This window comes from Symphalangus syndactylus, chromosome 21 (assembly GCF_028878055.3).
Source record: "Symphalangus syndactylus isolate Jambi chromosome 21, NHGRI_mSymSyn1-v2.1_pri, whole genome shotgun sequence".
NCBI classification, from domain to species: Eukaryota; Metazoa; Chordata; class Mammalia; order Primates; family Hylobatidae; genus Symphalangus; species Symphalangus syndactylus.
The window spans coordinates 51,510,906-52,085,036 of NC_072443.2; the positions used below are offsets into that span (position 1 = coordinate 51,510,906).

General features: G+C 48.2%; 7 protein-coding genes, 1 long non-coding RNA gene, 1 other non-coding gene and 3 pseudogenes across 19 annotated transcripts; 6 read left to right on the top strand and 6 right to left on the bottom strand.

Annotated features, from left to right (window-relative positions):
• Positions 1-60,710: 60,710 nt before the first annotated feature.
• On the top strand, positions 60,711-86,284 carry SEC61A1 (SEC61 translocon subunit alpha 1). 2 transcript variants are annotated; one of them, XM_063630226.1, is made up of 13 exons: positions 60,711-66,101; positions 66,700-66,904; positions 67,832-67,899; positions 70,510-70,575; positions 70,667-70,745; positions 71,697-71,828; positions 74,770-74,879; positions 75,170-75,323; positions 79,537-79,697; positions 81,570-81,767; positions 82,036-82,227; positions 82,598-82,674; positions 84,089-86,284. In XM_063630226.1, exons 1-13 carry the CDS (start codon positions 66,024-66,026, stop codon positions 84,273-84,275), a joined length of 1,707 nt encoding a protein of 568 aa, XP_063486296.1. In that variant the 5' UTR covers positions 60,711-66,023; the 3' UTR covers positions 84,276-86,284. The 2 variants fall into 2 exon arrangements, with proteins under 2 accessions (XP_063486296.1, XP_055115729.1); XM_055259754.2 differs by lacking the exons at positions 60,711-66,101; positions 66,700-66,904 and adding an exon at positions 67,257-67,556.
• A 3,370-nt stretch (positions 86,285-89,654) lies between these two features.
• LOC129471780 (uncharacterized) lies at positions 89,655-89,831 on the bottom strand (annotated as a pseudogene).
• Positions 89,832-95,496: 5,665 nt separating this feature from the next.
• Positions 95,497-138,780, bottom strand: RUVBL1 (RuvB like AAA ATPase 1). Of its 2 annotated transcripts, XM_055259755.2 has the most exons (11): positions 138,461-138,780; positions 134,210-134,296; positions 127,757-127,889; positions 119,374-119,525; positions 116,170-116,259; positions 115,206-115,355; positions 113,396-113,459; positions 111,820-112,018; positions 102,285-102,387; positions 97,026-97,117; positions 95,497-95,953 (listed from the first exon to the last, which is right to left on the bottom strand). In XM_055259755.2, the coding sequence occupies exons 1-11, from the start codon at positions 138,599-138,601 to the stop codon at positions 95,794-95,796; spliced, it is 1,371 nt and encodes a 456-aa protein (XP_055115730.1). In that variant the 5' UTR covers positions 138,602-138,780; the 3' UTR covers positions 95,497-95,793. The 2 variants fall into 2 exon arrangements, with proteins under 2 accessions (XP_055115730.1, XP_055115731.1); XM_055259756.2 differs by lacking the exon at positions 97,026-97,117 and having other exon boundaries at positions 138,461-138,709.
• A 24,296-nt stretch (positions 138,781-163,076) lies between these two features.
• On the bottom strand, positions 163,077-163,179 carry LOC129471725 (U6 spliceosomal RNA). The gene has a single exon (XR_008653695.1). It is a non-coding gene; the product is annotated as a U6 spliceosomal RNA (small nuclear RNA).
• Positions 163,180-179,313: 16,134 nt separating this feature from the next.
• Positions 179,314-445,057, top strand: EEFSEC (eukaryotic elongation factor, selenocysteine-tRNA specific). 4 transcript variants are annotated; one of them, XM_055259113.2, is made up of 7 exons: positions 179,314-179,710; positions 273,994-274,201; positions 289,234-289,330; positions 291,720-291,884; positions 368,256-368,912; positions 385,840-385,996; positions 435,687-436,259. In XM_055259113.2, exons 1-7 carry the CDS (start codon positions 179,395-179,397, stop codon positions 435,875-435,877), a joined length of 1,791 nt encoding a protein of 596 aa, XP_055115088.1. In that variant the 5' UTR covers positions 179,314-179,394; the 3' UTR covers positions 435,878-436,259. The 4 variants fall into 4 exon arrangements, with proteins under 4 accessions (XP_055115088.1, XP_063486291.1, XP_055115089.1 ...); XM_063630221.1 differs by lacking the exon at positions 435,687-436,259 and adding an exon at positions 444,270-445,057 and having other exon boundaries at positions 179,322-179,710; XM_055259114.2 differs by lacking the exon at positions 435,687-436,259 and adding an exon at positions 396,624-396,937 and having other exon boundaries at positions 179,322-179,710.
• LOC134735421 (uncharacterized) lies at positions 369,366-370,651 on the top strand. Its single transcript, XR_010118517.1, has 2 exons — positions 369,366-369,410; positions 369,458-370,651. It is a non-coding gene; the product is annotated as an uncharacterized lncRNA (long non-coding RNA).
• Positions 445,058-489,592: 44,535 nt separating the features above from the next.
• DNAJB8 (DnaJ heat shock protein family (Hsp40) member B8) lies at positions 489,593-492,642 on the bottom strand. The gene is made up of 2 exons (XM_055259798.2): positions 492,482-492,642; positions 489,593-491,271 (listed from the first exon to the last, which is right to left on the bottom strand). The coding sequence occupies exon 2, from the start codon at positions 490,404-490,406 to the stop codon at positions 489,708-489,710; it is 699 nt and encodes a 232-aa protein (XP_055115773.1). The 5' UTR covers positions 490,407-491,271; positions 492,482-492,642; the 3' UTR covers positions 489,593-489,707.
• Positions 490,755-501,944, top strand: LOC129471327 (uncharacterized). 4 transcript variants are annotated; one of them, XM_063630503.1, is made up of 6 exons: positions 490,755-490,888; positions 491,061-491,274; positions 498,278-498,361; positions 499,497-499,579; positions 500,361-500,454; positions 501,444-501,755. In XM_063630503.1, exons 2-6 carry the CDS (start codon positions 491,150-491,152, stop codon positions 501,469-501,471), a joined length of 414 nt encoding a protein of 137 aa, XP_063486573.1. In that variant the 5' UTR covers positions 490,755-490,888; positions 491,061-491,149; the 3' UTR covers positions 501,472-501,755. The 4 variants fall into 4 exon arrangements, 2 of the variants coding, with proteins under 2 accessions (XP_063486573.1, XP_055115772.2); XM_055259797.2 differs by lacking the exons at positions 490,755-490,888; positions 491,061-491,274; positions 501,444-501,755 and adding exons at positions 496,208-496,326; positions 501,887-501,944; XR_010118561.1 differs by lacking the exons at positions 498,278-498,361; positions 499,497-499,579; positions 500,361-500,454; positions 501,444-501,755 and adding an exon at positions 495,865-495,955 and having other exon boundaries at positions 490,801-490,901.
• Positions 501,945-506,836: 4,892 nt separating this feature from the next.
• Positions 506,837-520,878, bottom strand: GATA2 (GATA binding protein 2). 3 transcript variants are annotated; one of them, XM_055259786.2, is made up of 6 exons: positions 515,154-515,389; positions 514,249-514,522; positions 513,165-513,806; positions 511,290-511,435; positions 509,246-509,329; positions 506,837-508,742 (listed from the first exon to the last, which is right to left on the bottom strand). In XM_055259786.2, exons 2-6 carry the CDS (start codon positions 514,475-514,477, stop codon positions 508,443-508,445), a joined length of 1,401 nt encoding a protein of 466 aa, XP_055115761.1. In that variant the 5' UTR covers positions 514,478-514,522; positions 515,154-515,389; the 3' UTR covers positions 506,837-508,442. The 3 variants fall into 3 exon arrangements, with proteins under 3 accessions (XP_055115761.1, XP_055115758.1, XP_055115757.1); XM_055259783.2 differs by lacking the exon at positions 515,154-515,389 and adding an exon at positions 520,330-520,878 and having other exon boundaries at positions 506,842-508,742; positions 509,246-509,371; XM_055259782.2 differs by having other exon boundaries at positions 506,842-508,742; positions 509,246-509,371.
• Positions 519,674-528,075, top strand: LOC129471326 (uncharacterized). The gene is made up of 2 exons (XM_055259787.2): positions 519,674-520,141; positions 524,131-528,075. The coding sequence occupies exons 1-2, from the start codon at positions 519,674-519,676 to the stop codon at positions 524,515-524,517; spliced, it is 855 nt and encodes a 284-aa protein (XP_055115762.2). The 3' UTR covers positions 524,518-528,075.
• A 37,091-nt stretch (positions 528,076-565,166) lies between these two features.
• LOC129471330 (metallothionein-1E-like) lies at positions 565,167-565,441 on the bottom strand (annotated as a pseudogene).
• A 3,197-nt stretch (positions 565,442-568,638) lies between these two features.
• Positions 568,639-569,256, top strand: LOC129471214 (transmembrane emp24 domain-containing protein 10-like; annotated as a pseudogene).
• The last annotated feature ends 4,875 nt before the right edge of the window (positions 569,257-574,131 follow it).

Sequence of the window (574,131 nt, forward strand, 5' to 3'; positions counted from 1 at the left end):
AAGAGACATAAAGGGAAGTTTGCAGAGGGGCTAGGGAAAGGTTCTCTCACCTTTAAAAGTGATATTGAGGAAGAGATGGGCTATTTTCTGCTTAGCAAGTCAGCCTGCCCCCTGGAACTGCAGCCACCGCCCTGCAGTGGTGACAGAGGTGGCTGGAGACTGCCACAGGTGATCCACAGAGGGGGATGGGCCCTGCAGAATCTGGGGCCTTGGAGATGTAATTGAGCCACTAAACCAACCAGGTAGGAGGCTTTTTGCCAGATGCTAATTGTTACAATGAATGTTTCTTATTGTTTAGGCTACCTTGAGTTACTTGTAGCCCAGGATTTCCTAAGTAGTACTCCAATCTTCCCCCACAACTCCACCTTCTCTTGGGATGGCATTTGTTACCCCTGCCAAAGAGGAGGACTCAGTCCCTGGTCCCTGGGATGTCAGGTGACAAGGTTGTCATTCACTGCAGTAGGGTAGCTTCTGCCGGGCTGTTGAAAGCTGATGGTTTACGAGCCTAAGTCACTTCTTAGCTATTTATCCGGTATTGCTTTTTCTCTCAGATCTTCAACATATTTGTTTGTTTACTACAAGTCCCACCTGACACTCATTTTTGTAAATGTCTTATTGGAACACAGCCATCCTCATTCATTTCTGCACCATCCGTGGCTGCTTTCTGTATTGTCTATGGCCCTTTGCAGAGAAAGCTTGCCAACTTCTGGTGTATTCCATCAAATTTTCTTTTGATAGAAGAAAAATACTGAGCTAAGGGAATATATGTACTATAAAGGAATATATATGCATATTCCTCTATGATATATTACACATGCATACACATATATATATATATACACACAAGACATGGTTCTAACTTATTCTTTCACTCAACAATATCTCTTAAAGACAGTGCTCCATATGGCAGCGTGTGGATCTGCCAGTTTCTAACACCCGCACAGTATTCCATCACAGGTGTAGCAGAATTTTGTTAACAAGTCACCCAGAGCTGGAAATTCCCATTGTTTCCCACAGATGTTGTTTTGGTGGGCTGCAGGGGTAGGGGCGTCTGACCATCCCCTCTTTTGCTAGGGGTTGGCAGTTGTTTAGAAGGTGGCCTTTACAGTGCACTTATGTTTTCTGTGGGCACTCAGGAGCAACAGAGACAGCGCTGGGAGGCTCCCGTTGTGCTGTGAGTGGCTTCAAGCCACTTGGAGGCACTTGGGCTTACTGAGAGATGTGGCGGGTGGTAGCCAAGCGAGGAGGCAGGCCAGCCTCACGCGAAGCCTGGTATCCACCGTAGAGAGGAGCCCAGAGAGGGAGTGGACAGCTGGCACAGAGAGGAGAACTGACGCAGGCTGGTGTCTCCTGGAAGCCACACTGGCCCTGAAGCACTGAGACTCTCAGGAGCCCATGATCCTCTACCAGCCATGAAGCAGCACAGAAACTCATGGCCCAAAACCGCAACCGAAGCCTCCAGCTCCATGGCCAGATGTGGGTGGAGGCAAAGGGAAGACCCACAGCCGGCCCGCAGCCTCCCCGCAGCCTCGCGTCTGCCCTCTTCCAGCCGCGGGTCTGCAGGGCGCCCAGCATCCTCAAGGTGAAGCATCTGAGGGCTGAGCCATGATGAGGGTGGCCTTGGAATGGCAGGGAGCAAAGTGTCCCTGAGGCTGGGAATCAGCAGCCCCAGCTCCAGGGGCAAGCCTCTCTTTCCCCCTTCAGCTCTGCAGAGCATGTACTGGTGTTGATCAGGACTCCCGGAACAAGGCAGGAGGCCACCCCACCATGGAGGATGGTCTGGAGGAGGTCAGTCATGGCGATGACCTCAAGGCATTGGTCACACACTCAGCATTTTCTGAGCCCTTTTTGGCACCAGCACTGCACTGGGCAGGGAGGTGAAAGATGAGATACGAGGCCCTGCTCTGAGCCAGCTCGCCTTCTGGAGGAGAGGAAATGTGCAGACACGGAGGTGACACTGCAGGCAGAATGCCACACGGTCCCCACTTGTGTTCGCTTCCTGCCTCCACCAGAACACACGATCGCAAATTTAGTGGCTTAAAACAAATTTATGTTCTTGCAGTTCCGTAGTTCAGAAGCCCAAAATGGATCTCAGTGAGTCAAAATCAAGGTGTCCGCAGGGCTGCATTCCCACTGGAAGCTCTAAAAAGAATCCACTTCATTGCCTTTTTCAACCACTGGAATCCGCCACCATTTCGTGGCTTGTAGCCTGTCCTCCACCTTCCAGGCCGGCAGCTGAGCCACCCAGCTTTGCTTTTTCATCACACCTTCTTCTCTGACCCCTCTTCCACTTTTCAGGACCCTGGAGTTACACTGGGCCTGTCTGGACAGCCCAGGATGCTCTCTCTGACCAGCAGCCCCAGCCCTTTTCCTGTGTGATGCCACCCACTTGGGAAGTTCTGGGTTCTGTGGACCTTTTAGGGGAACCATTATTTTGCCTACCACAACCCCCAAATCCCCATAAAGTACGGTCATCACAGATGTGCATGTGTGGCGTTTATAGGAGTTCACATACATACCGAGGTTGGGAACCCCAGCGAGGAGGGAAAGAGGAGCACATACACAGATGCCTGGTCCTTAGAGCACGCTGCCCTGGGACCTCCATGACCAGCAAGGGCACGCTGAGAGGTTCTGGGAGATCCTCTGCTCTGTAGAGGAGCTGGAGGAAGCACGGAGGCCTGGGGCTGGCGGCAGCCCTCTTCCAGCCGCAGGTGAAGCTCACACCATGGAAGGAAAACAGCAAAGCAAGAAGAACTCAGGCCACTGACCACATCACTGTGCCCCTGAATGAAGCCAGGCCGGAAGCCAGCTGTACCTCTGGCACTCCCAGGTTTCAAGCCAACACATCACATTCCCTTGTGGATAGGTTTTTTGTTTCTTACACCCCAAAATATCTTGAGGATGGTGCAAAAAGTGGGATGTTATAGGCAGGATGTGGGGAGCAGGGTGGAGGGTGCCCGAGGCCATACTCCAGGCTGAGAAGCTGGCGTTCAGGCTCTGCGACTGTGCTGTCATGGGCTGAGCTGTGTCAATTGCACTTGGGATGAGGCCCACTGCAGATGGAAGCTTAACATTCCAAAGGGCCTGCTGAGAAAGACTCCTGATGTTGGAGCGCGAGGCTGCCTCATGGGGCCTGTCTGTTTCACGGGACCTCCAATAAGGCCCTATGGGGCAGAAACAAGCTACTTTGAAAGTGGTCCATTAGAAAACAGGAAGGAAAAAAAATATGCTTATTAGGAGATGCCCTTCCTGGGAAACTGGGTAAAGGCTACTCAGGATCTCTCTGGTATTATTTTGTATAACTGCATATGAATCTACAACTATCTCAATTTTTTAAAAAAGTAATTTTTGGAAGGGGTGTGAGAAATGCCCCTTCTACCTACAGACTATAGTAAAAACAGATCCTTGGCCCCTTCGGGGTTCTGGCAGGAACATGTTAACTAAGATCATATAGCCTGAGCCCTTGGGTTCCTAACCGGGCTCCACTCCTTCCTTATGTGACCTTGGGGAACTTAGACACCCTCCTGCTCACTTTTCCCACCTACAAAAAGGGAATAATGATGTTACTACCTAATAGGGTTATTATGATAATTAATGAGATAATACATGTTACACTCTTAAAACAGTGCTTAGCATAGTAAGTGCCCCAAAATGTTAGGTCGTGATAGTGGCTGTCCTAATTCCACTCCAAGCTAAGGTCTGGAAAAGTAGAAACAAAAATGGGGGAGCTCGACAGGAGATAATATTGCAGCCCCAGATAAGTCTGACCCTCCGAGAAGATATTTCCTCCCTAAAACAAATGAAAATGAATTATGAAAAAGAATAGAGAAAAATAACTACCAGAAATGTTTTAACATGAGAGCCAAAATGAAAGTTTCAATGGAAGGGTAGGAAAATAAAGTGCAAGAAAATGGCCCAGAAAGTGGAGCTACAAGACCGGAGAGAGAGAAAAGAAAGACCTAGAGAATCAACCCAGGAGACCAACAGCCAGCACTTGGGAGTCCAAAAAGAGGACAGAGACCAAAAGAAAGGAAAAGACCCAGGAAAAGGCAGGCTTTCCCCAGGACTCGCCTCTCACAACAAGTGTGCAGTAGCCCACAGGAGGCTCCTCATGGGAAGTTTCAGAACTTCCAGATGAAGTGAAAGCCCTAATAGTGTTGGGTGGGTGGAGTAGGTAACGTTTAAAGGGATGAGAACTGGGCCAGGGTGCAGTGACTCGTGCCTGTAATCCCAGCACTTTGGGAGGCCAAGGTGGGAGGATAACTTGAGGCCAAGAGTTTGAGACAAGCATGGGCAATATAGTGAGACCCCATCTCAACCAAAAAATTAAAAATTAACCAGCTGTGGTGTCACACGCCTGCAATCCCAGCTACTCAGGAGGCTGAGGTAGGAGGATCACTTAAGCCCAGGACTTTGAGGCTATAGTGTACTATGATCATGCCATCGCACTCCAGCCTGAACAATAGAGCTAGACTTTGTCAAAATAAATTTAACTTAATTAATAAATTAAATTAAGTGATGAGAACTGGAGTGGCATCAGGTGCTCAAAAGCTAACACTCCCAGCACTTTGGAAGGCAGAGGTGGGAGAATCGGTTGAGCCCAGGAGTTCGAGACCAGCCTGGGCAAGATGACAAAACCCCATCTCTAAAAATAAAAACAAAATTAGCAAGGCACAGTGGCACATGTGCCTGTATCCCCAGCTACCTGGGAGGCTAAGGTAAGAGTATCCCCTGAGCCCAGGAGTTTGAGGCTGCAGTGAGCTGTGATCACACCACTGCACTCCAGCACCTGGGTGAAAAAGCAAGACCCTGACTCTACTTAAAAAAAAAAAAAAAAAGCTAACACATGCTGGAGATTAAAGGAGCAAAACCTTCAAAATTCTGTGGGAAATTCATTTTCAAACTATATTCTTATTCCCAGTCTTACCATTCAACAAGCAAGAGAGCAGGGCAAAGACATTTTTAGACATGCAAAAACTAGAAAACATTTTGTTCCAGTTGTCTATCGTTGTGTAACAAACTACACCCAAACTTAGCAATAACCCTTTTATCACATCCTATGATTTTATGGGCCAGGAACTCTGACATGGCTCATCCTGGTGATTTATCTGTTCTATATGGCATTGATGGAGGTCCTCGGTGGTTTTCAGGCCTAGCATCCCTCACAGGCCTGGTAAGTGGGGAGGATAGCTATAAGGCTGGACCCAGCTGGGACACTATGACTTCTCCAATATGGCAGGTTCAACTGGAACTCCATGGTTCTCCTGCATGGCTGGCTCAACTGGGACCCCATGGCCTCTCTAACATGGCAGGGTCAACTGGGACTCCATGGCCTCTTCAACAATGCAGGCTCAGCTGGGATGCCATGGCCTCTCCATTATGGTGGTTTAACTGGGACCCCATGGCCTCTCCAACATTACAAGCTCAGCTGGAACTCCAAGGCCTCTCCACCATGGTGAGCTCAACTGGAACCCCCTGGCTTTCCAACATGGTGGGCTTAACTGCCACCCCATGGCTCTTTAACCTGGTGAGCTCAACTGGGTCCCTGTGGCCCTCCAATATGGCAGATACACAGGTCCAAGAGTAAGTGTTCCAGCAAGAAAGGCAGAAGCAGCATGGCCTTGCATGACCCACCCTCAGAAGTCTCTTAATATTACTTCCACCGTACTTTATTAGTTGAAGCAGTCACAAGTTTCAGACTCAAGGGGAAGGACATAGACCCACCTCTCAATGACAGAAGAGGCAACAAATGTGCAGCCACGTTTCAAAACTGCCACATACACCATCCATGCGTTCTTAAGAGGCTCCTTGAGGATGTGCTCAAGCAGAATAAGGTAGTAAACCAAGGAAAAGGAAGACATGGACCAGGAAACAGTGGATCCTACTAGGACAGTCTCAGGAAGTCCCAGGCTGACCAACTCACTGTGGGCCAGAGAGCACCCACTCCGGGTGGGAGAAAGAGAAAGAACTCCACGAAGGAGTTCAATACAAAAGCAAAAACAAAAACAATTAGAGGCTAGATGGGTTATTGATGAAATGATAGAACATGGGAAAGGAATTAAGTATGTAAATAGAGACAATTCTGCAGTCAAAACATGAGGCAAATTATGACTATAATAAAAAAAATATGGGGTAGGGTCAGGCACGGTGGCTCACACCTGTAATCCCAGCAGTTTAGGAAGCCAAGGTGGGCAGATCGCTTGAGCTCAGGAATTTGAGACCAGCCTGGGCAACGTGAGGAAACCAGGTCTCTACAGAAAATACCAAAATTAGCTGGGCATGGTGGTGCGCACCCATAGTGCCAGCCACTTGGGAGGCTAAGGTGGGAGAATCACTTGAGCCCAGGAAGTCAAGGCTGCAGTGAGCCGTGATTGCACCACTGCAATCCAGCCTGGGTGACACAGTGAGAGCCTGTCTCAAAAAAGAAAAAAAAAAAAAAAAAGTGGGGGGTAAACAAATGGAAACAATCGCAGTGCACCACTCGGGTCTGAAATGAAAATTTACATAGCCATAATATCTAGGCACCATATAACTCTTTAAAAAATTAACTCTTTGGGGAGGGTGGAGGAAGAATGGGGTGTAAAGAAAGAAATCGTCAGCCAACCAACCTATAATACCCAAGATCAACAAACCAAAAAATAGCAACATAAACCTATTGTTTAGAAACATGGGTTAACCACCAAACAACAACAGCAACAAAACCCAGCTAAAAATTTCACTTGGCTGCCTCTGAGGAAAGGGCCTGGACAGAGGCAGGGGCAGGGGCTACTTGTGTAATTACCAGCTTTTTGGAATTTTTCCATGCATGTACTAGTTTGTAAAATGCTAAGTGTTTGACGTTTAAAATGTGTTAAAATAAAGGGGTGTCTAAAGGGTCTCATTGGTTACCTAGCATAATAGATACTCTGGGCCAGACAGGACCTTAAAGATGCTCTCCTGGGAGGTCACCAGCCTCACCAGCATTGGGGGACTGGACAGGGACTTCAGCGTGAGACCACTGGAGCTAACAAGGAGCCCATCCCTGCAATGCTGACGCCCACTGAGCCCAGCAGTGTGTGTCCTGATCAACCCCTGATGTTTGTTCAGATGGCCCCACATGGCTAGGAACACCAAAGGTCGAAGAAAAAGGAGTGTGATTAATTAGCCACGAAGTGACCTATTAATCAGATGCTTGCTGCCTGTGGGACAGATAACAGGATCAGGCTGGGCCATCATTCACTCTGAAAGCGGGAGTCTGGTCCCTAAGCCCTGGGCCGCTTCTCTCCTGGCTTTGCTGCCTGCATAAGCAGGCCAGTTCACTGTCACTTTTGGTCAGGGAGTGGGTATGAGTTACTCCCATCTGCCCTGGGGCCCCAGGGTTGGCTGTTCCCAGAAAGCCTGATTTACTCTGCTGAGATGTGAAGCCTCCATTCCCTTGTATTTAAAGCTGCAACTGACCTGGCCCTCAGAAGCCATTTTCCTCCATAGCTTCAAATGTCACTGCCAGTTCATTTGACAATATTTGTTGCCTCTTCTCAGCACGGGGCTGGCGCAGGAATGCCAGGAGGGCTCAGGATTGCCCCCAAGCTGGGGAAGAGGGCATGGCCTTGATCATTTAGGCCCTGCTATCTGCCCCAAGATAGAGGGGCTGAAAGGGCAGGTGCTGAAATGACAGAGGCTGGACTGAGGGTGGGAGACAGGCCCTCTCAGATGCCGTGGGTGCAGTAGGAATTGGCAAAACCTCTGGGGGAACAATTTGACAACAGCATACGTTTTAGACACCCATACCCTTTGCCCAGCAGCTGTTTCTGTAAAAGCATCCTATAGACAGACTCCCACAGGCACACAAAGGCATCACCAAAACATGCCAGCAAAGTCTGGAAACAAGCTCAGTGCCCATCCACAAATGATGCTGTAGCTGTGCCATGCACACCCTGCAGGAACTAAAACAGACGAGGCTGATGGATAGAGCTGTGGGACTCACTCCAGGATAAGCTGTTAAGTCCGGTAAACAGGATGAGGAGGTGTCTGTACCGGAAACTACCATTTGTGTAAAAAGGTAGAAGATATATATGCAAATGAGCTTTTATATGCACAGAACCTTCTAGAATAACACACAAGAAACAAGACGCTGAGAGATACAGACAGGGGTAGGAAGATAGGAAGGTGGTTTACTTCTCAGTGTACATCCACTTGAACTGTTTGGCCTTTTAACATGCACATAAAATTAAAAAAAAAAATAAGTGTTGGTGAGGATGTGGAGAAATTGGAACCCTTGTGCACTGCCAGTAGGAATGTAAAATGTAAAATGTTGCGGCCACTGTGGAAACTAATTTGGCGGTTCCTCAAAAACTTAAATTAGTATTACCATATGTTCCAGCAATTCCACTTTGGGTGTATTCCCAAAAGAATTGAAAGCAGAGACTCAAACAGATTTATACACCAGTATTCATAGCTGCACTATTTACAGCAATCAAAAGGTAGAAGCAACCAAGCATCCACCAACGGATGAATGGATCAACAAAATGTGCCTGTCCGTGCAATGGAATATGATTCAGCCTTAAAAGGGAATAAAATTCTGACACATGCTACAACATGGGTGAAACTTAAAATAAGCCAGATACAAAAGGACAGATATTATATGATTCCACTTGTACGAAGTACACAGAGTAGTCAAATTCACAGAGATAGAAAGCAAATGGTGGGTGTCAGGGGCTGGGGAGGAGGAATGGGGAGCTGTTGTTTAACTGGGATGGGGTTTGCAAGATGAAAAGACTTCCGTGGATGGACAGTGGTGTGGCTGCACAACAATGTGAATGTATTTAATGCCAGTGAATTATATATTTTAAATGGTTAAGATAGTAAATGTTATGTTTTGTATATTTTACTGCAATAAAAAGTCTTTTGCTGATACATTTCCTGAGCAATTCTGGAAGCCAGCTAGGAGCTCTGCTCCAGGGAAGCCACCCATCTGAGGCAGCCCAGTCTCCACGGCAGAAGATGGACTCCTTCTTCCCCCAAAGCCAAGACTTATGATTCTGGGAACCCATAGCTTCCACTACAGAAAAACCGCTGCCCCTCCATGAGGCCTAAGACCTGGCCACTTAGATATTTGCAGTGGAGTCCTCTGTTGTCCCTGAAGCAAGCCAGGGGCAGCAGCTGTTGAGGACAAGCCACTGCCTGTACAACTGCAGAACTGAACACTCTTCTGTCCCTCAGCACCCAGGAATGCTGCTGTGACAGGTGAGCCAGACACATCAGCTCCCTGCTGACCCCATGGGCTTGCTGTGTCTGCACTCAACTGAGTCAATACTCTTAATAGAGGCAACCGACACATCTGTGCATGTCAGCTTCTGCTCACCAGCCACTGAGGATCCAGAAGGGAAGAGGAGGCCCAGGCAGAGGGCAGAGATCGAGATCTGGTGTCCTTGTTCTGTAAATGGCAAATGCCTCTCTTATCTAAGCAGGATTCTAGAGTTGCCATATGTGTGGGCTCATGCCGCCATCACAGTTGCCCACATGAGATTGGGATAATTATTCCCATTTTACAAATGGAGAGACCAGGGTTTAGAAGGATGAGGTTGTCTGCACAAGTGCACCAGCCGTGACTTCACAATCCCAGTCTTCCCAGCCACCTGGATGTCTTCCCAACATGCACTACTGAGCCAAAAGCAGCTAGAAAACCTGCAAATGTGGTTTTCATTATCTCCCTTCCCAACTGAAGAAGTCTCTGAACTCTGTTTCAGCCTAGATGTGACCACTGAACAGAGAAGGCTTCCTTCTCTGGGTCTTGAACAAGCTCCAAAGAAAAGGTCACCCAACCCCCAACCCCATGTGAATGCGGGGCTAATCTGCCAGGAGTCGGGGCTGTCCCCAAATGGAAGCCTTCTGGGGCAGGAACTGGCAGAACATTCTAGGACCCTGGATTCCTAAGGTTGGCTGTGGAAACTGTCCTAGGGGCCCAGGAGGGAGAGTGCAGCTCTAAAGGCTGGCTGCCCATGGCACCTGTCTCCATGTCCCTGCCACCTCCCCATTGCAGGCCCTTCCTGGGCCACTTTCTTGTCTCTAAATGAAGAAAAACAACATCCCATCTCATCCTTAAAATGGCTCCACTTTAAGGATTATGGTGAAGATAAAAAACAGCAATGTAGGCTGGGCATGGGGGTTCACGCCTATAATCCCAGCATTTTGGGAGGCCAAGAGAGGCAGATCACCTGAGGTCAGGAGCTCAAGATCAGCCTGGCCAACATGGCAAAACCCCGTCTCTACCAAAAATATAAAAATTTGCCAGGCATGGTGGCGTGCACCTGTAATCCCAGCTATTCTGGAGGCTGAGGCAAGATAATCACTTGAACCTGGGAGGCGGAGGTTGCAGTGAGCTGAGAATGCACCCCTGCATTCCAGCCTGGGTGACAGAGCGAGACTCTTTCTCAAGAAAAAAATAATAATAAATGTATATGAAATGCCTTACAATTGGGAGTAAAATATTCAAATCTTAGGAAATCTTAATAATGTAAAACATCATATTAACAGATTGAAAAAAACATGATCATTTCAATAGATGGCAAAAAGAGATTTTGAGAAATTCAACATACATTCTCAATTTTTAAAACTCTTAATAAAATAGAAAAACATGGACTCTTCCTTAGCACGATTTTAAAAATGTATATATTTTAAGGGCTTCCACCTCCAGTCATGTGAGAATATCTGTACTAGACTTGCCCTCCTGCCGTAAATACCTAGAAACTGGACAAATTATTTGAAACAACTGTTTTTAGACATTGGACAACAGGCACAGTATCTGGACTGTGATCCCTGAGAGAAGGGAAGCAAACAGAATGGTCCAATGGCTGGCCCAGCTCCCTGCCTCAGTGCAGGTGGTAGGAGCCCAAGCACAGCAAGGACTGGCACCCGGGAAGGTGATGAGCTGGAGTTTACAAGACAGACCACAGAAGGGAAGACACAGAATGGGCAGACATGGAGCTGCCCATTCAGCACAGGGGTCTGCCTGGGTCTGTTGCTGAACGCTAAGCTGTGTGTGCGTAGGGCAAATTCTGCTGAGCTGGACAAAGAACAGCTGGGAACTTAAGCTGAAAACTTCCCAGGGATCATGCAGGGTCAGGAGACAAGCCAGAGAGGAATGGCCAGTCTCAACCCACTGTACTGGAGACAAAAAAGAGCCTCGAAAGAGCCAAGCTGATTCACAAGAAATGTAATGTCTGCCAGAACCAAGCCCAGCCATGTGTAAAGAAAAACAAGGGCATGTAGCACTCACCACAATGGCCATTCAAAAATAACCAGACTTCCAAAGGAGCAGGAAAGTGTGTGCCACTACCAGGAGAAAAACTAGTCCATAGAAACAGACTCAGGAATGCAGAGATGATGGAATTAGGAGACAAGGATTTTAGAACAGCTACTGGCCAAGTGCAGTGGCTCAGACCTGTAATCCCAGCACTCTGGAGGGCTGAAACAGGAGGATCACTTGAGGCTAGGAATTTGAGACCAGCCTGGACAACAGAGCAAGACCCTATCTCTACAAAAAATTTAAAAAATTGGCCAGACACGGTGGCTCATGCCTGTAATCCCAGCACTTTGAGAGGCTGATGACGGTGGATCACGAGGTCAAGAGATGGAAACCATCCTGGCCAACATGGTGAAACTCCGTCTCTACTAAAAATACAAAAATTAGCTGGGCATGGTGGCATGTGCCTATAATCTCAGCTACTCAAGAGGCTGAGGCAGGAGAATTGCTTGAACCCAGGAGGCAGAAGTTGCAGTTAGCCGAGATCACACCACTGCACTCCAGACTGGTGACAGAGCGAGACTCTGTCTCAAAACAAATTTTTTTTTAATTAGCCAGGAGTGGTGGCATGTGCCTGTAGTCCCAGCTCCTTGGGGGTCTGAGGTGGGAGGATTGCTTGAGCCCAGGAGATTGAGGCTGCAGTGAGCCATGATCATGCCACTACATTCCAACCTGGGTGACAGAGCAATACCTTGTCTCAAAAACTAGTAACAGCCGGGTGCAGTGGCTCACGCCCGTAATCCCAGCACTTTGGGAGGCCAAGGTGGGCGGATCATGAGGTCAGGAGATTGAGATCATCCTGGCTAACATGGTGAAACCCCGTCTCTACCAAAAAAATACAAAAAATTAGCCAGGCGTGGAGAATGGCGTGAACCTGGGAGGCAGAGCTTGCAGTGAGCCAAGATCACGCCACTGCACTCCAGCCTGGGGGACAGAGCGAGAATCCGTCTCAAAAAACAAACAAACAAACAAAAAAAACTAATAATAAAATAAGAAGCTATTAGATATATGCTCAATATGCTCAAGAATTTAAAGAAAAAAACATGAACATAATGAGGAGAAATATGGAAAATATAACCAAGAACCTAATGGAATTTCTACAGGTGAAATATACAATACCTGCAATGACAAACGTATTGACTGAGATTAACAGCATATCACACACTGACAAAGGAAAGATCAATGAACCTGAAAACAATGCAACAGAAACTGAACTGAAGCACTGGGAGAAAAATGCTGAAATAAAATGAACAGAACTGGAAATGTTATCTGTGAGATACTATCAAACAATACATGTATCATTAGGGTACCAGCAAGGAGACAAGAAAAACATTGGAAGACAATCTTCTAAATTTGAAGAAAATCATAGATGCAGAGTTCCAGGGAGCTCAAGGACCCCCGCCTGAGAAGCAGGAAGCTTCGTCACTCAGCATCCCCTCCTGGAAGGACTTGCCCAGAGGCTGTGGGGAGCGCAGGCTGCAGAATGCCCTCAGCCACCAGCTCCTCCCAGTCCCTCATATGCAGAGAGAGCCACTGGCTAAAGGCCACACCTTCCCAGACAGCCCAGGTGACTGAGCAGGCAGGGAATGTAAAGATCTGGCCATTTCAGCTCAGCACAGAACATGCTGATGGATGGCCTTGCTCTGGAGCCCCCACCAGGTGGGTAGAGGTGGGCAGGCCTGACCGAGGTTGAACTCCACTGCCAAGCCTGCTTCTGCCTCCTCCTGTCACAAGTGTGAAACACCTGGTGCCCCAGACTCCACTCTTCCATCTGCTTCCAGGGAAGCCAGCCTGAGACAACTAGCAAAGGCACATCCTAATGAAATGGTTGAGAATGCGGGGTAAAGGGAAACAGAGGCAAGAATGGCCACGTCCTCAAAAACTCTGCAGGCAAGGAGACAATGAAACGGCATCTGCAAGAAAAAGCCAGGGATCTACAAATCTATATCCTGCAACCAAAGAAGACAAAATAGAGACTTTTCCAAACAAACTAAAGCTAGAGATTTTGCCAGCAGCAGACCTGCAATACTAGAAATGTTGACAGGAGTTCTTCATACCAAAGGCGAATGATACCGGATGAAAAGCCTGGAACTACAGGAGAGAATGAAGAGTTTGGGAAATGGAAAATGCATCACTCACATGAAAACCCTTTTCTCATTTTGAATCTCTCTGGAACATAATCGGCTCTGGAAGGTGAAACTGTTAACAATTTGTTGTTGAAGGCCAGGTGCGGTGGCTCATGCCTGTAATCCCAGCACTTTGGGAGGCCGAGGCAGGCGGATCACGAGGTCAGGAGTTTGAGACCAGCCTTATCAACATGATAAAACCCCATCTCTACTAAAAATACACAAATTAGCCAGGTGCGGTGGCACGTGCCTATAATCCCAGCTACTCGGGAGGCTGAGGCAGGAGAATCACTTGAACGCGGGAGGCAGAGGTTGCGGTGAACTGAGATCGCGCCACTGCACTCCAGCCTGGGCGACAGAGTGAGACTCCGTCTCAAAAAAGAGCAGGATGGGCCGGGCGCGGTGGCTCACGCTTGTAATCCCAGCACTTTGGGAGGCCGAGGCGGGTGGATCACGAGGTCAGGAGATCGAGACCACAGTGAAACCCCGTCTCTACTAAAAATACAAAAAAAATTAGCCGGGCGTGGTGGCGGGCGCCTGTAGTCCCAGCTACTCGGAGAGGCTGAGGCAGGAGAATGGTGTGAACCCGGGAGGCGGAGCTTGCAGTGAGCCGAGATCGGGCCACTGCACTCCAGCCTGGGTGATAGAGCAAGACTCCGTCTCAAAAAAAAAAAAAAAAAAAAAAAAAAAAAAGAGCAGGATGGCAGGTATAAATACAGACATAAGGATACCTGCATTCAGTATAAATTATCGAGGGACTTGGAAAATCAGATATCAGACTGGACAAAAAAAGCTAGACTTACCTGTATGCTCTCTACCAGAAACTTACTTTAAATATAAAGGCACAAATAAACTATAAAAAGATAGAAAAGATATACCATGCAAGCACTAGTCATTTTTTCAAAAGCCGGAGTGCCTATATTCTTGTCAGACAAAGTAGACTTCAGGGCAAATATTACCAGGGATAGAGATGTTTCATAATGATAAAGGTGTGAATTTATCACAAAGACATCATAATCCTAAATGTGCATCTACTTAATCACAAAGCTTCAAAATGCATGAAACAAAAACTGACAAACCTGCAATTCTCATGTGTGATTCTCATGCAGAATTGAAAGGAAAAACAGACAAATCCACAATTCTCATGCATGATTCCCACACTCCTCTCCCAATAAGGACACAGAAGACTCGAACACGGTCAGCCAATTTAACCATCTCACGCTTAACAATGGCAGAATGTCCATTCTTCTCAGCGCACATAGAGCCACCATCAAAATAAACCATATGCTGGACCACAAAACAAGTTTCATAAATGTTAAACGCTAAAAACAGGCAGAGTATGTTCTCTAACTAAAACATAGTTTGAAAAGAAATCAATAACAATTAGGTATCTTTTAAATCCCTAACAATTGGAAATTGAACAAAGCACTTTTAATTACCCATGGGTCAAAGAATAGATTATAGGAGAAATTAGAAATATTTCTAACTCTGTGAAAATAAAAACATAGCCTATCCAATTTATGAGAAGCAGCTAAATCAATGTTTATAGTGAACTTCACAACTTTAAATGCTTATATCATGGCAGGGTGCGGTGGCTCACACCTGTAATCCCAGCACTTTGGGAGATTGAGGTGGTTGCATCACTTGAGTCCAGCAGTTTGAGACCAGCCTGGCCAACATGGTGAAACCCCTTCTCCACCAAAAATACAAAAATTAGCCAGGCGTGGTAGCATACACCTGCAATCCCAGCTACTAGGGAGGCTGAGGCAGGAGAATCACTTGAAACCGGGAGGCAGAGGCTGCAGTGTACTGAGATCATGACACTGAACTCCAGCCTGGGCAACAGAGCAAGATTCCATCTCAAAATAAATAAATAAGTGCTTATATTAGAAAAGGCTCAGAAATTAGTGAAACCAGTTAATAAATTTAGAAAGATAATAAAATACAAGGTCTATCTACAAATAAATGTATTTTTATAAACTGGAAATGACCCATTGGTAAATGGAATTTAAAACTTATAGCCCTTAGATGGAATAAAAAACACAAAAAATAATAAGGGATACATTTAACAACATATGAGCAAGAACTATTCACTGAAAACTGCAAGGTATTACTGAGAGTCATTTCTAAGGGCCTAAATAGAGAGACACGCCATGTTCATGGACTAGAAGACTTGAACATGGGTGGGTGTGGGCAAAACAGGACTGGCTGAGGATGATGACTTTAGGGGCCAGATGCTGGGTACATGCATTATACAGTCCCTCTACTTCTATGTACATTTGAAAATTTCAGTAGAATAAAAGGAGCATAAAATATAACCTCCACATCACATTGGGCACCTTCTCCTCCTCATAAGCACTCTCTACAGCTGCGTAGACTGCCTCGTGGATTCGTGTGGGTTCTTGGAATCCGGCCACATTCAGAGAGGTGTGAGGCAAGGTGGTTGGGGATTGAGGTTCTCAGTCAGGCAACTCACCCTCTCTGTGCCTCGACTTCCTCATCTGTGACATAGAGCTGCCTCCTAGTGTTGTTGTGAGGACTCAAAGGGTCCTACACCAGAGCACCTGGGCTGGCTCCTGGAGAGGGGAGCTGACGGTGCATGCTGACATGCTACCATCGTCACCACCGTCATCCTCATCATGGTCATCCTCATGCTTGTTGTTCCGCTGGTTTCTGGTTTCCTGCACTTGCAAGTAACACCACAGCAAACTTCTTTACGTATAAAGCTTTGCCTCCAACTCTGATGCTTTTCTTAGCCTAAATCCTAAAATACTGGATTTCTCAAGCAAAGGGCAGTCAGGCACCCACAGCAGGCAAGAACAGGGGCTGGACCAGAGCCCAACTGCCAGGACTGAATACACACAGCTGCTGCCGGAGGGCCAGCCTGCCCTCTACCCAGCCCCGTCCTGGGGTCAGCGCCACCTCAAAACCAGGCAGTGGCGACGGATGGACAGAGATAGGCCTAGGAGACATTTAGGCCTGGGATCAGAGACGCAGGTGCCACAGGGACCAGGTGGAGAAGGCAGTGCTGCATGCTCAGAGCAGCCGTGGCACACCTGTGACTGAGGTTCATGCAGTGGCGATTGCGCTACACCTGGGGCAGGCATTGTTTCATTGATCTTCAGAACACTAAGAGGCAGTTCTAACAATAATTCCAAGTCACAAGTGAGGAGACGGAGGCACAGAGAGATCACGTCCCTTGCCCAATATGCACAGCTAGTCACTGCTGGAGCCAGGATTCAAACTCTGGGATCAGAGTCCTGACCTACCACACTATACCACGCCCATATGTTCATTGGAAACCATGCCTGGGTCTGTCCCAGAAGATCCCATTTCGAGGTTTCTGACCCCAAGATGGGATTGCCCAAGGCAAACATTCCAATTTTATTATTATTATTATTATTATTTTAGACAGAGTTTTGCTCTGTCCCCCAGGCTGGAGTGCAGTGGTGCGATCTCCACTCACTGCAACCAACCTCCATCTCCCGGGTTCAAGCAATTCTCCTGCCTCAGCCTCCCAAATAGCTGGGATCACAGATGCCCACCACTATGCCCAGCTAATTTTTGTATTTTTAGAAGAGACGGAGTTTCACCATGTTGGCCAGGCTGATCTCGAACTCCTCATCTCAAGTGATCAGCCTGCCTCAGCCTCCCAAAGCGCTGGGATTACAGGCATGAGTCACCCTGCCTGGCCAAACATTCCAATTTTTAAGTGTTGACAATGAATTCTTACAAATTTAATACTACACAGCCCTCTTGCCACATTTGGCCCACGGGGCATCAGTTTGCAACACTTGGAAGGATGAAGTGAGGGAGAGGAAGGTAGTGCAGGCTCCTTCGCAAGGAGTGGGGACACAGAAAAAGGGACAGGCAGCCCCATTTGTTCGCGTTTCCGTACACTAAGCAAACCTAGAAAGGAGTGGGGCATCCCCTGTTGCTGGGTCAGGAAGCAGGGATCACAAATGCCAGAAAAAAGGAAAAAGAAATAAAAAACACCTAGGCACAGCCTGGGCTCTCTGCCGTCTGGCAGTGGGGATGGGGTTGAGGGGCAGAGGACCGACGCTGTCACTGTGATTCCCAGGCGCACTGAGGGGAGGGGCACCTCCTGGCGGCCCTCCAAGAAGCAGCCCACCCAAATTGCTGCCTGCTGCAAGGGCCAAATGCTGGGACCAGAGGGACCAGGGACCGGGGCCTTTTGCACCGGGCTTTACCCTTTAACACAACAAAACAGAGCCCAGCCTGCTGAGGAGTGTTACACACCTGCTGAGACACCCAGCTATGCCTGGCCCTCCTCTCAGGCAGACACAGTCCCCAGCCCTTGCTGTATACACGATGCCAGCCTTGGGGCCATCGTGCCTCTGTGATCAATAAAAGTGGAAGAAAGGAGCTGAGGTAACCTCATCCCCAGCTGGGAGGCAGGCGGGAGGAGAGGACCCCAGGCAGCTCAGCTGATGGCAGCTCAGGACAAAGTCTCAGCGTCATCCTGACCCTCCTTCCCAGGCACTCCACCTCCTTTTCCGTCACCGCCGCCTTCCCCCCGCCCCCTGGGCACTTGGAAGAGGGGGGTGGGAAGCCCTCTTTGGGATGGAGCTGGGTGGGCAGGGAGCTTGCAGAAGGGCTGAGGAGGTGGAATGGGCAGAGGGAGGAATGAACAGGGCTGCGGCCCCTCAGGGAGCTCCGGATGGGTCCTGAGCCAGGACCAGCCCTGACCTCTGAGGGAAGCCTGCCAACAGCCGGGCAACAAACCTTCCTTGAAGAGGGCGCCAGGTGGAGCATCCGCAAAGCCCGTTCAGAGCCAGGCCCCAGCCACCTTTGTTTGTCGCCTGGACCATGGCAGAGGCCTCCCACCTTCCCTGGTTTCCCCCACTGCAGCCAGAGGGAATTTTGAACGGTGCAGCAGGTCCCAGGGCTCCGGCTCCCAGAGGCCGAGGTCCCTAGGGAGGTGTGTGAGGCCGTCAGCACTCTGGCCCCACCTCGCCCCACTCTCTGGATTCCTCTCGTTGCTCCTCCACCGCCATGTGCGGCTTAGCTGTTCTTTCTCTAGAACCTTCTTCCCCCAGACATCCCAATACCAGTTCCTGCACCTCTCCCAAGTCCTTCCCCCTTCTCGGGGCCCTTCCCCATCCATGTGCTCAGGATTCAATGCTGCACGTCCTCTCCCTCCCCCTGGTGTATTCTTCTCCGTAGCAGGGTCCACCCCCTGCCCACACAGTGACTGCCTTCCAGAGTGCCCGGTAGCTATTTCAGGCTGTTCCTAGCGGTTTCCGTGGGGAAGGAGGGCCTAAACCTGCCCAGCCTCTGGCTGTGTCCCTGCTCCCTGCCTGTCGAAGCTCCACCCACGGAACCTATGATCAGTCTCTCCGAGCTCCTCATAGAGCAGAGTTCTCACCCAGTGCTGTCCAGGAAAGCAGAATCTCACCCACGTCTGCGACTTTAAAGTATGCAGTAGCCACATTTTAAAAAGTAAAAGGAAATGAGTGCAATTAATTTATATTAATTATAGTTAATTTACATACTTTTATAAATAATATACTTTATCTGACTCAATATAACCAAAATATTGTCATTTGAACCCATAACCAATATAAATATATAAGCATATAATAACTATATAAAATATATAAATATGATGGGATATCGTGCATTCTTTTTTTCATACTAGGTCCCCGAAATCCAGTGTGTATTTTACACTGACAGCACGTCTCACTTCAGATGAATCACATCTCAAGAGCTCAGTCCCCTATGGACCAACACTCACATTGTCCCCAATTCCCCGCTAAACAATGCAGCAGTGACATGCTCACACATGCCTCCTGGAAGGCTAGGGTGTGAATTAGTTTCTCTCCTGGGTACGTCCCCAGGGCAGTGGTGGCTGGCTCAGACTTAATTGGCCGTGGCTTGCCAGCTCCCTCTGTAGGATGGCTGCGCTGGCCACACTTGCCCTCAGGACACACCGGTCCATTGGCTCCACACCTTTCCACTTTCTGCATTACCCACCTTTTTTTTTTTTTTTTTTTTTTTTTTTGAGACAGTCTCGCTCTGTCACCCAGGCTGGAGTGCAGTGGCACCATCTCAGCTCACCACAAGCTCTGCCTCCCGGGTTCACGCCATTCTCCTGCCCCAGCCTCCCGAGTAGCTGGGACTACAGGCGCCCGCCACCGCGCCCAGCTAATTTTTTTTTTTTTTTTTTTTTTTTGTATTTTTAGTAGAGACAGGTTTTCACCATGTTAGCCAGGATGGTCTTGATCTTCTGACCTCGTGATCCACCCGCCTCGGCCTCCCAAAGTGCTGGGATTACAGGCGTGAGCCACCGTGCCGGCCATTACCTACCTTTCTTTTTTTTTTTTTGAGACGGAGTCTCGCTCTGTCACCCAGGCTGGAGTGCAGTGGCGCAATCTCGGCTCACTGCAAGCTCCGCCTCCCGGGTTCACGCCATTCTCCTGCCTCAGCCTCTCCGAGTAGCTGGGACTACAGGCGCCCACCACCACGCCCGGCTAATTTTTTGTATTTTTAGTAGAGACGGGGTTTCACCGTGGTCTCGATCTCCTGACCTCGTGATCCGCCCGCCTCGGCCTCCCAAAGTGCTGGGATTACAAGCGTGAGCCACCGCGCCCGGCCGATTATCCACTTTTCTAATGTTGGTCAATAGGATGACTGTAAAATGACACCTCCTTGTTATTTTGATTTGCATTTCTCTAATTGCTAATGAGTTTGGGCTGAGCTACCTTTGAAACAATTTGTCCAGCCTAAATGAGCATCAATAACAGATTAGCTAAATAAGTCATGTTGTCCTATTTCACAGACTATTGTAGACCTGTTAAAAAGAATGGAACAAGGCTGGGTGTGGTGGCTCACGCCTGTAATCCCAGTGCTTTGGGAAACCAAGACGGGCAGATCACTTGAGCCCAGGAGTTCACGACCAGCCTGGGCAATGTGGCAAAACCCTGTCTCTACAAAAAATACAAAAATTAGCCCAGTACGGTGGCACATGCCTGTAGTTCCAGCTGCTTGGGAGGCTGAGGCAGAACCACACCCAGTACCACCCGCTCTGCCAGGCACTCACTGTGTGACCTTGGTTCTGCCTATGCCTCAGTTTCCTCCTCTGCAAAACAAAAAAGGGATGAGGAGAGTCTCACAGATTGTTGTGGAGAAGAGGCATTTGGAGATGCGCAGAGAGCAGCATCCAGTCACCTGCGTGCCCCAGCTCGGCTCCGATTCCAGCACTCGCTCCTCTTTGCCACACACCTTTGCTGCGCATCTACCGAATTCCAGGCACTGCTCTGGAGTCTCTCGGAACACAGAGGCGAAGTGCAAGGAAAAATAATAATCATCATATGATTATTAACCCCAGAGAAAATAAAATGCTACATAGGAGAGGGAAGGTAACCATAGATTACTATGTGGCGCAGCTGTGCCTTGTGTTTATACTGGTTTATGATAACATAAACTCTGAGCCAGAATTAATAACTAAAAGGAGAGAGGGACCAGGACAAGGGAGGGACAAGGACAAACTGTATCCTCAGGAAGCAGAGGCCCTCCATGCTCCTAAGGCCAGCGGCTTCCCTCAGTTGCGACAGGAACGTTCCTTGGCCTCTTGAGCCACTGAGGGCAACGCTGGGTGGCCCGCTGCTTGGGTACTGATGGCTCTCCAGTTCAGGGGCATCTGAGCCAGCAGTCCTTGGAGCCTAGCCTCACATACCATAGGCCCAAGAAAGAAGGCTTACGCAAGGCCACACCTGGAGCTGGAGCAGAACCAGATGCAAACCCACCCTGCCTCTGGGTCTGGTGCTCTTTCCTCTGGCCTGCTCAGAGGGCCAGGGAGACTGGGGACCTCAGGATATCCCTTCTGTGCCGGAATCTTTTTTTTTTTTTTGAGACAGGGTCTCACTCTGTCACCCTCACCCAGGCTGGAGTGCAGTGGCATGATCTCAGCTCACTGCAGCCTCTGCCGCCTTGGTTCAAGTGGTTCTTGTGCTTCAGCCTCCTAAGCAGCTGGGATTACAGACGTGTACCACCACACTGGCTAATTTTTTGTATTTTTTAGTAGAGACAGGGTTTCACTATTTTGGCCAGGCTGGTCTCAAACCCCTGATCTCAAGTGATCAGCCCACCTCAGCCTCCCAAAGTGCTGGGATTACAGGTGTAAGTGCCGGAATCTTGCACAGCAGAGAGTGAGACTGGTGAAATACACCCTGGTGCACACACACAGCAGAATGCGTGGCTGCCTACAGACAGTAAAGCAAAGCTAGCTGAGTTCCTTTGGGCCCTGTTGCCCCATCTGTAAAATGAGGCTGTGCTAGTGCTTGTGGGCTATGTAAGGGTCCCCTGCATTAATACAGATAAAGCGCATCATTACCATCCTCCTCCCCTCCACTGAGAAGAGACAGCCTTCATGGTGCAATGCCCAGTGCCAAAGGCATGTGAAGAACTCAGCTCACACCCTGGCTCTGCTGGTGGGGTGCGGACAAGGCCCTGAACACACACATCCATGTGTGAATGTATGAGGGGGTGCTATATGGTTGAATGTGTGCACATTGTGTGTGGCAGGTGCACATTGTGTGTGGCAGGTGTACACTGTGTGTGGCAGGTGTGTATATGTGTGTACGTATAGTTGTGGGTATGTATTGGTGAAAATCATAATCTCCCATGACACAATCCTGGATGCCATGATCTCAAGTGTTGAAATCCTGAAAGATCAAAACTCCAGATGTTGAAATCCTGAAAGTCAAATTCTAGGAAAAGGATTAGTGCATTTCAGGATCATTGCATCATGTTGGTTGCATGTTGGGTGTAACTATTGCCTTGTTATCTTTGTTTGGAAATTCAGTGTGGTTTAAGGAGATGTGTTTGGGTGCCAAGTTGACAAGCCTGGCTCTGCTGTAGACTTGAGAAACCTGGTAAGCATTATTTTGGGGGTGTCTGTGAGGGCGTTTCCAGGGGAGACAAGTGTGTGAGTCTGAGTGGATCAGGGGAAAGATCTGCTCTCGGTGTAAACAGGCACATTTATTTATTGCGCAGATAAATCCCCTTTTAAAAATGTAAATAAATGTCTTTTAGAGAATTCTAAAATTATTTTTTCCAGAATTATGTTTCGGGGATTTTTATCTTTTGAAATTTTGATTTTCAAGATTCTATACTCTAGGGATTTTGATCTTTCAGGATTTCAGCATTCAGGATTATGGAATTTAGGACTACCTCTTTTGGGATTATGGCCCAAACTGGTGTGCATACGTGTGTGTGTGTGTGTTCATGAGAGTGCATATATTGTGTATATGCGTGTGTGTGAATGGGATATATGTACATATGTGTGTATATGAGTATGTGTGTGTGTTGTTAGGGTAAATACAAATCTACAGAGAAAAAAATTTGTATTTTTTCTGGTGCAAAGAAAGGGAATAAGGCACCCCCCCCACTTCCTACTTCCTTTAATAAAGCTGAAATTGTAAATGCTACCTCTGTCTCCTTGAGATGTATGTAAATTTATTTTATTGCATTATTATTTCAGTAAAGAAATAGTTTATGACCCGAGGTCGGCCACCCTGGAGACCTCGCTGAGGAGTTGGGGGAGGGCTTTCAAGGGTTTTGGAGTGGGCCTAAGTGTGGTGATCACTGACTGGTTGGGGATGAAATCGTAGGCGTGGGAAACCTCCCTGAGTCCGCCTCAGTCTGGCATCCTCCGACAGGTTTTGCAGCCCTGGGCTCCTTCTCTCCGCCTTGGAAACAGCCAGGAGGTGGCGCCGGATCTCCCCCATCCTCAGGAGTGTGAGGCCCAGGTGCTCGCTTCAGAAAGTAAACTTCTTGTCAAAAGACAGGAGGCATTTGGGAAATTAGCACGTATGCATAGAGTGGGTGGTGTCTGCCAGGCTATGAAAACTCTTTTTCTTTGCAATCTCTTTAGCCGACTGTGATGCACACTGCAGTCCAGTTGTAGCAAAACTAACTTCCTGTTACCTTTGTGGAGACGTTTTCTGGGTTGACAGATTTTGTTTTTAATCATTTCCCCAATTATGTGTGTCTGTTTAAGATATGTGTCTATGGCGGCGGTGGGAGCGGGAGAGTGTCCTAAAAAGCAGGTTCAGTGCACACCCCTAGGACTGGTGGAACTGAAGCTGGAATCGGAGATGGGAGGGACAAACCAGTTTTTTCCTATACACTCTGTGTAGCAACAGAACTAAGCACGTGCATGTGCTTTGCATCACAGTTCACTCAGCAACGAGCTGCATCTATGATTGTGGTCCCATAAGATGATAATGGGACCGGGCGCGGTGGATCACGCCTGTAATCCCAGCACTTTGGGAGGCCGAGGCGGGTGGATCACCTGAGGTCAGGAGTTCAAGACCAGCCTGGCCAACATGGCAAAACCCCGTCTCTACTAAAAATGCAAAACTTAGCTGGGTGTGGTGGCGTGAGACTGTAATCCCAAGCTACTCGGGAGACTGAGGCTGGAGAATCGCTTGAACCCGGGAAACAGAGGTTGCAGTGAATCGAGATCGTGCTACTGCACTCCAGCCTGGGCAACAGAGTAAGACTCCATCTCAAAACAAAAAAAGGACCTAAAAATCCCCCTCACCTAGTGCCATCACATCAGCTATGACGTCATCACACACACTCCTCTCTGTGTGTGGTGATGCTGGTGTACACAAACCCACTGCACTGCCAGTTGGATGAAAGCCCAGCACATGCAATTATGTACAGTATGTAATACATGATCCTATTAATAAACAACTGTGTTACTGTCAGAGGCATTTAAACCAGCGCAAATCCATCTTGAGTAGGGACTGGGTAAAATAAGGCTGAGACCTACTGCGCTGCGTTCCCAGACAGTTAAGGCATTCTAAGTCACAGGATAAATTAGGAGGTCGGCACAAGATACAGGTCATAAAAACCTTGCTGATAAAACCGGTTGCAGTAAAGAAGTCGGCCAAAACTCACCAAAACCAAGATGGCCATGAGAGTGACCTCTGTTCATCCTCACTGCTACACTCCCACCAGCGCCATGACAATTTACTGATGCCATGGCAATGTCAGGAAGTTATCCTACATGGTCGAAAAGGGGAGACAAGAATAATCCATCCCTATTTCTCCACATCCTCTCCAGCACCTGTTGTTTCCTGACTTTTTAATGATGGCCATTCTAACTGGTGTGAGATGGTATCTCGTTGTGGTTTTGATTTGCATTTCTCTCATGGCCAGTGATGATGAGCATTTTTTCATGTGTTTTTTGGCTGCATAAATGTCTTCTTTTGAGAAGTGTCTGTTCATGTCCTTCGCCCATTTTTCGATGGGGTTGTTTGTTTTTTTCTTGTAAATTTGTTTGAGTTCATTGTAGATTCTGGATATTAGCCCTTTGTCAGATGAGTAGGTTGTGAAAATTTTCTCCCATTCTGTAGGTTGCCTGTTCACTCTGATGGTAGTTTCTTTTGCTGTGCAGAAGCTCTTTAGTTTAATTAGATCCCATTTGTCAATTTTGGCTTTTGTTGCCATTGCTTTTGGTGTTTTAGACATGAAGTCCTTGCCCATGCCTATGTCCTGAATGGTATTGCCTAGGTTTTCTTCTAGGGTTTTTATGGTTTTAGGTCTAACATGTAAGTCTTTAATCCATCTTGAATTAATTGTTGTATAAGGTGTAAGGAAGGGATCCAGTTTCAGCTTTCTACATATGGCTAGCCAGTCTTCCCAGCACCATTTATTAAATAGGGAATCCTTTCCCCATTTCTTGTTTTTGTCAGGTTTGTCAAAGATCAGATAGTTATAGATATGTGGCATTATTTCTGAGGGCTCTGTTCTGTTCCATTGATCTATGTCTCTGTTGTGGTACCAGTACCATGCTGTTTTAGTTACTGTAGCCTTGTAGTATAGCTTGAAGTCAGGTAGTGTGATGCCTCCAGCTTTGTTCTTTTGGCTTAGGATTGACTTGGCGATGCGGGCTCTTTTTTGATTCCATATGAACTTTAAAGTAGTTTTTTCCAATTCTGTGAAGAAAGTCATTGGTAGCTTGATGGGGATGGCATTGAATCTATAAATTACCTTGGGCAGTATGGCCATTTTCACAATATTGATTCTTCCAACCCATGAGCATGGAATGTTCTTCCATTTGTTTGTATCCTCTTTTATTTCATTGAGCAGTGGTTTGTAGTTCTCCTTGAAGAGGTCCCTCACATCCCTTGTAAGTTGGATTCCTAGGTATTTTATTCTCTTTGAAGCAATTGTGAATGGGAGTTCACTCATGATTTGGCTCTCTGTTTGTCTGTGATTGGTGTACAAGAACACTTGTTATTTTTGTACATTGATTTTGTATCCTGAGACTTTGCTGAAGTTGCTAATCAGCTTTGTTGGTGGGACTGTAAACTAGTTCAACCATTGTGGAAGTCAGTGTGGCGATTCCTTAGGGATCTAGAAGTAGAAATACCATTTGACCCAGCCATCCCATTACTGGGTATATACCCAAAGGACTATAAATCATGCTGCTATAAAGACACATGCACACATATGTTTATTGCGGCACTATTCACAATAGCAAAGACTTGGAACCAACCCAAATGTCCAACAACGATAGACTGGATTAAGAAAATGTGGCACATGCACACCATGGAATACTATGCAGCCATAAAAAATGATGAGTTCATGTCCTTTGTAGGGACATGGATGAAACTGGAAAACATCATTCTCAGTAAACTATCACAAGGACAAAAAACCAAACACCGCATGTTCTCACTCATAGGTGGGAATTGAACAATGAGAACTCATGGACACAGGAAGGGGAACATCACACTCCGCGGACTGTTGTGGGGTGGGGGGAGGGGGGAGGGGGGAGGGACAGCATTAGGAGACATACCTAATGCTAAATGACGAGTTAATGGGTGCAGCAAACCAACATGGCACATGGATACATATGTAACAAATCTGCACATTGTGCACATGTACCCTAAAACCTAAAGTATAATAATAAAATAAAAATAAAAATAAAAGAATAATCCATCCCTTGTTTACCATATCATCAAGAAATAACCATAAAACTTGGCAACTAGCAGCCCTCAGGGCTACTCTGCCTACAGAGTGGCCATTCTTTTGTTTCTCTGCTTCTTCAATAAACTCGCTTTCACTTTACTCTACAGATTCGCCTCGAATTCTTTCTTGCCCGAGATCCAAGAATCCTCACTTGGCATCTGGATCATGACCCCTTTCCAGTAACATTGCTGGTTTATGTATTTACTGTATTTTACTTTTTAATTGTTATTTTAGAGCATACTCCTACTTATTAAAAAAAGTGATAAAACAGCCTCAGGCAGGTCCTTCAGAAGGGATTCCAGATGAAGGCATTGTCATCACAGGAGGTGACGGCTCCATTGGTGTTACTATCCTTGAAGACCTTCCAGTGGGACAGGAGTTGGAAGTGGAAGGTAATGATATCACTGATCCTGACCCTGTGTAGTAGGTCTCAGCTAATGTGTGTGTTTGTGTCTTAGTTTTTGACAGAAATGTTTAAGAAGTAAAAAAAAAAAAAAAAAAAATTGAAAAAGTTTTATAAAATAAGAATATAAAGAAAGAAGATATTTGTGTACGATTGTACAATGTGTTTGTGTTTTAAGTTAAGTTACAAAAGAGTTGAAAGTGGCTGGGCACGGTGGCTCACGCCTGTAATCCCAACACTTTGGGAGACCGAGGCAGGCAGATCACAAGGTCAGGAGTTCGAGCCCAGCCTAGACAACATGGTGAAACCCTATCTCTACTAAAAATACAAAAATGAGCTGGGCGTAGTGGCGCACACCTGTAATCCCAGCTACTCGGAAGGCTGAGGCAGAAGAATCGCTTGAACCCTGGAGGTGGAGGTTGCAGTGAGCCGAGATTGCGCCACTGTACTCCAGCCTGGGTGACAGAGTGAGACTCTGTCTCAAAAAAAAAAAAAAAAAAAAGAGTTGAAAGTTAAAAATATTGAAAAGTTTCTGAAGTAAAAATCTTACAGTAAGCTAAACATAGTTTGTTATTGAAGAAATAAAATATATTTTATAAATTTGTATAGCCTAAGTACACACATTTATAAAGTCTGCTATAGTGCACAGTACTGCCCCAGGCCTTCACGTTCACTTACCACTCACTCACCGACTCACTGACTCACCCAGGGCAACTTCCAGTCCCACAAGGCTCCATCCCTGGTGAGTGCCCTATACAGGGGTACTTTTTACAGTTTTTTTTTTTGAGACAGTCTCGCTCTGTCGCCCAGGCTAGAGTGCGACGGCACCATCTCGGCTCACTGAAACCTCTACATCCTGGGTTCAAGTGATTCTCCTGCCTCAGCCTCCCAACTAGCTGGGATTACAGGCACTCACCACCATGCCTGGCTAATTTTTGTATTTTTAGTAGAGATGGGGTTTTGCCATGTTGGCCAGGCTGGTCTTGAACTCCCGAGGTTAGGTGATCCACCCGTCTTGGCCTCCCAAAGTGCTGGGATTACAGGCGTGAGCCACCATGCCCAGCCGGGATTCTTAATTTCTGAAAAACTGAGTTCCTTCCAGTTTATATATTAGGCACAGGAATCCCGATCCAAAGGAAATACACTGCAGCACCAATTGGCTGACTTTGGATAAGTAATGGGGTACATTTTACTTGAGTAAAGGATGAGATTGGGTTAGAGGGCCTCCCCTCAGTAAAGTCCCTCTTGGTTAAAAATGGATTAAAGATGACAAGGTCCAACGGAGGGCAAGCCTTGCCAGTTCAATATTGGGTGCTAAACAGAGTGGCTAATGTCTATGTTTTGTCACTCATATTTTCCTCTGGCCAGAACGAAAAATGTTAATTGGGTTACCCCATGCAACTCCTTGAGCGGCAACTTGCAAAATTGAGAGGCTTTTGCCTGTGATTCCATAAAACAATAAAAAGATGATTTTCCTTTATGATGTGGCTTGGCCCCCAGGGCTATAGTGTGGCAAGCAGGGTCACTAGGGTCGCTCAGGGAAAGGGAACCCAGGAGCCTGGCATGCCAGCAAAAGGGTAAGAATTTATTACCAGACTCTGGCCTTTCTCTCTCTGTGAAAACTGGTTAAATAAATGGTAAAAATCACTGTTTATCTCCTCTCTAAAGTTTTGATTAATACAAAAAAGAATTCTGAGGCTGGTCTTAAGCTGTAGTGAAAGTGGTGTGTTTATGTGTCTTTCTGCATTGTTCTGTCATGAAAGGGAGTACCTTAGGATAAAGCATGTGTCTAGGACACCATAAACCCACGTTCAAGATGGCCCAGAAAACTGGTCAGTCATGTCCTTGGGAGCCTGACCTTATAACCATGTGGCCATGCTTTCCCTTTTCTCAATGGAGGCCCAGGTTCAGGGTTCAATTCCCTTAGGAAATGAGTACTTTCTGGTTTGATATCTGTGTAATCTTTACCATTTGTTGATTTTCTTCCCCTCCACAAACCATCTTAAATTTTCCTTTCTCTGAGCACAGAAATATTGTGCATTTGGCCTAGGCAAGGTTGCATAATAAAAGATTTAAAAGGAATTTTTAAAAAGAGCACTATAGTTAAAAGTCAGCTTAATTAAAACTGGATATTAAAGCTCTAACAGCCTGGGAATCCTTGGGAAAAACAGGAGGCTCCAGAGACCTGTTTTGGAAAAAAATCTGTTTTCCTCATGGAACCTCAGGAATTGGAAATGGATAGATCCTCCTCAAAATCTAAGACTGTGTTCTTTTTAGGATCCAGGATCTGGTATAAAAATGGGATCTGTTTTTCCCTTCCAACTGTGCCTGCTTATTAGGCTCTAGAAATTGCAGGCTTTCCTGGCCTTGTTCTTCCACCCTAGGACTCCACTCTAAAGCCAGTAATCCAACTTAAAAAACTTAAAAATTGGCTGGGCACGGTGGGTTATGCCTGTAATCTCAGCACTTTGGGAGGCTGAGGCAGGTGGATCACAAGGTCAGGAGTTTGAGACCAGCCTGGCTAACATGGTAGAACCCCATCTCTACTAAAAATACAAAAAATTAGCCTGGTGTGGTGGTACACGCCTGTAATCCCAGCTACTTAGGAGACTGAGGCAGGAGAGTCGCTTGAACCCAGGAGGCAGAGGTTGCAGTAAGCCAAGATCACGCCACTGCACTCCAGCCTGGGTGACAGAGCGAGACTCTGTCTCAAGACAAAAAACACACACATACACACAACTTAAAAATTGGCAAATGAAAAATCTTACAACTACTTCTGTCTATGTAGTTATATATGTGCTGTGTGTGTGATGTTTATATAAAAGAGCTCTAATTAATTGGCTTTAACAAAAATAAGCACTTAAATCAAATAATTTGGCAGAAAAGTAAAAACTGTAATGTCTTAGTTCACATAACTTTAGTAATCTTGGGGAAATAAAAACAGCTTTAAAGATTATTGGTAAAATAAAGACATTTGGTCTAAATTAGGCAGGTTAGATATTTGATTTGCTAAATGCTTTAAGGTCATAAACTGCTTCTTAGGCTTTTGAAAATTATTCAATTTACCTACTTTGGAGCATTAGATTCTAAATAAGGGCCAGGTGCATGGCTCATGCCTGTAATCCCAGCACTTTGGGAAGCCAAGGCAGGTGGATCACTTGAGACCAGGAGTTCGAGACCAGCCTGGCCAACATGGAGAAACCACATCTCTATGAAAAATACAAAAATTAGCTGGGTGTGGTGGCATGTACCTGTAATTCCAGCTACTCAGGAGGCTGAAGCAGAAAAATCACTTGAACCTGGGAGGCAGAAGTTTCAGTGAGCCAAGATCAGACCACTGCACTCTAGCCTGGATGACAGAGTGAGGGAGACTTTGTCTCAAAAAAAAAAAAAAAAAAAAAAATTCCAAATAAGGCCTGGGGACAACCAGTAAAATAACTTGTTTAAAAAGCAGGATGTTTAGGACAAGTCAGAAAGTCTATGCATGTTGTAGATGGCTTGTGTACACTGTGAAAGGATTTGTGAAAGAAAATTTATGCACCAAAAGTAAAAGTTGCTAAGAGTTACCATTATAACATGTGATTGAGACTACTGAAGAAATAGTTTTACATGCAAGGTGTGTGAGGAGAATGAAATGTGTTTTTGGTAAAAGATTCTAAGAAGGCATGGGAATGTAAATTTTTGCATAGTTTAGAGAGCTAAAGGATTGTTTTAGATAAGAATAAGCTAAAGATTTGAACAAGTTGTGGAAGGTTTGTAAAAATTAATGTTGTTAAAAAAAATTCTGTATGTGAATATATTGACTAAATTTAAAGGAGTATTTTCCAGTTTTTCCATAAATTGAACATCAAAATAAAGGCACAAACAGGGTTCCCTTAAATCACTGATCTGCTCTTCTTTTTTTTTTTTTTTTTTTTTGAGACAGAGTTTTACTCTTGTTGCCCAGGCTGAAGTGCAATGCCGAGATCTGGGCTCACTGTAACCTCTGCCTCCTGGGTTCAAGCAATTGTCCTGCCTTAGCCTCCCAAGTAGCTGGGATTACAGGCATGTGCCGCCACACCCGGCTAATTTTGTATTTTTAGTAGAGACGGGGTTTCTCCATGTTGGTCAGGCTGGTCTTGAACTCCCAACCTCAAGTGATTTGCCTGCCTCGGCCTCCCAAAGTGCTGGGATTACAGGCATGAGCCACAGTGCCCTGCCTGATCTGCTCTTTAACAAAAATTTGTAAAGGGTTACAACAGGTTTATGATAATCTCATCTTATGGTCAAACCAAATAAGATTGGAAAGATTTGTCTATAAGGTTTTATTAAAAATTGGGGTTAACATTAATAGTACACTAATGCAACAGTGAAGTTTAGCTTTCTCTCTTGAACAAGATTTTCATGCATATTAACAGATAACGAAGCTTTTCATTTGCCTGTTGAATAAACTACTGAACAAAAGAAGAGAAAGACAAGAGACAGATTGTTTGGAAGGCCAAGTCTTCCCTCTATCAATGAGTAAAGGTTTTGCCTTCAAAAAAATATTTGAGTCATCATTGTGGCTAAATGAATGCCTTATGGAAACCTGGAATTCTATTTCATAATATCAAGTGTTTTAAACCTTTAACATATTTGATAGCCTTCCCGAAATCAAATTTCAGCTTCAAAATGGTCTTTTCTGACCTCTAGCTTTAAGATGCTATAGAGGGCCCCTGAAGCATCCAAAAGAGAGGTAAACAGGATTATTTGACATGTTTCATTATGTGGCAAACATTGTCAAAAATTTTTTAAAAATATTTAATCTACTTCAGTTTAAATTTTAGTGAATGATATTAATGTATGTTCCAAAATTATATGGGATTTCTAAAATTCTAATATGTTTGAGTATATGTTATCCATAATTATGGTTATGTTATTATAAACCACAGAAATACCCAATTTCCTTGTCAATTGTGTTTTTAACTATAACCATTTGGCCGGGCAGGGTGGCTCATGCCTGTAATCCCAGCATTTTGGGAGACCAAGGCAGGCAGATCACCTAAAGTCAGGAGTTCAAGACCAGCCTAGCCAACATGGTGAAACTCTGTCTCTACTAAAAATACAAAAATTAGCTGGTGGTGGTGTCACGCACCTGTAATCTCAGCTACTCAGGAGGCTGAGCCAGGAGAATCGCTTGAACCTGGGAGGCGGAGGTTGCAGTGAACCAAGACTGTGCCACTGCACTCCAGCCTAGGCAACAGAGTGAGACTCTGTCTCAAAAAAAAAAAACAAAAAAAACTATAACTATTTAAATTCATTTCACAGTTCATTACTTAATGTTAATGCTGATGCAGTTTCTGAAAACTTCACAAGCCTGCAAAATCCTAGAATATGGTGTCTTTTAGGAGGTCCATGAAAGGATAAAAAACACTCTTGAATACAGATTTCTAATAAATTTAGAATCATATCATTTTAACTGGGTAAGAATTCCTGGAACTTTAATGAAAAGACTGACTGAGTTATAAAACTGCTAACCCAAGTAGAACAAAAATTAAATACCAAGAAAATACTTTGCCAGATTTTCATGCTAAATCAGCTAATACTGAAATTGTTTAGATATACAATTTGAATGAACTCCATGGTCTAAGTCAAATTACCTGTGAAAACCCATTGGTTATCAGTGCTATGCACCTAATTTGGAAAAACAACTAGTATTCAAGAGGATATAAGTCTAATGTTAATTAAGCATGGACTCATGGATAACCAGGACGGCTGCCTTGTCCTTCCTGAGCCCTTAAAGCTTTTGTTATTAAAAGTTCTGCATTCTATGACTCATCAAGGAAAAGATAAAATGATCCAAGTTGAATATATTGGTGTGGTGACTTATAAATTGCTAAGATAGTTTATAACCAATGTTTGGTCTCATATTCCTGAGATAACAATCAAAGCTTCAGGTACATTTGGTCACCTGATGGACCATTTAAACAGTTTGTAAAGGGATTTCATTCCATTGTTTTTTGTTTTGTTTTGTTTGTTTTTGTTTTTGTTTTTGTTTTTTGAGATGGAGTCTCACTCTGTCACTCAGGCTGGAGTTCAGTGGCACGATCTTGTCTCACCGCAACCTCCGCCTCCCGGGTTCAAGCGATTCTCCTGCCACAGCCTCCCGAATAGCTGGGATTACATGCTCCCGCCACCATGCCTGGCTAATTTTTGTATTTTTAGTAGAGACGAGGTTTCACCATGTTGGCCAGGCTGGTCTCAAACTCCTGACCTCAGGTGATCCACCCGCCTCGGCTTCCCAAAGTGCTGGGATCACAGGCGTGAGCCACTGCACCCAGCCATCCATTGTTATTTTCAATGCATGTTTTCTGGTTGTATAAAAGCTCTCCCATGCAAGAAGGCTGATGTTATAACACTAAGTTATTATGCTACAGTGTGTTTTCACCAAAGGAAGTTTTCTATGGTTCACTGAGGACAATCAAACCCTTCACAATCTAGAACCTGAAGACTGGATCTTCTGAGAACATCAGAGAAAGACTGTCCTTGCCATCCACAAGGATTGGAACCTTGAACTTTGGGTTCCTAATCTCACAATTGAGAAGGCTCCCTCCATACTCTTGGAACTGTACACCCATTGGAACTCGTAAGGTAAAACTAGCCAGGAAAGTTTCTCCCCATAAGAAGATGGCATCCTTGATGTGAACAGCTTTTCCTAAGATCAGGGATCAAGACTTCTAGTATCATGAGACTCTTTAAATATTTTTTCTTGTTTATGCCTCTATGAACAATAGAAATGAAAAGGGGGTCTGTTGTGCGCACTTATTGGGTATACTTTTATTTGTGAAGGATTTTACAGCCAGTCTTTTACAGGGATAACCTTATACTTTGACAGGTAAAAGATGAAGGTCCAATGTATTTGAGAAACTTTAATGGTACATATGTTGCTTCATAATCAGTCAGAAACAGAACACTGATTCACTCCTCTCAACCCACATCATGGGTTAAAGAGAACATTGCTAGGAGGCCTTCACTCTTCTATGATAGAAGGAGATTATATGTTAGGTCCTTTTTCCATGGTTTGGAATAAAAGAGGCAATGATTAGAAATGTATCCCTCATAATAGGTACTATAGCAGATTCTACTGTAAAGGCTATGGTTACACAACAGACTTTAAATTCTCTTGTGAAAGTTTTGTTCATACTCTCACCTAAGTGAGAACCTGGCCACAAGGGGGGAATTTTTAAAAATGAAATTATGGGAGACCATTGTTTTATACTAAGCTGATGCAGTAGGCCATAACAGACCAAACCAAACAAAAATGGCATTGCTCATGCAAAATGTAACATAATCAAACTAAGACTTTAAGGAAACACATAGATCCTAGAACAGACCAGGTTTTGTTTTTCTCCTGTAAACACGACATTCCAGCATAAGGGGGTACCCACTACTCAGTCTTTGTTCCCACCTTCCAGAACCCACTGTTCTACTGTTTCTCAGTGGGTTTCAAAACCAAGTAAGTACATTTATAATGGTGATAGTAACATCAATAATTAAAGTTTTGGTCAATCTCTCAAAATTGAGAAAATGAACCAAAGTGGGGAAACTGTTAAAGCGAACTAAATATGGCCTGAGAAGGACTTCGTACTTCTATATTTGAGTCCTTGTGGATGAACTGCAACCTAACTTAATAGGTGGACAAGACTGAAAATCTGACTTAGGAGTATGCACCTGTAACAATCGCTGAGTCCTGGCCAATCCCAGCAGCCATACTTCAACCACTCATACACCACTCAGTGTTCAAACTGTGTTCAAATAAGGCAAACGCCGAGCTGTAACCAATCCAGCTGTTCTGTACCTCACTTCCGATTTCTGTACGTCACTTTACTTTTTTGTTTATAAATTTGTTCTGACCACGAAGCACCCCTATAGTTTCTCTGAGCCTGCTGTGATTCTGGGGGCTGCCCGATTTGCCATTCATTGCTCAATTAAACTCCTTTAATTTGGCTGAAGTTTTTCTTTTAGCAGGGATATGACACGTAACTGTATAATCTTATAGAAAAGACTTCATTCTGGATCCCTTTGTAGCGCCTGCTGGAGGATTTTCTCTACATCATTAATAATCACGGCAGTGAATGCAACCAGCCCAGCTCCAAGCACTGTGCCCTGTACTCCCTATACATGAGGTCATTTCGCCCTTCGAATGGCCTGGCACAGCCTTCCCTTCCCTGCCCTGCAAGGAGGTTGAGGCTATTATGATCATTCCCATCTTAGAGACAGGAAACCAGATGCCTGCCCCAGGTCACCGGAGTGGAAGTACACTGGGGTGGGGCTCACACACAGATGTGCCTCGAGGCCAAGCCCTCCTCTGTCCTAAAAACCTAGGAGTCCAAGTGAATGAACGGCCTCGCAGCAGCCCCGGCTGACTTCTGGTGGGTTTGCAGCCCTCCACCCCAGGCTGTCTGCTCAGAGCCATTCCCAACCAGGCCACATTGTTTGGTGTTTCGACTTGCCTGGCTCCCCCGTGCCAGGTGCCAGCCTCAGTCCAGCTCTGCAGGCAGCAGCTGTAGGTGAGATGGGAGCCAGCCACCTGTAGGATGTGGGACTCAGGGGAGTTAGAACTCCAAGACAAGAACTCTAATGACATCAGGAGCTCTCACGGAGACAGGTCATGCTGCCAGGATTGCCCTTTGGTTCCTTTAAAACTAGGAAGGGACCAGACACGTGGCCCATGCCTATAATCCCAGCATTTTGGGAGCCTGAAGTGGGAGGATCGCTTGAGCCCAGGAGTTCGAGAACAGCCTATGCAACATAGTGAGACCATGTCTCAAAAACAAACAAATTAGGAAGGATGAAGAGTAACACTGTGAGCAGGAAAACCCAACAGCCATCTGGAATGCAGACTTGGACCTAGTGTGGGGATCCAGCCCCAGCCCTGGCCCTCAGGCAGGTAAGGAATTACTGTCCCCATTGGCCCCCAAGACAGCCGCACCCCAAAGACTGCTCCAAGGCCAACTCACTCATTGCCCCGCCTTTCCCGTCACCATGGGGGCACTGACTCTGCCCAGCAAGGCTCCCATGGCCCCTTTCCCAGTGCTTTTCAACTCCAGAATTTCCACTTGGTTATTTTTATCATTTCTACCTCTTTATTTATATTCTCTATTTGATGCAACATCATAATACCTTCCTTTGCTTCTGTAAGCATGGTGTCCTTTAGTCCTTTGACCATATTTACAATGGCTGCTTTAAAATCTTTACAAGTTAAATCTGACATTGGGGCCAGGCGCTCATGCCTGTAATCCCAGCACTTTGGGAGGCAAAGGCAGGCGGATCACGAGGTCAAGAGATCAAGGCCATCCTGACCAACATGGTGAAACCCGTCTCTATTAAAAATATAAAAACTAGCTGGGCGTGGTGGCATGCGCCTGTAGTCCCAGCTACTTGGGAGGCTAAGCCAGGAGAATCACTTGAACCCAGGAGGCGGAGGTTGCAGTGAGCTGAGACTGTGCCATTGCACTCCAGCCTGGCAACACAGCAAGGTTCCAACTCAAAAAAAAAAAAAAAAAAGAAACCTGACACTGGGCCTCTCACAGGCAGTTTCCATTGTCTGCTTTGTTTTTCCTGTGTATAGGTCACACTTTCCTATTTATTTCCATTTCTCACAGTTGTTTTTGAAAAGTGGACAGTTTAGATAATACACCAATTCTGCGTACTGATTTCCCAGCCTCTCTTCAGGGGCTTTGTTTGTTTGTTTAAGTAGAGATGGGGGTCTCACTATGTTGCCCAGTCTGAACTCCTAGGTTTAAGCAATCCTTCCACCCTGGCCTCCCAAAATGCTGGGATTTCAGACATAAACCACTGCACCTGCCCATGAGTTTTGTTGTTTACTTATTTCTTTAGTGGCTTGGCTTGATTGTTTTAGTAAAGTCTGTTTTCCCTACAACGTGGAGCCTCTGATGTTGCTCCTCAGAAATTGCAGCCTCTGGCTTGCCCAGTCACCCTGGGATGACAATAGATTCAGCAGCTCTTTCTTTAACCGTCTTCTTTTCCAGATCTCTCTGTTGAGCTGTCTGCCTCTGTTGGTATCACACCTAGCACCTAAATGTTAGCCTCCACTAACCATTAGCTGATCACTCTGTTGTTTTCCACAATGGTCTGGTGCCTAAATTGCTCCACAGTCTAATTCAATTAAGTCTGGATCACTTTCCAGCCCTTGTTCTGGAGGCCAGCCTTTGAGTTTTCTTCTGACCCCAGGAGAGATCTTCCTATCTGTCTTCGTCCCTGGTTCTCTTTGGAAAACTAGCTGGTCTATGGTTTATCTTACTTCTCTCATAGAGCTACCAGTCTCTTCTTAAATGCTTACCATCAAAATCTGTATCGTTTTTGATAGTGCCCTTAGGTTTGAACTTACCCACATCTTGTGGCAAATAAAGCTAGTTCCTTTGGGGAGAATTTATAAGCTTTCTGAACTCATGGTCTGCCTCTCTCCCTGCGCAAATCCTCTGAGCCATCACTCAAAAACCAGGGCAGGAGCAGTGATCCACCTCTCGGAGTGACATCCGGCTTTAAGGACAGAATGCTGTATAGCGGCCAAAGCCTCTGTTCTTCTCTGCTTGTCTCTCCTGGTGTAGAAACTCCACCCTATGAACAAGCTGCGGCAATGATGATAGAGACCCCAGTGTTTTCAGTGTGCCATGCCTGAGGTAGAACCTTTGCTCTATGGATGGAATCTGGGTGGAAGATGGGAGTCCCTAACTTCTCAACCACATTGCCTAGAAATTAGTCTCTGCAACACGTAGCTAGATGGAGGGGAGAGGGTCAGGAATAGATGAACATTAACAGTACAGGTCTGCTGCAGACCAAATCTTGCCCATGCCTTTCTTTCTAAATAGAGTTTTATTGAAACACATCCACGCCCACTCATTTACTATAATCTATGGCTGCTTTTCTGCTAAAATGGCAGAGTTCAGTAGCTACAACACATACCCCATGGTCTGGAAACCCTAAAATATTTACTATCTAGTCCTTAAAAAAATTTTCTAGAAGGCAGTATAGTAGGCATCCTTGGAGAGGTGGGTAGTAACTGGAACTACCATCTAAGGCATCTAGTCATGTTCTTCCTCTTGATCCCCATGCTACTTGCATGGTTGTGTTCACTTTGTAAACTTCAATGAGCTCAGACTCATGATTTGCACAATTTTCTATACGTCTTTTAGCAAAAGTTTGCCCCTAAAATTCTCTCTTCTCCTTCAAGACACCCCCCTGACATGATAATTCAAGAATAAAAAGGTAAAAACCCACAAAGCCAAAGAGAAGGAAAGAGAATAACAGGTGTGAGATGTCATAGGAACTTCAGAATTTGGACAACAGACAAACATGAAGTGATTTAGTTTTCCTCTCTTTGGCAACTGCTTGCAAAAGTGGGGCTCAGGGAGAGGAAACCTCAGGAACTAAACATGTCAAACACCTGTGAAGGCAGGGGTATATGGGGATAGATTAAAATCAGAAGGAGTCAATCTGCAAGATCTTGTCTGAGCGAAATGTCTTTGTTCTACTTTCAGCCTTGTGTGAGAGTTTGGCTGTTGTATAGAAATCTGGGTTAGAAATCAAAGTCACTGTGGTAGTTAAACATAGATGCCTCCCCCAGCTCTCCCAGCTAGGTGACTGTCCCTCCCTCACAGGAAAAGGGAGGTTTCCATCTGAATGGGGTTACCAGATTTAGCCAGTTAAAAAAAAAAAAAACAAACAAAAAACAAAAAACAAAAAAAAAAACAAGATGCCCAGCAGGGCGCGGTGGCTCACGCCTGTAATCCCAGCACTTTGGGAGGCCAAGGCAGGCAGATCATGAGGTCAGGAGTTCGAGACCAGCCTGGCTAACATGGTGAAACCCCGTCTCCACTAAAAATACAAAAAATTAGCCAGGCATGGTGGCACACACCTGTAATCCCAGCTACTTGGGAGGCTGAGGCAGAAGAATCGCTTGAACCAGGAGGTGGAGGATGCCGTGAGCCAAGATTAAACCATTGCCCTCCAGCCTGGGCAACAGAGCAAGACTCTGTCTCGAGAAAAAAAAAAAAAAAACAGGATGCCCAACTAAATCTGAATTTCAGATAGACAACATTTTTTTTTTTAGTAAAAGTATATCCCAAATGTTGCAATGGGACATACTTATTCTAAAACTTTCTTTGTTGCTTATCTGAAATTCAAATTCAACCAGGGGTCTTGTGTTTTATCAGTAGGCAACCCTACATCTGGAGAAACGAACCAGGAGATGCTGTACGGGGCACTCAGGCTCAGCTGAAGGCAGGGCAGTGTTTGGGAGAGGGTGTGAGTGAAAGTGGAAACTCCAAGACTCCCCACTCAACTCCCAGACCATGGTAGCCAGGCCTGCACACCGCCCTCCACAGCTTCACTAAAGATTCCAGAGAGGAAAAGAGAAGACACACATACAAAGAACTGGTGATCAGAATGGCTTCAGACATCTCAACAGCACCAGCAAAGCTGTATGATGATGGGTGATGACCTTAAAATTCTGAAGAAGAATGATTTCCAACCTAGATTTTATATGCAACCAAACTCTCACACAAGGCTGGAAGTAGAATAAAGACAATTCTGTCAACGAGATCTTAGAAAATTCCCCTCCCATGCACCATGCTTTAGGGTGCTATAGGGGAAGTGCTCCACCAAAACAGGGAATCCACCGAGAAAAAAGAAGACATGATGTCCAAGAAACAAGATTCAGCACACAGGAAGAAAGAACATCCCTGGTGAAGAGAAGTCCCAGAACAGCATGTGGGCTGTGGGCATAGAGGGCACCAGTCCAGACAGGAGCCAAAGAAGCAAGAGAGGATCCAAAAATCAAATACACAAGAACAGACACACTTAGAGACAGCCTGATTGTTTTCACTATGTTGGGAGGTACTGTAGGGTTTTGTCAGAGAACATGGGAATAACTTAGTGACTGGCACTTACAAAGCCAAACAAATTAAAAGGCGAATTATTAACTATAGGAGGAAAAAAAGTTTAAAGAAGGAAATGTCAGTATAATATGCTATTTTGCTTCACTGTGGGTAATCTGTACATAATCATAGTAACATAAGCATTAAACACTGAATCAGCTGAGATTTGTGAGATATCTCTATTGGGATCACGGTAGGGTTGGGGGGACTGTGGGAAGGTGTTAGTAAACCAAGCTACTCTTCAATGATAGGAAATCAGTAGATAATGTCTAAAGTTAGAAATCAATCAATAGTAGTATATGCAGTGGTTACTTGGAGGTAAATACCAGAAGAAAAAATATAAGTGAGTTGATAATGACTGCATATGAGCAATGAAGGTGTGAAGTAAGAAGAACACAGGATTGCTGCTTTTCATTTTAGGACACATCGACTTTTCAAGCCTTGTAAATGTATGAATTGCATAAAATTAAACTAAAATATAAAATCACTGACTTTATAGCATAATCCAAAACTAACTCAAGATTTTTCATAGACCTAAATGTGAGAGCTAAAACTATACAAGTTCTAGAATATAACATTGAAGAAAAGTCTTTGCCACCTTGCATTAAACAAAGATTTCTTAGATATGACACCAAAAGCACAATTCACATAAGAAAAAAATTGGACAAATTGGACATCAAAAGTTAAAACTTGTGCTCTTCAAAAGGCACTGTTTAGAAAATGAAAGAAAAGCCCAAGACTGAGAGAAATAATGACATATCATATATCTGATAAAGAATCTGTAACCAGAATATATAAAGAACTCTTAAAGCTCAATAATAAGACAACAAGCAGCTGGGCACTCACACCTGCAATTCCAGCACTGAGAGGCCAAGGCAGGAAGACTGCTTGAGGCCAAGAGTTTGAGACCAGCCTGGGCAACACAGGGAGATGCTGTCTCTACAAAAAGTAAAAAATAAAATTAGCTAGACACAGTGGCCTGTGCCAGTAGTTCCAGCTACTCAGGAGGCTGAGGTGGGAGGATCACTTGAGCCCAGGAGTTGGAGGCTGCAGTTCTGGAGACGGATGGTGGTGATGGCTGCACAACAATGTGAATGCACTTAATGCCACAGAACTGTAGACCCCCCCCCCTTTTTTTTTTTGAGGCGGAGTCTCACTCTGTCGCCCAGGCTGGAGTGCAGTGGCACAATCTCAGTTCACTGTAGCCTCCACCTCCTGGGTTCAAGCAATTCTCCTGCCTCAGCCTCTCGAGTAGCTGGGGTTACAGGTGCCCACCACCACGCCTAGCTAATTTTTGTACTTTTAGTAGAGATGGGGTTTCACCATGTTGGACAGGCTGGTCTTGAACTCCTGACCTCAAAGTGATCTGTCCGCCTCAGCTTCCCAAAGTACTGGGATTATAGGCATGCACCACCGCACCCAGCCCCAATAGCCTATTTTTATGTTATGGGTATTTTACCACCAAAAAAAGAAGAAAGTGAAAAACTAGAGGGGGGGCAGGGAGGGAGAGATTGAGAGAGAGCTGGAGGGAGGAAGAAAACCAACAAAACAAAATGAGGCTCCTGGGCGTCATCCTAAACCTACTGAGTCAGGACTTTCTCCTCCTTTCCATGCTGCCCTCACCAAGGCCCTTTTCCTGAAAACGTACTGAAAAGCTGCTTGCCTGGAAGTGCCCTGGGTGCTGGGGCGGTAGAAAAGAAGTGTAAGAAAGCAGTGGCTATCGCCCTCCAGATGCTTACAACCCGGCCAGGGAGATTCACAAACAAGGCAAGACACAGGAAGTAACGCAAGACCATACGCAGTTAGGGACTTACACACGAGACCTGATCTCGCCACGGGAAAAAGTGCTACAGCTTCATAGAAGAGCCATGGGGAAGTCAGACCAGAGTCGGGCCTTGACCCAAAAGGATCTTCCCTGTTTGCGTTGGGGATGCCCCAGTCTCTGCGTTAACATTTATTATAGACACCCAAAAAGGAGTTTAAATCTAATGTTGAAGAGAGGGAAGGTTAAATAAATAAATAAATAAATAAATAAATAAATAAATAAATAAATAAGTGAATGGATGAATGAAGAGACAAGTATGGCAAAAATCAGACAAAAGCTATAAAAGAAACCCAACGCCAGGAATTCAGAGTAGGGAAAGCGATCCCAGTGGTCAGGGATCAGGAAGGGCTCCATAGAGGAGGTGGCTTGTGAGCTAAGAATTAAAGGATTTCCACGTGTGGAAACAAGAAATTATTCCAGACAAAAGGAGCACCAGGAGCAAAGGATCAGAGGTCTATTCAGGGATTGTGGGGCAACCACAGAACCATACACGCTGCAATCTTCTGGACCTCCTCTCTTAGACTGCATGGCTCTCTATGCTCAACTAGCAATCATCCTGCAAAACCCAGCTCACCCTCCCCTCTTCTCCAAGATCTTCCTAATCCTCCTCTCCACCCTCTCCACAGTTCCCCTCCTGGCTTTCCCAAAGCACTTTGTTCCCATGAGTGTTATAGCTTACCAGAGACTGCTGGTTGTCCCCAGATATCCAGTTTCTCCTAGTTCCAGAACCTGCCATTTTTTGACAGGCACATGGCTGCCTAGGATAAAGATTACATTTCTCAACCTCCCTTATGGCCAAGTAGACTAAGTTCTGGCCAAAGAGATATGCGTGGGTGATGTCCAGAGCACAAGGAACCACTGTGCCAGGCATCTCCTTTTCTTCCCTTCACTGGTTGGAATGCACGTGTGATGGTGAGCTGTTTTGGGCCACAAGAAGATAGCACCTTAGGGATGCCTTAGAGATGCCTTAGGGACACCTTAGGGCAACCTTAGGGATGGTGGTGCGACATTAGAAGGAGCTGCCTCATAATCATGGAGCTGCCATACCAACCCAAGATTTCTCATATCCAGACTGATGCCCAAGAAAGAAACTTCCATGTTGTCCAAGATACTATGATTTTGTTTTGTTTTTGACAAATTTTAATTGTATATATTTATAGGGTACAATGTGGTGTTTTGATATATGTACCCATTGTGGAATGGTTAAATCAAACTAATTAATATATTCATCACTTCACTTATTTTTTGTGGTGAGTATACATTAAAATTTACTTTCAGCAATTTTGAAATATACATTAACTATAGTCACCATCCTGTGCAATTTATCTCAAAAACTTATCCTTCCTGTCTAACTAAAACTTTGAACCCTTTGACCACATCTCCCCATTCCTTCCCCAGCCTCTGGCAACCAACCTTCTACTCTCTGCTTCTGTGAGTTTGACTTTTTTAGATTCCACATATAAGTATCTTGGCTACTGTGAACTTACTTTTTTTATTTTTAAGACGGAGTCTTGCTCTGTCACTCAGGCTGGAGTGCAGTGGCATGATCTCAGCTCACTGCAACCTCTGCCTCTTGGGTTCAAGCAATCCTCCTGCCTCAGCCTCCCGAGTAGCTGGGATTACAGGCATGCCCTACTACACCTGGCTACTTCTTGTATTTTTAGTAGAAGGAGGGGTTTTGCCGTGTTAGCTAGGCTGGTCTTGAATCCCTGACCTCAAGTGACCCTCCCACCTTGGCTTCTCAAACATCTGGGATTACAGGCATCAGCCACCACACCTGGCCATGGCTATTGTGAATAGTGCTATAATGAACATGGGAGTGCAGATATATCTTTTGCACATACTGACTTCATTTCCTCTGTATCTATACCCAGCAGTAGGATTGGTAGGTCATAGGGAGTTCTATTTTTAGTTTTTTGAGGAACTGCCATTTTTTTTTTTTTTTCTTTTTTTGAGATGGAGTTTTGCTCCTGTTGCCCAGGCTGGAGTGCAATGGTGCGATCTTGGCTCACTGCAACCCCGCCTCCTGGGTTCAAGAGATTCTCCTGCTTCAGCCTCCCAAGTAGTTGGGATTACAGGCACCTACCACCATGCCCGGCTAATTTTTGTATTTTTAGTAGAGATGGGGTTTCACCACATTGGCCAGGCTGGTCTTGAATTCCTGACCTCAGGTGATCTGCCCACCTTGGCCTCCCAAAGTGCTGAGATGACAGGTGTGAGCCACTGCAACTGGCCTGCCATATTGTTTTCCGTAATGGTCGTACTAATTTACATTCTCACCAACAATGTACAAGAGTTCCCTTTTCTCGTCTTTTTGATAATAATCATTTGAACAGATGTGAGGTAATATATTATTGTGGTTTTATTTGCATTTCCCTGACGATTAGTGATGTTGACCATTTTTTCATATACCTGTTGGCCATTTGTATGTCTTCTCTTAAGAAATGTCTATTCAGGTCCTGTGTCCTTTTTTTTCCAGACAGGGTCTCTCTCTGTCACCCAGGATGGAGCATAGTGGCACAATTATGGCTCACTGCAGCCTCAGCCTCCTCAAGCAACCCTCCAGCCTCAGCCTCCCAAGTAGCTGGGACTGCAGGTGCATGCCACCACACCTGGCTAATCATTTTATTATTTGTCGAGACAGAGTCTCACTGTTACCTAGGCTGGTCTCCAGCTGCTGGGCTCAAGTTATCCTCCCTCCTCTGCCTCCCAAAGTGCTGAGACTACAGGTATGAGCCACCATGCACGGCCTTCTTTACTCATTTTTAATAGAGTTATTTGTTTTCTTGCTATTGAGTTACTTACATGTAGGGTCCAGCCCCACAGGGTCGGTGGGCTTCTCCCTGTGTGTGGCAACAAGAAAGTGTAGAAATAAAGACACAAGACAAAGAGATAAAAGAAAAGACAGCTGGGCCCCGGGGGACCACTACCACCAAGACGCGGAGACCGGCAGTGGCCCCGAATGTCTGGCTGCACTGTTATTTATTGGATACAAAGCAAAAGGGGCAGGGTAAAGAGTGTGAGTCATCTCCAATGATAGGTAAGGTCATGTGGGTCACGTGTCCACTAGACAGGGGGCCCTTCCCTGCCTGGCAGCTGAGGCAGAGAGAGAGAGGAGACAAAGAGAAAGACAGCTTACACTATTATTTCTGCGTATCAGAGACTATTAGTACTTTCACTAATTTTCTACTACTATCTAGAAGGCAGAGCCAGGTGTACAGGATGGAACACGAAGGCGGACTAGGAGCGTGACCACTGAAGCACAGCATCACAGGGAGACAGTTAGTCCTCCGGATAACTGTGGGCAAGCCTGACTAATGTCAGGCCCTCCACAAGAGGTGGAGGAGCAGAGTCTTCTCTAAACTCCCCCGGGGAAAAGGAGACTCCCTTTCCCAGTCTGCTAAGTAGCAGGTGTTGTTCCTTGATACTTTTCGCTACTCCTAGACCATGGTCCACCTGGCAACGGGTGTTTTCCCAGATGCTGGCGTCACCGCTAGACCAAGGAGCCCTTCTAGTGGCCCTGCCTGGGCATAACAGAAGGCTTGCTCTCTTGTCTTCTGGTCACTCCTCACTGTGTCCCCTCAGCTCCTATCTCTGTGTGGCCGGGTTTTTCCTAGGCTATGATTATAGAGCAAGGATTATTATAATATTGGAATGAAGAGTAATTACTACCAACTAATGATTATTGATATTGATATATAATTGATATTGATATATAATCGTATCTAAGATCTGTATCTGGTATAACTATTCTTGTTTTATATTTTATTATACTGGAACAGCTCATGTCCTCGGTCTCTTGCCTCGGCGCCTGGGTGGCTTGCCGCCCACACTTACACATTTTGAATATTAACCCCTTATCAGATATATGGTTTGCAAATATTTTCTCCCATTCCATAGGCTGTGTTTTCACTCTGATAATTGTCTCCTTTGCTGTGCAGAAGCTTGTTAGTTTCATATAATCCCATTTGTTGATTTTTGCTTTCCTTGCCTATGCTTCTGGGATCAAATCCAAAAAGTCATTGCCTAGACCAGCATCATGAAGCATTTCTCCTATGTTTCTTCCAGCAGTTTTATAGTTTCAGGTCTTACATTTAAGTCTTCACTCCATTTGGGTTGACTTTTACATGTGGCGTGACAGGAGCCAACTTCCTTTTTCTACATGTGGATGTCCAATTGTCCCAACACCATTGTCCTTCCCCATTGTGTGCACTGGGCACTTTGTCAAAGTCAACCAACCATTTATGCATGGGTTTCTGTTAAGACACTATTATTTTGAGATTTAATTACCACTGGTATATCTTAATTCCTAGACTCATCACACTACACGGTAGCGGCGTGTCCACATTTCTTTCTCCTGTTCCAAGATGGGAGCTCCTCCATGGCCCATAGCCTCAGCACAATGCCTGGCCATTAAGACTCAGAAGTAGTCTCTCATACATCCTGTTAGCCCTTCCAAGCTTCTTCTAATGTCCAGATATTTTACATATATTATTCATGTCCTTCACCAAGTAATGACTGGATTACCTTATGTGCTAGGCCAGAAGCCAAGTGTGCATTTTTACAAATCTTCATAGGTACTCTGTAAAGTAAGCACTACTCTACAAGTAGGAAAGTATGACTTGCCCCCCTCCCTCTACACTACCTGCCTGGTACAACTCAAAGCCTGGCTAAGTCTGACTCTCCTCCTGCCTCACTCTGCACTCCAGCAGTTAATGTTGCTGGGGAAACAGCAACCAGGCGACTGGTTTTACTTCAAAGTCAAGACCACAGGCTGACAGAGGCGTTTGGGAACCTGTGCATATTAATGGGTCAGGACACACTCTCATTGTCTTAGTGGGGCGGTCTCAAGAAGATGCAGGTGGCAAACCTCAGCACAATGGTACCTGAGGGAAGGCTGCCTTTTAGGCATCTTTCAGGGCCTGTGGGATAGCATTAAATGCAAAAATACAAAATTACATTTTAACGACGTTCAGAAAAGAGGAGTAAGGCATAGCACCCCAAGATAGCCCCCCAGAGGTGGGCCTACTCCAAGATGACAGAATCACAACCTCTCCTGTCCCTTCCTATTCCATCTACACCCTCAGTTGATGGTGATCTTGCCTCTTCTTTCACAAGAAATTAGAGCAATCTGAAGAGAATTCCCTCATCTTGCTGCCACTAAATCTACAGGCATCTGCCCCCATATATTCTGCTGTCCTGTTCCAATATACGAGCTTCAAGGGCTCCTATCTAGGGCCAGCTCCTCCATTTGTAAACCAGTCCCCATTTCTTCCTGCCCATGAAATTCCTCATGTCTTAGCATAATCCTCCTCTTTCATGACATTTTCACCCTGTAGTGAATTATTTCCATCAGCATCGACAGACATGCTGTCATTTGTCCCATCTTTTTAGATCCTCTAGCAACTTCCTGTGCTATCCAGCTCTTACCCCAATTCTCTGCTCCTCTCTACGCCAAATCCTTTAAAGAGCTGTCCATATAGGTCATACCTGCTTCCTCATCCCCATTTCTCTACTGAACCCTCTCTACTCAGGCTTCATCCCATCATTTTCTGAAATTGGCTTTGTCAAGGTCATTAATAAGCTTGATGTGGCCAAACTCAGTGGTCAATTTTCAGACCTCGAGTTATTTAACTCCAAAAGTAACACATGAATCAAGAGGTCAAATGTAACCCACAAATGTGTTTTGTTTGGACAACACAGTGTTGGTTTTTAGTTTGAATTCACTGCCAGCATTAGAAATCAGGATATTCACATAAAAATCTAGATGCCAGGTTTCTTTGGAAAAATCTGAAAGTCTAAGCCCACATTCCTACCTGGCAATAGACTGGCAGTGAGTCATGGCTGACTCTGGACACAGGGCATGGGGTTTCCAGTCTGCCAGAGTCCCCACCACTCAGGACTGGCACATTCAGCTTGCTTCACTTAATTATGTCACTTTCCTGGCACCTAGAGGCATTTGCATTTGTAAACTCTAGAGTAAGACTTAAAACTCACAAGTTATGAGCACCTATGTTTCCTGCTTTATTAAAGAAGACAAGACAGTGGGAGAGAATGCAGTTTGTGTGTATAAAGCAGCAGCAATGAGAAGCAGTGAACCTCAGCAATGGCTGAGTTTCTGGTTCCAGGCATCCTAAGTTTCTGGTTCTAGGCATTCTCATCCGTCCTGCAGTTCAGCTGTTCAGCCAAACCTTGAAGGTCATTAGTTTTCGTATATCTTTCCTCTTGTGCTGATTTTCTACTTGATCTTCTATCTTTAGACCAGTGATACAGTTTTTAATTGCTAGCTTATTTAACCCTTGTATTGGTTCACTGATTGTTCCACTGTTCATGTTAGTTACCTGGTTTTGCCCACCTGAGCTGAACTCCTGGAAGACAGATGCAAGTTGACACCAAGGTTCATCAAAAACAGCTCTGGTAGTACAAGTCATTCATTTATCTCTCAGCATAGGAGTATAAAGATTTTCCTTTTTCTTTTCTTTGAGACAGAGTCTTGCTCTGTCACCCAGGCTGGGGCGCAGTGGCACAATCTCGGCTCACTACAACCTCTGCCTCCCAGGTTCAAGCAATTCTCCTACCTCAGCCTCCCAACTAGCTGGGACTACAGGTGTGCGCCACCATGCCTGGCTAATTTTTGTATTTTTAGTAGAGCCGAGGTTTCGCCAGGCTGGTCTCGAACTCCTGACCTCAGGTGATCCACCAGCCTTGGCCTCCCAACGTGCTGGGATTAGAGGTGTGAGCCACTGCACCCAGCCAAGATTTTCTAATATGTATAATTTGTACACCAACAGTATTTTATTTTTTTTTGAGAAAGAGTCTCACTCTATTGCCCAGGCTGGAGTGCAATGGTGCAATCTCAGCTCGCTGCAACCTCTGCCTCCTGGGTTCAATTTATTCTTGTGCCTCAGCCTCCCGAGTAGCTGGGATAACAGGCGCATGACACCATGCCCAGCTAATTTTTGTATTTTTAGTAGAAACGGGTTTCGCCATGTTGGCCAGGCTGGTCTTGAACTCTTGGCCTCAAGTGGTCTGCCCACCTTGGCCTCTCAAAGTGCTAGGATTACAAGCGTGAGCCACCATGCCTGGCCAACCAATAGTATTTAACTATATGTTGCAAAATACATAAAATCATATATGTAACTAGATCATAGTGAAGTGCACTGTGAGTAAGCTCTTAGTAATGGTTTTCTTTGGTAGAAATCAGATTGAGCCATCATTTGTCCTTTTAAAGTGGTTTCCTGAAAAGGGAATGAAGGTGGTACAGAGGCCCAAGGGACTGTTTGCACATATAACTGTCACCCATAACAGACATCCCTGCAGGAAAAAACTATTGAGACTAGCTGTTCTAGAAGCCCAGAGTCCATCCCATGATCATTATATACTTTTCTATAATGAGAATGGAATACATATAAAATACACCTTACAATTCCCTTCAAGGACTGCTACACCAAACTGAAAACTTTCCTCCCCTTTTTAGGTCTCATGGACATCAATATGAATAAGTTTTATATACTGGTATTATGGGCTGAATTTTGTCCCCATAATATTCATATGTTGAAGCCTTAACCCTTAGTACCTCAGAATGTGATGCATTTTGGAGACAGGGTTTAAAGGAGTGACTAAGTTAACATGAGGTTATTAGTGTCGGTCCTAATTTAATATAACTAGTGTCCCTATAAGAAGGGGAAATTTGGACACCACAGAGAGGCACCACGGGCGCATGTGCACAGAGGGAAGATCATGTGAAGCAGTAGCAAGAGGGCCATCTGCAAGCCAAAGACAGGCCTCAGCGGAAACCAACCCCACAGACACCTTGATCATGGATTTCGAGCCTCCAGAACTGTAAGAAAATACCCCAACCCTAGCAAACAAATATAACCTGGGTTAAATATGAGTACACTCAAGAGCAATTCATATACAGCCACCACTTACCCCTGCACGGAACAGCCCAGGCTGCTATTTCTGCATTTGCTTCCTGTGGCAGCTATCACTTCTTATTGCTAGTAATGCCTTCCTTTGCTAACGTCCTGTCCCTTTTACTAAACTGACATTGCCTGAAAAGATAGATACCCACAAGAGTTAAAACTGTAACTTTAGTGACATCAGTGAAATTAGCAGAGTAAGGACCTCTGAAAATTCTCTCCTCCATAAAAGCAACATGAAGCCTAGCAAAAATGGTCAAAATCACGAATTCAGAACTCTGAAAAGTAACCAAAGGCTCGCAGCAGTCCAGGAGCATTTATTCTGGAAAAACATTTGAGTCATGATGAAAACAGTGAGCTTTGTCCTCCTTCATCCTCTCCCTGTTTCCTAGTTCTGCAGTTACCTTGAATACCAGCAGCCTGGCAGTCTCTAGAGGAAGCAGAATAGGGTTAGAGTTCCTTCAATGCTCTATTCCAACAGAAGTCCTATTATTTGACTTGTCTGGAAGTTCTCTGAAGATCCCACTTGCAAGGCTGTCTTTATTTGACTTGAGTTGAAACTCAGAGCTCACCTAGCGCAAAAAGCCTTTGCCCGGGGGCATTTCTCAAAAACATTTAGAGGGAATTATTTAATTTCACAACTGCCTGAGGCAGTGAGTAATGTTTAGAACAATTAATAGGTTACCCGAAAGGATTTTTTTTTTTTAAACTGGGAAATGGGCATCCATAGGGGCTTGGAAAAGCTCCAACATATTCTTGTGAATCTAGAAGGCCATTTGCACTGGTAGAGCACATATTTATGCCCATGGCTGTTCACATGGTTGGGATAACCTGAGAACATCCTAAACTCTAACATCAGGCTGACCTTGAGGATCTACACCGGCAGAAAGTGAAGGCTAAGGCACAGCTGTCAACTGTATGCTGAGTGTTGAACACATACGCAGAGCCTCTCAGCAAACATTAAGAGACCTACTGGTTTCAAGTGTTTGAGGAAATCTGTCTAATCATTTAGCTGACATTAAGCTATTCAAACAGACTTCAGTGGCCACATAGAACAAAGAATACAGAGTTTACAGAATTTGTGCAGGTAAGTTACTAAACAAACAAACAAACAAATAACAAACAGCAACAAAAACATACCCTGGGGTTGGGGGAAAATCTGATTTCCAAAGTTGACACACTGTATTTTTTTAATGTCCAGTTTTGAGCAAAAAGTTATTAAACATGCAAAAAATAAATAAAAACCAAAAAAGTATGGCCCATACACAAGGAGAAAAAAATCAACAGAATCAACAGAAATTATTCCTGAGAAAACCTAGATGCTGGATTTATTAGGAAAATATTTTTAAATCATCAATTTTAAATATGTACAAACCATTAAAGTTAAACATGTCTAACGCATTGAAGGAAAGTATGAGAACACTATCTTACCAAATAAAGAATACCAAGAAAGAGATATTTTAAAAATAGAAATTCTGGTGTTAGGCCAGGCGCAGTGGCTCACGCCTGTAATCCCAGCAATTTGGGAGGCCGAGGGGAGCAAATCACCTGAGGTTGGGAGTTCGAGACCAGCCTGACCAACATGGAGAAACCCCGTCTCTACTAAAAATACAAAATTAGCCGGGTGTGGTGGCACATGCCTGTTAGCCCAGCTACTTGGGAGGCTGAGGCAGGAGAATTGCTTGAACCTGGGAGGCAAAGGTTGCAGTGAGCAGAGATCGCGCCATTGCACTCCAGCCTGGACAACAAGAGAGAAACTCCGTCAGAAATTCTGGAGTTAAAAAATTATAATAACTGAAATGAAAAATTCACTAGAGGGGTTCAACAGCAGATTTTCAGCAGTCAGAAGAAAGAAAAACAGGCCAGGCACAGTGGCTCACACCTATAATCCCAGCACTTTGGGAGGCTGAAGTAGGTGGATCACTTGAGGTCCAGAGTTCAAGACCAGCCTGACCACATGGTGAAAGCCCGTCTCTACTAAAAAAAAAATACAAAATTAGCCAGGCGTGGTGGTGCACACCTGTAATCCCAGCAATATTTGGGAGGCTGAGGCAGAAGAATTGCTTGAACCCAGGAGACTGAGGTTGCAGTGAGCCAAGATCACGCCATTGCACTCTAGCCTGGGCAACAAGAGTAAAACTCTGTCTCGAAAAAAAGAAAAAAAAAAAAGAAAGAAAGAAAAGCAAACTTCAGTATAAGCCAATTGATAGTACCCATTATGAAAAAACGACAGAAAAACGAATGAAGAAACATGAATGAGTCAAAGGAGAATCCACAGGGCAAATTCGAAAATAATTTGAGGGCCGGGCGTGGTGGCCGACGCCTGTAATCCCAGCACTTTGAGGCGGGCAGATCACTTGGGGTCAGGAGTTCGAGTGCAGCCTGGTCAACATAGTGAAAACCCGTCTCTACTAAAAATACAAAAGTTAGCCGGGTGTGGTGGCATGCACCTGTCATCCCAGGTACTCAAGAGGCTGAGGCAGGAGAATCCTTTGAACTCAGGAGGTGGAGTTTGCAGTGAGCCAAGATCGCACCATTGCACTCCAGCCTACGCAACAAGAAAAAAAAAAAGAAAAAAGAAAATAATTCGAGATGAATGAAACAAAAATACAACATACCAAAATGTATAGGTGCAATCAAAGCAGAGTTTAAAGAAAAATTTACAGCTATAAATGCCCACATTAAAAAGGAAGAAATATTTCAAGTCAATAACTTAACCTTCTACCTTCAGAAACTAGAAAAGTAGAGCAAACTGAACTCAAAGCAAGCAGAAGGAAAGCGATCATAAATATTGGAGTGAAAATGAAATAAAAATAGAGAAAATCAACAGAATCAAAAATTTTATTCTTTGAAAAGATTAACAAGATTGAAAAATCTTTAGTTAGATGATTAAGAACTAAAAAGTCTCAAATTGGTAAAACCAGTAATGAAACAGGGACATAATTACAAATTTTACATAAATAAAGATTATAAACTAATACTATGAACAACTGTATGCCAAAAAAAGACATAACCTATATGAAATGGAAAAATTCCTAGAAAGACACAAACTACCAAAACTAACTCAAGAAAATGGAAAATGAATGCATGTATTGTAAGAGATTAATTTAGCAATTAAAAAAAAATCCCACCAATGGAAATTTAGGTCCAAAGTCTTCATTGGTGAATTCAACAGAATGTTTAAAGAATTAATACCAGTACTTCAAAAATTTTCATAAAAAAAAAAAATTAAGAAAACACTCTTGGCCAGGCGCAGTGGCTCACGCCTGTAATCCAAGCACTTTGGGAGGCCGAGGCAGGTGGATCACAAGGTCAGGAGATACAGACCATCCTGGCTAACGCGGTGAAACCCCATCTCTACTAAAAATACAAAAAATTAGCTGGGCGTGGTGGCGGGCGCCTGTAGTCCCAGGTACTCGGGAGGCTGAGGCAGGAGAATGGCGTGAACCTGGGAGGCGGAGCTTGCAGTGAGACGAGATCGTGCCACTGCACTGCAGCCTGGGCAACAGAGCCAGAGCAAGACTCTGTCTCAAAAAAAAAAAAAAAAAAAGAAAAGAAAGAAAACTTTCTTTATGACTTTATGAGGTCAGTGTTACCCTGATATCCAAAGAAAAAAAGTCACTACAGGCCAATATTGCTGATGAATATAGATGCAAAGATCCTCAGCAAAAAAAACACATTATCATCTCAACAGAGTCAGAAAAAACAAGTTGACAAAATTCAACAGCGCTTCAAGATATAAATACTCAAAAACCTAGGACTAGAAGGGGAATTCCTTAACCTTAAAATGATATCTATGAAAAGCCTACAGCTAAAATCATACTTAATGGCAAAAGACTAAAATCTTTCCCAATAAGAACAGGAACAAACAAAGATGCTTACTCTCACCATGTCTGTTGAAGTTTGTACTGGTGGTGCTAGCTGGACAATTAGGCAAGAAAGATAAATAAAAAGAAATAAAAGATTGGGAGGCTGAGGCGGGTGATCACCTGAGGCTAGGAGTTCAAGACCAGCCTGGCCAACATAGTGAAACCCTGCCTCTACTAAAAATACAAAAATTAGCCAGGCATGATGGCACGTGCCTGTAGTCCCAGCTACTCAGGAGGCTGGGGCAGGAGAATCCCTTGAACCCGGGAGGTGGAGGTTGCAGTGAGCCAAGATTGTGCCACTGCACTCCAGCCTGGGTGACAAGAGCGAGACTCCATCTCAAAAAAAAAAAAAAAAAGTCAAGAAAAGAAACAAAAAGAAATAAAAGAAATAAAACAAATAGGCATCCAGATTGGAAAGGAAGACACAAAACTATCTCTATTTGTAGACATAATCTCATACATAGAAAATTCTAAGGAATCTACATAAAAGCAATTAGAGCTAATAAACACGTTCTGCCAGGTTGCAGGATATAAGATTAGTATACAAAAATAAATTATATTTCTATAAACCATCAATAATCAATCTGAAATTTAAATTAAGAAAACAATTCCATTTATAATACCACGAAAACAGAATACTTAGGAATAAATTCAATAAAAGAAGTATAACACTTCTTTTGGACCCTGAAAACTATAAAACATAATTGAAAGAAATTAAGGAAGACCTAAATAAATATGGAAAGACATCCGTGTTCATGGATTAGAATACTTAGCATTGTTAGGATGGCAATATTCATTAATTACCACAAAAATTCCAGCTGGCTTCTTTGCAGAAATTGAAAAGCTGAACCTAAAATTCATATGGAATTCAAGGGACCCAGAATAGCCAAAATAATCTCAGAACAGAGTTGGAAGACTCACACTTTTGAATTTCAAAACATAGTGCATAGGCACAATAATCAAGACTATGTTGTACTGACATAAAGATAGACATATAAGTCAATAGAATATAATTGAGAATCCAGAAATAAATCCATACATTTATGGTTAATTGATTTTAGACAAGGGTGCCAAGACAATTCAATGAGGGAAAGAGCAGTCTTTTCAACAACTCTCGCTGGGACAGCTAGACATTGATATGTAAAAGAATGAAGATGGACCCCCACCTCACACCATAAACAAAAATTAAAATGAATCAAAGATCTATATGTAAGAGCTAAAACTATAAACTTCTAGAGGACAACATAGGTGTAAATCTTCTTGACTTTGGCTTAGGCAATAATTGCCTAGATATAACACCTAAAGCACAAGCAACAAAAGAAAAAATAAATTGGATTTCTTCAAAATTAAAAGCTTTTATGCTTCCAAGTTTACCCTTAAGAAAGTGAAAAGATGGCTGGGCACGGTGGCTTATGCCTGTAATCCCAGCACTTTGGGAGGCTGAGGCGGGCAGCTCACGAGGTCAGGAGTTCAAGACCAGCGTGGCCAACATGGTGAAACCCCATCTCTACTAAAAGTACAAAAATTAGCTGGGCGTGGTAAAAAAGAAAGTAAAAAGACAATCTTCAGAATCGGAGAAAATACTTACAAATCATGTATCTGTTAAGGGACTTTATATTCAGAATATATAAAGAATTCTTACAACTCAACAATAAAAAGGCAAATAGCTCAATTTAAAAATCAACAAAGTATTTGAATATTCTCCAAACAAAATATACAAATGACCAATAAGCATACAAAAATATGTCTAACATCATTAGTTTTGCATCACTAGTGAAACACAAATCAAAACCTCAGTGAGTTACCACTTCACATCCACTAAACTGGTTATAATAAAAAAACAGACAGTGACAACTATTGTTGAGGATATGGAGAAACTGGGACCCTTTTACATCGCTGGTGGGAATGTAAAATGGTGCAGCTGCTTTGGAACACAGTTGGCAGTTCCTCAAAAAGTCAAACACAGATTTATCTTATGACCGAGTAGTTCCACTCCTACATATATCAGAGAATTGAAAGCAAATAATTCACACAAAAACCTGTGTGTGCATGTTCATACCAACATTATTCATAATGAAATGCTGATATATGCTGCACCATGAATGAACCTTGAAAACATTATGCTAACTGAAAAAAGACCACATATTATATAATTCCATTTGTCTGCAACTTTCAGAAAATGAAAATCCATAGAGAGAATATAGATTAGTGGTTGCCAGCAACTTGGGGTGGGAGGAAAAAGAATGGATAGTGACTGCCGATGGATATGGGGTTTATCTTGGGTTGATGAAAAAGTTTTGAAATTAGCAGTGATGTTTGTACAAAAGTGTGAATATACTTAGAGCCACTGAATTGTGCACTTTAAATAGGTGAATTTGATAGTATTCAAATTATTTCTCAGAAAACAATCTATATATACATTCAACTGTGCCTCTATGAAGCAAATAGGTTCTGAAATAATTTTTTCAAGAGGAAAGGGCATGAGCCCTGGGAAGCTACAGCGCATCTCCTTTGACTTCCTCTAGGCTGTACTCTTGATAGCTGAGGTTGCCGTTAAGCTATCTGAGCAAGGAGCAGTGAATATCTTATGAGAATAATGTTGGTTACCACACACAGCCTAGTGACCTGGCTCAGACATAGTGACAATAAATGCCTCCCCAAATCTAAATTTCCAAGACCACAGCCAGCCACTGCAAGTTTTGGCAAAACCTATCATGAAAGCCTATCAAAGGGAAAATGGGGTTTGTGATTTATCAAATTTCTTTTAAAGTAGCTGAAATTCATAGTTTTGAAGTATGCAACTTTATGAGGGCTCTTAGCCTTTAGAGAGATGTTCCAATGTCGCGAAAACATCCTACAGTAAAGAGACGGCAGACTACTAATGCTCTATGAGGCTGAGGCGATTGGAGCAAATGAGCTTGAAGTCCTTCCGGAATAATAAGCATTTATCATAGTATTACCACTATTTAATTTCATAGGAAAAAAAATCCAAGGAACAGTCCCTTTATACCTTGACAGGTCCCTAGAAGAAACTTCTGTTACCACATTCGGACAATATCTACTTAGTAAATAAACAAACCACTTGGTTCCAAAGCTTGTCAATATGACACATTTCACAATTGCTATATTTGATTCAAATTATTTGGAGTTAAAATACACTCCAGACTGTTTATTTTTCTGTCCCTTTCTTAGAGGGTAAGAATAGTAAATGAGACAGCTGGTCGTATTCTCAGCTCTGGGGTTCTGGTAAGCATTTTATATGGCAGCAGGCAGGAGCCGGGGGTGTATGGGTGGAGACAGTTTTTCAAAATGAAATGGTCTGTCCTCCCCCACAGCTCCCTGCCCTCTGCCATTGCAGGATTACAGTAATTCTGTATCCCAAGACTAGTTACTTTTAAAATGCCACAGCAAAGTATCCCCAAAGGGTATGGTTCCCATTTCTTCATGTCACTTAATAGCTAAAAAACCTTGGGCAAATTCCTGAACCTAGCTTCAAGGTTCCTTTGTAGAATGGGGTTAATAATAGGAACTTCTGGCCAGGCACAGTGACTCACACCTGTAATCCCAGCACTTTGGGAGGCCCAGACGGGTGGATCACTGGAGGTCAGGTGTTTGAGACCAGCTTGGCCAGCATGATGAAACCCCATCTCTACTAAAAATACAAAGATTAGCCAGGTGTGGTGGCATGTGCCTGTAGTCCCAGCTGCTTGGGAGGCTGAGGCAGCAGAATCGCTTGAACCCGGGTGGCGGAGGTTGCAGTGAGCTGAAATCGTGCCACTGTGCTCCAGCCTGGGCGACAGAGCGAGACGCCATCTAAAAAAAAAAAAAAAAAATTACAGGACCTTCTTCACAGTGTCAGTGTGAGGACAGTCAGTGAGTGCATGTGGAGCGGGACTGCTGGCACATTCCCCAGTGTGCCATGTGCATTGCTGTCTGTGTGGCTGGCCCCCTGGAGCTGTGCAGCTGCCGTGGCCACAGAAGGGTCCAACCTAACAACACACATGGTACCCGGCAGTCAAGAAGTGGTAGCTGTTATAATTATTGTTAATATAGTAGTCACTTTTTCTCGCAAGAAAGGTGGACTTCCCTGAGTGCCACAAAGAGGCTTGGGTTAGTAACAGAAAGGAAATTAGCAAAATTGAGCTTTCTGGACCAGGCATTTCTCTGGGTGCTTTTATATGTTGCTATTTAATTTACTCTTCATATCCCCAAAAGGATATTATTACCTCTTTTTGACAGATTAGAAAACTGAGACCCAGAGATTTTATTTTACTTTTTTATTTTTTTGAGACGGAGTCTTGCTCTGTCGCCCAGGCTGGAGTGCAGTGGTATGATCTCGGCTCACTGCAACCTCTGCCTCCCGGGTTCAAGCAATTCTCCTGCCTCTGCCTGCTGAGGAGCTGGGATTACAGGCGTGTGCCACCATACCTGGCTAATTTTTGTATTTTTAGTAGAGATGGGGTTTCACCACGTTGGCCAAACTGGTCTCAAACTCCTGACCTCATGATTCACCTGCCTCAGCCTCCCAAAGAGCTAGGATTACAGGCATAAGCCACCGCACCTGGCCTAAGATCCAGAGATTTTAAATGAGTAAAGTTATGTCACTATTAAATATTCAAGCCAGAAAGGATTGTGAGTCGGCTGGACTCCAAATCCATTGCTGTTCCCACAGTGGTGGGAATGTGTGCTCACCCAGTGATGCAGGATTTTTCTCAGCCCCTTTGCTGGACTTGCGGAAGGGGCATCCCCTCTACTTGGCTGACCCCACTCTACCAACCCCTTGTAGGAGGGACCATGTGAGCGAGTGAGTGTGGGTCCTGGCCAGATGCTCCTGGCACCGAGGCCACAGCCTGACCGGGCGTGTCATCTCAAGGGGAACGCAGCAGCACCCAGGTGAGGGTGCCTGTGACCCCGAAGCCCAAGAGGGGGCATTACAGTGCTCCTTTAGTTTTGCCATCCACGGACGGGGGTGTGGTAGCAGCTCAGTTAGCCCCTTGTCTCATTGTGTGGAGCAGCTGCCCTCCACTAGAGAGGGCAAAGGGCTGGTGTGATAGCCTTTCTGGGTACTGGCACTTGGTGGGTCCCGAGCTCTTATCTGGCATCCAAGAAGAATGAGATCGGGTGGACAACTGAAGGATGGTGAAGGTGGAGAATTTAAATGAGCGATGGAAACGGCTCTCAGCAGAGAGGGGAGCGGGAGAGGGGAAAGGAAGGGCAGGTTGTCTTCCCCGAAGTCAGGCTATCTCATCTCTACCAACTGAGTCTTAGGTCTTTAGAGGCACAGGATGGAGAGTGCAGGCTGATTGGTTTGTGAGTATGCAAAAAAAGGTTAAAGCGAAGACATCACTCAAATGTAGGCATGACAGTGTAAAAAACCAATTAGGAAAGGGTAGGTATGTGTAAAATAGGTGAAGGATGATGATCAATCAGAGGAAAGTATGCCAAACAGAAAGACAAGTTCTCAATCCAGTCCAAGGATTTAACTTGTAACTTGCCTTTCAGTCCTTCAACTGTCTTTGGCTTGGAGATGCGGTTTCACTGGGTACCTGCCCCTATCTGCCTGGGCATTTGGCTGCCTCCTGTCACTATCACCAGCATGTATTCCTCCTTCTTATGGAAACAGCACATCAATTTTCCATGATAGAGCCACCACTCCCACATTCTCAATCCGTGTGATTTGGGTAAGGCTAGTTCTTCCTGGCAAGTTCATTCTATTTTATACAGTCACAGAGATGGTTCAGGGGTGAACACTTACCCAATAAAACTCAGTCTCAGGACTTTTCTAAGAACTGTGGAAAGATGAAAACTGCTCTTTCTGGTGAACTTGAAACTATGAAGCCTGGGACTTCTGAGGGTCCCTCCAAGGAGGAAGCCCGAATATGAAAGAAAGCAAAGAGATGTGGAGAAATTGAGTCTGACAACGGTTTTTGAGCCTTGCCTAAATCCATCTTTGCCTAAAGCTAGATCTACCCTTTGACTTTTCAGTTACAGGAGCCAAAAAATTCCAGTATATTTTTTCTCAAGCATGTTCGAAGTAATTCTTTTGTCATGTACAATCGAAAGAGGAGTTACAAAATTAACACAGGCAGTTCTTAAATCCACATAAGCACCAAGCATTGATTACAGATGATCTGTTCACTATTGTTAATCCTGTGTGGTGGGAATACAGTGTTCATCTTATTAATCTTTAAACTTTTCTGTACTTTTAACCGCATAAGATGATCAGAAGAGGTAATGAAAACGGCACTGAAAAAAAAAACAGTTTCCAGCACAGAAAAGGAAAAAATACAAATTGTTCGGTATCTCTCAGATCCAAAATCTAATACCTGGATGAGTATCTGGTGTAATTCTCACGTTAACACCCTGTGCCACAGGTTTTCATATTTGGGTTAAGCAGTGTAATGGTTAGTTTTGTATCGAATTGGCTAGGCTAGAGTAACCAGTTATTCAGTCAAACACTAACTTAGGTGTTGCCTTGAAGATATTTTGTAGATGTCAATTACCTTAAAAAATATTATCAGTAACATGGGTGGACCACATCCAATCGGCTGAAAGGCCTTAGAAAATGGAGGTTTCCCTGAGGGAGAAGAAATTCTTCCTGTGGGCGCCTCATCAGCTCCTGCCCAATTTCCCGGACTGTCGGCCCTACTGCATGAAATTTCAGATACGTCCAACCAGACTTCACAATCATATTATGTCAATTCTTTGAGATACATCTATTTTTCTCTCTCTCTCATTCTATTTCTCTACCATATATATCTCTCTGATATATATACAGCCAGCCCTCCATATCTGTGCTGCATCTGCAGATTCGGCCAACCATAGTTTGAAAATATTTTTTAGGCCAGGCACGGTGGCTCACACCTGTAATCTCACCACTTTGGGAGGCCCAGGCAGGAGGATCACCTGAGGTCACGAGTTCAAGACCAGCCTGGCCAACATGGTGAAACCCCGTCTCTACTCAAAATACAAAAATTAGCCGGGTGTGGTGGTGGGTGTCTGTAATCCCAGCTACTTGGGAGGCTGAGTCAGGAGAATTGCTTGAACCTGGGAGGTGGAGACTGCAGTGAGCTGAGATCATGCCACTGCATCCCAGCCTGAGCAACAGAGCAAGACTCTGTCTCAAAGAAAAAAAAAAAAAGTTTTTTAAAAAAACAATGAAAAATAACAAAACATAAATACAAAGAGCTATTTACATAGCATTTACATTGTTAGATGTAAGTAATGTAGAGATCATTTAAAATATACAAGAGGATGTGTGTAAGTTATAACCAAATACTACACCATTTTATATCAGGGACTTGAGCATCCACAGATTTTGATATCTGCAGAGGGTGGGGGTGCCAGGGTTGGGGGGTCCTGGAACCAACATCCCATGGATACCAAGGGACGACTGTATGCATCTCCTACTACTGGTTCTGTTTCTGTGGTAGAACCCTGACTGACACAATCAGCCATGCTCTGGATGTTTCTTGGGCATTCTCTGATCTCCAGAATGGGAAAAGCCTCCTGAATTCTTCCCTGGGAGTCAGGCCTGCCTGCCTTCCTTTCCTTTCTTCCTCCTGGAGAGCTTGTACCTCAGAAATCTGGAAGGCCTCTATCTCTGAAGAGCACCATTTTCCTTCATCTGTCTAGCTCGTCATGCATTTGCTAGATATTAACAACTCTAATGAAGCCTAGCTTCTCCAATGATAGCTTTATTGCTAGACTTACTCTTTGTTTTAGCCATAGGGAGTTATCTCTGTCCAATCCCAGAAGTTTACCATATTCCCTCCCCTTTCTCCATCTCAAGTCCCACTTTCTCTTCACCACCTGTTAGACAGACTGAGAGCTGTCTCCCAACACCCATTCTCCTCTTGTTCCATGGCAGTAGCCAGCCCATGACTTTACAGGATAAAGACTAGATTTTTCAAACTCTTTTTCACGTAAGTGCAACTAGGTTATAGCCAAAGGAATAGAATAGATGCAATGTGTCCAACTTCCAGGTTGCGCATTAACAGAAGGGCAGTCCCACCTCTCCCTTTTCTTTCACCTTCCAAATGGCCAAAATATAGACACAATGATGGGCCATACTGGATTTTGTGGGCCACAGCACCACCCAAAAGGGAGTGGAGAAATAAGAGACAGCAAGCTTCAGACCTATACTGCTACCTGGACTTCCATCTGGTTTATGACACTGATTTTTTTTTTTTAATCTCTGCAGCAACAGCCAAATTTTTTTTTTTTTTTGAGATGGAGTCTCGCGCTGTTGCCCAGGCTGGAGTGCAGTGGCGCGATCTCGGCTCACTGCAACCTCTGCCTCCCAGGTTCAAGCGATTTTCCTGCCTCAGCCTCCTGAGTAGCTGGGATTACAAGTGCGTGCCACCACGCCCGGCTAATTTTTGGTCTCCAACTCTGACCTCATGATCTGCCTGCCTCGGCCTCCCAAAATGCTGGGGTTACAGGCGTGAGCCACTATGCCCGGCCAACAGCCAAGTTTATATCCTAACCAACACACCAACTGGCCAAAAGAATAACCAGCTCCCCCAACCCGCTCTTCCCCAACCTAATTATTATATTGGATTGTCTTGTTACCAGGCTGTTCCTCCTCCTTCCCACCCTTAAATATGGTTGACCCCCTCTCCCACTGGGTCTCTCCTTGAATCTGGTCTCTCTATGCTGTCTCCCTTGGAAATCTCATCCACTCTCATGGAAAATGACTTAACATGCTTCTAATCCTAACTCATCTCTGAGTACCAGGTCTGCTTATTGGACTTCTCATTGATCAATTACCAGTACCTCAGACTCTGCATGTTTAAAATAAAACTCACTTTCCTCTCTCTCACACACACACACAAACACACACACACATTCACCATGGGGGTAAGTAGGCAACCTGTTCTCTTCTTGATCTCCTTATTCAGGTAAATGAAATAAATGACACCACCATCCTGCCAAGAACCCAGGCTTAAAACTACAAATTCAAATGCTTAGAGACCAGGCAAGAGGCAAGGGACAAGTGGTAACTGTGGGGAGCCAAAGAGCTGCTGACCAATCTGAAAAAAGCAGCCACAACTTGCTGATCTCTGGCATGTAAATATTAGCCTAGTGCTGTTGGGTCTTCTGATCTTCCAAGAGAAGTAAAAAATCTAGATTTTATGTTTTATGTGATCTCTCTAGATTGTACAAACAAAACAAGAAGCCATCTTGAACTGGTCAATATGTAAATCAAAAATTTAAAAACATATTTCCTATTTCTAAATAAATGTCATAAAATGACAATGTAATTTGTAGCAAAAATAACTTGACAGATCTTTCTAATATGTCTAAATCATTTTTTGGTTTTTGGAAGTTATGAATCTTTTGATACAGTTGTCACTAGATTCTGCCCCTGTATGGGGTGATGATTTGACATAGGAAGCAACATCGAATTGTTCCAACAACTTCCTCATTAAATGGATAATCATTAAATGAATTAAGTAGAGAATTTCCTTAATATCAATGATACTGTTTTTAGTGTTGAATCCTCAGTTTCTTATTAATAGCAATTAAATTTAAACATTTTATAGACTTTATAATAAAGTCTAAGAACATACAGAACTGATTCAATATCTCCGTTATTGACTAAGTCACAAAAATCACTTATTGAAATATCTTTTAACTTACTGGCTTATTCACTATGTTCTGTTCACTCTCAATTCATGGAGCTTCACAAACCAGGGGGCTTTATTTCAAGATTCAAAAAATTGAAAGGGCTTAAAAGTTTATTACATTTTTCACTTTTGTCACCAAATACATTGATTTATTAGAAAATCCAATAATTTTTCTCTTGGAATTGATACTTCACTTTTTTTTTCAAACAGGATACCTATTTTTTCTTATCCATATTAACTTCCACTTGTTTCAAACTTCCCTTTGTTTACATATGTCCAGCTGCTTTACAGTTTATTGAAATAATGTCAGCTCTAATAGCTAAAACATGTTTTCTTATAAAGCTAAAATAAATACTGCTGGGCACGGTGGCTCATGCCTATAATCCCAGCACTTTGGGAGGCAGAAGTGGGCAGATCACTTGAGGTCAGAAGTTTGAGACCAGCCTGGCCAACATGGCGAAACTCCATCTCTACTAAAAATATAAAAATTAGCCAGGTGTGGTGGCGCACGCCTGTAATTCCAGCTACTTGGAAGGCTGAGGCAGGAGAATCACTTAAACTCAGGAGATGGAGGTTGCAGTGAGCTGAGATCATGCCACTGCACTCCAGCCTGGGCAACAGAGCGAGACTTCATCTCAAAACAAAACCAAAAAACTCTAAAATAAATACTGACATCTCCATTAAAATATCATTTATTAAGGCCCAAACTCTTTAAAATATATTTTTCAAACAGCCACTGCATTTGTTTCCATTACAGTGAACATACAGAACTTACTGACTTCCACCACAGTGGTTATAGCTCAGGGGTAGAGCATTTGAATGCAGAACTTACTGACTTCCACATTGCTTTTGCAGACCTAGCACTGCAGGCTTGTCCATCAAGGTTCAATTTGCACTACTTAATTTCATTATTTCTGCTATTTGGTGTGTGGTAGTAAATACAGTTTATCAAGAAAAGCATGAGTTCCCTGACTTGTATTGGTTTATCCAAAATTGAATTTGATAATTTAGTGCCAAATTAAAACATCCACATTTTTCCTAAACTTTTGGCTGAAACTCCATAACTCTCTCTAGAATTACATTAGCATTTTTTGTGTAAAATCCAGTGACAATTTTCTTATTTGGTACAATATTCCAATTACATCTTTATGGAACTATATCTCAAATGTAATTCTTTCTTGTCTACTCACAATAAAAACAATATAGTGTACTAAATGTTTCCCAGTGTCATAAGATCAACAAAAACCATTATATTAAAAAACCTTTAAATTTGCATTTTAATTATTAAAACACATTCACATAAAAAATGAAGCTTCTTAGATGATTTTAAATACACCTCTTTGATTTACATATTTTTCAAAAAGCTGTTTTCTCATTTGGGTACATCTGGTTTTTAACAGGTGGGTCCAGAATACAATGGCGTGTTCATATCAATATTAATCCTTTTGAAGTTCTAGTAAATGTGTGTGAAATGCTCAATTATACTTAACTATATAGTAGTGCTAAAAATTCTGACAGTACCTTCTAAATCTTTTTTTTTTTTTTTTTTTTTTTTTGAGACAGAGTCTCGCTCTGTTGCCCAGGCTGGAGTGCAGTGATGAGATCTCGGTTTACTACAACCTCCATCCCCCAGGGTTCTAGCCATTCTCATGTCTCAGCCTCCTGAGTAGTTAGGATTACAGGCACGCACCACCATGCTGGGCTTTTATTTTTAGTAGAGGCGAGATTTCACCATGTTGGCCAGGCTGGTCTCGAACTCCTGGCCTCAAGCGATCTGCCCACCTTGGCTTCCCAAAGTGCTGGGATTTCATAAGCCAGCCAGCTTGGCCCTAAATCTTTTTGATTGCTTTATCTCCACTCTGATAACCTTTTTGGGAGTTCTAAGTTTTCAAATACTTAATTTATAAAACTGATTCTATTCTTTCAAGTTCTTTTCTCATCGATAATCACAAATTTTCTTCACTTACACAAGCTTTAAGAGCATTCTGACGAAATATATGTTTAACACTTTGATCTTTTAACAATAGAACTTCTGAGCACTAAGTACCCAACATTTCGGTCACTAGCAATGTCACTCAAATTTTTGGTTGAAAAAAATTATTTTTTCATTACAAAACTATAGATTTTATGTAATAAAGTTTATCTTATAAATTATAAATTTTATTTTGTGCTGATTCTTAAACAGTATCAAAAGAAGTTCCAGGCTGGGATTCATTATTATTATAAATTTGTTTGTTCTTCTGCAGATATCAAGATTTACATTTATCATACTTAAAAGTATTAAAAATTTATCCAGATTTTTGTTGTCTCTTTCATTCTAGGTGGATGTTTCTAATATTCTATAATAAAATCTTAAATGTATAAATATAAAACACTGCATACCTATTTTCCAAAGAATTAATGTATGTGCTTACAATAGAAGTATTTTATTATTTTTTGAGACAGAGTCTCACTCTGTCGTCACCCAGGCTGAAGTGCGGTGGTAAGATCTCAGCTCACTGCAGCCTTGACCTCCCAGGCTCAAGGGATCCTCCCACCTCAGCCTCTCCAGTAGCTGGGACTACAGGCATGCGCCACCATGCCTGGCTAACTTTTTTTTGTATTTTTTTCTAGAGACAGGGTTTTGCCATGTTGCCCACGCTGGTCTTGAACTCCTGGGCTCAAGTGATCCTCTTGCCTTGGCCTCCCAAAGTGCTGGGATTACTGCTGTGAGCCACTGTACCCAGTCCAATAAAAGTATTTTAAACTAGTGATTCTCCTAAAGCAATTAGTGATTTAACACATGTAACTTGGCTGCAGTCCCTGCAGTGACACAGGCCAGATTGTGTCATAATGTGGAAACAACAGGAGGCCTGTTATCAATGATACTGACATCCTACAACTATTAGCACAAACCAATGAGTTTATATTAAAATTTCTATTATTAACTAATTCTAACACTTATTATAATTACTATACTACTTACCCTCGAAATATTTCAACATTTTAACCATCAATATGGTGCAGGGTGCATAATGGCTAAATATCGGATCTAGTCTATATGCTGAACTTAGTCCAGGGACTGCCAGTTTCAGCTTCAAGCCAGAACTCCAGAAGAGATCATCAGTGGGTCCTGGAAGTGAAGATGGGTTGCATTTCAGACTCTGAATAAACAGTCAATGTCTTCTTTTTCCCCTTTTTGGTGGGGGATGGATATCAAGTGATGTCACACCTAGACCACTTCACTGAAGTTACCTGCCTGTTCCCAGTATTCCTTTGAATTTTCCACCAGTGGGTTTGTATTCCAAAAAAGACTTCCTGTCCTATCCAACTTTCTGAGCCAAGGATGTACAAAACCTGATTATCTGCTAGAAATGGGTGAGAATGGAAAAATCCAAATAGTTGACACCTAAATTAAAAGCAAAAAAGCATCTTGCCACATATGTACCTCCAAATTCTACCTATCCTGGTCAAGGTTTAGCTCCATGAAACCTTGCCTGATCCCACAAGGCGTGCCCACCTCCTCCCTGCTAAATGCTCACAGCATTAAGTCTATTTCTGTTAGATGACATCATACCTACTGACTACAGATGCCTTAAAGTAAATTCCAACCCCCAGCCCCAGAATCCCTTGCCCTACCCGTTATCCCCCTTTCCCACACCGATCTTGGGCAATCACACCACCATGCCTTGCCCACAACAGTCTCCTCAACCTGTTCCCTCATTCCTTCTCGCCAGAATCTATCAAGGCTCCGCAGAAAGGTACTCTCCCAGGAGGCCTTCCTGAATTCTTTTGTGAGGCAGAATACTTCCCGAGCTGCCCCGGCCCTTCTCCGGCCAAGTCTCTCCAGAAACTCATCCCATTCGGTCTCAGATGGAAGGGGTCCCACACCCACGACAAGCCTCCGGGTTTGCTTAATGACTCAAACAGCGAGGGTGCTCGGTAAGCCCCACCAGCCCGCGCCCTACTCAGCAGGTAATGACGGAGACCTACGAGGTGACGGGCGCCGCGGTCGACGCTGGGACAAGGTCCCTGCTCCAGGGAGCTTACGGTCTATTCACTAACGTCAAAGAGCAGTGAGTGCTGTTCCGTGTATGGGAGCCACCAGGGTCTCCGCCTGCCGGCAGGGCCACGCACGCACTCGACGCTTCGCACCTGCCTCAGTTTCTCCGTAGGGCCGCACCGCCCCGATTTCCGGAGGCGTGACACACCCTCCCCGCGCGCTCTCGCGTTACCAAGTCTGCGCAGCCGCACACCCCCAGTCCCGGCGTGCCCCGCGCGCCAGGCTCCTTCCCGACAGGCCCCAGGAGCCCCGCTGCATGCCGGGGCTTGAGGTCTCGGCGTAAGCGGCGCGGCGCGGCGGCCGGCGGGCGCGCGTGGCAGGAAGCGGAAGCGACCCGAGGCCCGGCCCCGGCCCCGGCCCCGGCCCCGCCCCTCTCCGTGCCGTGCCGCTTGCCGCCGGGCTAGCACTGACGTGTCTCTCGGCGGAGTTGCTGCGCAGTGGAACACGCTGGGCCGCGGACAGCGTCGCCTCACGCGGAGCAGAGCTGAGCCGAAGCGGGACCCGGAGCCCGAGCAGTCGCCGCCATGGCAAGTGAGTTCTGTAGGGCAGCCCTACTGAGGCCGGGACGGAACAGATCCCCCTTCCCCACACCCGTGCGGTCGGGCGCCCGCCGGTCAACCCTGACCGGCCCCCTGCAGAATGCAGCCCGTGCCCCCGGACCTTCTCGAGTATCCCCACGAGTCCCGGGTGCGGCCGGCTCCCCTGGCCCCTGCTCTCACTCGTCCTGGGCAGAGGGCTTCCCTGGGTAGCGCAGAAGGTTACTTCGCTGTGTCCCAACTCTTCCTGTTTTGTTTCTCCCATCAAAGTCAAATTTCTGGAAGTCATCAAGCCCTTCTGTGTCATCCTGCCGGAAATTCAGAAGCCGGAGAGGAAGGTAAGTACCCCAAATCGCCAACAAAGAAGGTTTCAGGAAACTGTCTGGACTCTGGAAGTTTACAGTATGATTAAAAATGGCTTCAGCACGGCAATGGAAACTCTCTTTTCTCTTCCCTTGGAGTGTAGTTATGCTCTGTTATTCCGGAGAGCTGTCGAAAGGTGACCTGGTTGTGTGGAAATTTCCACTGAAATCACTGTGCTTTATTTGGAGCATCTTTGGTGGATGTTGCTCCGAGAACAAAGCCTCCGGTTGCCCTGTCCCAAAAATGGATCCGGGCCGTGAATGAATAAGGCCTCAGTTAGGATAGCAGATTGAGTTACCCTCCCTTTTTCACCTCCAACGGGAGCAGATCATGGGTTGGTTTTTTTTTCCAGGAGATGCCCTTTGTATCCAGCTGCTAAAGGGAAGGGCTGTCACTTTAGTATTTACAAATTATTTTGTACCTTTTATGTAGGCTGTCACAATAGGGAGAATAAAGGCTATTCTTTTGTGAAGTCTGCTGCTTTTTACAGCTGGTGTATTAAAACAAGGAAAGATTAAATGTAGAGCTGTGTTGAATCAAATTGTGTGGAGTGAGTGTTGCCAGTGTAACTACAGCTATCAAACAACGAAAAAAAGTTTTGTTAGGTTCCTAGGTTAGAGAGTGGGGAATAAAATGTTTGTGTCCTCACATTATTTTTCAAACTGTTGTTAAAGCATTCACATGGACACTTAGGTTCTTGGAATCCACTTTCATTTTTTTACTTAAAATAGTTTCATATAAATGCCCACGTGCTGCTTTTAATGGACGAATTTGTAAAGCTTTACCCCCTCAATTCCAGTGTAGCGAAGGGGTATGGCTCTGGAGACAGGCAAGCCTAGGTCCCACCCTTTACGTAGCGTGTTAATAGCTACGTGACCTTGGCCTTGTAACTCAGTGTGGTAGATGGAACAAGGGAAATATGTGCAAGGTATAGCAGTGGCTCAGGAAGGGATTAACTCTGGGAGACATGATGTCTTAAAGTGGTTTTGAAGGAGAAATAGAAGTCTCCTTGAAGGGATGGAAAGGAATTCCAAGTAAAAGGAGTATATAGTTTGCAAAGGCATTGGTGACAAGAGTGTAGCATATTTGGGTGGGAGTTTATTAGATGTAGTTCCTATTGATAGAACATAATGGTAGGTGGGGAACAATAGGAGATGAATAACAAGGGCCAGACATGAGAATGTCACTTTGGAAGAAAGGAAGAGGACTAGAGTTGGTTTAGAGGCTTTTCACATCAGAGGATGAACTGTGGTACTGAGCAAGAATGGATTTAGGGGCTACTAAGAAGCAGAGGAGACAGGACTTGGATAAAGAGCTTTTGGGGTTTTGATGTTAAATTTGATTGTAACCAGGAGAGAGGACTTGGTGATTAAAAAGGGAGTCTTGAAAAAATTATCTGCTCTTTGTTTCCCATCAAGATTCATTTCAGACAGGTTAGTCTGAAATGGCATTGCCTTCTCTTGGCCACTTTCTAATTTCTTAGTGTGGTGGAATGGTAGGTGGGAAGAGGAGCATTCTCAAGAGAAGAAGAATCCTGTGAATGCCCCCAGCTTTGGAAGGAGTATCTGAACACTGATTCACACCACTCTTGTGTGGCCGTATGACTGTGTCCTACTTTGCCTGCATGTATAGTTAGAGGACTGTGACTCCAGTTCTGGCCAGAGGGCCAGGAATGCTGACTCAGTGCCTGCCTAGAAGTGTTTTTAAAGAACACAGTTTTGTTCACTTAATACTGTCAGTCTCTCACAAGGTATTTCAACCTCAGAATCTTCCGTCTGTACAATAATTAATGTTTGTTAAGCCCTCCAAAGCCATTAATGTAATGTAGGCAGCAGGTACTAGTGAAGACACTCAGTTTCAGAGGCAGAAAACCTGGAAGAGTTCCCACTCTACTCTTTAGTGACAGAGGCTTTGGGTGGGAGGTCAAACCTTTCTAATGATAATAGTCATCTTTACAGCGATTCTTGTCACCTATGCAACCTATGTACCTGAGAAGATGTGAAAATCCTTAAACAGATGTTACTAGTAGGTTAAACGTGCAACTCTCCTGCCCTTCCCCAGTGTTGTTTATTACACTGTTTTACCCTTAATTCATAGAAAATACACTATTGAGCAATTCCAAATTACTTGAATCTAGAATAACAAGGTTTTGTGACTTAAACTCAAATGAAAAGTGGTTGCTCGTGTGTTTTACAAGTCATGTTCTATTGTGACATTCTTTGATCTTGAGTCTTAACTGTTAATGCTAATGGTTAAAAGCACAATTTGGGACTCAAACTCACTTTAGCACTGGGGTTTGGGACAAATTATTTAGCTCTTCTAAGGCTCAGTTGTAAAATAAAGGTAATGCTCTGTGGTGTGAGGTGAGCTGGGGTGATGCCTGTAGGTCCTTGCATTGTGCTCTGCAGAGGAAGTTACATAGTACATGGTACTTATGTTTGGTACATGGTTTAGCTTCTCTGCTGAACAGAGAAAAGGGTCTGGTTGGAGTCCATTTTTAGAGAAAGGGGTCTGATTGGAGTCCATTTTTATTAATTTGCTTTTCAAAGTAACTCCCTGCTTTAATTCATTCTCTTCTACTCTAGATTCAGTTTAAGGAGAAAGTGCTATGGACCGCTATCACCCTCTTTATCTTCTTAGTGTGCTGCCAGGTAAGCTCAGGCTTGTATTTCTTACTGGGGAGGAGGATAAAAGTGGCTGGAAACAGGAGTGCTGACTGTTTTGCTCTTTGCCTGTTCCCAGATTCCCCTGTTTGGGATCATGTCATCAGATTCAGCTGACCCTTTCTATTGGATGAGAGTGATTCTAGCCTCTAACAGAGGTAGGACTCTGGCTCTGTCTTTTCTCTGTAGAGTGTGGGCTTATCTAGCTTCACTTAGTTAAATTATAGGCTTTGGCTTTGTATGGAACCTAGAGAGTGACTTGGAAAATAGAGCGAAGAATGTTAGTGTGCTGTGTTGAATAGCGTTATTAAATGCTGAGTTCAGCACCAAGGCATACCATCATATTTGGAATTGTATTTGAATGTAGTACAAAACCTGTAATTACAAGATAAGTCTATGCTATAGAGAGAATAAAAAACATGGAAAAACTAGAATACTTTTTGAATACCTGAAATGATGACATTTCCATTGATAACATTCTTCAGAATATGTCATTTGTTTTTCAGCTGTATCTTTTTCATATCTATAGGTTACACATAGTGTCAAAAAATATGTAACAGTGTTTTGTATCCTCTAACCAGTTACTTATGGGACTGGGGAGGATTCTGAATGTGTAGGTTGATACTGCATTTGATTAACTCATTTAAAAAATATAGTTCAATTCCAAATCAGTTGGAAGTATAGCTCATTTTAACACAACGGGAAGTAGAGGCTTATTCACAACTAGATACAATTGTACAGGCTCCCTTTCCAGACTCTGGAAATTATTTGAGTGTTATCCTTTTTTTATTAACTGATGAAGAGACGAACATTTCTTATCTCTAAAACCAGAATGAATCTGTTTATGGTGAATTTAAATGCAGCAGTCTGTTTAGACACCATGTGACTTCCTAAACAGAATAAGCTGTTGCCTGGCAGGCTGAACAGAATGAATTGAATTATATACAATCGTTGGTATTTTGGGGTTCTCTAAATTAAATGCAGCTAGGAAACTGAAATACATTGGTTTTATATAAGGGGTACCCAGTCAAGTTTTGCTCATTCATTTTAAAAATAATGTACTACGTTTCCAAGCTAATATTGACTGTTTGCTTCCCCGTTTCCTCAAGGCACATTGATGGAGCTGGGGATCTCTCCTATTGTCACGTCTGGCCTTATAATGCAACTCTTGGCTGGCGCCAAGATAATTGAAGTTGGTGACACCCCAAAAGACCGAGCTCTCTTCAACGGAGCCCAAAAGTGTAAGAAAGATTGTGAATAATCTGATGTCTATAGTTGGAAAATTTGAATTTGCTGTAAGATTTTGGCATCAGTTTTAATTTTTTAATTTTTTTATTTTTTTGAGATGGAGTCTTACTCTGTTGCCCAGGCTGGAGTGCAGTGACGCAGTCTTGGCTCACTGCAATCTCTATCTCCCAGGTTCAAGCAATTCTCCTGCCTCAGCTTCCCAAGTAGCTGGGATTACAGGCGCGTGCCACCACACCCAGCTAATTTTTGTATTTTTAGTGGAGACGGGGTTTCACTACGTGGGCCACGCTGGTCTTGAACTCCTGATCTTGTGGTCCACCCGCCTCGGCCTCTCAAAGTGCTGGGATTATAGGCGTGAGCACCATGCCCAGCCCAAACAGTTTTTTCTTTTGTGCTGTAACCTCCTTGGCCTGCCAACCCTGCAGGAGCTCCATGGTCTGTGTTAGCGTTGAGAAAGCACTTCTGGTAGAGCAGAGGTGCTAGGTGCTGGGTGCTGGGGATGGGCTGGGCAAGGCAGGGGAGAGTGTCTGGAGTGCCCCTGAGGCCTGTAATGGAGGGGAAGGATCAGAGCTTGGAGGTCTTAGCACCCTTGGCCACCATTTCATTATTACTTAGATGGAAGTAATGGCTACTTCAGAGCTGTCATAAGGATTAAATAATCACTGTCACAGTGCCTGGCACATAGTAGTTATTTGGCAAGTGTTTTATAAAAGAATTTAACTGACCGGGCGCGGTGGCTCACGCCTGTAATCCCAGCACTTTGGGAGGCTGAGGCAGGCAGATCATCTGAGGTCAGGAGTTCAAGACCAACCTGGCCAACATGGTGAAACCCCGTCTCTACTAAAAAATACAAAAATTAGCCAGGCATGGTGGCAGGTGCCTTAATCCCAGCTACTTGGGAGGCAGAGGCAGGAGAATTGTTTGAACCCAGGAGGCAGAGGTTGCAGTGAGCTGAGGTAAAGCCATTGCACTCAAACATGGGGGACAAGAGCAAGGCTTCTCTCAAAAACAAAAAACAAAAAAATAGAGTTGAACCGAAGAAAAGGTGATCCTGTTAGTTCAGCTGTATAATTTACCAGCTCTGTGATACGGGGAAAAGTTAGATGATAGCTCTTACGTTTCAGTTTCTTCCTCTGTAAAAATGGGGATAATAATGGTATTTGCCTCATATCTAATAATAAGTGTTACTAGTAACAATTACTAGTCATCAGAATTAGCCATATTTAGCCTCTGTTTGCTGAAAAACATTAATTAGGAAATGATATTTACAGTCTCCTACCCAGTCGTCTTTGCGTCTACACCAGCATGTTTTACAGATCTTAAATTAGTACGGTGAATAATTGAATGAGAAATACATCTATTTAAATTTGTCAGTTTTAGATAAAAATTAGGATTTTAAAATACACACATGTGGCTGGGTGCGGTGGCTCATACTTGTATCCCAGCACTTTGGGAGGCCAAGGCAGGATGATTGCTTGAGGCCAGGAGTTCGTGACTAGCCTGGGCAACACAGTGAGAGAGACCCCGTCTCTACAAAACAACAACAACAGATTAGCCAAGCGTGCACCTGTAGTTCTAGCTACTAGGGAGGCTGAGGTGGGAGGATCACTTAAGCCCAGGAGTTTGAGGCTGCTAGTGCACCACTGCACTCCAGCCGGGGCAACAGAGCCTGTCTCTTAAAACAAAACGAAAAACACGAAGAAAACAAAAAAAGTACAAGCACAAATTGGCTGTTTTCTCTTTGGTCTTGACAATGTTTTGAATGTTTTCCTGCATTGAGAACCAATTGTTGTGGAGCACTTTTTAAAAAGTCAAATAGGGACTGTATTTGATGGCCACTTTGGAGTACAATTTATTTTACATGGCAGATTAAATAGGAAAACTGAAACTGAAGGCCAGACCATACTTAGAGGACCCATCTAGTACTGTGGAACTTGTCAAATGTGTCCATTCCCTTGTGCCTAACAGTGAAATAGAGTGAGTTGTAAGAAATTAAGACATCCTACAAAAAGGAAAGCTTTTGCTGGGCGTGGCTCATGCCTGTAATCTCAGCACTTTGGGAGGCCGAGGCGGGTGGATCACGAGGTCAGGAGATGGAGACCATCCTGGCTGACACAGTGAAACCCTGTCTCCACTAAAACACAAAAAATTAGCTGGGTGTGGTGGCACATGCCTGTAATCCTAGCTATTCCAGAGGCTGAGGCGGGAAAATCGCTTGAACCTGGGAGGTGGAGGTTGCAGTGAGCCGAGATCACCCCACTGTACTCCAGCCTGTGGTGACAGAGACTCCATCTCAAAAAAAAAAAAAAGGCGGGGGGGAAGCTTCTATTAGACCAAAATAACTTGGTACCTAAGGGAATGGGAAGAGTAACCAAACTGATAGTATGTGAGGTTTTCCTTTTAAAAGCACATTAAATAAAAACTTGAGAAGGGATCACTTTACCCCAAAGCTAATAATTCTGTCCTCTGGACCCAGACCTGGATGGTGAGCCTAGAGAGGTGGCCCAAATCTGTAGTTCAGCTCTGGAGCCATCCAGACCCCAAGTGCCTGACCTTGAGTTTGGGTGCTGCAGGTGTGACATCTCCAGATTGTGTCTCTGGATGCTGTCAGGAGTAGGTTCTACTCCCTGATTTTCTTCGAATAGAATAAATTTTCCAAGTTTCACTTTTACTCCTCCCATGATTAAAAAGCAAGTGAATCTAGGAAAGGTGAAACTAAAGAACAAGTGTGCTTTTGTTAAAAGGCTTTTGATTCATCATGTACTTTGCTGATGTGATGGTTTAGCGCGTTCTCAGCCGAGCCCCTTGGAGGTAGTATCACTGCTCTTCATCTTTGTTCTCCCCCGTGCCTGGCATTGAGTGGGTGTTTCTTAATTGTTTCTTTTGCTCTGTGTAGTGACCCACTTGGAAAACACTTCTTTCTTTCAATTCTAGTATTTGGCATGATCATTACTATCGGCCAGTCTATTGTGTATGTGATGACTGGGATGTATGGGGACCCTTCTGAAATGGGTGCTGGAATTTGCCTGCTAATCACCATTCAGGTAATTATTATGCTAACATCTCCCTCTGAGTAGCCCCTCACACTTACCTACAATTCTCACATAACGAATCTCAAGCACACCTAGAAGGAACTCCTACTGAAAGGAAGCAGAAGCTTAAGACTCTGTGTTAGCCCTCTGAATTCAGCAGAGAAAGGCTTTACTGACCACTGTCTGGGGCTGAGGATGTGATCTCACTCCGTCTTCAGCAATTGAGAGAACCCAATTACTGAAGGATGGAACCATGTCCATGAGGAGCAGTAACACAGTCTTGTATTTTTGAATTTTTACAGCTCTTTGTTGCTGGCTTAATTGTCCTACTTTTGGATGAACTCCTGCAAAAAGGATATGGCCTTGGCTCTGGCATCTCTCTCTTCATTGCAACAAACATCTGTGAAACCATCGTATGGAAGGCATTCAGCCCCACCACTGTCAACACTGGCCGAGGTAAGGGCCCTGCGCTCCCCTGGTAGCGACAGCTTTCAGCAAAAACGATTGAGCAATGCAAAGCAGAAGACAAAAATCCCCCTATTCCACAGAAAAATAATGTCAGTTTTAGGTTTATCTCTTCTGATTTTTGGGTCCATCTGCAATAGGCTTATAATTATAATGATACCTAACTTGCACTTTTCATATAAAAATATCTCCTGGACGTTCGGCATGTCAGAATACACAATGCTGCCTCACTTTTCTTAGCACAGTATAAGCTTATATTGCAATGATAAAGCAACGTTAAGTCATTTCCAGGTTTTTTTATTGTTAACATTGAAACCATGACCGTCCTCATATGTTCACCTTCGTATATTTTGGCAGCTGCTCTCAGTGAATAAGTTTCTAAAAATGAAATTCCTAAACCAAAGCACTTGGTCATGCAAGGGGCAGCATTCTGAAAAAGGCCTGAACTTGGAGCTTAGCACCTGCGTTCAAATCCTGGCTATTCCTGTTAGTCGTACATATGTGGCTTTGGGCAGATTCCTGCACCACTGAATCTTAGTTACCAGGATGCAGTGAGAAGCAACATGAAATTACGTGATGCCTGGCTCCTGGTAGATGCATATCAAATATTAGCATGCTGTGCTACATCCACCAAGTACCGTGGAAATCTTGTAACAGCATGTTTTTAATAAAAAGTTCAAAACATACAAGGGAAGCCTTAGAGAGTGTGACTTATTAGGGAAAGGAAATAAACATTTTTTGACACTATCTTCTTCACTGAGGAGCATTCCAGGAGAAATAATCATGCATATTTGAGAGTTTTCTTTTAATTGAATGTTGGAAACAGAGTCCTTGGCCTCCAGAGACCACATTATCTCATTAATGAGACAGAAAACTGGTCCCCAGACAAGTGAAGGCTGCATGTGCCTAACAGGTTTCAAAGGAGAGTGGAGCTTGAGGTAGGGAGCCATAGAGAAGAGTGGGCAAGATCACATTTGATGCTTCCTCGAGTACTTTGTATAAATTTAGGAAATCCAAGGTAAATTGGGAGAAGCAGGTCCGGAAGGCAAAGTTTGACAGGATGTGAAAAGGCAGGAGGGGGAAGGCATTATAGGAGTTCAGGTATTTGTCAAGACCATCGTGGTGACTGGCCTTTGGGGAGCACGTGAGTGGGAAAGAAGTGAAGTCAGAGGGGAGCCCCTGGTGGTGTAGCAGCCCAGTAGTAGCTGCCAGAAGCTCATGTTCCATTCTGCAGCAGGGCATTGAGTAATGGGAGCCAGAGTTTGGAAGGAGTGATTTGCTTTGCACTGAAAGGCAGAGAGAGCAGCTAGGTGTGTACAGCAGTAATCCAGCCCCAACCAAGCCATCCTACAGGAGAGCATTGTGTGAGGGCATTTGGAGGAAGCAAGTTAAGAGAGGGGACCAGAGAGGCACTTTCAAGGTGGGGGAAAACTAAGAAGCAATGGTAGGTTTGTCTGGCCTTGAAGTCAGTGTGTCTAAATGTCAGTTGCTCATGTTTGGGACCTGGCTGACACGAGATGCATTCAGGAAGGGCTGTGCCCCATGGCCTGCATGTGGGCAGTGAGTGGTGCTAGAGGGAGAGCCTAGGGAGCGGCAGGGAGAGCCACACAGAGGGCACAGCTGGGACGGCAGCTTTGCAGCTGTGCCTGGAGATGTTGCAGTTTGGCTTGGGACGGGGGAGGCTGTTGAATGAGATTCTACAGGCAGAGAGAGTAATCACTGCTGCTTCTCTGGGCATCAGGAACAATCCAGAACTGGGAATTAGTCCCAAATTTGAAACCGTGGGGAAACAGGCCGGCCTCGTCACACAGGACCAAAAGGTGGAAAGGATGGGAACTGACGAAAGACCACCACAGGGTGAGATGAGGACATGATGGCCAGTTAGGACATGGTGTCTCTTTCACAGAAGCCACAGCAGAGGAGGTCAGTGGTCACATTGGTTAGATGGTCTGCCTAACATGTCATCTCTGAATGGTCTAGGAAGATGTAGCAGGTGGTCCTAGCTATCACATGTTAGAAACTTGGGAACAGTGCTTTTGAGTTCTTTAGTTTCACCTTTTCCTAGATTGACTTGCTTTTTAGTCATGGGAGGAGTAAAAGTGAAACTTGGAAGGTTTGTTCTATGAAAGGAAAATTAGGGAGCAGAACCTACTCCTGACAGCATCCAGAGACACAATCTGGAGATGTCACACCTGCAGCACCCAAACTCCATGTCAGGACTTGGGGTCTGGATGGCTCATGAGCTGAACTACAGATTTGGGCCACCTCTCTAGGCTCACCATCCAGGTCTGGGTCCAGAGGACAGAATTAATTAGCTTTGGGGTAAAGTGATCCCTTCTCGAGTTTTTATTTAATGTGCTTTTAAAAGGAAAACCCCACATACTGTCAGTTTGGTTACTCTTCCCATTCCCTTAGCTACCAAGCTATTTTGGTTGAATAGAAGCTTTCCTTTTTGTAGGATGTCTTAATTTCTTACAACTCACTCTATTTCACTGTTAGGCATAAGGGAATGGACACATTTGACAAGTTCCACAGTACTAGATGGGTCCTCTAAGTACGGTCTGGCCTTCAGTTTCAGTTTTCCTATTTAATCTGTCATGTAAAATAAATTGTACTCCAAAGTGGCCATCAAATACAGTCCCTATTTGACTTTTTTTGTTGTTGAGACGGAGTCTTGCTGTGTCACCCAGGCTGGAGTGCAGTGGCGCCATCTCGGCTCACTGCAACCTCCGCCTCCCGGGTTCAAGCAGTTCTCTGCCTCAGCCTCCTGAGTATGGGATTACAGGCGCCCACCACCATGTTCGGCTAATTTTTTTGTATTTTTAGTAGAGACGGGGTTTCACGATCTTGGCCAGGCTGGTCTTGAACTCCTGACCTTGTGATCCGCCCGCCTCAGCCTCCCAAAGTGCTGGGATTACAGGCGTGAGCCACCGCGCCTGACTCCTATTTGACTTTTTTAAAAGTGCCCCTCAGAGTACCGATACCATGACCCCGCACTGCCCACAGAGACCCTGTCTCTGGAAGTAATGCCAGTTTCCTGCCAGTAGAAGCAGCGTGAGTTGCCAGGCTTCCATTATGGGATGGTTATGCCGTCCTGGAATGGCAGAGGTTATCACTTGTTTGTTTGTTTCGCTTTTTAGTTTTTTAACTTAAGTAAATTTCTTGCTAATGTCTAAATCTTAGGCCTTAGTAATGCGCCACACTCCCCACCTTCCTCTCACTTGTTACTCACTTGTTGTCTGGTTCTCAGATTGGGTCCCCTTCCTGTATCCCTCAGTCCCTCCGTAAGCTCACTCCACCCCTAGGCCTGCCTCCCTCAGGAGCTTCTCCTGGCAGGGTGTGATTTGGATAGGACCACATGGTGGACACAAACACATCCTCTGTACTTGTATCCTTGGTGTGAGAAGCAGAGAGCTGGAGCCTCCCCACTCACCAGCCAGGGGCAGCCTGCACTTCAGAGCTGTTGAATGGGTACTTGTAATTCTCAGGATTTTCCAGGAAAGTAGATTTGCCAGCTCTGAGCCCCCTCTTCAGTGGATGACCCCTTTCAGCTAGAGTTCAGCAGAAACTCTAGCTTTTATTTTTATAAATTATCTTTTATTTTTTTTTATTTTTATAAATTATCATCATTCCACACCTCTGATGGCCACTGACTCATGTGCCTAAGAAATGAGACCAGTTAATTTTAACAAGTGGAATAGTGGTTGGGTGCTGTGGCTCACACCTGTAATCCCAACACTTTGGGAGGGTGAGGCGGGAGGATTGCTTGAGGTCAGGAGTTTGAGACCAGACTGGGTAACATAGTGAGACCCCAACTGTACAAAAATAAAAAATTAGCCAGGCGTGGTAGCACGCCTGTAGTCCCAGCTATTCGGAAGTCTGAGATAGGATCACTTGAGCCCAGGAGGAAAAGGTTGAGGCTGCAGTGAGCTGCGTCCACTCCAGCCTAGGCAACCGAGAGAGAGAGAGACCCTATCTAAAATAAAAACAAAAACAAACCAGAATAGCCCGTTTCTGTAGTTTGAATTCTCTACAGAAGAGAAGTGAGGGATGAGAAGAATACATGCTGTATCCCTGTGGCTATGGGCACCATGAGTCTAATAACTTGTTTGTTTTCCTCTTTTTATTTTGTCTGCTAAGAAGGCTAGAAGCAAATTGAGTTGCCTGTTTGTTCCTTCACATGTGTCTCCTCCTTTGCCAACAGGAATGGAATTTGAAGGTGCTATCATCGCACTTTTCCATCTGCTGGCCACACGTACAGACAAGGTCCGAGCCCTTCGGGAGGCATTCTACCGCCAGAATCTTCCCAACCTCATGAATCTCATCGCCACCATCTTTGTCTTTGCAGTGGTCATCTATTTCCAGGTGCGTCCAGATCCAACCCCAGGGAGTTTCCGTGGTCTGTGGCGTGCACTGTCATCGTATTGTGTTGAAATGATGAGATGGTATTTGAAGGCAGCAGGTTTCCAGATGAGCTGGACAAGCACATTCATTGAGTCATGGGACCTGCCATTAACGAAACAAAATTAAGGCAGTTCTAACATTTGTGAAATCATGTTCCTTTGGGTTGGGCCTATCGACAGGTAAGAAGATACATTTTTTTAAGTTCTTAGTTCAAGAGAAGCAAAAAGTACTCTAGCTCTGAATCCTCGTTGCTGTCTTATAGAAAGTTTGTAGGATATTTATAGGTAACTTCTGCATCTCGGGAAAGGCCTATCTCTTGAGGTGTCTTACCTTTAAAAGTATTCCATCTCTTAAACTTGCTTCTGAGTAAGAGACCTGAACTGCCAGTTGTTTTCCTGTAATTGGATTGATGTTTGTATTTTTTGATGGTCCACTTTGAATTTTGGTGTTTATTAAAAAGAAGGGACAGAGATGAAAGGCAGTTTGATGTTTGTGAAAGGTATTTATACCAGCTACATGCTTTTCCTGTTCCTTCTGCTGAGACAGCCAGATTCCTGCTTAATAAAAAGCTAACTCTTTAGGGGCTTTGCCAGAATTTGCAGTCAGATCATTAAGAATTTAATTTTTTTTTTTTTTTTTTGAGACAGTCTCGCTTTGTTGCCCAGGCTGGAGTGCAGTGGCACGATCTCGACTCACTGCAACCTCCGCCTCCCAGGTTCAAGCGATTCTCCTGCCTCAGCCTCCCGAATAGGTGGGATTACAGGTGCCTGCCACCACACCCGGCTAATTTTTTTTTTATTTTTAGTATAGACAGGGTTTCACCGTGTTAGCCAGGATGGTCTCAATCTCCTGACCTCGTGATCCGCCTGCCTCCACATCCCAAAGCGCTGGGATTACAGGCGTGAGCCACCGCACCTGGCCTTAAGTATTTAATTTTTAAATCCTCTGTGTTCCGAGCCTTGTTACAGGTACTGGGAGCTCACAAAAATAAACCCTTTCTAGTCTCCAAGGGTTTCAGAGGGAGAAGTTGTATTCCTAGAAAAGTTTAGTTTCTGTTTATGATTAAAAACACCGTAAGGAACTATTGTAAGGTGTGAGGCCACTGCTGTAGTGGCCCTGCCTCAGAGCCAGTGTAAAAGCTCAGGAAACATCACCAGCTAGAGAGAAGCGCCCTTGGGATTTGGCTGTGTGGCCTCCAGGCTTTTCTCCATATTCCACACAGATGTGGATGTAATGTGATAGGCTCTGTCTTTTGGAAAAAAAAAAGTGGGGGTGGGGATGATTCCACCGTGCTTGCTTTCATGTTTTATTTTGTGTGAGACAGGGTCTCGTTATGTTGCTCAGGCTGGAATGCAGTGGCATGATCTCGGCTCACTGCAGCCTAGACCTTCTAGGCTCAAGTGATTGTCCCACCTCAGCCTCCTGAGTAGCTGGGACTACAGGCGCACACCACCTCACCCGGCCAGTTTTGTTTATTTTTTGCAGAGACAGAGTCTCACTGTGTTGCCCAGGCTGGTATCGAACTTCTGGGCTCAAGCAATTCTCCCACCTCGGCCTCCCAAAGTGCTGGGATTACAGGTGTAAGTCACCACGCCTAGCCTTCAGTGTATTTTTAAACCAGCTTTTCTGGGCCCCTTCTGGATGTGCCCCCAAGTGCAGGAGTGCAGTGGTGGGTAAGGAGTGGGCACGAGCTCTCAGAACTGGGAGCCCCGGAACCAGCACACAGGATTTCCTCCCTTGTGGCCCACTGGATAGTCCCCGGCTGGGCTGTGCTTCTGTGCAGGAGGCTGGAATGAGGCAGTGAAGGGGATTTGCTTCTGTTTGGCTTCTCAGGGCTTCCGAGTGGACCTGCCAATCAAGTCGGCCCGCTACCGCGGCCAGTACAACACCTATCCCATCAAGCTCTTCTATACGTCCAACATCCCCATCATCCTGCAGTCTGCCCTGGTGTCCAACCTTTATGTCATCTCCCAAATGCTCTCAGCTCGCTTCAGTGGCAACTTGCTGGTCAGCCTGCTGGGCACCTGGTCGGTAAGTAGGCTCTTTGAAGATGAGCTAGCAATGCAGCTAGTTGCAGTGGTTTCTATTAGTGTCTTGCTCATGAACAGATATCTCATCCAAAGATATTTTCCATTGTGCCTTTTACAAATTCAGCACATTAAATTATCTTTTCAGTAAAAAAATTGTACTGTGGGCACCGAGTAAAATTGCATTCTTTCATCTGCTCAGAACTGTTTTTGCCTTGATGCTAAAGTAAAATGAAGGAGCACTCACACGCGTTTGGTTTCTTCTTCCCCAGGATACGTCTTCTGGGGGCCCAGCACGTGCTTATCCAGTTGGTGGCCTTTGCTATTACCTGTCCCCTCCAGAATCTTTTGGCTCCGTGTTAGAAGACCCAGTCCATGCAGTTGTATACATAGTGTTCATGCTGGGCTCCTGTGCATTCTTCTCCAAAACGTGGATTGAGGTCTCAGGTTCCTCTGCCAAAGATGTAAGTAGAAGCAAAACTTTCTGGAAGGGTGATGAAAGTGTGACTGGTATAAGGGGTGTGGACTTGTCACCTCATCATAAATAGTGGTCTGTGACACATGCAGATAGATCGTCCTCCTTTAGGGAGCAGTTCAGAAGCTTTAAGGGCTGACAGATGGAGTCCAGCAGTAGATCAGCTGTGGGTATGAGTATCTGAATCCACACTGTAAAGTTAGACTTTGTCATATGACTTCCTTGCAGCAGTTTTAAAGTTCTCTGTATGAATATTGTCAGTGCTGGAAGAGGCGATCTGTAACTGTTTGGTACCACTTGGAATGCCTCTTTCTCCTTCAACCTCCAATTCCAACTTCTCCCCTGTGGGCACCCTGCAGGTTGCAAAGCAGCTGAAGGAGCAGCAGATGGTGATGAGAGGCCACCGAGAGACCTCCATGGTCCATGAACTCAATCGGTGAGTGGTGGTCCCAGGTCCCCAACCTCCCATCTGTGGACCTGTGTTGTTTCTTTCCACGCGGGGCATCCTGATAGGCCCTAGCACTTACTGGATCACTAAATCTTATCCTTGGATTACAGGACAGAATTAAATGTTAAATATTTATAAACTTACTAAGTGCTGGACACTGGTGACGTAAAAATAAACACAGCCCCTTTCCTCCAGAGGTAGTCACTGGGTAAGGAGGTGGAAGCATGTGGCTAGGCGGGTAGGAGACAGTGCGGTAAGGGTTCTGAGAGCAACAGCTGTAAGCGGCAGCAGGACCCTCACCCTGGCTCATGCCGGTGGGGTGCTGAAGAGAGCGCCCTGGAGGAGGGTCACTCTGAGCTCAGAGCAGGCAGGTCCTGGCTTCTGAGTGCATTTGGGGGCCTGCGGTGGCGGTAAGGCTAGAGAGGCTGGCAGTGGCTGGGCACGGAAGGGGTTGATGTGCATTTGAAGCAGGGCAGAAGGGATGGAGTCTGCAGTCTCTTAGGAAGGTCAGTGCTAATACACGAAACCACGCTAGAGAGGGAGGGGGGAGGCCACATACCTGCCAGGCTGTGGCGAGAGTTTGGGCCAGAGGTGATGGTGCCAGATACAGCCGTCCCCTTGGGGATGGAGCAGTTACGTAAGGAAGGGCAAAGTACAGGTGACCTTAGATGCTGCCACAGCATTCTTCAGTCTGCACAGTCCTCATTACAACTACTCATCTCTTCCATCGTCACTCAGAAGCAGCCACAGACACAGACAAATGAGCATGGCCATGTTCCTACAAAGCTGGCTACAAAGTCAGCTGCAGACCAGGTTGTCCTATGGGCCTTACCTAAAGGAAGCAACCACAGGAAAAGCCAGAATTGCAAACTTCAGATCATTTTCTAATCCCTAGCAGGGATGGTAGGCAATTTAGTTCATTCTCTTAATATTAAGCTGCTGGATTTACAGCACTGTGCAGTAGAAATAGAATTCAAGTCACATGTAGTTTTTTAAATTTCTAGAAGTCACATTAAAAAAATAAAAAGAAACAGGTGAAATTAATTTTAATATATTTAATCTAACCTAGTATATCCAAAGTATAATTTCAACATTATAATTAATGTAAGAAAAACCATGATGAAATATTTTACATCCTTGTCTTCAGATCTTCAAAATCTTGTGTGACATCTCAGTTTGGTCTAGTCACAGTCCCCTGGCCACGTGTGGCCAGTGTGGCCACTGCCTGGACAGCAGCGCCTTGGCCTAGAGCGCTAGCATGTTAGTAGATGACTGACTTTCTAGGAGACAGCAGAGGGGCCTTTGAGGCATTAGGTCCCAAAGTCTCAGGTGAGCATGTTGGCCGCCTGGCTCACGGGGAGCTCTGTGGGTGTCCGGGAGCTGACTGTGTCCCCTCCCCCAGGTACATCCCCACAGCCGCGGCCTTCGGTGGGCTGTGCATCGGGGCCCTCTCGGTCCTGGCTGACTTCCTGGGCGCCATTGGGTCCGGAACCGGGATCCTGCTCGCAGTCACCATCATCTACCAGTACTTTGAGATCTTCGTTAAGGAGCAGAGCGAGGTCGGCAGCATGGGGGCCCTGCTCTTCTGAGCCCGTCTCCTGGACAGGTTGAGGAAGCTGCTCCAGAAGCGCCTCAGAAGGGGAGCTCTCATCATGGCGCGTGCTGCTGCGGCATATGGACTTTTGTTTAATAATGTTTCTGAATTTCGTATTCTTTCATTCCACTGTGTAAAGTGCTAGACATTTTCCAATTTAAAATTTTGCTTTTTATCCTGGCATTGGCAAAAAGAACTGTGAAAGTGAAATTTTATTCAGTCAACTGCCAGAGAAGTGGGAATGGTATAGGATTGTCCCCAAGTGTCCATGTAACTTTTGTTTTAATCTTTGCACCTTCTCAGTGCCGTATGCGGCTGCAGCAGTCTCACCTGTTTCCCCACAAAGGGAATTTCTCACTCTGGTTGGAAGCACAAACACTGAAATGTCTACGTTTCATTTTGGCAGTAGGGTGTGAAGCTGGGAGCAGATCATGTATTTCCCGGAGACGTGGGACCTTGCTGGCATGTCTCCTTCACAATCAGGCGTGGGAATATCTGGCTTAGGACTGTTTCTCACTAAGACACCATTGTTTTCCCTTATTTTAAAAGTGATTTTTTTGACGACAGACTTCTTCCAAAAAAGAGGGATGGCTTTCCCAGAAGACGTTCCTGGCCATCTGTGGATTTGTCTGTGCACCTATTGGCTCTTCTAGCTGACTCTTCTGGTTGGGCTGAGTCTGCCTGTTTCTGCTAGCTCCGTGTTTAGTCCACTTGGGTCATCAGCTCTGCCAAGCTGAGCCTGGCCAAGCTAGGTGGACAGACCCTTGCAGTGATGTCCATTTGTCCAGATTCTGCCAGTCATCACTGGATACGTCTCCTCACAGCTGCCCTATCAAGGGGAGACATTGTGGTGGCTATCAGACATGGACAGAAACTGACTTAGTGCTCACAAGCCCCTACACCTTCTGGGCTGAAGATCACCCAGCTACGTTCAGAGTTTTCTTACTGTGCTTAGGACTGCACACAAGTGAGCAGATGCCATCGACTTCCTTTCTGCGTCGCCAGTGTCGTCAGCAGAGAGAGGACAGCACAGGCTCAAGGTCGGTAGTGAAGTCAGGTTTGGGGTGCATGGGCTGTGGTGGTGTTGATCAGTTGCTCCAGTGTTTGAAATAAGACTCGTGTTTATGTTTGGAATAAGTTCTGTTTGTGCTGACAGGTGGCCTAGGTCCTGGGGATGAGCACCCTCTCTCTGGCCTTTAGGGAGTCCCCTCTTAGGACAGGCACTGCCCAGCAGGAAGGGCAGCAGAGTTGGGTGCTAAGATCCTGAGGAGCTCGAGGTTTCGAGCTGGCTTTAGACATTGGTGGGACCAAGGATGTTTTGCAGGATGCCCTGATCCTAAGAAGGGGGCCTGGGGGTGCGTGCAGCCTGTCGGGGAGACCCCACACTGACAGTGGGCACACAGCAGCCTGCGAAGCACAGGGCCACTGCCACAGCCCGGCAGAGGGGCACGCTCTGTCCAGAGACCTCACTGGCAGTGCTAGCCAGGAAACAGTGACCAAGGGGCAAGAAGGGACTTGCCTAAAGCCACCCAGCAGCTCAGCAGCAGAACCAAGATGGGCCCTAGGCCCAGGGCTTACCACCCTATCACATGTGGCCTTGTCTAGACCCAGTCCTGAGCAGGGGAGAGGCTCTTGAGACCTGATGCCCTCCTACCCAAGTGGTTCTCCCACTGCCCTGTCCGCTCTGCTGCTACAGAGGGGCAGGGCCTCCCCCAGCCCACGCTTAGGAATGCTTGGCCTCTGGCAGGCAGGCAGCTGTACCCAAGCTGGTGGGCTAGGGGCTGGAGGGCGCCAGGCCTCAGGAGGAGCCCCATAGTCCTGCCTGCAGCCTGTAACCATCGGCTGGGCCCTGCAAGGCCCACACTCACGCCCTGTGGGTGATGGTCAACGGTGGGTGGGTGGGGACTGACCCCAGCTTCCAGGGGACTGTCACTGTGGACGCCAAAATGGCATAACTGAGATAAGGTGAATAAGTGACAAATAAAGCCAATTTTTTACAAGGTACTTGGTCATGTTCTCTTAATTTTAAATTAGATTTTATTCCCAAAAAGGCCAGTGAGGCGCAAAGCTTGATTGCAACTTTGTGTGTGTCAAAGGCTTGGCTGGGGCACTCAGGCATTTTGCCTGGAAAAGTTCCCTTCTGATGATCATGTCAACCTGGTGCTCACATTTGTGATAAAGTGATATGGGTGCTGGGCCACATGTGGAGCTGCTGCAGGGCTTTGCCCATGAGGCAGAGTGCACTGGCTGTCCCGTGAGAATGCAGAGGCCTCCGCTGAGCCAGGGTGCTTGCCACCCCGTGGAAGAGTGGGAACCTTCTAGCAGGAGCCTAGGGCCCCATAACTTGGAGCCCTTTGAGCCTCAGCTCCAGTACCCAGCTGGTGATTGGAGAAGTCTTAACTTGGTTGTGAGGCTGGCCTCAGACCCGACCTGTAGCCAAGCCAGAAGGACCCAGTGTTGTGTGGGTGGGAGTAGCAGGCTTGTGGCTGCTCCCCTAGAACGTGTCTAGAAGTCTTTCTGTTTCCACACCAAGCCCCCAGTGGTAGGCCACATTTCCACTCTCCCCAGTCCTGGACAGGGCCTCACCCCAAACCTGCCGTCCCCACCACCCGGGCCTGGTGTTTCCTCAGGAACTTGAGGGGCAGGTGGGCGGGCAGCCCCAAGGCAGGCCTGACCAGGGCTGTGGGAGGTCATTACTCCTTAACTGGGCTCCAGCCTCAGTATTTCCTTGTAGTCTTAAACCTTGTCTTGGAAACTGACTTCCAAGGGGAGTTGGATCAGAGCAGGATGGTCCCTCTGAGACCACCTGATGGACAGGTGTGGGCCTGGCCTTGCAGAAGCCACGCCTCAGCACTGTGTTTTCAGACTGCCAGGACACATGTGCAGCCAGGTCTGCCCTGCGCTCCCTCTGCACCTGCTGGCCCCAGGGCTCAGGGAAGCCCTGGACAGGAGCCCAGCACATGGCCTCAGGCTCCAGACCAGCCAGGCGCTGTGAATTGCTGAGGCAGGCAGGGTGCTTGCCAATATAGATATGTTAGAAAACCTATATATTAGAAAACCTGCTGCCCCAGGGAAGCAGTAGGCCATCTCTCGTGCCTCAGGTATTTGGCTGCACCTGTGGCCATGGCCCCTCTTGCCTGAGAGCAAACGGAGCCCACATTCCAGCAGCCACGCGTGCTTCGAGATGGCAGGCCCTGGTGTCTCTCCATCTGGCTCCTCCCCGTGCACAGGGAACTAATGCACAGTGGTGGGGGGTAAGGCTTACTCTTCTTTTTCCCTTGGGGCAGGCACTGTCCCAGCCACTTCCTACATGTGCTCTCACTTCACCCCACTAGAGGCCCAGGAGGAAACAAGTCCATTTTACAGGTGAAGAAACTGAGGCCCAGGGAAATAGAGTGCGGCCAAAAGTCACTTAGCTCCTGAGCCAGGACAAAAAGCCTAAGGCCCACTTCCTACTCCAAGTTCCTGTCTGGCTGCTGGTCCTGCCTGCAGGTACTTCTGCTGGGACCTAGCTGGGGCAGGGAATGAGGGGTCTAGGGAAACAGGCCCCACCCCCGGAGCTTCCCCTTGCTGCCCTTGGCTCAGGGGCAGCACCCCCTTCAACTGGCACTCCGCTCCCTCTGTGGTGCTACGTTACCACCACCTCCCTGGACCTGCTGATGCCCCACCCCATACCCCGTCCCCAGCCTGCTCCTGCTGAAGCCAGGCCAGCATGAAATCCTCAGGAAGGCTGGGGTGAGCCTCCCATCTCATTCCTGAGGAGTCTGAGCCCCATGGCCTGGGGAAGAGCAACAGATTCCTGATGAGAGCCAGGGGATGGGCATGTGGCACCGTCTGAGAGTCAGCAAAAGCCCCAACCTGAAATTCAGCACCCACCAATGCCTGGTTCTGGAAAGCCAGGTGTGCCCCCAAGTGGTAATGCCCACCTCACTCCCCTGCCCCAATCCCTTCTAGGGCCACATTACCCACTCCTTTCCACTCAGCAAACATTATTGAGCCTCATGGGGAAATGGAACAGAAGGTGCCTCTCCTCGAAAGCTCATGCCCCAGCAGTAAGGGTTCTGCAGTGTCTGTCAAACCTGTGGGCCTTGTTCCCTCTGCTGTCTGCCTGACAAGCTCCTGTTCATCCTTCAAAGCACAGCTCAATGCCCATCGGAGGGGGCTAAATAAATTACAGCAGCTCCTCCCTGTGGAAAGGAACTAGGAGGACATTCTTTATATGTTGAGTTAGAAGAATCTCCAAGACATGCTGTCAAGGAAAAATACAGAAAGCAAGAAACAATAGTGTATGCTACTATTTGTGTTTAAAAGGGGGGTGGGAAGCGACTAATAGACTACATCAGGAAAAGGTGTAGCAATTTCCCATAAAACTAGACATACACTTACCCTACACCCAGCTATTCTACTCCTGGGTATTGAAACCCAAGATGAAAATACAAGCCTATACAAAGACTTGTACAAGAAAGTTCATAATAGCTGAAAAATAGGGAACAGCCTAGATGGCCATCAACAGGCAAACAGATACATGTGGTGGATCCACATGGTGGCATTCCACCCAGCAATAAAAAATAACAAACTATCCATACACACAACATTCAGGAAGCTCAAAAGCTAAGTGAAAGAAACAAGTCATGTTGTATGACTCCATTTACATGAAATTCTAGAGCAGGAAAACCTAATCTATCACAAAAAAAAAATTCTAACAGTGGTTGCCTCTAGTGTGTTAGAGATTGGCACAAGGAACTTTCTGGGCAATAGTAATATCCTTCACTGGGGTTTGGGTTTCATTAGTCAGAACTCATGGAGTGCTCCACTTAGGATTTGTACATTTCACTGTATTTTTAACGTTTAAAAATAACCATAAGCAGCCGGACGCAGTGGCTCATGCCTGTAATTCTGGCACTGTGGGAGGCAAAGCAGGTGGGTCACCTGAGGTCAGGAGTTCAAGACCAGCCTGACCAACACGGAGAAACCCCATCTCTACTAAAAATACAAAATTAGCTGGGCGTGGTGGCGTGCGTTGTAATCCCAGCTACATGGGAGGCTGAGGCAGGAGAATCACTTGAGCCCAAGAGGCAGTGGTTGCAGTGAGCTGAGATCGCGCCATTGCACTCCAGCCTGGGCAACAGGAGCGAAACTGTCTCAAAAAAAAAAAAAAAAAAAAAAAAAAAAATTTAAAAAACCATAATCAAGTACTGAACTCCAGATAATTATACACATGCTTAACTATTTACAGAGGTGGTTGTGTCTGCAACTCACTTTGAAATGCACAGAAGACTGACAAGACTGACTGGCAGGCAGACGGGGATGGGCAGTGCCTAGACGACAGGGATATGGGGGCTCCCCTGCAATCCTTTTTTTTTAATTCCCCCAAAGTGGGCGCACTATTCCTGCAGGTACTGCAATACCAGGTGGATGCACGGAGTGGAAGGAGCAAGGTCCTATTCCATCTCTCTGCTCCAAAAATCCATTTAATATACTGTCCTCAGATAGCAGATAGTAAAGTGATAAGAACACTACACTTGATCTTAGCCAAAGGTTGAGAGGCGATCGCCTGTAATTCTTGCAGTTTTTCATGTGACATGTTTCATAATGAGTGTTGGGAAGGTCCTATGAGTGTGTGCTGCCTCACCCAGGTCCTGGCCATCTCTAGAGGAACACACCGGTGTAAGGGCAGGCGCTTCCGGCGAGGAAACAGGAGGCACGGGGCAGGTGTCGAGGGAGGTTCCTCACGGTACACGCCTTTGGCAATTTTCCATCAAAAAACTAAGTGTATGTACACTTTTTTTAATTGAAAGCCCAACTCAGCCTTCCCCCACTGCTCCTTCCCCGCATGCACGTGGGGACACACGCCTTTCTCCCTGCCTGCCGGGACTTCAACCTCGCTTGCTGGGAAGTCGCGCACTTTCGTCACGACTTCCCAAGTCGTGCTGGGTGTGACTTGGAATCTCGGATCCCTGGGCTAGGCCTGTCCACGCCCCGATGCGGGGCAGCGCGGCGGGGGCGGAGCCTGAGCCCGAAACGCCACGGGCGCGACTCTGTGCGCGTCCGCCCACGCGGGGGCGCTGTGTCCTCGCAAGCTCCCGCGGGGTGCCGCGCGGCCCTGGAAGGCTGTGGTTTTCGAGGGGAAAAGGGAGAGTGGCTGGCCCTGCCTCCGCTGCCGCTTGGCCCTGAGATCCCCACTGCCCACGGGATAGGCCCCAGTCCACCCAGCCTGCCCCCCCCCTTCCCCTCGTCTCGCTCTCCTTGGTAGTTCGGGCTTCGGGCCAGTCCCACACTCGCGCCCGGCTGTCCCTGCTGCGCTCCTGTCGACAACTGGCTTTGGGAAGCCCTCCGGCCCCCTCTTTGCACACCTGGCACGCGGCTCCTCCCTGGCGGCATGTGGGTATTTGGGTTGGGCGAGCCTCTCCCTCCAGAGTCCCGAGTCCCGAGTGGGTCACGGCGGCCCGGCGCTCTTCTGGAGAGGCAGTGCCTGAGAGGCGGGTCGCTTCGAGTGGGGATTTGTGCCCTCTGGCGCGGAGGAGGGGGGTGGGAAGCCGGCTCTTGCCCCCGTCACCCGGTGAGGCGCGAGCAGGGCCAACGGTGCGCTGAGAGCGCTCAGGGTGTCCCCAACAGCATGACCCGACCCAGGGACGAAGCTCTGGGGGACGGGACCACTTGCGACGACAGTTAAAGGAGCACAGCGGGGCGGCCGGTGTGGAGAGGCGGGGCCGGCATTCCTGCGGGCCTGCCGGGAGGGTGGGGAACCTGGGATTTAGCCATGGGACCTGTGGAAGGGTTTTGGTCGGGGTCCTGACAGTCTAGTCTGGGTTCTCAAAGATGGTTGGGACAGTGGGCAGGCTTGCAAAGACCGAATAGGCTGGTGGACCTGGTGGCTGAGGCCTAGGCCAGGCAGGGGTCGCGGTGGGGAGGCCACAGTAGGTGTGGTCCCTCCTCCCCCCACCCCTCAGGCCTAAGTCACTCAGGCCCTTGTGTTACGGTGGCACCGGGACCTCCACCCACTACGTACACACGCGCGCGCGCAGCCCCGTGAAAACCTGCGCCGTGTGCCCCAGACCTGCAGCCCGCATCCCGCCGTGTCCCCCGTTCCCCGCACGCGGCTCCAGTCTAAGTGCAGCGTGCCGTGTGCGGCGTCCCAGCCCGCACCCCACACCCCACCACGTCCCTCTGGGTGCGGGGTCCGCATGCCCGCGCCCTCCCCACAGCAGCCGGCGTCCCCATTAATCACGCGGCGCTGACGGCGCTGATCTGCGCGCTGGCGGCGTGACGGTGACGGCGACGGCGGGTGACGGAGCGGGCAATCGGCAGGCGCCCATCGGCCCATCTTATCGCGCCGGCCCAGCCGCCGCCCACCGCGCGCCGCCCATTGATCGCGCCGGGCCCCTGCCCGGGGGTCAGCGCGGGCCGGGCCGGCCTGACAGCCGCATCCATCGCCAAGACGCGCGCTGATGGCGGCCCGGCCGGCACGGCCTGGCCATTAATCACCGTGCCTGCCGCCAAGTGACGGGAGGGGCGGCAGGGCAGCAGGGGACGACAGGCAGCCCCCGTGGCCGGCCCACCCCTTCACCGTTCCGGGGCCCTGCTGCGTGGCCCGCCCTGCACCCTAAGCTCCCCAGCCCCCCTGCCCAGGCCTCCCTCACCCCCTATCCTCGTATGGCCTGCTCTCCCCAGAACAAATGGAAGGGGAGTGGCCGCACACTGGAGGAAGCAAGAGGAACTTCTGTGTGGAGAATTAATGGATGACCACGGTTGGAGGGGGTGAACACTGTTCTACCTCCCGAGGGACCTCTTTCCCGGACACCAAATGAGAGCAGGTCTGACCTGACAAACACCAGCACTGGCTGAGACAAGGGGGTGGTCATTTCGCCCCCCCGGCTGCCTCAGCCCTAGCTGAGCCTCACCCAGGATGGGATGCTAGGGCCCCAGTGAGAAGCAGTGCGTTGTTTCTGGCAGTTGCCCCGTGCTACCCCCTCTGCTCTTGGGCTGTGAGGCCCTGAGCCAGTGCTGGCCCCTCTGGGCTGCAGGGCTTTTTCCAAACACAGAGGGATCCTAAGGGTCCTTCCAAGTGCCAGCTGTCTGCGATAGGGAGGGGCAGGGCCTAGCAGGCTGCTTGCTCCAGTTTGACAAACTGTGACCTCTTTCCAAGTGGGCCAGGGATCAGGAACTCTTTACTGCCGCTTAGTCTCTTGGGTACCTGATACAGCCGCATGTGGGTCACTTCACCAAGTCCTCACATGGGTCTATGGTATATGAACTTCCCACTCACACACCAGGAAACCAAAGACTCATGGGGCTAGGACCAAGGGCCACACAGAGGAGGAAAATGCAATCAATACCATGCCCTGCTGAGCCCCAGAACCCCTGGGTCCCCTCCCACTGCTCCTCTGCCCACAGCCCTCCAGAGCAGGGCCTTATTGGGGTACCCCAGCTGCTCCGCCCAGGGCTGGCCACAGTTTCTGAGAGATAGAGGTCGACTGGGAGAGCAACCCCACCTCCCTTCTGTACCCCCATTTTATTACACAAATGGCTAAGAAAGGTTTGCTAACCAAGAAGTCACTCTCTGGTGTGAGAGCATGATTCATTGAGTCCTAAAAAACAAACTATCCTACCAATCAATCTGGCAGGTGCAACCCTAAGACATGTGGCAGTAAGAAGGTGTCTGCACTGAGAAAATGAGGCAGGACACAAGGTGGTTTCCCTGCCAGGGACGTGTCTTTCAAGAACCCTTCCCAGTCTCGCAAGTATCTCTGGGGCCATTAGCACAGGAGACAGGGCGCTGGGATTTGTGAAAATTCCTCCCTCCCTCTCCTCAGCCACCCAATCAGCTCCCTGGGTGGCACCCAAGAGAGCCTGGGCTGAGAGCCTGGAATATTCAACCACTTCTGATGACCAGCCCCCACCCTGCCTCACTTTAATATTACAATAATTTTTCACACTGGAGCTGAAATAGTGCAAAAAATGAGGCTGCTGTAATTGTTGTTAGATTGTGTGTCAGCCTGATAAGATGTAACAAATATTTTCCTCCCCACCAGGGTCTGTTTCCCTCTTAGTAATGGATGGAGAAACTTCTCATAGTTGGTGAGGGATCAGTCGTAAAAACTTCGCCTGGAAGATTAATGTAATAATCACAGGCCTTGCTGCAAAAAACAGGAGGAAAATTAAAATAATCCCACCTTCCTACCTATCCAGAACCATCTCCCTCACTTTGGAGCACAGACCAGTGAACTGGGCCATCTCTCTGAGCACCACCTCAGCTAGGATATTTGAGGGGCAGGAACCAGGGGTCTGTGGCCTAGGAAGAGCAAGACCACAGTCCCCTCCTCACCTGGCTGATCTGGATGCTGGTACCTTGGGCAGCCGAAGAAGACTGTCCCCACCCGCAGCTGTGAGATCTGCTGTCTGCGCCACTTCCATCCTGCTCCTTAAACACCATGAAAGGCTTGGAGCCCAAGTGAGAGGCCCAGCCAGGGCAGAGGCCTGGTTCTGGTCCTCTAGGTGGGTCACCTTCCCCACACCGGACCCCGCTTCCTTCACCTGCCTGGTACAAAGATCAGATCTTGACAGCTCCTAGTTGCTGCTAAATGCCAACACAGAAGGAGGCAGTATGGCCCCCAGGAGTTAGGAAACAGGTTCCAAGCAGCCTGATTTCAAATCCTGGTTCCATCTCTCACTAGCTGGGCAAGGGACTTGCCTGAACTGTCCCCTCCTCCTCTGTGGAAGTGGACTTGGAAGTGGGCTAGCACACCTATCCCAGTCTCACAGGCTACTGTGAAGGCAACATGGAATGCAGAGTGTGAACACAGTCCCTGGTGCAATAAGCTCTTCCTGCATCTCTCTTCTGTTTGTCTAACATGGCTCGAGTGGGGAGGCTAAAGACAAGCGCAGCCTCAGAAGACACTGGCAGCCGGGATGGGCCACATGCACAGCTGACTTCATGAAGGGTCCCACCACCACTGCTGTGCATGCCAGGGTCTCTTCAGGGGCCAGGCCGAGGGAGAAGATTCACTCTGGCAGCAGGGACAGCTGGGGCCTCTCAGGCTAGATGGAATCCCCAGCATTATCTCCACCCCCTCCCACTGTCCCCTTGACATGACTACAGGGGACTGTCCCTAATGGAAGGACAATGCTGCTTGCCCCACAAGGAGCTCATAGTTAGTCTGGACTAAAGCACTGGATCAAGATGATCATCCCGGTCAGCCCCGCCTCCCATATCATAACAGCACGGAGATCCAGTCTGAACTAGCACAAGGAGCAAGTGCTGGGAACAGCGTCTGGGTGCTCAGCCCCACCTCAGGCACCACGGAGCCAGCAGGGAAGGACAGGCCTGGCAAGGGCAAGAACACAGCGCTCATCCTACTGGGAAGGCACATTCCAGTAAGGTGCACTGCCCAGTGCTGCACTTGCCCTTGCTGCTTAGTGGGTGAACCCAGAGATGCAGCCAGAGAGACAGGGACACTTCGGAGGGACACATGAGCCAACTGACGAGCTCTCACTGGCCAAAGCTTGCTCAATTTGAGCAACAAAATAAATCTACTAAAGTATACAATCTTCCATGCAGAATCCCAAATAATTTTGGTAAATACTCAGTTCTCTAGAGGTGAGCATAACCCCTGCCATTTAACTGTGGGCTGCACATAGTGACTTCCTTCCAAAGAATTCAGTATGGAAAGGCAGCAGAGAGTAACTTTACAGTGAGAAGACCCGACAAACATGACCTCAGCCAAAGGGTCAAGGTCACCATCAACGATGAGTCATGTTGCTAGCATGTGATGAGAACCACACATGATACGATGTGATGAGAACCACATTTCACCTCTGTAGTCTTCCTCTCCATAACCCACAATCCCAGTCTACTCATGAGAAAAGCATCAGACAAACCCCAACTGAGGGATGTTCTACAGAATACCTGGTAAGTCCTCCTCAAAACTGTCAGGGTCATCAAGAACAAGGAAAATCTAAGAAAATGTCACAGCCAAGAGGCATCTAAGGAGACATGACAACTAGTTGTAATGGGTTATCCTGGATGGGATCCTGGGACAGACAAAGGACATTAGGTAAAACTGAGAAAATGTGAATGCAGTATAACAATGCATCGGTATCAGTCATTCACGGTGACAAATGTGCTATCGGATGTAACATGTTAACAAGAAGGGAAACTGGGTACAAGATACATGGGAACTCCCTATTGTATGTTCACAATGACTCTGTACATCTAAAACTGTTCTGCAAAGTTTATTTTTAAAAAACTTAAGATCGATAGAGAGAGAGAGACACAGAGAGAGAATCAAAATAACCTATGAAGAAAACACACCAGGTAAGGAAGGGTTCTTTCAAAGCAACCACAGGAACAGTTATGATAACTTAAAAAGAAATGCTTTCCACACTGAACTGACAGTGCTGCAGACCACGCCTGAGTGGGGACGGCAGCCCCAAGCCCAGGGGCAAGCGCCCACAGGCCGGACCCAGGCCAGGCACACCTGGGGAGTCTCTTGCTGCTGAAAACCTCAGCCATCTCACTTCATGTACTTATCCTGCTGGTCAGCCAGGATTTTGGCGGAGGACTTGGCATCATAGAAAAGCTCACTGATCTCTTCGACGTGCTCTTTCTCAATGCTGTCCTTCCCGTTGATTTTAGCAAGCAAGTTGGCCGGGGTCAGCAGCTGCACTGAGTACCTAGAGTGGACAGGGGCCAGGGCTGGAGTGAAACTGGGGCCACCGAAGAAAGCCCCTTCCCCCAAATCAGTAGGCAGCACTGGCACCAGGAGCAGAGCCCAGTGCTAGGCTTGTGCCAGCTGATATGAACACAGAAAAGGGGAGACAAAGTTGTCACTTCTCAGAGAGCTGCAGTCATTATCCCATCAGAGAGGGGCCAGGAGCCACCAAGAAGACATAAGTGCTATTCCCCAAATCTTTAGTACAGTCTACAAATCCTCCAATAGGAAGTAACGTCACTGCTACTGGAAAAGGACTGCAAACTTAGATGTATACAGGTGTCCGACAGATAGGGATATTTAACATGGCAGGGAAACGAAAACACAGCCAGCTGGAAGTACATGCCCATCCAAAGGCACGAAGACTCTGCCGTTTTAAAAAGTACCCCTTCATCCAAACCTCACAGCTTGCATTTCTGCCTTCAACCTCAGGAGCAAGAACTGACTCAAGGGATGTAGGGAAGGGCTGAGGACTGTGAAGCAATGATTTTACAATGAGTCGGGCCACTGTGAAGGGACATGTTCTGCCGGTCCTGCCTTTGAGCCGCTGAAGAACAATTAGGAGAACTGTCTATGTCTGCGCTCCTCCCTGGCTCTCCATACCCACCACCCAGACATTTTTTAGTTGCTTGATGGTTAAATAAATCAAAAAAGTTAAAGATTTACCAGGACTCATAACAAAACCGGGAGAACAGGAGCCAGGGCCCTGGCTAATGAGCTGCCACATGGTCCCTGCTCTCTAGTTCTGCGCATCTTCTCTGCCATAAGAAGGCCCAGAGTCAAAGCACTCTCCACTAGAGGAGAGCATCTGCTGCAGGATACGGGGACTTCGCCCTTACTCTGGCTTGTTAAAAACCATCAGATAGATCCTCTGCATTTGAAACTCAAGTGCCCTGGCACCCATCACGCCAAGAAGAGCAGATGGATAGAGTCCCGTGCCCTAGGAAGGGACCTGCCTTTATTGTCCAGAATGACCCCAGCAAGGGCCCTGGCTGTGCTGGGGAGGCCCCGGCGGGCCCAGGGTACCGGCTCACCTCAGTGTGGTCTTGGTGCCAATCTCCCCCAGGTGGTTCAGTGCCTCCTCACTGATGTTGATTCCTTCCGTCTGGGCACGGATTTTAATGATCTTTTATAGGAGAAAAAACATGATCAACAGTGACTGACCTCAAGTGCCCCACTTCTAAAGTGCTTTAAAGACAATGTTGCTCAGTATTTCTCACTGTGCAGCATAAGAGAGACCGAGACCTGGGCTGGTGGGCAGGGAGCCAATGCCCGCCCAGCACTGCCGGCCCGGCACCCTCCAGGAGGCATGTGCAGCCCCGCAGTATGCATGAAGAGCACCACGGCCAGTGTGCTGTGTTCAACTGACTCAAGTGTGGCTGGTGCCCCAGGAGGTGTGTGGCTTCCCAAGTGGCTCACTCTTGCCTCCATGTCCTCCCCTCCCCTGTCCCCAGGCAGAGAACTGGGGCCTCTTCTAACCTACCCTGGGCTCCTGCAAGGGCTCTAACCTTCCTCTCCAGCATGGGCACTACCGCCTACAAGCACTCAGGCAAGAAGAGACATTTTTTATTTGCTTGATAAATATGATGGTTAAATAAATCAAAAAAGTTACTTTTAAAGATTTACCAGGCCTCATAACATCACTGGGAGATATCTAATCTATCAAGAAGAGGCTGACGCTTGTTGCAGTTTGAAGATCTTGGTAGAACTGGAGGGGAGGCAGGCTGGCGGCGGGGATGCTGTAACACGGTGGACCAGGATCCTGCAGGCGTACCAGCACTGAGTGATAAGGGGCAGCCGGGATAATGATGTTGTGTGTTGTGGAGCTGAGATAACTGCAGGACTTCGAGCCGCATATAATACAGGAATTTTTCACTTTGGCAGCTTCGTAAACAAGATATCAAGAAGCCCTTGTTGAAATTAAAGCCATAAAAGCACACCCAGTGTAGAGGCACAGGAGCTGGGAAAGACTGAGTCCCAGCTTCAGCCTTCCAGGAGGGAGGAGAGCCAGAGGTTTACTGAGGTGGCCACATCAAGCCTCGCCTGTCAGCTCTCCAGGTCGGGACCCTGTGGGCAGGAGCTGCAGGGGGAGCCCAGTCTCTGATGATTGTGGTTGGGCTCGGGGGACAGCACGTCAGCTGCCCACAGATGAGAAAAGCCTTGGAAAGCCGCAGCAGGCCACAGCAGCTATGATGAGCCAGGTGAGGGTGAAGTGCTTGGCCAGCAAACACCCTGGGGAGGCAGCCCCTCCATCCGTGGCCACCACTGCTGCAAGGTGCTGTCTGCAGTCTTCCCTTTTGTCAAGACAGGCTCAGAACTCAGATCCTTGTACGAAATGTCCTGATTTTGGCCAGACACAGTGGCTCACGCCTGTAATCCCAGCACTTTGGGAGGCCGAGGCAGGTGGATCACCTGAGGTCAGGAGTTTAAGACCAGCCTGACCAACACGGCGAAACCCCATCTCTACTAAAAAGACAAAAATTAGGTGGGTGTGCTGGTGCGTGCCTTTAATCCCAGCTACTCAGGAGGCTGAGGCAGGAGAATCGCTTGAACCCGGGAGGCGGAGGTTGCAGTGAGCTGAGATTGTGCCGTTGTACTCCAGCCTGGGCAACAAGAGAGAAACTCCATCTCAAAAAAAAAAAAAAAAAAAAAAAAAAAAAGAAATGTCCTGATGTCTACATGTCAGCAACTTGTTCAAACATTTCACAAACACTGCATAGGCCACATGAAACTTATCTGCTGGGCTCATGGGTGAACTGCCAGGGTGTGAGCTCCACTGAAACAATCTTAGCTTGTGCAGGAGGGGCTCCACTGTCTGAAATCCAAAGCTAAATGCAGCTGGGCAAAGAGGGGCCCTCTGAAGTTACTGGATGGTACAAGGACAACCAAGAAAAGGAGCTGGGAGGGACTCACAATAGAACTCCCCTCTGAACACAGCTTCAAGGTAAAAAGGGCTTCTCACTCACAGCTGGGACTGAGGAAACCGCCAGGTCTTGCCAAGAAAAATGTCCCCAGAGGACCTTCTGAAACTCCAGGGAGATGTAAATATTGAATCCTGGAGCCTGGTCACAGGAGACAGCTTAAGCCTAAGTGTCTTGCCTTCAGTGAGCTGCACTGAATCTGTGGCTTAGCTTCCAGAATGTCAGGGACACTCTGCCCTCTCTCTCTCACTAGAGAGAGCAGGTCAGAGCAATCGTGAGAGCGTCTGTCTCAGGCTGCTCGAAAATGGACAGTTCATAAATGAGATCTTTAATCATTTAATAACCTGCAGGGATAGTTTATGAGGGTGTCAGCTTGGACTGCAGAGTACACAAGTTACATCGAGTTTGTTTAAAAACCTAGCCCCAGGCTCCAGTAAAAATGCTGAGGTTATCGCCTGGGCCAGCGGGAACAAAGCCACGAGTCCTGAGAGAAAGCCTGAGGAGAGGCCCTCCTGACTGAGCCAAGACGGCCGCAGCCCAGAGCCGGCCTGGCAAGTCATTGTTCTAGAAGCACAGTGCAGAACATTCCAGACCGTTTGGGCCAGGAGCTCTGGGTTCGAATGGCGGCAGCAAGGGTGAACTAGCTCTGAGTGGCAGTCCTGGCTCTGCTGCGTACTCTCCACATAGCCACAGGACCCTCGTTCTTGGAGCCTCCAACACTGGCTATTGCGAAGCTGTTGTATGTTGTACATAGAGGACCCTAGAGGGTACCTATGAAGCACACAAAGCTATGAATACAGTAATAACAACAGCAATGGGAAGGATGGGAGGGCCCGTTATTGCCAATACCTCACGAATCCTAATGACAATCTTGCAAAGGAGGGAGCAGATGTTCCATTTTAACAGAGAAGGTGGAGGCTCGGTGAGATGCACCAAATTGCTCAAGTCATTCAGTAGGCAAATCGTGGCCTCAAAATACTCCTGGTGTCTCTAGCCCTGAACACATCTGTGCTGGGCTGCCTTTTTTGGCAGGACACATGGGGTTTTGGACCCAACAGTAAGGTGCTATGTCCCACAGTAAGAATGGGCCAGTTTTCCAAGAATTGCCTGCGACTCTGTTTCTGCTTCTGCTTCCATTCAGTGAATGCCTTGGCTTCAACCTGGCAGTCACCCTTGCAAGTCACCTGGCAAGACACCCTTACGTGGCGTTGAGGCCCCCGGCCATTGACACCATCTCCTAAGTAACATATACAATTGCTACTGTGAACCATAACTGCTTCAGTAATTTGCCAATGCTGGTTACGAAGGGAGATCTGTGACTCTCCTGATGCATCCCCACAGCACTCCTGCATGCAGTAAGAGATGCTGGCAGGCCCAGACTGGGCCTCCAGCCACAGGAGAGCAGCGGAAGTGCCGGGAAAGGCCCGGGAGAGGCCCTGACTGCTACAAAGGAAAGGTCCTGCTCACAAACTGCCAGAGGAAAGCCACCTCACGAATCCTAATGACAATGAGATGAGAGATTTCTAGCAGGAGGGAAGCTGGGTGGCACGGTGATTAAGAACACGGGTTTCCGGATCAGAAAGCCTGGATTACAGCCAGTCCCATTACCTGCTAGCCACTGACTAATGTTATGAACTTGGGCGAATTAGTTACCCTAGGTCTCAGTGTCCTCATCTGTCTTTTTCTGAGACAGGGTCTCACTCTGTTGGAGTGCAGTGGCACCACCACAGCTCACTGCAGCCTCGACCTCCTGGGCTAAAGCGATCCTCTCACCTCAGCCTCCCAAGTAGCTGGGACTACAGGCACATACCACCACACCTGGCTAACTTTTTGATGTTTTAGTGAGTAGGGGTGTCACTATGTGGCCCAGGCTGGTCTCAAACTCCTGAGCTCAAGTGACCCTCCAGCCTCAGCCTCCCAAAGTACTGGGATTACAGGTGTGAGTCACCATGCCTGGGTAATGTCCTCATCTTTTAAAACGGCAATGACAGTAGTTCTCCCTGCCTCATGGGTTACAGGGGATCAAATGGAATCAAACTGGCCAGGCATGTCCTGCTCAACACGATGCTCAACAAAGAGTGCCATGCTCTGGTGAAAAGACAAGGTCCAGGCAAAGTGCATCGAGATGTCACTGCAGCCCCAGTCTGCTCAGCATCTCCAACCATGGCTGCATGCCAGAGCCCACCAGAAGAGAACATTTGGGGCAAAGGTGGGCAGGGCAGAGGAAAGAGCACAGCACATGCTGCCTCGGAGACACCAATTCAGGGTATGTACCACCGAACAGATGGCCTGGGCTCTGCAGGGCACTGCCTGGCTTTGCATCCTGGACTTACAGCTCCGTGACTCAAATGTAAAAAATAAAATAGATGGTGATCACATGGAATACCTGGAAATACCATGAAGGTGTCTAGACATTCCTAGTCCAATGGTATTCCTATGCTTGGCACATAGTTGTGCTCGAGCTCCAAACCAAGCAAGAGGCAATTCCTACAGGAACAACTGGGACTGTGGCCCTTTGGATAAAGCCCACGCTCATACATCCCTGTCGTCTCCCAACTCTGAGCCTAACCCAGATTCAGCTCACGCAGACTTCAGGGCATGCACCATGTGCCAGCCACTGAGCTAGATGCTTCCACGGGTCCTCCAATGAAGCCTCTTATTATATGATCAGTTTCACAAACTCCCTCTTCAGGTGCTCTTCTAAGCTGTATGATGCTGTCTCGCCATCACCTCTGTGGACTTGGCAGAAGTCCTCAAAGACTCTATTGCAAAGCCACAGACCTGCCCAGGAGCAGCCTCCAAAGCTGCCGATAAACTTGTCATGCTGTTTACAGCAGACAGCCTCTGCTAGGACACAAACACTGGCCTCTTCCAGGTCAGGGTGGCTACATTCTGTACCCTGCTGGAGCTGGCTTGCTATTGGTTCAGGTGGAACAGCGAGCCTGGCCTTGTCCTCTGAGTAGAAAAGGCCACAGGCATAGTCTGGCCTGGTCACCAAAAGGCTATCACTAAATCATATTTTATTGCTTCCTTTTTATAGAGCTGGTAGCCTCCCTAATGGCTATCATCAAGTTGATTTTTTCACTATCCTTTTCCTAAAGCTTATCAAAGGGGGAACAGCAGAAAAGCGAACAGCCAAGACAGGGAGCTGAGCTTCTGTTGACACTTGGGGCAATGTCTAGTTAGACCAATCCATCTTTCAGATGGGGAGACTGAGACTCTGGAGTCATGTGACTTGCTCAAGGCCAGTAGCTAAGTGGTGAGATGGTGAATGGCAGCCAGATCCAAGCTGCAGATACCTTTCTGCACAGCCATCAGTGAACACTGGGAGCAAATGAGAGAAGAGAGCAGGAGAGAAGAAGGGAGGCTCACCTGTTTCATTTCCTGCGGAGTATACAGCATGGTCCGGATTATCATCACTCGGTCCAGAAGGTCAAGAGGGATACCGTGAGGGGATGTGATGTCCTCAGTGCCTCTGTAAGGGGCAAAATTAATCCCATCACCTAAGCCTCTGTTAGACAAGAAACGACACTGGAAATACAGATCCAACACTGACACCACAAGCTAGAGCCTAAGAATCAGAGCCAGGACCAGAGTAAACAGACTAACTTCCAGTGGCATAAAAACAACTTCAGGCTGGGCGCAGTGGCTCACACCTGTAATCCCAACACTTTGGGAGGCAGAGGCGGGTAGATCACCTGAGGTCAGGAGTTCAAGAATGGCTGGCCAACATGTTGAAACCCCGTCTCTACTAAAAATACAAAAATTAGCTGGGCATGGTGGTGCACACCTGTAATCCCAGCTACTCAGGAGGCTGAGGCATGAGAATCACCTGAACTCATGAGGCAGAGGTTGCAGTGAGCTGAGAGTGTACCACTGCACTCCACCCTGGGTGACAGAGTGAGACTCTATTCCAAAAACAAAAAAAAACCAACTTCTTTATCTTGGTAATCATCAATATCATAGGAAAACTGGAAAGGAGGAAAAAACAATAACTAAAATCATACTCAAAAATAATCATCTAGATATTTGCCAAACATTCATATATAAACAATTTATATAGTATAATATATAGTATATACTATATTATAGTATATACTAATTATACTCTATAGTATAATTTTATAAAGTATACTAAGTATGCAAAATTTTTTTTGTTTTTTTTCCATGTTGCTTCAGTCTTCTTGTTTTGTTTTGTTTTTGAGACTGGGTCTTGTTCTGTGGCCCAGGCTGGAGTGCAGTGGCTTGACTCTAGCTCACTGCAGCCCCGGACTCCTGGGCTCAAGGGCTCCTCCCACCTCAGCCTCCTAAGTAGCTTGGAGTACAGGTGTGAGCTACTGCACCTGGCTTGCATCAGTCTTAATAATTATGTTTGATATTTACTTAACAATCCATTAAATATTTTACTTAACCCAAATTGTTGAGCATTTAGGTAGTTTCCAATTGTTGCTATTATTTTTATTGATATTTTGATAATTTGATATATACAGCCATAAGCTTATGTACCATGGAGCTATCCTGCGATAGCTATTCACAGATGCATACAACCTTAGCAACTGTTGTAGTGCCTGACAGAACCCTGAATAGCTACTTGAATGAATAACTATCCTAATTTATACAGCTACATGACTTATCTAATCTCACAGGATCATAGCACTACCGAGTATTCTCATTCTGAAATATTTTGCTATTTCAACAGTTTAGAAAAAGAGGGAAAGGTAACACCTTAAGTTTGCATTTCTTTGATTACTAATGAGGCATTTGAATGTATTCCCTTATATATATTATTTTACTTCTTTTTGAGAAGGGTCCAATCCCATCTTTTGCCTATTTTTCTCTTGAACCCTTAGCCAAGCCATAGGAATAACAGCCCAGGGAGGAACCTTGCCAACCTACCAGACCCTGAGGTGCTCTGGGCAGCCACTGGTGCCTTCAGCTAGTGTTTGGAGGCCCCATGTGCTGTGGGCTTCTGCCTTGGCCTCTGGGGGTCATAACAGCAGAAAGGCTACACTTCTGGCATTCTTAAACTTGTGCAGGATTGTACAGTCTATGGTTATGAGTAATCAATATAACAAAGAATTAGTCATGTCAACTGGATTTGTTAGTATCTGAATATTTGGTTTCAAAAACAAGTAAGCATGCTAAAAATTTAACTTTAGTTAAACTAAAATCTACCTGTTTAAATTCTATCCAGTTAATTGAGGTATAAAAATGCATATTTATGACTGCAAAAATAAAATGCAAACAAAATACATGCTAGCACAGGATGAACCCTGAAAACATGCAAAGTGAAATAAGCCACCGACAAAAGAACAAATATTTTATGATTTCTTTACAGGAAGTATCTACAGTAGGCAAATTCAAAGAGACAGAAATTAGCCAGGCCTGGTGGTGTGTGCCTGTAATCCCAGCTACTCCGGAAGCTAAGGCATGAGAATCGTTTGAGCCCAGGAGGCAGAGGTTGCAGTGAGCCAAGACTATGCCACTGCACTCCAGGCTGGGTGACACAGTGAGACCCTATCTCAAAAGAAAAAAAAAAAAAAAAGACAGAAATAAATGAGACGTTACCAGGATCTGAGGGGAGGGAGGGTTGGGACTTCATGCTTAATGGTTACAGAGTTTCTGTTTTTGAGGTGATGAAAAAGTTTTGGAAATAGTGGTGATGGTTTTAGAAATAGTGGCGATGGTCATGCCACCCTGTGAATGTCATTAATGCCAATGAATTGTACATTTAAAAATGGTTAAAATGGCAAATTTTATGTTACACACATTTTACCACAATAAAAACGATTCAAAGAGAATAAAATGCTACATTAATGAATTGTTATATCTAATGTAAAAAAATTAAAATCGGCTGGGCACAGTGGCTCACGCCTGTAATCCCAGCACTTTGGGAGGCCGAGGCAGGCAGATCAGAGGTCAGGAGATTGAGACCACGGTGAAACCCCGTCTCTACTAAAAATACAAAAAATTAGCCGGGCATGGTGGCAGGCACCTGTAGTCCCAGCTACTTGGGAGGCTGAGGCAGGAGAATGGCGTGAACCCGGGAGGCGGAGCTTGCAGTGTACCGAGATCATGTCACTGCACTCCAGCCTGGGTGACAGAGTGAGACTCCGTCTCAAAAAAAAAAAAAAAAAATTAAAATCTTCAAAGTAAATACAGAAACAAACTACTAGGAAATACAAATATTAAGTTAACTTTAGAGAAAACTTATCTTTTTCCAGCAACGAATGTCTTTTTAAAATTAGGAAGAATTATAAAGATGAAATTCTATCATGATTCAAATCTCAGTATTCGGTGTGCCTGGAACCTTCACATTAAGTAAAATAACCTTTTAAAACTACATTTAATATTTAGTTTTTTAATTCTATTTAGGCCGTAAGTGTTTTTTAAGTCTTATTTGAGAATTCTTTTGGGAATTCTGAGGAAATCCTAAGATCTCAATTTTGCCACATTAAAATATCCCAAGGACAAAAATATCCAAAATTCTACACCACCCATGATAGATCACAACAAACATAAAAAGTTTAAAGAAGAAAAGGTTAGAGAAAAATAAAGTACTCTCGAATCAAACTTCACAAGAACAGAATTTATAGAAATGCATTAATAACATTTCTTATAGTTTTTAAAGTCTATTAAAAGGCTACCAAGTGGTAAAAAGGAATTTGAGGAGAAAAACAAAAGAAAAGGCTGCTGAGGACTGCTAAGCATTTTTCAGGAATTAAAGACCAAACATTTTTGAGATTTGTCCAAGCTATGAATCTGAAGTAGAAAGTTTCTTCTAGAAGCCATATTAGTGGGAGACGGTTCCAGTCGGTGATGCTGCTGAGTGGGCTGGCTGAGTGGAGCCCTCATGTGCCAGCAGCGGTGCTGGGCCATGTGCTGACCTCAGCAGGAGCTGGGGGACCGGGGATGGGTAGGATCACAGTTTAACAAGGCAGCGATAATGGTAATGTTATGAAACTGCTAATAAGAAGCTAGATAATAATTACATTTTGGTAAATCTGCAGACTTATTCTTGCATCTTAGAAGTTCATTTCTGGCTTTGGCTCAGTCTACTATTAATTTTAACATTTTACCATTCAGCAATTGTCCAAACTCGGCCATTAGTGAGCTTCCTCCAGATAGACAGTTTGGAGCTATGAAGCCACAGACCCAAATCTCCTTGGAATCCAATACAACTTATCTATAAGAGCAAGACAAATGTACTTCTAGAAATGTATCCTATAGATATACCACCACATGTGCAACATGGCTGACTCATTTGTGACTACTTTCCTCTTACAATAACTCTTACAATAACTGTGACACTGTGGATGTTTTGGACCAAATTAACTCTTTTTGAAGGGCTGTCCTATGCGCTGTGGGATGTTCAGCAGCATCCTTGGCCTCTACCCACTAGATGCCAGCAGCACTTCTGAGTCATGTTAAGTAAAAATGTCTCCAGACGTTGCTACATGTCCCCAGCGGAACAAATTTGCCCCTGGTTGAGAATTACTACATAAATGCTTCTTTATGTAATCCTGTAACTACAGGGACACAGATAATACAAAGCTTTTCTGCTGACAGAAAGCACAGTAAAAACACCTCTGTGGGTAATGCGATGGGTAACTCACCTACTATCCACTTAACCTTGGCTCAGTGGGCACACAGTAAGAGTGCTAAAAAGACAACCATTTGATTTTCTGATGAGGCTGCCAAAACACTTCAATAAAAAAAGAACAGTCTTCAACAAATGGTTCTGGGACAACTGGATATTCACATGCAAAATAATGAAGTTGGACCAACCCCTTCCTTATGCCCTACATGAAAATTAACTACAAATGGATCATAAACCTACACATAAAAACTGAAACTATAAAACTCTTAGAAGAAAACACAGGCATAAACCTTTGTGATTTTAGATTAGGCAATGGGTTCTTAGATATGAAACCAGAAACACAAACAAAAGAAGAAACATAAATTGGACCTCATTGAAATTTAAAACTTCTGTGTGTCAAAAGACACTATCAAGAAACTGAAAAGACAACCCGAAGAATAGGATATTTATAAATCATATATAAATGATAAAGATCTAGTATCCAGAATATATAAAGAACTCTTACATTTCAACAACGGAAAGACAAAGAACCTGAATAAAAAATGGGCAAAGGATGTGAATAAACATTTCTCCAAAGACAATATACAAATGGCCAATAAGCACATGAAAAGATGCTCAACATCCTTAGTCGTTAAGGAAATGCAAATCAAAACCACAATGAGATATTACTTCATTACCCACTAGAATATCTATAATCAAAAAGACAGACAAGTGTTGGCAAGAATGTGGAGAAATTGGGACCTTCATCCATTGTTGGTAGGAATGTCAAATGATGCAGCTGGCTTTGGAAAACAGCTGGCAGTTCCTTGAAAGGTTAAACAGTTACCACTGGACCCAGCAATTCCACTCCTAGGTACATAACCGAAAGAAATAAAAACCATGTCCACTTAAAAATGCTGTACATAGGCCAGGTGTGGTAGCTCACAGTAATCCTAGCAGTTTGGGAGGCTGAGGCAGGAGGATCCTTGAAGCCCAGGAGTTCAAGACCAGCCTGGTCAACAAAGTGAGACCCCATCCCTACTTAAAAAAAAAAAAAGAAAAAGAAAGAAAGAAAAAGTTGTACACAAATGTTCAGAGCAGCATTATTCATAATAAGCCAACAACCCAATGTCCATCAACTAATAAATGGTTAAATAAGATACACTATTAAATATTCCATATAATAGAATACTATTCAGCTGGAAAAAGAAATAAGTACTACGCATGCTACAACATCATGCTAAGTGAAAGAAGCCAGTCACAAAAGACCAGATTATATGGTGCTATTCATACAAAATTTCCAGAAAAAGCAAATCTATAGAGACAAAATTGATTAATGGTTGCCGGTGGATGGGGGTAAGGGTGCAGAAGGGGACGATGACTGTTGATGGGTATAGTTTCTTTTTGGGGTGATGAAAATATTCTAAATTTGACTGTGGTGATGGTTGCACAACTCTGTGAATACACTAGAAACCACAAAAAAAAATTGTATTTTATATGAATTATGTCTCCATAAAGTTGTTGTTTTTTTTTTTTTTTTTTTGAAACACTGTCTGCCACAGGGTTACACTGAGCAGAGACCATACTGTTTCTTAAGTCTTGATGCTTTGGTGCAACAAAGTGACTTTCAGTGAGAAACTCCTACAAGAACTCCTAATCCCAGGGAGCTATACCTCAATATGAAAAGAAAATCTCCCAGTTTCCAAGCTGGGATCAGTGCTGGGCTTTCATCTAACAGTTCAGTATCCTGAGCCTGGAAGGAAATGGACTTCTTATGGTGGCAAGTTAGGGAGGAGCCAGGCAAGAAGGCAACAGAGCTTTGCCTCCCTGTCATCCATGGATGGACCTTTCCCAGAAGGATCCTGGAGTATCAAGAGGACCAGGGACAGTTGCTTCTTCTAGAACGGCTCCCACATCAGCTGTACACAGGGAGAGGTGACCTAAAGGACTTGGGGGCTGCTCGTCAAGGTCAGGAGGGGCTATAAAGAGGCTTCATGCCTTGCTGGGTTCTCAGAGATCCCTGAGGTCAAGCCATGTCCACAGGGCAGACCAGGCAGGGGCATGAAATCAGCTTCCAAGAGGGCAATACTCTAGGCCTGGCCTGCGTGACAACTTCACTTTTTCTACTCTTCACGTAATTCTGCAAAAAAGGTGCTGATATTCCCATTTCCTGATGAGGATGGTAAGATTCAGAGAGGTCAAGGAACTCACCCAGGTCATGAGCTTCCACATGACTCCAATGCCTGTAATTTTTCCATGTAGGAACCAGGCTAGTGCTGAAATTCATGCTCCATAAAACACAACGGCCATCAGAGAGTGGGATCACTTCTGAGGCTCAATCCACAAGGGTCATTTACACAGGGAGGGGTGAGCGGCAAGAAGCCAAGAGGGAGCGTACACTACCTGGGAAAGAACACTCCTAGGAGGCTGCATTTTCACAGCAATCTGTTGTCAGCATTCAACAGTTCCCCACTGCCACCTCCAGGCAGCACCCCGTCAAAGCTCCATCCCCGCTCACAGCCCAGGGGCCACTGGGAAGCAGTGTGGGAGAACAGTGAGAACATGGAGTTTGGACCCAGACGTTCCTCTGGGCTCAGGTTCCAGTGGCAACACTTTCTAGCCTATGGCCTGGGCAGGTAACCTCCCATTTGAGTCTGGAGATAACCTCAACTGCTCACAGGGTTGTCAGAGTGTCCTGGGAGGACATGAGATGGCCCATGTAGAGCGCTCTGGATAGTTTCTGACACAGAGGAAGCCCTCAGTTAGTCACCTCCCTTCCCCCTCCCTTTCCTTCGGAGCTCTAGAGATCAGCTGTGGTTCTGGGGGGTAAGGAAGCCCTGTAGTTCCCCTCTAGGGGTGGAGTCTGTAGGAAGCATGTCAGATGGCTATTATTGTTGGCTATTACTTTTTTCATTACCATGTTGACATTATTATCACCACTACAACAAATTTCCTACTAGAACATAGTGCCAAAATTCTCTTCCAATCTGCAAACAACCGAATCTGTGTTACCTGAGCCGACCTGCCTAAAGATCCATGCTCTAAGTGTCTTCCTTCCACTTGAGTAACTACAGTCCGGCAAGGAGTCTCCACAACCTCTAGCAGCCCTTGATCAAATCAGCCCAGATGGGCCTGGGGCCAAATCTCCTGGGTTTCAGGCTGACCAGAGCTTTGTCTCCACTGAGCAGGTTCTGAGATCAAGGCCACCTTTCTGTGCACCTTAGTCCTGAGTGGGATGGGACTGAGAGACCTTACTTCTGGGGACGAGAGATGCCAGGCTCTGCAGGTACAGGCTGGGCTGGGTTCCCTACTGTGGAGGGAGGGAAGCCTATTATCAGAGCTCCCCAGCAGGGGGCACCATCTGTCCAAGGCTGAGCCCTTTCACCAGCTGCACTGTCAGGCTTCAGCCTGGCCTGGCCAAGGCTAAGCAAGTCCAGCCAGCCACAGGCATGCCAGGCATACCAGGCATAAGGCCCCCATGCATCTGTCTCCAGAAGCTGCCCAGGTAGCCATGCTGGATCTGGCACACACTTTCTCTCCAAGACTTAGGAAGCACTTGTGACAGTGGTCTTGTCCAGAGAGCATCACGGACGGGGATTCAGAGTAGCTACAAGATGCTGCCATATGGACTTGAATCATGCATTTAATTCCTAATTGCAAGTGAAAGAAACCACCTAAGGGGGAAGACCTGTTGCTATACTGCAGTGCTCACAGCACTACAGAACCCCCACTGTGGGGCTTACCCAGAGCCAGCAACACCAGAGTTTGCATGTTTTTTTTTTTTTTTAATTATTTTTAGAGATGGGGTCTCACTGTTGCCCAGGTGGGAGTGCGATAGCTATTCACAGATGCAATCATTGCACACTACAGCCTTAAACTCCTAGCCTCAAGCAATCTTCCCGCCTCAGCCTCCCAAAGAGTACACTACAGGTGCATACCACTGTGCCCAGCTTGGACAGTCTTAAAAATAAAGCTTCTCTATTAAGAGCAAACTAAAATCTTAGATAGGGCCCACCATCATTCAGAGCTGAGTTAGGCAAATCAGCAGTTTTGATTTCAAGCTCAGTTTGGCTCCAGCTCTGTCCTGAGATACTCATGGGCCACAGGGTATCTAACTCCCACTGCCTCCACTGCCCTGAGCATGCAGCTTCAGGGACTTTGTCCCCACACTACTCTATTGCAGGCTTGAAAAGAGGCCCCTCATCACCCACCTTTGTGCCCCCAGCACTGGAGAGACCAGGCACTAATGTTTAAACAGGATCACAGAAAACCAAAAGAGCAATAAAACTACCAGGTACTGGGAATACCGACACTGGGCTTGAGAGATGGGAAGATGGGGTGTTCTCCAGGAACGCGAGCGTGGAGAGTGCTTAGGAGAAAAAGCAACCCCAGGAAAGTTCCTGGCCCAGCTTTGGGCTAATCTTGGCAGGATGAGCACCGTATGAACACTGTCTTCCAGGGGTCAACATCTGCCCTTCCCAAAGGCAGGCCAAAGGGATGGGAAGGAGTGGAGTGGGAGGATGGAAAGACACCAGTGTGGTTCAGAGGTCTGGGATAGAAAGAAAATGCTGGGGCCAGGCGTGGTGGTTCACGCCTGTAATCCCAGCACTTTGGGAGGCCGAGGCGGGCAGATCACGAGGTCAGGAGATCGAGACCATCCTGGCTAACACGGTGAAACCCCGTCTGTACTAAAAATACAAAAAAATTAGCCAGGCATGGTGGCAGGCACCTGTAGTCCCAGTTACTCGGGAGACTGAGGCAGGAGAGTGGTGTGAACCCGGGAGGTGGAGCTTGCAGTGAGCTGAGATCGCGCCACTGCACTCCAGCCTGGGCGAAGGAGCGAGACTCCATCTCAAAAAAAAAAAAAAAAAAGAAAACGCTGGTTTTGTTATCAGAAAGAGCTGGGTTCTTATCCTGTCTTTACAATGAGGGACAAGTTATGATTCCAGTTTCCTTATTTGAAAAATGACGCCAATAATGCCTACCTCTCGGAGCGCAGATGAAGACTGCAGACGTTCATGTGTATAATGTCATCAAAGGCTAGCCCTGTCTGATCTCACCTTTGTACACTCCACTTGAATGACCAAATTGTAGTATCACACCCCAGAGATCACGTGGGAGACCCTTATCATGAGTGACAGGTCAGCTGCTGCCTTTGGTGACTAGGGAAATGAGGCCAGAGGCAAGCCACTTGGCACATTTTCCCTCAAAAACAACATGACCTCCCCTCATCCCTGTCCCACCTCATGGGGTTTAGAGAGATCTTGAGGAACAAATGAGCCCAGATGGAAGGTGAAAAAGCCTGTGGCTGGCAGGCAGTCATCCTACCTGATGACACAGTTGCCTCGGTTGGACGCAAAGATGACGATGGGAGCGATAGAAGACTCCAGGGCGCGGTGCAGGTAGGTGAAGCACTCAATGTCCAGCATGTGGACCTCATCAACAAACAGCACACCCGGGACCAGCTCAGCAATGCCCTGGTCGATGTACTTGTTCACCACCTTATTAATCTCCCCTCGAAGTTTGTCTAGGAGATGCAAGGATGGGCAGGCAACGTCAGCACAGGGCTGGGGGAGACTAGCGCCTTTTCTCCTCCACCTGAATTCAATCCAAACCCACGCTAGGAGCCTAGTTTTCCTACTAGCTATGTGATCCCAGACAGGGTGTGTCCCCACTCCAGGCTTTGGTGTCGTCATCTGAACACAGTGATAATCACACCTAAAGGTCACAAAATTAGCAGCCTCCCCCAAAAGATGGGTTTGGTTAAATGTAAAAAGGTTGCACGGGTGTTCTGCATGGGAATCCTTCACAGGACACGCTCACTGCTGTCACACTCTCTACCATGCCTTATCACTTCCCACATACCCAATCTAGCTCTGTCTGATCTGGGAGACATTGGAGTTTGGGAGCCCTGAGTGAAATGAGTTTTCACATGCAAATTTTCCTGTTCTATACTCAGTAAATGACCCTTTCTTTTGGTCCCATACAACAATGCTTAGGTTAATTAACTTTCAATCAAGTGCCTGGACTAAGGACGTGGGTGCTTTTAGAATCCTGAGCAGAAACCTTCAAAGAATGAAAGGGTCTGAAGAAAGGCCCAATCTCAGAGCTCCTAGAGGGATGAGTCTCTCAAAAGTTACATAACCCAGCTAAGGTCTCAGTGCTCATTTTCCAAACCAGCTTCTGTGTTATCATCAGGAGCGAGCAGCTCACAAACAGAAAGCTGGAAGATCTGAGCAGCGTCTTCCACCAAAAGCACGAGACAGGGATTGTCCTAAGAGGATGCACACCGAAAACCGTGTGAAAAGAAACTGCTTCTGACAACTCGAACAGAAAGGTCTCAGATTGCTGCCCTGGCTAAAACTTTAAAGACAATATTTGCTTTAATGTTTAACTAACATCTTAAGGTGACGAAACTGTAGATGGAATTAGAAAAAAACACAGCAACAGGAAAGCTGGGAAGAGCAGCAAGTTAAATAAAGGTTCACAGGGGAGCAGCAGCAGTGTCCCCTGTGGAGCTCTGGGAAGTGCCCACAAACTGGGCAGGGCAGTATGTGGAGCTGGTCTGTGGAGCTGCCCTGTGCTCTACTAGGGAGGGGGCTGACCGCACCAGGGCTCCAGAACCTGTGCTCCAGCAGAGCTGGGCGACACAAATCCGTATTTCTGGGGCCTCATAGGGGCCAGAAACTGTGACTGCAGTGGGGCAGATAGCACACAGTGTGCTGTATGGCTGCCTAAATGCCACCAGAAACTTAGGCTAGAGTCAAGCTCTGAGCTATGAGGAAGAAGGAACTGTTCTGAGGCATTTCCTCAGGGCAGATGTGCTCACAGAGCCACAAGAGCATCTCAGAATGTGGGGCCCTCCACCCTGCCCCTTGCTCACAGGGCACACTGGTTCTCCTACCTGTGATTTCTGTCTTCTTTGGCTTCATTAGCTGGCCCATCATGGACAGGATATCTTGTCCCCCCTGCATAAGAGAAGACTTAGAGTCAGTGCTGCTTTCTAAGGTGACTACAGAAGCCTCATCCCCCTGCATCCCACTCATCAACTCAACATGGGATCCTGAGGTATGGAGACTCCTCCTCAAAGCCTGAGGAGCTTCTAAACACAGAGGAATTTTTAGAGGTTCCCCTGACCTGTAAGAATCAAACAAAATCTTTTCATGGCAAGTATAAGCTCCGTGGGGCCTGCCCAGCCTCCTTTTCCAGCCCTATCTTTTTCCAATCCCTTGTTCCTTGATTAGCCACACAAGACTACCAGCCCTGCCTTGGACACCCCCAAGCTTTTTTATGACTCAGTGCTTTTGAGTCTATTCCATCTGCCAGGAATGCCATTCTCCTTCCTAGGAAGTTCCCAGTCATTAAAGTTCAAGTCAAATGCCCTCTAGGGGGCATCTGACCCTAACCGGACTCAGGACTTCCTCCAAACGTTCCTGTGCCTTTAGAGACACGTGGACTATAGGAGTAAGTATAAAGAACAAGTATAAATATACCATGATTATATTGCTGTGCTTCCTCTCACTAGATTTGACCACAGGCTTGCATCAGTCTAGTCCTTACTTAACCCGGAGCTGCTCAGTCTATGGGCCCCTCCCTGTGGAATGGCTGACTCCATAACAGGTTTACCACTCACCTGCATCCTCCTGCGGGCTCCTAACAGTGCAGTCCGCAAGAGGAAGAGGCTGGTGTTTGGTCATTTGTTCAGGATTTAGTGATCACCTGTTGGTTACCAGGCCCTGAGACACAGAGGGGCTCACTAAATGCTGAATAGCTAAAGGCAGCAAACGTTTCCTGTCTGGTCCTCAAAACTACCTTGCCAGGTAGGAGGAAACTCAAAATCAGAACCCTAAACCACAGAAAACCCAGAGACCCAAAGTGACAAATTAACCAAGCTGATCAGTGATGGAGCAACACAGTTCCTGACTTCTGACTCCCAGCCCAGCACTCTTCTCAGGTCAAGGACTCCCAGGAGGTCAGTTTGGGGATGGCCATTTCACCAACCAAGGGGTTGGTCCAAGATGAGTCTTCAGTAATCTCTCGACCAAAGCTCCAAGGAAGAAAACACCCACGGATCAAATTTCAAGTCAGAAAACAAACTATTCCCTAATAGTGAAGAGGTGTCTTTTTTAGGATGAAGATGAAACCAAACTGGAAGACCATCACAAGAAACAGTGGTGTCTTGTTTCTTTTAATCACATATTTCCTAGAAATGTCATATAGTGATAGCATCCTTTCCTATATTTTACTAGTCAAGGCATAAGTATCCATCTGCATGAGAAGCAGACAACAGTACCAAATCAAAGCTAAAATACTGTGGCTTTTGCTAAGCAGGGGGAAAGAAAGAGCTTTGTTAGGCATTCTGAAATCCTGTAAAGGGCTCATAGAACACTCCTGCCCTCCTGCCATTAACACCCAGAGAATCCCAGGCATGAGCCCACTGCTGGAGTGAAGCCATGGAGGAAGCTGGCTAGCTCAGGGCCAGAGGCTTGGCTGGGATAAGAAACAATACACATGAAATCATCTGTGACTACAGCATTTGAATGGGAACAAAGGAGTCCCTCGTAGCTCATGTCGACGTTAATTGCTGAACATTACAGATAGAAAAGGACCGTCTACCTCAAGAAAGGCAGCAAGACTCTGACAATTCATTCCCAGACCTCCACACACATACAAAAGGGCTAATGTGCCAGGTCACCCAGGCATCGAGGCAGTACCTGGGGCCGTGCATTAGCCACATCCAAGTCATGCAAGGTCACATCTTGGATGATTTCTTTCTTTTTGTGCACATCCCCTTTTGGTAAGGGGACATACTCTTCAGCTTCAAGGTCGAATTCTGTGGCATAGGTATCACACCTGCCCTGCCTCTGCAAAAAGAGAGAAACATGAGTGCCTGGTGAGTTTTCACTGCCAAGTCCCCAAATGGCACAGGGCTAAGTGAGATAAAGGTCTCAGTTCCCACTGCAGGCCTGACAGCCTACTTGACAAACTCCAAATATGCCCCACTCCCCTGCTGCCAAGAGAAGGGAGCTATCTGCTCATCGCTGGGCTCCAAAAACTGGGTTGAAAAACACCTGATACTTTCTCCCAAAGTCCTTTTTCCCTTCTTTCTTTTAACTGTATGCAATTCCTGATAAAGGGCAAATCCAGTAGATTAACTGGAGGCGGAGGAGCTGCTCAGACTCTTTTGTAGGTGGGTGATTTATTGTATGATATGAAGTATTATGCCCATCCATTAAACAGTGAGGAACAGTGTACAGGACCCTGAAAATCAGATAGAAAAGAATGCCAACGAATGCAGCGTTCCTTCCCACATGCATATATCTTGGGAAGAAAATACCAAAGAGATAAAAGGAAGATTAAATACACTGCACATTTCAATTTGAAAGTGACTAAAGTTGTTTTGGTTTCTCACCCTGTCCTCCCCCTCTGAACAGGTTTTAGTATTTTTTCTAACAGACTGTCTGTTTTAATCGCGAGAAGGTTAAAGAATGAAGATAAAGGGAAGGCAAACTTTATTATACATAAAGGGCCACTAGTTGACCTTCCATCAGCTTCATAACAGACACCAGCCCCTCCCCACACACCCCACACCCTCTGAAGAAAGCAACTCCCTTGTCACTTAGGTTTTCTCATGTCAAACAAATCAGGGACAATGCTGTGTCCCAAGGAAGGCATTACCTTCACGGCCCCACTGTTGGCTTCAATGTAAATCACATCTCCAGCCTCTACTCGCTCTTTCTGCAAACTTTCAAAAATGCTGGGGTCCAGCTAAAAAAGAAAATGTAAATCAGAAGTGTAATACATATTCCATTTCCTTCTGACACCATGTAAGGTACCTTTCCATAAGGGATCTGAGGTAGCTAGCAGGTGCATGGAGAAAGCCTGTTTTGCGTGTACATGTATACTGGGACCTGCAGGAGTGTGAATGCGTGAGTACCACACAACAGACTGGCTGGGGGACTAAGCACACCAGGGAGAAAATAGGGGGGGCAGCATACCTGCATCCCTATGTAACAAGCATGAGAGGGACACAGGGGACACCTACTCTCCTCTTTCCCTTGATTCCAAAGGCTGTAAACTGGCAGCAGCGTTTTTATAAGGATGGCCCTGGCTGCCCTGAGACAGGTGGACCCAGCCCCCACTGTCCACAGGACCACAGGCCCTATCACCCCTCTTGAGATCATCATCCCTACTTCACTCCTTCATTCGCCTCACCTCAGGTGGGTGGAACTTTCCGCAACTGAAGTACGTGCCAGCACCTGCTTACCAATCTCAAGGCTGGCATCTTGCAGGGCCTATGATTTTGGATAAGGTTCTCAGTTCTAAGTTTCCTCATCTATACAACAGCACCCAGGTGCAATCACAGATGTACACAGTAATTCAAAGAAAAGCATAAATGAGAATCTTTCCCAAGCCTTTTGATTCACATCCCAGTGTTTGTGCCCTTGGGTCTGCCTGCTTATATCTCCAGGAAAGGAAATAAGCAGATTTGGGGAACTGTTGCTTTTCTCCAGATTCTGGTGACCCTCAGTGATTAATATTCTAGGACAGCTGCCTTTGTAAGGATTCTGTAGTTAAACACAAGTTTCTCGAGGTCTTCATGGAGAGCTATGTTATATAATGTAGCTATGGTGGAAAAAAACTCGGGCTTTGCCCAAACAAAATTAAAAAGTAAAAACACAGGGCTTGGTGAAAGAAGCCAGATACAAAAAAAGACATACACTGTATGTTCCATTTATATGAAATGTCCAAAAGAAGGCAACCGAAAGTAGATTAGTAGTTGCCGAGGGCTACAGTCGGAATGGGGAATGACTGTAAATGAGCAGGAGGATTCTTTTTGGGGCAATGAAAATGTTCTGAAATTAAGATTGTGGTGATTGTACAACCGTGAAAATACATTAAAATTCCTGGAATTGTATACTTAAAATTGGTGAGTTTTATTTAAAATGCTATCTCAATAAAGCTTTTAAAAAACTACCACCACAACAGCAAACCCAGGGTTCTGCCTCTCCTTAACTGGGTGGGGACGGCAGCCCCTGGCAGAACTGCTGTGAGTCTGTGCGCCTAAGGACAAAAGTGGGTGAGGCCCCCAGGTAAGGCCTGGCAGGAAGGGGTCATGAGTACTAATGGCGTTCTCATTGTTAGGACTCAGAAGACTCCTTCAGACTTGAATATCCACCAAGTATTTGAGCACCTTCTATCCAAATATCTTGTACATATTCTAAAAATACCTAAAAGTATTCATTTTGGAAGAAAAATTTCATCTTCTCCTCTACATTATTTTTGTAAAGAAACTGTACAAAGCAGCATTACAAATAGCTGAAATTTAAACTGTATGCCTCATTTTATCTGTCCTACATTGGAGAATATACTTTTTTGCCTCAAGCATTTTTATACCGGTTAATTTCCCAAATGAATTGACTGAAGATGTAATTACTGGAAAGGTGGCAGATGCTACTGAGGAATCTAATTAATTCAGAATGGAAGGACGAGGGGTAGGTATAAAAGAGATATTTGCAGAGGCAAGCTCCTGAGATGGAAACCCTGTTAGGAAAAAGAAAAATGGCCCTTTGAAGAAGTGACATTTTTATGATCTCCATAAAGCAGTGACCAAGAAACAACCTTAGAGAATCAAAGAACCATAAAATCGTAGAACAGAATAAAAATGGAGAAATTATATAGTCAATCTCCTGCAGTTTATAGATGAGAAAACTGAGTCCCAGAGAGCTCAGCTGACTTCCAAAGGTCACACAGCAAGCTGGTGGGCAGACAGTACAATGGTTAGGACTCAGAGGGTCAGCTCTGCCACGTGACTGGCTGGATGATCCCAGGATAACTATGTAACCTCTTTATGAGCCTTCATCTGTAACATGATGGAAATTATACACACATACACACACGCAAACATATACACATATAATGTTATGAATGACAATAAATGTTTGCTGAAGCACTTAGTCCAAGGCCTGACACATACAATAAATGACAGCTATAATGATAATATTTATTAATAATAAGGCAAAGCCTAAAATCCAGACTGCTCCATTTCTCCAAGTGAAGGCTTTCACGATAACATTAACAGCTATCATTCATTAGGTAACTAGGTGCCACACCCAAAGCCATAACCCTGAAAGACAGGCAATTATTATTCCCATTCAACAAATAAAGAAACTACTACTCAGAGATTAATGCCACACAGTTGTAAGTAACAAAGCCAGCGATTCCTTTAGGACTTAAGACTCCAAAACTCATGCTCTTCCCCTAGAAACTCTACTGCCTCCATCCTAAAGACTTATAGGGCAGGTGGCTGGGGAGTGTCTTTGAGGGCTATCCAGTGTCACCATTCTGGCCTCTCCACAAAGCCCTGTACTAAGCAGAACCAGCCACTGAAGTGACCACAGGTTCCTGACACAAGCAACTGCAGTCAGGATTCTCATGTGGCCCCTGGAAAGTCCATCCATCATCTTTATACAACTCTTATTTGATTAATCAATGCTGTTTCTTTCTATGAGCACGGGCACTGATAACTGGAAAAATTAATGCCCAGGTTCAGACCCAGCCCAGGGTATTTGATGCATGGTCATAATATGGGACATGGGATGGCAGAAGCAGTTTCTTGACTTAACCACATAGCTCACATTTTAACATGCAGAGATTCCTAGGAGTAAGTAAGAAAAGAGCTATCTTCCTTGAGTCCTCCTATGTGCAAGCCCTATACTAGGTACCACTTTATACACACAATATCCTCAACCAGTTCTGTGAGAAATCAACACCTGTAGTGCACAGGTCAGGAAACTGGGATGCAGAGAAGTTACACCACCTGCCCAAAGCCACACAGTGCTAGGAGAGTCGAGAGAAAAGAGGCCACAAACATGTACTCACTTTCAACTGTTTGGTTCCTTTGGCTGTTTTGAGTCCTATGATCACATGGCTAATGGTTTTGCCATATCCTCCCATGGGATTCTCTGTCTCACACGGAGTTAGCTCTGTGACTTCACCTTCATAAACTTCCTTAGTCTCCTTTATTCGCAGCCCTGGAAGAGGTGGCAGAGGGGCCATGGTGAGAAGAAGAATCTTTTCTCTCACACTGAGAGCCCAAAACTTCCATGTCACCAGAACTGACAAATCAACCTTAATAATGTATATTCCAGGGTGTCATGATGGGTAAAAAGGCAATACAAACATATCAATGTAAATTAGAGGTACTATTAGAAATGCAACTTTTTTTTTTTTTTTTTAAGACAGAGTCTCGCTCTGTCACCCAGGCTGGAGTGCAGTGGCGAGATCTTGACTCACTGCAACCTCCGCTTCCCGGGTTCACTCCATTCTCCTGCCTCAGCCTCCTGAGTAGCTGGGACTACAGGCGCCCGCCACCACGCCCCGCTAATTTTTTGTACTTTTGGTAGAGACAGGGTTTCACCAAGTTAGCCAGGATGGTCTTGATCTCCTGACCTCGTGATCTGCCCTCCTCGGCCTCCCAAAGTGCTGGGATTATAGGCTTGAGCCACCGCGCCCAGCCTAGAAATGTAACTTTTTAAGGGAACTTTCTAGGTTCAAATCCAGAACTAGATAGACAAGTTATAATTCTCAAAATTGTCTGCTCCATTTCCAAGAGGGTGAAATTTACCTTTAACCTTTAATTCAGTCTCTAAACCCACACTATTCTATTCCACCAGAACAGTGGCTATCAAAACTCCTGTAGCCTTGTTTCCTGAATTTTTGACTCTCAAAGGAAATCTTTAAACCAGTGGAATAACTCACTACACACCCTCTGACATTATCAAGCCTGAGCAGGGCATACTAAAATAATTAGGTATCTATGTCAACAGTAGGTGACACTCAACCCTGCCAGGTGTTACGGGCCTCTGGCTCTCACTGCATACTCCAAGAAGAAATACCCAGTTGTCATGCATTATTTGCAATGTGTTGCTCTACAATTTTCTTTCTTTTTTTTTCCTTTTTTCTTTTTTTTTTTTTTTTTTGAGATAGAATCTCGTTCTGTCACCCAGGCTGGAATGCAATGGTACGATCTTGGCTCACTGCAAGCTCCGCCTCCCGGGTTCAAGTGATTCTTCTGCCTCAGCCTCCCAAGTAGCTGGGATTACAGGCGTGCACCACCACATCTGGCTAATTTTTGGGGTTTTTTTGTACTTTCAGTAGAGATAGGTTTCACCACGTTGGCCAGACTGGTCTTGATCTCCTGACCTCAGGTGATCCATCCACCTCGGCCTCCCAAAGTGCTGGGATTACAGGTGTGAGCTACCATGCCCAGCTGCTCTACAATTTTTCTAAGGCCATAACAACAAAACCAATTTCCAAAGCACCTTACATTAGAATATTGCAAATAAAGGTAAATTTCTCTCCGAATTCTAAACATCATCCACATTAGCTCTTTAATAAACCTTTGTTCATTATCCAAGAATTGTTGTTAAATTAACTTTTAGAACGTGATCTCTATGTTCATTACATGCTTTTGCATATAATGGTTCTGCTTCCTGAACCACTCTTTTTAGCTTAGGCAACTCCTCCTTGCAGACTCAGTTTAAAACTTATCCCCTCCCCCTTCACACATTCTTCTTCCTCATCCTCCAAATTGTCCCCATGGTGACCTGTGTTTCCACTGGCACAGCACCAGCACACAGCAATGCCATAACTTGCAGACCTTGCCTACCCCTCTGCAGACTGCCCACACCTGAGCTGAGGGCATAGCACATTGGCAGGTAGAGTGAATGGATGAATGAATGAAGTCACTAAGAGTGAAGGGGTTGTCATTAGGCAGATCATCTATTAATAATACCCAAGAAACGAACCTGCAGATACATTTACATGTTCTATATGGTAGTGGCCTGAGAACTCTAACGAGTCAGCCATGTAATGTTACAGCCTGTATCACTGTAACACCCTCAACCTCAGCACTAAAAGCCAGGCATAACTGAAACTATACTGTTAGAAATCAAGACTACCATTAACTTGGGGAAGCAAGGATGGCAACTGGGAGTGGACATGAAGGGTGCTTTGGAGTTCTGGCAACATTCTCTTTTTTGATTAGCTGCTGGTTTCACAGGTTTTTACTTTATAATAATCCACCAAGCTATGTATTTATGTTCTGCACACTTTTCTATACATATGCACAAAATTACCAAGTCTACTTTAAAAAAAAATTTTAAGTAAATAATACCTGGGACCCAGTGAAGTAAGACCACTGATGGCCTAAGTTTAGGAAATACTGCTCTAAACCTCTGCTGGAGCCTATGTCATGATTCTCAACCTTTAGGTCCACCTGAGGGGCCCCTATAATGAATCATGCCCTGGCTGTACCCAGATCACTTGCTTCCAAATCCCAGGGGATGGGCCCCTGCCATCACTATTAGTTTAACATTCCCCCCATGATTCCAAAGTGCAGACACAGTTGAGATCCAGTTATCTAAAGAATAAATGAAAAACTATTCAACTCACAAATGTGAAGACATAAACTAGTTCTGATGGCAGGGTGGCTTGATAAGGCTTTGGTCTTCTCACCATTAAGCTACCTCCGTTCTGATATGGAAATATTCCAATGGCACTAAGAAACACTACCTATAGTGTCAGGTATGCTCTGTAACTTCTCACTTTTAAATGTGGTCATTATCTTATCATTGGGCTGTTTGCCTTCTCTACCCCAGAAACCCAGTCAGGACAAAGACACTCAGATATTAAAGTTAAGGAAAAGTTTTACTCTACCTTCATTCTATCTGATAGCCTATAAATGGAAGTTTTGGAATAGCCCCAAAAGAGAGGACCCATTTCATTTGTGCTTTACAAAATTCTTAGTTCCTGAACATTAATCTTAGACAAAAATTCTCCAAACAACATGAATATATCAGAACATTGTGGTAAACTTAGAAAATCCTGTACTTTTAAGGTGAACTTTGATTTTTTAAAATCAAACGTTTTATATCCCACAGCGATAAATTCCTTCAAATGGAATGCTTACTTATATTTACTGTTAGATGAATGTAGCATGAAATTCCTCAAGGAGGGGAAGAAAGACATTCCCGTCTCTCATTAGCCCCCACATTTGTTTAGAAGTTGCTCTGTGCTGACAAGCCGGCGGGGGACGTGGGTGATGGACAATGAAACCGGCTGTTAGCCAGGAAAGGGGCTGAGCTGGCGCTATCTCTGGCAACGACAACACAAATGACACAGGTTTCATCTGCTGGCTCAGGTTTCTAAATCCCTGACAGGGACCTTCATCACATCAAGGAAATAGCACAGACTCCCTGCTTTTTATTTCTGGTCGGCTTATTGCTTCCTCCCCATCCCCTCTCCCAACTTCACAGAATTCAAAGGCAGAGGAAGATGGGCAGGGTTCCTTTTTGAAGATAGTCAATGGCCTGCCTTTTTATTCTCTGGTAGGATCAAGAAATTTTCTTTTCACCTCGCTGCCATCAAAAGAATGGTACTGTCCACTCCCCTCAAAAATGGCAAATTACAAAACAGATGCCAAGAAACTTACCTCTATTTTTCTGAATTTTAAAGCATTTAAGTTACCTTTAAGCAATGCAAACACATACACCCATGTGAAAGCCAGTTTTCACAGATTTTATCAATATCAGAAACACATTTTTTAAGTAAATAGAAAGAACATTTTTAAAAAAATACTCGGGCCAGGAGCGGTGGTTCACGCCTGTAATCCCAGCACTTTGGGAGGCCAAGGTAGGTGGATCATTTCAGCCCAGGAAACAGATTGCAGTGAGCCAAGATCATGCCATGTACTCCAGCATGGGCGACAGAGTGACACCTTGCCTCAATTAAAAAAAAAAAAAAAGTACTCAGACATTTGAACCAGTTGTAACATCTTACTGTTCATCTCATCTTTATTATGAGTTAAATAAAACCATGGGCACATGTTTAAAAAAAAAATACTCTGAAGATTTTAAACCTTAAAGGAGTCCTGCGAGTCATTTCCACTGCGATTCCAAATACAATGTAAAAATCCACAAAGTACACTGCATGTAATTACATGGGCTGAGCCTTACAGATATAGACGCTGAGCTAAAGAAGCAAGACACAAGGAACATATAAAGCATGATTTAGATAAAGTTTAAAAAGGGCAAAATTAAGCCCCATGGTTTAGAGATACACACATGGGTGTACAAGGTTATGATGATCACATAAACCATTCCCACACAATTATGGCACATTGTGGGTCCCACCTGGGAGAGGAAGGGGTTGTGACCAGGGAGGGACACATGTCTGAGGTGCTGGCCGTGCTCTGTTCCTTCGGTGGTGACTGTATAAGCCTTTACTTCATAATCAATTAATGTTTTACATACTCTCTGTAAGTTTGTAATATCTCCGTTTAAAACTGGCACTGGGATGGGTGTAGTGGCTCACTCCTATAATCTTAGCACTCTGCGGGGCCAAGGCAAAAGGATTACTTGAGGCCAGGAGTTCAAGACGACCTGGGCAACATAGTGAGACCCCATCTCTACAAAAACAATTTTTTTTTTTGAGATGGAGTCTCACTCTATAGCCCAAGCTGGAGTGCAGTGGCGCAACGTCACCTCACTACAACCACCACCTCCCGGGCTCAAGCGATTCTCGTGTCTCAGCCTCCCGATTTTTTTTTTGAGACAGGGTCTCACTGTTGCCTGTGTTGAAGTGCAGTGGTGTGATTTCAGCTCACTGCAGCCTCGACTTACTGGGCTCAGGTGATCCTCCCACCCCAGCCTTCCTAGTAGCTGGGACTACAGGCACACGTCACCACACCCAGCTAATTTTTGTATTTTTTGTAGAGACGCAGTTTCGCCATGTTCCCCGGGCTGGTCTCGAACTCCTGGGCTCGAGCAATCTGCCTGCCTTTGCCTCCTAAAGTACTGAGATTACAGGCACTACCATGAGCCACCAGGCCTGGCCTCTCTGTAAATTTTTTTTTTTTTTTTTTTTTGAGATAGAGTCTCTCTGTTACCCAGGCTGAAGTGCAATGGCACAATCTCCACTCACTGTAACCTCCACCTCCCAGATTCAAGCAATTCTCCTGCCTCAGCCTCCCAAGTAGCTGGGATTACAGGCGTATGCCACCATGCCCCGCTAATTTTTTGTATTTTTAGTAGAGATGGGGTTTCACCATGTTGGCCAGCCTGGTCTCGAACTCCTGACCTCAGGTGATCCACCGGCCTCGGCCTCCCAAAGGGCTGAGATTACAGGCATGAGCCACTGCACTCGGCCTACATACAATTTTAAAAAAAAATTAGCTGGGTGTGGTGATGCACACCTGCAGTCCTAGCTACTTGGGAGGCTGGGGCAGGAGGATCTCTTGAGCCCAAGGAGTTGAGGCTGCAGGGAGCTATGGTTACACCACTGCACTTCAGCCTAGACAACAGAGTAAGTCCCTGTCTCTAAAAAAAATTTAAAAAGAGAAAAATGTTTTAAAAATAGATAAATAAAATAGGCACCAAACCTAGGCATGATGATGTGCACCTATAGCCCCAGCTACTTGGGAGGCTGAGGTGGAAGAATCACTTGAGCCCAGGAGTTAAAGGCCAGCCTTGGCCGGGCGCGGTGGCTCACGCTTGTAATCCCAGCACTTTGGGAGGCCGAGGCGGGCGGATCACGAGGTCAGGAGATCGAGACCACGGTGAAACCCCGTCTCTACTAAAAATACAAAAAAATTAGCCGGGCGTAGTGGCGGGCGCCTGTAGTCCCAGCTACTCGGAGAGGCTGAGGCAGGAGAATGGCGTGAACCCGGGAGGCGGAGCTTGCAGTGAGCCGAGATTGCGCCACTGCACTCCAGCCTGGGCGACAGAGCAAGACTCCGTCTCAAAAAAAAAAAAAAAAAAAAAAGGCCAGCCTGGGCAACAGGGTGAGACTATGGCACTAAAACAAAATAAAATAATTAAAATAAGCACGAAAAATTCCAATATTTCATGGTAAAAATAATATATTTCCAGGCAGAAATACTTTGCAGTTTTAAAAATATTCAAATCATGGCACTGAGGAAGTGTTAAAATTATAAAATAAAAATAAATATATTCCAAGTAACACAAAACTTAGCCTCTGGACACAGTTCATAATCTCTCTGGTTTAGACCAATAGTCACAAACTTCAATGCTTATGGTGACCTGGTCAGAAGGACCCTCTCAGCTCCGCCTGCTGTGGGAATGAAAGCTGCTTCAAGGAGGCAGAAATGAGCACTTTATGACACTTCCCTATTGCTAAATATTGACAACTAGCTCCAAATTTAATACTTCATAAACCAAACAACATATGTCTATAGCTCAGGCATATTTTTTAGCTAAAGACTTCTGTTTTCATTATTTTTTAGCTAAAGACTTCTGGGATTACAGGCATGAGCCAGGCACGGTGGCTCATGCCTGTAATCCCAGCACTCTGGGAGGCCGAGGCAGGCAAATCATGAGGTCAGGAAATCAAGACCATCCTGGCCAACACGGTGAAACCCCATCTCTACCAAAAATACAAAAATTAGCTGGGTGTGGTGGCACGTGCCTGTAATTCCAGCTATTCAGGAGGCTGAGGCACGAGAATCGCTTGAACCCAGGAGGCTGAGGTTGCAGTGAGCTGAGATCACGCCACTGCACTCCAGCCTGGCGACAGAGACTCTCTCTCTCAAAAAAAAAAGACTTCTGTTTTCTAACTGCTTCAAAGTCTACCGACTTCTCTCACTCACTCAGAAGAACTTTCCTGAGCACCCACTATGTGCCAGGAACTGTGTCTACAAAGATAAACACTGACCACTGTATCCCCAGGAGACGCTGAGTAAACACCCAACCTGCTCCCTCCCATTCTTCCCCATCTCCAAAAATGGCCAAACCTGGGAATTTTCCTCGACTCCTCTCTTTCAGCCCCACATCTAACCCTTTAGGAAATCCTGTCAGCTCTACCATGCAAACACACCCAGAATCCAAGCACTTTGCACTTCCACTGCCACCACCCTGGTCCAAGCCACTACTTTGTCCTGCTCAGACTCCTCTCTGCCCTCACCCTCCTGACTATCCACTCCCAACCCAGCCGGAGGGGTCTGGTAAAAGCAAAACCAGAGCCCAGGGATACCAGCACCCTCTAACTGCTTCTCCTTTAGTTCAGTGTAAAATCAAAAGCCTTAACCATGGCCCTACCTGATCTTACTCCGAAACTAAACTTCATCAGTCTTTTAAGTTTCATCATTTCCTCGAAGTTTTCTGGTAAATTTCCTTCTTAAGAATATTTACTTTGGTTTGACAATGAAAGGGCCTGGAAACTGGTACAGGCACTCTGACTAGTGTTTTGGACTCAAAACCCATGACTCAGAAGGCAAATCCTAGAAACATACTCGCACATGTGCACAAAGACACATAAAAGGATGTTCCTAGTAGCCTTGTTTTTAAGAGTAAAAGCTGAAAATAAATCTAAATGTTCAAAAAACAGAAATGGCTTAATAACTGGATTTTTATGCAACAGTTAAAAGAAATAAGCTATTTCTATAAGCAGATCTGAGGGAAACTAGGATTTGCCCAGTACTGTACCAACAGAAATGGGGCCCAAAGACTGCCCCAGAAGTCCCAGCTAGCAAAAGGCAAAAATTCGAAAGAGAAGCCATTTTCTTCTCACAGCCAATCTTCAGAGCAACGGCTCTAGAAATGAGACAGATGTCGGATCAAACTAGTTCTGCCACTTACTAACTGGGTCCCTAGCAAGTTATTTAACTTTCAGAGACTGTTTCTTCAAATGCGAAATGTAGATTGGTAATCTCCCCTCAGGGGAGGGAAGGCCTGGCTCATCACAGGCACTCACTATGATAGCCCGAGGCCCTAAGGGTTAGGTGCCATAAGCCTGTAAGCTCTGCCAGTCCCCACACAGTCTCCTCACTCTATGACAGGCCACAACTCTTCTGTTGCCATCCAGGACCAGGGGCATTCTGGCCACATGGCACACAAAGATTCTGGCTTGAGTCCAAAACCTTTTCAGTGGATAGTCATCTCTAATAGCAAAATAAGACTTCCAGGAAAATATGACTCATTTAAAAACACTTTTAGACACATCTATTTATTGCATGAAGAAGCCCAGGCTCACAGCTAGGGTCCATAGTTGCTCCAATTGCTAACGAACTTCAATTAGAAAAACTGGGGTTTTGTTTTGTTTGAAAAATAATGCACTACTAAGTGCCAAAAGAAAAACAGCAGTCCCACGAATACCAGTCATAAAGGCATCTTCACCACAAAGAGGCTTCGGTGCACAGGCTTCAGGAAGTGAGACCAACTCCTCCCACAAATGTGACACTACTTACCAATGGCCCTGCGGAAGTTCTCCATCAGCACCTCTGTCTTCTTGATCTCAGTTGAGTAAACTTCACTCCCCACCATTGGGCAGAAGGGGACCTTACTACCCAGCTCCTGAGCAATAGCTAGAGCCAGAGCCGTCTACAAAAGAAAGCAACGGAAACACAGTTCACAGTCCTGAAAACATGACAGTTCAGAAACACATGCTACAGAACCACCAGGAACGAGGAACATCTAGTCCTACCATTTAGCATGTTTCACACAATAAACGTTTGATGACTTTTGTGGACAGTCAATTTAAATCATAAATGGCATCTCTTATCTTCCCTATAATTACAAGTTATCATTCACTCAGACTTACCCAGTGCAGGCCCAACTCCAAATGCCTCACATGATCCTCACAACCAGCCTATGAGACAGACACTAGTATTCTCCCCATTTTACACGTGAGAAACTGAGAGACATTAAATAACACAACGTAAGTACCATAATCTAGAAAATGGCAGCGCAGATTTAATCTCTGGCAGCAGGAGTCCAAAGATCATGTTATCATAATTAGAAGAGTCTACTCTTCAGTATCCACAGGGATACCAAAATCCATGGATGTTCAAGTCCTGGTATAAAATGGCAGCGTATTTGCATATAATCTATGCACATCCTCCTGTTACTTTAAATCATCTCTAGATTACATACAATACCTAATAAAATATAAATGTTATGTAAATAGTTATTATATTGTTATTTTTAAGTATGTATTATTTTTGTTATTGTATTTTTATTTTTTATTGTTTTTTTCCTGAGTATTTTTGATTTGTGGTTGGCAGAATCCACACACGTGGAACCCACAGATAGGAAGGGCCAACTTTATAGTCATCCAAAATTGTTCTCTCAATATCAATACGTGGCTCTGACCTAATTGCTCAGAATACATCACTGGATCTTTGAGATACCTGCTTTCTCTTTTTACAAATACAGGAAAACACCAATCTACAACCCATCAGAAATAATGAAGGAATGAATGAATGGATTGTTCATTTTATGTTATGTAGCCCACAAAGAGTGAAGAAGGATACCTCAAGTAGGATTTTGAAGCTATGAGTTGGTCTTAACAAGTTACACTTAAACAAGCCCTGTGGTAAACTACAAATTGATTTTTGATAAGATAATTACAGCTGGCAAATGCTAAACAGAACCAGACTTCACAGGTGTATGGTCAAATGTCAAGTATGGCAAGCAAATGCTTTAAAGTTGGTACAGAACTGGGCAATGCCATGGCCTTTGAATGCCATTTTCATCTTTCCTCAACTCTGAAACAGGAGCACGAGTAAGGCCAGCTCCCCGGGTATATGGGCTAAGACAGAAAACAAGCTTGTTACTGAAGAACAAAGTGAAACTCTGAGATGGTGTCTTAAAATTAACAGTCAAGGTTCCTCTCAGATTTTCTTTTCTATGCCCTTTTGGTGATAGTTTTGAGGCAGTAAAATCTGGTAGAGAATCAGTGTATAGCATAGTATAAAATGCACTAGCCAGGAACAGAAAGATTTAGTGCTGGTTCTGCCACTAATTTTCAGTGTGACCTTGGGCACTCAGCAAATCTCAGGTGCCCGATTTCTTCATCTGTCAAATGAAAGTACTAAAGTGCCATGCTAGATCACAAGTGGCAAACTTGTTGCTTACAGCCTGGTTCTGTTTGGCCTGCAGTCTCACGGTGACCTTCTGCAAGGCCGAGCACCTGGGGCTCACGGCAGCCGCGCCACAGTGCACCCAGCCACTTCCCTCATCCCCGCGGCCTGCCTCATTAGGCATCTGCACTTGTGAGCTCAAGGCTGACACCTTGAAAACTGGTATTCTTCTAAGAGCAAAGGAAAAAAATCTTTGGAACATGAAAGGGCACAATGAGAGGAGCAGCACTCTAACAGCAGACTCCCCGTGGGGCCACAGGCTGGACAGGACCACCCATTCCCAGTCACTCCTCTTTCTCTTCCTTGTATCTCTGCCAGCCCCAATTCCCTACCCTCAGTTTTGAACTTCAAAGACAGTGACCACATCCAATTCAATGGCACTCTCCCTCCCTTTACCTAATACAGAAGAGATGAACATACTTCCATTAAAATATGATAAATACTTGGTTAAAAAAAAAGCTTCACGTGTGTCTCATTTCCTCCATTTAAAGACTTCCAGAGGGAAAGTATATGACATGGCTACTATTCCTACACCTACTACAGAGTGCTGCATAGACCTCATCGAATCTCCCCAACTAGCCTATGACCTTGATCATCTAGTTTGTATTTTATAGATTAAGAAACAAACTCAAAAGTTACCAACACACCCAAGGTCAAACCGCAAGCAGCAGCACCAGGATGCAAACCCCAATCTCCAAAGCCATTATTTTTTTGTACTCACCCCATGTGAGTGACAAGTGGCACAAAAAAAGAGGTTGTTGCCAAAAGAAGGTTAAAGAAATCTCTATTTTTCAATCTCATCTGAACATCTCCTTTTTCTAAAACCCAAACCCATTATTAACAGTGTGAGGTCCTCAAGAGTGGAAATGCATATGAACCATGCATTTGCATCTCTAAAATAAGCAGTATTTCTGCCTGTCACCCAGGTAAGTTGACTAAACTTTGGGACCCTGCAGCAAACCATTAAGCAGAAGTCACCAAATTCCTTCATACACATTGGAAGGGAGTGGACAAACTTATAAGATAATACCACAGTGCTGAGCACTTCTCATATTTCCTGGGAGGAAGGCAATACAGTATCACCAAAAAAAATGAAAGACATATGCTTCTAGCAATATGGCACACTGGGTCCACAGAAAACCTCTCCTCTTACAAAACACCTAGAATTGAATAAATAATAACATTCAGAGCAGTAAACTATTTGCCTTGAAAGTTCAGAGACTGTGGATACAGGAAAGCTCAGCAAGGTACAGCACTTAAGACAGAAACCCCTGAATAAAACCAGGACCGGGCGCGGTGGCTCATGCCTGCAATCCCAGCACTTTGGGAGGCCTAGGCAGGTGGATTGCTTGAGCCCCAGAGTTCACGACCAGCCTGGGCAACACGGCGATACCCAATCTCTACGAAAACTACAAAAATTAGCCAAGGCGTGGTGGTGTGCACCGTAGTCCCAGCTACTCAGGAGGCTGAGGTGGAAGGACCACCTGAACCCAAGAGGTAGAGACTGCAGTGAGCCGAGATCACTGCACTCTAGCCTGGGTAACAGACCACTGCACTCCAGCCTGGGCGACAGACTGAAACTGTCTCAAAAAACAAACAAACAAACAAAAACCTTACAATTAAAAAAATAAACATAAAAGAGGACTCTTGAAGGGCCACACATGAGTAAAAAAGGTGGGCCATAACAAAATACATCTGGAGGCCAGGCACAGCGGCTCACACCTGTAATCCCAGCACTTTGGGAGGCCAAGGCAGGTGGATCACCTAAAGTCAGGAGTTCGAGACCAGCCTGACCAACCTGATGAAACCCCGTCTGCACTAAAAATACAAAAATTAGCCAGGCACCTGTAATCCCAGCTACCCAGGAGGCTGAGGCAGGAGAATCGTTTGAACCTGGGAGGCAGAGATTGCAGTGAGCCAAGATCACGCCACTGTACTCCAGCCTGGGCAAGAGAGTGAGACTTCATCTCAAAAAAAAAAAAAAAAAAAAAAAAAAAGACATTATAACTTATAACAATTTATGCAGTATGTAATCTCTGATTGCATTTTGATATTCTGGTGTTTTTTAAAAAGCCAAAAACTGAAACAACTTGGAAAGATGTTTTCTGATTTCTATCATCTATATTTTCTTTTCATTAAAACAATTTAACTTCGTTATCTTTGAAAGCACATTTGTTAACTGCTCATGGAATCATATGATGAGCTGCCAGGCTCATCTTTGTGATTTCTCTACCACAGTTGATATGGTTACCTACTCCTTTCTTTAAAGGTTCTCCTTTCTTGGTTCCTGAGACACTATTCTCTCCCTGGCTCTGCTCCTCATTTTTTTAAAATTAATTAATTTAATTTTTAATTGACGAAAATTGGGGGAATATAATAGCATTAGCAAGGTGGGTCTGATGATGGCATCGTGGTCATGTAGGAAGACATCCTTACAACTTACTGTCAAGTGGTTCAGAAATAAACTAGAGAAAAAGCAAATGTCACAAAATATTTATAACTGGCTATCTAGGTATAGGGTATAGAGGGGCTCATCACACTATTATTTCAACTTTTTTGTAGGTTCCAAACTTTTCAAAATGAAAAGGAAAGAAATATTCAATAGATTGGATTAATCAGTCACTTAATCATAGCTTAAGAGACAATTAGACTGGAACAAAGATCTAAAAGAAATTACCCATAATTTAGCAGAGTCAAAAAGATAACAAATATGAGAGGCTAAAAGACAAAGAGGCCAAAACAAGAAGCTCTAGCCCAGGGTTTCTCAGCTTGGCTCCACGACGTTTGTGGCCAGATAATTACTTATTATGGAAACTGCTCTGTGCACTACAGGATGTTTAGTAGCATCCCTGGCCTCTACCCACTAGATGCCAGTAGCACCCCCAACCAAGTCGTGAGAACCAAAAATGTCACCAGACATTGTCAAAGTCCCCTGGGAGGGCAAAACTGCCCCAGGTTGAAAACCACTGCAATCTTAACCTCATCTCACTGGAGTTCCAAAAGGAGAGAACAAAGAGAATGGGGAAAGGCAATAGCTGAAGAGATTAACGCTGACAATTTTTTTTTTTTTTTTTTTTTGAGACATAGTCTTGCTCTGTCACCCAGGCTAGAGTGCAATGGCATGATCTTGGCTCACTGCAACCTCCACCTCCCGGGTTCAAGCAATTCTCCTAAGGCTGACAATTTTCCAGAATTGAGCAGAGACATAATACTCAGATTCAGAAAGCACAATTAGCATTAAGCAGGATAAACAAAAATCAATCCACTCTGACATATCACAGTGAAACACCAAAACCAAAAATATCTCAAAAACATGCAGAAAGAAGACTCAAAACCCTCAAAATTAGACTTCTCAAAAACAATAGAAGCCAAAGGAGCAAATAACATTGAGAGAGAAGTACTGTGAAACAGTACTGAAGAAAATATCTGTCAACTGAATTATATAGCCAACATAACTCTTTTTCAAAACAAGGGCAACATAATGAATGCAAATCTGAGAGACTTTCCCACCAACAAACTTCTAGAAGGAATTTCTAAATTATTTACTTTAGGAAGAAGAAAAATGGAGGGAAAGAGAAGGTCTAAGATATAAGGAATAGCAAGCAAATAAATGGTAAATGCACTGGACAAGCTAATGTTGCCTGGAGAGAGGTAACTGAAGCTCACATCTGTATGGCACTTTACAGTTTAAAAAAACTGTTCACAATTTGCTTTTACATAGGAAGAGAAAAAACTGTTCACAAATATAGCACTTCTTCCTCTTGTAAGATACCAACATAAGATACACAATCAGTAATCATTTCAAAATTATAATGCAAGTCATTATCTTACAAGCAATCAGCTTAATAATCGCTTGAAATAGGCAGAGTATGCTTATGCTTAGAAAAGTTAAGGGACCTGCCTCAGGTCTCATAGCAAGTCAATACCAGAGCTGGAATCTAAAGCCCCTTTCTTTTCACACACAACCCCAAGCTTCTACTACCCCACGTCAAGCAGCCCTTTTGAAGAATAAGAAAGCTCAAATTGGGAACTCTGGTGAGATTCAAGTATCTGGCCAGTCCCCTCACAAATCCCAAGAAGCCACATGGTGTCCTCTGCCTGAAAGGCCCTTATCTTCCCTGCAAAGCCAAATCGTCTCCCAGCTCTGAAGGGAAAATGTCAAGTCTCAACCCTTCCAGCTGTACCAGCCCACAGTGCTGCCTCCTTAAATTCCAGCTGCATTTAATATTAGTCAATACCTCAAAGCTGAGCACTCATACTGAGTCCTCTTGTGCCGTCATGATTTCTTTTCTTTCTGCCCTGGAGAGACTGTAAGCCCCTTGAAGATAAAAATCATGTCTCTAATTCTTGTTTTCCTTTTTTTCATCTCCCACACAGCCACAATAGCGATGTGTAAAGCTAGCACTTGGAAGAATGCTTGTTGACTCATTTTTTTGTCACCTCAAGTGAGATGTCACTCAGAAGATCTTTATGAAGCCCTAGGCCAACAGAAATGTATTTCCACAGCAAAGGAGACTTGAAAGAGATAAAGGACAAATTCTAGAGACAATGAGACCCCTTCAAGGACTTCATTCTCTCTTCTCTGGAGGTAGGCCAGGATAATTTGAATTTTAGAAGCAGGGATTTTAGATACACAATTGTATTATTGCATATTAGTTTTAAAAACATACATATAACCCATTTAGCTAAACAAAGACTAGTTAAGACATGAATGCAATTTGGCTTAGACACTAGGATCATTCTCTTGGGTGGATTTAAAAAATGAGAGAAAAAGAGTACCTTGCCAGTTCCAGGAGGTCCTGCCAACAAGACAGCTCTTCCAGCCATTTTCTTGCTTTTGATTAATTCTACTATGACGCCACATGCCTACACACCACAATAGAAAGAAATAATAAATCAATATTAAAATGTTTCACAAGGGGAAAAAACTCAGTCCCTGGCCTACACAATTCACATACTCATCCAACTAACACTGAGTGCCAGTGTACTGCAGACACTGCTCTAGGTGCCAAGGGTAATGGAGGCAAGGCAGAAAAGCCTTGTACTTGTGGAGCTCATGTTTTAGGGAGGGAGACAAACATACAAACATTGCACATGTAATCTTCATCGCTACTACGAAGAAAAAGGGATGATGAGAGAGAACGAGTGGCTAGAAAGCGATCCTGGAGTGTCTTTCTGATGACATTTAATTTGATATGTGAACCTCTGGGAGGAGCAGGAGTCAGCGTTCCAAGCAAAGAAAACAGCAAATTCAGAAAATCCAAAGCAGAAACGAGCGTGGCACATCCAAGGGACAGAAAGGTTGCAGTGACCAAAGTATAGTGAAAAAGACCAGGGAGATGAGGTTGAAGAGGTAGGCAGGGGCCAGAATGCAGAACAGGAACTTACAGTCTGTGGTAAAGTTTGGATTTTATTCTACATAAATAATACGAAGCCACTGAAAAGGTCTTGAAGACTATGTGTCATGCTATGATTTCTTTTTAAAAGATGGTGCTGGCTACTACTGTGTGAAGAATGCACAGTATGAGTACAAGTGGGAACACTGATTTTTGGCCCAGGGTACAGGGATAGACGCCAGGGGCCCAAATACCTCTTGAAGTTGGGAACAAAACTGTGTTTATGTTCATATACACATTTTTTCCAGGGAAAGGATCCATAGCTTTCATCAAATTCCCAGAGTAACCTACTAAGGGGTAAGAATCAATGACATAGAGTAACAGCTGGCCATCAGTGAACACTGTAAATACTGAATGTGAAGTTAAACCTATGGCACTATTAGATCCATTGAATATGTTTTGAATCCTCAAGGTTAAATTACTTTATCATCTGTTAGTATATTTTAAATACATTATAAATCTCTGAATTTTATTAACCATTTGCAGTACACGTGTGTATATATACATACACATATTCCATAAATGGGCTATAGATCTTCATATATTTTAGAATATTTGACTATAAGGGGGGAACACTGAGAAAGTTACACTAGCTGAGCATCTATATCTCAGGACTACATAATATAAGCTTTGCTACACTGATTTAACAACTGAATACGTGACTATCTAAAAGGTGCTCTTCTCTCTGGGCAGTGACCACACTGTGCCAGAGTCTTGTGAATACATCTTATCTCTTCTACCTCTATTCCTCATGGACTGTGAAGTACCTTGGTCCCACACTTATGGCAGCCCCTCAAAAAATAGGTAAGGACTACAGGCGCCTGCTACCACACCCAGCTAATTTATTGTATTTTTAGTAGAGACAGGGTTTCACCATGTTAGCTAGGATGGCCTCAATCTCCCCACCCTGTGATCCACCTGCTACTCGGGAGGCTGAGGCAGGAGAACGGCGTGAACCCAGGAGGTGGAGCTTGCAGTGAGCCGAGATGGCGCCACTGCACTCCAGCCTGGGCGACAGAATGAGACTCCCTCTCAAAAAAAAAAAAAAAAAAAAAAAAAAAATGATGTAAGGAATATGTGTGGGTATGCTATATCCATCCCATTTCCACTTCAGTTACCAAAGCACACTGCCCTTAATAGAACCTAGAAGATATTCTTCAGATGCTACTTTACTTTTCTTTTCGCTTTCATATGGAGTCTCGCTGTCACCGGGGCTGGAGTGCAATGGCGCAATCTCAGCTCACTGCAACCTCTGCCTCCCAGGTTCAAGTGATTCTCCTGCCTCAGCCTCACGAATAACTGGGACTACAGGCGCATACCACCACACCCGGCTAATTTTTGTATTTTTAATAGAGACAGGGCTTCGTCATGTTGGCCAGGCTGGTCTCGAACTCCTGACCTCAGGTGATCCACTTGCCTTGGCCTCCCAAAGTGCTGGGATTACAGGTGTGAGCCACTATGCCCGGCCCAGATGCTATATTTCTAAATAGATAAAAAACCTAGCCAGGCGCATTGGCTCATGCCTGTAATCCCAGCACTTCCAGAGGCCGAAGCAGGTGGATCACCTGAGGTCAGGAGTTCAAGACCAGCCTGGTCAACATGGTGAAACCCTGTCTCTACTAAATATACAAAAATTAGCCGAGCGTGGTCGTGGGCGCCTGTAATCCCAGCTACTCACGAGGCTGAGGCAGGAGAATCGCTTGAACCCAGGAGGCAGAGGTTGCAGTGAGCCGAGATCGCGCCATTGCACTCCAGCCTGGGCAACAAGAGCGAAACTTCATCTCAAAAGAAAAAAAAAAAAAAAAAAACGACTATGGTCTTTCCATACAACCCTGTCATATCATAATCCTCAGCACTGAAGCTCTTTGGGAAACTCAAGGTAGAAGAGACTTTACAAACCTTGGATATGTGCTTTTATTTACAGACCAGGACCTCTTCCATCCATTCTCCCTCAATTTCCACTCCAACTTCTCTCAGGTGAGATAAGCTTGAATTCTAACATTTAAAAAGAATTGGAAGGGTCTTTAAAAGATCACCTAGTCTAACTCTCATTTTTCAGGGAGGTTACTGATGTGACCAGAGTCACACAAGAACCTGGTAGCTGAGGTGGGTCTTAGGCATACAGAATCAGTTAAGAGCATGGACTCTGGGTTTAAATACATAGACTTTAGTTAAAATACTGGTTCTCACACTTACCAGATGAGTAACCTTGGACCTACTTACTTGACCTCTATGAACCAGAATTTCCTCACTTGAACAGAGTTCATACTAGTCAATGGCACACAGGTTAAAGGGTGTAGGGGTAAAGTGTAGTGATGCCTGCAATTCACCTTGAAATGTAAAAGTGGATTGGGAGAGGGACAGATGAAAAGATATATGATAAAGCAGCAGAGTAAAATGTTAATTATAGAATTTAGGCACACAGGTATTTACAAGTCTTTCAACTTTTTTTGTTGTCTGAAAACTGTCATACTAAAGCGGGGAAGGGACAACTAATACGTTGGGTATGACAAGGCAATGGACATATAGCTACTTTAGCACAGTGCTTGGCACATGGAAAGCACTCAACCAATGTTAGCTACTTGCAGTACTAGCTGCTTAGTAAGCCAGGGTCAAACACTTCCTTTTTGGAAAGATGATGCTCAAAATGGAAACCTGAGGCTTTTCTTTGAGCTCTTTCTATTTAGAAAAATCAGGCTAAGAGGCAGTAGCTTAACTTTGTATTAAGTGAAGATTTTTGTAGAAGCTAAGGCTCTCCAAAGGCCAAGGTGCATGGCTGTGACCTTAGAGAACAGCGGGCAGAGAGGGTGGCTGTATCATCATAGAGCACTGATTTGGGAGTCAGAAATACACGTGGGTGCAAACCCCAGCTTTACTGTTACTAAAACGAGTGTCAAGAATATAGGTGAAGTGCCCTCTCCCCAAGTCAGTATTTTCACCTGCCAAAAAATAATAATGTATGTGAAAGTACTTGGCATCACCAGCACTTAGAAAAAGGAGATTTAATTGGAATGGTCAAAAAGGATGCTTGGAGGGGTGGATAAACCAGATTGCTCTTCTCCATAATTCCCACTTCGCTCCCTCAGCTCCCGGGTCCTGGGAACCAAAATGAGCTTTTAAAGTTTGGTCAATTCCCTACTTTAAACCGTCCCATAGCCTGCCATTGCGTTCACAATAAAATCCAATTTCCTGACCGTGGCCGACAAAGCCCTGCAGTAACTAACCCCACCAAGATAAAATAATTATTTTTGTTTATTGATGTACTCGTTTATCGTCTCTCACTACACTAAAATCTAAGCTCCTATCTTAATTCCCGCTGTATCCCAGTGTCGCGAATACAGCCTGGCACGGATTAAGGGGACGGGGCTGTGTGGGTTTACATCAGCACTTGTCCATGAGTTGGCAAACCGTCAACTGCCCCCAGTGGGTCGTCACTAGTTATCCTGGGGCGGCCCCTCACCCAGCTCCAGGGCGGGGCCCCTCCCCGAGCCCCTGGCCCATTTTCACTTCCCTGAGGAAACTACGGCGGGAGACCCCTGGCGCGCGCATCCCGCCCCGAGCCACCGACTTCAGCAGCTCTCTCGCCGCAGCAGCCCTGCTTGCAGCCCCCAACTCCCTGGTCCGCTGGCCACACCTCTCGCGCGTTCTCCTGGCCCACGAGCCCTGAGGCCGCCTGCTTGGCCAAGCCGCTCTCGTCCAGCCCCAGCCCTTTCACGTGGCTGTGGGAAGCGATGCGCTGCGTCTTCGTGGTGCTCTTCACCTCTTCAATCTTCATTTTGCAAACGCCGGGAGCTAAAACCAGCGTAGAAAACCAGCAGCTAGGACAGTCCGCTAGGCGCCTGAGTTACCATGCGGCCGTTACTAGGGCAATTTGCAAAGGCCCGCCTAGGTCGGCTTTCCATTGGTGGAAGCGGGAACGCCTCCGCTCTCCATAGGCTCACGGCTGCGCCCATCGCGGCTGCTGCTAGAGCTCCGGTCACCCACTTCCGGCTGTGCCTCTGGGTTGGCTTCCCCCGCAGCCGGCGCTTCCTGCCCCGGCTGGGGTCCGGAGCACAGTGGGACCACGCCCCGGATTTGATCTAGAGCTAGGGCGTTTCACGAGGCAGTGGCCCCCGGGTACCACTCCTAATCCTTCCGTCCTATCCATTAGCACATTTGAACGTCATACTCTTACGCGAAGCTCAAGTTATTATTTACGTTTTGGAAACAGAAGAACTGAGGTTCAGAGCTTAAACTGGGATTGGTTACTAACCAGTGTTTTCTGACTTCCAGACCTTTATATCTCCCTGGAAAGGCCCAGCTCAACCCACCAGTCTTTCCGTGGAATTGTCTTCCCCTGCTTCTATCCTCCATCCTCCACCGAGAGATAAGGTTCCTGCTAAGTTCAGTTGACTGTAAATAACATTTTGCAGTTTTCAAAATTCCATAGCCCTGTAAGGTAGTGTAATTACAAATGCAGCTACAAAGAAGCGGAAAGAGGCCCATCCGCCCAAGAAAGCACCACAAATAATCAGAACTAGAAATCTTCAGGCTTCAAAACCTATATAATAATGCTCATCCCGTCCCATGACTCCAGCTGAGACAATCAGCCAGCAAATTGTCCCTTCAGGTTTCATGATGATATTAGAACAACCTGCACCACAATTGCACTTGCCATCCATCCATCCATCCATTCAACAAACACGAGCCAGACACCACAATGCACTGGGGATACAGGGATAAAAGTCTTGAGCTTACTCCTTGCTTAGAAAACTTGCAACATGAGATGTGCTGAGACAGGTACACCCAGGTGGCAAGAAGACCAGAGCAGAAGCCCCCGGAACAGCCTGGAGAGCCAGGGAAGGCATCATGAAGGTGATGTTGCCTTGGCTGAATTCCAACAAATAGGAGCGATTTCTTCAGAAGCAAATGGTATGACACCATTTTTACAGAAGAGGATACTAACATCCAGAGGAAGGGAAGGACTTGCCCAGAGTGCAGGAGAGTTTATGTTAGAATTGAGACAGACCTGAAATCAAATCCAATTACAGTAGTTCCACAGTCTCACACCTCCTTGTACATCTTGATTCTAACATTTGAATCTAGGTTTCTATATATTTTTTTCTTTTCTTTTGAATCCAGGTTTCTAATGATTTGCATAATTACTGGGTCAATGTTTGTCTCTCCCAGTAAACTGCAGGCCTTTTGAGGGTGTAGACCACATTTGATTGTTTACCATTTTAACCAAAGTGCCTGGCACACAGCCTACAACACAGCTCACAATTAAGGCTTCTCATTAATTCAATGAAGGTTCTAGACCACACACAAACACATACACTTGAATTCATCAGTTTTGCTGCATGTATTTTATACATTGGCTTTTATAGGACTTGGTAATGATTTCCATCAGTGAATGGAATCTTTTGGCATTTTCAGGGCCTAGAAGAACAGAGGCCAGGCTTTGGAAGGCTGAGGTTGTTACTAGGGCATGTGGTTCATCAGCACTAGAGACAGCACCCCACAAAGTTGCTTGGCCCTCATTGACTTGTTCCTGGTCATTACTCTTAGATAAGAAGCAATTCCTTTCTCTGTATGGAGAAGGAAAATTTTCCACCAACTAGTAGTCAAAGTGAGGCATTCTATGGGACTGACTTCTTTGTGTATTTGTCCAATTAGGGAAAAAGACCTTTTTTACACTTATTATTTCAGCCCTAATCTTTGTACCTTTTGGCACAGAGAGAAAGATTTCCTTCTAGTCCAAAAAGAGGAAGGGAGAATCAGGATTTTAGAGTACAGAGGAATATCCCCTGGGTTACTTGGTCTAGTGGTTTTCAAACCACATTCCCAGCAGTTGTGGAATCCTTTTGTGGCCAGTACGGGTGGGGACAGGGAATGCTGAGCGTGTAGGATACCAGCTCCATGCCCCCACTTCCACCAGAGTTGTTCCTTTTTGTGTGTGTGTGTGTGTGCGCTAAATAACAGTTCAAACATCACTGATGGGCCAGGTGCAGTGGTACACACCTGTAATCCCAGCACTCTGGGAGGCCGAGGCAGGTGGATCACTGAGGTCAGGAGTTCGAAACCAGCCTGGCCAATATGGCAAAACCCCGTCTCTACTAAAAATACAAAAATTACCTGGGTGTGGTGGCAGGCGCCTGTAACCCCAGCTACTCAGGAGGCTGAGGCACGAGAATTGCTTGAACCCGGGAGGTGGAGGTTGCAGTGAGCCGAGATTGTGCCATTGCACTCCAACCTGGGCAACAGAGTGAGACTCAGCTCAAAAAAAAAAAAAAAAGTCATTGATCTAGCCTAGCATTCTCATTTTACATGTGAGGAAACTGAGGCCCCAGGAAGGGACAGGGTTTGTCTGAGGTCACAAATTGAGCAAATGCCTGACACGGATGCAGCGTGTAAAGATGCTGGACCTGGCTGCAAAGTCAGACAATTTCTTTCATTTCAACAGAAAACAATGTGGCAGGCCAGTATCCAAGCTACACAAGTCCAATAAACAGCAAGTGAGGCCTGCTGCAGTGGACTGGAGTTATTCCTGACCAGCGTCCATCCCACTTCTGCACACCATCACTCCCGTTTTCTTTCAGGAAATGACTGTTCTCCCACTTTGAGTCCGGGTAGTTTGGGCGAGCTGACCCCATACCCCATGTTTGCTTCAGTGGTAAACACGTGGCCCTGGCCTGACCGATCGGTATCTTATCCTCTCAGACACTGTAATTGACTCAGAAATGTGAGCAGCTAGTTCAATGACAGTCAGTCCTGGCAATTTACCGGACATACCAGGAAAGAAAACGTAGGTCATGGATCTGCAGGCTGGTCTTCTTTGTTACTTCATGGGGAGACTCTATCTGAGAATGAAGCCAAGACAGAGGAAAGGAAAGCTGACAGAAAGAGATTCCCGATGAAATCCTTTATATCCCTGCATCATCCTCACCTTACTTGCAGTGTAACATGGCATTTACTTTGGGGCTTAAGATGTTTGAGTTAGATTTCTATCTGTGGGTACTGAAAATCCATATCAATGTAGTGACGCATATGTAAGTAATTGTGTGGACTACGACATTCCAGAATTGTGCTGTGACAGCCCTAGACCTGCCAGCTCTCATTCCCTCACTCTCACGACCCTCTCATTCCCTTACTCCTATGACCTTTGCTCTTTCACCTCCAGGCCTTTGACCCCTCTTTCTCCAGCCCAAGCTTGATTATCTCAATCACTTTTTTCCTGACCCTTCTGCTCCCTCCTTACCTTGACTTCTATCACACCTGACCTTTGAACCCACAAGCCCAGGTCAAGCCTCCCTCTGCCTTCTCCACTGCCTCCTGAGGGCTACTGTATGTGGCAGGATGCAGTTACCCAGTGGTGCCCTGGAACCACTGCACAGTCATGGTCTCCAGCCTCAACTGGAGCAACCCAAGTAATGATTAAATGTTGTTATTTGGCCGGGTGCAGTGGCTCACGCCTGTAATCCCAACACTTTGGGAGGCCGAGGAGGGCAGGTCACTTGAGGTCAGGAGTTCAAGACCAGCCTGGCCAACATGGTGAAACCCCATCTCTACTAAAAATACAAAAATTAGCCAGGCATGGCAGCACACATCTGTAGTCCCAGCTACTCGGGAGGCTGAGGCAGAAGAATTGCTTGAACCCAGAAGGCAGAGGTTGCAGTGAGCCGAGATCGCGCCACTGCACTCCAGCCCGGGCGACAGAGTGAGCCCTGTCTCAAAAATAATAAATAAATAAATAAATACATAAATACATAAATGTGTTAGTTTTTTGGGGGGCTTCAAGTGATCCTCCCATCTCAGCCTCCCGAGTTGCTGGGCGTGCACCACGACACCCAGCTAATTTTTTCTATTTTTTGTAAAGATGGGAGTCTTGCTGTGTTGGCTAAGCTGGTCTTGAATTCCTGGACTCAAGCAATCCTCCTGCCTTGACCTCCCAAAATGCTCGGATTGCAGGCATGAGCCATCGCACCCAGCAGTAAATGTTATATTAGTTAAAAGATTAGTTCAGCTGCAGTAACAGAGAGATCTAAAATAACAGTGGATCAAACAAGAGAGAAGTCACTTTATCTCACAGAAAGTCCAAGCAGACATGCCAGCAGGTGGGCTGGCTTTACAATCAGTAAGGGCCTGTGGTCCTTCTATGCTGTGGTTCTGCCACTCCCCCCACACACTGTCTATCGTGTGGTCCAAGACAGCTGCTCAAACTTCTCCCAAAAGGGCTGAATTTGCACCAACTAGAAGGAAAAAAGGGGAAGAAGAGGACGTGCTTCTTCCCTTTACGTGCTTCTTCCCTTTAACCTTGATATTGAAGTTGCACCATCATTTCTACTCATATCCCAGGGGCCAGCACTTAATCAAATAGCTAGAACTAGCTGCAAAGGAGACTGAGAAATGTAGTCTTACACTGGATGGATATGTGCCCAGTTAAAAATGCAATTCCTCTGTAAAGAGAGGAGAAGATAGATTGGGAAACAACTCTCAGGCTCTACCCTAAGCTTCTACTATGTGCCAAGCACTGCTGGATTCTCCTTGTATGCTGACTCAAAGGCAGGTATGACCTTCCTTCTAGCCAAGGCATCTCTACTATCTGGGTCTCAGATAACAACCTGGGCCCCATTCCGTCTCTCAAAGGCCTTGCTCCACCCATTACCTTCCTTTTCCTGTATTTCCATCTATCCTCCCTGATCATTCCCACAGGATATGTGCAATCTTTCTCCCTCCTCCCCCTCCCAATGTCATCACTTGCATTTCTTTCCTAGCACAGTTCTCATCTTGCCAAGTGCCCCTCTTTCCCTTCCCAGGCTTCAGCCCAGTGCAATGTAGCTTTTACTCTTGCTGCTGCCGTGAATCTGCTATCTCAAAAGTCCAGGGGGCCATAAAATGAGTCTTAATAAATGTTAAAAATTGAAATCATACATAATACTTTTCCAATCACAATGGAATAAAACTTGAAATCAATAACAGAAGGAAAATTCACAAATATGTGGAAATTAAACCATATATTCTTAAACAATTAATAGGTCAAGAAGCAATTATAAGGGAAATCAGAAAATACTTTGAAATGAATGACAACAAAAGAACAACGTACCGAAACTTATGGGATGCAGCAAAAGCAGTGTTAAGAGAGAATTTTATAGCTATGAACATCTATAATGAAAAAGAAGAAAGATCTCAAATTCATAACCTAACCGTACACCTACAGGGACCAGGAAAAACAACAACAAAAAAAAGAACAAGCTAAATCCAAAACTAGCAAAAGAAAAGAAACAATAAAGATTAGAGAGTAGCAGTATTCCCAATAGTAAAGAGGCAGAAGCAATGTAAGCATCCATTGATAGATAATGGATTTTTAAAAGATGGTATATACATATAATAGAACATTATTAAGCCCTAAAAAAGAAGAAAATTCTGACGTGTTACAATATAGTTGAATATTGAGCCATCGTGCTAGGTAAAATAAGCCAGTCACAAAAAGACAAGTACAGTATGGCTCCACTTATATGAGGAAGTAGTTAAATTCATAAGGACAAAAAGTGCAATGGTGGTTGCCAGGGACTGGGGAAAGGAAAAATAAAGAGCTAATTCAATGGGTGCAGGGTTTCCATCTGGGAAGATGAAAAAGTTCTGGAGATGGATGATAGTGATGGTTGCACAACAATGTGAATGCACCTAAACCGCCTAACTGTACACGTAAAATGGTTAAAATGGTATCGTTTATGCTACGTATCTTTTACCAAAAATTTTTAAAAAGATTAAAATGGAGACAAAATACAGAAACAGAAAAACAGAGAAAATAAAAAAAACCTAAAAGTTTGTTCTTTGAAAAGAATAACAAAATTGACAAATCTTTAGCTAGATTGACTAAGAAAACAAGAGAGAAGACTAATGATAAAATCAGAAATTACAGCAGGAACATTACTATTTACTATACAGAAATAAAAAGGAATGTAAGAGAATGCTATAAATAATTATAAACAAATTGGATAATCTGGATGAAATAGACAAATTTGTGGAAACAAACTATGAACAGACTACCAAAACTGACTCAAGAAAAAAGTAGAAAATCTTACTGTAATCAAGTAAGGAGACTGAGTCAGTAACCAAAAGTCTCTCTATAAAGAAAAGCCTAGAGCCGAATGGCTTAACTGCTGGTTTCTACCAAATATTTAAAGAACTAACACCAGGCCAGGAGCAATGGCTCATGCCTGTAACCTCAGCACTTTGGGAGGCTGATGTGGGAGGATTGTTTGAGGTCAGGAGTTCAAGACCAGGTTGGGAAATAGCAAGAACCCATCTCTACAAAAAAAAAATTAAAAAAAAAAATTTATTTATTTATTTTTATTTTTTGAGATGGAGTCTCACTCTATCGCCCAGGCTGGAGTGCAGTGGTGCAATCTCAGCTCACTGCAAACTCTGCCTCCCAGGTTCACGCCATTCTCCTGCCTCAGTCTCCCGAGTAGCTGGGCTACATGCACCTGCCACCACGCCCGGCTATTTTTTTGTATTTTTAGTAGAGACGGGGTTTCACCATGTTATCCAGGATGGTCTCGATCTCCTGATCTCGTGATCCGCCCACCTCGGCCTCCCAAAGTGCTGGGATTACAGGCGTGAGCCACCGCGCCCGGCCTTTATTTTTTTTTCAATTTTATTTGCCAGGCATGATTGTGCACACCTGTAGTCTTAGCTACTTGGGAGGCTGAGGCAGTAGGATCACTCAGGCCCAGGAGTTTGAGGCTGTAGTGAGCTGTGATCACACCACTGCACTTTAGCTTGGGTGAAAAAGTGAGACACCAGTCCTTCTCAAACTCTTCCAAAAAACTAAAAAGAACACTTTCTAATGCATTCTATGAGGCCAGTGCTGCCCTGATAACAAAGCCAGATAAAAACATTGTAAAACAGGCTGGGCGTGGTGGTTCACACCTGTAATCCCAGCACTTTGGGAGGCCAAGGAGGGCAGATCACCTGAGATCAGGAGTTCAAGACCCCATCTCTACTAAAAATACAAAAACTATCCGGGTGTGGTGGCATGTGCCTGTAATCCCAGTTACTTGGGAGGCTGAGGCAGAGAATCACTTGAACCTGGCAGGCAGTGATTGCATTGAGCCAAGATCACGTCACTGCACTCCAGCCTGGGTCACAGAACAAGACTCCATCTCAAAAAACAAAACAAAACAAACAAACACTGTAAAACAAACAAACCAACAACAATAAAAAAAACCAGATCAAGATCCTGTATGAATATAGATGCAACAATTCTCAACAAAATTCTAGCAAACCCAATTTAGCAGCGTGTTAAAGGATTATCACCATGACCAGTGGGATTTATTCTAGGAATACAAAGGTGGTTTAACATACAAAAATCAATGTAATATACCATATTAATAGAGCGAAGGGGAAAAGCCCCACATGATCAACTCAATTGATTCAGAAAAAAAATTTGACAAAATCCAATACACTTTCATGATTCAAAAAACAACTAGGAGTTGCCTATAAGAGGGAGGCGGAGCAAGATGGCCAAATGAACCCTCCAGAAATTGCCTGCACCTGCCGCCAGCAGGAAACCAAATTGAAAAACTATCCACACAAGAAGGCACCTTCATAAGAACCAAAAATCAGGTAAGCAGTCACAGTCCCCGGTTTTAACATCACATCAAAGAAAGATGCACTAAAGAGGGTAGGAAAGACAGTCTTGACTCACCTGCACTACCCCTCTGTCATCCCCTGCCTGCGGCCTCATGGCACAGAGAGAGAATCTATGTACTTGGCAGAGAGATATGGGACTTCGTACTGGAACTCGCTGCTGCCCTGTCACAGCAGAAAGCAACACAAGGCAGAATTCAACCAGCACCCACGGAGACAGCATTTAGACCAGCCCTAGCCACAGGGGAATCATCCATCCCAGTGGTCAGAACCTGAGTTCCAGCCAGCCTCATCACCACAGGCTAAAGTGCTCTGGGGTTCTACAGAAACTTGGAAGGCAGTGTAGGCCAAGAGGACTGCAATTCCTGGGCAAATCTTGGTGCTCTGCTAGGCTTGAAGCCAGTGAACGTGGGGTGCATGTGACCTAGCAAGACAATACCCAGGGCAGTCAAGGGAGTGCTTGCATCACCACTCCCCCAAAGCCACACAGCGCAGCTTGCAGCTCCCGGAGAGACTCCTTCCTTCTGCTTGAGGAGAGCAGAGAGGAGAGTAAAGGGGACTTTGTCTTGCAACTTGGATACTAGCTTAGCCACAGTAGAATGGGGCACCAGGTAGAGTCCTGAGGCCCCTATTTCAGGCTCTAGCTCCCAGACAACATTTCTAGACACACCCTGGGACAAAAGAGAATGCACCGTCTTGAAGGGGAAAAACCCAGGCCTGGCAGGATTCATCATCTGCTAAGTAGAGTGCATGGGCCTTGAATAAACATCAGTGGTAGCCAGACAGTATTTACCACGAGCCTTGGGCGAGACCCAGTGCCATGCTGGCTTCAGGTGACCTAGCACATTCCCAGTTGTGATGGCCACAGAAAGAAACCCTTTCTGTTTGAAGAAAGGAAAGAATAAAAGGGACTTTGTCTTGCAACTTGGATACCACCTCAGCCACAGTGGGGTAGAGCACCAAGTGGTCTTTTGGGGTTCCCAATTCCAGGCCTTAGCTCCTGGATGACATTTTTGGACTTGCCTTGGGCCAGAGGGGAGCCTACTGCCCTGAAGGGAAAGACCCAGGCCCAGCAGTATTCAACACAACTTGAAGAGCTCTTGGATCTTGAGTGAGCATCAGCAGTAGCCAGGCAGTTCTTGCTATGGGCCTGGGTTGGTGGTGACCACAGGGAGAGTTCTTCTGCATGAGGAAAAGGGAGGGAAGAGTGGGAAGGACTTTGTATTGCGGTTTGGGTGCCAGCTCAGCTGCAGTAGAATAGAGCATGAAATGGATTCCTAAGGTTTCTGACTCCAGGCCCCAGCTCCTGGATGGCATTTCTGGACCTGCCGTGGGCTGGGGGATGAGCTTGTCACTCTGAGGGAAGGACACAAGCCTGGCTAGATTCACCAGATGCTGATTTTAGAGCTTTCAGGCCTTGAGTGAACATTGGCAGTAGCCAGGCAGTGGTCACCATGGCCCTTGGGTGAGACAGAGTATTGTGCTGGGTTTGGGTCTGACCCAACAAAATCCCAGTGGTGTTGCCACAGAGGTGCTTGTATCATCCCTCCCCCAGCTTCAGACAGCTTATCAGAGAGACTCTGTTCCTGGGAAAGTAAAGGAAGAGAACAAGAGTCTCTGTCTGGTAATCCAGGGAATTCTCCCAGATCTTACCCAAGACCACCAAGGCAGTACCTCTATGCATCTGAAAGTCACAGGTTTATTGGGCTTGGGATGCCCCCTAGTGCAGATATGGCTGCAGTGACCAAAGACAGATTACAATACTCAATTTCCTTTGAATGCTTGGCAAGCCTTCCCAAGAAGGATGGGTACAAACAAGCTCAGACTGCAAAGACTATAATAAATACCTAACTCTTCAATGCCCAGATATTGACAAATATCCACATCATCAAGGCTATCCGTGAAAACATGATCTCACCAAACAAATGAAATAAGGCACCAGTGATCAATCCTGAAGTGACAGATATGTGACCTTTTAAACAGATAATTCAAAATAGCTCTTTCGAGGAAGCTCAGTGAAATTCAAGATAATGCAGAGAAGGAATTCAGAATCCTTTCAGATAAATTTAACAAAGAGATTGAAATAATTAAAAATAATCAAGCAGAACTTCTGGAGCTGAAAAATTCAGTTGATAATACAAAGAATGCATCAGTCCACTGCAGAACTGATCAAGCAGAAGCATTAGTGAGCTTGAAGACAAGCTATTTGGCCAGGCGTGGTGGCCTACGCCTGTAATCCCAGCACTTTGGGAGGCTGAGGTAGGCAGATTTGAGGTCAGGAGTTTGAGACCAGCCTGGCCAACATAGTGAAACCCCATCTCTACTAAAAATACAAATGTTACCCGGGCACAGTGGTAGGCGCCTGTAATCCAGCTACTCGGGAGGCTGAAGCAGGAGAATCACCTGAACCTGGGAGGCAGAGTTTGCAGTAAGCAGAGATCATGCCACTGCACTCCAGCCTGGGCAACAAGAGTGAAACTGTCAAAAAAAAAAAAAAAAAAAGGCAGGCTATTTGAAAATACACAGAGGTGGCCAGGCATGGTGGCTCATGCTTATAATCCCAGCACTTTGGGAGGCCAAGGGTGGCAGATCAAGTGAAGCCAGAAGTTCGAGACCAGCCTGGGCAACATGGTGAAACCCCATCTCTACAAAAGAAATTAAAATAACAATAAATTAGCCGGGTATGGTGGCACATGTCTGTAGTCCCAGCTACTTGGGAGGCTGAAGTGAAAGAATCAATTGAGCCTGGGAGGTCAAGGCTGCAGTGAGCTGTGATTGCACCACTGTATTCCAGCCTGGATGAGAAACTTTGTCTAAAAAAAAAAGAAGAAGAGGAAGAAGAAAAGGAAAATAAAATGCAAAGAGGGGAAAATTTTTAAAAAAAGAATGAAGCATGTCTACTAAATCTAGCAAATAGCCTCAAAAGGGTAAATCTAAGAGCTATTGGCCTTAAAAGAAGGTAGAAAGAAAGATCAGGGTAGAAAGTTTATTCAAAGGGATAATAAACAGAACTCTCCGAACCTAGAGAAAAAAAATTAATATTCAAGTATAAGAAGGTTATAGAACACCAGATATAACCCAAAGAAGACTATATCTAGAAATTTAATAATCAAACTTCCTAAAGTCAAGAATAAGGAAAGGCTCCTAAAAGCAGTAAGAGAAAAGAAACAACATACAAAGGAGCTCCAATATATCTGGCAGCAGACTTCTCAGTGGGAACCTTACAGGCCTGGAAAGAGTGGCATGACATATTGAAAGTGCTAAAGGAAGGCTGGGCATGGTGGCTCACACCTGTAATCCCAGCACTTTGGGAGGCCGAGGCGGGTGGATTACCTGAGGTCAGGAGTTCAAGACCAGCCTGGCAAACAGGGTGAAACCTCCTATCTATTAAAAGAACAAAAATTAGCCAGGTGTGGTGGCATGCACTTGTAGTCGCAGCTACTTAGGAGGCTGAAGCAGGCGAATCGCTTGAACCCAGGAGGCAGAGGTTGTAGTAAGCCGAGATTGCACCACTGCACTCCAGCCTGGGCTACAGAGCAAGGCGCCATCTCAAAATAAGTAAATAAATAAATGAAGTGCTGAAGAAAAAATATTTTATAGTAGGATAGCATACACAGCAAAAATATACTTCAAACATAAAAGAGAAATAAGGACTTTCTTAGACAAACAAGAGCTGAGGGATTTCATCAACACCAGACTTGTCCTACAAGAAATGCTAAAGTGAATTCTTCAGTCTGAAAGAAAAGGATGTTAATGAGCAATAAGAAATCACCTGAAGGTGCGAAACTCACTGGTAATAGTAAGTACACAGACAACCAGAGTAGTGTAGTGCTATAATTGTGGTGTGTAAACTATTCATATCTTAAGAAGAAAGAATAAAAGATGAACCTATCAAAAATAATAACTACAATAACTTTTCAAGATATGACAGTATAATAAAATATATATCATAGAAACAACAAAAAGTTGAAAAGCAAGGGGATGAAGTTCAACTGTAGAATTTTTAATTAGTTTTCTCTTTGTTCTTTTTTTTGGCAATTAGTGTTAAGTTGTCATTAGTTGAAAATAAACTATGCAGATGTTATTTGCAAGCTTCATGGTAACCACAAATTAAAAAACCTACAACACATGCACAAAAAAGAAAAAGCAAGAAATTTAAAGATACCACCAGAGAAAATCACCATCACAAAAAGAAAAACAGGAAGGAAGGAAAAAAGGAAGAAAGACACAAATAATCAGAAAACAAATAACAAAATGACTGTAGTGAGCCCTTACTTATCAGTAGTAATAGTGAATGTAAATGGACTAAACTTTCCAATAAAAAGGCACAAAGTAGCTGAATGGATTGAAAAAACAAGACCTGCTAGACGTGGTGGCTCATGCCTGTAATCCCAGCACTTTGGGAAGCCAATGTAGGTGGATTGCTTGAGCCCAGGAGTTTGAGACCAGCCTGCGCAACATGGCAAAACCCCATCTCTACAAAAAATACAAAAATTTGCTGGGCATGGTGGCATGCACCTGTAGTCCCAGTCACTTGGGAGGCTCAGGTGGGAGGAACATTTGACCCTGGAAGGTCAAGGCTGCAGTGAGCAATACTCATGCCACTGTACTCCAGCCTGGGTGACAGAGTAAGACCCTGTCAAAAAAAACAAAACAAAACCCAATGATCTATTGCCTATAAGAAACATATTTCACCTATAAAGACACACATAGATGGAAAATAAAGGGATGGAAAAAATGTTCCATGCAAATGAAAACCAAAAAAGAGCAGGAGTAGCTATACTTACAGCAGAAAAAATAGATTTCAAGACAAAAACTATATAAGGAGACAAAAAAGATCACTATATAATGATAAAGGGACCAATTCAGCAAGAGGATATAACAATTGTAAATATATATGCATCCAACATTTGATCACCACATATAGAAAGCAAATAGTATTAGACCTAAAGATCATGAACAAAGAAACATGGGACTTAATTTGCTATAGAGCAAATGGACTTAATAGATATTTACAGAACATTTCTTCCAAAAGTTGCAGAATACACATTATTCTCCTCAGCACATGGATCATTCTTAAGGATAGACCACATGTTAGGCCACAAAACAATAAGTGCCTACATGAAAAAAAATTGAAACACTTTAAATAAACAATTTAATGATGCATCTTAAATAACTAGAAAATCAAGAACAAACCAAATCCAAAATTAGTAACTAAGAAAAGAAGATCAGAGCAGAAATAAGTACAATTGAAATAAAAAATACGAAAAAGCAATGAAATGAAGAGCTGGCTATTTGAAAAGATAATATCAACAAATCTTTAGTCAGACTAAGAAAAAAACAGAGAAGACCCAAATGAATGAAATCACAGATGAAAAGGGAGACATTACAACTGATGCCACAGAAACTCAAAGGATCGTGAGCAACTACTATGAACAACTATATGTCAATAAATTGGAAAACCTAGAAGAATAGATAAGTTCTTGACATATACAACCTGCCAAGATTGAACCATGAAGGAATCCAAAACCTGAATAGACCAATAACAAGTAACAAGATTGAAGCTGTAATAAAATGTCTCCCAGCAAAGAAAGACTTGAGACCCAATGGCTTTACTGCTGAATTTTACCAAATATTTAAAGAAGAACTAATATCAATCCTCCTCAAACTATCCCAAAAAATAGAGGAGGGAATACTTCCAAACTTATTTTATGAGGTCAGTGTTACTCTGATACCCAAATCAGACAAAGACATATCAAAAAATAAAGAAAAGACAACTAGAGGCCAATATCCCTGATGAACATTAATGCAAAAGTCCTCAACAAAATATTAGCAATGTGAATTCAACAACACATTAAAAAATCAGTCATCGTAACCAAGTGGGATTTATCATGGGGATGCAGGATGTTTCAACATATGCAAATCAACCAGTGTGATACATCATATCAATAAAATGAAGGACAAAAGCCATATGGTCATTTCAATTGGTGCTGAAAAAGCATTTGATAAAATTCAATATCCTGTTATGATAAAAGCCCTCAAAAAACTTGGCATAGAAGGAACCTACCTCAACACAATATAAGCCATATATAGCAGACCCACAGCTAGTGTCATACTGAATGGGGGAAAACTGAAAGCCTTTTCCCTATAATACGGAACAAGACAAGGATGTCCCTTTACTACTATTATTCAACATAGTACTGGAAGTCCTAGCTAGAGCAATCAGACAATACAAAGAAATAAAAGGCATTCAAATAGGAAAGAAAGAAGTCAAATTATTCTTTGCAGATAATATGATCTTATATTTACAAAAACCTAAAGATTACATACACACACACAAACACACACACAACTGTTGAAAGTGATAAACAAATTCAATAAAGCTGTAGGATACAAAGTCAACGTGCAAAAATCAGTAGCATTTCTATATGCCAACTGTGAACAATCTGAAAAAGAAATCAAGAAAACAATCCCATTTGCAATATCTATAAATACAATAAAATACTAAGAATAAACAACCAAAGAAGTGAGAGATCTCTCCAATGAAAACTATAAAACACGCAGGAAATTGAAGAGGCTACAAAAAATGAAAGATAGTCCATGTTTATGAATTGAAAAAATCAATATTGTTAAAATGTTCATACTACCCAAAGCAATCTACAGATTCAGTGCAATCCCTATAAAAATACCAATGACATTTTTCACAGAAATAGAAAAAAAAATCCTAAAATCTATATGCAACCACGAAAGATTCAGGATAGCCAAAGCCATCCTGAGCAAAAAGAAGAAAACTGTAGCAATCACATAACCTGACTTCAAATTATGCTACAGAGCTATAGTAACCAAAACAGCATGGTTCTGGCATTAAAAACAAAAACAAAAATACAGGCCGGGGGCAGTGGCTCACGCTTGTAATCCCAGCACTTTGGGAGGCCGAGGCGGGTGGATCACGAGGTCAGGAGATCGAGACCACGGTGAAACCCCGTCTCTACTAAAAATACAAAAAAATTAGCCGGGCATGGTGGCGGGCACCTGTAGTCCCAGCTACTCGGAGAGGCTGAGGCAGGAGAATGGCGTGAACCCAGGAGGCGGAGCTTGCAGTGAGCCGAGATCGCGCCACTGCACTCCAGCTGGGGCGATAGAGCGAGACTCCATCTCAAAAAAACAAAACAAAACAAAACAAAAAACAAAAATATAGTCTAATGGAATAGAATAGAGAACCCAGAAACAAATCCATACATTTACAATGAACTCATTAGACAAAGGTGCCAAGAACATACACTGGTGAAAGGATAGCCTCTTCAATAAATGGTGTTAGGAACACTGGATAGCCATACAAGAGAAAATGAAACTAGATCCCTATCTCTCTCCATATACAAAAATCATATCAAAATGGATTAAAGACTTAAATCTATGACCTCAAACTATGAAACCACTAAAAGAAAACACTGGAGAAACTCTCCATCTGGGCAAAGATTTCTTGAGTAACACCCCATAAACACAGACAACCAAAACACAAACGGACAAATGAGATTATATAAAGTTAAAAAGCCTCTGCACAACAAAGAAACAATCAACAAAGTGAAGAGACAACCCACAGAATGGGGGAAAATATTTGCAAACTATTTACCTGACAAGGGACTAATAACCAGAATATATAAGGAGCTCAAACAACTCAATAGGAAAAAATCTAACAATCCAATTTAAAAAAACAGGCAGAAGATCTGAATAGGTGTTTCTCAAAAGAAGACATACAAATGGCAAGTAGGTATATGAAAAGGTGCTCACCATCACTGATCATCAGAGAGATGCAAATCAAAAGTACAATGAGTATCATCTCACTCCAGTTAAAATGGCTTTTATCCAAAAGACAGGCAATAAAAAATGCTGGTGACGATCTGGAGAAAAAGGAATCAGTATATCTAAGAGACATCTGTACTCCCATGTTTACTGCAGCGCTATTCACAATAGCCACAATTTAGAAGCATCCTAAGTGTCCATTAACAGGTGAATGGATAAAGAAAATAAAAAAGAATGAGATCCTGTCACTTGCAACAACATGGATATAACTGGAGGTGATGATGTTAAGTGTAATAAGCCAGGCACAGAAAGACAAATTTTGTATGTTCTCACTCATTTTTAGCCTCACTCGAGGCTAAAAATTAAAAGAATTGAACTCATGGAGATAGAGAGTACAGTAATGGTTACAAGGGTCTGGGAAATGTAGTGGGGGTGGGGAGTAGGAATGGTTGATGGGTACAAAACTATAATTAGAATGAATAAGATCTAGTGTTTGATAGCAATAGCACAGCAGCGTGACTATAGTCAACAATAATTTATTGTACATTTTAAAATAACTAAAAGAGTATAATTGGGTTGTTTGTAACACAAATAAATTATGTACGCTTGAGATGATGAATACCTTATTTACCCTGATGTGATTATTATACATTGTATGCCTGTGTCAGAATATCTCATGTACTCCATAAATGTATGTATCTACTATGTACCCATATAATTAAAAATTTTTTAAAAACTTCCTCAATATGATACCGAATATGATATGATACAAGTTTTTTTGTTTGTTTGTTTTGGTTTTGTTTTTTTGTTTTTGTTTTGTTTTTTTGTTTTTTTGTTTTTTTTTTTTTTTGTTGTTGTTGTTTTGAGACGGAGTCTCCCTCTGTTGCCCAGGCTTGAGGGCAGTGGCATGATCTGGGCTCACTGCAACCTCCGCCTCCCAGGTTCAAGCGATTTTCCTGCCTCAGCCTCCCAAGTAGCTGGGATTACAGGCACCCACCACCAAGCCCGGCTAACTTTTGTATTTTTTAGTAGGGATGGGGTTTCACCGTGTTTGCCAGGCTGGTCTCAAACTCCTGACCTCAGGTGATCTGCCCACCTAGGCTTCCCAAAGTGCTGGGATTACAGGCGTGAGCCACCGTGCCCAGTTTCAAGTGATACAAACTTCTTTATGGAAAACCCACAGCTAACATCATAATGGTAAGAGACCGGGTCCTTTCCACACTGAGACCCTTCTCTCTATACAGAGAGAGCTATTTCTCTTTCTCTTCTCTTCTGCCTGTTAAACCTCTGCTCCTAAATTCCTTGTGTGTGTCCATGTCCTAAATTTTCCTGGCACGAGACAACGAATCCCAGGGTACACACCCTAGACAATGTAGCCGCTTCATATTGGGGACCTTGTCTGGGATACCAAGGTACAACATTCATCGAAACAGTGAGTAAAGGAGTAGACTCCAACTCTGTCCTTTCATTTCAAGGCTCTCAGCCTCCATTTTCGAACTAAATAAAACCAAATACTGGGCCCCCTTCAGCCATTTAAAAATGATTAGCATGGCTGCCAGCCTTGCAAGACTTGGGGGACAGGCTTGCTGGGGAGAACATGGAGAATCCCCCAGTACCCATGGATTGCTGGGCATATTGGCTATGTTCGAATCAGCTTCCTTTCATGGAGGACTTAGCCGTGGCATGGGGCTGGAGGAGGTTTTGGAGCAACTGAGGATTTCTGGCTGGGCTACTCCACAGTGTTATCCAAAGGCTTTTGGACTGACCCCAGCCTCTGACCACCATGGAGTGTCGGCAACAGGATCTCCAACTTTCCTATGGTAATTTCCCCTTTCCTGTCCGCAACCACCATATCTCTTATCTTCTATACGTATGACAGTTCCCCATATAAATCAGACACACCTCCTCAAACCTGACTATAAAATCCTGTGCATCCACTACCCACCGGTTCTTTCCACTTGGAGACCCCTCTCTGTAGAGAGAGCTGTTTCTCTTTTTTTTTTTTTTTGAGACACGAGGCTCGCTCTGTCGCCCAGGCTGAAGTGCAGTGGCGCCATCTTGGCTCACTGCAAGCTCTGCGGCCTAGGTTCACGCCATTCTCCTGCCTCAGCCTTCCAAGTAGCTGGGACTACAGGCGCCCGCCACCACACCTGGTTAATTTTTTTGTATTTTTAGTAGAGACGGAGTTTTACCGTGTTAGCCAGTATGGTCTCGATCTCCTGACCTCGTGATCCGCCCTCCTCGGTGGCATAAAGATGGGCGTGTAGACCAGTGAATAGAATTGAGAGTCCAGAAATAAACTCTCACATATATGACCAACTGATTTCTGACAAGGGTGTCAGGACCATTCAATGAGGAAAGCAGAGTCTCTTCAACAAATGCTGGCAGAAAAATTGGATATCTGGACGTAAAAGAATGAAGTTGGAGCCTTATGTTATACAATGTATACAACTATGCAGCCATAAAAAATGATGAGTTCGTGTCCTTTGTAGGGACATGGATGAAACTGGAAAACATCATTCTCAGTAAACTATCGCAAGGACAAAAAACCAAACACCGCATGTTCTCACTCATAGGTGGGAATTGAACAATGAGAACTCATGGACACAGGAAGGGGAACATCACGCTCCGGGGACTGTTGTGGGGTGGGGGGAGGGGGGAGGGACAGCATTAGGAGATACACCTAATGCTAAATGACGAATTAATGGGTGCAGGAAATCAACATGGCACATGGATACATATGTAACAAACCTGCACATTGTGCACATGTACCCTAAAACCCTAAAGTATAATAAAAAAAAAAAAAAAAAAAAGTTAACTGAGAATGGATTTTTTAAAGCCCTAAATTTAAGAGCTTAAACTACAAAACTCTTAGATGAAAATGAAGGAGCAAATCTTTGTGACCTTGTGTCGTGGCAATGGTTTCTTAACTGTGGCAACAAAGGCACATATAACAAAAGAAAAATAAATATGTTGGACTTCACCAAAATTTAAAATTTTGTGTACCAAAAGACACTGTCAAAAGAGTAAAAAGACAACTCACAGAATGGGGGAAAATATTTGCAAATCTTATATCCCATGAAGATTTAATATTTAGAATATATAAAGAACTCCCACAATTCAAAAAAAATCCAATTAAAAAATGGATGAAGGATGTGATAGACAATTTTCCAGAGAAGACACACAAATGGCTAGTAATACATGAAACGATGCTTAACATCATTAGTTATCAGGGAAATGGAAATACTAACCACAGTGAGATACTATTTCATACCCCCCAAGATGGCTATAATTTAAAAATGGAAAATAACAAGTGTAGGGGAAATTAGAACCCTTGTGCAGTGCTGGTGGGAAAGTAAAATGGTGCAGCTGCTGTGAAAAATTTCTTGATTCCTCAAAAAGTTAATCATAGACTTACCATATGACCCAAAAATTCCTCTCCTATTTCAGTATTTAAAAGAATTGAAAACAGGGACTCAAAGAGATTCTTCTGTACCCATGTTCATATCACCAATATTCACAATTGCCAAAGGGTGGAAACAACCCACATGTTCATCAATGGGTGAATGACAAACAAAATGTGGCCTACACATGCAGTGGAATATTATTCATGCATAAAAAGGATGACATTCTTAGGCCAGGCGCAGTGGCTCACGCCTGTAATCCCAGCACTTTGGGAGGCCAAGGTGAGTGGATCACAAGGTCAGGAGTTTGAGACCAGCCTTGCCAGCATGGTGAAACCCCATCTCTACTAAAAATACTATGAACAACTATATGTCAGCTACTTGGGAGGCTGAGGCAAGAGAATTGCTTGAATCTGGGGGGCAGAGGTTGCAGTGAGCTGAGATCATGTCACTGCACTCCAGCCTGGCCGACAGAGCAAGACTCCGTCTCAAAAAAAAAGGATGAGGTTCTTTTGGCACATGTTACAATACAGATGAACATTGAAAACATTATGATAAGTGAAATAAGCCAGACACAAAAGGACATATATGTATGAACAAATATGTATGATTCTACTTATATGAAATATCTATAATAGGCAAATTCATAGAGACAGAAAGTAGAATAGAGGTTAACAGGAGATGAGAGAGGTGATGTTATTATCAATGAGTACAGATTTTGTTTTTGAGATAATAAAAAAGTTATTATGGAAATAGTGATGACGGTTTCACAACATCTTGGATGTACTTAATACCATTGAATTGTACACTTAACCGTAGCTTAAAAGATTTTATGTTATGTATATTTTACCAGAAAATTATAAAAAAAAAAAAAGGTAAAATTGACTTCTCAAGAGCCAAATCCTCCAGACATCTTCCAAGCTTATAAGATTTCTGTGCAACATTTAACACCACTGACCACCAACCCTATCTGGAAACTCTCAACTCACTTAGGGTGTCAGTTAGGAATGCTTTTGACTTCAAGCAACAAAAAACAAGACACATAGTAGCTTCAGCAAGTAGGGGATTGTGTCTGATGCTCCCTCGCCCTTAGCATACAGCTTTGGTTCTCATGATTCAAGGATGGCTGCTGTACTTCCAGGCTTCACTTCCACATCCCAGGCAGGAAAAATAAGGACAGAGAAAGAGCCATTGGCTAAATGCTGAAGATCCTGGGCAGCAAAGACTCTCCTCTGTAAGGGGCTTTCTAGGAAATGCAACCAGTGATGCCCACTTACATCTCACTGTCCAGAACCGGGTCACATACCCCTCTCTAATGGTAAAGCAGGATGGGAGTGTGAAAAGACTTTTACCTGAGCACACCTCTTCCCCAAATCTAAATGGAGCTCTGTCAGAAAGGAAGAAAGAAGAGTGGGGAATGAGGAGGCCGCTGGCAAAGTCTGCCCCCTGCCTTCGGGGGTGCACCTGGCACCTGATTCTGGCTTCTCCAGCTCTCTCACCACTGTTTCCTGTGGCTCACCCTTGACCATTCAGCATTTCCCCACATTCTGACTTTGACTCACTTCCTTTTTCATTCTAGGTTCTTTCCCTGAGCCCATGCACCTCCCAGCCCCTGCTTTCAGCTAACATCCCTCATCAGGGAATCCCAAACACACACATAACTTCTACCTGACCCAACACCTGAGCTATAGACACATTCATCCATTCATCCGGAAATGTTTATGAAGTGCTTTCTATGAGCTGGACATTCCTCTAGGCCTTGAGGATACAGCAGGAAGCAACAGCCCTCACAGAGGTTACCTTCAAGTGACGGAGTGGGTTTATTAACATGTAAGCAACTAAGCAGGTTGTTCCAACTGGTGACACCAGAAGACTCCACAGCAGGATGCTGTGACAGAGGAGAGCGGGGATGGGAGGCTACTTCCAATAGGATAACCTCAAAGAGCTCTCTAAAGAGGTAACAAGAATAGTTGGTTTCCAGCCTGGGCAATAGGGTGATACCCGGTCTCTACAATTTTTTTTTTCTTAATTAGGCGGGTGTGGTGGTATGCACCTGTGGTCTCAGCTGTTCAGGAAGCTGAGGTGGGAGCTGGCTTGAGCACAGGAGGTGGAGGCTACAGCAAGCCGTGATCATGCCACTGCACTCCAGCCTGGGTGACAGAGTAAGACCCTGTCTCAAAACACAAAACAAAACAAAATAGTTGGTGCTAGCAAGGAGTAATTTTAAAATTTCCACCTGAGGGGGCTAGATACTGTAACAAGAGCAACTGACATTTTGCAGATTCGATATGGAGAAATGTGTGGAAACCTAAGTGGCACCACCTTCCCATGTGATTCTAGAACATTTTGAAACCTACAGGGCCCGGTGCTCCAGTCAATGGCTTGGCCCCCATCCCTTGATCAGACCTCAGCATTTCTCCCCCGATAATTATTATATAATCACTCCTCACTTTCTTCAGGATTCTCTCTAGGGGAGACTTGCCCTGGCCACATTTGCAATTTAAACTTCTCCCTTACCCTAACCAGCTCTTCCCCTTCCCCACAGTTGTCCCCACAGCATTCATCACCACATAACATACACTATACATCTATTGCTTATTTGTTTATTGCCTGCCTTCCCTACCAAAACGGGGTGTGTACCAAGGTAGGGATTCTTGTTTGTTCTTTTCACCGCGGAACCCCCAGGCTCCAGGCCTGTGTTGGGCACATATAAGATGCTCAGAAAATATTTGTTCAATGAGTAAATGGTCTGCTTGCTTGGAGGCTCCACCCTATCTCTTTCCCTCCTCCCTCCTGGTTACCAGAGAGACCAGTCCACTAGATCATTCCCCTGCTTAGCAACTTTCAACAATGCCCTGTGCTTTCAGAAGAGAGTGCAAATTCTCAACCCAGCACTGGGGATGGCCTGGCTCTCTGTCACTCCAGCCTCATCTCCCACTCCTTTGACACCCTGCACTGCAACCACATCACCCCATTCATAGGTCCTTGCCTATGTCTATTTTATTTTTCTCTTTCTTCCGGATCTCAGGTGCAGAAAGTTGAGTTCATCTTCCCTTCGGTTTCATGAGTCACTATCATTTTGGGTAAGTGGGAGGTCAGTGGTGAGCTCTTTTTTTTTTTTTTTTTTCGAGAAGGAGTCTCGTTCTGTTACCCAGGCTGTAGTGCAGTGGCGTGATCTCAGCTCACCGCAACCTCTGCCTCCTGGGTTCAAGCAATTCTCCTGCTTCAGCCTCCAGAGTAGCTGGGATTATGGGCACTCACCACCACACCTGGCTAATGTTTTTGTATTTTTAGTAGAGATGAGGTTTTACCATGTTGGCCAGGCTGGTCTCGAACTCCTGACCTCAAGTGATCTGCCCGCCTCGGCCTCCCAAAGTGTTGGGATTACAGGCCTGAGCCACTCTGCCCGGCCGGTAAGCTCTCTTGATTTATTTTATTTTAAATATTTTCCCTCTCCATCCCTAATCTCCACTCTGATTTCATTTCCCCATGGAGGTGCCCACTTTAATGCATTTGGTCCAGGTCCTGGCTGGCTTTCTATCCCTGGTAAATAAGTGGCATTCATTTATATAAGCAAGTACATACATGCCCTTGTACTACAGATCTCATTCTGTTTGTTACCTTTTTCACCCAACACTGAGGGTGTGATGTATGTGTATGCTTTGTGTGTGTGTGTGTATAATCTCTCCATTTCTCATTGCTCCCCACCAGATTGGCAATCTCTGCTGTTGTCCAAGTCCCACCCTAAGCATCCACCACATCTTATTCTCCTCCCAGTTTTAGACCTTCCACTGCCTCTAACTCCCAACAATTAGAACAGAGTTGCAATGAACATCCTCATCCTTGTGTGCTAATAGACCTGAGAACAAAGCTTACTCAGGGGTGGGGCTGCTGGCTTTTAGATTATAGGCACACTCCCTGCACCTGCTCCCACATCTTCAGCAGCATTTGGACTTATCCACTTTTCTAATTATTGGCAAGCTAATGGGCATGCTTATTATTTCAGACCTAGGCTGCCTTCTGGGGCCAAAGGGGATAGAGATGATTTTGCTGATACCTTATAGGTGGTATAAAGTCATAAAAGTAACTAACATTGATTTATGTAATGAGAACACTATTGCCTTTTTGGTTTTCTTTTAGTAAGTTTTAGTGTGCTGGAGTGTGCCTTTAATTCCTTCCTGATACTGTCATGTGTCCCATAACAACATTTTGCTCAGTAACAGACCACATATAAGACAGTGGTCTCATAAGATTATCATGGAGCATATATAAAAACCTGATTACAGAACTTGATATTGGCATTTCAGATTAAGTAGGGGAAATAATTGATATTCAATATTCAGTAAAGATGTTGGGACATTTAGTTTTCCAGATTAAAAAAATGTATATGTACTAGTATATATACCATCTAGGTTTGTATAAGTATACTCTATTATGTTGGTGCAATGACAAAATCACTTAAAGACACATTTCTCAAAAAGTATCCCTGGCATTAAGGGACGCACGACTGTACTTGCTAGACTTACTTTTTATTAAAGATTCTTTGGAAAGGCTACTGTTGTTTTTATTGTATTTATTTTTGTGGCTTCTGACTATTTCTGGTAAGTTATAATGGTTTTCTATGTATGGGGAAATACTTCAGTAAGTAAAAAAAGCAGATCAATTGAAAGAAAAATGGTAATTAAGTCATAGGTGTTCCCTAGGTAGCACGGAAATTCTGAAGATGATTTTTCATATCACCAAGGGTGGGGAAATCTGACGTAAGCCAAGGTTCATCTGGGAACAGAGGGGTCTGTCCTGATGCTCCAGGTGGCCTGGTAACCCTTACCGCACAAAATGTCCCAGGTTCAAATCCTGCTTTTTCTGAGCAAGTTACCTCTCATTCCCCTCTGTTGTAAAACAGCGATGACAACACACACAGGATTATTAAGGTAATTAAATGAGATCTTAACAAGGGACTCTAGCACTGGGAGGGGCATAACACATGGTGTCAGCACCTTGGAGTGTGAAGACATGGACTTTTTTTCTTTTCTTTTCTTTTCTTTTTTTTTTGTGATGGAGTCTCTCTCTGTCACCCAGGATGGAGTGTAGTGGCATGATCTCGGCTCACGGCAACCTCTGCCTCCCCAGATCAAGCTATTCTCCTGCCTCAGCCTCCTGAGTAGCTGGGATTACAGGTGCCCACTACGACGCCTGGCTAATTTCTCAGTTTTAGTAGAGACAGGGTTTCACCATATTGGTCAGGCTGGTCTCAAACTCCTGATCTCAGGTGATTCACCCACCTCAGCCTCCCAAAGTGCTGGGATTACAGGCGTGAGCCACCTCGCCGGGCTTTCTTTTCTTAATAGTTGCCTTCTCTCTGTGTGTCCTGGCCTTAGCAGTAGATTTTGTCATGCCTTTTCCCCTTCATGATTATGTTTTTAATTAATTTTTGTTTTGTGTGTCATCCTTGCCCAGGGGCCATGCTGTCTCTGCCTCATTCCAATTTTAGTATATGTGCTGCTGAAGAGAGCACTTGCCATACTTTTTAAATGGGAACAGTACCCCTGGGCACTCACAGGAACTGCTTTGGAGTCTAGAGATGGGAAGTTGGGTTGGGGACAGAGGTCAGGTTAGCAAGGGCAAGCCCATGCCTCCCACCATAAAGTCCTCTGCTGGGAGCAGTGTTTCTGTTTCAGCAGGCACGTCCCAACGCAGTGGGTAAACCTGGCCACATCCGCTGACTCCCAGAGTCTGCCTGGGAACGTGGCCGAGCCTGGAGCTCCCATGGGCCCTGTCTGGAGCACATGGTAGTGGGGTCAGAGGTCAATCAGGGTAGCTTGGACCAATGCAGCCAGTCTGACAAGAGGGCAGGCATTGAGGTCTCTTCCAGTGAAGATCTTAACTGTCAAATTGTGGTCCTGGGTCTAGGATGTGGAATAAGCCTGGTAAAGACCCTGCAGAGCTCTGATGGGGTGGGGTGGAATTAGGAGCCATCCATTTAATCAATAAATACGAACACAGATTTGACATTCCAGTTAAATGTTTATATTGGTTTCCTATTGCTGCCAAAACAGATTTAGTGGCTTAAAACAACACAAATCGGCCGGGCGCGGTGGCTCACGCCTGTAATCCCAGCACTTTGGAAGGCCGAAGCGGGTGGATCGCGAGGTCAGGAGATCAAGACCAGCCTGGCTAACACAGCGAAACCCCGTCTCTACTAAAAATACAAAAAAATTAGCCGGGCGTAGTGGCGGGCGCCTGTAGTCCCAGCTACTCGGGAGACTGAGACAGGAGAATGGCGTGAACCCGGGAGGCGGAGCTTGCAGTGAGTGGAGATCGCGCCACTACACTCCAGCCTCGGCGACAGAGCGAGACTCCGTCTCAATAAAAAACAAAACAAAACAAAACAAAAACACACACACAAATCAATAATCTTACAGTTTTGGAGGCCAGATCCAAAATGGGTCTCACTGGGCTAAAATGAACGTGTTGTTAGGGCCACGTTCCTTTCCGGGGATTCAGGGGGAGAATCCATTTTCTCACCTTCTCCAGGCTGCCCACATGCCTGGACTCAAGTCCCCTTTCCACCTTCAAAGCCAAAAATGGCTGGTTGAGTCTTTCTTACGATGTCATTTTTCTGCTTCTGACCCTCCTGCCTCTCTCCTTTTTTTTTTTTTTTTTTTTTTTTTTGAGATGGAGTCTCGCTCTGTTGCCCAGGCTGGAGTGTAGAGGGGTGATTTTGGCTCACTGCAACCTCCGCCTGCTGGGTTTAAGCAATTCTCTCACCTCAGCCTCCAGAGTAGCTGGTATGATAGGCGCATGCCACCACACTCAGCTAATTTTTGTATTTTTATTAGAGACAGGGTTTTACCATATTGGCCAGGCTGGTCTCGAACTCCTGACCTCAGGTGATCCACCCACCTCAGCCTCCCAAAGTTCTGGGATGACAGGCATGAGCCACAGTGCCCAGACCCTCCTGCCTCTCTCTTATAAGTTCCCTTCATGATTACACCAGTCCCACCCTGATACTCCAGGATCATCTCCTCATCTCAAGACCCTTATCTATTTTTTTTTTTTTTTGAGACAGAGTCTCACTCTGTTGCCCAGGCTGGAGTTAAGTGGCACAATCTTGGCTCACCACAACCTCTGCCTCCTGGATTCAAGCAATTCTCCTGCCTTAGCCTCTTGAGTAGCTGGGACTACAGGCATGGGCCACCATGCCTGGCTAATTGTTGTATTTTTAGTAGAGACGAGGTTTCACTATGTTGGTCAGGCTGGTCTCGAACTCCTGACTTTGTGATTCGCTCTTCTCGGCCTCCCAAAGTGCTGGGATCACAGGCGTGAGCCACAGTGCCCTGCCAAGACCCTTATCTTAACCACATCTGTGAAGTCCCTTTGGCCATGGAAGGTAACATATTCATTGGCTCCAGGATGTGAACATCTTTGGAGGAACTATTCTGCCATGGCTGGGCTCCTCTCCTGAGGTCCCATCATAGCCCAGGCCTGCATGCCCCAGATTTCAGTCCAGTGGCAAAAAGTATACTTTTGTATTGCTTGCCCTGGGAAATATGCCGGGGTTGGCTGTGACTAGGCCAACTTGCGTTGTTAGGTTCACTAACAATCCGGTCACTGCGGCCAGCAGGATGGACCATGCTGCTTGGTTAGTACTGCGTCTCAGGCTCATTCCTGGAACTGAGATTGGGGTCAGCCCCCTGGAGACCTGGAAGAAAGGAGGGGAGAACTTTCCAAGGAGAATTGAGGAGCTCTTACAAAAGAAGAGGGAGTAGGTGCTGACCACTACCGACCACAATGATCTTGTGAAACACTGTGATGCCCATTTTGCAGGTGGAAGAGATGGTGAAGTCACACTGCCAGCATGAGGTACAGCCATGATTTGAACCCGCGTGGAGGAGTTCTTGCCAATATATCAGGCTTCCTTGACCCCCGGCTAAATGTGGCATTGGCAGATCTGATTAATGCTGGAATGTTATGTAGCTCAGCTGACCTGGGTGGCAGCCTCCTTAGAGGTTGGCATGGGACCTACTGAGGAAGGCACATGGTTAACACAATTACTGGCGAGGTAGATGCCCTCAGAGAAAAGGGAAATTTCCATTTCACTCCTGAAAGACTCTTTAAAGCCAAAACTCAAATCAAAGAGCAAAGTATAATAACTTCCTCTGGGCAAATTTATAATTAATCCTGGATTAATTGGCCTTAATGAAGTTGAATTAATTACTAGCTGTTTGTAAAGAACTTTGAACTACCTTAGTACAAAATGGCATTAAAGAAACAGAAAGGAACCAGCATCGCATTAACATGAAGAACAAATCCCAAATAATCACAGTTCTGCAGGCTGTTTCCCGTCACTAATTTTCCCAGGGACTGTGTCCAGCCTGTGGAACTGTAGGTGGCCCACGGAGTCTGTTGCAGAGGGGGATGTCTTCGTGGGCTAGAGGTTTGGGGGTGAGTGCATTCAAGAAGCAGTTGTGGGGCTTTGCGTGTGCCAGGCCCAGGGCTGTCAAAGATATGCAAGGTGAGGCCCTTGCTCTCCAAGCATCCTCAGCTACCAGGAAGGGGAAGAGCTCTGGAGCACCTGCCTGGTCTAAAGCAAACTTGGCTTAGTGGGAGGGATGGTAGGACAGAGTCAAAGTACACTATAGGAGGCGTGAAGCAACCTGCGTTTTGCTGGGAATAGCTCTCCATTTCCTGTAGGGGATCCCTTGGTCCCTCCTTCCTCCCATTCTTGGGGTGGGCTTATGACCCCCACCTGGCTAAGCAGAGCACTGGATTTCTCTCTTGGTGCAGGGGCACATGACTTCATCAGGGCCAAGGAGACTTGATTTGGGGACTTTGTGGAGCTGCCGACAGCCACTTTGTCATTGTGAGGGGGGAGCCTGTCTGGGAATGGAGACAACTCAGAGGAAGGAGGAACGGACAGAAAGAGACAAAGTCAGTGTCCTCATGTTGTCATCTGAGCCCCTGGATGAAGCAAGCTCTTCCCCCAGACTTTTTAGCTAGGTTTATTTATTTAAATTCACAAACACTGATATAGCACTTATTAGTATACCAGGAATTGCTCTAAGTGCTATAGACATACCAATTCATATAATCATCATTACCCTGTGAGTTAGGAAGTATTATGCCCCATTTGACAAATGAAGAAACTGAGGCACAAAGCAGTTTTGTAATGTGCCCAAGGCTCCACAATTTCCAACTGGTGGGAGCAGGACTGGACACAAGCAGTGTCTGTGCTTTTCACTACACCATGGGCCAGCATGTTCCCTTTTTTGCTTAATTCAGTTTCACTGTGTTTCTGTCACTTGTCCTCAAAAAGCATGACTGTGCAGAACATGACATGGAGGTAGCCAATCCAGCCCCTGGAGGTCCGAGGAAGCTTCCAGAGGGCGTGCCAGCCCAAGGAAGTAGCCCACAGGCGAGTGTTGGGGTGGGGTGGATGGGCACGGTGTGTGTGCAGGATTGCACAGGTTCAGGGTCACCAGGCACAGGGAGAGAAACAGAGAGGAGCATGGCGGGGTGGGCTGGGGCGGGGTGAGGAGTCAGTCTATCCACAGGGACAGTGATAAAGCATTTGTAACTCTTCCCTTGGGGACAACAAACTAAGGAATCTTAGTCCCACTGGTGCCTCTAGGACATTTTTTTAAATTTTAAAAAATTTACTTATTGAATAGGTAATACTTTCACATGATTTAAAATTCAAAAAATGCCAATGTATTTCAAGTAAAATGTCTTCCTGTCTTCCCTCCAGCCAACCTGTTTCCCTCCCTGGAGATAACATTTATTGAGCACCACTTATATGCACTGTGCTAAACCCAGGCGGAGACAGATAATGAGGAATGAACATAATAAGGAAATAAACCATACACGTATGTTCAAAGGTGATATGCACAAAGGAAAAACTGGAGCAGGATAAGGGGGATCAGGAGTAGGGAGGGGGCTGTACTTTTAGAGAAGCTGTCCAGGGCAGGGCTTATGCAGGATGTGGCAGTTGAACTTGGAGGAGGTGAGGGGTGAGCCGTTTAGGGGTTTGGGAGAAAAATGCTCTGGTCTATGCTTGGGGGCTTTGAGTAACAGCAAGGGGGCCAGTGTGGCTGGAGCCAGAAGAAAACAGGAGATGAGTTCAGGAAGGTAGCATGGTGTGTGTATGTGTGCGTGTGTGTGTCTCTGTGCATGTGCGTGCGTCTGTGTGTGTGCGTGTGCATGTGTGCGTGTGTGTCTCTGTGCTTATGCATGGCCCCATTTGCCTGCTGCTGTGAGCACGTGTGTGTGCATGCATCTGTGTGTGTGTCTCTGTGCGTGTGCACGGGTGTGTGCATGTGCGTCTGTGTGTCTCTATGTGTGTGCATGGCCCCATTTGCCTGCCGCTGTGTGCATGTGTGTGTGTGCATGCGTGTATGCGTGTGTCTCATGCGTGTGCACGTGTGCACGTGCATCTGTATGTGCATGCACGTGTGTCTCTGTGCATGTGCATGGCCCCATCTGCCTGCCGCTGTGTGCACGTGTGTGTACGTACATCTGTGTGTCTCTGTGCATGTGAACGTGTGTCCGTGTGTCTGTGTGTGCATGCATCTGTGTGTGCACGCACATGTGTGCGTGTTTGTGTCTCTGTGAGCGTGCATGGCCCCATTTGCCTGCCTCTGTGCTGCTGTAAGGACTGTGGCTCTTCCTCCAAGTGAGATGAGGAGACAAAGTCTCACTCCAGCTTCTGTAAGCAGAACAGGCTATAGGAGAACAAGAGCAGATGCAGGGAGTCCTAGTAAAAGAACAGCTTCAGTAAATTAAAACCATGATGAGATCCCACAACACACCTATTGGAAAGGCCAACATTATAATTATTATTGAGACAAGGTTTTGCTCCATTGCCCAGGCTGGGGTGCAGTGGCACAATCATGGCTCACTGCAGCCTTGACCTCCTGGGGTCAAGGGATCCGTGCACCTCAGCCTCTCGAGTAGCTGAGACCACAGGCATGTGCCACCAAACCTGGCTAATTTTTGTGTTTTTTGTAGAGATGGAGCCCTACTATGTTTCCCAGGCTGGTCTCCAACTCCTGGGCTCAAATGATCTTCCCACCTTGGCCTCCCAAAGTGCTGAGATTACAGGCATGAGCCACCACATCCTGCAAGAAAAGCTAAAATTAAAAACAAAACAAAACAGCCTAGGTAACATAATGAGACTCCATCTTTACAAAAAATTTTAAAAATTGGCTAGGCTATCCAGGAGGCTGAGGCGGGAGGATGGTTTGAGCCCAGGAGTTTGAAATTGCAGTGAGCTATGATTATGCCACTGCACTCCAGCCTGGATGACAGAGTGAGACCCCATCTCTAAAACAAAAACAAAAACAAAAACAAGACAGTCAACAATACCAAATACAATTGATGATGCTGAGCAATTGAAACTCTTATACATTGCTGCGGGAATGTAAAATGATACGGCCACTCTGGAAAACAGTTTAGCAGTTTCTTATAAAGTTAAAACCCACTTGCCATATGACCCAACAATCTCACTTTTGGTATTTACCCGAGTGAAACTTATGTTGACATAAAACCTATACATAAGTGTTTAGAGCAGCTTTATAATAGCCAAAACCTGGAAACAACCCAAATGCCCTTCAACAGGTGACTGGGCAACCAAATGATGATCCATCCATACGATGGAATACTACACAGTGATAAAAAGGACCACACACTGCAGTTATACACAACAACATGGATAAATCTCAAATGCATTATGCTAAGTGAAAGAAGCTGGACCCCAACGGTTACCTACTGTATGCTTCCACTTATATAATGTTCTGGAAAAGGCAAAGCTTGTAGAGACAGAGAACATAGATAAGTAGCTGCCAGAGGTTAAAGGTGTAGGAGGGGTTGATCACAAAGGGCTTTTTTTTTTTTTTTGAGGGTTATGAGTCTGTTTTGTATCTTGATTGTGATGGTGATTACCTGATATTATGCATCGGTCAAAGCTCATAGAGCCGTACACCAACAAGGGTGAATTTTACTGTTGCAGTAATCCAGGTAAGAGATGATGGCTTAGATCAAGTGCTGATGGTAGAGATGTTCAGAGGGGGTTGGATTCTTTTTTTTTTTTTTTTTTTTATTAATTTTTTTTGCATACAAAAACAATAATCACTTTCTAAAAATACATACAAACAAAAAGATGCGTATCAAACATATTAGGAAGGTTGCACATGGGAAGTCGGGGAATAGAAATGGGGGTGGGAGTTAAAATAAATGAGAGAGGAACTTTATATGGATCAGTGATAATAACTCAATCCTCTATTTGACAAAGAAGAGGGAGAAGGAAGAGGAAGAAAAAGAAAGTGGGATAAAGGATCAGAAAGGGAGGAAAATAGAAAAAATTAGAGTATGACTCCAGGGTAGACCTGTTTTGTTGTCATTGAGTTGGTTGGTTGGTTTGTCTGTTGTATTCTTCATGTTTCGCCAAGTTGGCCAGACTGGTCTCGAACTCCTAGCCCGAAGTGATCAACCCGCCTCGCCCCCCAGAGTGCCGGGACCACAGGCGTGAGCCACCACGTCCAGCCCCCACATTGCTTCTGGCCTCCGTGGTAGACCTCCCAGACGGAGCGGCCAGGCAGAGGAGCTCCTCACTTCTACCCAGACACGGGGCGGCCGGGCAGAGGGGCTCCTCACTTCCCAGACGGGGCGGCCAGGCAGAGACGCTCCTCACTTCTTCCCAGACGATAGGTGACCGGGCAGAGGCGCTCCTCACTTCCCAGACGATGGGTGGTCGGGCAGAGGCGCTCCCCACTTCCCGGACAATGGGTGGCCGGGCAGAGGCGCTCCTCACCTCCCAGACGATGGGTGGCCGGGCAGAGGCGCTCCTCACCTCCCAGACGGGGCGGCCGGGCAGAGGCGCTCCTCACTTCTTCCCGGACGGGGCAGCCGGGCAGAGGCGCTCCTCACTTCTTCCCAACGGGGCGGCCGGGCAGAGGCGCTCCTCACTTCTTCCCGGACGGGGCGGCCGGGCAGAGGCGCTCCTCACTTCTTCCCGGACGGGGCGCCCGGGCAGAGGCGCTCCTCACTTCTTCCCGGACGGGGCGGCCGGGCAGAGGCGCTCCTCACTTCTTCCTGGACGGGGCGGCCGGGCAGAGGCGCTGCTCACTTCCCAGACGGGGCGTCCGGGCAGAGGCCCTCCTCACTTCCCAGACGGGGCGGCCGGGCAGAGGCGCTCCTCACTTCCCAGACGGGGCGGCCGGGCAGAGGCGCTCCTCACTTCCCAGACGGTGGGTGGCCGGGCAGAGGCGCACCTCACTTCCCAGACGATGGGTGGCCGGGCAGAGGCGCTCCTCACTTCTTCTCGGACGGGGCGGCCGGGCAGAGGCGCTCCTCACTTCTTCCCGGACGGGGCGCCCGGGCAGAGGCGCTCCTCATTTCTTCCCGGACGGGGCGGCCGGGCAGAGGTGCTCCTCACTTCCCAGACGGGGCGGCCGGGCAGAGGCGCTCCTCACTTCTTCCCGGACGGGGGCAGCCGGGCAGAGGCGCTCCTCACTTCTTCCCGGACGGGGCGGCCGGGCAGAGGCGCTCCTCACTTCTTCCCGGACGGGGCGGCCGGGCAGAGGCGCTCCTCACTTCTTCCCGGACGGGGCGGCCGGGCAGAGGCGCTCCTCACTTCTTCCCGGACGGGGTGGCCGGGCAGAGGCGCTCCTCACTTCCTCCCGGACGGGGCGGCCGGGCAGAGGCGCTCCTCACCTCCCAGACGATGGGAGGCCAGGCAGAGGCGCTCCTCACTTCCCAGACGATGGGTGGCCGGGCAGAGGCGCTCCTCACTTCCCAGACGGGGCGGGCGGGCAGAGGCGCTCCTCACTTCCCAGACGGGGTGGCCGGGCAGAGGCGCTCCTCACTTCCCAGACGATGGGTGGCCGGGCAGAGGTGCTCCTCACTTCCCAGACGGGGCGGCCGGGCAGAGGCGCTCCTCACTTCCCAGACGGGGTGGCCGGGCAGAGGCGCTCCCCACTTCCCAGACGGTGGGTGGCCGGGCAGAGGCGCTCCTCACTTCCCAGACGGTGGGTGGCCGGGCAGAGGCGCTCCTCACTTCCCAGACGGTGGGTGGCCGGGCAGAGGCGCTCCTCACTTCCCAGACGGGGCGGCCGGGCAGAGGCGCTCCTCACTTCCCAGACGGTGGGTGGCCGGGCAGAGGCGCTCCTCATTTCTTCCCGGACGGGGCGGCCGGGCAGAGGCGCTCCTCGCTTCCCAGACGGGGCGGCCGGGCAGAGGCGCTCCTCACTTCTTCTCGGACGGGGCGGCCGGGCAGAGGCGCTCCTCACTTCTTCCCGGACGGGGCGCCCGGGCAGAGGCGCTCCTCACTTCTTCCCGGACGGGGCGGCCGGGCAGAGGCGCTCCTCACTTCTTCCCGGACGGGGTGGCCGGGCAGAGGCGCTGCTCACTTCCCAGACGAGGCGGCCGGGCAGAGGCCCTCCTCACTTCCCAGACGGGGCGGCCGGGCAGAGGCGCTCCCCACCTTCCAGATGGGGCGGCGGCCGGGCAGGGGCTGCAATCCCAGCACCCTGGCAGGCCAAGGCAGGCGGCCGGGGGGTAGAGGCTGCCGCGAGGCCAGACCACGCCACCGCACTCCAGCCCGGGCAACACCGAGCACTGGGTGAGCGAGACTCCGTCTGTAGTCCCAGTACCTCGGGAGGCTGAGGCGGGCAGAGCACTCGGCGTCAGGAGCTGGCGAGCAGCGTGGCCAAGATGGCGAACGCGTGCCTGCATCCAAAGGAGAAAAGGCAGGCAGCGGTGGCGCGCGCCGGCAGACCCAGGCAGTCGGCGGCGCGGGCAGCAGCAAGCCGAGTAGATTGTAGCCTGCGCCAGAGAGGGAGGGAAAGAAAGAAAGAAAGAAAGAGAGAGAGAGAGAGAGAGAAAGAAAGAAAGAAAGAAAGAAAGAAAGAAAGAAAGAAAGAAAGAAAGAAAGAAAGAAAGAAGAAAGAAGGAAGGAAGGAAGGCCAGAGGGGGTTGGATTCTAAGGGTAAAACCAACAGAATTTTTTAATGAATTGGATGTGGCGTATGAAAGAGAGGAGTCAAGAACTGAGCTAGTTTGCTGCTTAAAAAACTGGGAGGATGCAGTTCTCATTCACTGTGATGGGAGTGGAGTGGAGGGTAAAACCAGAAATTCTGACCTTGACATGTAAGTTTGAGATGCCTATTACACATTCAAGTTGTGTATGTGAGCCTGCAATTAGGAGGGGGAGGCTCCTAGCTGCAGGCTCACACACAGAACCTGAATTTGGGAGTCAATGGCTTATAACACCAAGAGACATAGACATCACCAGGGAGTAAATATATAGAGAGAAAATTGTAGGGCTGAGCCCTGGGACCTTCTTGTGTCTGCTGTTATCCATCTCTTATGTATCCTTGTAGGGCTATTCTATACTTGTACAAGCACATATATATATACAGAGAGAGAGAGTGCATTTTTCATAAATGCAAACATGCTACACACACTAGTGTGCACCCTATTTTTTCAGTTACCAATATATCTTAGAGATTGTTCCCAAGTAGTATACAAACAGCTTCTTTGTTCTTTTCAAAGTCTGCATCGTATTCCACAGTATAGACAGACCATGATCTCTCTTTTTCTATTTAGTTTTTCATTATAGAAAACTTTGAACATGTCAAAAATGTAGACAGAATAATGAACCCCCAAGACCCATTACCCAACAATGATCAACACAGGGCCAGTCTAGACTGCCACACACTGCTCTTCTTTTAAATTATGATTTTTGGTAGCTTTGTGTCTGATATAATTTCTTTTCTTTTCTTTTCTTTCTCTCTTTCTCTTTCTTTCTTTCTTTCCTTCCTTCCTTCCTTCTTCTTTTCTTTACTTTCTTTCTTTCTCAGGGCCAGTCTACACTGCCACACACTCCTCTTCTTTTAAATTATGATTTTTGGTAGCTTCGTGTCTGATATAGTTTTTTTTCTTTTCTTTTCTTTTTTTTCCTTTCTTCCTTCCTTCCTTTCTTTATTTCTTTCTTTCTTTCTCATAGCTTTGTGTCTGATATAATTTCTTTTCTCTTTCTTTCTTTTTTTTTGACAGAGCAAGACTCTTGCCCAGGCTGGAGTGCAGTGGTGCGATCTCGGCTCACTGCAACCTCTGCGTCCCGGGTTCAAGTGATTCTCATGCCTCAGCTTCCCAAGTAGTTGGGATTACAGGCATGCACCTCCATGCCTGGCTAATTTTTGTATTTTTAGTAGAGACGGGGTTTTGCCATGTTGGCCAGGCTGGTCCCGAACTTCTGGCCTCAAGTGATCTGCCCACCTTCGCCTCTCAAAGTGCTAGGGTTACAGGCGTAAGCCACTATGTCTGGCCTTTGTCTTGATGTAATTTCAAACTTACCATAATTATTCTTTTTAAGGACATTTACTTTGTTTATAATATTTAGCTACTACATACAATATAGAAAAGAAATACTTGGTACTAGAACATGCCTTTTCATGAAGACTACTTTCCTTGGGGCCCAAAAGAACAAGAGGCTGGGGCCTGAAACACATCCAGAGCAACTGTCTGGAGGAAGGAGTGAGTCTCAGTGGTTTCTCTCAATGGGAGTCTGTTTCTGAGACCCTTGAGCCAGCCACGCAACCAGAGCCCACACAAGGAGGGAGACTTGGGTGATGTTGCAACACCAATCTCAGCATTGGTGAGATCCTGTTTTCTGGGGAAGTCTGGCTTTGGCCTCTGGCCAGCTTTCCAGAGCTTCTGCCTTTGATGCTTCAGAAGGCCACACCACCAGGCTAAAACCATATTTTGAAAGACATTTTCAGGATATGCTTAGCACGCAGCTTCTTCTCTTCAGCTTCATTTCGCCACGTGCCACATGGCTCAGGTTGCTGCTGTCTCTGAGCCTACTGTTTTCTCTGTGCAGCATGTTCTTTCATCAATTTCCCTCGGTTCTGTGCAGCCTGGCCCTTCTCCTGCATCTTTGTCAGCTCAAATGCCTCTCCCTTAATGAGCATCCTCCTCCCTTGCACCAGTAACTCTCAGCCATGCTGCCTTATTTCTCCCAAAGCACTTCATCATTATTTGCCTTATTCATCCACAGTTGTATCCCTCCAAAATATCATGTCTGCCACACAGCAAGTGTTCAATCAATATTTGTTAGAATATTTGTTAGAAGATTTGTGTTAGTCAGGATTCTCTAGAGGGACAGAACTAATGGAATACATATGGAACATATATATATATCTCCTAAGCCCAGGCTACAGACTCTCAGGATGAGAATTTCTGAGTCAGAGATAATGTTGTCCTCTTCCATCTTGGAATATATATACATACATACATTGGAATGTATATACATATATATACATATATACACACATATATATGTATATATATTCCATTATATATACATGTGTATATATTCCATTACATATATGTATATTCCATTGTATGGAATATACATCCATATGTATATATGTATGTTCCATATGTATATATGTATGTTCCATATATATATATATTCCACAGAACTAATAGAATATATATATGTATATATATATTAGTTCTGTCCCTCTAGAGAATCCCATATATATATATATATATATATATGTGGGAGTTTATTAAATATTAACTCACATGATCACAAGGTCCCACAATAGGCTGTCCATCTGCAGGCTGAGGAGCAAGGAGAGCCAGTCTGAGTTCCAAAACTGAAGAACTTGGAGTCTGATGTTTGAGGGCAGGAAGCATCCAGCACAGGAGAAAGATGAAGCCTGGGAGGCTAGGTCAGTCTCTCTTTTCACATTTTTCTGCTTGCTTATATTCTAGCTGCGATGGCAGCTGATTAGATTGTGCCCACCCAGATTAAGGGTGGGTCTTAATCTGGCCTTTCCCAGGCCACTGACTCAAATGTTGATCGCTTTTGGCAACCCTTCACAGACACACCCAGGATCAATACTTTGTATCCTTCAATCCAATCAAGTTGACACTCAGTACTAACCATCATAAGACTGAATAAATGAAAAAATGAAGGTCTATAGCTAGAAATTTAGAGATCATCCCAGCGTCCTCCTTCTCCCCCATTGCACATCCAATCAGTCACAAAATCTTGTCCTGAAAAATCTTTATGAGACTCTAGCCCCTTACCTGAAGCTCCTGGGACCAGGTGTTTCTCAGAATTCAGAATTTTTCAGATTTCTGAGAGGCAATACAGAGGATAAACTATATACCACATGACTCCCTCAGTGGAGTATAGGCAGCACATTGCAGTCGAACATCTGCAGTGAAATATGTGCATGCTTGTGAAAAGCAGTTACACAGCTACAGCTAGCCTCCTCTCAGTTTTCAGGTCATGGTCTGCTGCCAAAAAGTTCCAGAAAACTTGCTGTTTTCAGAGCTTTTTAGATTTTAGAAATACTATGGATAAGAGATTGTAGGACAGAAACTTTTTTTTTTTTTTTTAATTTAGAGGATTGTTTCATTCTCTCCCAATATTTTATTATGAAAATGTTCAAAAGTATAGCAATGTTTAAATAATTTTACATGGATCACCCACATACCCATCACATGGATTCTGCCAATAACATTTGTTTATCATGCATATGTCCATCGAGCCATCCCTCTAGCTACCCATCAGTTCATTTAGGTTTTTGGATGCATTTTAAAGTAAGGTGCAGAACCAGTACACTCCCCGAACACTCTAGTACATGTACTGTCAACTAGAGTTCAATATTTGTTTATAGTTTTTTCTTTTGATATAAAATTTCCATACGGTAAAGTGCATACATCTTAAGTGTATATTCTCTAAACCCAAACCTCTGTCAAGATATAGACCATACCCATATCCCAGGAAATGCCTTTAAGCCCTTTTCCAGTCAACCGCCACTAATCCCTTACCCCTCAGAAGTACCCTCTAGTCTTGTTCAGATTAGTTTTGCCCTGGGACAGTAACTTGGAAGTGTCCTCTTCAATTCCATTCTTATCACTTCCCTTCCCTGCCATGTTCAGTGCCCCCATCCCACGCCGTCACACCCCTTCCGACCTTTGCTAGGCAGCTCCCTCTGCTTCTGCACTTTATTCCAGTTTAGATCAGGTGTCACTACCTTTAAGAAGTGTCTTGACCACACGCCCCATGCCCACAGCTCACTCCCACTCAAAACCTGCACTTCTCTGCCTTGTAAATACCAGATTATTATATTGACTGTCCCCCTCCCATTTTCACATTCGACTGTGGGCATCTCGAGGGTAGAAACTGCATCTCCCCACGCTTAGCATTGTCCCAAGTTTCAATCAATAGTTCAGAGGTCAATGCACAAAGTTCACTGTTGAGTCTGTAAGGCCAATACAACATTAAAGTGTTAAAACACCAACCTTCCTTCCTTCCTTCCTTCCTTCCTTCCTTCCTTCCTTCCTTCCTTCCTTCCTTTCTTTCTTTCTTCTGAGATGGAGTTTTGCTCGTCACCCAGGCTGGAGTGCAGTGGCGCATTCCTGGTTCACTGCAACCTCCGCCCCCTGAGTTCAAGCCATGTTCCTGCCTCAGCCTCTCGAGTAGCTGGGATTACAGGTGCCTGCCACCACCCCAGGCTAATTTTTGTATTTTTAGTAGAGACAGAGTTTCACCATGTTGGCCAGGATGGTCTCGATGTCCTGACCTCAAGTGATCTGTCTGCCTCAGCCTCCCAAAGTGCTGGGATTACAGGCATGAACCACCGTGCCCAGCCAAACCTTTTTCCTTTTCGTTACCATTTCAGGATTCTGTTTAAAACAGAGGTAAGAAATGAGGTTTATTTGAAGCCAGGCCCTGTACAAAATCTTTTGTTAGTTGAAATGTTTCTCAGAGGTACATAAAGCCTCTAAAGCTCTTATTACCTATTTACTAACCCTCCCTTTTAAATATGTTTACTGCTTTTACTACTAGATTTTTTTAATGGAAGACATATTTTTACTGTTTCCTATTTGCAAGATGGGAAAATGGAAACAAAGTTTCTGTTCTCTTCTCGTAAGGACACTAATTCCATCACAAGGACCCACTCTATAATCTCATCTAACCTCCCAAAGGTCCCATCTCCAAATACCATCACACTGGGGGTCAGGGTGTCAACATATGAATTTGAGAGGGACACAATTCAGTCTATGACATGGACTCTGTTCCTAGTGCAGAGTGGTGGAACGAAGGAGGCAGTTACTGCAAGCATGAATACATCAGCACATGGTCTGGCTCATCACAGAGGGCAAAGGTAAGATCCCGTGAACTTTGTGCTCCACAGCCACAGTGTTACAGAAACACTCTCTTCTCTAGAAAAATGGAAGGATGAGGCAATGTTGGGCTAGCATTCCTGCCTGGTATCATTGGCTGAGGCTGAGCAGTGGCTTCCCTCTTTGCACAGGAAAAGGGCTCTCCAGTTCTCCCAGGTCCCCACGACTCCCTGTCATATTAGACTCTGTTACCTCTCTTCTTTGATTTACCCACGACCTGGCCAGAGCAGACACTTAGGTTTGTTACCTCTGGTTGGTGACTGTGGCTGACAACCTTTTTTGTGGTTCTAGACACTTTAGAATCTAGTGAGAGTTGTGGACCCTCTCTCTAGCAAGAGCACATCACAACATATTGTGCATTCAATTTAGAGGTTTGTGGCCTCTCCTAAGCCCAGGCTACAGACTCTCAGGGTGAGAATTTCTGAGTCAGAGATAATGTTGTCCTCTTCCATCTTCAAACAATCTTTTCCCATGGTTGGCTCCTTCTCAACACTGGAGTTTCAACTCAAAGCAACTCCTAGATGTCTTCCCTGACCCATAGTTAGGTAGCTGTCCATCCTCCCACTCCTGCTCCTTTTTATCTCAGCTTTTATTTTCCCTAGGAGACTTCTCGCTCTCTGAAATGGTCTGGTTCAGGCTGTATTGTTTGACTTAGCCCTCACCCCCTAGAATGTAATGTTAGCGGGCTCTGTAGCCCAGCGGTACCCACCAGGCACTTGGTAAGAGCTTGCTGAAATGCATTAATGATTGGAAGTGTGTCTGGAGTTGGTTTCTTCCAGTGGGTTCCTAGTCTTGCTGACTTCAAGAATGGAGCAGCGGACCTCCGCCCTGAGTGTTAAAGCTCTTAAAGATGGCACAGACCCAAAGAGTGAGCAGCAGCAAGATTTATTGTGAAGAGCAAAAAGCTTCCACAGTGTGGAAGGACACCCCAGACGGTTGCCGCTGCTGGCAGGGGTGGCCAGCTTTTATTCCCTTATTTGGAGCCCCCACACCCCACCCCGCGCATGTTCCGTTTTTGTCCTATCAGAGCGCCCTTTTTTCAATCCTCCCTGCAATTGGCTTCTTTTAGGATCCTGCTGATTGGTGCATTTTACAGGGTGCTGATTGGTGCATGTTACAGAGCACTGATTGGTGCGTTTTACAGAGCGCTGATTGGTGCATTTTACAATCCTCTTGCTAGCTACAGAAAAGTTCTCCAAGTCCCCACTCACCCAGGAAGTGCAAATGGCTTCACTTCTCAGAAGGATCCCTCGATCTCGGGCTCCTAGAGGCTTCAGGCAGGAGGAGCCACGTGAGAGAGAAACCCTGCCTGCGGTGACCTCCCGTTCCTAGACCACCCACCCGGAGCACAGCGCTCGGCTGTGCCCGTGAACCTCGGGAGGGCGGAAGCTTCGGGGCCGGAACGGGTGTGCACGGCGCGCCGGTTACGGGGGGGCAACTTAACGGGCCGGACCGCGGCGACTACCGAGGGTGGTGAGGGGCGGGCCGGGCGGGTGTCCCAGGCGGCGGCGGCGGCGGCGGCATGGCAGGGCGGCGGGTGAACGTGAACGTGGGCGTGCTGGGCCACATCGACAGCGGCAAGACGGCGCTGGCGCGGGCGCTAAGCACCACAGCCTCCACCGCCGCCTTTGACAAGCAGCCGCAGAGCCGCGAGCGCGGCATCACGCTCGATCTGGGCTTCTCGTGCTTCTCGGTGCCGCTGCCCGCGCGCCTGCGGTCGTCTTTGCCCGAGTTCCAGGCAGCGCCCGAGGCCGAGCCCGAGCCCGGCGAGCCACTGCTTCAGGTTACGCTGGTCGACTGCCCCGGGCACGCCTCCCTCATCCGGACCATCATCGGCGGTGAGCGCGGGCCGGGGCGGGAGCCGGGCTCAGGGACGCGGGCGGAGCGGCCGGGCCCCGTGTCCGAATTCGCTCGAGCCTATGCCGGGACGGGAAATCGCCCCACCTCACTGGTGGGGCTCCTGAGGCCCCAAGAGGCGGACGTGACTTGCCCAGGGCCCCGCAGCAAGCGAGCGGAGGCTATGAGATTCAGCTTTTCCCATCCAGCACAACCAAGTTGCAAGGTGCCTTCCTTAAAAAAAAAAAATCAAAAAATCCCTACCAAATGTGTTTATAGTACATGATCAAGAAAAGAAAACTCAAAATAAGAAAACTCAAAAGCCACAAAAAGGGTATACATACAAAGGCTGTCTCCATTCACCTGTCATTTGGTCTCCTGGTTCCCGTTCCTAGAGCCAACCGCTGCTACCAGTTTTTGTATCATTTCAGAAAGGCTCCACGTCAATATAAGCATATCTGTGTGTATGTATAAATCCCTCTTTCCCTCTTCCTCTTAGACACGATTTCACTCAACATTGTGTCTGGAGAGTGCCCCATATCTGTACACATAAAGCTACATCATTCTTTTTAAAGCTCACATAGGATTCAATTGCACACTTGTACCAACATTTTCTTTTTCTTTTCTTTTTTTGTTTTCTTTTTGAGACAGAGTCTCGTTCTGTCGCCCAGCCTGGCGTGCAGTGGCACGATCTCGGCTCACTGCAACTTCCGCCTCCCGGGTTCAAGCGATTGTCCTGCCTCAGCCTCCTGAGTAGCTGGGATTACAGGCGCGCGCCACCACGCCTGGCTGATTTTTTTGTATTTTTAGTAGAAACGGGTTTCACCATGTTGGTCAGGCTGGTCTTAAACTCCTGACTTAATGACCCGCCCACCTTGGCCTCCCAAAGTCCTGGGATTATAGGCGTGAGCCACCACACCCAGCCTGTACCAACATTTTCTAAACAAATCTTTTAATGATGGACGTTTATGCTGTTTCCAGTATTTGCAAACCATTTTGCATGAATATTCTAGAATAGAAGTCTTTGGTATGTTCGTATATATGCAGGATAATAGAACTAACTGGCTGGGGCAAGGGGCATGTGTGTTTTCGGTCGTGGTGGGTACTGCCAAAATGCCCCACAAAGAGGTACCATTAATTTTTAATTATACATGTAATACATGAATATATGCTACTTGTGAAGAAATAGAACATCACAAATAAGACAAACATTCCCTTACCCACTCCTCTGTCCTAAATTCTGTACCCTTCCTATCTCTGCAAATGAAAAGACCACTGTTTGTTTGTTTGTTTTTTTCTGAGATGGAGTCTTGCTCTGTTACCAGGCTGGAGTGCAATGGTGCAATCTCGGCTCACTGCAACCTCTGCCTCCCAGGTTCAAGCAATTCTCCTGTCTCAGCCTCCCAAGTAGCTGGGACTACACGTGCACATCACCACGCCTGGCTAATTTTTATATTTTTAGTAGACATGGGGTTTCACCATATTGGCCAGGATGGTCTTGATCTCCACCTCGTGATCTGCCTGCCTGGGCCTCCCAAAGTGCTGGGATTACAGGCGTGAGCCACTGTGCCTGGCTGAAAAGACCATTATTATACCTTTGTGGATTAATTTTCCAAACCCATTTAACTCCACTTAAACATATGGATAGAGCTTTAAAACATGTTTTGTTTTTAGAAAAAAGTGATACAATAATATAAACACATGGTATAAAAGGGTATATAGCTAAAGAAGTATACTTCTCACTGCTGACCCCAGTACCTGATTACCTTTCTGTTCCCATTTTCTTGTGTTTCCTTCCAGCAATATTCTGTATGCCACACATGGGAATATATGTTGGGCATATGATAATTGGCTTGGTGGCAGATGGCCTCACTGGTCATTGGGCATTCTGGGTCCCAGCTATAATTGTGAACTTATTAAGTACAGTACTTCATCTTTGTTACCTCCCAACTGTTTCATGTTACAGGCAATCTGAGATCATTTCCCCATTTTACAGTAGAGGAAATAGAAGTCTGAAGAGGCAAAGGGACCTGCCCGGGGTCACACTATCTAAAGTCTTCTCCTCAATCCATGTTTCAGTCAGGTGAATTTCAAGGGGTACACAATTCTCTACCCATTCTTTCCCGCCCCCTTATAACTGAATTCTGTTTGGTCACATCAAAATACGTTTTAGAACATGGACTCTGAGCCAGTCCAGACTGGAGGTGGAAGGCAGAGGTTAAAAAATGAGACGGCGAGTTTTTAGTGTTTTCTAGTAAATAGGGTAGATGAGTGGTGAAGGACATACTTTTGGAGTCAGACAAAACTGAGCTTGAAGCCTAGCTTTCTTTCTTCCTTAGCTGTATGACGTTTGAACCTAATTCTGGACCTTGCTCCAACTGGAAGATAGTGGTAACCACACAACTATTTATTGGCTTGACTTTTCTTGTGTATTTGCTGCTTGCCAGGCAAACCCTGCAAGGAGCATGGTGGTTACCATTTAATAGTTGAGAAAATTGGGACTTAGGGAGGCAGGTAGTTAGTGAAACAGTCTGGGTCTGCCTGACTCCAAAGCTGGAGTCCTTTGCATGCTTCCCCAGGTTACCCTATAGTTCCCCCATCCCCTTCCAACATACATGCATACCTCATGTTATCGCGCTTCACTTGATTGTACTTTGCAGATAGTGGTTTTTACAAATCGAAGGTTCAAGGTAACCCATCCAACAGCATGTGCTTACTTTGTGTCTCTATGCCACATTTGGGTTATTCTTAACAATATTTCAAACTTTTCATCAAATATTAAGCATCAAACATTTCACTTCATTTCAAACACATGTTATCTGTTAATGGTGATCTGGGATCAGTGATCTTTGATGTTACTATTGTAATTTTGAAGTGTCACAAACAATGCTTATATAAGGCAGCAAACTTAATAAATGTTGTGTGTGTTCTGACTGCTCTACCTACTGGCTTTTTCTCTGTCTGTCTCCCTCTCCTCAGGCCTCCCTATTCCCTGAGACACAACAATATTAAAATTCATCCAGCTAATAGCCTTTATGTGTTCAAGGGAAAGGAAGAGTTGCAAGTCTCTCACTTTAAATCAAAAGTTAGAAATGATTAAGCTTAGTGATGAAGGCAATGTTGAAGGCTGAGATAGGCTAAAAGCAAGGCCTCTTACACCAAACAGCCAAGTTTTGGACGCAAAGGAAAAGTTCCTGAAGGAAATTAAAAGTGCTACTGTAGTGAACACACAGATGATAAGAAAGCAAGACAGCTTTATTGCTTTATAGAGAAAGTTTTAGTGGTCTGGATAGAAAATCAAACCAGCTACCACATTCCCTTAAGTTGAAGCCTAATCCAGAGCAAGGCCCTAACTCTTCAATTCTGTGAAGGCTGAGAGAGGTAAGGAAGCTGCAAAAGAAAAGTTTGAAGCTAGCAGAGGTTGGTTCATAAGGTTTGAGGAAAGAGGCCATCTCCAGAACATAAATGTACAAGATGAAGCAACAAGTACTGATAGAGAAGCTGCAGCAAGTTATCCAGGAGATCTAGCTAAGATCATTGGTGAAGGTGAGTACACTAAACGGATTTTCACTGTAGATGGAACAGCCTTATATGGAGAAGATGCTATGTAGGACTTTCATAGCTACAGAGAAGTCAATGACTGGGTACAAAGCTTCAAAGGACAGGCTGACTCTTGTTAGGGGCTAATGCAGCTGAAGCCATTGCTCATTGACCATTCCAAAAATCCTAGGGCCCTTAAGAATTATGCTAAGTCTACTCAGCCTGTGCTCTTGAAATGGCACAACACAGCCTGGATGACAGCACATCTGTTTATAGCATGGTTTACTGAATATTTTAAGCCCACCGTTGAGACCTACTGCTTAGAAAAAGTCTCCTTTCAAAATATTACTGATTATTGATAATGCACCTCGTCACCTAATGGCTGTGATGGAGATGTACAAAGAGATTAATTTGTTATCATGCTTGCTAACACAGCATCCATTCTGCAGTGTATGGGTCAAGGAGTAATTCTGGCTTTCAGGTCTTATTATTTAAGAAATATATTTCATAAGGCCATAGCTGCCCTAGATAGTGATTCCTCTGATGGATCTGGACAAAGTAAATTGAAAATCTTCTGGAAAGGATTTATCATTCTAGATGCCATAAAGAACATTTGTGATTCATGGGAGGAGGTAAAAATATCAACATTAAGAATAATTTGGAAGAAGTTGATTCCAACCGTCATGGATCTAAGGGGTTCAAGACTTCAGTGGAGCAAGTCACTGCAGATGTGGTAGAAATAGCAAGAGAGTAAGAATGAGAAGTGGTGCCTGATGATGTGACTGAATTGCTACAATCTCATGATTAATCTTGAGTGGATGAGGAGTTGCTTCTTGTGCATGAGCAAAGAAAGTAGTTTCTTGAGATGGAATCTACTCCTGGTGAAGATGCTGTAAACATTGTTGAAATGACAACAAAGGATTTAGAATATTACATAAACTTAGTTGATAAAGCAGTGGCAAGATTTGAGAGGATTGACTCCAGTTTTGAAAGCAATTCTGTGAGTAAAATGCCATCAAACAGCTTCACATGCTACAGATAAATTTTTGTAAAAGGAAGAGTCACCTGATGTGGCAAACTTCATTGTCTTAATTCAGTAGATTGCCACAGTCACCCCAACCTTCATCAACCACCACCCTGATCAGTCGGCAACCATCACCATTGAGGCAAGACCCTCCACCAGCAAAAAGATTACAACTTGCTGAAGGTTCAGTAATCATTAGCATTTTTTAGCAATGAAGTATTTTTAAATTAAGGAATGTTTATTGTTTTTTGAGACATACTGCTATTGCACACTTAATTGATGACATGTCATGTAAAGATAACTTTTATACATATTGGGAAACCAAAAAATTTGACTTGCTTTATTGCGATATTCACTGTGCAGCAGTGGTCTGGAACTGAATGCACAATACCTTTGAGGTATGCTTCATTTATAGAGAAGCTCTTCATGTTGCAAAAAAGTTTCAGCACTTGCCTGGTCCTATATAACCAATTGTAACGCCCCCAAGAATTCGGCAAGTTTTTTATTTAGAAGAAGAACTTATTTTTGTATGTACGTTGTTGCTTATCTTGTCTCATCTCTGGAGTAGGGAGATTTATCTTCTTAAAATGTGGCCTGAGTGCAATGGAATGCTGAGACCAAGGCTGCTACCATTCTTCCTTGAATAGATCAGAGACCCACCTTCCTTTTCAGGGAATTGAGAAAAACAATTTTTTTCTTGTAAAGAGAAGGCGTTCCCCATTGAGTGCCTGCTCTGGCCCAGGCCTGTTGCCAGGAACTTGCATCTATGCAGCCACCCTGCGTGGTGGGAGTGTTAGCCTTATTTCTCAGATGAGGAAACCCAAGCAAAGTGCCTTGGGCTGGTGTTGGAACCTAACTGTGCCACCCCTAACCTGGATCTGGTTAATACCTTCAGTTCACCTCATGGTCCACAAACTCGTGGGCATCTTTGCCTTCTTGAAAGGGCCATCCTGGCTTATGGCACCTGGACTTCTACAGTTCTGCCCCCTGCCTGCTTATTCTCCTCCTCCCTCTGATTCATTCTCTGCACAGTGGGCATTGCTCTCCTTTTACAAGTGTTCATCAGATCATGTCAGCCCTACACTTGACAAGACTTTCCAGTGAGTTGTCATTATGCTTGGAGTAAAATCCAGCCTCTTTATGGCCCATAGGACAATGGTCTGGCTCTCCTTTCCTCTGATCCCATCAACGACTGCTCCCCACTCTGACCTTCAGTCACGATGGCTTCATTTCTCTTCCTCCAATGGGCCCAGCGGCTGCTTCCCTCAGGATATTTGCACCTGTTGTTGCCTCTGGTACGTCTGGCTCCTTAAGTCTCTGCTTGAATGGCACCTCCTCAGCGGCCTCTCCTGCCCCACCTATCTAAAGTTGTCTCTTCAACCCTCAACCCCTCATACTTTCTCATGTCCCTGTTTCATTGCCCCAGCAGCCCTTTTCACTACCTGACATTCTTCATGTGTTTACTTGTTGAGTATCTGTCCTCTGCTAGAATGTGATCTCCATGAGACCAGAGCATGAACCTTGTCTGTCTCATTCACCAGTGTTCTCAGCGCTTAGGCCAGAGCCTGGCATAGAATAGGTATTCAGTAAGTTCTGGATGAATGAAGCCTGTGTACCAGCTCCTGGGCTAGCCAGTTTTAGTGAGCAGAGAACCTTCTTTGTGGGTTAGTGGACAGAAGGCAACTAGCTTAGGGCCTGGCCTGTAGCGAATTATGCAGGTTGGTTCTTTGTCCTACCCTTTAGGAGCTTACATCAGAACCCAGGAGAAGACACTGCTGTGTACAAAGTGATCTTCTGGAGTTCTTTGCACAAGGGCAAAAGCAGGAGTAACTCACTTTGCTGGGGGGTGGAGTATAGGGTGCAAATGGGAAAAGAAGACCTTTCCTAGGCAAGGGCAAGGCTCTGAGCCTTAAACATGCCATTTGTGTCTCAGCATCAGAGATGACTGCCTGCATTTAGGCATGGCTAGAAATTGGCATGGTGTGTGGGAGGTGTGCTAAAGATGAACCTAGAAGGGTTGTCAGGGCCAGACCCTAGAGAATGGCCCTTAGTGTAGATTTTTCCTTAGGGTCCTGGAGCTCCCTGGAAGGCTGTTAAAGCAGGTGTGTGATATGATTGGGCCGAGCTTTTGACAGAAAGTTGCAGGATTGCTGGGCAGGGATTCCCACTGGCAGCAGGTGTGGTTTTCTCTCGCTGCACCGGCACCTGGCATCCCTGGGAGATCGGGCTCTTGTTAGAGTTCCTTGCTACTGTGAAAGATTTAGACCCCCTGTGGAATATGTTATCCCCAGGAGAAGGAAATTATAACAGTTGTCTGAGTTCTGTGATGATATCTCTGAAGTTTAATATATCTTAAATTAAAGCTGGCTCTAATTCCACTGCACGTGCACACACACACACACACACACACACACACACGAATCCTATCTTAACTTAGATAAAATTGGGTTTATCTCCCTTGATCCATGTGGCCACAGATAAAACTAAGTGGTGCTGTAGGGTTAACAATGATAATTGTACTTACCATTATTTAGTGCTTGTCCGTATGCTGTTTTTTGTTTGTTTGTTTGTTTAATCTTCACACGATTCCTAGGAGGTAAGAGTTGATATTCCCATTTTACAGATAAAAAAAACCATGGCTCAGAGGTCAGGGAACCCAGTTAGTAAGTGTCAGAACTAGGTTTGAACTCATATTGATCTGACTGCACAGCCCATACGCTGGCATTCAGTGTGAATGAAAAAGTGTACCCATCCATTCCAGCCCCCTGTAGTGGTTCAGAGCAGTATTTTTCTTGAATCCATTTTAGAGTATAAATCTTTCAGGGTTACAACTTCAAAAAGATTCAGTAATGTATGTTTTAAAGACTTGGGTGGGGGTGAGGGAATTAGACTCATCCTCAATCTAACTCTGGCAGGAAAGAGGAGGGCTGAAAAATGCTGCTATCTTGGCTTGGCAATTTATAGTCCTCTGATGGCTGTGAGGATTAACAGTGTATTGTCTCCCAGTCTTTTGTTTCAGTTGTTAATGAACAGCACTGCAACTTGTCGCCTGGACCTCTTGCCTTCTGTACACACCATTTTAGCGGTGCCTCCTGTGTGGGTCTGACCCTCTCTGAGCCCTCCCTGCCCAGAGCTGAGGAGGGCTGCAAAAGACTTCTAAGTCTGACTCAGGTTGCTCTTCTTGAAGGAGAGAAACATCCAAGAGCCTACAAGATTTTTGTCTCTGCAGCCTGGAGAGAACATTCTTTGTAAAACTTAAGCTACTTTGCCTTTTCTGTTTTTCCAGGCTTCTGTGTTCTTGGCGCCCATGTGGAGAAGGCCCTTCCCCTTTGATCTGTTTTATTGAGGTGTGTGCCCTTCATTCTTTCTGCAGATGCCCTCTCTGGACTCATAAATGAAAGAAGGGGTTCGTGTGTGTGAATGAATTTCAACCAGATTTTTTTGTGATACCCGTTAGGCATCTGCATATATCCCCAGAAAGCAGCCTGCTCCAGGCAGATATAACATACTGGTGGCTTAGCCAGGTAGGCCTTGGTGTCCTTGAGGAATTTGGGTGTTATTCTAATGCAAAAGCAAACAAACCAAATGCCACTTTTGGTTTTCTTTACCCCTAGTCTTTTCGGGAGAATTTGTGTAGGAATATATTATGTGAAATTGTGGTAATTATGTATGTTTGTCCTAAAATACTGAGGCATATTTGAAGGAGTTCTAAGTGGAAATGCTTCCTTCAGCTTTACTTCTTTAGTTCCTAGTATCCATCAGGCCTTAGTTCCCTGTTTCTTTGTGTCCGTCCAGTGAGAGCTGTTTCTTTCTCTTCTTCACTGAAAAGTACACACCATAACTAGAAGATTCTACTCTCCAGTACTGCTTCTTCGACGTCCTCTACCACTGACTAAAGCTGAGGCTGACACTGGAGTTGCTTGCCTTCACTTGCTTCAAAGACTCTTATGTTCAATAGAGTCTGCCTCACTCAGCACTAAAGTGTACCATTATTCAAGTACAAGTTTTCTTGTTTTGCCTGGTACCTTATCGCTCTCTGACCCCACCTGATCTCCTCATATGCTGGAGTGCCTTTAACTCTCTCCAGGAGACTCAAGTTGAGCTTTGTCTGCGGCACCTTCTCTTGGCGCTGGACAGCGGGTGACTTTGCTTTAGCTTGGGTGACAGTGTGGGAGTAGTGCAACATCAGAGACACAGCCTTGAGTTTAAATTAATGCAGAATATTTGAGCAGGAACCAACAGGAAAGAAAAATGGAAGCAGGTAGTCATATTTCATTCTGTTGGGGTACATTTTTCTTCTCATGGGGCTTGCCCTTGAGAACAAAACATATCAAATGTTAAATCAAAGAATATTTTTGTAGTCATGCTAGGAATAGAAAATAATGCAAAGACTCTGGCTTCTTGAGGCAAATATTTTGCTGGAAGGTTATAATCAAAGTCAGAAGGAAATCATAGCCATAGCTTTTGGTAAAGCTGTAATCATTTAAAATTAATTGCTTTTAAACTTTTCACTGAGCATCCCCTTTGTTTTCTATCAGCATGTCTCTTGGGTCTTCGGAATCATTCCATCCAGGTTGGAATAGGATTTGGGCAGGCATCCCAGGAAACAACCCATAAATTAAGCCCTGAGACATATTCCCCTTTCTGTCATTCTTTTGTTTGATGGAGCCTCAACCAGGCTGGGGATGAGATACTCTTGCCTTAAGAGCTCAATTCTGTGTCCCCTTTACCAGTAAAGGCTTTGATGTGTGGAAAATGATGGTATCTATAGCTCTGGTATTCTGGGTATCTTGGAGGCCCAGTCTTGGTGAGGGTAGAGCCTGGCACTTCTGAGGCAGCCTCATGGTAGGATAGGGAGCTGGAGTGTGAGTCCTCATTCTTCTAGGCTCTGGACTTGGTTGCACAGCATGCATGCCTCTTGGTGTGAACACTTCACTCCAATGGCCGGTTTCTATGTCTCTTCTTTCCATTAGCCTGGAAGCATGATGGGGTAGAGACAATATCTGAATCATCTCTGTAGGTCTACGGCCAACCCAGAGCCTGGCATACAGCAGATAATAATTTTAAAAACATTTTAAATTTTATATAGTGTTTATATAATTTTTAAAAATAATGTTATGGTACGTAAATTACATAACGTAAAATTCACCCATTTCACTGAGTGTACACTAAGTGAACACTCAGTAGTTTTCACTATACTCATACAGTTGTGTAGCTATCTAAATCTCAGTTTAGACCATTTTCGTCACCCCATAAAGAAACCACATCCCTACCAGTAGTCATTCCCCATTCTCTCCTCTCCCAGGCCTAGGCAACCACAAATCTACTTAATGTCTCTGGATTGACCTGTCCTGGACATTTCATATAAGTAGATCACACAATATGTGGCCTTTTTGTCTGGCGACTTTTGCTTGGCCTCACTGTGTTGCCCAGGCTGGTCTTGAACTCCTGGAGTTAAGCAGTCCTCTTGCCTCAGCCTCCCAAAGCGAGGATATGCTTTTAAAGTTCATTCACGTTGTATTGTGAACCAGTATTGCATTTTTTTGTAAAAAAAAAAAAACTATTTCTATTGATTTCTACTTGTGGTAAAGTACAAATAATGTACAATTTGCCATCTTAGCCATCTTAAGTGTACAGTGTGTGGCATGTGCTCCTCAGGCTGCCTCTTCTTTCTGTGATTTGCCTGGCCTATGGAGACATTTGGGCTGGTAGGCCTTGTTTTAATGGCTTTCGGCAGCTTGTGTGGTGGGAGAGGACTACATGGAGCTGCATTTGGTGTTTTTCTCCACTCACTCAGAGATTCTACACATACATGTTGCGTGGCTTTGTTTTGGACGTGAGGGCAGATACACAGTCATGCCTGTCTTCAAGGGGCTCACAGTCCCAAGTAGGGAGGAGGAAGCCAGGCAGTGCCAGCAGCCAGTTTAAGATGCGGAGTGGTAAGGGCTTTGATCAAGATGGGCATAGAAATGTGAGTACCTGCCTGGGGTGGCAGGTAGGGAATCCTGCTGGAGGAGACACACAGCTGGGCCTGGAAGGATGACCTGTGGATTTCCAGGCTGAGAGATCCAGGAAACAGCCTTAGCAGAGTCCAGAGGCATGGAAGCAGCCCTGGCTAGAGAAGGGGAGTGGTCAGGGTGGCTGGCACTTGCACACAGCGGGGCGTGAAAGGAGGTGAGGCCAGGTTGGCTGGGTCACAGGCCAGTCCAACTGGCTTGTGGGAATTGTGAAGGATGGTTGAGATTTTACATTTTAGAAGATGGGAGGCATTCCAGCTAGAGGACTCAGAGTAAACAAGGACCTAGAGACAAAGGGAGGACTGGAGTGTGACTGGGATGTCAGGCCAAGCTTCCAGAGGGTGGCCAGGACCAGATCTCAGGAGCCGGGATAGTCTCTTCTGGGAGGAAGGCTGGTAGGTTTTAAGCTTCTGGTGGCTTTTAGTGAGCTCCCTGAGTCTGAGGAGAGGGCTGTGACAAGTGGTCCTAGGGCCTGGCGTTCCTTTCCTCATTCCAGCTTCAGCTTTCTGACCCAGCTGGATGAAGGAGAAGAGGAAGGACACCTTAGGCAGGCAAGGCGGACGCCGTCAGCAAGGAAAATGGGGCTCTGGGGTTGCAGACGTGGCAGTGCTGAGCAGTGGCCAAGGGATAGTTCTGCCTCTTGGAGGGAGAGGAAAGAATGGACTTTTGGAGAACCCTTGCTGTCTGCTGGACACTGTTCTAGACCCGTGGCTCTTGCTGCATCCTCCCAGCCAGTCTCCGAGGGAGGCGTTTCCATCTATGTTGCTCAGCTACTAGAAATGAGGCTCTGAGCAGTAGGCAGTTTGCTGCAGGGCACACAAGTAGCCAGTGCCAGGCTCTGGTTTCAGAGGCCCTGGCTTTGCCCAGGAGCTGCTCTCAGACCTTAGCACATGCCTGCTTCCATAGAAAATTGTGGCTCCTGAGGAGCACTTTATATATAAATCAAATTGTCAAAAATAGAGATTTCTGCTTCTATTCTCCCCTGGATTATTTGAGTTTTTGTCTTTTGTTAATTGGGTCTTTTATTTTCTTGTGCTGTGTGATTAGGCTCCTGCTGCTTTGAAGTGGCCTTTGTTGGGTGGGTAGGGAGGACTTAGTTAATGTGGGTGATCCTCTCTTGGCAGGAGAAAAAACAACTTTTGCTGTTGAGAGAGAAGTTGACTTTCCCTCTTTCCATATCTCTTGTGTTGTGATGATTCCTCTCTTGTCTTGAGGCCTTCAGGAAGACTAAAATAATTTCCTTTGTCTCTAACCTACTTCCTGAGGATATTTATTTGGTGCCATGCACAGGTGCTGCTTAAAGATAAACCTGACTTTTTTCTTTTAAAATTAGTGCTTGAAATTTGCTAGCATTGCCCTGTCTGGCAGCAGGAACTTGCCTTGCTTGGCCTGGTGGCTACATCCTTTACCATAGATTTATTTGGATTGCTTAGAACTCTGGAGGGTCAGTGGCTTGTCCTTGGTCATTTGACATTGGCACTAGAGCTCAGTCTTCCCAGGTACATGACGGTGTGGCACTTGAGGAAAAAATTGCCCTGTTTGTGGTCATTTCCAGGTGAGTTTCAGGATCTTTCGCCATGAACAGTAAAGGCCCTCGGGTGTGTGTTCTCGGCATTCTCTATTTTCTAAAAAGATGATCCAGGGCACATTCAGAGATGATCTTCAAAACTTACGCTCTAGAGAGGAAAGACTTTACTTAAGAAGGACTCCATTTCTTCGGCACTTGCTGTCTGACCTCACAGACAAGTAGACCACAGGAAGACTGGAAGGGAGCCCTGAGGTGCTTACAGCACAGCTGTGTTTCCCATCAGCACCCAGCCCTTGCAGAGAGGGCTGACAGACACTTTGGCTGTGAAAAACAGTGTTTTAAAAAATCTCTGCAGTGGCTTGATCAGTACTTTCCAGCAGAACTTTCTGTGATGATAGGAATGTTCTACAGTGGCACGGTCCAACATGGCAGCCATGAGCCTCATGGCTGTTGGAGCACTTGCACTGTGGCTAGTGTAACTAAAGACTGAAATTTTAGTTTCATTTAATTTTAATTAGTTTAAATTTATATAGGCACAGGTGGCTAGTGGCTGCTGTATTTGACAGTGCAGGGCTGGATGGACTGAGGAATGGCTAGGTTCTGTGTCCCTATTGTAGATTTGGGTTTGAGCTGTCCCCTACATGTGATTTGGTTATAAGAACTGTCATCTTCCTGAGACGTCCTGGCCTGGGGTGACTACCACAGGCCCTTAGATTCCACCCTCTCAGCTTCTTCACCTTCCTAGTGAAGGACACCTCCACTGTCCCAAGGTGCGGCCCTTGAAATGCTCCTCAGTGTGTCCTCCTCCTTCACCTGCCTCTGATCCATCACCACGCCTTCTCCCTCCTGCTTGCTCTCTGCATTTGCATTTCCCATCACCGCAACTGTGACCTGAAGACAGGCTTCTGCTAGTTCCTGGCCGGATGAGTACAGCATTCCCTCACATAGTCTCCTTGATTCCAACTCCTCGCAGAAGGTATAGGGATAGAAGAGAGTTTAAAAACTACTTCCCTGTGTAGATGTCTTTGTTTGCTCTCTGCTGGCATAAAGGCTGAACTTCTTAGCTGGCTGACGAGGCCCTTCCTGAGGGGTTGGGATCTCAGGACTCCATGCTGAATGAACCACTTGCAGGTCTCTGGACAGACAGACCGTGCTCTCTCATGCTGCATATTCTGGCTATGTGCACTCTTCTGGGAAGCGTCATTGTCCACCCTCCTCAGGCTAGATTAGGTCACCCTCATTTGAGGGCCTGTAACATCCTACACATACCCCTATGATCTCATTTTCTCCCCATCTTATGACCTTTTCTGTTTACTGGATTATGTTTTCCATTGGACTTGATCTCTTTGAGGGTAGGGGCCTGTTATCATTCAACTCTATGTCCAAGGACCCAGGACAGGCCTTGGCACAGAGTAAATATTTGATGCATGCATATCGGAATGAATGAATGAATGAAGAGGTCATTTCCCACTGCCTGCACCAATTACCCATGCTCTTATGGTGCTTTAAACAACTGGCCAAATAGAGTTCAACAGTGGAGGAAGCCTGCCTTGAGGTTAGACAAGTTAATCTTTCAATGGAAATTCAATCCTCATATTTCATTTTCAGGCCACTTTGCGTAGCAAAGTAGTTTAACTCATAGCAGATTTCTGCCGTGCTGATGGTTAATTTCATGGCCCACAGAGGGTCAGCACACTAATGCCGGGAACACGGCGACCTCAGTGCAGCTCACCGCACACAGTGAGGGCCCAGTGGCCCTGTTGTTTTAGAGAAGCAGTTCTCAAACATCCTTCTGATTTTGAGTTAACAGGGGTGACCCTTTCAAGAACATTTTTAAAAGCTATAACATAGATCCCTCCCAGATCGTATATTTTCCTTTCTCCATGCAGTTCAAAGGGGCTGAGTTGTCTCATAGGTTTTTGCCGGCAATCTTCAGCTTGACCCTGGTTGTTTAAATCTGCCGGAGGAAATTTGAACAAACTTGTACTTTGGTAATTCTTCTGCCTCTGTGAACCTTTAACCTTGGGGTTTCTTTTCGAGCCAGGACTGCATTGTCACCCGTCGTCCCTGCTGGGGCTTTCAAAGGGCATTGTCTAGGGCGTCTGTTTTCACTTTGCTACTGGAGTTCTTTTGAGGAAGGGTATTAATTCAGACCTGATTCTGAGACAGGACGAGCACTTTTAAACTTGCCCCAGAGCTTGGGGATGGGGAAATGAGCGTAATGCAAGCCTGTGGCCAATGCCAGTAATTGTTCTGCAAATAGTCTGTGAGGGTGAAGGGAGAAGAGGCCCTCCAGAGGCAGAGGAATGTGCCAGCTGTCCAGTGGGAGGCCACAGCTTTGCCCAGGGTTTGTTGACTACATGACAAAAAGAGGTCACTGTCTCTGATCACCAGTTCTGGGTCCAGAGTTCCTCCTGAATGTAAAATTCCTGGAGTGCCAGGTTGCTAAGAACCTGGGAGGCCGGAGGTGAACCTGGGGCTCCATATTACCATTACCAAGTGCTTGCGTGGTAAGAAACTTTCTGGGGAGAGAGAGGAACGCTCCCTGAGGCAAGAGGGTAGAAATTTGCTCTGCTGCTGTCCTGATGCTGGCCTGAGCCTTTCTGAGTGAGTGTCCCGGGTCACTCACCTCCATCAGCTAGCCAGTTTCACCCTTTAGTTCTTCTTGTGTCTTTTCACAGGAAGCCCAAGACTCCCATAAATGTGAAATGTCACAGTCATAGGTCCCCTGGGGCTTCGAGGCTGTTGTCATGGTTGTGCAGTGTTTGAGACTGGACTCTAAGAGGGGAGGCCCCCTGGTACCTCCCCAGGCAGCTCCTTGCTGGTTCTGTCACTTACTCTTTGCAACAGGTTGAGAGTTGTTTGAACACCTGGCTTGGTTCCGTGGCTTTCTTTGATTTATTTTCCCAGGATTCTTAGTGTCCTGAAGATTTGGTTAGGCGACCTTATTCCTTAAGCTCAGACGGTGTAGAAGGAAAGTTGAATCATGACATTAATTCATTCAACAAACCCTGAGCAACTACTGCTTGCCAGGGGTTGAGTTTCCAGTGGTCAGCAAAGCAGAAGTGGCTTCTGCTTTCATGTAGCTTCCTGCCTAGTTGGGGAGGCAGATGGTACAGAAGTAAACAAAACATGCGGAATTATAAATTATGTAAGTGCTAAGCAGGACAAGACAGGATGCCCAGATAGGGACTAATGGATGTGGGGCATCTACTTTAGTTTGGAGGCCAGGGAAGGCCTTTCTGAAGCAATAAAGTTGAAGCTAAACTATGGCACAAAAGCCCGCCCCTGCAATGTTGGGAGGTGTTCCAGACCAAAGGCATAGCACACATGAGGGTCCTGAGGCTGGAGGTCTCCTGGGGCTAGCTATAAGTGAGAGGGTATCAGCTGGTTTTCACACAGCAGACCTGGTGTTGCAGGTATATTTGGACAGATGTGTATATCTGGACTCTCTGGAAGTCCCAGTTTTGCTGAAAGATAAGCATGACACATCCTATTGTTCTGAAATAGGACACGGTGAGACAGAAGAAGGCAGGCCAGCCTTCTGGAGATGCTTGGTCTCACTATGGCTATCCTGTTGGCCTTTATCTGTCCTTAGTCTTGTTTCTGGTACTGTAACCCCTTATTTCCATGGTAGAGGGATGGGCTGATGTGGAATCAGGGTTGGCAGGCAATCCTGGCAGAAAGTGAATTAGACATTTTTCACAACTCTGCGATTGTGTTTGGTCATTAAACATTGGCCCACTGGCTGCTTATGACTTGAAGGCCACATGGAGGTTAAGGACACATTCCTGAACCACTAACTCAAGAATTAGACATCAGAGATACTAAGTGTCTAACATCATAGAATTGTAAATAAAATTCCCCTGACACCTAGACCCTGTCTCACTCCTGGTCAGTGCTTCTTTCCTTGCATAGCCTCACAGAGCACAGGCCCTACATGCTTCCCTCCATCCCCTTTCCTGCGGGGCTGCCTCTTGGGCTGAAGGCAATGCATGGCGGTGGGGCAGGCGGCATATTTTGCCTTTTCTTTTTCCTCCAGAAACAATTTTGGCATGGGACTTGGTCAGTCTTGATCTGTGCCTGAAAGTGTGAAGGCGTGGGTGCAGATGTTGGGATAATTTGTGTACCTCAGAACCAGAACTGGACACTCACTGTAGGGAAGACCAGCTCCTCACCCCCCTGCCCCGCCTCCCCCGCCCGGCACGAGATTCCTGTTGAGCAGGCATGGCCTAGCCTCAGACTTGCATGCATATTTTTCTGCTGTTGATTTTCTCAAATTCTTTAACAAGGGAACAGTAGTTTACATCTTTTAAAGCTTTCTTGAGGCTGGGCACGGTGGCTCACGCCTGTAATCCCAGCACTTTGGGAGGCGGAGGTGGGTGGATCACCTGAAGCAGGAGTTTGAGACCAGCCTAGCCAACATGATGAAACCCCGTCTCTACTAAAACTACAAAAATTAGCCATGCGTGGTGGTGAGCACCTGTAATCCCAGCTACTTAGGAGGCTGAGGCATAAGACTGCACTCCAGCCTGGGTGGCAGAGTGAGACCCCATCTCAAAAAAAAAAAAAGCTTTCTTAGGATGCCAGTTTGGTCTTCTGGTGACAGAACCTCGTCCACAGGTTAGAGGAAATAATACTTTCAGTAACACCCCCAGCTTGGGGGATCTCAGAAAGAAGGGCATGTTGCCAACTTTTGAGGATTTGTCTGAGAAACAGCAACCTGGCATCCCCCCAACTCCCTGCTTTTTTTTCCGTCTAGAATCAAATAGAATCTCTTTTCCTGGCAAAGATTTCTTAGATAAAAAGAGGTACTACTTAGTCATTTTTGTAGGTTCGTTAATAGTTTCTAAAAGTTTTTAAAAGTACATAATAAGAAAACTTGTTATGGCAACCAATAAAGTTTCTTTTCGAGGAATGAATATTTTCTAGGAAAGATAAGAGTCAGTTATGTTTGGTCTGATTTCTTCAGCTGAATCTTTCCCTCTTCCTCTTATCTTGAAATCTATCTCATAAGGCAATCTGGGGACACTTTAGCAAGCACTCTGGTAACAGATGTGTGTCATCCTCTTCCTGACACATCTCCCAGCCCTGGAGACCCAGCTGTATAATCGCAAGCTGTCCACAGGGCAGTGGGGTGGAAATCATCTCCATGTCGACTCCGGAACTATTTGGTGCACAAGAGGGCAGTATTTGCTTACAATCTTGGATCGGGATGATCAATGTGTAGGTTCACAGGTCAGCATAGTTAAAATGACCTCTGACTTTTTCAAGACAAAATAAACTGTAGGCCACAGCCATGATGGCTTCCCATAGATGCCTTTAAGTGTCTGATCTCTCCAAAAAAATTGCTGCTTGCTATATTTTTTCCTTAAAAAGAAAAATATTGTTTCTTTCAAGGTTTATTTTTAATTTTTTTTTAATCAATGAAAATATGGTTTGCAGGCTTGTACCTACAATGGCAGAGGTTAAAAAGTGTTGCAAAAGCAAAACAACTGCTTTCTAATTAAAAACCAGATGGGAAGATTTTTGTTTGAAGCAAGGGGTCAAATGTATTTTCTCCCCCTTTCACATCAGTGTAAAGATTATCTGACTTAACTTTTAAAGCATTTGAAGATGTGGGCTTCAGTCATCAACCCTTCTATACTCAGTTTTCTTTTTCTGCAAGTTCATAGTATTAACCAAAGCAAGGACTTTCCAGGAGAAAAAAAGGAGATCTCCCTGCCTTCCAGAGGCACAATGTTCTATCTGAACCATAGGCCATGTCTGCTTTTGTATAATGATTTGCCTATTTTCAGTTCTTCCATGGTGTTTTTCTATAGAGACTTTTAAGCCAGAAAGACATTGCTGCCCCTCCAAATCTGTGGATTCAACCAATTGAAGATTGAAAATATTTGAAAAAAAAAATGAAAACAACAAAAATAACAATTCAACAACAAAAAAAGATATGTTTAAAAACACAACACAGTATAGCAACTATTTACATAGCATTTTTATTTTATTAGTTACAAGTGATCTAGAGATGATTTAAATATATGGGAGGATATGCATAAGTTATATGAAAATACTCTGTCATTTTATATCAGGGCCTTAAGCATCCTCAGATTTTGGTCCTTCAGGGGTCCTCAAACCAATCCCCCACAGATAACAAAGGACAGTGGCATTGGTTTACAACTCCTGTCTCACCAGATTCCAGCCTATGCAAGAATTGGGATCTCACATCTTTCTGCTCCCTCTTCCTCAAACCTGGAACTTCTGATTTGAGGTGCCTCCATAACTTTAGCACCCAAGAGAGTTTAACTGAAAACAGCAGTGGTAGCAAGGCCCAGCACATTAAGGACATAGTGATGGTCAGGCCGAAGGAACCCATGCATAGGGGTGGCCTGGGTCTAGGGGAAATGCCACCTGGCCTCTCTGAGCCTGTCTGTGCACCTCAAATGCAGATGATTATCTCACAGGGTGGTTGCATCAAAGATGTCCATAAATAAAGCTTCAGGCACATAGTAGGGAGCAGTTATTGTTTTGTTTGTTTATTTTTTGTAGAGCCAAGCGCTTGCTGTGTTGCGCAGGCTGGTCTCAAACTCCTGGGCTCAAGTGATCCTCCTGCTTTGGCTGCCCAAAGTGCTGGGATTACAGGTGTGAGCCACTGTGACTGGCTGGGAGCAGTTACTGTGCCAATGATCCCTCTGACCCCTGACCAATTACAAGCATATGGAGGTGGTGGGGCACTGTTGGACATGAGGATGGAGACACAGACACTGATTCTTGATTGCAGACAAACCAGTTCTTTCCAGATTATTCATTTATTTGATTCATTGAGCATGTCCATTGCTTGGCCCCTTGGAGCATCTGCAGCAAAGTGAAATGCAATCTAGATGGGAGGTGCTGTGCTGCCGCCTCGATCCTCTGATAGCAATCAAGGAGAAAAACTGGGTTCTGAGGCTTAGCCCTATATGAAATCAGATGTCTTCTTTTAATCTTTTGTAATCGCAACATAAATCTTCCAAAGGCAGTGTGTCTATAAGATAGATGCCACATAAGCTGTGGAATGTATTAGTATGTGTGACATCCCTGTGGTCTTTTAATTGATCAGTGGCATTTAATGCAAAATTTGAATCTGACCACACCGAGTAGGGAGAACCCTGGGTGGCCTTCTTGTTTGCTTCCCCGTGAAGCTCCTGTCCTGGCTTTTATTAGAAGGGTCTGGGTAGGAAAAGAAGGGTTTTGAGCTGAAGGCTTTCAAAAGAGGCCCACGCCATGTTTTTCCGGGAACATAGTTTCTGAAAAAATGCTGGAACCATCAGTTTCCAAAGGAGCCTGGTTTGTGAGGGGAATGAAAAGTTGTTCCTGCGTGTGGATTCTGGGTTGTTTTCCATCTTCACTCCCTAAGGCAGGGCTGGCAAGCGGGGAATGGGACAGATGTTTTGTGGTAGTAATTTCCAGTCAGATTCTTGAATGCCTTGTATACTCTGGGTCACCGTCAGCTCATAATGGAGCAAAATTGAGTGAGAATTCCTGCAATGAACGACGTGAACGGCGCACCGGAGAGATATGATGGTGGAGATAGAGTGCATTCTGCGAAAAAATATTTCCAGTGCTATCTGTAAAATTCAGATTGAATAACCATTCTGAAGTGCTCCCCTTTTAAAAGAGTTTCCTTCCACAAGCATTGCAGGCTGAGTAAATACCAATAATTTTTATTTCCCTTCTCCTTATCGGTTCCCCTACTGAAATGTTCCTGCACAGCCTATCTGGTCTTTTCAAGTGAACATCAAATGATTAGTGTCAGCTTCCAGTTTGAATTATGATCATATTTCAAAACAGAAACTTCTTCACTTTTGCGTTTGGAGGTAATTATCAATATTTACCAATACTGGGGAAGAGTTGAAAATGGAGGAAATACTGCTGAGAGAATGGTGCCCCAAGTGAAGATAGCAGGGAGGGGTTGTGTGTGGCCTTGTGTGTACAATGGCACAGTGCCTCAGGGGCTTGGCCTGCCACGTGGATGGCCTGCTCTCTTCCAGCCCTATCTGCATTCTCGCACAGATAAGTGAGAGGAATGGTGGGGACCCAACTGCAAGGCGATCTCTTAGGGTTGGGTACTATGACAAGGCTAGAAAAGCTATTTCTGCCACCTGGAGGAGGAAACATTGCTCCGGCCGCTGCTCTCAGAGGCCCTCCCCTCTGTTTCCGCAGATCCTGCTGTCTGACTGCCATGGCCTGGTAGGAATGCCCTTTGGTGAAAAAGGCCAGTGAAACCCAGGGCTGGTTTAAGGCCTGCACTGCAGCCTGGAAAGCAGACTAACACGAATAGACTGTGCTGCCATCACACAGAAAATACAGTTTACAATACCTACATCAGAGTTGAATCCTAGGTGGCGTTCTCTTGCACTGTAGTAGGCATTTAATTGAACTTCGAGTAGTTTCAGTTTTTGCAGTTTTCTTTTTGTATATTGGAGCCAGTAAGTTTTTTTATGTTTGCTGCAAACACTCTGTAAGCTTTGGTGCTTTGCTTATTGTGCCTAGTTAATAGTTGCCTCTGGGAAATGCAGAGGAGGTTTCAGACTGCCTCAAAGAACTTTCCAGAGAGTGAAGAAGCTGCAGCACAACAGGCCTGGGCTCTGGAGTCAGGAAGATTGAAATTGGAATCTTGTCCCTTCTGCTGGCTTATTGTATTACTGTGGATGTGTAGCTTTTCTGAGCCTTCATTTCTTCACCTGTTTAAAACAGGAGAGAAAGGGAATAATGCCTACCTTCTGGTTTGCTGTTCGAGTTAGCAGTAACTGTGATACAGTTAGCATCATTCTGGGTGCAAGGTAGATGCCTGATAAATGGAAGCAGGCCTTACTATAGGGTTAGTGCACTGCAGGCTTGGCACCAGAATGTAGCCACTTCTGAAGTCCTTGGGGCAGTCAAAAGTCCTCTTCCCTCAGCATTGCAGACAGCAGGAAAGAGCATTGCAATTATGCAAGAGCTATGTTTCAAAGAAGGAAATGAAATTCTTGAATTTTTTTAAGGCAAAGAAGAGGAGGGAAAAATAGATTTATTGTTTTAGTTGGCTATTCAATAGGGTGCAGGACAAAGCTGGCCTCTCTCCTGTCTAATGTCATCATCGGCATTCTCTCTTTTTCTCTCCTTCTCCTCTTCCTCCTTCTCCTCCCCCTCTGCTCTACTCCTTCTCCTCCTCCCTTCTCTTCCCACGCCTCCCCCCGCTCCTCCTTCCCCTCCTCTTCTTACTAGTACTGCTACAAACCCCCCCTTTTCTCCAAGTCAACCCCAGGTCCTGAGCGTGGGATTAAATCTCATGCTCTGGAGATACTCTAATGCTAGGAATTATTTCCTCTTTTGTGGTCTTTGGTCTTTCCTTCAGGTTTCCTGTTGCTTTCTAAGGGAGGTGCCAGGTGCTGGCCCTGTGGCTAGTTTTGGCTAGTGAGGAATGCTGTAAAGCAGCTGCAACACCAGCGTGCAGCAGTCCTACTGCTGTGCAGCCTGGGCAGTGGGTGGTGACAGGGTGGCATTGGAGTGAACAAGGTTTGGGGAAGATGAGCGTAGGTGAAAAAAACGTAGACCGACCTTCTCAGTAAAACTGACCTGGGATCCCAGGCAACATGAAGGCTGGCAGATGCTGAGGGAGTTCTCTAGGGGAGGCTGATAAAATTCGACATCACCTTACCATTTAATGAGTCCCAGATACATGGGCTATGCCAGCCCAACAGAGTGCAGGCTTTGGAAAGCCCAAATGAAAACGACATGGTCCCTGCTGTTGGGGGAACTCATAGTGCTGGGAGAAGCCTGCTGGGCCTCTTTTCAGAAGGAGGGAGAACGTGGGTTTAGTAGTGAGCCCTCTAATTAGGCCTGCAGGTAGGCCTCAGCGTGGGGCCTGGATTTGCACCCTATCCTTCAGTTAGAGGTTTGTGACACCCGTAGCTGTGCTCAGTTAAGTGGAGCAGTGGAAAGAGCTGAGGCTCAGCATGCTGGTCCACGTTTGAATCCTGGTGGACCAGCTTGTGAGAATGCACAGCTCTGAGCCTCAGTTTTCTCATCTTCAAAATGGGCAGAATAAACTTACAAGTGTTTTCGTGTGTGTGAGAATCTAATGAGATAAGCGAAATGTAGTATTTATCTCAGTGTATGGAACCTATACTCTGTAAATGGTGTTAGCTATTGTGATCATAATTTATTATGACTTAAGTTTTAATCTTTATACAACTTCATATAAAAATAAACCATTTGTCAGAAATCTCACTTTCCTTGTTTTTGGTTGGGAAGGCAGACTAGATGGATGGTCTCTGAAACCACATGTAACGTATAATTTTTGTCTGTGCTTTTAAATTGGTGATAATCTGGTTGGGGAGAAACTAAATTAATATACTTGAAGTAATCAGAGGAATCAGTTAACTGCGTTGATTGGCTGTAAAATTGTGAGTGCAGTTAAAGACGAGGAAGGCCACGAAGGAGAAAGACCCAACCAGAGGACACACACCAGAAGAGAAATGTGGGTGGAGTGTTAGCAAGCCACACGCCTTGTCTGCCAGGAGAGACCAGTCTGCTGGAAGCAGTGGCTTGTTTTATGTTTGCAAACTGATAGGTACCAATCACTGCTACATGCAAATGTACCCAAAAATATGTGATGACAAGAACTTCTCTTGAAATAATTTATGCATTAATATTAAAGGAAAAAAATGCACAAACCAGCATAAATTGCAAACATGGTATAATTGAAAAAGCTTGAGGTTTAGAGTCTGAGAAACTGAATTTGAATCCTGGCTTCAACATTTGTTAGCTATATGATCTTGGGTAGATGACTTACCTTCTCTGGGCCTCAACTTCCTTGTTTGCAATATCAGAAAGAACTATTTTAAGGATTGGAATATATATCTAGTACATGATAAGCTTTTAATAAACATCATTACTATTATGACCACTATTTTACTACTGATAATAAAGACTCCTGGCCTCGCATGACACTCCATTGCTAGCTATAAATGGGGTCTTCCCTGAAATGCTATAATTTTTTTCTGTAGTTTAAATGAACATACTGGATTATTATTATTATTATTATTATTATTTTTGAGACAGAGTCTCGCTCTGTCACCCAGGCTGGAGTGCAGTAGCGTGATCTCAGCTCACTGCAGCCTCCGCTTCCCAGGTTCAAGTGATTCTCCTGCCTCAGCCTCCCTGGTAGCTGGGATTACAGGCCATACTGGATTATTGATTCAATGTTGTGGGGAGGCTTATAAATGAATTTATATGATTAAGTTTTGGAAAGCTCTTTTTTGTTGATTCCTTATCTTAAAACCAGGATAAAAAAAGCCTTAATAGCTCAATATTTTTAGGGTCTGAGCCAGGCCTATGTGTCGGCCTGGGGAAGAAAGGGAAACATTCAGAAAGCTTTAGATTTTTTAAAGACTTGTTGGGGGTATCCTCCTTTCAATTGGAGAAATAGTGACACCACCCCCACCCGCACCTCTGGATTTTACTGTTTATTTTTTGGCATACATGTTTCCAAATACATCAAATATAAATGATGCATTTTAAAGTGTTTAAACTATCAATAAAGCATTAGACCTTTACAGGGGTTTTAAAAAGGTCTTGCTGACTTTTAGTTTCCCCAGATTTGTAGGTCTCTGAAATTTCTGGAAGCTTTCTCTGCATCTCTAGCTGAGCCAGAATGCACCTCTGTTTAGAGATGGTAAAGAACTCCATTTGAGGAGTTCTTTAAACTCCAAAGAATCTCCCACGTTCATTCTTTTTGTGTTTTGCTGCAGCATAGATTGCTTAAACCAAGTGAGAAATAGCTGTGAGTTTTTTAAAACTTAGAGATACTCATTTTTTTCAAATTTGTCTTGAAGGAGCAGGCCCAAGTTTGCTTTTATAAATAGGAAAATTGATTTGCAAAGAGATGAAGGCAGAGTATCAGACAGGAGATAATGTGTGGCACATTTAGAATTTGGAGAAACCATAGCCATAAAGAATGAGTAGACACACATTCTTTATATAGTGGGTAGGCCATCTGGTTCTCAAAAAAATGCTTGTTGACAAACATGATAGACCTCAAGGTGAATTTCAGACTTTTGGATTAGTTTATGTGCATGCTGGTACATGTGTAGAAGCTCATGGCAAAATAATGTACCATAATAAATGCAAGTTCAGCAAATAAAACATAGTTCAGAGTCGAGTTATGTGGTAAAAATGCATGGACTAAGTAATTTTCAATGAAGGTTTTATTATTTTGGAATGAGGTCCTTTTAATTGCCTTAAAAGGCTCTCTTTTAGGAAAATTTGAAATATGAAAGTCATCTTATTTTCATGTAAAATGAAACATTTAAATACCTTTTTTCTCATGAAAATTTCTAGCATATAAAGTGAAACTGGAAGTAGTTTTGTTAAGTAACTTGTATTTTGGGGGCTGAGGAAAAGCACTAGAAAATTCAGCTCCTAAAGATCATTCTTCATGAGATGTCAGTAGCCTCCAGACAAATTATCATGTGAATATTTTCTAAACCATAAACAAATTTTGCTACCATTGTGTTTAGACTCAAAGGTAGTTTAAAAGAGAAATTTCTAAATGAAACTTCCTAACAGTCATTCTTTTGGGGGCAGGCAGATCGGTAGAAGTAATATATAAAACCCAAGGACAAAATGGCACTTTGTTTTTTTCTATTAAACTCATTTGCTGTTTGCTGTTTCAAAAATTCATACTGAATCTTTACAATGAAACATTTGTGAGTCCAGGAGCCCAGAACCCTAAATGAATTCAGATTGATTTCTTTTTCTGTATGGTCTATCAAAACCTTTTCACTTTACCACAGACCAGAAATTATTTCTCACTGTTTTCTGTGTCTTACTCCTTTAATCTCCAAATACCTGTTACTGCTATTGTAATTGTTATTTTATTTTAACAGTTATTGTTGTTACTACTATTGAACAAGCTTTGGATGTTTGGTTTGAAAAGATTCAATCAAGTATTTTGATTATGATGACTAGTGCCTGTGCATAGCTAAGCAGTGAAGCAATGCAGAGATTTTATAAATATTTTTAGGGCATTTTTTACTGTGATTGTAGGGAGTAAGATATTTGTTTTTACAGGCTAGAAAGATTGCTGTGAATTTTAACACTTGGGAGTCACAGCTTTAATTCTGATTTAGTCTACTAAAATAAATAAAAATTAGCCGTTGATACTCTTTTAAATGAATGGAACCTATTTCTGATTCTGATTTTTCTGAAGCAGTCTCTACATTTCCCAAAGTGCTACTTCCCAAGGTGGACAAAACATGTTCTGTGCAGGCGAAATGTGAGATGCTGGCTGCATAGGGGAGGAAGGGGGAGAGGAAGCTGTTTGCAAAACTACTTAAAATAAATTTGAAGGGTCAAACATGGAACACAGTTGCAAAAGAGAAAGGAAAAAACGCCTTAGGTCAGTTCAGCTAGAATAGCGTAGGCACTCACATTGGCTAGGGGATTAGTTGTGTATTTCTTGCTAATCAGATACAATTGGAGCAGATAATATTTGAGTATCTGAGGCTAGATCTCATTGCCTGTATATCAGGGAAATGAACCTAAAGGGGCAAGTTTTAAAAGTTTGATTTGGGGAAACAGATACCATTTCGGAGAGAGATGGTAGGCTGTGTTTACCTCGTTGTCCGAAGTCTGCTCAGACTTAAGCCTCAGCTCTCCAACTTGCAGCTTGTCCCTCAGAGATGCAGTCGTGTCTTGGGCCGGCAGACAGGCTTGCGTTAGCATTTCATTTAAAAGCGATCGGTACTTTTAAATTAAACATGCAAAGTTATCTTGGTGAGGCATTGAATGGGAGGTTGCTGGATTATTGAATTTGGCCCACAATTTAGCCAGTTCAGCAGGGATTTTGGGGTCTGAAGCAATTAATATGCAAGTACATTTGAGTCAGCAAGGTAGGAGATTACTGTCTTATCAGAGTAAAAAAAAAATTCTTTTTCCAAGATCCATACTTTTTTGGAGGTAGATAAAAACTTCATTGTTTGAGATTCATGTTTGGGAGTGACCACCTCAAATTGCCAGGTTTTAACCACTAAAACACAGAGGAGGGAATAATTGCATTTAAAATCTCTGATCTGTTATTTGCATTATGCTTAGCGTAGAGGACACTCCAATTTCCTTCCTCGTGTTTTTGTTTTTTTGCCGTTGTTAACATAGATTGAGAGGAAACTTAATTTTCTTTCTTGAAAAAATCATTCACTGAACGGCTCAAAACACATTAAGTTGTTTTTGTCTCATCAGATCGAGTACTTAAGACAAAACTAAGAAGGACTTCAATATATGGTTAAACTCTCATGTGCTCTGTGAATCTAGACACACTCCATCCAAGTTGCTGTATGATTTCCTGACCAAAATGACCTGGCCAGGGGAACAGCTATTCCTTTACAACACCCTTTTTCTTCTTCTACACAGCCAGAACCCTTACACCTGTTTTCCCACCTGGCAGGCAGCATTCAGAGGCATGAGGTGTATTTTTATTGTGTGGCGCTCAGCCTTGTGCACAGTGGCTGTGCAGTCTTGGGGAGAAGAGGTTACTTAACACAATTTCCTTGACTTTAAAATGGGGAAAGTAAGAATGTAAGACCTTAAAGAATTGTGAGGATGGTGTGGAACAACAGCTGGAGGGAGCCAAGGGCAGTGAATTACAGATGTGCAGTGCCATTGAGATGCAGCTTCCCTTGCCCTTGACTCAGTGCAAGAGACTTCAGGCCCTGCATTGATGGGACCAGGCAGGCCTGTGAAAGGAACAGACCAGCAGAACCTGCGAGCTAGTTGCCACTGAGGCCTGGGAATTGCTGCTTTACTCCAGAAGACAGGGAACCTGGTGGTACGGCAGGAAAGCATAGTCTTTGAAAATCAGATGTGACTTAAAAATGAATTTTAAAAAAGGGGGCTCATGAAGTCCTGAAGGCCTTTATTTCTGTATTTATTGTGGAGATCTTTTTCTTCTGAAAGCTTTGGTTTGACCATCTGCCTCATTTCAGGAGTTTGGAGACCTCGGTAATTTGAGAGCTCACTCCGGGGTAGCAAGTTGCCCTTTTGCCAGGGCCTACTTGTCCCTTAGAAGCATCTAGCCTTGGCTGCTTCAGGGGGGCACTTCAGGACACGGCATGGGGACTGACCATGCCCTTTGGCAGGTGACGCAGGGAGTCAGCCTGGGTGTGAGTGGGTGTGTGGCTGGCTCCCTGGCAAAGGGCTGCCAGAGTTTCCTAAGGGGCCCCATCTTTTCCATCCAGTGGGACAGCCTTTCTATTTCAGATGAAGGATAAAATACTTGGGAGAATAACTTTCATTGTTCCCATTCCCAAATCCTTTTCTGTGTGTGGAGAGCATTCTGAGTTTGTCTGTTTGTTTACTGTCCTCCCATCAAGACCTACAGCCTATGCCGACATTCTTCTAAGCAGATCACATGTGCTTGGCACACAAGTGGGCATTCTGAACACTTTTTTGTGTTTTCAGCCATGGTCCTCATTTCTCAAGGGATACTGCCAGCCTCCATCCTGATCCAGATTTAGAAACAAAACAAAAACAAAGGAGAAGCGGTGATATAAAACGGAAGTAGAACTTGGCGTTGGCTAGTGGAGATGGCGATAAGGAGTTTTGAAGTGTCTCTCCTTTGAAAGGTCTTTCTTGTTGGAGCACTGCTCCCCCAGTATGTCTGATCCTTGTGCACGCCCCAGCTGGGCTGGTGGGGGGCGGTCCTCATCACACTGAGGCTGGGTTTCTTTAACTTAAGAAATGTCGTGAGGAACAAGAAATGAAACATGAGCAATACAGGGTTAATGTTGTCAAGCTATGTTTGTTTTTTATTTTGTTTTTCTTTGTTTCTTTTTGTTTGTTTTTTGAGACGAAGTCTCTCTCTGTTGCTCAGGCTGGAGTGCAATGGCACGATATCAGCTCACTGGAACCTCCGCCTCCCCGGTTCAAGCGATTCTCCCGCTGCAGCCTCCTGAGTAGCTGGGATTACAGGCATGTGCCACCATGCCCGGCTAATTTTTGTATTTTTAGTAGAGACGGGGTTTCACCATGTTGGCCAGGCTGGTCTTGACTCCTGACCTCAAGCACTTGAGCTCCCAAAGTGCTGGGATTACAGGCGTGAGCCACTGTGCCCGGCCTGTTTTTGTTTTCTTTGATGGGGGAAGGTACCCAGATTAAGTTTATGGATGACAGCTAATGATAATCAAGTTCCATGTTTGAGTGCCTATTAAATTATCTTGTTTAATGCCCCTGCATGTCTGGGAGGAGAGTTTTGTTTTGGTTTTAGTTTTTTAAATAAATGAAGAAAAGGTGACTCAGACAGGTTAAGTAACTATCCAAAAAAAAAAAAAAAAAAACTCTGTAGTAAGAAAGTGATCAATCCAGGATTTTAAAAAAGTATTACATTTTGGATTAGGTTATATATATACATGGTAGAAAACTTAAATAATGTTAAAGGATATACAGAGAAAAGTATGCCTTCCGTCTCTGTGTTTCAGTCTCCTTAGACTCCCTGCACTGCCAATACACATCATCAGTTTTCATTTGTGAGTGTGTTTTGGAGATGGGTCTATATTACTTTATAATAGTTTTCCCTCATTCTTTGTATTGACAACATACTGTTCCACTCTCAGGATGACTTGTGCTGTCTCGAATAGTAGTGTCTGGAAGGCCTTGGTTATTCTATCTTTTATGGTTGTGTGTACATGTCACAGGGTCAATTCCTAGAGACAGTGCCTGCTGGAACCTGGGTGTCCTCACACCCAGACCTATGTAGTAGGGGTTAGGGTTGCTGCCCTTGCCTAGAAGGAGCCAGAGGGCTCCCACCAGCCCTGCTGCCGGCAGAGGCCTGGCAACCACTGTGGCTTTGGTACTCGGCCTGCTTCCTACCAGCCACAGAGATGGGGGGTGGGGGAGTGGGGGGGGGCGGGGTGGTTGGTCTAGTAGTGAGGGTGGGGGGCTTGCCAGAGAGAAGGAGCAGGAAGAGGCCTTTCTTTTCAATTTACCCTCTTTTTGTATGCCATAATCTTGTTTTTCTTTGGAATCCTGCTGATCCAGGCCTGAATTCTAGTTCTACCATTTTACTAGCTGAGTGATCTTTGTCAACTTATTTAACCTTTCTGAACTTAAGGCTTACCATGAGTATTAAGGCTTACCATGAGTAAAAATGGTGCTCAGAATACCTACCTGTTAGAGTTGCTTCGAGAAGATAGAATAAATATTACTGCTAGTACTTTATTGAGCTTTGACTATGTCAGGTACTTCCTAAACCCTTTAACCTGTATTAATCTGATTTAATCCTGATAAACCTCTAATGAGAGTTAGACACTGTTCCTATCCTTCTCTTATATGTGACTTGAAATCTAAAAATGTTAGTAAACATTCGACCCCAACCTGTTGGGCTCCCAAGCCCATGATCTTGACCACTAGGCTATGCTGCCTCCCATAAATGCAGCCAGAGTTGATTGTGTATACTATATGTTTGTCTAATCATTGAATTCTACTTCTAGTGACACTTAAGCTCTTTTCCTGCACTTTAATGTTATTGATCATCATTCTTCCTAAGGAAGGCTTTTGGAGCGTTGCTTCTTACGGTGCTTATTAGAAATGTGACCTGGAACAAGATGCATCATTTCTTTGCACCTCAGTTTCCATCTTTGTAAAACATTGATAGCAACACTTACCTTCTCATGAGAGAACCGATGCATGCAGGGCACCCTACATAGTAACTGCCTGGTGGATAGCGGGTCCTCAGTTAATGTGTTGTTGTCTTTTTCTTCCTCATTTGGCTCATTCATAGACTACTGGAGAGAGATTCGAGAATTCCTCAAGTGTTCGTAGAATGGCTTGACATAAGTTGCTTTCCATTCCTTGTCTGTGTAAGGAGTGATGTTCTGGAGTATTAAATTGGGTGAGTGTGGGCACAGTTTGTGTTCTGAGGTTTAGTGTGACTGTGAAAACATGCTTTTTGCATTGCCTGAGAGGATACAATAGACCACCAGCAGGAACAGCAGTGCAGACCGCTGAGCAGCTTTTTGTAGCCCTGGACCCAGTGTTCAGTGTTCCAGAGAGATGGTAAGAATAAAGGGAGAGGCATCGAAGCCAAACAATTCATAGATTTGATTTATCTGGCCTTCCAAATACCGTCAAATTCCACCAACAACTACTTTTAGTGTTTTTTCCTATTCCAAGTTAAAAAAAATTGTGATAACATGTTCATAATATACAATTTACCTTTTTGACCATATTTAGGTATACAGTTCAGTGGCGTTAAGTACATGCACATTGTAGTGCAGCCATCACTGCTATCCATCTCCAGAACCTTTTCATCTTCTCAAATTGAAACTCTGTGTCTGTTAAACACTTACTCCTCATTTCCCCCTCCCACCAGCTCCTGGCTACCACCATTCTATTCTCTCTGTGACTTAGACTACTAAGTGGAATCATACGATATTTGCCCTTTTGTGACTGGTTTATTTCACTCGGCATAATGTTCTCAGAGTTCATACATGTTGTAGCATGTGTCAGAATTTCCTTTTTTAAGGGTGAATAATATTCCGTTGTATATATATTTTCCCTTGTTTTAAAAGTATAAGTATGTAAGTATCTATCAGTATATTTATTTATAGCCATCTCTGTAGTTCTGTAATTTGCTTTGGCTTAACATGTGTATTTTTCAAGTTATTACTTAAATTTTGTGAGTATTTAGTGCTACCATACTGTTCTGATTCTGTTTAAAATGAAGGACTTTTTTTCCTTATCTCTTATAGACTGAACTAGCTGCATTACACTGTTTGCGTATTTCTAGAATTGACATTTCCAAGGGACAGTTTAGAAATTCTCGATTGTATCACAAACTCTGCAGTGATCGTATTTTGTACCTTACCCAGACATGGTAAGAAATACAGGTCTGGCAGGGCATGATGGCTCATGGCTGTAATCCCAGCATTTTGGGAGGCTGAAGCTAGAGATTGTTTGAGTCCAGGAGTTTGAGGCTACAGTGTGCTATGATTGTGCCACTGCACTCCAGCTTGGGTAATGGAGCGAGATCCTGAAAGAAGGAAAAAAAACAAATACAAGTCTACAATACCTTATCCATAAATTTGAAAATTCAAAGAGCTCTGTAAACTGAAAGCAGTTTTTTGGAGTTTGGATGCAAAACCCCATCTGAACTGACTGAATCTTTTATTTTTCCCATTTAGTGTGAATATTTAATGTTTGATTATAGGGAATGGCCCCATCCCCGCTGGGGTATTATATAATGTATGATATATTTATGTATGTACAGAATTATCTTTTGGTTGGGATAATTATTTTCATTTATTCATTTTATAACTTAATATTATGAAGCACTTCATATATAGCTTCTCTTTACTAAGCAATAAAACAGACTTTTTCTGTGACATTAATTTATAATAGAATATTCTTTTGTATGCAACCATATAATTTTTTTAAGAAACTTTTTCTTTTTTCTTTTTTGAGCCAGAGTTTCACTCTTATCACCCAGGCTGGAGTGCAATGACGTGAATTAAATGGAATTATATATACTTTATGACCTTTCGTGTCTGGCTTCTTTCACTTAGTGTAATATTTTCTTTTTTTGAAATAAGGTCTTGCTCTGTTGCTCAGGCTGGAGTGCAGTGATGTGATCATAGTTCACTGTAGCCTTGAACTCCTGGGCTCAAGCAATCCTCCTGCTTCAGCATCCCAAAGTGCTAGGATTACAGGTTTTAGCTACCACGCCTGGCCACTGTAATATTTTCTAGATTCACCCATGTTGTAGCCTGAGTCTCTACTTCATTCCTTTTTAAGACTGAATAATATTCCATGCCTGGATATACCACATTTAAAAAATCCATTCATTAGTTGATAGGCATGTGGATTGTTTTCACTTTTTGATTATTGTAAATAATGCTACCATGAGCAGTCATGTACATGTTTTTGTGTAAACATACGTTTCAGTTCTCCTGGGTATAAATATACCCAGGAATTGCTGGATCATATGGTAACTGTATGTTACCTTTATGAGGAACTGCCAAACTTTTTCACAGCTGGTACACCATTTTTCACTCTCATAGCAATGTGTGAAGGTTCTGGTTTCTCCGCATCCTCACCAACACTTGTTATTGTCTGTCTGTCTGATCATATCCATCTTAGTGGGTGTGAAGTGCTATCTCATTGTGATTTTGATTTGCATTTCCCTGATGGTGAGTGATATTTAGCGTCTTTTCATGTGGTTGTTAATATATCTTCTTTGGAGAAATGCCTATTCAGCTCTTTGTTTAAAAATTCAGTTGGCTTTTTATTGTTGACTCATAAGAGTTTTTAATATATTCTAGATAGTTCCTTATCAGATATATGATTTGCAAATATTTTCTCCCATTCTGTGGGTTGTCTTTTCACTTTCTTGATAATGTCCTTTGAAGCACAGAAGCTTTTAATTTTTGAAACATTCCAGTTTATTTATTTATTTTTGTTGCTTGTGCTTTTGGTGTCATATCTAAGAAATAACTGCTTAATCCAAGGTTACATAGGTGCATACCTATGTTTTCTTCTGAGTTTTATAGTTTTAGCTCTTCCATTTAAGTCTTTCATCTATTTGGAGTTGATTTTTGTATATGGCATGAGGTAGAGGTCCAACTTAATTCTTTTTTTTTTTTTTTGAGACGGAGTCTTGCTCTGTCACCCAGGCTGGAGTGCAGTGGCACGATCTCAGCTCACTGCAAGCTCCGCCTCCTGGGTTCACGCCATTCTCCTGCCTCAGCCTCTCCGAGTAGCTGGGACTACAGGCGCCCGCCACCACGCCTGGCTAATTTTTTGTATTTTTAGTAGAGATGGGGTTTCACCGTGGTCTCGATCTCCTGACCTTGCAATCCGCCCGCCTCGGCCTCCCAAAGTGCTGGGATTACAAGCGTGAGCCACCGCGCCCGGCCCAACTTAATTCTTTAGCTTGTGGACATCTGGTTGTCCCAGTTTTTGTTAAAAAACTATTCCCTCTATTGATTTGTGTTGGCACTCTTAACAAAAATCAGTTTACTGTAAATGTGAAAGTCTCTTTCTAGATTCTCAATATTTCATTGATTTATATGTCTAGCCTTATTTTGAACTATTTTTTTTTTAAAGTTCTGAATTCTGAAACACATTTTCCCCCAGTGGCTTAGGGACTAGGTAATAATAGTAGATTGCTGCTGAGCCATGGGGAGGGCTGTTTCTCCAGCTCCTCAGATATCCCTGTGCTTACCTTCCCAGGCTGTCTTCCTGTGTGAGCTCCATGGCACACCCTAGGGACAGTGTCTGAGGACAGTGCTGAGGCTCATGGCCACAGGAGTGGTAGAAGCAGGTTTTCAGCCTGATAATGCCATTACATTTCAAACTTTGAACATTTCAAACCTTGAACATGAATATGAGATGTTGGAGATCCCAACTGGGAAGGTGTAGCTACCCAGCAAGTCTCCCGTCTCTAAATACTCTGCTATACAGGAGTGGGTACCCAGGGACCACATTTGCACCCGGACACCCTGACTGCCTCCAGCCCCATTGATATTTAATTGGTTCAGGGATAGATACCTGAGCCAAGATGTACTAAAAAAGTTCTTCTCTGGGAATTTGAAACTAGGGAAAGAGAGGCAGGGACACTAGGAGTTCTGGAAATCAGCATGTTGATAGAAATAGTGTGCTAGATCAGAGAGAAGGCTGGGAGCTGTTCTGCTTCTGGGCTTTCCCAGAGCTTCTGTGAGGTACCTGGAATCCTTCTTGTAAACCCTCCTTTTTGTTTACAATTCTTCAGCCAGTTGGTTACTTGTAAGAAAAAAAAAATTCTTCATCAATGAATGTGTTCACTTGGTGAAGGGTGGATGTCATTTTTGTTATTTTTTTCTTTTGCAAATGTACATTTAGCACCTGCTGAGAGCAGGACATTCTGAATGTTAGGCACTGAGAACACCTGGCAGATAAAAGGTGGCCCTGCCCCTTGGGACTCACTGTTCAATGAGTTGGAGGGTAGGGGATAGACCATAAAGCAGATGTACTGAATATGAGACAGATGCATCAAGGACCATACAACACACCAAAGGGGTTCAGAGGTGGGAGTCAGGGAAGACTTCACAGAAGAAGTGACATTTGTGTGGAGTCCTCATGGATGATTAAAGTCTGCCTGGTAGCAATGAGAGATTCAGTTTCAGAAAATGGGCATTGACTGCAGGGAGCCTAGAAGCATGAAGGATTTGGAGGGTTTGGACCATCCAGAGAAGGCTTGTGTGATTGGTCACAAGTGTAAGCAGCCAATGGTGAGCTGGTGAAGCAGGTTGGAAGCAGATTATGAAGGGCCTTGTATCTTGGACCAAGACATTTACAGTATGTTCTGGGGGCAGCAGACAGGTCTGTGGTTTACAGAGTTTACCCTGGCGTTGATGGGTTGGAGGGGAGAGAGGCCAGGAGACCATTTTGGAGGGCAGTGCCAGTGGTTAGGGTGATGAGGGAGGGATGGAAAGGAAGGAAGGCAGAAACCCGAGTTAGGAAATAGACTCTCCAGAGTGGGAGACTAGCTCTAGGTAGAGGGTACAGTGCAGTTTCAAGGAGACGGGGAACGAAAGAGGTACTTGGAACAGAATGGGTATGAGGTATGGGTGTGGGATGAGGATGCTGCTGCGATCATAATGAGGGCTGGCAGGCAGGCAGGCTGAGGGGGTGGCAGGCGTGCAGCAGCCCCAAGGCTTCTTTTTTGTGGGGTAGATGAAAGGGGGTCCATTTGCCTTTATTTTATGCCAATCAGGTGCAGCTTTTGGATTCCTGGCTAGCTGCCATGTTGCCCTCGGCAAAAGTTTGGCGGCCTTGGTATTGTTGACCCTTTGTACTAGATGGTGAAAGTATCTGCCTTGCAGACCAGGCCCTGGAATCAAGTATTTGGAATGCATAGCTAATGCGTTCCACTCCAGACCGTTGGTATTATTATTCCACAGTATCGCATCTAATTGACTATTTCTAAATGTTCTTGTATATTTTGACTGTACAAGCAAAGTAGGTTTCCAGCAGCCCCTCTTTGCCGAGGCTGCCTCATTTGCAAAGTTTGCTGGCACCACCCTCCTTTCCCAGGGTTCCTGGTTCCTTTCTGCCTGGGAGCCCTGTGCCTGAGGGGGCATGGTGATCTTACTGGAGTCCTCTCCCAGCCTTGCCCAGCTGTTGTCCTCCAGCCCTCCTCACCTGGGAGTTTGATAGAGGAGCTATTGTGTGCAAAGGATGGTTCAGCACAGACTGCCTTTCCTTGTGAGTCTGTAGGGGAGTTGGACAGGTAGGGGTAGACCCTCAGGCACTGATGGAGCCCAGGCTCCGTGCCCAGTACCTTTACATGGGGGGGCTCCCAAAGTTGGATACTCCCAGCACAGCAAGACAGGCACTGCTGTTAGGGGCTGCCCAGATCAAGTGACACTGAATCATCTGCTGAGCAAGTCCTCCCTTTCTCAGTCCGTGGGCAGCCCCTCTGGCCATGTCGAGGAGGAGGCCCGTGAGCACCAGCTCTCTGGACATTGCTCATCTCCCGCCTTGACAAGCGCCTCACAGAAGGCAAAACTCCATTCATATACTGCATAATGACAGCTTAGGTCAATGATGGAAGGTATATATGACGGTGGTCCCATAAGATTATAGTGGGGCCAAAAAATTCCTATAGCCTAGTGCTGTCATAGCTGTGGTAACATTGTAGAGCAGGTTACTCAGGTGTTTGTGGTGATGCTGGTGTAACCAAACCTACTGTGCTCAGTCTTATAGCACATATAGTTACTTATAGTACCTATTATGATAATAAATGACTGGTTTATGTACTTACTGTACTAGACTTGTTATTATTTTAGTGTGTACTCCTTCTACTTCTTTTCTTTTTTTTTCCGAGCCAAGGTCTGGCTCTGTCTTCCAGGCTGCGGTGCAGTGGCACCATCTCAGCTCACTGCAGCCTCTGCTGCCTTGCCTCAAGCGATCCTCCCACCTCAGCCTCCTGAATAGCTGGGACTAAGGTCCTCACCACCATGCCCAGCTAGTTTTTGTATTTATTTTGTAGAGATGGGGGTCTCACAGGGGGTTGCCCAGGCTGATCTCGAACTTCTGGGCTCAAGTGATCCATCTGCCAAGGCATTGCAAAGTGCTAGGATGAGCCACTGTGCCAAGCCTCCTTCTGCTTCCTTTTTTGTCTTTTTTTTTTGGAGATGGAGTCTCACTTTGTTGCCCAGGCTGGAGTGCGGTGGCACGATCTTGGCTCACTGCAACCTCCACCTCCCGGGCTCAAGCAATTCTCCTGCCTCAGCCTCCTGAGTAGCTGGGACTACAGGCGCATGCCGCCATGCCTGGCAAATTTTTTGTATTTTAGTAGAGACGGGGTTTCACCATGTTCCCCAGGCTGGTCTCAACTCCTGAGCTCAGGCAATGCACCCGCCTCAGCCTCCCAAAGTGCTAGGATTACAGGCGTGAGCCACCACGCCCAGCCACTCCTTCTACTTCTAACAACAAAAATTAACTGTAAAACAGCCTCAGACAGGTCCTTCAGGATGTATCCAGGAGAAGGCATTGTCATCACAGGAGGTGATAGCTCCATGCATGTTACTGCCTCTGAAGACCTTCCAGTGGAACAAGATGTCGAGGTGGAAGACAGTGATGTTGATGATCCTGACCCTGTGTAGGCCTAGGCTAATGTGCATGTTCGTGTTTTAGTTTTTAACAAAAAAGTTTAAAAAGTAAAAGAAAAAAGTTTTTAATGGAAAAAGGCTTATAGAATAAGGATACAAAGAAAGAAAATATTTTTGTACAGCTGTACAGTGTGTTTGTGTTTTAAGCTAAGTGTTATTACAAGAGTCAAAAAGTTAAAAAATTTTAAAGTTTATAAAGTAAAAAAGTTATAGTGAACTAAGGTTAATTTATTATTAAAGAAAAATGTTATTATAAATTTAGTGTTGTCTAAGTGTCCATTGTTTATAGAGCCTACAGGAGTGTAGAGTCACGCCCTAGGCTTTCACATTCACTCAACCACTTACTCACTGACTCACCCAGAACACCTTCCAGTCCTGTAAGCTCCATTTATGCTAAGTACTCTATATAGGGTTACCCTTTTTAATCTTTTATGTTGTATTTTTACTGTCCCTTTTTTATGTTTAGATACAGTTCAAGTACACAGATACCATTGGGTTACAATTGCCTGCAGTATTTAGTACAGTCACCTGCTTCAGCTCACTGTGCCTGGCCTGGGGGTATTTTTTTTATTATAGTAAAAAATATATAACATTTACCATTCCCATTTTTAAATGTACAGGTTTGTAGCCTAGGAGCAATAGGCTATTTCATACAACCTAGGTGTGTGGTAGGCTCTGCCATCTAGGTTTGTGTAAGTGCTCTCTATGATGTTTGCACAAAGATGAAATTGCCTAATGACACATTTCTCAGAATGTATCTTCATCATTAAGCAATGCATGGTTGTATACCAACATAGCTTAATATGTATATTTTTAATGGTGGCCTTCTAATATTGCCATGTCATGGTTTCATCTATGGCAGCTATATAAAGTTTCCTTTTTTGGGGGGGTATTTTTTATTTTTAAATTTATTTATGTTTACAAAATTAAAAAAATTATTTTATTTTATTTTATTTTATTTTATTTTATTTTATTTTATTTTATTTTATTTTATTTTATAGATGGGTCACATTCTCTTGCCCAGGCTGGAGTGTGGTGGCATGATCATTTAGCTCACAGCAACATGGGCTCAAGCAATCCTCCCACCTTAGCCTCTTGAGTAGCTTGGACTTCAGCTCACTGTGCCTGGCCTGGGGGTATTTTTTTTTATTATGGTAAAAAATATATAACATTTACCATTCCCATTTTTAAATATACAATTCAGTGGCATTAAGTATATTCACATTGTTATGCAACTGTCACCACTATTATTTCTAACTTTCCATCACCCCAAACTGAAACTCTCTACCCATTAAACACTACCTCCCCATTCTCCCTACTCCCAGCCCCTGGCATCCACCATTCTACTTTTTGTTTATAAATTTGACTACTCTAGGGACCTCATATAAGCAGAATCATACAGGCTTGGTGGCTGGTTTATTTCATTTAGCATAATGTCCTCAAGGTTCATCCATGTTGTATCATGGATCAGAATTTCTTTCCTTTTTAAGGGACGGATAATATTACAGCATATCGATAGACCACATTTTGTTTTTCCCTCCATCTATTAATGGGCACTTGGGTTGTTTCCACCTTTTGTCTGTTGTGAATAGTGCTTCTGTGAATATTGGTGTCCAAGTATCTGTTTGATTCTTGTTTTCAAGTCCTTCGAGAATTCCTATACCTAGGAGAGGAATTACTGGATAAAGTGGTATCAATGTTCCTTTAAGGGAAAAAGTGGGTTTTATAAAACAGGGCAGGGCAAAATTAGTTATTTAAAGAAAAATATTAAGTAATATTGTGTGTGGCATTGTGATGGAGTAGAAATGATGGAGCTGACCCTGGAGTGGTGGCTGGTGCAGTGTGCAGTGTCTTACCAGCCTGGCAGAATTCTGTGTGGCCTTGGCTATGACTTCACTCCGGATCTCAGCCTATCCATCTGTAAAACAGGGCTGATGCCTTGTTTCTCTCCAGGCTGCCATGTGAACCTGACACGGTTGGGTGTGAGAAGCCTGCTGGTTCTCAGGTGTGCCCCTTTCCTGATTTTTCTCTGTGTGCTTAGAGACCATGGTGGCTGCAGCAGGCCCTGGACCCGCTCTTCTCCTGCGGGTTCATTCAAGGCTGTGCCTGTGGGGTTCCGAGCTGGGCTCTTGAGCTTCAGCTGGCTGTTTCCTAATCACCTTCTTTCCTGTCACCCTGGCTGCCTGCTACTGTGACACCTAGAAGATTACCCCAGAAGATCAGGACTCTTCCTGGACTTCACAAACTTATTTTTATAGTGCTTACACTCTTCTGCCGATTTTGTCTGTAGCTTGTCTTTTTCTTCCCCTCTCCTATTTAACTTCTTTGTCTTTTGACCCCTTTCATTCAGTTAATTGATTGATTAACTCTTTCCACAGTATTTGTTGGACACCTGTGATATTGGAAGGAGGAGCGTATATTTGTTGGGGGAGGAGGTACAGAAAAGATACAGAAGACACCTCCCACCCCCGATACTTTTAGTCTACTTGGGTAGAAAAGGAAGACATTCTTGAAATTGTTGGGTAGTAGTAATAATGTGTAAAGCATCCTAACAGGTATTTTTCTTTCTGGAGACTACCCAAGCTTCAGGGCAGGGGGGCGCCTGCTTGCTTTAAACAAGGACTGTACAGCACTGGTAGAAAACAGCCTGGGTTTTAGAGCCTAGGTTCAAATGTTGGCACTGTCCCTTACGAGCTACATGATCTTACATGACAACATGGGAATTCCATCACATCCCTTCAGGGTTAAATGGGACGGCTTGCATGAATGCTCTGCAGGGTGGCCACACTCAGGGACCTTGCTGTTAGTGACTGTGTCCTCCTCCCAAGGAGTGGGTCTCCCCAGACCTCACTTATGCCGTCCTTATGTATCACTGAAGTTCCCCTCTCAGGACTTGGGGGAATCAGGGGATGCTCTAAACCAGTGGGCCCAGACACAGGTCCTGTTGCATAGCCACATATCCCAGAAAGAAAGTGCCCTCCAGACCAGCCTCCAAGGGAGGCAGAGGAGGCAAGGGCTCAACATTGTTTTCCAGCAGGGTGCATCTGAGAGGGTGTTGCTCTCCGCAGAGCAGGCTCCTCCTGCAGCTGTGACAGAGCTAACCTACTGGCACTTCAGGGGAGGGACTGCCCTCTGCCTGTAGCCTGGCTGTTGGCAAGGGCCCATTTTTCTGCATTCATTCATTTATCTAGGTACGTAATTTTTCCCCTTCAGATGATCATTTGCCTGGTCATTTGCGTGGTAATAATGATTCTAAAATATTATTTAAAAATGAATTGACTTATTTGCTTTGTACCAGCCACCATACCTATGTGTTTTACAAATGTCACCTTCTGTGATCCTTACCATGACCCTGTAAGGACCACATCATCAGTGCCTATTACTGAGCCTCAGCAATGGGAAGTGACTTGCCTAGGGTCACACACAAACCCGCAGGCCAGGATTTGGACATAGCTTGTACAACTCTAAAGCCATTTCTCCTAGTTGCTCTGCTGTCCCTCTCTTTGCCTTCCTCCCTCCAGAGGAAGAGGAGCTCTGATATCAGCAGATGTGTTTTTCCTCTGGCATGGGAGGACGGAGGGAAGAGAAACAGTACAGTTATCTAAGTGAGAATGAGCCATGAAGACTGAGTAGCGGTTTTCTGTGCAAGTAAAATCTTATCTTGGGGGGGTAGAGGGAAGACCATCTTCCCCCCATCCCCCAACTTGAATGAAGAAGAAAAAACCCAACCAAAAATGACATAAAGCTAAGCTGCCACAAAGGCTGCACTTACCCAATATTCCTGGTGTGGAGGTAAGTTTTGCACCCCAATTTCTCCTCTCTTCCTTCTTGAGATGTGAAATCTTTTCAGCTCATAAAAAAGACAGGGTGCCCACATGGTGTTTTTAGTGGAGACAATAAGGCTGGGAGGTGTCTGAGCCTCTTGGGACTTCTGGAGAGCTTGGATGCCACAGCCTTCCCAGCTGGAGGGTGCTGAGCTCCCACCTGGATTGAGGATCTGTGCTGTCCAGAGGCCATTGTTCTTTTTCCCAGCACAGGATGGAAAAGGCTCCTCTGGGAGGCATCTGCAGGTCAGATGCCTTTGGGGTGGCAGGGTGCAGCAGTGGCTGGGTGGGAATGGGATGGTTGTTTTAACAGTAAGTTATTAGAGAACTTCAGCTTAGCCCTGCCTTTCAGGGAACTAATTCTGGGAAATCTATCTGGATCCTGAAATAAGTTCTGCTTTGTGATTTCATAATTCCTCTTTCAGGGAATAATCTGAAATGAGCCAGAGCTTTATGCACAAAAATGTTCTTCACAGCATTATTTATAAGAGCAAAAAATTGGGTGCCACCCAAATGAAGCAAAATAAGGTACTTTGTGCACCCTTCTTTAAAATGATATTTATGAAGAAAATTTTAAAATGTGAAAAGTCATACTACATATGTTAAGTGAAAAAAAGCAGGGCAAGGAATTCTTTTTGAGTTCAATAATATACAAAATACATATGCACAAGAAAAAGACTAGAAAGAAAGACATTAAATGTTAACCGTAGCTAACATTAGGGGCTGAAATCTAGGTGACTTTTAATTTCCTTTTATAAAGAATTTTTTTTTCCCAAGGCTTTTTCTTTCCCAATGTTATTTTCTAAAATTTCTACAGTGAACATTATTAGTTGAATAGTTATCCTCCTTCCTCCTCACTTCTCCTTCTTGGAGCTGGTCAGCCAGTGCTGCTTTTCTCCTCCTCCCACCCCTCCCCTTCTCCCACCCGAGCACTGAGGCTGGTTCCGAGTAGCAGCAGTACAATTAATATTTTACACTATCTTTGCCTGAAGTCTGGTGGTAGTTTGAGATACTTCTTTTAGTCTAAACTCATTTTCTGGCCAGGCGCGGTGGCTCACTCTTGTAATCCCAGCACTTTGGGAGGCCGAGGCGGGTGGATCACGAGGTCAGGAGATCGAGACCACGGTGAAACCCCGTCTCTACTAAAAATACAAAAAAAAAAATTAGCCGGGCGTGGTGGCGGGCGCCTGTTGTCCCAGCTACTCGGAGAGGCTGAGGCAGGAGAATGGCGTGAACCCGGGAGGCGGAGCTTGCAGTGAGCCGAGATTGCGCCACTGCATTCCAGCCTGGGCGACAGAGCGAGACTCCGTCTCAAAAAAAAAAAAAAAAAAAACTCATTTTCAAATTTAGGGCCCAGGCTGTTCTATAGCTTTAGGAGTTGAGGAAACATGAAAGAAATCTGCCTTCTTTCTATTTGTTTAAGTATTAAAGCATTTAAAATATTTTTTCCTTCTTTCAGATAACCAAAACACAGCTAACTTGCCATTGCTGCACAGTGCTGAAAGCTAGCTCTCAATGTGGGTGATTAACACCATGGCAATGGAGGGGGCAAGTTTTAAAGAAATAATTAAATAGGTCTTGGAAAATCATTATTCTTTTGTCTCATAATAGAAAACCAGGCTTGTGTCTGCAGCTAAGCATAGTATTTGGTGATCAGCAGATAAAAGGACACTCCAAAGCCAAACTTGGAGCCGCTGTCATCTACCAGATGCATTTTATCTGGCGGAGTGTGTGGGACCTGACAGACACAGGGGAATCCAGGCTCTGTGAGCCTCTGCTGGGCCTCGTCTCCTCTCTCCATGATGGAGATGAAGGCTCCTCCCATTCACACGTGTAGTTATGGAATAAGTATTTCCCTCTGTCAGTTTTCAATGGCTAAACCTTCCTATATAATATCCTTGGAAGATAGGTTGGGGCTTGAGCTTGAGGTCAAGATGGTAGAGACAAGGGATTTGTCCCAGACTTCATGGCAAGAGTGAGACTGGCATGTCTAGATTAGTGATTAGAGAGCTCTTTGAGAAACTGGGGAGAGCTCTGGCCCTTCTCCCAAGCAGAACACATATAACTATTTCAGGAAGTGTTTGGACCCAAGATGAAGAACTGCTCTTCAAGAAGCAACCATGGCCTGGCTAGACTTGGGCAATGGCATGACCCTGTGGGTATTGCCCCCACCGCCTTTCTGCGAGGGCCTGCAAAACAGGGCCCTTGTCCACGTGTGTGGGTCTGTGCTGTAGCCAGGAGGAAGGCCTGAGACAGTGTGTCTGTGACTCTCTGCTGTTTGATTGTGTAAGAGTCTGTATGTGAAGAGGAAAATAAAAAGGAAATGAAACTAATTTATAATAATTGTCTTCTGACATATATAACTCCAAAAAACTGTGCAAAGACAAGGTTCTGAGCCAAATGAAATTATTCATTTATGATCAATTAAATGATGGACATAAACACAAGAAACACAAGATTTTCCTTTGCTCAAGATTTGGCATGTGTATTTTCTGATTCTACTATATATGTAAGATTTTTATTTAAAACAAAAGTGAGTTGTTGTGCATATCATGAGATGTGTGCTGTGATACAAACACAGTGGCCCTTTATATATATTTAAATATAAAGTCACTTTTTTCTGATTATAAAACTAATACAGACCTATTTTGGAAACTTTGGATAATAACAGTATAAGGAAGAAAATAATAATCATCTGGTTTACTTGATGGAAATTACACATTTCATGTAATTTTTTTTTGGCTGCTTTTAAATTTAACATTATATGCTAAACATTTTTCTCATGCCATTAATCACTTTCTGTAAACATCATTTTTTCATGCCTGCAGGAGTTCCATTGTATGAATACACAATTTAAGTGTTTGGTTGTGTGGACAGCATATAAGCTCTGACTTGGAGAAATGTGTCCCAAACCTGTGTCTGTCACTTACTGGCACTGGATGGCCTCTGGAGCCTCAGTCTCCTTGTCTGCAGAAGGGAGACTGAATGACAGTACCTTGGGTTACTGAGAGGCCTCAAAGAGCCTCGCACAGTGTGGGGCATGCACTCAGCAAATAGTTGCCATTATTATTATTGGTGACGGCAGTGGCAGCTTTGTCTTGTGGCCCCTCTAGGGAGAGTTTGGATGCTCGCAGTATGTTAAGAATTTGCAGCCCAGCTCTGGCCTCGTTTTTTAAACGAATACTTTCTTTTTCTCTTATTGCTGTGATTTCTTCTTTTGCATTTTTCCTCTTTGTTCTGTGTACTTTTGTAAGCTGCTTTACATCGTTTTTGCAGTAAGGCAGATTATAAATAAATAAACACTGACTATTCCCTCTGGCATTGGATGTTTAGGTTGTTTCTGATTTCTTGCTATTGTGAATCATGCCGCACAGAATATCTTAGTGCATCAGGGTCTGTCCTAGGTTGGATTATTTTCTGGGGCTAGAATCCTGGAGGCGGAAATACTCATTTTTTTTTTCTTTTTTTTGAGACAGAGTCTCGCTCTGTTGCCACGCTGGAGTGCAGTGGTGCGATCTCGGCTCACTGCAACCTCTGCCTTCTGGGTTCCAGCAATTCTCCTGCCTCAGCCTCCCAAGTAGCTGGGATTACAGGCACATGCCATCACGCCCAGCTAATTTTTTTGTATTTTTAGTAGAGACAGGGTTTCACCATATTGGCCAGGCTGATTTCAAACTCCTGACCTCAAGTGACCTGGCCATCTTGGCCACCTAAAGTGCTAGGATTACAGGTATGAGCCACTGCACCCGGCCAGAAATATGCATTTTTACGTCTCTGATCCAATTGCTTCTCAGAAGGCTGTACCAATCTACACTCCCACCAGCAACTGTACGAGAAGACCAGTGCCACTGACTCCATGACTGGCCTCTTTCTTTCAAGCCCCACTTCTTGCCATGGCCCAGGGTAGCAACAATCTGATTCTCACCTGGCTGCTGTGTTCTACATCATCATCAGTAAATGGAGCTCAGGGTTGAGGTCTGCCCCAGGTCCCCGGTTTAGGTAAATCTTATTTCTGATGGGAAGGCAGTCCTGTCGCCAGCCAGTCCTGCCTGCATAGATTGCCCTCTCTGCTAAACAATGGACACATTCAGACCCGACTCGTGTTTTCAGTTATTAAAAAACTGAGCCGTCTGTCTCTGCCTGTGACTTTAATCTTTAAGCCTTTATTCCCTTTACCCCATCCCCCTTCCCTTAACCTTTTGTTTGTGCAGTTCCGCGCTCAGGGATACGTGCGTCCAAGACTTTCTGAATGTAGTGTGGCTTCCCCTGACAGCTACAGATGGTTGTAGCCCTGAGTGATGTTGTTTCAGGGTAGGCAAGGGGGGGATGAAAGGGAAGGAGAAGAGAGGTCAGCTCTTCTTGCCTCCAGCAATCATTTGAACTTTGCCAAAACTATTTTTACATAACTCTGGAGTGGAGTGCCTGTGTTCCATTTATTCCCCATTTTCAAATTTGGTAGACTTGTTCCGTTTCTGAGTTGCTTAGGCTTAATAAGGTTACATCTTACAGTGGCCTCTTAGCATTTCTTCCCGAGAAGTAGTTCTTGTGGTTGAATTATGTATATGTGTGTCTAAATAAAAGCAAAAGTCCCAAGAAAGGATCTTCACCCCAACCCCCTTAAAACACAACCAGAAAGCTCAGAACACAACAACATCTTCCAGTTCAGAAAGGGCACTCTTCCGGCAGCACATGTGGTTCTCAGTGTCTTCTTGCACAAAGCCAGCCAGAGAATGCTGGATGTAAAAACCAGTGACAGGGACATGAGTTTGGCTGGCAGGGAGCATTAGGAAATCATCCTCTCTTTTGCAGAGACACTGGGGACATTCCTTTCTGAAGAAGGCTCCTTGCATACAAAAAGAGTGCTCTTTAAGAGTGCTGCTGGCACCTTTCTGTGAAGAGCCACACAATGCAGAGGGAGGGAACCTATCACTTGAATGTGGAGGTGCAGGTCTGAAGGCCAGGAAGGAGACATTTTTTCATATGTTTTTTTTTCTTAAAGACTTTTTTTTTTTTCTTTTTTTGAGGTGGAGTCTCACCCTGTCGCCCACGCTGGAGTGCGGTGGCGCTATCTTGGCTCACTCCAACCTCCACCTCCCAGGTTCAAGCGATTTTCTTGCCTCAGCCTTCCGAGTACTTGGGACTATAGGCATGCGCCACCACGCTCGGCTAATTTTTGTATTTTTAGTAGAGACAGGGTTTCACTCTGTTGACCAGGCTGATCTCCATCTCCTGACCACAGGTGATTCACCTACCTCGGTCTCCCAAAGTGCTGGGATTACAGGCTTGAGCTACCACAACTGGCCTGTGTGTATGTTTTTCCAAGTGTGTGCATTTTTACGAGTCAACACACCCGTTTGTTTTTAAACCTTTTTTCTCACTACAAAGCTTCTATGACTCCAGCATTTTATAAATGCCTTCAGAGAATGCAAGAGCCTCCTCACCCCTTTACAGTGGTGTTAACAGAGGGTTGGTGCCTATTCATCTGACTTTGTCCACACATATGTATATTTATGCTTATGTTAGTCTATTAGTATTGTCACTTTAAAATTTGTTTTTAAAGTTAAGTGTGGGGCTATACTACATCTGCTATTTTGCATTTTGTTTTCCCTCTGCTTAGCAATCAATGTCTTGGAGCATGATTTCAGAGAGTTCAAATTCACTCGGTTTAGTGGCTGTAGGATATTCCCTTGTGTCTATTTACCATTTAACCAGTCTTTTAATGGATGTTTTTGGTGTCTCCAGTCTTTTGCTTGGTGAATGTAATCTCTTTGCACCTTGTAGAAGTGTTTCTGCAAGTTTCTGTCTTAGAATTGGAAATTGTTGGGGCAGTTGCATTTTAATAAGTATTGCCAAATTGCCCCTCCCTGCAAAAAAGTCATACTGGTTGTCTGTTTCATAAAAATAATTTTTTTTTGAGATGAGGTCTCACTCTGTTGCCCAGGCTGGAGTGCAGTAGCAAGATCTTGGCTCACTGCAACCTCTGCCTCCCAGGTTCAAGTGATTCTCCTGCCTCAGCCTCCCGAGTAGCTGGGATTACAGGCGCACGCCACCACGCCCTGCTAATTTTTATATTTTTAGTAGAGACAGGGTTTCGGCATGTTGGCCAGGCTGGCCTTGAACTCCTGACCTCAGGTGATCCACCCATCTCGGCCTCCCAAAGTGCTGGGATTACAGGCGTAAGCCACCGTGCCCAGCCTAAAAATATTATTTTAAGTGAGTTACCACTGAGGAAAAGTAAAGCTTTGTCTAAAATCTCAGGGCTACATTTATCTTATGACTTTCTGTGTCTGACACCATCATAGACACCTGGGCTTATAAACTTGAATTTGAAAAGTCTAGCTTCAAGATCAGTCAGCTTTCTCTCATGATATATTTATTCTCTGTCTGCTATGAGCCAGACCTCCAGTTCTGTGGCGGTAACACAAGGAAATCTTTCTCCAAACTCTAACATGAAAAAAAAAAACTCTAACTTTTTTTTTTTTTTTTTGAGATGGAGTTTCACTCTTGTTGCCCAGGCTGGAGTGCAATGGCGCGATCTCGGCTCACCGCAACCTCCGCCTCTCAGGTTCAAGCGATTCTCCTGCCTCAGCCTCCCGAGTAGCTGGGATTACAGGCATGTGCCACCATGCCCGGCTAATTTCGTATTTTTAGTAGAGACGGGGTTTCTCCATGTTGGTCAGGCTGGTCTTGAGCTCCCCACCTCAGGTGATCCGCCCGCCTCGGCCTCCCAAAGTGCTGGGATTACAGGTATGAGCCACCGCGCCCGGCCCTCTAACATGAGTCTCTTTATGGCCATGATTTTACAGATCCCCAGCCATGCCTTGGGCAGGTAAGGAAAGAATGCTAGCTGAAATGATGGGGAGAATTATATCTGGCAGTATGGAATTGGGCAAAACTGAATTGGATGCAGGTTTCCCGCAGAATAATCGTGAGACTGTTATGGAATAAGCCTTTGTTCTTTGCAGTCAGAGTCCTGGTTTTACACCACCCAGATTGTCTCATTAGGATGTCTTTTTTTCAGGACATCTGTGGTCACTTGTGTGAATGTGACACTGTAGGGTCAAGTGGAGGGCTCAATGAAGAGAAAAGTTAAAGTTCCCCACAGCCCTAGAATGGGACAGTTTGCTGTTGATTATGTGGTTAACTGCTGGTGATCTGTGCTGCTGGTGATCCTGGACTTGAGTTGGTCACAGTCCCCACCTTTGCAATTTTCATCTTATCCATGCACCACCTTTGTTAGTATTATTATTATGTTTACTTTAAACAGACTATTTAACCTTCTCCTAAGTAATATTAGTCTTGAAATAATGAGTTTGAAATACTAATTCCATTTTCCTTCAGTGCGTATTAAAATAAACACCTAACTACCATAATAAAAAAAGTGTGTGTCACCTAAAATCTGGCAGAGTATGTCCTATACTTTGGGCAACACCATGCTCTATCTAATTGCTCTACACTCACTTTCCTGCCAGGGTACTAGGGAATGAGTACATGTACAGGATGGGGCAGGGATAGGAGACGGGAAGTGAGGCATCTCTGACCCAGAGTTCTGGGTGTGCTTAAGAAAAAAAAAAGAATCTCATAGCAGAGATCCTGTGGTGGTATCTAATTGTGGTTTTATTTTGCATTTCCCTGATGACTAATAACATTGAATACTTTTTAATGTGTTTATTGGCTATCTGTAGATCTTCTTTTGTGAAGTAGCTTTCAAATCTTTTGCCTATTTTTTATTAGATTTTAAAAAATTATTTTGTTGTTGAGTTATAGGAGTTCTTTAACCTGCTTATCGGTCCTTTGTCAGATATATGTGTCGTGAATACCTTCTGACAATTTATGGCTTACCTATTTGTTTTCTTAATGGTGTCTTTTGATAAACAAAAGTTTTGATGAAGTCTAATTTATCATTTTTTTCTGTTGTAGTTATTGCTTTCTATGTTCTAAGTAACCTTTGCTTACCACCAAGTTATGAAGACATTCTACTCTGTTTCCTTCTAAAAAGCTTAATGGCATTAGCATTTGCATTTAGTCCTGTAGTCTATCTTGAATTAATTTTTGTATGTGGTGTGAGATGGGGGTCAAAGTAAATCTTTTTCCATATGGCTATTCATTTATTCCAGTTCATCATTTCTTGAAAAGTTTTTTAGATTGTTTTGTTGCCTTTGTGAAAAATCACATAACCATTTAAGTGTAGGTCTGTTTCTGGACTCTACTATACTTTGATTTGTTTGTCTGTCTTCACACCAATATTGCACTGTCTTTATTAGTAGCTTTATAAAGTAAGTTTTGAAGTCAAGTAGTGTAAGTCCTCCAACTTTGTTCTTTTCCAGTATTGCTTTGAATATTCTTGGTCCTTTGTAGTTCCATATAAATTTTAGAAGCAGCTTTTCAATTTCTACAAAAAAAATAAATCCTGGGATTATGATTGGGATTACATTGAATCTGTACTATAGCTCAATCAAGGGAAAACTGACTCTTAACAATATTGAGTTTTCCAATCTATGAACTTAGCACATCTCTTCACTTATGTATTTTTAAGTTTTTAATATAGAGGTCTTGTACATATTTTGTTAAATTTATTTCTAAATATTTTACATATTTTGATGCTATCATAAATGATATTTTTAATTTGTTGCTAATGTATTAACATAATTAGTTTATGTATATTCATCTTGTATCTTGCAACCCTGCTAAACCTTCTTGTTAGTCCTAGTGGTTGTTTTATAGACTCCTTAGGATTTCCTACATAAATAATCATGTCAGCTATGAATAAAGATAGTTTTACTTTTTTCTTTCTGCTCTTTATACCTTTTTCTAACCTTTATGTTCTTTTTCTTGACTTATTACACTGGCTACAACTTCCAGTAAAATGTTGAGTAGAAGTAGTGAGAGTGGACATCCTTGCCTTGTTCTGATCATGGTGACAAATCATTTCATATTTCTCTAGTAAGTATGGTGTTAGCTGTGGGTTTTTCCATACATGTCCTTTTCTGTGTTGAGGAAATTCCTCCTGTTCCTAGTGTGGTGAATGTTTTATCAGGAGTGGTTGTTAAATTTTGTCAAGTGCTTTTTCTGCATCCACTGAAATGATTTTGTAGTTTTTCTTCTTCATTCCGTTAGTGTGGGGAATTATACTGATTGATTTTTTTGAATATTAAACATAAAAAGCTATAAATTTCCCTCTAAACATTGCCTCAGCCTCACCCAATATATTTTTTAACATGGTTTTAACATGTTCATGTAGATTTTTATTTTCCAGGAGTGGATTATTTGGCCCATGGATCAACCAGTTGGTAGAATACAGATTGTAGATAGTATAAATGAATGGTTACACCCAAATGTTGGAAATTTGAGACAATTTCTGAAACAGCAGGAATGGCAAAGTCTTTGTTTCATCAGTGACTTCCTAATGGAATTTGTTGACGGAATTAATTTGATTTTTATCCATTTAGTAATGCTTATATCATGGCAAAGTCCAAGCCATTCACATTTCCCTTCAGGTATGTTCTAATTCATGATCTTAAATCATGATAGGCTATTCCCTTAAAGTGATGTCATTGTTTCCACCTGGGCAGAGGAAGATGATGAGTGTTGGCGATGGCATAGGAAGGGGATGGACACAAGTCCAGGAATAAGGAAGGCGAATGTCAGCCAGCACTGTCAGCCACCTCCCTTGTGTGCAGGCACTGGCCTAGATCCCCTGCATGTGTTAGGTGTGAGTCCAGAGCACTGAGGAGATGGAGGTTTGTAGGAAGCAAATCATCTGCTGCAGGTGACTTGAGTAGGGGCAGAAACGAGGCTGGAGCCAGCTCTGCTAGCCCTCAAAGCTGGTGGACTTTTCCCAGGCATTATCTACCTTTGTATATCATGCAACATGAGGATATCTACATTTTGGAGTGAGTATGAGCTTTGAGGATAAAGTTGTAACAGAAGTTTCCAGGATTATCTATTAATTGATACCACTTATCTTATTGATTTAATAATTGAGCCACTGTTAAACTTGGCCAGTTGAATATCAAGCTTGGCACTCCATTAGATAGGAAACCTGGTTTTGGAATACATCAATAATCCCAGGAATTCTTAACAGGAAACATGGTTACCAAATGTAAATGAAACACTAGAGTTATTTATAGGAGTGTTGTATTAAAGAGATAGTTCTCTAAGTGGGCTGCAAAGCAGCTCTGTGTAGTGAGTCCTATTTTCTCAGTGACTTCCATATTCTAAGATTAAGTGATGTATTCCCAAGGAACAAGTCCTTTGTAAACAGTGGTTAACTTTTGTAAGGAAGAAATATAGAAGATTCTGGACAGTGTCATGGAATAAAAGTATTAAGAGCACAGATTCTAGCACCATACTACTTGAATCCTGGCTCCATCACTTGCTTGTTTTGGGATCTTAAGCTGGTGACTTACCCACTTTTTACCTCAGCTTCTTATCTGTAAAATAAGGATAATAATATTGTATATACTTATGACAGTCATTGTAAGGATTAATGAATTAGTATGTAAAGTACTTAACACAAAGCCTGTTGCATTGTCAACTCTCAATAAATATTAACTGTTATTATTGCTATGGTTACTAATATTTGTATTGCTTTAATTATGACATTTATTTCTTAATTTTTGGCTGAATTTCCTTGCTTGTTTTAGCTTGCTGTAAGATTGGGTATTTCCCTACCTCTCCTTGTGTCCGAGGTAGGGTTCTTTCAGAGTTTTGCTGTTTGTCACAGTGTCTAACTACTCTGTTCAGCTGGCCTCCCTAGAGTTGCTCTTAAGAATCAATATCTCATTAACAAATACGCTGCTCCCAGCCACTCCTTTCCTGGGAGCATCTCCACGTTCAAAGCCAGGTTGCACAGTGCCTGGACAGCAGCAGGATGTATGTTGGTTCCCTCCTGGGGTGCCGCCTTCCCCAGGACACGGTAAGTGTGCTGAGCAGTCGGTGCATCAGTGAGACTCTCCCGAGCTCAGTGAGACCCTCCCAAGTTGGTGCTTCACTGAGACCCACCCAGCCATTTTTGCCTGATCAAGTGACAGAATGGTTCAAAACTTAATTATAAAAGACTTATTTACCTGGATGATAATGCAAAAGAAAGGAGCCCAGTTGTTACACTTCCCCATTAGGTACTTTTGTCTGCTGCATGATGGGCTTCCCTAGAAGAATTGTTCAACTTGAAGTTGTAAAGTTGTAGGTTATAAGGCAGATTTGATTCACTGTTTTACTAATTCTGTGTGACTTGATATGAGATTGGTGCTCAAAAAGTTGAAGGAATTTTAACTAGTTGAAGGAACTAGTTAAAATTAATTAAAGTGAGGATAGGCACCCTTCCTTTATTCAGTTATCCCCTTGTTTAATCATTTATTGATTGGCTCATTTGTATGCTCACTCATCTGGTCACCTGAACATTATTGGACCCCTCCCCTGGGCCAGGTAGGCCCTGTGTGGAGCTCAGGGACTCAGATGTATCTGGGAAGACCCCTGCCCAGTCTACTGGGGAGACAAACACAGAAGCCCCCTTTTCAGTGCCTCTGAGCAGTGCAGAGATGGAGGGAGGGAAAGAGGGTGCCAAGCTGAGCCTAGTGAGGGTAAGAGCAAGGCTGGAGTCCTGCTGCGGGCGTGCCCTTGAGGAAGAGTCCCAGGGCGATTAGGGTGAGGGTATGTTCCCTCCCACAATTAATGCCATCACAGTGAAATCTGCCTAATAATAGGATCTCCAGACCCCAGCAAATGGTCTGCTAATCTCAGGCAATGTTTGTCTGTAAGAATCCTTTGCCCTGTGTAAACATTTTATTAGACCATTAAGTTGCCATCAGCCTCTCCCACATTTACTAATGCCTGAGCAGGCTGAGCATAGGCTTCCATTTTTATGAAAACTCTTGCTTTTCCAGAGGCTTATTCTTTGACCTAATTTGTCTTGAATCCTCATCCCACAGATCTGGCTTGCTTTGTGTGACTGGGATAGTTGTCTGAAAGGGAGGGCTTTCCTGGAGCTGAGAGATGGGCTAGATAACTTCAGGAGGCCCTGGCCTGCTAAGGAATTCTTTAGTGCATTACAATTATATGCCTTTAAAAAACTATTCTTGTAAAGTGACAGTACAGCATTTTGGGAGTGGGGTGTTCCAAGTGTAGCAACGCATTTGGAACATGTCTGTGTCCTCCTTTTTCAAGTTAAAATAACGACTCTTTAAGTATTTTACAATGCAATGTAATGTTGATTTCAGAATCTGCTAAGATGTAGGGGATAAATGCAGTCCACAAATCATGCTGGTATTTAATTTTATATCCTATGTTCTTGTAAGGGACATGGAACTGAGAATGATGGTGGGTGTGTGGAGCAGGATTGTGTGAGGCACAATCTGGAACACCTTTCTGGGAAGAGACTGTCCAGAGAGCTTAGATCCATCAGCCCTGGGCAAAATCTGGTAATATTTATAAACAACACTGTGTTAGAATTCTCCTAGGCCTCCAGGAAGAGGCAGGAGCTCCTTTTTGTGCTTGGCTTGCTTGGAGGCATTTGACCAATCATTAACCTCCCCAAATTACCCTTGTTTTTATCAGACACGTTTTGAATTTGAATCTAGGCATTAGAGGAAAGGGTATTGGGAAAGGTTCCATCTCTGCTGTGGGATTAACTTGGCTTGGAGCAAGCCAGTCACTTCTGTTTGTGTGAGCACAGAACACAAATCTGTTTTGAAAACTGGACCTACCTGAAGGAAAGAGGATGAGAATAGGACATATAAACAGCTGTATAAAACACAGCTGCTGGCAGTAGTTCCTCTTAGTGGCCATAGATCTGTGTGAAGAGGTGAAAACCTTTTGATATGAGAGAAAGGGTAGATACAATAATCACCTTTATGATTTGCTTATTAACGTTGGTTGCTCAACATATTATTTCGATCCTCATAGTGACCTGTAAGGTAGGTGGGCTCCTCTCTGTCTAACAGATGAGGACGCTGAGACACAGACAGTGCAGAGCTGGGTTGGGGACTTCACTTTGCTTCTGCTGCCCTGCCGACTTCTCACGGCTGGCCCGGAGACAGAATAAGGTGTAGAAGGGAGCAGCTGGAGTTGTAGGAAGAGCAGTGGGTGGACAGCCAGGAGTCTGCACCAAACACAGGCTCACTCTCCAGACCCAGACTGGCCCGTGCAGCACTTCTGCCTGCAGCTGAGGGGGCCCCTTAAGAGCCCTAGTTCAAGAAAATTGCATCTTTGGATATCAGAGTGATGAAGAGTACTTCTACTGCTATAATTCAGGGCTTCTTGCTTAATTCTGGACCATCTAACCTAGCTCAATTTGAGTAAGAGTCTTATAAAACAGTATTTAAAGATGGCCGGCCCTCCCTTTCTGCTCCCCTCTCTCCCTCTATTTCCGTTCTTCCTTCTCTCTCTTCCTCCCTCCATCTCTCTCTTTCCCTCCCCCCTCCCTCCATTTTCTTCCCTCCATCTTCCTGACTCCTTGCTTTCAATTGTCTGGCTTCAGTTTCCCTTGGCTCTGTGAGAGCAGGTCTCTGGAGTGTGTTGCCCATCTTGTGGCTCCCCTAGGAGGTTACATTAACTGTGAACTATGAAGAGGAGCCACCTTGTTTGTTTTTTAACACCCACTCGATTATAAATTGCCAGGGAGGCTTGGACTCTTGGGTTGCTAAGGTGGGAATCCAATTTTGAGATCTGCAAAAACAGATCTGCAAAATTGGGTCAAAATCTCATGGCATCTTTAAGCCTTTCCCCTCTCCCACAGACACATTGCTTACACACACACACACACACACACACACACACACACGTTTAAGCAAGATAAGGATAACGTAAACTAGACCTTTCTTTTGACTTAATGTTTTTGTTCCATGTTGGCATTCAAAGCAGGAACACAGGGTGCTATCTGACAAAGCTTTTCTTCTTTGCTGTTCAGAATTTCCATTTGGAGTTTACTAAGCCAGGACTGATAATGGGTAGACAGCTCAGTAAAATTCTAGATGAGAAGATCTCTGTTAATAATCACGGATCCCTGAGTATTTCTGAAAGGTGCTAGAGAGAGTTTTGACATTGATCTGGCTGCCAAATGAACTTCTGGTCTGACTTCAGGGCTTACTGTCTGTGGCACCCCCATCTTTCAGTTCTGACAGGGGATGCTAGGCTGTTGGTAGCATCAGAATCACCTGGGAAGGTTGCCTACCTGCCTGTTTCTTTTTTTCCTTTGGTAAATGACAGATTTCTTGTCCCCACTCTTGGGAAATTTTCTGTCCCGGGAGTCTGGATCAGTACTGCTACGGAAACTACAGGAAGTTGGATTTTGGCTCAATCCAAATAAGGAAGTGATTTCAAATGGAGCAGCTGCCTCAAGTTTCCAGCACAGGCTGGTCTCTGCCTCTAAGTGGCGGATGGTTGGACGAGAAGCCTCTTTGGTCCTGTTGGCACACTAAGAGTTTTTTGTTGCAGATTTCACTCTAATAGACACCATAGTTACTTGACCTCTATTGACCTGTGCTTCTTTGTCTCCCTTCTGTCCATGATGTCATAGACATTGGATGATGACTGTAAATTAGGCTCAGGAAAAATGACCAAATTGTTCTGCTTTTATGGGGCTCATAGTCTAGAGGGAGAGACTTGAAACTGTAGACAAACTCTATCTAGTGAGTACTGGAGGGAGTCACACCTTCAACCTGAAGAATGTTCAGGTGTAGTGTTAGTGCCCAAGACAATCTGTTGCCAGAATTGACCTTGAAAATTCCTTGGGAAGGGGCTGTGTTGAAGATGAATGCCTTGCTCCACATGGGGCCAGTGTTTCCTCTGGCATTGAGTGGATTGCTATGTCTGAGGTGGGGCCTAGCTGAAGCAGTTGGTTGATGTTTAGGAGCTATGTTTTATGAAAAATCTCTATCAGATGTTATAGTCACAGCTCATCCAGTGAGAAGATCACATTGGGAGGGGCCTGTGAGAACTGTGACAATTCAGGGGTCACTTTGGCACTTTGGCTTATTAAATGGAGTTTTGGGCAAAAGCTCCTGCCCTACTTCTCACTGGATGCTTACCTTTGAATTCCCATGAATTAAACCATGCGTTGTGAATTCACAAAGTCTTATAGGAGCATAGATGAGAGAGAACAACTGATTCTATGTGGGGAGGCAGGAAAGACTTCTCAAAGAAATGACATTTGAGTGAGTTCTCGAAGGATAAGTTCAGAGTAGAATTTGATCAGATCGGGGGAAAGGAGAACATTCTAGGCCAGTGTTTCCCAAAGCATACTTTGTAGAACATGTGTTCCATGGCATGTTAATATGGGGAAAGACGAGAACCCGTTAGTTGAGAGATGCTGGTTAAACTCAGTTCAGCAATTGCTCTCACCCCTTAAAGAACTTCTCAGAGCCTTTCATCCTTAATACACTTCGGTGTATCATGAATCTTAAAGAGTGAGGTACAGTGTTTGTACTAGGTGAGACTTTTCTTGGAAACCTGGTTTAGGCAAGGTAGACAGCACCTGCAGAGGCATGGAGCTTTGAAAGACCATGGCTAATTCAGGAAATGGTGGGTTTGTGTGTCTGAGTAGAGGGGGAGTGTAGGAGGGGAAGACAGTGAAGAGATGTGGGGAACTTGGATGGTATGGGCCAGCTTTTGGGAGAACTCGTTTGGGTGCTATGTAAGGCTAGGGGCCAGTCTTACTCAAACTACAGTCATTTTAGAACCATCTTCACATCTCTCTTACAGGCTCAATGCCATATATATTCTGATTTAATATATCTTTATAATCTAATTTTTAAATAGTAGATAATCATAAGGACATTTTGCATCACTAAGGCAAGTGGAAAACCAATAGCCTTTGCAAAAGTAGAATAAACACACATATGTACACAAGTACACATATATACACGCGCACACACTGAAAACCAAACAGTTGTCAAATTCTAGCTACAAGCTGTGAACTTGAGCTATGATTTGCTTTTGTTATAAAGGAAGATTTGGGTATTTTAGAGAGGTAATAAGTAGATTATGCCCCCAATTGAGACTTGCTCATTGTTCAATCAAAGAAATGGACAGATAACCAAAATGTTAATAATTTTCTTACAATATAATGCCAGATCTGTGTGCCATCAAAAATATCTCCCACTTTGGGAAACTTTGCTCTGGGCAATGGGGAACCACTGAAGGCTTATAAACAGGAGCACCTTTCTTTGCTTTAGAAAGCCAGTTTGTGTGCTTTTATAGATGGTGGTGGTTCGGAATGGGTAAGACTGGAGGCAGGAAATCCATTGTTTAAGAAAAAAAGAAGCCCGGGAAGAAATGCAGAGGTCTGGGCTTTGGGGGTATGCCCATAGAATGGCAGGAGAGACTGTTTCGTTATTTAGTAGAGAGAATGGCAGGACTGGGGGACAAACAGAGAAGGGGGTCCCAGAAATGACTTGGCTTGGTCTCCTGGAGAGGTCATAGCAGCTCAAACTGAGGTTGTAGTTGGCAGAGAGGCACGCTGACTTGAGGCTTCTGCAGGAAGTCAGTATGGAGGTGTCCAGGGGAGTAGGGTATTATGTGTATGTAACTCCAGATCTCTGGTGGGTGGAAAGAGAACTGAGTTTAGAGCCAAGTAAATCTGTGCATGACCCATGGCTTCACCCCTCACATCTAGGATCTTGGTTTCCTTTTTGGATGGTGAAAAATTGTAAACCCCAACCTTAAGGATGACTGGGAAGGTTACTAGTGGTAGAGTGCCTGGGATAACTGTGGCACAGAGCAGAGCCCAGAATCAGCAATGTTTATTTTAAGTTCCTTCTAGCTTCCCAATTACATCTCTGAATTTTTTGGAGAAAGCTAGCCTCAGATTCAGCCGATTCCTACGGATTTCCCCTGGAGTGAAAGAAGCCTTGATTCACACGTGTCATGACATTGGGCATTCTTGTGTTTGGTGAGAATTTTGGTATAGAAAATGCTGATTGCTGACCTTTTGTCTTCTGCAGAAGAGCTCCTTCTGCTGTCAGGGTTCAGAGGCTTAGGCATCAGACCAGCTGGGCATCACTGGCATTCTTTCCTGCCCATTTCTGTCTGCTTTCTAGGCAGCAGAAATCAAAGTGTCCTGCCAATCTGTTAGACTGACTTCGCCAACTGCCAAATGGCCTTGAAAGGAGTAGTGGGAAAGCCAGAGCTTGGTGGTCAGACATCCTCTGTCACTTATTGGCTATTTAAGCCTGGATGGTCGCACATCCTTAAGTCTCTATGTTGTCATTTGCAAAACAGGGTTAATAATATCCATTTTGCAGAGTGATTGGGAGGACTAGAGATCATAGAGAGCTGCCTTAGCCCAAGGTATACTATATGCTTAAAATATGGGTGCTATTGCCCTTAGTTGTTGTGTGTTAACCTCCTCTCACCTCTACAGAAATGTAGGAAGGCTATTTATTATTATTTTATTTATTTTAGAGACAGGGTCTTGCTCTGTTGTCCAGGCTGGAGTGCAGTGGCATGATCACAGCTCCTTGAAGCCTTGAACTCCTGGGTTCAAGGGATCCTCCCAACTCAGCCTCTTGAGTGGCTGGGACTACAGGTCTGAGCCACCCCGCCAACCTCTAGGAAGGCTGTGATGAATTTGAGGTATCTAGAGATAACATTCTGTTACTTGACTATACAACATGTAAAAATTTAGACTGACCAAAAGAGAAATACATATACTTCTTTTGTTTTTTCTGGAGACAGAGTCTTGCTCTGTCGCCCAAGCTGGAGTGCAGTGATGTGATCTTGGCTTGCTGCAACCTCTGCCTCCCTGGTTCAAGTGATTCTCATGCCTCAGCCCCCCAAGTAGCTGGGACTACAGGTTCATGCCACTATGCCCAGCTAATTTTTGTATTTTTTGTAGAGACTGGGTTTCACCATGTTGCCCAGGGTGGTCTTGAACTCCTGAGCTCAGGCAATTTGCCCGCCTCAGCCTCCCAACATGCTAGGATTACAGGCGTGAGCCACCACACCGGGCAAGAAATACATATACTTCTTTTCTTTTCTTTTTTTCTTTTTTGAGATGGAGTCTTGCTGTGTTGCCCAGGCTGGAGTGCAGTGGCACGATCTTGGCTTACTGCAAGCTCTGCCCCCCGTGTTCATGCCATTCTCCTGCCTCAGCCTCCCCAGTGGCTGGGACTACAGGTGCCCACCACCATGCCCGGCTACTTCTTTTTGTATTTTTAGTAGAGACGAGGTTTCACCGTGTTAGCCAGGATAGTCTCAATCTCCTGACCTCGTGATCCGCCTGCCTCGGCCTCCCGAAGTGCTGGGATTACAGGCGTGAGCCACTGTGCCCAGCCAGAAATACATATACTTCTTAACACTCAGAGAATGTTGGTGTGAAATGGGAGTTTGGAAACGTCTATGATTTCTTTGGAGGCTGTGGGAGCCCCTGGGAGGCTGGGGAGCTGCCGCAGCTCATATCTGGACAGGGGCTGACCCTCATCAGAGGTGTTCCTGCCACTGCCTTCAGTACCAGAGTGAACTTCATGTGTTGCTCCTTAGAGACCAGCCGCCATGCTTCTGCTGGCCTGTGAGCCTCTGGGCCTCTGCTTCACAGAAGTGCTCTGGTCTGGAAGGGCCCCAGAGGGCTCTTGTTGGACTCAGAGCCCTGCTTTTGATCTTCACCTCAGGAAAGCTGCTGGTACCTCTCCCCGATATTGAGTGCATAAAGTAATGGAGTGAGGGCCACCCAGGAGAAGGATTTAAAGCCGATTAAGCAGTCACATCCTAAGAACATAGGTTAAAAGCCCTATGCCAACATGGAGAAGATCTGGTTTAGAAACAGGGCTTTTGCTTTGGCCTTCTGTTCAATGTTTTTAAAAATGGTGTTCGAGAGGAGTAAAAGCATGTTTGGAGGTATAGTTTCTACCCTCTTTGAGATAGCAGAATCAAAATTCAGATAGTCTCTGTGGGCTTGGACAGTAAGCCAAAGCCAACATGGTGAAATGAAGCAAGCATAAACAGGATGAGTGTTGGGAGTTCAAGCCAGCCACCAGCCTCCCCAGGCAGTGATGGGCTGGCGCTGCCACATCAGCCAGCTCCTTCCAGGGCTACCTTCCCGGGAGCACGGCAGCCACACCCTGGGGAGCAGCAGTCCTCTGCTAGCACACATCTGCAGCGCCAGCTTCCATCTTTGGTCTTATGTTTTAATAGCAAATCTGACAAATTCTCATTGACCCTGAGTGGGGGTTGGCTGCCCACCACACCTTCTGCATTGCCTCGTGGGTGGTATTTCTCCCAAGGGAAGCCTTGGCTAGTGTGAGTGGGAGGGAGAGCAAGGACGCTAGGTCCGAGACCTGAGTTGTGGCAGTTGCTGCATTACTTACAGGCTGTGTGGCCTGGGCAAACCTTTCGTCTTCCGGATCTTAGGCTCCTCACCTGGAACATGGGGTTGGTGATACCCCTGGTTGGTGATACCAGGTGAAGGGTCTGGGGAGCCTTAGCTGTGACAGGAGAAAAGTGCTTGGCATGTCCTTGGCATGTAGTTGGCATAGTAGAAAATGCAGTCTAGCTGATTTGGAGGGTGTGGGCAAGCTGCTTAATCTCTATGAGCCTGTTTTCTTGTCTGTACCTGAAGAATGTGACACTTCAGATACCTGGCCCAGTGCCATTCAGGACATGGTAGAGGTCACAGGCAGGTAGGTCCTGAACGATCCAGAGGAAGAAGGGGCCCTGTAGCCCAAGAACTGCCTTACACAGTGCCAGGGCCCTTAGGGGTGCTGAGCTCCTGCTTGTAGGGGAGTCAGGTGAGGTTGGGCAGGACCCAGCAGGGCTGAGGTCATGTCTCACAGGGAGTGCAGGGCCATGTGAGGGAAGACCAGTGGACAGGCACATTAAGTTTTAAACTCACATACTTATTTTAATGTACGTTAGAAAAAAATCAAATAAGTATTACATCAAACCTGTACTTTTTATGGAAGTTTTTGCTTTCTTTTTGGTTTTATAGTTTTAGTATTTTTAAAAAGTCAATTTAAAGAAAAACATTAAGTAAGTAATAAACCAGGGAAGACTCTCCAAGAATGTCGAAGTCACAAAAGAACTAACCCCCCTGCCCCAACCTCAGCCAAGTAAAGAGCAGCTTCTAGATTAAAGGAAAGTAAAGACAACAAATCTGGAAGATATAAAGAACACCTCTGAAAGACATAATGGGGACAATTGGGAGAAATTTGAATATAGGCAATAGATTAAGTAATATTATGGTATAAGTCAGTGTTAAATTTCTTGGGTAGGGGAATGTCCTAATTCTTAGAAGACAGATGGTAAGGGCTCAAGTGTCATTGTGACTATAACCTGCTTTAAAATGGTTTGGGAATCCTTTTTATGTATCAGCATTATATATATTCACATATATGTATATGGAAAGAATAAGAACATGCAGGAATGCGCACAAATGTAGCATACTGCTAACAGCTGGCAGCAGTGAGGCAAGGGCTGTGCTGTGTTCAGTATTCTGTTCTTTCAGCTAATTTTGTAATGGTGGCCCAGGAATGATGAACATTTGAGAACCATTGTGCTATGGGACTTTCCTTCAAGTCCTTTTGAAGTCCTTGCTGACTTTTCATTTCTGGAACATATCTTTAATTTTATATCATAATTTGATAAGAAAAATTTTTGACCTAAGAAAAATTATTCAGTGACACATACTAATATAATGTAACTTGGTTAGAAAATATGATATGAGATCAAAAAATTCAGTTTTCTCAGTTATATAAAATGAGATGGCTAAATTGAAATTTTTGTCTCAACGAGGCAGAAATCTTTGAGTAACCATTTGCGGCCACCAGTTAAGATATGTATTCAATAGAAAATGACCTAGTACACGCCCAGAGGCCATCAGTTAACACTAGAATATTAATGATGTATGATAGGATTATAGAATTACCTGGGATCTCTTCATTTGCAGGAGGGAAACTGGAAATTATCTTGCTGTGTGCCACCTGAAAGCTATAAGGAAGGCTCTTTGAAGATGGTGGTGGGCAGCACTTACAGCTGCCATCTGGTATTCCTCTGGGTGCGCTGATACCAGGGAATGCTTTTCCTGAGGAGGAGGAGGTAACAGCAAAATCATGTAATATCAGAAACCTTTGTTGAAGATGGATGTAGGAAAGTTGAGGTGGCTGGTGAGGAATTGAATTAGAAAACGTAGTGTTTCATTATTGTGGTTGTAATAATGTCAGTGAGGTTATACACCAACATCCAGCCCTAAAGTGTAGTCTCTTCACCTCCTTGCCTTTCTGCCATGTTAATAGTACCTGGACCACACATTTGGGATCTCAATTATATTATGGCTCTCAGCAACCCTAATTGGTTCATGGATATATGTCTTATTTGAAGGTGATTGCATGCACTTGAATGTTAGGAGGTGAAGCTCCTTTTGTGTCTCTCTGCCTGCATTTAAGATGAGATTGAGCACACAGAGGCAGCATGGCCTTCCCTGGGGGAAGGAACATGGGTTTGAATTCAGAGGACTTGGGTTTGGATCCTGGCTCCACTGCCTAGTATCTGTGTGACTTTGGATAAAATGATGATGATTATGACGGTGATGGCAGAAGTTAACTACTTCATAGGACCCTGTCTGTGAAGTAAGGGTAGTCATAGTGCACCTTGGACAGCGTTGATGGATCAGATGAGATGATGCATGTGAGTAGTCAGTTCACTGGCATGGAACATGCTATAAAGTTATTAAAATAATGATGCTTCAGTTGAACTGCATTGTTAAAACATGGGCTAATACACTGTATTAGTCTATAATCTGTGGTTATAAAGGACAAAAATCCACCCCAAACGGATTCTTAAAACCAGGAAGTTCATGAGGACTAGCTTTAAGCACAGCTGGATCCAGGGCCTCAAATGGTGTTGTTAGGACACTGCCCCATTTTCCAGATTGCTTCCCTCATGCTGGCTTAATTCTTAGGCCGTCTGGCTCCTGTAAGATTGCAGAGCTGCCATCCATTCTGCTTGCTTTCTGCCAAGTTTGCCCCTCTCACAGAAGAGATATTTCCTAGGAGTTCCAGCAAAAGGCACAGGAGAGACTGAGTGGCCAGCTCTAGGTCCCACGCCTATCCCTAGAGCTGGGACTAGAGTTCCTACTGTCTAAACATTAGGGACTGAGAAGGAGAGAGAGGCGATCCTAAAGGGAAAGAGACCCGGTGCCAGTGGAGTGCTAGGTCTCCATAACAATGGGGATGTATAGTTCTTGCATGGGTTTCCAAATCTCTCAGAGGAGGAGCATTTCTCATACATCACACAGCCCAGCAGATCCACCAGTCTTCATTTCAAACCAAGCAGTCTGCTATTTTTCTTGCTCAGGAAACTGTTGATAAAAACTGTCCCGTTTAGTTGAAACACTGCAAAAGTTATACAGAAAAAATAAACAAATCTGAGACTCGGGCCAGTTGTGGGATGGAGGAACATCAAAGCTTGGCCAGTCACCAAGCTCATTTTCCACTGGGGGGTGGTTTCATGTCCACTAACCAGTCTGCAGATCTGGAGCTGCAGTTTAGGCTTGATTGGTTGTAGAAAGCCGAAACTAGCTCAAGGTGGCTCTAGTAAAAGCATTTGTTGGGAGCAGTAGAGCTGTGCCTGGGCTGGGCGTGCTAAGCCCAAGTTGGAGCAGGTGGCTGTCCATACCAGACAGCCACAGTGATGTCCCTACTAGGCCTTCCACCTGCCTCAGCCAGGTTACCTGCCCACCCACCTGCCCCTCTGCCCCTCAACCAGCCCGCTCACTCCTGTACTGGCCTCTGATGGCTGCCCATACATGGGGTCTCTGTCACACCCTTAGCCTCAGTGTCCAGCTCACTGGCCCTGTTTCCCAGTGAATTGCTTGCAAGAGCCTCAGGGGAGCCCTGTTGGCCCTGCTCACAGAGGTCACAGGACATTGGTCAGTTTCTGACTAGAGCATTCTTGGGACAGATCTCTGTGTGGTCCCCATAGTTGTGACTGATTGAGGGTAGTGGGCTATAGGTAGGACAGAATACTTTGGGAAGGGATGCAGGCAGGGACAGTCTTCGTTCCCTGGCTTTGGCAGTGATCCTGAAAACTTTTCAGATACTTGACCTCATAGATGGAGACTCTGGCTGCCTGGGCTGGACACGTACATATGTAGCTCAAGTATTCGTATGTTAGTATTATAGTAGATAATAATTTTTATTATAAGTATTTATATTTATCATGAAGTACATTTTCTTATCCTAATTTTGGAAAATAACATAGAAAGAAGAAAATAAAAGTTATCCTTTAATCCCACCTCTATAGATGCTAGTGATGAGAGCTGATAGCTTTTGCTTTGTGTCTTAGGGCCTTCTATGCGTACTTGTTGATCCTTACAGCAATAGGGCGAGATAGGATGGAGAGTAATGTAATCCTCATCCCTCACTGTAGGACAGAGGTAAGGTCTGTGGTGGTAGTGGTGGGGAGGGATGAAGGGACACCTAGCCTGCATGGGGCTGCCATAAAGCCCTGGTTCAGTGTCACCCAAGGGTCCACCACGTGCTCACTGGTGGACATCCCAGGGTGAAATGGGGTTAGGTAGTAGTGGTGTCCTGTTCATTCACCCTAGGCTGCCATAGCAGAACCAAAGACAGGAAAGACAGGATCCTGCCTCCCTCATTCTCCCAGCAGAAGGGCTTAAGGACCCATGACCCTTTAATGTGTTCACATGCACCTTGGCCATTGGTTTGGCTCTCAGGACCCTAGGCCTAGACCCTCTGGGCCTGCTCCCTTCCCCAGGGCCTGCCTGAACATGTTCAAATTAATTTGACATGTTTGAATTAAAGGAATACATGGGCACCTGGGGCATAGCACCAGCTCCCCTTGGTCCCCCACTGCCCATGTGTATAACTTGCCTTGGCTGTGGTCTTCTTTTCCACACTTGTTGTGATTATTGTCCTGGGGACAGTCCTCAGGGGAAACCTCAGCATCATGGGGAGTAGGGAGGTGTGAGTCATGAGAAAGAGTCAAATATTAATTAGGGAACATCTTCTATATTTCAGGGTTTGTGCCTGGAACTAGTCGAACATTTTTCCACTTGGCTACACAACTCTTTCAGGTACATTTAATCATCCTAGCTTTATAGAAGAAGCAGGCTCAGGGGGTTAAGGGGTTTGCTCAAGGCCACACAGCAGGTCAGTGGAGAGTGTGTGTTGGAATCCAAGAAAATGGGTAAAGACCAAGAGACCACAGTGGATACATGTTTCTTTTCTTGGTTTTTCAAGTCCTCTTTTAAGGGGCTTTTTAACTAGCAGTGAGAGTACACAGAGGTGCTCTCCAAAGGGTTATACTCTTTGTGATTCAAGTAAGTGAAGTGAATAAGGGGAAAAATGAAAAAAAAAAAAGAGACAAACCACAACAAGCTTCATGTATAGGCCTCTTCAGTTGGCTCTGGCCCCTTCACAGACATAGACTGTAAGAACTACTCCGGAAACAGCTGGTAACAGGACACCGTACTTTCAGCCTTTCTTTCTTCATTGTTGCTGGAAAATAATCAGCTCTATATCTTAAGTGCTTGATAGAGTGGCCAGACACCAGCTGTAACTTAAAACAATTTTTGTTTTACTTGCTTTAAGCAAACAGATGCGGCTAGCTTTCTGGGCCAAGTGCAGTGTCCATGTCTTAGAGTGTACTACTCAAGCTGCTCAACTGTCTTGATTTATGTTTAATTCTTGCTTTAGATGTGTCCATTCAGGCATTCCTTTGGTATGTTTCCAGAGGCTTGGGTTTGGGGTTTGAAGGAGTGATTCTGGACTGGCCGTTGGTTTGCTCATTCATTGTTTCAGCACCTATGTGTGCTGCGTGCGTCAGGAGCGGGGACTCAGCCCTCCTGGAGCTGACGGGCTAGTAAAGAAGCTGGACAAGCAAGTGAATAAGAACAGAGACTCCCCTGCCCCAAAGGCAACCATTTGCAACTTATTATTTTTATATAATCTTTACACCATGTTTATTGTGCTACTTTTTGTTTGGCTTTAGACATTATCTGTAGACTTCCTGCTAAGGAACATAAGAATTCTTCTCTTTCTTATATCCTCCTTCAGTTAGGCATTCCCTCAGAACTTTCAGTACATGGTGGAGCACTGTGCTCTGTACATAATATCCAGCGCCTGCTGTCAGGAAGCTCACGGTGCAGTGGGGAGATGGACCTTGGAAGAGACCACGAGAGGAGGCTATGCCGAGGCCTGAGCAGAGGAGTGGACGTTCTGTGCTGGATGCCTCTGCTCAGCCTTCACCTCCCTCTGTGGCTGAGCGGACTCATTCAGGCAGTGTGCTTTGGTGCGGTGGTACCATTTCCCCAGTGATATCCTGGCCCCAGCCACCTCATCTCCCATTGGAGTGATGGCAGCAACTGCCCTCTGGCCTCCCCGTTGCCATTCCGTCCTTTGATATACATTGTCCACACAGCACAGAGTGACCTTTTAAAACATCCATCAGGGTTATATCACTCCCCCACTTGAAAAACTGCCCTTGGCCTTCTGTTAACAGTAAAATACAATCCTGACTCCATACTGCAGCCTTCAAGGCTCCTGGTGACCCAGCCCACTCCTGTCACCTCCACTTGGCTTGCTGTCTGCAGCCACTTGGGTCTTCCTTCTCCCCCTCAGACCTGCTCCTCACTTGGGCCTTCTCCTTGCTGTTTCCCCATCCCTTTTATCTTCCAAGGGAACCTTCTTGACTACCCTTTTTGGAATAATATCCTCATCAAATCCCACCACTTTATCCCATAATCCTGTTTTATTTTCTGTGCAGCTTTTATCTCTCTGTACAAGCTATGCAGAAAATATTTATTCATTATCTGTATCTCACACTGGAATGTAAACTCCATGAGGACAGGGACCTTATTTGTTTTGTTAAATGGCTGCATTCCCTTAGAGTAGTGCTTGGCATGTAATAGACACTAGAAAAAAAAAAAAAAGAAAAAACTCTTGGCCAAATGAATCTCGAAAGAGTGCCCTTCTAGTGTGTCCCTGGGACCCAGTGCTACCCTATTGTCTAAAGTCATTAGTGAAAAAATTATCCCTTTTATACTTACAGTTGTGTCCAAGGAATACAGTATTGTTCCTAAATATCATGTATGAGCAGAAAGAATGAGTAGCAGTAATAAAAATCGTAAACTCTTACTTTGCACTTGCGGTGGCAGCTCTGTTCTCTGCACTTTAATACAGTAACAGATATTTCTGACCACAACTCTACGTGGTAGCACTACAAATCTAGTCCTAGTTGTAGGATTACAGCTCCTGGAGATGAGGGAACTGAGGGACATAGAGAGTGAGTAACGTAACAAAGTCATTAGCTTTATAAGTGGTGGAGCAGAGACTTGAACCCAGTCATTCTGGCTCCAGAGTCTGTGCTCCCAAGCAAAGGTGCCTGAGTTCCTTTCAGGAAACATCTTTGGAGTTAAATGAATTGAACACTTTGCTTCTCTAGAGGTGGAATCTCAATTACTCCCACTCTTGAGTGCTCCGTCATGGTGTTTATGTGGCTGTTCATTGTGGACAGTGCCATCACTGACACCAAAGCCGCAGCAGACGTACAGACCATAAAGTGTCTTTACTGTCAAATGATGGGGCTTCACAGAGACAGTCACAGGAAACAAGAGACAACACAACATACTCTCAGAGGTGCGGCTGGCCAGCTTACCCCCGTTCCCTGGTGAAGTATGGCTATGGATGTTACCCGCCATGCAGTCTGAGGATTACTCCACATGCAAGAAGCCCCCTGTGCCAGTCCCATAGAGATGTTATGCCCTTCTGCTCCCCACTTCTAACTCACTGTTCTAAGGCCCTGACTACGTGCCTGCCTGAGGGAACCAGTACAGAATGATGCCAGCCTGTCCCTGCATGTGTGCTGTCAGATTAGGCAAGGAAGGGCCAACCTCCCGGGAGCATCCTGCAGCAGACCCGGCTTCAAGCCTGTGTTTCCTCTGCAGTACTGTATGTGCATTGCTGCCAGTTCTCCTGCTATCCCTGTGGCTGGGCGGTGGGACAGATGAGTAGCCCCAGATGGCACAGCTGGCAGTGCCAGGGTTCGAGTCCAAGTCTTTTTGATGTGGAGTCTACAACACAACTCTGTTTATATTTCTCTGTTCACCAAAATGAATTCTAGTTACTGTCAGTACATTTGGTTTCCATCAGTGTTTTGAGTGCTGAACATAACGTGATGGTACATGTCCCTCACAGGAGAACTTCAGAAACATCACAGGTGTGCCACACTTGCACCTTGCAATTTACCGTGTTCTTTCAGACTTCCAGTTAACATGATGGGCCATGCTGCTGCTGGAAGCCTTGTGTCCCAAACACATTGAAATGCTGGATAAAGTGAGGAAACACTAAGAGAAGAAAAAATATGCAGCTAGGTTGAGAAGCAAGAAAGGAACATCTTCAAGAGCTAGACTAGAAAAGGAGGTCAAATTCTCAGCAGGGAATATGAATGGAAGCCAGTTAGTTCCAGGGGTATCCAGATTGGAGATGTGAGGTTCACCTGGTAAATTAAGAAAAAAGACAAGAAGTTGCCTGTAACTGGTGGAGATTAAATTGCTTGCCTTGCGAAGTGAGCTGAGAAAGTTTCCATTACCCAGGAGAGGACAGAATTCCTGAGATTGCATGGATTCAGATGCAGGCCTCGTATCTGCATCACTGGTGCTAATGGAAATCCTGAGCCAAGAAATTCACATAGAAACTAGTGACTCCTTATGGCCCTGGGCTGCCGTAGCCCCTGATCTCCCTATAGGGGCACCTTTACAGTTGCACACATGTGCAAGCCCCCACAGAAAACAACATTTGCTGAAGATGAGTTTACAGACAAAATTACAAGGCATACAGGGAAAATTACCACCATGAGAAAGAGAATCTATAGATTCTCAAGTGGGAAAACTCAGATCCTGGAAACTAGAAACCATAAAACAATCTGAAAGAGAATTTAAAATAAGAATATTTGAAATGTAAATAAAGGAATAGAAATTACAGCAAGATTAGGACATTATGAAAAAAGAGTAGATAAATTTGAAAACAAACCAAAAAGAAATTCTAAGTATTAAAAATGTATTAAAAATGTAGTCATCGCCATGTGCTTTCAGATTAATTATCTTATTAATGCTTCATGGAAGTGAGGGTAGGTAGTTTTATTCTTTGTGTGTTTTTTCAAAGTTTTTTGTTGTTGTTGTTGTTGTTGTTTTTTTTTTTTTTTTTTTTTGAGACAGAGTCTCGCTGTCGCCCAGGCTGGAGTGCAGTGGCGTGATCTCGGCTCACTGCAGGCTCCGCCCCCCGGGGTTCACGCCATTCTCCTGCCTCAGCCTCCCAAGTAGCTGGGACTACAGGCGCCCGCCACCTCGCCCGGCTAATTTTTTGTATTTTTAGTAGAGACGGGGTTTCACCGTGTTAGCCAGGATGGTCTCGATCTCCTGACCTCGTGATCTGCCCATCTCGGCCTCCCAAAGTGCTGGGATTACAGGCGTGAGCCACCGCGCCCGGCCTGTTGTTGTTTTTGAGACAGAATCTCACTCTGTCACCCAGGTTGGAGTGCAGTGGCACGATCTCACTCAGCTCACTGCAACCTCCCCTTCCCGGGTTCAAGCGATTCTCATGCCCCAGCCTCCCCAGTAGCTGGGATTACAGGTGCATACCACCCCAGCCAGCTAATTTTTGTAGATTAGTAGAGATGGGATTTCGCCATGTTGGCCAGGCTGGCCTCGAACTCCTGACCTCAGATGATCTGCCTGCCTCGGCTTCCCAAAGGGCTGGGATTACAGATGTGAGCTACTGTGCCCAGCTTAAAGTATTTTTTTTTTAGGCCGGGCACGGTGGCTCACACCTGTAATCCCAGCACTTTGGGAGGCTGAGGCAGGCGGATCAAGACGTCAGGAGATCGTGACCATCCTGGCTAACACTTAGCCGGGCGAGGTGGCGGGCGCCTGTAGTCCCAGCTACTCGGGAGGCTGAGGCAGGAGAATGGCGTGAACCCTGGGGGGCGGAGCCTGCAGTGAGCCGAGATCGCGCCATTGCACTCCAGCCTGGGCGACAGCGAGACTCTGTCTCAAAAAAAAAAAAAAAAAAAGTATTTTTTTTTACTGTAGAGGTACTCATGTATGTTGAAAATCTGGAAAATAGAGCAAATTTTAGGAAAGAAATAAGAATAATTTATTAACCTGTTACTTGGGTTAACTATTTTGGCATTTTTTTCCTAGTAGGGATTCTACTGGGTATAAAATTTTAGATCCTTATTTAAGCAAAGTTTTGAACCATGAGCCTTCTTCTATATCATAATTAGATTTTCTCTGAAAACGTGTTTAATGGCTCTGTAGTATTTTATTGTCCTGCTCTACCATACTTTATCTGTCTACTCTTGATGAATGTATGCACTGTGTACAGTATTACCTACTTTAACCACAACATGTTGAACATTTGTTTGCATTTCAGATTATTCTTTAGATTATTCTTTAGAGCAGATTACCAAAAATGAGATGGCTTGATTTATGGGTGGGGCCTTATATTCTGTAAGGGAAGGAAGGGACAGAAATATATGAACCTTTTTTAGCTTTATTATATATAATAAAGAATTTGTCTGGTCTTTGTCCCAGGTTCCTGGAGCTTCTAAAACCCTTGGAATTTTCCAGAGTGATAACAGTGTCTCTGTTACTCACGGTGGGCCCTTGGGGCACACCTGGGTTTATGCTAAGGAGATGACTCAGGATGGGGACTGGTCATGCCTGAAAGACCAACCATGTCATTAGAGGGTTAGGCCTATGGGCCATATGATATCAGGCTGACCTCCTGACCTCTGGGGGGCTGGAAATTTAGTTCAGTCTCATGGCTAGTAATTCAATCAGTCATACCTATATAATGAAACCCCAGTAAATACTCTGGACACTGTGGTTCAGGGAGCTTCCTGATTGGTAAATACATTGATATGCCCAGAGGGTGATGTTCCCTGACCGCACAGGGAGAGGGTACCAAAGCTCTGAATCTAGGGCCCTCCCAGGCTTCACCCCATGTGTCTCTTCATTTGGCTGGTCCTGATTCTTACCCTTATAATAGAACTGTAATCCTAAGAATAGTGCTTTCATGAGTTCTGTGAGTTGTTCTAGTTAATTATCTAACCTGAGGAGGTCATGGGAACCCCCTGGATTTGCAGCCAGCTGGTCAGAAGTGTGGGTGGCCTAGGGACTCCTGAACTGGTGGCTGGTATCTGAAATGAAAGCAGTCTTGCTGGGGACTGTACCCTTAAGCTATGGGGTCTGACCATTGACTTTAGGTGGTTTGTGTCACTACTGAATTATGGTAAACAACTTGTGATACATATTTCCAATTGTGTTATAAAGTTTATGTACAAAATTACAAAAGAGTGTACATTTAAGTAACGTTGACACCACTGGGCTTTAGTATCCTCATGTATGAAATGGGAAATTTAGTGACAACAACACAGGAATGTTGTATGATCATCTTCGTAAAGTGCCTTGGACCAGCACCTGGTGCATAGAAAGCAGTCATAGGATGTCCATGAGCAAGTGCACATGTGCGTGCATGTTGTGTGAGCACTGCAGGAAAACCAGAAAACAAAGTGAAGAAAACAGGAAAAGAAGAAATCATTTGAAATGACATCAAAGATATAAAAACAGGATTGTATTTTGTAGTTTGAAAACCTCATTGTTTAAATAGGTTGACTTATCCCTTTTACATTTATTATTATATATTTGGTCTTTTGTCATCATGTTCCATTAAAAAAAAACATTTTCTATCCTTTCTTGCTCTCTGTTATTTTCTATGTGATCTTCTGTTTCTCATTCTCTTTTCATTTGTGTAAGTCTACAGTTTTTTTGTTTTTACCTTAGAGCTAAAAATGGTTCTACAAAAGGTTACTTTTAAATCTTCAATGAACCTGCTTAAGCCTGGATTTCCCAAGCTATCACCTTGAGAAATGAAGCACCACTCTGTGACGCCTCCTCTCCTCCTGTTTTTGGTAGTTCTGCTTCAGGAATTTTTTTAGTTGGCGTTAGTGAAATAATTTTCATAGCATGTATTTCTTCTTTCAAGACTGATAGTAAATGCAATTGGTGTATAAGAGGCCCATCATTTTAATGGAAGAATAAATGTTACAGTTCTTCAGACTTAATTCTGTATTCAAATGGTTCCTGTGGTCACCCTTGGGTCTTTTCATGCCTGCATCCTCATCCCCAGGTTCTCACTTAACATTTATAATGTTCCTATTAGATCTGCCTTCAAGGAGGTTTTATGTGAAAAGTGAAAGGTTTCAAACATACTCAGGACAAAGAGAACAAACCTTCATGTACCCATCAGGAAGACTGAACAGTTACTAATATTTCACCGTGCTTGTTTCATCTCTCTCCCCCCTGCTTTTCTTGCTGAAGTATTTTTAAACAAATTTATGAGATCTTGGGTCATTTTACCCCTGAATACTTATGTATATATCTTTAAAAAATATAGACATTTTCTTGCATAAATCAATGTCATTAGCACAGCTAATAATAACTATCCTTTGGTATCCAATACCCTATCTATATTTAGAATCTTCCTGATTTTCTTGAAAAACGTTCTTCAGATATGGTTCCCTACCTCCTCCCTCCACAAAAGGATATAAGAACATATACATCCCCAAGTCCTTCATGTCAATGAGGAGCCCGAGGCTCAGAGAGGTAGATTGGCTTCCTCAGGTCAGACCCTAGTATTGGGATTTGAATCCACACCCCTCTTAGTGAGCTTTATATTTTATGTACTACACCTGGCTGCCCAGGCATGCTTACCCCGAGTAGGATGAAGCATGTAACCTCAATCTAAAGTTTCACCCAAGATGTAGGGGCTGAAGCAGACAGGAAGATGAGCACTGCTCCAGGAAGCCTCCCACCAATGCAGAAGAGCTCTTTTCTGGAAGACAGGGCTGGATGCCACAGTGAGGCAAGTCCGGCCCCAGCCCTGGGTCAGTGTCTTTTTTTGGTTTTGTGTCTATTCTTAAGGTGGTGATTCTGGTACACAGGCAGTGCCAAGGCCCCCTACAATGAGGCTACATGGCTACAGGGAGTTCTGAAGGTTATGGAAGACTATATGGCCTTTGGGATCTTAGCTCTGCCATGCACTCACTGTGTGTTTTGAGCCTGTGACTTGACCTCTCTGACTGAGTTTCCACCTTTGGAAGATGGAATTAGAGTGCTTACTTTGCAGGGTTGTTGTGAAGATGATGTGAATGCAGATATAAGCATCCCAAGCACCGTGCCTGGCACATAGTAGCTTTTATAAATGCAAACGTAATGTTGTCTTTCTCTGCCAGGGAGGAGGACAGAGCACCAGCCACCTCCATCTCTTCTGCACTGTCCCCTGGCCCCAAGACCTCTTCTGCATCCCCTTCCTCTCTCCTCTGGTCTGGATGGTTAGGCACCCAGGCTTTATGGGGCAGGGCATTGGAGCTGAGAGGACACCAGCTCTGAGCACCTGCAGGCTTTGGAGAGAAGGGAAGGACACTGCCGAGCACTCGCTCAGTGTCCTGTCACTCCTCAGGTGGTCTGGTTTCATGCTGCTTTACAGACCAAGGTGCTGGGCACAGAGGCAGATGTGCCTTATTGTCTTCTCAGTGTTACCAATTATTTCTAGTTTCAATTGAAGAGACTCAGTTCATTGACGCAAGAGATTGACTCTCAGGATATGCCGGAGAACAGAGCCCCAATAAGAATCGGGGCAGGAGCTCAGGGGCTGTGGAAACACTCATTGCCAGCAAGTGTGCTGAGAACACAAAGGAAATGCTTGTGATCCTTTTAGAGTGACTGGGAGTAAACATTTATTTCACCTTGAAGGAAATGAATGTTTCAGGAAGAGGCCCAGGAGCTTGACGAAGCTAGACAGTCCATGCTGTAAGCCACATAAAGGAGGACATCAGAACCAATTGGGTTAGAGAGAGCCTAATAAATTGTGTCCCTCACAAGGACCCAGCATTTTCTGTTCCTTGGGTGGGCCACATGTGCTCTTGAGAAGATTGGGAACAGCTGTACTGAGTTGTTGCCATTGAGTCATATCTGGTCCAGGGGCCAGCGGTTGGCGCCTCTGGTCATTCCGTCCTTTTCTAACAAAGCTCGAGGTGATCTGGCTATCTCCCCAAAGATCCCGGGGAAGTGCATGCTCAGCATCCTCTGTGCAGCACTGGCAGCTGGGGCTTCCGTAGCCCCCTGCTGTGTCCTGTGCCCTGAACGGCCCCTTCCCTTAGCTTTCCGGCCTGCTCCCTCCCTCCAGTTGCTAAATTCCCCTCTTCTATGCTTGCTTAGCAGAAACTTCTCATTTAACTTTTATGTACTTCACTGTGTTGATGTTGTCTGTATGTGTGTGTGTGTGTTTTCCCCAGAAGACTCTGAAGCTCCTCGAGGGCAGGGACTGGGTTGGATTAATTTCTGAAGTTCAGAACCCAGCCTAGGGACAGCCATACAGAATGGAGCAGAAGCAAACTTTTATTTCTGTGCCCAGATATGGTGGTGCACAGAGGGTTGTGTGGTGCACAGAGGGTAGCTGGTTTGCAGGTACAGTATGAGGCATCTCGAGAAATTAATAGTGGGGAAGGAGAGCCCACTAAGGTGGGGATGCTTGCCTGGGACACCAGCCTGGCCTGCCTGTCGCCTCCACCAGGGGGCCCCCCTGCCCCTGGCCCCTCTCGGGCCATTGCATCCTGTCCCTCTGGTTGCTTGCTTGGGGCTTGCAGGACATGGTGGACCCTGCAGGCTGCTTCACAGTGCAGTGTGTTCCTGCTGCTCCTTCTGAAATGTGACCTGCCATGCCTTCTTCAGTCCCTCTGTCTCCATCCAGAAAAATGTCTAATTGTATCTTGAACTCATTTACATTGCTTGCTTCAATGGCCTCACTTGGCAACTGAGCCCATATGCTAATTCCACCCTTTTCATGAAGGAATTCTGCTGATTTTACTTAGTTTTTGTGACAGATTCTTCCCCCTACCCCCCGCCGCTCCGTTCTTCTTTTTTTGGTCTCCTGCTCTCCCAGTAAACAGTTTCTTAGATCCACTCTTGCAGGCTCTGTGACCCAGTGCCCTCAGGACACTTCATGGGGTGAAGCTCCTGATGGGTTTGAGTCAGGGCTCTGAGCATTGGCCCAAGCCCTTCCAGCACCTTCAGCTTAGGGTTAGTCAAGAATGTCCTGCCTTGGTTTCTTTGCTTCAGAGGAGGGGCTCTCTGTGGCTTGGGGACCCATTTCTTCTACAAGGGTATGTTTGTGTCTAAGACAACTGTTATTTTTTGGAACCCATAGTGTGAGAGTTGGTGAGAGCGACATTGCCTCAGGGGCTTTGTGAGGACAGACCCTGCTTCCATGATAGGGGAGGAGGAGTCTGGGTCCGGGGGTGGATTGAGCCCAAGTTCAGTCCCAGTGCTTGCCTTTGCTACCAGTGCGGCCTTGGATGAGAGTTCCTTGACCTCTCTGAGTCTCACTCTCTTAATCTGTAAAGCGGATATGTGAGGGCCCATCCTCCCCTCATTCAGATTACTGGGGTCTTCTCTAAGTGGACGCAGTCATTGCAGCCCCTGAGTCCTCTCTCTATTGGCCCTGGGCCACCGGATCTTCACAGCATTTGATTTTGTCTTGGCATGGCCACTTCAGTTGTTTAACTTTTCTCCCCTTTTTTCTGTTTCTAAACAAGCATATATAACCTTTTTAAGTGTTACTAGGATGCCACCACTGAGGGCTAGAGAAGAGTTGATTCATTGTTGCTGGAGGGGGTGTTCTAAGTAATTGAACAGGCCTGGTCGTCTCTGACCTCTCAGTGTTTTTCATTCACTTCATACATATTTGTTGAGCACCTATAATGTGCTGCCGTGTGCAAGGGATTCTGTGGGATAAGGCAGCCCAGGTCCCTGTCCCAGTGGGTGAAGCTGCAGAGGAGCCTGGGAGTCACAAACAGCACTATCCTAGGGCAGCGGGGATTGTGGGACTCTGAGGAGGGGCTGTTACCTCCAGATGAGAGGGAGCCTGGAAAATACCTGGGAGGTGACATCTAGCCAAAATTTGAAGGCTGAGTTGCCAGAGAAAGGACAAGGTGGGAAGAATGCTCCAGGCACACGCGCATGGGCCATGGTCCTGGGGTGATAGAGAGCGTGGCTGAGTGAGGAGCTGAAGCCTGGAATGCCAGGAGATGGGGGTGGTGGGTATGAGGCTGTCAGGTGGTGCAGGTAGGGACCCAACCACACTGCCCTTCTTGTTCCTTGCCCCAGGGAGGAGGGTCAGGGTTGGGGAGTCGATCTCTGACCTTGACCTCCTGTGACCCTCACTCTCTTCTCCACAGAGGGCAACATAGCACTACTAGATACCAGGTCCCCGGCCTGAGTGCGGTCTGATACTGTCCCTGCACTTACCTGACAATTTGACCTTGGGCAAGCAGGCAATGCAAACTCTCTGTGCCTTGATGTGATCATCTGCGAAATGGGGCTGTTGGTAATAGTACCTATATCCTATGACTGAGTTCAATGAGCTGATGTATGCAATGCACTTAGAACAGAGCCTAGTTATAGTAAACATTACATTAAATGTCACCTATAAAGACAGTGCTCATTTCTTGTGGAAAGGGCTTGGTAAGAATAACTTCTGTCCCAGAGGAAATTCCAGCCTGGTGTCTGAGGTTTTCCTGCTTCATGATCCAGGGAAATAATTCCTGGCCTTTCTACCTCCTGGGGCTATATTGAGACTCAGTATGAAAACCTATGTTTGAAATTCTAGGGAAAATCCCCACTAGAGAGAAAATAATGTCAGAGACTGTTTGGAGCTTTCACATGCATTAACTCCTTCAGTCCTCCTAACAGTCTGTGAAGTAGGCCCTGTTTTTACACAGCATATGTATACTGTGGCTGTGATACTAGGTGTGGGGCCTCGGTCCAGAGTGTTGGGGAGCGAGTGTTTGGCAGACTCCGTACGGCCTTTTCATCAGCTTTGGAAGAAGCCAAGGCCAGAGAGCGAAGTGCTCTCCCCACGTGGCCCCACTGGAGGGGCAAGGGCTGAGTGAGGTTCATTTGCTCTCATTTGGACCCCAGAGAGCCCATTGTCCTTTCCTCCAGGATGACCCTCCTGGCATCCACCTTCCCTACCCCTACCAAGGGCAAAACATGTCTCATGGGAGAAAGAAGGATTGGGCTGTCAAATCTGCCCTACCCTAGGCATAGTGGACTGATTCCTGAGTGCTTTTCTGACTCCAATAGTTACAGGCCAAAAAGGCTGGATGTTTATTCTGTTTCTTCGAACTTTCCTTTCTAGCGAAAACTCCAGAGTTCTCACACTAGGGAGCTACAGGCCAGTCTTGGCCCATGGACATGTTTTGTTTGGGCCATGCTGTTTAAACATTTTTTTCAATTGGTTGTCAACATTTAAACATTGGCGAATTTCATATAATATTCCAGATTTTTGGCATCCCTTAAAAAATCGGAGGATCTGGCAACTTGAGGCCTACATTCCTGTCTGGCCATGGTGTACTGGAGCTGAGGAGAAATGGTCCCGTCCAAATGGGGTGCGGGAGTTTCTGTTCCCTTTGGTCTCACACCTTGACTTATGCCTAGCCCATGTTGCTCATGTGAGGTGCCCGCCAGCCCTGGAGGGTTTCCTTTCCTTTCCTTTTCTTTTCGTTCTCTTTCTTTTCTTTTCGTTCTCTTTCTTTTCTTTTCTTTTCTTTCTTTATCTCTCTTTTTCTTTTCTTTTCTTTTTTCTTTTCCTTTCCTTTTCCTTCTCGCTCGCTTTCTTTCTTTCATTCTTTCATTTTTTCGTTTTTTCATTCATTCATTCTTTCCCTCCCTCCCTCCCTTCCTTCCTTCCTTTACTTTATTTTCTTTCGAGACAAGATCATGCTGTGTGGCCCAGGCTGGAATACAGTGGCACGATCGTAGCTCACTGCAACCTTGAACCCCTGGGCTGAAGCCTTCCTCTCCTTCAACCTTCAGAGTAGCCAGGACTACAGGCATGTGCCACTGCACCTGGCTAATTTTTGTTTTTTAAATTTGTTTATAAAGATGGAGGTCTCACTATGTTGCCCAGACTGGTCTCAAACTCTTGGTCTCAAGCCATCCTCCCCCTCAGCCTCCCAGATTGCTGAGATTACAGGGGTGAGCCACTGTACTTGGCCACTGGAGGCTTTTATATTTGGGACAACTGCTCTCCACTTCCTTTACTGTAGGACAGGCCTTTGTGAATGATAGCATTTGTTAGGGAGAACGGGAACTCAGGCTCAAGAGTGCTCATAATGATCACTTTCATGATGAAGCACCTACTGTCTTCCAGACCCAAGTGAGGTTGGTTAGCAAGTATCCATGAGCCTCACACTGCTCTGTTTATAGTATATGATCCCCATTTTACAGGTAGGAGAGACTGAGACTCAAATAGGTAAGGGCCTTTAGACAGGTCTTGCTTAGCATGCTGATTGGGGAAGTTGAAGTAGAATCCAGAATGTTCCCTCAAAGTCTGTCTGTCTCCCCACACACCTTGCCCTCACTCTCAAGGTGGCCCATGCATCAGTAGTCATGCCCTGAAATCTAGAGATGGAGGACTCCAGGAAGTTTCCTTCACAGTTTCCCTTGGAGATCACTGGGTGCTGTCCAAGAGAAATCCTCTTTGGTGACCTTCAGGTAGGTGGCCGGTGGAACTAATTTATGTTGCCTCAGATCAGGCAGAGCCAGCATTGGCTCCTGGCTCCACCATGTTCTAGCTATAAGACTGTACTGTCCCCCTACTCCTCTCCTCCCCTCCATCCCCTCTCCCCTGTCTTCCCTTGCCTCCTCCCCCTCACTCATTTTAGTGAGCCCTCATTGTGGACTGGGCTCTGTGTCTAACTTTCCAAGCCTCAGATTTCTCATACCTGGATGGGCTGTTGCTTAGCACTGTGGCCAGCCCAATCGAGACCTTGATAATTGGTAGTCATTGTTATGAATGATGAGGCTCTCCACTCATTTTCACAATGGAAATCACATTGACAGGACCCCAGAGTTACAGAAGTTTTGTGAAAAATATTGACTTTAAAAAATAGCCTTTTCCCTAAGGCACCTTGTGGGAAGAGCTGAGATGACACTGAATTGCACAGATCTTTGTAACTCTGGCTCTCCTATCTCATGGATCAGGTACCTTCTTTGTTCTAAGCAGTCTGCTAGGCACATCACATACCTTTCTAAAAGGTTAGTAATGGTTTCATCTCCATATGATAGATGAAGAAACAGGCCTGGAGAGCCCAGGCGTTTTGTGAAAGATCATACTGCTGGTAAGTGGAGCAGGGGCTCCAACTCAAGCTGGCCCTCCTCAGGGATTGTGCCCTGAGCCCTTTCCTGTGGGGCCTGATTCCCAACCCTGCCCCAGGATCCAAGGTGGACTCAGTGTCCATGTCATGTAACAAAAGAGTCAGGGGTTCTCAGTGCCCTGTTAGGGCCTGTTGTTCCTGGTTGGTTGGCAAGTTGGAGTGTTTATTCAGCACTGCTGGGAAAGCTCCCTGGCTTAATTCTGAGATTCCAAGCCATCCTCTCGCATCTCCCCCCACTCCCCCAGCTGAGAGAACTGGGAGAGACACGAGGACACACAGGGCAGGGGCTCTTCCCTGGGCGAGGTTTGTGTTTGGATTTCAGGCATCGCTGATGGTGAAGTGTGCTCAGGGTTTTCTTCGTAATTCACATTCCTGTGTCTACCTCTTACTGTTCAGTCCAAAAATTCTGGTATCCATATTTGGTGATTTGTCTCTCTGTTCCTACCCCCACCCCCAAGCCCCTCAAGGTGTCTGCCAAAATCCTGTATAACTCGTATCATCTCCCAAGCTGTTATAGTATATGAGGGCAAAGGATAATTTAGTTATTTTTGAATAAAGATTCGGAGGAAAAGTAAAAAAGTTGGGCAGGGGGTGGGGGGAAGTTTTCATACTCACTGCATGAAATAGACAATATTTCCTGAAACAGGAGATACGAACCTCAAAGAATTTAAAATAAAACATTCATTTTATTATTTTCTTAAAGAAGGAAAACGAGGGGAAAAAAAGTAGAATAGTCAGTCTTTTTATCCTAAGTACAGATGAAATTGATTAAACCTTAAAGACTGGCCTCCGCACACCCGGTTTATTAATTGAAGAATTTCCTCTTACCCGGAATGGGAAGTTCACATTAAAATCGAGCTTGCCCTGAGTGGTAGTGACACTTGAGAACTGAACATTTTCCACAATCCTATTTTCTCTTCTGTGCTAGAGGAAATCCTAAAATGGTTAAAAAGGGGGGAAGGGGATTGAGGCGGGAGAGAGCAGAAACTGTACATTTTAAGGAAGCCTTCTTTCATTTCCTTGTAAAGCATGAAATCAAATTATAGCTTATGGCCCACAATTATTTTATTTCTACATTTCAAATTCCATTTTCTGCTCTTTTTCACTGCTCTTGAACAGGAGTTGTACTGTTGTGCAAACTCAGCTAAAAAGATTACCCTAGATAGACTATGACACAGTAGCTTTAAGAAGCAAAAAGGCAAAACTCCCTGGTTAGGTTGGGAGCCCTGTGGCCCTACAGAGCCCTCATGTCTGCTTCCATCTGGAAAGGCGACATAAGCAGCCATCACCCCCTGGACTCCTTGGCCCTGACAGGAGCTTGGAAACCTCTGCTCTTCGTGTGTCTTCCTGTGTGAGGCTGACTCTGCCTCTTGTCCTCCTGGTGATCAGTGTCTACTTCACTGCCTCCCTAGGGGTGGGCCGCTCCTGGCTGACGATAAGGGGATGCTATGAGCTGATGCCCGGCGCATCATTAATGCTCTGGCTTAGCAGGACTGAAGGTCATGCATTTTCCAGTTCTCTTCCAGTCCCTGGATTTAGTGCCAGCATGCCTTTCCCTACCTCTCACTGACCCTTTTCAGCAGAGAGTGAGTTCCAGGCTCAGTGCTTCAGCAGGCCATGTTATCCAGTTAACATCTAATAACGTTTTATTTATCTTTACAGTTAATTTCTCCTTAATGCAAATTTAAGAGTGTTGTACTTATGGTCATGTAAAGTTGTTTTTAATATAAGTGCATTTGAATTTTAAAAAATGATGTGATTTGGCCGGGCGCGGTGGCTCACGCTTGTAATCCCAGCACTTTGGGAGGCCGAGGCGGGCGGATCACGAGGTCAGGAGATCGAGACCACGGTGAAACCCCGTCTCTACTAAAAAAAAATACAAAAAATTAGCCGGGCGCGGTGGCGGGCGCCTGTAGTCCCAGCTACTCGGAGGCTGAGGCAGGAGAATGGCGTGAACCCGGGAGGCGGAGCTTGCAGTGAGCCGAGATTGCGCCACTGCACTCCAGCCCGGGCGACAGAGCGAGACTCTGTCTCAAAAAAAAAAAAAAAAAAAAATGATGTGATTTAAACATACACGTGAGTAAATAATAGTAGAGGTAGTATCCATGGGCCTGGCAGAAATCATGAAGGTGGCTCATGGATGGAGAACCCTGGCTTGATTCATACTTCTTCCCTGATGTGGATCAGCCATCTTGAAAACTTCTAGCCAAAGAGCTCTTTAATCATGTCTCCAGTTATCCATCTACATCTTTACCAGCCCTTGCTCTCAGGAAGTTCTCTTACAGATCTACCTGAGCTCCCTCATGCTTCTGTTGAAGATCACTTTATTTTGTATTTTCATTAGATAGGGAACATCCTACATTAGATAGGCCCCTACCTCTGACCTTGAGCATCTCCTTAACTTCCTCTTCCCTCAGTCTCATGGTGGGCATGCAGGCTCTTTGACTCTGGCAGACAGGCGATATTGCTTAGTGTCATGGTACAAGTTTTCCTGTTGAGTTGGAGGTTTGGGTTCTAATCCAGTCCTCCAGTTTGTTAGCTGTGTGACTGAGGGCAAGTCACTTCAGATCCTTCAAATCTCTTCAAGTCTCAGCTTCTGCACCTGTGTGTGTGAATAATAATAAATGTTTCCTTCCTGGGCTATGAAGATTAATTGAAATAATGTGCCTGGTGCATTCTTAGGCATGAAATATGTGTTCATTCTCTTTCTTCCTTTCCCCAACTTCCTGACCTGTAGTCATCTTTTTATTTATTTATTAATTTAATTTATTTATCTATTTTGAGACAGAGTCTTGCTCTGTTGCCCAGGCTGGAGTGCAGTGGTATGATCTTGGCTCACTGCAACCTCCGCCTCCCGGGTTCAAGCAATTCTCGTGCCTCAGCCTCCTGAGTAGCTGGGATTACAGGCACGCACCACCATGCCTGGCTAATTTTTGTATTTTTAGTAGAGATGGCATTTCATCATGTTGGCCAGGCTGGTGTTGAACTCCTGACCTCAAGTGACCCGTCCACCTCGGCCTCCCAAAATGTTGGGATTACAGGCATGAGCCATCACTCCCAGCCCATTTTTTTCATTTTTAAGCTTTTTATTTCAAAGTCATTTCAAACTTAGAGAAAGGCTCTAAGAATAGTACAGAGGACTCCCGTATGCCCATCATCCTTGAGTCATCTTTGTGACCATCCTTGCATACGACAGCATGGTTTGGGTACAGCCAGACAGAGACTTAGGAGTTGCTCTCTAGCAAGGCTGACTGTGGTGCGAGGACATTTCCATGGATTCCTCCACTGGTCTTGCAGAAGGCTGAAACCTCATTAACAGAAAACCTTTATGACCGCTAAGCAGGCATAAGTGTGTGTCTTCTCTCTTCTACCCTCCCACCCTGCCTTAGGTGGATTGTCTAACTTGTAGATCAAAGCCAGCCTCTTGACAAGTTTCCTAATAGGACAGGTACATACCTAGAGTTGTGTCTGAGATGACTTGATGTGTGCACAGATATGGTGTTAAGGGATGTCAATCCCAGTGAGAAAGTTATTCCCACTTCAAGATTCTTTAAGTCCTTCTGATGACTTTAAGGAGATCTCAGGTTGGTGCTGGGAGCTCTTATACTTCTCTTAACATTGCAAGCTCAGTGCCTGTTACTGTAACCATGTCTGGCTAGAACTTAATAGCAGTATTTTATTTTTATTGTACTTCTTTTTTTAAACCTTTCACTTATGGTAAATTATGCTGGTTTTCCAGTGATATGAAGCTTTACTTTTACTTACTTATTTATTTTACTTTATTTTTTTGAGACAGGGTCTCATTCTGTTGCCCAGGTTGGAGTGCAGTGGTGTGATCTTGGCTCACTGCAACCTCCGCCTCCCAGGTTCAAGTGATTCTCCTGCCTCAGCCTCCCATATGTTTGGGACCACAGGTGCGCACCACCACACCCAGCTAATTTTTTTTTTTTTTTTTTTTGTAGAGATGGGGTCTCTCCATGTTGCCCAGGCTGGTCTTGAACTCCTGGGCTCAAGCAATCCCCCCACCTTGGCCTCCCAAAGTGCTGGGATTATAGGCCTGAGCCACCGCGCCCAGCCTGAAGCTTGACTTTTAAAAATAAATTGCTCTTGAGTCAGTAATGTATGTATGTACGTAGTTCAACAGAGTTGAACTTAAAAGGTACAAAAAGGTACACAGTAAAAAGTAAATCTTCCTCTTATCCCCCTGCTTACCTAGTTTACTTCCTGGAAGCAAATTGCTATAACCAGTTTCTTTTAAAGATTCCAAAGACACTTCATGATTTTTAAGCATGTTCTTTCTCCCACAGTTTCTCTAGAAGTGGCAATATACTGTGCACACAGTGAACACACCAGCTCCACTAAAGCTCTATTCAGTGAATAGTTTACCCTGGTGTTTTTAAATAGCTGGGTCATGTTCTGTTTTATGTATATATCATAGTTTAGTTAACTGCTTCCCTTCCAACAGGCAATCAGGCTGGTTCTGAGTTTTTGCTCTTCCAGACACGTAGCAGTGAGTGTCCACATATGTGCCCCATGTGCACGTGGGTCACTGCTAGTCCCCAGGTGTGTTTGATGGCCATTTGCCAGCATGTGCTGCTCCTACCCCCAACCCCACCCCAGTGACAGGCAGGACTATCTGTCTCCCCTGCATGGAGGGGCAAAGTGTTGTTTGTTTGTTTGTTTGTTTTCAGACAGAGTCTCACTCTGTCACCCAGGCTGGAGTTCAGTGGCGCAATCTCGCCTCAATTCAACCTCCGCCTCCCGGGTTCAAGTGTTTCTTCTGTCTCAGGCTCCCAAGTAGCTGAGATTACACAGCAACACCAGGCACGCAACACCCCATCTGGCTAATTTTGTATTTTTAGTAGAAATAGGGTTTCACCACATCGGCCAGGCTGGCCTCAAACTCCTGACTTCAGGTAATCCACCTGCCTTGGCCTCCCAAATTGCTGGGATTATAGGCGTGAGCCACTGTGCCCAGCCAAGAGTGTTACCAAATGTTTGAGGTGACTCGGCCTCCTGGATAAAACTTGGGTTCTGGAGCCACATAGCCTGACTTTGAATTCTAGCTCCCTATCTTTCTAGTTCTGCGACCTGTGACTTAATTTCCTCATCTGTAAATGGCAGGGGGCAGGGGTGGCGGTGACGCAGAGTGTCAGCAGGCTCCCAGAATGTCAGGGCTAGGCAGGCCGAACACTCAACATGTTAGCTCTTTGTATTATCATCAGTATTATTTCGTCAATACAGTAGGTGAAAAACAGAATTTCAGTGTACGGTGGTTTTAATTTGCATTTTTTTTGTTACTAGTGAGGTGGGATGTCTTATCATGTTTGAGCTATTTTTATTTCTTTATGCCCCTGCTTATTTCTCTGACTTCATCTCCTTCCTCTTCCTCAAACGCATGTGGAGGCTTTGCACTGGCTCCTCCCTCTATTGCCTACCAGCTCCTTCTCCTCTGAGTCTGTGCCCAGATAGCTCCTTCTCAGTGAGGCCTCTCCTGACAACCTGATTTAAAATTGCAGGCCACCTGCTTCCCGGACAGCTCGGAGTCTACTTCTGCTCTTTCTCCCCAGGATGCTTAGCCTCTCTGACCCTACTGTGAAATTCACTTACTGTGTTTTAATGTTTGCTTTTGCTCTACCCTACTGGACTGTGAGTTCTCGATTGCAAGGGGTAGGGACTGTTGTCTGTCTGGCCTCTCAAGTGTGCCAGCCACCACCTCTACGTCTGGCACGAGGGAGTGCTCAGTAAATGTGCTGTGTGTGAACTAGCTGTTGATACCATTTACATTTTTGATTGGACTGTCGCTCTTTTCAAAAAATCCATTTCTATATTTCCAATTTGAAATATTAAGGAAAACAGTCCTTTGTGTGTAGTGTGCATTTTAAGCTTCTCTCCCTTGTCACTGGACTTTATCATATTTTCCTATACAGAGATGTTTTGTTATTATGTTGTTGAATTTGTCAGTGTTTCCTTTTTATTTTCTTCTATGTTTATTCTGTGGGTTTTGTATCTTACCTAGGTATTTTTTTACTTTTAAGATTATAAAAATTTTTTTTCTCACCCTTTCTTTCAGTGCTTTTTTGGTTTTCTGTTTTTATGTTTGAAACTTTGATCCATTTGGAATTTATTCTGGTGTCATGTGTATGGTAGACATCCAATTTTATTTTTATCTAGATGGCTACCCATTGTCCCTTTATCACAATTAGGTGATTGTCCCTGTTTCCAGATGTGGACCTTGGAGTCAGAGAGGGAAAGATCCTTACACAAGATTGTGCAGCCAGCAAATGGATTTGCATCCTGCCCTGCTCCCCTCTCCCAGCTCTGCGGGTGTTTTGCCACGAGTCTCTAGCATTTCTTGTTTTTTCTGGCTTTCTTTCCTTTTGGCGGGGGTCCAGCACCTCTATTTGTCTGCTCTCTTGTCCAGGGCCATTTGTTTTTTGCCTTGATGTCTTACATGGACTCTCTTTGTTGTTCCTCCTGTTCCTCCACTGCTGACATGCTCTCATTGTTCACCCTGGCCTTTCTTCAGGTGGTGATGAATGTCTCCTTTGGCTCCCTCCTGCAGGACTATGCCTCAGGTTGTGCACTTTGTTCTCCTTCCTCTCTATCCTCAGGGCCTTGCCCACCTGCTCTTTGGGATGCCTTAGGGTTCCCAGAGCACTCAGGAATGCATGATTCTGGCCAAGAGGCAGCTGGTAATAGAAAAAGCAGACATTTTGAAGTCAGACAGCCCTTGGTACTAGCGCTGCCTCTGCTGTTGACTGTTGGGCAATTAGACCTCAGATTTCTCATTATGGAAATGGGAGGTCTCCTCTTCCAGGGGATAGTGGTGAGGATTAGAACTAATGCAGAAGTCACAAGCTCAAGTGCCTGTTGGGAGCCAGGCTGGTAGTACAAATGCTGGGGTGTGAGGCAATAGGGAATTGCAGGAACCAGGGTAAAGTTGGGAATGCATGCCTGTTCTCCAGGAGACAGCTGCTCCTCAGCCACATCAGACAAAGGCCCGGTCTAACCACATGTGCTAATTCATGGAGATTTTTATGTGACATTTCTCAAGTTGTAAATGTTGGCAGGGCATGCATATTCTAACAGGCACTGTGCAGGCTAGACAATGCCCATTCCAGATCCTCAGGCATCTTTAAGTTGTCAATTTGCAACCAGTGATATGAAGTCCTTGGCTCCAATTCAGCTCTCAATCCACAGTGGCTGTTATTCGGGGTTTTTTGGGGTTTTCTTTGAGCTTGCTCTGTTGCCCAGGCTAGAGTGCAATGGCATAGTCTCAGCTTACTGCAACCTCCACCTCCTGGGTTTAAGTAATTCTCGTGTCTCAGCCTCCGTGCGTACCACCACGCCCAGCTAATTTTTTGTATTTTAGTAGAGACAGGTCTTCATCATGTTAGCTCAAGCTGTTCTCAAACTCCTGAGCTCCGGCAATCTGCCCACCTCAGCCTCCTAAAGTGTGTAATGGCTGTTATTTGGATTGTGGCTGCTGCTTTTGGTTTTCTTGACAGTCAGGCAGCATACTGCAGCGTCACTGCTGGATGCTGGGTCAACTCTGTTCCCACTTGTTACTTCTGGTTCTTGGAGTTCTTAAACTTCTTCTGGTCCACTTGGTATGGCATATCCTTTACCTGGAGACCAAGAAGCCAGGGTTTGACTCTTAATGCATCATGGGACCAGGACAGCAATGTCTAGTTCTGCCAGGTCAGTTTCTCCTGCTCAGGGGTCTCCCTGCAAGTCTGGTGGGATTTGGCCAGGATGTTTGTGGAGGAGCCCGCCTTTGCAGGGCAGTTCAAACAATAAGGATGTCCTGCCTAGTGGTGGACACAGTGCTCCAGGCTGTTGGCTGGCACTTACCAAGAAACGCTGTGAGAGGCCAGCTCCTGGGTCCACAGGAGTTGGGGGAGACACAAGGCCTTTGGGTATATGTGAGCCCTAAAGGAAGGAGGAGGCCAGTTCTTGAGCTCTTACTGTGCTGGCATAGTGATACTTGCAGCAGCTTGCATTTAGTGAGTCTGGGGCATGTGGTAGGTGCTGGGCGAGGTGCCCTCCTCCAACTTATGGTGTTGTCTCTGGCATCAGCATCTTCAAAGAAGGAATCCCAGGCTCCAGGAGGTCAAGAGGTGTACTTGCCTGAGGCTGTGCAGCTGGCAGAGCGAGATGCTTACCCTCTGCCCCCACCTGCCTCAGAACTTGAGGTGGGCTTCCAAGCTGCCGCCCCGTTCCTCCTGCCCACAGGCAGCACCCCTCTCCATGAATTCCTTGATCACATGCCTCAGATCAAAATATGCCCTCCCTCTGGGGTGTCTCCTCTACAGGAACCTGAGTTTCCAACTAGGGTGGTAGACACCACTGTCAGTAGGAAACAGAAATGTAATTATTGTTTCTGTTTTACAGATGTGGAGATGGAGCACAGAGAGGGTGAATAGCTTTATAAAACTCCCCTCCATCTGAAACTGTTCATGAAAATGGTTATCTGGTGATAACAGGGACCAGGGTCCCTGGAGCCTTCTCCTGTGACTGGGGCCTCCTTTGGCCACCTGGTCCCCACTGGAGGGTCTGGGCCTGGCCAGGAGCCTCTAGCCTTAGACTCCTAGCACCTCCTGCAGTCGATGGAGTAACCTGGTGGTTGTTAGCAGCATGGGCAGCATGAATGTTTGGTTTCAGTGAGAGGGCTGAGCAGAAAGGCTGAGAAAGAGTGCATGAGTGTGGCATGCTGCCCTGTGCCCAGGTGGGTGCTAGGTCACAGGCACTGTGCAGGGCCTGGTCGTGACTGCCCTCCTTCTCTCCTCCTCTTTCTGCTTCCCCAACTCCATCAGCAGGCTTTGTCCACTTGTGTTTGCCTGGAGTCTGCCTGGACTAGTGGGGACAGCAGGCCTTGTTACAGTTTGACCAAGAGTGGTGGGGCCCAGGTTCAGTGCTCACAGCTGTTAGTACCAGCTCCTGCTTACGAGGGTGCTCAGGGCTGAGTCTCTCCTAATCTTCTGCAGGAGGCATCTTTGTTTAGGTCCTGGTTGTGGATGAGGAAATTGAAGCTCCTGATAAGGTTGTGATTTGAACATACCCAAGCTTGGGGACCTCCAAGCCCTGCTTTTGCCACTTCCTCTTATTTGTGGCCCTTGTTTCCTTGGTCTTTAAAATGACCCTCTTGTCTAAGCCCCTTCCATTTCCAAATCCTCCGAGCCCGTGCTGAGGAGGACAGGCTGGACACTGCTGGTTAGTCCCACACCTTCCTGGTACCAGTAGGAATTTGAGAGGGAAAGTCCAGGCTTACCCTGTTTCAGGAATACTGCAGAAGGAGGAAAACTAATTCTCCTTAAAACTGATTTTCTCCTTGATCTCTCTGCAGAATGGGCTACAATGTAACTGAAGGCTTGCTGCCTTCCCATCCCCTGCCCTTGGCAGAGAGTCAGGGTTGGGACAGCTGCAACCTGTGTTGGATGGAGCCTGATCAATCCTGGATTCTTGCCCCTAGTTGGGTGGCTTTGGGCAAGTTATTTAACCTGCCTCAGCCTCAGTCTTCTTACCGATGTAATGAGGAGATAGGCAATACATTGAATAAATGAATAAAAACAGCTGCAATAATGATATCATCTTGTGATTATAAGGCTGTCACCCTGGAGTCTGAGAAGCTGTGTTCTGAGGTGGGGACCTCTGAAACCTACCCGTTTTGTCCAGGAACACCCACAGGGGGCTTGTACAGAGCAATTGTTTTATTCTGGACATAAGATCTTGCTGCTCAGAGTTTCAGGGTACTGTTGTAGAGCAAAATCAGTAGATTGAGTTCAAATCCCTCTGAATCCTTGCTCCTTGACCTGACTTGATTACTTCACCTCTCTGAGCCTTTGTTCTCTCTCTCTCTCTTTTTTTTTTTTTTTGAGACAGAGTCTCACTCTGTCACCCAGGCTGGAGTACAGTGGTGTAATCAGGCCTTGACCTGCAGCCTTGACCTCTCTGGGCTTAGGTGATCATCATACCTCAGCCTCCCAAGTAGCTGGGATTACAGGCATGCACCACTATGCCCAGCTAATTTTTGTATTTTTTGTAGAGACAGGGTTTTACTATGTTGCCCCATACTGGTCTCAAACTTCTGAGCTCAAGCGATTCGCCCACCTCAGCCTCCCAAAGTGCTGGGATTACAGATGTGTGCCACCACGCTGAACAAATTTTTGTATTTTTGTAGAGACGGGGTTTCACTATGTTTCCCAGGCTGGTCTTGAACTCCTGAGCTCAAGTGATCTGCCCACTTTAGCCTCCCAAAGTGCTGGGGTTACAGACCCAGCCTGTTTTCCCATTTGTAATACCCATATTGCAGAGTTGGTGTTGAGATGCAGGTAAGAAGAGATGAAGACATGTAGACCACCACTGTGCATATCATAATAGCAGTTGTAGAAGTAAAAACCATGGTAACAGCTAATATAATTGAGGATTTCATATATCTAGGCACTGTTCTAAACCCTTTACATATCTGATCTCATTGAATCTTCAGTGTAATCCAATAACATAGGCAGTATCATCGTCCTTGTATAAGACGAGGAGGCTGAGGCACAGAGAGAGTTAATGTATTTGGCAAATGGTCATAATAATAGTAGGATATTAATTGCGACTGCAGTTTTATATTGTTGATAAAATGTATTTACATTGTTCAATGAATATTTAAAAAGTCACCAGTCAAAAACAAATTTTGGCCAGGCACAGTGGCTCACGCCCATAATCCTAGTTGCACTTTGGGAGGCTGAGGTGGGAGGATCTCTTGAGGCCAGGAGTTCAAGACCAGCCTGGGCAACATAGCAAGACTCCAACTCTACAAAAAAATTAAAAAAATAAGCTGGGTATGGTGGCATGCACCTGGAGTCCCAGCTACTTGGGAGACTAGGGCAGGAGGGTCGTTTGAGCCCAAGAATTCAAGGCTGCAGTGAGCTATGATTGCACCACTGCACTCCAGCCTGGGCAACAGTAAGACACTGCCTCTAAAATTAAAAAAAATAAAAATAAAAAATAACAAATAATGGCACACATTTACCTACGTAAAAAACCTGGTCATCCTGCACATGTACCCCTGAACTTAAAATATAGTTGGAAATAAAATTTTTTTCTTTGTTTTAAATGTAATATTATTTCTCCTTCTTATAATGCCCATAGCTTTGATTTTTTAAAAAAAAAATCTGATTTTGAGGTTGCTAAAATATGTTCAAAGTATAATGTTAAGTTTCTCCAGCTGAAATATTTTTTTTCTGAACATATTTTATCCCTTCAGTCCCAAAAGGAAAATTACACCTCACAGATAACTTATACTTTGTTAAATGCTGACCCTTGTAAGTTTTTCATTATTTTTGAAATGATTAAGATATATAATTTACAGAATTGGAAATTGGAATTTTTAAATGTACTGAGAAACTTTAACCCTATTATAATTATTCTGCAAATCTTTTAAGGATACTACAGTCAGTACAACTAGATGAAAAACTCTGATAGACTGGGAAATATAGAGGATCATTTATAAGCCTCGATTTTTTTGTCTTGTGTTTCCCACCCACTCACTCGCTATGTCCCTCTAGTCTCAGAGCGATTTCCTACCCTGGGTTCATGGGAATTGGGAAGGACACTGTTTGATTCATTCTATGAAAATACTAGGGATTTTTGAAAAAGGCAAGACAGGCCAGTTGTGTCACTTCCTGTCGTCTGATCAAAAGTTTGATGAAGAAAAGAAAATAACTGAGAGCTGCTGCCAGGCAGCAGGCAGTTGCCTGGTGATGACCCTGGGTTTCCAGTGCTACTCTGGTTCCCAGTGTGGCCAGTCAAGTCCCTCTGACCTCTGGGCTCCTTAGAAGTCCCTGGTGCTGGCTGTGCTGCAGAGAGTCCGCTCAAGAGCCTGCCTTTTGGAACAAAGACGGCTTGTGGATGCCGGATCAGGCTGCAGATGAAATCCCAACTAGCTCCCGAGTGTTTGGGTTCTATCTGTGATTAGTTTTCTGGGTCTGTCAATCAGTTTCATATCCCATCCACAGGATCTCGATAGGCGTGAGAAGCAAGAGGGCCTGATGCATGGAACACATGAGTCATTCCCCTAGTGGATAGTTGTGTATACCAATAGGAAATCGACTGTTGAAGAAGAGGAACAGATTCCTGGTGAATAAAGTGGAAGAGGCAGGGATATGGACATTTGCTGCATTAGTCCAACAATGATGTATTAAGCTGTGCACAAGCTGGGTCTTGTGCTGTGAATACAGATTGAAAACCCAGGCTTTGGTTATGAACCCTCAGCATGGAGCTGGGTGGGGCATCAAGGATTAGGGGCAAGTGAACCTGGAGCAGGTGTTCTGGGCAAAGCAGGAGCAGGGGCAAAGGCAAGGAAGGGAAAGGGGCGAGAGTCCACCTGGGTCCTACCTTGATCTTTAGATGGGAAGTGGGAGAGTTGATGGGGCGGGGGAGATTGTGGGCTGGGTCCCCACTGGGCAGGGCGGGCTGTGTGGTGTGGGAGTTAAGAACCTGGGCACCAGGGTTCAGATCTCTTCTCTGCCACCTACCTGCTGTATAACCATGAGCAGTCAACAGACTTCCCTAAAGCCTCGACTTCCTCATCTATAAAGTAGGGGCTAGGTAGTGGCAGGTGTTTAAGTTCTAGAGGGAACTTGGATAGTCAGAATTACTCTGGAGAAGTCCTTAAGGAACCCATGAGGTTGAGTGGCCTTGGCCCTGTGGGCACAGCTTCGCCCACCAGAGAGGGAGGCCTGTGGGGCTGGTGTAGGATCCATTCTGCTGTGAAGGTGGAGACAGGAAAACAGGCTGGGCCCCCAACATGTTTCTCCCTCCTTGTTCCCTGATGGGCTTTATCTCATCCTACCTCAAGACCCAGTCTCACAGCCCTGTGGCCAGTTCCCAGATTTACTGATGGTTAGGATCCGGAAGACAGTTGGGTGTATCTTTTGGGGAGGGAAGGCTTGGGCTCGGCTTGTGTGAGGGAGGCATGAGTGTCATGGGGCCATGGGGAGAGGGCGAAAAGCCCAGGAAAGGGTTTGTGGAGCACACAGCATGGTGCTTGGGACAAGGTGAGTGGGAAGCAACTGGTAGTTAGAAAACAGGGAGCCTCCCAAAGCCACACTGGGGAGTCTTTTTTTTTCTTTTTCAGAGGACAGTGGGGCTCGTAGCATGAGAAGGTCATGGTCAGGTCTGTGTTTTATTGTACTATTTATTTATTTATTTACTTAAAATTATAATTTTATTTTAGAACAGATACTACACATCCCTGTTTAAAATGAAAAGGAACTGAAGAATGTACAGAGAATTTCCTTCCTACTCATCTTCTGTCTCCCAGCAGACAACCAAGTCATTAGTTTCTTTTGCATTCCCTCAGAGATATTTTATCTGTGTAGAAGCAAATACTTATTCAATATGTGACACCCACACACGTGCACACACATACACACACACGTATATCTTATCCCCTTTTCAACACAAATCACACTCTGCACATTGTGCCTTGCCCTTCTCACTCCGCCTTGGATATCATTTCATAGTGGTATATAAAGAGCTTCTTCATTCTTTTAAATGGGTGTATAGTATTCTGTCATGGCATTAGAGCATTATATTCTTATTTTCAACCTGTCCCCTGCTGATGGACATTTACCTAGTCTCCAATGTTAGCTGTAACAAACATGCTGCTTGGCTGGGCCAAAGATTTTGTGCCTCTGTAGTGGTTATACCAGTTAACCCCAGACCCCCGCTCCTGCCCAGCAGTATATGAATCAGTTACATATTTTTAGAAAGTACCTTTGGGAAGGCTGTTTGGAGGATGGAGTTTGGAGGGCCACATCTGAGCTGCAGCAGCCCGTTAGGGACTAGCCAACATGAGCCTGCCATGGGCTATGGGAACTGGAGCTGGAACAGAGAAGGAGTCCAGAGGAGAGTTGGTAAATCAGTAGCTATGAGAGGGAGTCTATCAGATGAGTCGAGTCTGTTTTTAATAGTCTATCCTGTTCATGGTAGATGATAGAGTCAGTGTCCATCCTCTCTGTGGCTGTAGCAGAGACCTGGGCCCTCCTGCCCCTTGACTTGGCAGGGGAGATGCTACTGCTGCTGCTGCGTGCACCTGAGCCTAGCCCTGTGGCCCCAGCTGGCAGGATGAGGAGAGGAGGCTGGACAGGGAGAAGCAGAGTGGGAGACAGGAGGGTTGGGGCATGTCTAGGTCTACCTGAAGTCAGAGAGACACACCGTTCTGTGGGAGGCCAGAGGAGTGTCACAGGACGGGTGACCAAGAGGCCTCTTGTAACAGTGGGAAGAATTCTTCAACAGTGGTGTCAGGAGCCCTGATTTCTAGTGTCTTCAATACTAGTTGGCTGTGTGATCTAGAGCACATGACCTAGGCCCATGTCTCTGAGTCTCCATTTCTTCATCTGAAACATAAGGTTACTGGAGATTAAGTAAGCTGACCTAGTGTGCATAGTCAGAGTGCCCGAAAAAAGAAAGGCCCTCCCTCCTCCATGCCTTCCCTCTATCCCCAGCAGTGGGATAGAGTCAGCATCATCAGAATCATTCACAGAGCAGTCTCCTCTGCATTGCCAATGACCATTATCTGATCCTGAAAAATGCTTCATGGGCATTCTTATAAACTCAAAATGTAATTATTCTTCATTTTAATAGGGAAAATGTTTGTATATTCCTGCAGTATGAAGTTACACCCTTCTTGTTGAAATGACTCCAAAACCCGTTAAAAAGGAAACAGTCACTTCACTGGCTAAGATTATGTTCCTGACATGATTTATAGCAGTTTCCCTTCATTCACTTTCTGTAACTTGTCTGTCTACCTTCTGTTGTTCAGCTCAGGTGTGCTGTACAGTAGGATGATGCTCACAAGTGCGCACGCGCACATACACACACGCACACAAACGTTCAGTACTTAGCGATTATGACACAGAAACTTAGATGCTCCTAACACCCGAGAAGGAATAGGAGTGAGCCACAGCACTGTGAGGAAAAGATGCTGTCCACTCCCTAATCCTCCCCCTTCTACCCCCTCTACTTTCTCAGTCTTCTCTCATTTCTTAGCAAGGGCAAGTATCTAGCCATTTGCCAAGCCTAGTACGAAACTTTTTTTTTTCCCCCTGCTGAGACATTTCTTACTCTGTCAAATGGAATGAAAGTGATTAGGATTGGTGCAATAGAAAGGCATGGGTTTTGGAGTTAGACGAACCTATACCTAAACCCAGCCCTGTTGCGTGTTAGCAGTGAGATCCTGGGCAAACTCTCTGTGTTTTGTGGGCCTCCGTTTCCTCATCTATCATGGCAGTTCTGAAGCTTCAGGTCCAAGTGCCTAGCACAGGGCCTGCAGCCAGGAGCTGTGTAGTCACCATTTATTCCACTTTGCTCACTTTTACTGCAGTGCTTTGACCTGGGGCATTGGGCAACTTTCTGTGGGGCTCACCACCCCTTTTCCCTTTCTAACCTTCTCTTCTCTATTCCAGGGGCCCAGATCATTGATCTGATGATGCTGGTCATCGATGTGACCAAGGGGATGCAGACCCAGTCAGCGGAATGCCTTGTGATCGGCCAGATTGCCTGCCAGAAGCTGGTCGTGGTGCTGAACAAAATAGACCTCTTAGCTGAAGGAAAGAGACAGGCAGCAATTGATAAAATGACCAAGAAAATGCAGAAGACCCTAGAGAACACCAAGTAGGTCTGCTAATGAAAGCAATGTTCGCTGCATAAGAAGGCTTCTGGGGCCTCCCATGTTCATTTCACAAACATGAATTGGACAGGCAGGTGTCAGCCTCCCGTCCTAGTAAGTGGGATCTCAACCTGGCATTTGCCAGGGCTGCGTTAAATCAGGTAAAGGCTAACGTATTTTTAAAAGAGGCCAAAAACCACAGGAGCATAAAGAAACTAGAATTTGATGAGGCACAAGCACTTCTGTGTCTCAGCTCACAGGAAGGAGAAGGAACACAGAGACTCTGTGCCCAGTGTGCAAGGCCTGGACCAGCAAGGGTTCAGATCCTTTTTACTTAGACTGTCTTGATAAAAACTTAGTCCCGCCTACATATATTGGCCATACTTTGGTGCAAGAGAGGCTAGGACTGTGTTCTCTTGCTATCTGCTTCTCTACAACTTGATTATCAAAAGGGGAGGATGAATTTTGGTAGATGACTGGTTGTTTCTGTTACAGAAGCTTGTAAGATTGGGTGGACAGACAGACAGATGGTTGTTGCTGCTGGAAGCCAGACTAGGAAACACCAAATCACAAAGGACCTTTTTAGCATCTTCTGCCAAGGAGTTTATAGTTTTATCTTGTGGAAAGTAGGAAGTTATTAAGGAATTTTATGCAAGGGGTGGCTAGATGAGGTTTTTCATTAGGAGATCACTGGCTGCAAGTGGAAGGCTGGCATGGTGAGGAGGACCGAGGAGGAGGAGGAGAAGGAGAAGGAGCAGCAGAGGCTACTGAACTGTAGTGGTTTTACCAGGGAGAGAAAGTGTTGCTCTGAGTTGAGGCAGAGCATGGAGGGAGGAGGTGGCTTGGGGAGATATCTAGCAGGAGAATCCACAGCCCTGGTGAAGCAATTCTCCTGGATCACAGTAAGTGTGGAAGAAAGCTGGCAGTGCTACCAATAAGGGCAGGGGAGCGGGAGGCACAGGGGGACTGTGAGACAGAAAGTCACCTGGTTGCTCAGGCAGCCACAGGAATGACTAATTCTGATGTGGTCAAGAAAATGAGAAAATGTCCTTGTTGAGCACAGTGTTGACAGACCTCATTGTTTTATCAATTTCTCTCTTCCTCTCTAGGCCAGTCCCTTTTGATCAATACTAAATAGCGGTCACTGGGAGACAGGGATGCTTCCTCTTTGCTATGCAGCCTGAGACAATATCCTGCCACTTCCACCTCTCCTTCTTCTGCCCATGGAGGGCAAGCAAGTAGAGAGTGTTTTTGTTTCCCTGTCATAAAGATTGATATGCCTTCCCATTTATGATGTTTTTTTTCAGATCCAACACCTGCAGCTCTCCCTCAGAATTCTCAAGTTGGTTAAATTAAAGCTCCAGCCCTGTGAATGGGCCAAATATGTCATAAAAGATTTCCTAGCGCTGCCTTTTGTTAGCAAAATTCATCAATCCGATAAAATCGACACATTTAGATAAGTGTTGCATAAGAATTCAGACATTGTTATTCCCAGCGGAAGTGGATATGAGACTGTAAAAAGGAAGATAAAAAATTATATCTTCTTTTTAGTGAGTTATTTGATCTCCCTGTCGTTTTATTTACTTGTCAGAAAAGGAAGAACAGGTCTTTTGGACTCCCGCATAAAAACCCAGTACAACCTCAGTATTCAGATACAACCTCAGTATCTTTACTATAGAAATGGGACCTTCAGGGAAGGGCTTAGGGTACGTTTAAGTGTTAATTAATAGTAATAGTTTTGATTAATTAAATTTAAGGAAAATTCTCATTTGCTTGTGAAAATTACTATTTCTATTTTAGTGTATTGGTTGAAGGTCAAATTATGGACTTTATCACACATCCAGAGGAAATTGTCCATCTAAGGGTCCTTGGAAGCCCCTCCTGCCCTCATCGAGCACCAGCAGGCTGGTAGGGAAAGGAGAGGACTGTCACCCTGAGGGGTTGTAATCAGTGGACATGTGACCTACTGAACATTAGCTTTTACCTCCATGAAGCAAAGAACTTCTTTTAATTATTTTAAGTGACTATTTCCTTTTCTTATGTTCCCTTGTTAAGTAAACCCTTCATAAATGCCAGTCCAGCTGCAAAGAAACTTTCTGTGTACTTTCTGTCTATAAAGGGAAAATGTGGACTGGTACATGATAGAACCATGTACCTATCAAACCCAAAAAGTGTTCAAAAGATTAAATGTATTTTTTTCTGTCCAAAGAGTAACCGAAAGAAAACTTGGAAAATAGAGAAAAGTGGTTAAAAGAAAGAAGAGCCCACCCAAAGATTTCTTTTCTCAAATGGCAGCTGCTGGCACTTTTGGGTTTTTTAATTTCTTTTTCTTTTTAACTATGTGTAGTATTGCTCCCACTTTCTCTTCCACATTTTTTTACTGTGGTAAAATACATATAATATAATGTTTATCATTTTAGCCACATGTAAGTGTATAATTCAGAGCTATCAAATGCATTCACAGTGCTGTATACCCCTCCCCACTATATATACCCCAAACTTTTTCATGACCCCCAACATAAACTCTGTATCCATTAAGCAATAACTCCCCTTTCTCCCTTCCCCCAACCCCGGGAACCTCTATTCTGCTTCTCATCTCTATGAAGTTGCCTGTTCTAGGTACCTTTTATCAGTGGAATAATATACTATTTGGCCTTTTGTGTCTGAATTATTTCACTTAGCATAATGTTTTTAAGGTCCATCCATATTGTAACATGTGTCAGAATTTCACTGCTTTTTGTGGTTGCATAGTGTTTTATTATGTCTATATACCACATTTTATTTATCCATTCTTCTGTTGGTAGACACTTGGGTTGCTTCCTGGCTATTGTGAATAATGCTGCTATGAACTTGGATGTATAGATATTTATTCAATTTTCTGCTTTCAGTTCCTCTCAGTATATCCTAGGAGGTATGAAGTGGTATATCATCATAGTTTTCATTTGCATTTCCCTAGTTACTAATGATATTGAGCATCTTTTCATGGTTTAATGGCCATTTGTGTATCTTTTTTTGAAAAATATCTATTCAAGTCCTTTGTACATTTTTAGGTTGGGTTGTTTTCTGTTGTTGTTGTTGAATTGTAGTAGTTATTTATGTATTCTGGACATTAATCCCTTGTCAGAGATATGATTTACAAATATTTTCTCCTGTTTTGTAGGTTGTCTTTTTACTTCGTTGATAGTGTCCTTTGATACACAAAACTTCCTAATTTGGATGAAGTCTAATTTATCATTTTTTTTAATTGCCTGTGCTTTTGGAGTCATATCCATGAAACTGTTGCCAAATCCTGTGTCATGAAGAGTTTTATCCAGTGTTTTTTTCTAAGAATTTTGTAGCTTTAGCTCTTAAGTTTAGGTCTTTGATCCATTTTGAGTTAATTTTTGTATACGATGTAAGTTAAGGGTTCAACTTCATTATTTTGCATGTGGATATCCAGTTTTCCAAGCACTTTTGTTGAAAAGATTGTCTTTTCCCCTTTTAACTTTGTAAAAAATCAATTGACCATATATGTGTGGGTTTATTTCTAGGCTTTCTATTCTATTCCATTGGTCTATATGTCTGTCCTTAGGCTAGTGCCACACTGCTTTGATGTCTGTAGTTTTGTAGTAAGTTTCAAAGTCGGAAAGTATGACTCTTCTATCTTTGTTCTTTTTCAAGATTATTTTGGCTGTTTGGGGCTCCTTGCAGTTCCACATGGATTTGAGAATCTGCTTTTCCATTTCTGTGGAAAGGTTGTTGGAATTTTGATAGGTATTGCATTGAATCTGTAGATCTCTTTGGGTAATATTGACATCTTAACAGCATTAAATCTTCTAATCCATGAACCGTAGGCTATGTTTTTGTTTAAGTCATCTTTAGTTTTTTTTGTTTTTTTTTTTTAGCAATGTTTTGTACTTTTAGCGTACAAGGCTTTTGTCTCTTCGATTTATTCCTAAGTATTGGATTCTTTTAGAGGCCATTGTAAAGGAATTATTTTCTTAATTTATTTTGGGTTGTTCATTGCTGGTGGATAGAAACACACCTGATTTTTGAACTTGTTCCCTGCAACTTTGCTGAGTCCTCCCCCAGCCTTTTCTTTACATATAATTGTAGCCATGAGGCATGCACATTTTTATTTCTGCTTTTATTACTTAACATTTTACATAGCATTTGCTCATGTAACCACCACTCTGTTGACCTACTAGACTGGCTTAATTTTCTGTTCTTAAAAATAAAGCCTTAAGGTGAACATCTTTGTACGTCATTAAACTGTATTTTCACTTTTTTCCTCATGATAGATTTGCAGGTGTGAGATTATTAGATCAAGGGGTCTGAACATTTCTAAACATTTTGCTGTGCATTGCCATATTATTTTCCGGAAGTGTTCTACCGTTTTACACAGGTGTCAGCAGATTACTTGGGTTTATAATTTTAAAGTATACTTAAAACTTCATAGAAAATAGTGTTTTAGTAGAAATGGTAACTTAGTAGAAATGATATTTTATTCTTGTTTTAATTTGTGGTTCTTTATTTCCTTAAGTGTTTTGAACAGTTGTGCTTTTGTATGTGTGAATTATGCCCGTGTAAAAATTTTGTCTGTTTGCCTCTTGCAATTTTAATTTTTTTTTAAATTTTCGGGAGTGTTTAATATTAGTAAAGGTATTGCTACTAACCCTTCTATCATATTTGCTACAAATAAGTCTTTGGCATTTGTCGTCTTTCCATTTTAGTTGCTTTTTTTTGACATGCAGAAGTTTCTAATTTTTATGTAGTCAAACTCTTTGATTGTTTTTCTTTGTGATTTCTTTATCTCTGAAAGCATTTAAAATTACTCTTGCATAAGCATTTATCAATGTTAACAGAAATCAAAATAGAAGATAAAAATGTGCCCACAATCTTCTCAGTGCATCAAATTAAAGTGTTTTCCCCCCAGGATCCCTGTCAGTCTTTCCTGCGTGTACATAATTTGAGGTAGTTGTTATCACAGTATTGACACTGTTCTGTGTTCTAGGCTTTTCTGTTTATTTTTCCACTAAATGTTATCATCTGACAGCATCCTTGATACATCATTCCTCCAGACTCCCTTTGTGTTTCTTCCTGCTTTTTAAACACTTTCTATTTCCTTCTGTCTGTTTTAGCCAGAGCCGTCTGTCTGGAGCCCACCAGGGACTCCATTGATCCTGCCTCCCTCCCTGTGAATGGGTTGAATGCCAGTCTCAAGGAATTTCTCTGCTACTGAGTGGACTTTGACTAGGTGTGTTTTCCATACTAGCTTTGTGGCTAACTGTGTGTGCTTGGGTGACTCCATCTCTCTCAGCTGCTATTTCTTCCTTTGTAAAAGGGGAGCTGAAAAGTTCAGTCTCATAGCGTTTAATATGAGGGAGCATTTCACATGTAGCCTGGCACACCATGTATGTGTAGGAATAATAGCTGTAACATGTGGAGAACCTGCTGTATACTTGGCACTGTCCTAGGGGTTTCACATACGTAGTTCGTGGAATCAGTCGATTCCTTATAGTTTCCTAAGAGGTAGGTTTTGTGTCTGGCTTGACTATTGAGAAAAGTGAGGCTTGATAAATGTTGGCTGTTTTGAATCTACTATTCCAAAGCTAAAATTTATTTATATTCTATTTGTTTATATATCTTTATATGGATTATAAATTCATATATATATGTATATATATATACATACACACATACACATATATATTTATCTGAAACTTTTTTTGTGTGCTAACGAACTTCAGCTTGCATACACAGTCAGCATGTCTAGGCCCAGCAAGCACCGCAACATACTGTAGCTGCCAGGGAAGTCTGGAGGAGGAGGAGACAGTGGGATGGCAGGGACAGAAGTCCTTGAATGAGCTCTGGGTCAGCTCCTGCCCGCACTACAGAGCTGTGCAGCTGCCGTCTCTGGCTGGAGCCCCTTGTACTCCTAGAACCCAGACACCAATCCAGTGGCTGCTAAACTCTACTCCCCAGGGCTCCATGGAGCTGGGTCTCCCTTGTACAGCCAGAAGCCAGGGTGCCCTAGTGTGCAGCATGTTCAGGGTGTTGGGAAGGCCAGCTTCTCTTGAGTCTGGGAAAGGGCCAGACACCTGGCCCAACACACTGTTATGTTCTATTACTATATATTGCCCAAAAGGGTTTGGATAAAGATAATTGAATTTCCAAAAGCTTTATAGGTAATCTCTGGAATTCCCCATGCATGTTCCTACGACTCTGTGTCCCTCTGAGCCTCAGGCTCAGGGCGTGGAAGCAGAGCCAGTGTACATGGCTGGGTCTTGGCTCCATCAGCTCTGCGGATGGAGCCTTCGTGCTAAGAATGGATTTTTCTCCTACCCATCTCTTTCTCCTATGGGAGAGGCCTGGACTCTGGACTCCTGCAGACCAGCCACTTACTCCTTGGCTCCCTGGGCAAGTCGTAGCTTCTCTGAATATGGTACCTGAGCCCCTGCCCATGGACTATTGAGATGGTATGGACACCACCAAGCCTGGTGCCTGGTACAGAGCAGGTCGCAGAGAAGTCTGAGTTCTTTTCCTGCCTTTCCCATTTTCTCTCCCCTGTTTCTTTTCTTCTTTTCTGTCTCTCTTCCTCAGTGTTATTTTTTCCTTTTCCTCTTTCCTTCCCTCTCCTCACTGTTCCTTCCTTTGTGAATTATTTTTACCTCCCTCGTTCCTTCTCCAAGCTCTCTTTTCTCCTGGGTATTGCCTTTCTCAAGGCAAAGACCTAAGCCCCGGTACTTCTGTGGGGGCAGTGTGTCATGTCTGAGCTACTCTAGAACTGATTGACAGGTGGGTCTCTGGCCCTCTTTGGAATCTCCTTACTGAACTGAAATCATCGTGTCACACTGACCTTTCGAGCAATGAGTGGCCCCTGAGATTGTTTAAGTTGCTCTTTAGGGAACTCCAGCCTCCTCAGAGTTACTTCTCTTGTCTTTAAAAGAGAAAAAAATCTGATTTTCTTCAAGGGTTTGCTCCCAACCAGGCCAGGGCAGTGGGGTGAGGTTTCAAAGGCCAGTTGAATTAAGCTCCTCCCAACTGAGGAGCTTCCCGTGCAGTTGGGCAGGAAAGCCTGAGTACCTGGACGGACGATGGCGAAGGTGAGCTAGGGAATTTGCTTTGTGTCGGAGTTAAAGGCCAGAGATGAAGTGGCTCCTCACAGTAGCAAAGGGATTCTGAGGAAGGCAAGTTTGCTTCTGGCTGGGGAGTCAGGAATGAGGACTAACTCTAGAAGGGCATGTGATGACTAAGCAGGGGTGAGGTTCAAAATATGGAGCACAGGCCAGGAGCTGGCCACTGGGAAGGGGTGCCGTCATCTGTGGCTGTTGTGCTGGTACAGATGGCTGGTGGTTGCAGCAGTTCCCAGGGCTCCTCGTGAGTTCCAGACAGCACTTTTACACATGTTAACCGATTCAGTCTGGGAGACAACCCTGTGATCTAGGTCATGCCATCTCCTGTTGAACAGGGGAATGGGGGCTGAGTGAGGTGAAATCACATAAACCAGCTGTGGAATGGAAATTAGTCCTAGGTTTCTAGCTGGAATCCTGCCTCGGGCTGCCATTGCCTGAGTGAGGTTTGCCTAGGAGAGGAGGGGAAGGAGGTGAGGGCAACAGTGTGAGCTTGAGTTTTAAAAATCCAGATACCCAGGGCTTTTGCTGAGATGAATCAGTGTGGGGAGACTGGAGCAGACCCCAGAGGGCCTTGTGTACCACCCTGGGCCAGCGCTTCATCCCAGGACAGTCACAGAGCCCTGAGAGTGGGGAGGGGAGAGGGCCAGCACCTCAGAGTGGTGCTGCTGGAAGGTTCTCACAGCTGTGGTCTGTGCACACACTTTGGAGAGCAGTTGGGAGGCCTGGGGTGAGAAGAGCCTGACCCAGAGTGGAACCCATTAAGAATGAAAATCAGCTGGATTGGAGCAAGATCCTAAGAGGAGAACCAATTAGATGCAGTGACTGATGAGAGACATTGGTGACCATGCAGTCAGAGAGGACTAATTCAGAGGCCAGGGCAATGCCATACCATATCAGAGGCCAGGAATTAGAGGCCAGGAGGCAGCCTGATGGCAGATGGCAGAGTAGAACTAGAGTGCTGGGAAAGGGGCTTGGCTGGGGTTGCGGTTTGGGAGTGGCCCACAAGGGTCTGTGGCCCCCATGGTCAGCATGCAGGGGAAGAGCTGGCCTCTCTGGCCACTCTTTGGGAAGGCCTGCAGTGGGCACATGAGTGATGAAGAAGGGCCTCTTGGGGACGTGAAGGATAGTCAAGGGCCATGGAAATAAAGGTATGGGGTTGTCAGGAGGGAAGGATGCCACTGCTGGACAGTCACCTGGTCAGATGCCACAGAGGAAAGCGAGTGCAAGGGAAGAGCACTGAGTTGACCACTGGGAGCTGCTCTTGACCTTCAGGAACTTCTTTCTCTGCCATGCTTCCCCGAACCCTGGCCCCTGTTCCTCTTAGTGTCACATAGAATTGGCACCCTGGTCTGGTGTCCCAGCCCCTCACCCCCATTGCTCTTGGGAGCCTTTGTGTATTCGTCATGCATGTTCCATGGACACTGGCGCAGAGGAAGTGCTTAGTAAATGTCCTGCACTTAAAAGGGAAGGAGACAGAAGTGACCTTGTAAGAAAATCAGCCATAAGCTCTGATGGGTAAACAGAAATGGGATTTGTTTTGAAATATGAGAAGAAGGAGAAATTGGATGTTGATTGAAAGTAGCAGGGTGGGGGTGTCAAGCAAGAGGGCTTTTGTCCCAAGAGGAGAGAAATCTGGTGCTGTAGGAGGCTCTGGATGTGAGTCCAGGGAAGAGCGTGGAGGGGCTGGGGAGCGGGGCCGGGGCTGGGGTGTCAGCATGGGTTCCTGGAAGGCCCGCATAGACCTGGCAGCAAGCTTGGGCTCTTCCCTTCAGGTGCCTCTTCTTGGGCTGGATCCTTCGCCTGGCTTCTGTTTGGGGCCACAGTGGGGGAATGTGAGGGGATGGCCTAGGGTCCGAGGAAGATGAAGGCAGTATTACTCAGAGTGAGGGACGTGCACCACATGTCACACGAGATCCACCTGGGACTGTGCTTGGATGTGGCAAAATTGCAATGAAAGTTAATCCTTCTTCAGTTATCTTTAAATCTCTTTTATTAAGTCAGAAAAATGTCTCAAATTGGTACTGTTGTGTCTTAAAGATTTCCCTAACTTTTTAACCAGGCTCAGTGCCTTCAGCAGGTAATAGTATCTAGCTAGAATTTAATAGCTCTATTTTGTTTTCTTTGTGTTTATTTTTGTAGCTACAGTAGTAGAAGATTTCTTGTCCCCTGAGATTGGACTGTGGTTGGTTAATCAAAAAAGTCCCTTGAAGCAGAGTATCATAAAAAATGACACATTCATGCCTTAAACATAATATTTTAACTTAAAACATATACATGCATATTTATTTAATAAAATCAACAATAAAAGCTGTTACAGAAGAAATACGACATTCGCAGCATTGTGCCTCCCTTTCCTCATCAGCACCAACACACTGGCAGCCGGGCCAGGCTGCTCTGGGGCTTCTTGGCTGCATGTGGATTTGAGTTCTGAATTCGGGCCTGACTCCACTTCTTCAGGCTGTGCTTTTGAAGAATGTTTGGTTTTTGTGTCATTTATAGTTTCAGTTTTCCATGCATGATCACTTACAATCTATATGTTATCTTTAATTCATTTGGTCTGAATACAGTTAAGTAAGCTATATTCTGTATGTTCTTCTTGGTCAGTATGTATGTATGTATTTTTGAGACAGAGTCTCACTTTGTTGCCCAGTCTGGATCTCAGTATAACCTTGAACTCCTGGGCTCAAGCAATCCTTCTGCTTCAGCCTCTTAAGAAGCTGGGACTACAGGCATGCGCTACCACATCTGGCTAATTTTTAACACTTGTTTTATAGATGGGTTCTCTCTGTGTTGCCCAGGCTGGTATAGAACTCCTGGCCTCAAGTGATCCTCCTGCCTCTGCCTCCCAAAGTGCTGGTATTACAGGTGTGAGCCACTATGTCTGGCCCAGAATTTATGTTTTCGAAAGCTCTAGAGTTTGCTGACTTGGCAATAAGGAAAAGTTGTAGCGTGCAGGCTCCAGTTGCATCACTGTGGGCAGCAACTGTGATCATTCTGGCTTTTTCTATCCAAGTGTGGTATACTTTTCTTTACATATGATTGTTTCTCTTGATCACATCTTCTAGGTTTTTGTAGTTTTCTCAGTGTTGTGGAGGTGCTCTACAGTAAGATTTCCCAGAGAAAGCCTCAGTGACTGGCTTTAATTCTGTTGTGAGTGTTTGAGCAGCAGTTTCCTTCTCTTTGCTCAGGTGCTCTCCAGAGGGTCTCCACAGCTTTGTTCCACCTGCCACTTGCTGGGATATGTTCTGCCCATCCCGTCTTTTCTTCCAGGATGAGCCCACTAACTAGAGCTCCAAGTCACCTTTCATCTATAAACCACTCCCGAATGCAGTGCACTACCCACAATTTCAGTGAAGCAAGTCTGAGTACAGAATTTTTCTGTTTTCACACAACCTCCTGCAGGTCTTTTATGGTTTTCTTATCCACACCTAATTTAACACCAGATTTTAAGGAGATTTGTCTATATCACACCTTTCCAGATCATTCAATTTAGTTTTCATAGAAACAGCTATTTTCACACTGTTGTTTCATGATACTAAATTAAATTATGTTGTTACAGTGAAACTTATAACGGGCATTACCAACTTTACAGCATAACCAGGTTCAGCATAAAGGTCAGGAGGCAAAAGTGCAGGAAGTACCCCTTGAGCATGGCCTGTGCGCATCAAGCTGTCTCCCCAGCATGGGGGCTTGGCATGCTAGGAGCCAGGAGCAGGTTTTGCAAAGGGAGTGCAGAGCATTGCCTCATGGATGTCCTTAAAGTGGCCAGTGGTGGGAGCGCTTCTACTCTACCTTTTATTTGTGGAATGTGGTGGTTTTCCATTTAGATAGTGACATGAAATTGCGTTTTAAAATAAATATATTTAAGTAAGAACATTAATTCTTTTAAGGAAAATAAATGAGCAAAGAATAGCTCGGGTGGCACACAAATTTGACAAAGCTTGTGAAGAGGATGTGGGACAATTGGTCTATGTGCAGGTCAACCCTGAGAGAGGAGGAGGAAGGGAGGGAGCAGAGCGACCTTGATGTTTTGTCATCCCCTCTTTGTGCCCAGGCTGGCACTGGGCTCAATCTTCTGGTTTTGTGTTTTGAAAGACCATTGATGCCATCTTCCAGGTCAGTGTCCCTGGGGAGGGGATGCTGGAGGTCGTTCTCGGGATCCCAGCACTGTAGGAAGGACAGGGTTCTGGAATAGGGCTTTTGGGACCAGAGTGCTGAGCTCTGGATTCCTCCTTGCTTCTGCCATTTGCTTCACCTGTGACCCTTTAGCAATCATTTGACCACTCTGTGCCTCAGTTTCCTCATCTCTAAAATGATAATATAATACCTGACATCATTGCTGTGAGGATTAAATGGAGTCATGTGAAAGCATCTAGCCAGGTGCTGTGTGCATGGTGGGTGCTTCACCAATTTTGGAGAATGAATGTATGACTCTGAATGTGGGAATGATGACAGAAGTTCTTCCTACCTCAGAGGGTTGTTAAGAATTCAATAAATTTATGTCTGCAATTTGAAAGTGATAGCAAACTGTCATAATATTGAGTACTATAATTATAGCTATCATATCATTTTTTTGTTGGTTTGAGAACTAAAATTACATATATTTAATGTATGTGATTAAGGGCAAGGGTTTTGTTAATCTGGCTGCAGGACTTAAATATATGTTCCCTGATCCTTGAAGATCAGCTACTTTCCAAATTCTCATATGGATTTGAGAAGAGACACACGCCCCTGCCTCTAACCTAGGCTGATGGAGGATTGTTCTCACGATAATCTCAGGTGGAAAGTAAACTCAGAGTTGGCTTTAAATCACAGCCCCACCACTCATTAGCCTGTGGCCTGGAACAAGCTACCAAAGCTGGCCAAACTTTTAGGACCCTCTTCTATGAAACAGGGGGAGGAAGAATAATACCCACCTTACAGGATTGTGATGAGGAGATGGGGACTGGAAAGCTTCTAGCACAATTGCTTGGTGCTTGGTAAAAGGTCCTGTCTCTTTCTGTCACTCCCACTGTGTTGCATGCTAGACTATATACAGAGAAGCACTTAGAGCAGGCCTCAGTGTCAGGAAGGTAAGAGTGGCTCTTCCTAGAGGAAACAAACCAGGACTAGAAGTGCTACAGAAATGTCTCCTGAAAATACATTGGGTATACAAACAGTTGGAAGTGGTTCAATATTGTATGGCTTACTTATTAAGGCAATACAAATTAAAATGAAGTATATATTAAAAATAATTTTTAAAAGACTATTTTGTTATATGTGCAGTGAAATAGGCATCTTAGATGTTCATTGTGGTAGTGGAAAAGGTAGCATACCTTCCAATCTATTTTCTCTGTAATTGAGATAGAATTCACATACCATGAAATTCATACTTTCAATGTGGAAAGAATTGTACAACCATCACCACTACCTAATTCCAGAACATTTTCATTACCCCAACAGGAAATTGTATTCATTAAGCCCTTTGCTCCTCATTCTCTGTGCCCCACCAGCCTGTGAACTACTAATTTACTTTCTGTTTTATGGACTTACCTATTCTGGTATTTCATATAAATGGAATTGCACAATATGCGACCTTTTGTGTCTGACTTCTTTCACCTAGCACAGTGTTTTTGTGGTTCATCCACATTGAAGTATGTATTGATGCTTCATGTCTTTTTATGTCTGAATAATATTCTGTTGTGTATATATACACACCATAGTTTGTGTATCCATTCATCTATTGATAGACATTTGAGATGTTTCTACTTTTTGGCTATTGTGAATAGTGCTACTCTGAACATGTATGGATATGTATTTCTTTGAGTATTTGTTTTCTGTTCTTTTTGGATATATATCTAGGAGTGGAATAGTTGGATCATGTGGTGATCCCATGTTTCCTTTCATTTTTGTAACATTTTTTACTGCATATGAAATTCTTGGTTGGTAGATTTTTTTATTTTTATTTTTAACTTTCACTTCTTTGAATATATTATCCTGATACCTTCTGGCCTCCATGATTTCTCCTGAGAAACCAGCTGCTAATCTTATTATGGATTCCTTGTACATGAGTTAAGTCACTTCTTTCTAGATGGCTTCAAGATTCTCTTTGTCTTTGGGCTTCAACAGTTAGATTGTAATGTGCCAGGTGTGGGTGTCTTTGAGTTTATGCTACTTAGAGTTTATTGAGATTCTTGTAAGTGTAGATTAATATTTTCCATGAAATTTGAGAAGTTTTTGGCTATTAAACATCACAGCTTCCCTCAGGCAGCTGTGATGTTAAACAATTGCTTCTGATTATTTTCAACAAACTCCCCCAGGGAAAAGGCTATTTGCACTGAGCAAGCTCCAAGGCAGATCAAATAAATATAGCATTGTGAGTAGGGCCTTCCAGGGAACCACCAGACTGGAAAATCATGATCATTCTCTGGAAGAAGGGCTTTGAAGCAACTCAAACCCATTCTGCCCCTTTCAGTGCCTGGCAGGCTACTGGTTTTCACCATGATTGGTTTTCAGGACTGCTGCAGAGTTAGCATAGGAAGAGGGCAAGTTAAAACATCAAAAACTCACTTGGTTTTACTGAGACTCTTCTTGAATAAACACTCCACAGATTGCTCAAGCCTTTGGTTAATTTCCAGAGTTCTGAACAAGTTGATTCTGATAATTTTTGCCAGTGTTCTTTGCTTCCATGGAAGAGGGCTTTTCAGATGTCCTTGCTCTATCATTTTGCTGATCTTTTAGTATGTATTCACTCTTAGATGTGTACGCCATGAATTCATCCCAAATCCAAGGCAAAAAAAAAAAAATCATTCATGCCCACTGACATGTTTATCACAGTGTAATTTATAATAGTGAAAAATTTGAAATATCACAAATAAGTAATGGAGGAAAGCATGTACAAGCATGTAAATTCTGGGTCGTACCATTATCCAGGTGTCAACAATGAAAGAACGGACCCAGGTGGGGAGAAGTGTGACAATGAGACTGAGAGCCCTGGCTTCAGACTCAGATGGGCTGGGTTCAAATGTGGCTCTAAGGTTTATAGCCAACAACTTGGAGCAAATCAATTAGACTCCCTGAGCCTCATTTTCTCATCTATAAGATGACAACAACTCCATCATGTGTTGTAGATGCTTTCATTTAAACCTCACATTATAGGCTTGGCTCAGCCATGTAAGTTGTTATTGTTGTTGCTCTCATTCAACAGAAAGTTCTTTGTGATATAATGGTAAATAAATTAGCAGGATATGAAATTGTATGCATACTATAACCAAAATCTGAAAAAAAAGAATCCTTTGGCAAAGCATGGGAAAACCATGGTTGGAAGAAAATACACCAAATGATGGGATTATGGGTTATTTATTTTCTGTTTCCCTCTTTTTTTTTTTCCCTAACAGTGTTCCTTTTTTTAAATGGGAAAGACAAATGTCCACACAGAATAAGTATGTCGTCTTAAAGATGCGGAGGCTTTCCCAGTAGAGTTTAGGCAAGAATGCTTCACATTAGAAACTGAGATTGTAGAGATGTGCTTCCAGGTACATCTGCAGAGACTTTTTGGTCAGTATTATTTCTTGCATCTCTTCAGAAGGCTGGGATGTATTTATTGGTCTTCTTCAAGGAGGTCTTTTATTCAGAAGCCTAGGGGCCAGGATCACTGCTGCCTCCTTAGGGAGAGCTCTGAAAGTGGAGGTTAATATCTAAGAGAGCCCTTTAAAATTCTGATGTCCAATGCAGGGACATTTCCCCCAGAGGGGGAAATTTGGGGCCTCCATTGCATCATGTGCCACATGCTAGTACAGTGGTGCTGTCTTCTAGGCTTGGTTGATGGGGGGAGAGAAGAGGATGCTCACTGCACTTGGTACTGTGCCAGGTGCTTCATGGACGTGCTTTGTGTCCATGTTGCTGATCTCTGTAACTGTGATGGGACTTATTTTCCATTTCAGGTTCCGAGGTGCACCGATTATACCCGTGGCAGCCAAGCCGGGGGGACCAGAGGCCCCTGAAACTGAAGCTCCACAGGGCATTCCAGAGCTCATTGAGGTACTGTCATCTTGAATCCAGGTTGCCCTTTAGCCCCAGCGCTGTTCAGGCCAGCCCTTTTGTGTCTCTCTCTCCCCTGGGAAAGAAAGAGAGGCAGCCCTAGCAAGAGGACTCAGTTGGTTCCATTAACCTCCCTGCTAACATGTTAGCACAACTCCCCCACCTCCCTCAAAAAGGTAAACCCAAACTAGGGCTCCTAAGGTTCACTGAAGCCCATGACTTACCCTCCAGCCAGAAACTCTGCAGAGCTCGTCACACCTTGCTGTGCCTCACTTTCTCCTTTCTCTTGTCATACCTCCACTCAGACAAAGCAGCTCCTACCCGTCTGGAACCCTGGGACCGTGACATCCATTCCAGTCCTTCAGACTGTATCAGCTCCTCTAGTACCCCACCTGGGCTGGGAGCCAGTGAGGCAGGGGTGAAAGACATGAGCCAAACAGCTGGGGCAGTGCAGCTTCCGTCCTGGGCACCTCCACCAAAGATGGGAGGCTTATCTTCGGAAGCTGTGGGGCTGAGGCCCAGGTTGTTCTTCCTAACTTGTGCTGGTAGTCAGGGAGGGAGCCCAGTCATCCATCAGGAAGGGTGTGTGTGGGTGCTGATGGTGCTGGTACTAAGGAAGGTAGCAGTGAGAAGGGGCCACAGAGTTCCTCCACAGAGTGCTCAGGACAGTTCAGCGGGGTGGAGTAGCAACGTGCATGGCTCTGGGGCTGAACTGTGGTTCAGATGTTAGCTCCACCACCACTCTCTCTGACCTCAGGCAAATGATCTACTCTTTCTTGCCTCAGTTCCTTCACTTGGAAGGTAATAGCACATACCTCGTGGAGTTGTGAGGTTAAATGAGTTAATGTGTATAATGTGCTCGGTACAGTGCCATGTCAGTGCTTACTATTACAGTGATGTTGATGTTTACAGGCCAGACACTGTACTAAGTTCTTTACATACAGTATCATTGACATTCACAAAAACTCAGGGAAGCTGAAATTATTTATCCCCATATACCAACGAAGAGTCTGAGATTCAAAGATGTTAAATAACTTGACACATGTCTTGCAGCAAGTTACACGGTGGAGCTGGGATACAGACCCAGGTTGATCGTTGGGGTCAGCTTCACGGCCCCCCTGCACCTGGCTCCGCAGAGCCAAGATGAGGTGTGACCACGTACATGCACTGCCACCATTTCTGTGATTCACACGTGCTGATCTTGTCAGCTTAGCAAAACAAATGTTTTCTGGGTGAGGCTTTTGTTACTTTTTCATCAGGCTCCTGAGAGCACTTGTCTGGGAGCCTGGGATAGTTGTTTTTGTTAAAGCAAAATCCTCAAAAATGCTGCTATGAAAGATGTTTGTCTATTCCTTTAAGAAGCCTCTACATAAATCTCAGACCAAGCCTGTTTTGTTTGAATCTCTAGTGTTTTTCCAAAAGAATTGTTATCACAAGACTAAGACTTTGGAACATTCACCACTGAATACTTTTTTGACAGCCTGTTCCCTTAAGAAGTGAAAAAGTAGCAAACACAAGGAATCCTGGTCTTTGTTTTCATTTGTTTATTGGTGATGAGCCCTGACAGCATCTCCTGGCACACAGGTGGCATGAGGAGAATCAGCTGGTGAAGCTGAGGCGTGTGGAGTCCGCAGAGAAGGAAGGACCCTGGGAACAACCCTTTCCTCCTCCCTCTCCCCACGTCCCCTTGTTTCTTCTTCTTTCACTTGTCATTCTCTCAGGCATGATGCCAGCTACTGGAGATACCTGGCCCTCATAGCCCTATGGGGGAGACAATAAAGAGATGATCACAGGAGAGTGTTAGCTGTGGTGATGGGGGCAGGGGAAACGTGGCCATACAGAAAAGCCTGTCCAGAGGAGGTATTGCTGCAGTACAGGCGAGGCTGAGCCAGCTGGTAAAACTCTAGGCCTGCCGGCAGCTGGGTTCTTGCATACGTCGGGGAGTGGTGGAAGATGAGGCCTAAAAAGTACCTAGGGGCTAGATGATGAGGAGTTTTAAATTCTGAAGGCATCAGGAGGCTGGGGAAATGCATGAGGCCAGGGAGCAATGCGACAGGGTGTCCTTTAGTAGCTACTCTGCTGCAGCGTGGAGGGCCTGGCAGGACAGACCATTGTAGCAGTCCCATGGGAGAAGACAGACGAGGCTTCTCCAGGTGCCCTTTCCTTCAGACTGAGCAGAAAGAGCTGAGAGCATGGCAGAAGCTTGAAATGCAGTCAGGGAGTTGGTGGTTTTGATCTCCTGGCCATCTCGTCAGGGCATGGACCTCTGAGCTGAGTTCACCTTGGCAGCCTTGATAAACTGCTGGTCAGCCACATCCTCTGCCTTCCTCTGCCCTGCCCCATCTGGCTCCTCTCCCCACGGACTGTGGCACCAGTTTCTCTTTTCTAGCTCCTGACGTCCCAGATTTCCATCCCAGCGAGAGACCCCTCGGGACCGTTCCTCATGTCTGTGGACCACTGTTTCTCCATCAAAGGCCAAGGCACTGTGATGACAGGGACCATCCTTTCAGGCTCCATCAGCCTCGGTGACAGTGTGGAGATCCCTGCCCTCAAGGTCAGTCTTACCTCATCCTCCCTTCTGGCCTTCTCCCTGGCAGCAAGGGAGGGGGACTGTCCCTTTGTCTATTCAGCTGCTGAGCCTGCCAAGCCTGCCCTGGGACTCCTACTGCCTGCTCCGCCCCACCTCCCCTCTGGCTGCCTGGCCCTGCCCAGCTCCAAGTCTTTCACCTCGGATTCTAGGACTGCTGCTCTCCCTAATTCTCATAGCGCCTGTTTATTGGAGGCCCATGATGTGCCACAAGGAGGTGTTCCCAAGTAGGTGTTCTGTGTAGATAAAGAAACTGAGGCTCCAGAAGGTGAGGTGGGCTTGAGATCACATGGTTAACAAGTGGGGCTGCTGGAGGGGAAACCTCCCTTTCTGGACACTGGCTGTACATCAGGGTAGCAAGTATGTGGAGTTATTTCTGGGTACCTTTTTCTTAACCACAGTAATTTCAAATTAAACACGATGTGAATCTTGTGGTGCTCAGAGTCATACAATCTGGAAAAAATCCAGGTTGGTTTTGCACTCCTGGTGGCCATCAACAGATGCCGCATTATCCTTCTGAAGACCTGTGAGAAGGATGAGTGGCTGGTGCCTTCCCATCACCCCTCCTTCTACTATGATGGCCTGGCTCTGATTTAAAAGATGTCTAGTGCCTTGATATTCCCCTTATTCAGAAGGCATTTTTAATAGTTTTACTTTATGCGACAAGAGAAACTTACAGCCTCATTGCCCTCCCCTTCAACAAGAATAAAGGTAGGGAACACAGGCTGCTTAGAATTCATGTGAGACCTTGCCTGGAATGCTGGGGTCCAGGGCAGTTCTCTAATCCTTGAAGGAGCCTAGAGTGCAGGGAAGTGGAGGCGCTCAGCCCTGTGGACTTAGCTAGCTGCTTAGAGAGGCTTGGATGTGCATGATTTCAATTTGCATGTTAATTGGGAATGGCTACCTGGAGGCTCTATTGAGGCATTTTAAGGTTGTCTGGCTCACTAGGTGTGTTGATTAGGGTTCTCCAGAGAAACAGAGCCAATGGGAGATACAGAAATCTAGGTATATATAGATACATAGGTAAAGATACATAGATTTAATATGTAGATATCTGTATCTCCTATTAGTTTTGTTTTGCTGGAGAACACCAACTGATGCACCTAGTATTAGATGCAGATAGATAAATAGATATGTTTTTTAAGGAATTTGCTTATACTATTGTAAAACCTGGCAAGTCCAAAATCTACAGGGTAGGCTGGCAGGATTGAGGCCTAGGGAGGAGCTGCAGCTTGAAGGCCATTTGCTGGCAGAATCCTCTCTTCTCTGAGGAGGTTAATCCTTTTGTTCTTAAGGCCTTCAACTGATTGGATGAAGCCCACCTACATTATAGGGGTCATCTGCTTTACTCAACATCCACCAATTTAAATGTTAATCTCATCTGAAAACACCTTCACAGAAACACTCAGAATAAAGTTGGAGCACTGTGGCCCAGCTAAGTTGACACATAAAATGAACCACAACACCCGCCAGGTGAGAGGGCCATGATAGCAGCACCTGGCCTGAGTGAGGGAAGTGGAGAGGGTCCCTGCTGGCACCCATGTCTTGTGTGTGCCATCCCTGGGCTAGAGCAGCATGGTTGGTTATAGGGAAGGGGCATTTCATGGAGGGCAGGCATGAACAGGGTTCCCCCAAGTGAAGGCAACCTGAGGTTTCAACCCCCCAACTCATTTTACAGCAGTGTGTCTATTACTTCCTCCTGCAGGGGCCGGGGGTATTAGGGAAGAGTCTCCTGACCAGAAAGGACAAAACAAAAGAAAGGACTTGGCTCTGGCCAGGTTCCGGAGCTCCTTGGATCTAGTGGGAGGAGTTGAATGGCAGGGCCCCACCATATCCAAGGAACCCTGGAACCTGGCCAGAGCTGGATGTTAGGATGTCCCGTGGACACTGTGACTCACAGTCCCCTCCTCTACCTGCTGTCATATCCTCCTCTGAAGACCATTAGTCCCAGAAAAAGACCACTTGAATAAAATCTAGTTTAAGCCAGGGACTAAAAGTGCAAATCTTCAAAAATAAAGCACAAAAGTGTAAAAGTAGACTCAGTTTATATTTAACAAAATTAAGATTACTTTGGTGACTGTTTGCAGATTCTTTGCTAGAACAGAAAATGAATCAGTACTAAATTTCTTTCCAGTCTCTGTGCTTCCTAAGTCAGACCTCTGGGGGCCACTCTGACCTGGCATCTCTTCCACTCTGGGAGAAGACATGCTTGCAGCTTGGGAGAGGACTTGGGAGTATAAAAGAGGTGTCAAAAGAGGGCTCTCTGGGGGGTGGGGTAGACTTTGAATTGGGGGTACCTGAGGTTCTAGAGGGAGAAAAAGGTTTTTGATAAGAGTCAGTGGCTGCAATGTTAGGGCTGAGGGCATGGAGAAGGGCTGAGGCAGAGAAGTCAGTAGTGGTAAGGAGGCAGGGATGTTCGAGTGGGGTCCTGTTCTGAGCTTTTTGGCCACCCTTTTTGTCCTTATAAAGGTGGAACTTGCCTATCAGGATGCCAGTTACTGATCTTTAGTACTTGGGCACATGGCAGATGCTTGGCAGATACAAATTTAATTCTCCTTTTACTTTTGTGCACCTGTTTTTCCCCAGCCTACTTTTTAACACTTTTGGTGTCTACTGCCTGATGATCTAATTTACTAGTCAGGAAAAGCAGAACTTGTAAGCAATGTACTGAGACATTTGGTTAAGGAGATTTCTAAGCAAAGTGTGAAAGATGCTGCCTTGTTTCTCCATTGGTGCTTATAGTAAAACACGAGGGAAAAGGAATGAATTGAGGAAGGAACTGTTAGCAAACAGGAATCAGCGTTTGATGATTTGGGAGGTTCTCAGTCCCTCTAGACTGCAAAGAATATTAAGATTAGGAAATCCACTGCTGAGAAAGCATACCTTGGAGAGAAGGCCAAAGGTGAGCCTGGACAACCTTCTGTTGAAGAGAGGTGTGTGACTCATGGATCCAAGCAACTTAGCAGCAGCCAGAAATAGAGACAGACTTCTATAGCAAGGATATGCGGAGAGCCGTTTTGGCTAATGGCATGGATGCCTTGATATATATAAGAGACCCTCAAGGATTTTGAGAATGTTATACCAGCAAGAACACTGGACTGAAAGGGAGAGAGACTTGACAAATGAATAAAAAGCTGTCAGACTTCTGGGATTCTACAGACAAGAAACTGGCTGATAGAACAACTCAGCTACAAACACATGTTATCCTTCAAAAACTAAAAAAGGAAGAATGACTCTGAGAGCAGGGCTGTGGAAACAGAAGCAGAGGCTAGAGGATTAGCCACAGAGGTCAGTCTCAGGTATTGAAACCTCACGGAATTTGCCCTGCTGTGTTTTAAACTTGTTTGGGACCAATGACCCTTGTATTTTTTCTACCATCTCCCTTTTGGAATGTTAGAAGTAGGTAAATTGTTTTCTAGGTCCACAGATGGAGAAGCATTTTGCCCCAGGATAGGCCATATCTAGAGTCTCACCCCTACCTGATTAGGTGGCTTACATGATGAGATTAGGAACTTTTTGAGCTGATGATAATTTAGATGAGATTTTGGACTTAGAGTTAATGGTTTCATGGACTGAGAGTTTGGGGGATGTTTGAAGAGGTGAATGTATTTTGCATGTGGGATGGATGTAAATTTTGGGTACCAGAGGGTAGATTATAGTAGGTTAAATTGTGGTCCCCCAAAATATGTCTACCCAGAACCTCAGAATATGACCATTTTGGAATAAGGGTCTTGCAGATGTAATTAACGTAAGGATCTTAAGAAGAAATCATCCTGGATTAGGGTGAGCCCTAAGTCCAATGACCAGTGTCCTTATAAGAGACAGACATGGAGAGTCACAGAGAGAAGTCCATATAAAGACCAAGGCAGAGATTGGAGCTGTGTTGTTCTAAGCCAAGGGGTGCCCGTGGTTGCCGGAAGCCCCCAGAAGCCAGGAGAGAGGCATGGAGATGAGTCTGCCTTGGTGCCTCCATGGGAACCAGCCCTGCTGACACATTGATTTGGACTTCTGGCTCCAGAACTGTGAGAGAAGAAATATTTTGTTGTTTTAAGGTATCAAATTTGTGGTAATTTGTTATGGCAGCCCTAGGAAACTTATGAATTTTGCATGGAAAGGACTGAAATCAGTCCTTTCTGATCCTGTCAGGTCCCTTAACTCTGAGCTTTGGCTTCCTCGAAGGGAATCGCTGCCCCTGCTCACCATCTTGGGCTTCTGGGGGCAACATGTCAGAACCATTGCATATTGATGGCCAGCACTGCCCGTTCCTTTCTTTCCTGGCATGCCCATCCCACAAGTGAGAGAACCTAGACCTGGGAAACTTAAGCAACTGGACAGCAGAGCTGGGACTTGAAGTCATTCATCCAGCTCCAAACACCCAGCCCTGGCTGTGTGCCCTGCTGCCATGGGAGCCCCAGAGGAGATGCCTGGGCTGGTAGTGGTGCCTCTACTCCAGGGCAGGGACTGCAGGCCCCATGGCAGTTCTGTGGCCATGCTGCTGTGCTTTGCTGAGGCCTTGCCTGGGCTGTGGCATGTACGAGAGCCCATTGCAGCAGGGCCTGAGGTTCAGAACTCCTGACCTCCTCTCACCCCTGCCCTCTTCCAGCCATGATTGGTGGCCAGAGCCTATTGGGCACCAGGACATGGGGGGCCATGGCCCTCTTTCTAAACACAGTGACATCCCTGTCAGATTTCGCTAATAGGCTTGGACACATCTGACCGCTTGAACTCCCTTGGAGGCAGGGCACAGCCATTCCAAATAAACAGTCACATTCCCCTCCCGGCCTGGGCTGGCCTGTGGAGCCTGCCATACCCTGGCCCCCGTTTCTGTTGCCCAGGTCTGTTCCCAGCTGGGGCCAATTAGCTGAGCAAGAAAATGTTGGGGAACAGGGAGTGAAGGAGAAAAAAATTCCATTTGGTCCCTAGAACAGTTTAAAGGCCACTTATCCTAAGAGTCACCAGCTTTCTGCTCAGGCGTTTTGGCTCTCTCGATCTTCAGCCTGAGAAATCCCTCTGATGAGATTTGATCTTGGGGGTTCAGGCTAGTGATGTTTCTGGTGGTGATTGGCTACTGGGGTTGTAACATCAGAAACTGTTGAAGCCACAGACCATGGGGAAAGAGAGCAGGGGCTGGGAGTGCAGAGGGACTCAAGGCAGGCATGTACCAGCTCTGTGTCCACAGGCAAGTCAGTCAACCTCTTCGTATTTCACTGGTTCAGCTCAAACTTGGGATGACTCCTGTGTGCTTGGCTCTGTCCAGGGCCTCTGGAAGATGGGTCAGGGTGGTGTGGTGTGGACTAGGGATAATGTATATAAGGTTCCTGGCATCTAGGAGACACAAGTTTAGCTGATACTCTTGTCATGTTTATTGTTGCCATTTGATATTATTCTCATGTAGAATTTTTGTTGTGGGTTCCGGAAGTAGCAAGTGGCAGGGCACCTTCCTGGGTGTAAGGTCCTGTTCAGGGCTACTACCTGAGTTATTGAAATGCAAATATGCTTTGCGGACCCCACTATGGTCCACTATGAATCCAACCAATGTTCTGATAATGATGACAAACATTATTAGATATATTTGTATACCTATGTAGTTGATAAAGCTTTTAGGGAAGAGTTCAGAATTTGATAGCATATTCCTCCCAAATCAAGTCTATATTCAGATTGATTTTCTTCTTCATTGAAAACCCCCCAGAAAGGGAAAAGAAAATCTTAAATACTGGTAGGTGTTTTTACTTTTACCTTTGCCTCTGCTCTTTGAAGCTAATCACAAGGGTGAGATAAGATTATGACATCTATAAAGAATCCATTTTCTTGCCCAAACAAGACTGCAGTCTTGACTCTTCCAGATCTGCCCTTCCCCCACCTCCAGCAACGCTGCGCGCTCACCTTCCCAGAGGAATGCTGCATTGCTTCTCTCCTTGGAGCCCTTCCGGGCTTTCCCCTACCTGCAGTATGCTCATTTTCCAGCACAGCTCAGGGCTCACATCCTTTGGGTAGAGGTGTGCCCCGTCCTCTGTACTGCCTGCTGCTGTATTTGTCTTTGTGCCTGCATCTCCTGTGGACCCTGGTCTCCCTGGGGGCAGAGGCTGAGTCTCCTCCATCTTTGTATTCTCGGCATCCATCCTGGGCTCGGCCCAGAAAATATTTGGTGAAAGGAATAGTAGGAAAAAGCCAATAAAGCAAATAAACAAGTTGTTTTTCAGTAGGATTTTGATTGGAAATAGGTAATGAGTGACCTGAGAGGGCTGTGTTTGGAGTCACTGCCACCCTGGGGCCAGTTGCAGAAACCCAGACCTGGGCAGCCCGCCACTCCCTGCTGGGGCTGTGCGCCTGTCTTCAAGGCTGCATCCTGATGCTCCATCAGTAAGCAGCAGTAGAGATGCTCCCTGTGTCCCTGTGCTGCCTCATTCTGGGAGCAGTGACTGTGAATCAGGTGCCTGAGGCTGCAGAGCTGGTTTTCCAACACCTATGGACATCGGCTCTCAAGGCTGAGCTCCCTCTGCTGCCATGTGTTTTTATCTAGAAACTATTGAGTGACCTTCATCCTGAACTATTTTCTGTTCCGGCAGATACATAAAGGAAGGCAGTTTCTGTGCATTTGATGTTTCATGGTTGTCTGGCTTTTGGCAGTGGAAGCTTACGGGATTCTGCTCTTTGTGCCCATGTGTGGTGCACGAGATGCACAGGGTCGGATCTCCCTGGGAAGGAGAGAAGGCAGACAAGGAAACCAGGAAGGTTTTGGGAAAGCCAGAGGAAGCCATGCTAGGCCCTTTGAGCAGATCAGCCCACCCTTGGTCATCGCCCTCAGGAGGGGCCTCGCAGATCAGGCCCTTCCTCTGCAGCCCCACAGCCACTGCTCAGGTTCAAGCTCCCAGGCCCTGCAGGGCCGCTCCTGTGGCATGCTGCTCCTCCCCTTGCCTCCCAGGTCTTCCTCTTGAGTCCAGCCCAGCCCTGCTGACAGAAAAGCCTTATTGCTATCCTGCTCATCTGTCTGTGGGTCCCCATTTTCTCCAGGATAAAATCTAAAGTGCATGGCACAGAAGGCAGAGCATAGTTCTTCATTATCGCCTCTCCAGCCTCAGTTTCTTGTCTTAAAGCCTCATAAGATCTCCCACTGCTCTCTGTGTATCAGGCAGTACTCTGGTTTCAAAGGACAGAAAGCCAACTTCAGTTGCCTTAAGCAGGATAGGAAATGGATAGGCTCAGGGCTGGAGATGTCTGGATGTCATCAGGAGCACTGGCTGGCTCCAGAACTGGCTCTGCCCTGTCGTGTGTGGGCCACACACTCAGGTGGCACCTTCCCTGGCATAATCCCCACAGCTCTGGCTTTCCATTTTCTCCTTCAAATCCAAGACGCAGTGCTACTTGTGGTTGACTCCTGAACATCACGCTATCGAAGGATCCATCCTGGCAGTGGAACACCCCTCCCCTGGCAGCGGCTTGTTACCTGACTCTGGCCAATGATATGTGAAGGGACATCTCCTAGGGGTTTGAGGAAAAGCTTTTCTGCTTTTTGGAACTCAACAGGAAAAGACAGCTTTTCTCCTTCACTGGACATTGAAGGGAAGAAGGATGTCACGCCTGGACTCAGGGGCTGAACGGCCACCTTACTCCCAGTCTGGAGGTTTGCAGAGGCTGGGAGGCAGGAGAGCTGCCCAGAAGCAGAGCCTGCACCTGAGGGCTGCTGTGTGTCTGCCCTGCCTCAGAACTTCGTGTTTTGTGAGAGCTCTATCTCCACACGGTTCCAGTCAGGGCTATCTGTTACTTTTGGACCAAAGTATCATTTATGATATGAGAGTAAAATGGCATCTCTTTCCTAGTTGTTAGGAACACAATTAAGGAACGGGCTGCTCTTGGCCTGGTTGGATGGGAGCTCATCCCTGTGGATGAGTACAGTGCTCTAATTGGGCTGGCTGGGTTACATGTCCACCCCTGGAGCTGGAAGGGACAAGGTGGGAGGGATGGTTCACTAAGAAAGTTGGGTTACTCCTAGGAAATGCAGAATAGATGTCAGGCAGGCAAAACTGAGAGGTATCCACTGGCTTGGTGCTCCCTGGTGTCCACACCATCACAGCTCAGGTGCTGGACACAGATGGACTATGTTTGAGTCCTGCCCCATCACTCACGGGGCAGTTACCTCCCCTGGCTTCCTCCAGAGGTTGTCATGAGGATTTGACAAGAGCCACATAGCGTGCTTTTGCAGCAGGGCTTGACGTAAGCCTCACTGTCTTTATCACCACCCTGTACAACTCTGCATCTTGTCTTTTCTTCAATGGGCCTTTTTACTTGGCCCATGGAGTGCAGAGACTTGGGGTGGGGTGGGGTGGTCTGAGCTCTGCATTTCCTGCCTGCACCCAGGACCCCAAGAGCCTCTGTGAGGTCTTGCCTTTCTCCTGGCTTGAGGATTTGAATCACACCTGTAGCCAAGTCATAATATCCTGTTGTCTCCCTAAGGAGGCACAGCTGAGGCAGGACAGTCGACAGGTGAAGATGGAAGGTTGACCTCACAGGAGGCAGGGAACTCAGGAAGGCTTCTCTCTGTAGGTGCTGTTGTCAGAGATCAATGCTCAGTGTTCTAAAGCTCTGGCAGGTTGGAGGACACTGCCCCTGCAGGCCTTTTTCCTGTGGAAGCTTGGAGCTTGTTCTTAACCCCCAAAGCCCAAGTGAATGGCATGCCCTTTTCCATCAGGCCCCTGAGAATCTGCTGCAGCTAGATGAACTGCTACCAGCATGCGCTTCCAGAAGACCTATTTCCCTTTAGTTCTTTCATGTGTGGGTCTCCTTTAATTTCTGAGAATGGCTGTTTATGCTGAGTGTCTATATGTAGAGATGGTGCCAATACCCACTGCACGCACTGGGCCCAAGGGGCCTGATTGCTTAGATGCTGGTGGATAAAGAAGGCTGCCATGTCTGGCTTAGTTGGGGTCAAGTATTCTCTTAGTTTAGCATTTGATGATTTGTAGGAGCAGTGAATTCTGAAGTGGAGTCAGGGATTGCATGGCATAGGGAGTGAGCCCCAGTGTGGACAACAGCTTGGGGAGTGTCTGTTAGCCATTTTCTTGCATGTACCAGATTCTGCTCTGAGACCCATACATATATTCATTCTGGGCTTTCAACAACATTCTGAGGAAGGTGCGATTATCCCATTTTATAGGGGATGACACAGAAACACAAAGATGTTAAAAGTTTTCTTCAGGCTAATCAGTGAAGGAACCCGGATTTAAGCTGTGGCAGCCAGAGTCCAAGGCATGTGCTCTTGACCCTGCCTGAGCTCCCTGGGTGGGTGTGAGGAGGCTGCAGAGCCCCTGGGACCTGCCCCTGTGACATGAAGTGAAGCAGCTGTGGAGATGGCCCAGGGCACCTCCAACTCAAGGTTGCTGGAGCTGCTTTTAGAGTTGCTGATTCATGCTGCCTTATCCTTCTTCATGGCTTCCAGGGGGCCTCATTTAAGAGGCTGGCTGGAGTCCTGACCTGCAGTCAGCTGTCCAGGCAGAGGGTACAGCCAGCTTCTTGTGCTGAGAGCGGCCTGGACCTGTGACAGTGGGTCTGTCTGCGCTCCTGATAGGCCTAAGCATTTCACACAGTCTTCTGCAAGGATGGCACTGGGTGGCCCAGGCATGGTTGGAGCAGGGGAGAAATGGCGGCTTTAACCCAAGTGGTGTCTTCTTAAGGAAGGGGACAGGCAGGAGTGGTGCTGCCCCACTGCTGAGGTAGGCCCCCTTTATAGAGATGCCAGCTCAGTCTGGTCGTGCTTGGTGTGTTTCAAGCCTGGTGTAAGCATCTAGAGTCCCACTTGGGCCCAGGTTGATCTGCAACCTCCCAACCCTTTGATGGGGCTCTAGTGCCCAAGACCACAAATCAAGCCCTGCCCCAGCCCAACCAGGCTCTTCAACTGCAGCTTCCTGCTCTTAGGCCAGGTGGATGTCTTAGGATTCAGCCTGTCCCCTGCTCACCCCAAAGCCTGAGTGCAGCCACCACTCAAGCATACCCTGCCCTTTCCAGCTGAGGGGCAGTGTTACAAAGAAGTGACAGCAGGGCCTCGAGAGCAACTGGGCTTGGGTTTGTACCCATGTACTGGCCCTGTGAGCTCAAGCGAGTTCCCTGAGTACACTGAGCTTCAGCATCCTTGTCTATCAGTGGGGTTGACCACACTGGCTTCCTCCGAGTCGCAGCGAAGGGGAGGAGGAAAGGGGCAAGCTGCTCTAGACCACGCATGCATGTGTGTGCAGTCACCACAGGAAGCCTCGGCCCCTGCACCCTCTAGGTGGAGCCCTGGCGGTCAGGCAGCACTCAGTGGTTGCTGGGGGAACAGATGTGGAGGTGGCAAATGTGGCACAGGTAGGGAGTGTGGCTGGCCTCTGGACATCCCCTGTAGAAGCCACATGTTGAGGGAGCCTAGGTCGGTGTGGGCCCTGGCCCAGGGTGGCCTCGGGACACTCCCAGGGCAGCTGTAGCACCCTACAAGTTGTCGTATGAAAACCACTCTAACTTACATGTGCTTTTGGTTGGAATTAAATGAGTTTTATTGTTTCTAGGACAAGATAGGGATTTGATTAGAAACAACATTTATGGAATGCCAGGGCTGGTTCCCATCCCCTGTGCCCTGCAGGAACACAGGGTCTTGGGTCCCAGGCGTAAACGGCCAGCTGTGTGACTGTGGCAAGACACGCCCCTCTGTATGGCCAGGCCACCTTCTTAAATAAGTAAGAACAGCCTTCAGGTGGGAATGATTCTTCCCGAGGGCCATTTGCTTTCACAATCTTGTTTACCTTCAGTGGTCAGTTAAGCTTCAAGGGGAAACTGTGACTCAGGCCAGTGGAATTGTCAGATGCAGAAGCAGGGGGTGAGATGGATGCGGGCTTGCTGGGTTTACTGAAACTTGTATGCCTGTAGGCCTCTGGGGGTGCAGTCATTTCCTCCCTCTAGCTGTGGGCTGCGGTGCCTTTGGAACAGGATGCGCATGTCATCGAGGGGTCTAGCAGTGACCTGAGGACTGGCAGGACCTAGACACTGGGGCCCAAAGCAGTTTCCTCTCCTGGGAAGTGGGTGCCCAGCCAGTGCCCCAGCTGGGAGTGGCCTTGGTGCAGAAAATGCTGTGTAAATGGCAATTGACAGTGCCAGATTGTGCCCAGTGCAAGCATGGGTGCTGCCTGGTCCACAAAGGAGTATCTGGTCTTTGACTCTCTGAAGACCACTGCCTTTCTAGGTTGGAAGCAAGCTCTGATTCAGATGAAAGTGTGGCCATGTGGGACTGTGTGGCCTCAGCTTGCACACCGATGAAGCCAGCCCTGCCCACAACCTTTCCAGTTACTGTTGATGCGTGTCATGTTGGGGACTGGAGTCCCTGACAGGTATCAGAGCCCAAACTGGCCCTGGGGGAGCCCTCGGTGGGGCTGGGATGGTCAGGCAGGCAGCTGTTTCTTCGTATGGGGAAGGCACTGGGTGAACATGGCTTCCAGAGTGTGGTGGGGGCACTGGTAGGGCTCCAACCCTGCTTCCCAGGCGAGGCGACTGAAGCTGAGTCTCAGAGAGGGCAGAGGGCTTTGCCTGGGCATTCTGAGCAGAAGGAACAGTATGTGCTAAAGCCCAGAGGCAAGAGAGTGTCTGGCATGACTGATGTAAACATGGAGCTCCTTGCAGAGAGTCTGAGAAGTGGGGTGGTTGGTAGGTGGTTGTGGTCATCTCTGAAAGGGCAGTAGGGAGGATGGGAGGGGTTCTGCAGTTCAAGAGAGCTCTCTTGGAGGTGGAGATATGAATATCTTGAGCAACAAAGGGGTACAGCCATTCAGAGGCCTGGGAGAAGAGTGTGGGAATGCTGGGCACATTCTGCCACCAGGAGGGAGGGGGAGACGCTGTGGGACAGGCAGGAGGTCAGCAGGGCTGGAGGCCAGGGCATGCGTCCGGGCTAAGCACAGCAAGTACTGGGGAGCCTGGCCTCCCAACCCCTTCTTGAGGAAGCAGACCCTTCTGGGCAGAGCGGCTCACCCTCTGGCCTGGCACCTCAGGGAGGGCAGACCACACCTGCAGTCTGTGTCGGGCCCCTCACTGCCCTGGCATCACTCTGGGGCTCTGCTGGGACTTTCTTGTTTGTTTTTAAAGGAAAGTTGAGTGTTTCCTGAGTGTGCATAAAGCCAATGTACTACTTAAACTGAGTATTTATAATTCTTTCTTTTAAGAAATAAAACAATAATAAAAATACCATAAACCTTGCTTTAATTATTCACAGGTGTCAACTTGTAATCATCACGGGGAAAGGGCCAATGAGATGCCTTATTTAAAAAAGGCGCTTGCCTGCTTTTGTTTGAAGTTTTGCTAAAATGCTTCATTATAACGTGTTCTTGTTTATAAATAAATTCCAGCTTTTCAAAGTTTGGGTGTTTTTTGTTTTTGTTTTTGTTTTTGCTTGTGTGTCTTTTCAAAAGTATTTAAATGAGATGATTCTAGACGAGGGTGATTCACAGAGTGAGCCAGCCAGAGCTGTCTGTGAGTGACAGCTGTGACTCCCCTGCCCTCCTGGGGCAGCACAGCCACCTTAGCTTGCTGTCAGCTGTGGTGTTTGTGAAGCTATCAATCGTGGATGTGTAGATTAGGGTGAATCCCGATTTGTGTGCTCGCATTTGCCTGCCTGCTGGACTTACTGCCTGGCAGACAGCTCTGCACATGAGCACATGTGCACATATGGCCTGAGGTGGGGCCTTCCAAGGACAGGGGAGAGTTCTCTGAGGGCAGATAGCAAGGGAACCAACCTGGGCTGAAGTCAGGGGAGGCTTCTCAGGTCCGAAGGAGGAGGAAGACTTACTAGGAGAAGATGAGCAAGGTGTGGGTAGAGAGGATTCTGGGCAAATGCAAAGGCCCCGTGGTGGGAGAGAGCCTAATGTGTTTGAAAACCTAAAAGGAAGGCATTTGGCTTCTGGACTGGAGCCCAGAGACAAATGTGGGGTGAGAGGTGCTGTAGAGGTAAGTGGCACCAGACCATGCAAGGCCAATTCAAGTTCTGTCTATTCTCATGACACAGCTGGTTTTGCAGGGTGGGTGGTGTAGTGTGTGTGCAATTTATTTGTGTGTTTGAGGGAAAGACAGATGGTTTGGAGAACAGATTTGAAGGGAGCCAGGACCTTTCTGGAGACTAGTGGGGAGGCTGTTACCATAGTCCAGGCAGATTGAGGTGGCTTGGATCAAGCTGGCAGCAATCCAGTGGGCATTAAAGGCATTCAGGAGATGGAATTAACAAGGCTTTGTGATGGACTAGATATAGGGACATTGAAGGGGAGTGGCATATTACTGATGGACCCCAGATCTCTGGCTTCAGTGACAGGCCAGGTGGAGAAGCCATTGGTGAGAGAGAATCCGGAACAATCTGGAGGGGAGAGTCAACAGAGCCAGGAGTATGGCTTGGGCTTCACTAAGTTGGGGACATTTGGGGAACCCACTTAGAAAGGTCTAGGAAGCAAGCTGACATAAGGGTCTGAAGCTCAGAGAAGTTTGGGATAGGACATATATTTGTGTGCTGTTGGTGGCTCCAACCTTGGTAGTTGGGGCCTCTGGCTAGAAAAGTTAAAAAGCAAGCTTCAGCTGTTTCCTCTAAAGTTATAATTCTGATGCTTTAAAGGCTCCCAACCCTCTTCTTGTTCATGGTGGGGGAGCCTTCCTAGTTGTGAAAGGTAAGGGTCTGAGTGGCTCCAGCTTTGGCATATTAGGGTGCAGGGGAGGGTATTTCTAGGGACACTCTGGGAGAAGCTGCCCAGCCTGCATGGTGCTAGTGCCAGTCTGCAAAATCTCCAGGTAACAGAGAGGGCAGCCCCCTGCCCACCCCCTGCAGCCTCCAATGCTGCTGCTGTGGCGGCTGCTGCTGCAAAACAAACCAGGGTGACTGGGCGGAAGGTCAGGAGTTTAAGAGCTTGTGTGATTCAAGACTAGGGTAAAAGACAGGAGGGGAGTGAGCTGGTTTTCTGTGTGGATCCTGGTATTTTCTTTTGAGTTAGGGAGGAGAGTGGTGGGGCAGGGAGGGAAGGCTGGCCGCCAGAGGGAACGCTGCCAAGCAGAGCGCAGCTAATGCGAACCATACGGCGGTGTTGGGCAGTGGCGGCCATCTCCCGCCCAGCTTAGTACAGCCCTTACTGCGGGCAGGGGTGCAGGAAGGCAGCTCAGGCTGTGCGGCCACTTAACCCTTCCGGTGCTGAGCTACAAGCAGGGCTCCTTCACCTCAGCACATTGATATTTCAGCTGATGATCCTCTGTCCTGGGCACTGTGGATGTCTAGCAGCATCCCTGGCCTCTACCCACTAGATGCCAATAGCACCCTTTCCCAGTTGTGATGACCACAAGTGTCTGCAGACATTCTAAATGCCTCCTGGGGGGAAATTATCCCTGGCGGAGAACCAGTGGCCTAGAACAGGCGGCTCCCTCAGCTGCTGGGCCTGCCTGGACTCTGATGGGCCTGCACCCTTCAGGGGCCCTGCCCCAGACACACCACATCCATGTTTGGAGTGCTGCCTGGGGCCGAGCATGTGGGGGTCGTTTTCCCATGAAGCAGGCAGCCATAGGGTCGGAGGGGAGACGAGACCTACCCAGAGTTGTATGCCAGTAGGAGCCAGGGTCCAGGATTGGTGTTGCTCCACACTTTCCCTGTCCTCCTGCTCCTCGGCATGGCCCCCATCAGTTTCTGTGGTTTAAGTGGGAGGTGTGCAGCCTGCCCCTGACTGGCTTCCTGGGGGGACTAATTCCTATGCCAACCTTCTCTGCCTATTCAACATGCAGTTGCCCAAGGGAACATGGCACGGGTGTTTACCACAGTGTTCTTATACCGTGAGTCTGTGCACACGAGCTCAGTGTCCATCAGTGGGTCTGGTTCTCTAAACCGTGTGATACCACGTGCCCATTGAACACAATGGTTCAGATCTATGTGGAAAGACCACCATTAGAATCATCAGATCCGCGAGGACAGAGACTTTTGTCAGTCATCTTCGTAGGCCCTTAATAAATGTCCTGTGAATAAATAAAATGCTAATTGCAAAAGCAAATCTCAAAACAATATGTATGATTTGGTCCCATTATGTAGGAAAACTGTCTGCATATGTTTGTATAGAAATGCATCAAAAAATCTGGAAGGAGACAGCAAACTGAGAACAGTGGCTGCATCTTGGAGGAGTGAAGGAAAGTGGAATTTAGAGGGCTGAAAGAGAGCTTTCATGTTTCAGTCTATTTAATTGGTGTTTAAATCTTTTACAACGAGCTGGTATTCATCTGTTTCTTGTGTGGCTTTTATGAAAGAAAAAATATAAAGAACTGGAAAAAGCAACTTTTGTTCTTTCCTTCCCTGTTCTCTCTCACCTCCCTTGTGCCCTCACTCGGCTTTGGCCTGGAAAGTCATTCTCTGCTAGGGAGGCCTCTGTGTAGGGAGCCCAGGGGTCTGGCCTGGCACTGTTCTGCTGAGGGCCACCTCCTTTTCAGAAAGCTGGAATGGGCCCCTGTGCGTGGATGCCACTACCGGGCTTCCCCGGCCTCCCTGAGCCCTCCAGCAGCTCCCTGGCACCAGTTGGCATTTGTCCTCCACATGGCAGTGCCCTCCTTGCCTCTGTACGGTCTTCCCTCTGGGTCCTCAAGTAGGGGCTCGCACAGCAAGCGGCAGCCTCTACTCCATTGGGGAAGCTCTGGGCACCAACCCTCACCCCCTTCTCCTTCACTAGCCACCCTGCATGATTCCCCTCCCAGCTGTTTCTGCTCATTTCTCTGAAGTTTTCAGCCCTTTTTCTCCTACTCACTGTTTTTTTTTCCCTCCACACTCCCCTCCTCGGAGATGCAGCCTGAGGCTGAGGCCACATTGTTTGGTGACCTTCCCTGCTGTCCCAGGCTGCCTGTACATTATCATATACAAATACTTTCGTCCCTTTCACAGCAGCTGCCATCTTTTCTGACTCATTACCCCCTCCGCTTCAGCCTAGGCAAACAAGTCTCTGCAGGTGGTGACAGTGATAATTTCCTGTCCATGGGAAGCCTGCTCTCCCCACAGCACCATAGCAGGATCTTCTTCCCTTTAACAGGTCCAGAGAAGTTAAGTCACATATTTTAAACGTGGATTGGACCCTCCTTCTGAGCATACTTCTGGCCTGTCCTGTAAGCAGTAATGGTTTATAACATCCCTGGAGCTGGCCCCTAATTTGGCTCCTCTATGGCCCAGCTTTCTGCACGCAGCTGCTCTGGGGTCCCTGGGAGTGATTGCAGCCCTTCCAGGGTCACCTTCCATTTTAGCTGAGATTTGGGGCCTTGAGAGAGAAGGGGCCTGGTGTAGTGTGGCAGCCTCCAGCCCACTTCTGGTAAGAGTATGTTCTAGAAACTTGACTTTGTATGCAGAGGTAACCTGGGTAAGTTGGGGATGGGGTGGATGAGGATGTGAGACATGAAGATACCAGCCTCTTGGAGGTTCTAGAATCCCAAAACGCCAGGCAGTAAGGGGTTTGGGCCTGGCTCCAGGAAGTTCCTGGAGAGTTTCACCAGGATGGGGTTTGGCTGGGTCTCACTGTCTTCCTGGATGGACCGGGGAGGACAGAACCAGCATGCCACCTCTGGGATCCGCTCCAGGGCCTGGCTGGTTCAAGCATGTCCTAAGGACAGATAGGGGAGGAACCTCTGAGGCAGGTACTCAGGGGACCTCCTCTGGGCCCTGTGCGGGGGTTTTGATCCTTAAGGCTGATGGGGGCCTGGCGACTTGCACTCTCTGGTTCTCAGCTGTTTTGTAGTTGACAGTGTGTGGGAAGCTGGGGCGTTCCACTGAGTTAGTGGTGGTTGTGGGATCTGAGCAGGCAGTTGCAGACCTGATCCTGCTTTGGCTCTGGAGCCTGAATGGATTTCTGACAGGAGAAGCTGAGGCTGTCCAGCCTGCCTTGGGAACTTGGCTACTTCACCAAGTGGGAGCTCTGAGACTCTCTCATAGGTCCCGTGCTCCCCACTTGCCCTTACAGTTACCTGCCCACCAGGGCCCAGAGGAGGGGCTACCTGGAGCAAGGGTGCCTGGCCTGGGCCTCTGTCTTCTGCTGTGAGCAGAGTTCTGACCTCCTGACCTCGACGTGGTCTAACCCTGTGATCCACATGAAATGCCAGCCACTAGTGGCGGGAAGTGGGTGGCTGGTCTCTTCCAGGTCAGGAGTGCATCAGCTCCAGCCTCCTTCCCCGCTGCCGGCCTCGGTTCACAGGGAGCCCTTTGAGGGGCTTTTTGATGTGCACCATGGATGTTTGGCTTGACCAAATTTGTTTGCTTAAGCATTGCTCTTGCCAGTTCATTCGGACCTTCTCTTTCTTTTAAAAATATGCTGCTTGCCAAAGGTTATTTTGGATCTGTTTTTGTTTATCAGGTAGAATTGTTCCAGCGCAATTGAAAGCAGACCCACATGTTGACACGCACTGGAGCTGCTTGCCAGGGCACGCGCACATGTGCACACGCGCACATGCAGAATATGTGGCAGGCATCTCACTGTGAGCCCTAGAGTGTACACAGCTTAGGAAGGGGGACTGGGGAAGCTGCCCATTTCACCGGGGACTTGGTAGGTGAAGACTTTCATCATCTAGGTGCCAGCACTGACAGACTTCAGGTGGGGAAAAACTAGGGACTGTTACCTCCTGGGAGAGGCAACCTGGTGAGTCTGAGTGCCTTGGGGTTAGGCTGGCTCTGCCGCTGGTTGCCCATCATCCTTCCCTGCTCTGGCCTGGCTTCCTTCTCTGTGACTGATCTCCCGACTTCACAGGCTTTGTGCCAGGCTGTGGCTGACGGCCTTCGGGAAGCAAGCAGGCTGGCTGGAAGTCAGCCAGAGCGAGGGACTAGAGCGCTGGGCTCCATACAGCTGTGCCTCCCTTTTAAGTGAGTGGCCTTTTCTTGGGAACACGGTTGGGTGCTTCCTGCCAGGAGGCCTGCAGTGGATTTCTTCTGAAAACACAGCTCTTTCTCCCCATCAGGACCTGCTGTGTATAAGCAGGCTGCTCAGAGGAGCCCTTTCAGGCACTGGCTTTGGGCCTTGCTCCCTTGCCCCTTTGGGGCCCTGTGGTGCCTGGAAACACACAGAAGGACTAGGCAGTTAAGGCTTGCCCTCTTTCCCATCCCAGGACAGCCCAGCGGAAAGCTTGAGGGTACTGATTCAGCTCCAGGTCTCATTGAAGGGAGGACACTGTGTCCAGAGGGGTGGCTCTGTTCGTTTGTTTGGTTATTACTAGTGATAGTAACCAACTCAGATGAGCATAAGGAAGGAAAGGAAATTTACTTGCTTCCACAATTGAAAAGTCAGGGTACTCGTGCTCCAAGTATGATAGTCCGGGGCTTGGAAGCTGTCAGGACTGTCTCCTTCCATGCACTTACTTTGTTCTGTGTGGCTCTACCCCACAGGCAGCCCACCTCCTATGGAACCCTAGGCAGCTCCAGACTGGCCTCTGTGCTTCCATCCAGTTCCTCCTGCCCAGCAATGCTGCACAATGGCTGAGATCTAGCCTTGTCCTGGGGCCAAATTGGTATAGACACTCAAGCACTGTCTCCCCTAGGAGTCAAGTGTCACCGTTAGTGTCCTGGCAGGTGCAAGCCCCAGCCCTGCTGGCTCATAGGGCAGTCCACACCTTGGCAGAACTGGATGTCCTTGTGGCTGGTGACATTTCTGTGAAGCTACCCTCACCCCTGGCCTGCAAGAGGAACCCCTGTTCTGTTTCCAGTCTTAGACCAACAAAGACATCCACATTGGGGAATTGGGGGAAGCTAAATCTGCCCCCGCCCAAATGGGAGAGGGAGATCCAACATCTTAACATTATCTTCAGATTTTAAAAATGATAAATACTTCTCCTTAAAACTTCAACACTACTAAGAAGGAGGTACATGCACCCTTCCCCATTTGCTGGAGAGCACGGACGCTGCCATATATCAGCCTCTCTCCAGCAGTTCCTGCGAGTAACATACACGGCTACACCATGGCATGAGCCTTGGCAGAGTCATACCACCGTGCTGCTGTGGCACCTCCAGCCCTCCACCCCCCACACAACCTGGATGTCTCTCCTCTTTCAATAATGAAGATCCTATAGTCATGAAGCTGACTGTAAAGCACAAAAGTAATTATGTTTTATCTGAGTTTGGGAATCTTTCTAAAACGTATTTCATACTCCCCCATTTCCTCGAACTACACAATTCTTCCTAGAATACTGCATATAATTCCATCTTTTCTTGATGACTAAAGCTTGTCTTGATGAACCAGTTGATTTTGTAGGATTGGAGCTATAGAAATGCATGATCTATTTGCTTCTCCACTAAATGGCTTCATGCAAGCTGGAGGGCCTTGGGGACCTGCCCAGTGCTAGGGGTTGGGAGTGGGGGATGGGGCTTCTGGCACTGTGCAGGCCACCAAGACTCCTTCCTCAGTTACTGGAGCCTCAGAGAGGCTAAGATGCAAGCAGAGGGTCGGAGCAGGCTTTTGGGCACTCAGGGTTACCTGATGAGGGGAAAGCCTCTGCCCACTTGCCTTTCCCCTGAGAGACACTAAACAAATGACCAGGGTATGTGCAAAAGCCACAAAGGGAAGGGTACAAAATCCTCTGGGAATGTCCATCATGAACTACAGTCGAGTCATTTGATAGGACCCCATACAGCTGTACAAATTCATGAACTAAGACTGTACATGTCACAGGGGAGGCTCCTGGAGCTGCCGGCACCCTGCCACTCCCCCATGTCTACACGGCTGTTCCCACGTCTGCACTGCGCTCCTGTGCTTTACCTGAGCTGTGTGTGCTTAACCTTAAGCATTTAACCAGCATGCTTTAACGGTTTTTTTTTTTAATGCAATATGTAAGGAGAAGCCACTGAAGGATTTTAAGCAGGGGAAGAGGGTAGGGAATAAGGACCCCTGGCCAGGTGGGAGTCCGGTTGGAGGGGTCCAGAGTGGATGGGGGAAGCTGGCTGGGTCCAGGTGAGGGTTGATGATGGCTTGGTCTAGGGAGGTATTGGGAGAGTGGGAGAGAAGAGGCTGGGCTTGAGAGGTACCTAGGGTGCCTCAAGTCTTCATGATACCTTGAGCACGGGGCAAGATGAAGAGGCGGGGTCATGGGTACTTCTGAGTTTCTGGCTCACATGATGAGATGGGTGATGGTGCTGTGGATGCAGAAAATCATGTGTGGGGAAGAAGGTGCCTCTGGCGTGGGAGCCATGGTGCTGCAGAGCCTGGGAGGCATGGGGTGGAGAGCCCAGCGCTGTCAGAGCCAGAGTCGAGAGTGGCCCCCTGGATGCTGACACTGTGGGGCTGGAGAACATCAGCTTGGGAGAAGGCCTTGCTTTTGGAGAACTGTAGCACGTAATGGCTGGGCAGCAGGGACAGGCCTGTGAAAGAGATGGCCGGACCTCAGAGGTAGAGGGGAGTGAGGAGGGCCAGGGCTGGAGCACTGCCGTGTTCCTTCCTCCCCACCACCTGTAGCATGTCCACTTCCTCTGTCCAGCCTGCAGGATCCTCTGTGTTTGGGTCTACCCTCTTGTGCTTCCCTACTCATCCCCAATCTGTAGTTGTTTTCAAAAATTTAGCCATGGTTTCCTCCCTCGCATAGCCATCATGGACACCAACCCAGCTCCCCTGGCCACGCTCCCTTAGCCCATTCCTGTCCAGTGTCAGGCCAGTCCCATGCTCCTGGAGCTGCCAGCACCCTGCCATTCCCTGCCCCTTCACAGCCATCCCCATGTCTACGCTGCACTCTTGTGCTTTACCTGCGCTGTGTGTGCTTCACCTTAGGTGTTTAACCATCATTCTTTAAAACATTTTCAAATTTATGTGAAAAGAGAACTTGATAATATCTGTGAACTCATGAGTTTGCTCTGCTAGTTATATTTTTTATATCTGGAATTTGATATAAGTACATCTCTCACATGGGTTTGTAGTCATGCATGTGTGTACAGCATTGTTTGCTCCGTCTTGTAGATAAATGGTGACACTCTGTGTGTACCCTACGCCAAGCTTGCTCTTCGCATTCAGCACTATGATTTTCAGGTTTCTCTTTGCTGATATGTACAGTCTCAGTTCATGAATTTTTACTGTTGTATGGGGTCCTATTACATGACTTCACTATAGTTCATGAGGGACATTCCCAGAGCATTTTGCACCCTTCCCCTTGCGGCTCTGGCACACATACTGGTCATCTATTTAGTGTCTGTCTCCACTACCCCTACCTCACTGGAGTGTCCTTGCACACAGAGCTTGATCCAGGTGGGAAGCGGGAGGGAGTTAAACTCTACCTCCTTGAGAAAGGAGTATCTGTGTAATTATTTGGAATTCTTCCTTACAGGAGACTTGTCTCTTCTCCCAATTTATTAACTCAGTCATGTATTTTTATCAGGGTAGACTTTGGATATGTATTTTATACTTTGGGTTGTAATCCAATGCTACATTATTTTGCTACTCAAATGGTTCCAGCCTTGACCATGGAGCTCTATGAGGCCAGCTCCTGTGTCCTCTTGACATGGCCCACCCTTTTGTTTTCTGAGCACTTTCTGGCACTGTAAGGTGTTCCAGGCTCATCCTGTTTCCTGCCCCAGACTTGGAATCAGCTACTTCTCCAAGGAGCCTGACACCTTCTATAGGAGAATGGTACTAGAGACAGGGTGTGTGCTCCTTGCTGCTGGGGCATCATTGCTTCTAGGTCCTTTTAGCAGATAGAGCTAGGAAAGAAATGTATATATAGCAACCCATATGTGCATATCTACCATTATAGATACAGAGGCATCTACCTATCTGCATTTACATCAAGCTGAACATGAGCTCATGCTCTGGCTCTGACTCTAATCAAGTACTCATGGCTCATTCTAGGCTTGCCTCCTTGCTTGTCTGTGACCTCCCTCCAACAGTATGATGCTTGGCTCCTGTCACCAGCATTCACTCACTTATTTGTTCCATCACAGTTCACCCTTACCACTGACACAAGATTGTGAAGCCTGTGAACAAGGTGGTTTTTTATTGTGGTTGTCCACAGGTCCCTGAGCCCCTGATCTATGGAAGCAGGAATGTTGGTGTTCAGATTATTTGGAAGAGTGAACCCTGAGGACCAATTTGGCAAATAAAGTGGTGAAATGTCCCCCTTTATCTTGAAGCGTGAAGCCCTTCCTGCTGTCAGGCTGAGGTGGAGATGGGCTCAGAACGAACTCACAGTGATGCAGCTCCAAGGGGGCAGGTGGGCTTGTGCACCCATGGGGGGAGGAAGGAATGAGATTAAGAATGGAATCTGGGGGCCCTGGGAAGTTGGAGTCCCAGCATGACAAACTGTACTAAATGGGAGAGAGTGAGGAGGCTGGGGAGGGGATGGAAATCATTTAACAGCTACACTTTTCTTCCTACTAGCCTTGGCTTCCTTAAGGCCTCAACGTGCACTGGATTCTAAATATGCGAAGCAAGGCTAGCTGTAGACAAAAGGAGGAAAGAATGAGGTGGTGATGTGATAAGCTGTAGTTTGAGAAAACCCCAGAGACTGAGTCTCCTGGAGTTAGACTGGGAGACTTGCTCTTTGGGAAAACCCATAGGCCAGAGACATCAAAGTGCCGGTAAGAATAGGGTTCCCCTTGGGTTACCATCAGTTGGGGATGCAATAACTACAGCATTTATCTTTAACTTAAATTTTTAATTGTTAAAAAAAATAGGTAATGGATTCTCAAGATAGGGAAAAAAAATTCAAACTATGTAAAAGATGTACAGTTCCTACCCTATTACCATTTCTGGTTTCTTTCTAGAAATAGTCTATGTGCATTCAAGCATATTCGTGTATATCGTTATCCCTTTTTTCCTGTATATTAATGATAACATAGTATACACATTGTTTTGTACCTTGTTCCCCTCCGCCCCCCGCAAAAATCTCTGTCTTAGAAGATACTCTGGTATGAGAACAGATAGACCTGCCTTTCTTTTTCACTGCTGCATTAGTGATAGTACAGGTACACCATTTGTACTGGTCTTCCAGTGAAGAACACTTCTGCTGCATCTAGTCTTTTGCTTGACTTCTGTATTTCTTCTTTTAAAGTGTAAATGTTTGGCACAGGTGCTTTTTTCAGTTATTTCGAGTAAGTGATTTTGGTTTTCACAGGATCCCTAGGAGATGGCTTTGGCAGACAAAACTCAGCTCTGAGGGATGATGTGTTTTGGTCAAGGTCATAGAGTTGCCAAATGGGAACTTGAGTTTAGGTCTCCTTACTCCACTTCCAGTGTCCTTTTCACTGTATTCTAGACCAGAAGAAGAAAGAATATATAAATCTACATATAAGTCATATGTGCCACAGCAAAAGACTGAGTTCCTGCCTTTCTTTACCAGTGATCTGCAAATCAGGGTCTGTTGAGTGGGGTTTTCCTTGTTGTGACTTGTCTCTGGGACCCCAAGATAGGGCCAGGCCCAGAGCAGGAGTCAGGAATCCCTTGTTGAACAAATGTGCACCCTGGGCCCTGAGATTTGGGGCTCACTGTGGCCATTGACTTCAGGGAATTCTCCTAGGATACGGCAAGCTGCTGGTACATTGGTTGGAGTAGAGGACCTATACTTTATACTTTGCAGGTGAACGTGTTGACTTAACCACCAGAAGTCTCCAAATGGAAATGTCTTGCCCCATCACTGTAGTTTAAGTGGTGTTCCTTTAAGAAGAATAACTTAGATGCCAGACCCAAAGGCCTGTGCTATTGGACTGGGCCAGTGAAGACAGCACAGGCATTTTCCAGTTTCAGTTAAGTTATTTTGAGTCAAGGCATTTCCTATTTGAAAACATTTGTAGCTCCTCATGGGTCCGTTGGTGCCTGAAGGTATAGGGCTATTCAGAGGTTATTGTGATTGTCCTTGAAATGGTGGCCTTTGCAGTTGGAGTAATGTTCTGCAGAAGTTAGAGTCTCGCTGTCTCTGATCAGAGTCTGGCACTGCTAAGGAGCTACAGGGATATGTGCCAGCTTCCTCGCCCAGCAAAGGGAACACGCTTTTCAATTCATATCTGCACATTTTCCCACCTGAGGCAGCTGTGTCTTAGCCAGTTGGGCCCCTCTGAGAAATACTGCTAATACAGAGTGACACCACCACTCAGCTCTGTGGAACTTCTCCCCAGTGGCCTAAATGCTGATTCCTGGGACAGTTCCAAATATAGGTTCCCCACCCCCACTTTATAGGAACCAGTTTACCAAGACCTGGAGGCCACCACTATGTCTCCATATGCCTTTCTTTCTGCATCCTGCACATTCTCGTACCTTCCAGACTCTTGCCAAGATGCAGGCTCTAGAGCCATATCACAAATTAAGGTGCCTTTTAGGGCCTGGCAAGAGGCAGATGGAGGGAAGCAGCACATGGGAAGAGTTGTACTTCTTTACACTGTGTGAGTAGACCTGGGCACACTGAAGACCCACCATTCATCCCAGCTGTGCATGGGAATGCAAAACTGGAATACCTAGATTTTGTTATTTTTAAGGAGAAGCTGGAAATCTGGATTTTCAAGTGAAATGTCCCATTTTAAAATATAGGCTTGAGGTTTTTTGTCACACAGTATGGGTCAAACAAAACGTGTCTGCAGCCTGGATCCTGCCTTTGGGCTACCTTTGGGACCTTTGCTCACTTCTCTGCACTGCCCTTCCAGCCATCTTTCTGCAGAGGCTTGCTGTCATGTCTGAGGGTTTCCTCTAGGCAGAGTGGCAAATATCTATCTGATTGCTGTGGGGGCCACCAATATGGTAGAATGGAAATACGTTCCTCACCTTTTAATGTGTGGATTGGCCATCCCATAATCTTCTTTTGTGAAATGACTGCTAAATTCTTTTACACATTTTTATATTAGGTTGTTTGTCTTATTGTTGATTTGTAAGAGTTCTTATATATTTAGGGCACATGTCCTTTGTCAGATAACACATACTGAGATGATTTCTCCCAGTCTGTAAATTGCCTTTTCATTTTGTTAATGGTGTCTTTTGAAGGCTTTTAATTTTGATGAACTTCAATTTATTATTTTTTCTTTTATGGCTTATGCCTTTTGTGTCCTCTCTAGGAAATCTTTGCCTTTGCCTATCCCAGAATTGTGAAGATAGTCTCTAATGTTTTCTTCTGGAAGCTTTGAAGTTTTAGCTTTTATGTTTAGGTCTGTGTTCAATTCCAAATTAATTTTTTTTGTATGGTGTGAAGAAAGGATTGAAGGTTTTTTTTTTTCTCATATATGTATGCATTGTTTCAGCACTACTTATTGAAAAAATTTGTCTTTCCCCTTTGAATTGCCTTGGCATGTCTTAAAAAAAATCAAGTGACTGAATATGTGTGGGTCTACTTCTGTGCCAGTGCTCTGTTTACTTTTATCTTCTCATGCTATCTTGATTGCTGTTGTTTTATAATTTTGAAATGAGGTAATGTGAATCTTTCAACTTTGTTCTTTTGTTTCAGCTCTTCTAGGTCCTTTGCATCTATATAAATTTCCAAGTCAACTTAATTTTTTTTTTAAGTATTGGAATTTTGTTGGCATTGCATGGAATCTGTAGATTGCAATTGGGAGCAATTGATATCAGTATTGAGTATTTCAATCCATGAACATGGTATATCTTCCTATTGATTTAGGTCTTTAGTTTTTCTCAGTAATGTTTTATCATTTTTTGGGGTTGTTTTGTTTGTTTGTTTTTTGACAGAGTTTCACTCTCTTGCCCAGGCTGGAGTGCAATGGTGTGACCTCGGCTCACTGCAACCTCTACCTCCCAGGTTTAAGCAATTCTCCTGCCTCAGCCTCCCAAGAAGCCGGGATTACAGGTGCCCACCACCGCACCTGGCTATTTTTTTGTATTTTTAGTAGAGATGGGGTTTTGCCATATTGGCCATGGCTGGTCTCAAACTCCTGACCTCAAGTGATCCACCTGCCTCAGCCTCCCAAAGTGCTGAGATTACAGGCATGAACCACCATGCCCGGCCTGTTTTATAGTTTTAAGTGCAGTTTTATACTTCTTTTATAAACCTATTTCTAGGTATTTCTAAGTATTTTATTTTACTTTTTTGAGACAGAGGCTTGCTCTGTCACCCAGGCTGTGTATTTTATTATTTGACACTATTGAAAATATTTTTTATTTTCCAATTATTTACTGCTAGTATATAGAAATACAATTGATTTATATATTTTGAGCACATGTTGCTGTCTATGGTTTGAATGTTTGTCCCTTTCAAAACTCATGTTTAAATTTAGTTGCCATTGTAACAAGAAGTACAACCTTTAAGAGATGTTTAGGTCTTGAGGGCTCCACCCTCATGAATAGACTAATGCTGTTATCCCTTTCTTGCTCTTTCTCTCACCTTTTCTTTGCCCTTCTGCCACTTGAAGCCTTCTGCTAGGTTCTGACACAGCAAGAAGGCCCTTGCAAGATGCCAGCACCTTGATACTGGAATTCTCAGCCTCCAGAGTTGTAAGGCAATAAATTTCTGCTCATTATAAATTACCCAGTCTCAAGTATTCTGTTATAGCAGCACAAAGTGGACTAAGACATATATGCTGCAAAATCTTTTCCTGCTAAATTGCTCACTAGATCCTTGCTAAAATTTCTCACTAGATTTAGTAGTTATTTTGTGAATTTCTGAGTACTTTCTTTGCAAACAGTTATGATATCTGGAAATAATTCCTTTCTACACTTTTTGCCTTTTTTCCCCCTTGCTTTAATTCACTTGCCAGGAAGTACAGTACAATGTTCAATATAAATGGTGAGAACAGATATCTTTACCTTGTTGCTGATGTTAGGGGCAAAATGTTTACTATTTCACTATTAAATATGTTAGCCGTGGATTTTTTGTGCATATCGTTTATCAGATTGAAGAAGTTCCTTTCTGTTTCTGATTTGCTGAAAGCTTTTATCATAAATGGGCTTTGAATTTTTTTGAAATGCTTGTTCTGCTTCTATTAAATTATTATATAGTTTTTCTCCTTTATTCTGTTAATTAAGTTACACTTACTGCTAAGTAGGTTACATTTATTGTTAAGTAAGTTACATATATTGATTTTTGAATGTCAGACCCACTTTACGTTCCTAGGGTTAATCCTATTTTGTTACGAAATATTATTCTTTTTATATATTGCTGGATTTTGATTTAACATTTTAGCATTTTTGAATTCATGAGGTATATTGCTCTTAATTGTCCTTTCTTATAATGTCTATGTCATGTTTTAGTATTACCATTATTCTGGTCTCATAAAAAGAGAAGAAGTTTTTGCTCTTTTTTTATTATCTGAAATAATATGTTTAAAGTTGGTATCACTTCCTGCTTTAAAGTTTGGAATAATTCACCAATGAAGTTATGAGGGCATATAGTTTTCTTTAAGAGGAGTCTTTTAATTATGTATTTAAATATATATATGATATATATTATATATAATTATTCAGATTTTTATTCTTGTGTGTGTTTTGTTGTGTTTCTATAAGGAATTAGCCTATTTTTGTCTATTTATTGGCATAAAGTTAATTGAAATATACTCTTGTTATCTTTTAATTTTTTTTGAATCTGTAGCGATATCTTCATTTTATTTCTAATATTTGTAATTTGTAATTTCTCTCTTTATTTTGATCAGTCTTGCTATATGTTTGTTTATTTTATTAATCTTTCCAAATAGCCAGCTTTTGGCTTTGTTGATTTTTTTTCTTTTGTTTCTTGTTTTCTATTCCATTGATTTCTTGTCTTTATTATTTCCTTTTTTCTACTTTCTTTGGGTTTACTCTGCTGATCTTTAGCTTCTAAGATGAAAGCTGAGATCCTTAATTATCAACCTTCTTTTCTAATATAATATTTAGAACTATAAATTTTCCTATAAATACTGCTTTAGCTTTATTTCAATGATGTGCCATTTTTAAATCATTTGGTTAAAAGTATTTCAAAAATTTTTATAGAGTTTCTCCTTTGACCCATGGGTTATTTAAAAGTGTTCTTCTTACTTTGCAAATGTTTGAGGATTTTCCAGTTAACTTGTTAATTTATACTCTTATTCCACTGTGGTCAGAGAATACACATTTCATGTTTTCTGTCCTCTGAAGTTTGTTGATAATTATTTTATGGTCTAGCCTATGGATTATGGCAAAAATACAGACCTATAGGATGACTCTGAAAATGTATATAGGCAGATGATAGCAGGTATTGGCCTAGGTGAAGGCAGTTGTGAATGCATAGAGAATCAGTTCAGAGTAGAGAAGCTTCCTGTAAGGACATCCTCTCCTTCTTTTGCTAATTTTCTGTCTGTCTGTCTTAGTAGATATTTATATTTGCTAATGCCTTTAAAAACTTCCCTTGGGAGGCCGAGGCGGGTAGATCACAAGTTCAGGAGATCAAGACCATCCTCGCTAACACAGTGAAACCCCATCTCTACTAAAAATACAAAAAATTAGCCAGGCATGGTGGCATGTGCCTGTAGTCCCAGCTACTCGGGAGGCTGAGGCAGGAGAATCGCTTGAACCCAGGAGGCGAAGTATGCAGTGAGCTGAGATCACGCCACTGCACTCCAGCCTGGGCGACAAAGCAAGACTCTATCTCAAAAAACAAACAAACAAACAAAAAACTTCCCTTATAGGATCACATTAATAACTCGAGCTGCAGAGTCAGAAAGTGCTGCCTTAGAATGCCCTCTGTCACTTTCTGGCTTGTGACCTTGGGCGAATGACTTCACCTTTCTGAGCCTTAGTTAATTTTTCTAAAAGGGTAATGGGAATATCTTCCCTGTGGAGTTGTTGGGAGAATTAAATGAAATTTTACAAAATGCCTTTCACAGTTCTTGGCTTTGTAAATGGTAAATATTTTTAGTGGTAGCAGTACTCAAAAGAAGTTAGGGAAGCTTACACACAAAGATGGCTGTTTCTCCCCTTTGGACTGTAGTCAGAGGCACTTGTTCTACTCTTGGTGAGAAGGCTGCTCCCTACCTACTGCTGTGCCCTTGGCCCCTCAGAGATCCAGAGGAGACAGCCAGCTCAGAGCCAGCACTTCTGTAGACTGGCATGCTGGTGCTCTTGCAGGGGTATTGTGGGTGGGAGCCATTAGGGGTCCTCACCGGGGTGCCTTAGGCCAGATACCTGGTGAGGCCCAGATATCCCTCCTTCCCATAGGGTCCCCTAGGTCTAGGGTGGAGGACCTTCTGCCCTTCCTAGCCCTGAAGATTGCCAGGAATAGAGTTTGCTGACCCTGTTAGGGGCTGACAGTTGAAGTACATACAGGAAGACCTGCCTCTTCCTGAGAGTTTGTTCTGGGAAGGGGAATTTAGAGGGGAAAAGTGAATTAAGTTCTATCATATCTGAGTGTTTTTAAAATGTCAGCTATTGAGCCTCTAGAAATGACACATAAATTCTCTGTTAGGCGCAACAGGTAAAGGAAAGTTTCAGAAGTTGTGCCAAGTGCCCCCTCTAGACTGAGAAGCAGGGCCCCAGACCTAAGTCAGACACTGGCTCCACCATCAGAACTTGTGATCTTGTGGGACAGAGAGAGCCAAGGAAGTAGAGCACCTGTACACTGGGGGCACTTGAGATAGGGAAGGACCCCAAGGGAGGGTCTGGTTGGCTTTCTTGGAGACATGGAGGGCTCTGAGAAGAAAGAAACAGGTTTACTAAGTGGAAAAGGTAAGGGGAGGGCATTCCCATCAGAGGAAACAGCATATGCAAAGATTGGAAGATGCCATTCCAGACAGTTGGAATGGCAGACTGTTCTGATATTTGACATTTTTGTTTGAATTATAATTGTCATGAAACAAAAACAGAAACACATCATATCTCCAATGTGTGTTGCTGCCATTTTGATGAAGTATCAATCTCTTGCATGTACCTCCAGGCCTCTGCTGTGCCTGTCAGGGAGGGCTGTCCCCATGATGCCTGGGAAAATGGCTATGTCTGCCAGCCACAGACCAGCATGGGACATTTCGCTGGCTGCACCATGTGTGGTGTTTGTCCGTCACTGGAATGTGCTCAGTTGAGGGGGGTTGTTTCATTTGGTCATCCAGGCTCAGGTGAAACAAAAACAGGCCAATGCAAAAAGCTGCAACTGATTCCAGGCACCCCCAAAATGTTTTCTACTCAACACTGGCAGCAGTGCAATGTCCCCTCAGCCCTGCCTTTGGTGATGTCCAACTACAGGAGCTGGGATGGCCCTCTGGCTGCCTCTTGGGGCCTGGGAAGCAAAGGAAGCAAGTTCAAATCTGTCACCTGTTTGTAGTTTTCATAATTTTTGATTTGGCATTTTGATCAGTCTGTTTTTGGTCAAGGAAATGCATCCGTATCTCATAACAGGAAACCCCTTTTGTGATCTTTACTTCAAGGCATTTTTCTCTCTCTACTTCCCCCTACTTTTGTTTTGTTTTGTTTTGTTTTTTGCTGGCAAATATACAGACCTAGTATGATAAGTGTGTCTTATTAAAAGTTCAACATAATTTATTGCCATCGGTTTGTATACAAAATAAACAATTCCAGGGCCTTCCAACAGTTGAGGCTCCTTTTTTTTTTTTTTAATCTTCCTTGGGGCTGGAACTGTGGTGGGAAGATGGAGAAGGACCCAAGTTTGGGAGAAGTCACGTGGTTCCATGCCTGCTTCCTGCCGGGGTCCCAAGCAGGTGACCCAGCAGTCAGCTGGGGAGGCAGACACCCCAGCATGGCCTGGACCCTGCTCTCCTCATTTATGTGAGGGTCTCAGTGGGGTGGTGGGAACCCAGGAAATTCTTGAACCTTCCTCAGCCCATTCATCCTCCTGCCCAGAGTCCCCACGGGAAGTATGTGCATAGGCACTAGCAGGAAAGCAAAAACGGAATGCTTTCCAGCGTGATGTGGTGGGTTTGGTCCCCAGCCCCAGCCTCCGCTCTTGTGACTGAGTGACCTATAGGGCAGCTTTAACCTTTCCCCTGAGAAAGCACATGTTGCCATGGTCCAGAAATCACCCGCTCATCCCAGAAGAGATGGAAGGATAGACAGTGAGAGATTATCCAGGCCCTGGTACTGGGAGCTGAGCTTACCTGGCTGCCTTTGTTGGGAGAGGGCCCTGGCAGAGCATGAGATTGCATCATCCTGAGCCCACACCGGGATGTCCCAATGTTGGAATACCCTAAAAGCTCTTCTCTTGGAAAACTAATCCACGTAGGATCTTGAAATATGACCAGCAGGATGGGGCTTCCTGCCCCCGTATGCAGAAAGGGTGAGTGGAGGCAGGAGGAAGGATGGTGTCTGAGCTGGCTATCCCATGTAGCTAACACAGTCCAATGCCACTCTGTCCTCGTCCTGGCCACCCATAAGTGTTTCTTGTCTCCTCTTTCCCTTCCTACCAAGTCCAGCATTTGCAAGCCCTCCTGATGCTGGCCCTTGCTTTCCTCTGTAGCCTCAGCTTTTCTCATTCTTCCACTGATAAAGCAAACTGTAGTTCTCCTGTTTTCTCAGCATACTCACCTTCATGGCCATGCACAGACCTGCAGGGCCTGTGTCTCCTTGTCATCCGCACAGGGGTGTATCCATGTGGGCACCTCAGGAAGCAGCTCGAAGGTCACCTCCTCACTGACCTTCCTGCCCCTCCACGCTACACACGTATGCCCCTCCGTCTGTCTCTCTGGCATGTGACTACCACTGTGACCTTGCTGCAATTATCCATTGGCCTTTGTGCCCCTGAGATGGCCTGAAAGACATGGTTTGGATTTGTCCCAGTTGGCATAGGTGTGGCTTACAGTCAGTACTCTGCATGTGTTGACCAGAAGGCCCCCAGTGGCGGTCAGATGGTTGTGACCTTGGAGTGGGGTAGAGGAATTGTAGCCAGTGCTACTCCAATGCTAGCCAACACCAAAGCTGCACCTCATGCTCTGCATCACACAGGGAGGGACCTCCTGGAGTCCCAGAGGTTTGGCAAAGCTCCCTGCAGTCTTTCTGTTAAGAGTAAATAAAGAAGCATGATATCTGAGGTGGTGAGTACCCACTGATGAGTTAGCATAGAGCTGGCCTCTGTCCTCCTGGGAGACCATAGGCACATACCAGGGATGAACAACATGTAAGAATCAGGGGTGCCAACTTGGGCCTGACAGGGAGGGGTGGCCGGGGAGATGTGTACAGGGAACACCAAGTGAAGGCCCCAGTCACCCAGGGGAGGACAGCTTGTGAGGGCTCGCCGAAGGAACACAGGAGAAGTCTAGCCGAGGATTTATGCTTACTCTTCTCTTGATTACCATCAAGTGTGATGATAACTTTTGGAGAACTGGCTCTACCAGTGCCCCTTTCTTTATTTGTGGATTGAGCCCCTGAACCTCACTGCTATAGTTTCCTTTGTGGAAGGAGAGATTAAAGAACCTTCCAAACTTCCTGTGGGTCAAGATGCCATCAGGAGGAAAGGAGCTGGTGTGGGAAAGCCCAGCCCAATCCCAGCTATGAGAGCAGTGTCTGGTTGTGGAACTCTGGCACGCACCCTTCTGTGGACCCCACGGTCATGCTGACTTCTGCATTACTCCACGTGTCCCAGAGCTTCCTGCCTCATTCTAATGTCTCGGATAGCCTCATGGGAGGGCTCTGGTAGAGCTTTGAGTCTTGTGCACCCTGCCCTTGATTCTGGGCTCCGGTTGCATGCCTTGTTCCCACTGGCTCTCCCATGCTAAAAATTAGACATTTTTTGAAAAATTGAAAATATCAACATGTTGAGTTATAAAATTAGGCACTTTTTTGCCTAAGCTACTCTCACCACACTACTAAATCTTAGGTTCAATCTAGGTAATTGTCTCAATTTTGCTGAAATAGTCCATTGGCTCCTGGCCAATCCTGCTGACTTCTCCAAGTACTTCCTGGATGCCTCTGGGGCGCACATTGCTGCAGTCCAGGAGCTGAAGCCAGTCAGTAGGCCCTGGGACAGCCAAGGAGGGTGCATCACATGTGCCCTCAGGCAGGGAGTGGGAATCCTCCCAGTTTACAGCAATATTTTGCCAGATAAGCTGACACAGGCTTCAAGAAATCACCTTTTCCCCTTGGAATATATGGGGGCATATGCCTGGATCACCTTCTCTTACTCCCTTGTGCCAGTCTATGACACCACTGTTTTTTGTTTTTTGTTTTTTGCTTTTCTGAGACAGGGTCTCTGTCACTCAGGCTGGAATACAGTGGCGCCATCAGCCTCAACCTCCCCAGCTCAAGCGATCTTCCTACCTCAGCCTCCTGAGTAGCTGGAACCACAGGCATGCACCACCATGCCCAGCTAATTTTAAAGTTTTTTATAGAGATGGGGTCTGCATGTGTTGCCCAGGCTGGTCTCAAACTCTTGGGCTCAAGCAATCCTTCTGCCTCAGCTTCCCAAAGTGCTAGGATTACAGGCATGAGCCACCACACCTGGCCATTTTTAAAAATAGATGCATAATAGTTGTACATATTTGAGGGCACATATGATATTTTGATACATTCATGCAGTGTGTGATGATCAAATTAAGGTAATTGAGGTATCCATCACCTCAAACATTTGTCTTTATTTTAGGAGCATTCCAGTTCTTCTAGCTACTTTGAACTATACATTATTGTTAACTATATAGTCAGCCTACTGTACGTTAGAACACTAGATCTTATTCCTTCTGTCTAACTCTGTAACCATTAACCAACCTCTCTTTATCCCATCCCCCTGCCCACCAGCCTTTGGTAACCACCAATCAACTCTCTACCTCCATGAGACCCACTTCCCCACATCTGAGTGAGAACATATGGTATTTGTCTTCTGGTGCTTGGCTAATTTCACTTAACATAATGGCCTCTAGTTCCATCCATGATGCTGCACATAACAAGATTTCATTCTTTTTTATGGCTGAATAGTATTCCATTGAGTACATATAGCACATTTTCTTTATTCATTTATCTCTCAATGGGTACTTAGGTTGATTCCATATCTTGGCCGTTGTGAATAGTGCTGCAGTAAACATGGAAGTGTAGATATCTGTTTGATATACTGATTTCCTTTCTTTTGGGTATATACCCAGCAGTGGGATTGCTGGGTCATATAGTACTTCTATTTTTACTTTTTTGAGGAACCTCCATACTGTTTTCCATAGGGGCCGTATCAATCTAAATTCCCACCAACAGTGTACTAGCATTCCCCTTTCTCCACATCATCACCAGTGTCCATTACTTTTTGTCTTTTTGATTAAAGCCATTTTAACTAGGGTGAGGTGGTAACTCATTGTGGTTTGGATTTGTATTTCCCTGAGGATTCGTAATGTTGAGCATTTTTTCATATACCTGATGGCCATTTGTGTGCTTCTTTTAGAGAAATTTATTCAGGTCTTTTGCCCATTATTCATCAGATTATTTGTGGGTTTTTTTTTTTTTTTTTTTGCTAGTAAGTTGAGTTCCTTTTATAGTCTGGTTATTAATCGCTTGTCAGATGGATAGCCTGCAAATATTTTCTAGTCACCGCTGTTTTCTGGCTTGTAGCATGTGCTCAGGAACTACTTGTTGAGTGCTCTGTGAAGACAAAAATATTTTGATGTTCATGACCACCTGAAACATGGGGAAGGCCTGGAGGAAGGCATGGGAAACCCAGAGCACAGACCTGGGTTCAGGTCCAGGCCAACAGCTGACTCACTTGTGTGTTCTTGGTCCTGTTCAGCTCTATGAGCTTTACTTCCCTCAGCCCTAACATGAGGATTATAAGTAATACCAGCTCCTCAGAGATGACCATGTATTTCATAAACCTTAGCCTTCTTCTTCCTTGCTTTCATAGAGTTACTGTGAGGATTAAATCAGAAAAGGCAAAATGTCAGGAGCGCCTCATGCACTCTTGAGGTGTGATCCAAGTCCTGAGGTGCTTCCTGTGTGTCCTGATTGTGGCCCTGACTTTGGCTCTGCCCCTTTCCCAGCATGTAAGCCCTGTGGCTTTCTTTGGTTTGGGGTCTGGGCCTGGGCAGGGGCTTTCTTCCCCAGGTGATGCTCACTGGTGGTAGTCAGCTCCCTGGCAGAGCAGACCCCCACCTTGGAAAAGGAGCGTGTGTTCTCCCCGAGTCTGAGTGTGCTAGAACTGTCCTAGAGATTCTGGAACAGCTGTTCTGGCCACTTCCCCAGCTGCCTTTCTCTTTGTCCCAGAATTTCCCCCATCTTAACTTCTTTCTTTCATCTCCCATTCTTGACTCCAACACTGTAAGCAGGAATCTGGCCTTTTATCTCATTCTTGGATCTTGATAGGCTGGAATGATGGTAAATAGCCAATGCGGGCCAGGCACAGTGGCTCACGCCTGTAATCCCAGCACTCAGGGAGGCTGAGGTGGGTGGATCACGAGGTCAAGAGATCGAGGCCAACATGGTGAAACCCTGTCTCTACTAAAAATACAAAAATTAGCTAGGCGTGGTGGCACGTGCCTGTAGTCCCAGCTACTCAGGAGGCTGAGGCAGGAGAATTACTCTAGCTTGGTGACAGAGCAAGACTCTGTCTCAAAAAAAAAAAAAAGCCATTGCGATGAAATATACTATTAATATATTATTAATGGCAATCATGTTAGTTTTCTATTTTTATTTCTGTTCCCGTGGCTTCTACAATAAATTACCACTAAGTTTTTGGTACCACTAATTCAGTAGCTTAAAACAACACATATGTATATATAGACTATGTACATTGAAGAAATAATCCTAATGCAATATGAAAAATAAGACTTTCATACCTTTCAGTACCTTTTTCCAAGAAGTTTGACAATTTGAAAATTTACTCTTCTAGATAATTTCTGTGCATATATAAGCATAAATAGATACATAGTGTTTTTTTTTTTTTTTTTTTTTTTTTGGAGACGGAGTCTCGCTCTGTCACCCAGGCTGGAGTGCAGTGGCGCAGTCTCGGCTCACTGCAAGCTCCGCCTCCCGGGTTCACGCCATTCTCCTGTCTCAGCCTCTCCGAGTAGCTGGGACTACAGGCGCCCGCCACCATAGTGTTTTTTTAAACAAATAGGACTATACTATGCTTATTGTTCTATGCTTGGGTATTTTTTTTGCACGTTTCCTGCATATGCCTAAATTATTTTCTCTTATTGTCTATTTAAGCTGATTTCAGGTTTTTGCACTTAATCATTATAGTTAAATAGGGATAAATGTAAAATTCTTTATCCTCAAACAAGCTCCATCGATGGAGAAGAACCTATCAGCACAAGTGGTAATGTGGTTATTTGCACTCTCCAGCCCCAGGCTACAGCATGTGATATGTGCAACGTTCCATCCTGGGGGGGTCATGCTTTAAAGGGGTCTTTGCTGAGTTGAAGCAGCCAGGGAAGCCGCGGAGACTTGCCAGTAGTGGTGAAAGGTTACATAGCTGGGAGGCCCCCCAGCTGCACCCATGCAGCTCCTCTGGTGTGCACGTTTGTTCCAGCTCTTCCCTCTACCTGGGCAGCTCCTACCCATGTGTAAAAAGGCTTGGTGTACATCTCACTTTCCCTGTGAAGCCTGATCACGCCTAGGCTGTGAACCTCTCCTGGGCCTGGGGCTCTGCACATGGGCGGGACACAGGGTGGGCCGCAGACCTGAAATGTGGTGAACCGGTCAGGGACTTTACTGGTGCAAATCACAGAAAGTCCAACTGGCCCTCAGGAAGTGGTTCCCAGGAGGCCATCAGGATGTCAAGGGGAGGTGGGTGTTGGACTCTAGCCCTGCTAAACGTACTCTCAGAGACTCAGAACTCCCTCCCTCCATCCTGTTCACCCCTTACCTGTCTAGTGTCCTCCTTAGGTACCTCTTCCTTTTCTCCTTTTCCCTAGTGGCAACTTTGTTTCTCTCCTGGAGCTGTGGAGTTACTCTTGACAGACTGGAGGGGAGAAGTCCTTAGTAAGCCTGGGAATGGGGCAGGAGGAAAGAGACTGGTGTGCAGAAGGGACTTATGCATGTCCCAACATTTAATGAGGAGGGGTAGAGCAGCAGTTCCTGGGAGAAAGAACTCCCATGGGAGGCAGGAAATGAGGCTCAGTGGAAGACCCCACTGGGAAGCTGGCAGGCAGACAGGTGTGGTCAGGCCATGCAGAAGGGACCTGGGGAGCTACTCAAAGTTACATAATGGAGTGAAGATGAATTTTTCTCATTGAAGTGGAAAAACTGCTGATTTTTATCAGGGCAAGTTGGTTAGAGTGTTAGTTAAACCATTTGTCAAAGCTCATTTAGTTGTCAAAATTAAATCATTTTCCTCCACTTCCTAGTGGATTGGTTATAATGATAACTTTCTTGGCATGACATTTATCATCTTGGTCCAAAGGCAGTCAGGGGTGTGGGGCTGGGAAGAGGGCAGGAATGTAATGCATAGAGTGATATGCCTGTTCCTTTTGTGGTAGAATGATGCTATTTTAATAATGTTTAATTTTTATTATCACTTATAATATTAGTGTGCATTTTGCTGTAACTGCGCCTGGTTTCAAAGCCCGTGGCCATTAATAAAGGAGGGTGAAGGGAAGAGCTGGGTTAGTGCCCCTTGTCTGGTGCTTCAGATAGTAGGAGAGGTTGATCCTGCAGGCAGACTGATTTAATGCTCTGATTTCCAGCTTAGGTTTCATATGCCAGTCATAAAGTGTAAGAAATAAATATCCTAAAACAATTTTTTTAAAGTTTGGCTTATAAGCAAAATATCTAAAAACATTTCTAATTTTTATACAGAAGAGGAAAAAATAATCAGATAATCATTGATTTTTTTTTTTTAAGGAGGTAAATCATATATATGGTTGGGAAATTCTAACAGCACGAAAGTTACAAAATGAAGAGTAGGAGCCTCTCCTCCTCTACCCCAAACCCACTCTTTGTAACCATTATTAACAATTTTTCTGAATTTTCCCAGAAACAATTTTATGCATATACTCACGTATATAACTGTATAAAGCTATTTTAAAAATTATACTCACAAGAAATGGTTGTTTTATTATTGTGATCTTACAAATATTTCTCAGCATGTATTATTTACATCTGTCTCACTTTGGTGTTTCATAAGTACCCTGTTATGTGGCTGTACTATATTATTTAACCAGTATTTTAGTGCCATTGATGGACTGTTGCCTTTTAAAAAAAATTACAGTTGATGCTGCATAAGCATCCCATTGTATATAACTTGATGGACTTGTATGAGTATATCCATGGGTAAATCCTTAGCAATTGTGTTTACTGCATCAAATGATCTATTACTTTGCATTTTTTAAAACATCATTATTATTATTACTATTATTATTTTGTAGAGACGGAGGTCTCACTATTTTGTCCAGGCTAGTCTCAAACTCCTGGACAACAGGAGCAATCCTCCCACCTACCAAAGTGTTGGGATTATAGGCATGACCCACTGCGTCTGACTGCTTTGCATTTATAATGTTGATAAATATTGCCTAATTTCCCTCCAGAAAGGTGGTATCAAGTTACATTCCTACAACAATATGTGAGATGGCCCATGTCCCCAGACTTCTTCCCAAATTAAGGATTATCAGTCATTTCAATTTTTACCTGACCTGATAGGTGAAACAAGGTAGTATTTCCTTGCTACTCCATTTGCATTTAATTTTTGAATGAGGTTATCTTTGCATATGTTTATTGTCCATTTGCATTTCATTGTCTATAAATTACCTGTTTATGGTCTTTGCCCATTTTTATACTAGGCTGTTTCTTTCTCATTAATTAATATAAATTCTGTGAGTGAGGAAATAAGCTCTGTGTCAGTTGTGTGGTAAATAACTACTGTACCTTCTCTCATTAAACTTTTGACTTTTTTTTAATCCATTTAGAAGTTTTACATACTTACAGAGACTAATTTGTCATTCTTTTATGACCTCTGTGTTTTCTGTCCTGCTTAAACTGGCCTCCAAGATTATAAATTCACCCATACGTTCTTCTGAAATTGTTTTCATTCTTTCATTCTTTTGCATGTAGCCTACCTTTATTTTGACACAAGGAGAAAGCACGGTATCTAACTTTATTTTCCCATGTTAACCAGTAGCACCAGCACCACTTGGTAATCCTTCTTTTACTCCCGATTTAAAATGCTACCTTTGTTAAGAATTTAAGTCCATCTCTGAGCTTTTTTTTATTGTCGTCTTATTGATCTGTTCACATTTTTCTCCCATGCCAGTGTTTCTTTTCTTTTCGATTATTATAGTTTCATAATAGTTTTTTTTTTTTTCTGAAAGGCTAGTCCCTGCCTCTCAACCCTCTATATTTCTCCTTTTGTGTCTTCTGAGTGTCTTTGTAGCTACTGGTGCATTTTTCAGATGAACTTTAATATTACTTTTAATTGCCAAAAAATAATTTTTGGTATTATAATTGGAATTGAGTTGAATATAGATGTAATATAAAGAGAGTTTGCATCATTATAATATCTAATTTTCCTGAGAGCATTGTCTTTCTTTCCACTTACTTAGAGTTTCTGAGTTTTTTTCAAATAGATCCTGTACATTTCTTAAGTTTATATTTAGGCATTTTGGTTGCTATTATTAATGTGATTTTTATTTTCATTATAATTTAAAATTTTTCTTTGTTTAGAATAGGTGTTGATTTTAAAATATAATCCTGTAACCCACCACCTTCCCAAAACAGACTTCAGTATTGTTTTTATTGTCTTTTCCATTGATTCTCTTGAGTTTTCTAGGTATATAATTATATCATTGGCAAACAGTGACAATTTCCATTCTTCCTTTTAAATGTTTAGACCTTCAATTTTATTCACTTATCTTATTACATTGCTTGGTAGTTCCAGTTAAATGTTAAATGGCAGACATCTTTTTGTTGTTTGTAATTTTTTTTTTTTTTCCTCAAGACAGGGTCTCACTCTGTCATCCAGACTGGAGTGCAATGGTGCGATCAGGGCTCACTGAAGCCTTGACCTCCCAGGCTCAGATGATCCTCCCACCTCAGCTTCCCAAGTAGCTGGGGCCACAGGCATGTACCACCACACCTGGCTAATTTTTGTATTTTTTGTAGAAACAAGGTTTCACCATGTTGCCCAAGCTGGTCACGAACTCCTGAGCTCAAGTGACCCACCTGGCTTGACCTCCAAAAGTGCTGGGATTGCAGGCGTGAGCCACCATGCCAGCCTGTTGTTTGTAATTTTAATGAGAATGTGGCGAATTTATCATTAAGTAAGGTGATGGCTTTTTGATCTCACTTATCTTTTCTCTCATCATAAGGAAATACTCATTTTTTTTAAATCAAGAATTATTTTTAATTTTGGAAAAAACTTCATGGCATATTTTGGAGTGATTTATGGTTTTTGTCTTTTGACCTTTTACTATGCTGGTTTATACTAATATGTCTTCTAGTATTGCATTCTGGAAGGTATCCTACTTAGTTGTATTCTAGTCTTTCAATAATATTTATATTATTCTTTCAGTAATATTTCTGGTTGGCAATTTTTGTCATGTCAAATCTTGGTATTAGTATGCTAGCCTCACAAAAAGGATTTGGAAGGTTTTCTCCTTTATTCTTTTTAAACAGTTAAAATAGTTATCTATTCCTTAGAAGATTGAAGAAATTTGTCTCTCAGACCATCTGAATTTGATACTTTTTGGGGGTAGCACTTTAATAACTTAAACTGTTTTCCTTTGTATTATTAGTCTTTTTTGTTTCAGTCTCTGCCAGGGATAATTTTGACATAACATTTTCCTAGAAAATTATCTATTAAGTTATATCTTCAAATTCATTTGTATGGAGTTTTGCAAAGTAAACTTTTTTATATGTAGTAATTTTCTTTTTTAAAATTTCTAACTTTGTGTATTTGGGCTTTACTGGTTTTTAAGAACTTGCAATTCCGTTTATCTATCAATTCTATTATTCCATATTTTCTAATAGAATAATTTGTGCTTTTATCTTTGCTATGTATTTCTTTCATTGGGTAATTTGTCTTTTTGCTAGTTTCTTGACTTAAAGACTAAATACATTGATCATATAATAGTTACTTAGGTGTTTAAGGTTGTGAATGTCCTTTGAGCACCGTTTTAGTTGCATTCCACTATATGTTACTTTCTAGATATCCTGCAACTTCTCTTTTGCGTCCTTCTTTGACTCAAGAGTTATTTAATGAGAAAATCTTCTCATTTCCAAGTTGTTTGGTTTTTTTCCCCTCTTTGTTTTGTCATGCATTTAAAGTTTTTATTGCACTGTGAGGGGAGAATATGGTCTGTGTCATGTCAGCTGTTTGGAGTTTATTGAGTTTTCCTTGTGGCCTAATATATGATTTTGTAAATGATCCAACGGCTTTTAAAAAGAAGAGTTATTCTGTTATAAGAATATAAAGTTTGAGATAAACCCCCCACCTTATAATATAGGTCTTAGTTAAAACTAATCACTTATTTTATAAATTGTTTGTTTTTGCATTGCCTACAATTTGCGCTTTACATATTTTGTTGCTCTGCCTTTTGATATATAAATATTTACTATTCATATCCTCACCGTAAATTTAGCCCTTCATTAACCATTAGCGGCCCCTTTGACTCATTTAACCTCCTCTGCCTAGAATTCAGGCTTGTTAGATTTAAATTTGGCAATCCAGTTTTCTATTTGTTAACGTAATCTATCTTTTTTTTATTTTTCACCTTTCTGAGTCATTTTGTTTTAGATGTGATTCTTGTTTACAATATATAGTAGCTTTTTAAAATCAAAATCATTTTTTAAAGTTCTAAAAAAACTCTTTGAACCTCAGTTTCCCTATCTGTAAAATGGGTAGTTGAAAGTACCTATTGGTTAAGACAAGATTTGTGCTACTCACTTTACATACATTTTCTCATTTAATTCACATAAAGCTATCCTTTCAAGGTACTTCTTATATTTTTTGTCAGATGAGAAAACTGACTTAGGAAGGTGACTTTTCCAAGGTCACTCAAGTTGGTTGAGCTGTGATTCATCCCCAATCCAAGGCTTTCGAAATTCTAAAATCTTTCTACTTAGCCCATACAGCAGCATCGCACCATGGGTGAAACCCCAGGTCACCCTGCGTGAAATGATTCCTAGCTTTTAAGACAAGTTGTAGCAAGCAGGGTAACCTGGTAACTAGGCTCACTTTTGGACTTAATTGGAACCAGACTGCAGGGGGCTCAAGGGTCAGGCTAGCAGTCTTCTCACCAGTACCTCCTACCTGCCCCACCTTCCCAGAATGAGAGCAGCTCTGCTGCTGGGTGTGGGGCCTGCCCACACGTGGGGCCTTGCCTGCCCCTGCCCTCTCCAAGCTTTTCCCAAGGCTGGCAGGCACCCTCTGAGCACTGTTTCTAGCCTCAGCTCCATGTGACAGTCAGAGACAGCAGATGGAGCCAAAGACTTGGAGAAAAATGACACCCAGTTCAGAGTCCATGTTTCCTGGGGCCCAGACCCCAGTGTTGAATGTGGAGGAAAGGGCTTGGTTTATTGTTGGGGGTGGAGATTAGCAGAGGCTTTTCTTGTACCCTCTCCCTGTGGTGATTATGTCTAGGTATCAGTGAGGAAGAGGGACCCAGGGGGGCCCAGCTAGCATGAAAACTTCCTGGAAGTTAAGGCCTGGCTCCCACAGGGTGCCTGATGAGCCTTTATAAAATATCTAGAGGCATACCCTATGTCCACTTGGTCTCTGTTCCTCCAGGCCTGTGGTTCCAGTAGGGGTTCAGCGAATATTGACTGGATGAACTGGGCAAAGTATTGACTGAGCTGCTTTATTCACAACAAGAACAGACAGGAAAGTGTATTTAGACTGACTCCTGCAGCATCTGGCACTGGGCATTAAGAGAAATAGTGCTTAGCCTGTGCACACATTGGACAGGGTATCAGTCCAGCAGCAACACTTTCAACTGTGTGAGTGGGGCCATCACTAAGTCTCCTAGAGTCTTCTCTGTAAAGTGGAGATGATGCTGACTGTGGAGTTGGCCCTGACCTCGTGGCATTTTCAAGGATGATGAAGATGGTTTTGATTGTGCCCTCTCCCTGTAGGCCTCTCCTGGGCTTTGCGGCAGGCGAGAGCACATGCTTGTTGGAGCTTTGTGTGGCCCAGGCAGTGCTGCATGGTTCCCTGGGGTCCCCTGGGCGTAACACTGCCCATCTTGTCAGTTGAACTGTGTGGCTAAAGGTGAAAGACTAAGTAGTTGGAACTCACGGCAACTTACACACATGCTCTGCACCCACAGATAAGTATAGTTGGAAAAGTGGTGCTCTCAGCAGTGAGCTCAGTCTCTGTCATTCAAACCCAGGAGCGGGCCTCAGAAGAGGCTGGAGGCCAAGCTTGGTCATACCTCTGCTCTTATTATATGGTGCCCAGTGGCCCAGGTTCCTGCCCACTCAGACTGGAAGAGCCAAGTCATCCTGGTAGGGGCCAAGGCTCTGACCTCAGTCCTTCTTGGTGCCAGCTTAGTGTACGTGCCAGGCTGGATTGGATGTGTCGGGGGAGGGGGAATTGGGGGAAGACATAGCTTTCCTTGAGTACCTACTGTGTGCCACGTGCTGAGCTAGGCTCTCCAAGTACTAATTTCTGATCTTCTCAGGAATCTTCCAAAGCTGGGACTCTTATCCCCTCTCTGCAGCTGGAAAAGCTGAAGCCAAATGCCATTTAATCGCACAGCTATTGAGTGTGAGAACCAGTATGCCAGTCCCCCAAAACCTAAGCTTTACGCCTCATGCCAATAGCTTTTAAACATTTTTAGCTAAATAACTTGAATATCAAATTTTATGAAGAACCCCCACAAATATAACCTATAGAAAGGGAGCCAGTCTGGCTGAAATGCAAATGGGTGACTTGGGCCCTTCTGTTCCTGCCCCTCTTGACACCTATGGCAGCCCCAGGACTCCCTGGGAACACAAGTCTCCTTGGAATCCAGTTTGGAAATGGTTCCTGTGCCCTAGAACCATGGATGGGAGAGCTCAAGACACGGCCCCTGCTGTCTGCAGGTGCATAGAGCTGGAGCTTTAGTGTCCCCATCTGTGAAATACAGCTACTGATCCCTGTCTTGCAGGCTGCTAAAGAGAGTCCATGAGATGTGTTTGTTTTGTTTTGTGTTTTGTTCTTTTGAGCTGAAAATGGAGGTGTTTCAACTATTAATAGTATTGGTTGAGAACCTACTGGCTGCCAGATAGTCAACTAGATACTTGTACGCATGATCTCATTCGGAAAGATTGCCTTTGCCCATGAGCAAGAGTGTGAAAGTGAAGGTTTATTTGTTCATGAGAGGGTGATGGAATAGCTTGTCACAAACTGTAAGTGTAGTCCTGGCACATGGCTTGGAGAGGACCTGAATTCCAGTGGGTGGCTGTGGAAGTGGAGAGGAAGAGCTGACAGAGACTCTGCCCTGAACAGCTGTCAGCACCTGGTGGAGACTGAGCAGGTGCAAAGAGGGCAGAGGGGAGGCAATAGCTGAGAGAGGGCCAGCTGGAGTTTGGAGTTAGAGGAAGAAATGGGAAAGGAGGAAGCCTAGAGCAGGAAAATCAAGGATAACGTCCTTTCCGGATGAGAGGGGTCAACACACAGAGGCTGGAGAGAAGAGAGAGGACCCTGCTGCTGTCTGCTGAATGCTTACTGGGGCCATGTACATAATCAGTGTACCCACTGAGTAGGACCTAAGTCTTTATTTTCAGATGGGGAAACAGGTTCAAAGGAGAAACTTTTACCAGTAAGTAAAAGACCATCAGTTCTGGCCATAAGTCATGGTGACTTTGGCTGTGAAGATTCAAATTAGAGGATACTGGCAGAGGGTGAAAGCAAGCTGAGAAAGGCTAATGCCTAGGGAGTGAGGCGTAAGTCAGAATCACTTGGGAGTTTTGTGCCCAGCCAGAGAAACCCCTACTCCTTCAGGTGTGGAGCTTCTGGAAACCCTTCTCTACTCAAGAAGGGCAGAGGTGCTTTGCAGGAAGGGCCTGGACACACCGATTCTTGGCACCCACTCTGGGGTCTCAGAGTTCCCCTCTCTCCTGACCTAGCCTGGCTTGGCCTGCTGAGGTGCTGGATGCCACACTCTGTGATCTTATTCAAATGTCAGCTTTTCCTAGCATTAACATCCATTGACCCATTTAAAATAGACACACTTGGAGAAGGAAATCGAAAAGCAAAACAAAGGAGCAGTTGCTTTTCCAATCACATACACCTTGTGCAGCTTAATGAAGTCATAACAGAACCAAAGGCAGGTGTGGTATCTGTGCTTTTCAGGGAGAAAAGCAGGTGTCACCATTATCATCTGGATGCCCTTTGGCCACAGCATTTTTAGACCATCTGAGGCACCGCCAAGAATATTCCTGTGGCTTAGTGATGAGCCTTTTGGCAAGGTTAGGAAATTAGAACTCACCGTAGTTGTGTATTTAATTAAGGGTAGGGAGAAAGTCACAGGATTTCCTTTTTCTCTCCTTTCCCTCTGGAAGCAAGGGGCCACATATAACCATCTCCACATCTTTCAGCTCTGACAGCTCCACCTGTGCTTGCAGATGCTAGGCCTGCCCTGGAGACCACTGGCAGGGCGGCTCCTGCCCTGTAATCTTGACTCCTGGAGGTTGTGGCTTTTACTCACTCTTTTAGTTTGGCTTCTTGAGAGTTTCTAAACTTGTACAAGGTCATAGCCAAGAGATTGCCTCTTAGCAACCTGGTGCCAGTGGCCTTGCGCCTATCCCCTGGTTTCCCAAACTTACAGGAGGCCCACAGAGAGAGTCATGCTGCTGTTTGCTTTGTAGGCACACAACAGAACAGTGTTTTCCAACCTTTTCCTCCTAATCACTGTACAGATAGACTATATCATGACCCAATGCACATGCAGGTGGAGAAAGTGAAAGGCTTTACAAAACAGTATCTTTACCTCCTGACTTCCATTGCATTGCATTCTACTCCAATTTTTTATTTTCGTTTTCACTTAAAAGCCACTGGTCTTAATGCACTGCATTGCCACCTCAGTTTGGAAACCTGCAATAGTGCTCAGGCTCTGGAGGGCAGGCCCCTGTGCTCCGCTGCCCCACCCTGCCCACCTGGCGAGCAGGTCTGGAGGCCTCTGCCCCTCAGCTGGTCTCAGCAGTACTGGCTGCAGGTGACTATTACAGTGGCAGTGGCTGGGGAGGCCTTCTATTGATGCAACATTCTGTGTAGGAAAAGGCCCACTTGATAAAACTGTTTGGTTTTACTTAAAAGGAGTGTAGGTGAGGAAACAAACTACACAACAATGTGAATGAACTGGAAAAGTAAGAAAAGATAATGCAGGTGATATCCTTCTAAGAAAATTTTTAAAATTAAAATTCAGATTTAGACTAATGTGTTTTAGAAAAGGACTAACCATGAGATTCCCTCTAATTGCATGGTCTCCTCATTCATTGAAAATGTAGTTATTTTTACAGAAATTTGACCTTTCTGCAATTTTCAACTGTGGACCCATGTGAAGTGTAACTAATTCTCCTTTCACAGCATTCACCTTCCTCTTCAGTATCGCTGAGCCCCATTCTGGGTCTGCCATTTTGCTACAGAGGAGAGAATTTGAACAGTGGTCAGAAGAAGCATGGACATGTTAAAGTTTGGAAACCAGATTCCTGTAGGGAAGGAGGGAAGGATTTTAGCTCCACAGTTGGGTTCTGAGTGCCAGCTAATGGGGATAGCCCTCTACGTACCACTAAAAGCCTGCATGGTCCCGTGACTTTCAGGGCACAGCTCCAAACCTCAAGTGTGTGGCTGGCAGCCTGTCTTTCTCTGCAGCCATGCATGGGGAGCTTCAGGCCCACGGAGTTAGTTTGGTTCCCTGTCCAGCAGCTGCCTTGTCCCTTCAGGCTTCGGTAACACTCTTTCTTTTGTGACCTGGGGCCAAGGACTTCACCTTTCTGTGCCTCCATCTCTTTTCAGAGTGTTTCTGAGCATACATTGATTATTCATGTGCTTGGAGTGGGCACTCAGGAGTGTTCCTTGTTGTTTTGCAAGGGATGCCCTTTCCAGCCCTGACCATTTGAAACACTCTTAGAAATATTTTAAAATCCAGCTCTTACGTCCCGCCTCTTCCTGGGAGCTGCATCTGTCCTGAGGATGGAGTTGAGCTCTGCTCCTTATCATAGCCCAGTCACCCCTCTTCCCGCTTGACTCTGTGCTGCTTAAGAGAAGGCTCCCAACCTCTCTATGTTGGAATCCCCAGCACCTACTACCGTGCCTGGCCCACAGTCACTGCTCATCAATGCTGATTTGTCCCTGAATTCACATGAGGGATAAGAAAAGCTTCATCCCATTTCCACCTCTGATGGATTGGCTGTACCATCAAGAGTTCTGTGTTGAGAAGATTCTGAGACAGAACTTGAGAAAGGGAAAGACCCCACTATGTGGCAGATACAAAGCCAAGCATTTTACATGACTTTTCTTCTGATTTAACCCTAGACAACCCTGTGAAGTAGGGACTGTTATCATCTCTCTCTGAGATGAGAGAACCAGAGCTCCTGAGTTACACAGAAGTGGGCAGTGCTGGGCCTCTGACAGGCAGGGTCCCCCTGCTGCCCCAAGCACCTGGACCTAGGCCAGCTCTCTCTCCTGGAGTTTTGGTCCTGTCCAACTGCTGGCTACTTCCATGCACAGAGGATGGAGTAGCGGGATCCCACCGCCTTTGTGTCACCAGACTGCGCTGGAATAGGGGAGCCTTTGTTTGGTGTGAGCACCCACCAGGGTTCAGAATACCAGTGTTTAGAAGAGGCTCCGCCTTCACCCTCCAAGGAAGGACAGAGGCGTCCATGACTGTTGAAAAGCGGAATGTTCCAGCTAATGAGAAACAGTTGAGAGATGGGTGGGCCACCATCCTTGTGGCAGGCCCTGTGTCCTGACCTGCTTGTCAAGGTACAGATGACAGGCAGGGCTATAGCAGGTGTGGCTTCCTCTAGCTGGATTGGCAAAAGGACCTGAGCCAGGCTGTGGGGAGGAGGGAGAAGGCCCTCTGCAATTTTTCTTTTCTCTTCCCTTTTCTTTTCCTTAACCATTTAGCTGTATCTTTTAGTAAAAGAATACCCAGAAGACAGTTTTTCTGCATTACCATATGTAGAAAATTCTAAACTTCTGGAAAGAGATAGTTCCCTGGGAAGATGGTCTGGTTTGAGGGTGAGCATTAACTTTGGATTCATACAGGCCTCGGTTAAAATCTAGGGTTACCATTTCTTGGCTGTGTGAACTTGGTCAAGTCAAGTAGCCTCCGTAGGTCTCAGCCCCTTTGTCTGTAAGTTATTTCCATGCCACAGCATTGTGATGAGGATGACCATGGGAAGCACCTGGGATGTTGTAGAATCTGGGTAGAAACTGGTTTTTCCTATTCCTGCCAGCTCTTGGGAAAGGCTACATCCTGGCTCCCCTAGCCAGTTGATAGTGTGCCTCTCCCTGAAAGAGAAATTGATGTCTCCTGCCAACATCCAATTGGGGGAGTCCAGGAAAAGGGCAGTTGTCTGGGTAACCATTTGTGAAAGCCAAGGACAGGGCAAAATGGAGATGCAAGGAAAGGTTTATCCTCCTGGCAACAGGGTTGCACTCATGTTTCTGGTCGATGAAACTTTGTGCTTCTTGCCTTTCCATGCCATGTGGGAGCCACGGGTGGCATGTTGCATTCAGTTAGTGACCAGGCTGCATCTTCAGAGCCCAGGCATCCCTGTCACCATCTAAGCTAGTTGGTCAGCCAGCCAGGTCTGGCAGGTAGGTCTCCCACTCCCAGAGTCTATGGATGCCACACCCAGGACTCAGGCATGAGTAGGTCCACTTTGGGAAGTTGACTTCACCGCTGCCTGGTAACGGGGCTTTGGCAAGTCAGGCTCTTGGCGTCTCCATTTTTAGCAGAGCACTTGTAACCGGGGCATCCTCATGAGCACAGCAGAGAACTGTTCCCTTATGAGATGCTGTTTGAGAAGGCCCCTCATGTGGATGTATATGAATGTAGCACATTTTTGTTAGTTTGCTTTGAAAAGGTAATACTGGCAGATGGTTTAAAAGGCAAAAGATGTCAAAGTTATGCAGTGATCAGAGTTAAGTCTCCCTGACACCCCCCTGTCTTGGGTCCCTGGTCTCTCCCTCCTAGGCAGCCACTGCTGCTGCCATTCTGGTGATACCTCTGTATGTGGGAGCTTATGTGTCTCCCCCTCTTTCTTACACCAGGCCCTACCCAGTGTGCTACCCCTTGCTTTTATCTCTTCCACTCTAGATACAAGATGGTTCTACATCTGTACATGTGGATGTCTGTTTAGCCTCTGCCTAGGAATCTACCATAAGGACACACTGCTCTCTCTCTCCCTTCCATTGAGGCATAGAGTATTGTTTGGTGAGCATGTTAACCAACTGTTGGTAAGAACAGCTGTGTGTATCCTGTCTGCTTTGAGGTTTCAATGGCTCAATGTCCTTGAGAGCAGTTTTTAGGGAGTTATCCAGAAAATGTTTAGCAAATAAGGAACTCTTTCTTTTTTCCCTCTGGTGCAGGATTTCTGAAGCTCTACATAGTTGACATTTTATTTTATTATTTTATTTTTTGAGACAGAATCTTACTCCATCACCCAGGCTGGAGTGCCATGGTGCGTTCTCTGCTCACTGCAACCTCTGCCTCCCAGGTTCAAGCTATTCTTGTGCCTCAGCCTCCTGATTAGCTGGGATTACAGGTGTGCACCACCACACCTGGCTCATTTTTGTCGTTTTTGTAGCGATAGGGTTTTGCCATGTTGGCCAGGCTGGTCTTGAACTGCTGGCCTTAAGTGATTCTTCCACCTGTGCCTCCCAAAGTGTTGGTATTACAGGCATCGGCCATTGCGCCCAGCCTGTTGACATTTTTCTACCTGATAATTTTTTGCTATGAAGGCTGTCCTGGGCATTGTAGGATGTTTAGAAGCATCCCTGTCTGTACCCAGTAGATGTCAATAACATCCCCACCCACCATGTGACCACCAAAAATGTGTCCAGGTCCAGACCTTGCCAACTTTCCCAGAGGTGGAGGAATCACCCCAGGTTGAGAACCACTGCTCCAGTAGGATTTGGAAGAGCTGAGCAGTGCTGTGCACAAATGTGTAGCTCTGGAGTTTAGTCCTGGGGCAGACCTGTGGCTGAGAAGGCAAGGGTGGGGGTCGCCTGCAGCCATCAACATCCATACCATCTGCCCTTCAGGGCTGCTTCCTAGTGTGCCTTTGGGAAGCCGATGTCTCTTCCTAACACACACACACAGGAGCCCACACTTACATCAAAGAGGCAATATAGTGTGGTGTATTATGGCTGGGTTGTGAAGCCAGACTTATCAATGCTACCACTTCCTTGCTATGTGACTTGGGGTAAGATATTTATGTCTGCTGGAACTTACTTTTCTCAGCAGTAAAGTGGGGGATAATAAGAGTACCTGCCTCATAGGTAGTGGAGATTAATGAGTTAATGCGTGTAAAGCACTTAGGCCCATGGTGAGGTACGTAGTATGTGCTCCATGCATGTCAGATATCACTATTATTATCAGCAGAAAAACAAAATGACCGCTGAGCCCTCTCTGTGGGCCAGGATCTTTGAATTGATGACCACGGTTGAGTTTGCTTGTAATCATGGGCAGTAGGACTCTCCATGCCTTTATACTCAGGAAATGGAGGCTCAGAAAGAGTACGGCCCTTGCTCAAGGCCACACGGCCAGTAAGGTGTATTGAGCAGAGCCTGTGCCCGAGGGCCATGCTGAGGCTTCTATGGCCTCTGCCAGAAGCCAGGGCCTAGCTCCTGGGGAGGCCCAGGAGGGAAGGAGGGAGTCTCCATTGGTACCTTCTGTTGTAGCCAATTAGTTTATTTGTCAGAAGCCGTCCTTGGGCTTGAAGTCCCTGCACACTGTCAGTGGTATGGAGGGTGAAGCTCCATTTCTTGAAACCTGCATACTCGTCAGGGCCAGTGGTGTCACCTTGGCAGGGTTTATAAGGAAAGAAATTAGCCATAATTCTAGTGATAACTTTTATATGAATTTCCTTTATTTCACCTTCCTATACTATATGTTATATATTTGTATAGTGGAGATCACTATGTTTAATTGTTACTAAATATAATGTCACTATTTCTGATGCATTCTGGTACCACTGTTTCATATGTCCTCATATCTTTGAAAGCTCTTAGCTTGTTGCCATTTTATTGGTTGCATAATATTAAATGTTTTCTTAATTATTATGCAAGTAGTACGTGAAATATATTTTTATTGTGATACTTTATGCATTGCCAGAAAAGATCAAGTCCTTTTTGATCACCCTTCTAATTCTAGTCTGTGGCGCAGAGGTATTGCTGCTTGTTTGTGGATTTATTTTTCAAAGAGTATGATATTTATTCAGTTATAATAGAAATACATGCTTGTTGTGAATAATTAATTCACTATCAGGTAAAGTTAAAGTTTCCTAAAATTCTACTTCCCAGAGAAAGCCAGTGTTAAGAGCATGCTCTGTGTCCTTTAACCCTTTTTTAATGCACACAAATGCACCACACCGTAATATACACACTTAGGAATAAAAAGCACAACAGGCTTCTGTCGTAGGCATTGTTTGTTATGTCAGTGTTTTCACTTCGCATGTAGTGGAACCGTCTCATACCGATGCGTACCGCTCTCCCCCTCTCTTCACTCACTGCATCCTAGTCCACAGAAGGGCGCTCCCACACTCTTGCCCCATCCCCTTATGATCGACAGGCATGTGGTTTCCAGTGTTTTTGGCTATGGGAAAGTGTGCTGCACAGCATCTCAGCATGTGTGACGTGGTTTAGGGCTGTTTCTGAATTTCCGGAGGACTGTCACGTGGGCTGAAGGTCTGGGGACCAAGGGCATGCGGGGGATGAGGAGCGAGCCCTGAGCCTGCCTGGAGCTCAGCACAGAGGACCTGGGGCGGTGAGCCAGCAGCGTGGGGTTACCGCCCAGCTCGGTGCTGCCAGCACCGTGAACCGGGGCACAGCCCTCCCTCTGTGCTGCTCAGTGCCATCATTTTCCCCTCCCATGACATACGACAGCAGGGAGTTGAGTGGTTTGTTTCATCTCTTCTTAAGAAAAAGTTAAATTTATAATCCCAGCCCCGACCTTCCTTGTAACTCATGTGCTCATCCTGTTAACTGGTTTAATATATGGCACCACTATTTCATTAAACAACATACAGGAATAATTAGTTCAGCCACGATGCCTCAGAACAAAAGCCCTTGATTTAGTTTAACTTTATAAGTTGCTCTCTTTTGATGTGCAAGAGCACATCTGGGGTCTTAAAGAAAGCAGAAAGAAAAATAGAAGACGTTCTGGCAGGCTGGGGGTTAGAGTTTTCCAAGCAGAGCCAGTAACCCTTTGGTACCAGGCCTCAATAGGGCAGCAAGGGCCCGCAGAAGCAGTGCATGCCACTGGCTGGGGGACAAGAGCCAGCATTCCCAGGAGGTCTGTGGCTGTCTGCTGCCAGGCCAGGAGAAACCGTGCGTTTTCTTCCTTCATACACACGGTGTGTTCACGTGCGGTGCATCCCCAGACTTGTAAGCCTGGCCTGTTCTCTGCCCTGCTGCTGGAGCTCAGACGCTCACTCTGGCCTTTCCTTCCCTCAGCGTGTGCTTGGTGCTGCTGCATGACAGGCACACTGTGAGAACTGTGGACATGCTTAGGAATCAGCACAAGGGCCCCCCTGGGGCTGGCGTCCTCTTCCTGCCATTACAGTTTGCTCCGATTTGCTCTGTGCCCAGAGTCTTTTTCCGCATCAGTCCTCTTTCCACCTGGGCTACCACTGGAGTCGTTCTGACCTTTGCACTTCATCACTCCTCACCCCTGTGTGGCATCTCACAGTATTCATCTGCCGGCAGAGGAGAGTTCCAGCTCCTTGGCCTGACCCTCGGGCTTTGCACTGCCTGGCTCCTGCCTCGCTCCTGCCTCAGCTGCAGCCATTTGTGCTCATGCACCATAGTCTCACCGGCTGCTGACCAGTTGGGCCCTCTGCAGGCTTCAGGGCCTTTGCCCCCTTCAGCCTTCTGCTTGAGCTGCTCCGTCCATCCACAGGCCTGGCACAGATGTCCCTTCCTCTCTGAGGTTTCCTCCCAGTTCCCTGCCAGGTGGTAACCGTGGTTCCTTTCTCAGGGCTCCCCCACCCTCCTTGCCACACTGGGGCAGCCCTTGCCATGTGGACCATGGGAACTGGTTGTTAGGTGACTGTGCACTCCAGGCAGAGGCAGGATGGAGTTGTGCCCTGTTTCTCTAGACATGGCATAGTGCAGGGCATTACAACAGGCACCGTGGACAGGAGCCCATCTGGCATAGTCGGGAGAGCCAGGCCGTCCACCTGCCCTGGCCCAGCACTTGCTGGCAGTGAGACTGCATGAAGCTGGCATGGCGCCCTCCCGTGATGGACTGCTGCGAGGCAAGGGGGGTTAGCAAGGGTTCAGCCAATGCCCGGAACATAGTTGTTGCTCAACTAGTGGCAAGTACTGTCCTTTGCAAAGGTTTGCTGGGACAACTTTCTCATAGACTGTTCCAGCTGGTTTTTTTAACTGAGATGGACTGAGTGACTGTTTTCCGTCTCTGGCTTTTGGTTTCCAGAGAGCCAGGTTGTGCAGTGGGGACAGATGTCCTGGTCTGCCAGCTGCCGGCAGGCAGCAGCCATTAGCTCCCTATCCCACCCATTCCTGCTCCAGCACATGATGCTCTTCTCCCTGCACCCTCCACCCAGAACAGCAGAAGGTACAGGACGCTTGGTTCTCTCTCCTTCTAATTAATGGCAGAGACCCAGTTAGAAATGGCGGGCCCCTCCCTAACCTCTCCACAGCCATTTCTAAGTCCAGCGAGACTGCGGACTGCTGTCTCCAGTGGCCCTGGTTGCAAGCAGCTCCCTTTGTAACAAAGTCAGCATCACCTATTTGCCAGCATGGCTGCCCCTGGCAAGCCATTCTGGTCTTGCCTGGAGTGTCACAGACAGTATCCCACTCCTCTTCCTGAGTGGCCATGTACTAACAGGTAACAGATGACAGATGTATAGACGAGTGGTGGTTGATGCCTGGCTCCGCCACCGAGGGAGCACTTGGGCCAGGCACCTGTGTGTACAGCAGCTCCTTATCCTCACATCACCCCCGGGAGTAAGGCAGTTCTTACCCCATTGTACCATGAAGACTCAGAGGCCCAGAGAAGAGAAATGACTTGCCAGTGTTCAAGTCCTGGACAGGGTCTGAATCTAGGTTCAGACAGGGTGCAACACATAAAGTTTCTGCCCTTTTGGCTCCTCGGGAATTCTTCTCAACCATCAGAAAGAGAAAGCATGGGGATTTTCACACCTGTCCCACCTGGAACATGTTTCATGTTAAGTGCCATTCCTTTCCCCACTGTGTTTTTCCAAGGACCTGACCCCCCTCCAACCCCTTGTCCCATTTTCTGTGGCTGCTGACCCTCAAGGCAGAAGTAGCAGGCCAGCGGGCAGGAGCCAGCTTACCCTGCCTGCTGCCTCACCGGGGGACAGCAGGCTTCAGAGGCTCTCCTGTAATCTCTCTATCCACACAGCCCTCATTTTAATTTGCAAAATTGAAGCCAGATTGAGAGCAGTAAAGCCAGAGGACGGTAAATATTCATGCCTCAGTGAGCAAGGGTGGCTCCATTACCGTTCTGAGATTGAGAGAATTACCTGGGGGATTATGTATATTCATGGGCCGATTTTTATTTGCGATATAACATGACTCACGTTGGCCTGTGTGTTACAGGTTCTACCCTAAACAGACTTTGCACAAAGCGTATGCCCTTAAGCTTCTGAAAGTCATCTCAAGTGGATTGCCCCTTGCCTTCTGCCTCCTAGGAGACAGGTCAGAATAATAAGCACACCAGTGACCAACCAGGGGTTTCCAAGCACTCCTCTCTCTGCCTTACAAGGTGTGGGCACTATTCTTAAGTCCAGGTCACAGAGGAGGAGACGATCTGAATGCCACACCATGTTCTGTTTATGTGGCTGTCCCCGCACTGTGCTGCCATCCTCTCGACTGCAGGGATGGTGTCTCATTCTGTCCTGGGTGCCCAGAACATAATAGGTGCTCAGGAAATGGCTGCCAAGGGAGTAGCCCCTCTTGCAGGCCTGCTCTGCAGACACAGTTCTGCCGCTGGCCCCTGGCGTGTGCACAGCACCCGCTGCTGGCAGCACAGGTTTGGCCCTGCTGGTTGGCTAGGTGTCTGGCTTCAATAGGGGCAGGTCAGTGTTCCTGTTCATAGGACACTGTTTACAGTGTCCTGCCTCAGTGCACAGCAGGAGTCAGCACACTTCAGCCTGCCACCTGTTTTGATAAATAAAGCGCTGCAATGGCAGAGTCAAGTAGTTGCAACAGAGGCTGTGTGGCCTCCAAAGCCTAAACTGCTTACTGTCACCTTCTCCAGGAGAGCTTGTTGCCCCCTGGCTTGTAGGCTTCAAGGGCACTGGGGCAGAGTGCCACTCCTCTGAGTCTTTTCTTGATGCCAGTGCAGCACACAGCTTATCTCTTTTACTTTCCTTGTCACCATAATCCAAATGAAGTTGGGATGCTCATCTCCATTTTATTGATGATAAAATAGTAGCAGTAGTAGTTTTAATCACTAATTTATATTGAACAACTTCTAATTTTTAAAGATACCATGCTAATTGTTTCACGTGGATTATCTCAATGTAACCTCACAAATGCCCAATTAGGTACATTTTCCATTTAAGGGAACTTAGAGAGGTGACATCCCTGGCCTGGGGTCACATAGCTAATATGAAGGATTTGAACCCAAGAAGTCTGACTTGAAAACCTGCCTTCCTAACCACTGTGTTATGAGGAGAAAAGGTTGCTTGCCATCAATTGCTCATTTACTGAACTGTTGTTAGCACTGGCAGCGTACCAGGCCCCCTTCTGGGTGTGGCAGATGCAAAGATGAATTAGAGTGACCATTCTCTCGAGGAGGTCCCTGTAGGACAAACAAGCAAGGCGGTAGCCACTCCACCTGTGTATAAGTGTTAGAACTGGCTTGGCCCTATGAGGAAGATGGGAGGTTTGCAGACTCCTGGACAGGAGCTTCCTGGGCTCATGCCGCACTCTGTCACTGCTGGACTAGTGGCCTCTGGCTATTCACTGAAACTCTGGGCCCCAGTTTGGTCACCTGTACAATGCAGGACATAAGGGGACCTACCTCTTAGGCTTGCTGCGAGGATTGAGTAGGTTAATCCATGTTAGCTTATAGAACACTGCCCAGTGCTGATGGCCTGAGTGGAGGTGGCGACAAAGGCAGGGATGGCACAAATGTGCGTGGAAGGCCCTGGGGGTGCCAGGCAGCCTTGGAAGGCTGCCGAGAGGCAGTGGAGCTTCAGAGAGACTGGGAGAGGCAGGGTCAGGCAGGCCAAGGTGGGAGACGGGTGGGAAGCTCTGGAGGAGAGTGCCGTGCTCCCGGGATGGGCTGGGGCAAGGAGCTGAGCCGGGGCCCTGGCAGAGCTGGCTTGGAACTGGCTTTCTGCTTGTGTGTTTTCGGATTTATAATTGCTCTCATGTGCCGGGCTCACATTTTCTGAGAGGGAAGAAGAGCTGCCTCAGCTGCTGCCAAGTTCCGCCTCCATGAGCGGGCCCTCAGTGGGCAGCCACAGTGGGTGGAGGGGGGAAGGACCCAGGCAAGGATTCTACGACCTGTCCCTCTCCCTTCCTGTTCAGGCCTCTGTCCCAGGCTTCACTCCCCCAGGACAGTCTCTGGGCAGACCACACGGGGTGCATCCTGCTAGCTAGGACACTGTCCTGACAGGCCGAAGGGGCCCCTGCTGCCTGCCCAGGCCACGGCACTCCTAGCCTTTCACTATGGGCCCCGCCTGTCCCTGCACTGGCTTTCCCCTGCCTACTGTGCCCCTCGTCCACCTTCCACCCAGGAAGGCCCTTCCCAGGAGCATGTATTCCATTCAGTAAGATAAGGTGCCAGCACTGGGCTGCCTGCTGGGTCTGCACTGGTGGCCTGTCCTTGCCCTGATGGAATGTCCAGTGCCATGTGGAAGACAGACTTTAAACAACAGTGGGCCCTGTCACCACAAGTGGTGAGGCTGACCTGAGGTGCAGCCTCTGTGAGAAGACAGCAGGGGTTTAGAGGAGACTGGGGAGCCTCCTGAGGCAGTGAGCTGGGAGCTGAAGATGTCCAGATTGGCAGTGAGGGGAGAAGCAGTGAGTGAGGGCCAGCGCGGGGGGGCGACAGTGCTCGTTCACACAGCAGCACCGCTCCTTTCTGTCCCCTCACTAAGTTTCCATCCTGGTACTCTAGGGCTACTTTGCCTTTCCCCAGGCTGGTACCCCTCTATAGCAGAAGCAGTTTCTCCAGAATTGAGAATCCCCAGTGCCCAGCTTGGGGCACATGTGTCAGGGAAGGAGCTTGCATTCTTCTCTCCTGGGGCTGTTGCCATGACGGCCGGTCCAGGTTCAAATCCCAGCTCTGCCACCTGCTGGCTGGGTGATGGCAGGCAAGTGACTGAAGACAGCATGGCTGCACCCACTTGCCCTGCAGCTTGTGGAGGGACCGTGTCCCTACCTGGGAACCCCTCAGCGTGGTGCCCACATGGGGCAAGTGCTCAGTCAGTGTTAGTTGCTGTCATTACTGCTGCTGACATCATCATCACAGTCATCACAGTTGTCACCAACTCCCTCCAGGGAAAGTGTTGCTCCCAAAGGAAGCAAGGCTGACAGCCTGGTGGGTTTTCGAGGCTTTACTCTTGGGCCTTGAGAACCTAAAGACACTAAAGGCCACTTATCAGCTTCCTGTGGCATCCGTGGCCTGAATGGGCCCACCTTGCCAAAAGTCCCATCCGTTAATGCATTGCCAGAACATGTGAGATTGTGAGCCGTTCAGACATGAGAGTAGCGGCTGAGCTGATGGGGCAGAGACTCAGATTGGCCCTTAATGGTTGGTCACCTTCCCTGGGCCCTTTAAGGCTTTGGATCTGGAGCAGGAGGTGCCATAGGGGCAGTGAGAGCTGTGGGAGAGCTGGGGTCTGCAGCCCGAAGCGCAGGGGTGGTTTGGACCTTGCTGCCACCCCATCCCTACCTTTGCCCCCACCCCATCCCTACCTTTGCCCCTGCTGGTCCTCTGGTCTTTCTTTGCTTGGCTGACATCCAGCTGTCACTTTGATGGGAAGTACCCTCTGACTCTGCAGATTGGTGGGGGCTGCTTTTCCACCCCACCCTGGGGGCAGAGTATTTCCTGGCATTTTCCCATTCAGAGTATTTGCTTAACATGTTTAAAGTATTTCCATTAACCTTAGCTACAACTGATAAAGTTTTAAGATATTTAATATTGACACCCCAAGCTCGGGGTAATGACTTCTAAATGCATGACAGCTTTTGGGAAGAGCTGTCACGTAAGTGGTGTATACTGGTTTCTGCCCTTAGGGGTAGTTCACATACTTAGTTGGCTAAATCTCTCCAGATAACCAGGAAAACACTTGTCAGCCCTGAGCTTTGCTTGTACCTTTGGAAGGATCTCTTGCATATGGGAAATGGGAACTGCTGGCAGAAGCCGAGCCTCCTTTTGAGTCCATCTGGTCACCCAAGTTCTTGGAGCCGTCTTCTCCAGGTGGATTCCTTGAAGGTCAGACACAGTGGAACAAAGGGATCCTCCTTGGGCTGTGACGGAGCCCACGCCATTCTGTCGGCTCTCGCCCGGAACTGACCTTTGTTATTTGAAGTGCTGGAAACAGCACACCTCACCTCGCAGGTGCAGTGCTTCCCTGCCCTCCCAGCCCTAGTCTTTTAATTTCAGTCTGTCAATCCTAACAAGAATTACTCTTACCTGAGTGTTAGGTACTGTGCTTGGCCTTGACTTCTCACCATAGCCCCACTGGTGTTGTTATCCCCTTTTTACTAACAAGGAAACTGAGACTCAGGGGTGAAGAGCCCAAAGTTGGCCAGCCAGGAGGCAGTAGAACCAGCCAGCATGATTCATTCCAGAGCTGGAGCACTTCCTCCCCTGAAGGAGCCAGCCCCCAGGGCAGATCATGGAGAGTAAACATGACCCTGGAAAATCACTTGGGCAGCTGCCATGTTGAATGCCAGCCCATCCTCTCAGTAGGGTCAGCCTGTGTTGGAGCAGCCTGGTATTCCTTCAGCAGAGTGAGGATGCAGGATCAGAAGGTACAGGCGTATCTCTGAGTCTGAGTGCCTCCCTCCCTGTGGCAGGGGCTCCCTCAGCTGAGGCTTGCTGCAGAAACCAGACCATTGAAGGGGCGGTGGGCTCTCCACTGGCCTCCATCTGCTCTGGAGAAGGAGGCACGTGTAGCCACAGACACAGACCTCTCACGGCCTGGGTCCTTTCAGCTGAATTCATCCTCACCTTGCATACTGTTTGGTCTGGGGCTGGGAGTGGGGTGAATGCTATCATTCTGAATGCCAAAGGGCCAGCAGAGGAATTTTCTACAGTGTCAGTTTTCCCAAGGGCAGTTAATTCCAAACTTCACTTTTATGTTAAAACAAATATGAATCTATTATGGCATAGAATGCAAAGTTTCCATGAATCTTAAAGTACAAAACTTGGTATTTCAAAGAATTTCTGTGCTTCTAGCAGTCAGCTTCAGGGATTTATTCTCCTCTGCCATGGAGTGGGGGGCTTCTCTGTAGGAAAGAGAAACACATCATGCTGTCTTTCAGGACTTCCTGGCCCTCCATGTGTTGGGGTGTCAGCACACTGTTTGCACTTGAGGATTCCAGGTCCCATGGAAAATACAGATTTCATGTGGTTCAGTGAGTGCCTTACTCCATGGAGTTACTAAGCACTTTCCCTGAGAGATCCCAGGGAGGAGGGAGAGAGATCCAGGAGGGGAAAGTTGCTCTTTTATTTTCTGATAGCCAACTTCCAACCCATTCCATCCTGCACGACAGAAGAGTGCACTTTCTACCAGCTGCTCTGCCCGCCTGTGGGGCACAGCTGTAGGCCTAGGGCTTTGCATGGTCTGGCTGTACCAGGCCCTCAATTCTTTTTGGTGCAGTTAATTCCAGGTGATTTGTTTAAGATTGAGACACTGAATGTTTCCTTTAAGTTTTAAATATGCTAATACTAAAGGCTAAACTTAGAAAATGAAGAAGAAGAAATAGAAAAATAGAGAGGAGAAAAACATCCTTAGCACAGGGTAACCTTCCTGTTGCTGTTTCCAGACCTCAAACTCAAGGCTGTCTCTCCATCCCAGACAGACTGTACCTTGACCTCTATTTCATGGTTAGAAAGAAGCTTCATAACAAAGAGAGATAATGGCCAGTCCGTGCACTTGTTCTTCACACAGGCAGGGCAGGCCCGCAGCATCCCTCGCTGGCCTACTCTCTGCCTGAAGGTGGGACGCATCATCCCAGAGTGGACCTGGAGCCCAGAGCTGTCACTGCTTCCCGTGCCATACAGTCTCTGCAGACCCAGCCAGGCTTTTGTTCCTGGGGAAGGGGGAAGGGGGAAGTGATCTCCCTGTTGAGCCTTGCTGAGGACATCCAAGTTGTCTTTTGTGACAGCTTCCTCACTTTGCTCCAGATTTGGACCCAAGCCTCTGTGCCTCAGGCCCAGCCAGTGCTGTGGCCAAATGAGCTCCCACTTCAGTCAGGCCTTGCTGGGCTTGAGTCCGAGTTTCATTTACCATTTACCAGCTGAGAGGCCTTGGGCAGGCTACTGACTCTCAGTTTCCTCAGGTGTCAGGTGGTGGTGAGGTTTCGAGAGAGTGGTCTCAGGTGCCCTGTAGAAGGCCTGTTCTGCAGCAGGCTCTCCGGGAAGGATGTTTGCATGGGGAAGAATTCCTAAGAGTCTTTGCAGCCTCGGGAGCCAGGCACAACATCGAGCTACAACCTGGTGGGATGGTCTTTCTCTTTTAGTTTAGGTATTTCTTTTTGAACCTTTTCTTCATGTATGAAAGCAATATATGATTACTTTAGACATTTTTGTGGAGTATAAAAAAACTGAAAAAAAAAACCTCCCCCTTAACTATAGTTAAGAGTGTATTTTAAATACATTTTTATACCTTGATTATTGGTTCAATATTACAGAGAAAGCATTTTCCATGCTGATAAAAGCGCTTCATATATTTTATTATGTAACACCTTGCCTGCTGTTTTATTTAGCCATTCCTCTATTGTTGGGCAGCTAGATTGTCTCCATCTTTTGCCTATCCTAAATAAGGTGAATATTTTATCATACTAAGGTGAATATTTCCAGTGATCCACCTTTGACTTTTGGAGAGCTTCCCAGAGGTGGAATTCTTGGACAAGAAATGTAGAAATGATGAGAGCATTCCAGAAAGGCTGGACCAGTGTGATCTTGTGTGGTGCTGGGGGAGCATCTGGAGGGGGTGTTGAGGGATAGAAGCATGAGGGGTTTGTCATTGTCTCCAGACAACTGCAGTGAGGAACAGATGCTTGCCCCCAGGCACCTCAGAGTTGGGGCTGGTGTGCTCAAGTTTAGTACAAAATATATTGGTGTCTTCAGAGTGCCTGGCTCCTGGGCCCAGCCTGGGGTGCCCTCCTGCTCTCTGGCTGCTGGGCCAGGCACTGCGTGAAGCTTGGATTGCACCTCACACTTTACTGCATTGCCCTTTTTATTTTGTGGACAACTGAGAGACTCCCACCGTCTCTTTTGCCCACCCCATCTTGGCAGGTGGTGCAGCTGTTTCTGTAGGTGGAGGGAAAAGATAGTCTCCCATCCTGGGCCAGTTAACTCAGCAAGGGGCACCTCGATTTTCTCATGTGGGTTGGGCATTCTGGCTCCTCATCCTATGGTGGTGGCTTCCAGGTGTTGCTGGGGAAGGCGAGACTCAAGCCAGCAGTGTGACAGACCTAGCCGGGAGGCTCAGAAGTGCTTCTCTTCCTCCCAGCACCTGACCCCTCCATTTCCTCCTCTCAGCCCAGGGCTGGCTTCCCCCAGAGTCTGCCTCAGAGTAGACTGTCAGTCTGTATTAAGTAAACTGATTGGAACTGGATTCTATTACATTTAATTGACTAGAAAATCTGTCTTTTTATTCTTAAATAGTTAAGTTTTAATCACACAACCAGTTCATGAATTTCCTGTAGCAAAACTGAAACCTTTCAGTTAAGGGAAAAGGCCTGTTGCATCACACCCCATCCTGGCCTCTCATCTAGAGGAGATCCTGTTAATTCTTTTGGGTTTAACCTTCCAAACCCTTTTCTATGCACTGTGCTCACAGAAATGTACAGCACTGTTGTGTAAATGTGTGGTGTCATATTCTGAGCAGTGTTTGCACTTTTCTGGCCATGCCCCACATGGATTCTCAGAGACCTTGCCTCATCACTACACACAGAGCTACCATACTGCCTGCCCTCCACATGTGCTTATCAGTGTGGACACCTCATGTCACACATCGCCATGTCCCCACTGATGGACTTTCAGACTGCTGCCCTGTCTTTGTGATTATTCCCTGTGCTGCACTGACCATCTTCTTGTGTACACCTGCACAGGGCTCTCCCGGGAGGTATCAAGAACTCTGCCTCAGACCTGCCCTGGCACCTCCCTGTACTTTTCCCATTCCCCCCCCAACACAAGGTTGTCCCCCTCTCTCCCGATCTCATTTGTATGTCATTGTCATTCCAGACCCAATTCAGATATCCTCCTCTCTGCAGCCTCCCTCATAGTACTCACCACATCGTATTCTAAATATACTTTATACATCTGTCTCCCCAGTGAGTCTGGAGTTTGGAGGACAAGGGCCATGGCTTCCACATGCCAAGGCCAGCACGTGGCCTGCCATGGAGTAGGTGCTACATGAGCATGTTGAATTAAAGCCAGTGGAAGGAATAAGGGAGATGGGCCTTGAAGAATGAGTGCTGGGAAAGATGTGCAGGAGGGCATTCCACATGGATAAACAGCAGGGCAGAGGCAGGGAGTGTGCTGGGAGACCAGCCTAGAGCTTTGGAGAGCACTGTACAGATGCAGGAGGAAGGCCAGGGGTGAGCACCAGGGCACCTGGAGCCCTGGCAGGTTTCATTGAGGACCTAGCCTGACCCGGGCTCTATACTAGGGAAGTGGCCTGGGAGTACATGGAGGAGGGGGCGGCTGCTATGGGTGTCTGAGCAAGAAGTGAGGCCCAGTGACCAGAAAGAGACTGTGGATGTGAGGCAGGCGAACTCCGGGATTTGTTGGCTTGTGGGCTATGGGAATGGTGCCCATGAGGAAGGAGCCAAAGGCTGAGGCTTGAACTGTGAACAAGGGCTGGGGGCCACCGCAGTTCACTGAGGACCTGGTACATACAAGGGCTCAGGGAGACCCTAGGCACATGCTGCCTCCTTCAATTTTCACAGAATCCCTGTGGCTAGGACCTGGTACCCTTCGTCTACTGGTGAGGACACTGAAGTCTAGAAGTTACAGAACTTGCCCACAGCTCAGAGCTGGAGCCACAGCTCCAACCTCAGTGAATCTGGCCCCAAGTCCAGCATGCTCACTGCTGACAGTGGGCACCCACAGAAGTGGGCCAGGCCTAAATGGGGTGGGAGGTGAGTGCAGGGGTGATTCTGGCTCTAAACAGAATCACAGTCTAACAGCCATCTTGTGGAGTAGAAGGTGCCCATGCCTCAAGCCACATGCGCCGTCCAGATGTCAGAATGCAGGTGGGCAAGGTCCAGGCCATGGGATGGGGTGTGGGGTGCAAATTAGATGCCCTGGTGCACCCCAGGACCAAGGAGTGGGCCGTAAGCCCATTGCATGCCTGCCCTTCCAGCAAGTTATAAGGATAACAATGGAATGTCATAAAGCTGTTGTAGTTTCTTGTCTGTAAGGCTAAAGTTGTAATAAACAGAAATTATGAGCAAAAGAATAAACCTAGAGAGAAAGTCAGTTCTTAGGGTCATCACTGCTTTACATCCCTTGGATTACAAGGGCTTTTATGCCATATTGGTGCCACGTAGGAACTGCCCCTCAGGGGGTGGGGCTGGCCTCTTGGGGGCTCCGAGCCTTATATCCAGTGTCCACCGAGGCCCCACAGCACCGTGCCAGGTGAGAGTGCCTCGCCATTTTACAGGGATTAACAATGTAGATGGCATTCTTTTTTTCTTTGATCCACCTCAAGAAATAGTGGCAGGTTGAATTTGAAAATACATCCCAGACCTAGCAGCCCCCTTTTGCAGCCACCTCAGTCCCTGGGATTTGGGTTTGGAATGGGATACCCTGTGTCTCAGGAGGCTCGCAGTGGCAGCTTAGTTGGATGACTGAGTCCCAGTGTGATCCTTGGCACCTCCCTCTCACCCTCCTCGCTCACTGTCACAGTGATCATTCTCTTTTCTTCTTCCCTATTTCTTCTTATCATTACTGTCATGGACCCAAATGCCTTCAACCGCTCCCCCTCCAGCACCCACGGAGGGAGAGCGAGGCCCAGGCTCAGCTGCTGGGCAGCTTCCCTGGGGCCCCTGTCTCTGCCCTTGGCTTGCTGGTCATACCCTTGTCTGGCCTTGCTGATGCTCTGGTGCCAGCAGCCACAGGCCGGTGCTCCTGCAGGGTGTGAGTCCAAGTGATGTTGCCCCGCACAGCTGCACTGGGGTGCAGGGGATCATCAGTTGAGTCTGACGGACGTTCCTGAGCATGCTCCTCTGTGCCAAGGACGGAGATTAGTGCCACCCAGCCCCACCCCCCACCCCTGCTGATGTTCTCAGTCTGGACAGGAGGCAGGAGCTAAAGGGATGGCTACATAGCAAGTGTCGGAGATAAAGTGGGGGTCAAGTGGTGGGGGCTGTGGGGGCCGAAGTGGGCAGGCAGCATGGCCTGCTCTAGCTGGAGTAAGGCTGGAAGGATGAGGAGGGGCCTGGCAGTCAGGAAGCCAGCTCTGCCTAGGCACAGGGCTGGGAGGCACCATCAGGCATCTAGGCCATGAGTTGGACTTGGCCCAAGCATAGGGTGCTGAGGGCAGTGCTGAGGAGTGCTCAGCCAGATGGCCACAGGCCTGTGTGCCCATCCAGCAGCCTGCCCTGAGGGGCGGGAGCTATGGGAGCCACACATAGGAGGGACATGGCCGGTGCCAGGCTTTCATAAACCTGGTTGAAGGACAGGGTAGCCCTGGAACTGTGGGGATCTTTCTATCCACCTTAGATCCATTCCTTTAAGACCCAGACCCACCTGGGCTTTTTGCTCAGGCCCAGGGCCCACAGGTGAGGTCCTGTTCACTGCTCCATGGCGGTGATGGCTTTTCTGGCTCAGCCCTGAAAACAGAGCTGGATCCCTTGGCTTACCTCCCAAGGATTCCTTATCCCCTAAAAAGCCCAGGGATGTCATTAAAAACAAAGTCCCAGTTGTATAGAAAACAGAAGAATCCAGCATTGCTGTAATTCATTTAAAGTTTTATGGGATGACAAATACTTGGGGTGGCTGGGAGGAGGAGCGTAAAGCTCCCTGGTGAAGCTCCCTAGTAGGCCCCTTGTCACTTTTATGGTTTTCCATCGTTGCAGTGACTGGGAGGTTAATCACGAGGGTTTGTTTGTAAGGTCGCCACAGATGGGCAGGGGCCGTGGCTGGGCCACATGGTAGAAAGCCAGATCATTCTCTTCCTCCCAGAGTGTGCCCCATGTGGCAGGCACTGTGCTGAGGATCAGTGGTGAGCAAAATAAACCCAGCCTGTCTACCTGGGGCTGTCTGCCCGGCGGGGGAGACATCCAGGAAACAACAGAGCGCACAGGCACACACTAGACAGATGCTAACGGGTTACGGAGCTTAAGGAGCGTCCTGGTCTGCCTGGAGACTCAGAGCAGGTTTTGTGAGCTGGTCGGGGGACCACTGAGGTCTCAGAGTGAGTGGGATTCAGCTGGGTACAGGGTGCCACAGGGATGAGGAGAGCTGGGCAGGGCAGCAGTGTTCCCGTGGGGCTCCGGGTAACACTAGCCACGCTGTGTGCAAGGGCATTACTGATGCTTGGGAATCCGAGCCCACCCTGGGCACAAGGGGGCAGGGGCAGGGATCAGATGGACAGACAGTCAGAGCTCCTCCCCATCTCTGACCTGTAGGTGACTGCGCCCAGCAGCCTGTCTCATGGCTATGCAGGAATCCCTGAGCACTGGTCTTCCTGGTGCCCTCCCCAGTGGACAGTTGGTATTTTGTCTGAGGCCTCATGGGATCTTTGGATAGAAGAGACTCCTGCCCAGCACAACTCCCCATCATGTGGAGGGGCCCTAAAGGATCAGGCCAGGTGGGCAGAGCAGTGTCTTAGGGGCTGCCAGGAACCCATGTCTGGAAGGGTTTCCAAAGGCAGCAGAGCCCAGGAGGAGAGCCCGATGTGCAGGATAGCAGGGTGCCTAGACCTCCTCCACCTCTTCCCTGCTTCCTCAGTGCATCTCCCCTCTTCCCCCCTTCCTCAGTGCATCTCTCCTCTTCCCCCTTCCTGAGTGCATCTCCCCTCTTCCCCACTTCCTCAATGCATCTCCCCTCTTCCCTCCTTCCTCAGTGCATCTCCCCTCTTCCCCCTTCCCCAGTGCATCTCCCCTCTTCCCCCCTTCCTCAGTGCATCTCCCCTCTTCCCCCTTCCTCAGTGCATCTCCCCTCTTCCCCCCTTCCTCAATGCATCTGCCCTCTTCCCCCCTTCCTCAGTGCATCTCCCCTCTTCTGCCCTTCCTCATTGTATCTCCCGTTCCCCCCTTCTTCAATGCATCTCCCCTCTTCCCCCTTCCTCAGTGCATCTCCCCCCTTCCCTCCCCTTCCTCAGTGCATCTCCCCTTGTCCCTCCCCTTCCTCAGTGCATCTTCCCTCTTCCCCTCTTCCTAAATGCATCTCCCCTCTTCCCTCCCCTTCCTCAGTGCATCTCCCCTCTTCCCCACTTCCTCAGTGCATCTCCCCTCTTCCCCACATCCTCAGTGCATCTCTCCTCTTCCCTCTCCTTCCTCAATGCATCCCACTTCCTTTCTCCTCTTCTCCTCCGTGCCTCTCCCCTTCCTAAAGAGTTGTGTGCATCACTGAGCACCTGGCTCACATACTGGCTGAGGTACATGCACTTTGCTACCCCTAGGAGTTGTGGGTGGGACACTAGATGTTGGAGAGACTCCAGAGACCCCTTCTAGGAGGGACTTGTTCCTGGTAATTGGAAACTGCACACTAAGATAGCAATGGGTCAGCACACCTTATCTATTAGACTGCAAAAATGTAAAAGCCTGCAGCCTCAGGTGCTGGGGAGGGTGTGGGGAAGAGGTTATTTCTTGTACTGCTGGTGGAAGTGTAACCAGCCACTTTAGAGAAAAATCTACAAGATCTAGTAAAACTGAAACTGTGTCCCACAGCACCACAGTTTCTCATCCAGATATCTATACTAGAAAAACCATATATATATATATATACACACACACAATTTGATGTATAAAGAAATGGCCACTGTGAAATCATTCTAGTAGTATAAATAGCAACTCACATGTCCATTAAGGGTATGGATAAATGACATATAAAGAAATACTATACAGCTGTCAAAAAAGAATACCATATATATGTTATTGTATGTTTTTTGACAGCTGCATATATGTGTGTATATATATACACATGTATATACACATACATGTGTATGGTAGTATATATATGTATATACACACACACAAATATGAATAGATGTCACCAATATATTGCTGCAGGAGGGAGGCAAGTAGTAAATTAACTACAAACATGGTGCCACTGTATACACTAATAAGTCTATACAAGTTGAATGTCCCTTATCGGAAATGCTTGGGACCAGAAGTGTTTCGATTTCAGATTGTTTTGGATTTTGGAAAATTAGCATGATATACTTAACAGGTTGAGCTTCTGAAATCCAGAAATCCAAAATCCAAAGTGCTCCATTGAGCACTTTTTATTTTTGAGACGGAGTCTCGCTGTGTCGCCCAGGTGGGAGTGCAATGGCGCAATATCGGGTCTCTGCAACCTCCACCTCCTGGGTTCAAGTGATTCTCCCACCCCAGCATCCCGAGTAGCTGGAATTACAGGCACCCACCATAATGCCTGGCTAATTTTTATACTTCTGTAGAGATGGGGTTTCACCATGTTGGCCAGGCTGGTCTTGAACAGGTGATCTGAGGTTCCCTCTCGCAGCCCCAGAGGTGGTGCCGGGGAGCTGGGATCTCAACCCACGGGGCGGCGCTGGCAGTCTCCAGGGCCCACACTGCTCTGTCCTCATGCACAGCCCCAGGTTTGACTTCTTGTGTGTGAGATGTGATTAAATGCATTAGGCGGGGGAAAATGTCTTATCTGTACCCAGCCTAGGTCAAAGAAGAGGGAGAAATAAGAGCAGCCAAATTGAACCTTATTAAACAAAATTGGTTAGGTCTGATGGAGCCAAACCTAGACTGATCTTTAAAAGCTTATTTCATTTTTCCCCTCCAGTCTGAACCTCTTTGAATTGAAGTAACTGATCCTGCTGTAAGCTTATTAGTGTCAAACCTTGTGTGTTTCTTTTCCTCTCCGATTTACATTTTATTAAGTAATGATGAGGTTGCAAGGTCCCAACCCTAGCCCTTGGCACAACCAGGAGCTTCCAGGCTCATTAGTGGAACAAAATGGATAATAGAGGTCCAATCTTATTATAGCTAGTACATTATTACAAAATCTCTGCACATTAGAAAGGCTGCTAAGCACAAGTCTGTTACCTGCTTCACTCAAGCATCTGTTGATTCTGTAAAATGCTGGAGGGACCCCCCCCAACACTGCTGTTCCCCTACAGTTTGTTGTGATGGTGTGGGCTGTCCATTTCTTACCTGACAGAAGGAGTGCCCATGTTAGTGACATCACTGTGCTGAATTGTGTTTCATCTTGGACTTCCGTGGTGGAGTGTGTTTTTCTGGTGTGATGTAGGAAGAGAATATGTGCTTTAATGACAGGCAGATTGCATGCTTTGAATAAATGTCTTAACCTCTGGGGGCTTCAATTTCCTTGTCTGTAAAGTGAGATCATTATTAGCCACTATCATTAGAAGTGAATGGAATGAGGTGTGTAAAGATTTTCCCCATCATAGGTATCCAACTCTTTCTCCATCTTCTGTATCGGCCCCGTGGTAACATAATGCAGCTCATATGCACGTCAGTTGAGTGCCTACTATTTCATGCCAGATGCTGTGGAGAACAGAGATGAGCACAGGATGACTCCACCTCAAACTGTTCCTGCTGGACGTTTTCAGTAGCCTCAGAAAGTGCATGGTAAAGGGAAACCAGATCATGCTGGGCACACTACCATGCAGAATCCTCAAAACACCAGAAAACTAAGTTGAAAGACAGTCGAAAAGCCAGAAGGAGTATCGAGCTCATTGGGTCTGGGAGCAGTCAGAAGGGGGTGTTCATTTGTTCTCTCATCCACTTGATCAGCAAACTGGGCATATTGTGCTGCCCAAAAACAGGAAACATGGGAGGCTGGGAGGGAGGGATGCAGCTGAGAGTTAGCTCTGAAAACTCCATGGGCTAGTCCAGCAGGGGAGGGCTGCTGCTGACCTTCCTCAGGGTAGCTGCCGGCATGAGCTTCCAGGTGAGACGGCCTAGACTGAACCTGCCTCTGCCACATCTGAGTCTCGAGGCAGGCCTGACTCTCCTGGGCTTTGCTTTGTCACCTGAGAAAGGGGGCTCATCTTACTTGCCCGTTGGCATTGATGTGAGAGTCACGGTGGTGGCGTGGAGTCCCTTGTCTTGAGTCTTCCCTCTCTGTTTCTGCCCCAGGAGCCATCTTTTTGGGCTCAGGCTGTGTGGGCTCTACATGTTCAATCACTCAGGAGCCACAGCTGCCTGCTGCCTGCCGCCAGCACCCTGACTGGCTGAGCCCGAGCCTGGCAGGGCGGGGTGTGGTTCTGCTCGACTGTCAGAGCTGAGGCCGTGGAACATCAGGCCTGCCTTGCAGTCCCAGCGTTTATCGTCCCAAGTCTCAGCCTATTTGTTTTGTGACCTTGGAGATATCAAAAACCTCTGTTTCTTCATCCATAAAATTGAATGTCAAAATATTGACCTGCCTGTGGGGTTTTTTATGAAGAATAACTGACCCAGAGGATGGCAGAGCTTCTTTGTTCATCAAAAAGGACCAAACTGCTTAGCAAGCATGAACTTGAGTTTTAAAAAAGTGTTTGCTTGTTTGATATGTTCCTCCCTCCCTCCTTCCCCAGAAGTGCTTGGTGCTGGAGGGATGGGAAGGATGTGAGGGAGAGCCTCTGCAACCACCCATGCCCTCTGGGGAGCTGGGCTCAGGGAACGGACCTCCCAGAGGCCACCATGGTGATATAGGGCAGCAGCACCTCTCCCCATTCCACCTCCCAGCCTTCTCTGCTGCCCTTCTCACTGCGTACCCCGCCTGGGACACTGGGGGCCCCTGGGCAGCAGGCCCCAGCCCTATCCTCCCATTTGGTAGACTCTACCCTTGGGGTTTCGTGGATCCTCTGAGGGCCTGGCCAGCCCCCGGAACACCCTGTTCCTGCAACTGTGGATGTGGAGCTTGGGCCCAGGAGGAGCTCCCCAAGAGAGGGCCCATGTGGCTTGGCTCTTTTCAGTTACTCTTCCCACTTGCATTGAGGCCTCCCACATTCCAGGCATGGCGCTAAGCACTGCAGATAGAAATGGAAAAAAAAACAAAGCAAAGCCTGGTCCTCATGGAGGTTCCATTCCAGTGCGGGAGTGACAGCCAGTGAACAAAGGGATGCCAAGTGGTGGGGAGCTCTATGATGAAAAACCAAGTGGGCAAGGTGCTAGAGAGTGACAGGGATAGGCCAGTGCCTGTCTCTTGCTGGGTGGCTGAGGAGGGGCTCTGATACAGTGGCATCCAAGCAGGTATGGGAAGGAAGTGAGGAAGAGAGGAACTGCAGGTGCAGAGGCCCTGAGGTGGGAGCATGCCTGGCACATTCAGGGAATGGGAAGCAAGGCCCACATGACTGAAGGGATGTGAACAGTGGGTCGGGGTCACAGCAAATAAAGTCAGAAACGTCACGGGGGCTGTGTGGCATTGTGAGTCCTGGAAAGGACTTCAGCTTTTACAGAGTGAGATGGGAGGCCATTGGAGAGCCTGGAGGCAAACCCCAGGGTCACATCATCTGTATTTTTCCAAGAACAGGAAGAACAGGCTGTGGGGGAGAACAGGCTCTTCGAAGAACAGGCTGTGGGGGAGAGGGCAACAATCCAAGCCAGGTGAGGCTGGGACCAGGGCAGGCAGTGCAGGGACAGGAAGGGGTCAGGCACTGGACCTACTTGGAAGGTAGAGCCGACCCTATCTCCTGATGGCTGGTTACGGCTACAAGAGGACAAGGAGAGTCCAGGTGGGTGGAAGCCCTGGCTTTTCCCCTGACATCAGAGCGTTGCCCTGGAGAAGCAGAAGGCTGAAGGAGACTTTAGGTTCTGGGCATAGTAAGCTGGGATGCCTATCAGCCATTCAAAGAGGCAGTTGGGTGTAAGTATGTATGCTCCCAGCTCCAGTCTCCACCTCCCCTGGAACTCAGATGTCTGTGTCTCTCTGGCAGCCTCAGAGACAGCTCCTACTTGCAGAACTCCCAGCTCCCCTCCCCTGAAGCTGGCTCCTCCCTGCTCCCACCTAGCATGAGGCAGATCCTCAAACTAGAAACCTGGGAGCTGTTCTTTACACATCAGCTGTTCTTTGCACACCAGTCTCTCCTTGTCCCCACATCTAGTCTGTCACCACCAAAATATGTCTTGAACTCTGAGTATCTTCCTTGCTAATTTCCATGTTTCCTTTCTTACTTCTCCACCTCCCCTGAATCTGTTCCCCAAATTGTGTAGCCAGTTTGCATCTTTTAAAACGGCAAACTGGCAGGGTCATTCCTCTGCCATCCCCTGCGCCCCACCACTGGTGGCTTCCTGGTGCTTTGTCCCCTGGCAACGGTGGCTGGCCCATGTCTCCAACCTGCTGTCTCCCTGGACCACCCCACCTCAGCCAGCCCTGCCACCCACAGTTCCACTGGGGGCCTGGATCTTCCCCTGCCCAGTGCCTTAGGCCTGCTCTGCTCTTCCCTCTGCCTGGAATCCCTGTGGGTGGTTCGTTACCCATCTGGTCTTGGCTCCAATGCCACCTCCTCAGGGAAGTCCTCCCTGACTACCCACAATGAATTAGGTCTCCCAGTTGTTCGCTCTCATAGGGCCTCATCCTTTTTTCTCACAGTACCTCCCACAGTTTCATAATTCCTCATGTGTTCATTGGTGATCTAATTAACGTCTTTCTTCTCTAGAAGACAGCAGACTTTATAGAACCCAACTGTCTAAAATGATCTGTTTTGCTCATCCTGCTGGCATTCCAGAGCCTGGGCCTGGTCCCAAGAGGAGGTTGCTACCCACGTGTTGAGAGAATGTGCGCGCGCCACCTCAGCTGTGCCCCATGGACATTAGCGAATGTTTGAGGAGTGAGTTATTCAGTAGATGGAGAGAGGCCCTCAAAATTGACTAGAAGATAAATGACTGAAAGGAAAGCCTGTTTTTCTCATTCTTAAGTTGGTAAAATTATCTACTTTTCTTTATCTCTGGTGTTCTAAATGGGTCTTCTGTTTTGAAGCGTCCCTGTGAGCGTGGGCTCACTGACCACCCCGTGTGGCAATGCTGTCTGCATGCGCCTGTGAGAACCCACAGGAGTGCCATGCTGCCCTGTCCCCATCTTTATCTGCTTCACAATTTCCTGTCTAGGCCCTTAAAATCTTGATTTGCACAGTTATTTATCTTTGTGCTCTTCATGGTGCCCTGGTAAGGCATTCTTTATGATTTCAGTTCTGAGAACACAAGCCCTGTTGAAAAGAGAACATGCTTTGAATAAAGCCTGCTTGGCGTTCAGCTTGATGGGGAGGAGGAGGGGGAAGGGGCTTCAGGGCAGCATGAGGCCCCTGGCCGCCCTTTCTCACAGGAAGGCTCATAAACACAAGGATCTCGCTCAAGCCCCGGCAGGTCTGGAATCTCAGCTCGGTGCTTTGCCAGGTATGATTTTGCCACAAGAGGCATTTCTCTTCCAGAACCTGATGCAGTCACTCTCTTCAGAGGGGCTGGGCATTTATCTAGACCTGTCACAATCAGGTTTCTCAGCAGCTCCTGTGCTGGGCACTGAGGATGCAGCATAGGGAGAGCACAGTCCTTGTCTCGGGATTTAGAAGGGAAGAGATGCATATTTGATAGACCAAAATTAAGAAATCTGGCAGTGCCAAATGTTGGAGCAGACGTGTATCAATGGGGTGTCTTGGGCCTTGTTGGTAGAAGTTGATTTATCTACCTAGCAAAGTTGAACACCCATTCACCCTGATATCCAGCAGTTCAACTCCAGGAACTGTGTCCTTGAGAAGCCCTTGCACATGTGCCCATACAGGATCCTTGTGACAGAAGAAATTCATTGCAGCATTTTCCAGCAAAGAACTGGAAACACCCCCCAGTGCACATCAACAGGAGTCCAGGTTGTGCTAAATACACAAGGTGCGGCAGATGGCATCGGCAGCAAATGAGCTGCAGGTGCACACACTATGTGCGCAGATTTTTAGTATCATAACTGGCACGATGCCTCATTCATACAGTTCAGAAACTTATACAACAAAGCAAATTACTGATTAGGAATGTGTACTACATATGTAGTGAGCCTCTACACAATCATACACACGTGTGTATAAAAAGAAAGGGAATGCTGTGTGCCAAATTCAAGGCAGCGGCTCCCTCCCGATGGGGCAGGTGGGAATGCTGAGTGGGGAGGACCACACAGGTAGGTATGAGTTATCGATAATGTAGTTCAGGGGCAGAAGGGGCAATGAGCTCATAGATGTTTCGTATATAATTTAAATCTGTCAGCACACAGAGGCAGGGGCTGACCTGTAAAGTAGTGGTAACCAAACAGTGAGTCAGGTTCCAGTGGTCAGCTGTGTCTGGAGTTATCAGGGAAGCCCTTCTAGGAGGTCTGTGGGAGCAGGGGTTAGGGATGAATGGGAATTTGCCAGTGGAAGAAATCCCAGGGAGCAGCCTCAGGGGCAGAGTACAGAGACATTCAGAAGCACAGCGTTTACAAGGAATCATTCAAGAGTCCCTTGGCTATGGTTTCAGGGTTGGGGAGAATGTGGGGCCGAAAAGGCTGTGGAGTTGGGCTGCGTGGTGGAGGCTTCGTGGTGGCTGAGCTAAGGAGCGGGGGCTCAGCCCTGTGAGCAAGGCTTTTCAGCAGATTGCCTTGTGGAGCGGTGAAGGGGGTACCAGGAAACCCCCACCCATCACAGGGAGTCCTCATAGAATTCCAGCTGACCAGAGGATCTTCCTGCTCATGGCAGGACCATAACAAGCTTTGTAAGCCATGAGGTAGATGATGGGAGCCCACATAGGAGCTGGTGACAAATAATTGCTTTATCAGAGAAACATTTTAGAAAGCCGCACAGGCTGCTGCAGGCGCCTGGGAGGGAAGAGTTGTGACCTGGGCCCCACCTCACTGGGCAGAAGACGCTTAGTGTAAGGTGATATTCTCCAGTGACTCTGAGTAATGTTCCCAAAAATCTCATTCTCCTATTGCCTTTTCAGACCATTTCAGAGATGTTTTCTGTTTCTTTGTGATTGATCTTGGCTGTGGCTTTTGACACTGTGCGTCTCACTTTCTCTGCCCCCTGACCTCTGGTTAGGTAGTTAATGATCTTTAAACAAACCCTGGAGTATTATGGCTCTCCAGGAAAGGTCCTGGGCCATTAGCAACACACTCGCCCTTTATCCAGGGAGAAAATGAGTGTTCGTACACCCCGACTCGGTAGACGGGGATGCTTGCAACCTAAGTGTCGAAATTCTCTGTAGTTTAACTGTTTTTGATGGCAGGTTTTCTGAAATACATTACATATTTCTCTGCTTCAAATCCATGAACACAGTTTCCTCTCATCTTAGAGACAGTGGATCATAGGTAGGAGTGTTCGTTCATTTCACGAACTTTTATTGGAGACTTTTCTGTGTCTGTTCCTGATTTACAAACTGTGAATGCAGAAATCTGCCCAGTATAGTAGTCAGTGATATTTTAGAAACAGAGATAAGATCAGGTTACTCCTTTGCCTAAACTCCTCCATTGACTTCCGGGCCTTGCACTCTACTGCGGGGCCCGAGCCTTGACCTCTGTATTAGTCCGTTTTCACGCTGCTGATAAAGACATACCCAAGACTGGGTAATTTACTTTTTTTAAAAAAGAGGTTTAGTGGACTCACAGTTCCACGTGGCTGAGGAGGCTTCACAATCATGGTGGAAGGCGAAAGGCACGTCTTACATGGCACCAGGCAAGAGAGAATGAGAGCCAAGTTAAAGGGGTTTCCCCTTATAAAACCATCAGATCTAGTGAGACTCATTCACTACCAGTATGGGGGAAAGCACCCCTACAATTCAATTATCTCCCACCAGGTCCCTCCCACAACACATGGGAATTAAGGAAGCTACAATTCAAGGTGAGATTTGGGTGGGGACACAGCCAAACCATATCAGCCTCCCTCCCTGCTGTCTCCCTCCCCACCCTTGCTGCAGCCCTCCTGCCTCGGTGTATTCCCAGACTCACCAAGCTACTGCCCTCTTAGGGCTTGCACTTATCACTTCCCCCATTTAGAGCTGTCTTTCTTTGGGTCTTCACACAGCTGCCTGCTTCTTATGCTAAGGTCTTAGCTCAAATTCACTTCTGCGAGACCTTCACCCCACCCAGGCCTTCTCTGTCACATCACCCGGCCTTGTTTTCTTTATAGCATATGTTGTCTATATATATTACAGATATATATATATTACAGATATATATATATTACAGATAGATATATATATATTACAGATATATATATATTACAGATATATATATATTACATATATATCGTATATTAAAAATATATATTTGCATGCATGTAATTTATGTATTAATTTTATATTGATATGAATTGACTTAATATATATAATTTTTCCTATATAGGTAATTTTGTTGTTGCTGTTGTTTCTAGATATTAAGCTCTTTGGAAACAGAGATCACTGTATTTCTTCCCCTAGAACAGTGCCTGGCACACAATAGGCACTCTGGGAATATGTGTTGAATGAATGAAGAGAGATCCTGCCCTAGGCTACCCACAAGCCAGCAGGCAGCAGATACACAATAGACAGTGACCATGCAGCAGGCTGTGGGATTCAGAGGGGCTGGGTTACCACTAAGGAGTCAGAGACAAGTTCCGCCACTGGGAGTTGGGGCAGGCTTTCCAGAGCAGTGGTGTTCGTCTCGGGCTTTAGAGGGCAAATGGGCACAGCTTGGCCAGCTGAGCATCTGGGGAGGCCATTCTCGGGGGAGGAGGCAGGCAAACCTGGACAGGGGGCTGGAAAATGCTGGCATGACTGATGGAAGGGAGGAACTTGGAGGGACTGGAGCCTGGATTGGAGCAGGGGTGAAGGGAACTAAGTGGTCAGGGATTTGGCTGCTATGACCCCTGCCTTCCCCGCAGAAGAACAGTGAGACTTGGAGAGTGGGGCCCTGGCCCTGCTTTGCTGGTGGCCCTCGGCCTTGTGCTTTCAGTGTGGTACCTGCTCTGGTCCAGGAGAGTGTGCCTGGGCCCCAGACCCCCCTTGGCTTGTCCTCACGGTGCCTGCAGGTGGTGGTAAGCACAGGATTCTCTAGCTGCAGCTCCCCTCTCCTCCCCACAGCCCTGAGGCTTGTTGGTTTCATGTGCTCTCTTGCTTGCTCCCCATCAGGTGGTGAAGAAGGTGAAGTCCATGCAGATGTTCCACATGCCCATCACTGCAGCCATGCAAGGAGACCGGCTGGGCATCTGCGTCACCCAGTTTGACCCCAAGCTGCTAGAGCGCGGGTTGGTGTGTGCCCCCGAGTCCCTGCACACTGTCCATGCAGCCCTCATCTCTGTGGAAAAGATACCATATTTCCGGGGGCCCTTGCAAACCAAGGCCAAATTCCACATTACAGTGGGCCATGAAACCGTCATGGGCCGGTTGATGTTCTTCAGCCCTGCTCCAGATAACTTTGACCAGGAGCCTATACTGGACTCTTTCAACTTCTCTCAAGAATACCTCTTCCAGGAGCAGTACCTGTCCAAGGATTTGACACCAGCAGTGACAGACAATGATGAGGCCGACAAGAAGGCTGGCCAGGCCACAGAGGGCCATTGTCCTCGGCAGCAGTGGGCCCTGGTGGAGTTTGAGAAGCCCGTCACCTGCCCTCGGCTGTGCCTGGTGATTGGCTCCAGGCTAGATGCGGACATTCACACCAACACGTGCCGGCTAGCCTTCCATGGCATCCTGCTCCACGGGCTAGAGGACAGGAACTACGCCGACAGCTTTCTGCCCAGGCTGAAGGTGTACAAGCTGAAGCACAAGCATGGCCTCGTGGAGCGGGTGAGCATGCCCTTGCCTGGCCCCACACTCCTTCCCTTCTTGCTCGGGCAGCCGAGATCCATGGCCTGACATCTGTGATGACAGCCAGAAAGGCCCTCAGAGACCTTCTGGCGCCAACCTCTGTAGTTTCTGGACAAGGCATCTGATGCCCAGAGTGGTCAGGTGGCCACAGTTCTCTCAGCTGGTCAGTCACAGAGCCAGGGCCGGCACCTGGGCAGGGGGACCCCCACTGTACCCAACCCCACCTGGCTATCCCACCCCCACTTATTTACATGGTAGATGTGGCCCCCATGGGTCTGAGCAGGTCTGGGCTCCCCCACAGCCAGTGTCAGATGGCAGCGGTTAGCACTGGCTTCCCTGGCCTGCTGCCCTGACCAGGCCCCACTCTCTTGCCCTTGGTGGGCACTGTACTTCCATCTGGCTGGGATCTGCCCACATGCCCCTGGCAAGCTGCTCATGTCCAGAGGGAAACACTGCCCATCAGTGGTGCCAGGCCAGGTCTTTCCTCACCTGTGGACTGAGGGGAAGGGGCTAATGGTGGCCAGGTCTTTCCTCACCTGTGGACTGAGGGGAAGGGGCTAAGGGTGCCAGAGAGCAAGAGGAAGGAAGGTACAGGAAGCTAACACAGTGGGAGGTCCAGCCCCTGGCTACCTAGGGTGCCTGAAGTTCACCATCGCTGGATGCAGGCCTTAAGCATGTAGGTGAGCCAGTCTAGTTGAAGTAGGATGAGGCCCTGGCTGTGCCTTGCTGGGCGGCCCTTGGCCTTGTGCTTTCAGGGTGGTGCCTGCTCTGTCCCAGGAGACTCTGACTGGGCCCTGGGCCTCCCTCGGCTGGTCCTGTGGTGCATCAGCACCTGGGCCCATTGCTGGGTGGGATGGGCCTGCCACTAGGGTGGACAGAACATGGTGGTCTCCCCCACAGTAGTGGAATCACCTCCTCCCATGGGGCATCCATCCCCAGCAGCTGTCCACACACTGATGAGTGGGAATCCATGCCCATCGGGCCTTGAAGGCAGGATGGATGGACAGCCAAACCGCACCATCTCTTGTGGCTGGCTCCCTGGCTGTGGGCCCAAGCGGATCAGCAGTAGGTTTACTGGGACATGACTGGGCTTTGACTGGCTTAAAGAGCACGGAGTGCTGGCAACCCCACTGTCGGGGGCTCAGGCTCCTAACAGGAGGGGTCTGCCCTGAGGCTTTCAACAAGCACCTCAGTTCCTCACAGGAGCCTGATGAGGTCCCCTGGGCTTAGTGCAGGTGCCAGCACAACATCTGGCCCATCCACGGTGTCACATATGGTGGGCTTCCATCGCCCACCCTCCGCTCCAGGTCTCTGTCCACAGGTTTTCTCCTCTGGGAGAAAATCCACTGGTTTTCTCGTCTGGGATTCTCTGTCACTGCAGCCCCTTCCCCTCCCTTTCTCCTTGTCTTAGGTTCTTCCTGGGTGCTCCACCCTGGCCCTCTTCTTTTCCTGCCCCTGTACCTAGACCTGCCCTCAAGTGGGGGACTGAGGAGCAACCCCTTCCTCTCCCTTCCCCAGACCCAGAGCTTGGACCCTTAGCTCCTTGGGGTCGCTGGGGCCTGCTCAGGGCTCCATCAGCCTTAGGCCAGCCCCAAGATGCTGATTGAAGATGAAGGTGATAAAGTGTGTGTCACTCGTTTGTCTAGCCTGATTTATTAGCAGTGTTTGGAGTATAATTATTCTATAATAAAATAACTATGAGAGAATAATATCCCAAATGGTGTGGCTCCTGGGTCTAATTGCTCCCACTCAGGCCTGTCAACAGCGGTGCAGCAGTCATTTCCTTTGAGAACTGGGAGGGAGGGTCTGTGAGGAGCAAGTAAACATGTGGCCGCAATGACTCATGCCTCCGAAGGGCTGAGGGAGGGGCCAGGAGACATGCTGACCTATGTCCTGCCACCAACCTGGGGCATCCCTGGGGCCACCAGCATTTTTCTGCTCAGTCCAGGGAGGCTGGAAGTGGAAGCACAAGAACTGTAGGCAGTCCACAGAAGCTGAGTCCAAATCCCACATAGACAACCCTGAGCAGAGACAGCCTTCCTCCAACCAGGGACAGCCACACAGGGTGACTGTGGATGTGTGCAGAAGTGAGATCCTATAAGCCCAGGGCTTTGGTCGAACAAGAGGGCCTTCCTGAGGCTCCACAAGAGAGGAAAGGGCATGGGTGCCCAGGCTAGGAGCAGCTCCCCCAACTGGCAACCCCCTGAGGCTCTAGCTGAATGGGCATCTGCCTTAATGCTAGGGGCTGGCTGTAGGCTGGAGCTTCTGTGCCACATGCTCTCCTCTGGGCCCCAAGGCAGGAATGAGCCTGCCTCCTGCCTCCCTCCACTCTGTCACCACTCTATTGATTAAGCATATACTATGCACCTTTACTAGCTACATACTTTATTTTGAAACCTTTTAATAACCCTGAGGAAGAGGTCATTATTTTTCCTATGTACATTTTTCCCCAATTAAATCAATCAAATTATGTGCAAATATTTAGGAAAAGTAATATGTGCACATGGTAAAAAATTTCAAACAAGACAATAATTATTCAGTGTAAGGAAGTTTTCTTCCTACGAACCCAGGTCCACTCCCCAAAGGCAGCCAGACTGGAAACCAGCCCAAGAAATGTGAAGTGACCTGCCCAAGGTCACAGGGTAGTAAAGCTGGAGTTTGAACTCAGGACTAGCTGGTCTCTGAGTCATGAAATTTCCACTTTGTCAGACAGATTCTTGCCCAGTGTGTCAAAAGAGTCTGTGTTCTCTTGAAAAGCTCGAATCTCCGTGGTGGGAGACTTTCCTTCCTGGTAAGGTTGAACTTGGAGATCATACGGAGTAGGCTCAAGCCCTTGCTGTACCACAAAACAGCTGTACGCCTTGGGCAGCCATTTAATCTCAATTGTTCATTCCTTCGAAGGATGGTCTTGACCTCATCAGGTTGTTTTGAAAGAGCCATCATAGCTTGTGGCTTCATATGTAAGAGCCAATTCTCATCAGGTGAAGCAGAAGGTAGTGTTCCTATTGCAGCTCGTGAGCGATTGGCTGAGTTTGTTCCAAAGGGGCAGCCCTGTTTGCTTTGAGTAGGCCCCAGATCACCCAGAGATTTTCAGATCATCTTGCTTGACCAGGGGCTCGGCTATCTGACAGACTGGTCCAATGTGCAAGCCTGGGCTTTACTCCCAGCCTTACCACCTGCTAGTGTGAAAAGTTGAGCAGACCGTGAGACTTCCATGTTAAGTGGGAATTTTCACAGTGCTGCACCAGGCTTAGATGAAGGTGAGATGGGGGATTGCACATAAGGTTCTGAGATAAGTGCTTGTCTCCTACTGCATCCTTATTGTTTTATCATTATTAATGTTTAAGCTCTTAGAGTCAAAATAATAATGCCTGGACCGTGGGTCCGCTCTTTTCCCTGGGACTCCATTATTTCTCTTTGAAGCACAGGAGCCAATCCCCCTGGTCCCTATCAGGAGCCACCCAGTTTTGGTTGAAGAGGGAGGGGCTAAGAGTCAGGTAGGCTCATGGGTGTGGTTATCCAGCGCAGGGGCCAGAGAAGTGCCCTATGCTCTTCTTTCCCCACCGTGCTTCTCTGACTCTAAAAATTCCTGGGCACATCACAGCTACTAGTCAGCTTTCTGGACATGTCTATTCAAAGAAGTTTCTGGGAGATCAGAGAATCTTGAAAAGATGAAATCCAGTCTCTTGGGCAGAATCTCCACCACCGTGGTGAGCCAGCACCCAGCCTTTGCTCTGTGATTCGGGGCAAGGCCAGCACACCTACTCTGCAAGCACAGTTAGCCTTCTGAGAACCTGGGCTTGGGCCTCTGAGCTATCTCAGTTCATCACGAAGGGAGACCTTGGCACTATACCTATGTGTTGAGTGAGTACTTTCCGCCAGGGGGGCTTAAGGCATATAGGCCTTCTGAGCCCATTTCCTATAAAGGCATCCTTCATTCATATATTCAGATGTTTACTGAGCTCCTACATTTGTGCCAGGCACTGTGCATACAACAAGATAGACAAAGTTCTTGTCTTCATGGGGGAGGCTGGTAGTGAACAGTAAATTAGACATTTTCAGGTTATAATAAGGTCTAGAAAGAAAATAACAGCGTGATGTAAATATGTGATGCTGAGGACAGTTATTGGAACACAGAAGATGCTAATTTCCAAGCCTCTCCAGACTGTGTTTTTATTTCCTGTGCTCTGCATCACTGGCTCACACTGGAAGCTGGTCAGGTACCCTACCAGTTGTGGCTTAACTCATTAGTATTACATAGAGCAAACTATGGCCCATGGGCCAAACCTAAGCAACTGCTCTTGCCCCAAATCTAATAATCTTAAACAAGCTTATTTTCTCTGGATTCTTCTTTCAGCTGCTTCGATCAAACACAATTTAATTAACTTACCATTGGTAAATGGCTTTCCTTGCTTGGCTAACAAATGAGCCACCCGGAAACCTACTTTGGTTGCAGCCTCATTCTCATTTTTTATTGTTTTGCGTGTCTGCTATGATGAAATATACTGTTTTAAGTTTTCTCTTTTATGACATTGCTTTTCTGTGAGTTGGGAATATTGTGATGTCAGTGTATCTCGTATTCTGTTAACACAACTAATAACAAACACAGTACTTTGCCATGTAATTTGATAAAATAATAATCCATACCCACTGTGCCTTAAAAGTGTGACATTTGAAGTCCACTTTTCTTGTTTTCATGTGATGGGTATGCACCAGTAATAAAATAAATAAATAAAATGTGTCACTGGGTGAGGTGCTGCAAGTTGTAACTATGTTACCACCATCTGTAGTTTACTGACACCTCATTAGGTCTCAGACTCAGCTACTCAACTCTGCCACTGTGACACAAAGGCAGCCGTAGACAATATGTAAACAAATGGGCATGACTGTGTTCCCATAAAACCTTTTGTTGTGAACATTGAAATTTAAATTTTATATAGTTTTCACATGTAACAAAATAATATTCTTTTGATATTCTCCAACGCATTAGAAAATATAAAAACCCTTCTTAGCTCACAGGCCATACAGAAACATAGCAGGAAGAATTTGACCCTCTGGCTATAGTTTTCCAACCCCTGATATAAATGGTTAATAGGGCTCTTGAAATAGAATGAGCATCCTGCGAGGAAAATTCTAATAATTGTCTGCAGCTGAAAGCATTAAACTCTCTCAGCAGTCCTTAGGAATTGGGCTTTTTCTTGGGTGCCCACTGTCTCTGCTAACACTGGGATGCATATACTACTTTATGTGCTGTGTTTTTTATTTTTGGATACATTTGATTTTTTTACATAAGTCCACATGTACTTCTATAAGAGTGTGACTTGTAATAAAGGGTTAATGAAGAAAAAAAAAAGAAGAAGAAGAGGAAGCTTAGATTGGTAGAGACATCCAGAGGTCTCACCTGAGCGGGAGAAGAAAAGAAGTGAAAGTGTTCTAAATGGCTAATCTTTCTGGGGAGAGGGTTTAGGAAAGACTACTAGAACATATGGTGGTAAGGGAAATAGCTGGTATCCTGTTTCAAAGTAAAAATATAGAAATATGTGCAAGATTTTGAGTACAGAGAAAGGGAAAGAAACTATATCAATGCAATGAAAATGTAGTAGCACTTTCACATTCACAGAGGAGAAACTGGAATGAATTTGATTAAACCAACAAAAATAAGGAAAAAAGAACAATGTTAATAAATAATAATAATAACAGAAGGAACAACATTAAGTATCAGTCATTACACTAAATGTGAATGGCCAAATTCTATTTAAATGCTAAGGCTGAGAGATTGGGTTAAAGTGCAAAATCTAGTTATATGCTGTTTATAAGAAATACACTTAAAGTGGAAAGCAAAGGTTAAGAATAAGAAGATGGGCAAAAAGTAAGTATGAATGGTAATATTAAATTCAGACAAGGTGAAATTTAAGAATAAAAATACTGACAAAGGTAAAGAAGGACATCATGTAATGATAAAAGCCTCGGTTATAAACTTATACACATCAAACATGAAAACAAAACAGTAAAAACCTAGGGACAGCTTGATAAAAAATGGAATTATGATAGGGTGGCACTTCAGAGTCCATATTTTAAAATCAGGCCTGCTAGACGTAAGGACAAAGAGGCAGAATATAATCAATAAGCTTGATTTTTAGATAAATGTAAACTCTTACACTCCTTGAATAGAGTATACATTTTTTTTTCTATGCCTGTGGAACATTTACAAAACTAAATATTCAGCAGTTGACATTAAACAAATATTTGTAGAACATCTACTGTGTGTTGTCTTAAGGGCTAGGGAAGTAACAGTGAATGAAAAAAGACAAAATCTCTGCCCACATGGAACTTAGATTGTAGTTGTATTTGTGGCCACAGAGGAAAAACCCTAATAGATTTTAAAAAGTAAAATCATGAACCACTAAAATTAGAAATAAAGCAGTTATATATAGATATAGGCAGATGAGAGAGAGACAGAGAGATACAAAGTGTGCGTGTGTGTGTGCGTGTGTGTGTGTGTTGATTCTTTCACATATTCTAGTAAATTGCTCCTCATTTGGTTAAGGCTGTTTCTCATACTATCATAGAATGTTGAATCTCTTAGTAATAAAATTTTTCTCTTTTTCAATGTTCTTTCAATCTTTTGATTACTTTGCAGAGAAAGCTTTAGATTTGTTCAAGGGTGTCTTTAACAGTCCTCTATTACATTCTAACCTGCTTTTTAACAAATAGAAAACAAGACCAAGATTCCAGAGCCTTCTAGTAGCAATAGTATGTAACTAGGATTATTCTTTGGGGTTTTTTTTTGCATTGTATGTACTTTTACCATTAGCTTCCTCTGTTTATGGTTAGTGACTCCTTTCTTTAGGATACTATACAAAGTCTCCTTTCCAGGCAGTTGTAAAGAAATATATTAGGTAAATAGTATGTCAGGTATGCAAAGATCTGGCAAAAGTGATGTGGGGTGAAGGATGTGTAAAAGCTGAGGCTGGAACCACTGGGTCCTGTCCCCAGGAGGTTACTTGCATCTCAGCCACATGCAGATTCAGACCAGCTGCTCCTCCTTTAGTGATCCAAAGCCTCATAGAAAACCGGGTCTTTCTAGTGGAGGACAGAGGCTCATGCCTGCATCAGAGGAATATGCAGAGGGCTAGGAGAGCAAACAAGGAACTCTGCCAAGGTGGGAGGAAGTAGGCTGGTGACGGAAAAGCACAAAAGTGGTGACCTTTTAAGTGTATCTTGTAAGACTGGAAGGTTCACTGCTCAGACACTAGGGGCCGTGGGGGGAAACAGGAAGGTGGAGGAGGGGCATTCCAGGTCCAGGGACTGCTTCTGTAAAGCATAGAGGCCAAGCAATGCCTGGCCCTGGGCATCTGGGAGGGCAGGGGCAGGGAGCTTAAAGAGGCAGGCAGGGCCAGCCATCGAAGCTAGGCCCTTCACCCTGCAGGGGGAGTAATACAGGTTGGGGGCTATGGGGGGTGTTCTAGGTCACCTGTGCTAAAGAAATCCTTGGAGCAGGGCCGGCCAGGGCAGCCTAGAGAGGGGAGGCTCAGCCTCTCTCACCTACCCTTCTGTATCCCAGTCTCGCCCTGAGGCTCTGGGCACCTGGTCTGTCTGGAGCCGCAGAGCTCAATGGTCTGGCAGCCATTCACCCTATGGAGCCAGGCTTCTCCACTAGTAAAAAATCATGACTTCTCAGGACTGTGTGAACATGAAGGAGGAGGTGAGGGTCTGGTGCTTAGGACAGTGAGTGCTCTGCAATACCTGCTGGCTTCCACAGCAAACTTCTCACTGTTACCATGCCCCAGGATGCCCTCTTCACCTCCCCAAGGCACCACCTTCTCATGGGTCTCACCACAGCCCTCTTTGCCCCTGGCAGCATGCGCAGCTCCACCCTAGTAATTTTCTGCAAAACGAAGGGGGTCCTGCCAGCTCTTACTCAGAAATCTCTTTTAGGTCCACACCACCTGCAGGACAAAGACAATACCCAACCTTAGCATGTTAGCTGGCTGGCAGTTGGGTCCCAGGACATGGCAGGTATATGTGCTATATGTAACATGCTGAGTACTCCACTTGGCACAGAATGGGCCCTGGGTAAACAGTGGGTATCATCGGTACTATTTATTTGGACTTTCCTCTGGAAATGCAGATGCCTGGGTTCCCAGCTAGGGTGATAGCAGACGCCGTCCCCCTCCCACAGTGGTGGGATAAGGCCAGGCGTACCAGCCATCCTGGGTCTGGCACCCACTGGCGCCGGTCAGGGAAGGCCTTAGGGCTGGGCCACAGGAGCTGGCAGCATCGGCCCAACCAAGTGTAAACACGCAGACGCCATCAGGAGCACTCGCCAGCTTTGAAGTCTGAAGCGGCGCTGCCTCCTGGCTCCTGGCTATGCCCCACTCCACTGCCGACGGCTTGTTAAACGTGCTGGCCTGGGGTGCAGGCTGGCTCATGACCTGCCTCTGGCACAGCTTGGGCCCCATCATTCTCAGCGGGGATGCTCTGGCAGGCTTGGTGGGCCCTAGCGGGTCAGCTGCAGGGCCCCTCGCCCTTGCAGGAAGCCATGCTGTGGTCTGGCTGGCCACTCAGCCTGTTCTGCTGGCCCTCGCTCCCCTGGGTCCCTGCCAGAGGGTTGAAGGCCACATTGGCTCCCAGGCTACTTGAGAAAACAGGTTCCCCTGAAACAGAGGTTGAGAAGCTCTTTCCCCAGGGAGATGATCAAATGGCTGCCCTCGTATTTTGGTCCCAGCCCAAATCCTCAGCCGGTCTTCTGACTTCCAGTGTCAGGGTGTGATAGCTAAGTGTCTTGCTTGGCTGCTGGCGTGCTTGCTCACCTTCCTTTGAAAATTGCTTTTTTGCCCGTATAGAGACACAGGGTCAGGACAGCTTGACGTGCTGGAAAGAGCCAGTTCTGGAAACTGATGGACTGAGCTAGGCACAAGCTCGATGTGGCCGTGGGCAAGTCAGTCTCCCCCAGAACCTGTTTCTTCTTTAAGAGCTGGTCAGGTGTTGATGAGACCTGGGCTACTTCAAGGCTTCTGCTCTTCCCACCACACCAGACCATGGCCTGCACTGAGAAGGAGGCACTGTCCGTGGGGAAAGTTTTCTGATGATACTGGAACAACACCATCATCCTAGGGCCCCTTCCAGAATTTGTCAATCTTTGTGGCTTTCAAGTGGCCTAGAAGAGTTAACACCTCATTTTTAAGGGACTCATCCATGATCAGGCAGCCTCTGAGTTCTTCCCATTCCTCACTGGATCCAAGGACTGCTGGCTTCTGTCCTCCGAGAGGACTTTGCTGGTGGGGCGGGTAAGAGGGAGAGAAGCAGAGAGCTGTGGGCAACTCCAAGCATGTGGTTGGTGTTGAGTACATGTTCTGTTCTTCTGGCTTCTCTTGGGCAGATTAGATAACTGGATCTTGTCATTTCTGTGCATCTGAGATCTCCTGCACCAAATGCTGTCTTATTCTTCAGCTTCTCCCACAATTTGACATCCACTAATTGAGATTCTTTCCTCTGGGTCATCATTCTCTGTCAAGTCTTAGGTGTTATCATCAACATCAACACCCCTGATCCTAACAACAGCCTTTTTCAAGGAGGAAACTGAGTTTCAGAGAAGTCCCTCGCTCAAGGTGGTAGAGCTGTAAGAGGCAGAGTCAGAAGTCAGGCCTCCTAAGCCCTTCCTGTCCTGTGCACGTGGTTCTCCTCACCACAGACCTGGAGTCAGCACAGGGCTCCATTTCATGGCACGTTTGCCTGCTTTCCTTCATATCACTTCTACAATTTGAATTAGAATGGTCACTTCACAGCTTGGGCAATTCCCAAGCCTCATCATGGGAGCCAAGCCCTGAAAGAGAGAGACACACACGTGTAATGACATAATTATGTGCACTGGCAGCCAAGTCCCTGCTCAAAGGCCAGGGACAATGGGGACCCACCTGGCGTGTAAGCAAGCGCCTGGACTTCCATGTGCACGGTGACTGCTCCTTAGGAGCTCAGTCCCTCCAGTGACTGAAGGCTAATAAATAGAGCAAATTATTCATGCAAACAGTGAGAATCCCTACTTAGCGCCATTGTTGTAACTGTGCTGGCCTGGATTCAGCATTGTTCCCTAGAAGCAAGGCCTATTGAGCAGATCCCACATGCATTGCCTTTGGTTTGACGTCACAATGATTGATTTCAAAATGAAAACCCTCCAACTGTTCTCTGAAGGTCTTTCCTTATTGGATGTGCTTGTGTCTGATCTCTGAGGTCTCTTTCGTTTAGCTGGAAGAGTCTATAATTTGGTGAAGAACCCAACCATCACACACGCATGCACACACCTTCTAGTGATGGACAGGACAGAGCAAAGCCATGTTCCCCCATCTTCACCTCCTGACACCCAGGACAGGTCATGATCCCTGGTCTTCCTGAAGTTCTCCAGAGATGTAGGCCTCACAGCATCCTGTAGGAACGTAGGAGCTCTCTCCCTCTTTCTAGCCAGACTTCCTTCTGATTAAATGAGGTTTCATGCAGCTGACAATCACTGATTCCTCGCCCCCGGTACACACAGCGGTAATTTCTGGAGGTGTAGGTTTTGGAGATGCAAAAATGTGCTCAGACCAGCTCCTGCCTCCCAGGACTGCCTTCCTCCCCTCCCCCGATCCAGCTGGTGAGGCTGGCGTTCATAAGCCACGCTGTGCTGAGAGACAGGCACACAGGCTTCTCTGTAGCCAATTCCCAGTGCAACCCTCTGTCCGGTTCTGAGGCCGGCAGTCTCTTAGAGGGGGCCTTCCATTAGTCAGCCATGTCTTCTCAGATCTGCAGGTGGCGGCCATTGAGTCTCGGGAGTGCACAGGCCCTGCATCTGCTGCCCCTGTAGTCCTGTGTGGTGTGTCTGAGGGAGTCCTAAGGGAGGGAGAGTGGTCTGCCCAGGGAGGCCAGACCCACAACAACTGTTTACAAGTGCTCCCCTGCACCCATTTAAACCTCCAGCAACTCTGTTTCCCCATATTATAGATGGAGAGATGCCTGCACCCACAGAGGTTAGGCCTCTGGCCAGAGTCCCTAGGCACCCAGACTTGGGATTTGAATGCAGGTGGTCTGGCTCCAGAGTCCAGGTTCTAACCTGTGGTGTAAACAGTGCCGTGCCTTTTCTCTTCTTCTGTTGTCTCCAGTGTGCCCATTTTTTTCCAGTTATGGAGACCTGTACAGTAAATCCTCACTTAACATTGTCACTAGCTTCTTGGAAACCACGAGTTTAAGGGAAAGGATGTATAACAAAACCAATCTATTTTTTTCATTCATGTTGTAACAAAATAACTTTGATATATATTCAAATAACTTTGAATGAAGCAACGTTAAGGGCCTCCTGTACATTATTTTGTTTAAAGTAATAGTTTCTAAGAACTTATGATGACATGAAGTAAGGACTTTACTGGAAATTGAGTATTTGGAATTCATGGGAAGGGTAGTTTGCCTCTTGGCCCCTATAACCATAGGTGGGGAAAGTTTAGCCTCCCTCCAACAGCAGTGCAGTCCTTCTCAGTGTGGCAGGGGCTGACTGGGCTGGAACATCTTCCTGTATGGTGAAGTGTTTGGGCCCTACTATAAGTGCTGCATCTTGAGGGCCAGGATCTGCCCTCTTTCCCTCCTCTCCTCCTCCCTTCCAAATAACCTGGTGGGGGCTGGGGTCCCTGAACTTGGGGATTGTCTTCTGTAATGACTTGGGGTTTCCCACAGCTGGGACTAGCAGGGATGGGGCTGCCCAGTGCCCCTGGGCCGGACTTCTAGGCCCATTTGTGTCCAGCCAGTCATGACATGGCTCTGGTGAGCCCAAAGGATGGAGAAAGTCGTCTGGGCTCATTTGCTGCTGTTGCACCTCCTGGCAGACAGAGCCCAGCCCTTCCTGCAGCAGGAAAAGCACCAGCCTCTGGATCCAGACAGTCTGAGTTGGAATGGGGCATTGCCACACTCACTAGCTGCGTGACTTTGAGCAAATCATTTCACTTTACTGAGCCTCCTGTTCCTGACAGGGCTTTCCTAAAGATTAAATAATGATATGGGGACACCTCACCCATGGCATGGCTGAGGACACTGCCGCTCACCTGCTGCAAGGAAAGATGTGAGAGAGCAGAGTGCGGAGGATTGGGAGAGTTGGAGGGAGATGGGATTTACCTGCTGACTTCTCTCTGCTGCTCCAGCCTCCCCTCCCCTGGGGCAGCCATGCCCAGAGTGCCAGTGTCCTCTGTGGGACCGACACAAATGCAAAGATCCACCCAGCTGCTGTGAAATGACAGTGTGGGGCCACTAGCAGGCAGAAGACGCCAGCACTCTCGAGACCACACGGGGTTCCTGACCGTGTGCAGATGTCCAGCTCCTGCCCTCACGGCGCCTACCCCACAAATGGAACTGCAGACACAGAAGTTCACAGGAGAGTATGCTTCACCCACTCAGCGCTATTGTGTCTTCTGGCCAAGCCGTAAAACAAGAGAGCAGGAGTGACAGACACTCCCTTTGAACTTGAAATCCTTTCTAAACTGCCACTCCAGCCCCAGAGGCCCCCTTAGAAGGTCAAAAAAAGCCCACTCACTCCTCACCTTATCCCGGATGCTTAAAACAATATTGTGGGAATGTAGGTCAGTGAACCGAGCTGCACCACACACCAGCAGGATTCCGGGGGCCAACCAGCCTGTATGCTGGCCCACTAGGTCAGATGAGAACATAAACAAGGAACGCTGGGAGCCCTCAGCTTCCCCTGGCCCTAGTCCTTTGTTTATGTAGCACTTAAACTAACTTTGGGGTCGTCTCTGTCTGGCATGAAAGCCCTGGAGCTTTTTGAAGTTCCCCTGAAGTTAATAAAATTAGTCTGCCCTCATTGCAAGACCCTGGCTTGGGCAAAGATGGATCCTCTGCTGTCTTTGTGGCATTTAGCTTTTTAAAGTTTAATATTTTATAACCAAAAGAAAGGAGGGGACAGGGGAGAAGATGCAGTAAACATGTTCTGGAAGGCTAATAGGTAGCATGCCTGCCATCCCAGGCTCTGATTACCCTGGAGCCAGGCCTCCAGGCCCACTGGGAGGCTGAGCGATGGGCCTGCTGTGTTTACAATGAGGGAACCAGCACTGGGGACATGAATTGATCTGTCAGTGTGTTCTCCCAGGTAGACAGGAGGAAACTAGCCCGGGCTGGGCTGTTGGCTCACTCTCAGATGAATCGTGTCTCCCAAGGACATATCCACTCGAGTAATGTATTTCTACCCCCTGGCGTCTTCCCCTTGATGCCATGTGTGGTACTAGTGCAGCTGGCGTCCTCACACTCAGTGAGCGCCGGTTCACCAGGCCTGTGGTGGGTCAGGGCCACGGGAGGTGCACAGAACCCTTTCCTCGCAGAACTCTCAGTCCGAGGAGAAAGACAGATAGGTCAGCTGTCAGGGATAAGACATAGTGGCCAGGCTCTCAGAACAGAGGGATCTTGGCCTTAGTCCTGGGGGCCAAGGGGAGAGGAGGTGCCTGCAATGTCGGGGAAGCTGTCTGAAGGAGGAAATGCCCAAGGTGGGCCTTGGGTTGGGGTAGAGTCCCCGTTGCACAAGCTGGGACTAGCATTACAGGAACACCACACAGGCAGGGAGGGAGGCATAACAGAGGGGCATGAGGACTCTGGGGGTGATAGATATGTTCATTAGCTTGATCATGGTGATGGTTTCACAGGCATGTATATGTATATACATATTTAGACTTATCCAATTATTTACTTTTAATATGTTCATGTTATTGTGTATCAGTTATAGCTGAATGAAGCTGTTAAAAAAAAAAAAAAAGGCCTACAGGCATGAGTGAGCCTTGTAAATGTACCAACAACTACAACCATGTATTCTTGCAATATTTACTCACACATTCAAGGAATAGATAGTAAGCGCCGGTTTTATGTGCAGGGAATGTAGCTATGGAGGAGAGGGTCATGTTTCTGCCTGGAGCTTGTGCCTGGTTGGAAGCAATAAACAAGTAAACAGATAAGGTCAAAGGCATAACATCAGGTGGCAATCTGTGCTCTGAAGATAGACAGGGCAGGATGAAGATTGGAGAGGAGTAGGGGCTGGAGTACAGGAAGAGGGAGCCATGGGCCACAGGGGACGCTGTAGGCACCAGGCCTTGATTTGAGCCTGCTCTGGGCCAGGCCCTGCTGGGCACCAGGGGCTGCACAGAGATGGGGAGCTCATAGGATCTGTCGCTGAGAAGTGCAAAGGCTGTGGGCTGTGGGGTGGAGGGAGAATTCTGTTATTTTCCTCTAACACATGTGATTGTTCACAGCTACAGGCCTGTTTCATGGTAGGCTCTTATAGGAATAAAACAAGAATATTAATATCAACTTGTTGAGAACTTTCTGCTCTGCTAAGGACACCTGCTTGTATTATCCCTTTGGTCCTGGTGGGGCCTCTTACAAGCTGTCTCTCTGAGAAAGTTGTAAGCTCTTAGTCCAGGGACTGTGCCTTTTTTGTTTCTTGGCCACTGCAATGCTGGAGGGCAGGTCTTATATCTCAGTCAGATGTAACCCCAGGGCCTAGCTATGCAGAGGCCCGAGTAGTAGCTCTCTAGAGTGAACGCAATGCATGAGAACTCATGAAAGCTGCCTGGGTGGGGACAGGGGGCTGCAATTGTCACCCTTGCTGGACCAGAAGCCATCAAAGGAAAATGTTCTGTCTTTGGAGAAGATGTCAGGAGAGGATGAGTGGTCCGCCTGGTGTGTGGGTAGAAGAAATGTACTTCTTGGTTTGTTTTTACATTTTTTTTTTTATTATACTTTAGGTTTTAGGGTACATGTGCACAATGTGCAGGTTTGTTACATATGTATCCATGTGCCATGTTGTTTTGCTGCACCCATTAACTCGTCATTTAGCATTAGGTATATCTTCTAATGCTGTCCCTCCCCCCTCCCCCCACCCCACAACAGTCCCCGGAGTGTGATGTTCCCCTTCCTGTGTCCATGAGTTCTCATTGTTCAATTCCCACCTATGAGTGAGAACATGCGGTGTTTGGTTTTTTGTCCTTGCGATAGTTTACTGAGAATGATGGTTTCCAGCTTCATCCATGTCCTTACAAAGGACATGAACTCATCATTTTTTATGGCTGCATAGTATTCCATGGTGTATATGTGCCACATTTTCTTAATCCAGTCTATCATTGTTGGACATTTGGGTTGGTTCCAAGTCTTTGCTATTGTGAATAGTGCCGCCATAAACATACGTGTGCATGTGTCTTTATAGCATCATGATTTATAGTCCTTTGGGTATATACCCAGTAATGTTTTTACATTTTTTAATTCTATTAACTTATTTGTAAATAGGTGATGCATTCATGTATTTCAGTAGCCAAAGATAGAAAAGGTGTACGGTGAAAAGTCCCCAGGCACCCTGCTCCCTTTCCTGGAGGCATCAGTTTCTCCTGATTCCTTCTGTGTATCCACCCCTGCCCTGCCCCCATCCACACACAGCCTGCAACATGCCCTATGCCTCGCACTCTGCTTTTTAACGTGAAACACAATACTCTAGTTTTTGTATCTGTGCATACACACTGCCTACGCTCCTCTGTGGTCACATTGTCATCTCTGGAGGCTGTGTTCCACTTCTTGAACTCAGGCTGGACTTCTAAGTCATTGTCAGCTTTTGCTGCTGCAGTGAGTGATCTTGGGTGGATCTCCCATCCTCTCCTGACATCTTCTCCAGCAAGCACATCAGCGGGATGCATTCCTAGAAGTGAAATTGATGGTCCAGATGGTATGGGCATTGCTCATTTCCATAGCAGCTGCCAGACTGGTGGGCACTTCTTATCATGGGGCCCAAGTTTGCTACTGGAGGCAGGATCTACAGAGCAGGGGTGGGGTGAGGAGCTGGGTGGGGCAGGCAAGGCCACCTGGCCATGCTGCCACCCCAAAAGCAGTACCTGGACTGTAGTTGCCAGAGACTCAGAAGGGAGGGAGTGACACTTCCAGTCACTGATCAAGCTTCTAGGGAGAAGGTTCAGGATGAACATAGCTCATGGTGAAATCAGGGCTGCACCAAGCTGACTTTTTCACAGACATGTGTGTCCCTCCTCTTAGCCTGGGCACCCACAAAGAGACAGCAGTGGCCAACGTGGCCAGCAGGAGATATGAGCTCTACAAAGGCCTGGCCATGGCCAACAGGGGCCAGGGAAATGAGCAATTCTGCCTGGACTGAGGGAGGGCATCATGGAGGAAGGGAGGTAGGGCTGTGGAGGAAAAGTGGGCCAGGCCAAGGCAGGCTTCCAGGCACAGCTAGAGTGAACAAGAGTAAAGCCTTGGGCCACCGTGCATAGGGGTGTGTGCAGCGAGTGGGAGACAAAGGCCAGGCTCTCAGGGGCTCCTGTGGGAGGGGAAACAAGAGTGAGGAGGCCAGTTCTAGAAGGCCTTGGATGCAGGCTCAGGAGTGGCCTGGGTGACTGTGACAGCTTCAAGGAGAGTGCTGCTGACTCTCTGGGCAGGTGCCCTGGGGACAGGCTGGGTCATTGTGGCACCCCACGGGTGGGGGGGGCCTGCAACAGGGGCTTGAATTCAAAGCTACTTCTACCCCCTGTGCTCTGTGACCTTGGATAGATGACAGAACTCTGCCGTGCCTCCATTTCCTCATCTGTAAAGTGGCGCCACAGAGCTGCTGTGGGGACTGAGGTGCTACCTGTGGAAAGTGCTCACAGCGTGCCTGTTTTGAAGGGCCTGTTGTTACAGTGGCAGTTACCAGTCTCAGGTTTCTGCCCTGCTCCCATGCATTTCGTTATCTGTTAGGTGGGCTCATCACCCTGCTACCCCCAGGGTTCCTAGAGCCGGCAGCAGCCAGCCATGCCTAGGGCCCGGGAGAGCCGGGGCTAGGCACACAGTCACAGCTCTTTCAGTGTGCACCACTAACGCCCTTTCTCTGTGGCTGGGTGTGTGGGGACAGGCGATGGATGAATACAGTGTGATCGGCCGCTCCCTCTTCAAAAAGGAGACCAACATCCAGCTCTTCGTGGGGCTCAAGGTGCACCTGTCCACTGGGGAACTGGGCATCATCGACAGTGCCTTTGGCCAGAGTGGCAAGTTCAAGATCCACATCCCAGGTAAGTGCAGCCACTTCCTCCCAGTTTAGGGACACCGTGCGGGGCACAGAGAGATGGCAGAGGCGGTGCCAAGGTGGCGCTGCTTGGCTCAGGTTCCTAATCCTGCCTTTGCCAAGACATGGAGTGACTTGGCCTGCATGGCAGCATGGCCTCTGGCTGGGAAGCCAATATGGGTTCTAGGAAGAGCCTGGATGTGGAGTGAAGATCTGGTCTGAGCAGGGTCAAGATGAGTCTGAGTTCCCACTACACCATTTACCATCTGAGGGGGCCTTGGGCCCGCCCCTTGGTTTCTCTGTGGAGGCGGGAATAAGATTGAGCTTATAGGCAGTTTGGAGAAGAGTAGGTGAGGGAGACTGCTGGGGGCCTGGCATACCATCCTGGCATGTGGTAGGATTTCCAGGGATGTGAGTTGTCACCCTCCTTTGCCCAGCACAGACCCCCAAGCTCAGCACCGCCCGCTGACTTTGTGCTGGGGCCTGTCCGTGGGCTGGGTCAGAGGGTGTGTGTTTGCTGCTGGAGAGCCCTTGGATTTTGTCCGTGAACTCATCCTTCAATCACTTGTGCATTTATTCAGCCTACACTGCATCATGTCTTCTGTGTGGCAGGCATTGTGCTTGGTGCTGGGGATATGGAGCTTACAGTTGTAGGAAGGTACAAACAATAAACATACTAAAGAAATCCCTGTCAGATGGCAGTAGGCACCACGTGGAAAGATAAAGCAGGGACGGGGTGGAATTGCTGAGCATGCTGCTTTGGATAGGGTGATCAGGGAAGGACAGAGGGAGGGAAGAAGCCACATGGGTAGTCAGGGAGAGCATGCCACAGTGAGGGGGAAGTGAATGTAAAGGTCCTGAGGTGACAGTGAGCTTCAAGTGCATTTGCAGGTCAGTTGTTTGGCAGAAGTGTGCTGAGCAGAGAGGTGTGCGGGACACAGGCCAGGGCTCATACTGTGCGCTGGGGACCGTGGGAAGGACCAAAGCCTGTGTTCATATGAATGGGCCATGAGCCACTATCTCTTTTTTAGAGACAGGGTCTTACTCTGTCTGTGGAATAGAATGCTGTGATGCAATCAAGGCTCACTAAAGCCTTGACCTCCCAGGCTCAAACCATCCTCCTGCTTCAGCCTCCTGAATAGCTGGGACTCAGTTGTGTGCCACCACCCCCAACTCCCCACTATCCTTTATACCCTGTACAATTGTACCAGATACAACTAATCCAGTTCAATTCTGTTGTATTTCATAATACAGTAAAAATTACGAAAATTTTCAAACATACAGCAAAGTTGAAGAATTTTACAGGGAACACATTTACCCACTCCTGATTTTATATTGACATGTTACTGTCCTCTACATAACTCCAGGACTTGAGGTTGATCCTGTGAGGATGGAAAGCTTTGGGGAGGTTTGGATCAGGGGAACAATCAAGGTTGGTTTATGACTTCTTGTGTCAAATCTCCTAAAGAGAAGGTGGTGCTCTGGCTCCAGCTGGAAAACAGAGACCTAGCTGCCTCAGTGCTCACAGGTGGCATGAGCACCCTTCCCTCTCCTGACAGCCTTGCCAGGGAACCGTTTCCTTTCAAAGTCCTTCCACTGCCCTGAGATAGCATCTGCCTTCTCATGAGCAAGGGCAATGGTCACAGAGGCAGTGCTTCTCCAGGGCACTTTGCTCCCTGTTTGCAGCCCCTAAGGCCTCTGTCAAGGTGGGGCTGGGGCAGGGGAGGCAGAGGCACCCAGTCATGGGAGGCCTTCAGCGGTGAAGCTCTAAAATTCTGTCCTGTCCTCCCCACTTCTCCATAGTGGCTCTGAGTCCTCACCTCAGCCAAACAGGAGTCTTTGTGCATCCCTTCAGTTTGGCTGTGGGTTGTCCTCAGAGACTGGAGCCCACAGGGCCCCTCTCTGGACTCCAGGGAGCATGCAGGGGGCATGAGCCAGACAGGCCAGCATCCAGACCTCAGTCCCCGAGGGCCTCGTGCTTACGCCTGCCCGGGCTATTGTGAGCTTTCTGGGAGGGAAGGATCCCGGGATTCCTCCAGCTGGGTCGGGGGCCATACTGTGGAGCACTAATCCTTCCCCTAAACAGCTCTGGGGCCCTGCTGGACCAGGCAGAGGGAAAAGCTCATGGTCTTCTCCTTTGAGAACTGCTAGGATCACGCTGACTTCCTCTGAGCTCCCTTCCTGTAGCCCAAGGCAAACTCAGAGCTGGGGTATTCCCAGGGCAGGCAAGAACCAAGAGGAGTCTTGTTTGGGGTGCTGGGGTGGGAGTGGAGGGAGCCTCTCAGGGTGCTGGGGTGGGAGTGGAGGGAGGAGGGGTGTAGGGACACTGCCTTAGTCCACTAGAGTTCACATTCCTTCATCGGGTCAGTGTTGACTTTTTAGACTGCCTGCTTCCTGTTTGTGGCTTTTAAGCTTTTTATTAAATATCACTGGTCAGATTCCTCCATCCCACCCACCACCTTCCATCCCTCCCACCCCCACTCCCTACTGATTCCTCCCTTTTAACCTTTTTGAAGTGCCTTAATTGTGAAAGAGTCTTCAGGAAGCCTGAGCCATCCAGTGCCAGGTGAAGGGAGAGAGAGTGCATTGCTAGCTGCAGCCTGGACATGCATGGTGGGGAAGCCTGGGTTTTGGTGCCATGCGAGGTAAGGCTCCCAGCCTGCAGCTTGTGGACAGGGCTGGGTTCAGATGCACTTCATGGGCCTCGTTGCCGGCTCTACAGGGCATCCAGGCTGGGAAAGGCAGAATGAAGAGTCCCCTGGGTTTCCTCCCAACAGCCTTTCATCTTGGGTTGCAAGGTCAGATGCCAGGAAGGCCAAGCAGGTGTTGAAAAGGCCAGGTGGCAGGTGATAGGGAGTGGTGGGGACTATGGTGACCTGGAGAGCTGCTGTGTGGATCCTGCCAACTCTTCACTATATGGGAATGTAGGCCTGGGGTCTCATTTTATCTAATTTTATTTTTATGTAATATCTCTTGATTAAAAACTACAACTGCCTGTGCTAAACAAAGCATGCCTTTGGCCTGGTTTGACCCCTAGCAACTCGTAAATCCTGTTTGAATTTTAGAAAGGACACTTGGCCCTCAGGTTCACGAGGTGAAGCTGAACCGTAATATGCAAACAGTATGTTTTAAGGAGCCACAGACTCTTGCCTCAGAGACAACGGTCCTGATGCTAGGGCTGTTGACTCCCAGAATGTGCTATGGGAAATCAGAGGGCTGGGGGATGGCCCCATCCTTCGTGATACCCAAGGAGCCTTCCCAGAGAGTCTTGGGGGATCTCAAGGTTGGAAAGCCCCGTATTTACAGAACATCTCCCTTCAAAGACCTTGCCATTTGCAGAATTGTACTTCATGGGAGGATAGGAGGCCTGGCAAGCTGCCAGTAGGAACCTACTGGGGAGTTCTGCTGGTGGAGAGAGAGTAGTTGGAGGAAGGAGCTGGACATGGAGGAGGTTCCTGTCCAAGTCATAGCATCACTTGTAATTCCCAAGGGTTGTAGGGTGGAGTGGGTCTTGTTATCTCCATCTCACGGGTGGGAGCCAGGTAGCAGAGAGCCTGAGGGCTTTGCCCACAGTCTGTCTGTGTCACCCCGCCCCTCTCCATCAGCCCTGTTGATGCCCCTAGAGAGCAGTCATATCTTCAAAGAGTTTGGAGCTGGGAGGCCCATGTGGTGCTTGGAGAAGCACTGTGCCTGGGAGGCTGCCCTCCCAAAGCTCATCTTGGCAAGCCGTCTGTCTCACCGCTGCCACCCTCCCCTCTGCCTCAGTGTGCCAGGCATCAGCACTCACTCACAGAGGCAGGCTGGATGGTGGGTGGGACAACAGCTTCTGCAGCCCCTCCTGTTCCCACTTTGCAGGGAGAAAAGAACACCTTGATGACTCCCAACTAGAGAAGAATCATGTGAGAAGCTGAATAGACTTGTTCCTAATGACAGCTCTGAGTCACTGGGCATTTACTCTAGGACAGAAAAGGACACACATGTGCCCGTGATCTTATCTCCTGAAACAATGCTCTGTAAATCCAAAATCTCCCAGGGCTGGGCTGTTGTTTTGTGTACATGCCAAGATGTGGCAAGCTTTTTGAATGGCCCAAATTCATGATAGGTGGCCCCTCTCCCACAGGGTGCTCCTGAACCAGCTGATTTGGGACAGTTCATCTGTGTGCCTGCTTTAGCATTGGGGGACACGCAGAGCTTAAAGCCTTGTTACTGGAAAGCCCCAGGCCCCTATTACCACTCGCGTGCCCGTGTGTCACTGATTCTCACCAGGTAACAACTGACCATGGAACAGAGCTGCAAGTGCTTACCTCATACTAGCCAGACAGCCGTGATTGAGAACATAGCCCACTCAAGGCCACAGCCGTGGCCTCATCCTAGCAGCGGGTGCTGCTCACGTGCTGGGAGCTCAAAAGGGTACTCATATCTCAGGCACTTGGTCTTGTGAGTAGTCGGAATTCTCATTCAAATCCTAAAATAGAGATCGTACTTTTGGTGATCTTTAATAACCTTTTGATTATTACTGATCACAAATTAATGTACTCCAGATGAGAAAAAGAAAAAAAATTTGTAGAACCATACTTACAGTTAAGACCCCAGAAGGAGCTTCTATTTACTGATTATCAGGGGGAGCCAGCACTCAGGAGGAGGAGAAACAGTAAGCCCCCAAAATGTGAGCTATGATGTATAGCAGTCGGGCTGCCCACTGTACAGCTGAGGAGACTGGGGCTGGCAGGATGGGCAGTGCAGTTGCTGGTGTTCCCATTGCAACAAGCACCTCGTTTCACTGCACAAGCAGACCATTTCAAACCGCTCTGCTGCGTGCCAGGGCGAGGATAGTCTGTGCCCAGGGAGGTGTGCCACAGAGGTGGGCACTCAGCGCAAGAAAGCCAGAACAAAGCAGACACTTGGGCAAAGGTAGCAAACATCCGCACCTGAGATTCGAACCCAGAGCACCTCACTCTTAACCACTCTGCTCGAGACTCCCCACACCATGATGCTTTATAGGCAGGGCTGGGGGTGAGGCACGGAAGCGCATCTCCCTTCCTCCGGGTGTGCAGGAGAAGGGAAGGATTGGTCATTCAGCTCAGTGGGCCCTTGGACAGAGGGCCTGAAATGACTACCGTTTGGCCCCTGGGAAGAGGGAGTCAGGAAAGCCACTGCTGCTCACCTCTGAAGGGGGTCCTGAGGAGGGCTCCTGCGCCATCCTGCACCCAATGCTGCCCCTGTGCCCACCCCCAGGGCTGCAGGGGCTGTGACTCTGAATTATGCCCATCAGTGTGCCATGCAGAAGGGGATGGATTTACATGGAATAGGAAGTGTTGCTTGCATGAATGAATAAATGAAGGAGTTTGGTGGAATAGACTGGACTGGAATGAGCGAATGAATGTACCCAGGCCCATGAGGGCCACTCTCAGCTCTGTTTTCTACAGCCTCACAGTGGAGGCCAAACAACCTGGTGCTTTGTGTGCCACAGCCTTCCCCAGAACCTCAGCAATGTGGGCAGACACCAACCTCATCAGACTCCCTCAGAAGCTGCTGCCTAGGAACAGAGCTTGGGGGACGGCTCGAGTTTCCTGGTCTTTAAAATAAGGAGGCCAGGCACAGTGGCTCACCCCTGTAATCTCAGCACTCTGGGAGGCCAAGGCAAAAGAATTGCTTGAAGCCAGGAGTTTAAGACCAGCCTGGGCAGCAAAGCGAGACCCCATCCCTATAAAAATGTAAATAAATTAATCAATCCAGGGTTTGCCAGTCCATTTAGCTCGGCAAACCAGTTGAGGCTTAGAGCTCGGGCGGGGGATACTGAGATCCTTCTCAGAGTCCTGTCCCAAGGTGCTTTCCCTGTGGGACAGGCAGAGACATAAGCAGCCATTCACAGTCAGCATGGCAAGTGGCCACTGGGACGTGTGGCCGGGAATGGGGGAAAGTGGCCATCCTGAGGGGAGAGCCAGAGCAAGCTTCCTGGAGGAGTAGCCTTCTGAGCAGAAGGGTGAGCGGGGAGCAGAAGGCTGTGTAGAGAGCTAGAATCAGATGTGTGATGTTCGCTAGAACCCTGTGGCCAGTGGTCGGTCCAGCCTCATGGCCAGGGTCAGGAAAAGGCCAGGACAGTGGAAAGACCATGGGATGGGAAGTCGGGAACCTGGCCCTCGTACCTGCCCTGAGCTCCAGTTCCTTCGCCTACACAGTGGGCATGTGAATTCTCAGACTGCCCCTCCAGGGCTTCTTCCAGCCTTATTCATCTCCTGCTGACTCTGCCAGTGCTCAAGCCACTCCTCTGTGGAGTGCACCTGACCCCCAGGCCCTGCAGCACTGCTGTGGGGACACACTGGCAGGAAGCAGGGGCTGGGAAGGCCAAGAGCACCTCCCAAACCCTGGCCTGGAGCTGCCCCTTAGTCTAGCCCTCCACAGCCTGCATGGCAGCAAGGCCCCAACCCACAGGTGAGGAAACAGGCCCTTTGCTCACAGCTACACTGCTAGTAAGTGAATGGGCCAGAGTTCTCTGTCTGCCCCAGGGAGATCGAGCAGAGGGGCCAACAGGAGTAAGTGGGCACAGCACACCTGCTGCTGAGGGCAGTGCCAGCCCTGCCAGCTGGCTCTGCTCCCTTAGCCCTGCAGCCTTCTCCCAGGACTCTGGGGTCCCAGCTGGTAGCCCGTGGCCTCTGTGCTGAATCAGGTGTCTCAGGGCTCAGCATGGTATCCCATCCTATCCTCCTCTGTCTCTCATCACAATTTATTGGGCCCTCCATGTACAGACCTGTCTAGGTGCTGGAGGGGGTCAGAGGTGAAACAGGGCCTTGGGTGGGAAGGGGGCTCCCTGAGTGGGATGGAGAGCCCTGGGCCAACACCCAGTGGGACAACACTCCTGTGAACCACTCTCTGGTTTAGGAGAGGGACGGGCCAGATGAGGCCAAGATTGCAGGGGCCGCTGGGCCAGTTACCTGGAGGGTCTCCTGGGGCATCCCAGGCTCCCTTCTGATTGGGGCCAGCCAATTTCCAGTCTGCTCTTCAGCTTCTTCAGTGCTAACCCAGAGCTAGTCATTCTGATTTCCAGGAAGGCTGAAAATTTAATCATAGAATCCCTGGAGAGGACTGCCTATAGTATCCACTTACGGCAGGGGCTCCCTAAGTGGTGGCTGGAATTGTGTGCTGTGTGCACCCACCCCTCACCTGCCAGCCCTTCCTCTTGGTGAGGTAGCTCATATGTCCACTGAGGGCCCCACTTTATCCTCCCACCCATGCCCTGTCTCTATCACAGAGCACTGGGAAACAATGCCTGTAGGAGCCCCGGTGCTGCATTCACACCAGGCTGCTTCACAGGCGATTAACCGGCCACCTTTCAAGCAGGGATTGGCTGTACCACAAGGACCCCTCCAATTTATTGACCCTGGAAAGCACTTTGCATTTGGTCAAAAACAAGGATTATACCTTTCCCTCCTGATTGAAAACAGAAGCCAAATCATAGAGGCATCCCCCAGATGCCCCGCTTTGCCTCAGCCAGTGGATGGCCAATGTCTCTCCCGGGACCAGTACAGGGCAGAGCAGCAAGTGCTTCAGCTCAGCCCAGAAGCTGATGCACCTCTCTGCTGACCAGGCAACAGATTTTCAGGGGCTCTCAGACCCAGGTTCAAAAGGTGGCAGATTTGTCAGAGCCTAAGTCCCAGAAGCTCTATTTGCTAGAAATATGGGTCATTTAGTATGGACTGGGCCAGGCCTGCAGGAATTGGGGACACACCCCTTCAGTGGTTTTGGGGGACCAGTGTGTTGGTGAGGTCCCAGGCAAGTAACTCTAGGAATAGAAACTCTGGTTCTAAGAAATGGCCAGGGGCATTGGTCCATATGGTCTGGTGACCAGAAGGAATGGAATTGGCCTGGGTGACTTGTAGCATGAGGGCCTACAGCCATCCAGAGGGTAGCAGGCAGGGCCTGAGGCTGAGACAATGTCAGCAGTACAATCAGCTGCTGCCCCTGAGCCCATGCCCTATGCCAGGCAGCACGCCCTTGTGTAGTCTGACCACTCAATCCTGCCAGCAGCCCAGGGAAGCCAGGTTGTCATCACCCCAGTTCTGCAGAGGAAGAAATCAGACCAACCCCAGTGCCCTGGCAGCCAGCCTGAGGGCACAGAGGAGGAGGAGGAGCAGGAGCTGGGGTCCTGATTTTCAAGGTCAAAGACAGGAGGGCTCTGGCACCACACAGTCACCCTGACTTTAGCTAGCTCTTCTTTACCAAGCACCAACTCTTGTGTGTGGAAAGTGTTTTTCTGGTATCAGACGTAGTGTTGGGTTCTGGGCACATGGCTCAAACAAGACACAGTCCCTGCACCCCGGGAATTCACAGCTAATCACTCCTCTGTTCAACAGTGTGCTTTTGAGCCCCTGTTATGTGTCATCCTTGTGTTGGGTTCTAGGAAGACCACAGTGAGCCACAGCCCACATGACCCCTGCACTCATGGGGCTGTTGGGTTGGTGTACTAGTCAACTCAGGCTATCATAACAGAATACCACCGACATGGTGGCTTAAACAATAGGCATTCATTTCCTGTCAGTTCTGGAGCCTGGAAGTCCAAGATCAAGGTGTCTGCAGGGTGGGTTTCTCCTGCAGCCTCTCTCTTGGCTTGCAGACGGCTGCCTTCTCCCTGTGTCCTCGCATGGCTGTCCCTCTGTGCGTGTCTGTGTCCCAACCTCTAATTTGAAGGACATTAGTCAGATTGGTTTAGAACCCAACCTAAAGACCTCATTTCATCTTAATTACACCTTTAAAGGCCCTGCCTCCAAATATAGTCCCATTCTAAGGTCTGGGGGTTAGGACTCCAGTATATGAATTTGAAGGGACAGTTCAGTCTGTAACAGTTAGGATGCTGGCACTGGCAGACTTTCTCCTGAGCATTTGTGTATTGGCTTCCACATGCATGCTGTGCACAGAAGGTGCACAATGCCATGAGATCTTACAGTAGGACCCCAACCGAGTCTGGGCTTGGGAAGGCTTCCCTCAGAAGTGGCATTGCACTAGGGTCTGAGGACGAATTGGAGTCTCAGTGCCCCTGGAGGTGAGGGTGCCACAGCGGTGCTGCTCAGGCTATTCCTGCTGGCCCTCAGTATCACCTCCACATCAAACCAGCCACCTGTTCTGTGGACTCCTGTGCCTGTAAGCAAGAGCCACATCCTGTTTCCACAAGGTCTACCTCAGGGATGCCATGAGACTGCAACATTACTGCACCCATACTTAGGCTGCCGATTATGGACTTATGTCCCCTTCCCACCTTACAGAGAGGGAGACAGCCTTGAAACCAGACCCAGAGATAAGTGAAGCACCACAGTTGGTGCTGTGGCCCCATTGCCTGCCTGGCCATATCACTGGCTCCATCAGGCCTCCAAAGAAACCAGCTCTACAATAAGACTCCCTTTTCTTGTCACCCATTTCATCTGGAATGCCAAGCAGTTCTGCACTGGTGACGCATGCTGACTCCAGCTCAGGCTAGGGCTCTGCTGAAAAGCTGCCTCCTGTGATCACTTGCCTAATGGTTCTTCTTCCCACCACCTACTGGGAGAGCCATGCCTCAGGACTTCCATGGGGCCAGCCACATGGCCTGATGCCCTTGGGCTGGGCCAGGATGGTACTGCCACAGCCTAGATCCTGGGTATAGCCCCTTGCACAAGGTCAGCTGGAGTGTGTCCTGTCTCCAGCTACAGCCGGTCACAGCAGATGGTGGTTGCATTTGGCACAGAGGTACAGTCCACAGGCTGGGTGCAGTGGCTCACACCTGTAATCCCTACACTTGGGGAGGCTGAGGCAAGTGGATCACCTGAGATCAGGAGTTGGAAACCAGACTGGCCAATGTGGCAAAACCGCATCTCTAATAAAAATTTAAAAATTAGCTGGGCATAGTGGTTACACGCCTGTAGTCCCAGCTACTCGGGAGGCTGAGGCAGGAGAATCGCTTGAACCTGGGAGATGGAGGTTACAGTGAGCCAGGAGATTGTGCCACTGCACTCCAGCCTGGGTGACAGAGCGAGACTCCATCTCCAAAAAAACAAAAAAAGAAGTACAGTCCACAACACAAACAAGAAATGAAGTTTTCTGTGTTTTAAGAAAGAGGAGTTTTAAAAAACAATGAACAGCAATGACAACTGTGCATGTTAAAATCACTCCCTGGATGTGGTAGCTCAGCCAAGAGCCTTGCTGGTCAGGGCCACTTTCCCGGAAGCTTTCTCACTGTTGCTAATCCTTCCGAAGGGCCTGGGTCAGCTCACTGCCTTTGGAGCCCTCGGTTTTCATCTGATAAAATGGGGGTAACAATCCTGTCTTGAAGGACTGTAAGGAGTAAACCAGTGTGCAAGGATGCCCAGCATGTTGCAGGCACTGGGAATGGGCTGCCAGCCCCTTCCCTCATCTGCCCGCACCGCGTGAGCCTGACACATGCCAGAGTCCAGGCCTGAAAACCCAAGGGGCTGGGCCCGCTGAGCTCCACGCCCGTATTGCTGGGCTGTAGCACAGCCACGGTGGTATTACCACTTCCAGTTTTTCAAGAAAGCCTGGATATCTGTATTTTTACATGAAATCTTCCCATTCTCAGTTGGGCCACAATGTGTGGTCTCTGTGTTGGCACCAGGTCCTTAATGTGCCGCCTCTTCCTCCTGCTGCAGACTTCAAGAGGAGGCCATCACCCTGTTTCTCCCAAAGGCACTGTGAGGCTCAGAGGAGCTAGATGACTGGCCCACCAGACCCCGGAGTCCCCGATGGAAGTGGACATCACCCATGGTTCCATTTAGCTGGGAGGCTTCTGGAAACTCAGCATAGAGCAAAAGTGAAAATGCATCCTGATGCCAAAGGGACGGGACACGATGAGCCCTGAGGTTGTGGGTATTGTTATGTTCCCATAAATAACAGGCCCTCAGACAATGGGCTGTGAGGCTGTGTGTTCCTCTGGGGTTTGAAATGAAACTGGTTTTCTTCTCTTTTAAAATGTGCTCTCTCTAACCATCCAGCTGCAACTAGAGGCTCTGTTTGGAGCAGATTCTGGGGCAACCCCAATAACCTGTCCTTGAGATTTCATTAGCACCACCAGCCAGCTGCCTGGAAAGTAGCCCCTGCCAGGACCAAATTAACTTTTACTGAGAGACATTGGCAGGGCTGGCATTGTGCACACTTGGCATTTTCAGCCCACACTGGGATGTGGGAAGCAGGGTACCTTCAAAGAACAAGAGCTTCGGAGGCAGCCAGACCTGTGTTGGAATCCTGGCTAGAATGCTACCCTTTCTGAATCCCAGTTTCCTCATCAGTAAGATGGGTTATCTTGAGGACTTTCCCTCCCAGCTTTTTAAATAACTTCAAACATACAGAAGAATGGAAAGCTTATTGAGCAGTGTTGCTCCCTTGGCTTCGACAATTGCTCCGTGTTGTCCTGTCTGCTTTGTGTGTGTGTGCCGAGCCAGCTGAGGGTTCCTCCTGGTGCTGCTGCTGTGCCTGCACCCTCAGCACGTGTCCTCGAGGAACAAGGACATTCTCCTGCAGAACCACAACACAGTTACCACTGGAGAAATGTGACATTGATGCCACGTTGTCTAGGATACAGTCCATTTTCAGATTCCCCAACTGTCCCAATAGTGTCTTAGGAGGTTTTCCATGATTGGGGAGTCAGTGAAAGGTGGCACCTGTGCTCAGTGCTGTCACCAATAGTTTTACAACACTGATGTTTTTGAAGAGCCCCGGTTGATTGTTTCCCAGTGCACTCTTTGGGTCTGTCTGATAGTTCTTCATGACTGGGTTCAGGCTGTGCATTTTTGGAAGGAATTCTACAGAGATGATTTCGGGGCCTTAGTGTGTCCTATCCGGATGTTTGCCCATCATAGGCAATGCTAGGTTTGACCACTAGTGAAGGTGGTTGTTAGGAGGTTCAATGAGGTGATGAAGACAGAGTCCATGCCCAGAGATAGCTGTGTGGAGGGAGTGCAGCGGCCCACACTCACCACCCGTATCGTAGCTCAGCAGCTGTGCCCCATGCAGGATGCCTCTGTGGCCTGGGAGGAGGGGCACCAGCAGGTCCCTTGGGAAGTTACAGTAAAGGCCCCGGTCTGGCAGCAGTGAGGCAGAGCTGACTCTCTGGAGCCAGATCTAGGGATATCCTACCCCCCTCCCATATCCCCACGGGGCTAAGCCAGGGCCTGTGGAGGGAGGAGAGGAGCTGCTACTTCCCCCAAATCCTTCTCTTTCTCCCCTTTCCCGACCACCCACCCTCTCTCCCCAGCCCAGCTCTGTTTCAGCCATTGCCCCTCTCCCTGTGACCAGCATCAGACCTGATCACAGAGGACTGGCTCTAGGCCCATCCCACAGGGCACCATTTGGGTGGAGATGTTACAGAAAGGAGCAAGCACTATAGTAGGGGCCCTGCAGGGCTTTGGAGAAAGAGGATGGAGCTCCCTTCCAGAGTGAAGGTGGGAAGTTTCACCAATGCAGTGAGGCTTGAGCTTGTCTTGAAGGTGAGAAGATTTCCCCAGGGAGAAAAGGGAGGAAGGGTGTTCAGGACAGAAGGAACAGAGTGTGCTAGGGCACAGAGGATGGAAAGAGTGGCATATTCTGGGAATATGGAATAGAAACTAATATTCATTGCTCGTTAAACTGAGTAGGACATTGTTCTAAGTGTTGTATATGTTATTAACTCCTTTGGTGTATTTAAAATGATGGTTTTGGAGCAGTTTTTTTTTTTTTAAGCAATGGAATTCCTTTTTTTTTCACCCAAAGTCTTACATGGAATCCAATTGAGGCCCTGGGGAGCCTCCTTGCTGTTCACCTCAATTCCAGCCCTGAGGCTCATCCTTGGATGCTTGGGGAGGAGGGGAGGCGGAGCTTACTCCCAAACGCCCTTGGCCTCCACGCTTGTATCTGGCCTTTGTCTAGACAGGGTTCCCATCGACACTGCTGACACTGGGGCTGGACCATCTTCTACTGTGGGGCTGCCTTGTGCTGTGCAGGGTATTTGTGGGTATCCCTGGCTTCTTCTTACTAGGTACAGCCTCGCCCAAGTTGCAGCAATGAAAAACTTCTCTAGATGTTCCCAAATGTCCCCTGGGGACCAAAATATCCCCCAGTTGAGAACCACTGGTCTAAGCAAGTGGCAGGAGGAACTGGTGGTTGGTGTGCAGGGAGGAACACAGTCAGAAAGCTCTGTCTGGCAGCTGGTTGGAGGGGGCAAGCCAAGGCCTGAGGCTGGGCAGTGGGCACATGGGGAGGAGGGCAGAGGGGCAGGATGCATCCCAGAGCCTGTTGGGGTGCACAGTGAGGAGGGTGATGTCCAGAATAGATTCTACCTCAGGCCTCGTGGGCAGCCTCTGGCCAGCAAGGAGGGCCTAGGCATGCCCCCAGAGTCCCAGTCCCATGGTAGAGGCCCTACGGGGCCATGGGGAAAGAGAGGACAGAGTGGCCCTGCAGGGGCCAGGTCCCGGCGGCAGTGCCTCATCCATCCTGAGGTCTCTGGGTGCTTGGTGGTGGGGGGCCCTGAGCTCTGGGCCCAGCGGCCTTGAGAGGAGGGAGGCTCTGTCCAGCCTGGCGTGGACCAGGAGTGCAGGATCTTTACTGGCCCTTACACAGTGAATGCAACTTTTCTTTGGGAATTATTTCTCTTTGCTTAGGACTCTCTAAAACTTTTCAGATTTGCCAGTTTGTAGTTTTAGGGAAAATTTGTATTTTTCCATATGCAGTTATCCTACCTAAATAAAGTCAGCAGAGTAAAGTGATAAAACAATTAACATTTTAGGCAGTGGAAAGTGGAACTTTGATTGGCTGTCTCTGGAGTGTCTCTCCAGAAAGTCTTGATGTAGCAAACCACCAGTAATAGTAGATACCTGAGAGAAAGTTCCAGAAATCAGAGGCCGGCCCATGTTCTATCGTGGATGATCTTGGCTTGGGCAGCTCTGTGGATCTTGTGTCTGATACTCCATGCCGTGGACTGCCATGGCAGCTGGTCAAGGGGCCTAAAACCCTGAAGCCTTCGAATACATGTGCCAGCAGCAGGAAACTCCCTGCCCCAAATTCCCCCATGATTTGGATTCACCACAACACTTACCATGTGTTCAGAGACGCTTGGTCATCACAGTCACTAGCAAGGGGAGGAAAACCCCTTCCTGGCTAGGCACTGGGGGTACAGAGGGCCTGGGGCAGGACAGGGTGCTCCAGCATGCTCTGCCACTACGACCACTGTTGCTGCTGATGTTCATTTAGCCCCTGCTGTGTGCCAGACTACCTGACATGCTTTGTTGAAGTCCACTACAGTGTAGAAATCCACTGTTTTGTTCCTTCAGCACCCCCTGAGGTGGGCACTATTAGTAGGTCGTCACTTACCCAAAGTCTGACAGACCACACTGCCTTTGGTGGCCACAGCACAGCAGCCCTCTCCAGGACAAACAGGTTAAGGTGAAGGGTGCTAGGCCCCTGACCATATGTAAGCAAGGTATTCACGGCAGTGCTTAGAGCTGTGCCTAGCGAGGGTCGGTGCTCACCAGCCTCTGCTGCTGTAGATGTCACCTCCATGAAACCTCTGAGTTGTTCCTGGCTTCCTTCCTGTCTGAGGAGGAGGCGGGGGAGTAATAATAACAATAACACCTGTAATTGTACCTATAGGAAACATGTACAGAGCAGGCCCAAGGCTGAGTGTTTCCTGAGGAGCATCTCACTGATCTGCCCTGTACAAATGTCAAGATGAGGCCCTAAGAAGCGGAATGACTTGCACAAGGTCGCACAGCTGAGAAAGGGAGGAGGAGCCAGGATTTTGCCCCATTTTGTCTGACTGCAAAGCCCCAGCACTTTATGCTAAAGAGAACTGGGAGCCAGTGGAGTGTGGAGTTCTGTGCGATGTGGAGCCAGGCAGGCAGGGACAGGTGAGAGAACCTGGCACCCACTGTGTGGATGTTGGGCCCACCTTGCTGTTGCCTGCCTCCTCCACCTGGGCTCTCTCACCTGGCCACAGAGCCAGCTGAGTTTAGAATGGCACTTGATGAGCTACAGGTAACCACTGGATTGCTCAGGCACCAAGGGCCACTCCTGGAACCTGTCTCCAGGGAGCCTCTGTGGCCCACACAGGACCTAACCCTGGGCCAGAGTGTTTCACTGCTGCCGGGTGGTTAGCCAGGGACCTACAGCAGCAGCGAGCCTCTGGTTGGTGAGCAACCCCTAGCTGGGGCTCCTGTGACCTGGTGTTTATTTAGTGCTCAAAGGTTGGGGTCACCACATGCATGTCCAGGGAGCTCTGCTACCCACACACAACCTCCTCACAGATACAGGCTATTGCCTATACCAAGCCCTTCCCGGCAGGGCTCTATTCATCCAGTCTCCTGTCCTTGGGGCAGGTCAGCTCTGGAGGAGGGTAACCAGAAAGATCCAGGTATCATGTGCATATCTTAAGCCAATTGTCACCCATAAAATTTCACAGTCCCATTAGAGAGAAAGCTTAAAAATCTGGGGAAAAGGTCACCCACAGTCTCCTCACCCCAGTAGCATCCCAAGGGACTTTTGGTTCCATTTCCTTCCAGCACTTTCCACATGTCACTTGGCCAGGCTGGGAAGGGCTCATGGTCGGGAGTGAGAGTTGAAGGCCCACCTCCTTCACTGGCCATGAGACCTGGACCAACCCCACTGCCTCCCTGAGCTGCACTCCCCTCTGCAGCATGCGAGGGCAGTGCTGATGTCTATCATTAGCTCTGGAGGGTGCAGTTGGAAACCATCAGTATGAAGTGCCCACCGAGGGTCCAGCGCCTGAAGATGCACCATCGGTGCCCAGTGCTGTCGTCGACTGTTTGGCTCTTTTGGGCATGACACCACACCAGACCCCCAGGTCATACTGCTGCTTTCTTTGGGGCTTCGTCAGAGGCTGCTGTTCACGTTTTCCCCTCACCTCCAAGGGCTGTGCTTGTAGACTTGTGTAAGCGGACCGTGCTTACCTCACCATCTCCTACTGGTCAGGTACCTACAATTTTTCCCGCTGTTTTTCGTTATTATGGCCAACATTCAGAGTCATCCTGGAGCTTTTCTCACCATCAACCTTTGATTGTGGGCCATTCCGTCAGCACACACTCACTCACTCTCAGATTTCTTTAGTTTGCCTTAGTGGGTGAGTAGGGGAGACCTAGGGGGCTTTCTACTGGGGACCCCATTCCAGTTCCTGGCACTAATTGTGGCTCAATAAACGCACACTGAATAAAAGAATGTCAGAAGTTTCACTGAGACATGATTTTCTTCCATGTTTATGATTCAGTGATCAGAGTTAGAAATTGTTAAAAAAAAATAAAAAACAATAATATGTGTCTCACTATATGCCATATACTTTTCTAAGCATATTATATATAATAATATAATTTACTCTTCACAACAAACCTGAAGGAATTATAATTATTGAAATTGCCATTTTGCAAATGAGGAAACAGAAGCACAGAGAGGTAAAGGAAGGTGCCCCAAGTCACATAGCTCTTGAGCCCCAGAGCTGAGACTTAAGCCCAGACCATCTGGCACTGGAGCTCATGCTCTTAGCCCTGTGTTCTCTGCCTCTGACTGTTCTCATTTTTGTCCATCTGTTCCACTTGGCCCTGAGGTAAGGGCCCAACATGAATTCCAGAAGTTCCCATTTTGGTTTGGCCCAGCCTTTGGGGTGGTTAAAGAAATACTCTAAACTGCAGTTTCCTTGTCCTATATAAAAAAAAAAAAGGGAGAGTTCCCTGCCTTCAGGATTGTAATAGAGGAGTAAGAAAATGTGTACCAAGTGCCTGGACCCTTGGAACTGTCCTATGAGTTCGAGTGTGTTTCTCTTCCTCTTCACAGGGGCTGCAGACAGTCCCTGGGGGATCAGGTGTAGGCTAAGTTTTGGTGGTGAGGATTTGTGTCTGTCTGGGGATTGGTAAAGTCACGGCCTCTTCACGTGCCATCTTCCAGCACCTGTCTGTCTGGTGAGCACTTCACTTCTTGTGGCGGTTGCTTACTAGCCCCTTACTTCCTGCCCACCCTCGCCATGGGCACAAATCCACGCCAGGCACTATGCTCAGAAGCTGCCATGACAGTGCCCTCTTAGTATGGCATTTGGCATGCTTCGCAGTCGGCCTCCTGCCAGCCTTCTCTGCCTCCTCTCCCTCTGTCCCTCTGGGCCACAGGCCACCCTCCAGCCCTAGCCCTGCAGCAGCCCATAGCAGCTTTGCTTCATTCTGCCACTTGCGCTGGGTGCTCTGGCCTCAGCTCAGATGCCACCTCTAGGAAGGTTCCCTGCCCTTCTCAAATGGAGCAGGTCCTAAACGTTCTCCTCTGCGCATCTCTTCCAGTGCCACATCGGCTTCTCCACTCCCTGCACAGAGAGCTCTGAATCCCAGGTGGCTCCACGCTCATTCCACAACTGGGCTGGGAGGTGCTCCCAAGTGGAAGGTCTTTGCTGTGTTAGTCTGTGGCCTGCACATACTCACTGCTCACTGTTGGATGAGTGAGTGAGTGGGCAAACCCCTGTGATCTCCACCACACACCCTTTATATAAACACCACCCTTTATTTAAGCTAGATGGGGCTGAGAAATGGGGTAGTTGAAGCCTCAGATGCAGGTGACAGAACCTTACCTCAATTGACCCAAACCAGCACGGGAGCCTGGGGCATGCACAGTTCTCTGGCCAGCTAGGTCATGTGCTCCTCTTGGCACCAAGGATGCACCCTTTTGCAACCCTGCATCCCCAAGGAAAACCAGGGGCTGTTACTAGAAGTAGGTGGAAACAGCAGGTGTTTGCTGCAAGCAGGAATGCCCACTGTGCTCGGGCTTTCCTCACCACTGGCATGGCCTTACCATCATCATCACCCTAACCTGCACAGCCACAGCCCTTCCCAGGGCGCCGCAGCATTCTGGGCCAGCTTTGCTCCCTGAGCCCTCTGGACTGCTGGGGCTTCTTCCCCAGAGGTGAGCTTCTCTAGGTTGAGGGCTGGACTGAGACTCCCAGTGTCTCCAGGGTCCCACCCATCAGCTGGCAGGCCCCAGGTAAGCTGTGTTTTGTCAGATATGTTCATGGTGGGATTTGAAGGACCTCTGTCCCTTCAGCCATTGAAAACTGTTCCTCTCCCCAGTAACAGTGACCATCCCAGTTGCAAATACATCATTCATCCTCATTAGCCTTGGCACACTGACTTGTGTGGTGGACAGATGATCCTTCTGGCCAAGGAATGAGCATATCAGGATTTACCAGTGCCTAACTGGAACTCAGAAGTCTCAGCAAAGTCAGCAGTATCTCATGATCCTTGTGAAAGAGGAAAGATTTAATGTCAGAACCTAGGGCAGAAATAGGTGATTGTTCTGCACCCAAGGGTTTGGGGAACCCTCACGCTGTGGGCTAATTTCCCTCTATCACCTGGGGGAAGAAGGCCCATGGCTTCTTCGTGCCCAGCAGCCACACAATCTCCCACTCAGGGGTCAGGGCCTGGCCCCAAACTTTTGTTTCCATCCAAACTGGTTTGAAAAAAACCTCACAAACTGTTTTTTTAATAACCTAGAAGTATAATAGTAATACTCATTCAAGGAGATTTGCATGTTAAAGAAAAATAAAAAGAAGTCTCCCATAGTCCCATTATTAATATTTTGACTTAGTTTCTTCTGTCTTTTCTCTGCAAAGCCTTCTTTTTATGTAATTGAGATGATATGGTGTATACAATTTTGTGTCTGATTCTTTTCAATTAATATTTATTACACAAACATTTTTTTTCTTTTACTGTTTTACTCTGTGGTCTTCAAGGGAAGTTGAACCATGTAGTGATTAAGAGCCTGGGCTCCGGGCTCAGACAGAGCTTGGTCTAACTCTCAGCACCATTACTTACCAGGTCTACAACCCAGATAGCCAAGCAGACCTCACTGAGTCTTAGTTTCCTCACCTGTAAAATGGATACCGAATGTGCCCTAGGTGGGGATGCTCCAAGATATAAATGTCCAGTAAAATATAAAAGCACATGCAACACTCAGCACATAGCAAGAGCTGTATTCAGTCATGTGGCCATTGTTTTCAATGCAGCGTAACAGTAACCAACCTTGCCAAGGCCTTAATGGGCTACCTAAGCATCTGTGGATGTCCCATCTCTTATAAATAACATTGCTGGGAACATATCTGTCTATAAATCTCTGTTTTAATATGTAGGGTATTTTCTGGCCGGGCGCGGTGGCTCACGCTTGTAATCCCAGCACTTTGGGAGGCCGAGGCGGGCGGATCACGAGGTCAGGAGATCGAGACTACAGTGAAACCTTGTCTCTACTAAGAATACAAAAAAAAATTAGCCGGGCGTAGTGGCGGGCACCTGTAGTCCCAGCTACTTGGAGAGGCTGAGGCAGGAGAATGGCGTGAACCCGGGAGGCAGAGCTTGCAGTGAGCCGAGATTGCGCCACTGTACTCCAGCCTGGGCGACAGAGTGAGACTCCGTCTCAAAAAAAAAAAAAAAAAAAAAAAAAAAAAAAAAAAACAATAATATGTAGGGTATTTTCTTAAGATGGAGCCTCAGAAGCTAAATTGTTCTAATTTTTAAAATGGAAACATCACAGACATTTAAAAAGTTCTTAAGAGTTCCTGGCAAAGTGATTCCCAAAAGTACAGCGCCATTTTATACTTCCGTCAGCAGTGGGTGAAGGTGTCTGTTCTCTACCCCTCACCAGCACAGGCTCCCCTGTGTTATTTATCTTTGCTAATTTCCTACATGGCAAATGACATCTCAGTGTCTTTAATTTGCATTTCTTTGATAACTAGTAAAGTCAACCATTTTGCCATATCCAAGTTTCTTTAAAGAAATTCAGAAGAAGAAGATAAGTGGAGAAAAGGGTGCAGTTCACAGCCTGGCATCTTTATGACTGTCTGCCAAAATTTCCCACTTCAGCCTCCTACACTGGAGTCTAGAGTACCTCTTGGATTCTGACCTGCAGATCTCCATAGTGTATACTCGTTACCCTAACCCTGTGCAATCCAGAGGCACCTCTACCAATATGGCTTTTGTCCTTCACAGCACCTGCATCTCTCATCCAGATGTCCTTTGTGCTTGGCCCCGTGATGAGTCACGAACCCCTGTCATGCATGGGCACTCCAACAGTCCTCCATCTGAGGCCCTGCAGGAGGGAGCCACCACCCAGAAGAGTAGGGGAGGTTTCTCAGAGCCTTAAAAGAAGAGTCAGTCTTTGATCAATCCAAGGACAGCCTGTGACCTCCCGCCTGCAACAGGAATCATGTTGGATCTGTGCACCACTGCATCCCCAGGGCCTAGCACACCGACCAAGGAGGGAGATGAGCCTACCTCCAGGCAGCAGGGAGCCACTGAGGGTGTTTGGGCAGAGGAGACTAGGATCGAGGAGTGTTTGTGGACAGTGGTGGTACTAGTGGTCTGGGGGCCTGGTGAGCTGCTTGTAGGAGCCCCTGAGAGTTCATGGCAAGTGTGGGAAAGCCAGCACAGGACTCAGGCAGCCCTCTCTCCTGTACCTGACACTCCCAGGCTGGCTGCTGGCCCCAGCTGCAGGCCAGCCTGACTCTGACAGCTGACTTCTCCAAGTTGCTGGCTGTTCCCAGACAGCTCATCCCACTCCCGTCCCACAGGGAGGCCTGAAGCCAGCTTTGTCAGGGCAGCGTGGGTGTACTTGTGACCCCTGAGGTGAGGGCAAACTCTCCACAGGCAATCCTGGGCATTCCACTGGGTTCTGTCCCACACAGCTGACTGGTCGGCCAGGGAGACTCTGGAAAACAGCTTGGTTGGGAGAAAAGAGTTGAAGAGAGGTGAGGGGTGAAAGTTGAAGTTTCAGAAAATCCCTGTAAAAATGAAAACAAACCATCCATCTTTCTCCTGGGCGTCTTAGCCTGCCACTGCCCTTTGTGGATCTTGCCCCAGTGTCTGTAGGGACGGCAGCTCTGAAACCTAATCCAGCAGCCAGCTAGCTGCTGCCAACCCCCACCCAGTGCAGGAATGCCCTGACAGGGCCAGCCTCTCCTGGAAGCCGTCCTGACGGAGGAGCATCTTTACCAAGCGCAGAGAGCACTTCGGGGTGTCCTTTTTTCCCCAAACGAATAGCCAGCCTCCTCCCCCTTTGGCCATTGAAGCATTTCAAAGCAATTGTAAAAATTATATGAACCCCATCGAAGAACTGTTACAACAATGTTTATACCCAGCGTTTGAAACAAAGACAATGATATTATAAATAATTGTAGATGATGAAGATAGGCAAGAAAAAATAACATAATTAAAAGAATTTTACAAGACGGACCGTTCACAAAGATGGATGGAGTAGCACAATGCGTTAAAAATATCTGCAATTAACATAAACACAGCCTAGTGGACAGAAACCATCTGCTGGCTGGCCTCTCCCTGGGCATGGTCTCATGTCACACGGGGCGGTGCCAGGGCCTTCACTGTGGCTGTCATGTCTCTGGGGCCCCTAGGAAGAGGCTGTCTAGGGATATCTTTCCTTGTGGCAATCGGAGGCCCTGTGATCTGGGAATGATTGAGAAGGAAGTACAGAAACAAAAGGGAAACTGAGGACTTTCCAAGAAGGAATGTCTTCGTGGGGTCACAGAGCTTTCTCCGGGAGCCCCTCCCTCACCCCAGATGAGATTGGGTCCTGTCAGCTGTCCCCACACACCCAGTGCTTTTCCATTGCAGAGGTGGATGAATGCCCAGGGACTCCCATGAGCGAGTCATGTGGCCGGCCTCTCTGGGCCCACGCATGTTCCACCTTGTGTTGGCACATAGTAGGGGCTCGGCCCCTGTGTGTTGGGTGACTGACCTATGGTTTCTGAGGCTGGCATGTAAGGTATAGGGAGCAAGGTGCGATTATGGGTCCCGTGTCGTTAGTGGGTGTCTACAGCAGGGCCTTACCACAGAGCTCTGGCTGGACTCTAGATGCTTTGGGTGCAACGTGCTTGGTGCCAGTTCTCATGATGACTGCCTGAGGCGGGCACCCCGATCCCCACTGGACAAGAGCCGAGGCCCCGAGAGCCTCATGCTTAGACAGAGACTGCCCAAGAGCACACCTGGGGCTTTTATATCTTACCTCCCCTGTTCTCCCATCCCCTTTTCATCACTATTTGATTTTCTAAAAATAAAAATAAAATTTGTTTTGAACTGTGAAAAACTTTCACCATGCAGAGTACAGTAGACAGCCCTGTAACCAGCAAGATCAAACAGATGTGAACTTTTTGTCACATACTTCAATCTCTCTTCACCTCTCTTCACACCCTTCCCCTATCTTGTCTGGGGGAAGTGAAATGTACAGCTCAAGCCCTCCACCATGCTCTCCTCGGCTGGTGGCCTCACACACATGTGCGCTTTGACACTTTTCCTGCATAGGGTGGCCTCCCAAGCAGCCTGGAGGGTTCATACGTGCTTTACGTTTTACATACTTGCTTTCACACTGACCCAGGTGTTATTAGAACACTGCTACTGCTGTTTTCTTTGTGGAACTTGCTGTTCTGGTCAGCGGTTCTGGTTGACTCTATTTGACTGCTGTATGTTATCCCATAGTCCGAATTAACCAGTTTGTATACCTGTGACCTGTCGGGTGGGTTGTTTCCACGTCTCCACAATGCAGAGCAGAATAAGAGGGTTTCTCTAGGCAAGTAGGGTCATCTGGTGCTGGGACATGTGCACCTGTGGGTGGAGGGGGCCGCAGTGGTGCCGGCCTCTCCCACACCAGCACTGTGTTATCTGACTCACCGTTCCCGCCGGGTGATGGATGCAGCCATCTGATTATCAGAGCCGCTTTCTCCCCAGAAGTTCATGCTCAGCCTGGTTTCTTGGAGGCCTAGGATCAATCCAAAATATCAGGACTTGACAGGGAATGTTTGGGCCTCCCCTGAGCAGAGTGGAGCTGGGATTTCTGATTGGCTCTTGCTGTGAGGTAAAGGGAAACCTGGGCATTTAGTTGGAAAGCCAGGCCCCTGGCTTGCTCCCTGTGATTTCCTGCTAGAGACCACCTCTATCCATGACTTGGAGTCAGACACCCTTGGGTTTGAATGGACCATGGGTTAAGTGCCCCCAGGCAGTTGGTTCACAGCTCTGCAGCCTGTGAAGAGGAAATGGGAAGCAAGTGGAGATGAATGGGTTGGGCGGCTGGTGTGTAGTTGGCCTTCTCCCTGAGCAGTCATCTTTATTGTTGTTGGAAAGGGATGATTGCCGATTGCTAGAAATAAATGATCAGGTCAAAGATTTGGAAACTGGCTTTGGGGGCTGGGCCTTGCCCCATACAGTGGGATGATGTCTCATGAGGCAAGAACAGGCTTTGGGTCAAGGCCAGGATGAGTTCCATTAGGCCTGAACAGCGCCAGAGCGGCCATCTGCAGCACCAGGCTCTGGAGCCCCAGGTCTGTGTATTCGTGAGTCAATCACCTCTGTGTGCCAACCCTCAGCTCAGGCTAGGACTCAGCGGCAAGAGAGACAGCTTTGGGCCTGCTTCCTGGAGCTTCCACAGAAGGGGTAGTCGGTCAGGCCCAGGAGCATAAGCTTCTGTGCGACTGCATGCCATGGAGGAAGAGGGCAGGTCTGACACGGAAGGGGCATCCTCGTGGGGCCTGCAGGAAATGCAGGGCACTTCTAAGGAAGCAGCACCCAGGAGACCTGGCCCAGGGTTCAGAGTCTACAGGGTAGCAGGGAGGGCATTCTGGGAGGGATCTGCACAAAGATGTTCCTTTCCCTGAGGTGGAAAAGGAAAGAGCAGAAAGGCCTGTGGCTGGGGCAGCAGGGAGCAGGGGGAAGAACAGTGGGGCGCAAGTACGCTGGGCCACGTGATGACGCCATCCACTACCTCAGGACGGGAGGAGACCCTAGAGACAGGCCCGAATGTGGTTCTGTGAAGCCACTTCTCAGGTGGCCCCAGGCAAGGCCCTCTCTTCTCTGAGTCTCCTGCTTTCTAGGATGGGGGCTGTGATGCCCAGCTCCTGGGGTTGTTAGGAAGAAGAAAGCATGGCCCATCATGACCTCTCTGTAAGCCCCTCTGGGCTGCTTGTGGAGAGAAATCCAAGGCCTCAAATCAGAAACGCTTTCTTCAGACTCCTGGGCCTTGAGGCAAGTGTCATGGGAAATTGGGTGCCAGCCAGCCCATGATAAACACGCTGTGCCAGGATTCAGCAGAGTGGGGAGCGTGCAGGGAGAGGCAGCCCCATGCCCTTGTCTCAGAGCAGGCTGTGTGCTCCCAGCGGATGCGGCACCAGCAGGAGCTGTGTGGGCTCAGCTCCACGCAGGTGCGCCTGCGTCTGTGTGTGTCCACGTATGTGTGTGCATGCACACGCTTTTGTGTGTGTGGTGTGTTTTTGACAAGGGGGAGGTGAGTGAGAGGCCAGCTTCCTGACAGGGCAGTTGTAAAACATTCATAAAACTTTTATTGGACTTGCCACCCTTCCAGTTAAATATTTTTCAATTTTATGGGCTTGTTTTAGGACCCCAAGCTTAATCATGGCTTTGTAGCTGCCTTAAAAAAAATTAAATATTGTTTTGGCAAAAGGAGCCCTCTTCCCCCCACCCCTGCCAAAGGCAGCCTGAACTCTGAGCTCATAAATTCCTGCCACTCTCAACTCTTGCCCTTTTTCCCTCCATAGTCTCAGAGCCATACTAGGATGAGCCCGAAAAAAAAGAGGGAGAGAGAGAAGAAAAAGCAACCCCTACTCTTCTCCCTTCAGGTTCCCTGACTCCCCCGACCCTGGAGGGAAATTCAACCCAGCTCATTTGTCCACACAAGGGAGCGGGCAGAGGAGTCTGTGCTGGGCAGTCACCTGCTGCCTCCCTGAGATGGCAGGCTGCCTTGGCTGGAGGCACCGCCATTACCCCAGCCCCTCCCTGCCTCCTGGAAGACCTGAGTGGATCCCTGTCCCCTGTTCCTCAGATCTCATTGCCTCTGAGGCCCCACTTCCCACACTGCCTCCTCGGGCCCCTCTGAACACCCCTTCCAAAAGAGCACCCCCGAACCCAGCACCATCCCTCTGTCTCTTTGCTGTACTGCCTTCCTAGCATCTAGCACTATCGGAAACTTTCTCCTGTATTCATCTATTGGTTACAAGCCTGTCCCCGTTGCAGAAATAACTCACACCATGCTGGACCCCCACCCCTGGAACAAGGCCCAGGGTACAATAAGTGCCCCGTGAATATGGGGAAGGTGTGCTCAGTGAATGGGGTGGGGTGATTTGGGTAAGGAATAAAAATAGTGAAAATTCTTTAGACCTCGCTTTGTGCCGGCCACTGTTCTAAGCACTTTCTGTTATATGAACTCACTTGGGCCTTACACCAAACCTGTTCCCACGTTTCAGATGAGGAGACTAAGGCGCAGAGAGGTCACATGTCTTTTGTGAAGGCATGCAGCTGATCTGCACCTGGACTGGGGTCGGGATCTTGGCGGTCTGGGTACAGAGCCTGAGCCCCTGGCTGTGTGTTACACTGGGTTTCCTGGGGGAGGAGAGCAAGGTGGCTGTGCCCTGGCCTGGCAGGCATCAGCCAGCACTTGGCAGGCACCACTCCCTTCCTGGCCTCATGCCAGGCCCTGAGTCAGAGATGCTGGGGCCATAGGGCTGGGACAGGAGGGGCTCAGACTCAGATACAGATGCCTTCAAGGGACAGGCAGGTGACAGAAATGGGGGGAGCCAGTCTCGGGTAAAAGTGGCAGCACATGAGCAGTGACAGAGAGTAGCTGGCATTCCCAGGGCACAGCACAGGCCCATGCCAGCCCACTGTGGCAGGGTAGGAATCCAAAGAGAGGTCTTCTAGCTTTTCAAGACAAACTAGAAGTTCAGAACTGTATGTCAAATGTCCTGATTTAAAAGGTGAGTTAGTAGTTCAAATATTTCAAAAATGCCATGGAGGCTAGATTCTACTCCCAAGCTAATATAGTTCTTTTTGATCTCTGGTGAAAGTGGTGAGCCCCAGGAAGCCCAGGCACAGAGCCTAGCTAAGGAGGAGGCCTTCTTAGAGGAGGCAGTACTGAGTTGCATCTTGGAGGAGGGTGGAGAGACAGCCTGGGGAGAGCTGTTCCAGGCAGAAGGGTCTGTGGCTCTGCCCAGGAGAGAAGGTACCACTGCTGCCCAGAGTGGCTGGGCTGTGGAGGGCTACACAAGGGAACCAGATACCTAAATGCTGGAAGAGGTCGGGGTTTCCCCTGCAGCCGCCTGATGGAGCCTCTAAAAGACCTCATGGGCCGTGTTGTGAGTGGACTGGTTCAGAGGTGATTTGTGGGGTCCAGCTGCCAGGAGAATGGGGTGACCCAGGATGGAGATGAGCAGACCAGAGCAGAGTGGGCGTGGGGGTGAAGTGCTCAGGACCCAGCCTACACAGGTGGCATTGCTAGCTTGTGGGGGCCTCACCAGAGCCCTGTAGGCAGGCACCCGTCTCTCCCAGCATTCCCACATGCACGCATGCACAAGCACACCAGTTGCTGGGGATGGAGTGGAGGGTATAAGGCCTGAGGCAGCTGTACCCCTGAGCCTCTAGGGAATGCAACTGAGGCTGGAGAGGGAACACGTCCAAGGTCAAGAACTTGTTGAGGGACCACATCAGAGGAACAGAGCTTTAACTTCATTCAGCTGCTGTTTCCCAAGCATTTGCTGGGCTAGTGCACAGGGTTTTCCTCCCTGACTCCTCCTCACTGTCTGCCAAGAGAGGTGGTATTATCTATCTCCCTTCCACAGAGGAAATTACTGAGAACCAAACTGGTGCAGGGCTGTCCCCAGGTTACCCGCACAAAAGCAGCAGTGGTGGGACAGGTCCCAGACCCCCCAGTTGCCCCCTGCTATCTCCCTGGAAGCCCATACTGGGTTTTGTTTGAATGTGGGGAAGAACAATACAGGCAGACCGTCCTACCATTATGATTTTACCAAACCCCATAGGTGTCAGGCTTCCTGGCCGAGGACAAGGAGTGGCAGAGGCATAGCTGCCAGGCACCTTGTCCTAGTCCAGCTCCCTCCTACTCCAGAGAAAGTCCCCGGGCCACCCCAAGGTGTGGCATGCAGTCTGGACACCTCCAGGCTCTCCAGAGCAGTCCCAGCAGCTGCTATAGCTCAGACCCACGATAAGACCCAACCCTGTAGGTTTCAGAGCTGGCCACAGGGGCCAGGCAGGCAGCGCAGGAGAGTAGCCCAACTGGGGGACTGCAGTGGGGAGCAGGGAGTGTGGTGTCCGGGGACCACATGTCCTGTCTGAAGGGGCAGCCTGTGCTCACCTCAAGCCGCCTGCTGCCCTGGGAATGCAGGCCCACATTTTAAAATGTTGACAACTAGTCCACAATTTTTAAAGCACACGAAGAGGCCAAAGCAAACATACCTAAGGGTCAACTTTGACCCACAGGCAGCAGATTGCGAGTGTGACTGTGGCTTGCAGGGTGTCCTCCCACACACAGCTCTGTGAGCTGTGCCATGCACCAGCCCCGATGAGAACAACAGTGGCCACTAACATTTACTACGTGCCCAGCACGTGCTGACTGTTTTATATGAGTTACCTCATTGACTTATGAGTTCCATTCCACCACCCACTGGCTAAGCTTGGAGAGTGCAAGGGCCTCGCCCAGACTCACGATCTGGCTCATGAGGCTGGCCCTCTGCCCGCAGCCCTCAGCTCCCTAGCCTGAATCTGGGCAGAGGAACAAGAGGCAGGAGGCTGAGGCCTGGGGCACGACACCGATAGGCAGGTCAGCCCAGAACAGTCCAAGGAGACCTGATTCTAAGGGAGGGAACATCCCACAGTGGAACATGGGCAGCAGTTCCACAAGTGGGCTGCTCACATCCACCCTGGGCATGTGCAGGATGGCTCTAGGTAGTCCACAAACAAGCCCACAAAGAATGTTCACAGTTACATGTTGATTTTAACAGGTACTCTACTTGTGACAAGGGAGACTGGATTTCCACTTATGGCAGCATAGAATGTTCTCTAATTGAGTTAGATGAGTTGACTAAAGAAATCTTTAGTAAGTAGTCGAAGTGGTGGCAATGGGTATGGCAGAACTAGTGACGCTGAGAAAGATTTGGGAAGTCCTGGGGGAGATTTGAGAGTTTTGATGGGTGAAGTAGGGTTCAGGTGGGCCTTCCAAGGGTGCACGAAATCTACCCCAGGGAGAGAAAGAATGACCTACAAGCTGGGGCCATACCCTAGCAGGCTGCAGGCTACCTGTGCCCTGAAAATGTTCTCAAAAATCAGGAATTTTCATGTAAAAATCCAGATTTCCAGTTTCCCTTGAAAAGCAGGGTGTTCTGTCCATGCTGAGCACATCCCCTCCAGTTCCCCAGGGCCCCCAGCCCTGTGGGATATGGTATCAGCTGAGACAGGCAGTGGGGGGCATGCAGTGACAGGTGACACCACAGCTGAGTGTAGTGAGGCCAGGCCTTCATGGTGGCACAGCCAGGCCCCATGGCTGCTGTGTGAGTCTGCATTGCTATAAAGGAACACCTGAGACTGGATAATTTTTTTTAAAAAAAGGCTGTACAGAAAGTATGCCACCCGTATCTGCTTCTGATGAGGCCTCAGGAAGCTTACAATCATTGTGGAAGGCAAAGGGGGAGCAGGTGTGTCACATGACAAGAGAAGGAGCAAGAGAGCGAGGAGGAGGTGCCAGGCTCCTTTAAACAACCAGCTCTCACATGGACTCACAGAGCGAGAACTCACTCATCACTGTGGTGAGGGCACCAAGCCACTCATGAGGGATCCGTGCCCATGACCTAACACCTCCCTCCAGGCCCACCTCCAACACTGGGGGTCACATTTCAACATGACATTTGGAGGGGACAGGCATCCAAACCACATCATATGCTGGCCTCTGCAGCGTCCTCCCAGGCAGGGCTGCCGGGTGCTCACCCTTCATAGGCCTGGCTCTGTGAATTGCCACAGGGCCCAGGTGAGGAAGATGGACAGCTTGCCTGGTGGCACATGGGCAGCTCCCTCAGAGCTGGCAACACCAGCCACCCTCCTCGGCCCTGTGCTCCTCCACTGGTACTGCATCTGGCCGCAGGGGCTGCAGAGGTCACAGGGGTATGGGAGCCATGGACTGGGGGGCTTTGGCTCAAGAGCTGGCTCCTGAGGACAGAGGCAGTGTTCTGTCCCTTCTGGTCAGACCCATCTGCCCGGCATATGCTTGAGTTTTGCTTTCATAAAAATATCCACATGTCCTGGCGGTTCTCAATAGTTCTGACTATTTGGGAAAGATAAGTATACACCTTCTTCAAAGTTCAGAAATGAAGGTGCTGTGTGGCAAGACACAAAGGCACGTGAGTCCAGGCTGGCGAAAGTCGTGATGCCAAGAAAGATCTGGGACGTCTGGGGAGCGTCGAAGAGTTTTGATGCATTAAGTGGGGCTTGGGTGGGCTTCTGAGGGTGCGAGAAATCTACCCCAGGGAGAACAGATGCCAGCCTAGATTGAGTCGGCTGCTGGCCTCTCCTCAGCTCAGCCCAGAATGGGAGAGGAGGCTATGGACTGGCATGAAGAATAATCTTTGTCACGTGTGCTTAGCATCGGATGGCAGGGCCAGGCTGGGCTGGCCCCTGTGACGCCACCAAGACCCCTCTCTACGGGCTCCACTGGGGCTGGGGAAAGGAATGGGCACCTATGGAGTCCTGCGCGCATATGGAGGCCCACTCAAGCCCTGCGAGTGTATGGAGCCCCGCTTGCATGTTTGGAGCCCTGGCAGCCCCCACCTGATGTGCCTGCCTCAGGCAGCATGGAGCGCTTCCTGGAGGAAGTAGGTCTTAGCCAGCCTTTTCTAGATGGGCGCAGGCAGGCACTGGATGGTTATTTAGGCATGAGGGTGCCATGAGCAGAGAACTGGAAGCTCAAGTAAGGTGCAGCCATGAGGGTGCCAGGAGAAGGAGGCCTAGCGGCCCGGCCAGCCCCTGGGGTGCCCTGTCCAGAGCCTACACCCCACCAGGTCCTCACTCTGAACTGGCAGTGGCAGAACCACGACTTGAGGAAAAAAGTCCTTTCTCTGAGCTCTGTTCCTCTTTCCATTGCTCCCACTCTTAGCGTCTTCCTTTTTTTAATATCCAGTTTGGTCGCCTTCCTTGGGGATAGCCACAGAAGGGGTCCAGCCCTGTTGGCGGCCTCTTGTCCCCGCCTCCACTACCTCGCCTCCAGCACCACCTCCTCTAGCTGCCTGCATGCCAAGTCCCCCTCCAGTGCTTCCCGACACCCCTTCTCGGACCCCTCAATTTATCTACAGTCCATCTCTGCCTTCGAGCTCCTCCAGGGTGGGGAACAGGGAACAATCTGCCTGCCACGAGTCCGCAGCCACCAGCAGCGGGCTTGGCCAGGGTCCACGCTCTGTAACTGCCGTTTAGGTGGGGTCTGAGCCCCCGGCTGCCTGTGACATGTCTGCCCAGGTGGGCTGTGTCTCCACTGCAGCACCCACTGCTCTCCAGTGAGGGACTGGCCTGGCCCAGGCCTCCTGAGTTTGCTGAGTGAGGCCACTGCTGTGTGAGGCCCATTCCCTGGTGTAGTCTGCCTGTGCCCCTCATCCCTTTGCCTCTTCGAGGCCTTCTCCTGTCGACTGTGTGCTTTCAGTGGTGCCGGCCAGAGCATCCAGCAGAGAGGCCGACTGCTGCCTCTAGCCCCTGAGCCCTTGCAGGGGTGTTCTTTGAAACTCAGTCCAGAAGACGTGAAATGGAGGAGGGCTGTCTGTCTTGCTTTCCTGACTAGAGGTAGAGGATCCCCAAGCCGCAGGTCTGCTGTTGGTTCTTCAGGGCCTCTCCAGTCCACCTGACACCCACTCTTGCTTTCTGGGTCAGGAGCCTGAGGAACTCAGGCTGTACTGCCTGTACTGTCCCTGTGTCTCATGCGGTGCTGGGACCCAGGAGCCACAAGAGGTAGTCAGCTGGGGCTGCCACGTGAAGGGCAGTCTGTGGGGCAGGAGTTCCAGGCAAGGGAGCCAGTGTGCCCTGGGCCGAGGTAGCCTGCAGTGTCCTGTGGCGGGAGCCATGGGGATGGAGGCTGGAGCGAGGCAGGCAGGCAGAGGTGCTGCAGCGAGGCATCTTAACCCAGCTAAGAAGGGAGCGCAGACACCTGGAGCAGCAAGGGTGCTGACACTCACCCGAGGACGTCACGGCCCTGCAGAGGAGGAAGACAAGCCAGGCCACCCACCACTCTGGCAGGCATTTTGGTTGGGGATGGGCGGGCATAACAGGACACAGGAGGTTATCCAATGTCCACGTTCCCCCACACAGCATGGTCCTGCCTGGCACCGTCTCAGCTGTCCCAGACACAGATTTTCTGCTCAGCCTTGGTTGCCAGATGAAGACTCCACCCAGAGGGCCCACATGGCCTCCTAAGTCACACAGTGGTTGGTGGTAAAGCCAGGCCTAGAGCCCAGGTTTCTGGCTATCCCCCTGGAAGAGGTCCACTTTGGGCACTTGGGAGCAACCCCTGACCATCCTTGAGCCCACGCTGCTGGGTGAGGCTGGCCGCCTCACTGCAGGAAGCCTGGTTTATAAACAAGTCCAGTTACAGGAAGATCGGGAGGGTTTTTGGTTTTCACTGGACGTGGTTGTTTCACGGACGCACCCCAACAGGGAGCATGGCATGCTTGACCTTGGGAAAGGGAGGCCTTGGCTTAACCCCGAGAGCCTCGTCTGCCAGCAGAGTGACGTGGTGTGGACTGAGGCTGCTCCAGCGGAATGGGCAGGGCAGGCCCCAGATGTGAACTAACTAGCTTGAGAGAGCACCTAGCCGGTCAAGCCTAGCCCACGTGGATCCAGTCCCACCTTCTTTCCATGTTGGTAGCAGAAGCTGGGAGTCTGGTTGCAGGGGTGGCTGAGTTGGCGGCACCCGTAAGATGCTGTGGATTTGGATTTGGGTCCTGGAGGCAGGGAGGCCCAGTGTCATGGGTATGCTACCACCACACAACCTATTTTAAAATAGAAGGTGCTGGCCCTAAATTTTTCTCATATCATCACATTTATCTGCGTCTCGTGAAAGTGCTTTGCCTCATGAACAGTCCCATAGTTGGGACTGTTTCTCCTGGATGTAATTTACATTGTTGTGACAACTCAAAGTCATGATTAACACAAAAGTGGGACTTGGGGTCACTCAGTGGAGTGATCTGTGCAGTCACTTCACCCCATTCATCCTCTCACCTGTCCGCTCCGTTAACGTGTACTCTCTAGAAGAGGTGGCATTTGCTGGGGAGAGCTGGCTGTGAGATGGGCATGGGCCCAGGAACAAGCACAGCCAAGCTCAGGAGGGTTATATGTGGGGAAGGGACCTTTTCGCCTCTTTGCCACTGTATTTTAGGAGGTAGAGGAGGTTAGAGCTTTGACCACCACAGAAGGGGGTGAAACAGATGTGAATCACCTTCGCCAAGTGAAAAAACCTAACCCAGAATGTTAGTTGCTTTGGGCTTCTGTGTCTGAAAGAGGGAGGCCCTTGCTTGCTGTTCTCTACAGACGGTCATGCTGGAGTGGGCCCTGCAGGCCTGGGCTGGAAGCTACACAGGACACAGCGGCCACAATCTACCTCTTCTCCCTGCTCCATGCTGTGGTCTGCGCCCAGGGCCCGAGGCAGCCAGAGGGCCCCTGCCCTCAGGAGCCAGACCCAGCCCCTCTGCAGATCTAGCAGGGGACCCCACTTGCTGCACCACTCAGGCACCCACACAAACATACCCTCATACCCCATGATCACCCCGGCTCCATCTCCTGCTCTCCCCACACGCTGGCCCCAGTGCTGGCCCTTGGGGCCTTTGCTTGGTGCCCTCAGGCTGGGTGCTCTTCCCTCCCGGTGTCCTCATCCCTCACAAGTCCCTGTTCAGATGTCATCCCACCCTGGGCCCTTTGCTGATCACTGTCTAAAGGGGCAAAACACCCTCTTGACACCCCTCTCCCGAGCAGCTGGCACCACCTGTCATACAACACATGGATGTGTTGGCATCACCTGTCTCCCACCAGAACACCCACACTGGGCCAGCGTGATTCCCTCACCTCTGCAGCCCCGCCCCTGGTGCATGCCTGCACAGAGTAGGTGCTCGCTAGCATTCTGGATTAAATGAACGCACAGACTCCCTGGCCTGGGTCAGCCACGGCATTCTCCAAACCACGGTTCCTCACCCTCTAAAGCAGTGGCTGGTGCTGTGCTCATTAATTCCAAAAGGCAAGAAATGAAATGGTCTCCCGCCCCGAGCTATGGAGAGCTCTTCAGGACAGCAGCCTCCCATCTGTCTCCCCAGAGGCAGAAAAGCCCCACACCTCCTGGGTTGGGGTGGCCTCCCAGATGACCACCAAAGGTGTTTCCAACCTCAAGGTACTGGGCCCTGGCTGGTGACCAAGTAGGGAATCCCATCTGGGGAAGGCAGGGAGGACATGGCCATGACTGTCGTGGTGGTGCCCTCCAGGCCTGCTCAGGGTGTGGGGGAGCCCAGGCATGGCAGGAGTGAGTGATAGAGCAAGCGCTTTGAAGCAAGCCAATGCTCCCGGTTCCCTGACCCTCACCGATGGGCTCTTCTCTCTCACCACATTTTTAAAGTTTGGTTCCTGGCACCCGTTCCTATCAGGTGCTCTCTCATTCCTTTGCACATTTCTCTACACGTGTATGTGGGTCTTGCACCCCCTGGACTGTGGACTCCACCAGCACAGCGGCCCCATCTGGCTCACTCAGGCAGTCCTCGGAGCCTGGGACAGTGCCTGGTGCCCAGCGGGTGCTCTGAGGGCAATCATGGGCAGAAAGACAAGCAACAAATGCAGGAGTGAGCTTCTGCTTGTGCTGTGCCAGACGGAGGCGCCCAGCACCATGGATGCCCTGTGGAGGCCATGGGAGGGAGTCTGCAAGCGCTTCCAGAAGGGCGAGTGCCTGAGTGTGCCCCAGCCGTGGCTTCCCTGGATCCTGTCTTTGCGGAGAGCATGGTGATCCTTTGCTCCTCCTCACCCAGTTTGCAAGAGTGAGGTGGCCAGCTGAGGGCAGAGCTGTGTGCTCTGGGGTAGGGATCTACAGCTCCTAACAGCCTGCTGGCAGCCCTCATGCCCAGTGCTAGCCTCTATTGCCTCTGAGCGAGGGCATGCGGGACCCAGAGTGGGAGTTAGGCAGAAGAGACCCGCACCAGCCCCCCGTGAGGGCAGCAGATATTGCAGATGCAGGTTCTGGAGCCAGCCGGCTAGGTTCAAAGCCAGGCCCCCCATGTCCTGGCTGTGGGAACTGACGCAAGTCATTCACGCTGTGTCAGCTGGTTGCTCCTCACCGGGGAGCAGGGTTCCACGTGTGGGCCCTGCCCACCAGGCATACAGTCTTGCACAGACGGGGCCTGCCCAGGGAGGCAGGGTCATTGTCCCCTTGTAATAGGCGAGGGGACGCAGGGTACCTCAGCTCACCCATGACAGAACCTGCCATCCACCTGTATTCTAAACAGGGTCTGCCTCCCTGGACCAAGGCATGCGGCATCTCGTTTAGGGTCCAGCTGCCAAGGGCACTCAGTGCCATTGCTGCTGCCCTGACCCAGAGCATCCCTGGCCCCACACAGAGCCAAGTGCAAGTGACAGGAGGCTGCCCCTCATGCCAAGCTCCCTTCCAGCATGCTGCCCAGACCACCGTGCACATCAGCTCCCGCCTCACCCCTGAGCCTACTTGTGCCCACCTGAGAGAGTGTGGGGGGATGACAGAAGCTGGGCCTAGCACACACAGGCTGCTCAGGTGCTGCCCTAGGCTCGCTGTCTGCTGGCTCCACATGCCCTCGGGCTGGTGTGGGGCACCATGAGCAGGGAAGGGGGTGGTGGGTCCAGCCCCCTCCCCAGACCTCCTCCAGTGTTTGCTGTCTCCTGTGGCCCTGGTTTCCCTTGGCTTTCAGGGTCTTCAGAAGACAGGGGGCTTCCTCTGAGCCCAGCCCTGCTGTCAGAGGCCCACATGTGGCAGCCACGTGTCCATGGGAAGGAGCAGGAGGTGGCAGCTTTTCCCAGTGCCCAGGCACCTGGCCTTTAAGGCTTCCACATACTTTATTTAAAAAACAAAGAAGAGGCTTTCTTTCCAGGGCCCTCTGTGGGACCCTCCCTATCTCAGGCCCTCTCTGAGGGCTTCCCCCTTCCCCATCATAACAGCAGGACCCATTTCACAGACAAGGAGACTGAAGTTCAGTGCGCCACCCCCCAGGCACCTGCAGAGCCGAGCACCTTCCCAGGGTACTGGCCTGGCTGCTACAGGGACAGACCTGGGAAAGAGGCCATGATGACAGCTGTCCTTTTGGTACACACACTGGTGTGTCCCAGATGGGAGTCCTGGCGTTCACACTGCTGCAGAAACATGAACGCCAGCTCTGTTTCACTGGTGCTGGCCCTGTCCCCAAGACCCATCCTTACCAGCCCTCGGAGCCCAGGCTTCTGAGGGCAGAGGGACACCTGGCTGGAGGTGCTCCAAGTTGAGGCCGATGCACTCCAAGACCTGGGGGCAGCATATCCCAGGTGTAAAACAGCCTCCACCCAGCCACAGTGCAGGATCTGAGCCCGTGGCCTGCTCAGGGCAGAGGCACAGAGATGCATCAGAGATGCAACCTGCCCAGGGCAGAGGCACAGACTGTGTTTTGGAAGAAAGGACGCACAGTGCCACTAGCCAAGGCCCTCCAGCACCTCAACAGCAATGCTGGACAGTACTGGGCCAGGGGGCTACTGCAGAGAGCCCGAGGCCATGGCCGGTGAGCCAAGAGACAGTTGCAGTGGGAGGTACTGAGGGCTGTGAGGTAGGTACAGGGCCAGGGACCAGGATGTGGCCACTTATGGGCATCTGCTTTGTGCCTGGCCCTGTCCTGGACATTGGGGACCCATTTGGTCACATAGGCCTGACAGCTGAGGTGGACACATGGCCAGTGGGTGACACGTGTACAGCAGGAGTGCAGCCAGCATCAGAAAGTGTGTGGGCATTCCAGTGGGGCAGTGGTGGGGGGGGGTCAGCCCATAGGCATACCTGCCTCCCCTGGGCCTTGCAGCCACAGGCCACCTCTGGGATCTGCCTCCAAGGGAGAGTGTATGGGCACATGGCCATCAGCACAGACACAGGGTGCCAGGCCCCAGCCCCTGTACGCATGCTCACCCTGGGCCTCAGCCCCTGCAGGTCAGGGAGGGATAGACTGTTGGAGTCTGCAGCTTTCAAATCAGGAGTGTGGGTGGGGACCAGAGATGCCACACCACCCCTGCCCTTCCCCTGTCAGCGAGAGGACAGCCAGCGCCGCTGCCTGCCCACGGCCTCTCGCTCTGCTCTGGGAACAGGGCTGATACAGTAATCAGGGTGCTACATATGGGCTCTGGAAAATGACTGCTCCCCGGGCCTTTGTTCGCCTTCATTATTCTAGATGGTTTTTTCCCCCACCAAGTCATAAAAATGACATTTTTAATATGTGGATTTTTTTAAAGAAAAGCAATATGAAGAAGACTTTTATTGTCAATAAGCTCTACCTTTTAAACCAGTTATCTTAGTTTCTGCTCTAGGTATTTTAATTGAAGATTAACTGCTGTTAAAAGAGTATACACATTTAGGGAGTGAGTGTTTGGAGTATTAAAATTCAGCTCCCTTGGTGGGGATGGAGCTCCACGGGAGGCCACCAGGAACCGTGCTCCCCCAATGGCCAGCCTTGGGGGGCTGTCTGAGGAGGAGGGCCGCCTGCAGGAGGGGCCCATCCTTGCCTCTGGCCACAGCCTTTACTTTCATTGGAAGGGGCAGGCTGGGGTGAGTCCTAGCCCCACAGGGGAGCGGAGGACAGCCTGAGAGCATATGGCTGTGTGGTCAGAAGGGCATCCTGGCCTGGCCTCTGCACCCTTGGTTGAAGCAGGCCCTTCCTCTTGGCCAGCCATTGCGTTTTGGGCACAAAGGAAGGAGAGATGGAAAGGGCCACTAACCGAGCACACTGTGTGCCAGGACTTCTGCATGCAGCGTTGGTCTCCACGGCCCTGAGCGGGGGGAGTGTCCTCCCTGTGCTGCTGGCAGCATGGGGCCTTATGTCCCTAGAGCATCTATGTCCCTGGGCAGGCCCTGTCCCCCTCATTAGACACATCCCCAGCATCCTCACAGCATCAGGAGGTCAGGCACCTGTTATCCCTGTGTCACAAGCAGACAGGAGGTTTCAGCATGTATGTGAGGCCTCCAGGCTAGAAGGCGGAACGGGAGCCATGGGGAGTGGGTCAGCTCTCAGGCCCTCAGCCAGGGCCTCAGCAGGGCAGCCATCGGTGGCCCACTCCTGCCTGACCCACTGCTCCACTGAGGCCATGCTGCCTCACTGAGACCTGCCCAGGGAAATGTCACCTTTTCCACCACAGTCTTCCTGACCCCAGCTTCCTTCCTCCTCCTCCTCTAAATGCCTGGGTGCGACTGTCTGCGGCTCCTTCCCTTTCTTCCCAGGGCTTTTCACTGCTGTCATGGGTGGTTTGCATCCAAGTCTCCCTCTGTCTCAAGATGCCTGTGAGAGAACAAAAAGAGGAGAAAACTAGCTCTGCATTTCCCTGTTCTTCATCGGGCCCAGCTTCCTCCCAGCAGAGTGGGACTCCTGCCGGGCCTCCCTCACAGGGGATCATGGCCGTGCAATGAGGCGGTGTCTGTCCAGCGCACGGCCCAGCACACCCAGGCCAGTCAGCAGCCAGGAACGGGGTCCAGCAGAGGGCTGAGCCTCAGTTGTAGCTTAGTTAGCCCCGAGCTGATGGAGACACAGTGATACAGCACCCTCAGCCACAGCCGTGATCAGAATGGCAGTGGCCTCTCTTTACCAAGCGCTTCCTGGAGAGAGCCGGGCCATGTGTCTTATTCCCACATCCCTCACCCCAGCTGAGGAAGAAACCAAAGCTCAGAGCAGGCCAATCAAGCTGCTGTTTCACCAAGCCTGGTGTCCAAACCCCAGCCATGAACACAGAGCTCAGGCTCTGACAGTACCACTGTCATCCCTGCCTGCCCTGCAAGTGTCGAGACCTGCCTTCAGGACCTGAGATGGCCTGGACAGCTACCATTCCAACCAAACAGAACCTGCTGAAGGAATGGCCCTGCCCTCTAGGAGGTCCCTCATTCTAGAGGCACATGTGTATCTATGTGTGGTTTGTGTGTGTATGTATGTCATGGACCAGGCCTGGCTTACCAACAGTACAGGCAGAGGGTGGCAGTTGGTGGGGCTAGTGGAGAAGAGAGACAGCCCCTTCCTCTAGCTCCAGCTACCTGGAGAGGAACCTGAGCTTCTCCAACTACTGGCGAGGACGTGATCACTTCTCTGCCACTGACTGTGTGACCTTGGGCACATCAATTTGTGTCCCTGGGCCTCCATTTCTACCTCTGAATGATGGAATGGATAATGTACTCTCCTCACATGAGGCACAGAAAGCACTTTTCTGATCCTTCCTACCCCAAGCCCTGTTCCAGGCACTGGGACACACTGTCAAATGGGTTCCAGTCTCTGCCCTCCCAAAGCCCCCATCCATGCAGGAGTTGGGCACACAGCTGCTGAGAGTTGGGACTGGTTCCTGAGGGTGGATGGCCTACTGGGCATGAGGCTGTGGTGCTGTGAAGGGTTTGAGCTCAGGCCCACCACGTTCTTGCTGTGTTACCTTGGGCAAGTTCCTGAGTGCTCTGTGCCTCAGTTTCCTGGTGTGTGTGAATAGCATGATTGTGAACTGAGGTTTGCTGTTGTCTGTGGAGCATGTGGAATGGTGCCTAGCCTGTAAAGGTGCAGCTAGCCCCCTCTTGCCCATCTGGGCTGCTTTCAGTGCCAGTCTCCACAGTGGCAAGGCCCCACAGCCCACAGTCCTGGTTGCCAGTGGTCCCCCGACTGGTACCCACAACACAGAAGTACCCTGGGCCTCCGCCCTGGAAGTGTCTGGAGACAAGGCCCCACCTGGCCCAGCCCCACTGCCCTGGGCCTGGGAGATGCCAGGTGGGAAGAAACATCATTCTGGCCGGGGGAGTCCCCAGGTGATCCCACACCCTTGTCTCTTGCCATCCTCCCTCCTTCCATAGGAGATGGCTGGAGCCCCCTGCCGCCCCCCACCCATGGCACTGCCATCCAGACTGCTGTATTCCCTGCAACCAGACTCCCAGGCCTGTGGCAGGGTGGACAGCTTTGTGAAGCTGGGGCTCGGATGGGAATCACTGCTCCCTGGCTTCCCAGCTGTGTGACCCCAGGCAGCCACTGGGCCTGCCTGTAAAGTGACTTATAGGATGTCCTGAGGCTGGAATAAAATGATGTCTGTGCAGCCCCTGGCTGAGTGGGAGGCATTTGGAGGAGGCTGCTAGAAAGGCAGTCACTATGAGGGTGGCAATGGTAGCAGCAGAGGGGACCTCTGGCCAAGCCGCATCCCAGCTGCCGACCTGCAGAGCCCAGCTTGCCCAGGGCTGCAGTCCAGTGTCCATCCCATCCAGACACTTGTCAAACCTCAGCCCCACCCAGGGCCAGCCAAAAGGGTCCCCAGAAGCACAGCTGCCCAGGCTCACCTTCCAGAAACTCTGCCACTGAAGCAGCTCAGCTCTGGCCCAGCTGGTCCCTACTCATCAAGTGCATGTCTTATTCTCTCTGGACAGAGGAGTCGGGCATCCACCCAGCTGCCCTGGCCCATGGATGGGGGGCATGAGCCGCAAGGGAAGGGGCCAGGCCCAGGCCTCCCCACTGATTCTTCCTCCTAGTTCTGGGCCGGCAGGCTCACTGCCTGCAGGGATGACAGGAAAGTTTGTGCAGTCCAGTTCTCCCACCTCTGCCACCAGCCCAGCTGGCAGGTGGTCGGCAGAACTGCTCACCCCCCCAGCCTCTGTGCACTGACAGGACCCTGTGGAGGCTGTCAGGCTGGAGGAGGGTGATGAGGAGCCCAGAAGGTGGGTGGGGGAGCTCTGACCCCATTGGCAGATGAGGTGGGGTGCACATGGGCTGAGGTCACCAGTACTGCCCCTTCCTGGCATTGCGGGGCTGTTCAGGCCCTGACTGTCTCTGGGGGCATTGGATCTGTACTCAGGGCAGAGTGTGGGGGGCCTTGGCCCTAGGGGAAGGCTGGGCAGGCATCAGAGAAGGCCAAACCAAGATGCTACAGAGCCTTGTGCCGAGGGAGCCAAGGGAGACAGAAGCAGGCAAGGTAGACAAGTGTCATGGGTTCCCCAGGCCGAGGGAGCGCCAGTCCCGAGGCTGGGGCAGTGCTGAGATGGGAGAGGAGTGTGTGGTAAGGATGTTCAGGGCTGTAGGGGCAGCTTCTGAGGGACTCCTTAGAGGAATTGGGACCCTGTCTGAGTGGTTGTGAGGGGCTGAAGAGGTCTTCAGTGAGCAGCTGAACTGAGAGGAATGTTGAGTTTTTGTCCTAGAAGAATCTCTGGCAACAGCACTAAGGACAGGCCAGTGGGAGAGGGTCCTGGCCACTCATGTGCTGGAGCCCCGTGCCCGTGCCCTGGGGCAGGGACCTGCTCCTGCCAGGCCTGCAGGGACACCTAGAGCAGGAGCCTCCAAGAAGCCTGTGGCAAACCACCCTCTGAGCTGTCCCGAGAGGCTAGGCAGGCGCCCCACTCGCAGCTGTGTGAGCCCCAGCCTGAGCTTCTGGCCTGCACAGCAAGGAGGGTAACCTTTGGGGCAGGGCTGGCTGCTCTATGAATGCACCTCACGGAGGCCTCACAGCCACTCCACAGAGTGGGGGATCCCATTCCAGAAGGGTAGGCTGAGACTCCGCTGATGAGGGATGGGGGCTATCCCTGCAGCAGCCCCTTCAGGAGGCAGCTGGTCCAGCCGGTCCCAGGGGGACTGAGAATTCAGGACAACAAACTTTCCTCCACAGAGGCTGCCCTTCCCTGTATAATTGAGACTCAGGTCCAAGTCATTTTCTGCCTGTTTCAGAATGGATTTGTTTTTTGCCTTAAAAAAAAAAAAAACCTTCCGTCCACATAATGCACCGGTGTTCCCTCCCCACGCACCCCAATCTCCACAGCTTTGACTGCATTATAATTTCAATTTACATGGTGTGGGAAAGATTTCTGCAAAGGGCCCTTTTTTGTTTTTGAAGAATTCATCATTGCTGCTAAGAAGCTTAATATAAATTAAAGGAGGAATTAGGCAACATTAAGACATCAAAATGGGGGTGCGGGGCGCTGGTTGCCTCCGCTTCCGCCCAATCAAAGGGGCGCATGAGCCCGTCGAGTATGCGCTTGAGAGCCTCAGAAAGAGCGAGGCTCCAGCGAAGGGCCCGCTCTGCCGCCCGCCTCCCCCAATACCTTTTGTTGCAGGGACGGCGGAGTACAGGTCTGATAAAAACTTAATCACCTTATCTTTTTAAAGCAAATTGCATCTTTGTTTACATACGGGATCCATAGCAGGGAGGGAAGGAGAGAAAACCAAGGAGCCGGCCCGCCCCAGCCAGCAACGTTAAAGGCTTTAGCTCCCCAGGAAAACAGAAGAGCCCAGCCTGACAAAGAGGTGGCTGGAGGATTCCAGAGTCGCTGTCACTGCTCACAGAGGAGACTGGTGTCAGGGCTGTCCCCTCTCAGGGAGCACTCACACTGGCTCTCTCTGCCCACCTGGCTCTCCCCAGCCCTGCCAGGCCTGTCCTCCTGGGCCTGTCTGTCCCCAGCCAGGTCTGTGTTAGAGCTAAGCCCTCATTGCCTCTGCCTGTCCTCCGGACCCAGGCTGCCCTGCCCTGCCAGCAAGAAGAGGGGTCTGCATTCAGACTCAGCTACACCACAACTGCCAGGAATCCAGGGCAAGTCATTGCACCTCCATGAGCCTGGCTGGCCGCCGATAGATGGGGGTGTTGATGTCAACAATAGCCTCCATGTGTTTCAGACATGACTGCCAGGCCCCACATGAGGGCCACTTCTGCCCTTGCCAGGTTCTCCCTTCTTTCTGTCTCCCCACCCCTGGCCTTGGGGGCAGCTCCCTCTTGGCCAGGCCTGCCTCCAGCCGCGCCTTGACTTAGAGGTCTCATTGGAGCACTGTGCCACCCACACACCTCCGTGACCACTTGTGGCCTGTGCAGGGCAGCTTCTTACCTTGGGGTGGAGGGGAACTTGACATTGGAGCTCACCAGCACCCTGTTGAGGGACAGGGCTCTGCCCCAGCTGCCCCATGGCCCCTGCTGAGGGGGGTGGCCTTGTTAGGCAGCCCCTCCTGTTCCTAGGGCCCAGTATCCAGTCCAGACTGGAGCCTGGCTGAATCCAAGGCCCTCTGTGGCTGTCCAGCCTGACCATCTCATATATCAGCCCCACCTGCCATTTAGGCTCCCAGCTGTCAGTCATCACCAGGATGCTGACCCCAAAGAGATCCCCTGCCCCTGGCTCTGGCTCTCTTCCAACCCTCTCCAAAGCTGCTTGTTTACAGCAGTGGGTAGTGCTGGAGTGACTAGAGCGGCCCCAGCCCCACAGGGCCACAAAGGGGGCCAGTGACCCCAAGCTGCTTGCAAGGGTTCAGTTCCCACTGGGGCATGCAAGCCACCCACCAGCGTGGAGACCCCTCTTCCAGTCTGGCCCCCAACATGAAAGCGACGCCAGCAATTGGAGGCAATTTGCCGGCCTTTGATGGCCATGTCAGGGCGGCACCGTGGCTAGGGCTTGGGAAACAGTTGTGCTTCCCGCATTCTTCCCTGATTACCCCAGCCCGAGCCAGGACCCGGCAGCCTGCAGCCCATTGTGCCTTTGTGTGGAGCTGGCGCTTGGTGAGAAAGGGCCAGCCTGGCCCTGGGAGAGTGTCCCCACGGGAAGCCATGAGGAGCAGTGTTGCCCCCAGGGTCATGGCCGCCCGCCCCCACTGCATCCTGGGGTTTGGGTTCGTCAGGGGGTGGAGCAGGGCCGTAGGCTCCAGGAATCCTGAGGTTTGGGGAAAAAGAGGCCCTACTGAATGACAGACATACGTGTAGCACACACACACCCTAGCCCGCCCTGCCGGGTCGAGAGCCACCCTCCAGCACATGGGAGAGGGGCCAGGGGGCCAGGCCAGCCTGGGACCCGAGCCTGGACTTCTTTCTCCCTTGGGTCACTCGAAGGCAGACAGGTGTTTTCTGGTCCTGGAGGCAGGGGTCCTGCCCTGCTGGGGCATTTTTCTTCCCTCCACTGTCCTGCATCCCTGCTGTGAGTGCTTGTGAGGATGAATCCATACTCATTCCCTTTGTTTTCATCAAACCTCCCTGAGCCCCGTGTGCTAGGCCCTGCACACAATCCTGGAGAGGTGCCCCCTCACAGGCCACTGGGGGAGGCAGGCACATAAGGCAATGACAGCCACAGTGGTGCTGGGCAGGGCGCCCAGGAGGATCTCACTCAGCTGGGCAGCTGAGGGGCGCCTTCCCAAGGGGCGGCAGTAGAGTGTGAGCATGGCAGGCAGAGGGAACCGCACCTTCCAAGGCCCTGCTTGGCTTCTCATAGCTGAAGCGTGGTACATGATCTGATCAGAGAGGGAGGAGGGGTGAGGCTGAGAGAGAGGCCAGAAAGAGAATAGATGTTTCTGTCGGTGGAGCCAGGTCAAGATGTCTGACCTGGGCCCTAGAGCAATCCTTGGGACAGCCAGGCGGGATGAGGGACAGCCAGGCGGGATGAGGGACAGCCAGGCGGGATGAGGGAGGAGGCAGCGAGGCAGGGCTAGAGGACAGTGGACTCCTGTGCCCACACCTCCCAGTCGTTGCCCTTGATGCAAGCAGCAGAGCAGCAGTGTGGGGACCTTGAACTTCCAGCAGCCATGGAGGAGTTATGAGCATCACCATCCCTACCATACCTCTCGTCCCTGTCCTTCCTGGGCAGACTCAGAGCATGGCAGAGACAACACCGTGGGCCTAGAGATGTCAGCGAGCTTCCTGGCCCTTCCTCCCCTCCCCGGCCCCTGTGTGCCATGGATTGAGCAGGTTCCAGCCAGATTGCACCGGTAGGCACCGTGCCTTCTCTGGGCTCCCAGCTGGATGCCGGAGGCCACAGTGATGGGGGTCCTGTAATAGACGTCGCCCTGTGAGTAACCCAGGGTCACAGTGGAAGCCTTGGGAAATACATAAAAGAAGAAAGGAGGAACAGTGCTTGCAACCCACTCCTGACCCCTGACAGCCAAATGGACAGTCTTCCGGTCTCTTTTCCCTTCATCCCAGGGCTGCAGCAGAACTCTTCCAAAAATTTTGATTGCTGCATTTTTTTTGAATTAGCATTATAACATAGGTCTTTCTTTGTGTAACTTTAAACTCTTCTCAGGTATCACTTTTAGTCCCACAGAACATTTTGCTGCAGCAAATAGATGCTGGATGGGTCTGGACTGGCCTCCCTTGGTCTTAGAGGCCCTTTGTAGTTCTAAAAAACGTGCCGCTCCCTTAGTGGGTAAGCACACAGGCTTGGGAATCAGATAGCCTGGCGTTCCCGCTCTGCCTCTAAATAGCCGTGTGACCTTGGGCAAGCTACTGACTCTTCCGTGCCTGTTTCCTCAACACGGTGTTACGAGGATTAAGTACCTCCATGCTGTGGTGACATCTTTGTGTAGAAATCTTCTGCCGTATCTCAGACCACTTGTTTGGACTGAATTCCTAGAAGTGCCTTTCTTAGTTCACACTGTGACCATCTGGGACCTTGTCCCTCCCAGATTGTCACCAGCCAGTGCTTAAACAGCTGCCCTTCAGGTTCTTGGAAAACCAGAGCAGTTTGCCCCTCAGCCCCAGCAGGGTGTCCTCCAACACTTATTTGGAGAATGTTCTCTGAGTATCCACCACTCACCAGCAATCACTCCAGGTGTTAGGGTTACAACAGTGAATAGACAAAACTCCCTGCTAGGGTGGAGCTTGTCATTTCAGCAGAGGCAGACAACAAACCCAAAACAAGGACATCATAGAGGACATTAGAAGGTTATAAGAGCTATAGGAAAAATAGTGGGGTGAGAGGGGGTCAGGGGAGCATGAAGGGGTTGTAGTTTTAAACAAGGTGGTCACAAAGGCCTCACCAAGAGGTGACAGTTGTACAGTGACTCGAAGAAAGTGAACTTGCAGCTGCCGGAGCTCCCAAGTCTCCAGGCGGAGGGATTGGCAAAGACAGGGGCCCTGAGGCAGAGACGGGCCAGGTGTGCCTCCCAGGTGAGTCTCCAGGCAGAGGGATTGGCAATGACAGCAGACCTGAGGCAGAGACAGGCCAGGTGTGCAGGAGGGCAGCGAGGAGGCTGACACAGGGGTGGGGCTGTGAGCCGGGGGCAAGCAGAGGCCAGAGGTCCAGAGCAGCCCCCAGTGCAGGGAGGAAGATGGGGGCAGGACTGCACCTCCCTGACAGCGTAGGTCCTAGCAGAGCGGGTGGCAGAGCAGGCCCTGTCCTGCCTGCCTTGGAGACACAGGGCCTGCAGGAGGTGGAAACCAGGCAGATGGGTAGTCAGCACTCAGCACATGGCCTTGTCACCACCTTCCCGCACACTGACCCCAAGTCAAAGTGGGGAGCCTGGCACACAGGGCACCGTGTGGGCATGGTGAGCTGTGGTCATCCTGGAGCCAGGCCCTCGTACCGCACCACGCATGGCACATGCCTTCATCTGCCCTCAGCGCCTCTCGCATACCCACCCCCAGGAATTGTCACTCAAATTCCCTTTGCCTGTGGATCTGTGACAGCAATATCTATGGCTGGTGCCTGTCATCTGGCCTTGGGTCCAGCATTCCTCCTCCTCCCTTGGAACACGCTGAAGCAGCCCTGTCCCCACACAGTGATCGCGGTGCTGTTTCCTTGGCCACCCTTCTGCTGACTGGAGATCTGGCTGTCTTGTTCACTGGCTGTACCTTCTTAGATGAGTAAACTGCATGGGAGCTGGGCCCTGGTCTGTGCGTTCACCACCATTTATCTCCTGTCCTGGCATGTTCCCTGAATATTTTTAAGTGAAAAGGCACAGAGGCAGGTTGGGAGAAGCACAGAGCGGGACCCCCAGAGTCTGGCTGGGTGGGTAGCAGCTCTCACCACATGACACCCTGGGGTGCTCTTCACTTCCCTGTGTTTGCCACATGGCTAAAAAAGAAAAAAAAGGCCACTGGGAAAACAAAGCAGCTCCTGGTGACATTTGCCACAAATCCATGCTGCCCCATGTCCAGGTCTCCCTTTGGTCAGGCTTTCCAGGTGCTTTCCGGCCAGTCCATAATAGAGCAGAGGTAAACGAGCCTGACCATCTCAGAAGAGCAATTAAATGGCCACATCTTCACCAGTGACAGATAGACTTTCCGGCTTTGCCTGCTCCGGGCAGTGCGAGGTATGCATTGTGTGTAATGAGAGCCATCGTGGGCGAGATGGACTGCCGATTGGGCCACGCCTGTCTCCCCAGCCCAGCACAGACGCCGGGGAGCCCCACACCTTCTTAGCCTCCAGACCTCCTGGCACCAGAGGGAGACGGGCTGCCCGTGCCATTTGTCGGGGTCTGCTGCCAGCTACCTGCTCTGTTTGCAGAAGGAAGGCCAGGCTCTGATTCAGGGATTCAGATACCTACAGGCCAGGCGCTCACTTGAGGAGACTGGCCAGGGTCCTCCCCATGCCCACACTCTGCACCCCATCCCAAGCACGGGGCAGACCACCTAGGTGTGGAACCTGCAGAGCAGACACCGCTCAGGCTCCAAGTAAGGTATGCTGCTCACAGGGGGCACTTCCTTAATGCAGGTCCCCAAGGCCATAGTGTCACAAGTCCCTCAGGCAGGCGTGCAAGGGCCTGGCTCCTGGAGCCCTGTTCATATCAGCTGCATGTCCTCAGTCTTCCCAGGGGACTCAGGCTTTAGATGGCCAGTAATCTCACTTCCGCCTGCCAGAGGGAGACCGGACCCTTTGTGCAGTGGGACAAGCTATCCCTGACTGACTCTACAGATGGCCTCTTTATCCAGCACCCTTGTCATTTTTTTTTTTTTTAAGACTGAGTCTCACTGTTGCCCAGGCTAGAGTGCAGTGGTACAATCTCGGCTCACTGCAAGCTCCACCTCCCCAGTTCACGCCATTCTCCTACCTCAGCCTCTGGAGTAGCTGGGACAATAGGCACCTGCCACCACCCTAGCTAATTTTTTGTATTTTTAATGGAGACGGGGTTTCACCATGTTAGTCAGGATGATCTTGATCTCCTGACCTCATGATCCACCCACCTCGGCCTCCCAAAGTGCTGGGATTCCAGGCTTGAGCCCTTGTCACCTTTTTAAACATCTAGAGCTGCAGGGCCAGTGCACAATGCTCTCACAGCCTTGAGAACCATTGTCAGAAGCCCACTGAAAGGTGTATCCCCCACCCATCGCTCTGAGTGGAGAGCAGAAACTGGCTTTGCCATTGGGTAAGGGCTGGAGCTCAAATCCTGGCTCTTCTGAACTCACTGTGGGGCTTCCAGTAAGTCACTGCCCTCTTAGACCTTCATTTTCTCATCCGTATAAAGAAGGGGTGGCCAACATCTTCAGGAAACTGAGCCAGAAATAACCCACACAGCCCCGCCAGCCAGCGCTCCCAGTCTGAGACGACAGGCCAGGGCCCTCCGGACTGAAGCTTGATGTGCGAGCCTTATGGCTGCCGTGTCTTCTCAGGGAGGAAGCTAGTACTGGGCAGGACAGGGAAAAGGGAGGAAAATTCTTTAGGTGCCAGAAGGTGCAGTGGCACAGGTGCCAACAGCACATAGGAAGCTGGGCCCTCTGCCTGTGCCTCTGCCCAGCTTCCTCCCGGCTCTGGTCCTCTAGGTCCCCAGCCTGTATAGGCCGTTTGTGCACATGGGGAGGGGATCCTGGTGGGACACCTCCTTGGCAGGCAGGGTATGGGCTGCCTTCACCCCCACCTGCCTTCAGTGCCTTCATACCCAGCTGCCCCTAGCAGCAGTCTCAGGAGCCACCACCCACTGGGGCTCCCTGTCCCATGCCACTCTCACAGTGCCCCATGAGCTTGCTCCCATCAGAATCCCCCAGTGGGGCTATGAGGCTCACAGAGTGAGTGCTCACACTGAGGTGCTCTGCCAGGGGTGGAACTGCTCCGAGCCCTGGGCCCACCCACTCCCACAGATGCCGAGGAGCCTGCTGAGTGGTCTCACCCTGGCCAGTGGCCCACATGGAGGCTGCACCATGCTGCCACCAGGAGATTCCTCATGAATACAAGCCCACAGCACAGAAAGACAAATGCTGATGATCTCACTTATATGTGGTATCTCAAAACCCAAACTCATAAAAGCAGAGGGTAGAAGGGTGGTTGCAGGAGCCTGGGGGTGGAGGCTGGGGCGGGAATGGGAAGGTCTTGGTCAAAGGGTTCACAGTTTCAGTTAGACCAGAGAAATCGATTCAGGAGATCCGCTGTGCAGAATAGTGACTGTAATTAATAACAATGTATAATATTCAATGCAATTTGCTAAGAGAATAGATTTTAAATGTTCTCATCACTAAAATAAGTATGTGAGGTGATGAATATGTTAATTAGTCTGATTTAATCATTCCAAAATATATACATGTATTAAAACATCATGTTAGACTGGGCAACATGGCAAAACTCCATCTCCACAAAAAAATGCAAAAAATAAGCTAGACGTGGTGGCACGAGCCTGTGGTTCCCACTACTCAGGAGGCTGAGGTGGGAGGATCACTTGAGCCCAGGAGGCAGAGGTTGTAGTGAGCCAGGATCACACCACTGCACTCCAGCCTAGGCAACAGAGTGAGACCCTGTCACATACACACACACACACACACAAAAAAAATATATATATATATATATAGAGAGAGAGAGAGAGAGTACACTATAAATATACACAGTTTGTCATTTGTCAACTTAAAAAAGACAAGCTCCAGAGAAAGGGCAGTTGCAGCAGCATGTTTAAGGATGAGTGGGACTTCTATTGCCTAGGATGGGAAGGGTGTTCCAGGCAGAGGGAACAGCATGTGAGAGGCTTGCATGTGTGATGAGGAGCCCAGGAATGGACCATGATCAGCAGGGCTGCAGAGACGGTGCACAAAGGCAGAGCGTGGTGAAGATGGAGGTGTTGGAGTGGGTGCGTGCCGGGACATCAGCAGAAAACAAATTTCCACTCAGGCGTTCAGCTGGAGGGAGTTGAACAAAAGGTCTTTAGTGAGGCGTGGGCTGGTTAAAGCAACTCATAGAGGTAGCTGGAAAGCGGTGGGGGCTGCACCCACCCAAGCCTGGGGGCGGGGCAACATATACCCCTGGCAGAGGATCCCAGGATGAGCCACTGACTCTGTGAGCCCCATGGCCCCACTGGGGTGTCCTGATGGGAGCAAGCTCTCAGGGCTGTGGCAAACTGAGCCAAGGGGGCACTGTGAGAATGGCATGGGGCAGGGAGCCCCAGCGGGTGGTGGTTCCTGGGACTGCTACTGGGGCAGCTGGGTATGCAGCCTGCATATCCCACTGAGGGCAGGTGGGGGTGAAAGCAGCCCAGGTCCTGCCTGCCAAAGGGAGCCAGGGATACACACCCTGACTGCCCTCTCTTCCCACACTCTGGCCTGTTGGGGCTTCCACTGCTAAACCTGGTCATGCTATCTGCAGGGGTCAGCCTCCTAGGCACACAAGAGGGTGGAGAAGTGGAGAATGGGTCTCCAGAGGCAATCAGGGAGCACCCCACCCAGGGAGCCTCAGATGCCGAGTTTCCAGACGTGGACTTGGCATGAGTGCACTGGAAAGCAATGGACCACTCGGCACAGGGCAGCAGTCCCTCCAGGGCCTGAGCACGAGGGTGGTGAGCCGAGGCCCCAAGAGGCACAGTGCCCTACTGTACACCTATCAGATGGGCGCCAGAGGGACCAAAATGTCAGAATGGACACAGGCCTCAGGGCTGACTGGCTAGGGAGGGAGGCAGAAGAGGGGTGGGTCTAGGCAGCAGGTGGGCGGGCAGGGAGCCCACGGGTGCTTGGGGTACGGCAGAGTGACAGGCTCTTTTCTGTGCCTCGCAGGTGGCCTCAGCCCCGAGTCCAAGAAGATCCTGACACCTGCCCTCAAGAAGCGGGCGCGGGCTGGCCGTGGGGAGGCCACCAGGCAGGAGGAGAGCGCCGAGCGGAGCGAGCCCTCACAGCACGTGGCGCTCAGCCTGACTTTCAAGCGTTACGTCTTCGACACCCACAAGCGCATGGTTCAGTCTCCCTGAGTGTCCAGTGACCTCCCCCAGGGCCTCCTTGCCCGGCCCAGTCCAGGCTGCTGTGCCAAATCCCAACCAGCCATGCCTCAGCCTCTCCCAGTCTCTCCCTGCAGTCCTGCAGCAGCAGCCCCCACCCCCAGGCTTGGTGCTGAGCCCTGGTGAGGAGCTGAGGGGGATGGGTTGCCGGGGCCAGGAGGGTCTATCCTCCAGCCCCTGCACACTCCCTCCCAGGACAGCCCCCAGCCCAACTAGGAAAGGGCCCTGGGCAGAGGCCTGGTAGCCAGTATCTTCCACTGCCCCATCTGTTGGCCACCTGCAGGCCAGTCTCACCCCTCCCCCAGGTGGGCAGGCACTTGACAGCTACAAATAAATGTCCCGTGGTCCCAGCCCACTCTACTGGTGTCTCTCTCTCTGTGACTTCACTAGGGCCCCCGCCCTCCCCGGCTGTTTTCCAAGGGGAATCTCAGAGAAATCCCAAGAGTTCCTGCCCAGGTCGGGGCCAGGGAAGGGACCCAAACTCAGAGTCTGTAGGCTGTGGGAGTCTGCAGAGGGTCTGCACTTCTCAACCCCACTGGGTGGCTCCTGGGGTGCTCTGGGCCTTGAGAGAGAATGGGGATTCTCTGGGCAGCTGGGTCCAGGGAGGGCACCCACAGGGGAGTTGGGGAATAGCAGGGTGCCTGGCCAAGGCGTCAGGCAGAGCAGGTGGAGGCTTGCTCCTCCACCCCAACACAAGGAGTCCCTCCGCCCATGCCCTCAAGTTTGAGAACCATACACTTCCCAGAAAGTGGAGGCTAGCATGGTAAGGGCACCCTGCAGAGCCATCTCCCATCCCCTGCACCCACAGACCACCCTGCCTTGTAGCCCCAGGCTGTGGGATACTCAGGAAAGGGTGAATGGTGGAGTCAACTGACTGAGAGGAAATCAAAGCTTTTAGAGACATTTGTAGGATGAACAGATGTTCAAACGTTCCTTTATTTGGTCTCCAGACAGACACAGAGGCTTCCCTTTTATCCCAGTAATCGGTGCATTATGCTTTAATTTGCAAATGGCATTAAAAATATTAACAGGGACAGGTTTCGATCAAATGACTTGGGCCTGTTAAGCCCCAGAGCCGTGTGTGTGTGTGTGTGTGTGTGTGTGTGTGTGTGTGTGTCCCGTGTACACGTGGTGGGTGGGGAGCAGGCGGTTAAATACACCAGCAGCAGAGCAAAGCCCCCAAGCTGCAAGGATGCCAGCGATGGTGACTGGCCCGGCCACCCTTGGTCAACCTTGGCCCAGACCCAGGCAGCAGGGCTGGAGCAGCAGTCAAGGGCAACAGCTGAGAGCCATGGGGAAGTGGGGTTCCCAGTTCAGTCCCCCTGAGGGGATTGGCCCTGGAGGAACGTGAGAGAAAGTGTGGCCCCGGTGATCTTGGCCTCCACTGCTGCTGCAGGCTGCGGGTGCCAGGGCGGCTCATCTACACCGTGAATCAGGACAGTCCTCTGCCTAGGAGCCGGCTCCCCCTCCACTGCTGCTGCCTGAGCAGATGCCTCCTGGGACTGCAGTGGCCCCTCTCCCTGGGGCCTCACCCCACTGGGTACTGTGCCCCACAGCCTCCTCACCCTACCCGGCCCTGCAGACTGTTTCACCAGGAAGGCAGTGCCACTTCGCTGAGGCCACTCCGCCCAGGAAACTGGCAGCAGCTTTGAGCCCACACCAGGCTCCCTGCTAGCCTGCTGGTCCCCCAGAGGAGGGCAGCCGAAGAAGGGTGCAGACCTCCGGGAGGGCTTCAGTCAGCACTGAGCTGGGCTCACAGCCCCCCAGCCTATCAGTGCCTGGGGGCAGGAGAGGCCCCTCTGAGCACCTGCCAGTGCTGTCCAGGCTGGTCACCTCCCAGCACAGATCTGGGAGCTGCTGGTGAGGGCCAACACTGGGTCCGAACCCAGCTTCGGGGACTCACCTCTTAGGTGAGGAAACCTCCCTCCTCCTCAATGTGGGGCTGAGCTGGGAGCCAGGCCACACCCTCCCTGACCCCTCCCTCCCCAGCCCCCTCAGAGTCCCTGTACATTGGGACAGAAAACTCTGAGCTCAGCCCCAGGTCCTGGCCTGCATGGGCAGGGCGACCTTGGGTGTGTCACTGTCCCTCTCTAAATGAGGGGTCATGTGACTCAGTGGAACCACTGTGCCAGGCATGGGGGGGCACTTAGTCCATGGGAGCTGGCTCTGGGGCCAGATCAGGTGTGGAGGAAAGATGAGCACACAGGGCGAATGTGGCTGCCGCCACCAGGGCACAGATTCAGGCCTCTCCCTGCCTGCGGTGTGAGCTTGGGCAAGTTCCCTAACCTCATGCCTCAGTGTCTCCGTGTATAAAATGGAAGAAGAAAAGCAGCCATGCCAGAGGGCTGCCCTGGGGATGGGAGACTTGCCAGGCATGTTGCTGACCCTGCATTACCTGTGGCCCTAGGGTGGCCCCCACACATCTCCCACTGAGAGGCAAAAGGCCCAGAGCCCCTCAGGAAGTGACACCGGCCCCAAATAAGCCGTTTTTCCAGGAACTCTGTGCAGGCGTCCACCTCCACCCCACCTCTCACCTCCCCATTGGTCTGAAGACCGTGCTCCTCAAAGCCCCGGGAAGGAGGGGGCTCGGGTGGAGGAACTGAGGCACAGAGGCACAGAAGGGAGGAGGGGCAGCCCAGGGCGACTCCCAGGAGCCTCTGAGCGCCCTGAGTGTGTAACGAGGCAGACCTGCTCTGTGTGGCCTGAAAACGCCCAGCCGAATGCCCCAGGAGAGGCCTCTATCAGGCCCGGCATCGGTGGAAACCTGAGCGTCCATTAGTGGGATCGGGCCAGGGCGCGCAGCCTTTGAAGGTGCAGCCTAGCCAGGACGGTGGGCAGGAGCTGGAGCCAGCACCCAGTTCTGGCTGAGGCCAAAGTGTGGGCATGTACGTCCCCTTCCCTGGCTCCCCCATCCCCCAGGGTGCCTTGGGCAACCCCAGGCCTGCGTGTTTTATGAAGGAGAGGGTTCCAGTGGGTCAAGCTCACTGCAGCCACCGACACAGGTAAACTCACTGAATCTGCTCGTCTACCCACAGTGGTGGTGTGGCAGCAGCATGCCAGTTTCCCAGGGGTGCAGACAGGGCAGGGCTTGGCTGCCTGCAGCTGCCCCAGATAGAGCTGGAGTTTGAGTCCAGGCTCCAGGTGCTTCCAGAGTCCCTTGCCCACCAGTGCTTCAGGCGTGTCCTTGGAAAAAAGGTGCTCTCTGGGGTCCTCTGTGGGTGGGGCATGGGGCAGCAGTGCCCTGGGCCCCCTCACCTGCCTGCCCACATGGAGTGAGGTCATGGACCGACATCCTGCCATGGGCTGGGGCAGGAGGGGCAGCGGTGATTGGCAGGCCCCCGACCAGCAGGGCTAATGCACAAACGAAGAGATAAGGCTTATCTGGAAATGTCCCTGGAATCGAGACTCTGATGGAAACAGGCTTCTGGGTTAATATATTTTCGATAGATAACGTCTCGTAAACGGGAAGCCCTGGGGGCCTGGGGCAGGAGAAGGGGCAGCTTCTGTGCTCCCAGGCCTCCTGCCCTGGCCATGCATGTGCATGTGCGCACACGGGCATCGGTGCACCAGGCATCTCCGAGCCTGTGCTGACGTCCGGGTGTGCGTCTGTGCACATGGATCCGCGATGTCTCAGACGTGTCTGCATGTGCTCCGTGTGTGTTTTGGGAGGGTTGGTGTGTTTGTCAGTGTGTGTATCTCTTTGGGTGTGGGAGTGGGGTGAAGGAGGATTGAGTCCAGTGTGCACAGCATGGTGGCAAGTTCCCTAACCTCATGCCTCAGTGTCCCCATGTATAAAATGTGCCTCAGTTCCTGTGTATCCAGTGCTAGTTTGCCCCATGGGCAAAGGGCATGCAGGTTAGTGGGGCCTCTTCTCCAGGACTGGGTAGGATTTGAGGGAGGCTTATCACTCCATTCTACAGGAAGCATGCCAGGGCCAGACCCCTGTCTGGGGAGCGCAGGAGCCTGTCAGTCCGAGCTCACTCTGGGGTTGGTCCCGGCCCTGGCCTCCACTGCTGAGCAGCCTCCATGTGGGGGTTAGCATTTCCAGATTCCCTTCCAGAGACCAAGGCCAGCCTGGCTGACAGCCTCCCAACTCCTAGTTCAGCCTTGTCTGTCCTCTGAGGCGGGGACTGGGGAGGCCTCCTGCCAAGGGGCTGCATGGGCAAGGTCTTGAAGGGAGAGTAGGAGTTTGCCAGGGCAAGGAAGGGTGGCACCTGCCAGAGGGAACAGCAGAGTGAGGGCTGTGGTGAGGCAGCGCTCGCTGGGGCCCGTGTGCCTGCTTGCTGAGGAGGATGAGGTCATGGCTCCGGACCCCCCAGCCCCTGTTGCACCTCCAGCAGCCTCCACACAGGCAGCCCAGATTAAAAAGAGTAATTAGCATTTGACTGATAACGGGGTTGAGCCATTAATTAGCCTGCTCAGCCCGGCACCAGGCTTGGCTGCTGGGAGTTGGGGCAGAGGCAGCAGGGGGTGCTGGGAGTGGGGCTCGCAAGGCTCTACAGGGACTCCATTCCCCTTGCTGAGCACTGGTGATGCTGGGGGAGGTGATGGGGGCGCTATGAACAATGTGGCCGGAACTCGGGCAGCCAGGGAGGCCTAGAAGGCTGTCTGCTGGGTGTGGGAGGCCTTGGAGCCCCACAAGGGCACAGGCAGGGGGGTGGGGCATGGTGTCCAGTTGGGGTTCCAAGAGACCCCTCTGGCCTCCTGAGGGAGCCAATGGCAGGGCCTGGAGGCCAGGGGTCCCCCACCCCCATTACAAACAGAGGGCAGAGGCCATGTGGGTTGGAGAGGACCTGGGACCAGTGGTTGGTGATTGGATGTGGCAGCCGAGGGGAGGGGACAGTCCGAGCTGAGGCCTGGGAGGAAGAGGACGTTTGGGAAGGCTCGGGGATTGAAAACAGGGAGGTGAAACTTGAGAGGAGAGGTACGTTTGGGAAGAGGCCCCAAGTTGAGTGCTCGAATATTTATGAGGCCTCCTGTGTACAGGCCCTGCCACCGTGGTGGGGCACCAGTGGGGGAGGCGGAGACCCTGCCCGCATCCCAGCCTTGTGCTCCCTGGGGCAAGACCAGTGCAGGGACCTCAGAGGGCAGTGGGAGGGACAGCATGGACCCTAGATCACTACCTCCCACCTCGCAGTGTGGCCTGCGGCCCCCTCTGCAAAGGAGGCTGTCAGGCCGGCCCTGCACCCCTGACCCACCCAGGCCAGCAGGTTGTAGGTCACATGGCCACACCCCTGGAGCCCTCACTGAGGTGTTGCTCAGTCCCCACGTGCTCCCCCCACGTTATCACTGGCCCCCATGAGGGAGACAGTGCAGCAGAGAGAAACGGCCACATCCCACAGCCACAGCTGGCCTCTAGGTCAAGGCCTGGCTGGGAGCCCAGGCTGACCTGGCCCTGGGGCACAGTGACAGGCACAGCCAGGCCTCACCCCCGAAGGTCACTCCATAGACTCAGCCCGGAGCCTCCAGCATCCCACATAGCCACCACCTGGTGGGCCCCAGCATCCGTCTCCCCTGCAAGGCTTGCACAGCCCAACATCACCTGTGGGAGGAGACCCCGTTGGCAGGGCCAGCCCTGTGGAGCCACCTGAAGAGGAACAGAGGCAACGGAGCTGTGGCCAGCACAGTGTGTCCTAGCAAAGGGGCTGCCGAGGGGCCGCTGGGCCCAAGGCAGAGTCTCCAGTCAGCTGCTTGGCCCTCCAGCTCCAACCTGCCTGTCTTCACTGCCATCTCCCATCACTTCCCCTGCCTCTCTCTGGTCCTTCATGGACAACCCTGCCTCCCACCAAGGTCTAGTTCACCTCTTCCCTGTCCACGCCCTGAGGCTTGGGGCCCCAGCCCTTGAGTGGTGTCTATCAGGGACCCCCAGGCAACCTACCAAGGTAGAGGCAGGCTGGAGGGTCTGTGGGGTGTGGTTACCTGCAAATGGACCCCGGGGCTGTCTTTAGCTTTCTTCTCCGACTCCCTCCCTCCTAAGCTTCCACCCTGGGCCTGCCCCCATGGCAGCCACTCTCTGCAGGGCCTTCCCTGCTCCTAGCTCTTCAGCTCCTTCTAGGGGACCTGAGGACCCAGGGACCCAGAAGACCTCGAGCTGGGGGTAGAGAAAGGCAAGGGGGGAGCAGAGCCAGGCCTTCCTCAGAGGCCCAGGGAATTCCCCAAAGACGCCAGAGCTGGGGCTCAGACCAGGCTACAGAGGCCAAGTTACTGACCCTTCCCCATCCTTTCCCAGTTAATTACCAAGAAAGACTCTCCCAAGCCAGTTACCCACACCGTCCCCAGACTGTCATCAGCACCACCACCATCACTAACCTCACCATCACTCCATCATTTAACGTCACTACTAACGTCAATGCCATCATCACCTCATAGCATAACTAACTTCACCACCATCATCATCAGCATCACCAGCGACCTGCTCAGATTGGTTTGGGGAAGACCTGTCTGGAGGCCGACAGGGAGGAGCGTGACGCAGTTTGCCAAGAGGGAGGTGCCATGCCCAGGCTCAGGCAAGAGGGAATGGGGTGCGAGTGGGGCCATGGCTGGAGTCAGTAAAGAGGAGGAGAAGGAGGTGGATTTGAAGATGATCCCAAAGCTACATCAGCTGGCCTTGGCACTGACTGGATGATCTAGGGGAGGCCAGACTTAGGGGATCTAGGGTCCCTAGCCAGCCTCTGGGCACAAGAGATGGGAACCCTGCAGAGGAGAGTGTGGGCAAGACGCTTTGGCAAGCTTCGCTGCAGAATTCCTGAGTCCAAAACTCAGATACCCTTGGGGAATTTGGCTTGGAAAGCCTCTCCCTGGACAGCTATGTCTTGGGTCTGAGTGGACACGGGGATGGGTCATTGGCACACAGGCACAGCAAGGCTATGGGATCCTGAGGCCATGGGGTGGGATAGAGCTAGAGAAGAGACGGGCCCAGGGAGCACTCTGCGGTGCCAGAGCACAAGGGAACACGCAGGGCCAGGGAAGGTGGGCATTGCTTGAGATGCCCATGGGCCGTGGGTGCCAGGCCCAGGGAAGAGGGTGGTGGGGTGGAGCCTCAGGCAGGCTTCCCAAGGAAGTGAGCAGGGCACTTCTGGGTGGAAGTTGTGTAATGGGTGTGGTGTGAGATGAGGCAACCTGCTTCCTAATCAGATGCAGAGCGGATGATAGGGTGGAAGATAGCCAACAGTCAGCAGCGCCTCACTGCCCCAGTGCTCACCATGGGGGGATCCACTCCCGCACTGGCCAGGCCTCCCTGGGTCTCCCTGCCACCTTGCCCCAATCTGTCTCCAGGCCTTTGCTGGTGATGCTGCTCTCCCCGCCAGGGCCCATGCTCCACTCAAGCCCACTTCTCCCTCAACCTCGGGGCTCTCGCACAGATGGCTCCTGATGGGCAGAGTGGGAGGAAGAGAAGCAGGTTCTGGGCCCTGTGCCGCCCGAAGGACAGTGCTGCTCAAAGGAAGTTCTCCTGGCCGGCCTCTTATGGATGGGTGGGAAGGAGAGGAGCAGCTTTGGGACCCCTGCTTCCTGGAGTTCCTCACAGAGGGGAAACTGAGGCAGGGGAGGGGTTGGTCCTCTGCCCAGCCCCCCAGCACAGGGAACCTTTGTGGGGAAGTGGCTGCTGCCAGCTGATGCCTGTGGGAAGGACTAGCCCAAGCCTGCCGGGTCCTGGCACAGAGCAGGCCTTGGGGACTGGGGTCTGGGTGCCTGTGTGGACATATTGACCAGGTTGGGGCCCACCCCTGCCTCCCACCATGGACAGCTGGGTGGGCTGCCGATAAGGAGAGACGGTTGCAGAGTCACCAGGCCCCAATGATAAGACAGACAAGCATCTCCCGGTGGCCGGAAGGTGGGGGAGGGGCCCACCGGGGGAGCACCCACATCTCGGATGGGAACACGGAGGCTGCTGGTTCTGGGCAGGGCCCACCCTGCCCCCGGGGGCACAACAGCCCTCCCCAAGGCATCTGGGCAGCTGCCGACACAGTGCAGCAGGGCCCCAGCCTGGCCCACCCTGCAGGACCTCCCCACAGCGGCCCTGCCCAGCTCCAATCCCACCTCAGCCTTGCCCAGCTCCACATGCAGTCTCCTCAGGGTTCCCTCACACACCAGGCCCTGTCCCCCGCCACCTCTGCTCGTCCATGCCCCTGCCTGGAGCACCCCCACGCCATGCCCATCTCCTGCCCCTTCTTCCAGGCGCAGCAGCGTGTCCCTGAAAGAATGAACTGCCGGCGAGAAGAGAGGGTTCTGGGAAGTTGGGACTGTGAGAGAGTGGGAGTGGGGTGGCAGGTGACACACAGGACAGGTGGGCGTGTCCTTGTGGAAGGGGCCCAGCCTGTCATGGGGTTCTTTTGCTGAAGACCTTGGGGCTCTCTCTTCTTGCCAGGTTTGCAGAGCTGGACAGCATGAACTTGAAGCCACTGCAGCCATCCTGTACCCACAAAGGGAATGAGATCCACAGCACAAAGGGGTGACGGCCATGTCGAGAAAGGCCAATGGAGAAATGAAGAGATGGGTTCCTGCTGGCTCCATCTGAGCCCTGGATCCAGCTATGCCTGGAGCTCACCCCCATGTCATGGGAGGCCACACATTCCCTCTGTTGCAGAAGCCTGGTGCCGCGGGTTTCTGCTTTGTGACTCAGAGAGCGATCGTGGTGGGTGCGGTCAGCTGTGCCTCTCACTGTCCCAGCAGGGTTCCTGACCAGCAGCAGGTCCTGTTGCTTCACCTTCAAAGCCTGTCCCGAATCAGTCAGCCCCCACCCCATGGCCGCCAGCCCAGCCAGACCCAGTCACCTCCCACTTGGACCATCACAATTGCCTCACCCTGGTCTTCTGCTCTGCCGGCTGCAGCCAGAGAATCCTGTTGAAACGTGTCAGGGCCCCTCTTCTCTGTTGTAAACCCTCTCACCCGCACCTTCCTCAGGGCAATTGCCAGAGTCCTCACCATGACCCCCAGGCCCTGCATGACCTCCCTGACCTCCTCTGCCATCTCCCCACTCCTCCCAGGTCTCCAGCCTCAGGAGAGGGAGCCCCTTCTCCTGGATGCCCCAGGCACTCCCTCCCTCCTCAGGGCCTCTGCACGCAGCTCCCACTGCCCCCAGGTTGCTCCCCACCCATTCTTCATTGAGCAGCCCCATTGCCCCCAGCCCCGCAGTAAAAATCCACATTCCCACCCTCCTCTGTTTCATCCTTCTTTCTAGCTGGGCTCTCCAACTCTCAGCATTCTGCCCATCGACCTCATTTACTGCCAGTGTTCCCATGGGAAGGGGGCTCTAGGGACAGGGGTTTCTGTCCTTTTGCTCACTGCTGTGTCCCAGTGCCAGGCAGAGCACCCAGCACATGCCTGGCGCTCCACACACAGGAGCACTCGGGCCAGTGGGGATTAAGTGAGTTGGTGCATGCAGGGTCCCCATAAACAGAGCTGGTCTCGTTATTGCCGTCACTGTTTCTGGCCACACTGTCCTGGCCTGCAGGCCACGGTGACCTTCATCAACAGGGCACATACACTCCGGTTCACACGTGCTGAGGTGCCAGGCTGCACCCCAGCTCCTGTGCCCGGTGCTCCCTGCTGACCTAACAGAGCCAGCACCCCCATCTCAGCCCCCAGCCAGGCCCTGGGGGCCTTCCCAACCTTCCCCAGCCTTGCCAGCCCACCCTATGGCCCCAGGGGCCTTCCCATCTGATTGGATCACTCCTCTGCTCCCCAAAGGGTGAAATCCAAGCCCTTAGCTTGGCAGTCCAGGACTTTAGGATATGGCCGGAACCTCCCAACCCCATCATGTGCCCACCACTGGGGTCCCCAGACCAGACTGGGCCTGCGCCTCCCTCTGCCTACGCTGTGCCCTCGTCCAGTCCTGCTCCCTCAGCACCCCCTCCTCACCTGTCTGCACCCTCTCATGACCCAGCTCATGGCCCCTCAGGAAGCGCAGTTTTCACCTCCTGCTCCAAATCTACAGCCCAGATGCAGTGTCTCTGCCAATGCTCAAATCTGCCTTTCCAGCCTGGCTGTTTCCCCAGGACTCCACGCACCCACCTGTGCCTCCTCTGTGCTCCCAACAGCAGGCGGCTCTGCCCGACTCCTCTCCTGCCCCCACCACCCCATGCCCACACCAGCAAGGCCCAGGCCTTCTTCCAACACATCCCAATCTGACCTTCCCCCATTCCGCTGCACCACCCCAGGCCAGGCTACTCCCTGGGGTCACACTTTAGCACCCCCCGCGCCCCACAGACTGTCCACATACAGCCACAGGGAGCCTGTCAGTGATGGCCATTCCCTGCCCCGACTCTGCCCAGCACCCCCTACTCTGCTCACACCCCGACTCTGCCCAGCACCCCCTAACTTTGCCCAGCACCCTTGACTGTGCTCAGCATCCCTGATACTGCCCGGCACCCCTGTGGCCAGGGGTGCCCTGACTCTGCCTAGCACCCTAACTATGCCTAGCACCTCTGACTAGCACTGCTACCAGGATTTGGAATGAGGTGCATGCAGGGACTGAGTTGGGGTTGGTCACCCCTCAACTTATCAGTTGCTATTCCTCACCCTGTCTCTGGACCTCTGCCTCTGCCCCTGCTCTCTGGGCCCCTCTGTGCCATCCCCTCAAGACTAGGGGACATCTCATGTCCGTCCCTGACTCCATCCCAGTCAGTAATGCTCTTCATCCCCATACAAATTAAAGCAACAAGGAAGTGCCATTTTGCATTGGTCAAACTGGTAAACATTTTTAAAGACTGATAATATCAAGTGTTGGTGAAGAGAGAGGGCAGTGGGAATTTGATGCTATTAGGAGTGGACTTCACACAACCACTCTGGAGGGCTAGCTGCCACGTCTATTAAATTAAAAATGCATGAGCCCCATAAGCACAAGCACTCACTCACATGTGTGCACAAAGAAGCGGAGCAGGGCTGCTGGTGGCAGTCCTGCCTGAAACAGGAGAAAAAAATGGCATGTTCATCAGTAGTGGTGTGGACACCGAAACAGTGCTGTGTGGCCATAGAGTGAAATACTCAACAATAAAGGAATGAAGTCTGAGTGTCCTGTGGATAAATCCTGAAAACAGGTGAAAAAAGTTGCAAAGGATATGTGCAGAATGATGCTGTTTACATTGAACAGAAACTCCACAAAGTGATACTGTGTGCTCTGTGAATGCAGGCATGGATATTTAACCACATAGAGAAAGGCGTGCAAGGATGTGCTTCAAACTGCCCACCAGGAGCTGCCAGCAAGGGGTGTTAGGAAGGGCAGTGGTGGCAAAAGGGCACTCCAGCCTTATGTTTTCATTTTGTTCAGAGACTGTATCTGTGCATTATTCACAAACTAGAGGTGAGTGAGGGAAAGGTTCTGTGCAGCCCAGAGGTGTGCAGGAATAAGAGCCACACTGGCACCTCCTTGCTCACAGCCACCCAGCCCTTGTTTCCTGGAGACCAGGTCTCTAGTCAGTTAATGAAAGACTAGCCCTGTGTGGTGAGGCCCTGACACATCTCTGTGGCTGCCCTCGATCCCACCCTCAAAAGCCGTAGCTCTGGGGCCAGAGACAGATTGCAGAAGGAGGCCTGGGGTTCAGACACCCCCATGGGGTTTGTCATGCCTAGGAGTTCACTCCTGAGCCCTGTGATGGCCGCAGGGGGAGGGGGGACAGCCAAGACCCAGAGACAGTGAGAGAAAGGGAGAGCAACAGAAACACAGAGAAAGGCCGGGAGAGACAGAGACAGTGAAAGGGGCAGAGACATGGAGATGGGAAGAAAGAGTGAAAGGGACAGACACAAAGAGAGACACAGAGAAAAAGAAGTAGAGGGGGAGAAACAAAGAGAAAACAGACACAGAGAGTCAGAGAGGCCCCAAGCAGAGCAGGAGAGGGAGGCTGTTGCACACACGTGTGGCTCCACCTGCTTGGATTGGTCAGAACTGACTGCAATTAAAGCCCATAATTGATTCCCTCGGATGACGAGGATCATTTCAATGCAGAGAATTAAGGTTTTCTTCCAAGATGGAAATAAAGATTAATTTGCAATTTCCTTCCTCACTGCACATGTGAGAATGGTCCCTGCTGGGAAGAAAACTCAACCCTGGCAGGTGGGCTGGGGGCAGGGGCGCCCTCAGGGCCTGAGCCCACAGCTTCCCAGGAGAGGGCACGGCCCAGACCACCTGCTTCCTTGGCTGGCACAGAGGTGTGGGTGCCCTGCTCAGACACGGGCCTCCACTCCCGGGGTCCCTGCAGTTGGATGGGACTGTGAGAGGCCAGGCCCATCAGGCCTCCACCACCTTTGATAAGCCCTCCACGTCCTTCTCTCCTTGCAGGCCTCATCAGCTCCTTTTCCTGGGAAGGACTCCCCAGTTCCCGAAGCAGAGTCTGATATGCAGAGCCCCAGTGGAAGATGACAGGACAGTAGCGGAGGTGAGAAGTGGGGGCCCCAATACTTCCCTTCCCTCCCTCCAGGGCCCCCTGCTCCTGCCACCCTGGCTGGGCTCCCTGAGTGGGGAAGTACACACTGGAGTCTAGCAGGGTGCTCCCCTCCAGCCCAGGCCCTGCTGTGCCCCCTCCTCTGGGGGTGCCTCGGGCTTGGAAACACATGCAGGTTCTGGAAGCGGCGGCCCTGGCACCTGCCCTCGACCTGCCATCCGGATCCACCACCTCTTGGGACAAGGAGGCTCTCAGGCCTCACAGAGGCCTTGCCTAGCCTGGGAGCATCATAGGGCCGGCCAGAGGCAGGAGGGACCATGAGCCCACCCTCTTCTGGGCCCCAGGAGCCAGCGTGGCAGGCTTTGTCCTGTGGCATTTCTAGCTGCCCACCTTGTCTCCGGGGCCTTGTCCCCAGCAAGGTGTGCCAAAGGCCCCTCACCAGCCACCCCTCCAGGCCCACACTCTGCTGAGGCCCTGGCAGGGCAGGGTTACTAGTCTGGGCTCAGAGGCCTGGAGCCTGCACAACCTCTGGGCAAGCCAGACCTGCCCACAGCAGCAGAGGCTCTGCCTCTCCAGCTGGGGCGACCCTGCACTTGCCCTGGTGTCCCAGTGTGAACGGGGCAGGGGCGGTCAGGTGTGAATAAGGAGGTGGAGGAAGTGGCACCTCCGTCTGCAGTCTCCTCAGATCTTGCCTGTGCAAGCTCAGAGTGGGGCCTTCAGGGGTCCCAAGAACCAGGATTTGGGCTCTGGGCTGTGCACAGTCTCCGAGACCCATCTCTGGGCCTGTCCCTGCACCCCTGCACCTGTGGCCTGCCCAGGTCAGCTGCCGGCGCCACAGCCCCATAGTTGTGAACGCCTGGAGCTTCCCATTCAGCCTCTTGTGCAGACTTTTCCCGAGGGTGACCTCTGGATGACCTCCCGGTGCACACAGGGTGGAGGAAGAGCAGGTTTATGAACGGGGACGGGGTTGGGGGGGTTGGGGGGGGTGCATTCCTCCGGGCAGCCTGGTGGCCTGGGCCTATCTCACCATCACCACAGGACTGAGGGGCCCCCCGAGCCTCGGCCCACCTCTGGCCTGGCTGACCTGTGGGCACCAGGAGGCCCAGGACCAGGTGACCACATTGGGGTCTCAGCCGGGGTTACCCTGCAGCTGGGCTGGGCCCAGTGGCTGCCGTGTGTCTCCAGTGCAGCCTCCACTTACTCCCCTAGGGACGGGAGCTCCCTCCACACTCCTCCCCACTGACTGATAACTCCATTTCAGATGGTGCAAGAATTCTCTCATACAGATGGTTTGTGGAAAAAACCAGCAGCACTGGGGCAGTCATGAAGACGAAGTTGCCCAGCACAGCACTGGGCGCTCAGCCAGAGCTATCTCTGAACCCTCTGGGGGGGATCCCAGTTCAGCCTCCAGACCTACAGATCTGCCTGTCCCTATGGCCCTGGGGCAACTGCAGAGCCTGGGCCAGTGCTCCGAGGCTGGCATCTCAGCCCCAACCCTGGCTCCCTAGAACTCTAGCAGTGCCAACAGGGCAGGACTGTCACCTCCAGAAAGCTGGGCGCAGGCCTTGGGTAGCCTGGCATGGGGTGGCTTCTGCATACATTCAGGAGTGAATGGAGCCTCAGTTTCTCTGAAGAGCCCCACTGCTCTGTCAGGGGGATCATGGCTCCCCGGGGTCAGAGAGATGGAGGGCAGTGTTTCTGTCCAGAAAGTCTCGAGGGCAGCTAGAAATGCCACAGGTCCTGGCCTTCTGGGGGATGGTTTCCCAGATGGGCCCTTGTACTGGGGGTTGGGGTCCCGAGAGGAAGGCAGGGAAGTGTGCAGGGCCATGCCTCAGACACAGGGGCCAAAGCCTGAGAACCTGGTTCTCACTCCTCGGGCCCTGAGGCCCCCCCCCGGCTGCTCTCGGCGGCTGGCCCTGGCCCATTAGTTTATTGATCCCCTTGACCAATCATTGGACCAGTTTCCTGAACCCTTGCTTGGGCCAGATCCAGGCCAGGGCCCAGAGGGAGCTTGAAACATCCTGTCCCCTGACAAAGGGGTGCCCGGGCGGGTGGGAGAGTTGCCACTCAGACCGGAGGCCCAGATGTCCCTGCCCACCCCAGGGAGAGCCGGCCCAGGCTGGCCCCGGACAGTCACCAGAGCCTTCCTTCAGGTCCCCCTTGTGTGCCCGCCTGACCTGCTGGGGGCACTGGGTAATGAGGAGGTCATGCCACCCCCACCTGCAGGCTACTAGCCCCCCAGAGGTCATGTGACCAAGAGGACCTTTCCCAGGCCCACACCAACCATGGCAGCTTTGCTTTTAGCAGCACAAACAGATCTGGGATCCAGTGAGACCTGCAGGAAGAGTCTCACCCTGTCTGTGCCTCAGCAAAATGAAATTAATATTAGGACCTCCTTCTCTGGGCAGCGGTCAGAGGGAAACGGGCACACAGCATGTGCTCATTAAATGCTTCACGGCGGTCACTTGGGAAAACAGCTCGGGTATGTCTTTAAAAGTTTAACATAGGGTTACTGCCAAAAAGCGGAAGCAACCCTCTTTATCAACTGATGAATGGATACACAAAATATCTATCTACCCATGCAATGGAATACTATTTGGCAATAATCTAATAAAAATTAAAAAGGAATGAAGGCCAGGTGCAGTGGCTCACGTCTGAAATCCTAGCACTATGGGAGACTGAGGTGAAGGGATCGCCTGAGGCCGGGAGCTAGAGGCCCCAGTGAGCTATGATGCACCACTGCACTCCAGCCTGGGTGACAGAGCAACACGCTGTCTCAATAAATAAATAAATAAGAGGAATGAAGTACTGCTATGCACTGCAGCATGGATGGACCGTGAAGGCATTGTGCTAAGTGAAAGAAACCAAACGTGAAAGGCCACATAGTGTGTGATTCCATTTATATGAAATGTCCAGAAGAGGCAAACCTATAGATGCAGAAAGTAGATTCGCCAAGGCCTGGGGGAGCAGGAAGTGGGGAGTGACTGCCAGTGGAGACAGTTTCTTTTCAGGGGACAGGCTGTTCTAAACTTAGATTGTAGTAATGGTTGTACAACACCGTAAACATACAGAAGTTTGGAATTGTACACTTTAAGTGGGGGAGCTTTATAGCATATAGGTTATAGCTCAATAAAATTGTTTTTAAAAATTGATCAGTGCTCCATGGCCATTCTCTCTGCCCTGCAGCCAATGCCTGGGGGCAACCCTTGCAGCGGGTGGTTCTGCACCAGAGCCTTGGTGGGTAGGGAACAGAGGCCCTTTGCCTGGGGGGTGATGGGGAGAATGTGACCTGGAGCTGCGGGAGACACAGAAACGACACCCAGAAACACCACATATGCACGCGCACACACACACACAATGCATGCACGTGCACACACGCACACTTCCTGGGGGATGAAATGCAGCCATTCCCAAAGACACCTGGCCCCAAGAGTCACCTCTGGCAGGCTGCAGGAAGCACCCACCAGCCTCCTGGCTTCTGCTGCTGGCTGCTCCCTACACCAGCAGGCTGGGTGCCTTCCCAAGCCTCATCTGCTCTTCTCCTCAATGGGCAGAAAGCAACCTGCTTCCCAGGGCTGCAGAAGAGGCCAGTGGGGTTCTATGGTGGAATTCACTTTATTGTTTTTTTTAAATTATTATATTACTTATCTGGTTTGGGGGTGTTTTGGGTTTTTGTTTTGTTTTGTTTTAGGCAGTCTCACTCTGTCACCCAGGTTGGAGTGCAGTGGTGTGATCATGGCTCACTGCAGCCTCAAACTCCTGGGCTCTCATGATCCTCCTGCCTCAGCCTCCTGAGTAGCTAAGACTACACAGGCATGCACCACCATACTGCCTATTTTTTTTTCTTTGTTGGTAGAGACATGGTCTCACTATGTTCCCCAGGCTGCTTGTGAACTCCTGTCCTCAAGTGATCTTCCTGCCTTGGCCTCTCAAAGTGCCGGGATTACAGGCATGAGCCACGGTACCCAGCCATTTATCATTTTTATTAAGGAAATAATTCAAACATATGAAAAGTGCATGGAGTATAATACAGTGAACCCCATGTGTCCATACCCACCACAACAAACTACTGACACATGCAATAAAGTGGATGGAAGTAACAACCTCCAGGACCGTGTCTCCCGCCCCACCCCAATCTCCTCCCCCACTCCTCTCATCTTCTGTGGGCCAGCTCTAAAGCTCGTTCAGTCTAAGGTGGGGACTGCGGCGGAAGTGGCCCTTCACAGGGAGGCAGTGGCGGGGTGGTCAGGGCCTCTCACCAAGCAGGTAGGACTGGTCAACTCCATGATTCTGAGAGTCTGCGACTCTGTGACTGGTTTTTTAAATTGTTGTTTGTCACATACAGTAAAAATCACCCCTTTAAACATGTAGCTCTGTGCGTTTTGAAAAACACATTCAGTTGTGTAACCCCTAGCTGAGTCAAAAGAGAGAACAGGTGCACCCCCACGCTTCATGCCCCTGTGTAAGCACCCCTTGCACGCCTGGCCCCAGCATTCACTCATCTCTTTTCCATCACTGTTGTTTTACACTTTCTAGAATGTGGCATGAGTGGGATCACACTGTGTGTGCCTTTCCTGCAAGGCTTCCTTGCCTTGGGATTCATGCTTGTGGCTGCACGTCCCAGCAGCTCCTTGGGTCACTGAGCAGGGCCCTGAGGTGTGGCTGTAGATGAGCGGATGGGTTCACCTGCAGAAGGACACTCGGGCTGCTTCCAGTTTGGGATGACTGTGACTAAAGCTGCTCCGAACACTCTTGTGGGGTTTTGTGTGAGCACTGGTGCTTCTCTCCCATAAGTAAACACCTCGCCACGGAAGGTCTGTGTTGTGTGGTGTGTGTTTTACTGCCACGCGGTTTCCCACCCCAGCTGCTGTCTGTATTCCCACCTGACTGGGCATTTTACCTTTCACTCAACACATTCCCATCGGGCACCCACCCAGGCCAGGTACGATGCTCCCAGCGACGGAAATGGCCAGGATGAACGCGCTCTGCCCTCCTGGGCCCGCCTGTCCTGTGGGCAGCAGGTAAGAAACCAGGCAGCCTGGGGACACGCAGGACCATCCGGCTGTTGGCAAGGGCTCCAAGGGCATGAATTAGGGTGATGCTAACAGGGTGACTGGAGCAGGCCTTGCTGAGGTGGGTTTGAACTGAGATTAAGGCAGAGGGGCTATCCCATCCAAGATCTGGGGGAAAGGTTTCCAGGCGGGGGCCCAGCAGGTGCCAAGGCCCCGAGGTAGGCAAATCGTGTTATTATGCTGTGACTCAGCGACTTTTTGGATGACTACTGAGTTTCAGGGACCTGCTAGAAACCTTACAGTCAACCCCTGTTCAATCCTCACAGCAGTCCTAGGCAGGAGGGGCTACTGTCACCCCCAACTTACAGCAGAATCACTCAGGTTCAGAGAGGTTGTCACCTGTCTCGCTGCACAGGCCACGCGGGGCAGAGCCAGCACTTGAACCCGGCGGGACTCATGGAAGTGCGCTGAACACCTGGATTTCCACCTCAGCTCGAATCCCTGCCTGCAGTCCTGCTGTGTGGCCCTGGGCAGGTCACAGGTCCTCTCTGAGCTTCCGCTTTCCCATCTGTAAAACCGGGCTGGCGCTGCTGGCCTTGCAGCCCGCCGTAAGCATCCTGTGGGATGAGGTGTGGAAATGTCCTGGAACGGTAGGGCCCGGACACGGTGGGGTGGGCACGCACCCATTCCGCCCCGAAGGGCCGCAGCCAGCCGGGCCCCCTCCCCGGCCCGCCGCGGGACTGCGCTGCCGCCAGGCGCCGACAGAGGGCAGGAGAGGCCCACGCCCAGCGGCCGAGAGCGCACTGCAGGGCGGGCAGGGGCGGCCCGGGCGAGGTGCAGCGCGGGTGGGAGCCCGAATGTGGTTTCAGGACGGCGGCAAACACCTGTCAGACTGTCTGGGACGCACGACCTAGGGACACGGACCCAGTGCAAGGTGTGGGGGAGGGGGTTAGCGAGGGATCCTGGGCCCACCCGCCTCCGGGCTACCCCACCCCTACCCCGCCAGTCCCCGCCACCCCGCGAGGTGCCACGGGAGTCTCTCCAGGAGAGCGCTGGCCCCGGGTTTGCGGAGAGCCGGCCTGGGGGGCAGGGCTTTAGGCTCAAAGGCCGCCACGTCCCCACGTGGCTCTGAGCACCTGTGATGTGGCCATCCAAGATGAAACAAGATGAAACGTACCCAGGGCCCAGTACACCCCAGGTTCCAAAGGCCTTCTGTGACAAAGAGAGACTGAACAATCACACTTATCACCTTTTGTATTGAGCTGAAATAGTAATATTCTGGATATACTGGGTTAAATAAAATATGAAAATTAATTTCATTTTTTCTTCTTAAAATCGTGGCTAAGATATAAAATTAGGTAGATGGCTCTCACCTGCCGCTTGCGCTCTGCCTCTACAGGACAGTGCCTAAGCTGGTTGTCTGTGTTATCCCATGTAATCCCGTCCAACTCTCCCAATGAGGCATTTACTGTTATTACCCATCCCATTCTACAGAGGGGGAAACTGAGGGGCTGAGCAGTGACGTGACTTGCTCAGGGTGGGTTATGGGCACACACCCAGCAGTGCCAACCCCATGCCCATGTGTACCACACACAAATATTCATAGCACATGCAGGGGCCCAGACTGTCAGTGCCAGAGTCCAGGTGTAAGATGGAGAGACCCTGAACACAAACACGCTGCCAGCCTCCCAGCTCATGCACAAGCGTCACCTGTGCACACCCAGTCTTGTGACGGCGTCAGGAGCACACACATTCACACTGCTGTTCCCAGACCCCGTGTTCACGCCCATGCACACACACCTACAGGTGTGCTGGTCTTCGAGGCAGGCAGTGTGGCCAGCCTCCCCCATGGCCCACAGTGCCATCCAGAAGACTGTATGGGGCCCTGCTGCTGACGGGCTTGTGGGCTCCAGACCCGCCAGACAGTCAGGCCCCTACTCACCTAGGGCTTGGAAAGGGGGCCCAGGCTGAGACTCCATCTGTGTCTGGGGGAGCCAGACCCGAGGGGAGTGAGTGGGCCTACGCCGAGCTCCTGCCCTCCCTTCGCCTGCCTGCCACCCTGCTGCTGAGGGCCCTTCCTCCTGGCTGCAGCCATTTGCATAAAGCTCCCAAGCCCGAGGATCACATTACATGGAGGCCTGATGATAATCTTTGTTGAAATAATATTTAACACATGCTGCACTTTTAATTAACTATCTGAATAATCTCAAATTAATACCAGAGCTTTAAAAATAAGTTTTCATTTTCGCGTTTGGTAACATAATAGCGGCCCGGCTGGCCCGTTTCCCCCTCCTTTGATTTAATTAAAAGCCCTTTTGTGTGTCTCTTGTCACTTCAGAAATGGACAAAAGCCCCCATGTGGGCCAGCCAGGGCTCCCGCTCGGGGTCCAGGTCTGAGGCCAGGGCCAGGGTCAGGGGTACTTAGGGGCCCTGAGGGCAGGTCCTCCACTGAAGCTCCCAGCCTGGCTCTGGCAGTGCCACTGAGGGAGGCCACACATCACACACACTTTTGCCCAGGGACACTGGGGCACGGTCACAGAGGCCGGCAGGCTGCCTCCCATGCACACGGACACACACTAGAGGCAGGTGGCAATCTCCATCCCTCGTCCATAACACACACCGGCCAGGCTCTGCAAACATGCCCACCAGACCCATGAGCCTCACGCACCTTCACACATGCATGTGCACACACACAAAGTCACAGTCACATATACGCCATTTGGGAATCGACAGCCAGAGCCATCGTGGACTTGGCATCAACAATTGGCATTCTAAGTCCAGATCCAAGAAACCTGGGGAGCTGCCTGGCCCCGGTGCATGACCCCTGTCCCAGAGTATGTGATGTGTGTGTCTGTTGCTTCTCTCTCTCCCTGTCCTAACCTGTTGGTTCTGTCTCTGCACCTCTGTCCCAGGCTCAGGACCCCGAGGCCTGCCAGGCGGGCAGCCTCCTGGGGCTGGGTGTGTTTCCCCACTGAGTCTGCTTTCACTCATAGGTGGACCTGAGGAGCAGGCAGGGGTCCTGCCTTGCTTCTGCCTCGCCCCTTCTGCCTTCCCCCTGCCCTGGCAAGCCAAGCCCTCCTCTGAACCCGAGATAGACCGAGGGAAGCTTCCTCAGGCAAGCAGCCCCAGCCAGCCCAGCAGGGAAACTGAGTCCCTACAGAGGCTTAGTTTTCTCTGACAGGTCCAGGTTGCCAGGTGTCTCTCCACTTGGGGGGCCTGAGGCCTTGGGGAACTGTGTGGGAGGGGGTACAAGCCAGACCCACCACAGAGCCTGGAGTCTTGGCAGGGAAAAGTGGAGGTCCCTGGGAGGGGCTGTGCTTCCCCCTGAGGTCCTTGGAAAGCTGGGGACAGGGAACTGTCGACTCCCCCAGTGACAGGGGCCAGCAGTGAGGCTGACCCAGCCAGGAGTGGAAGCAGCCACCACCTCCAGCTGACTCGTTCCATCAACAAACCCCAGGGAGCTGGGTCTGTGCTGGATGAACATATTGGGCCCTGTGTCCACATGGTATGGGTGGTGAGGGGGTCCCTGCCCTCATCTCACAGCCAGATGGGTGCAGACATAGTGCTACTGGGAGGAGGCTTGGCAGACAGTGAGGGCACGCGGCAGAGGCAGGGTGAGCGGGGAGGCCACATGCAGGAGGCCGTATCTGACACATAGTCAGAGGAGGGGCTCCCAGGGCTGCAATAAGCAAGGCAGCCTCCTGCCCCCATCCCAGGTCCTGGGACCCAAAGCATGACCAGCAGAGCAGGTCCTGAGAACAGATGGCCCGGGGTGCAGTGGCCTCCCGAAACCCCGTCAACCGGCCCCTTCTGGCTCAGACTGCCCAGCCAGCCCGGATCAGCTGGGGCCCAGCGCACTCCCCACCCCAGGGCTGCCTGGAGAGCCAGGCGAGCCTGTTCCCACCCAGCCCACCCAGCTGCCGAGGACTGGCTGGACCACTCGGGTACCTGGCCCTGCCCTCGCCCAGTGTCTCACCCACAACCACACCATCACCATCACACACCGGGACACAGAGTCACGGACAAGCCGTGACACAGAGCCAATGCCCAGGCAGCAGCCATCCCCAACCACAGGCTCACACAACACACGTGATCCTATGTGTGGGCACTCACACACAGTCACAAGTAGCCACATGCACACACACAATCCACATGGTCACACCCTCACCCAAGACCATGCACACGAGTACGCACACAGGGCCACCACCAGCCGGCTGGTACAGACCCCAGGCCCTTGGCTGCTGATGGCCCTCTGCAGGAGTGACATCATGGGGGGCCTTCCACCCGGGCAGCCAGAGGGGAGACCAGACCGTGTCCTGTGTGCTGAGTGCCTGCTGGGCACTGGCGCTGGGGGTTGTGCACAGGCTCCGGGAGCTCTCACAGTAAGTCTCAAGCAGGGGCAGTAGTCCCACTGTATAGAAGGGGAAACTGGCTCAAAGAGGTGAGATAAATTGATCAAGGTCACACAGCAAGAAACAGAAGGAGCTGGGCCTGGAATCAGCCTGCACACAGGCAGTTCACATAGCTGTCTCCTTCTGAAACCTGGGGGAAGTTCTGGGCAAGTAGGGGGCAGGGCTGCCCCTGCAACACCAGGAAGGCGACCCTCATGCGGCCCAGCTCAGCTGACCCGGAAGACTCAGAGCCCCAGGTCTGCAGCGAGCCCCCGGGGAGCTGGGCACTGGAGTGGGGGACAGGGTTGCCCATGCCTCTCAAGATTGTCACAGCCTGAGGCCCTGGCTGGGAAGACAGAAGCCACTGCAGCTTGAATCCCCAGCAAGGGATCTGTGTGTGACCCAGTCCTAGCTCGCACAGAAGCCTGCTGTGCACAGAGGACAGTGCTCCATGCATGGGAAGTGCTCAGAACAGCGGCTGCCACCCGCAAGTCCTTCATGCATTCATCCGCTCATTCATTCCATCAGTCAACAAGCATACAGCCAGGTGTGGGCACAGGTGCTGCCCTGGACGGGAGCAATGGGCTGAACTGGCTCCTGCTGACTGGAGCTGCCATCCTCCTTGGGGAGACAGACAGTGTGCAGGCACCAAATACATTCGTGAAGTGACTTCAGATCATGATCCTTAGCCAGAGTGGGCAGGGAGGGCTTCCTGAAGGGCTAAGCCTTGAGTGACAAGAAGGGGACAGCCAGGCCAAGAACTGTGGGGAGAGGATTCCAGGCGGAGGGAACAGCAAGAGCAGAGGCACAGAACGCTCATGCTCACAGGAGGGAGGCCTGGGGCAGGGGCGGGAGCAGTGGGGTGGAGACTGGGCATGGGGGCAGTCCATGCCAGTCCTGAGAAGCAGTGCCACTCAGCCCCTGCCAGTGGCTGCCTTGTGGGACTGGGGACACAGTGTGGCCAGAGGTTCCAATTTTGCAAGAAAAGCTGGAGGTCTGGAATTTTGCACAAAGCATCCTGATGTTTTTGTTTTGTTGTGTTTTAGAAATGAAGTCTCACTCTGTTGCCCAGGCTGGAGTACAGTGGTGCAATCGTAGCTCAGTGCAGCCTCAAACTCCTGGGCTGAAGTGATCCTCCTGCCTCAGCCTCCCAAGGAGCTGAGACTACAGACATGTACCATCATGCCAGGCTTGTATTTATTTCTTGTAGAGATGGGGGTGGGGGACGTCTTATTATGTTGCCCAGGTTTCAAACTCCTGGCTTCAAGCAATCCTCCTGCCTCAGCCTCTCAAAGTGCTGGGATTGCAGGCATAAGCCACCATGCCTGGCCTCCTGATTTTTAAATGGCCACAGTTAATTCAATTTTTTCTGAAACTGTTCGAGCCACACAAAACCTTTCTGAGAGCCAAAAACAGTGTGTGGGCCACTAGTTTGAGACCTTACTGGGAAGTGAGGTCCTGGATTCAAATCCTGCCTCCCACACTTTCTAGCCATGAGACCTGGGCAAATGACTTGCTCTCTGTGCCTCAGCACTATCATCTGTAGCATGGGGAGGAGGGTGTCTACCTTACAGAGGGCCTACCTTACAGGGTGCTGTGGAGGAGTAAAGGATTTAATTTGCTCATTTATCCAGCACATATTTACTGAGCATCTACTGTGTTCCAGGGACCATGCTAGGTTTGGGGATCACAACAGCCAACAGGAGACAGTCTCTGCCCTGGTGCATCTTACAGTCAATGGGAAAGACAAAAAACAAAGTGAGCAACGGGAATGGATACCACGTGCAGAAATGCCAATAGCAAGAAGTGCCAAGGAGAAAAACTAGGGCAGAGAGCAAGGCAAGAGGAGTTGAAGAAGGAGTGCTCACATTTTAAACCAAGGAGGGCCTCACTGAGGAGGTGGCATTTGAGTAAAGGCCTGAAGGAAGCACGGGAGTGGGGCACACAGATGTCCCCTGAAGCGTGTTCCAAGCAGAGGTAGCAGCCATGCAAAGGCCAGAGGCCTGGCCGCCCACGGGAACTCAAGGAGACTGGGGAGGCTGAGTGGAAAGACAGGCCAGAGATGGAGGAGGTGGCAGTCGTGAGCTGAGGTGGGCCTGGAGCCCACTGCGGGGTGAGCTTTTCCTGTGAGTGAGGTGGGAGCCACGGGAGAGTGTGGAGCAGAGGAGGGAGGATCTCTGACTTGGCTTTAACAGACCCTCCGGCTGCTGCAGGAGAATGGGCTGCAGCGGGATAGAGCCGGGTACAGGAAGGAGGGTGCTCACCGATCCAGGTGAGCACGATGGCGGCGGGACCAGCGGCCGGAACTGGGAGGGGGAGACGTCTCTGGGGAGACGTCCAAGGTGGAGCCAGCGGAGAGAAAGAGAGGCGTGGAGGCCGGTGCCTGCGGGTTTGGCCTGGGCAGTGGGAGTGTGGAGGGACTGTTTCCTGGAGCGGGAAAGGCGAAGGGGCTGGTTGCGGTGAATGTGGGGCTGGGAAGGCCAGCTGGCTCCCTGGACATGCGGGAAAGTGAAGAGAGAGGCTCCCAGGAGAGGGCGGTCCGGGGACATGGCGTTGGGCACCCCTGCTGGCACTGGAGGAGGCACCAGGGAGAAAGTGTTGTTGGAGCTGAGGACAAATCAAGCAGCCCGCCCGGACGGTGGCCGCATTTGCTGAACATTTGGAATTCCAGGAAAGGGCGGGGGACCTGGAGGAGGACCCAGGTGATCCCCAGGCCAGGTTTCGGGGACTGCGGCCGCCCGAGGAGATCTTAGCTTCTGGGCACTCGGGTTGGGCAGCCGAGAGGCCGCCCCTCCCCCATAGCCCTCTCCCGGAGCGTCCGCCCCCTCCCCCGCGCCACCTGCGGGGTCGGTCAGATCCGGGCCTTTGTCCCGCGCCCCAGCCCCGCCGCCCCGCGTGGCTCCCCCCGAGCAAACACAGCTGAGCGCCCGGGCTCGCGTGCCGCCCCCGCCCCCCAAATCTCCCGGCCGCGGGGTGGAGGCTTAGCAGGGCAGCTGCGGGCCTGCGGGCGGGCGGAGCTCGGGGCGCCCCTCTCCCGCTCGCACCGCCGGGGCGCGCCTTTGTCATGCAGATGGCCCGCTGGCGGCCGGCCTCGCTCGGCGGCGCTCGGGCAGCTGACCTGGGGGGTGGGGGACAACTCCGCCCCCACATCATGCCGGGGCTCCCGTGAAGACCGCGTCGTCCTTGCCCTGGGACCCGCTCCTCCCTCCCCCGGCGCCAGGTGACCCACTCCAGTCGCTGGGCGTCCCTGGCCTGTGTTCTTGCTCGCACTCCCTGCAAAGGAACCTGCTGTCCACATACCTGGAGCCCTGGGGCAGGGGCTGGGATTTGCCGCTGCCAAGGGTGTGGGGCACATGTCGGGGGCAGCCCCATCCCTCCCAACTGGTCCTAGGCCAGCCAGACCTCTGTGCCCACTGCGGGTGGCTGGGACCCAATCGCTCCCCATTCCTGCCTCAGTCTTGCCATCTGTACTGTAAGGGCTGCTCCAGGGCAGAGAGGACTGGTGGGCTTAGGAGGAGGCTGGAGCCAGGTTTGTCAGATCAGCCTTGCAGCCACCTGGTGTGGTGGCCTTGGGATGATACGTCTGGCCTCACATGCAGGGATGTGGCCCGGGGATGTGGATGCCCGCAGCTCAGGGCCCTCGTAGGCAATGACACTCATGCTTAGGATGCCAGGATCCCCACCCTCCCAGACCTACCCCTCTCCCACCCATCCTGACCCAACCCTAAGGTCCTGTCTCCTCCTAGGTAACTGGGGTGGGGCTTGACTGGGACACACGCCCACTTTCCCCAGAGCAAAAGATTCTCCAAAACAGGGGTGATCAAATGGAAAGTTATTTACTGCCTAGTGTCAGGAATCAGGCCTGGGGCAAGACCTGGGAGGAGAAACATTCCTGCAGCTGGAATCAGGCCAGAGGAGCTGGTGTCCCCTGCCAGGGTCACCTGCTAGTATCATCCCAGGAGCACCCTCTCTCCTTATTTTGCAGGTGAGCAGCCTGAGGCCAGAGAGAAGTAGGAACCTGTGGCCTCCCAACCCTTGTCTTGTCCTGCAAAGAACGGAGGATTGGGATTCACGCCAGAAGGTACAGAAATGGCCAACACGGACGAGATGCCTCAAGTCTAGGTTATGCGCACAGAATCACATGGTATCATTCCTCATTTCTGGAGTAAAAGGCAAGAATACTGACAACAAGCAGTGCCGGGCAGCTGTGGGACAGGCGGAGCTCCCATGGACCCTGCTTCTGGCGTGCAGTTTGTCAGTATGACACTCAAAATTCTGTGGAAGCTTTGACCCAGTGACTTACCTCGAATAATTTATCTTCATTTTTTAAAACTTATTTATTTATTGAGACAGGGTCTCGCGATGCCACCCAGGCTGGAGTGCAGTAGCACGATCACAGCTCGCTGCAGCCTTGACCTCCGGGCTCAAGCAATCCTCCTGCCTCAGCCTCCCTCACATAGTGCAACCACAGGTGTGCACCAACACACCCAGCTACTTTTTAAATTTTTTTAGAAAGATGGGGTCTCACTATGTTGCCCAGGCTGAATTTATCTTTAAAGGGCACGGATAAGATGAGTGGACAAAGAAGACCCAGTTGTGTCATGGGGAAACCTGGAAGCCACCCCAAGAGCACAGCTTTGCAAGTGGATGAGAGTTCCAATCTCAGCCCAGCTGTGTGATTCTGGGCAACTGTCCTAACCTCCCTGAACTTCAGTTTTCTCATCTGTAAGGTGGGAATAATGGCAATACCCAACCCCTCCAGGGCTGTCTGAGGAAGACACAAGGCTGCGTGGGCAGAATGCTTACCTTTAGGCACACAGGAGACAATAAATTTATATAAAGGAAAAAGTTGGTGGTCCCATATGATGGATTATTAAACAGCTTTACAAATAAAAGAGAGCCTCTCTGGGCCTCAGTTTCCCTCTTGAACAAAGAAAAATTGGTCTTGGGAGCTCACTAGGTGGCTCCTTGACTCTCTGCAGCGATCCCTCCCTTCCTGGCCCTGGCTGTGACTCCTTGGCAGCTGAGCAGCTGGGTAGGAGAGGGACACGGCTCAGTCTGTCTGTTGGGCCATGCGTCAGTCTCAGCTTAGACCCAGCCTTGCCTGTCACAGGAGAGGGCGGGGAAGGGGAGGAGAGCCCAGAGGCCCAACTCCTCTACCCCTGCCCCTCTGGCTCAGCCAGCAGGAAAGGCCAGTGGAAGGTGGAGGGCTTGTCTCACTGCCCTCTCCCCCAAGGAGGGGCATTTGTGGCCAGATCCAGTTTCTGGCAGGACTGGTTAGTCCAGGTGGCCTGGATGGATGGTCGAGATAAGGTCTGTGCAGATTGGCCAGGCTGGGCAGGAGACCCAAGCGGGACAAAGACAGGATAGCCCTGGCCCAGCCTGATTCACAGGTGGGGTTAGGAGCTGCCCCTGTCTTGTCCCAGCCTCTGTCACCAGCTTTTGGGGGCCAGGCACCCAGGTATCCTCTCGGAACCTCCCTTCACTGCCTGCAGTGAGGTGGCACAGAAAGAGGTGATCCTGGGAAGAGGTGGTACAGGTCCAAGGTGGCCCAGCACTTGGGGGGGCTGCAAGGAAGAGTTTTTACCAGCCCCTGTTGAGGCTCTAAAGCCCAGAGACAGCATGACCTGGGACTGCCTGGGTGTGAGGTTGTTCAGGATTCTGGATTGCAGGTAGGCACCGTCTTGGTTTCTCTGTCTCTGTCTGACATTCCAGAAGCTCCCAGGGCCTGGCTGGGCCAGCTCCCCTCATGGGCTTGGTTCTCACAGACCGAGTCACAAAAGCCATGCTGCCAGCCCTTAGTACAGACTCAGGCCTGTACCACCTCCGTCCCTCATCAGTGGGGTGCCTTCTGCCTGGTGGTTCCTGCCAGCCTCAGGCCAGGGGTTCAGAGAGCAAGTCTCTCTCATAGGTGCTGTAGCCCCAGGGACCCAGGGCAGAGCACAACTCAGCCTCCCAGGCTGCCAGCAATTCACTTTCTATACTGAACATTCCGTTTCCTCCTCCACCACCACAGCCATCCCTCTCCATGCCCTGTGTGCTCTGCCGCCACAGTCCCCTTGCCCTTGCCTCTGGTCTGGTCGACCAATGGGAACACCAGCTGAAGACTGGAAGGGTGGAAGGAGAGAGTGGCCAGAATTACTCATCTAGCTCCTCCTGTGTCGAGGCTGGCCATGTCCTGACTAAGAGCCACAGCCCCCACTGTGGTGGGAGGGTGGCCCTCTCCTGGGCTGCAGCTTGGGAGAGCTCCCGTAACAGCCCTGCTCCCACTCCCCAGAGGCAGGAATGGAGGCTTCCTGCTCTCTGTACTGTCACCATCCCCTCCGAGGCACCGGTAAGTGGCTGGCTCATTAAGCCCTTTCCCCTAGTTTGCAGACTACGTCTTCTGCCAGGATCGGATCAGTAAACCTCAGGACTCTCACAGACCTACAGGGCAGCTGGAGCCATTCCATTTACAGATGAAGAAACTGACTCAGAATCAAAAACAACAAACCCGGAGCCATCACATTACTCAACTTCAGACTATACTTTAAGGTCATAGTCACCAAAACAGCATGGTACTGGTATAAAAATAGTCACATAGACCAATGGAACAGAATAGAGAACCCGGAAATAAAGCCAAATACTTACAGCCAACTGATCTTTGACAAAACAAACAAAAACATAAAGTGGAGAAAGGAAACCCTATTCAATAAATGGTGCTGGGATAATTGACAAGCCACATGTAGAATGAAACTGGATCCTCATCTCTCACCTTATACAAAAATCAACTCAAGATGACTCAAATACTTAAATCTAAGACCTGAAACCATAAAGATTCCAGAAGATAACATCGGAAAAACCCTTCTAGACATTGGCTTAGGCAAAGACTTCATGACCAAGAACCCAAAAGCAAATGCAACGAAAACAAAGATAAATAGATGGGACTTAATTAAACTAAAAAGCTTCTGCACAGCAAAAGAAATAATCAGGCTGGGCGCAGTGGCTCACGCCTGTAATCCCAGCATTTTGGGAGGCCGAGGTGAGCGGATCACAAGGTCAGGCTATCGAGACCATCCTGGCTAACACGGTGAAACCCTGTCTCTACTAAAAAATACAACAAAAATTAGACAGGCGTGGTGGTGTGCACCTGTAGTCTCAGCTACTCGGGAGGCTGAGGCAGGAGAATGGCGTGAACCTGGGAGGTGGAGCTTGTAGTGAGCCGAGATCACACCACTGCACGCCAGCCTGGGCAACAGAGCGAGACTCCATCTCAAAAAAAAAAGAAAGAAAGAATCAGCAGAGTCTGTTAAGACAACCATAGAGTAGGAGAAAATCTTTACAATCTATATATCTGGCAAAGGACTAACATCCAGAATCTGCAAAGAACTCAAACAAATCAGCAAGGAAAAACAAACAATCCCATCAAAAAGTGGGCTAAGGACATGAATGGAACTAAAAGTAGATCTACCATTTGATCCAGCAATCCCACTCCTAGGTATCTACACAGAGGAAAAGAAGTCATTATACAAAAAATATACTTGCACACACATGTTTATAACAGCACAATTTGTAATTGCAAAAATGTGGAACCAATCTAAATGCCCATCAATCAACAACTGGATAAAGAAAATGTGGTGTATATATACCATGGACTACTACTCAGCCATAAAAAGTAACGAAATAATGACATTCGCAGCAACCTGGGTGGAATTGGAGACCATTATTCTAAGTGAAGCGACTCAGCAATGGAAAACCAAACGTTGTATGTTCTCAGTCATGTGTGGGTGCTAAGCTATGAGGACACAAAGGCATAAGAATGATCCATTCATTGGACTTTGGTGACTCAGGGGAAAGGGTGGGTGGTGAGGGATAAAAGATTACACATTGGGTACAGTGTACACCGCTCAGGTGATGGGTGCACCAAAATCTCAGAAATCACTGCTAAAGAACTTGTTAATGTAACCAAACACCACCTGTTCCCCAAAAACCTATTGAAATAAAAAAATTTAAAAATAAAATAAAAAAAGAAAAGAAAGGAACTGAGGCTCAGAGAGAACTCGCTTTCCCACGGGGCCCTCCTTTATGGGACCCAAGAGCTGAACCACAAATGACCTCCCCAAAAAGCCTGGCATTTGGGCCACCGTGGGGCCTGCTGCAGGCCTCTGGCCCAGCCCTGGGCCCAGCTCAGAGTTGAGGTGCCCCCTCAGTGCCCAGGGACATCCGGGTTCCCCCAGCTGCAGCCCAGCCTGACCCCAGTGCTGACTTCCATGCAAAGAAAGGCAGCCCATTCTCTGTCATCTGCAGGGAGACACCCCTGGCCGGGGGACAGGCTCCAGGCCCCATCCCAGGAGCCAGCTTATCCTCTCTGCTGCCATCCTTCCCATCCTGTGAACTGCTCCTTGTCATTTCCATTTTTCAGGTGGGGAAACTGAGGCACAGATCAGCGCTCGGGAGCAGTGGCTCTGGACTGAAACTTGGGCCCTTCCTAACTGGATCTGCTATTCCACCCTGAAGAAAGCCCCTCAGCCTCAGGACCCATGGAAGTATTGGGGAAGGGGTGGTAGGGAGTCTAGAGCCCCCTAGAGGCTAAGAGGATTGCAGCTATGTGCCTGGAGCGCTGCAGGCGGGTGGGGAGCAGGTGTCTCCACATCTGGGCTCTGGCCTCCAGAATAGGCATGAGGCCTCTGTGGGGCAGGAGGAGACCAGAGGCTCGCCCTTGGCCCTGCCTCCTCACTTCAGCCTCAGGTCACACCTCCAGCAGGGCCAGCGGCAGGGGGTGGGTGTCTCCAATCCACACAGGGGCTCTCTCTCCTCTGCCCCAGAGCTGCTCCAATATTTGGGCCAGGGATAGAAGACAGCCAGCAATGGCCAGCCTTCAGTTCTTTTCCTATAGATGCCTCTCCCCTTCACCAAGGGAGGAGCCCCCCTCTACCCCCAGCTAGGGATGCCGGTGGAAGGAGCCCTTAGCTTTCCTCGTCACCATCTCCCTTCATTCTGAGCACAGACCTTGGGAAAGGCAACCCAAAACTCACCTTAGCCTGAGCTCCCCCTGAAAGGACTGCCTGGAAGAAAGGAGTCTGCGTGCAGGAAGTTTTGGTGGGAAGCAATGCCAGGGGATAGGAGTGAGTGAGCCACAAGGGAGCCAGGCAGGGAAGGAGGAAAAGCAGCAGGAGGCGCTGCCAACCCGGCCACCTTTGTGGGGTTCTGCGCTCCACCCCAAGGGGCCATCCGTGGAAACCTGTGGGAGGTGCTGAATGCTGTCTGGCCCAGGGATGGCAGAGGGGCACACAGCCATAGGCTCCCATCCATCCATCAGGCCATCCAGTGACCTCGTGCTTCTGGGTTGCACTGTGTGAGTGCCAAGCAGTTCCCACAGGTGGTCCTCACAGCATGCCAGCTCTGGCAAGAAGTGAGTTGCAAAGCTGTGCAAAGACCACATGGAAGAGACCATGACAGCACCGTGGCTGGGACAAGCAGGAGGTCAAGAGGATGTGAAGTGGGCACAGGGGTGTCTGATGCAGGCCACGGTTAAAAATAATGGATGTGAAACAGAAAATCTGAAGTATAGCAAGGCCAACAGATCACGCAGCGACTGCCGCTGAAAAGACAGTTTATTACTCACAGTTCCTTAGAGGAGGGGGCTGCCCAGGAGGCACTGGGTGGGTCAGGAGGCAGAGGGAGAGCGGACCAGAAGGCAGGAGCCTCCATCATGGAATTAACGGTGAGGTGGGTAAGCAGGTGTAGGGCTGATTTGTTTGAATAATTTTGGGGCTCTGGGGCGCAGGGCTGCCCCTGGTTGTCTGGTCCTGGCCCTTGCGGGGATAGGGCAGAGGGACGGTGGTCTGGAGTGTGAGATTCCAAAAAAGAAGGTGGCTGGGGTGTGGACACTGGGTTGGGTGGTTTTGCATTCGAAAAGTGAGCTCAGAGCGAGTCATGTCTTATCACCATGGATTGGCCGACCCTGAGAGAGGCGGTCCCTCGAGACTCAGCAAGGCCCCAGGTGTCAAAGCATCAGAACACAGACACTGAAGGAGGTAGTTGCTGAAGGCCACCTGCCACCCCTGACCAGCTCGGCCCTGCTTGTGGCGTCACTGAGTCCTGTGTGTCCAGAACTTAAATCAAGGTGGCGGCCAGCCTGGATCTTTGTTCAATGTTAATACACAAGTATTGGATGGGTCACAGTCCCTCCAGATGCACCTGGTCTCAGTGCTGGAACCGATGCTCAGCAGCACCCCCATCTCACCACCTCTTCTGGAAGCCCCCACCTGCGGTCCACATGTCAGCTGCTCTGGGACATTTGCCTGGTGAGGTGGCCGGGTCTTCCTCGGGGGGTCTGAGACCTTGGTTGGCTTGCCCTTGTCCAGCCGAGGTTGCTGCAGCTGCCCATTGGTCATTATCCCCAGGTACAGAAGGACCAGGGTAAGCCCCAGAGCCTTCCCTGAGTTTTAGATGTCTCCTCTCTGCCCTGAGCAGCAGCAGTAGTCTTCTCACAGTGGCCAAGTTGGTCACCCTCACCAGCAGTCTTACTGCTGGGCTGTGGTTGTGGCTTCAGGTTCAGTGGCATATCTGTCATGTGTCCCATCCCACCACCACCAAGCCAGGACCACTAATTTGGCAGAGCCAAACATTGTGGGACAGGAAGTCTGTGTTCTGCAAAAGGGAATGATGGTGAGTGGGCCTCTTCCCCAAACTCCGGGTATGTATTCTGGTTCCAGGGCCCAGCTTGGGCTCACTGCATGCACTGCCACCCACAGGACAAGACCCCAGCCCTCGGGCTGCTAGGCAGGTGGGCACCTGAGCTGAGTCTGTGATGGGCCACTCCTCTTAGACCAGCTGCTTCTGAGTGATGTGAAATAAAGTGAGGTCAGGACACCCATTCTTATATTCCTGTTGTCACCTCCTTACAGCAGCTCAGTCCCCTAGTCCAAGGCAATTGTGCAGGATGCCAGGGTTCCCTGAGAAGTAAGCTTTTAAACTTAAGGATTGCATTGTACATAGTGGATTAATTTCTCTCCTGGGTATCTAGAATGATACCAATTCTGTATCATCCTGGGGCACACTGAGAAAGTCATCACTCGAATCATTTTCTGTATGTTCAGTTCTGATGGGAAACTGATTGAGAAGCCTCCTACCCTGCTGGAGAAATGTTGCCACCAGATCCCCATGAGCCCTGGGATGGGGATGTCAGTGGAGGCTCTGCAGCCAGAAGGCAAACCAGGGTGGGTGCACATGCGAGCTGCTGCCCCTCCATGGGGGGCAGGGTCCAAAGTAACCAACCTACCATCGAGTAGCTGTCAGTCTCAAGGGACGTCTCCAATCACCGACTCAGCATCTGTCTCTGCTGCTGCGATTGCTTATTTCCCAGCAACAGTAGCAGAGACCGATGGCTCCACTCTTGCCCTCCTGGTGCCTCTGTTCATAAACCACTTGTGTAAGTGCTGGAGTGGCCAAGGACACAGGCTGACTGGCGGCCATTGACCAGGTCAGGCTCCCCTGGTTGTCACATCTGTCTGTGGTAGATGCACACACTTTGTGCCCAACCTGTCCTTTAACCCCAGACCTCCTGGCCTCAGATCTCCCAAGCTCACTCCTTCTGGGTCTGCAGGGCCCAGCAGCATTCCGGGAGCTCCTTCTAGGACAGCACGCCCTCCCTGCAGGACTCTAAGCAACTTTCTACCAGAACTGGCTGGAGATCCCGCACGAAGGCGTGTCTGTTGCCATCACATTGTGTGGCTGGGCCTCAGGGCAGATTGACCACAGTCAGAGCCTTCTGCCGGGGCCTGTCTTGCTCTGGGCCCCACTCAAAACGTGTAGCCTTTGAGCCACCTGATGAATGCAGAGCATGTCCCCAAGGTTGATAGCTGCTGCATCCCAGTCCCAGAAGGCCCACTAAATGCTGTGCCTCTTTCTTTGTGGTAAGAGGTGTGAGGGGCAATAGCTTCTCCTTTTCCCCAAAAGAGATTTCACAGCCTGCCCCAGAGCTTGGGATCCCTCAGGTCCCCACGGATACAGCAAGCCCCATGCATCTTACCAAGATAACCAGGGTGCATGCCACACTGTCTCCCAGGCCTCCTTAGCACGGCTTCAGCAGCAGAGGGGACCAGCACGACATTCCATGGCACATTAGTTCCTCCTGTGGCACATTAAGCTTTTTTAACTCTGATTCAATGGATCCTTTTCACACTGCTAAACTGCACATATACTATGATGCATTATTACACCAGTGATTCCAGCTATGTATTTTTTGGCCTCTCTTGGTCTTGGGTATCTAGGGGTCCAGAGGGATGTGGAATTATACTCATCCAGGTTCATGATGATTATTTTGGGTAGGGGGTTTGGGAGTGATTATTTAATTTTGTTTTTTAATTTCTCTGTATTGTTTAAGTTTTAGAGTAAGCAAGTTTAGCTGTGATTAAATAACATTTAAACATTCAGTAAAAATTGCTGAATGTATCATTTTAGCCAAAATGCTGGAGTCAGGTGAGTTTAGATGGGAACAGGGGTGACCTAAGAAAACAGTGGGGGAGTGAGAAACCAGGCTCCCCTGGAGGTGGGCGGGAGGCTCCCCCGGAGGTGGACTGAAGGCAAACCTGGCTGTGGTCCAGGCCCAGGTTCACATCAAGGGGCATGATCTGCTAGGGAGGGTGTTGGAAACCGTCTGGACCTTTCAGGAGCTAAGAAGTCAGGAGCAGTTCCAGACCCCAGGAAAGAGGCTGACAGGATGAGACAGGGACGATGTCTATTCCAGCAGGCTAGAGGCAAGAGAGGCTCCAGTGTCATTAAAACAGACCCAGTGGGCAGGGAAACAAAAACAGTATCGAAGGCACTTATGTGATCCTTCAGCCGTAAAGTGCTCTAAACACTTATTCATATCTTCCAAACAACCACAATAAGTAGGGTCTATGGTTATTCCCATTTTACAAATGTGGAAACTGAGGCAAGGAAAACTTTAATACTTCCCTGAAGGAAACTGAGGCAGGAGTCTAGATCTAGACATGGGGTCAGCATTAATTCCCTCACCCATGCATTGTTTTCAACAAATATTTCTGTGTGCCTGGTGCTGTTTCTGGTACTGAGAAAACAGAAGTGCACCAACCGCCCCCCAACATACCCTGCCCCCAGGGCAGCCCCACCTGGTAGGGAGGATGCATGCAACATGGAAACACACAGATTTATTACAACAAACAAGGATAGGGCCTTGTAGCAAGAGTATACAAGATGCTCACCTGGCTGGGGGGTCAGGGCAGGGCTCCTGGAACAAAGAATATTTTAGCAGAAGCTGAAAGAATCCACAGAAGTTAGGGGTTGAGGAACATTCTGGACAGAGGGAACAGCATGTGCAAGGGCCCTGTGGTGAGCAGGAGAGTCGTTCATTAGGGGCTTCAAAAGTGGTGCCACATAGTGCTTAGCAAGCAAGAGGGAGTCTGGTGGGAGATGGGAATGAAGAGGTGGCAGAACCTTGTGGCTAGGATAAGGAGTTTGGATTTCATTCTTGGCTGGACGATTTTGAGTAAGGCAGTAACTGGTCTAATTGACATTTTCACAGAACACTGGCTGCTGCATAGAGTCAGGAGGCAAAGGAGGAAGCAGAAAGACCCGCTTGAAGGTGATCGTGGTAATGTGGGCAAGAGGGGGTGGCTGCCCGGGCCGCAGCAGGGAAGGGGCTACCCTCCTTAAGATTTCTTGCAAGTCCCTCACACTCTCACTTAGAGCCCTTCAGCTAGAACTTAGTCCCATGGCCACACCTAACCGCAAGGGAGCCTAAGAAATGTGATCTGTATTCACAGCACCCCTGTGCCATGGAAGACTCTGGCATTCTATTTCTAAGGAAGAAAAGGGGGATGGATATCGCAGCAGACATCTAGCAGCTCTGCCAGTGTGATTTCATTTTCTTTTATTTTTTCATGGATCTGCCATAATTTTTCCCCCGCTTGGTTGAGGTGCAGTTGACAATCTGCCACTGTGATTCAGACTTGGTAGTGGTGATGGTGCCAATGAGGCTGGAAGTGGTAGAGGTTAGGTATTAGGTGGTGGTAGGCATGAGGTGGCAATGCTGGCACTAGGGGTGGCAATGAGGATGTTTGTGGTGGCCATGGTGGCTTCCTGAAGGTGGGAGCAATGATGGCCGGCAAGGTGGGGGTCCAAGTACTGGTGGTGCCTGTAAGGTGATAGAGAAGGTGGTGGTGGCGGAGGTGAGGGTAGTGCCTCATTGATGGTGATGGTCATGGTCATGGTGATGTTTGAGGTGATGCTGGTGATACTGATGTGTAAGGCAACAATATTGATCTTGCCGATACAGAAGGTGACAGTAGCAGTGGCGGTGATGGGTTTCTGTTAGTAATGATAGCGATGCCTGTAGCAGTGGTGATGATGTTGCTAACACAAAAGGTGACAATAACACTAAAGGTGATAATAATGTGGTGACGATGTTGTTAACACTAAAGGTGATAATCCCTGAGTATCTGGGATTACAGATGCATGCCACCACGCCTGGCTAATTTTTGTATTTTTAGTAGAGACAGGGTTTTGCCATGTTGTTCACGCTGGTCTTGAACTCCTGACCTCATGATCCTCCCACCTCGGCCCCCCAAAGTGCTGGGATTAAAGGCGTGAGCCACCGTGCCCTGCCCAATCCTCCCACTCTCTAAAGAGACATTAAGAAATGTCTCCCTCCCCAAATCTCTCACCTCTCCCCTGCTCTCCTCTGTTGCTAACACTAAAGGTGATAATGATGGTGGTGAGGCTGATGTTTGTGTTGATGGTGATGATGGTGGTGGTGGTGGTGGTGATGATAATGATAGTTGTGGTGGTGGTGATGGTGATAATGGTGGGGATAGTGATGATGGTGGTGGTGGAGATGGTAATGATGGTGACGGTGGTGGTGGTGATGGTGATGATGGTGATGGTGGTAGTGGTGATGATGATGGTGGTGCTGCTACTGATGGTGGTGGTGGTGATGGTGGCAGTAGTGGTGGTGCTGGAGGTGACGGGGATGGTGATGGTGGTGATGGCAGTGGTGGTCGTGATAGTGGTGGTGGGGATGGTGATGATGATGGTGGTGATGGCAATGATGGTGGTGGTGGTGCTGCTGGTGGTGCTGGCGGTGGTAGGGATGATGATGATGGTGGTGATGGTGGTGGTGGTGGTGATGATGGTGGTAGTGATGATGGTAGTGGTTGTGGTGATGGTGATGGTGGCAGTGGTGCTAGAGGTGGTGGGATGGTGATGGAGGTGGTGGTTGTGGTATGAAGATAGTGGTGGTGGTGGTGATGATGGTGGTGGGGATGGTGGTGGTGGTGGGGATGGTGATGATAGTAGTGGTGGTAATAATGATAGTGGTGCTGGTGGTGGTGGTGATGGTGGCGATGGTGGTGGTGGTGGTGCTAGAGGTGGTGGGGATGGTGATGATGGAGGTGGTGGTGTTTATGGTGACAGTGGTGGTGGTGAAGGTGATAGTCATGGTAGTTGTGTTGGTCATGGTGGTGATGGTGATCATGGTGGTGATGGTGATGGTGACAGAGGTGGTGGTGATGGTGGTGGTGGTGATGGAGGTGGTGATGGTGATGGTGATGGTGATGGTGATGGTGATGGTGATGGTGATGGTGATAGTGGTGGGCATGGTGGTGGCGATGGTGGTAATGATAATGGAGGTGGTGGTCATGGTGACGATGGTGATGGTGGGAGTCATGGTTATGGTGATGGTGGTGGTAGTGGTGGTGCTGGTAGTGCTTGTGCTAGTGGTAAAGCTGATGTTCATGGTAAGGGTAATGATTTTGCTGACACCAATATAATGTGTTATGGCTGTAATGATGATGGTAACTGATATAATTTGGATATTTGTCCCTCCAGATCTCATGTTGAAATGTAATTCTCAATGTTGGAGGTGGAGCCTGGTGGAAGGTGATTGGATCATGGGAGCAGATTTCTCATGAATGGCTTAGCACCATCCACTTGGTGCTGTCCTTGTAATAGTAAAAGAGTTCCCACAAGATCTTGTGTTTAAAAAGTGTGTGGCACCTCCCCCACACTCTTTCATTCCTGCTTTCACCATGTGATATGTCTGCTCCCACTTTGCTTTCTGCTATGATTGTAAGCTTCCTGAGGCCTCCCCAGAAACTGAGCAGATGTTGGTACCATGCTTGTGCAGCCTGCAGAACCGTGACCCAATTAAACCTCTTTTATTTATAAATTACCCAGCCTCAGGTATTTCTTTATAGCAACACAAGAACGGCCTAACATAGTAACGTTAGCAGTAATGGCAATTGGCATGGTGGTGGTGGTGGCAATGGTGCTGACGATGGCTTTAATTTCTCCATCCTCCTTATCCCAGAGTCAGGAAATTGGATCAGTCTACTTGTTCTTTAATTTTCTTTCAGACTTGTCCTCTTCCTCCTTATGCAAAAACAAATTCCCTAAGTCCAGCCTTCCCCTCTGAGGCTCACACCAGTAGGCCATCCCACCACTCCCAGTCTTGTTGCTGCATCTCCTGACCTCCTAGCCACTCTTCCTCATTCACTGAAGAATTTGAAGAGACTCACAGGCTTCCCCATTGATCCCAGCTCTCCCATCTTCCTGGAGGAGTTTCATGTCCACTCGGACAATCTGTCCAATACCTGGCCTTTTGGTTTCCTGACTGGCTCATCCTCAGTGACCTTCTTCTGCTGTGCTCTCAGACACACTTCTCCCTACATCCTAACCTCTGTCTCTGCCCACCTTGCTTTGTTCAGCCATCCCCTGGTTTGACTACTCTCCCCTTCGCTGACTCTCTCCTGCAGTGCACCCCTCTGCTTTCCTCAGTCCGTCAGCCTCTTCACTTCCTTCAGTCCCCCAACCCCACCAGTCAGAGCCTGTGGAGTCTGCGTTGCAATAGCATGGAGACTGCATTGCAATAGCATGCTTGCTAGCACCCTACACTGCATGCACCACTATCTTTCTGTGGTCACAATCAGTGTTAGTCACCTATTGCTGTGTAACAGATTATCCCAAAAGTTAGCAGTTTCAACAACAGCAGACACTATGGTCTCATGCCACTTTCGTGGGTGGGGAATCCCAGAGCAGCATGGCTGGGTGGTTCTGACTCAGTCAAGATGTTGACTATCATCATCTGAAGGCTTGACTGGGGATGGGGACCTGCTTCCAAGATGGTGTACACAGGGGGCTGGCAAGCTGATGCTGGCTGTTGAAAGGAGACTTGATTCCTCACCACAGGGACATCTCCACAGAGCCATTTGAGTGTCCTCATGACATGGCAGCTGCCTTCTCCCAAAGCGAATAACCCAAATGAGCAGAAAGTGAAACCCACAGTGTCTTTGATGACTGAGCTTCAGAATTCACAGTCTGTCATTTCCAAAACATCGTGTTGGTTATCTATGTCCACCCCACATAGTGTGGGCAGGGGCTCTACAGGACATAGACACCAGGAGGCCGCTGCCTTCTTCTGCCTGCACCAGAGCAGCTTAGCCCAGAGAAAGCAACCCCCAAGGGACGATTGGTTTCAGGGTGAATTCCTAAGGATGGCTGCATAGTTCCTCCCCACAGCCCAGCAACCTGTGCTTCTGTGCTTCTGGGGCCAGCCTATCCTCCCACTCTTTTTTTTTTTTTTTTTTTTTTTTTCAGATGGAGTCTCACTCTGTCACCTAGGCTGGAGTACAATGGCATGATCTCTGCTCACTGCAACCTCCTCCTCCCAGGTTCAAGCAATTCTCCTGCCTCAGCCTCCTGAGTAGCTGGGATTACAGGTGCATGCGACCACGCCCGGCTAATTTTTGTATTTTTAGTAGAGACATGGTTTTGCCATGTTGTTCACGCTGGTCTTGAACTCCTGACCTCATGATCCTCCCGCCTTGGCCCCCCAAAGTGCTGGGATTACAGGCGTGAGCCACCACACCTGGCCCAATCCTCCCACTCTCTAAAGAGACATTAAGAAACGTCTCCCTCCCCAAATCTCTAGCCTCTCCCCTGCTCTCCTATCACTTTATTCTCAGGAAATGACCTCACCTCCAATTTTACAGAAAAACTAGAAGCTACAGGAAGTCCTTCATCTTCCTGTGACCAAGCAACAAGCACACATCTCTCTCTCTTTCCTCCCTGCTGTTGCGAGAGGAATTGATTGCTGCTTCCGCCAAGACTGAACTCACCTGTGTGTGGCCCCAGCCCCTCTCCTTTCCGAGGACCTTACATGATGAATGCCCCTTCTCTCTCCCACACATAGCCGTCCTCTTCCACACAACTGTGTTCTTTCCAGTGGATCCGCAGTGGCCTCAGCCCTGTTATTCTTCGGCTGCTTTCTCCAGACTCCTGTAGCAGAGGGCAGTGTTCACATCTTCCTTTTCCTCCTCTCCATTCCCAGGCTTCTCTCAGTTCTCTGCTCCCATGGTCTCTAAATACCATGTCCCACTCAAAGGCACCAGGTCTGAGTCAGGGCATATTCAACACAAGCCTGGAGCATCTTATAGACACAAGGGCAGCCATCAGAGACCATAGAGCCATGAAAACAAAATATGGGAGCTGCTTGCAGAAGCTCCCACTCAGGCCAGAGAGCAGATACCTTGAATGTCAGAAAATTTCAATAGATGGAAAGAGAGCAAAGATGCTAAAAACCCATGTGTTCCCAATGCAGCTCAGACCTCACTGGTCAACAATGAGTATACTGGAAACCACCTCATCATTCCAGAAATATTAAAACAAAAGGAAAGAATGGCCAGCGGTCATGCATTTCCTGTATGAACTATTTCTCAGAGTAACTAGTTGACAAGAGAAGCTATCTTTAGGAAAATGCCAGCTCATGTATAAAAAAGAAAGGAGGGATGATGTTACCATGTCACAACCTGTCATAATGAACTAGGCATGATAAACATTGACCACCAAAGTCGTGGGTGAGAAGCTGATGGGGACTTTATCACAGATGGGCCGGGCTGGGAAGCCCTGATCCACTGGTCATTCTTGACCCCACCAAAAAGGAGCAGGTGGACCCGAGGCGTCCCTGAGTGCCGCCATGGGAGGCACACCCACCTATGCAGGTTCTTGCCAAGGCCTCACACCTGAATCGAATCGAGCCTCTGTGTCCACAGAAAGTGAAGGGCACAGAGGACCGTGTGGCCCAAGGCTGGTACCACAGCACAGCTCAGCTCAGCCCGACTGGTGCCATGGCCGCTTCTGGTCCTCCTGTCCGCACTCCTTGGCTCCCTCTCCCAGCATTTGGACAGGGCTGTCCATGTTTGCAGTCCCATTCCCTCGGCCCCCTACTCCCACCCCAGTCTGATCGCTGCCCCCTCACTCCATAGAAGCAGCTTCCACAAAAGTCAACAATGTTCTCTGTGTTGCCAGAACCAACTAATGTTCTTGAGGCCTCATTTGTCACTCTTGACCCTCTTTGCAGTGGTCAGCGTGGTTTAACACTCCCTTCTTCTTGAAATACGCTCCTTCCTGGCTCCCAGGTACCCCCCCAAGCCAGTTTTCTTCCCCGCAGTCCCTCCCTCCAGAGACCCCTGCTCTGTCTCCTCTGAAGGGCCCTCCTCCCCAGCTGGGCATTAAGGACAGGATTCCCCGCCGTGTTGTCTAGCTATTCCTGAGTGGCCTTGTCCACTCCAGCTCTCACTGACTCCTTATATGCAGATGACTCTGAAATGTGTTCTCAAACCTGAGCACCTCTCTGAGTCCAGACCCATGCTCCAACTGACCATTGAAATATAGTGGGGGTCTCAAGGGCACCTCGTTCCTAGCAGGTCCAAACCTGAGCTCATGCTCTTTCTCCAAACACAGTCCTTTTCCTCCTTCCCTGTCTCAGTGGAGGGCCCCGCTATTCATTCTGATGCTTGGGCCAAACACCTGGCAGTCTGCCTCAACTGTCCCTTCCTTTTAGTCAGATTCTGACCCATCACCACAACCTTTGGGATCTCGCTTCCCAAAGAAGTGTTGAGTCCATCCTCTTCTGTCTGTCTCCCCCACAGCCACCTTCCTGCATGAATGGGACTCCTCCTAACTGGTCCCTGCTGCCATGCTGACCTTGTCATCCTTTCTCCACATGGCTGCTGGAATGATCTTTTCACAGTGCAAATCCAATAGTACCACCTTGCTTCAAACCCGTCTGTAATTTCCCATTGCTCTTAGCATCCAGGTGACAACACTCCTACAGCCTCTGCACCATCTGGTCCCTGACAGCCCAGCACCAGCCACCACCTGCCAGCCACAGTGGCCTTCTCCAGCCCTGGCATCACCTGTCCCTCCTGCTGTGGGGACTGTACAGGTGCAGGCCCTCTGCCTGCCACATGCTCCTCTCCAGGATCACCCCTGCTCCCTTTCAGATCTTGACAGCTTGTTCTCAGGGCAGTTCTGCTCATCTTCCCCTCTGCCTCCTGTGGTGCACATTTGAGAAATAGTTTCACAACTTTTGTTGTGACTATTTGAGTCAAATCTATTTCCTTCACTAGACTGTAACCCACTTGAAGGTAGGAGCGATCTTTGCTCATCATGCTGTCAACAAAATCCAACCTTCTGCCAGTCACGTAGTGGACAATCAAACCTCGCTCGGTGATGGTGTCTGGAGTGTTGGTGACAGTCCTGATGGCGATGGCAGGGCAGGGGTAGTGTTGGCATGGTTATGAACCATGAGGGTGTGTTGATGGAGGCGGAGGTGACGGTGGTGGTGGCGACATGCAAGGGCAGTGGGAACAGTGGTGCGGGAGGTGGCTGAGGGGATGACGGTGATGATGACAGGGATGATGATGGTGATGCTAGTGATGGTGGTCACCTTCCTTCACACCAGCGTGGCCGACAGACCGTTGAGCAGATTCATGTAAGGAGGGGAAATGGGGGGCTGATCTGTTCCAATGGCAGCAACCTAAGGAGACCATCCTTCAATCCAGGACTGCTTGGGCTCCTGGCCTCACCACACCGGTGTGATTTCTTCTCCCTTTGACTCAGCTTGTACCCATTCAATAGTGTTCCTCCTCCCTTTTAACTGAAATTGGCTGGGATTGAAGTCTGTCTCTCGTAGTCAGAGAATGCTAACTGGCACAGATGAGACGAGGAACGGTGGCGTGAGCTAGATGGGGCCCATTCCTTCCCACCTCCTGCTGGCCTCTCCTCCTCTCTCTGGCCTCTGAATGTCCTCGGATTTTTCTTCATCTCTGTTCACTCTCTGGGTAATCTTGTCCACTCTCATCCCCTTAATACCATGCTATAAGCTAATAAGTCTCGAGTATCCGTCCCTGGTCCTGACTTTTCTCCCGAAGTCAAATCCACATATCCGGCTATTTACCGGGCATTTCTTACATGGCTTCCTGTCACACCTCAAACTCAGCCTGACCTGAGACGCATGGGACTTTCCTCCAGGCACCTGCTCCCTGCATGGTCCTGTGAGCAGCATCTACAACATGTCTTACCAGCAACCTTTGGGCCATCCTTGACTCCTGTCCCTCACCCCTACATCCGATCCACCAGCAAGCCTCATCAGTTCACCTTCCAGATGTAGCCTCCCAATCTCTGCCTGCACTGCTGTGCCTCCCCACACCGGGGCCCCAGCAGTCTCCTCCATGCAGCAGCCAGAGCAGTCCAGAAAGAACAGAGGCCAGCTCCTCCTCCACCCACAACCTTCCAATGGCTGCCCACCTCCTCCACAAGGAACAGCTCTTCAAAGGGCCCATGAGTCTTCTGACTTGGTCTAGCCCCTACCACCTCTTCTATACCTCCTTACCCCGTTCGGCTCAGGGGATGCTTTGCTTTTCGGGAGCACTCCTGCCCCAGGGCCTTTGCACTGGCTGTGCTCTCCACAGGGAATGCCACCCAGAGCTGCACCTGCTTCCTCACTGCCTTCAGGTGGGTGATGATGGAGGCTCTGACCAGGGTAGGGGCAGAGGGCCTGGAGGGAGAACCCACAGGATGTGGTGTCTGAGAGGGGGCATTCAGGATGACTCCCAGGTGCCTGTGAAGGGACACAAGATGGGAGACTGGCTTTGGAGAAGAAGATGCCAAGTGCGTGTGAGGCATGGGGAGAGAGGGGCCATCCAGGGTGGAGCACACAGGACACTGCCTGGTAGACCCATCACCTGGACCCCAAGGCAGAGACCAGACTGGAAGGCAATGCCCCGCCTGGCAACTGCCGCCTGGGGAGGGCTGACCCCCACCCCGCACCTCCAGGGCCGCCCCTGCAGTGAGCAGCAGCGACACTCCACTAGTATCCGCCAGCTGCTAGGGAATCCAGCCCATGGTAGGCCGCAAAATCAGTGGCTGAGCTGCTGTGAGCAGAGCTGGCACCGCTGACCCTGTTCAGAGAGAAGTGTGGCCACTCTCCTAGGGGACATTTCCACAGCCAGCCCTGCCTAGCTGACAGCTGACAGCAGATCAATAAGCCCAATTACTGATTACCTTTTTAATCAAATATCAATGTACAGCAAGTATGAGAATCAGCCTCTTGCAATTACGGCTCCTGCTTGCCTTTCCTAGAGGAATGCTTGGAAGGCCCAGCTCCAGGACCACACAGGTTGGGGGCCACACCACAGCCACGCCGTGGGAGAGCCCGGGGAACTCGGCAGCACAGCAGGGCCACGCTGGGCTGTTCCCTCCCTCTCCTATGGCCACAGGAATTCTGGGGCCACCAGCCCGATCTCCTTTAGCCACAAAGGGCAGAGCTTTCTCCAGTCACCTCCATGCTCATCTGAGCCCCGCTCTGTGCTGGGCAAACTGGGGTCAGATCAGAAACTGTCCCTGCCCTCAAGAGCTGGACCCAGACCCAGGCAACTTGAATGCCAGATGAAGATATTCAGGAACCTGCAGGTGGAGGAGGACTTGTTCCTGGGATCCCAGGGAGGGAGAAACAGGGGAACCACAGGCCGCAGAAAACAAGCAGCTCCAGCCGGCCTTGAAAGGGAAGCATTGAAGGGACGCTCCTGGGGATGGGAGCCCAGTGGCTGGGGGATGGCTGCGTGAGTATGGCGAGGCTCAAGGTGGTGGGAGGTGGCCAAAGCCAGCAGCGACCCAGGAACCTGAAGGAGACTCGTGCCCTCACCACCACCCCAGAACCCCACGACCCCAGGGGTTTCCTGACCGGCTGCTCGGGTGACCGCAGGCATAACCACGGCGCCCGGGGGCTTGAGTGACTGGCGGTGCCAGGTTCCTGCTTTGGGGTGTGACAGCGCAGTGTGGTTGGCGGGCAGGCGGCCCCAGCCCAGCGCTGCCCAGCACCCGTGCTCCCAAACCCCATGGAGGGCAGGCCTGTCCCCAGGCCACACCCCACCAAGCCAGGGAGTGCCAGGCCCAGGGACATGGCCCCAGGGATGGGGAGGGACGCTCAGCAATGTTGCCTGAGGTCACACTCAACCTTTGGTGAGTTCCGGACCCCTCTGAGATGCTGATGGAGGCTGTGATCATATCTTTTCTTAAAGCAAAACAAAACCACCTGTGGACCCACATCTCCACATGGTCTGCATCCTGGGTCCCCAGGGGCCAGCTGCTCCTCTGTATCCTCTGCTCTGGAGCTGTGATCCTGGGCCCTCCTGGGGACCCAGACCCAGACCATTCCCAGGGTTAAACTGAAGGGTGACTAATGCCTCTAGATAGACGAGATGCCACAGCCAGGGCTCTGGGACAAGGGACACAGCCTTGGGGAGGAACTGCTGGGAGTGTTCCCAGAGCCAGGGGAGAAAGATAGAGAAAGCCAGTCCCAGAGAGAGGCAGGGACAAACCTGAGGTCTCCAGCAGGGGGGCCAAGCGGGTCCTGCACCCTCCCAGCCTTGGCCACATGCAGGCACTGGCTCCTCTGCTCAGGAACCCCCAGCCCTGCCCCCACATCCCACCTCCCAGGTCCTGCTGCCAAGCTCCTGCCACATGGGCCTCCTCCCAGGCCTGCCTCTCAGCCCTAGCCTCCTGGTCTCTCCTTTGCTCTGCATCCCAGGCACAATCTACCTCCTCCCCAGGAGGATCCCCTTCGGGGACGGGCACTGGGGGCAGGTCCTGCCCAGGGATCCAGGCATTCAAGTGCCCCTCCCTGAGCAACCTGTAATATGGTTCCCCCAGGCAGGAGGCCATTTGAGGAGTAGGTGGCCTTAAGCTGGCCTCTCAACAGCCCCTCTGTCCAGCTCTGTGGGGAGATCACCTCTCCTCTCTGCAGGCTCTGTGGTGGGTGGAACAATGTCCCCTCCCCACAAAGATGTCTTTGTCCTAATCCCCAGAACCTGCGTGTTCCCTTAGATTGCAAAAGGGACTTTGCAGATGTGACAGAGTGAAGGATCTTGAGACAAGGAGACTAGACATGATCATCCAGGTGGGCCCTAGATATAATCCCAAGAGCACTTACAAGAGGAAACAGAAGGGTCAGAGTCAGAAAGGGAGACTGGAGGATGCTGTGCTGCTGGCTTTGAAGATGGGGGAAGGGACCACCAGCCAAGGAATGCAGGTGGCCTCTGGGCTGGAAAAGGCCAGGAGACGGGTCCTCCCTTGGAGACTTCAGGAGGAAGACACCTTGATTTTAGCCCAGGGAGACATGTTTGGGACTTCTGGCTTCTAGAACTGTAGGACAATAAATTTGGGTTGCTTTAAACCACAAAGTTTGTAGTAATTTTCTACAGAAGCAATAGAAAATGATTGCAGGCTCCTTTTCTGAAAACCCCGAAAGACAGTGAAAGAGAATTGCAAAAGAGAGGACGCACTGGGGTGAGGAGGGACCCAAGCAAAGCCCAAGCGTGGCCTCAGAGGCAGCAGGAAGCAGGTGGGCTGCCCGCACCCTTGTCCCAGCCCCCAGACCCCTGAAGTGCCTGGAGTAGTCCACTTCACAGAGACAGAGAGTGGAATGGGGGGCACCAGGAGCTGGGTGGTGCAGAGTTAGAGGTGAGTGAGGACAGCTTCCATTTGGGAAGAGGAAAGAGTCCTGAGACGGATGGCGGTGAGGGCAACAGAGCAGTGTGAATGTGTTTCATGCCTCTTAGCTGTCCACGTAAAAACGGTGAAATGGTAAATCGTGTTGTGGGTATTTTACCACAGTTAAACAAATACAAAAATAGCCCATTGATGGTAAAAGAGAGAGGTGGGAGTTGGTAAAGGACGAGGCTGGAGAAGAGGCTGGACCCCATGCGAGCCTGTGGGTCCCAACTGGGGTTTGGACTTTGTCCAGGATCTTGATGAGGAGTGTGGAGGCTTCCACCCACGGACATCGTGGGCAGTTTGAATTTGTCCTGAAGGCCTTGGAGGGGATTTTAATATTTCCCTGCGAGCCACTCTGGGGAGTTTGGACTTCGGACTCATGATGATGAATGATCCATGCCCTCAGCAAGAAGCAGAGCACCTTGGTACTTTCTGAAGGCTGGAGGGGATGTGCCCAGGTCAGAGGATGGCTCAGGCCCTGGGGAGGCCGCCTCTGACAGACTGGTGCTGGTGCCCAGGGCCCAGGGAGGAGGCTGGGGCAGGGATCCAGTGCATTGGAAACTGAGCATCTGCAGAGCCCGGGGGCCACCACGGAGGCATCCAGTGGATGGTGCTGTGTAGACCTGAAGTCTGAGTCCCAGTCTTATGCTGAGGTTGCCAGTAGAGGTGTAGCCCTGATTCATAGCCTGTATTTTGAGGCCCACGTTGTGAGCTGGGCACTGGGAACAGAGCTGTGAGCAGCGCCCACCTCCCAGGGCCTCAAGCTAGCTCCTGGTGGGTGCAAGGCACAGGCAGAACCAGGCTGTGGGGGGGCATAGGCAGGGTGGCAGTGGGGTTGGTGCAGGTGGCAGGTAGTCGCTCCGGGGAGAAACAGCATCTGCAAAGTTAGAAGGGCAGAACTGAGGCATGCCAGCCCAAGCCTGGTGAAGGGTTCTGAGCAGTGGTGGCTGGCAGAGCAGAGTCCAGACGTCTCGCCTCCTTCTCTGCTGTCTCCTGGCACCTTCCCAAGTCCCAGCACACAGAGGTGATAATAAATGCTTACTGGGATAAGTTAGATGGGGGCTCTTGTTCCGGGCCCTTGTTCTGGGAGGGATCAGACGACTCTGTCCTGTGAAGTGGGCATACGGATGCCCACCAGGTAGGGCTCCCTGGAAGGCAGATGACAGTGGGTGGACAAAGCCCAATGCAGGCGCTCAGTGCCACCATCCATCCGCAAGATGAAGTCAGTATTGGCAAATCTCGATGATGTGATTGTTGTAAAAGCCAGACCAAGGGCCCTGGGAGTTGTCTGTGGAAGCAGTGGCCATCCCAGCTCTGAGCTGAGCTTGGTTCCCTGTCCAGCCAGGGAGGGGCCGTGAGGTCTGTGACCCTGGCATGGCAGAGTGGGCAGACTGAGGAGGCCTGAACTTCCTACCAAGACCCTTCATCAGCAGACAAGAGGGGAATCTCCCGCTCAGTGGCAGGCTGCCGGGGGAGAGGGGGCTGGCGGGCCACCTGGGGCCGGGTGGGCAGCGAGGCGGGAAGGTGGCCGTCTCACACCCTCCCCCAGCCCCCTCCAGGGGCTCCGTCTCCACCCCTCGCCTGGGCACCTCAAGCTATCTCCCTGGCTCCTTGGCATCTCTGTGTCTCTATGGTCCCTGGGTCCCCGAAATTCCAGTCTCCCCTTCCTTCTGTGTCTCTCCCTGTCTCTGTCACCGTGTCTCGTTGCTCCCAGTTCTCCTGCCCTCCCCGTCCCACCCACCACAATCCCCTCCAGCCCACTTGGTGCCCTTATCTGGGTCTGCCCCGCACAATTGCTGGGAGCCCATCCCCATGACAACGGGGCAGATGGCGGCTGCGATTAGCCACTCTCCCTCCCTCTGCAGCTCAATCCGTCTTTGAAATTAAATCAGCTGCGATAACATCGACCGGCCAGAGGGAGGGAAGGCGGGCAGGAGGCTGCCTGCGCCCCACCCACCCTGCCCCAGGCCCAGTGCAGAGGGAGAGGAAGAGGGGTGTAGAACTCGTTCCCACTGTGGCCCTGTGACTTTGACCATGTCTCTCGCCCTCTGAGCGTCAGTTTCTGCATCTGCAAAATGGGGGTGAACAGCCATATCTCTTGCTTGGCTCGGTAGAAGGCGTGGGGGAGGTTGTGCAGTAGGCTGAGAACACTGTACCTGCCCACCCAGTCCATGCAGAAGCCTGAGCCCCAGTGGGTAACCCTTGCCCGGCCAGGCCTTAGGGGCCAAGGCCATTTGAGTAAACCAGCTCCTCGTGGCTGAGAGGCCACAGGCCTGGCTCGCCACCTGCTCTGCAAGCCCAGTGCATCTCCCGGGGCCTTGACACTCTAACTTGTAAAACACTCCAGCGTTATTGAATCCTTGCTCAGATGCCATCTCGTCCACTCCCTCCCCACAGCATTTTGATCCTTTCAGACAGCCAGGGCCCTCACAGGATGTGTGGACCCAAGAGTGGAGGGTGGAGAAGGTGGAGACCTGCCCCGGTTTGAGACCTCCGAAGGAAGTAGCAATTGGTGGGGTTTGCTGGGTGGGCGATGGGTCAGCATGTTCGAAAGCTGGAGGTGCGAGGCAGGGTGGGGCCAGAGCACAGAAAGCAGGAGAGAGCGGGGAGGCGTGCCTGGATCTGAGGCGAGGGAGGGCTGCGTGAGATCCCAAGCAGGGCTCTGGGTGGAGGTCACGGCCAGCTCAGAGGCCCCATGCAGGAACACACCAGTGTGAGTAGGAAGGGGAGGAGGCCAGGGGGCTGGAGCAAAGAGTGATGGGGAAGCCGAGGCAGTCACTGTGCCGGCTGGGAAAGGGCCTGTGGGCCGCTGTGGGGACTGCAGCTTCCACTCTTGAGTGTTCCGCAAAGCTCAGGGTTTCACAGAACCCTTCTGGCTGCTGGGATGAAAGAGGGAAGGGAGGAGGCCAGGGAGAAGGCTGGCGTGATGTCCAGTGGGCAACAAAGACCCAACTGGGACACAGCCATCATCTTCACGGGGAGCTACCCTCTGCAGTGTCCCCTACCCCTCTGCTGAACCCTGCTTGGAGAATCCACGCTGGGATGGGGCCTGGGGCAGCAGAGGAGCCTCAGCGGACTCCGCTTACTGTGCTGCTGCACAAGGCGTGGCCAGCCTCAGCCCGGCTCTGAAAGTGGCTTCCCGACCCCTCACTGCCCCACCTGGCTCTGAAAGTGGCTCCCAGGCCCGTCACTGCCCCGCCCGGCTCTGAAAGTGGCTCCCGGACCTCTCACTGCCCCGTCTGGCTCTGGAAGTGGCTCCCAGGACACCTGGCTGCTTCAGACTTGGCCCCCAGACACACAGCCCAGCCTAGTAGAGGCTCCAGGAAAGGCCAGAATGGCCTGCCACAGCAGTGCAGCTTGGCAAGGCCTCCTCGAGAAAGTGACACAGAGTGGGGTCCTCCTGGGATGACTTTAACAAGCCGAAGGAGATGGGAAGGACGGCCTAGGCAGGGGCAACAGCGTGATGCCACAGCAGAAAGGGCCCGGAGCCGGCAGTGCTGTGGGGCAGGCCCCGGCCATGAGTGCCGCGTGGGGGTTGGACTTTACCCCAGACGTGCTCCTGAGGAAGTCACTCAAACTGCCAGGCTTCAGCTTCTGTGTCTGTAAAGTGGGGCTAAAAGTGGACACAGGGATTCCGCCAGGTGTCACATGCTCAGCTGGGCATGTCAGTGGCTGGGGCCCCGGAGGCATTTGAGCAGGGGATGCCATGTCGGGTCTGGTTGGAGAGAGCAGGTGCCAGCTCCAGGTGTGAGGCTGGGCAACAGGAAGGAAGCAGAGAGAGGCAGCAAGAAGGAGGCAGAGAGCCAGGAGTCCTGGGCTGTTTGGGAACCGGTGCCGTGCAAGCACCCAGGTTTCTGCCGTGCAAGCACCCAGGTTTCTGCCGTGCAAGCACCCAGGTTTCTGCCGTGCACCCAGCGCCAGGACTGTGGCCGCCTGGGCTGCCGGGCTGTAATTGGATTTGCTCAGCAGCTGCATGTGCTAAGCAGGCCCACTTGACGCAGCCACAGCTGGCCAGTAATTGGTGAAATTAGCAAGTCGGCGGGGACAGAGGTCAGGTGATTAATGCTGTAGTGGGGGCTTTGATGAAGTTAGTCCCAGGGAAGGACCGGGAGCTGGGGTTTGACCTTCTGAGTGTCACGGGGCTCTCCTGCCCTGCCTGTAACATGGTTAGGGGACCTCCAGCTGCCGGCTTGTCCCAGGGGCTCTCAGAGGCAGAACCCAGGGAGCCACAACCTGACCTGAGCCTCAAGATGCAGCCACAGCGCCAAGTTGCCAACTGTGTCCTCTAGGCCAAGACACATACAGAAGCCAAGGGGGCTTTTCAAGCCCTAAAGATCTTGGGGTGATGCCCCTTGGCTTCCTGGAAGAGGACTTCAGCAGGCTTCCCTTGAAGAAAAGAAGCAGGCCCCCTCCCAGCCTCTCCATCCCTCATGAGTGCCCCTCAGACCAGCTCTGCACCTGGAAATGAGATGAGTTCTTCACTGGGTGTTCCCCTTATTCAACCAAGCCTCACCCTCCCCTCTAGGTTAAAGGCCTCCCAGTGTCTTCTCCTATCCTGAGCTCCAGAGAGTGTCCTCTGAGCATGCTCCTTGGTTCCTGCTCTTCCCTGGCACAGTGCTCCTCCCTTCTTTCACTTCATATCATTTATTGGGCACCTACTAGATGCCACAAGCTGGGCTGGGAGTTGGGATGCAGAAGTGAGCAAAATCTGACCAGATCCTAGTCCACTTGGTGCTATGCCTTCTGTGGCCATGCCACATCCCCTTGCCCCAGCCAGGGAGCCAGAGACCCTGTCACTGACCATCCTTTAACCCCCAAACCTGGAATCACCTCCTTTTTGGCTTCTACTCCAGCCCCAAGGAGCAAGGAATTGCCACCTGCACTCAAGCACTCAAACGCATCTCCCTGGGCTGTCACTGCCGGCATCATCATCATTATCACTACCATTTTAAAGGCAGGTCCTTTGGAGTCAACACCTGGGGTGATATTCTAGCACAGCCACTTGCCAGCTGTGTGACTCTCTCCTCTCAGACCTCAGTTTCCTCTTGGATAATGTGGGGTCAATGACTCCTGTCCGGGAGGGTTGTGGACAGTTGTGGGCATTAAATGGAACCATGCGCAGCCACCTTCCTGGCCTTCTTGCTGTTCTCCAAACAGGGGCAGGCGTCTTCCTGCCCCAATCTTTCGCGCTTGCTGTTCCCTCTGCCCAGAACGCTTTTTCCCCAGATGGCCTCACGGTCCAGCACCTCACCTTCATTCCAGTTCCTGATAGATGTCACCCCCTCAGAAATGGAGGCCACTCTGTTTGTTTTTGTTTGTTTTTTTTGTTTTCGTCATTTTTTGTTTGTTTGTTTTGTTGGTTTTTTTTTTTTTTTTTTTTTTTTTTTTTTTGAGACGGAGTCTCGCTCTGTCGCCCAGGTTGGAGTGCAGTGGCGCAATCTCGGCTCACTGCAAGCCCCGCCTCCTGGGTTCACGCCATTCTCCGGCCTCAGCCTCCCAAGTAGCTGGGACTACTACAGGTGCCCACCACCATGCCCAGCTAATTTTTTTGTATTTTTAGTAGAGATGGGGTTTCACCGTGTTAGCTAGGATGGTCTTGACCTCGTGATCCACCCGCCTCGGCCTCCCAAAGTGCTGGGATTACAGGCGTGAGCCACCGCACACAGCAAGGCCACTCTGTTGAGTGTTGAGTGACTCAACACTCCCCTGCCTACTCCCTGAGCCCCGTTCTCAGTCAGCTCACCTGCCCATTTCCTCTCCAGCGTTCATTGCTAGTGGGGACCATGTTCTGCACACCTGTTTTTCATGTGTCTCCCTCAACTAGAATACTAGCCTCATGAGGGTAGGGGTCTGCCTGTTTTGTTCCTTGCTGCATCCCCAGTGTCTAACAGGTGCTCAATCAATATTTCTTGAATTGCATCCAATTAATAGTGAGTGACACATCTGTGAGTTTGAGATTGTTTCAAAGTAAAATGTTACTTTTTTCGAGGAGGAGTCTTGCTCTGTTGCCCAGACTGGAGTGCAGTGGCATGATCTCAGCTCACTGCAACCTCCACCCCTGGGTTTAAGCAATTCTCCTGCCTTGGCCTCTGGAGTAGCTGTGGTTACAGGCACTTGCCACCATGCCCGGCTAATTTTTGTATATTTTTTTATTTTTAGTACAGATGGGTGTTTCACCATGTTAGCCAGCCTGGTCTTAAACTCCTGACCTCATGATCCGCCCACCTCAGCCTCCCAAAGTGCTGGGATTACAGGCGTGAGCCATTGCACCCAGCCTCAAAGTAAAATGTTACTTTTAAAATACATACTTTTTAAAGATTGGCACTCAGCAGGACTCAGGCCATCAGAACAGAGTCCCCTTTCCTTTTTAGCATCAGCACCCTCCCATGACGGGGAGCTCACTCACCCTCCAAGGAGGTCAGCTCTGACTTGGGGAAACCTCTGGCTCCACGTGGCTGAGACCTGCTCCCTGGGATCCTGCCCCCACCCATGGATGCCAGGCCTGAAGATGAGTGGGCACTCGCCAGGGAGCATGGCCTGTACAAAGGCCCTGGGGCTGCAGGGTGTGTGGTGCAGCGGAACGACTGGGGAGGCCAGCACGGTGGGAGGTCAGAGACAGAAGGCCGGGGGCAGGCGGGTGGGCCCAGGCCACCTGGCCCTCGTGGTGAGGATGAGATGTGCAGTTCTTATGCTTAGAGCAGGGGGAGCCTGGTTTAAAGCCACCAGGCAACGCAATTGAACATGGATTTGGCACAACTGTCCTGGGAAGAACCTATGCGGGTGGGTAGAATGGGGAAGGCTGAGAACTGGAGCAGCAAGGCCTGTGCAGATGGCAGGGGCCAGCAGTAGAGAGTGGATAGGGGTCAGGGTTGGGTTTGAGGTAATCAGGACAGGGCAGCCACGTTATTTGTCTACCCAGATGGTGGGCATGGGAGAGATGACAGGCCCCCTGCAGAACCACCCCTGGCTTCCTGATGGAAACAGCCCAGGCCCTGGAAGCAGCACGCATGCCCTCTTTCATGTCCACTAGGCTGGAGCTGGCCCCATGTCCTCACAAAGCTGGGAAAGCTATTCCATGAACTCACTTGGCACATTTATTAACCATCAGGCTATGTCTGCGGCCCCGTGTGTTTGCTGCCCCGTGCACAGTGGTGGCGGTGGGAAGGCAGGGCCGGGTGGCCGGTGCCTACTTGCTGTCCATCCATCTGAGCTGCTCCTTACCATTCACAGTCACCGACTTGAGCTGCCCGTCCTCCTCCACCTCCACACGCTCCTGCCCGTTCTCCACGATGCGCTTGGTGGTGACCTTGTGGCCATTGATCATCTCAGTGGATGACATCACCGACTTGAACCCCGAGCTGCCAGAGCTGGAGCCCCCGAAGGAGGTGGACGAGAAGGTGGTGTGGCTGCCCCCGCTGCGGCCCAGCACGTTGAAGGATGAGAAGGCCTCCATGAAGGCCGGGAATTCTCCAAGGCCCTCCGAGAAGGCCCCCCTCAGGCCATGGCCTGGGCCACCATGGTCACTATTGAATGGGCTGTCCCAGAACTCAAAGGAGAAGGGGTCCAGGCCACCGAAAAACTCCCGGAAGATGTCCTCAGGGTTACGGAAGATGTAGCCGGTGTCAAAGGGGCTGCGGTAGGGCGTGCTGGCCCCACCGCCAGCCCGCCAGCTGTCACTGCCGGCGCGGTCGTACAGGGAGCGCTTCTTGGAGTCAGACAGGACCTCATAGGCCTCAGACACCTGCTTGAACTTCTTCTCTGCCTCCTCCTTATTGTCAGGGTTCTTGTCGGGGTGCCAACGAAGGGCCAGCTTGCGGTAGGCTTTCTTGATGTCCTCCGGGGAAGCGCTGGCCTGCACGCCCAGCACTTCATAGTAGTTAGCCATGGCCAGGGGTGTGGGTGAGAGGAGAGGGGACGTGGAGGCCAGGTGGGCTCAGGGGCCCAGCTGGTCAGATGGACGGGGGAGAAGTGGCCAGTGGTCTGGGGCCCTTCAGCAGGGGCCTGGCTGGACTCAGTAAGCTCCAGGCAAGATTCTGCCCAGGAGTTCACCTTTTCATAGTACCAGTTCTCAGGGACTGGAGGGGCCCACACTGAGAGGAGTGGGGGGAGGGGAGGGACACTGCCGCTGTGGGGCCAGGCCAGGATGGGCTGCCCTCCAGAGCTCCCTTTATGACATCAGCTCCCGGGGCGAGGCACACCCCTGCCCCCAGCTCTGCACCAGGCAAAGCTGGGCATATGGGCCTGCCTCTGCTGGTGAGGTGGCCACAATGGTGCGTGGGAATGGGATGCTCTGTGACCCAGGTGGTGTGGGCTGAGTCCTGGGAGCCAAAGGGCAGAGGCAGGATCAGCCGTGGGATTCCAGCCTTGGTGGGTGACAAAGGTCTGTGGCCATGGTGGGGGAGGCTGGCAAGGGCCTCCTGGGTATGTCCACTCAGCCGATGGCTGGGCAGCAGCTGAGGCAAGAGGAGGCCAAGGTGGGGTTCAGGCAGGCTGGGGTGGGGACAAGAGCCTGCTTTTCTTGTGACCATTATCTGGCCAGGTCTTCCGTGGTAAGCTCCACAAAGGCAGGAAAGTCTGTCCCTGTCTAGGACAGTGGCTGGCACACGAGGGCCATCGGTAAACACTTGGATGAACGAGGCTCAGAGACACGCAGCGCTCAAGGTCACACAGCAAGTCAGTGAGGGAGGGGGTGTAAAACCAGGGCCAAGGCTGCAGCAGACAGCAAATCCAAAGGAGTGTTCCACTCAATTCTGGTAAGAAAAATAGGGATTGATGATAAATATTGATTACTGAGTGTAGTGGGTTGAATGGTGGCCCCCAAAATGATATGCCCCTGTCCTAATCCTTGGAACCTCTGAATGTGAGCTTATTTGGAAAAAGGATCTTTTCGGATGTAATTAAATTAAGGATGTCGAGATGAGATCATCCTGGATTATCTGAGTGGGCTCTAAATCCAGTGACACATGTCCTTATAGGAGGTGGACACTGACACAGCCAGAAGCTGGGGGCCAGGAGGGTTCTCCCTGCAGCCTCCAGAGGGAGTGCGGCCCCAAAAACACCTCGATTTCAGACCTCTGGCCTCCAGAACTGGGGGAAGAGATTTCTTTTGTATTGAGCTACCTAGTTTGTAATAATTTGTAACAGCCCTAGAAAACTAATCAGGTGAGTGATGTAACCAAATATTCTTAAGCATTTATATTCCTGTAATTCTTGTTCTGGTGTTGGATCATATGTAGAAACAGCAATTCACAATACTGATTAATATCTGTTCCTACCTTCCCCTCACCCCACTCCAATTAAGATCAAAACCATGCTAAACCACCTACTAACCACACCAATAAAGAGTCTAGATGATTGGGTCACCAAGTCTTAACTAAAGATAAACTGCCTGCCTGCCTTCTTTCCTTCCTTCCTTCCTTCTTTCCTTCCTCCCTTCCTCCTTCCCTCCCTGCCTCCTTCTTTCCCTTCCCTTCCCTTCCCTTCCTTGCCTTCCTTCCCTCCTCCCTCCCTCCCTTTCCTACTCCTTCCCTCCTTTCTTCCTCCCTCCCTCCCTTTCCCCCTCCTTCCTTCATTTCCTCCTTCCTTCCTTCCTTCCTTCCTCCCTTTCTCCTTCCTTCTTTCTTCCCTTCCTCCCTCCCCTTCCCCCTTCTCCCTTCCCTCCCTTCTTCACTCCTGGCTTCTTTCCTTCCTTCATTCCTCCCTTCTTCCTCCTCTTCCTTTTTCTAGTCTTTATCCCTTTCTATTATCCTCCCTCTCTCTCATTTCTTTCAGTGCTCATGGGTGCTAGGTTTCAGGCTCCTAGCAGGGGACAGTGTGTGTTCTAACCAATCCCAAATGCCAGGAGGAATGGAGACAGACTGTAGAGACACTTCATAAACCCAGCCTCCAGTGACCATCACTGTCTCTCCATGCAGCTTATCAAAAGCACGACTCGCACCCCCGTGCCGGGCATCCACCCACCTACACCTGCTGACACATGTGGCTTAGCAGTGGAGTTGAAGAGCAGAACTTCTCCACTGGATGTAGCTACAGATGAACCTGATTCTTTGCCTCTGTGGCTGGATTTTTGTCACTATGTCTCTGTTAGCAGTTAGCACCTGCTGTCCCTTGCAGGCTTGTCCCTGGGGCAGGAGAAAGATGCTTGCCCTGCACAGTTCTCCATGATGGCGGTGGCAGTGGGAAAGGCACTGCTGTTGACTGTGGTGTCGATGGGCAGAGGCACGGTGGGTGTCCATGGAGATGGATAAGGTGTCATTAAATAGTAGAGGTGACCATGGGAGCAGTGTTGATGTGGAGGTAATGGTCATGGTGGGGGTGAGAGGGAGAGTAATTATGGGTGATGGTGGAGTTGATCATGATGCTGGTGGTGACAGCAGGAAGGCTTGTGCTTGAGAGTAATTGATGATGGTAGTGGTGGTGGTGGATGGTCATGCCAGAGGAGATGGTAATAGTGAGCCTGTGTTGTGGTTGGCAGTGATGGTGCAGGTATGATGAGGAGGTGATGGGAATGGCTCCTAGTGAGCCATTGGTGTGGTTGGCAGTGGTGACAGTAATGGTGATGATGAAGGTGAAGATGGTGGAGGTAGCAGAGGTTGTATCTTGTTTGGCTATGTCACAGTGACAGCTTCCACCTCTCAGTGGCTCATGACAAACATCTAGTTCCCCCCACTTCGCTCACTGGTGCCTACAGGCAGCTGCCAGGGCCCCGCCTCCCATAGCTTCTCACTGTGGGTCCCAGGCTGGAGGAGCAGCTCTGACTCACACACCCCTCTCTCATGAGGGTGCCACTCAGAGCCAGCAGGAACTTGGGCTGCCTCTGAAAGCTTCTGTTGGGCCATGATGTGTGGCACTCTTGCTGCATCCCATGGTCAAGGCCAGTATCCATGGGGCAAAGAATGTTTCCTTCAGGAAGGTTCTGTAAATCAAAGGGCAGTAGGAAGAGAGGCCTGAGATTCCCATGGGAAAGAGGGAGTGAGCAGTTCTCCAACATATGCCAGATGCTCATGGTGGGACTGACCGCGGGGGTGGTAACGATGGCTCTTCTGGCAGCAGTGTCGGTGCTGCTGGTGCCAGGGAAGCCAGTGGTGGTGATGGGGTAGGAGGCAGGAATTGTGCTATTAATGGAGGATGGTGGTGAGAGTGTTTGTGGAAGAGGCAATGGTAGAGGGGGGTGCTGAGTGGTGAGAAGGACACAGTGATGGACATGCTGGTGTGAGTGCCGATGGCAATGGTAATGGCACTGAGGTGTGGGGCTCTGTATTTTCTGTTGCTAACTTGGCATTACCCCAACCTCTTCCATGGTCTCCTTGCATCCTGGAGAAATCTGAGGGATTTTCCAGAATCCCATCACCAGTATAATTCCAGATTAGAGCCTGCCAATACACGAGATTTGGAGAGTGGAAATGAGAGGCCGTTGCAGGCAGATGACAATGGTAAGCTTTGCAACAGCTCGGGGCAATCTTCTGCGAAGCCCCTGCTTCCGAGCTATAGGCTGAGGCATGGATGGGGAGCTTCCTGGAATACCGTGAGCTCCTCAGCAGCTCCCAGGCAAGCTCTAGAGAGCCGCTCAGCTGGGAGCTGCAGGTGAGCATCTCGATTCCTTGTTCCCTGACCACTGGTCCCAGACTGTTCAGGGTGCAGCGTGTAGTAAATGTCCTCCTCCTTGGTACACATTTGAGGGCTGTGTACTGTGAGGGTGATGGCGACTCAGATGAAGGTGGTGGTTGTGATGGAGGTGGGTGTGAGGATAGCAGAGAGGAAGCAGATGGTGACATCAGGAAGGCATTGGAGGGGCAGTGGTGGTGGCAGTGATGATGGTGGCAGTCTAATTAGAGGCAGTGGTGGGTCTGGCTGAGGCAGACCCAGTGGTGGTGTTGGTGGTGGTAGTAGAGGGGGCAATGACGGTGGTGATGGCAAAGGCGGTGGGAGTGGTGATACTGGTGGCAGAGCTGATAAGGTGATGTCACAGATGGGATGGTGGGTGGAGATGGAGGTGGAGGAAGTGTGGTGACAGTGATGTGGTGGTGATACAATGCTGACACAGGTGGAGAGCACCATGGTGACGGTGACGGAGATGATAGTGATAGTGGGGCTGGTGGCAGTGGTAGAGGAGATGGGGATGGGACGCTGGGGTGTTGATGGTGATGGTGACACTGCTGAGGGTGTTGGTGGCCTGACATTGTAAAGGTGAAGCCTGAAGTTTCCATGACAATGGAATCAGGACAGTGGAGGGGGAGTGGTGACAACAATGTTAAGAGACAAGGGACCTAGTATGATGAGGCATCCGAGAATCCTGTGGCTGCCTCCCCGTCCCGGCCCTCCCTGCCTTGTTGGAGACCCTGGCTCTGGTCTGCATTGTACTTACAGGGGAACTTTCTTCCAGCCAATGCCCTGCTCCGATCCTTGTTCCTGGGATGGGTCTGTGCGAGTCAGCCAGGATGGAGACAGGGCTGGAGACCCCCTCACTGCTGCCCATTCAGGGCTGTCTTAGGGCCCACAGAACAGACCACTCGGTAGGACTTACAGGAACAGGTGTGTCACCTGGGAGCAGATCCCGCACCTCACCATCAATGGCATCTTGAGATGGAGGCCCCTGTGGGGAGCTCCCCACGAAGGGAGCTGTGGACCGTGGAGCCGGGCAGTGTGCAGAGGAGTTTCCCTTCTGCAAAGGGTTCAGGCTAGTCTCCTTCCACGCCAGTTTTTGGGGAGCCAATGGGGAGTAACAGGGGCTCTGAGGCCTCCACAGGGCCTGCTGGAAGGACAGGGACACACAGGCATGAGTACACACTTACGCCCCACACGCTCCACCCTCAATTCTTTTAGGCCACCTTCCCTCTTCAAGCCTCTCTGTCCTCAGTCACCAGTGGGTGCTTTTGGGGCTTTGCCCTCTCTGGGGAGCCAGCCTAGTCTTCCTGGCCTCTGATGTCCCATGTCCCTCATCTCAGGCCCACCCTAAAGCCAACCCCGAGCCATGGCCAGGGAGAGAAGGACCTTCAGCGACCAAGTGAGGCCCAGAGAGGGCAGGGCACACCCAAGGTCACACAGCAGTACCAGGAAGATCTCCCCAGGGCGAGCTGATGGAGCCGATTAAGCAGCCAATTGGTATTCAGAGCAGCCAGAGGCCCCTCTCTGTCTCTGTAATTAATGGAGTGGCTTTTTAAAAGGATTCTAATCACCCCCGATCCTATCTGCTTATCACTAGAGTTCCTAATTAGATGATCCTGGCAGTCACTCAGCTAATTCCCTCCAGCCCCCTGCAGCCCTGCCTGGCCTGGGCAGCCCACCCCACCCCCGGCCACCCTGGCCCGGCCAGATGGGCAGTTTGGGGCCTTCTCTCCCCTCAGGGCCCCTGGTCCTCTAACTGCATTAGCTCCAGGATGGATGGGCGACAGCGATGGATGGATGGACGGGCGGCTGGATGGACAGAGTGGCAGGCAAGTGAAAGGGGTGAACAGTGGGCAGTCACAGAGTGGATGGGCGGATGGACAGACAGACGGGCCAAGGGGCAGATCCCACAGTGGGGAAGAGCTCAGCCTGTCAGCTGACACAGCCCGGGTTCCAACCCCAGCACTGCCACTCCCCAGCCACGTGTCCTTGGGGAGGTCACATAACCTTGCTGTGCCCCAGTGTCCTCATCTCATCTGTAAAAGGGAAGTAATGATGGTCCCCTCTCACAGGGTTACCGTGAGGAGCTCAGAATGGAGAAGGAGCTGTGTGTGCATGTGCTGGCATCCTGGCAGTGTCGATAATGGGTGGGCAGAGACAGATGAAAGGGCAGCCTGCCTGGTGAGCCAGTGGAAGGCAAGGTAGTCAGACAGGCCCATGGCAGGCTTACATGCAGATTGGCGGCTGATGGGGTGGGAAGGCGGTGGGCTACGCAACCGCAGAAGGGCCAGTGAGCTCACGTCCTTCCCAGTGGTGCCAGGGCGATCTCAGCTCTGCTCTCAGACCTCTTTAGGCAGCCTTCCTGCCCAGTCCTCCAAGCCAATGATGACAGGTGCCCACTGGGTTCCCCAGATTCCTTCCCTGCCATCCCAACCCAGGTACACCCTTTCTGGTGGTGGCCCATGTGGTCTCTGGAGGCTCAGATCTAGCCCCAAGTAGGGATTTGCTGCCTGAGTGAAGGCATCATTTGCAGGGCCCTCTGAGTTCCAAGTTGCTTCAGCCGGTTAGGGCAGCTCCCCTCCTCCAGGGTCCCAGCTCCCAGCCCCCTTGGCATAGAGCAACCCTAGGCAGGGCTGTGACTCTGAGTTCCTCAGTTACTCGAAGCCTCCAGGAGGATCCAACCCCCAGAGCCTTTCCCTTCACCCACGGGGCTCTGCAGTTTCTGGGGTGTGGAGTTTCCGGGGTCTTTCTGGAAAGAGTATAAAACAAAAAAGCCTGAAGTATCTTCCAGAGTAAAGGCGTGGATGCATATGCACACATCTACACCAGCAGATAGCCACCCATCTCCCCATGCACACACCCATCAATCCACCCACCTGGCCACACGCATACCCAGCCACCCACACACCCAGCCACTCACATACCCAGCCACTCACCTGCCTAGCCACCCAGCCACTCAGCCACCTACCCACCCACCCACACACCCAGCCACCCAGCCACCCACCCACCCACACACCCAGCCTCCCAGCCACTCAGCCACCCAGCCACTCACCCACACACCCAGCCACCCACCCACCCACCCACCCAGCCACTCACCCACCCAGCCACCCACACACCCAGTCACTCACCCACCCAGCCACTCACACACCCAGCCACCCAGCCACTCATACACCCAGGCACCCACACACCCAGCCACCCAGCCACTCACACACCCAGCCACCCAGCCACCCAGTCACTCACCCACCCAGCCACTCACACACCCAGCCACCCACACACCCACACACCCACACACCCAGCCACCCAGCCACTCATACACCCAGGCACCCACACACCCAGCCACCCAGCCACTCATACACCCAGGCACCCACACATCCAGCCACCCAGCCACTCATACACCCAGCCATTCACACACCCAGCCACCCACCCACCCAGCCACCTGCACACCCAGCCACCCAGCCACCCAACCACCCACACATCCAGCCATTCGCACACCCAGCCACCCACACACCCAGCCACCCACACATGTTTCCTGAGTACTTGTCCATACACGTGCTGTGTACCAGGCACTTCCCTGGGTCTGGGGTCCATATGTCAGTGAAGGCACCAGACAAAGCCTTGCCCTTATGATGCTGACATGCAGTTGGGGAGATAGGAGAAACTGATAATGCATGAACGTTTAACATGATGGCAGGTGTCATAGATGCCGTGAGAGAAAACAGAGCAAGACGGGGGCTTACAGGAAGCTGGGGCTCTTAGGGAGGTCAGATTGGGTGCCCCACACTTCCGCAGGCATGCTCAGTTACCCACGCCCCCATACATGTGAGCACACCTGTACGCATGGTCACACATGTGCACACAGGCCCTCCATGAGGCCTGTAGCCCTGCTGTGTCTCCAAAAGCATGGGCACTGCCTTCCCTCACTGGGAGGTCTGGCTGCCTCATGCCTCTCTCAGCCTGGGCCCTCCCATGACCCAAGCCAGGCCTGCTCCCTGGAGTCCAGGGCACATCTGGGTTTTACTAGGTCTGCTAGCAAAGGGCCTGGGCAGCTCCTATGCAGTCAACAATTCAGATTCACAATTCTTCCCTGCGCTGGTCTGAGTGGGGGCTGGAAACAGTTGAATTCAGCAGCATCACCCCTGTCCTCCCATGCAGGGAACTCCCAACCCCAGGCTCTGGGAGAAGGAGCAGACACACACCAATGTGCGAATGCAGCTGCAACACTCGCTGGAAAGAGAGGTAACACTGTCTGGGGCGTCTGGGAAGGCTGGTCACAAGAGGTGACGCCTTGGCAGGGCTTGGAGAGGGAGGTTCCAGCAGGGTCGGCCTCACACACATGAAGGGTCTTGGATGTCGACACTGGACATCCTTCCCCAGGGAGGTAGTTCATTCAGTCATGGAACATTTCCAGGTGGGAAGAAGGTGTTCATCACATGGCTATGATCATGTGCCCATTGCAGACCACCCTGTCCCGGGCGCATGAGGAGTTCATCTCCTAAATCAGTGGTTCCCAACAGGGACAGTCCTCCCTCCCTAGGGGACATTTGGCAATGACTGGAGGAGTTGCTACTGGCATCTCCTGGGTGGAGACCAGGCAGGGCTGCTGCTGAACGTCCCTGCCTAGTGCACAGGATAGCCTCCATCACAAAGAATCATCCAGCCCCAAATGTCAACAGCACTAAGGTTGAGAACTCTGTTCTAAGCCCTGAAATTATCACTTGACAAGCGCAATTATAATGCAATGTCTTTTTGATGCACCAAAGACATTAATGTCTTCAATGTGAATATTTAAAACACACAGGTGACCTGTTTGGTGATTTATTTCTTAATAAAGCAGGAGCCTTGTAACGTGGGAGTGGTTCCATGCAAAGGGAACAGCATGTACCAGGCTCAGTGGCTCTGTGGAAAGAGAGCAGGCATCTGTAGTCAACTGCACCTGGGACCAAAGAGATGATGGGAATAGAGCCCAGAGAGGGGCAGGGGCTGCACAAGGCAGGGCTCAGACCCCAGGCCACAGAGCATGGATTGTGTCCTGGGAGGGGGAGACCTTGAGAAGAATTAAAGCAAGGGGAAATGGGAGCTATAGCATACTCTAGAAAGATCCCTCAACAGCAATGAGATTCAGTTTTATAACCACAAAATTGGTAAAAATGTCAGTTTGACATTGCCAAGTGTTGGCAAGGAAATGGAGCAACTGAAATTCCCACACCCTGCTGGTGGGAACATACATTGGAACAACCAATCTGGAAAATCCTTCTAAGGCTTATGCCCCCAGGGAAACCCTCACTCATTGCTGCACTGTTCATGGTAGCGACAGACAGGAGTGACCGAAATGTCCATCTTAAGGAGAATGAGCAAATATATTGTGTTACAGCTGCACGGGGGACTATGACACTGCAGTGAGAACGAAGAAACTGACTCCACATGTGAGCATGGAGGAGCAGCCCCAGCATGGCAGTGAGCAACACAAACCAGTCATCGAAAGCATCATTGTGACACCATTTATAGAAAATGTACAAACATGCAGAATAGTGCATTAAGGATTTATACATATAGAGTAAAAGTATAACAACATGCATGGGAAAATGAAGCCCTGGCTACCTCTGGAGGCGGGGCAAGGGGACAACAAGGTCAAGAGCGTTCCATGATCTCTGTAGTGTTTCCCTCAAGCTGGGCTGGGGAGGGTATCAGAGGGACTTGACACTGCCTCCACTCTCCTAACTCCTGGAGCTCGTGCCCTGGAGAGTGAGCAGGAACATGAGCTGCATGCAGCCAATAGCATACGCAAGGCAGGGGAATGCTATTGGGGCTGCGCTTCACCAGCTCTCTTGACGCCTCCGTCAGCTGCGCACTGTGCAGGAGTGAGCTGCTGAGACTCCTGCAGCTGCAGGGAGGGGAGCTCTGCCAGTAACCTGGTGGAGGCTGAGATGCAGATCCTTTCCTAGTTGAGCCTCTGATGAGAAGCCAGCCCAGGTCAGCAGGGGGACTGCAGCCTGGTGAGGGCCTGGGCCAGAGGCCGTGGCTGAGCTATGCCTGGGATCCTGGCCCATGGAAACCATGAGATACTAAATACGTGTGGTTTCAAGGGGCTAGGTGTGTGGCAGTTTGTGATGCAGCATAGAAAATCAATACCAAGGCTACCATGGTGTTGCTTATATTATTAGCTATATTTTTAGATAACTGAATTATTTCATAATTAAGAGGTTAAGCAAAGCCCCTGTGGTGTCCTCACCTGCAGGAAGAAGAGACAGAGTGCAGGGCATGAGCCTGGAGGCTGGGAGGCCCAGGAGGAGGCTGGCACAACGGAGAGGGGACACGCCATGCAGTCCAAGGTGAGGAAGCAGTATGGGCTGGTGTCAGGGCTGGTGGGGTGTGTGTATGTGTGTGTGTATGTGTGTGTGTGTGTGTGTGTGTGTGTGTGTGTGTAAAAAGTCCCCTTCATCCCTAGATTCTGAGGAAAGGGAGGGGCCCATGCCAGCATCCCCTCAAAGCCTGGGAAACCTGGATCCCAGCCTCACAGCATCAGAACATCAGAACAGCCAGACCTGGCAGGGGAGGGGCCAGGGAGAAGGAGCAGAGGCAGTATTTTCCCAGGGTCCCCTGGGGAGCCTGGCAGTGTGGACTGGGGGTGGGGTCAAGGAGGACAGATGGGGCTGTGGGAGGGAGCAGCTGCCGCTCCCCTCTCCAGGGATGCCCGCTCCCCAACTCCAGCCCGCATACCAGTGGGAGAGATCGTGAGACCCTCCCCAATCCTTGCTCCCACCAGCCCTCAGTTTCCCTAGTGATACTGGAGAGACGATCTGTGAAGACCCCCCCTGAGTTGGGTGGGATAGAGAGAGACATGAGAACACCTACAAATAGCCTAGGGCACCACGCTGGCACTCCCTCTGGCCCTGGCAGCTTTTGGTTCTGTGGGAGAAGGAGGAACAGAACGGGCAGGCAGTTTGCCCAGGGTCCCCAAACACCCTGGTCTTCTAAGATTGGAGGTGGGTTTGGGGGCTCAGTCTGAAGCCCATTGGGCTACCCAGGATGAACCTAGAGTGGAGGAATAAAATGGCATTAGAAGGGTCTCCTTGCTGGCTGGTCTTTCCAAGACCTTCCGTCTTCCTTGTATGATCCTTCCAACAACACTGCAAGATGTGGTCTTGTTTGACTGATGAGGAGCCGGGGTTCAGAGAGCCCAAGCCACTTGCTCAAAGCTGCACAGCAAGGGGGAGTCAGGTCTGTCCTTCGGATGGGGCTTTACCCTGAGTAACCTTGGTTAGGGACCAGGGAGGCCCTGAAGGGCCCCAGGGAAAGAACTCAGATAAAGCTTTCCTAGGATCCTCGATCAGGGTTTTGAAGCGTGAAGAAAATTCTCCAGGCTGATCTGAAGGATAGAACATCCCAGGGAGAGAGATCAGCTAGGAACAAGGCAGAGAAGACAGGTTGCTGTGAATGACTATGTTTTAAATTACACAAGTGGCATATACTCAGAACATATCAAAACAACAGCCCACAGTCATAAAGGGAAAAGTGCCCCCTCCACACCGCGGGTCTGCAGCACACTTCTCAGAACTAACAACTATCATCATCCAGGTACATGTCTCCCCAGGTGTTTTTCAATCTCTACACAAATATTTTAAAAACAAAAACGGAGCCCACTTTACATGTTGTTTTCCAGCTTGCTTATTTTCACGTATCCTAGTGTTTTTGTGAGATGTACAAGAACAGGCTGTCTGGGCCAGAGAGCATGCAAAACCTAGAGCATTTCTGCCCATACAGGCATCTCCAGGCTGCTTCTCCACACCTGCCCAGTCTTTTCCATTTCTGCTGAGGGGGGGAAGTGGTGTCCCATGTAGAATGGGCATGGATCTGATCATTTGTGAGACTCAACGCCCGTCGGGATGTCTAGTGGCTGTGGATTCACATTGCTATTGGGGATGACCTCTTGTGTATCCTTCTGCCTGTTTCCTTCCACAGCTTGTTATGTGAATCTCCTAATTCGAAATCATTTGCAACTCATTCACACTTTGTAAAGCCTCATGCTGCCCACACACACTTGCCTGCTGTCTGGACAGAACAGTCACGTTCACCAAGTGAGATGCTAACCAGCTAGTTGTTCCAACACCACTGGATTGAGTAACCCTCCACCTTTGCATTGATTCAGGACACCTCCTTTATCACCCATTATCTTGTAAATAATAGGGTCTGTTGCGGGTTTACTGAGTCTGTATCATTGATCTGTTTATTCTTACAGCAGAACCACAAGGTTTGAACGATTGTGATAATAGAATCTTGTTTAATATCGGAAAGCATTTCTCTCTCTCTCTCTCTCTCTCTCTCTCTCTCTCACACACACACACACACCCCTCATTTTATTTTTCCTAATTTTTGACTTCTTCTGCTGATCTTATTAGTTTTTCCAGATAAAGTTTGGAATCATTTGTCATTTTGCCTTTAAAAAAAAACCCAGCAGAGTTTTGATCGAACCATCCTGTATGATAATTCATTTAGGATCTACCCACCTCCTCCCCTGCTGCCCCTCATCTTTCCCGCTGCTTAGGTGATTCTGTCCCTGTATCAAGCAGATGGCAGGCATTCCCCAAGGGCAGTGTCCGTTTCTGTGGCTCTGAGGGCCCTTTCACCATCCTAGCACTGGGTCACCGGGGGGCAGGAGGTGCTGTGGGGAAGAACAGCACTGCTCCCTAAGAGTTGCAAAGGGCACTTGGTTTCTTCCTACAAATGGGTGTCAAAGCCAGGCCTGGAAGTGTCCCTGTGCAAGGCAGGGAAGAAGGGGCCAGGCAAGCCGAGCTGAGTCGATGGCCGGCAGCCCCACCAGGGCGCAAACAGAGGGAAGAAGGCCAACCCACCTGGCCACCCTGGCACCAGGCCCTGGGGAATCATCAAGGCTACCCCGACCCACTCAAGACGGCCACTTGCAGCTCCTGGCCTGCATGCCTGGCCATGCCTGGGCACTTTGTGGCCACAAAATTCAAACTGTTTACCATACGCAGTGACTCGAGGAGGCAGGAGTCACTGTTAGAAGTGAATTGTTTTATGAAGGAGGGAAGAGAAGCTGTAAACTGCAGCCCCTGAGCCTCGGTTCTTTGCTCTGAAGTGACTTGCTGGGACTTGAATCTGAGGCTCTCATCCCCATCTCTAGTCAACACCACCCCCCAGCCTCCCCCAGCTCTGGCTGCTGCCTCCTTGTGAGAAACAGCCCCTGCAATTCAGGTGCGGTGGCTCACGCCTGTAATCCCAGCACTTTAGGAGGCCAAGGCAGGCGGTTCACTTGAGCCCAGGAGTTTGAGACTAGCTGGGGCAACATAGTAAGATCCTGTCTCTACAAGAAAAAAAAAAAAGTTCTTTTTTTAATTAGCTGGGCATGACGGTACGCACCTACAGTCCTAGCTATGTGGGAGGATGGCTTGAGCCCAGAAATTTGAGGCTGCAGTGAGCTATGATCGCACGTCTGCACTCCAGCCTGGGTGAGAGTGAGACCCTGTCTCCGAAAAGGAAGAAAGAAAAAAGAAACAGCTCCTGCTTTCCGAGAGTTTCTTGGTAGTGAGTAGAGAGAGCTTGTCATAGGATCAAGAGTCTCTGTGTGTGTTATTCCCCACCCAACACCAAGAACAAACGAGGCTGATGAACATTTGTGGGAAAGTGAATAGATCTAGTCTACAGAGGGCTGGGGAGCACCTAACACCAGCCACTGGGGGCACAGGGGACACAAGAGTGACCAGACACAGCCCCTGCTCTCTTGCAGCTGACGTCATGGAACGAGGGGATCCTCTCTGCTTGTTTCTGCTGGCTAGCCACCTCCCAGCACTCATGACAGCGCCTGGCACTGTGTGCTCCAAAAGTCCTGGTTGACAGGAGGAAGGAAATAAGCCGGGGGCACAACAGAGAAACAAGGAGGCCTCTTTTGATGGCTTTTCTGGGTTATGGGTCTGGATTCTGGCCTTTAAGTCCTGAGCCAAGTTCTAGGTTCGGATATGGGGTTCTAGGTTCCAGGACCTAGATTCTAGGCCCAAGGCTGCATGTCCTTAATGCCGAGTTATGGGCTCTGAGTTCCAAGCTCTAGGTTGTAGATTTGGGGTTCCACACTCAGGGCCCCAGATTCTGGGCTTTGTGTTCTGAGAACTCGATTCTGAGGTCTGGGCTCTGGGCCCCCGTCTTAGAGGTCTTTGTAAGTTCTGAGCTCTCAGCCCCAAGCTGCAGGTTCTGGGCTGAAGGGTCCATGCTCTGGGCTGTATGTTTTGGGCTCTGGTTCCTGAGTTCTGGGGCCTAGGGCTATGGTTCCTGGTTTGGGGATCAATCTAGGCTGCAGGTTCTCTACTCTAAGCTCTGCAGTCCAGGGCTGGCTCTGGGTTCTGGACTTTGGGCCAAGCAAGTAGGATGGTTCGCCAGAGGCCAAGTAGAGTTATTATTTATGCTTCATGCCTGGAATGTAAGCTCCTTGAGGACAGATTCTTGTTTGCTTTATTCCCTGCTGTAGCCCCATGCCTACAACAGTGCATGGCACACAAGAGATGTTCAACAGGCTGTGCACACGTGAACACCCGATGGCAGAAACATACAATCCTGCCGTCACGATCCAGAGGCATAGGAGAGAGAACCAACCCTGCCCTCACTGTGGCAACAGCTGGCAAGAGGAGAGGAGGCCTCCTGCTCTGGAGTTGTAGGGGGTGGAGGCCAGGGGGACCCAGGGCCACTATGCATCAGGTAGGAGGCACATGCCTACCCTGCCAAGCCCCAGGCTGGCTCCTTTCTGTACTCAGTGTCAACTTCACAGGAAAGGACAGGAGGGGGTACTGGTGGCACACCAGGGCAGAGTCTGGAGGTCAGAGTCTATCTTAATGGGCTGGGGCAGCTGGGACAAGGTGCTGATCTTCCTGGTACTTTGGCCCACCCAGCTCTAAGCGAGGGAACTCCCAGTGTCAGCAACCTGGTATTGGAAAGAATTAAAGGAAAATCTCCTGGACCAGGTGGACATCAGGGCTGTCAAGGAACAAGGATGGTGGCAATCAGAAATACCAGTCTTCAGGGCCCCTGGTGAATAAAGATCCTGGTGGTCAAAGATGATGACAACTAAGGTGAAGAGAAGCCATGGCTGACCAGGAACGTACAATCAGAGTGATTTTTCATTAGGGACAGTGGAGTCAGCCAGAGATGATGTCCATCAAACACAACCTGGTCAGGGAGGGCTGTGTCACACGCTGGCCCTCAGAAGCCAGTGTTCAGGGGTCTTGGCAACCAGAATTATCATTGAACAAATATGTCATCAATCATTGATCAGGGGCTTGGATGGCTTCGGCTGTGAGTGACTGGGAGCATTAGTGGGGAAAGCATTGGGTGTCCGTGTCCTTGGTGGCCAAAGGTATACGAGATATTAGTGACCAGTCACCAGTCACCTCCTGGTGCAGGAGACATGGGGTCCAGAGATCTTGGTGAAGAGAACCAAATGCAGACCATTAGGGATCAAGGGCACTGGTGAGCAGAGGCATCAATGATTAGAGAATTTGGTGATCAGAGACATTGGTGACTGGGTATTCTGATGACCAGGGATATCAATGGCCAGGGAGGTCAGTGATCAGAGGTATAAGGGACTTTGGAAAACAGGGACATTGGTCAGCAGAGACTTTGAAGACGATTCAGTAATCACTGATGTTGGGCATCAGAGACATTGGTGATAAGAGATCTTGATGATCAGTGTTGAGCAATCAGGGGTACTGAGAACCAGAAACACTAGTGACTACATTGATAGGAAATTTGATGGGGAGAGGATCCTATGATCAGGGACATTGGTCATCAGGCACATTGCTGGTTAGAAATAATGGTGATCAGAAACAACTGACCAAGGACATTGTTAAAGAAACACTGGTGATAAGAAAGAGTGTGATCAGAGATGCTGGAGATTACATGTGAGTGATCAGTCTATCACTAGAAAAAACACTGATCAATTACATTGGTGGTCATACTTATTGATGGCCTAGAACATTAGTGACAAAGCGCATTGGCGATCAACACATTGGTGAGAAGAGATACTATGATCAGGCATACTACTGGTGAGCAAAGACGGTCACTGGAGACATTCGTGATCACATTTTGTGGGTGTCAGTGATCAAACTCATGGTTAAGCAAAGGCATTAATAAAATATTGGTGATCAGTTGTTAGTCATCAGGTGTTTCTGATGGCAGGCTCTCATGATCAGACATGTCATTGATGTGGAATATCAGTCATGGTGCCTATCATTGATGACCAGCATCACTGATCAAAGATGACAGCAATCAATGACATCAGTGATCACAGACTCTGCTAGTCAAGTTTGTCAATGAACAGGAATATTGATGACTAAATTTCTCAGAAACCAGAGCTGAGAGGAAGCTCAGCACCTGGAAGGAAGCAAATGGAGACAGGGTTTGCAGGAGCCTTGTTGAGCCCTCAGCGGTGGACCACAGGCTGGAGAAACCACAGCCTCCCTGCACCTCCCCAGTATCTTCCCATTCACTAGGACCCCTGGTGCAGTGACAGGAAATCCAGATGGGAGCAGTTCAGGGGAGGAGCCTCAGAACGTCAGTGGCAAAATCAGACCCAGGCCCAACAGAGGCCCAATCCTGGATTCCCAGGGCTTTCCCCTCGCAGCCACCCCGGCGACAAGAGCAATGCAATCTTGCTGCCTAAATTCACACCCGGGACTGAGCACCCTGGGAGCCCACAAGACAGGCCAGGGGCATTCACAAAAAGTATTTTATTATTCTTAACAGTACTCACTTTAAAGGAATAAGAGGATAGCATACATTTTTTACAGACAATATATAAATGTTGTACATAATTAACAATAACTTAGTTCACTAATCCAAAATAAAACAAGCCAAATAAAACATAAAAACAGAAAATACTGCCGATTCTTTATCTTATGCGGACACTAGTACAAAATAAGTTACTTCTGGCCGTGGTGCTCCCCGCAGCGACTGCCCGCCCATATTGCACTTGGTCACTACATCAGCACAATCCTCCTCCTGGGCCAGGGGCCCCTCACAAGCCACCACACCCCACCATCACCGCATACAGAATCTAAGCTCGGGACACGTTTATATACAGCTGTACCTTGGGAAGGATCCAGACAGCCACAGTAAAGCTGGACCTGAGACCCCAGCAGGGACACAGCCTCTCCCTGGGTCCTGGTCCTGACCTGCCCCCCACTCCTGCCTTCACCCCCTGCCAGGCCAGCAAATGCCAACCAGCCCCCAGAAACCAAGGGCAGCAAAGGCCCCTCCCCACCCCCAGCTTTCATACTAGGGCTGTGGGATCCCAGCTCTTTTCCAAAAAGAATTGCAAAGCTCCAACCTTGTGTGTAGGTTTTATTCCTTTTATAGCAGGGCTTCTGTGGCTACGTACAATCAACTGGACCCAAAAAGAGTTTAAAAATAAAACAATTAACTCATCAGCGAGTTAAGCTTATGCATTTTTTTTAATATTTTTTCTTTTGTCTCAGAGTAGGAGGGGAGGGGGTTGAAGGGTTAGCAGAAAAAGGATGTATTTACAGGGTCCACCTGACAAACAAGACAGGCTGTGGCTTGCGCTCAGTAAGGGGACACAGTCACAGCAGCTTCGGCCTCAAAGCCAAGGGAGCGATCTGGGAGACGTTTCCCCTTTCAAGAAAATGTTGTTTCCTTCCTGTGACCCAGCCCTGGCCTGGGAATCTGTGCAGGACCGCCCGTGATTGTCTCTGCCCTCCAGGGCCTGGCCCGTCAAAGCAGGCACCAGCTCACCCTCCCTGGGCCATGGCCACTCTGGCTTTGGCTCAGCCCAGCCTGGAGTTTGGCTATTTCAGAGAGGGAAGCCAGAGGAGAAGAGGGTGCAGGCTGAGGTCCCCACAAATCTGCCCCCAGAGCCCTGGCAAGTGGACCCGCCAATCCCGAGGAAGAACCGGAGGACTTGGGACAGCTCAGACCACCAAGTCTCCAAGTCCTTGTTAGAAACAAGAGCAAAATAAATTATTTTTGCCTAATCCTTTTTCCTTTTAAAATTGGTTGCCTTCGTCTGTCCCGTCCCCTCCTTTTCTCTCCATAAAGTTGTCCTTGTTGTTCTCCAAACAAACAACTGTCCATGCAGGAAACCCCACCTGGGCAGCAGCCGGGTGCGGAGGCAGCCTCTCAGCGGTGGGGAACATTCACAGTAACTGCTGGCAGGCTGCTGGGCGCCCTCCAGGAGAGGGGGTGCTGGGCCGAGCCGGGCTGGCAGGAGTGGTGTCGGCCTTCGGGAAATGCTGGGCAGCTAAGGGTTTGGTCCACCCATCCCGGGAGTGCCCGGTCCTCGACGTCCATCTGTTCCCTAGCCCATGGCGGTCACCATGCTGGACGGGTGGGGGTGGCCGAAGGAGAGGCTGGAGGAGGGGTGGATGGGCGTTGGAGTGGGCAGGATGTGTCCGGAGTGGCTGAAGGGCGGGAGGTGGCCCACAGGTGCCATGTGTCCAGCCAGGGCAGCTGCACTGAAGGGGGACGACTTCTCCTGCATGCACTTCGACAGCTCCTCGAAGCACTCTGCCCCTTTCTTGCTCTTCTTGGACTTGTTGGACATCTTCCGGTTCCGAGTCTGGATCCCTTCCTTCTTCATGGTCAGTGGCCTGTTAACCTGGAGGCAACCACCAGTTTTCAGAGGGCCAATTCCTTCCTCCAGCAACATTCCTCCCACCCCGCCACACCGTGGACCAGAGGCAGGTCAAGCTGAGGGTCCCAGGAAGCCAGGAATTGTGCCCGACCTTCATAGTCCCATCACCAGATGGCTACCATTCCAGGAAGGGCGGGTTCTGGCGTATGGGGCTGACCCACACCCTCCCTGGCTCTGCCCGCCGCATGCCAGCACTGCCCAGCCAACTGAAGTCCTCCCCTCCACCCTGACCTTTTTTAAGCAGAGAAACCACTTCCCTAGCCCCCAAGACCCTGTCCTAGCCAGCTCCACCTCCTGAGCAGAGGCAAGGCACCCCCTCTTACGGGAAGCCCTTCTGGCGCTCACTCAGGGCAGCGGCTTCCCAAGCCAAGCCAAGCTGGATATTGTGGCTGGGGCCTCTTGCCTGGCAGCACAAAGCGCAGAGGTCCCCTGGGAGGGGTGGGGTGGCTGGGGCGGGGCGCACTCACATTGTGCAGCTTGTAGTAGAGGCCACAGGCGTTGCAGACAGGGTCCCCGTTGGCGTTTCGGCGCCATAAGGTGGTGGTTGTCGTCTGACAATTTGCACAACAGGTGCCGGCTCTTCTGGCGGCCGACTGGGAGGGCAAGGCAGCATCAGCAGGCTGGGCTCCCACGCCCACGTCGACCCCCCTCCCTGACCCTCGCTCCACCCCCGGTCCCCACCAACTCAGTCAAGGAGGACTAAATCTCACATGGGAATCAAAGCATCTCAGAACCATGGAATTTTAGAATTTGAGAATGAAATAAGTCAAGACTCACAGAACTTTGGAATAAAGAACTCTCAGAAGTCTGATGTTAGCATCAACGGGATTGCAAGAGCTACAGGGGAGAATTAGCTACCTCCCCCAACTACCCTGCGCTCTAACTCCATAAATGGGGAAACTGAGGCCCTGAGAAGGGCTCTCTAGTAGCACAGGCATCCTGAGGCTCAGCCGGCTTGGTCCCCCTCGAGCCCCTGGATCTGGGGCCGATTCTGTGTCTCCTCTAGCACGACTCCGCTCAAAATCCATAATCCTGGGTGAGTCAGTGTCGCTGAGGCCAGCGCAGGTTTACAGAGTGCAGAGCTGCACCGCCCAACACTGTAGCAGCTGGCCACAGGCAGCCATTTAAATAAGATCTAACTACAAATTAACAAAATTAAAAACCCAGTTCCCTCAATTGCACTAGCCACATTTCAAGTGATAAATATTCACATGTAGCCAGGGGCTAACATAGTGGGCAGTGCAGACACAGAACTTTTCTATCTCTCCAGCTGATCTGAGTGCTGATCCCCAACTATCCAGCCCCCCATACCCCAACCCTTAGAGCTTTAACCACCCCCCAGCCCCTCTGAGTCCTAGTCCCTCAGGAAATGCCTGGCAGAGGTAGGGTCTGGAAATGAGCGCCTGGTCCCTGTAGAGAGAAGCTAGAGGGAGGCTTTACCCAAGAAAACAGATCCCCTCTCCCGGTTCCACCAACGCCAGCCCCACAGTGACAGAGGGGGTCCCCCAACACTTCCCAGAAAACTGCAGGCAGGAGTGCGCCAGGTGGTGAGTGTGGGGGCTGGAGGCTGAGGCCTGCAGAGCCTGGAACAGCCCCAGGCCCAAGCCTGGTCACAGAAGGGACAGAGGGACTGCAGCCGCAGGGGCAGGGAGGGGTGAGTAAGCAGCCTGAAGCTGGAATTCTGACTCAGGGGCCAACGCCGCGTCCTCCACCTCTACCCCCACCCGGGCCTCACCCCGCCCTCGCTCCAGGGGAAAGAAAGGCCCCCAAAGCAGGGAACGATTTAAGCCTCATAAATCACTTCGCCCTGAAAAAATATATTTATTATTCTTAGCATTTTACGCATTATTTGCAGAGTGGAGGGTACTAGAAATTTCAAAACAGCCCAGCGAGAGGCAGGACTGAGCTGAGGAGACTCTACAAACTCGCAGAGTCCGGAAACAGATACACGAAGTTTCCTTATCTTCAGGCTGCAGATGTCCGGATAGGAAACTCCGGCAGGAGATCCGAAAGGGCATTTTTTTTAAAATCACTCAAATGAAAATACACAGTATAGGTGACTCCATGGAAAAATAATAAAGGGCAGGTTTTTTTAGTGGCCGGTGTGAGTTTGTGTTTTATTTAAATAAGCACGAGGAGCTTGTGAGCGGGGCTGTCGGGGAGGGCTGAGCCACAAGGAAAAGTACTTCATGGCCCTATTTTTAAAAAAGAGCTAAGCAGAGGCCAGAGGACAGGAGTCTGGCCCGTGGACACTCAACTTTGGGGATCCCGGAGCAGAGTGGGGTGGCACAAGGGTGCCCGGTGGGCTCCCTATACCCGAGGAGGAAATCTGGCCCGAAAGAATCTGGCCAGAAAGAGAGACGACCCCAAGTGACATCCCAGTGCTTTTCATGATAAAAGAGGATTTCAAGCGGCAAAGCGTCTGCATTTGAAGGAGTTCCCCCACCCCCCGTAATTAACCGCCAGCTCCTGCCCAGCAGCCCCCTCCCAGCCACCTGTGCCCGCTCCTACCAGTCTTCGCTTGGGCTTGATGAGTGGCCGGTTCTGCCCATTCATCTTGTGGTAGAGGCCACAGGCATTGCACAGGTAGTGGCCGGTGCCGTCCCGCCGCCAGAGAGGGGTGGCTGTGGCCCCACAGTTGACACACTCCCGGCCTTCTGCAGGGGGACAGGGAGAGACACAGGGCCTGCTTAACCTGCAAGTTCTTGGGAGGGAGTCCAGGGCAGGAAAGCGGCCGGCCGAGCAGTGCCGGTGCCTCTCAGGCACGCGGTTGGCCTGGGCCTGGCTGCAACAGCCTGGGCAGGAAGAGGGACCCAAGGGTCTCCCACATGGGAGGGGGCCCAGGTCCAGAGTCGTTTAAGGCCAAATCTCCTGCTTCCAATCCTCACGAGGAGGGATGGAAACGAAGGAGGAGGGGAGGAGGGGCTCAGGGCCCCAGGCGTTCTGGAGCAACCAGGAGGGTATTTACTGCAAACTTTGCCGAGGGTAGGGCGGTGGCAGGAGTCACCTAGCTCAACCTGGCTGGGCCCAGGAGGCTCTCTCCTTCCCGCTCTGGCGCGCCTCTTCCCCTCTCCTCTTTTGTCCTTCTCGTTTCTACCCAACTGTGTCTGCCCCACCCCATCTTTCTGCTCTAAGTCCAGAATCATTTCCCTCTTTCTCCCCAACTTTTCTCCTCTTCCACTGAAGTTCTAGAATTTTTCTGAGTCCTGGAAATAATGGATCGAAGTTGTTGTTCTTTAAAATAAAATAAATAACAAGCTCTTTCTTTTTTAGATAAGTGGCCTTGGTTTTTTTTTGTTTGTATTTTTTTTTTTTTTTTTTCAGTTAAAAGACCATCTGGAATTCAAATAAAATGCAAAACAAACAGGAGAAAGGACCAAGAAAAGGCAAGCTGACGGACCTGAGCAGAACTAGGACCCTGAGCCGGGACTCAGTGGCTGCTGGGGCCAGCAGGGGCTGGGGCTGGGGACCAAGTTGAGCAGGGTCACTGCCTGGCATCGTGTTCCCCAGGAAGTTGTTCTTGATTTAGTTTAAACTAAATGGGCAGTACAGACTGGCAAGAGAAGGTGGTTCCTGCACTTAGGAGTAACTGTTTTAAAAACCTTCCCCCTCTGTGGCTTAAAGGGATTCAGGAAAGAGACACGGACAGCAGGAACTCCACACTAGCCACGAGTTTCTGGGTTTATGCTCTGTGGCCAGATTCTTGGACAAACCCAGTTTGGCCCCAGCCAGCTGCAGGAAAAGGGGCGGGGGCACTGCAGCTTCATCCCCTCACTCCATCCTTCAGGGAGGGAGACGGAAGGCCCTGGCGAGGGCAGGGAGCAGGAGCAGGTCCTGGGAATTTTGCTCTGGGGCAAATCTCCCAAGGAGATCAGGGAGCCATCGAAATCTCAAGATCAGACTGATTGAGTTGGAGACCCAGATTCCTTAAGGGTCTGGAACCTCCGGAGTGCCCGAAACATGCACACACAACATGCACACAGACACATGTACATACATGCACACACGCTCCCAAACACACGCACATACAGACTCGCTTCCCTCGCTTCACATGCTAAGTCCTGAGGTGGCTTGAATTTTCACTTAAGATTCAAGGAGGGGAAGGGGGAATTACCGTTCTGTGTTCTGGTCAGGCAGTGACCAACCCTGGAGCAAGGAACTGAACTTTTGGGGTACACCGGAAGCACTTAAGAAAATGGCAAAAGTTTTAGAGTCTCCTCTCCCTGACCCGGGGATCTCAAACATCTGTTGGGGGCTATTAGAGAGAGACATCACCCATCCCCAGATCTGGGAAACTGACACTGCCCCCTCTCCCAAGTCACAGCCCCCCACCACAAAAACGCAAATGCTCCCCTCTTCCACGAAGTCCCCAGCACCTGCCTTTACCTGAACAGGAACGTGCCTTGCTGCGCTGCTTAGGGGTGAAGCTGGAGGCCGGTCCCCCCAGGAAGCCTCCGGGGTGGAAGAGTCCGCTGCTGTAGTCGTGGGCAGCCGCCGGCACATAGGAGGGGTAGGTGGGGATGGGGTGGTGTGTAGCAGGCTGGGTGCCCATAGTGGCTAGGCCTGGGCGCAGGGGACTGCCACTTTCCATCTTCATGCTCTCCGTCAGTGACACCTGGTACTTGACGCCGTCCTTGTCCTCTCCTCGGGCTGCACTACCCCCCGCGGAAGATGAGGCTGGAGAAGCAGCCCCCGTGGTGCTAGGGTCAGGAGACACTTCTTTGGGTGGCGTAGGTGGGAAGCCGAAAAGGTGGGAGCCAGAGTGAGCTGCTGTGGGGGTGAGGGAGGCCACTGAACTCCCGCTGCCTCCCCCGCTCCCACCCCCAGCCCCTGGGTACACAGAGAGTGGGCCTCCAGGGCCTCCAGCAGCTGAGGGGTGCAGTGGCGTCTTGGAGAAGGGGCTCACGGTCCAGGGATTGTGGTGGTGGGCCGCAGCGGCAGAGAGGGCTGCTTTGCCCCCGTCCAGCCAGGGCAAACCCGGGCTGTGCAACAAGTGTGGGCGGCACATCTGGCCTCCAGTCAGGCGGGCTGCTGGCAGAGAGAGAGAGGGTCAGGGTGGGCAGAAGGATCAGGGTAGGCACAGCTAGGGACGCCCCTGACAGACATGAGATCACGGCTCCCAGAACCAGCAGTCATCCCCTCCCCAAAGAAAACCAGAAACATAATACCCCACCGGTAATAATCAGGAATGTCAGTCCAAGCTGAAGGACAAGTGGCATAGAAGGAACCCCACCGGACAGACCCTACAGGGACAGACCCCACTTCCAACGGGCCAGTTGGAAGTGGGCAGAAACCCTGTGGGTCCCAGACCCTCCCCAATCGGCCGCTGCCCCCACCTCTCCCGCCCCGATATTTCAGCAGCTCGATTCCTGCGGATCCTACATCCGGGAAGCAAGCAGACGGGCCCTCCTCCCCTCCCTCGCCTGGCGCGCGGCGCCTGGGTTCTCATCACCACGGGCCCAGTGCTCACCGTGCGCGGGGCTGTAGGAGACGCGCGCCCGCGCGTGAGCGGGGTTGGCGTAGTAGGGGTTGCCCTGCGAGTCGAGGTGATTGAAGAAGACGTCCACCTCGTCTGGAGGCAGTAGCTGCGCGGGTTCCATGTAGTTGTGCGCCAGGCCCGGGTGGTGCGAGTCGGGGTGCTGCGCATTCAGCACGGCCGGGTGCGCCATCCAGCGCGGCTGCTCGGGCGCCACCTCCATGCCCGGCGGCGGCGGCTCAGGGTCTGGGTGGAGGCGGCAACGGCCCTGCGCGAGGAAGGGGGCGTGAGGCGTGCCGCCAGCGCCTGACACCCCCCAAAGTCCCACCACGAGGTGTCCCGCGCGCCACGGAGCCCCAGCCCAGATCCGGCGAGAAAGAGCACCAGTCCCGGATGGGAGGAAAGCCCAAGGCTCAAAACGAAAGGAAGGCGGGGGAGGAGGTTCAGCCACGCACACTCACGTGGTGACCCGCGGTTCCAGAATCACACACCCGTGCACATGGAGTCACACCCGGTTACGGGTCCCGACACCAGTGACCCCAACAAACGCACAGAGCAGCACTTCAGTCGGACACTCACACTGAGCCCCCCCGCCCGGTAGAAACACATGAACACAGACTCAAAAGTTGGAGACAGGCGCCCGGGCACCCAGTGTGGCACTTGATCCCAGCGACACGCACACACCCACACTTGGCGCCAGATACACATACTGATCTCAACCCCCAAAACATGCACACGCAGCCCCCTGAGCGCATTCCTAAGAGGCACAATCAGGACCTCTCAACAAGGCACACCAAAGCAGTCGCCCGCAGCCTGCCCCCTGCCCTAAGTCACCCCAGAGTCCCCTCAAAGCTAGGAGCGCCCCAGGCCCCCAGCCGGCTCTCAAACCCCAAACTTACACACGCAGCCGTGGGGAGGGGAAGGACTCAGCCTCTGAGAGTGAAGGAGCTCCGGCGGGAGCCCCGGGGGCGACGGGCCCAGGGACAGCACGTCCGGAGGCTGGTGGGGCTTACAGGGTAGGAGCGGGGGGAAACGTGCGCCTCGGCCTCGGGCCCGCCCGGCTCCGGCCCCTCGGCATCCTCCGGCCGCCCTGGCGCCAGCTGCCGACTCCTGCACAGACATGAAGCGGGGGCCGCGCACGCCTAAGAAGCCCACGCCAGCCAATCAGCGCCGCGCGCCTCCCAGCCTCCGCCTCCCATTGGCTGCGTCCGCAATTCCCGAACCGCTGGACTCCGGGACTGACCCGCGGGCCGGCCCCCCCCAGCCGGCTGGCCCACTCTCTACGCGCTCCTGGCAGCCCCTGCTACCAACGCGCCCCACCACTAAAGGACCCTCACCCCAAGGCCCGACCCCTGCAGCCCCTGTTGCGAACACTCCGGGATCCCTCGACGCTCTAGGCCTCCCTAACAGTAACTAACCACCAACTGCCCCCTCCCCAGGAGCCCGGGCCGCGCACCCTCTGGATGGCCTCTCCCCGAGACCCTAACCCCGCCACGCTCCTTCACCGCTGAACGTGGTCAGTCCGAGCGCAGTTACCTACCCAGACCGTTCCCTCCCCTAGCTCGGGCGCTGTCTGGGTGGACTGGGGGTTGGGAGGGCTCGGAGGACAGCGGCGGAACAGCAGGAGCTGAGAGGGGCAGAGAGGGGCAGGAACTACAGGGCTCTAGAGGGCACCTGGGCCTCGGACACGCGGCCGCTCAGGGCTGTGCTTGACCCAGTGGAGGTGGCCGGGCCGGTGGCTCCAGAAAGGGGGAGGGGGCATCCCCTCCCCGGGCGTGGCCTTCGCAGGCCAACGGGCCCAATTGCCTGGGGCGAGGCCGTGGAGACCCGGACTGGCGCCGGCGCCAGCTGGAGGGAGACGCCCCCGGGCAAGAGGTGGCATTTTTTTCCTCCGGGGGTGTCCCCGAGGTGGCCTCTGGTGAGGGGGAGGCGGTGGTCTGAGGTCTCCGTCTTCTAAGTCACCTGGAACTTCTCCCCACTCACTTCTAGCCCGGAGATCGGCTCTATGGGTCGAGTGGGCCGGGCGCACAAGTCTTCCTCCCTCCCATTGTACAGACTGGGGAGACGGAGGCTCGAATGGAGCCCCGGGCCGAGGAGGCAGGTCCAGGACAAAGGCATTTTGGGGGACCTAGACAGGTGCCGAGTACTGGGGGGACTCAACAGCGTCCTCCAGCCTCTTCCCTGTTGGGCCCGAGGCTCCCGGGGTAGATGTCCAGAGGGCCCCCAGGTGGGTCGGGGGCAGGAGGAGTGCTGGGGTCCCGGCCACCCCGGGGGAGTGGGGGAGGGGCGGCGGGATTGACAGTCGGTAATTGGGTAACTGGAGGCGGCTTCTCCGGCCAGGCGGCCCCGCCACCACGACGCCGAGCCCCTGACGTCACCCGATTCGCCAGGAAATGAACTTTTTAATAATCCGAGGAGGGAGGAAAGCCCTCGGTCCCCTCGGCTCCGGGGGCGCCCGGCTGGGCCCAGCTCCGCGGGCGCGCCCCCGTCACCCCCTCCCAGGCCAGCTCAGGGCAGCGCCAAGGGGGCGCGGGCTCAGGCTGAGGCCTCCTCCTGCCTAGGCGTCTGGCGTCCGTTTGTCTGTCCGAGGCTTCAGCGCAGGTAAAGCGCGGGGCTGGGGGGCGCAGAGCTCCACTGGGCTGGGAACCAGCGCGTCTCGTGCCCTTGGGGGACCCGCCTGTCCGAGCCGCCTGCTGAGCCTCCCGCTCCCCTCCACGCTGGAGCGCGCGGAGCCGGGTCTGCTCGGAACTCCACTCTGCGGGAGCGGAGGCCGGCGCCAGCCCGGGAAGGCGCGCAGGGGGCGGGAGGCCGAGCGCGAGGCCTTCGGCGCCGGGCCTCCGCGGCCAGGCCGGGCAGGTGAGCAGTCTCCGTGCCTCCTGGTTCGCGCTCCCCTCAACGCGTGCGGTCCCGCCGGGGCCCACTGTCTCTCCGTCCGTCTGTCTCTCAATTTTTCCCATCCTTTAGCTTACGATTCTTCATCAACTCGTAAAATGAGATCGCCGCGGAGCTCGAGCCTATTTGGCGTCTCTGGAGACTAGCAAGACCCTCTGAAAGGCACCGCGTCCCCAGGAATAATCCCCCGTGTCCGGCAAAGCTGCCCCGCTTGAGCGCGAACCCTGGGACTCAGCGCGGGAGGCAGACCAGCAGCTGGCCGCTGGGCTGTGAACGCCAGGACCGAGCGGAAGCTTCCCGCCCGGCCGCGATCGGTGCCGCGGCTCTCAGGGAAGTGGCTACGCGCGGCCCTCGGGAAAGCAGGTAATTCGCCTTTTTCTCCCGCCGGCGCGGTAAAAATGACCACCCCCCTCCCCGTTCTGTGTGTATTCCCAGTTTCAGCGCAGCGAGCTCGGCGTCTAACCCCTCCGCGGCAGGGTCCCGGCCACTGCGGTAGTGGAGGTGGCCAGCCTGGCTGAGTCCCCTGCCCAAAAGTCAGCCCTGCGCTGCCGCCTGCCTGGCGCAGAGCGGAGCGAGGGAGGGGATTTAATTACCCCGCTCGGCAGCTCAGAAAATCGCCGCACAGAGGGGCTTAGCAGGACGCTTAAGGAGTGCTTGAGCAGGAGCCTCGGGAGACCCGAACCAGCCTCCTTGCCCGCAATCCGGTGTAGAGGAAAAAAAGGAAAGAGGAGTTCTGCCAGGTCCTTTCAGGCCTTGGGGTTGCCTTCCTCGACAACGCAGGCAGGGGCCGGCTTGACCGAAGCCTCCACCTCGGTTGCAGGTCCTGCGTAGGATGCGGGACTGCTGCATTCTCTGGCGGAAATGAACCCGCCTGGGAGAGAGAAATGCGGCTCCAGGTAGCAGGGCGCCCAGCTGGCCAATAAAGGGGGACCCGCGCTGGACAATGTCTGTGTGAGCCAGGCAGACCGAGGGACACCAACCGGGCCCCTCCCCGCTAGGCCGAAGACATGGTCCTCCCACCTCGGGCCCCAAACTCCCGGGGAGGGTCAGCGCAGCCCCCAGAATCGGCTGGGGTCTTGAGGCGCTGTTCCAGGCCTGGTGAGAACAGATATACTCCAATTTATGGGCTGGAACTTTGGGGTCTCCAAAACACCTTTAGAGGGACACGTTCCCTTTTTCAGTATTCTGTTCGTTCGGGAGCATAGTTGGAAATGCTTGGCGCTGCCTTTGGTCACATTAAGAAGCTGTCACTTTCCTTACTTGGGAACAAGATTTCTCTGAGGACTGGAGGTCAGTCAGGAAACAAAATTTTCAAGGACCCTTTTCAAGTGGCCCGAGAACTCACAGCGGCGATCGCCACCGTTTGACCTGGGTGCTTCTGCCTGGGAGCTGGGGAGGTAGCAGATCTGGTGCCCGGTTCTAGAGTGCTTCTCAGGCCTCTGCTAAGCCGCTGGTCCCAGGTGGGACACAGAGCTGCCCAGGTCTCCCCGGCCGTCCAGCCCTCCCCTCTTGAGCCCTTTGTTTAAACTTAGCTCAACCGAGGCGGCCCCTTTGGGACCATAAGTTTGCCCTCCCTTTGTAACCTAATTCTTCTCGCCTTTTCCTTATGGGCAGCTAATTGGCCCGCGGTGTGGGGCTGGGGGTGGGGTGTCAAGGAAACCCATTTGCTAAGGGACTACCTTCCACAGAGAAATTTAATTCGCAACCCAGAGGCCTCCCCGCCCCACATTGGCAATAAACCTTGAGGGGTACGGGGAGGAAGTGGGGTGCCTTAGCAGATGGGTTCAGAAGTTCTCTTAAAGCCGAGGCATTAGATCTCAGGCCAGCAGCCATCCCTCCAGGGGGGGTTTCCAAGGGGGGGACTACTGCTATAACGGCTCCTCCTGCTCTTTGAGGTTCAATTCCAGCCCCCTAAAGCAGAAGGCTCCCTCCCTCGGCATCAGTGCAGGCTCTCCCACCTCATTCCTGTTCTGTGTCTTTGGGAATCGTAGAGTCTGTGGCCCCCACGTCCTAGGTGTCTCGGCACCCTGGACCCAGGCGCCTCCGAGATTCTATATTGCTTCTGACATCTACCTTCAAGCCTGGCAGGCTCCCCACGGGACCCTGCTGAGACCCGGAGACAATCGGGCGGTGCTTCTCCCTCCTCCACGAACAGCCACGGTTTACTCGGAGCGGCCGGGGCCGGCGGCCTGACAACTGGTTTCGTTAGACACAATTTGTCTGCAATTTGTTAACCCGGCTGGCAAACGCTCTCCAGACGCCTCGGCTGCCGCACGGGCCCTACCTGGTTCTCGAATCCTGCCTGCTCATAAACGAATCCTAGCACGGGGTGCCTGCGTAGACCTGGAGCTCACCACCAGATGTTCCCGACCTCGGGAGAGGAGGCTTTTTCCAAAACAACGAATTTCCTTCCTTGTTTTCCGGTAAAGGAGCGGCCGCCACACACGGGGTCCCTGAACGCGGAGCCTTTCCCCTCGTGGTTGGAGCAACCCAGAGTTCAAGCCTGGCCGCCACCGAATAATTTTAAATGCCCCGTTTTCAGACAGATCCAGAACGCCGTCTACGCCTACCGGCGGCAGATCTTCAAGCCCGCGGCGGCCCCATTCTTATTGAAATCCCACTAAACGGATTCCGACTCCAGCTTGGGGCGGGGGGAGACTTCCAGACCCGGCGCTCTCCCCCACACGCACCCCAGTCACACAGGATAAAGGGCTGCGGGGCGCAGCGCGCGGGGGCGCAAGCAGGAGCGAGCTGGGTTAAGCCGCGAAAAGCCAGCGCACGGGACCAGCCGGCAGGTGCAGCCGCCGCTCTGCGGCCCGGCTCGGACGCATCCGCCGCGGCGGCCTGGGGGTTGGGGGCGGCCGAGACAAAGGCCCCAGTTCGGGGGCCGGGAGGCGGGGGTGCTTTACGAGGCTCTGGGAATGCCGGGGTCTCGTGGCCTGTGGCTCAGAGAAATGGGAAGACAGGAGGCCCGAGGCGGGCCTGCTGTGCCCAGGTAACAAAATACTCCCTCTGGTTGAAGTCCCTGTAACCAGGGTTTCCGGTCTCTGGCAGGGCCAAGGCGAGCCCCAAAGGTAGGGGCCACAGGGCAAACGGACCAAGCGATTCGGGTGCCAGGCGGGGCGGGCCGGGCCGGGGGCGGGAAGGGCCCGGCCCGGGAGGGTGGAAGTGGAAGGAACTCACCGAGCGAGGCGCGGTGGGCGGCGCCCCCGGGCGGACGGGGCCTGGAGCAGAGCTGGCGAGGTGCGCGGCAGGCGGGCTCGCGGGACCTGGGCGCGGGGTGGCGGCGCTCACCAGCAGAGCCTGGGCGGCACGCCGAGCGGCCGCATGGTGTTCAGCGGACCGCTTTTGTCCGCCTGGTGGGCGACGGGGCCCTGCTAGGATGGAGGTGGCGGCAGGCAATAGACAGACTTGAGCAGCGAGTCCCGGGGCGGCGCTGGCCTCGCTACCTTCCTCGCGCTCACGATGCCTCTCCCCCACCGGCCGCAACGCGGCTTTTTATTTCGACATCACTTTGCGGGGGGGCAGGGGGTGGCGACGGGGGCGGGAGCGCCGCAGGGGGCAGGAGGATGCCCGGGGCTCTGCACTCGGCCTACCAGGTCCAGCCGCCTGGCCGGCCAAGGGCCGCTAGGCACTCAGGGCGCGCACACCCTGCGCATCCACACTCCAGGCCGCTCCCGCCCTCTCTGGAGCGCACACGCGCGCCCCTGACCTCAGGGATGCTCCCTCAGAAAGCTTGGGACACGTCTTTACTGAGACTTTCCCCGGGGACCCTCAGGAGCTCTGGGCACACGCACTCACTGATAATGGTACACAGACGCCCGCACACAGACGCCCGCTCCTCTGCCTTCAACCCACTTCCAGGAGTACTTACACGGACACGCACACATCCCTGCACATGTGCACGCAGCTGTGGCCGCGAGGACATCCTCAGACAGACGGCCTGGGTCACACCAACACACATGGCCACACAATCAGATGCAACTCGGCACTCGGGCTCACACTCAGGACGCCCTCACTGCCAGGCTGGTTTAGCTAAGTGCAGGCGCAGCCCCTCTTCCTGTCCCACCCCCACTCCAGTTCCTAACTCTGGGGGACCCCTGAGCACTTTAGAAGTCCACTCTCTGGTGTACCCCTGGCCCATCTCCTTGGGGCAGACTGTCACAATGGGGGAAGCAAGGAAGTGTGCAGAGGGCTTGTTCACAGAAGTGGGGGGCAGGAGGAGGGGAGAAAGTGAGTGTGGGAGTCCTCATCCCTAGAAGGCCCCTGGGTTTGTGGGCAAAGAGAGTCCAGTCCTTGTGCTGCCAAATTCTTAAGGGATTCAGCCAGTCAGTGTCCCTCCAACCCCACCCCTGATTCCCATTCCAGCAGATCAGGGAGAGTGAAAGTGGCCTGGGGACCTTGGGCCCAGAGGGAAAGTGCTTGGGCTTGGAAGGACTGGGAAATCTGTGCTCCTGTCCCCAGGTGTGCCCCAGAGGAGTGTTTCTGTCCCCTGGTCTTTGTGACCCCTGCTGTCCATAGGTCTTTCTCCAAATCTGGTGGTGACTATTACATTGTGTGTGTGTTCTATGCATGTGGCTCAGAGTCTATGTCCTGTGTGCCCAGGTGTGTCTGTGTGCACTTATGAGCACACAGGAGTGCCTGCAAAACTAGGTGTATGAGTATGTCCATTTCTTCTTGTGGGTTCCTGAGAGTTTGTGTATTGGGCAGTAGGTCACAGTGTGGCTATTTCAGAGCATGACCCTGGAAGTTGGCACAAGAGAGTGTGTCTGTGGAAATGGTTGTGTGTCCCTTTGGCTCTGTGTCTGTGGGGTCATCATGTCAGAGACTCATGTAATGAGGAGTGGTGATTTCCAAGTGTTTGCCCGTGTGCTGTAGCAGTGTGTGGCATGTCTATGAATTGGTGTGTTTTGGAGTGTGTGTTTGTGTGTATGTGCATGTATCTAGGCATGTGTTACTGTGTGTATTTTTGTCGTTGTTGTTGTTGTTTTGTTTTGTTTCTTGAGACAGGGTCTTGATCTGTTACCCAGACAAGTGCAGCGGTTCAATCACCACTCACTGCAGCCTCAGCCTCCCAGGCTCAAGCCATCCTCGCACCTCAGCCTCCTGAGTATCTGGGACCACAGGCATGTGCCACCATGCCTGGCTAATTATTTTTATTTTTATTTTTGTAGAAACGCTGTCTCACTATGTTGCCCAGACTGGTCCCAAACTCCTGGACTAAAGCAATCCTCCCACCTTGGCCTCCCAAAGTCCTGGGATTATAGGCGTGAGCCACTGCGCCTGGCCTGTGTGTGTCTTTAATAGTTTGTACCTGGGTATCTGCATGTGTCCTTGAACTGGTGTATGTGTAGGTGTGTGTGTGTGGTGTGTTGCATGTGTCTGGATATCCATGTATAATTCTCTTTATTAATTGATGGCTGTTGGGGCATGTGTTTGTGTTTGTGTATTTGAACATGCATTTGGCTGTGTGCGTGTCCATCTGTTTTTAACAGCATAGGTATCAGTGTATATCATTGTATCTTTGAACTGATGGTGGGGAGGAGGAGATGTATCCGAGTGTGTCTGCACGTCTACGTACAGCTCCATGTATGAATTGATGTGTGTTGCAGTGGGTATTTGTGTCTGTGTATCTGGGTTGTGGGCAACTGTGTATATGACTACATCTTTGAAATGCATGTTTCTGTGGCCAGCACTGCCCTGTTCTGTGGACTGTGGAAAAGTGTGTCCTGGGTGACACGTGGGGTGTGCATCCTGCAGGATCACACACCATCCAGACCTTCCTTAACCAGCAGGGCAGGCCGCCAGTGGAGCTCCAGGGTACCATTTGCTCGGGCACTTTCTGTCTGTCTGTGGGAGGGGAGATGAGCTGATAAGGCTTATCTGCTGTCGCCAGCGCCATGCTGAATAACTGCTCTAATGAGGTGTCCTTATTGGGACCACCCGATCCCAAGGCCCCAGGCCTCAGTGGGGAGGGGCATGGGCGAGCTTGTCTGAAGCACAGGAGCAGGGCCTGGGTGCCTACGGGGCCTTTTCTACTTCTGTCTTGTTTCCTTGGAAAGGGGGTTCCAGGCCTTACACCTCCCCACCCCACCTGCCTCCTGCCTACTGGGCGGGGCTGGGCTGGCCAGGCCAGAGCTGGCTGGAGCCTTCCAGTCTCTGGTCTGTGGCCAGGTTCACAGCCTTGAAAGGGCAGGAGGTATGAGGCCTGGAGATGTGGGGCCCTCAGGGTGGGGTGGATGAAGAGAAATGGAGATTCAGTGACAGAAAGATCCAGAGAGACAAGGAATGGGGAAAGAGATGGGAGGCCCAAGGACAGATTTTAAAAAAACAATGAGGAAGAGGCACTGGTGGGGACAGGTCTGGGGCTTGGGGACACCTGGAGACAGAAATAAACAACTAAAAAGTGGCAGAAAGGGTCAGAAAGATGGGAATAAAAGCAAAGAAGGTGATAACCAGAGAGACATGGACAGAGACATGAGAGAGATAAGAGGAAAGAGAGATAAGACAAAAATACAGAGATGGGAAGAGAACCCCAGAGAGGCTCAAAGAGCCAATGAGAGAAGAGGGACGGGTGAGAAGGGCCCCAGAGAGAAGAGTGGGGACACAAAGGAAAGATGGGCAGGATGGGATGGACAGACTGAGATGGAAAGGCCGACAGGGCTTAGCCACCAAGCTCGAAGCAAGCGCGGGAGGCTGGGCGCAGGGCGAGGATGGGCTGGGCATGAGCTGTGGGCCGCGGGCAGGGCGGGACACCAAGGCGCGGGCGGTGGTGGCGGGCAGGGGGCTCCGCGCGGGGCTGCGCCGCTGTCCGGGGTAATTTTTCATCTCGGCCGGCTAATCTTTGTTCCCGGCGAAGATAATGAATAGCCAATCGTTATCTGCCCGGCTCCCGGAGGCTGCCCGAGAATGGGGTTGTACAGGGCTGGGAATTGTTTCCAAAGTGCCGCGGAATAAATGGTGTTCCTTATCTCTGCCTTCCAGATTATCGGAGCCCTTTCAGAGAGCGCACAACAAATGCTCCCGCCATCGAATGCATCATTTACCACCGCAGATCCGCGCGCTGATGGGCAGGCAGATAGCCGTCCGCTGGGGGCACGTGGGCTCCCCGTGCCCGTACCACCCGCCTGCCTGCCGGGGCCACTGAGCGTGCGCCCCGGTGTGCCCGGCGTGTTTGGATGGACACGTGGGTGTGCCAGTGCATGGGCTAACGCCGATGCAAGTGTGCGGGTGTGTCAAACAAGTGCACCACAAAAAAGTGCAAGTGTGCGAGCCCATGCATGCACATGCATGGCAGGCGTCTGTGCTGAGTGCCCGGAGGCGGCCGATGAGGCGGTTGGAGGGTCCACACAGGAGGCGGTGCTGCACTAAGCTTGTGGGCAGGCATGCGGCCCAGGGTGGCTGGACACGTGGTGGAGGAATGGGAGTGCAAGCCTGCGTGTCCGAATGCAGCGGATGAGCATCCTGCGAGTGCCTCACTGTGTCTGCCCTGGAGGTGGCTGTTTAGGGGAGCACGCCGGAGGCCACTAGGGTGGATGTGCTGTATGCATGCAAGTGCCCACCACCCTACGTTGTGTTTCGGGCACACAAGCTTTCTGTGCCTACCGGGATGAGCGTGCAAGTGTCACCGCTCCCGCCGGGCGTGCCTTTGGGATGTGCTCGGGTCTGAGTGAGGCTGTGTGTCCTGCCATATCTCTGCCCAGGTGTGCCCAGGTGAGCTGCGAGAGGGGCGCAAGGAAGGGCAGTCGTCGGGGCCTGTCCGTGTGCCAGCGTGGGTGGACTCCGGGCTGGGGAAGCGACAGGGAATGGTGTGTGCTGGTGTGACAGACGCCAGAGAGGCGGGGTGGAACGTGCTGTGTCACGGGAGACTTTCTTGACCAAAACGGAATGTGCGAGTGTGGAAGGAAGAGGAGCCGTCCGTAGAGTTTGGGGACACCCGGGCGTCCGAGCCCCAGAGTCTCTGCAGCTGGGACAAGGAAGCCCGAGCCCGAAGCCTGAGGTCCCCGCGCCGTGAGTGACACGCGCCGCCGACAAAGGCTGTATTTTTCCAGGCTCGCACCCCGCCCGCGCGCTCGCGATGGTCCCCATGGCGACGCAGATAGCGCCGCAGCCATTTTCCCTATCTCCCCGGAGTCTATTATACGGCGGGATTAGCTCATCTCCAGGCAGGTCAAACCCAAAGTCACACAACCTAAGACGCGGGCCCCGCCCCCACTCCCAGGCCGCCCCTCCCCCGCCCCAGCCCCAGCCCCAGCCCCAGCCTGGCGACCCCCGGCCGCTGCGCAAGCGCAGGTGCAGAGCGCCACCTGGCGGCGGCGGGGTCTCGGGTGGGGTCCGCGGAGCCGGTGCCCGTGCTGAAGAGGTGGGGTGAGGGTCTCTACCTCCAGAAGGCGGGCTCTCTGGGAGCAGGGGCTTTGCTTTGTCACTGCTGTTCCCCAGGGCCAGACTAACACACAGTAGTTGCTCCATAAGTGTTTCTTGAAAGGATGTTTGGAGGGATGGATGGATGGATGGATGGATGGGCAGGAAATTATAGACGGGGGCAAACTGCCAAAGGCTACAGTTTAGTTGGCAGCAAAAAAATCGTTTCTGAGAATGCATCCCACTGAATTTAGAATAAAAGCCAAACTCTTAGAACCTATGTAGTGGCCCTTACTGACCTCTCAGACCTGATTTCCTTCTTCCTCACTGCAGCCACAGTGACTCTCTTCTTGTTCCGGAGTGTTCCCACCCCAGGGCCTTTGAGTGTACTGTCCCCTCCACCCCGAATGCATTCCACCTCCACTCAAGTGTCCCTCTCCGAGAGCCAAGTTGCTCCCCTGTCCCCCGCTCTTCTCTGTCTATGCATTTCTTTTATAGTGCTTAACACAATCTGAAATAGTCTCGTCCCTGTGTGCGTGTTGTCTGACCCCCCTCTAGAATGCCAGAATCCTTGGAGGTCGGGTGGGGGGGGTCTGTTTTGCTTGTGGCTACAGCTCAGCCACCGGAATCATATCTGACAATTGGTTGGCATCAGTTGCAACTCTGGGAATGAGGGAATGAGGACTAGAGGGGGCTGGATGGGCCCAGCCACCTGCCTTCATCATTGTCATTTGTCTTTATCACTACGGTAACTCCTCCTTCCCCCATGACTTTGGAAGTCATTCAGCAGCCACTCCAGCCCCACCAACCTGCCCCCATCCCAGAGGGGCCTGGGATGGAGGGAGAGAACCACTGAGGCCCCTCCACATCCCTGCACCCGCTGTGCCCATGGGGGCGGAAAACACTTCTCACCTGGCTCTCAGGGAGCCATGGCCTCTCTAGGGAGGGCTGGCCTGCTGGTGAGACTTCACTCATAATACAAGATAATTATACCAGAGTTGTCATGAGGTGGTGATGATTAATTGCTGTGCGTGGGGCACGGACGGACAGCGAGGTATAGAGAGTGGAGAGAAGGCCACAGCCCGACTGGGCTTCCAGGTGGGAGCTCAGCCTGCCCATCTCTGCCGTGGAAGGGACTCAGAGGTGTCAGGCCAAGCATGCAGGCAGGCTTGTGACAAACTCCTTGGCCAGGAGCTCTGAGAATTAGCTTCACTTCTCTCAGAAATGCTCCAATTCCCTCCTGGAAGAGAAGCTGTCTGACAGCTCAGGCCAGGGGGTCAGGACTCCCCCCATCTCCTCCGCACACACATACCCCTACCAGCTGGGTGGCTGTACGCAAGTTATTTTTCTACTCTGAGCCTCAGGGTCTTCCTCTGTCCACCTCCCCCCAGGATTACTGGCAGAATTATGTGTGAGCATGCATTTAAAAAGAGGTTTGTTTTGTAAACCCAGGCTTTGCAAATTGGCAGCCCAAGTCTCAGGGGCCTGTGCAGTGACTGATCATTACCAACATTTCAAAGTGAGAGATTTCACATAAAGAGCGTCACTTCGAGCTTCTCTTGAAAAGTTGTAAGATGAGCTACCCTGGGACTGTATTCCTGAATGGCAATGTAATGGCAGAGTCCTGCAGTATTACCATCTGTGGACTTGAACACCGGGGTTCCCACCCACCCACTTCAGGCCCTTGGGTCAGGGATGTGCCCCTCATGGAAATACCGGGTGCTGTGGCTGGTTTTGGCTTTCCTTCTCTGTAACCTTCCAATATCTTTCCCCTTCCAGGTACTATAAACCACTTAGTAATTAATTAGTTAATAAATTCATCTCATCAGCACTTTTAAATAATGTGCTAGGCCACACTGTCATGGACCCCAGATATACAGCAGCAAACAAAACAGCCATGGTACCTTCCCTCAGGGAGCAGTCAGTCCAGTGGAGGAGTCAGATATGACTCACCACACAGATCGAAAAATCTCCACAAATTATGAGAAGAATGCTGAGGGAAGAAAGAACATAGATGGACTGCTGCTGAGTCCAGGCTTACTTGCAGTGATCTATGCTGGCCAGGCCCTGTGCTAGGCAGTGGAAGACATGGAATAAAATCAAATATGGTCACTGCATGCAGGCAACTCACGGTGTGGTAAAGGAGCAGCCCCATCCACAGGTTCTATTAATTCCAGCCTGTGAGAATTGGAACCACAGGGTGAATTTTGGAGGACAGGCACTTACACTAACCTGGAAGCATAATATATAAAGAGTACCTAAAAATCAATAAAAATAGAAAAAAATGAGCAAAGTATATGAACAGAAAATTCAATGAAAAGGAAATAGAAATGGCTCTTAAATGAATGAAAACATACTCTCACTCAGAGAAATTCGATTGCCAAGTTTAACCCATGTCAAGATACTTGGGGTGAAGGAAGTGTTCTAAAATTAGATTGTGGTGATGGTTATAACCCTATAAATTTACTAAAACTTATTGAAGTGTACCTTTAAAACAAATGAACGTTATAGTATGTCAGTTATATCACAATAAGGCTGTTTTAAAAATAAAAACACTTTGAGATACCATTTTATACCTGTTGGTATTAGCAAATGTCAAAACACTGGATAATGCATTATGTTCCTAAGGGCATGGGGGAGACAGCCTGGGGCAAGTGTCCACTGATGTACTCTCGGGTTGGGGTGGGCAACAGGATGCTGTCAAACTTACAAATACTTTTACCCTTTGAGCTGGGAATTCCACTCGTAGGACTTTATCTAATATATATGTTTTACATCTGTAAAATGTATAAGGAAATTCACCACAGCCTCATAGATTATGGCAAAAGTTTGGAAACAAAAGATGTTTGTCTACAGGCGAAAGGTTATGCCACTATCAAAAAAAAAAAAGAGAGAGAGAAAGGATGAGAAAGAGGAAAAAGTAGCTCTTTGCATACTGATACGGCATAATCCCAAGATAGAATTTGTGTGAAAATAAAGGTGCAGTACAGTGATGACAGTGATGTGTTACCACTTGATTAAGAACTGGAGTAAAGAGAGAAAATGTATACATTTGCTTACAGATTAACAGAATTTCTCTGGATGGAAAACAACAGAAGCTGTTAACAATGGTTGACATCTACCTGGGTTTGGGACCTGGGTTTGGGTGGCTGGGGACAGGGATGGGAGAAAGATTTTCACGGTGTACCCTTTGATTCCTGTTGAAATTACATAGATAGATGATAGATAGATAGATAGATAGATAGATAGATAGATAGATAGATAGATGATAGATAGATAGATATAGAGATATATACACAGACACACATACATACACACATATATATATATATCCTATATAGGAAAACGAGATTAAAATGCAAAATGAAAACTTTTTGACTACAAAGTAAAGATGGAAAAAAGTTTGCCAGGAAGAAAAGCCGGGGGAAAATTCCAGCCGCTGGCTAAAACATAAAGAAACAAGAATTCCCTTGCCCTATCACCAGGAATGTAAATTGCTCCAACTATTTTGCGGAGTAATTTGGCTGTTTCTGGCAAAGCTGAAGATTGGAATACCACACGGCCCAGCCATTCCTCTTCCAGGCATATGAGAAGCCCTCACACATGAGCAAGAAAGAGATGTGGCCAAAGACATTCATGGAGCCCTATTTGTTAAAACAGAAAAAAAGAAATTAAGAAATACCCAGCCTGGGCAACACAGGGAGACCCTGTCTCTACTACAAATAAAAATTTAAAAAACTAGCCAGGTTGGCCGGGCGCGGTGGCTCACGCTTGTAATCCCAGCACTTTGGGAGGCCGAGGCGGGAGGATCACGAGGTCAGGAGATCGAGACCATGGTGAAACCCCGTCTCTACTAAAAATACAAAAAATTAGCCAGGCGTGGTGGCGGGCGCCTGTAGTCCCAGCTACTCGGGAGGCTGAGGCAGGAGAATGGCGTGAGCCCAGGAGGCGGAGCTTGCAGTGAGCCGAGATTGCGCCACTGCACTCCAGCCTGGGCGACAGAGCCAGACTCTGTCTCAAAAAAAAAAAAAAAAAAAAAAAAAACTAGCCAGGCATGGTGATGCACACCTGTGGTCCCAGCTACTTGGGAGGCTAAGGCGGGAGGATCACTTGAGCTCAAAAGATCGAAGCTTGCCATCAGCTGTGATCGTGTCACTGCATGCCAGTCTGGGTGACAGAGAGTGAGACCCTGTATCAAGAAGGAAGGAAGGAAGGAGAGAGAGAGAGAGAGAGAGAGAGGAAGGAAGGAAGGAAGGAGGGAGGGAGGGAGGGAGAGAGAGAGAGAGAGAGAAAGAAAACAGAAATAAACTTTGGACACAGCAGACGGCCCATCCTGAGGGTACCAGATAGCAGATGCTGGGACCTTTTTCAGGTGGATGCCACACGACCTTTCCTTTGCAGGCATCCATGCTGATGTTCACAAGGTGCACAGCACTTCAGCTGAAGAAAGAACTGGCAGGATTTTCATCACCAAAGGGCACTGTCTATCATTTATGAAAATGAAGCATATGAAGTAAAAGTTTGGAAACAGATGGAATTAAATCTTCTGATGGATTTTAAAATAAGATCTAGAAAAGAGCAAGACATGCCGTGTTCTTGGATGGGAAACTTAATACCAGATAAATGTCAATTTTCCCATTTTTTCCATATAAATTTAATGTAATTCAAATTTCATTACCAACAGGGTGATTTTTTTAAAAACTAGATAAAATGACCTCAAAGATTATGTGGCAGAATAAATGCCCAAGAATTACCAGGGAAGACTGGAAAGACTGCTGTGGGGGTTTTGCCTTCCTGGAAATAAGACCATACTACAAAGTCACTGTAATCAGATCAATATGGCATTGGCAGAGGACTAGACAATGGAAAGGAATGGAGAATACAAAAATAAATTTCAGGATATATGAGAATGAGATATATGCCAAAGGTAGTATTTTGATTTGGTGGGAGAAGGGCAGATTGTGAAGTAAGTGGTGCCAACCACAACTGAATATCCATCTGGGATCAAATAAAATTGCACTCCTCTTAGAGATCCAAATCAACTTCAGATAGATTAAAACTTTGAATGTAAAAAATATAAATGACTAACAGTCCTGCAAAAAATCTTGGAGACAACCTGTGCCATCTGGAGAGTGGGAAGATCATGTGCAAAGGCCAAGGGGTGGAGCAGCCCAGCATGTTCTGGAAAAGGTAGGGCTCCCCAAGGCTGGGATGATGGTGGAGACCTGGGTGTGTGGGAGCACAGGGGTGGGGGCCCGTGGGCCAGGAATGCACAGCGAGGGGCTGGTGCTCTGCCGCAGGCCCAAGCCCCCAAAGCCCGGTCATTCCCAGCACCATCTTCACGGGTTTCTGCCCAGGTCTTTCTGCTGCATCTCTTCCTCCCCCGATTCCTTAATAATTTTTTTTTTAATCAGTTCACATCTTTATAAACCAAATTATTTCTAAAAGGCAAATTTATATTACTGCCAAAATCAAGGGTCAGTGAGCTAGTTATGTATGTTCTGAATCACATGGAAATAAATGCATCGACCATTAAGAAGGAAACAGTATCTGGCATTAGCTACCTTAGTGTGCTGGGCTCAATGTGCATTTTGGAAGTTGCCCTGCCACCTTGTGGGCAGGAGGGACTGGATGGGTGGGGAGTCGGAGTGAGCATGAAGGTGACCAGAAAGTCCATTCCTTAGAAAGTGAGGAGGTGGAAGCCAGGGTCCAGGCCTGGGGCCCTGCCTGCCCCCTCCTCACACACCAGCCTCCCGTCTGTCATTCTAGAACCTGACCACTTCCCGCCTCAACAAGCAGCTGGCCTGGTCCTAGCTCCCAGTGTCTCTCGCCTGGACTACTGGAATAGCCTCCTTGCTGGAAGTCCTCAACTTCCCCACTTCCCCATAGTACAGTGGCTGGCGGGGGCCCATGAAGATAGAAGTCAGGCCAGGCGCAGTGGCTCACGCCTGTAGTCCCAGCACTTCAGGAGGCCAAGATGGGTGGATTGCTTGAGCCCAGGAGTTCAAGACCAGCCTAGGCAACACAGCTAAACCCCATCTCTACAGAAGATACAAAAGTTAGCTAGGCGCAGTGGCACACGCCTGTAGTCCCAGCTACTTGGGAGGCTGAGGCGGGAGGATCACCTGAACTTGGAAGGTCATGGCTTCAGTGAGGTGTGATTGCATCACTGCATTCCATCCTGGGCAACAGAGTGAGACCCTGTCTCAAAAAAACAAAAACAAAAACAAAAAAAGATGTAAGTTAAATCTGTCCCGTCTGCACCACACCCTCCCACAGCACCCGGGTCCCTCTTGGCCTCTTTGGTCTCATTCCCTTTGCTTGCTCCACTACAGCCCCACTGGCTTCCTTCTTGTTTCTCAAATAGCTGGCACATGTCCACCCCAGAACACTGGCACTAGCTGTCCCTGTACCCAGATACCACATGGCTTCCTCATACTTTGGGCCTGGTCAGCATCTTGGACCACCTCCTGATTAACTGTGGGTGACAGCTGGGGCGCAGGTGGGTTCTGGAAGCCCTGCAGCCTGGGGTCAGGGTGAAGACTACCCAGGGCCAGCAGGCAAGCCTGAGAGGCCAGTCTCCAGGCTTTGCAACTCCCGGCAAGAGGTCCCAGAGGTCTTGCCCTTCCAGAGATGAATGCTTGAGGCCCAGAACATGGGGCCATTCAGAGCCAAGGCCTGGAATGTTAGAGGAAGGGAACTCAGGACTCCATGCAAGGACCATAGGTCAGCCCTGTGCCTGTCCAGACCACCTGCATGGGACACAGCGGGGGCCCGGAACTGGGCACCCAGTGGATCACTGCAGCAGCATCCGTGTGTCCATATCCAGGTAGCCGCACCCAGACTTTCCCTCCAGGGACCACCCCCTCCCACTCTCAGTTCAAGGTGGTCCATGTGGAGCGCCCACCTCTGGCCCAGCCAATCAGAGCCATCCTGGCTGATTGATTCTGAGCACATGACTCAGGAGGATCCATGGAGAGTCCAACCTGGAAACTTGGCAAGAATCCTCGGGGACTGCCCTCCTGCTGGGGTCATAGGCTGATCATGTGGCACTGGGAGCTGCGGTGGCCATCTTTACTGCCACCCAGGAGAGCCTGCCAGAGAGTGAGGCCAGCACAGAGCAGCAGAGACAGAGACAGACTGGCTCCCGAGCGTCTCAGCCCCAGTGCTGGAAGCCAGCTAGAGCCCTGGCCTTTACAGTGACATGAGCCAATGACAACTCCCAGTTCTCTCCCTCCGGTCAATCTGAAGCCGGGTTTTTGCCTCTTACAACTGAAAGAGTCCTGATGGTCACAGGCATGGCTGATTAAAGATGCCCACCAGATCTCTGTTACACCCTCATATACTTGAGGCCTTGAATGTGGGTGTGCTCTGAGATGACTTGACCAGGAGAATACGGTAGCAGTGACACTGCAGTTTCCAGCCCAGGCCTGAAGAGATGATTAGCGCCCACTCCTTGCTTCTTGAAAGTCTCCCCTTGGGAGTCCTGGGCTGCTATGTTAAAAATCCAACTGCCCTGAGGCCACCATGATGTGAGGAGGCCGGAGCCAGGTGGAGAGGCCATGGTGGCGAAAGAGCTGCCAGACCAGTTCCCATTGCCCCAGCCCCCAGCCATCTGAGTCATCCCCACTGAGGACACAGATATCACAGAGCAGATGCGAGCTATCCCTGCACCGCCCATCCAGATTCTTTACCCAGTTTGTGAGATATAATAATAATGAACTGTTTTAGGCCACTGAGTTTTGGGGTCATTTTTAAAGCAGCAATAGACAGGTGGAACAATAGTAATGAGCAAAGGGCCACATATACCTATTGGATTGGGAAGCAAGACAGAGATGGGGCTGCCAATGTGCGCAGGATCGGCTCACCTCCTTGGGAATTCTTACACACGCCCATATGAGTGCAAGATGCATGAGTAGGATAGTGGAGCCAAAAGGGTCTTGATAGCAGATGGCCTTGAATTTGAGTCCCTGCTCTGCTGTGAGACCAGCTCTGAGTCCCAGGGCTATGTTATTTCCCCTCCTCAAGCCTCAGTTTCTTCACCTGTCAAATCAAAATATTAGTACTGTGTTGCTAGGATGAGATTCAGCTGCATATAACAAGGAGCTATAAATTGTTTTTTCTGTCATGTGAAAATTCATAGGTAGGCAATCCAGGGCTACTATATCACTCCCTGGTGTCAGAAACCAAGGTTGGCTTTCATCGCCTCACATTCCAAGATGGCTGTTACAGCCTCACCATTGTATCTACATTCCAGGGAGCAGGAACGAGGAAGTGAATAAAAGAACAAAAAGTTCATATCAGCTGTCTCTTAAGGAAGTCCCCTGAAAGCTGACACATCCACTTGTATCCCATTGGCTAGAGCACAGTCATATGACCATATCTAGCTGCAAAGGAGGCTGGGCAATGTAGTCTTGCTCTGGGAAATCATGTGCTCAGCTAAAATTCTATGGAGGAATAGCTTTTGGAAGATACCTGACAGTCTCTGCCAAAAGTATCTATGTCAAGAGTTTATGTAATGACTGACATGATTTTGAACCCCTGCTGCATGCCAGTTTCCACAAAACTAACTACAAAAGACATAATCAGGTCTTTTATAGGACATGGCAGAGAGGCTGACACATAGTAGGTGCCCAATAAATGAGGCATCCTTCTTTGCTTTTCTAGCTGCACACCTTGCTGCTCTCCTCAATGGCGTTTCTCTGCCCCAACCCTCCAAGGATGAGCTCCCTCCCCAAGAGGATACCCTGTTTCATTTTCTTCACATCATTTGCCATAACTATTTGTTTCTTAATTTGTTCATCACCCATCTCTCTCCACTCTAATATACACAACATGAAAAGAGGGAGAGTATCTCTAGGGTCCCACCAGGGAAATAGAAATCACTTGAAAAGTGTAAAGCTTAATTTAAAAGTTAAAATTCAGAGATGTGATTGTGCAGGTGATGGAATTGCTAAGAACAGGGGAAAATGAGGCAGCACAGAAATTAGGAGCAAGAAGCTATTGCCTCCCCAGGGCTGGAGGGGCAACGGGAGGAGATGGCATTACCAGAGCCCAAGGCCTAGGTGACACAGGGAGACTCAGCAGGCCTGTCCAGTGGGAGCTATAGCTGTAGGAAAGACAGAGCCATACCAGAGATGCCACCTGAGATGAAGAGGAAGGGGGAGAATACCCTGGGTCCTCCCTTATTTGCTCCAGGGCCTCTCATTGGCTGAATCCAGCAGGAATCCAGCTGGCCTCACACCTTGAGGCTAAGCTCCCCTCCCTGATGGGTGACACAGAGCCAAGGGATGGGATAACAAGAGCTGAGGGCAAACGAGCCCGGGGCTGGCACTGGTGACTTCATCTGTGTTGTTATCCTCTGCATCTGGAGCTTCAAAGGCACAGCCTGGCACACAGTAGGACCTCAATAAACAGTGGATGAATAGATTGGGGTTCTCAACTCACCTTAGCACCTATAGAAGCTGTTTAGAGTCCACGAAACAACTCTTGTACCTGTGAGGGCTCCTAGGTGCTAGGCCCACAAAGGGAGGCATGTTATGGCCATGGCATTCTGCTTGGCCAGGATCTGAGAGGAGCCTCCCATTTGGAGGATTTAGCCCAAGTTGCTTCATTCCCTGTCCAGTGGAGCCTGGCCTCTCAGCCTCCATCAACACCCAGAATCCTCCATGATGAGCTCCTATCCCGCCAGGGCAGAGAGTGGGCATGTCCTCACCAGGGAGAGAAACGACAGAGACAGACAGGAAGAGAGAAACAGCCATGCAGCCAGGGCTGGAGCTCTGCCTGCCATTGCCCTCTGTGCACTCTAACTGTGGCAAAACCTGTGCAAAGTACATGGATGCTACCAACCACTGGCAAAGGAATAGGGAGCATATTCCTGTGGCCCAGCAAATGCGTGGGGATGGCTTCATCCACATCCTGCGGGAAGAAATCAAATTAATTGACAGGTCCAAATGTGAGTGGACAGGAGGAGCAGCAGCAGCTCTGCACACCGCTGGTGGGAGTGTTTTTTGGAAAGTGCACTTTGTAAGAGAATTTGGCAACACTAATAAGGAGATGTGTACAGGTGAGCTCAGCAGTTCCCTGCACAGGTAAAATCTCAGCAGCATCCATTGATATAAACACAACCACAGTAACAACACCTGGGAACCACCCAGGTTCATTCACAGGAGAAAGGTTAAATGAACCATGTCATGCCCACACAATGCAATACCCGACAGCAATGAAGATGAACATCAGTGTCACGCATCAACGCTGATGTACCTCCCAACAATACTGTGAAAGAAAAAAGCAAGTCACGAAAGAACGCGTATGTATGAGGCCATTCAAATAGCTCTTCTGGATTTCACTCCTGGGGATGTCAAGGACCCACTAGAGTTTCCAAGCCATGTTCACATGTCACCTCCTTGACTAAAGGGACATGACCACTAAATGCAATGTAGGGTCCTGAACTGAATCCTAGAGCAGGACAGAAATAGCTATAAAGGACATTCTTGGGACAATTGATGACGTTTAGATATGGATTGTGGGGTTCGATCATAGTATCATATCAATGCAAATTGTCCTAGCTCTGATAAGCATATGTGTTTCTGTAAGAGAATGTCCTTGTTTTTAGGGAACAAACACTGAAATATACAATAGTAGAGAGGCATCATGCCTCCACCATACTCTCAGATGGTTCAGGAGAAATATGCTTGTGTCTCCATACATATTAATATAGAGAGAATGGTACAGCCAATGGGACAAGTTGTAAGCAGTTGGTGAATCTAGGTAAAGGGTATATGGGAAATTGCATCAAAATTAAAAGTTATGAAAATGGGGGAGAAAACCCAGTTCTTCTATAAAAACAGCCTCCAGCCTCTCCCTCCAGCACAACCTGTCCCCACACGTGGGGCACCCAGCACCCGTGCTCTGGCTCTTGTCTCTCTGGGTCTTAGTCCCACTTAGCACCCCACACCCAAAGGTCATGTGTTTTCACAGATGTGTACCCTCAAGACTGAACACACACTTGAGGCATTCACGTGACTACACATATTTATGGAAAAAGAAAATTCTTGGGCTCACAAAACTGAACACTCCAGGGTGGACTGCCTCAGGTGGCTTTAATCGGGGTGCTGACAACGTCCAGACGAACACACAGGCTTCTCTCCCTGCCACAGCGGTGCCATTCTCCAACAGATTCTGCCCTCGTGGCTGCAAGGTGGTGGCAGCAGCTCCAGCCCCTGCACCCTTTTGTGGCCAAGTCCAGTGGGAAGAATGTGAGGTCTTCTTCCAGAAGCTTCTGCAGATTCTTATTAGCTTCAGCTGTGTCATGTGTCATCCCTGACCTGGCCTCTGGGGTCAGGAAGGCACCATGGTCAGACTGGCCAGGCCTGAGCCCCAAGCCCCAAGTCTAGCCTCTTCGCAAAGCACAGCTGGCTGGGGTAGAGCGGTGCCCCCAGTGGAAAATCAAGATTCAGTTTCAGAAGGATGGAAATGGATGCTGGGTGGCGAAACCACAGAAACTGACCCCGGCCCATGCCCTTGCCTGTCCAATATCCATGCACATGCTTCTTCCCGCGCTCCCTCTGGAGGAGGTGTGCTAGGCAGCACAGATGTGTGCACAGCTCCCCACAGATGCCACCCTCATCCTTGGAAACTGTCAATGCCCATGAATTTGTTCCCTCACGTAGCAAAAGAGACTTTGCAGATGTAATTAAGGCTGCTCATCAGTTGACCTTAAAATAGGGAGAGTGTCTTGCATCATCCACATGGGCTCAGTGGATCACACAAGCCCTTAAAAGCAGAGAACTTTCCATGGCTGGTGGCAGAGGTAGAAAGGACATTGAAAAGAGACAGCATGGGGGAAAGGGAGATTTAAAACTTGGGAAGGAAGGATGGAAAGCACAATTGCTGCTTTGAAAACAAAGGAAGCCTCGGGCCACATAGCAAAGAAATGGAGACCCCAGGCCTGCAATCATAAGCGACTGAATTCTGCCCACAACCCTGATGAGCACCTCCAGGAAAGAGCCCAGCCTGCCAACACCTCGATTTTGCCATGTAAGACCCTAAGCAGAAAACACAGTTGAGGTACTCTCTGCCCAGACTTTCAGTGCACAGAAACCGTGTGATGCTAAATGGATGTTGCTTGAAGCTGCTCAGTTGGTGGCACTTTGTTACAGCAGCAATGGAAAATGAATACTGGAGGTAACATTGTCTCTCCCAGTGACAGGTCCAGCTCCAGGAGCTGGACCCCAGTGACCCAGTGTTATAGTCTAGGCTTAACATCACCTGTGCAGAGAGGGAAGGAAAAGTGCCATGTCAACCCCCAGTAAGGAAAAGGAGGATGGGAGACCCCCAGCCTGCAGCACATCCAAAGCCCTGCTAGAAAAATACTGAGAAACATTAGACATTGAGCTACCACAGGACCCAGGATTACAACTCCTGGGTATCTACCCAAGGTGAATGAAAACATGTGTCCCCAGAAAAATTTGCACACAATGTTCATAGCAGCATTATTTATAATAATTGAGAAATGGGAATAGCCCAAATGCCCATCAGCTGATGAATAGATAAACAAAATATGGCATAGCTATACAATGGAATATTAAATGGCCTTAAAAAGGAATGAAGAAGCCAGACACAAAAGGCTTTGTGTTATTCCATTTCCAGACAGAAATTGGATTAGTAGTTGCTACAGGCTGCGGGCAGGGAGGAATGGAAAGTAGCTGCTAACAGGAACACGGTTTATTCTGGGGGCGATGAAAATGTTCTAAACTTAGATGTGATGATGGATGTACAACTGTGTGAATATACTAAAAAGCATTGAATGGAATTGAATGGTTCATCTTAAACGGGTGAATTTTATAGTGTGTGAATTACATAGATAAAGATGTAAAAGATTTGTTTAACATCAATAAAGATGTAAAAAAAAATGTTGAGTTTCTTGGGCAGCCAGTTCAACTGCCCAGCCCTGCCCTCTGGGAGGGGAAGGAGTGCCCCCTGCCCACCCTTCTCCACTCCCACATCTGAAGTGGGCATTGGGGATCTCAGCTCTCTAGTGGCCAGTTCCTAATGGTGCAGATTCTAGACTGCAGAGATTGCTTGGGCTTGGAAATAATGTCACATAGGCTTTTTCAAAAAAATTTTTGTCTTGTTTTTGTGTTTTTTTGTTTTGCTTTTTTTTTTTTTTTTTTTTTTTTTGACCAGACTTGAAGTTTTGAGGCAGTGCAACTCCATCAAAAAAAAATTTTGACCTCAAGTGATCTGCCTATTTCAGCCTCTCAAAGTGCTGGGATTACAGGCATGAGCCACTGCACCCAGTCTCCATCAAAAATTTATTAGGCATTTCCCTGTCTTTATTTTTAAATATATACATATTGTAGGCTGGGCGTGGTGGTTCACACCTGTAATCCTAGCACTTTGGGAGGCTGAAGAGGGAGGCTTACTTGAGCCCAGGAGTTCAAGACCAGCCTGGGCAACATAGCAAGATCTCATCTCTACTAAAAATAAAAATTAAAAAAAATTAACCAGGCTACGTGGTACATGCCTGTAGTCCTAGCTTCTCAGGAGGCTGAGGCAGGAGGATTGCTTGAGCCCAAGAGTTCAAGATTGCAGTGAGCTATGAGTACACCACTGCACTCCAGTCTGGGCAACAGGGCCAAACACTGTCTCAAAAAAAATTACATATATATATATATATATATATATATATATATATAGAAAGAGAGAGAGAGAGAGATGTGTGTGTGTATATACATATATATACTTCAGGCACACAAAAGATTAGATCAAATAATATAAAAAACACCTATATACCCAACACCTAGCTTACATGTTAAGTATTAAAATGTCACCAATACAGTTGAAGCAGGAATACAGTTGAAATTGAAATTGTAGTTAAAATACAATTATAGTTGTAGTTGAAATTTACTACATGCTAGATAGAATGTACAACTTTCTTATGACTTTGGGGTGGGAGGTGATTTTCTGAGCATTGCACAGAAAGCAGAAGCTGTAAAAAATGAATGCTTCATTGGATTCCTGGGACTATATAAAAATTTCAACTTCTGCCTAGTGAAGATACTGTAAACAAGTTTAAAAGATAAACAAATAGATCGAGAGAATATTTGCAATGTATACGGTGAATCAATATCTACAATATGCAAAGTGTTCCAAAAAAAAAACAAGGAAAAGAAAAAAAACCAATAGCGAAATAGGCAATTCACACAGGAAGAAATATAGTGGTCAATTAAGGTATGAAAAGTATGCCCTTATTCATAATCAAATAAATGAAAACTTAAAACAACGATGAGATACCATTTTTCAGTTAGCAGACTGGCAAAAAAAAATTCACGCAAATAAGAGCAATAATATCCATCCAACGACAAGCCTACGGGAAAGTAAGCATTCTCCTACACTATTGGCAGGAATATAAATCGAAGCAACATTTTTGGGAAAGCAATTGCCTAGAATCTATGTTAATGTAAATTGTACATACCCACAATCACACCCTTAGTAATATAACATTCAGAAATACTAGCACTTAAGAAAATAAATGAAAAAACAATAAAAGCATCAGAAACATCTTTTTTTTTTTTTGAGACAGAGTCTCACTCTGTCGCCCAGGCTGGAGTGTAGTGGTTCAATCTCGGCTCACTGCAACCTCCGCCTCCCAGGTTCATGCCATTCTCCTGCCTCAGCCTCCCGAGTAGCTGGGACTACAAGTACCCGCCACCAAGCCTGGCTAATTTTTTATATTTTTATTAGAGACGGGGTTTCACCGTGTTAGACAGGATAGTCTCGATCTCCTGACCTCGTGATCCACCTGCCTCGGCCTCCCAAAGTGCTGGGATTACAGGCGTGAGACTGACAATAACAAGTGTTGAAGACAATGTGGAGCAACTGTAACTTTCATACACTGTGGGAATGCAAACTGGTATAGCTACTTTGGAAAGCAGTATGGCAGTGTTTTATAATATTAACCATAATTTATCATGTTACTCAGCAAATCCACTCCTAGCTATAGATACATAAGGGAAATGAAAACATGTCTATGCAAAGTCTTGTATGCAAGTGTTTATGGCAGCATTATTCATAATAGCCTCAAACAGGAAGTAGCCCATATGGCCCCCAGCTGGGGGAATGGATAAACAAATTTGTGGTATTCATCCATAGTTTGAATTATTACTCAGCAATAAAAGGGAATAAAATATTAAATCACACAATGACAAGAATCAATTTCAAAAACATGCTAAGGAAAAGAAGTCAAACACAAAAGATCACATATTGTATGATTCTTTTTAATGAAATTCTAGAAAATGCAAAAGTGTAGCAATACAACTGCACTCAATCATCAAAATTCATCCAACACTACAATTTTATTGTATGTAAATTATATCTCAATAAAGTTATTTCTAAAAATAAATATTTTTAAAACCCAATAAAGCAGTTTTTCTTTTTCTTTTTAAAATATTTTAATTTTTTAATTTTTTTAGTTCACCTTACAGTGCAGTATGCTTTCCCAGTTTTTGCTGGGAGAAAAGTTGGTTGACTGGAGAATCTCAATGCATGCTCTTGTCCTCCCACTGCTGCAAGCTCAAGCTGAGCTATTAGCAGTAATTGCAGCAGGCAGAATAATGGCTGCCTCACAGATGCTCATGTCATATCACCAGAACCTGTGACTATGTCACCTCACATTGCAAAGGGACTTTGCAGATGTGACCAAGTTAAGGATCTTGATATGGGGAGATGATCATGAGTTATCCAGATGGGCACCATGCAATAACAAGGGTTCCCATAAGAAGGCCGGGCGCGGTGGCTCACGCTTGTAATCCCAGCACTTTGGGAGGCCGAGGCGGGTGGATCACGAGGTCAGGAGATCGAGACCACAGTGAAACCCCGTCTCTACCAAAAATACAAAAAATTAGCCTGGCGTGGTGGCGGGCGCCTGTAGTCCCAGCTACTCAGAGAGGCTGAGGCAGGAGAATGGCGTGAACCCGGGAGGTGGAGCTTGCAGTGAGCCGAGATTGCGCCACTGCACTCCAGCCTGGGCGACAGAGCAAGACTCTGTCTCAAAAAAAAAAAAAAAAAAAAAAAAAAAAAAAAAACAAGGGTTCCCATAAGAGGGAGGCAGAAGTGGGGTCAGAGGAGACAGCCATGTGAGTCTGGAAGCAGAGATTGGAGACAAGATAGAGGAAGGGGGCATGAGCCAGGCAGACAGGCAGCTACTAGAAGCTGAAAAAGGCAAGGAGTCACTCTTCCTCTCAGAGCCTGCGAAGGAACCAGCCCCGTCCCCCACCACGGCACCTTGACTTTAGGAGTTCTGGCCTCCAGAACTGTAAGATAATAAATTTGCAGTATTTTAAGCCACCATGGTAATTTGTTAAAGTAAGAAGAGGAAACTAACACAGCAATAAAAGGGAATGAACTACTGATACATGCAACAACATGGATGCACCTCAGTTGCACAGCGTGAAGGAAGCCAGGCTCAAAGGTCACATGCTGTGTGGTTCTGTTTATATGATATTCTGGCAAAACTACAGAGACAGGAACAAGATTATCTAGGCCCATCCCAGATCAGTAGAACCACTCAGGTGCTCCTATGGACTCATTAGCAATAACAGATGGTTGTCACTTTAGGCCACCAAGCCTTGGAGTGGTTTCTTACACAGCAGTAGCTAACTGATACAGCAGGGAGGAAGTCCTGCAATGGTTCCACGGGCCCCGTGTTGAGACCAACTTTGAAGAGAAGGTTGCAGGAGCAGAGGCAGTGAGAGAGACTGAGGCTCAGGAGTAGGATAGGGTGGGAGCCAGGCTGGTCCTTCTTCCCTTAGCAAAGGTTGCTAGAGGCCACTGTCTCTGTTGCCAGAGTCTCTGTCCTGGACTACTTGCCCAGTTGCCTCCACCCACCTGGGCCACACTCCATCCCTGATGCCCCCCAGGGTTCCGTGGCCAGTCCTGCCTCCTGAGAGCCTGCTTTACCCCACGGTAGATTTCCTCCTCCATCTCAGCCTCTCCTCATGCCTGGAACACCTGCTGAGCTCAAGGGGGGCCAGGCTGGGCCAGGCTTCTGTGCCCGCTCCTTGGCAGCACACAGCCCTATGCAGTGCAGTGCCAAAACCATATGTCTCTGGGGGCTGCCTCCACTGGAGGAGCTGCCTCCACACATCCACCCTCAGGAAGGCAGCCTCCCAGGGAACACGATCAGCAGCTTCCTGATGGCCGGGGGTTTGCAGGGCAGAGAGGCAGCCAGCTCTGGGGAAGCCCTGGGGCTGAACCAGGCAGTTGAGGGAGGGGGCAGTGGGCTATTGGACCAGAATTTTAAAACTGATATTCATTGACTTCTTACTATTCTGAGTGTCTTATGTCTGTGATCTCATGTAATCCCCACAAAATGAGTCAGGTACTATTTTATGCACATTTTACATATGAGGAAACTGAGGCAGAGAGAGGTTGAGTAATTTGCCCAATAATATCACACAACTATCATGAGCAGAGTCAGAACATGAATCCAGCTGCAGAGCAGGTGCTCCCAGCCATGACATCCGCCGGCCTGAAGTCCCCACATTTTAGGTCTGACATGCTTCCGGCTCCAGCACATCCATCACACCCCATATGACAAGACAGCGGAAGGCAGCCAGGGACAAGGTTAACTTCCTGACCAGCAAGTGGCTGAGACAGGCAGTGTGGAAGAGGGCTGAGGATCCTTAGGTTCAAATCCTGGTACTGCCATTTACTCACTGCAAGACCTCAGCCAGATGGTCTCACTGCCTTGTGCCTCAGTTTCCCCAGCAGTGATGGTGGTTTTATATGTCAATTGGGCAAGGCTACAGTCTCAGTTCTTCAATCAAATACAAGTCTGAGTGTTGCCGTGAAGGTATTTCACAGGTGGGATTAAAGTAGTTCATAATCTGTTGACTTTTAAGTAAGGCAGATTAGCCTAAATCACTGGGGTGGGCTGGACTCCATCCGTTGAAAAGCCTTAAGGGCAGAGCTGAGGCTTTCCAGAAGTTCCGCCTGTGGACAGCAACTTCGTGCCACCCCTCCCTACTCCCACCCCCATCTCATAAGCCAATTCTTTGCGATAAACATCTTGCTGTAGATTTCCCACTGGTTCTGCTTCTCTGGTTGAACCCTGGCCGAGAGACTGTCTGAAAGTGGTGGACACTATGGCCTACGCCACAGGATGGCAATGAAGATGAAATGTGCTCATATAAATAAGGTGTTTAAAATCATGCCTGGTACAAAGTGAGCTCCAAATAACCGTTACAGCACAAAATGGCTACAAAACACATTTTATAATGACCTTGGTGGCCAGGCCCTGCTCAGTCCCACCAGTACCACAGCAGGCCAGCTCCAGCGGAGCGCAGGACACAGCTCCCTCAGGCAGCCCCATCCTGGAGCGACCCCAGGAGTACTAATAAAGTGAGCTGAGGAGGCTCCAGCTGCAAGAAGCTTCCTGTGCCCCATTTCTCAGAGCACAGGGGCTGTCCAGGGCTCCAGGCTACCCCTTACCCTCAACCGAGACAACCAGGGAACAGGGCTCTCACGGTCCTCCCACCTGTCCCTGCTTCCTGTTTCTCCTCCCTGCACTGCAGGGGCCACTCATGGAGCACCCAGTGTGCATTGTATCTTAGCTTGGATGTCACCTCTTTAGAGAGAGCTGCCCAACCACCCTTCCTAGAATCACAGCCCCCAGGGCACAGCATGCTACAAACTCACTTTTAACTTATTACTGTGAAAAATTTCAAACCTACACAAAAGTAGAGAGAATGAGATACTCCCTACCATGCCCTCCGTGACAGTAGACAAAATAATGCCCCTTCAAAGGTGTCCACGTCCTAATCCTAGAACCTGGGAATATGTCACTTCACATGGCAAAAGGGATTTTGCAAGTGTGACTAAGGTTAAGAACCTTGAGATGGGAGGTGATCCTGGATCATCCAGATGGGCCCAGTATCATCACAAAAATCCTAAGCAGAGAACCATTCCTGGTTGTGGTCAAAGAGAGCTGTGACAATGGCAGAAGGTCTGAGACATGCAAGGTCGCTGGCTTTGAAGGTGGAGGAAGGGGCAGGAGCCAGGGGTTGCAAGTGGTCTCCAGAAGCTGGAAAAGGCCAGAAAATGGATTCTCCCCCTGGAGCCTCTGGGAAGGAATGCTGCCCAGTTGACACCTCAATTTCAGTCCAGTGAGACCCAGGTCGAACTCTTAACCTACAAAGCAAAAAAATAATAAATGTGTTTGGTTTGAAGCCACTAGGTTTGTAGTAATTCATTACAGCAGCACCAGGCAACGAGTGCACCCCTCTGCACCCCTGACTCAGCTTCAATGGCTTTCAGCTCAGCCAGGACGAACCTTCCCACCAGCCTAGATCTCCTCTGCATTATTTTTAAGTTTTAGTTTTTGAGACAAGGTCTTACTCTGTCACCTAGGCTGGTGTGCAGTGGCGCCATCTCAGCTCACTGCAGCCTTGACCTCCTGGGTTCAAGCAATCCCCCCATCTCAGCCTCCCACATAACTTGGACTACAGGCATGTGCCACCATACCCAGCTAATTTTTTTTTTCTATAGAGATGGGGGTCTCCCTGTGTTACCCAGCCTGGTCTTAAACTCCTGGGGCCAAGCGATCTTCCTGTTTCAGCCTCCCAAAGTGCTGGGATTACAGGGGCCCAGCCCCCTGGATTATTCTGAAGCAAATCCAGGCATTGCATCATCTATTATCTGTAAAGATTTAAATATGTATTTACAGAAGGTAATGACTTTTTTGTTTTTTGTTGTTTTTTTTTTTTGAGACGGAGTCTCTCTCTGTCACCCAGGCTGGAGTGAAGGAGTGAAGTGGTGTGATCTTGGCTCACTGCAACCTCCACCTCCTGGGTTCAAGTGCTTCTCCTGCCTCAGCCTCCTGAGTAGCTGGGATTACAGGCATGTGCCACCAAGCCTGGCTAATTTTTTGTATTCTTAGTATAAACAGGGTTTCACCATATTGGCCAGGCTGGTCTCAAACTCCTGACCTCAGGCAATCCACTGGCCTCGACCTGCCAAAGTGCTGGGATTACAGGTGTGAGCCACCACGCCCAGCGTAAAGGTTTTTAAAAAACATTACCACAATAAAGTTATCACACTATAAAACATTAACAATAATTCCTTAATATAAATGATTTACTCATAGCTTGAATCTCCCTGATGTCTCCTTGCTGTTATGCCACAGCTTGTCTGTCTGAATCGGATCCAGATAAGGTCTACATATTGCAATGGGTTGATAAGCCTCCTAAGTTTTTTTGAATCCATGCCATCCCTTCTTTCGTTCCTTGCAATTTACTTGTTGAAAGAGCCAGGTTCTCTATCTGTAGAGTATCCTACAGTCTGGATTCTGCTGATTTGCAGCCCTGTGGTGCCTTTTAACGAGTTCCCCTATCCTCCATTTCCTGTTACATCCTGACGAGATTCGAGGCTGACGGTTTTGGCAAGAGCCTTTAACAGGTGATGGTGTCTACCTCGCTCAATCAGGAGGCACCACCTGCGGATGAGGCTGGCTGTCTCTCTTTTTGTGAAGTTAGCAGCCTTGATGAGAGCTCCAAGATCTATGGTCTCATTAGTTGTTGCATAATTGCAGTATTCTAATTCTATCATTCACTCCCATTCATTAGCTAACGTATACTTCCATTCACCAACTATTTGATTGTCCCAAGGGGAAGTTCACATGGGAAACGCAGGATAAATGCTTCTTTCCCTTTATTTACCAGTTTGCAAAATAACGAGTTGGTTCCCTAGTGCTCTCCAATGGTGACAGGTGAAGTCGTTGTTAAGTATCATTATGTACTCATATATTTGAAGTAAGCTCCATTCCCAGTGCCTAGAACAAAAGCTGCCACACAATTGATGTTAAAAAAAAAAAAAAAAAAAAAAAAAAAGTCTGGACTAATACCCGCTCATTTGATTGGAAACCATACACTTCTATCATGCTAAGCCACTGAGATTTCACCTTTCACCTTTTCATTTCACCTTTCACTTTTCATTTCACTAGCTAAGAGAAGCTAGTGTGACCATCACCAATCAGAGATCAATGGTGTTGGGGGTTAGACAGCCTGTGGGTGTTCAGAGAAGGGAGTGGTCCTTGCAAGGCAGATCAGAGGCATGCTGGGGCAGGGTCCACTCTGGATCTCACAGGATGAATAAGAGGAGAAGCAAAGACATAGAAAGCAGGGTGGGAGGAACAGAGTGAACAAAGGAATGGGCTTCAGGTCACAGACCAGCACGGGGAGAACCAGGGGAGTCAAAGGTGTAGACATGAGGTTAGAAAAGTAGGTTGATTCTGACTTGATCCTGAGGGAATGGGGAGCCACTGGCAGTAACTGAATGAGGGAAGTCCATGATCAGATTTGTCCTTTGGAAGGATTGCTTCCCAATAAAACTTCAACTGCCCAGTGCTGGGCTGGGCTGGCTCTTAGAGACTCACCAGAATTTACTGTTAAACTTTCAGGAAATTATAGGCTAGGTGTGGTGGCTCATGCCTGTAATCCCAGTGCTTTGGGAAGCTGAGGCAGGAGGATTGCTTGAGACCAGGAATTCAAGACCAGCCTGGGCAACATATCAAGACCCCACCTCTACAAAATATTTTTTAAATTAGCTGGGTGTGGTGGTGCACACTCATAGTCCCAGCTACTCAGAAGGCTGTGGTGGGAGGATCACTGGAGCCTAGGAGCAAGAGGCTGCAGTGAATTATGATCACACCACTGCACTCCAGCCTGGGTGACAGTATGAGGCTCTGTCTCAAAAAAATTGAATTATGTAAACTTATAATTAAATAACATATTAACAACGAAGGTGATAAGTACTCAAAATGCATCCCTTTTGACTTGTTTTGTGTCATTTTTCTGTCACCTATGCTCCTGGTGTGAGTTGTGCGTGGCATGTCTCTGTGAGGGAAATAATACTACACAGCGCTGAGCGTCTCTTCCCAGCTCTGTGCTCTGCGACATCACATGGGAAGTTTGAATCAGCTTTGAAAATTGGCACTCACCACAAACTAGGGCTTCTTATTTCCCCAGAGAATCAATTGTTAAACATCTATCACCACATTGCTGCATATGACTCAGAAACTCTATTTTTTGGTGTCCCTCATGGCTCTGCTGTTTACTATTATATTATATTATGTTATATTATATTATGTTATATTATATTATATTATATTATATTATATTATATTATATTATATTATATTATTAATTATAGTAACTGTGTGGCCTTGGATGTGTTCTCTAACCTCCCCAGACTCAGTTTCTGTAAAGTTGGAGCAATACCTACACGCAGTGTGTGCTGGGGTACACCTAGATCCCCCTGAGACCAGGCCCTCATCCTCGCAGCTGCTGGGAGAGTAGGCTGCTGAGTCCCCCCTGGGAATTGCCCTCTCCTGCAGCAAAGCCTCACCGAAGCACGTTGGGAGTGACGGGAGAGGAGCCGGGGCCTGGTGGCGCCTGAAGATGGTGCCAGCACCATCAGGGATGCAGGGAGGTCCGTCCGAAGGGAAGGAGGCTAGCTCAGTGCTGGACGCTGCACTGATGCTTCGTGGGTCCCGCTGCAGTCCCCCTTTCCTGAACCAGTCCACCCGCTGCTGTGAGTGCTGGGTGCTAACTGCTCCCACTGCCTCTTCTCTGCAGAATTACCCTCATCTGATTACATCTCTCCCTCTTAGGCAGTGCAGTACAAATGACTACCTGACGTAGTACAAAAGGGCAAATCCCCAGCCTCAAGATGGCTGGACTCTGTGGTGCCATGACTGCTCCTCAGCTCCCCGGACCAGGCCGAGGCCCCACTCCAAATGCGGGGCACATCTTGAGCTGTACTTAGCTTTGTCCTGCCAGACCTCTCCCCCCAGGCCCTTTCATGGCTCTCCCGGGGTTCCCCCCAACCAGCCGCATCCACACCAATCCCGTCTCAGGCTCTGCTTCTTGGGAACCCCACCGGAGACGGAGGAGCAGGGTCCATGGTTCCTGTGACAGCTGGTGGTGGAGTTTCGTGAGGATGCTGGACTTGCAGGAGCTCAGGAGAGAGGCTTGGGCCGGAGAGGGATCAGGAAACCACCTACATCCTTCCCTGTCACCAGGAGGCAAGATGTGCCCAGGTGTGGACATGGTCACGAAACCACTGAGCTGGCATTTCTCTCCCTGACTAGGGAAGGAGCTGGGGCCTCTGTCAGGGCAGGGAAGAGGAAGGCCCTGGTGTCCTCTTCCAGGGCGATGTTCCCTCAGCACAGGTCAATCAGCCACCAAAGAAAAAAAAAGAAAAAAGGCAATTTTTGGAAAGCCAATTACTTTCCCAGTTTATCTATGAACCCAATGAAGATGGGTTCAAATCCCATCTTCACCCGTTAGGAACCATGTGACTTTAGGTGTCTCACTCAAATAATATCTGCTCCCTGCTAAGTAGTGGAGGTTGAAGTGGAAACTGTTCTAAGGGCTATGTTTATGGGCTGTATTCTTTTTGTAACTGTACTTTGCACATAACAGAAACATGGCCTTTACGGAATTGATCTTTAGAAAAGTTGGAAGAGTTGGCCACACCTGCTGGACTTCAGGAGCGTTGGGCCAGCGCTGTTGTCTTCATTGTGCTCAAGAAGACTGAAGGCCAACGCTCCTCACCCTCCCGTCCCTGGTCAGCCTCCCAAAAGGACAGGCCTGCTCCCTGCCTGTGAGCCATCTCTGCAGGCAGATTGTCGGGGTCTACAATCCAGCTCCTGGAACCCACAGAGCACTTCCCCTGGTAGTGATCCTGGTTGAGAATGTAGAGGCTTTTAATTCAGAGATGCACACTGAGTTTCAAGTTGAGGCTAAATGGGAACAAGAATGAGAGAGAATAATCCAAAGGCTCACAACTCTGGCTGGAAGGAATCTAACCAAAGTGATGCCTTAGCTGGAGTGGGAGACAGAGAGCATGGGCGGGGACAGGCAGGGACACCTCCTCTCCCTTAAAAATGATTTGAAGCTGAAAATCCAAAAGTAGCATGACAGGTATGCTGGTTAGAGATACGGAGTAAACAGTACAAGACGGAGCCAAGAAGTTTGAAAGACAACTTGGAAGGGAAGGGGGAAACAGTCACACAAGGCAGGAGCATGCTATTTCTCCTAAAAAGCCTTGCAGAACCACTGGCCCTTTTTCAATCTATATATGTAAAGCTTTGATTTAAAATTTTAATATTAAAGAAAGAAAAAAGGAAGACCCGTGGAACCCTTTGGGTGAGCCATTTGACAACGTCCAGGAGGGTGGTAATTGGGACACCCGTCCACCCAGCCATTCTGTCTCCCCTGAACATGAGGATGCTCCTTGCAGTATGGTTTTATAACAAGGAAAAAGCATAAGGAAGAGAACAGAATGGGACAAAAGATTCTTCAGCTTCATCTGGAATATTTTGTTTCTTTAAAAAAAGAACTGAGGAAAAAGTAGTAAAATGTGCATTGTGGGGAGTCTGTATTTATTGAGATTGCTCTTCTTATTTTTCTGTATTTTAAAACTTTTGCAAACTGAAACAGCCGGGGGTGGGGGGGGTGGGCGGGAGGAGATATTTGTGCCAGACCCAGTGCTGCACACTGGGAAGATGGGGCTGGATAAGGTGGAAATTAGGACCTGCAAGGGCTCGCAGTTTTGGTGAATGGCATGTTGGACACCTCGACCCTCTCAGCCGCCGTAATTTCATGAATTTCCTGGTGCCACAGAGAGATCAATTATTTTGAAGTCAGACAAATCTGGGTTCAGATTCTGAGACTGTCGTTTACTGGCCATGTGATTTTTCCATAAGACAAATAATTGCTCTGAACTTCAGTGTCCACCTTTGTAAAATGGGATAATACTCCTAATTTACAGAAGTTCTGTGTATAATGCAAACTATAATAGCAAGTCCCTGGCACTGAGAAAGTCCTGGATAAGGAATAGCTACTGTTGTGAATAGAGCTTTTAAGTCCATTGCCCCTCCTCCAGCTCCCATCCCCAGAGGATTTTCCTGCAGATGTGGGGAGCTGGGTGGTGTGGAGACAAACAGTCGGACATCAGCATCAGACAGACCTGGGTTCAAATCCCATCTTCACCCCTTAGTAACCATGTGACTTTGGGTGAGTCACTCAAATAATATCTGCTCCCTGCTGAGTAGCGGAGATCGAAGTGAAAATGTGTGTGTTCTGCGGTGCCTGGCACACGGTAGGCCTCATAAATGACGGTCATTGTGATACTGAGGACTGGCTCCTGCTTCCCAGCCCACTGGGGAGAAGCTCAGTCTAGCCTAGATTAATCCTCCTCATGATTCCATGCTGGGGCAGAGGCTGCTCACTCTTCCTCAATATCCATTTCCTTCTTCTTTCCTTAGTAGCAGGACAAAGCCTACATGCCCAGCCTCCTTTGCACTTCAGAGTGGACACATGATTCGTTGAACTGAGGGGAAATAAACAAAAGTTACATCTGAAACTCCAGGTCATACCTTTAAGGGATGGTGGTGTGTCTCCATCCCTTCTCCCCTTCCTACTGGCTGGAATGAAGATGTGATGACAGGAGCTGGTGAAGCCACCTTGGGTTACGAGATAAAAGCCTCAGATGAAAGGGGCAGAGGCACAAGATAGAAAGAACCTGGGTCCATGTTCACTGTGGACACACAAATCAGTGTAGGACCACCAAGTTGGGCTTTTCCTTGAGAGAGACATAGACATTGCTTTTGTTTAAGCCACTGTCATTTCTGGATCTTTGCCGTAGCCACTGAACTTGAGTACTATATTGAGTAGGCATGGACATGTGCCACAACTGTGGCCACTGGACATGGGAGGTGGTCTTCTGGGGAGCTTTGGGGGAATTTTTTCCTCTTCCTAAAGGTGCACAGGAAGGGACCCTGCCTTCATCTGGCTTTTGGACATGGCTGTGATATGAATCCTGGAGTTGATGCAGCCACCTTCTGACCTTGAGGAGCCAATCCTAGGGAGGAAAGTGAACCTGCCAAGGCTGGCAGAGGGGAAGATGGACAGCCAAAGGGTTCTGGATAATGTCCGCCGTCCACTGTTTAAACCAGCCCGAGAATGCATGCCTCCAGACTCCCTGTGACATGAGAGAACCACTCTTTGATGCATAAGCCAGGCTTTCTGTTACTTGCGGCAGAAGTAACAGGATATTTTGGGAGCCTCCTCAGGAGGTCATGCGTCCTCAACAAAACTGCCCTAGGCTGAATGCTGAAGGGAGGGAGCTTCAGGACTTGGATTCTTCCTGCCTTGGTGCAAGGGGTGGGAACTCTTCTGGGACCGCCAATCGTCATCATGTCTCTCAGCAACAAGGCATGCCGACAGCTGGGAAAGCTCTACTCCTCCCAACATCAGGATTCATCAGGCATCCGTTAGGCTGTATGTGGACTCAATTCTCTGAGCCTCTGTTTCCTTATCTGCAGAAAAAGTTCATATATATAACAGTCTCTCTTATAAGATCTTTGTGTGAATCAAATCAGATAATGGATTATTTTCTAAGCTTGTTGTATGTCAGTTTACCCTACTAGAAGAGTGATTTCTTGAGGGCAAATGAATGGCCACGATATCTATATAATCCACAGAACTGTGACATGGCCTCACACCAGACAGATACTCAGGAAATGTTTACAGGGGAATGTTAGGCATGACCAATCAGGGCACTGCATTTCTCTCAAGGCACAGCAATTGGTTCAGAGACGGCCAAAGCCAAGTCACTCAAGCCAATTAAAGTGAGTCCCAGGACTTTTGCTCGGACAGCTAGAAAAGATATTAATTTTCCCACTCACCTCTTTAACAGTGGGGAGTATGAAGCCAGAACTGCTGCAGTTAATTTGCCACACCAGAGGAGAGGCTTCCTAAGAATGGAGTCATGCAGAGGAAGCAGACCCCAGAGACAGACAGAAAGCAAAGTTTTCATGGCATGATTTAAGCCCCTGGATCAAACCATACCTAAAGACCACTCTTAGATTTTTTTTCTGTTATATGCAGCAACACCTCCTTTCCCCCACCCGCCGCCACCTTTTTTTTTTTTTTTTTTCTTTTCAAACAGAGTTTGGATCCCTACTGCTGCAATGAATAACAGAAGGGCATTTGGTAAATGATTCAACCCTAGACATGTGTTTGAAATCACTCCTGCCGGATAGGTGAGCAAAACTGCTGATGGCTAGTCCCGGTTTTGCTCTGCCTAGCTATGGTATGGTAAAGGCTCACCTTTGCTATGGGAGTTATAAGGCAATCCGAAGTTTTCATCTTTCCAAAAATGTCCTAGACATCTTCCAAAGTAGAGTAATTCACAAGTGTTTATACCAAAGGCGAACTCTCCATCCAATGTTCTATCTCCTGAGTGGGGATGTCCTCGCCAGAAAGCCTCAGTTAGACGCTGGTCTTTCACACTTGTCTGTAATGGCCAACCACTCTCTCCTTCAGCCCGACAGTGCCTTTCTTGGTTTAAGGCAGTGCAAACAATGCTCCAACACGGGCAGCCAGATGGGAGAGGCTGGACGGGAAGAAGCTGAAAGAGACTGGCACTGGGGAGCAGAGGATCTGCCGGTTGGAATCCTACGTGTTTGCTTTTGTTTAGTTGGGCCCCTCTGTGCCCCTGTGGTCCGAGTACTTGCTAGGTGGGCTCCCTCCGGAGCAGGCTCCAAGAGGTCTGTTGAAGAGCCCTCAAAATCAGCATCTGGTTATGGGAACAACGAGGCGGGATTGGGCAGAGGGAGGAGTTGGGCTGCGGCCACCACAGAGGCTCAGCCAATCTCATGAGGCTGAGCAGGGAACCTGTGAGACTCACCACAGTGCTCACTACACTCCCAACTCCAACAGCAACCTTTGCAGGAATGGGAATTCCTCTCTCCGCCCTTGGCTCCTTTTCCCCAGGGATTCCTCACTTCTGGTTGGGAACACCACGAAGCCATGTGGATCACCCTCATCCCTGGAACGATGGGGCCCAAATGCCTGTGGACAAATGTGTGGACAAATGCCCCCCGGGCTCTGATGCTCTCTGGAGACAGCCAAGCCCTAAGCGCTGGCCATTCACAGCTCTCTGTGGCGAGAGACACACGGGCTGGTGCAGTTTCCTGTCTCTTCCTGCATCAGGGTGAATCTCCCTCTCTCCCCTCAGGTGGCCATGGGTCCACCTGTCCTCGGGACTAGCTCTGGAGCCCCCCTCCCATGCCTCCTGGAACGATGCTGAGCTTCCCCCATGTGTCTGCAGGTCTTTTCCAGGCTTGTGACCTGTGTGGGATCCAGCCTGTGGACTGAGGGCAGCTGTCTGCCTCCAGTGGGACTTCGGGGCCTATCTCCACCTGATCCCCAAGAGGATGGTGTCTTCTCGGAAGACAGTGGGGCCCCAGGAGCCTCCTGCACTGCCCAGCTGGGGGTGCATGCAGGGCCTGGGGAGAGGCGGTGTCCTGTGGAAGGCTCCTGGGAGGCGCTGTCAGGGTCTCACTCTCAGACTTCCTCCCGCCGCTGTGGGAGGCCTGGCCGTGCCCGCGACGTGTGTGGCACAGCGGGCTGGGTTGCAAAATATATCTGGCATGGCAGTTGGTGAAGGAGTTATGCAACCACCACCAACTTACGGAAACCACCGAGCGATGTGCCTTGCTAGCAGAGGTGCCTGGCTTGGCCACGCTGGCCACAGGCTCTGGTTCCGTGTTGGCAGTGTGAAAAGTGGCCCAGGCTGCGGGGTGTCGAGAACCATGACAGGTCTTCCCTGAAGTCACCTGGGAGCACATGACCCACGAGACCCCGGCAGCGCTGGCATCTTTTCCTCCAAGGATCTCCTTCCCATTCTACAGAATCCAGAAGACAGCCTCATCTGGTTATCAGCAGCCAATCCTCCCTAGAAGGCACACCTCAGAGGGGACAGGCCCAGCCAGGGGCAAGGGTCTCGAGGAGATAACTGCAAAAGGGAGGTGGCTGGAGGCCCACCCTTTGAGGAGCTGAGGTGGCCCAGCCTGGAGAAGGGCAGTGCTGGGGACCCTCTCACCATCCCTCTAAGGAAGCAAGCGGCCTTCAGGGCGTAGATGGCAACAATGGGGCTTGTGGGGAACTCCCACAGAGGAAGATTCCAGCTCCATATCAACAAGAACTGCCTCCTGCCCAGAGCTTCCACAGATGAGATGGAATGCTGAGAGGGATGTCCTAAAGGGAACCCCCAGCATGTCTGTGCCCCTGGCCTGAAAGTGCCCTTCACCCACCAGGCTGCTTAGCACAGTGAGGAGAGGAATTCTGAGACCAAGCAGGGAACCGGGTGAGGAGGAGGCCCCTCCCCTCCCCACTGAGTCCCTCCAGCTCCCCTGAGCCTCCACGTCACCTCCCCCAGGGAGAAGTGGGCTGAGCGTGGGCTTCAAACCAAACCTACCTGGAGCTGATCCCAGTTCAGCCATCTACCCTCTGTGTGGCCCTGCACAAGTCCCTTCCCTTCTCTGAGCCTCTGATTTCTCCTCTGAGGATTATATGCCATAACGGACAGGAGAAGGAAAGTTCACGTTATTTCAAGCTCACACCTGGGTGCCTTCAGCCCTCACGCTGAAACCTTACACATTAGACTCACCACCTCCTGGGCTGATAAAATGGACATCAGGTTGGAATGCATCCTTCTAGATGGTTTCATATGCCCTATGTACATATGTATGCATAGCCAGAGGAGGGTTATGATGCTTTGCACAGTACTCGGCACCTTGCTTTTTGCACTCAAAGATTTATCTTAGAGACCTATGCGTGCTAATAAATAGAGCCACTCATTCTCCTTAACTACTACATTATTTAGTGAATGGCTACATCATGGTTTACTTAGCTCTTCCTCTATGATTGGACACTGACGTTATTTCTATTGTTTTGCTCTTACAAACAATGGCTATCTTCACTGATGCCTTCTGGTGTGTATACACAAAGGCTACTTTGAGAATACCCAAAGAAGGGGAATCTCTATGTCAGACAGGATGCACATTTGTCATTTTAATAGATACAGGCCAGTGAAAATTCATTAGTAAATAAATACAATTTTCAATTCAGCCGCGTTAACATCAAAGGCAAGTTTCAGGTGTTGTGGGTTTTTTTCTTAATTGTTAAGTTGCCTTTAAAATTGCACAATGAATGCATGCTCCTTGTAAAAAATAGACGCCTATATTTTTTAAGCGCAATTTCCACCCTTCCTAGCCCATTCCCTTCTCCCAGTTGTGAACAGTGGACACATATTTGCTATGCATTTGCAAACACACAAGTCAATATGAATTTTTTTACATAAATGAGATGCAGATAGACAGACAGATATAAAACTTGATTTTCTACTTTACTGACATATCTTGGACATCTTTCCATGTTAGTAGATTCATATCTGTATCTTTACTTTTAATGGTTACATAGAATTTTATTATAAGAAGGACTATAATAAATTTACTCAGTCTCATTGATAGACATTTTCATTCTTTTCCATCTTTTGCTATCATAAATGAAATTGCAGTGAACGTTCTTGCACATGCATCTTTGTAAGCTTTGAAAATACATTGAACTAAAGCAAACAAAACTAATCCTGGAAACGCTGACAGACAGGTGTTAGAAGATAGAAATTCGCTACCCTTTGGGGAAAGGCTGGTGACTGGGAAGGGGCCCCAGAGGGTCTCTGGGATCCTAGGGTGGTCTGGTTCTGGTTACAATGGTGTGTTCTGTTTCTGAAAATTCACCAGTTGTGAGTTGTGCGTTTTTCTATATGTATTTTACTTTTCTGTATGTATGTTACATGTAAAATTTTACTTTAACATGTAAGTGAAAAAAATATATATAAGTTTTTCAGAGGAAATGTGAGAGATGACTGAAACTCTGTAACAAGTTAAATGCTTTTTTAATTTTAGTTTCAGGGGATATATGTGCAGGTTTGTCTCAAGGTATATTTCGGCCGGATGCAATGGCTCACACCTGTAATGCTGGCACTTTGGGAGACCGAGGCGGGGAGATCCCTTGAGGCCAGGAGTTCAAGACCAGCTTGGGCAACATGGTAAAACCCCATTTCTACCAAAAAAAAATTTTTTTAAATAGCCAGCCATGGTGGTGTGCACCTGGAGGCTGAGGTGGGAGGATTGCATGAGCCCGGGAGGTCAAAACAACAGTGAGCCATGACTGTGCCACTGTACTCCAGTACTCCAGCCTGGGCGACAGAGCAAGACCTTGTCTCAAAAAAAAAGAAGAGGGGAGGGTATATTTCATGATGCTGGAGTTAGGGCTTCTATTGATCCTGTCACCCAGAGAGTGAACATAGTACTCAATAGGGAGATTTTTAATCCTTGCCCTTCTCCCTCCCTCCCTCCTTTTGGAGTCCCCAGTGTCTGTTCTCATTTTCATGTCCATGTGTACCCAAGATTTAGCTTCCACTTATAAGTGAGAACATGAGGTATTTGGTTTTCTGTTTCTGCATTAATTCATTTATGATAATAGCTTCCAGCTGTAGCCATGTTGCTGCAAAGAACATGATTTTGTTCTTTTTTATGGCTTCATAGTATTCCATGGTGTACATGTGCCACATTTTCTTTATCCAATCCACTGTTGATGGGCACCTAAGTTGATTTTATGTCTTTCAAATTGTGAATAGAACAAGTTAAATTCTAATTTGTGCAAAACTTATATACTGAATATGGTTATACAGTTTGCTCACAGACATTGAATAAGTAACTAGGGGAAGCATAGGGTGGAATGGAACTAAATGTACTTAGGGACTTATAATTCCAGGGAGTTCAGAAAAACTTTCCTGAGGAACTAATGTTTAAGCTGAAACCTAAAAGATAATGAAGCCTGTTTCTTCTGTCCTTTTTCTTGTGTTTTCAATCACACTCCATCTTCTCATTTGCCTGGTGATTTTTAATTGCATGCCAGACATTGTCTATGGAAACCTATAGAGATAATATAAAGTTCTGAATGATAGTATCTTTCTTTAGAAAGGATTTACATTTGCTTCTAGAGAACAGCCAGGGTAGAAACATTACCAGTCTTCGATCATCTCAATCCAGTCATGGAGATAATTCAAAACTAAGCATCAATCCCAATGAGAGATGGCCTATTTCTGATTCACTCTTGCTTGGTTTTTAATAACAGTTCTATTGAGATATGATTCACACACTATACAATTCACCCATTCAAAGTGCAAAATTCAGTGGTGCTTAATATATTCATGGATTTATGCAAGCATTTCTAAATCAATTTTTTCATAGCTCAAAAAAAAACTCACATCCTTTAACTATCACCCCCATATGCCCTACCTCGAAGCAACCACTAATCTACTTTCTGTCCCTATAATTTGCCTATTCTAGACATTCAATAAAAATGGGATTATATTCTTTTTGGGACTAGCTCTTTCACTTAGCATAATGTTTTCAAGTTTTATCCAAGTAGTAACATGTGCCAGGATTCCTTTCTCTTTATGACTGAATAATATGCTAGTCTATGGCTATATCACATTTTATTTACCCATCTATCAGTTGATGGACATTTGGGTTGTTTTTACCTTTTGCATGTTATGCATAGTGCTTCTGTGAACATTTGTTTACAAGTTTTAATGTAAACATGTGTTTCCATTTCTCTTGGGTAGATGCCTAAGAGTAAAATTGCTAAGTCATAGGGTAACTCCACGCTTGACCATTTGAAGAACTGCCAGACTGTTTTCCAAAGTGACTGTACCATTTTATATTCCCACCAACAGTGTATGAGGGTCCCAATTTCTCCATATCCTCATCAACACTAGTTATTTGACTTTTTATTATAGTTATCCTAGTGGATGTGAATCAGTGTCTCCTGGTTTTGATTTGCATTTCCCTGATAACTAATGATGTTGAGCATTTTTTTCACATTTATTGGACATTGGTATATCTTCTTTGGAGAAATGCCTATTGAAGTCCTTTGGCCATTTTGAAACGGCCAAAGGACTTGAATTTGTTTATATGGTTTTTGCTTTTGTTTTTGTTCTTGTTTTTTGAGACGGACTCTCACCCTGTTGCCCAGGCTGGAGTGCAGTGGTGCGCTCTCAGCTCACTGCAACCTCCACCTCCCAGGTTCAAGAAATTTCTGCCTCAGCCTCCCGAGTAGCTGGGATTACAGGTGCCCACCACCATGCCTGGCTAATTTTTGTATTTTTAGTAGAGATGGGGTCTCACCATCTTGGCTAGGTTGGTCTTGAACTCCTGACCTCGTGATTCACCCTCATTGGCCTCCCAAAGTGCTGGGATTACAGGCATGAGCCACCATGCCCAGCCGTTTATTTGTTTTTTTAGAAAATTATTGAGTTGTAAGATTTTTAAAAATATTTTTAGATACAAGTCCTTTATCAGATACATAATTTGAAAATATTTTATTCTATTCTGTGGGTTGTCTTTTTACTTTCTTGATGTTATCTTTTGAAGCACAAAAGTTTTTAATTTTGACAAATTTCTAATTTTTCTATTTATTTCTTTTGTTGCTTATGCTTTTGGTGTTCAGTCTAAGAATCATTGCCAAATCTGAGGTCTTGAAGATTTACTCCTATATTGCTTCTAATAGTTTTATAGTTTTAGGTCTATTTTTTTCTTTGACAGCTTTGGGGTACAAGTGGATTTTGGTTATATGGATAAACTGTATAGCAGTGAATATTTAGGTCTTTAATCCATTTTGAGTTAATTTTTTATATGGTGTAAGGTAAGGGTCCAACTTCTTTCCTTTGCATATGGCTATCCAGTTGTCCCAGTACCACTGGCTGAAAAAACTATTCTTTCCCCATCTTGGCAACATTGTGAAAAATCAGTTTGCCACCAATGCATGGGTTTAATTCTAGATTTTTATTCTTTTCCATTGGTCTTTATGCCTATCCTTATGCTAGTACCACACTGTCTTGATTACTGTGGCTTTGTAGTACTTTTTTTTTTTTTTTAGATGGAGTCTCACTCTGTCACCAGGCTGGAGTGCAGTGGCATGATCTCGGCTCACTGCAACCTCCACCTCTTGGGTTCAAGCAATTCTCCTGCCTCAGCCTCCCGAGTAGCTGGAACTACAGGCGTGCGCCACCATGCCCAGCTAATTTTTGTATTTTTAGTAGGACGGGGCTTCACCAGGTTGGCCAGGATGGTCTCGATCTCTTGACCTCATGATTCACCTGCCTCGGCCTCCCAAAGTGCTGGGATTACATGTGTAAGCCACTGTGCCTGGCCTGTGGTGAGTTTTAAAATCAGGACATGTAAGTCCTCCTACTTTGTTCTTTTTCAGAATTGTTTTTGGCTATTCTTGATCCCCCGCAATTCCATACGAATCTTAGAACCAGATTTTCTATTTTACCATTAGAAGAATTCAGCTGTGATTCTGACAGAGATTTTGTTGAATCTGTAGATCAATTTGGGGAATATTGTCATTTTAACAATATTAACACTTCTGATCCATGAATATGAGATGTTCTTCCATTTATTTCTATTTCCTCTTTTTTTTTTTTTTTTGAGACGTAGCTTCGCTCTTGTTGCCCAGGCTGGAGTGTGCAATGGCTTGATCTCAGCTCACTGCAACCTCTGTCTCTTGGGTTCAAGTAATTCTCCTGCCTCAGCCTCCCAAGCAGCTGAGATTATAGGCCTGCACCACCACGCCTGGCTAATTGTTTCTATTTTCTTTAGATTGCTTAATAAAAATGTTTTGTAGTTTTCAGATTATGTGTTTTACACTTCTTTTGTTAAATTTATCACTAAGGATTTTAGGTTTTTGGTGCTATTTACTATTGAATTGTTTTCTTACTTTCATTTTTAGATTGTTCATTGCAAGTGTATAGAAATACAATTGACTTTTGTATATTGATCTTGTATTTTGCAACCATGCTTAATTCATTTATTAGCTCTAATACTTTCTCTAGTGAGTTCCTTAGGATTTTCTGTTTATAATATTATGTCTTCTGTGAATAGAGATAATTTTACTCCTTTCTTATCAATATGAATGCCTTATATTTCTTTTAATTGACCAACTAGCCTGCTAGAACCTCTAGTATAGTGTTGAATAGAAGTGGCAAGAGTGGGTATCCTTGCCTTGTGTCTGATCCTAGAGAAAAAGTATCCAGTCTTTCATGATTCGGTATGATGTTAGCAGTAGGTATTTTGTAGATGTCCTTTATCAGGTTGAGGAAGTTCCCTTCTACTAGAGGTTTGATGAATGTTCTTATTATGAAATGTTGTTGGATTTTGTCAAATGCCTTTTTCGGCATCTATTGAGATGATCATTTGGTTTTGTCCTTCATTCTGATGATATGGTGTATTGCACTGATTGATTTTTAAATGTTAACTAACCTTACATTCTTGAATAGATCCCCCTTGGTTATAGTGTATAATTTGTTATATATGTTGCTGGATTGAGTCTGCCAGTATTTTGTGTAGGAGTTTTGCATTCATAATCATGAGATATTGGTCTGTAGTTTTCTTCTCATGTAATTTTGTCTGGTTTTGGTATCAGTGTACTGCTGGCATCATAGAGTTAGGAATTGTTCTCTCATCTTCTTTTTTTTTGGAGAAAAACTTGTGAAATTCTTTAAATTTTTGGTAGAATTCACCAGAAGTCATCTGGCCCTGAGTTTCTCTTTGGGAGTAGTTCTGTTGTTGTTATTGTTGTTTACTAACTCAATCTTTTTCTTGTTACAGGTCTTTTCAGATTGTTTGTTTCTTCTTGAATTAGTTTTGGTAGTTTGTGCCTTTCTAGGAATTTGCCCATTTCATCTAGGTTACCTAATTTATTAGCATATAACTGATCATAGTTTTCATTTATAATCATTTTTATTTCTGTAAGGTCAGTAATAATATTCCCTCATTCATTCCTAATTCTAGATATTGAGTCTTTTCTCTCTTTTACTTATTCAGTCCAGCTAAAAGTCTATTTTACATGACATTAGTATAGCCAATCCAGCCCTCTTGTGTTTGCTGTTTGCATAATATATCTTTTTCCAATTCTTTTTTTCGGTCTATTTGTATCTGTAACTCTAAAGTGTGGCTCCTTTAGACAATGTATAGTTGGGTCTTGTTTGTTTATCCCGTGTGACAATCTCTGACTTTTGACTAGATTGTTTAATCCATTTATATATAATGTTATTATTGATATAATCAGATCTACATCTGCTATTTTACTTTTTTTCCTCTGTCTACTGTCTTTTTTGTTCCTCTGTTCCTACTTTACTCCTTCCCTTTGCATTAAATATTTTCCGATTTAGCCTTTAAACTTATGTAATGTTATCTTCAATATATCCTTTTGAGGTATTTCCTTAGTGGTTGATCTAGGGCTTACCATCAACTTCAGATTTTTACTAACTTAACTCCAATGAGATGTTGCTTCTAATAGCTCTATTCACTTTTCCCCCTTTCTTACAGTATTATTGTTATTTTTATATATTACGTTTATGAATGTTATAAACCCAATATTACAGTGTTATAATTATTACTTTATATAACTTCAGGTCTCAAAGAAGCTGTGAGGAGAAAGGAGAGCAACTATATATTTATAGTTTTTATTGTATTAGCCATGTTATTTATCATTCCTGGTTCTCTTTAAAAAACAATTAAGTTCTGCTTTGGTATTTTCCTGGACTATGCCCTCTTTACCTCTTTCTCTGACTAATCTCAATCTGCATCCTTTCCCTGTGATAAACTGTAACTGTGAATTTAACAGCTTTTAGTGAGTTCTGTGAGTCTTTCCAGTGAACTGTCAAAACTTGGGGACCTCCCAAACTTGCAATTAATATTAAAAGTAAGGGCAGTCTCATGTGGACCGTGTCCCCTCTGACTTTGCACTTGGCCTAAACTGCACAAATAATTCCCAAGGTTAGTGTTTGAAACTTGTTCTAACTCCCAAGAGGGCCCCTCCCAGCTGTCTCTTCCCCATTTCTATTCAGCAAACTAGCCAGCTTGCAGTTTAGCCTGTTTCTCCACTGAATCTAGCAACATCCCCCTCATGGCCTTTCACCACAAGCTCCACTGAGTTTCAGAGTGCTCTCAGGCTTGAATTCCTCTAAACTCTGTTGCATATAAAGTCAGTTCCTTTGGGGAGAGATTTGGAGTTTTCTATTTTATGGCTTGCTTCTCTCTCTGGGCAAAATCTCTGAGCCACGGCTATGGTGCTTGGGGCAAGAACAATGGCATGCTCTCCTCTCAGTGACACCCCAGTTTTAGGAACTGAGCACTCAGTGCAGAGGGGGCGGCAGCAGCCCCAGGTCTCCTTAGCTTACCTTTCCCAGCGTGGATCCTTCATCCCACAGGACAAGGGGTGAGCAGTAGGGGCCCCAGGATTCTCGGTGGTTCTGTGCCCTGTACTGAGCCTTTGTCCTACAAGTGGGGGGTGCTGGGCAGAAGGGAGCCTCCACTTCTGAGATACACTTGCCCAGAATTTAGCCTCAGAAACAGGTAGCTGTGGGCAGAATGAGAAAAATCTGAAGATCTGCCCCTCCCAGGAGGATAGCCCTTCAACAGAAAGCTGCAGGGTAGCGGGGGAAGGAGTCCTGTGTCCTTGACTATACTAGCACGATGCAGGGTTTCACTATCTCACTGAGCTGGGAGCAATGGGAAAGAGGGTCTTGGTTCAAGTACCACAGACTGAGTTTTAGGAGATTTGCTTGAATAAATATTTCTTCATTTGCCATATGTTCTTAGGACCATTTCCAGAGTGATTGTTTTAGAATAACTTTTTACCAGTTTTGATTGCGGCGGGGTCCATAGAGCTCCTCATGCTGTCAGGTCAGAAGTATAAACTTGCTTCCAGGGTGTAGTGCCCTTTGGGGTCTGAACCTGGGGATTTTATCAAGGCCCCTGCTTCTGGGCAATTTCTGATCTCTGTTTCTTATCTTCTCAGGACGATGAATCTGTCAAGAGTTCAGTTTACGGCCGGGCACGGTGGCTCACACCTGTAATCCCAGCACTTTGGGAGGCCCAGGCAGGCTGATCACTTGAGGTCAGGAGTTCAAGACCAGCCTGGCCAACATGGTGAAACCCCGTCTGTACTGAAAAAATAAAAAAATTAGCCAAGCATGGTGTTGCATGCCTGTAACCCCAGTTACTTGGGAAGCTGAGGGAAGAGAATTACTTGAACTCAAGAGGGGAAGGTTGCAGTGAGCCGAGATCATGCCACTGCACTCCAGCCTGGGTGCAGAGCCAAACTGTCTCAAAAAAAAAAAAAAGAGTTCGGTTTACTTCTTAACTTTTCAGTCTTTCAGAATCAGCCTTGAGAGGGAAATGGTACCAAATGCCAGACTCCCATCTGCCAGACACCCATCTCTGGGTGTCCCTTCTATCCTTAGTGGCTGATCTAGGGCTTACCATCAACTTCAGATCTCGCTCTGTCGCCAGGCTGGAGTGCAGTGGCACCATCTTGGCTCGCTGCAACCTCCGCCTCCCGAGTTCAAGCAATTCTGCCTCAGTCTCCCGAGTAGCTGGGACTACACAGATTTTTACCAACCTAACTCCAATTATCTTAGCCCTGCAATCTCTCATTGCTATAGTAGCTCTTTAAAGAGATTTTTAAAAATATTTAGTCCAGATTTTCTAGTTATTCTCAGAGGAAGGGTTGGTCTGGAAAACTTAATCTGCCATTGATGGAAGTAGGAACTGAAGTGGCTAACAGTGAAGATGGAGGGGAAGATGAGCAGAAGAAACACTTAGGAGGTGAATCCAAGAGACCCTACTGATTGATTGGATACAGGAAAAAGAAAGATAACAGGATGATGTGAAGATTTTTATCTGATAGCTTCACAGTTGGTGGGACCCTGCACAGAGACAGGGACCGGGGAAGAGGAAGCAAGCATGACAAAAAGGAGAGATCATGAGTTCAACTCTGGGTATTCCAAATTTGAGATGCCTGTGTGGCATTACACTGTTCAGGAAATGATGCAGTAACGAGGTCTGAAGTACAGGAGAGGAGCCTACGCTTCAGACCAAGATTTGAAAATTATCAACAAAGGCTAATCTCTGGCACTTCAGACCAAGATTTGAAAATTATCAACAAAGAGGTAAAGACTGAAGCCACAGCATGGACAAGAGTGGGCTGAGAGAGAAGAGGAACCAGGGAATATCATTGGAAAACACTGACTTTGAGGTGATAGAAGAGACAGTTGGCATCAGAGAAGGAGTGGGCATGAAATCAGGAGGAATTTAGGAGAGTACAATCAGTAGAAGAAATCAAAGGAAAAGGGTGGGATCCACACATCCAGTGCTTCAGGTGGCCCAAGCAGAGGAGAGGAGTACCTTCCAAAGAAGTTTCAATGGCAGTGGGAGCAGAATCCAGGTGGCCAAGGCTGAGGGAGTGGGCAGGCAGTTAAAGAAGCAGAAGACAGGAGTGTAGACAACTCTTCTCAGAAGTTCCTAAGAGGAGTCTGCAGGAGATCTCTATTCTGCTAAGCCATCTACCTTAGGTGTGCTTCATTTCTGCAGCCAGCGCTGGTTGTCTTGGCTTTCCCACCTCCCCCTTAAGCTCTTGAAAGAATTCCATGGGGATGGATTAATTGTTGAATCTAGTAATTTCTCCCTTTGCCTCAATCTATTTGTCCACTCAGCATCATCAAACACTATTAACCACCCATCTCTACCTCTGGTCCAAGATAACACTGTGGTAATTTTTTTTTTTTGTTTCCAAGTCTAAGTGTTTAATTATTATTCATATATTTCACAGAAAAATGATGTAGCAAATGGGTCAAGATTGTATCAAAAAACAAAAAATCCTGGATTTTACGGGTCACTCTATTTGTACTTGGGAGCAGGGCTGTCCCGACATCAGGCGCAGCAGCTGCACTTCTCTGATGCCCCTTTGCAGATGCAGCCCTGGGCACATTTGGCACAGCCCACAGGGCAGCAGGAGCAGCAGCTCTTCTTTCAGGAGGTGCGTTTGCACTCTTTGCACTTGCAGGAGCCAGCGTAGGCACAGGAGACACCAGTGGCGCAGGAGCAGTTGGGGTCCATTGCAACCCGAGGCGAGACTAGAGTTCCCAAGCGAGAAGGGAAGAGGCAGTGGTGCACATGGAAGGCGTAGTCAACACATTAAACATAGATGCCAATTCCTTGACATTATCTCCCTTTGATCCCTCCCCTTGAGGTGGTGGAAATTATGCTAAGTGACATTCAAGTCTAGGTCATAAAGGTCATGCAGCTTCTGCCTTGCATGATGCCTTCTAATTCATTTGTACCGTTGCATGTATCAATAGCTGTATCCCTTTTATTGCTGTATAGTGTTCCATTGCATGGATAAACCACAATGTGTTCATCCATTCATCAGTTGACAGAAAATTGTGTTGCTTTCAGTCTTGGGCAGTATGAATAAAGCATCTCTAACTGTTCTCATATAGGTCTTTGTGTGGACATACGTTTTCATTTGGAATTTGTCCTCTCTTCTCTCTCCTTTTCCCCATCCTGCTGCCTGACATGCAGATATGATGGCAGAACTCTAGCTGCCATCTTGAGCCATGGGATGAAGACCTTCATCTAGGATGGCAGAGTGTTGAGCTGGGAAGAGCCTGGGTCCCTAGCGCTCTGCAAATCCACAGCAGCCGTGGATTGTCCACCTATGGACTTCTCAAAAATAAGAAATACATTCCCATCTTATTTAAACCACCATTATTTTGAGATTGCCTATTACTTGCAGAAAATCTAACTTTAACTAATATACCATTGGGAAAACTCCTTTTGGGGAGATGATATAAGCTTAAGTTACATGGAGTCAGTTTGCATTGCTTGCAAACAAGAACCCCAACTGAAAGCTTTCCTGTGATGGTAGAGAAGATGCACATCTTCTTTGCCAGATGTGGTCTTGTCTGTTCTTGGCAAATAGATCCAAAGCAGTCAATTCATGACCATGAACATGCTGAGGATTGTAAGAGGAAGATGAATGGCACCTGGCCCCATTTATGGGTCCATTCCTGCTGGCATTTGTGAGCCACTAACCTATCCAAACTTGGAGCTGCCCAATCCTCTGGGCTTCATGTTATGTGAGAAAATAATTACCATTGACAAAGACTTATAGTTGGTCATCTATTACATGCAATGGACAGAAACCAACGAACACATTCCCTCTCTTAACACCTTCTCATAGCACTCAAGGACTTTACTATCTGAGTCCCCCACCTTTGCAGCCTCATGTTGGCTTCTATCTTTGTCCACTTTCCTGACTACAAAGTTCTTTGATGTACTTTGTCTCATGAAATTCTCCCAAAACCCCTCTAACTTAGGATTTTTTTTAATCCCCATTTTATGGGTGGGGAAATCAAGGCAAGGCAAAGTGAAGACTCAACCAAGATGCCCCGACTAGTAAGTGGCAGAGCCTCTGCTCACTTCACCTAGGCCTGTTAACACCACATCTTGAGTTCTAATCATGACTCTAAGCTGCCTTTCTCATGAACCTATGCCCCAATATAGGCTTTATTTTTGCCCCCCACACTGTGCCTACCCTCAAACATTGCTGAGAAAAGCCCTTTCCTCGTCTCCACTTTCACAAATCTCCTCTATCCTGAATTCAGTGTAGGCTCAAACATCACTTCAAAAATAAGACAGTACCAGATGTCCTTGGCCTCAGTGATTGGATCATTGGTGATCACATGACACACACTAGACCAATTAGAGTAAATTCTGGGACTTTTGCTGGAATCACCGGAAAATTTAAAAGTCCTTTTTTCCCACAAAGTAGCTCAACTGGAGGGACAAGAGCCTGAGAGTACCGGGGATTTCTGTGCCACCTTGTAAGAAGCCCATGTAGAGGAAAGTAGAGACGGTAATGGAGAGAGACTGGTTTTATTGTCTCTGTCTAGTGCCTTATAATTCCCAGTTACATCAGCCATACCAACTTGTTTTTGCCTGTGTATTTGGGTTGCAATTCTGTCATTTGAAGTCAATAGTTCAGACTAACAAAAGCCCCTAATTTACAACACCTTCCCTCGTTCATTTAGTTTTTTTTTTTTTCAACAAATGGTATGAAGCATTTATCATGCACCAAGTGCTAGCCATGGTCTATTAAACAGATACAGTCTCTGACTTCCTCAGATTCACAGCCTCATGGAGAAGAGAGACATCAACCAAGAGGAAGCACAAATTAACGTATAATGAGACAAAGTGGAAAGTGTTCTGAAGTGGACATTCCATACAAGTACCTGGAGAACCTGGGCTAAATTGGAAGCAGAGGCAAGGCCAGCCACATCCTGGTCTTGATCCAGGATCTGGCCAGATCCCAGGCACGTTGGAGGGGCATATTTAGTATTCTGAGCTTCATCCTAAGAGCCATGAGAAGTACTGCTGTGGGAAGATGTTTTTAAAATTATCAATTTTTTGCCCAAAGACTTCCTTCAAGCCCTCTTTTACCTCCTCTCCTATTCAGGTCATCAGGTCATTTCTGTACTCATTGCCTCAGGGAGGGACATGTCAAAGCAGGAAGCAGAGGGAAAAAATGAGTCTCTTCATGGCTTTGGCTTATTCCCTCCTCAAGAAGCAGTCTGCTGAGGAGCAGCCCAGGGCTGGCAGGGCAGCTCTTCTCCACAAGAGTATCTGGAGACCCAGGTTCCTTCCATCTTATTGCTCTGCCGTCCTCGGGTTTTGTCTCTGTCTAGCCCCTGGTAGCACAAGGATCACCTCCATGTTTGCCCTCCAGCCCAGGGGAAGGAGAATGAGGACTCCAGAGGGAACAGCTTGTTGGGGCTCATCACTTCTCCTGGAATCTCATTGGCCCAAGCTTAATCACATGACCGTGCTGATTACAAAGAGGCTGGGAAATGTGGTCTCTAGCTGGGTGGCCATGTACATAACTAAAATTTGGAATGTCTTATTACTTGTTAATATTTTTTGTTGAGGTATAATTCACTTACCATAAATTCACCTTAAAAACTTCCGTGTTTCAGTCGTTTTGAGTATATCCAGATTTTGCAACCATCATTCCCATCTAATACCACTGTTCTAATTTCAGAATATTTTTATCACCCCATAAAGAATCTCTGTGCCCCTTAGCAGTCACTCCTCACTCACCCTATCCCCCAACCTCTGGAAAGCTCTCATCTACATTCTGTCTCTATGGGTTTGCCTTTGCTGGACATTTCATGTAAATGCAATTATACATGCAGCCTTCTGTGTCTGGCTTCTTTCACGTAACATATTTTATGGTTTATCTATGGCATAGCATACATCAGTGCTTCACTCTTCACTCCTTTTTTTTTTTTTTTTCAGTGACAATGTTGGCATGGCTGTTTTTGTTTCTGCTCAGCCCCAGCCTGGTCCTCACCATCTCCTTCCACCTTCCCATTAACTCCTGAAAGTTCCTCCGTGAGGAGATCCACAAGGACCTGCTAGTGATGGGTGTGTACGAGATCTCCAACCAGTCTGGGGGTGCTGGCAGCCTGCACAGCCACCTCAATGTCACAGATTCTGCTGGCCACATTCTCTACTCCAAAGAGGATGCAACCAAAGGGAAATTCGCCTTTATCCTGGAAGATTATGACATGTTTGAAGTGTGACTTGAGAGCAAGGAAGCAGGATGGATACCTGGTCAATTTGTAATCCTAGACATGAAGCATGGAGTAGAGGCAAAGAAGAAATTACAAGGAGATTACAAAAGTCGAGAAGCTTAAACCGTTATAGATGGAGCTGCAATGCCTAGAAGACCTGTCAGAATCTATTGTTAATGATTTTGCTACGTGAAGAAGAGAGAGGAGATGTGTGATACTAATGAATTAACAAACACTTGAGCCCTGTACTTCAGTGTCTCTTTAATGTTCTGCTTCATTGGACTAGCCACCTGGCAGGTTTTCTACCTGTGTTGCTTCTTCAAGGCCAAGATGTTGATTGAGTAGTGAACGAAGTGCACTCTCCTCCCACCTTGTATCTCAGGCAGCAGAACATCACTGGGCATCCTACCAACAGCGCCATCAAGATGCACTGGAGCCCTCTTGCCAGAACTGATCTCTTGGTGGGGGAGGACATGGGTACCACCTACCCAACAAGTCAATGAGAGATTTCTTTTTAGCGGGTAGCATTTGGACTGGTTTTGCAACAATAGGACTAGTATTAGAGTCACCTATGACCAAAAATAACGGTTACAAACATAATGCCAAAGCCAGGGTTTGTACTGGGTTTCCTTGTGCGATCTGTTTGAACCAAGTTTTCTTTCCTTCTCCCGCTTTCTCGGCAGCTTGGGTTTCCACTTTAGTTCTTTTACCCAGATTGGTATGGCCATGTTGAACTTGTTTCCTTCTGGTTGTCTTCTTTGAGTTTCCTTGTGCAAACACCCTTAGCTTTCCTTTTGCCTTTAGCTGAAATGTTTACATAGCTTCTGGTGATATCTTCTCATAATTTCATGTCTCTTAAAAGGTTGACGGATGTGACACTTCAAAAAGTGAGCTTTGAACTGAAGATAACTCTTAAAGAAAATATCATTTTAGACAATTAAAATATTTATGTTCCAAAAAGATATAATTTACATATCACTTTTTCACTCTTTTTATGGCTAAATAAAATTACACGGCATTGACATTCCATACTTTGCCCATCCATTCATCAGTTGGTGGACAATTTGGGTTGTTTATAGCCTTTAGCTATTAGGAATATTGCTGCTTTGAACATAATGTAAGTTTTTGTTTGAACATTTGTTTTCAGTTCTCTTGGATATATACCTAGGAGCAGAAGATGGGTCATATGGTAGCTTTGTGTTTAACTTTTTGAGAAACTGCCTACTTGTTTCCAAAAATGGCTGCACCTTCTTACATTCCCCAGAAGCAATGCAAGAGGGTTCCAATGCTTCAACATCCTCACCATTGCTATCGTCTATCTTTATTACAGCCACCCTAGTGGATGTAAAGTGGTGGCTCACTGTGGCTTTGATGTGCATTTTCTGATGCACATCATTTTACTGATGCTGAGCATTATTTCATGTGTTTGTTGCCACTTGTCTATCTTCTTTGGAGAAATGCCCATTCAAGTCTTTCGTCCATTTAAAAAATTGGATTATTTGTCTTTTTACTGTTGAGTTTAAGGAGTTCTTTATATATTCTAGACACTAGACCTTCATCAGAGATACGACTTGCAAATACTTTCTCCCATTCTGTGGCTTGTCTTTTCATTTTATTGATAGTGTTTTTGAAACACGAAGTTTTAAATATTGATGAAGTACAATTTATCTGGCTTTCCTCCTCTTTGGTTGCTTGTACTTTTGGTGTCATATCTACGAATGCTTGCCTAGCTCAGAGATTTGTGCCTATGCTTTTTTCTAAGCAGCAGTGATCCAATCAAAGCCACATTGCAAAAAAGACCCCCATCTGACTGTGGTGTGGCCAGTAAATGGAGAGGGCAAAGGAGCAGGTATGGGGAGGTCAGTGAGGACACTGTGGCAGTGGTCAGGGAAACAGACAGACAGATGATGGCAGCTTGGTCCAGGGTGGTGGCAGTAGGAATGGAGAGAATTGGGCAGATTTCAGAACTATTAAGAAAGACAAACCTCAGGACTGAGTCTTCCATCTCCACCGTCCACCCACATTACTCCTCGTCAGTCTCCTAACACACTTTTTTTAAAAAGAAAAAACTACTGAGGTGTATTTTACATGTCATAAAACTCATCCATTTCAAGCATAGAATTCAACAACTTGTGGTAACAAATACAATATGTGGCCTTTTGTGACTAGCTTCTTTCAATTAGTTTAATGTTTTCAAGGTTCATCATGCTGGAGCATGTAAATGGGCTTCATTCCTTTTCATAGCTGCATAATGTTTCATTATGCCACATACTGTTTATCCATTCATCAGTTGATGAGCATTTGGGTTGTTTCTACTCTTTGACTATTATGAATAATGCTGCTAAGAACATTAATGTACAAGTTTCTGTGTGGGCATATGCTTTCATTTCTCTTATTTTCATTTTATTCCACCTAGGAGTGGAATTGCTGGGTTGTATGGTAGTGTTATGTTTAACTGTTTGAGAAACCACCAAATTATTTTTGTTTTCTTTTTAAGATGAGGTCTCGCTGTGTTACCCAGGCTGGTCTTGAACTCCTGGCCTCAAGCGATCCTCCCACCTCAGCATCCCAAAGCGCTGGGATTACAGGCGTGAGGCATGCCACCATTACACACCCGGCCGGCCACCAAATTATTTTCCAAAGCAGCTACACCACCTTACATTCCCACCAGCAGTGTATGAGCATTCCCATCTCTCTACACCCTCGACAGTAATTTTGGTCTGTCTAATTTACTATAGCCACCCTAGTGGGCAAGAACTCACACACACTTCTGCTTCTTCTTGGCAATGCATTCACGTGGAGCCATGCTGGGGCTTTCCAGGACTGGCTGAATTTCACTTCCACTTGTAGAAAGAAGGGACGTATCTGGCAATACCGTAGCCCCAGAGCTTGGTCTAGGGCCTAGAACTAAGGATGCACCCCTGAATGGCTCCTGGATGGATAGTGGGCTGGGTGAGGGAGGTACATGGTGAGGGGGATACTGGATTCAGTGCAATTGGGGCTCAGTGATATCTGAGAAGTCTAGGGACTGGGAGGGGAGATATGCATATCTAAGGACACCACCCAGAGTATGATAGGGTGGAGAAGAGGCAGGGTCGCCTATGTAGAAAATCAGCTCCCAGCCTCCTGCTTGGACCTTACCCTCAAGGAATGCAGAAACCCCTGTGCATCCCTTTCTCCTCCTGATATAGTTTAGATATTTATCCCCACCAAATCTCATGTTGAATTGTAATCCCAGTGTTGGAGATGGGGCCTGGTGGGAGGAGTTTGGGTCATGGGGATGGACCCCTCATGGCTTGGTGCTGTCCTCACTATAGTAAGTTCTCACAAGATCTAGTTGTTGAGGTGTGTGCCACCTCCCCCCTCCCACTCTCTCTCTCTTTTGCTCCTGCTTTTGCTGTATGAGGTACCTGATCCTGCTTCACCTTCCACCATGACTGTAAGCTTCTTGAGGCCTTCCCAGAAGCCAAGAAGATGCCGGCACCATGCTTGTACAGCCTGCAGAACCATGAACCAATTAAACCTCTTTTCTTTATAAATTACCCAGTCTCAGGTATTTCTTTATAGCAATGTAAGAAAAGCTGAATATACCTCCCCACGGGAGCACTAGCCCCAGACCTGTCACAAGTCAGATGTCACATATGTTTGTAGAGACAAGAAAGAGGACATGAAGGTCCCAGAGGGGCTGCAGCTAGGATCCTGGCAAGGGTTGAGCTCTGGAATTGGGATGCCTGGTTTGCCCCCTCTCATCTTCTTGGGGCTAAGTGAGCTCCTTGGTATCCCTAGCTGGCATTCCCAATTGGAATCTGCAGACTCACATTGCCTGGATTTTCCCTGGGCTATTTCATGTGATCCAGACCTGGGAGTGCTTCCTCTGTCAAGAAGCTCCTTTCATGCCCTGATACAAATTCCTCAGGTCTCAACCCAACACAGAAACCCACCTCAAAGCGACTTAAGCAAAACAGGTAATACATTGGCTCATGAGACTGAACAACCATGACCCACAAGGCTGGTGTGGGGGCTCAAAAGATGGCTTCAGGAACCAGGCTGTGTCCATTTCTTTGTTCTTGTTTCCTCCATATGTCTTGACCCACCCCACAATGGCCACAGCATCTCTATCCTCACCTCTTCCTAGCTGAGCAATCCCAGCAGAGAAAGAGTAACTTTTCTCAGCACTTCTAAAAGGAATACCATACCTGAGTCTCTTGGGCCTGGCTTGGGGGCAGTGTCACAAGGTAATTCCTCAGGGATTCCAGCCTCCCCTTTATTCAAGGGATACCTGGTCTGGGAAGTGGCTCTGGTTTGGGAACTGGATAAGGGACTGTGACTTTCTATTATGGCAATTCAATTCAGGGCTCTAGTCACCTGACCTAAAGAACATTTTTGTTGGTGTTTAGACAGATCAAATTATATGACTTCTGCTTCTGGTCATGATGGTGTAACAGGGAGTAGACTTACCCTCCCATCTCAAACAACTAAACTAAACAAAACAAAATATGCAAAACAATGTTTTTCAGATTTTACCAACAGTGCAGGATGATGATCTCTGAGGGAATGAAAACAAATGAGGTGAGCCCCATCACTGTGCTGTCTCATCTCTGAAGGGAGTTTCAGGCAGCAGTGCTGGGAGGGAGACTCTTGTGGTCTCCCTGATTTACAGAGACAGTGTTCAGAAAGACAAGGTAGACAGAATTAACAGGGCATAGTACCAGAAAAAGAGCTGAAGAGAGAGGGTAGGTGGTACTGAAGTTCTGCACAGGGTTCTCCTTGGTTAGTCAGTGGAATATTGATCATTGTATGTATGTGAAGAAACTTGTGAGGCTAGGTAAAGAACCACTGAAAAGTAGCAGATAGAACAATCCCTAGGGTTGACACAGGGCCAGGAAGCATTCATGTTCCCACTGGCCAGAATGGAACTCAACAATGGGGCCAAATTAGTCCTAGATTAAAGGCTATTCTGGGTCAATGCTTAAAAGCAAGTCGCAAAAGAATCAAACTCTATCCCAGAACAAAGCACAAACAGACAAAATCAAGCACCCAGGATCGAAACACTTACAATGTCTGCTATTCAATCAAAAATCATCAGACATGCAAAGAAACAGGAAAATATAAGGAGAAAAATTAATCGATAGAAACAGATCAACAAATGACACAAATGATAGAATTATTAGATTATGGCATTAAGACAACTATTATAAAAATACTCAACATGTTCAAGAA

Excerpts from the sequence above, each read along its gene's own strand:
- LOC129471326 (XM_055259787.2), top strand. The coding sequence starts at position 519,674 with ATGCCCCGTTTTCAGACAGATCCAGAACGCCGTCTACGCCTACCGGCG. Across the intron at positions 520,142-524,130 it reads GGCGGGCCTGCTGTGCCCAG|ATTATCGGAGCCCTTTCAGA; the intron begins GTAACAAAATAC and ends TCTGCCTTCCAG.
- DNAJB8 (XM_055259798.2), bottom strand. The coding sequence starts at position 490,406 with ATGGCTAACTACTATGAAGTGCTGGGCGTGCAGGCCAGCGCTTCCCCG.
- RUVBL1 (XM_055259755.2), bottom strand. The coding sequence starts at position 138,601 with ATGAAGATTGAAGAGGTGAAGAGCACCACGAAGACGCAGCGCATCGCT. Across the intron at positions 112,019-113,395 it reads AAAGAAGACAGAAATCACAG|ACAAACTTCGAGGGGAGATT; the intron begins GTAGGAGAACCA and ends TGCATCTCCTAG. Across the intron at positions 95,954-97,025 it reads GGCACCAAGACCACACTGAG|GTACTCAGTGCAGCTGCTGA; the intron begins GTGAGCCGGTAC and ends TGTCCACTCTAG.
- SEC61A1 (XM_063630226.1), top strand. The coding sequence starts at position 66,024 with ATGCTGAACTTAGTCCAGGGACTGCCAGTTTCAGCTTCAAGCCAGAAC. Across the intron at positions 74,880-75,169 it reads GCCTGCTAATCACCATTCAG|CTCTTTGTTGCTGGCTTAAT; the intron begins GTAATTATTATG and ends GAATTTTTACAG. Across the intron at positions 82,675-84,088 it reads ATGGTCCATGAACTCAATCG|GTACATCCCCACAGCCGCGG; the intron begins GTGAGTGGTGGT and ends CCCCTCCCCCAG.
- LOC129471327 (XM_063630503.1), top strand. The coding sequence starts at position 491,150 with ATGAACGAGGCTCAGAGACACGCAGCGCTCAAGGTCACACAGCAAGTC. Across the intron at positions 491,275-498,277 it reads GAGTGTTCCACTCAATTCTG|GGAACTCCCAACCCCAGGCT; the intron begins GTAAGAAAAATA and ends CCTCCCATGCAG. Across the intron at positions 498,362-499,496 it reads AACACTCGCTGGAAAGAGAG|CTGCACGGGGGACTATGACA; the intron begins GTAACACTGTCT and ends ATTGTGTTACAG.
- GATA2 (XM_055259783.2), bottom strand. The coding sequence starts at position 514,477 with ATGGAGGTGGCGCCCGAGCAGCCGCGCTGGATGGCGCACCCGGCCGTG. Across the intron at positions 513,807-514,248 it reads CTCCTACAGCCCCGCGCACG|CCCGCCTGACTGGAGGCCAG; the intron begins GTGAGCACTGGG and ends CTCTGCCAGCAG. Across the intron at positions 511,436-513,164 it reads CAAGGCACGTTCCTGTTCAG|AAGGCCGGGAGTGTGTCAAC; the intron begins GTAAAGGCAGGT and ends GTCCCCCTGCAG.
- EEFSEC (XM_055259113.2), top strand. The coding sequence starts at position 179,395 with ATGGCAGGGCGGCGGGTGAACGTGAACGTGGGCGTGCTGGGCCACATC. Across the intron at positions 368,913-385,839 it reads AGCATGGCCTCGTGGAGCGG|GCGATGGATGAATACAGTGT; the intron begins GTGAGCATGCCC and ends GTGTGGGGACAG. Across the intron at positions 385,997-435,686 it reads GTTCAAGATCCACATCCCAG|GTGGCCTCAGCCCCGAGTCC; the intron begins GTAAGTGCAGCC and ends TGTGCCTCGCAG.